Source organism: Elgaria multicarinata, chromosome 5 (assembly GCF_023053635.1).
Source record: "Elgaria multicarinata webbii isolate HBS135686 ecotype San Diego chromosome 5, rElgMul1.1.pri, whole genome shotgun sequence".
NCBI classification, from domain to species: domain Eukaryota; kingdom Metazoa; phylum Chordata; class Lepidosauria; order Squamata; family Anguidae; genus Elgaria; species Elgaria multicarinata.
In genome coordinates, this window is record NC_086175.1 from 34,251,415 (window position 1) to 34,771,655 (window position 520,241).

A 520,241-nucleotide genomic window follows, 5' to 3' on the forward strand; every position below is an offset into this window, starting at 1 on the left:
TATTAAACTGCATCTACCTTGATAATTCATTACAAATATGACAGTTTGAAATATGTGCTTTGATCTAGTTCCTTGGTAATTGAATTGCTTTCCCTTAAATTTCCATCATTTAAAGTAATCCTTATTAAAACAGTTTTGCCCCTAAACTTCAAATATTGATTTGAGAAAAATATCTAGCGTGAAGGAAAATAATTTATGATTCTGAGTATATTTGCTTAAACACAGCCTGGTGACTCCAAACTAGAAAATTGATTATCGTGCCTCACAAATTAATGAACAGTTACATCCAACATTTTTTAAATCCAAGTGAAAAGATTTAACTTAACATATGGGCCCATTAATTTAATCATGGCATGTCCAGTCAGCTCTTATTCTGGGAATCATCTATACTGGTTTGTTCATCTGCTCCTCCTACAGTCCAGCCATACATGGCAGGTTACTCTGCACTGTCCTTTGATGGTCCATGAGCTTATTTCTTTCGTTTATTTATTTCTTCCATTTTTATCACAGCAAGAAGTTCAGAAAGGTGTATATGGTCTCCTCCTTCCTATTTTATCTTAATAGCAACCTTGTGAGGGAGATTAGGCTGAGAGAGAGAAACTGCCCCAAGGTCACCCAGTGAGATTCATGGCCAAGCAAGCATTTGAATGTGGGTTTCTTCGACCCTCTTAGCACACAGTCATTTCTGGCTTTCTTCAATGAGCACAGGGCATCCTGGCAGGGCACCAGGTCACTTCCCACTCTGCCTGTTATATGTTGCTGTGCTCAAGTGGGAGCATAGGAAGCTGCAGGCAGCTCATGCAGGCCCAGAAGCAATGCAGCTTGCTCCTTTGCAGGTCAAGAAGTTCAAATCCAGACTGCCCTATTGTGCACAATCACCCTTCAGGACAGATGGCCGCATCATCTTCAAGTTGTAACCCTTTTGTGTTTAACAACCACTTCTTCAACCTTTTTTCTTTCCAGAAAAAAATCTGTTAAGCAGGGAAAGACAGGACGGCAGTGCAATGCCTCATAAGTTGCGCCAGGGCTCCTTAAGCTGGAAGCACGCCAAGCCCAACATTAATGTGGCCTACCCCTCATAGTTTGTGGAGCCCTTAGTGAAAGATTGCCACTGTATCAGGCCAGGCTCAAACACCAAGAGCTACCACAAATGCTGTAATTCATAGACTACATGATGTGAAACATGCTGCTGGAATTTCCATAGAGGTATATGGAACTGTTCCAGGAGGTCCCCAGAGGAAGGAGCACTTTACATATTATCTGTTTCCTGTAAAAAATAAAATTCTCTGCTTAGAAAAACTGTGGAATTCCTGTGCATTTGTCGTCATGCTCATACATGTGAAGGATTTTCTACATGTAAGTGGCATACATGTTAATTTCTGCACACTACAACAGCTACTATAATATAGCAGAGAGGTTTCTGTAGTGCAGCTATTTACTGCAAGGGTTCAAATCTCAGCTAAGCCAGCCCAGGATCTTGATGGGTAGCTTTAGACAAGCCACTACCCCATATGTATTAAGGCAGCCAATAATATTGGCCTACCTAACAGGATGGATGTAAGAATTAGAGAAAAGTATAAAGTGTATAGGCAACTGCCTTCCACATAGATGTTTTGCACTATTGGAAGTGTCTTAAGTGGAAGTGGTTAATTAACTGCAGAAAATCTCAGCTAACACAAAAAATAAAAATTGGACACTCTAATGTCCCACTGAAGTCTCTAACTTAAAGTCCCACTAAAATGCATGCATGCATGTATATATATATATATATATATATATATATATATATATATATATATATGATCGCTTTATACAGTGATTATAGGGTATAGTTTAAAGCAGTGACTTGGAACCCTCCAGATGTTTTGTCCTACAACTCCCGTGTTCTCTCACCATTGGCTATGCTAGCTAGGGCTGATGGAAGTTGTAGGCCAAAACATCTGGAGTTGCCCACTCCTGGTTTAAAGGAAATAACTGAGTAGGGCCATGGCTGAAAACAGGATCTTCTTCTGATGACAAAAACATATGGAGCAGTGATTTCCTTGTGCAACAGCTTTGCATGGGGAAAATCAAACAAAGAGTGGTTTCAGACAAGGGGGAAATTGTGTTTCTTTATCTTTGCTTTGCTTCCTGCTTCTCTTCCACAATAGGGACAGGCACAATCACACAGGAAGAAAGAGGAAGCAAGCAGGGACCACATGGCCTTTCAGTGGGCGGTTTTATAGCACAACCTTTCCCGCACACGGCAGGAAATAGCGCCAATTATTGTTATAACTGAGAAAAAATTGATTTTCCGGGTCTTAATTTGTAGTGGGAAAAATAACAGAAGGAAGGGGAGACACACAGAGGATCTCTGCATTGTCAAAATGACCCACAAAGATCCATGAGTGGCCAGTCATGAGTGTGCTATAAAATGCTCGTCTAAAGATGCTCAAAATCTGGAGAATGTTTTCTGTATGCAGAAGTCTGTCCCTTGCAGCTAAGAATGCATGCAAGGGCTTATGCATCTGTATGCCCAACTCCACGAATGGTTCCTCCCCCCACCTTTGGCTTGCAGCCCTCTAGATTGTGGTCCAAAGCTCTTTGATGTAATGCAATATAAAGAGCTTTCTGTATTTTATTACACTTTACACAACTGACACTTTAAAATGTCAATTCCTGCCTATACTTGTGTACACATTTGCATCTGTGTTAATTGTTTAAATGATGAAGGGTCTTTTTAAGGAGGGAAAAAACCCTTCCTTACCGTACAATTAAAAAACGACAGATTAACAGGCTTTTTGATGAGATGGAAATATGGAAAATGCCATGTTGTTTAAGTGGGATTTTATATTCGTCTACTGAAGTGAAGAATGAGCTTTTGTAAAGAAAACCTTTCATCTTAAACATGCAGTACTCCATCACAACATAATTACCCTAATTTGTATTCCGCTGTAGAAATAGGCCTTTTCTGCTTAAACAAATTAAGTAACGATCACCAAGCCTACATGCCCTGCATTTTTTCAGGTATGCTATTATCAGTCTAGGAACAGTCTAGTTATCCTTTAAAAACTACTTTTCCACATTTTTCTCTGGTTAAGATGACTTTAGGAAACTAAACCTGGATATGTAAGCATACATCAGTTTTTGTATTGCTTTGCATTCCCCCCTCTGAATATTTTTGTCCTGTTTGGCTAGAAAGTATGAAGCACATTTTATTTGCTTGTTTGTTTATTCAGTAAAAGTATTTCTACCCATTCTTTCCCATTACGAAATAACTACTCAAAGCAGCTTACAATCTAAACAATGTTAAAACCAACAGTAAAATACAAGCATATTTTAAACAGCTAAGGTTGATTTAATAAAAGTTTGTGGCAGGTCTAATTCAATGAGAAGAATGAGGAGCATGCATGACTGTTTAGAACAATACTGATTGGTTCTCCATGCTCAGACATTAACATGAGCCTGCTTAGCATGCTCTCGCAGTTCCTGTGGTTCAGCATAGACCATTGCAAAGTAGTGCACAATAAGTAATGTGCATAGGGTGATGTATCATCAGAGCCTGTGAGAAGTATGGCAGTTGTTAAGGGCAGAAGCCAACAGGAGATCCGCTGTGCAGGTCTAATGAAGCCGGACAAAACCCTTCAAACAAATGTACCATGTACTCTTTGCTTTCCCCTTCTTGACCTGTTTTTCCCCCAATTATCTTTCTTAGTATTTTCAGCAGAAAGATGGCAACCAAAATCAACAGGAAGAACAAAACAAGAAATACATATTGTAGTACAACAGCGTGTCAATCAGTCTGCATTGTTGGGTAGAACTGATTCAGGAAATGTTCAACTCACTCAATATAGGCCACAGAAGGTAAAGATCTTACAGAACAACAACAACAAAAAGGAGAACTATTACATGTATTCTCAACCAAAGATCTTGCCTTGGTTTAAACTTTCTTTTTTTGTTTAAACTTGCTATTTACTACCTTGTTCTACTCAGAAGCATGCCAACCAAAGGAAGCCCCCTTTTCACATTTACAATGCATACTACATGGTTGGGGGTTCACATAAAAAATAATCAACAGAGAGTAATTTTATGAAAAAGATCAGGTTCCATCAGAGCAGTTGGCTTGGGTTTCCCAGAAAGAGCTCATTCCTATCTCTCCATTATCGGCTCAGTAATGATGCTTGTAGTATCATGCTGTATCTCTAAGGCTGCAATCCTCTATCCTCTTACTTGAGAGTAAGTGCCATTGAATTCAATAGACATTACTTCTGACTAGACATGCATTGGATTGCAAATTAAATTGTCATGACCTATAGGGTTTTTAAATTGAGTTTTTTTTTAATATCTCAGAGTGACTGTGACTATGGATCTGAAGTGCTAATTCTGCTTGAGTGTTGGCGGGTGAGTTGGGATAATGTGGTGTGGGGCTTGGCAATAGAGCACAGTGATAGATTTTGGCAGTGGAGCTTGGCGATAAAGCACAGAAAGGAGACTGTGTTGGATGGAAGGTAAGATGAGGTTTTAGAAGTGGGCTGGACTTTCATTGACACTGTTTACACCAGGGATAGATGATCTGGTGCTCTCCAGATGTGTTGGACTACAACTCCCATAATCTCTGACCACTGCTTACTGGGGCTTATGGGCCTCGCAGTCCAAAACACCTGTAGGGCACTGATACATTACATTCTTCATGGGTTAAAGGGAGAATCAGAAGGTGAAGTATAGTTCAATAAAGGAGGGACCATCTCCTTTGGGACAGGCACTTCACTTTTTTACTTCAATATGGCTGCTGGTCTTTCCTTCATATTGCCTACCCCTGGTTTATGCACATTGTTTACCATAGTCTTTCTTTTTTAAAAATACAAAAATAAAACATTTGTGCCCTTTAAATGTTCCTGTTACATGTTCAAAAACCTTGAAAGAACAAAATGATTGCAGCCCCCTGCCACTGGCTACTCCATCTTCCTTCCCCAAGGAACAAGGTAGCAAGAGGCAAAGGACTCTAAAAAAGCCTGGTGGGTCTCCCTTCCTTCAGTGAAGCAATTGTGAGTGACAGTATTATTTTTCACCAGGAATTATGGGGCTCATAGTTCAGCGTCCCAGGTTACAGTCAGGCATCACTATGCTGTTGGGATCACTCACAGTTCCTTCTCTGAAGGAGGCCTCTCCCATCTCTGACAGAGTCCTCCATGGTCTGCTTTATCATCCCCCTTCTCAAAGGTCAGGGATTTCCCCCTTGTGTGGGGGAGGTGGGATAACTGGAAGTAGAGGGTTTGGGGTGCAAGCAAAATCCAGGTGGGAGGCCTATTTGAGATGGGAATTTGCCCAAATCGATTCTGCTTGCAAGAGTTCATGCACCATTGCTTCACATTTTCACTCTACTCTTAATACTAACCCAGCATTATAATGCCCACCCAAAATAAGTCTGTCATTCAGGAAGCTCACTTTGTCATTTCCCACAGGCACATATTCTACATAATAAATTAAACACACCACACACACCCAAACAAGAGAGAAAAGAAAAGAGGACTCAGAGGGAAATGTAAAACATCATGCTTGCTGGGTGAAACTAAAAGGCACATAGAAAGTAATTAGAGAAAAAGGAACTCTAAAGTAACTAACTCAAAGATGATGAAAGGATCAAAATGAAACAACATCAAGAAGGATATGCAAGCAAAAAAGGGGGAATTGGTGTTTAATAACTGCTTAAGAGAGGACAAAAGAGAGGTCTGACAATTATCCACACATAAGGAGCCACGGGAGGGAAAGCATCAGTATGAGAAATGGGACAAGGGAGTGGAAGTTGATTAAGAACAGAATTGGAGACACATTTTTGTGGTCTCCGGGCAAGAAACCTGCCCTGTAGATCACCTCCAGTTAGCAGTGGACCCTCTGCAGGAGTGTGAACAATAGCAGTTGCCTTATCAGTATTTGATAAGGAAGAGAGGAATGACAATTGGTAGGAAGCTGGAAGGGGCAAGCCAATGGAGTCACCTTACTGTTAGAAGATTCACTATTAACACTTCCTATATTATATTTCTATGTTTCCATTGAGCTTTGGTTTTCAAGCCACTTAAACATTTTCTTATTTGTAAACAGTTAATTATGAAACTTCTAACTTTTCAGTCTCTGTTACCTGTTTCCTATCTTCATGACTCCCTTCCTCACCAAATACTAACCTATTTACTCAGACCAGACATTAGGCTATAGTTGGAGATAACATTGTGGGTTACACAGACTAGTGGTGTATTTTGTTCCCTAGTCAATTTTAACCCAGTTAATTAGAATCAATAGAATTAATCAGCATATATTCAACTACTTTGCTTAGCTGGGCTGAACTATTAAGAATTGTACCAACATTTTGCAATATCTGATAAATTGTCCCACGGGGGAGCTTGGTTATTTACCTGTTCTCTTGGCTCCATAGCATAACAATTCTTATTAGAGCTTGACCTTAGAATATGTTGGGCTAGCAGATGTGTTTAGAATTGAGCACAATGACTGGGTGCAACTCATGACTTGTGGCATTGCAGACTAACCAAGAATGTACTAAATATGTAATGCACTCAGAGACGTGGGATAAATACAGTTCTGTTCATTGTTTCCAGAGCCCGCAGAAGATATTGAAGTTGGTAATCCTTTAGCATTTATGTGCAGCCATCACTCAGGTGTTGCATAGGTTCTAGATGTTTTCCCTCACCATAATGCTTCCACTTCAGAAAGACTGCATCTCCATGGCAATAACTTACAATATTTTGTTCTTTCAGCCAGCACTGCATTTCATTCATGAGGGCTGTGTGGATTGTGGCTCAGTAAGTGTCACAGGAACTCATTGGATAATGTTTGTACCATCATTTGAGACTAGGGATGTAGGGATTTTGTTAAATCCTTTCTGTGTTTCATGGATTATCAGGCATCTTTTTTTCTGTCATCTACTTGATGATAGAACTGTGGTTTTTATATATATATATATATATATATATATATATATATATATATATATATATGAATTCAGTTCTTGTTTGCATCAATGCAAGTGTGCATCAGCACCAGTATGCACTTGCACTAATATTTAGTTTATTAATTATTACATTTATGTCCTGCCTTTTTTCCTCTTGCAAAGAACCTAAAATGGTCCACCTCCTTTTCATTTTATCCTCACAACAACCCTGAGAAGTAGGTTGAGCTGAGAGTTAGTAATTGGCCCAAAGTCAACCAGTGAGCTTTATGGCAAGTGGGGACAAGAACACAACCCCCTCCAAGTCCCAGTACAACACTCTAACCATTACACCACACTGGCTCTACACTTGCACTAATGTGCAGTGGCACAAAATAGTCTGCAAGTCTGTGCAACTCACAAAAACCCAATCTGCTGCGGAATCCATTGCAGATTTCTCTGATATTCCTACTTGCAACAAGCAATGCAATTCTTCCCCCACTATGGCCTTAGCTAGAAATAAGGATTATCCCAGGCAAATGGAGGTGTTGTCCCTGCTTGCTCCTGGGACCCCGTGTCATTTAGATGCACAGGGATGATCCCGGGACAATCCCGGGATATTGGCCTGGTCTAGCCATGGCCTATGTCTCCTTTAAAGGGTTTATTATATGATTATTATATGCCTGGATGAGGAATATTCCACCAGTTCTGGATGGGGCTGCACTCCCCCTAAAGCAGTGGTTCTCAACCTTCCTAATGCCGCGACCCTTTAATACAGTTCCTCATGTTGTGGTGACCCCCAACCATAAAATTATTTTCGTTCTTCTCTACACGATCCATTGTCATGGGATGGTTTGCTAATGAAAATAATACATAACCATAGCTTTAATAATACAAAAGATGATACATGACATAGTTCAGTCAATACAGTTTCCTAAGACCATCGGAAATATGTGTTTTCCGATGGTCTTAGGCGACCCCTGTGAAAGGGTCGTTCGACCCCCAAAGGGGTCCCGACCCACAGGTTGAGAACCGCTGCCCTAAAGGGTCAGGTTTGTAGTTTGGGGGTACTTTTTGAGAGTGCCTCCAGCACTGCTGCTGGAGACACCGGTGGCTTCGGTGCCATGGAGCAACTTTTATTGGCTTAGGCTGATATACCAACTATGTCCTAATCTGGACAGAGATAGCATACCTACAGTAATCCATGGTCTGGTGACCTCTCGTTAGGATTATTCCAATGCATTATACATGGGACTGCCTTTGAAAACAGTCTGGAAACTTCAGCTGGTCCAAAATTGGGCAGTGAGATAGTTAATGGGGATTGGCCAATATGATCATATTACTCCAGTGCTTTATGGCTGCCAGTCCATTTCAGGGTCAAATTCAAAGTGCTGGTATTAACTTTGTTGTTGTTTATTCATTCAGTCGTTTCCAACTCTTCGTGACTTCATTAACTTACAAAGCCCTAAATGGCTTGGGGACAGGTTACCTGAAGGATCATCTCCTTCCATACATACCTCCAATGCCCTTCTCCAGGTGCCCCCACCAAATGAGGTGAGGTGGGTGGCTATTAAGGAGAGGGCCTTTTCAGTGGCGGCACTCCAGTTGTGCAATGAGCTTCCCAGAGAGGCTTCCCTGTGGTCTTTTGGGGATCAGGTGAAGAGCTTATTTTCCCAGGCTTTTTAACCCTTCAGTTAAAAAAAAATGTGTTAGTGCATTTTTATATCTTTGCACTGCTGCTGGCTTTTATCTTCATTACTTCTTTGGCTTTATTCTGTTTTAAGCTTATGGTTTTATAAATCTAAATGTGAAAGCAAACAATCCAAATCAGTGTTAAAACCCAATCCTGGCTATTTTTTCCTGCTTTTCCTGAGCTCCACCCATACACAGCTTTTGATGGGGTAAATGCACCCCTTATGCTGCCTTAATCATGCCATTATTTCTTTTGACAGCAGTCTTGCACCACATTGCCTCCTTAAGTCCCATTGATTTCTATAGGACTTAGGGGCCCGGAACTGGGAGCAGGATTTCCCCCTAAATGACGAGGCAGACAGTCTTTCCCAACCTGGTGACCTCCAGATGTATTGGACTGCAATTCCCATAATCCCCAGCCGCATAGGCCACCAGGTTGGGTCAGGCTGTGGTTGCTGGAAGGTTGGGGTGTGCTATTTTCCTCCTCCTTTCAGTCTTAATGAGCTCCTTCCATGCGTAAAGTGCCTCTGTTTCTTTGCAAGGGAGGAGAAATGACTTGGGTCAGGCTGTTTCCTTCTGCATCAAGCCTTTTACTCTCCAGTCCAGCTGGTTGCAGACATTTTGGTTGCAGCCTTCTTTCTCTGTCTCTATAATCCTAGTCAGTTTCCCGTGGCCGCAGTGGGGTGCTTCCTTTGATGTCGCCCTGCAGGTGGTTGCCTATGTATAAAATGGGGCCTGCAAACAGAAATCCTTCTGCAGAGCAAAAGAAAACACAGAGAGATGAGGCCATTGTACCTCTGCACCTTATATACATGGAAGAATCTGACGTCAATGCCAAAGGATTTTGTTAGGTAATGTAATAACCCTGTACAGAGAGGGCAAAGATATATAATTTGGATGCTGCCTCTCTTCTCCACCAACAGATAGGCTATAACAATGTTTAGCAGGAAGAGAAAAAGTTGGATTCAGGATACACGTGAGACTTTTCATCAGCTGATTAGTTTTGACACGAATGAGTTACTGTATGAGCCGGCTTTAGAGGACAAATATTTCTTTTGGCTTGAGTTACTCTTTACAAGCACTAGCTCCTGCAGTGGGGGCTTTCTTTCTTTCTTTTAATTACTCCATGAAAAAGATAAAACAATGTGATTTTCATTTATTCTCACTGTTCAGCTAAGTGAAGTAAAAATGGGACACAAAAATCCTTGAAATTATGGGTTTGAACCAGATCCTGTGGCTACTCAAATGCCTGATCCACAATGTCAAGCACTTGCCTTTAGCTGCATTTATACACAAAACCAGTATAGATGCATAGGCATATATAGGTAGTGATGAAAGTGGATTACATGTGTCCTACTTTACAGACAACAATAATCTATTAGAAGAGGTACTGGAGGACAGTCTTCTGAAGTCATTGTCTGTTTGAAGGGCTGTCGAGTCGGAGATAAAGAACCATAAGAATGAAAGAGCCAGTGTGATGTAGCAGTTAATGTGTTGTACTGGGACTCAGGAGTTCCGGGTTCTAGTCCCCAATCAGCTATGAAGTTCACTGGGTGACCTAGAGCCAGTAATTGAATCTCAGCCTAACCTACCTCACAGGGTTAATATGGGGAAAACATGGAGAGGAGAAACATGTAAGCCATCTTTGGTTACTTGCAAGAGGGAAAATGGTGGGATATAAACTTGTTAAATAAACAAATAAATTAATAGTATGGAGCTTGAAGTTACCCATCAACAGTTAGCACCTGGACAGCAGACTGAGTAGGCGAACAGGTCACCTGGTTATAGTCTTACCTACTATGGAGAGATGTACTATATTTCCATTTCATCTAAGGGGTTCCTCTCTCACAACAGTTTTACTGGTATTTCCAGATTCCAGTTGCACACAGCAATTTCTGGGTAGCAGGATATGTTTGCCACAGAAATACATAGCAAACATATCCTTTATTTGAATTATATAGCTTTTGAATAGAAACAGTTTCTGGCATATGCTGATCACCTCACCAATACACATCAGGTCCTATTCATAATCAATAATTCATAATTAATTCCAATTCCACATTTGTTTGTAATTAATGCACAAACTGGATTCATTTTGGAGTGGAACTGGCAGGTTCCTTGCATGCCTAAATACTGCACTATGTATAGGCTGTACTATGTAGAGGCTCCTTATTACATCTACTCACGGGCATGGCCATTTTGGTCCATGCAGTGGGCAAACTACTGGCAGTGGGCAAGTTACTGGTGTTTTTAATTTCTCTGTGGTTTGGAACATCGGAACATCATTTCATGTGAGGAAGAAGCAGGCAACATAATCTCAACTTTGTACAATTGACAATAAAGATATCCAGAACAGGGCGCAATCTGGGCATGTTTGACACACTCTGCACACAAAGATGCAATTTGGCTGGAACCTGATACTGTAAGTGAACTTAGCATACTGATTAAGCTGGCACTGACATTAAATTAACAATATACTTAGTCCTGAAAACTTGGGTGATTTCAGAAATGAGTTTTTCATAGAAAACTTGCATTATTCTCTGCTGTTTTAATAAACCCTGACTCTGATAGTTAATTTTAAAGTACAAGGTTGTGTTTCTAGAGGGATGGTGGGGTCAGCTGCAAACAGCATTTCCCCTTACTTTCCCCAAATTACAATTGCTCAAACAACTTTGAACTGCATTTTGGAAAGACAGCATTTATGACTTTGTGAGAAAATATTGTCTACAAGTTGAAAATCAGTTTTGTTCTGAATTTGCAGTCTTTTTTTAAAAAAAAAAGGTTATTGGGGATATTATTCCTGTATTGAGGATTTTTTAAATGATAAATGTGTATTGATTTTATTTATCAACTTAAAATTTGATATCCAAATGGCATAAAGATTCAGACCAAGGAAAATAACCTGAATTTTCACATATCTTAACATTCAATTTTATAGAATTCCAGATATGTCTGAAAATTATATCAAATTTTTGAGGTACATTATACTTCTTTATATCTTATGTTTTTTCCATGATAGAGCTCAAGGTAGTATAGAAGGATCTCAGGCAGTGTCCTATCCAAGGAACTTACCTAGTTTCAGGAACCCTGTGGTATTATGTACCTCTGGATCATGTCTTGGAACCAAAATGAAGGTCTGGAGGCCATCCCCCGCCCCGCCATTGGAGGCCATCCCTCTCATTGGCCTCACCCACACACCCATTGGTGCCAAAACCAGAGGGAAAATACACTGTTTTAAAATGGCATCTAGATTCTTTGGGGTCCCACTAAATTTTGGGGTGTGTGATAGAAGTTGCATGTTGCCCATTGACCTCACATGTTGTCTACCTCTGAAAGAAAAGATACAAAATTCATGAAGAGAAATTGAGGAGGAGAACAAGTAATTTCTTTTAAGGAACAAACAAGAAGAGTAATGGGACTGGTCTATACGGCTTGTTTACCCTGACCTAAATGCACATAACTGCGTTTTAGGTTACATGATGCAGCTGTCCATTCACTGCAGTGCTGGGTTTTTAACCTGATAATGCGCATCTTCGCATTCGTGATTTACCATGACTTTTAGATCATATCCGAGTTTGCACCGCATTATGGCTATGTGTCTTTGGGGGACTTAAATAAGATTTTAACATGTGGGTAGAGCTTTGAGGGTAGGACAATGTGACTGGCCAATTTCCTGATTTTGCACCAATTGGCTGCCTCGTTCGTTTGCGCTGATTTGAGTTTGTAGTCTGAGCCTTAAAACAAATCTTAAAACAAATTTATTTCTGTATTTATATATTTCTTGTATTTCTGTACCACCCAATATGCGAAGCTCTCTGGGCAGTTCACAAAAACAAAGAGGGGGAAATGGGCAGCCAGATGGAGATGTGTTCTGTTGCCTCATTCCTTTTCCTTTGTAGCCTCGTTCCCCTGCTCCCAGTTTATGCGTTATATGAATTTGCAAAGCTCCGCATTTAAAATTTATAGCTTCACTCCTCTCTCTTCTGTAGCTTTGTATATGCAATAATGCGCATGTGTGTATTTATGACTCACTATAAAAATAAATTCAGGGACTAAATCGGTGTTTCTGTTGCAATGTGATGCTCTTTACCTACATTCAAATCAATGAAAATTCGGGTTTATATTTAATGAGGAGCAATCCCGTTGTCGTATAGACGGGGGCATACATTAGTGTTTAGACAGCATAGAACAAGAAGAGTAATGCAGTACTGATTAGACAGCAGAGAACCTTTTCTAAGCAGTACAGTAATATTACTCACGATCTATTTGGGGTGATTTGGCATATTTTGCTTATACACAAACAATATTTGCATGTGTAGGCTTTTATATACTAAAATGTATGAAATCACAAAATTGTAGGGGGAGGGATGCTTCTGGCTGAATGCTAGTTCAGAGCATGCCAGTTTGATCCAATTGTCCTCATTATTCAAATCTGAAAGGTGAATGAAATCAAGAAAACTACATTCCTATCCATTGCAGTCCTTGAATCCTGCATTCACCTATTATTTTTGTCCTTGATTGCCCTGATAGCAGGATAACTGGCCTACAGTTCCACAGGGTCAGTCAGTTTGCCCTTTTAAAAATATTGACACAACATCAGCTCAGGATATCACGTGCTGAGAAAGTGGCTTACCGCTTGAATGCTGTTTGCCTGGCAGGCATTAACCTTTAAGGACTGAGTGACTCTGAAATCTATTTACTATGGGAAAAGCACTTTGCTTTCAGTGTAAAATAAAGATCACGACTTGTGCAGACATAAAATATTGTCTTTGTTATTTCTCCTTAGGTGTTGACCCACTGTTTTCCCATTTAGTGCCAGGATATTCAGATATAGGCATGACTGGCAAAGAACTAGTCCAGCAGGTGGTGAAATTTCATCAGGGCAACCATGTGAGACATTTTTAGTTTCCAGCTCTTATCCACAAGGTATCTAAAGGAGTGTTGTAATGCCTGCACCTTATTGGCTTTTCCTTGAGGGCTTTTTATGGTGTTGTTCATAAGGGATTTGTTTTCATAAAAGGTAGGTACCTTTAATGTAAAACACAGGTGGGTCCAGAGGGCAAGTGAGGGGGGTAAATAGTTCCCACTCCCATTGCTGGAACCCTGTGGTTACTTTTCACATACTGAAGAGGGCTTTTCTTTATCATCATTAATAAATATTGAAGTAGAAATAATTAAATAAATAAGATGCATGTTACGAGGTGGAAATGTTGACCCTAAGAACCGGGGGAGGGCGGGGGAGGTGTTCATGGAATTTGTGGCATAAGGGTGCCACTAAGCTTGTTCTGGGTGTACATTCATATTTAGTGGTGATAGGAACAAGGTGGGGGGAGAATCTTAATCAAGGCATTTTGTTGTGCAGGGTGGATTTTGCAATTTTAAGGATGCACACTGAGTTGACATTCTATTGCATTCTTTTCTACTTGTGAGACTAAAGATGGTTTTCTGCTTCCACTCCCACCCCAATGCATTTTTTGCCCTTCTGCCCCTACCTCACCCCCCATAATATTTTTTCTGGTGCCACCACTAATTTAATGTAAGCTAAGACAGAGAAAGCAGTGTGTGTGTGTGTGTGTATGTGTATGTGTGCGCGCGTTGGGGGGGATACAGTAAACATAGAAAGCATCTGTAAAGTAAGGAGTTTTGAGCAACAATTCAATGGTAATCTATTAAAAGGTAAAAACGAAGTGATGAACACACTTATCTGGGATTAAACCACACTGAACACAGAGATCTGATTCACATGACATGACAAACTACAGTGGCTTAATTTACCCACAAGGGCTGTTGTGTCATGCTCAGTGTCCACCATTTTTGTATGGCTACTGTGGGTACCCAGCTTGCATGGCTTGTTGGGCCTTGTAAGCCCAGGCAGAAGAGGTTGTTTGAGAAGTAAGGATACCCTCAAATAACCCTAAAACAAATCAATGGCTGGGCGGGGCTGACTTCTAAATCACCCCACAACCCCTGCAACAAGCCATGGTTTTTGGGGTGGTTTAGAGGCCACCCCCGCAATGCAGCTTGCCAGGTTTGGACGACATGACAACCCACAGCGCATTGTGGTAATTAGGGAAATGGTGGTTGTGTGAGCAGCACTGCAGGATGGGAAAAAGAAGCCACTGAGGCTTCTTTTCCCCTTGTGATTGTCTGAACTCAGCCAATGAGTTATTTTTTGCAGGGCATGATGCAGTAGCCCCTATGGGAAAATTAAGCCATGGTGGGCTGTCATGTCATGCGATCAGGTGCATGAGTCTTACTAATGAATAAACATGCATAGGATTGTGTTATAAATTACCTGCATATATCCCTGCATGTCAGTTAGATTAGCATGGGTGAGTAGAACCCACTGGAAATAATGTCAGTAATCCAGCAATTAGTCATGAGGGCAAGTTTAATTCTTCTCCACCTAAATAAATAATAAATTTGGCAGGTTTAGGGTAGATGTAGACTGGCCTTCTCTGGGCTAAGCAAGTGCTAGTCTTACTAATCAGGCATTGCTTTGTTGAGCAGATGCAGATAAGAAGTTTGCTTTTCTTGTGTGCCAGTCAAGTGTCAGAGGGTCATCTCTCTTCTATTTTTCAGAGCTCCCTCTATGAGTTTTTGACGGCATCCAGCAATATTTACAAGAGCAATGCAATTCTGTCTGTGTTCTGTTGTATGGTGGAAAGGATGTAAGGGTGGGGAGAAGAAGACCCAGTCCTTGTCCTCTCTGTCTGTGTATGGATGTTTAAGACTGTCACTGACTGCAGTGTCACTGTTCCAGTGAACCTCTGAAGCTAACAGAAAGCTGATAAGACAAACATACTTTGTCACCCTTTAGTAATCTGGTTGAGAACTACCTGTGATTTTCCCCTCTGTTCACCCTGCAAGCGAGGTGATTGTCCTGCAAGATTAATATTTAATTTCTGAGATGCTCCAGATCAATCCTGAACTTGAGTGAAGCTGGATATGAAAAACACTTATCTGAACAGAAGCCATATTAAACAAGATATGTTTTGTGCACCAATGGTAGAAGGCTGCAATCTACAAACTCCTGAAAAGATAGTACTTAATGACCTGGTTCACATGGTGGCTTGTTTGAGCTGCAATGTGTGCTGGCACATGATGGGTGCCACATACCTAATTACCTACTCAGACATGTCTTATTCTGTCATCCAAACCTGGGGAGCATGGTTTGTTTGAGGGGGAAACAATTCTCAAATAACCCATGGTGATTGCAGGACCAATAAAAGGCTAGTCTACTGTTTCTGTTGTATATTTATTGTATATATTTAGATCTCAATATTTATGGAATTCGATAATGTAACTATATTGTTACATTGACCACAGTGTTTATTATTAAATATAGGATATTCCAGTAAACATTTTTTTAAAGAAAAATGAAAAGGGAGTACTTGAACTATAGTTAAGTAATCACCTTATAGGCTTCAGTAGATCATCTATGGAAGTACTCTGGATGCATAGTTATGTGTCCTTGGGGGAGTTAAATCGCATATTGAAATGTGGGCGTAACTTTGAGGCCAGGACAAAGTGATGAACTGACTTTCCGCCTTCCCACCTATTGCGTCCTCTGGCTGCCTCGTTCCTTTCTGCCATTTTCATGTTTAATTATATTAATATGCGGAGGTCCGCAGATGGAGCTTTTAAAATTAAAACAAAGAGGGGGAAACGGGCAGCAAGAGGGAGGAGATGTATACAGTCCCCACTCACATTGTCGTCTGCTGCCTCGTTCCTTTCCCCACTCAGGTCTCCTCTTATATGAATCTGCGGATTTCTGCAGATAAAGGTTTAGCATTCCGTAGCCTCGTATGTGCGCATTAATAACTGCTGCAGTTTGATGCTCTTTGCGTAGATTTAAATCTAAGCAAATTCGGGTTAATATTCAATGAGGAGCAATCCCGTTGTTGTATAGATAGGGTCTGGGAGGATGCAAAAAGAGACCTTGTAGAGCCATCCTAACCAGCTTCTTCAGAAGTATATGCCAGTGCCTCCAATGTGTTTGTGGATGCAATCCTATGCATGTTTAGACAGAAAAAAGTCCATCGACTCCCAGCATTCCGAGTTGTAGGACCTTTTTCTGTCTAAACGCCCTTGCTCCAGTACAACCTCCGCCGCCCCCCCCCCCCCGAGCCTGATGCCCTCCAGGTATATAGGACTACAAATCCCAGCATCCCCCAGCTCCAGCAACCCTGCAACCCTGCAACCCTATCCTATGCACCGTACTTGGGAGTCCTAACGTTCCATACGGCTTACTCCTAATTGGTTGTGCAAACGATTACAGGTGGACTGAACCGTGCAAGGACGGAGGGCCGCACCGACTGCGCGTTCACCGGCCCACCCACCGTCAGCTGAAGGACCCCCTCCGGCCTGCTCCCGGGCATAAGCCTCTGCCAGTTTCCTCTATTCCTGTTTCTCCGGGGCGGGAGAAACCCTGGTCCGCCTCTCCAAAGAGAAGCGCGAGCTCAGGCAGAAGGCGGCAAGGGGGCGTGCGCGTCTGTAACCGGGAAGTAGCGGGCTTTGATTGGCCGAGACGACGTGAGGTGAAAGGGCGGCCTAGTCCGCCGACGAGAGCTTGGCGGCTGAGGCGGCGGAGCCGAGAATGATGGCGGCAGCGGCAGCTTCTCTGTGCCGGGCGGGGACTTGGCAGCAGCGGCAGCACAGATTTCTGGAGCGGTTGTTCGTGGCACGAACGGTGAGGCGCCGCCGTAGAGGGTCTTCAGGCAGGGGGGTGGTCGGCTTGGTGGACGCAGCAGCACTCGCTGGAGTAACGTGGGAGCAGGTATTCTCTTCCTGGAGCGCATGAAGGACTCCACAACCAGCGAGCGGCGTGTCGGCTGGGAGAGGCTCCTCCTGCCCTGGTCTGTCTTTTGTGTCAGAGAACTAGCATTGTTCGGCCTTATCACCTCCTCACATACAATTCACGTGACTGAACCGAGTCTGAATGCTTTTTGGGGGGGGGGCGTTATGTGCATGTGAAGTGCAGCAGATGGTACGAGTGTCTGCTCCTGTGTCTGTCTGCATGCAGCTTGCCTTCAGATTTGGAGCTCTTGTCTCGCATCAGCGTGGAGAGCTGTGAGTGTGCAAGACAGAACCGTGTCAGTGACTTGTGCCGGTCAGGTGTAATGCTGCCAGTTGCTGAAATGGTGTGTGTGTGCACTGAATAACTTGCGTCAGGGGGGGGGGGGGACGGGGACGGGGACACACGTGTCAATAGGATGAATGTTTGACCCAAGGAACTAAACGTCCATAGCTGCTCCTCCCCCATGGCATTTGAGAGCTGCGTCCAGTTATGGCACGTGAGAGAAGAGCTCTTGTGATGCTCTTGTAATGCATGGCAATTCATGTAGAGAGAATCTTGCTTAAGAGTAGTGTATGTGAATGTGTGTATGTATGAGAGAGAGAAAACTGCAGAATAGCCTAGGTGTACTTATGAAACTTCAAATCTCCACCATAGTGCAAGTTTGCTTCTCCAGTATGGTTTAGTTGTAAGTATGTTTATTTAACAATGTATGTACTGTTACTACAAGCAATGCTGTTACTATTTGCATTAACTTTGTATATGAATGAATCTATAAAAGTGACATAGAGTACTAGTGTATGTACAGTTGTGGGAGGTCACACTTTGAAGTCTAATATGCATGCTTTCTGTCTCTCTTACTCTGTTTTCTGATAGAAGAGCTTGTGTAGAGGTGGCTAATGGCCAGTTTTGTGTAGCACTTAATGTGAACAGATTGGCAGGTATCATCACTTGCTTACAACTGTGAGCCTCATTTTTAATCCAAAATAATGACTTCTCCCATTTTTTATTCCTTGTCTTTTGCTGTTCTAAAATCCAATTAATCATCACAATCTGTGTTGTGATGAAGTCTTTCTGACTAACCTAGACTGAAAGTGATATCAATCAACTTGATTACTATATTACCTCAGTGATGTAATTGCTATAATTCACTTTATTTTCTTTGCTTCATGAAGTTAAAATGTGAATTATCAATTACCCATAGATACTTGTTGCACCATCCTTCAGAAAGCTGGAATTAAAAATGACAAGATAATAATTGAGTATTTTTGTAGTTGCCTTTTAAATCAGCTATATAGAGAGGAAATAAGAACTCCAGTGTGTTTACTCAGACCCTGAATTTTTGACCTGACATGGGGCTTCTGCAGTTCTGGCATTATGTTATATGTTGAGCTTAAAAGTAGATGGAAGGCAAACATGGTAGGCCAGTGATCTTTACTATTTTTCAAGCAGGAGTCACTTTGGCTCCAGGTTGCACCATTGAGGAGTCTTGGGGACTTTTTCCAGGAAGTGAGGGTGGGGGTGTCTCTCTCCTTCAAACTTCTCTGGGCTGTGAGTGTGAGTGTGTCTGGGCTGTGGGTGTGTGACATTGTCTATCCGATTCGGATGGAGGCCTTTTCAGGCTTCTCTTTGCCCTAAATGTCATACAAGGATGGCCTCATTAATCAGTCACTGGGCAGACAAATTCCGACAGGCTCACTTGGTCCTTAGATTAAAATAGATATTTCCCTTGTTACAGAGAGTGCTCTATGCAGTGCTGCAAAAGCTGTCAGCTCAGGTCTACATTGCTCTCTCTGTCTCTGTGCTCTTCAGTGTCTTTTACCCTTCCAGCATCTGTGCAATCCACCACTTGCAGCTAGCCAGTTATGTTGCTCTTTTTCTCCAGAGTTCCTACTTCAGCACATCTAATTGGCTGATTGCTCTTGTGTTCTCCCCACCCCACCCTGCCACCTTACAGGTGAGGAGTGGCAGGTCCCCTGACTCCCCATTCCTGAGGCCTCCTCCAGTAGTCCAAGTCATAGCCAGTCCACTGCTAAAGCAAACAACAAGGCAAAGAGAGAGAGCCTCTGCTGAGGGTGAGGAGCTACTGCGAAGAGAGGCAGAGAGTGAATGAGAGGGAGAGCTGGACTTGAGGTGATTGGGATCCATAAGTGGTCCTTGGGCTTTACAGTGAAGAACACTGAGCTAGGCTCAGTGTTCAATGTCAGATATACATGTTTATTCTGATGCCATACAGAATTCATTTAAAGAGTCTTATAAAGCAGATGGCTGAATTTTATATATATATATATATATATATATATATATATAGGATTGTGAGGGGCAATCATGTGATTCTTGAGTTGTACTCTAAGGGCATAATGCTATCCATGTCTGGACAGAAAAGTCCTTCAACTATGTATGTTTAGGCAGAAAAAGTCCCATTTTACAGCTGGGCAACATTGAGGCCCAGAACTATTTATTTTGCCCATGGGTTAAGTGAGTTAGTATAGGACTGCATCCCTTTTGTTGTTTATGTTGTTAAATGATCTCAAATCTACTAGTAGATGCCAATTTACCTTCTGTTTACCCCTGATTTACATTATAATGGACTGAATGCAAGATCTGCCTTCAGTGGAAGGAAGGGGTCTCCACCTGATTTTGGGGGGATCCCCCACACACCATAGGTCACCTCATTCACCATTCTCTCACAACTGCCATGGGAAGGAGGGGATGGGGAAGTCTACTTCTGTCACCATAATTGATCTAACGTAAATCTGGATCCAACCCAATATGGATTGAAAATGCTCAGTAAGCATGGAGGAAATGGAAAACTGGGACCTAGGAAAACCTGAGGACTATTGTGAAAGTGAATGCGCAAATCCACCTTGACTTTTTACTTGTTTACATTATCATGGAATAATCAGAGTCTTGAGGGAGAAAAGAGCCCCTGGATAACCAAAATTTCAAACTGGCTGAAAAGATCTGGAAAAAAGATTGGAAGAACTGCTTTGGTAATTTGAGTTGTTTATATTATAGTGAGAGAAGTCTGTACAGGGTCATTAGAATGTTAATAAGATTCTTGCACAGGCTTCCATCCTTTTGGGAGAAAAAAACTACTCAGATGACCAAATATTTAAGTTTTTTTTAGGTTAAACCAAATCCTGCGCAGATGTATGTGCCTGCTAATATAAACAGCTGTTGTAATTTGAGAATTAAGTATATTTAAACTTTATAAGTTAAACGCCTTGCATAAAGTCTCAGATCTGTTAGGTATGTACCTTTCTTTTGATTGTTGTATGGGAAGTTTTTTGGCTATAGAAAGGCAAGCTGGCAAAATATATTTCTAGAGTCAAGGGTTAAATCTTTCTTCCTAGAAAAAAAAAGCGACAGCAAAGGGGGTAAAGCACTTAAAAAGAAAACATGTTATGTCTGATAGAAATGCAAGCTAAAGTGCAGACTTGCTACCTTTCCCTTCCTGGTTGCAAGGCTTGATGTCCATTACTATGCCAATATTATCTTCATGAATCTCTATTTGGTTACCATCATCCATATGTAACACAGTTCTGCAGGATTGTAGATGTTATGATAGGAGAAAGATTGGTTCATCACTGACGCTGCCATGACATACTCCTTTAGAAATGATACGTGCAGCATCTGGTTGGCTTTGATGCAATTTGAGTGCCACATTGGCTCTACCATTTAATTTCCTGTTTCATATGCCGCAGTCCACTTTGAAGACCATGTTGGTATGGAGGCCTGAAGAGGAAATGTGAAACTTGGGACTACTTTTAGATCCAACTGTCACTTGAGGCCCAAGTGCCCCTGGTAGGTTGGAGCACCTTTTACCAGCTTTGGCTGATTCATCAGCTGCAGCCTTTTCTGAATAGGATAGCCTGGCTACAGTGATCCATGGTTTTGTAACCTTCAAGTTGGATTATTTTACTGTAATGTGTTATTATGTGGGAGATTCCTTCAAGGCAATTCAGAAGCTCCAACTAGTACAGAATTCAGCTGCTAGAACTCTGGCTGGTTTGCTTAGGTAGAGCCATGTTACTGGCACTTGCATTTAAAACCCCACATTTCATTTTATTTGTTACATTTCTATACCGCCCAATAGTCAAAGCTCTCTGAGTAGTTAACAAAGATTAAAAAAACCTTTAAAATATAGTATTATACATAAAATAAAAACCATTTATGTACAAACCTATAAACAGACAACACACACACACACACACACACCTAAATAATTTTAACAATCAGAGATATAAAATCTTATGCTACCAAGTGGAGAAGGTCTTAACCTGGCACTGGAAAGATAAAAATATCGGTGCCAGGTAGGCCTCACTGGGGAGATCATTCCATAATTGGGGGTGGGGGGAGAACTACTGAGAAGGCCCTCTCCTTTGATACCACTTTTAGAGAAATGTTCCATCAGGTATTGTGTTCCCAAGCCATGTAAAGCTTTATAGGTCAAAACCAGCCCCTTGAATCAGGCTCTGAAACATACAGGCAGGCAGTACAGCTGGCCATAATTGGGGTTATATGTTTGGGCCTTCTTGCCCCTATTATCAAACTGACCATAGCATTTTGCACAACTTGCAGCTTTTGAACCATCTTCAAAGGCAGCACCACATAGAGCGCATTACATCGATCTAGTTTGGAGGTTACCAGAACATGGACAACTGAAGCCAGGTAATCGCTGTCCAGATAGCAGCATAGCTGGACCGCCGACTGAATTTGGTAGAAGGCACTCCATACTACTGAGGCTACCTGAGCCTCAAAGTGACAAAGATGGCTCCAGGAGAACTCTCCAAGTTACAAACCTTCTCCTTCAAGGGGAGTACAATGCATCCAGAACAGGTTGAGCATCTTCCATCTGGTCAGAGTAACCAGTCACTGACAGCATCTCTGTATTGGATTGAGCTTCAATTTATTGCCCTCATCCTGTCCGTTGTCACAGCCAGTTAGTGATCTAGAACATCCACAGCCTTACATAATAAGATGAAAAGGAGAAATAAAGCTGTTATCAGCATATTGATGGCAATGCACTCCAAGACTTCAGATGACCACACTCAACAATTTCATGTTGATGTTAAATAGCATGGGGGACAAAACTGACCCCTGTGGAACCCCATTCTGGAGAGTCCATGTAGCTGAGCAATATTCTCCAAGCGCACCACCTTCTGGAGCTGACCATCCAAGTAGAGTGAAACCACTGCAGTGCAATACCTCCCACTCCCAACTCAGACAATCAGTCATCTCAGAAAGATAACACGATTGATGGTGTTGAAAACAGATAAAAGATCAAGGAGAATCAATAAAGTCACACTCCCCCTGGCTTTCCCCCGATATAGGTCATTATACAGGGTGACCAAACTGTTTCTTTGACAAAACCCAGCCTGAACTATGACTGGAATGGATCCAGATAATCAGTCTCATCCAAGAACATCTGGAACTGGTTGTCACCACACACTCAAGGACCTCTTTCAGGCAGCCCGGGACCACTCCTTCTCTCAAGGAAACATTGATCACATCCCTGGTCCAGTCAGCTGTTCCCTCCCTGCTAGGTTTTATAAGCCAAGAGGGGTAAGGATCCAATAAGGAAGTGGTTGTGTGAACCTGTCCAAACACCTTGTCAACATCCTTGAGCTGTGCCAACTGAAACTTATCCAAGAAAACTGGACAATGATGTGCTCTGGATACCTGATGATTCACCTGCTATTACTGATTCACCTATTATAACACTGGATTCTTAAGTCCCAGCAAGAGATTTTTACTTGGCTTGCCCAACATGACAAGCCGTGGTGGGTCGTGAACCTTGATTGTGTCAGTGTGGCTTATTGCGACATCTGAACTTTTCACAGAGGTTTCATTGTAGTTTGTTAACCATGCACAAGCCAGTCTGAGAACCCATGGCTTGTTGCTGGGTTGTTCGGGGTGGCTTTTCATGACATGTGTATTTAGTAGGTTGGCTTGTCCCAAGCAGTTACAAAGCCATCTGGCAAAAGCGGCAAAAAACACTCTTTGCCATGCCGCTGCTGCTGTCTCCTTCCACCCTTATCGGTGCTGTCTGCCCTGTCACTGATGTAGAAGTGACACTTTGGAATGTCTAACTCATTTGCAACCTTTAAAAAAAAAAACGTTTTTGGTGCTTCAGAAATATGCAAATACCTTAGTTTCTTCCCACCCCCTGTCATTTGCAAGTGCACAATTATGCGCATTTGCTTGTCTGCTATTTACGTTTTCAGTAGTACAGATCAACATCTCCTCTGTACCTGTTGAAATCCCATTTGTCAGTTTCATCTTCTTATTGTATTACATCTTGAACTGAAACTTGTAATTGCACCTACCCACCCCAATAGCTCTGTCCTCTTCAGCTGCTGCTCTTGGAGTTCATGGGATGCTCCAAAGTCCCCGTGGAAACTGGCAAGTGTCAATTTCATCCATATGTCTTGAACTGACAAGTGGGCTTTCTACAAGTACAGAGGGGATATTGATCTGTAGTGCGGAAGAAAGTAAATAGAGGACAGGCAAGTGTGTGCAGTTGCATACTTGCAAACTACAGAAAAACAATGAACCTTTTTGTGTACTTCCAAAACAACAAATTTATTTTTTTTAAAAGCTGCAAATAGGAAAAAAAAATGTGCAGAAAAGGGGTAGTGATCGGAGCAGGGTGGGAAGCTGGAAATGGTTCTCTCTGTAGGGATAAGGAGTTGTGCCACAAAGGTCCATGGGATATGTGTAGTTGGCAGGGAATATGTGCCAGGAGGATTAAAGGGGAAACAAGTCACAGCAAGCTGTAGAGTGCCCGATCATCTGTCAGGAGTAATGTGGGTTAATGAGCAACCAACCAACTCACTGTGGCTTATTTTCAAGGTGGCTTGTCATGACTTGTGAACCAGCCCTTTACCCTGGAAGTCCCTAGTAAGCATATTATAGTGAGCCTCAAGTGATCTTTAGAGCCAGCATGTAATAAGCACCCTCTCTTCCCCTGAATATACCTGACCATAGACACAAACAGTCTTGTGGGCCAAATATCTGAAAGAGGGCCTCCTCCCATATCAACATGCCTCAAGATCACCAGAGTTGGCCCTTTTCTGTATTTCTTCTGTAAGAGAAGTACGTTTATCATGTACAAAAGAGAAAGCCTTCTCTGAAATGGGCAAAAAACCCCAACTTCAAGTATAACCTAGTGGGAATCTGAGCTGGTGGTGACCAAACAAGAAAGAGATCTTGGGATTGTGTTGGACAGCTCAATGAAAATGTCCACCCAGTGTGTGGCCGCTGTAAAGAAGGCAAACTCCATGTTAGGCATTATAAGAAAAGGAATTGAGAATAAAACTGCCAGTATCGTACTGTCCTTATACAAATCGATGGTGCCACCACACTTAGAATACTGTGTACAGCTGTAAGGTATGTGGGTAATAACTGATAATTTTTCTAAAGCCAGAGATAAATTGAGTATGATTTCTGGTGGTCTGGGGCAGGATTTCATTGCCCTGTATAGCTCATTGATACAAATGAGAGAGGATCAATAATCCCAATTCATCGGTCATTTATCATTGCTGGATAGAAATATAAAATCAAATTAAATAGCATATATAGAGATGTTTAAAATGTTCAAGCTAAAAACTTCAGAAATGGGCTTGGAGCGGTGATAAGGATTGGTGGCTTACTAATTCAGTTTTCACTTTGAATGCTTAGAATTTTACCTGCCTTTTCTTTATAGAAATAGAAATCCATACAGCCTCTGTGTCTAAACACTAAATTGTCATGCTAGTCCTCATATCTAGCAGCAGAAGAGTGCCCTACCGTGGCTTACGCTTTAACTTCTGTCATCAAAGCAGCATATTTTCTTTCATTCTTCCAGCTCTTCTGTGTCATTCAAAGGATTACTTCTTTTTACCTGTTTGTGTAAACCATCCTTTGGTCTTATTATTTAATCATATGGTAAATTCATTGTAACCTTTTCACTAGAAAGAGTATGCAAGCTCCTTCACAGGCATGGTGAGAAAGTGATTTTATATATATTTTTTCTTTGAAGAATTTTAGAGTAGGTGAAACATTGGAGTTGGGAAAAAATGCAAGGGGAATGCTTAATAGGGTTCTGTCTAAATGCCATTTTATCTGTACCTATTGTTCTTCATGGCTGTATGACTAAAATGCCAGGCTTTAATTTCTCCTCGGGCTTACAGAGGCAGAACTCTTATAGGAATAATTGATAAAGGGGACAAATTTAAGCCCACAAAAGTTTATGCCAGGGATGCGGAATCTGTGGCTGTCCAGATGTTGGACTCCAACTCCCATCAGCCCTAGCCAGCATGGCAGTGGTAAGGGATGGTGGTCTGGAGGACCACGGGTTCCTCATTTATAGCTTATGCCATAAAAATGTTTTAATCTTTAGTCTGCCAAAATGAAGGCGCAAGACCCTTTGTTTTTTCTGCAGAATAGACTGATATGGCTACTTGTTAGGAAATATAGGGGAATAGGTTCCTTTAATAGTAAACAATTTCCATAGGAAAATTTTTGGGTTCTCCTTGCATTGCCCAGAACTAATAAATGCTGCTCAAGATTTGTGTTAAAAATACTTAATAAGCTCATCTTACACTACTGTAGATGCTTGCTAAATTGCTAATACCACTGAAAATCCATATATGATAAAAATAATATTGACTTTTAAAACATTTCCAGCATTGTGGGTTGTAATTCTTATTGATTTTGCTTATTGTCACAGGAGTTACATACCATCTAATCATTTTGAAACAGTTTTCTCTAATATTGCTACATAAAAATAATTTCTTCTCAAATTCAAATATTCCCAAGCTTTCATATAAATATTGTCTCCTATATCCTGTGCCCATTTTATGATATATTCGTTTCCTGCTCTATTTCACATTCAGTTTTAACAATAATTTTAAATATTTTAAATAAGTGTTTTCCTGTATTATTTCCTTTTCAAATTCTGTAACTTTCCTTAATTAACTATTTCTCTCATCTCTGTTAAAAAAGCTCTGACTTGAAAATAAACCATAATAAATTTCCCGTATCCCATCTGTTCTTTTTCCTTATAATCCAATGCTCCATTGTTTACCATTAGATCTGTATAAATTATTATTTTCCAATCAAAAAATTTAAAGCCATTATTATTAAGTTCAGGAATTTGTCCCAGATTCTGAAAAGGTTTGATATGAAGAATTTCTTTTTACACTTAATAGTATTTGGTTATTATTTACCCATAAAAAGTTATGTAATGGTGCATTCATACAAGCTTCCTCAAATCTGAACATTGTAGAAGATAGACGTTTTATCCAATCAACTAGCAAATTAATAGAACTTGCATAATATTTTTCTTTTAATATTTGATGCTATCAAACTACCACTTTTATTTTTGTCTTTCAGCATTTATTATATCCTTGACTATATTGATATCAGATTCTGCCATTTATTTTTTAGGTATACCTTTGATACTATAATTGGAATAAACTGATGTAAAAAAATCAGTTTACGTAATAGACATTTTTACAGCTGTGATTCTACCTAAAATATAGATTTTCAAATTAGACCATTGATCAATTAAAACTATATATTCTTTATATAATGGATCATAATTTAAAACTTGTAAGTCATCAGTATTTTTGACAGTTGTATACTTATATATCTTAGTCTAAAGTTTTGCACATATAAATTGCATCCAAGTAGTAAATTCCAGACCTGTAATATGTCAAAAACCTGAAACAAGAAAGGCCATTCTATATTGTCAAACTCTTTCTCTGCATCTAAAAAGACTTAGAGAGATCCCTTAGAGAGATCCCATGCAGGTTTAGACAGAAAAAGTCCTACAACTCTCACCATTCTGACTAGTGAATATTGGGAGTTGTAGGACTTTTTTTTCTGTATAAACATACATAGGATTGCACCCTAAAACTATTTCTTCTTTAATTTCACCAGTCGTATCTATTATATGTGATATTATCCTAACAGTATTCTTCATTTCATTATTTAATTAAAAACACATTTGTATGGTTGAATTCATTTATATAAGACTGCATTTTGTGTTTTAATAAATTTCAAATACTTAATAGCCTTTTATAATATTTTCATGAAAATAATTAGCTATCTTTGGAAAGAAAAACAGTTTTTTATTAGGGCATAAGGCCAATACAGCAAGGAAGAAAATCTGTATTTGACAAATGACAATGTCACCATCTGGGAGACAATTGGTGGGTGGGAGGAGAAAATAAATAGGAATCTGGACTCTAATTAGAGCTTGGTCAGATGTGTTTGAAACCTGGTCATTAGTGGGATTTTACTAACATGAATTCAGTATCCAGTCAGTTGTGTTTCTGTGTACATCTGGAATTTGGTGCTTCTGTTGTGAACATAGTAATTCCAGAGAGTTTTGCAAGCCAGCGCTGAGACGAGCTGACTGAGTGTGTAGGAAGGTGCTTTAAACACAACTTGTTGACACATTAGAATGGTGATCATTCAACATTGCTTTTGCGTTGATAAACCCATTTAAAATTAAGGCTGCAGTCCTTTACCCACTTACTTTGGAGTATGCCCCATTGAAATCTATCAGACTTACTTTAGATTATATATGTATAGAATTACATTGTAAGCCACAAAAAATATGCACTGATAACCATTTTAGGGAATCTTGCACTAAAATATTTTTGCAACTATTTTATAGTTCCTAATCAGAAACTCCACTAACTTTCTGCAGAAGCTCTTTAAATTTAATGCCATTCAGGTTTTTGTTTTGTTTTGTTTTAAAATAACTCTTCATTGCGAAATTACAGTTGTAAACCTTTTGTTTACTGTCCTCCCACCCCACTTCTAGGATATAGTTTATTTTTGTTTTATAAAGATTTGTTACATCTTGCAATTGTTAAAATAATAGCTTTTTCAAAACATTTGCTATTATTGACTAAATCATCCATATTGTCTTCTTTCTTTTATAGTGTTTTACACAACTTTCCAAATGGAGATGGTGCCTTATAACTTCTTGTGGTTTGCACTCAACAGTGTGTGATCCAAATGAAAAGGTAAGTTTTTGTGCTAACAAAATAACAGATTTACTCATGCTTTCCAGCAGTGAGGAGTTAGACTGTAGTACCAGTAGCAAAAGCTGATTCAAAGATCCAGCTGTGTATGAAACATTTTATGCTTTTCTTGTATTGGCATTTTGGGACTGAGTGTCTTTTTATGAACCGCCCGGAGAGCTTCAGCTATTGGGCAGTATAAAAATGCAATAAATAAATAATAAATTATTCCCATCATGGAAAATGATTTGGCTTTTGACTGGATCAGTGCTGCCACCTGTTTCCAGATCCAAGCATTGAAATCTGGCTGTGGTCTGCAGACTGTGTGCTGCTGGGCCATGCCAGAAGCCCAGCTGGTGAGTTCAAGGAGGTTCTAGGGAGGATGTACATTGGGATGCTGGTTACTTTGGTATCATTGGGCTGGATCCACAGTTTTAGTATTACTTGTGGATGATGGGTTTTTTCTGAGCATAATGGACATTTTGGATCAAACCCATTGCTTGCATCTTCAGCAACTGATTAGCTTATGATATCAACACAGTGATTTAGCTTGAAGATAACACTAAACCATTGTTTGTTTAACTTAACTCTGGTTTGCTTATGTCTGATTCCATACAGTGGCCAGATACCTTTCCCATGAAGCTGATCTAAAAGGATAGCATGATTGAGTAAGAGGAGCAAGATTGCATTCCCTCTATCCCTCTCTCGATAAATGCCATCCAATTAGGTTACAAAGGTTGATTTGGTTCCAAAATCAGGCCTGAACCCCGACTGGAAAGAGTCTAGATAATCAGTTTTATCCAAGAATACCTGAAGTTGTCCCACTACAACGCTCTCAATCACCTTAACCAAACAATAGTATGTTCACAACTGGGCAATAATTGTCACAAATCCTTGAGTTCACTCTTCAGGAGTTGTTGCGCGAGCACATCCTTCAAAACATCAGGCACCACCCCTGACACAACAAGGTAATAACCACACCCTGAACCCTCCAAGCCATGTTGGGCAGCCTTAATTAGCCATGTGGGACAGGGATCGAGAGAGCATGTGGGTGCCCACATATCTGCCAACACCTTGTCTACACATTAGGCTGTATGATGTTGCCAATGTATGTCTTAAACATGCTTAAGGCAGGAGGGGCTATTGGGACAGAGTGCACAAGCCCGCAACATGCTACCAGTCTTTTAACAGTGCTATATATGCTTAAGAACTTTATACGTATGTGGCCAACTTCTGAATAAAATCCATTTTAATATGTTTATTGGCTCTTTTGTCAAGCCCTCCAGCTCTTTGGATGAGGACAACTGTATGTGTAAATATTGAAATATTTATATTATATTATATCCTTCAGACTTTTGAGAAGCTTCTTATTGCCAACAGAGGAGAAATTGCTTGTAGGGTAAGTATAACTTTCAAAATTGTTATTTTTCTATTTTTCCACTTTTATTGTTATTTTAAACACTTTTCCCTCCTCCCACCTCCTCATTGCTAGGTAATGAAAACATGCAAGAAGATGGGAATTAAAACAGTTGCCATACACAGTGATGTTGATTCCAATGCGGTAAGTGCTTCTCTTGTCTTGTAAAATGTCTTACTAGTTGCCATCACTGGCTAATCAAATCAGAACATTAAAGTAGTGGTTCTTTAAACTTAATATTAGATTATCTTTTATTATTATTATTATTATTTTTTATTACATTTATATACCGCCTCCCAGCCGAAGCTCTCTGGGCGGTTCACAACAATTAAAATAGACATTAAAAGTATACAATTTTTTTAAAAAAAACATAAAAACAGTATAAAAACAACAACAGTATTCATTTAAAACAACAATGATGTGTTCCTAAATGAAACTAAAAATATAACTTGATAACTCTTCTTGTAAAATCAAATACATTTTTAAAAGTACATTTGATTAAAAACTTGAGTGGAACAATAGAAAGGAAGTAGAATATTCTATCATGCTAATAGCAATATTAGTAGGTTTTTTTTTCTTCCCATGCTAAAATTTAGATCCAGAATGCTTACTGAACAACTAGTACCATAGAAGTTGCATGTTTCTTCATGGCCTCTGTACAGATCTATATATGGAATATGTCCCTACACAGAGATAGATTTGAATCTCTTATAAGGTGTAATTCCCCAAAAAGAGTCAATGACATTCAGGAAAACATTTCTCATTAAACTGTTTCAGACACATGAGTTAGGTTAATAAGCTCTGGCTTAGAGTCAGCGTTTCATGCACCAGGAAACATGGTACATATTAGGAAATCAACAGTACTCAAGGAATGCACAGGAGTACTATACATAACTATACTGGATAGCAAGTTTGTTTATCCTAAGACCAACTATTAATCCAAATTGGGGCATGAGTAATTAAAGAAATTATATCTTCATGGATGTTTAACAGACTGTGAAATATATTTTAGTTCTCGTTGAATCCTGTCTACCAAGAAACCAAAGACCAACTAGTGCTGAATGATGCTTTGGTAGTTTGTCAAGCTGCAGGGATTTAATTTCTGAACTAGGGAAGTTAACAAAACTCTTTGAATGTATGCCAATAGACAATGTGATCAACACCGTGTTCGCTTTTTCATGTGATCTGTTGTATTTCATTAGTAGTGTTTTGTCATAAAGATCTGAGAACCTGTTAAGAATCTCTTACTTTGGGAGTGCTGGAGGGAGGAGAAGGATACTATTGCGGTGTTCTCCTGATTGTGGTTTTCCATATACCATCTCATTGTTCACTTTTGCAATCACTAATTACAATGATAACATTGCTTGTGTTTCACATTTAATCTTACAAATGTTTGAAAACAGAATTGCACTTTCTATTGCTTGAATCACACATTAGTGAAACAGTGTCGCAATCATATTGTTGGAGGTGACTTAGATACTGCTTTGGTAACATTTAGATGAAAGAATTGCATGGGATGATCAGAATATATGGAAAGTTATGCTAGGGCAACTGGCCCCAGAAGAAGTGTGGCACACTGGCATAATTATTTGTGATTCCTTGAATTAGGTTTGTCATAGTGGTATAGAATTTAGCCCCAGAGAAGCCGCAGCCGTGCTATTGTAGTAATGTAAGAATCAGGTTTAAACGGGCCTAGAAGAAACAATATACACAACACCCACCCACCCACCCACACCCACACCCCACCCCACTGTGTTTCTGAGCACAGCAGAATGAAAGAACAGCAGAATGAAAGAAGAACAAATGCAGCTTCGGTTCTAGTGAAAAAATGTTTACTGTATGCCAAATATTCAACAATCCAATCTGTATAACCCCAATTCTAAAAGACCGTTCATAGTTTAGAAACTGTTCTGCCAGAGTTTATCACCAGTAACCTGAGAATTCTTTAAGGAAGTTATTAAAAAGTAAAGCTGATAAAACATTACTTGGCAATCAGTGCTACATAATAACTGCACAATAATGTACATCCATACCAAATAAAACTTGGCTTAAAAAAAAAGCAAAGTGACTTTTACTTCATGTAAGTGTAGGCTTTGTCTTGTAATTGCCGTGCTTCTTTCTTAACTCCTTCAAAGAGCTTGCTAGTTTCAGATGTTGCATATACTCTTCCACCACTAAGTGGTATGGAGCTTTCCACATTTAGTGGGCATGTTGATATGTGATCATTTTGTCTTCTGTAAGAAATGGACTATTTCTGCACTTGCCTTTTACACCTTAAATGGAAGCCTTTTCTGGTACTCAGCCATCCTATTCTCACTTAGCTTAAAATCTTGGTTCTGTAGTTAAGAGAGTTATTTTTCTTAGTATTCCCATCTCTGGTTGCCTGTGAACAAGTAATTAACTATCAAGAGAAATAGAAGCTAACAGGTATCTTGATTTTAAGTACATTCACTGTTAAAACAAAATAAAAAATTCTTGGAAAATTCACTTGGCCTCCTTGTTGTCTTTTTTTAAAATGTGTTTTAGATGTGGTTATTCATATCTGCTTTTATCTGAGTAATTTGAAGTTGGTCCAGGCTTTTAAATTAAACATTTGTGTTTTTTAACTTTTTAATTATTTTATTGTTTTTTTATTGTTGAATTGTGAATGTAGATTGCATTTTTGTTTGTTTGTTTTATGATTACTTTAATATGTAAACTGCCTCGGGAGGATTGTCTAGCCTTTAAAGACAGTATATAACACTTACAATAGTTGGACAACTACACAGAATTTCTTCTAGATGTGCAAGACTATGAGTGGTTGGTGGCTTGTGTATTGTAGTCTAGTGTAGTTGTGACAATTCAATTTGCAAAGCACAGGTTCAGGGATGCAAGTAATACTTGAGGTCTTCCTTATTTTTGGGAGTCCTCTGTCTTGGAAAAACTGGTGTCAGATCCAAGAATGAAGCTTGACCAGTAGGGGTTCTGATGTCTCAATATAGCCTATTTTGCAGAGGATGTAATTTTGTTCTGAGAAATGTTGGTTTGGATTGGCACTAATGCATAGGTGTAAGTGCTCGAGAATAGATAGAATTAGTTATCTAGTGTAGTGCTGGAGAATAAAGATATGGTATACGCAAATTGGAAATAAGTTTGGATTGTCTTCTTCAGTGGAGGATTTGCTCAGATTTAACAAGTTTTACTGGGCATTGTGTTACAATGTGTCACTGGTCACAGTGCATCTTAAGCTCTGCTGTGAGCTGGAGGCTCGATCAAATCTCATCTCTAACATAAATTTATTAGGCGTCCAAGACAGTCACTGGTGGAAAGAACCCAATGGCAGTAGTTGGGCAGTGTGCTTGATCATGCTGTGCATGAATGCTAATCCAGGATTCTTTGGAATTTGTTTTAGCATTACGTACGGATTTTGTTAAACTGGAAATGAAGGTTAGATTGGATTTTAAAAATGTATTTAAAGCTTGGCAAAATGGTCTTAAATTCAATCACTTAAAACTTTCCACTTTTTGTACACTGCAAAAAAGCAGATGCTTTAGCCTTTTTTGTGTTCTTTAAAAATAGCATCTTCAGGATAAAAGTGCTTCCTCAGCCATGAGTGTAACTTTGGTAGCAGGCCTATGTACAATAGATATTTAACATTTCTTTAATGTCTTACATACATGTTGTTAATTTTTTAATGATAAATAAAGAACAGGCTAACACTAATTGGATGAGAACAAAAGAAGTTATAACATAAAGCAGTGAATGAGGGATAATTTTATTTGGCATTTTTGACACAGCAGGGACTCTATAACCTTAGACCGTAATGAAGTATAAATGACTTGAAAAATCCCATGGGAAAGTAATTACAGGAATTTGGTTGAGTAAAAGAAATTTCATTCTAACCATATAGTATATGTCATCCTAGTGAAGACTTCAGGTGTTACCTAACTTCTAAACAATCAAAATCCAAGTAGGATTTGCAGATCGTACCTTCTCTAGAGAACACCTCCATCACATAGTCGGACTGGAAGTCATCCTATTGCTTAGCTTTTTCCTCACTGAAATCACTTAAATTAGTTGGACTTGTTTAACTTGCACCCATCTGTATTAAGAAATTTATAAATAGTGGACAGCAGAAGAGGATGGTATATGGCTTCTCTGTACCTAGGGATAGTTGTGCAGTTCAATATAAGTCCAGTGTGGAATTAGGTGTGTGTGTGTGTGTGTGTATTTAATTCCATGTGAAAGTAATTACCTTATAATATAGGCATGATCTGATACGGTTAGCCATTTTGGGGGGGGGGGAAGGGAGAGGGAGGGAGCAAATGTGTTTTGTGTGTGTGTATAGCATTTGCTTCAGAAAAATTATCAAGAATCACCCAGAACTAAAGGTGTATAGATGCTTGCCCTTATTAAGTGGAAATGACAGCTGTGTATTGTATAAATCATCTCAGTGAGCTTTATTTGAAATAGGAGAGCACTCCCCCCCCCACTTCTTTATGGGTTCGGGAAAAGCACTTGAGCCCAGATCACAGATGAGATTTTCTGAAAAGTTCTGGGAGAATAGGAACACTGTCCCCTCCCTCCCTCTTCCATGAACAGTAGCAGTCCTTTGCAGAGATCCTGTGAAAGTGATTGAATTGGCTATGCTTGTGTGTGAATGGATAGATATGCATGTGAGATTGTGGGGTGGCCATGCCCACCTTTGGCTCTGACCCTGCCCACTGCTGGCATGTGCCCCCTGACACACCCTTGTGGGAATGCAGTCTGCCATGGAGAAAAAGACTCCTGACCCCTGCTCTGGTGGATGGGTTAGCTATTCCATAGGCTTCCTAAGTTTGCTACATCTTTCCTCTATTTCCTCTTATCCCAAATGTATTTGGGAAGATAGTATGACTAGGCCACATGCGTTCTTATCACTCTCAATAGGCCACTCCAACTCTGGTATCTCAAATTCCTCCTTGCCGAGGACATGCACATCTTCCCCTATCAGGACAAACTGTTCTCCCAATTGTTGGATCCTCCACATGTATCATCTATGCTCAGAGTTACTCTATACATCCTAATTCTTGAGGTGCAACTCCAAGATAGAGGTACTGTGGTTTTGGAAATCAAATATTTCGGATGGAGGTTTTCATCTAGTCTTAGATGGGATTACACTCCCCCTAAAAGACCAAGTGTGTGGGGGTCCTCCTGGATGCTGAGCTAACTGGAGAAGCCCAGGTGGCTGCAATGTCCAGGAGTGCATTTTACCAGGTTGAACTGGTATGCCAGCTGCAGCCCAATCTGGAGGGAATGGACCTTGCCTCAGTTATCCATACACTAGTGACGTCCAGGCTGGACTACTATAATGCTCTCTATGTGGGGTTGCATTTGAAGACAGTTATGAAACTTCAACTAGTGCAGGATGCGGCTGGTCAAGTATTGGTGGGGGCGAAGCGATCACATAACGTCTATATGAGGCCAACTGCACTGGTTACTGGTGTGTTTCAGAGTCCAATTTAAAGTGCTGGTTTTGAGCAAGCGGTTTGGGACCAAGTTACTTAAAGTATTGCCTTCACCCGTATTAGCCTGCCCGCACTTTAAGAACAGAAAGAGGGGTTGCCCACACGTAAGAGGGCCTTCTCTGCAGTGGCCCCACACTTTTGCAACAAGTTGCCATTGGAGATCTGCCATGCACCATCATTGCAGGCTTTTAAGAAGGCCTTGAAAACATATTATTTACCATGGCCTTCTCTTGATATGACTACTGTTGTTGCTGTTATTGCCATTGTTGTTCTTGTTGGTTTTATTGTTTTTATTGCTATTTTACTGTATTTTATGTTTTTAATATTTTAATTGTTCTTATTTTTTTTATTGCTGTAAGCCATATTGGGAGGGCTTCTGCCTTGAAAGGTGGCCAAGAAATATTTTAAATAAATAAATATTCACAATCTCTTTACATGCATATCTTCTGCTTCCAAACTAAAAAAGGTTCTCTACCTGGGCTTTCCAGAGGTATATCACACCACTGGAACACATTTTAAACTACTGATTCTCTCTGAGAATGATAGTCTCCAACTTTACTTATTCCATGGTTAAGCAGTTCCTTTGAGCATTGGCTAATATACTACCTTACCTCTTAAGGTAAGGTCCCTTGAGGTTAGTATTGGCTAATGGGGAAAAAAACCCTTTTGAGTCCCTGCGTCTTGTGTTGGTTGTTATATGAGGTCATTCTTGTAGCGGCCTTCATTTCAGCCTATTGTGTAAGTAAATTCATGCTATTTCACAGGGACTACCCTGATTTGCAGTTCTTTAACAATAAGGTTATTCTACTGCCAGATTCTTATTAGAAACCTGAAGTTGTTGCTTCAGTTTCATATTTCCCAAAAGGGGTGATCTTACAAGTGGTTTTCTGCCTGTCTTCTCTGAATTGTGGTGTTAAACTGTACTCTTTGGGCCTTTGTTGTGCACTGGCCTGCTATGTGACTTTTTTTAAAAAAATCTGCTCTTTGTTGCTTAAAATGGCTCTATGAAAGGAAACAACTTCGCAACACAATGTTATTCTTAGTGGCTTATGAAGGCAATCTCTTAATTTTTTTAATCAATTTTTTATTATGAGTTTTAACAAAATAAAATAGTAAAAAACAAAACAAAAAAGACAAATGAAAGTACATACTTCAAAAGCCTTGGTTTGAAATATCACAACATTCTAAATGAAAAAAAAGGAAGTGAAAGTAGAATAAATTGCACATAAACTTCCGTGAAGGCAGACAAGATATCCAAATATAAGTCCATTCGTAAATGTTGCCTGTATACCACTCTTGCTGTTAAGTCTTCAATCCATTGCATTATAGGCAGTGAGCTTTTATTTTTCCAATGTTGTAATATCAGTCTTTTAGCAGTCAAGAGGTCATGAAAAATCCATTTGCTCATGTTATGTTAGTTTCCAAGAAGCAGGTACATAATTTAAGATGACATGTATATCAGAAGATATTAAAGAGCTTTTTAATATAAAGTTTATGTGTATCAGAATTTCCTCCCAAAAGGAGGCAACTAATGGGCATTTCCAGAACATATGAACAAAGGAAGCATTAGGTGTATGATACTCCAGCAATTAGCTGATTTAGAAAACCTTTTTTAAACCTCCCCAGAGAGGTCCGCTTGGCGCCTACACTGTACTGCTTTCGTCGCCAGCTGAAGACCTTTTTATTCACTCAGTATTTTAACACTTAATTTTAACTTAAATTTAAATTTTACTGTTTTAACTCTGTATTTTAATCTTATATCAACTTTGCTGTGTGGTTTTATCCTGGTTGCGCTTTTTATACTGTATTTCGTAATTGTGTTTTAAACTGTTGGGTGTTTTACTGTGGTTTTAATTTTTGTGAACCGCCCAGAGAGCTTCGGCTATTGGGCGGTATAAAAATGTAATAAATAAATAAATAAATATAAAAAAGAGACGCTGTGGCGTCCAATAGAACCGAAACAAATGTTTTTGCTGAGTAAGATGTAACCAGAAGTGGTCTATTGACATATCAGATACTGATGCCAAAATGGTGGTCCTTTGATTAGATAAAATAGGACATTCCAATTCCCTGTTCCATTCCTGCTGAAGCCCCCATGTATCATATTTATTTACTGATAATAAGTATTTATAAACATAAATCATGGGCCGATTTGCTTGGTCAGCTTCAATAAGTGTTTCCAATAGCAAAAGAGATTCTGAAGCAGGAAAAGCTGGAGTGCCAAATCTATATTCTAACAAATCTTGCAACTGCAAGTATTTCTATTCAGCTGCGGCAGGCATTTAAATTTATCTCACAAAGCTGAAAAACAAAAACTCATTATCTACACCCAGTAATTGATCCAGGGTAAAAACCTTCTGTCAGCCCTGGTCCACCATAAAAGCATTTTCTTTCCTATTTTTAAGTCCTGATTTCCCCATTTCCCCATTATGTCATGTCATTCATGAGAAAATGGCATGACATAATTGACGTGACATTATACGTCACTCATCTCTAACCACCAAAATTGTGGGAGGAGCACTGTCTACCTTAATATGCCGAGAACTTAATGCCTTCCATTTGGAAAGAAGCTCCAGACAGGATGATTCCAAAACTGACCAACGCAGGAGATCTAATCTAAGTGGAAAAGAACAAAGCTTGGTTCAGATCAGCAAGTAAGCCCAATGGTATGTAGCAAGATCCAGAAAGCCAAGCCCACCATCTTTAATTGGAAGTTGCATCATTTTCAGAGAGATATTTGGTGGAGAGGAACCCAAAAGAATTTGTGAAACGAAGTATTATGATTTTGAAAGTATTTGCCAGGTATAAGTAAAGGGATTCCATGTATAATGTAAACAATTTGAGGTATGGTATTCAACTTGAGTGTATTAACCTTATCCCATAGACTTAACTTTAAAGATGCCCATCTGTCTATATCTTGTGAAATATCATTAATCAACGTATTTAGATTTAACTTAATAATTTGAGATACGTCTCTGGGCATGATTATTCCCAAATAAGTAATGGAATCAGGGCAACAAGGAAACTGCCAGTTAGTTAATACGCTCTCCAATCAGCATTATTTCCGACTTTGAATAGCCAGACAAATCACCAAAAGTATTAAACGGTTTCATCCGAGCCGGAACCGACAACTGGAATATTGAGATAAACAATAAAAGATCATCAGCATACAGGATAATTTTAAATTCTAAGTCAGCATGCACAAAACTGCTTTGCATAGTGGCACATGCCAGGGCTTTCAAGCATAAATTGAGTATCAATGGGAAAAGTGGACATCGCTGTCTGATACCCCAGTAGAAAAAAAGCTGAAAATAGCTCATTAGCCCTTACTCTGCATATAATGTTTTTGCCTATTACAAAAATTCAATTGGAAAACCAAAATTAGTCAAAGTAGTAAAAAAAAAAAAATCCAATGAATTTCCAAAGGCATTTTATGCACCTAAAGAAATGATGGCTGACTGGTTAGTTCTTTCAGAATTTAAAGTGACCAGATCGGCAACTATTCTGAGTTTATCTGCTTCCTGTTTATTTTAAATAAATTCCACCTGGTCTGGCCAAACCAATGCTGCAATAACTTGTTACAATCTATCGGCCAGTATTGCTGTTAATATTTTGATATCCATATTTTGATAGTTAGCACAATATGGTCCTTGCCAGTCTTATGAATCATGGTAATATAAGCATCATTTAACCATGAAGAAAGAGAGCCTGATTAAAAAAATATGATTATAAAGGCAATAGAGCTTTGGAGCTAAAAAGCTAGAGAATGTTTTATACCATTCAATTGGAAATCCATCCAGACCGGGTGATTTCCCAGTATGCATATTCATAATTGCATTCTTGATTTCCAAAGGAATTAAAGGAAGCTGTCGTCGTGCTGAATCCAAACATGAAAGATTAATATTAGAAAAAAAGCATCACTCTCTTGCTTTGATATCTTACTATTAAAAATTGTGAATTTATATCTATAGGAGACGTATATGTTTTATTATTCTCATCTTTAATGCTGAAATTCCATTTTGGTGTTGCTGTTTAAGATGGGGAACATAGGTGGGAGGGTGCTGTTGCACCATGTCCTGCCTTGTTTGTCCCTGGCCGGTGGCTGGTTGGCCACTGTGTGAACAGAGTGCTGGACTAGATGGACCCTTGGCCTAATCCAGGATCAGGGCACTTCTTATGTTCTTATGATCTTAATAGGAAATTCACCATTTTCCAAATATACTTGTTGTAAGCAAGTCAGAGCAAATTCCGCCTGCTGCGAAAGAATATTACTCAATTCATGCTTATCATTCTGCAATTCTTGATAATAGTTCTGCAGTGGGGGGAGATGGCAAACTGCGTTATAAGAGATTCCAGCTTTTTACCTAGATACACGATTCAATGATTCAGCAATGACTCAGCCCCGGATAAAAGCTTTATTGGCCTTCCTTTCAATGGCACATGAGCCAGCTGTACCCTCATTAGTTTTAAAATACTCAATTCAGCTAGCATCTGAGTTTTAAACTTCTTATAATTAAGAAGAGAAACATTGAGGCACCACTGGCCGGGGGGCCCTAGGAGTATCAGATAATTGCAATTCCAGACATACTGGGGCATGGTCTGACACTGCCAATATGTCGATCTTGCAATCTTTTATTTTATCTATAAAAAATGTAGAAACCAAAAAGTAATCTAATCTAAAGCAATTACGATGAACTAATGAAATGAAAGTATACTCTCATATCAGCAGGATGTAAATCTCTTAATGTTAAGAGGTACAAGGTGCCACCTGTGTGGCTCTCACATTCCACTAGGGCTATGCCTATTTCCATCACATTCACCAGACAGGTATTCACTGCTGAAAGTACAGCTACATATAGTTCATCTCCTCAATGTTTATCCAGCACCATATCTTGTATCTGCAAGCAGGATATGAAGTCAGCTTCAGCAGAGCTGTGTTGAATGCCGCTTTTAGTTGATCATTTCTTCCTTCCAGGTGAAGAAATTTCTGCTTAGCCACAAAATTGGTTTAACATTCTTTGTTGTCTCTGAGGTAGAATGGGACAAATCCCATGTACACCACCCTGAGTTCCTTGGAGGAAGAGTGAGGTACAAATTTGATAAAATCAATTTGGGGCTTCTTAATTTATAGTTGTGTTTTGGATTATGCATGCTTATCAACTTCTCCTTCGTAGCAGCTGTTGGTGGAAACTCTTTTAGTTCCTTCCAAGTCCTGTTTGTTGGCTCCTGCTACAGTTTTTCAAAGTGAAGCTTAAATAGCTAATGTTTTGACAACCAGCTCTGGCAAGAGCTAGAACATGGAAGTGGAAGCAGAATGTACTGTCTGGACTAGACTTAGGCATGCCATCTTATTTACATATATTTGAAATAATCAAAAATCTTTCTCTGAAAAATTGAGAGCTTTCATCTTCATGTACCCCATTTTTATTTTATATGGGGGGGGGGATGAATAGGTCTATGTTTCTGGAATCACCTTGTTGACATACAGGTAAAGCCCTCCCCTTTGAGTTTGTACTCTACCCCCTAAATATGTGTTTAAATATAATAGCCATAGTAATTCCTTTTATAGCACTAATGTACTGTATACTTTTTAAGATCATTCATTGATAAGCAATAATTCTAGTGAGTGAAAGAACCTTGAGTGCCATTTTTTTTGTAGAAAGGCAGGGTACTAATCAAATCAATAATAAATCAAAATAGAAATATTTCAAGATGAGAATGTGATGAAGTTGGCCTTGTTTGCACATCACATGAAGGTTTAGTGCAATATGCATGAGATGGAATGAGCCACAATGAGCCTTAATTCTGTTTACACACACACACACACACACACCATCTGTAATGTATAATCTCTGTCTTGTTAGATATTTGATTAAAAACTTGCCATGGACTTTGAGCGTATCCAGGGTCCAGAAATTCTTCCTTGGCTATGCTCCTACTGGCTTCTGAACTAACCATGCGATGCATATATGTTGTTCTGTTTTTTCTGATTTTAGGAGAATGGGGCAATGTAAATGTTGCTGCAATAGATTTTTCTACTGCACAACTCCCCTAATTGAGATACTTGAAAGACAGCCTGTCTCTGAATGACCGGTTCATTCATAATGACTACCCATGGGTTGTTTAAAACTATGAGTAGTCAGGACTGCATGAGAGTGAGCCTGCTGCCTCTCAGCAACTTGGCATTTATGCCTTAGTATTATCCATGAATGCCCCATTCCTGGGTTTTGCTCCATGATGTCCAAGCCCAGCATTGTGGTTTTGGAAGGAGAAACAACCCAGAGTTTTAACCCATCAACAAACCATGGGTTAAAACTATGGGTTGCTTCTCCCTCAACAACCCAGAGTTCTGGGTTTAGGTGTCTTTTTCAGGTGAGGCTAGTGTCTGAGGTGAGATGGATGGCTACTAGGAAGAGGGCCTTATCAGTTGTTGTGCCTCAATTATGGAATGCTTTCCTAGAGAAATCTGCTTTGCACCTACTTTGTTGTTCTTTTGGTGCAATTTTCCCAGTTTTTTTATACAATTTTAGTTCTGCTGGTTGTTTTTATCCAGCATTTAAGATTTTGCTACTTTTTAGTCATTTTATGTTATTACTTTTGACTTGCATTATTTATATTTTAATTTATTTATGTATTTTCTTTTTATGTACATCACCCCTGGAATTATTGCTGAATGATGATGCAGAAATTTCTAGTGAGTTTTGTCGAAGCCTTTTCAATGTTCAAAGAAACAATAGCAGCCTGGTCTGTTCTATCAGTGTTTAAAGCTATTAGATTAACAACTAAGCTTTTTAGTTATTTTTAAAGGGAGCCTCTTACTAGTGCAATGACCTCTTGTTATACGATATGAGTGATGGAAATTATTACTATACTCTTTTTCGATAACATTTAATAATAATAACATGACCAGTGACTGTCCCTCTCTCTCTCTCTCTCTCTCTCTCTCTCTCTTTTAAAAAAACCTAATGATCTAGGTCAGTGGCTTTCAAACTGTTCTTCAGGGAGGCTTGTCAAGGATTTCTCAATGAAAAGATTAATACTATTGGATATGGTGAGCATTCCTGAAAGACAGTTTGACCACTATTACTAATCTTCCTCTGCAATGTGCAGCCACCAGACAGTATCAGGTGTGTTCTAGGTCACATTTTTAGTTCACATGGGGCAGAGGTGAAGCCAAATAGACATTGAGAGTGCCCCATATGGACTGTGTTCTGGGTTCATTCCCAGAATCTTCTGCAGTATGCAGATGCGTGGAGTCTCTTGGAAAGAGCTTCTTCAAGGTAGAAAGTCTGGAAAACACTGAACTTGTGACTCTCTGGCCTTTTTTTGGTTAATGTTTGAGAAGCCCTCCTCTGGCTATGGCAGTGTTAAGCTTTGATGCTTGTCTTCCAAAATTGTTGTCTTCTTAATATAAGCTTTATTATAATTTGGGATGACGCTTTTTCTACTTATTTGCAGAATGTTACATATTTGTACAAAGAATAATGTGTGTCTATCAGCATGTCCTTTCTGCATACTTCTAAGAAGTATAAGTATTCGTCAGTTATATTAAAACAAAAAGTCAATGGGAATTTATCAACCATCTACTGAGTTGTATCTTATCATGGTGGCCTGCTGTTTGAAATATGACTCCTGGTGTGTATTGTCTTCTTAGCCCTAGGAATCAGTAATGAGATTGAGTGGTATCTTGTGTGAGCCCTCATGGATGATTGACAAAGAAAGGATGTGACTCATCATTTATCAAGATATTATCATCTCTACCCTTTATAATTTATCCCTGCTGTCTGGGGAGGTGGTGAGGACAGCTATGACTTTGTGATGTCAAAGTAATTAGTGTTTGTTTTTGGTTTCCAGCTGAACAAACTGGAAGCTAATGATCAGGTAAATTAAAATGGAATGCATTAGTGTAGAAAAAGGTGAGAAGACCTCTGCGAAGAGCTTATCAAAATTTCATGGTTTTTTTTAAAACTGTTGTGTTTTTTAATTGTTCACTTGTAGCCATTTGCCCTTAATAAACAGCATCTAAGGTAAACAGCTAAAAAGACTGGCTGTGGAGTGATAAATTCATTTATTCAACAAATATTGATGCTTTGCACCATTAGCTATTTTCTGTCCATGCATTTAGCCGAACTCTTAGAACCGCTGAATTACAAATTAAAACTCTTAAAAGGGATATCTTGGTTGAATATGTGGGTCATTAATATACATTTTAGATACAATTTTAAATAGTTGTCTGTGTTGCAACTTGGTTCTCAAGATTCAGCTCAGGGCATTTGCAAGAGATACCCCCTACTTTAGCATTATAGTGGGAGATTGTGCCTGCCAGAGATCTCCCTGGACAACTATAAAGGCAAACCTGCTTCCAAGACTAGCTTTACTATGGTTGCCTGATATTGCTCTTATTTCAGCATGTGTTTTTACTCAGACCAGGATAGTCCCATTCTTTTACCACTGACACTCAACATTCTATACCTACTGAGGTGAGTATGCTCAGTTCTTATTGGCCTGTGTCCAGTGAGAACTGAGCATACTCAGTAGGCATGAAATGCTGAGTTCAAGTAGAAATAGGAAAATGGGCTTTCAAAAAAAATTAGGTTTTTTGTGCTTCTGCAAACTTTGGGGTTTTCCCAAGCATGGTGATACCTCCCTTCTGTTTCTCAATGGCCCTATTTTGCCTGCGCTCCTGACAGCACCTAAGTCTGGTATCAGTGCCCATATTTCCCTAAATAGCTATGTGTAACCCTTGGGTCAGAACACCTAGAAGCTAGTTTTCTTCCTTTTAGTTCAGCATCCAGAAGCTAGTCTCCTTTGATATTTGGTTTTGGCTTGAGCCCTCACATAGGCAAATCTGGGACTCAAATTAAGATGTCTAGGTAACTCCCCCCCCCCAAAAAAAAAGTATCACCAAACAACAGTATTTAATCGAACTAGTAGCATAGACAAAATTACAAAGATATCCTAAAGTTAAAACAACTTTCTGCTTCCTCCCAAGGTTAGATGTGCCAATAAAAGTCTATGTTCTTTGGTCTTACTGTATTGATTGCAGGTTCCTGAGTTACTTAGGTCCCAATCAAACCAGATTCGTGGGTGCCAAAGTGAGACGAAGTCACTAATGACCAGTTTAACAGTTTATTGAGTATACACAGATGATAAATGGTGGCAGAAAGAATATGCAAAGAAAGCTCATGTCCCTTCAGTTAACAAAGCAGACCGTTACCACAGCTGATTGCAGCCTATGAGACATTACCACAGTACCAGCCTATGCGGCAGAGTCTTGCTATTTACTGTTTTAATCTGTACAGCACCATGTACATTGATGGTGCTATATAAATTAATAATAATAATAATAATAATAATAATAATAATAATAATAATAATGGTAGCACACATACTCCTCCTTGGAGTGAGACCAAAGAGCAAAGCCAGCAGGCTGGATTTTATATGTGTTTCTCCCTAATTCAGGAGCTGACAAACTAGCACACACACCTCTCGTTATTCAGGAGAAGCGGGGAAGGGGGGAGATTTCCTTCCCGCGAAAAGCAAAACTTATCTTGTCTCACAGGATAAGATCATACAGCCGGCCAAAACAGCTTCAAGATGAAGCTGTAAATTGCCACCCTGTGTGAGGGGATTCATAATTAACTATAAAGCTGTCGGTTAGGTCAAACATGTCTCTATGCATTCAAATTACATATACGAAACTCTGTCAATTTAAACCCCTGACTCCTTGTCAGTCTTCTGGTGTCAAACTTGGTGTTTCCAACCAGGGGTGCAGTTGGAAAGCTGATGTCCCTTGCTTCCTTGTCAAGCAGCAAAAATATATTGGTCTGACAAGTGGCAGAAGCAGACTTCGATAATTCCTCAAAAAAATTAGAATGCTGCAGTACCAAATTCATCCCATAAGAATTTCAAATATGAACCCAGCTGCTAGCATCTCAAATGTCTCTTCCTGCTTGAGCAGTATCTTAGGTTTCACAGCTTGTGGCTCTCAAAGGAGACCAAGACTATGGTTCTACTCCATGTATTTATGGGAGTTTGAGAGTCGGTGGATGCTAGCCACCATCACGAGACAAAATGGTTTTTGAACCAATGGCAAAGCAAGCTCCATTTTTTAAGTCTTCAAAGAAGCCATTTAGAAATTTGGTTAGAGTGCACTTCTACCTTCTTAATAGTTTTGAACTTCCATTACAAAATAACTAGTTAGGTCAGTACAGTTGAGCTACATTTAAAACATTAAGCTAGGAAAATGGGTTGGAGATAAATCTGAATATATTTGTTTCCCAGCAAGGGTTTGGCTTTGCAGTTACTCCAAATGGCAGTGTTAGTTTATATCAGAATACAGGGGGGCTCTAATGCTCTACATAGGGGTGTGCAATTCTTTTTCATTGTTCCCATTCAATTTGTTTTTCTATTCATTTTCATTTGAAACAAATACATCCCATTTTGTCTGAAACTTCTGTAACCAAAGTGATAATGTAAGTTCTTGAATGTGGAGAATTAGACCCTTAGAATTCTAATATTAATTAAGGCAGTGCTTAGTGGCTGGACTTTGTTGTGGTTATAAATGGCTTAATTTTAAATGTCTCCTGTAAATTAGGTTAAAAAGTGTGTTCACTGTGACATAGGGTGGGTTCGGACATCACTTTAGTCCACAGTGGCTTAATAAACTACGCACAGTAGCTTATTTTTTAAATAGTCCATGATGCCCCATCACATGACCGGGCTTATAAGCTACTGTGCATAGTTAATTAAGCTACTGTGCCTAATCTGACCCCCACCCACCCCGCCGCCGTTTGTCCTCTGCAGTCTGTCATTTCCTCTGGGACTAAAGAATCTAGCTCCCAAAGTGCAGGCTCCAGTACCCACCTGGAGATTCTCAGTGGTCCTCAACACATTAAACTCAAAACCTTTTGAACCGTTACCCACCACAGATATCTGTTTCCTGTCACTCAAGATTGCTTTCCTTGTCATGATCACATTGGTGTGATGGGCATCGGAACTGTGTGCTCTTCAATTCGACCCCCCCACTTGGCCTTCCACAGTGGCAAGGCTATCCTCGGTCCAGACGTCACGTTTCTACCTAAGGTCGTCTCCACCTTTCACTTGAACCAAGACATTATTCTACCTGCATTCTTCCAATTCCCTTCATCCCCACTGGAAGCTACCCTTCACACATAGTATGTATGGAGAGCGTTGGCTTTCTATAAGGCCAGAACTGAATCATTCCATAAATCGCAATGCCTCCTTTTATGTTACGGGGGCTATAGGAAGGGCATCCCTATCTCCCCCCTCAGAGATTCTCCTCATGAATAGTGAACATGATCAGACTTGCGTACAAGCTAATGCATCTCGACCTCCTGACAGAAATCAGAACACACTCCATGAGAGGTGTAGCTGCCTTGACAGCATTTACTTATTTTATTTTTTGCAATATTTAATACTGCTCCCCATTCAGAATTTCAGAGCGGTGGAAAAAATAAAATAAATAAAAACACATTAAAAGTACATTTTAAAAGATACAAAGTGCAAAAGTCCCTTCACAAGGGAGTCTCACTGCCTGAACTCTGCAGGGCAGCAACATGGACAAGGCTGTCCACATTCATTTACCACTACAGACTTGACATCTGAGCAAGAGAGGACTGCCAATTTGGACAAGCTGTATTGTCATCCTTACTACAGTAGCCAGCTCTGCAGGTTGCTTACTTGTAACTGTCGTTCCTTGAGTGGTCATCTGTGCATGCGCACAACCCACCCACTGTCCTCACTTTCGGCACTGACATCTCTATGCTGAAGTTGGATTCCCCCCTCCTTCAGCTCCGAAGGCACATTCAGTGGTCTTTGGGAGAGGCTGGAACCCCAGCTGGACATGCGCAGTAGATGGTGGGTGGGTGGGGTTCCCACCAAAACTGTTCTCAGCTTTAGAAGATTCCCAAATTGAAGCTCCATGTAGGTGCAGGGCCCATAATGTGTGAATGCACAAATGACCACTCGAACTACAGTTACAGGTAAGACGTTCTATGTGTACGAACAAATACATATTCTGTTGGCTAAGCTGCTGGGGTGGCACAGACTACCTGTTTTAATTACTGAGGAAGTATGAAGTATGAAATATTAAGGAGTGCTGCTGTATTAAGGTAGCACAATATTAGTTGGCCTGATCATTAGGAATCTTGTATAGGGACTAAGGAATAGGGATACAGGGACTACGGAAACCTGGTAAGTAAAATTTCACATGATCTTGTAATAACTGGACAAATCTTTGTTTGCAGACTCATAGTGGTGTGTTTACAGATTAAATTCTTCCATTCCTATATCCATGGTTAAATAATTGAAAATAAATAACATGGTTAAATAATTGGAAATAAACTGTGATTGTGTGTTTCTTCTTCATGGCTTCTGTTCTTTTTTGTATGAATTCCACCAGTGTTCACCTGCCACACTTAATCATGCTTAATATTGGTGCAGATATAATGACAAGCCATTGTTAACAAGAACCAAGGTTAGCTCCTAACCCAGGATTTGTAAGCAGTTTCAGTTCAGCAATTTAGGAATGAGCTCAGGTTCAGATTCATTGTGGTTAATATTGGTGCGGATAATCCATGGATTTCATGGAGGGAATTTTTCCATGAGCCATTGGGAGAAACCATTGCACATGGTTATGGGTCAGGCAATATTATGTTAAACCTATTAGTAGTGATCAAAGTTTCAAACCTGTTGTTGAATGAGAAGGCTTTTTAAAGCAAATGTAAAAAAAAAAGTTGGTTCAAACAGAAATTAAAATCTACTTTTCAAGGCAACAACTTTGATTCTTTCAATACCATGTTACCATTACTACGCTTTATTGCCAAATCCTTGTGCTGACTTTGATTTTAAATAAACCACTATATTGTATTTTGGATGTTACCTTCCATGGTTCCCCTCCCCACCTTTTCCTATTTTTGATGAGAATAAGTAGAGTAGAATCCCTGGCAGAAATTTGTCCAGACTAATATGGCTAATCAGTGGCATTATGTTTAATTGGGGAGCCTGTGGTATAGTAGCAGGAGGCTGAAGGGAATTATTTAACATTAGCAATGGCTCGCCTGGGAGTTGTGCACTAATCAAGGAGCTTGTGTGTTAGCTGTAGGGATGATGGGAATTTTGAAGATTATGACATGTTAGTACATGTCTGTGGGAGAAGTGGACAGGCAACGAGTTAATCAAGAATATATTAAATAGCTCCCATGCTGGTTTCTTACTACCCTCTGTACTGTCTGTCAGGGTTTGGGATTTTGAAGGGGTGGGGGAAATACCTTTCTAAAAGGGGGTGAGGAAAGCAACCCTTTTTTGAGTATATACATTCTCTGAAAATACATTACTAAAGGAAAAATGTGACCAAGTGAGGCTTGCTTCAAAATCTGCTAATTTTAAAAAAGAAAAGTCTAGTTGCTTAACAAAATAAATGGTTGTTTCCCCTAACTATTTTCTACCACTTCTGAAAATGCACTTATGAATGCCTTCTTTAAAAGTAGAAAGTATTTCATGTGTTCTTGAAAGCTTTCATATTAAACATTTGTCATCAGAAGTCAAGTCAGAGCACTAATCTTCTGCACCTTCAAAATGCTCTAAATCTGTGGTATGTTTTCTGGACCAGGTAAACCCATTCTGTGCCCAGCATGCTCAGAAACATGCATTTCATATCTGTCCTGAAGCTATCAGTTAGAAATGTGCATGTTCTTAGGAAGTAGAACTAATAAACTGAATTCACTTTTTAAAAAGAAATTGAAACATTTCATAAATCCACAAGCAGACTGGATCATATCTGTAGGTAAACTTATCTTGGAGCTACTGTACAGATGAGCACACACATTTTTTTATTATTGTAAGCACTGCCAAATTTATTAAAAACTTCCTACCAAACTGTGACCTTCATGTATTAACTTAATTAAAGCAGTATCATGGATGCTACTCAAAAGTGTTAACCTGTAGGAGGTTGTTATTGAAATCCATTATCTATGGAGTCAGTATTAGTGGTCAGCAGCATCAGAAATAAAACTGCAAGTAAGGCCCTCCCAAGGGTGCTGTGAGCTCAGCAGGTTAAACTGTCAAAGCTTCTTAAAGGGACTGATAGCTAAGCCCCCCGGAGTTATAGGTAAACCAATCATTTGCCATCAGCAGGGAATATGACTTTATTTAGCAGGCAGAAAAAAAATTAATTGCTAACAGGAAAGAGGATTTAGTTAGTGAGTAGTACTAAAAATATGCTCCTATCTATAATATGCACATATATACCTTTTTGTGTACATACCTTTGAAAGTTTCCCCTCAGATTTCTGCTTTTTTTGCTTGTTTTCTGAGAAATAGCTTCATACAAGTCCTTTGGGATGTGCCTGCAAGTCCTTTGGCATATGCCTGCATGGATACCAATGTGTGAACAGGGCAATCCAACTTGGCTGGTAGCAATTCCTGCAATTGCAGTGGCTGAAAAAGGGCTTTTGTGATTACAGAAATTGCTTCTTGGCTGTGTGCATGATTTTCTAGTTCATGTATTGAATAACGCAAACACATGTCCACAAACAACGAGATTACTCACCTCCAGAAAGAACTTCTGAGAACACACCCTAAATTACAAAAAGGGAATGGAAGAGAGAAAGTTATTTAATTTGTACTTGATTACACAGAGAAATGTGTGTGCTAAGAGGGCATGAGAATACACCTTTCATATAAATGAACTCTGCATATCATCTATAGAACTACTGTGAAAAAGCCATTTTTACTGTTCAGTTAAATGTTTATTTATTTAATTACATTTCTATACCGCCCAATAGCCGGAGCTCTCTGGGCGGTTCACAAAACATTCAAAGTATAAAACAACAGTGTAAAACCATAATATAAAATACAATATAAAAGCTCAACCAAATAAAAACAGCAGCAATGCAAAATTACAAATTTAAAACACCAAGTTAAAATTTATTTATAGACTGTTAAAATGCTGGGAGAATAAAAAGGTCTTCACTTGGCGTCTAAAAGCATATAATGTAGGTGCCAAGCGAACCTCCTTAGGGAGCTCATTCCACAGCCGGGGTGCCACAGCAGAGAAGGCCCTCCTCCTAGTAGCCACCTGCCTCACTTCCTTTGGCAGGGGCCCGCGGAGAAGGACCCCTGAGGATGACCTTAGGGTCCGGGTAGGTACATATGGGAGGAGGCGTTCCTTCAGGTAGCCTGGCCCCAAGCCGTTTAGGGCTTTAAATGTTAATACCAGCACTTTGAATCAGGCCCGGACCTGGACTGGCAGCCAATGAAGCTGGAAAAGGACTGGCGTGATGTGGTCTCGTCGGCCAGTCCCTGTTAGTAAACGTGCTGCCCTGTTTTGTACCAGTTGAAGTTTCCGGACCGTTTTCAAAGGCAGCCCCACATATAACGCATTGCAGTAATCCAAACGAGAGGTTATCAGAGCATGGATAACTGTAGCTAGGCTATCTCTGTCCAGATAAGGGCGCAGTTGGTATATCAGCCTAAGCTGATAAAAGGTGCTCTTTGCCACTGAGTTCACCTGTGCTTCAAGTGACAGTTCTGGATCCAAGAGCACCCCCAAACTATGGACCCGATCCTTTAGGGGGAGTAAAACCCCATCCAGGACAGGCCAAACATCACCTCGCTGGACAGATGAACTACCCGCTAACAGTACCGCCGTCTTGTCTGGATTGAGTTTCAGTTTATTAGCCCTCATCCAGTCCATTACCGTGCCCAGGCGGTAATGATGTCAGAGGAGTGTGTTGGGTAGAAAAGGAGGGTAATTATAAAGTATATTCTTCCACAGTAATGGAGAATTGGGATGCATGTTTTTAAGCTAACTTGATTTGTAATTTAATTCATTAAAGTTAAAGTGAGAACTTTTTACAGTACTTCAAAGATTGGAATGCAGGTTTTGGACGAGGTAGAGCAAATATTTTGTTTGTGTAGGAAATGCTATACTTTAATAATGGCAGTAATTGGACTATTTAGAATGGTCAAGCTGATGCTGGAAAGCATTACTTCTTATAATAGTATGTATGTGTAAACACACACACACTCACTCACTCACTAAAGGGCACTTGTTTGTGTTTGGAACTTGGGTACAGATACCAGAGTACAAAATAAATTTACACTTAGCTCGTCTGTATTGGAATTGCTGTTTTACAAGTTAAAATACTTAAGGACTTGATCCATTTCTGCTTGGATATATTTTAAGGCAGGGGTATTGAACCTATTCCAGCCTAAAAGCTGAAGTCAATTTCAGGGGCTGCATTCCAGTGGTGGGTTGGGTCAAAGTCAAAAGGGGTGGAGCCTAAAATACCAGCATATTTTACTTAAAGCTCTTACTGCCAGTAACTAAGCCTTGGGAGAGGGATTTCAACCGTTTAGAACGGGGAAGAAGCTGCACAACTGCTGGGAAACCAGCAAATGACCAGTGCTCTGGAGAAGGAGTGTGTGGACAGGTGAAGAGGGTGTAGCCCTCTGTAGAACCCTAGTGTGTCGGATTTGAATTCACAGGCCTGAGGTTCTGCATCTCTGTCTTGAGAAGAATGAAAATGTTGATATACATTCACATTTTTAAAAAGATGCTGTATAACTTTTATTTGGCAGTGAGGTACCTGTATCAAAGTAGTAAGCCTGAAGTAACTAATGGGGTTTCACCAATACATAGAATTTTATAAATGTGACTGGTGAATGCATGTATTGCCAGTATTGAAGGGTTTGCTGTATAAATCTCAGCCACATCTGTAGTGGTTAAAGATTATGGCCTTTGGACTATAGGCGGCTTGATTAGTTCACGTTCATTCTAGGTAGATTGGTAAAGTCTTGCACCTTGTGTCTGTTGGCAGGTGAGCGTGGAAGTTTGTTGCCCAACCTACCGCTTTCCCCAGTTGCTTCCATTTCCTAAAGTCCACATTTCAACGTGTGATTCTGCTGTGAACACTTTTATTTTAAATGTACCATTATGTGGTCCCTAATTTTTATTGTGATTCAGTTGGTTTCAGTACACACTTGGTTAATTTTTACAAATAAAAGGGATCCCCCTCCCTGGGCTTGCAACCTTTATGTATTTTATAGTATTTTAAAAATATTTTATTGTAAGCCACTCTCATAATGTGCTTGAAGGACAGGATATAAATCCTAATAATAATAGTAGTAGTAATAATACAAAATTAAATACATTTGTTGAAAAAGTGGTCTTTGGTTTGGGGGATGATTTTTGAAATAAAGATTTGTAGGTCAAAAATGTATACTTGTTTGCAAAGAAACTCCTCATTCTCTTCAATTCTCCCTTTTAGTTAACTATTTGGTTTGTGAGTCTGGGTGTAACAGTATAACGAAACACTTCTTAATCATGAGCTTCTTGGGGTCCGCCAGGGTTGTATATTAGCCCCTACATTGTTCAACCTCTATCTAAATGATTTGATGGGGAACTGCTTAGCATCTGACTTTCATACACTAAAACTGGCAGAGACCAAAGTCCCTTTATTGTTGTATGCAGATGACGCTGTTTTAATGGCATTGTCCAAAATAGGCCTTAAACGCTTACTTCGAATTTTTATGACTTACTGGAAGGATAATCTACTCACAGTTAACTTCAGTAAAACAAAAATTACGGTATTTTCCAGGCGTAGAACAACAAACAAGTGGTTAACAGAGGGACAGCATATAGAGCAAGTTAAGAAGTATAGATATCTGGGTATTGTGTTTTCCTCCACACTTTCCTGGGCTACCCATAGGCAGTCTGCAGTTCAAGTTGCCCAGAATATCAGTAAGGCAGTTTTTCGGTTTTTTTATATCAAGGGGGGACAATTTATTCCTGCTGCCCTACAAGTATTGAAGGCTAAAATTCTGGCCCAGTTGTTGTACGCTATCCCAATATGGATCCAGGGATTTAATACAACTGCCGAGAGTGTTCTGTCAAACTTCTTGCACTCACTTTTTGGAATGCCGAGGTGTGTGCCATCTGCTGCATTGTGCCTGGAGGCTGGCCTAGCATCTATAGAAGGAAGGGCTTGGTCCCTTGCCTTTCGATATTGGCTAAAGGTTGTATATGCCAATTCATCCCAAAGCTATCTTTATCTTTTGCAAAGGGATGTTTTTACCAGTTCATGGTTTACTGTTGTTTTTATACTGTTTTTATACTGTTGTTTTTATACTGTTTTTTATGTGTGTGTGTGTGTGTGTGTGTTTTTAAAATTGTATACTTTTAATGTTTACTATTTTTAAATGTTGTAAACCGCCCAGAGAGCTTCGGCTGTGGGGCGGTATATAAATATAAATAAAGGTTTTACTGTCAAATTGCGCATATTAGGTCTACATACACAAGATTACTCTGTGGCAAAATCCATAGTAGAACAACGGATTAAAGATATAGATTTTCAATATGCTATGACAAAGGCACGTAGATCCTGCTCTCCAATACGCTCTGGTCTAATTTTTGAATTTCCCAGATATGCTGGATATCTGGACTATTTTACCATCCCCAAGTACCGACATGCTTTTACAAGGGCTAGATTTAACTGCCTTACTTCTGCAATCTTGGAAGGGCGTTATCAGGGCATCCCATATGAGGACCGCTTGTGTCCCTGTGGTGACAAAGCAGTCGAAACACTCGACCATGTTTTTTTCCAATGTAGCTTCCACAGGGAGGAGAGAAATAGATTTCTTGGCCCTCTTATGAGAAAATACCCTGGAAGGACACCCAAACAGTATTTGGAAAATTTTCTGGCAGGTACAAACAAGTTAACAACAGAGTTAGTGGCTAAGTTCCTCCTCTCCATACAAAGGAATTGCAAATTGATCTCATCTTAATTGTAACTTCTATCCCATGCTGCTGTTGCTTATCTTTTGTACCAGGTGTTCTTACTATGCCTATATATTTTCAATATGTGTATGTTTTAAATAATTCTTTTAGCCTGTTCGTATAATGAACAAATGACTGTGATTTTATGGTTTTAAATTAATGATTGTTGGTATTGTTTCTATTGGGTCTGTGACCGCATAACATGTATGTATGTAATCATGAGCTTCATGTCGCATTATAGCAGAACCAACATTGGATTCTATGGGGCTGATCTCTTTAAATATGTAAATTTTTGTTACCTTTTTGCTATTGTTCTTAGGTGATTTGTATTCCTAAATGTTATGTTTTGTAAAGGATAAAAAGTGCAAGAACAGACCTGGGGGCTGTCTAAATGCACGGAAAGACCCAGGGTGTGTATGTGGTGCTGCTGTGTCGAATATATGACGCAGCAGCCACCTCAGGGCTTTGCAGCAAAGCTGTGAAGGACTTACCCTGATTTTTTTCTCTGAACTGAGGAGAGTACAGCACATCCGCCATGTATCAGTGTTCCGGAGTGGCTGCTGAGGCATGGCAGGGTGAATTGTGACCCTTGATTGGTTGCTGTCCACCCGGCAGAGGACAAGGGGCAGGCCCAGCAAGCCCAATGACCACCGGAAAGCCTGCATTGCCTCCTCAGTATGTATTGCTTGCTGTCACCCCACACCCGTGGCACTAACTCAGCACCGTAAAGACAGCCCCCTGAACGGGTCCAATGGATGGGTTTTATGTCTCTCTTTCCTCCAGCTCCTTCCTGACAACGAGTTGAACAGTTAACTGTTTACCAAGATATGTACAACTTTTTTTGGTGGTGGTGGGCTTCTGGAACTAGTTTGTTCATTAAGGATTTCCCCCATGGAAAATAGCTTGAGAAAAATCTTGTTTATAAATAGTCTGTTCTGGATGGGGCTGCACTCTCCTTGAAGGGCCATTTTCATAGTTTAGTAATGCTTCTTGACCAGGATTTTCTCCAGGATGCTGAGTTAGTGCCTGTGGCCTGGAGTGCTTTTATACAGCTTCACCTAGTGTACCAGTTCCTCAATTTCCTGGAGAAAACAGCTGGCCATAGCCTCACATGTCTTCATCACATCTAGATTACATTACTACAAAGTGCTGTTATAGAGGTTGCCTTTAAAAAGTGTTCAGAAATGTCAGCTGGTGCAAAATGTGCCAGGCATTTTGAAGAATATTATTCCAGTTTAAATAGCACTGGCTTCCAACATGTTCCTGGGCTGAATTGAAAATGCTGCTTATTACTATACAGCCCAAACCTGCCTGCCTCTTAAATTCATCATTGAAGGCCTTGCTTTGCATTCTGCTGCCTTCAGACGTTGGATTGACTGGGACACAGGATAAGACCTTTTCAATAGTGACACCAAAATTGTGGAACTACGTCCCTTGGGATGCTTGATTGACTTCATCTCTTTAGCCTTTTAGGTGAATTATGGAGGTCTTTGTTTTTTGAGGCCTTTGGATTCTATTGTTGGCCTCTATGGATGGGTTTAGTTCTTGTTTTTTATTTGTATTTTATTTCCATGAGTTTATATTTATATGATATGAATGATATATTATATATACTAGTTTTATCTTGTGAGCCACCTTGTGGGTGGGAAAGAAACAATTGCCGTTTTTCTGTGCCCTGCCTTGGTTCATAACATTAATCTCTGCTGCACTGCTTGAAGTTTCTGAAAAAAGGAGGATCGGGTTTCGTGCCACATGCCTCTCCCAGTATGGCATTAAACACCTTTAGACCAGCACTGCCATCTCTCTGAGCTGACACCTCTATCTACGCCTATCGATCTCAAAGTTCTGTGGCACTGTACACTAGCATTGTATGCCTAAATATATTTAGATTTGCCTGCTTGTGCAGGGTTTGGCAATACTATCTTTCTTTAATTGAAACAGTGGCTTCAAAGATAATTTCCATTCAATTGATTTTTAATCCAGGACTTTGCTATGCCTTTGTATGAGAGAGTGAGAGGCAACCTTACAAAAAAAATTACTCATTACTCTCATTTTATGGGACAAGCTAATTGTGGTATGACTTGCTGAGCTGTATTATGCTGTTTGGGTCAATTGAGTGAATCCACTTTACTTTGAAACATCATTCATTGCTCTGTAATATTGATTTGAGCTTTAAAAAAAGAGGATGGGTAGTTTGATTAGGATTCTTTGTGTAAATGCTCAAGATCCCAGACAATGTACAAAACAGGCTATCTGTAGAATTAATTAAGCAAAGATGCACTTGTTTTTGGAAGATGAACTGGGAAATGAAAAAGTGGAAGAGGGGGCTGCTATGGAGTGTGACTGTGTCCTGCAGCGACATCAGAATCAGTGCCTTAAGACCTAAAGATATAAAGTGTTGACCTACTCTGCATAAGTGGGTGATCCCAGACCCTCATCTCTCCTGAGGGATCTGTATGCTGTTATGTGTTTGCTTTTAATTAGGCATTTGAATTCAAGTAACTGGTATCTGTCAAATGGAAAACATCTTAAGCTATTTAAAGTGCAGAAAGGGCTTTATGAAGACAGCGCAGGTGGGTAGCTTTGGCAGCAACTGGATAGCTATGTGCAGGTGGGTAGCTCAAGAGTAAGCTACTGATCAGATTTGGGTTCCTTTTCTTCTGTAATGACAAGGTAGAAAGAATGATTGCCCCCCCACCCCCCGCACCACACATTTTTCTTATTTTCCAGAGCCTACACTGGGAAAGTTTTGTAAAATAATTTGTGGATTTGCAGAGCTTTTAAATAAGACTAGTTTCATTTTGGAACTAATGTTTACTTAATTTTTTAAATGTTACCCCACCGCTTCATGAGTATCAAAAACAGTTCGGGAGGCTTCTGATCATCCAACACAGGGTGAGAGGAGCGCCCGAGGCGATCTTCTTCGTATCCACCCGCCCTGCATATTTTGCTAAAAGGGCTTTTTCTAGTGATGATGCTTCAGAAGGGGAGGGAAGGAAGATAACTTGTATCTTGGCTTCTTCAGTCTCCTCCCCTTCCTGCCCATGAGAGCTCCCCCGTTTCCCCATTCCCAAGTTTTATTTTCAAACCTCGGAGGGCAGCCAGTGCAGTTCTTTCAACACCAACTGCAAGGGTTCACGGGGTGGGATCTCTGATCCTGGAAGAGGAAATCCCCAGTATTGTGTGGCCCCTCAGGCAATGTCTCTGGGCCATAGGATTGCTCCCTTAATTAGTTTAATTTAAAAGCAATATAATAAAAAGGTATATTCAATTGTGTAAAAATGTTCATGCTGACCTGAATTGACAACTCTGAAAGGGAGTCGTTGTCCTTAACTCTACCACAGTTTGACCATAGCTCATCAGGATTTTGTGGCTCTTCTGGAAAGTATACGTGCCCATGGGCTTGTTTACCTTCCAGCATCAAACTGCTGCCTACTCAGTAGAGTTGAGATAAAACTATTCCAAGGCATAGGGAGCTGCATATGAACAACAGCCAAATGTCTCATATTTGGAATTGTAAAATGTACCTAAAGGGGAAAAAAAAGTGCTGGCCATCAGTGTCTTATTCTTCTCCCTTTGGTTTAAGCTATTGGGTCAATACCACTACCTCACACAAAATAGTTTTTGTTCTTAATCATCAAAAATAAAAAGTGATGAAAGAAGTAGGCTTCTTCAGATGGTGGCATGTCTAATTTGTTAAGTTGTGCTGAAGACAAGACTCAGAAATTCTAGAAGCAACTCTTTCTCCAGTTATCTGTAGACCAAAAGTGAATTACCTCAGGCCCAGGGCCAAATCCAGCCCTCCTGGTATTCTGATCTAGCCATCCCAGTTGGCAACACCCCTTATTTCTACCTTTTTTCTCCCAACCACTGATTGTTTGGTGGTATCCTAGAGTTTGTGCAATATTTTCTCTATTCAAAAAGGTTGAAATGAGTCTTCTAAGCCATAGTTATAAGCAGTAAGAACTTCATGCTATAGTATGCTGGTATTTTGGCCATGTCCCTTTAGCCTGCACCCCCTGAGATCTCCTCTGGAATTAAATTTGGCTGAAAGAGGATCACCACCCTTGCTATAGACTTTAAGATGTGATGATGGACCGTCTTGGGGTTGGAACAGATGCTGCCTTTCAAGGTGTTGTGAGATGGCAGTATTAAATAACTACTCATCTGTTCTGTAGGAGTTGTCCTGCGGGATACTGCTGAGTTCTTTCTTGACGACATTCCTTGAATCACCATGCCCTGGGAACCTTTAGGTTGGGTTATTGCAATGTGTTCTGTATAGATATGTATGTATTAATTTTATGTACTGTATAAATATTTCATTCCCTCCCAACCTACCCCATCTCTCTAACCAAAGTCTTTGAACTTTGGTATTGCTTTCACTTGCAATCTATCAGATGGAATATGAATTTTAGTTACTATTTTGATTTCATCTACTGTGCATCAGATGAATTCATAACTTGATTTTAACTTTCGATCATATGTATTTGTGTCTTCTACACTATAAAAGAATAAAAAATAACACATCATGTATGTGATAACATATGCTTCCTAGGGATAGTAACCTAAAAAAAGTAACTATCTGGTTGACTGATATTATATTGAATTATTTTTTTTCCAGAAAAATGGTAGTGGTGTATTTTCCACCACATATCACTTTCTCTCCCTTAAACATTTTAGTTGGTTTGCTACTTTGGGAAATTGTTATTGGAAAGATAGCTTAGAAATACTGTAGATATGTAAATAAGTCCTAGGTTTGTCCTTGGACGAAAGTGCTTTGGGCTATTCCTGAGGAAAAAGGTATACTATTTTCTCTGCCCTCTTTACTTTTTTTAAAATTAAGAAAATATTTGACTTCTCTCTCTCTCTCAGTAAATCACAGTATTGAAAATTTCTAAAATAATAAAAACCAATCCAACAGAAAAAGACAAAAACATAAAACCGATTAAATGGAAACAGTGGCAACACTCCTCAGTGGTGCTGTTGTCAACAAGGTGAATGTTACAGCTTCTTTTGGACCAAATTTGCATTATTAAACAACCCATGCATTTATTAACCATGTATTGTTTGGGAGTACTCCATCCCTGGCTTGTTCTCCATAATGTGGGAACGCAGGATTCTAGTTTGTTGAGAGAACAAACTGTGGCTTCTAACTCTGGGTTGTTTCTCCCTCAGCCATTCAAAGTTCTGGGTTTGGACATCATCCGTGGGTTGTTTAGCACACTGGAAATGGGCAAGTGGGTGGTAGTTAGCTCCCAAACAACCCACAGTTAACAAAAGGTGTGTTGTGTAACTGCAAACTGGGTCTTGAACTCCAACAGTGATCTATGAACTGGAGGACTTCTTATGTGATGCTTGTAGACACTACTCTTTCTGTCTGCCCTCTGAAAACTTAACTGCCCCAATGAGTGGCTGGGTGATGGATGTGGTCAGGAAGATATGTATGTACTAGGCATTCTTCTCCCCTGCTCACTTTCTGATCAGTCCATTCTAATTCCACAAGAGTAGTAGGACTTTGATTACTCTTATTCTTTTAAAGGTCTTACAGCAACAGAAATAATGGCAACACTTGACTATATATGGGTGCTTCTAGATGAGGCTTTTACTATGCCATTGCCCTGCCTCATTCACAGAATTTTGCAGAGGGACCAGATGACAACAAGTTCAACTTATAACCTTCCCATGTTTTCCCACTGCTTCTACCATCTTTTTTTCTTTCCACAAAAAAAGTTGTCAGGGAAGAAAAAACGATTTCCACAAAGTTTTGAAATGGATGAGGATGAATAAAAGGAAACTTAATCCACACGAGATGGTAATACAGTTGATAGATGTTCTGATAATCTTGGAGGTGGTGTTCAACTTAGTCTGAATGGCGATGCACTCCTTTTGAAGCAACAGTTCCACCATTTGGGGGAACTTTTAGATGTGTAAGTAATAGTAGTGGCCAGAAGTGTTTCCAACCAACATCAACTGCCTTCTTTTGTGGAGAAGCCAGATCTGGTTACAGCCATTCATGGCTCGGTTATCTCCACTCCAGAAACTTCAGCTGGTTCAGAATGCTCTGTCCAGGCTGTTTTCTAGGGTTAGCAGGAAGGATTATTTTATGCCAGTTTTGTGCAAGCTCTGCTGACTACCAATTTATTTCTAAGATTAATTCAAGGTGCTGGCTTTGGGATTTGATGCTTCAAATGGGCTGAAGCTTGGATATCTTAGAAACTGCATCTCTATATATGAACTTGCTTGAATATTGCTTTTTAGTTCCTCCTTGCTGTCCCAACTGATGTAAATTCAGTTGGTGAGTGTGAATGGGACGTTCTCTTTTGATTGTGGTTGCCAGGTTATGGAATGGTTTCTGCAAAGAAGTGCATCTGTCCCCTTTCATTGCCCACTTTTAAGCATGCTCTGAAGACAGTTTATTTCAAGTACAACCCTTTTAAGGGGTTTGTGTTTTAATGTTCCCTTTGTATAACATTTTAGCAAGAATAAATAAATAAAAAAGCCCTCTATCCTGGTGTAAATGATAGTTAATATATAGAAGGAACAAGTTGGCCAAAGATGTTCATACAGGTGAATAATGGGAAAGAGTGTGACTCTGACAAATTGTTGGCAAGATAAAATTTGGGGAGCCTATTAATTCAGGAAGGTAGCTGCAAAAGTGATGAAACAAACAAGGAACACATGCAGCGTAGTAGATTAAAACTGTGATGGCGAGAAGATGGATTGTGGCGTTGGCTTAAATTTAATAGCATCTCCATTTGTTCATTTGTCAAACATGGTGTCCAGAAACTACTATTGTAGACCACCCCCTAACTATTTTGTATGCTGTTGCATTTGTGTTGCCTTTTTGAATGGTAGCACCATTAGTAGGGCTAGTTCATATGTTGGCAGGCAGACTCCTGCAAGCTTTTGTATAATTGGGGGATGAATTTTTTACGCATTTAGAGCTGCCTATATTTCAGTTAAAATCACATGTTGCCCAATTCTTTACATGTCGTATAATTAAGTAGGTTGTTTATGTGTTTTTAATTGTTTAAGAACTATGAATGTAACTTTACAAGCTGCATAGTTGAAATGATGTTCCCACAACTATTGTATCCCAGTTGAGGAGAATTACAGAAACTTTCTATGAATTTAAGTGTGTGTGTAAAAATATATATTAAGGCGCATAAACACACAATATGTATCTTCTCAATCCGTTCTCATTTTCAAGGAAGCCAGAAAATATCACATTACATTATGTTTTACATCTCTTTCTTAAAGTGCGACATTGCAATGAAAGTTGGTATGCATGTTCAGGATAACTTTTTGCATTTGAGGTCTGAAGATCAGCGTGATCTATTCATCTGTTTTCAATGGTGGCAAGATAGGGAGATGCTTATGACATCTGAATTATATATTTGATGTACTCTTAATGTGTTATAGCTTTATAATTGTTTTATGTATGTTGTGTTTTGGAGAGAGAAATTTGCAAGCTGTATTTGACATCCAGATTGGAGAGAAACATAGGCTTAAAAATTCTATAATCTAAATTCAGTGGCTACATTTCTGCCTAATTTTTAAGCTTTTAGCTTACTGCTTCAGAGCTTATTTAAGTCTTTTTTTTCTGTTCTTAAATACCTTCCTGATCTTTGAGAATTGGACTTCTTTCTACCTGAGAGTGTCACAAATATTTTTAGTCTTGTCAAAAGAACTTGCTATTAAACGTCATCTTAACTTCTATCAGTATTTTATTTCTTTAGTCTATCTTGAAGTACTGCTGTAGAAAAAGAAAACAATTATGTTGCCGATGCTGTGTGTGTATGTGTGTGTGTATATAAATATTATTAAATAGTATGCATTTAATAAAATACAAGCCTTCCTTCCGTTCCTAATTATTAAAACGACAGATGCTTCCTGAGCATTTTTTTGTCCTTTTAAAAGATTAGCTAAGCGTCCTTAAACTATGCCAAAGACTAGCTCTTTTAGATGCTTCCTGTAGAACAAGTACCCTTCAAAATTAATTTTAAATTGTGGGCAAACTTTCTTTGGCTATTGCTTATAGCTCAGATTTGCTGTAAAAAAGTGTATTTGACAATTGTCCATATGAATAAGGATAAGAATGAATTGGGGGATCTAAGCCTGCTTAAATAATTCTCAAGATTTTCTGGTTCACGTGTAGTGATATTGAACTCTTTAGTCATAGGCTTTAATTTGTGCATGGTGCTGACCTGATGCTGTGCAGGGACACTCACTGCATCCCTTCATTCAATTCACTCTAATTATCACCAACTTCCTGGGGAGCCTGCTTAGATGGAACTGGCCGTGAATGTTTGTTGTTAAGTAGTAAGATATTAGGCTACCCGGTTACATTTAACAAAGTAGTTTTAGGCTTTGAATTTACATATAGATTATCAGTGTAGCTCGTTCAAATGTATATGTCTTTGTATTATTTGTCTACATACAAACTGCACTTGGTATAAAATGAAATTTAATATCATAGGTCCTTGTACGTACCAATATGTATGCCTGTGTTTATTATACATAATCCTTTCTCTCCCTTCTGTCTCTTATTTTGAGTGAGCGTATGTGTATGCTTATTTGTGTATATATTCTATATCTACACAATGTATTAATACGTGAATTAGTTTCTTTGTTCCTTAAACATTAATAGTTTAGGGAGGTGGTGGTAAACATATTTTCTGGCGCATGTGCGTTAAAATGTAGACATTTTGTCTTTTCAGGTCCATGTGAAAATGGCGGATGAAGCAGTCTGTGTTGGCCCAGCTCCCACTAGTAAAAGCTACCTCAACATGGATGCTATCATGGAAGCCATTAAAAAAACCCGGGCCCAAGCTGTGAGTCTGAATGAGTCTCTCCTCTGCAGCTGTTTCATATATAGAAGGCAGAGAAGCTAGAGTTTGTATTTAAAGATAAAAAAGCAAGGGGGAGAATGATTGAATATGCTATTCCAGTTTAGTTCATGTCACATGAGTTAAATGTGGCCGAAATCGCTACTGGAAATCAAAGGCTTTTGTAGCATCTGGCAGTGCTGGTCGCTGATCCTGCAGGTGGCTGCTGGATTCAGCTTTCACACCAGGGAGCAGCTTCAGTTCATTTCCAAATTTGCTGGGGGGGGGGGAGGAGGGAAATCCCAATTAGTTTAGAGCACTAACCCTTTCTGTGCCATAGCCTCTCTTTTTGGATCTTTTAATAATATCGTGGTAATTTCATTTTAATTTTTTTTTTAAGTTCAATTTTTTTGGAATTGGCTTGTGTGAGCATTTGCACACAGTTCATATGCGCATAAAAGGAAATGATGCATCCAGTAATTATTTTTCAGTGTTTCATGTTGATGAAATATATGCAAGACTAGATAAGTATGTGCAAGCTATTTCCTTCCCTTTCCTCTCCAAAGTTTAACAAGAATGATTGGTATTTTAAAAATGATGGAAAGAATACTTTTTGTTGTTGCATCAGTCAGTGCAAATGTGGTCTTCAGAACTGCTGAATGCAAAAGCATCTTTAAATAAAATTCGATGGATGGGAGTCGGTCAACACCAGCAATTAGCCTGGAGTGTCTCAATTAGCATTATCATTTCTTTTGAAATAAATGTTTCAGTATGGTGCATTTGGAAAGGGGGGATGGGGGAGAAAAAAATGGCAAACAACATTAATTAGCTAAGAGACACTGCAGATGTTTACATTGTTAGTTAAGAAGACTTAATGAGGATAGAAATAGTTCAGCCTTTCATCATTACTCTTCCATATACATTTCCTTAGCTGTGGGTTTACATATGATTACAAATTATAAAAGTATCGTGTGTTTTTCACATAACTCTTTTCTGTAATTGTATTCCATGTTATTTGTCGTGGTGAAAATTACTGTCTTATACCCGGGTCTTCAGATTTTATAGGCTGTTCTGTTTGAAGCAGGGTTTCTAGCAATGTTGCTAGCTGTGGACACAAATATTGTTGTTAATTTGAGAGACGGGAAGATATTTTGGAGAGAACAGCAATGGAGGCTTGAGGGGGGGTGGAATATAAACTTGGAAGGATATCGAAAGAGGGGTTTATGCTAAGAGGAATCTAACAAGGAGGAAATTCCTGAATTCTCTGCTGTCAATATAGAAGTGAACCCAAAGATGAGAGCTAGAAAATGAATCAAATGACTGTCTCTCTGAATATTTCAGGCTGTGCTTTTCTCCCAGGCTAGTCCATGTTCAATGCATTGGTTCCAGACAATATATGCTAGGCTTTGTGTATAAACTAGGTTGTTAGCATTTGCATGTGGAATATTAATATGCCAGAAATCTTTGGCCTGGGAACACATGATACTGGTTTGGTAATTGTGGAGAGGTCAGCGACCTGATTTATATGTGACTTCGAACATGTAGAAGTAAGAACTGGTAAGTTTTTTCTGTTTGACTGTTTAAAAACAAATATGCTGCACCAGGCCTAAGAGATGCAAAATAGGTAAAGCCTATTTTGGTTTTTGGTGTAAGCTTTTCAGTTACATAGAACTATTCATAAGATGGAGAATGTAAAGAAAACTAATTCTTAGTCAACTGTTCACTTATTTTTTACACTAATAACAGTTTTTCTAATAAAATGTTGTCCCTTACCTGGGACAATCAATGCATCTGTTAGACACTGATTCAGCAGGATGTACTCACCTAATATCAAGTACAATTACATTTTAGTTCCTGTATCAAGCTTCCAGGTGCCTGAAGTGATGAAATCTATTATTGGCTTTTATTTTAAAAGGTGCACCCAGGATATGGATTCCTTTCAGAAAATAAAGAATTTTGCAGGCGCCTGGTAAGTTGATTTTTTTTAATGGTATTTTCTTCTGAGGAGAGCATGATCATGTGTACTGCACTATATATCTGCAAGATTTAAATGATTATCTAGTGTGATTAATATATTAAAGTTTTAATCACATATTAAAATTCCTTTACCCCCTCCATTCAATTGGTAGAAGTGACAATCAAAATCTCCAGGAATTATGACCCTTGAAGGCCTTGCTGCTGTGTAGGGTGCCATTTCCCTCTTCTGTTGGCCATATTAGATGGGAAAAGAAGCTTAGTTTTTCCTCCTCCTAGTACGTATCCAAACTGTATTGGATAATGTGCCACATGAAGTGAAACTACTGCTGCAGCTCGGTCTCTAACAATAAGAAGCAAAAGCAACAGGGATCAGTTAAAAGCATCAATGCATCGTTTTAACCCTTTCATAGGCCTGTGGTCTGCCCTTGTTTTTGTTTTTGAAGCCATTTTCGTTATCATTTGTACTGTGTATTTCTGTACCGCAAATGTTTTGAAAAAAACTTATGAAAAATGGATAACAATGAATGGCATTCATTGATTTAAAATTTGTTTCACATTTGAAAAATAGTTTTTTCCTCCCTTCAGGAGCTTCATAAAGAGAACTTGCATGGGCTTTGGGTTTTTATTCCATTATATATGTTATTACATTTACTTGGATTAACTGTGATTTTAGTTATTCCTATCTGCCACTACTGAAGAATTGTTATCAAAAGCATCCTACAAACATTAAATAAATTTTGTGTTGAGTATATTTATTAAATTTTATTGATAAATCAGTTAAAATCCAATCCTATGCACACTCTCTTAGCAGTAAATATCACTAAGATAAATGGGACTTACTTTTGAGTAAACTTGTTGGGTTGCACAGATCAGCATTGCTATAGTATATTTTGCATTATATCACAATTGTAGTACTTGCAGATTAAGAAGAATTTGTAATGACTGCAAGTAGCTTGAACAATCAAAATCCTGCTGGTCTCTGCCGCTATATTATGACTGAGATTCAAAGAGTTGCGTGTAAACTTCTGCATGTGCAAAACAGGGCTTTCCTGGTTCTCTTTCCTTGTTGTCTCTTTAACCCCCAACCCCACCCCCCAGCAAAGCTGCTCCTGAAATTCCGAGGACCTTCTAGAGAGGGATTTGATGCACTTCTAAGGGCTGCAGTTGAAAAGAAAAAATAGCGGCCATATGCCCCACAAGAAGAGTAAGCCGCCTTGGGAGGGCTTCTGTCCAGAAAGGCGGCCAAGAAATGTTATAAATAAATAAATAAATAAATAAAAGCTTCCTGCTCACGCATGGAGCTATTTGAATCCCAGCTGAGAGCCAAGGTATTGGGATTTTATAGTGTGGAAAGTGCTCAAAGTAAAAAACAAAAAATGATTTTCCCCCTTTATTATTTTGTAAACAGATAAATATGTAGGAGTAACTGATAATTGCTCACAAAAGATATGAAGTCAAAAAATTAAGAAAATTCAAAGAAATGAATCTGTTCCAACAATTAACAAACCATTTCTATTTTGTATGAAAAGGACTATCAAAGACTATCCACTACAATGCATTGATTTTAAATTGGGGAGATTTAAATCATGATTTAAATAATCAAGAAGAAAAAGCCCAATTTGAAACCAATTATTTAAACCAAGCTGTTATTTTTGTAATTCATGATTTCTGGAATAAAATTGCATACTAATTAGTTGCTTTAATAATTTAAAATATTTATTTCCAACTAAATAAAGTCTTTATATTATCTAAGAACATAACACAAAATCTTTAGTCATGCAACCCACATGCCTGATTTCATAATGATATCTATTAGACCACAGGGTGGACAACAGTGAAATTGCACTCCTTTTTGGTTTCCTGATCTCATTTGGTGTCTTTGCAAATATAAACTTACTTGAAGAGACCAGCTACAATCCATCCAGTAAAGCATTAGCCCTCCGAATAGCACACCTAGGTGCCTAGAACTTTCTAGAAACAAAGGTTGGTAATTACTGATCAAAACAGTATTTTTTCTGTGAAATAGAAAGTAAAATCCATGCTGTTTAATTGATAGTAAACTTCATAATTTGCTGCAATAATAAATATAATACATGACTTATTGTATTATATTGTAATGTCTCCAAAGGCAAATATTGTTTTTCCTATAGATTTTTTTACAAAGAAAATCAGGCTTTAATTTAGCTTGTGTGATTAAGGCTCATGGATTGAGAGTTCAGAGCAAATTGGAGAAAGGAACATGTTTGTCTTATGTTCAATTCAGGTTTTTTTTTTTACCATTATTTTTAAGTGACAGTTACTATACTTGAACATTTTAAAATGCAAAGACCTTGTGCTTTAAAATCCAGCTACTATTCTCATTTGCTCTTATAGACCCATAGCATTCCAAGTTTTCCTTATCCTTTCAGTTTTTGATGCTATTTCAGAAATTTTTCAGAATGCAGTTATTTTCAGCCATTTCTATTAAGATTTTCTTAAGTAATTCAAGATCATATGGCTTGACCACATCAATTATTTTTTTTTAAAACATGCCCATCAATAGTAGAAGTCACAAGAAATAATATTGCGGCTCAGGTACTGCTGCATAAGTAGTTATTTCTTTTATAGGTCACTGGCGATGTGACTCTTGCTGGGTTCACACAACACGCTAACCCATCCAGTGTGGTTTATTGTTGAACTGTGGGTTATCATGTTGTCTGAATGCACCGCCTTTTCTGAATGGGTTTGCATGTGACAATAATCACCATGGTTTATTTTTCTGAATAAGCCATGATAGTTTATTGTGTCATCTGTGAACCGTTTTCTTTAACCGTGGTAGCTTATTTAGCCAAAATAAACCACCCTAGTAAGCCATAGTCTGAAGTGAGGTTTATCATAGCTTATGTTGTCTGCTGTTCCACAGTGGCTTAAAGAGCGGTTTAAAGATCAGCTACAGAGTTGTTTGACAAAAACGGTCTAAACTGCTACTGCTGCTCTGTTCCAGCTGGCAGATCTCTGTTTTCGAGATCTGTCTAGCAACAGATTGCACTCCCTGCCCTAAACCTTCCCCAGTGGTGTATTCAACAAACTCCCTGAGTGTCAAGCACCTTCTTGGTCAGGAGGCAGCAGCCGCTCAGCGTTTTCACTGTGCATCGGGTGCATCCCTACTAGGGGATGCTGTGTATGAAGTTTTGTTCTGTTCCTGCAAAGTTCCAATACTTTAGACCCACCACTTCCTTTTTTGTGAAAAGCTGCTTTCACTTGCGCATCTTTGTAATCAACGCAGGGTTTTTGTTGTCCATAGGGTACATCCTTATTAGGGGCTAGCTGCTGTGTATGACATTTTATCCCATCCTGGCGAACTTCCAAGACTTTAGAGCCTTCATCCCTTTTTGGAGCACTAGCATGTCAATGTAAATGTGCAGCATTTTCATGGTGTCTCCCTAGTAGGGGAAGCTGTGTATGAGATCTTTTTGGTGTAGGCAGCCAGGGGCAAAGCGCAGAATGCCAACTGCTTAAAAGAAAAGCAGTCTGGCCTGCTTTTATGCATCAAAGAGTGGCATGGAATGAACTCACTAATCAGAGATCAGAGATACTGGGAGAAAATTGTAGTTTTACCGCCACGGCAGTGCAAGGAGAGGTGGAGCTGCAGGCATGCGGGGTGGAAGGAAAAAGAATTGACATATGGCCGGGGAAGTGGCAAGTGGTGTGTGGCACAAGTTGGGTGGGATGATGGCAGTGGAGGTGGTGGGAAGCATGTAAGGATCGACACTGGGATGAGATCGGAGTCAACAAAGATAAAGGGTTGGGATCTTCTTCTGTCTCTGCCTTATCACTGCCTATCTGTAAGCGGTGCGCTCTACAAACTCCCTAAGTGTCAAACACCTTTTTGATCATGCAGCGTCAGCCATGCAGAGGTTTCACCATGCATGAGGTGCATCCTCACAAAAGACACCTGTATGTGCGTTTTGGCTTCAGTCCTGCAAAGTTCCACGAAGTTATAGCCTGCACCCACTTTTTTCTTTCTCTGATCACTTTTCTGTGAAATAGGAAATTTCTGCAGTTAACCAATACAGCACATGGATACTCCCCATGAGGAGACTACGAGTACAAAATTCCAGCAAACCATCAAGGAGTTACATCCACCACCACCACTTTGGTGCACACAGGCGGTGATAAGGGAATAGCTTTGAAAACCAACTGGGAAGTGGGCACTGGCAGTGGGAGGAAGGCGTGGAGCGGGAAGGAATGCCTTGAGAATCGAGGTGCCACTGGGTGGGTGGGGTGGGGTGAGCAGAAAAGTGGCTAATAATTGGCAATGCACTGATAATGGCAGGAATCCAACAGAGGCAGGAGCCAGAAGAATACGCGCCTAGCATGATACAGGTCAATCAGAGAGATGCAGGTGACATAGTGGCAGAGCAGGGGAAACCAGGATTTGGTTTCCGAAGCGAAGGAAGTTGTGATACCATCCCACCTGAGCGGGAAGACTGGAGAAGGAGGGGGATGGGGGAGGGGAAAATAAGCCACGCACAGTAGCTTATTTGTCTGATTGTGTGTGGGATAATAATAGTGAACCCATCGTTTCTCACTCAGATTCACCCTCTCCCCAATGATACTTGCGCAGCTGCATTGCCAGAGAGACCTTTGTGTGCCCCACACTTGTGAGGTAGGGTTATGGGAATGCAGTTTCCTTTCCTGAATTCTGCCACCAGTCTGCGATTACTCCCTGACCAGTGAGGCACAGAGAATCCTCACAGCTTCCGAGATTTTAACTGGAGTTGCAGTGGTGGGAGGCGATTGACCAACTGAGCCTCCAAACACCACTGGAAGGATTGGCCTGTTTCCTCCCTTGTCATCTTAAAGCAATGCATGCCAATTGAAGCCTGTAGCATAACACAGGTGTTTAGGTAAATGAGGGAATTAGAATGTTTCTAAGTAAACAACGAACTTCCAGGATTCAGATTAGAAAGGTTTTATTTTCAGTGCCAAGTTAAAACATGGCTTTTTATCAAAGCCTTTGAGGGCTAAAGCTGTACATAGTTTTAATTGTTTTTAATTGCTTTAAATTTTTTTGACTGGTTTTAGCTTGTTAATGGTTTAATAAGTTTTTAGCTCTGTACATTATTGTTTTATACTGTTTGATTTTGTCTGTATGCCACCCTGAGATCCCAGTGATACAAGGTGGGATACAAATGTTTTAATAAATAAGTAAATAAATAAATAAAGATGGTAAGAGAGAAATAAGCAAAGTATGGAATAAAATAAGCATGAAAGATTAGCTAGATAGCCTAGAATTAATCTACAATGTCCATGGACTCACCTTGCAGTCTTGTGCAAGTCCTTACAACAGTACTTTTCAAATGTAAAGTATTTTCTAGCTGATCAGTAACAAATCCTCATCGCTCTGGCTGCTTTAGTATGAGCAAACTGGAGAACGGCCTTTCATACCCTGCTCCTTTCTTGTGGTAGTTGTGGTGACTGTTTTATAGCTAGCAGAGATGCTACATAGGGGCAGGGAATAGTGATTGATTGTTGATTTTAATTATTTGAATACTGCCACTCAGATTCATTTCTAGGGTGGTTTACAAAAAGAATAAAGTAAAGAAAGTAAAACGTAAATACAAAATACATAGTAAGCTAAAAGCTGCAAAACCATAAAACAGTCAGTTGGACTAAAATTGTGTCTGAAAAGTTGGCACAAAAGAACAATAAAGTAGTGCCCGGCAAATCTCTTTGGGGAGAATATTCCACATTGTGGCCTCTAACATTGAGTAGGGAATCAGTCTGGTAGCCCCCAGCTCATCTCAGATGGCAGTCCTTGGCCAGAGCAGGCCCTTCCATTGACAATTTTATTAGTTGGGTAGCTACATTATAAAGACATGAAATTCTTCAAGTATTATGAAGGGCTTCAAAGGTCAAAACCAACACTTTGAATTGGGGCTGGAAGCTGATTGTGAGCCTATTCAGTTGGCATAATAGTATTATAATGCCCTGTTCCAGTTAGTAATCTAGAAACTGTATTCTGCACTAACTGGAGTTTTCAAACAGTCTTTAAAAACAGCTCCACATGAAGTGCTTTACTGTAACCTAACCTGGAGGTTACCAGGACATGGATGACTGAGGAAAAGCTATTATTTCAGTTACTCTGGCAACAGTTATCCATGCCTTGATTATATCACGGTTAAACTATTGTAATGTGCTCTTCATGTGCCTTCCCTTGAAGAGTTTCCCGAAACTTGGTCTAAAAGGTGGCAGTATGGTTGAGGCAGTGAATGGTATCATGATTATATCCCTCCCATACTGAAAGTTCTGTACTGATTGCCAGTTGTTTTCCAAGCTCAATTCAAGGTGTTGGTGTTAACCTTGAAAGCTCTAAACAGCTTATTGTGATGCACCCAAACCTTGGAACACACTCCCTGTGGAGTTGCAACTAGTCCCCCGCCCTCTCTGCATTCTGAAAAGGGATCAAAGCACAGCTTCTTAAAATGGCTTTTAACATTGTTGTTATGGCTTTTAATGTTTTTAATGACTGACTATATTTTCATTTGATTATGCTTTTTTGAACTCTTTGTAGCCACTTTAGTTGATTCCAGAAAAGCGGCATAGAAATTAAATAAATAAATAAAATACATTTATGCGAAGATGCATTGGCTTTTCCATCAATTTTTCACATAGGGCTTTTGATGTCTGTGTGCCTCCAGAGTACAAGTGGGTGCCAAGTATCATCAAGAGATAGAAATACCCAACTGTCCTTTATATAAATCAAAGTGCTATTTGAATTTGCACACGTTTTAGTGCACAATATTTAATACTTAATAGAAGAGATTTAAAAGAGCCAGTTCTGCACCCTTGCACTTGGAAGTGGTTTTCTTTTAGGGGGCATTAAAAAGAACATGCAATTCATTACACTTGTAAAGAGAAAAGATAGCTTGAAGTGGCTTATACCATAGCATTCAAGGGGCTTAAAGGTAATAATTTTGCTGCACATGTGCTGCTCCTTTAGTTTTAAGAGTGACCCCACCCCCGGTGATAGGGTGGGGAAGAGAAGAGAATAGACATAGACTATTCCAGCAAATGGCCATACTGTGCTTCTTACACATGTTGGAGGACCAGTGTACCTCTTCCCATGACAGAAATTAGCCCAGCAGAGGGATTGTGGCTCCGTGTTATTGTGGGTCTGTGTTTCGTAATGTGAAACAGCAATAAGCAGTGCACAGGGTTCAATGGCTAACTGGAAGTAGCAGTGAATATGCTTCAGAAAAACCAAGTAACACATTTATATCTATTACCTCTATACTCCTACGTTTGGTGTGTAAGTAAGTCATATTCCTGGTCCAATTTGTTGTGACGAAATGCACCCCAAGGTGTTGGTATGTCAGTTTAAAACCAAGTAAGTATTTGGTAAAACACTGTTTTCTGTTTCTTTGCTTTGTTGCAAGTGAAAATAATTCAGGTTCTTATAGTTTTATTAGATATATCCAGGTTTTGCTACCTTTAGTGTAATTATTAAAGCTATTACTTTCTTGGGTTTTATGTTAAGATATAGTGAATCTATACAAAGAAAGAGTGACAGTTGTTTGGTTTCAACTATGTAATCTGACCTGTATGTCCTTTGTTCAGGATTCTAGATGCAGAAGGTATCTGACTGTCATTGTTAGCTAAGTGTTAATGTCATCTTCTATTCAAATAAGAAAAAGTTGTTTGCCAATGAAACAATAATCCTTTATGTAGTTTACAAGCTAACCAAATGAAAGTTTAATTCTGGTGAGTATTAAATTCTTTTTGCATGACACTGAGCTTCTTAGCAATAGCTTATCATTGTAACACAATGTGTAGCCTTTATTTAAAATAACCAATTTATTAACTTAAAAAAATGATTCTCCTTTTTTACTGAAGAAAAGGAGGTGTGAAGTTGGGTGCTTTGATCTTTAATAGAAGGTATATTTTACTCTCAAGCAAATGGTTTTCCTACTAGGCTGTCCCAGAGCTAGCATTAGTTGGCAAATACCCTAAATATAAAACAATGAAACAAAAGCATTTGTTCATGTTGTTGTGAAGCTATTATGTTGCTGTGTGGCTGCCAAACTTGGCAATTTTGCAATCATTATTCCACTCTCGGCTGACTTCCTAACAATCTGGTGGTTTTTTGGGGTTTGGATTACAAGATTGGTGACAATATCCTTGGCCAAATTTATAGTAATGCAGACAGGATTCATTTTATTCTTGGATATTCATTTCTATGTCATAAGGTGCATATTGTGACAAGTAACATTTTATATTAGTGAGATTTTTCATTTCTATACAATTGCAGAAAAGTTGCAGCTCTCATACATTTAATTTATTGTCTTGTATTAGGATTGCACAAAAAATAATTACTTGCGCTCAAGTACTTCTATGTGAGCACAGTGTGTAGTAAGTTGTATGTTAAGGATACACAGGCACATCATTGTTTCCTTGTTTAGTATGAAAAGTGTCTAACTGAAGCATAATTTGGAATAATTGCACTGGGCACAGAGACATATTCACATATCTTCAGATTATCTGGCCCTTGTTGGCCAAGACAGATACATTCTTATACTTGAAACCAGGGTAGCCAACCTGTGGACTCAGGGCTGCAAGTTGGACCTCAGTGTAATTTCTAAAGCCCTCTGCAAGTGATCAGTTCAGACTTCTAGCAAAAATAATCTTGTCTCTCTCTTGGCAGCCTGCTGTACCAGAGTGGGGGCAGGGAGGGCAGAGAGCAAGAGAAAGAAAGAGAAAAGGGGTGATGCACCCACTTTTGTTCTGGCCTTGGCCATTGCTGACTTCACCATTGCCAGCATGAGCCCCCCCCCCCCAACAGACTACCCTTAAGTAGACATAGATAGGATTTTACTGCACATCACTTTGAAAACTCCACGGTTAGATTTAACCTATTTTTGCTTTTAAATCAGGGACCCACAAGCAGGACATGGTGCAACAGCACCCTCCTACCCATGTCCCCCAGCAACTAATGTATACAGGCTTACTGCTTCTGATACTGGAGGTTGCACTTAGCCATCAGGACTAGTCAGGGCCGGTGCCAGACTATTTTGTGCCCTAGGCAAGGTGAACTACTTTCACCCCACCCCACCCCAAAATGCCAACTTTGATTTTTAAGAACATATGTTTCCTGGAAAAAATAAGCACAAAACTTGAAACTGCTAAATTTATTTTAAAGTGCAAGAAATACGTCATGCCAATTATAGCAAACAAATTGGAAAGGAACGTCTATGGGTCTAAAATGCATTATTTAATAGGAATATCACCTCCATATCATCTTCCCCCAACTCACATGCGTGCACACACACACACACACTCAGCATCACTCACTCCAAACAAACACATGCATGAACACATGCATTCACTCAAAAACCCCATGCACCCCATTCACCCATACATTATCTCTTTCTCTCTCTCTCTTCCGGGCGTGTTCCAGAAGTCTGCCCCACCACCACCCCAGCGTCCCTGGCTTCACTTTGGCTGGGTGGGCGCAGGGCGCCATCTCACCCGCACAGGCCCAGCTGAATCCTCGGGCCGGCTCACAGCCAACGCGCGTGAGTGCTGCACTGTGCTTGGCGCCCCTCTTAGCTTGGCGCTCTAGGCGGCCGCCTGAGTGGCCTCTATGGTAGCACCGGCCCTGGGACTAGTAGCCATTGATAGCCTTCTCATCCAGTAATTTATCCAGTCCCACTTTAAAGCCATCCAAATTGGTGACCATCACCACACCTTGTAGTAGCGAATTCCATAGTTTAACTCTGCGCTGTGTGAAGAAGTACTTCCTTTTATCTGTCCTGAATCTCCCACCAGTCAGCTTCATGGGCTGACCCTGGGTTCTAGTATTATGGGTGAGGGAGAAAAATGTCTCCCTATCCACATTCTCTATACCATGCATAATTTTGTGTTCCCTTAGCCTCCTTTTTTCCAAGCCGAACAATCCCAGCTGTTGTAACCTTCCCTCTTAGGATTCATGGTTTCTCTCCCCAGATGTCTCTGGCATGTGCATTTTTCGCTGCAGCACTCTGGCCTCTTTGTTTGGCTAGATTATGGGCAGTTTCCAATGGGGCACAACCGCTAACGTAAATTATATAGCGCTAGCATAAATACTCTAGTGCAATGTCAATAGTGTTAGTTTACGCATCACTTTCCTCAGGAAATCAGTGCACAAGCTAACAATAGTGGTGTTGTGCCAGAGTCGTTCATTCAGTGCAATGTAGTTTGTATTAGCAGTTGCAACCAGTTGGATATTGCCCAAAATTCCCGAGGTGATTCTGACTCTACACTAACTCATGTTCAGGATCTGGTGCTACAAGTAAATGCTGCTGACTTTCCCAGGCTGCAATCCTATACTGCATATCACTTTAACAACTCCTCTATTTGTTGTTTATTCGTTCAGTCACTTTCAACTCTTCGTGTCTTCATGGACCAACCCACGCCAGAGCTTTCTGTCGGCCATCGCCACCCCTAGCTCCCCCAAGGTCGAGTCTGTTAGATTTGACATATTTCAGCTTAAGAAACTATAAGGTATAGTTAATAGAATCAGACCCATTCAGAAAATATGGAGGTTAATAAAAGAAATCCAAGTACAATGTCTTCTATGAATCAACAAATCATAAACTCAAGAGAGATTCTACCATGTGGCCATTGATCACGGTGTAAAGGATGCAGGATATTTATTCCTCCATTGAGCGGGGGGGTGGACCCGATGGCCTTATTGGTCCCTTCCAACTCTACTATTCTATGATTCTATGCTGCTATTTCATGCTTGTAAACCTCCCTTAAGGCATTTGTCTGTCCACTCTTGGGAGACAGAATGTTGAGCTGGATGGACAGTTGATAGGACCCAGCATGGCTGGTCTTAAATAGAAGCTTTCTTTGCATCCCCATAGAACTTAATTATGTGGTTTACATGAGTATTGTCATTGGATCTGAACCTCCACTTCAATCAAAACCCAACAGTTCTCTTATGCTTTTCAGGTTAATCTTGAGTTGATAGTTAAAAAGCTGCTGTGTAGTACTTCTTTTATAGTCCCTTTGATATGGTGCTGAATTGTGGCTTTCAGTACACACAGGGTTAAGTGAAAAGGTTATAGTAATCTAGTGTGCATTTTCCCTTTTTAATGTGCTCATTAGCAGTGGCAAGTCCAAGTTTTAGCCCATGTCAGTAATTTACATTTCATTGCTAAGTGACTGCTCTTGTTCAAGGGCTCTTTCTAAGGCTGTTGAACATACTTGTATTGGGAATAAACAGAGTAGAAGAATTGAAAGCCAAATACCCTGCCAGGCTTTTCAGTAGGTTCTGAAGTTTCCAGTAGATCACTGATTAGCAATGCGTGGATCAGTATGAAAATAAAAAAGATAAGGCCTATAAAAATTATCGCAGGTAGGCTATCCTATTTTTAGTCTCCTTTTGTAGCTTCCCTTACAGTCATCCTCCTGAAATTCTTCTCTCCTGCCAGGCCTCCTCTTAGTGCATATTAGAGACAAAGCAAGAGAACAATGCACCATGTACCAGGCTCCTTGGTTGGTCTCGCTCATTTCACTCCCCACCCTCTCCAACTATTAAGCAAAGTCTGATTGTTATGAAGGCTGAGGAAACAAAGGACTTGATAGGCTTTGCAGCTCCTTGAAATCAAATTATAAAGCTTTGAGATCCTGTGAAATCTTGCGCTGGGACTCATTTCTCCCATTCTGCCTGCTTGGTACCAGGTTGTTGCAGCATTCTTAATTTGAAGGTATGTGCACCATGAAGAAGACTACTGGCATGAACTGAGTGAATGCAGTGGCCGCATGGTATGGTAAAGAAGCTCTGAGCATGCCAGTCGATATCTACATAGGCGTTGCCATCTGTGGTCAACATTTCCACAATTTCGTCTACCGAAAGCTGTTATCAATCTGAGCAACAGAGAACAATTCCTATGTCTTATTAATGGATAAATCCGCACAAAATTAATAACTAAGTTGTAGGGCTTGATTTCTTCATTCAAACACATTCGTTCTTCCTTCCAATATGGATATTTATCTTTTATCTTATTTTCAAATGATAATGTAAGCCTGTTAAGTTTTCAGGAACTTGACTGCAGGAAGTAGAAGATATTCAAAATCTACGTCTGGCATAGTGTTTTGTCTGCATGTAACATTGTGGAAAATATTTGCAATGGAGACCATTATTAATTTAAAGTGAAATACTTGAGCTATTTGGGATACTTCAATGTTCTAAAGTTAGACAGCAAAAGTGAATGAAAACTGCAAGATGCTTGCTCCTCTTTGGAAAAAGCATATACATCAAATGGTTAAAGAAATGACAACTAACTTAAAACTATGATATTGGTTATTCTCACTGCATAAATTAAAACATTTGGCATAGACACTAATTGCTGTTTTATTCCAAAGGACAGATAAAATACAAAATAAGTAAGGCAATATATTTGTTGGGCCAGCATCTTTCGGGATAAGAAGTGTCTGCACTTTTAGTTGTATAGAATGCTGCCTCTACCTAAGACTGAGTTTAGTTTAATTTCAAAATTGTTTGCTTCTGAATTAACATAAATTAATCCCAAAAAAGTGGTCATAAATCCTCTTCTGAAATGACTATTTCCAGTAAATATTTTTGTGTACCCCTTGCGAGAGATTTGTTTTTGCTTGTTTATATTCTTTAGATATTGAAAGGCATTGTGGGTTGGATGTACAGGAAATTCAAGGGGGAAGGACTGGAAAGTCCTCAAAATTGGGTAGCCATTTCATCCCCCTTCTCTTACTTCTCTTTGTCCCACTCATGATTTTGCCATAACATGAGTAAACACAAGTGCTACCAGCAACTCCATGCCACACAAAACAACAACATTTGTCTAAACTGGAAGATTTCCCCCACGGGTCATGCAACCCTTGTTGGGGGTCAGAGTTTTGTCTTGCAGTCAGCTGGAAAAGGGAATAGACTCTTCTGAAGTAGCTCCTCAGAACCCCAGTGCCCAGCTTCTCACAGTGGCCATTTGGGGACAAGCCCTGCCAAGCCCGTAGCTCCTTTTGTCGCTTTAAGAAGTGGTTTTAAGAAGGGGGCTTATAGGGGCTTCACAGACTCTTACAGGATGCCTGTAGCCTGCTGATACTAACAGGGTTTCAGAGTTTTCATCTACAATAGCTGGAGAAATTTCTTTGGTGGTTTCAAAGTATTCAAGAAGGTTATTGTCTAAAATGCACTGGAATCCAATACTATGTTCTTTCTTCACAGGATAGGCTCAAGGTAAAACATCTTTGAAATCTCTGAGAAATCCAATATCTCAGGCTCCCCCACCCAGCAATCAGGTTATTGATCAGGTACTGCTCCAGGAATAATTCTCAGGTCTTTTAAAAGCAATACAAATTCTCAGGTCATTAGTGAAATCTCCTCTGCAAGAGAACGCTCTAGCTTCTGTAAATCTTACAGAAGAATATAGTGAAGTCCCCTTGTCCAGAAGCTCCACAGAAATGTCAGATTTGCTTAGGGAATCAAACATCAAGCTTTAATATTCAATACATTCCCATTGCAAATCTCTTCTGCTCTTAGAATTATTTTTACTTTCTTTCCCAAAGCTTGGTCCAGTATCTCAGCAGCATCTGCAGAAGATTCATGTTTAACTGAAGCCCTATTCGGGTGTTCAATCTGGTTAGAAAGTGAACACGCAAGGAGAATGAGCGCTTTAGCCCCATCCCCTCTTCTCGCGTTTCCAACAGCCTGGCCCATGTGGACAGCCTCCACAGATACAGGAGGCTCTCCTCTTTAGACTGTTGCTATACATGAGTACAAATTACAGAAATACACAGGAACAAAGCAGGGCAGGGCTAGAGCACTCCTTCTATTTATTTTATAAGACTGAACGCTTGAATAGGGTTTGTATTTACTAATCATTTCATCTGGTTTTAATTTCAAAAGGGATTCAAAGTATCCAGGGGCAATGCAGTGCCCATGAGTATTCTGCTAAGCCAGTAAACATTTCTAGAATTTAAACAGATCCTCTCAAGAGTTCAGGAGCAGTGGAATGGTAGGGAGGCTGTATGCCTTTCCACTGTTCCCTCTTCTTATGAGAATGCTGTGCAAAATAAGGTCACTCAGGCTCAGTTACTAGTGGTACCCCATTTTGGCCACAACGTCCTTAGTTCTTGAACCTCATGGACCTCAGTATTTGTCCTCCATGTTGGATTACAGTGTGGCTAGACTGTCTAACTTAGGGGTCCCCAGCCAGACCCAGAATGGCTTCAGTTGTACAGCTGGAGGTTGCACAACCACATATGTTGGGTTCTGGTCTGTTGGAAGGGGTCTTTAAAACTATCCTCCCACCCCAAACATTGACCAACAACAACATAAATCAAATTACTTTATTTGTGTTTCAGAGATGGCTCAGATGCTGTCATGTCATCCCCTCTTTGGCCCAATTTGCTTTTCTGTAGTCAAGGTCTGGCACTCCACACCCTCAAATAAATGAATAAATAAATGTAAATGGCTACTCTAGGCCACCACTTTGGGAATCATGACAACTGCCCTCTCTTGAATCATTCTCAGATTAAACACTTCCTAAGAGGGGCTTTCCTCCATTTTCCTCCCATTGTCCTCGGGTTTCTCAGTAAGGAATTCAACCTGGTCCTGAAGCCCTCTTGGATCCTCCTTTTGAGCCCATCCATCCATCCATCTCCTGTAGGACTTCCTTGGTATTTAAATATAGCCACAACAAACAACAAACAAAAACGAGCCCTAGAGTTTGGCATGTTCCACTCAGAGTGCACTTTGTCTAGAGACAACTTTTATCCCTCATGAGATTGTTTAGCCAGACTTCTTCCCTGCTTCCTCCCATCCTCGGGAAAAGAAGTGGCATCCATTCGACCTCCATAGGAGCCTCTGAATTCATATCAGAAGGACTTGAGACTCTATGTGCTCAGACAGCCTGTTTGTATCCTACAAGGTAGGCACACAAGGCAGGGTTGGAGTATATGTTGTCCTAGTCTACCAATTCCAGGGACCTCCTTCCCCTCTAGACACCACTCTACACTCTGGTGACTTGGACATCAGTTGATTGGCGAGGGGGTCTCTGCTGTGTATTTTCATGTTTGTATGGTTACCCAGTCATAACTACACAGGAACTATGTTGCAGTGTTCCTGTTATCAGTCTCTCTATCCATTTTTCTCCTTTCCCCCCACTATTCTATCTTGGCACTGTTATCTGAAAGAGTTAGATAGATTGCAGCAAAGCTTTACGTTGAAGTCAAGTCTAGTGACTGAGGATCTCTTCCTCTCTGGGAAGGGCTTAAATCCTTTCTGTTTTGTCCTGTTTTCTCAGGAAAAGAGAGACATTAACCCTTTGCTGTCTGCTCCACTCATCGCTGACCAGAAGAACACTTCATGGGAGGTCCAATTTCTGTTTGCTTCACAATTGTTGCATTCAAGTGTGAAAAGCTTGACATCTTATCCGAAAGAATCTAAACACTGAGCTTCTTTCAAATCTTAATATTGGTCTCCTTGATATGGAAAATTAGATTTATTTATTTATTTATTTATTTATTACATTTCTAAACTGCCTAATAGCTGGAGCTCTCTGGGAGGCTCACAAAAATTAAAAACATTCAAAGTATAAAACAACAGTATAAAACCATAATATAAAATACAATATAAAAATTGTCAGGGAGACGTCTAGTTCTAGCTTAGGCTTTCCTTTGGCATGCTTGTTAGTTGTGTGACCCCCCCACCCCAAACACACACTGCAGTCTGAAATAATACAGCCCAGGCAAGGGTTTACTGCCTCTGCGAGAAGTTGGCCTTGATGTAATCTTCCCCCCTCTCCATTATTATTTTTAAAATGATCTACACATCATAGACCACCACCAAATCTGTATATTAGACTGCATCTGCATGCAGGCTCCACCAGGAAATAGATTTTCAAGACTCAAGTTGCTTAATTTGAAAAGGAGAAAATCTTTTCTTTGAAACTTGTTTGCCTGTTTCAAAGTCAAGAAGCTTTCCTGGATGTTTCCATCCTTCTTGCTCTGTCTTCCTCCTGCCATTCTCTTTGCCTTACATAAACTGTGATTTTATACCTTATTTTTGACCTGTTGTCTTCTTTATTATTCTTAATCGGAATGATTGCCCTGCTTTGGTGAGGAATGTGCAAATGCAGAAATAAAGCACACAAGTTAAGAGCAGAAAATGTTGAAAAGGTTATAGGAATCTATAAGGGAGGCAAATAATTAAGGGTGCACCCCTCTGCATAGTTACGTGGATATAGTGAGGCTTTTGCTGCTGAGTAAACATGCATAGGAATGAGTTGTAAAACACTACTCATAAATTGAAGCAAAATTCTGAATTAACTCATTGTGGTGCATACACAAGATTTGCTTTTAATTTTGTGGCACCTCACAGAAGATATTCAGATACTATGTGTAAAGCTGAGCTTTCATAATAGCGCACTCAAGCCCCATGGTACTCAATGATAACTCTTTCGATGAAACAAACAAAAACAAACAAAATGCTCCTTGCAATGAATGAGTTCTAGGTTTTACTGAGACTTATATGCCACATTTCAAATACTGATGTTAAAATTTCGATTGTTGTAGTTATGATCATTCATCTTTAGACTGGCATCATTTGGGCTTTATTTTGTTACTTTGAGCTACACAAAACCGTTCTTAATAGTCATTTCAGTGCTTGATAAACTTCAAGGTTCATTGCTCCTGTACATTTTTCAAATTATTAGCTTCTTAATGCATATGGCTTTAATTTACCCCCTACTGACATTCTTAAATGGGTTTTCAAGAATTTTGAAAGTGGGACTACTATAGTTATGCCTCCACTCTTGGCCCTGATTGCTGACACAGAATTTCTTAAGTAGTCTCCACAATTAACAGAATGGAGGTTCAAACAGTTCTACGGCAAAAGCTCAAGATTCCCTTGAAAACAGATTTGTATTTGGTTTCCTGTAGTGTGTTTGCTCCATTTATTTCTAATGAGTTGCCAGAAGCTTCTGAGAGTGTTTCCTCTTCTGCAAAAAGACATTTAAGTGTTATCTACTAACGTCACATTTTTTTCAATTCTAAAAGAGGAAATTGCATAAAATGTGACAAATATTTTAAATTTGAAAGAGGATATATGCACGCATGCACATACACACACACACACACACACACACACACACCTCGTCTGTGGTACAAGCAGCAGAGGATTCACGCCCCCTATCATTTTTACTGGTAAATATACATAATGCATTTTAAGATTGCAAACTATGCTAATATTCATCTGAGATACTTCATTTCCCATGTGTTGAAAGGAAATAATTATAAAACATGGTACATTATGGATTAGATACAGACTATCTATTGTGAGAATGAAAACAATAAAAGAGTTCCATTAGTGGGCGGGGCTAATTGAATGTATTGTACAGTAGCATAGGAAATCTATCACTTTGTTAAAGAAAGTCTAGACATACAACTTTATTACAGTGTAAAACTGTTCTTGAATTGTTGCACCTCAGTTTGTAGATGGCAGATAAAATTCTTCATGGGGAAAAATTAATACTCCACACAGACAGAAAACTATTGATTTCTAGCCCAGACCAGTGCTTTTCTACATGTGGTACTTCCCAGTGTGTCAGGTCATATAAGTGAACCAGTCAGGGCTCCCCAAGCATGTCCCAGCATGGAATTCTTTCCCACACCTATAGAGCCCCGCTGAGCAAGAGCGGCTAGGGTTTCTGCCGCTCTTGCCTGGCGACTCTGTAGACATGGAAAAAACTCCACGGAGCCCACCACACGACACACAACACAACAGTTGTGCAGGAAGTCTGCTCTGCACAGCGTTGATATTCTGCGTGAAGTGTTTTCCAAAAAAACCTCCACAATTGTGTGGAGTTTTCCCACCAGATGACACATGTAACTCCACCCTGGAGTTCTAAAACCACCATTGACTAATGTGTCGTCCAGACTGAGCCATTACGTCAGGAGAAAGAAATTGGAGCCAGAGCAATGGTCTATGTGTCATGGTTGAGATTTGAACCACAAGATTTCTGATACTGATCACAAAGTTCTGAGCTGAGTATGAGCTTAGAGGCAACTTGTTCTTTAATTCTTAGTGTATGTCCACCTGCCTGAGTCACTGTTTTACACTTGGCTCTATTCGCTGGATCTTAGTGTTCTAGTAAAACACAAAGTAGACCCCCAAACTCTGAAGTCTGTCCAGCCATGACCTGACCTGCAACATGTAACCTGACATTTCTGTAATGTGTATTCTATTGTCAGTGAGATTTCCATCTTGAAAACTAGAGTTCCAAATGCTAGAGATGGTGCAACTTAGTGGTAGAGCACATTCCTTTCATGCTGAGAATTCCAGATGCCTGGAATCTTTGGTTAAAGGAGCTTAAATTGCATGGTTGGTGGAGACCTCCTTCTCCATTTGATGCCTTGTAGAGCTGCTGCCAAAGAAGACAATGTTCGGCAATACAGGCCAGACACAATATAAGGCAGCTTCCTGTGTTTCTGAATCAGTCCTGATGTCTTTTCTTTGGAACACATTTTTTTTAGTTCAGTTTTCTTCTCTTCCCAGAACATGGGAGCTTCTGTTAGGACTCCATTCACCTGCCTGTGAACTTCACAGGAGAATCCCAAGTGCTCATAGTGGTGTTGCTGCTCTAGGGATGCTGACTGGTGTGAGAGTCTATGTGATTCCTAGTTACAAAAAGATGCAAGTGATGCATGAGGGAATGTCATTTGATTGAATCCTACATCCATCATTAATGGCTGGATGTGTTTTTCTCTTGTGGGTTTCACTGACCTGTTATATTGTTATATATGACCAGCTGTTCAGCTATCAACATCTTTTTCACTGCCCAGAGTTGGCACAGAGGTTCTGCACTTTTATTTAGAAATATTGAAAACCATGTTGTATTTTTCCCCTTTGTGCATCTTCTGACATCCTGTTAATGACAGACGTTATTAGGAGTTTCTTTTGCCATTTATGTTCCAAAATGCATATCAATAATATCCTTGGAAGTAACCACTTTCAAAATATGAATGAGCAACATGAACAACCAGCAAATTGTATGCAAAAACTCTCCCTTCATAACAGGATAATTGTTTAGGGTGGAGGAGGAGGAGGGGGAGAGAAAAAGAGAGAGAGAGAGAGAGAGGGAACTGTTTCACCTGTTCAACCCCCAGCATGTGTGCATGTGCCTACCTGTTCTGTTAAAGCATTTTTCCTTCAATGTGCCTGCCCGTCTTGCCTTGCAGGTCTGGGTTGCACTATTATTATTATTTCCCCTTAATGGCTTGAGGTGCTGTAGCTCTCCTTCCTTCGCTTCAAAGTTACGAGTGCCTTCTTGTGTGTTTTAGGGTTGTGCAGTGCACATAAGCAGTACACAATTAATAAAGCACACTTTGATAACATTCCATCAAGAGGCGTGGGAAACACTGACTGCTGCTGCTTTGCTGGTTCTGGCCGTGTGGGGAGAGGGAGTGCAGGGCTGGTTGGTTGGTTACACCTTTCTGCTTGGACTTATAGAAGTCAGCCACAGTGTGAAAGTGCTGCTGGGCTGGTATTGTCACTGAGTAAGCTTCTACACCTGAGTTAGGCAGGCTGTTTATTTCTCAGTTAAACTATTACTCCTATTGGCTGGCTGGGCTTCCAGTGCAGGCGGGGGTCATCATCGTCATCGTCCTCCTCCCGTGTAGGGAAGTTGTTGTTGTTGTTGCCTTGACTCTCTCCAATGTGCCCGACCATCAGTGGAGGAAGGGTGTCTCCTCCTCCTCGTCCTGCAAGCCTCCTGCTCTCTCTGAGGTTGGGCAAGCTGTTGTGGCATTTATTAATTAATTTATTTATTTATTATTGCGCTATTTATTTATTATTTATTTATTTATTTATTTATTTATTACATTTTTACATTTTTATACCGCCCAATATTACCGCCCAATATTACATTTTTATACCGCCCAATAGCCGAAGCTCTCTGGGCGGTTCACAAAGTGCGCTAAGTGCTTTCCCGCTGCTTTGTTTCCCTCTCCCTCGCGAGAGGAACACCTCTGTGGAGCTCCAGATCAGATTTCGAGGCAGAGAAGACCCACTTTGCACACTCCTATTCTACATAACATCTTAATGTTGAAAATCACTGAAATAAAGAACAAGTGAGACATTCAGTGTATCTGAAACTAACTTCACTCTTACTTTTACTATACCCTGTGTGATACAGTCTCCCCTTCCCTCAAATATCTTTTCTGACTTCAAATCCTTCTCTCGATGAACATGGTTTCATCTTTCCTACCATTTATTTTTATTTATTTTTATTTTATTTATCATATTTATACCCCGCTCCTCAGCCAAAAAAAGGCTCTCAGAGCGGCTTACACTTAGCAAAAAAGACAGTCCCTGCCCTCAGGCTTACAGTCTAATAAAGACATCACCTTTCTCAAAATTTGCAAGAAAAGAAGTATTCCTTAGTAATATTTAAGTTTATTTTAGCCAAAGGAAATAATCTGCTCTCTCCTGCCATATCACTATCTGTTTTTCATTTAGCCTAATGTGTGTGATGCATTTTACATCCATATTTGTGTATAAAGTTATTTTTACTGACAGTACAATAGCCACACTTGACCAGGACACTTACATGGGCTTCTGGAGTACACACTCTCTCAAATTGTTTTCCGCCAACCCTTCCCATCCAAAATCTGGAACTTTTGCACAATGTATTTGTTTAATAGGAGAATTGTTCCTTGTAATATGGAAAAGAATGCCTTCTAGTATTTGATTTTAGCCTTTTATAATTCTAGTAATAGGCACCATAGAGTGTAAACTTGCTAAGTAAAGGGTGCTACGGTAACTTCTGCCATGGAAACTCACCCTTTATGTGCAGTTGTATCTGCTCAGATCTATGCAATCAGGATCCATGCTTCCTAATGATTTATGCAACATACCGTTTTTCTTTATTTTACAGGCATTGTCATCTTAGCCAGTACTGACCTGGTTCACATGATATGACAACCCATCATGGCATAATTTACCTGTCATGTCGTGCTGGACGTCCATAGGGACGGTTTTTGTATGGTGCTTGTGGGCACTCAGCTTGCTGTAGCTTGCGTCATGTGAACCCAGGCAGCAGGGGTTATTTGAAGGCTAGGCAACCCTCAAACAACCCCTGCCACTTAGATTCTCATGACATGACAAGCCATGGCAAGCCAGGGGCACCCTGCACAAAGCAACAGCTCCCATGAGTAAACCTACACTGGGCTGTCATGTCATGAGAAGCAGGTCATTGTGTACCACAGTGAATCTTGTAGTAAAGGAAGACTTATCTAACATTGAGATAATTCAGTTTTTCATCCACAAAAATGAAATTTGGCTTGAAGACTGAAAAACTGGGAGTTTCATTGGTTGGGTTGGATCCAGACTTAGTCATACTTGGTTGAGACCCATTGACCCTGTTCAGAAGAAATGCTAAGCCAAGGCAAAATCACTGGGCCTGTTCAGACAACACTCTAAACCATGGTTAGGCTGCTAACCCTTTTGCAAACGGGTAGTGAGTGTGTTTAAAACGTGATTATGTAGCCACCATGGTTAGGAATGGATCACACGACATGCTAAACTATGATATTTAGCTCAAAATGCTTGAACACCATGGCTTAGCATGTCATCTGAACAGGGTCATTAAGTCTTAAATTAGTCCTTTAACCTAAATCCCATAAATTTCAGAGGCTCTCCTCTGTGCATACCTGATTTCTTCTCTGTTTTTTCATGTAATCAGCAGCTACATCTGCTTCCAGAATACAATTGAACATTACGAAGAAAGTGGTTGGCATTCTTAAACTTCTGCCTCTGCATTCGCATTCGCATTCTCTCTCTCTCTGATCAGTGGTACTAAAAAGAGATGAGTTAACTTAAACCTGAGTAGACTGTTTAACCTTTCTCCCCACCCTTCTGGAAATGTAGATGCAATAACATTTGCAGCTGAAAAGGTTCATTCTCAGTTTCTAATGTTTAAGGATGCAAATGAAGCATTTTGTCTCCTCTGTCGCCTGGAGGTGTTATGCAGGAAAACAGAAAGAGGTTTCTAGGATTAGTTCTACTGATTTCTTTTATCATGTAAAACCTATGACTGATTTCAATGCCAAGAACTGAAGAAATACTATATGGAAAACATCTATAGTAAATTCTTTACATGTTTCACTTTGTTTCTACCTAAACCACTAAGCAACCTATTACTTAGCAAGTACTTTTGCGGTCTGAAGTCCTTCATACTAATTTAGAGTAACTCATGTCTGGCATTTTAAAAGCTGTCCTGGGAAAGAACAGTGTTCATAATGATGCATACAATTTGCTGTTTATTTTATCTAATGGAGGCTCTCCTTTGTTCCATGTTTTAATGTACTTCCTGACTATTTGTATATTCCTCAGTCTGGGAAAGTGCATAGTTGTAATTTTTAAAAACAGAGATATTTTAGCTCTCTGGCTCTTTGAACACAGGATTGCCTTGTACTGAATCAGATCATCAGTCTAATTTGGGTCAGTATTGTCTACTCTGATTGGCAGTGATTCTCCAGGATTTTGAGAGTCTTTCCCAGCTCCACCTGAAAATGGAGTGCTTGACACTGGCACCCTTTGTTTGCGTGTTTATGTTGTGTATTTATACCTTTCATTTTAGGAGGACACTTTACAAGGTGGCTTACAAAAATGTTAAACATGAACTATGCAGATTCACATGAATGGAGATGGACCTTCAGGTAGCCAAGTCCCAAACTGTTTAGGGCTTAACGGTGATAACCAGAACCTTGACTGATGTGTACCCTGAAACACTTTCCAAAATCATACTAGAAAGCTTGAATTTTGATGTGATGAGGGATTCAGTGGACTCTACTATTTTATATAGTTCCATCTAAATACATGAAACAGCACACTAAATGGCTTAAATCTAAAAACAGAAACAGAAACACAAAAGAAGAATGGGTAAGGGGGGTGGAGGCATGGTTAAATGGGAAGAATATGTCATTACTCCAGTTCCATATACTTCAGTTTAGTTATAATATGAAATATTGAGACTAGGAGGGTTCTAAAGGCTTCCCTAAAAAAGTGAGGTTTGAGCAGGAATTTGAAAGTACAGTGGATGGTTGCACAGAAGTATTTGGGATGGAAATTTCAGGCATGGGGATTCAGCAAGGGAGAAATAGCAGACTAGTTTCAGGGAGCAGAAAGCCATAGAATGGGTGAGGGTGGTTGAATTGGGTGAAGAAGGTCAGAGGAAGGGATGTTTCAGCAAGGCCACTGAGGTTTTTGAAGGGTGAGGAGCTCGTGTTGGATCTGCAAGTGTAGGGATTTAAGGGACATCACATGTTCAAGCAATGAAACAGGTGGATAATTTTGTCAGCAGAGTGCTAGATGGACATGAGTTGACAAAGCTGAGACAACAGGACTCCAGAGAGAAGAATACTGCAGTAATAGGCAATATATTAGGATATCATATGCTAACATGGGCATCCCTAGGGAACTCCCTTTTATATAAGTTAGTTTCAGGTGAAATATATGAATATGCTCTGTGTTTTTATTTAACTACCCCTGATAAATCACTGTCCTTATTTTGTCAAGTTTTGGCCTTTGAGGATGCTTTGTTAAAATTGTGTTAGCGTGGGTTACAAGAGCTGCCATTTGCCAGTATTCAGCTCCTTCCTTGGGATTCTAGAATGGGGTCAACTTTGGGAGGTCCAGAGGTCATTTTCACGCCCTCACAACTCAGCCCGCCCATGAGCCACACACCTGTAGTGTGGTGCTGGCAGTTTTTGTGTGTGCATATTTTCCACTGATTTTTGGTGGCAAAACTATGGAATGCTGCATCTAGGGATGTATGAGAAATTCATTTTAGTTAGTTTTTTATTAGGATTTACCAGTTCACTTTTGAAAAATGCACACAAATACGCTTTAATCAATGGGTGTACATTTAAAGTGAGGTATATGTTTGGAAAAATACACATGGATTTTCAGGCAAAAAGGGGAAAAAAAGCTTGCAATCTTATACGGACTTGAATTGGAACAACATAGGAATGTAGGAAGCAACCTTATACTGAGTTAGATCTTTGATCCATCTAGCCAAGTATTGTTGATGCTGACTGGCAGCTGCTCCCCAGGGTTTCAGGCTGGAGTTTTTCCTATCCTATCTGGACATGCTGAGGATTGAACCTGGGACCCTCTGCATGCAAAGCAAATGCTCTACCACTGAGCTGTGGTCCCTGGTCATTTCAGAGAACTTTAGCAAGCTTGCATTTTGCTGATTCACATATCCCGAGCTACAATAGCCAAATATAGTATTCCATTGTAGTATTCTGTACAGTATAGTGGGGCTAGCATGTAGCCCAATGGCTGTGTGTTTCCCACTTCTGCTCTAGAAGATACATTTTTGAGGGGATTGGATCCATCTTGTCTCTGGCGCATACACATAAATGCATGCACATGAAACCTAAGGTACCATAATGTTTACATCCAGTCATTTCAACTAGACAGGGAAATTTTGAATTGTACTTTTCTATCAGAATTTTTTTATTCTAATATATATTTGCCCTGAAGAAAAAAATCTGTCTTGTGTTTTAAATCAGGGTATGAAATATTCAACAGAGTAGCCATTGCTACTGTGTGGTGTGGAGGAGGCTTCAGTAGTGGTCTTTGCTATAAGGATAGGGGTATTATAGGTACTTCCATATTTCCAGCTGTGAAAAGGTTGAGGGTATGTTTATGAATCCTTTTGGTATATTCCTAGCTGCTCTTAGTAAGACTTGCTATTTTGAATAGAAACACACACACACCACACCAGTTCTGGGTTTCTATTCATTGTGTATGTTATGTTTTCACCATTCCTCTGTATCCTTACTTCTGATAAACTGGTGGCAAGCACAACATCCCATATACAAGAATAAAACATCAGCATATTCTTCCCCTATGAAGATTGTCAAAGGTAAACATGCATACTCATTATTAGATGGAAGTCTCCAGTATCAAGACTGAATGAACAATCACAACTCAAATGATGGAAATATTTTTATTACTTCAAACACACTGCTTTCTAGCATTTCCGTTCAATGCGTTCATCAAGTGATGAGCTATGAAATGTTGAGACACATGCATTTGTGAAATGTCCTCCAGTTATGGATGTTGCAACTTGTTGATGCATTGATACTACTCTATGGATGTTTTGTTTGTGTTAGAGCAGATCAATAAACAGGATGTTGTTAACATGTGGTCAGTGATTTTATTGCCTGACTAGTGTAATGATATGTGTGCAATTGGGTTGTATTAATTGAAGAGACTTAATTGGTTGTTACACTGATTAGTATAAAAGGACTCACCTGATATTGCAGTCAAACTTGCATGTTAGTCTGTATTGTGACTTACTCAGTAAAAGTTATCTTTTGTATCCTGTTTCTGGAGTGTTCTGTTTATGCTCAGGAACACCAAACATTACAACTAGTCAGTTAATTTTTTTTCTCTTAAGCCCCACAATTTAAGTAATTTGACAGGCAAAGCCATGTAAACAACCATGACTGTCCTTACACACTTTATCCAACACATAAAGTTTTAAGTATTTACAATAACACATCATTGTTTTTCAAACACAAAACGAAAAAAATAAACTGTATAATTTTCCCTTTGGGATGGGGAAATATTTGTGGAGGGGTTGATGATATTGTAATAAAAACAGACGTAATGAAAATATGTTATGACAATCTAGATGATAGTTTATAAACTGTAATATATAATTGGAATAAGCTGAATGCAAATAATTTCTGTTTTTAAAGAATCACTTTAGGACATTAGTCTAAAGTGGTCCTGAAGTGGAGTGAGTAAGAGCTTGTTATATTGTTTGTCTACACTGTAAGATGGTATCCAGATATGCCTTTTATTATAAATGAATAAAAGTACCTGAATAATGTAAAAGTCTGTCTTGTATGTCTTGAAAAATTATAGGAGGAATTTCATTTCCGTTTTGTGTGAGGCTTATGTTTTAAAGAATGCAAAATAAAATCCTGCACTGTATTATACATTAGTGAACATAACTTTGTAAGCCACTTGTGGCTCCTTGAGTCATGAGTTAACTGCTATTTTCTCACTCAAGGGATCCTGCAAATGTTCAGGCTGGAATACTTTATAGCTCTCAGCTATTTTTCGTTGGTCTGGCTTTGATTTATTCAACAGTAATTATAGGAGCTTTGAGCCTGTGTTCCATATAGGCTTAACAAGCTCATATACATTTTTAATGTACTGGCTCAAGTTATGTTGCTTACATAAGTTTGGGGTATTTCCTAAGCAAAATTTCATCATAGTATTAATTGTTTCTGTGAGCAAACCTGTCTGCTTTCCTTGTCTCTTCAGGTGGCGGAAAATGTTGCTTTCGTTGGACCAGACACGCATGCTATTCAAGCGATGGGGGACAAGATAGAAAGCAAACTGTTAGCCAAGAAGGCAAAGGTCAACACAATACCTGGTTATGATGGGGTGGTCAAGGTAAGAAACCTTTTTTTAAAAAAAAATATGGCTAAGCATATGTTCCGATTGCTCTCCGACCATTCTTATAAAGTAGCAAAATGTCCATCATTATGACAAGTGAGACTCCATAGGTGTATAGTGCATCTCTGTTCACTCTTCACACAGGAGCACGTTGCATCCCCGACAGTATCCTTGTCATTAAGGACTGGGTGACACAGAATCAGTAACGGAGACTAGGTTTTGCCCTCACCACAACAGTGCTCCCAAGTGCAGTGGTTTCTTTTCCCATAAAAGTAAAGGGGCGCCATACACTTGTATAAGAGAAAAGAAACATCATTCAAGGTAGGGCCAGCGGTAGGTCTGGTCAAGGAGATAAAAGTGCTCCTAGCCCGTAACAACCTTTCAGAATCAACCCTCCCCTTACTTGTATAGCCATAGGCTCTGTTAATTGGTCACCTAAAAAGTGACAGGATGTTGAGAGAGTGGAATGGGATGTTTGTTATTTGATCTATGGATTGAAAGTTTTGCCCAGACTTTAGTGTAAAGTATAGTATTTTGCACACTATAGAATACAAAAGTTATTTTACTATTTTTAACTTCTTTGACTTCTTGAGAATTGGATTTTGATGAAGGAAAAAGACTGACATCTTGTTTCCAAGGCTGCCTGTACTGTTTGCCAATACACCGTATTGCAGTGCTAAAGAGACTTCTTTTATTTCTTTGTGAGATGTTCAAATAGATCCTAAGGACTTATCTGCATTGCAAGTTGCCTTTTATTTGGTGCAATATTAGTTCTCCATATTTTGGTCATGAGAAAACTTCTGATTAGTTTTTTAATGCCCTAGGTTGATATGCAGCTGGGTATCTGTTCCAACCAGGTTGTTCCTAGGGATATGCAGCTGTGATCTTTCTTTCTGGCTACAGGCTAGTCACTGTCTCTCAGGTTAACTTAACTTCTAGAGGTATAGTGAGAAGAAAAAGGGGTTAAATCCTTGTACACTGCTCAAAGCTCCTTTTAGGAAGTGTATTACTCAAATGCAATAAATACTTGGGCAGTATCCTACAATACAGTATTGTATTGTACACTATAATGCAAACATTTTAATGCCTTTTTGGTTCATAGTCACAGGTTCAAATATTATATGAATTTAATTTGCTATTCTGTGGAGTGAGAGCTACAGTTGATCCTGAGAGTAGTACGCTACTTATCACACTTTGCACTAATGTTTCCTAGACTTGGGGCAGTATCCTATGCTGCCCCTGTGCCAGCAGGACCCACTGCTGGTGCAATGAGAAGCTATTAGTTCTAAAAGCAACCTGCAAAGAGCAGAAATGCTAATTTCCTGATTGGAGCAAGTCAGCAGACTCACAGAAAGGAGCTCTGCTTACCTGTCCTGATCTGGAAATGAGTGTCTTCAATCATTTTCCTTTATGCAACAGTTGCATCCTGTTGCATTGGTTACACACAGAAGTTTATCAAATTGTTGAAACTTATTGGGCTAGATTCAAACAGCCACACAACTACTTAAACAGCAGCCTTCCATGCTGCATGTGAAATCAGTCTATGAAACTGAAGGCAATTTCTGAAACTGTTTGTGCTTATCACGGGGTTGGGGTTGGGGTGGGACTTTTTCATGATGAGGGAACATGGGAAGAGAAACTAAAGTTCTACTGGTTGAATATGAGCTCATGCATGGATCTAAAATGGCCTAGAGTTACACAGGAGGAAACAAAGAGCAAACATTGGCTATCCATGGAAGATTTACTTTGATGTTTGATGGAATGTTAAAAATATATCAAATGGATGGCTGAAGTTCTTTAGTATAATGAATGACACAAGTAGTGATTTATTGTTTTAATTGTTACCATATTAACATGTTCTGTTTTCCCAAGTAGCATGGATTTGGAACTTAAAATAAAAATAGTTAGTGGCTGCTGGTGGTATGTGACTTGTCACAGAAATTGTCCTGTGGAGGCTTCCTATCACAGTCATAGAAGGCAATGGTACTGCTCAATGTCACATGTATGTATGCTCTTGAGAGGAGAAAGATAGTACTTAGATATTTTTCAGCATAAATGGGTATATATGATAGCAGCTTGCTTAATTTATTTATTTATTTATTTATTTATTACATTTTTATACCGCCCAATAGCCGAAGCTCTCTGGGCGGTTCACAAAAATTAAAATCATCATAAAACAACCAACAAGTTAAAAATACAAATACAAAATACAATATAAAAAGCACAACCAGGATAAAACCACGCAGCAAAATTGATATAAGGTTAGATTACAGAGTTAAAACAGTATAATTTAAATTTAAGTTAAAATTAAGTGTTAAAATACTGAGTGAATAAAAAGGTCTTCAGCTGGCGACGAAAGGAGTACAGTGTAGGCGCCAGGCGGACCTCTCTGGGGAGCTCATTCCACAACCGGGGTGCCACAGCGGAGAAAGCCCTCCTCCTAGTAGCCACCTGCCTCACTTCCTTTGGCAGGGGCTCACGGAGAAGGGCCCCTGTAGATGATCTTAAGGTCCGGGTAGGTACATATGGGAGGAGGCTTAAGACTTCTCCCATTGGCTTTTATGTTTTTGAAGGCTGAAAAATTGTAGTTTGTATGTTATTTTAAAATACTTTGGCCAGGAAGGGGAGTTACAAATAATATAGTGTTCATAGTTTTAGGATAATTTGCGGATTGCCTTCTTATGGGCCTGTAGTGTGTACCAGTTATTCACTTCTTTGCAGGTAACTAAATTGTGTATGGGGGAGGGGATAACCTTCTTTATTGCTTTTATTTTAAAATTCTGTTTAGCAAATATATGCCCGAATTTGCAAGAGAAAAGAAATGTAAAAGTTTCCTCTTTGGCTCTAATCGAAGCTCTTCATCAGTCATCACTCTTCCTGCATTTTATTCAAGAGGCTCTAATTGTCTGCATTTGGCAGGTTTAACACTTCCTGACAGAGAGGCTATTAAGGGGAAGTATTCTCGCATAACTGTCACAGACAGGAACAAAGAACCTTCAGACTCAATGTGTGGAAACCACTAACATTCTTAAATGACCCTTTTCATGCATTTTTGTTATCCCTCTAAGCTAAAACTTGGAGTGTGTGGAGGTTGCAAGGTTGTGGAAAGCAACAAGGTGTAACAGTAAACCTTGATTTTATTCTTCCCCCTCTTTTTTTTTTTTTTTTGAGGGGGGTTAGACTTATCTTTGCCTTAAAAACAATTGTTGTTTGGGAAATCTCATTAACAGATGTGCCTGCTTGAAGTAAAAAAAAAAAAGAGACTTAAAACTGATGTTGCTTTCAGGGCTGCTTTGAACTTAACAAGCACCGATTTGTGGAGCAGACTAGCTAATGAAAGGAAATTAAATTTTCTGACAACTTCCTGTTCCAGCTTCCTTATTCTTCACTGGGTGCTTAGTAGTTACTAAGACGATTTTGTTTTATTGTTTGGCAAAAAATGAGGCAGGTATGAAATCCTCCAAAGTATTTTGACCACCCCCTCTTTTAAAATAGGAAAAGAAAAAAGCTTGGAATGCTTAAAAATATCAATTTTCATTTTAATGTTCAAAAGTCAGCTCCCATGGATTCAGCCATGTCTAGCAACTAGGAGTTTTCAGGCATAACATAAATTTAATGTATGATATAGTATAGTGCAAATATCAGAAAATTTGGAGTCTCTCAAGGCTTAACATATCATATGGTTATACACAATGGAAATATACTCCAAATTCACAGTGGGGCAATATCTTTATTATGACCAACATTTTTTTTTAAAAAAATGTGCAAGCTTTTAAGTTCTCCAGAATTCTTCATCAAGCTAGATTTTACAGGCCCAGGGATGAGGTGTTTTTTGTTTTGTTTTTAAAAAGGTAAATAATAATAATGGCTGGAGGTTGTGGCCATGACGACTGTGATATAGATAGTCCCATTCTCAAAATGGAGATTTTCAGACTGAATGAAAATGGCAGGTGTTGATACCTGCAACAGTGGCAGGTGTTGCAGGTATCAGATTACATTGCTGAATAATGAACTTTTCTGTTTCTTCCCCCATCCCCTAGTTTTGTACCATCTATCCTGTTGAAGAGTTCTGGAGTACTTGAAAGCTTGCAATTTTTTGTGGAAGTTTGGTTGTTCCTAATAAAAGTATTGCCCAGCTATGGATTTTAGTTTTTTTTCTCATGGACAAGCACAACTATCATTGCTTTTATGGAAATATATTGTTTGGGTTAAGAGACAGTTAACTTACATATAGTTTTATGTCAATCTTTTTTTCACTATCCACTGAGAAACTGAATAGTTTGACTGTGAATGGTAATTGGCAGAATGTTTTTTTCTTATCCCCCACCAGGATATGCACCTATTGCATATTCTGAAAGTTGCTATAAGATGTTTTTGCTGTTAATTCTTAACCTCTATTTGGCCTGTGCTTGCTATCCATACTGCTAGCTAACTCTATCAATCCATATATCAAATTTGCATTTTAATTGTAAAGTTCAATATTAAGGTTACCAGATATAACTGGGACAGAATACAATTAAAAATCTTGGATGCATTAACCTCTGAAATTGAGATTCTGTGAGTGTCTGTTCAAAGTACTCTTGTGGAGTCTAATATGTGTTAAAGTCCCCCCGCCCTCGCTTTAATATAAGAAAACAACACACAATACCAGAGAATACCACATTTGAACCTTCTAGTGAATTTTATAAGACTTGTGTTGGTGCTGAACCTTAGCCAGACAATAGAGAATTAACTCCCCCTGCTGACTGCATCCAGGAAAACGCGACACACGTGTACCTGAAAAGACAGGAATAAGCTGACAGTTGACATAGTCTAATGTTCTGATATTTACTTCTCAGTGAAACCATCTAAATTCTTTAATTCTAGCAACTTGAGAAATCCTTCTGTAGTCCTGCTGTTTTTTCCTGTCAGCTGATTCTTCACTGCTTAGAGTCTGAGTGTTATGCAGTGATGAGGTAAAATTTACATTCCACTTATGGTATTAATTTTACATCCATCTGAATGAAGCGGGTCAGAAGGTTGTAAAATCAAACATTAAATGAATCGGAGGAGACAGTAGTGCAATATATGACTGCCCTAGAGACACAGTGCAGTAGCTGATGGGATTAATGTTGGGTCTAATTTCCTGCTTTTACAGGATGCTGATGAAGCTGTCAGAATTGCAAGGGAAATTGGTAAGTTCTTAAATTGGCTATTGTGAGATTTGTATGCCTTTCAGAAGATGCTGTTGACCAAATTAACTGTGTAATATGTAGTCCCTATGGAACAAATGATGATTTAAGTTTTAAATTCTCAGTTGCCACCAAGACTGGGAAGAATTTGAGTATTAACCGTCTCTGTAAATCTTGATATTTTAGCTGTAAGTAGCATTTTAGAGACTTAGATTGCAGACAGGATGCAAGATGTATTAATTATAATCTGCTTAAAAGAGGATGATATATCATGTGTTTGTGTGCATAAGGTGCTAAGATATGGTCACTCTTTTTTCAGAGGGCTGACATAATTATGCTGTTGGTCTCATTAGTTGGTCTCTGCTATAATTTAGGGTATATATGGCTAGCAGCCGAAGAACCATATCACATATCCTGTGCTTCAAAGGAGTCTGTGAACTTGTCTTTCCTCCCTCATGTAATATATCAAAATACTCTTGGAAAACCAAAGGGAATTTCAAAAACTAGCTGTACCCGGCGTAACCTACGCCGTTGTAGCGTATCTTAAAGTTTATTAATTAAATATCGCAGTGGTGCGAGCTGCTTGGAGGCCGCTGATACAGTGCTGTCTAGCAGACCTGGGGGGCAGGGAGGTCGGGGGGAGGGGGAGCAGGTGTCCCCCTCTCCCCGGGGTTCCTGTCAGCCTTGGGCCACCTGCCCAGCTCGCATGAGATTAGGCCGGGGCCTGGGCTTGCAGCAGGTGAGCGGCCTCCCACCTGGCCACCAAGGGCCCCGCCCATGCCTCGCTCATGCTCCGGACCGTGGCGCTGCCCCCTTTGTGGGGGGGGGAAGCGAAGAGGCAGAAAGGGGGGAAGGATTACCTTGGAAAGCCCGGAGGGACTTAGCAACCTGTATCAGCTGACGTTACACGTTGTTACTGTTGCTTAGCAACCTGTAAGGGTGGCTTCCTGGAGGAGTCCAGCGAGGGGCTTAGCAACCTGTATCAGCTGATGTTACACGTTGTTACTGTTGCTTAGCAACCTGTATCAGCTAAAGCCTTTACGGAAACATACCTAAGCGTTTTATATAGATAGATGGTTTAAGGTATGGTAGGGGAGTGGGAGTGTCAGCTGTTCAAACAAATTACACATTGCACTTGGGAGTACATAAGGTATCACTTTGAATCATAGTTTATATTCTGAAAAAATCCATAATTTATAGTGTGTGTGTGTGTGTGTGTGTGTGTGTGTGAGAGAGAGAGAGAGAGAGAGAGATTGGGATATGGCTGATTGAGTATCACCTGAATCAAGTCTGGTGTCGTAGTTTATCTTGGCCCATGTGGTGTGGTGGTCAGTGTTTTGGAAAGTAGAGCAGGGAGGCTCAGTGCAAATTACCTTTCAATTACAAAGCTGGATGGCCTTTTGCTAGTTGTTGTTTCTTACCTTACAGGTTTATTGTGAGTATATAATACTTTCCCCATACTTTTTCAAGTAAAAGTTTTAGAGTCTTGCATTGAGAAGAAAGAAAGATATCATTAGTTCTGTCTAGCTGTGTGATATATACCTTCCCTTGATTATAGATTATTGTGTGGTTAAGCCAAAGGAGGAGTGTCCCAGATTTTTTTTTCTACTCTTGAACCCCTTCGTTACTAGGGTCTTCCCCTAAAAGAATAAGTGATAGGCTGGCACCACAGATGGACCTTCATCTGAACGCCTTAGTCTGCCTAGCTTTAAGAGTCCTTCTGTCAAGGACCCCTCCCATCAGCTCAGCTCTAGGGGGAAAAAGGGAGTCGCTTTAGATTTTCTCACCGAAAAAAACAGAAAATAACAAAAACTTGTGAAGTATCCTAAGAATACAAGGGGTAGCTTTGCAACTGGCATATGGGGAAGTATTTAGTGAGAAATTCCCTTTTTTAAAACAATGCAGCATAATGTCTAGGTATAAAAAAGAGTTTATTTGGTGTAAAGGGTGGGGGCGAACAGGATGGACAAGGGAGGGCAACAGTCACAGAATTCCAAATAAAATAAATACAATCAGTCTAATGTTGTTAGTTACTTATTAGCTATTTATGTATGCATATGCAGAGTACTTTACAGAGAGGATGGTCTGAGAAACAGCATCTTTGGCCTCTTCATTAGAAATTGTTAGGAAGACCCATATCAAGTGGGAAATCACATGTTTATGGGAATATGAAAGCCAGCTTCTTAATGAAAACTGACTGTTTTGTGCAATAGTGTGATGCCCTTCATTTGTGATGTCATTGGTCTAATACATAAAATAAACCTAGCATCTGAACCCACCTTTTTAATGACTCTACACTTGAATTGTGAAAGTTCTATCTGTACAAAACATCGTGCAAAAGAGCTTAATTTTTGGATGTGTAATCAGAGACAAAGCACAGGATGCATGCGTACTTAGGCTTTCTGGCATAGTGCTGAGATGCTCTAGGGGGAACTGTTCAGCTACATCAGAATGTAGGGGTTTGTCTCAATGAGCGATACATTTTAAAATAAAAATGCTTTCAGACTAGTGTGTAATATAGGCTTGATTCACACACGTGAGTGGTTACTTTAAGTGGCTCAGTGAGTGGCTATTTTGAGCAGTCATGTGGAGGCTGCTGCACACAGTGCCCTGGTTAGCATGGAATGACAGCAGATGGTTTAAACAAACCACGGGTTTTTATGCACAAGTTCGTGCACTGTCTCCCAGATGTCTGCTGCTCCCACTTTTAACCTGCAAGCTATGATTGGCCTGCTGGGTTATTTATGGGCTAACGCATGGTTTATTGTTGGGTTAACTTCTGGGTTGTTTAGCCCCTAAACAACCTAGTGCTCTGGGTTCACACATCACACTCAACAACCTATGAATGGGCTGATTGTAGGTTGTTGATTAAAAGTGGAAGTGGCTCTCTCCCATTTGTCCCTGACAGCCCAGGTTGTTTAACCCGTAAGCTGTCATTACATGCAAATTGGCTCAGTGAATCATTTTTGTAAGTGAAAAGACTTCTGTTTAAAAGTGATGCCATTGTAACCCCACCTCCTTTTAGTTTGCTATTGTGAGGTTGGAATCGCCAGAGGTAATAAAATGACCTACAAAATGGTGTAGACATTAAACTAGGAGTGGGGAACCTGTACCCCTCCAGATGTTGGACTACACTTCCCACCATTCCTGACTATTGGCCCTTTTGTCAGGAGATAATGGGTGATGGTCTCCAACAACATTTGGAAGGCCATAGATTCCTCACCCCTACCTTACAAAGTTGCATAATTAGTATCCAACTATGCAATTACGTGTCAGTCAAACTAATGTTAGTGCCATTTTGGAAGGGAACATTATATGGGCATTGACTGAATGTGGTATGTGTCTTTCCTTTTCATATCCAGGAAGTTATAGGAATTGCCTATTTTTTCATTGTGTATATAGCAAAGTCTTTCAAGGGTTTCATTCTGATGAAATGCAAGAGATAAACTAAGTGGAGGCAAGATTTATCCCAACTTCTCCCCTCTCACTGCAACTTTCCTCACATCCCACACACCAGTTTTTAAATCTCTTCACTGGCTGCCAATTAGTTTCCAGGCGAAGTATAAAGTGTTGGTTATCACCTTTAAAGCCCTACAAGGTTTGGGTCCAGGCTACATGCGGGATTGCCTTCTCCCATACAATCATACAATTCAGACTAGGAATGAGAGGAGGTTAACCCTGGCCTATCTGCCATGAGTTTAAACTTCTTCAGGTAGTGTGTATTTCTTTAAAACGTGCTGAACTACATTTTAAGCTTTATTTTATAGATTTGTGTGTGTTTTGGTTGTACATAGAAAATATTTTCCTTTCTCTGTGTACCTGCTTCTTATAAGCTAAATCTGCTGCTTTATGTTTGTATGAAAGGAAAACATTTTCTAAAATGTACATCCATGAATCTTATACGCAAAGCATTACTTCACACCAGAGAATTAGGTAAGGGACCTAGTTTTTGCTACAACCTGGCACCCTCCAGTTGCTGTAGACTTAGATTCACAGAATCATAGAATTCAATACCCCTCAGTAGTTGCAGTAGTCCAGGGCATGTAGTTCTCTTCATCATCCTCTTCATTTTATCCTCACAACGACCCTGTGAGGTAGTGTAGGCTGAGGGAAAACCGGGAAGGGGGTGCGTAAGGAAATAGTGAAGGCTAAATGCTGACATGTTCCTCTTCATTTTATGGCCCCACTCTTAGCCCCCACTCTTTCCTTACGCACCCCCTTCCCGGTTTTCCCTCAGCCTACACTACCTCACAGGGTTGTTCTGAGGATAAAATAAAGAATAAAATGAGAGAGAGAGGGAGAGAGAGAGAGAGAGGGTGGATGGAATGATCCTGAGTGTGTGTGTGTGTGTGTGTGTGAGAGAGAGAGAGAGAGAGAGAGAGAGAGAGAGAGAATGGATGCATGGCGTGCATGGGGCAGTGCAGCTGGGTAAATTTTAAAGCCTGGACATCATGGTCTTATGCCCCTCTCTTCATTTTAGACGGACTTGTGTAAAACTTCAGTTGTGAAGCACATTTATTTTCTCACCCCACCCCTCACCCCATCATCCTATGTTTTCAACTGCTCCTACATTTCTTACGTTAGAATGTTATTTTATGGTGGCTGACATGATCCTCTTCCTCCTCCTTTTCATTTTATCCTCACAACAACCCTGTGAGGTAGTGTAGGCTGAGGGAAAGCAGGGAGGGGAGCGTAAGGAAAAGAGCAGGGGCAGGATGCAAGGGTGGGCTTGTGAGGGCCGGTGAGGGAAGGAATTTTCCTGGGTTAGGTAATTACATTGATATACCGCTCCATAGCCTGGGTGTATTTATTTATTACATTGATATACCGCCCCATAGCCAAAGGTCTTCAATAAATACCTAAATGTGTTGTTAACAATGATCTCCAGTTATTGACATAGCAAGAAAATATGAGAAAGGAAGCAACATTTGGTGATACCTTTCATCTGGAAGTTATGTGATATGTGGGTTATCAAACAGTTATATGAAAAATGCTAGATAATTATTTTTTAAATAATTTCCCAATTTACACTATTTAAATTTTTTAAATTATTACACTATTGTAATCCAATGGGATTACAATCCAATGGGATCCAATGGGAGAGGTGGGTAAGAAATAATAATAATAATAATAATAATAATAATAATGTGGTTATATACAGTACTTGAGGATCCAAACCTTTGAATTGCAACTCAAAGAATCAACAGATTCTAGATATTGAAAGATGTTTGAGATGATATGAAAGTTCTGTCTGTGGTGATACTTACTGAATAATGAACATATATTCACTTCACTCATTTATTCATTTTCTGAGACACCCTATAGCTGAAGGTCAACGTACATGGCAACATAATCTGTGCAGTGTTTGTATCAACCCCACACACACTCAAGGGCCACCCATGGATCTTTGATTCCTATCTGGATCCCTCCACTTTGTGTCTCTGTGGCTATGTGCCTGGATGAAGAGGGCATCTGGTCTCCAGCTGAGCCTTGTTTTGTTTACCCAGGCAGCCTATTGAGATCCATCGATGTCTAATGCTTGAATTACAGGAGGGGGGCAGAGAGCCTGGTTGTACCCTTGCCTTTTGCATGACCTCCTTGTTTGCTTTTTTAGGTGATAAGGATGGCCATAATTTGGCTAAAATTGGGAGGAGTAAGAGGTAGGGCTTGTGGACCCCCTGTGTTTCCCCCCATAAATTGAGCACTGCATGTGCAAGAGATTGGTGTGCCCTCTTCTCTCCTCACTCCTTGGAACCCCAGAAAATGGCTCAATAGGTTGGACCTCTTTTGTGAGATGTGAATTCATTACACCTAGAACAAGATGAAAATGAGAAAATTGACTAACCACACCATATACAATATATGTATACCATGTAAAAACCTGTCTCCTCCACCACCTCCAGCAGCTTACAAACACATTAAATATAAATTTAATTAAATCACGATAAACAGTATGAAAACAGGGAAGTTTACTACAGTGCAGTAGGTTTCAGTTAGCTCTGTAGTTGTTGTAAACCGCCCAGAGATTAATTGTTGTAAACCGCCCAGAGAGCTTTGGATGTGGGGCCGTATATAAAGGTAATAAAATAAAATAAATAAAAATAAATACGTGAAGGGTAGAAGACAGTCCAGCTGATAAAGGCTCTGAGGTTCTGCTCCTATGTGCTCTGTTCATCAACTGAAGCCCCTTATCTCTCTCTCTGCTGTCTAAAATTTGGTGGCTGGGAACTCGAGGTGAGGCCTTTTCAGTTGTAGTGCTTGAACTGTGGAACACCCTTTCTGACTACATTATTAACAAGCAGTGAAGGTGTGGCATTTGGATTGGATTAGTTGAAACTGTTAATAATTTTGTTAATCTTTTCTGGGCTGGTTCCTTCTACCATGTTCATTTGTTGACATTTTTTTTTTAAAAATAGTGAGTTTAAAAAACATCTGCCTTTAGTATCTCTTGATGGAAAGGCAACATATACATGTTTTTGATGATGCACAATAGTAGTGTTTAAATTTGATATACTGTAATGCAGAAGATGGCTGTCATCAATAATGCTGCACAGGTAACACAGCCTTAAATCTTCCTTTCCAGTAAACAGCTTTTTAATAAGCCTGTTGTTATCTAGTGTGTTATTGGACATGTGGTCAGTTGTCATGTCTGTATGAGTTACTGATCAAAGTCTGAACTTCTGTCTAATTGTTCCCTGCTGCTAGGCTACCCCGTCATGATCAAGGCTTCAGCAGGTGGTGGTGGGAAAGGCATGAGAATCGCATGGGATGATGAAGAGACCAGGTGAGTTGCTGTCCAAAAACTAGTTTTGATGAATACGGCTGTTTCCAAAGTCCCACTAAACCACTGTGAACTGACAATCAAACAGATATCAAACAGCAGATTGAAACTGAAAAGCTTTTGCTCTTATCCCCTAATATATCTTAGCAGTTTCTTAATATTGGAGATTTGTACATATGAATTCTGACTATAAGTTGGGTGGGTTTTTTTGCTAAATGTATTTCAAGTAAAAATATAAACATACCTCATATCAAGGCAATGTAGTATTTAATGTTAACCTTTTAATAAATTCTGAACTCAACTGGAGGGCTTTAAAAAGTTTTCTTCCTCGGATTCTGAACCGCCCAGAGAGCTTCGGCTATTGGGTGGTATAAAAATGTAATAAATAAATTAAATAAAATTGTGAAGTGCAGATAATCACATTCTGTCCAGTTGGTTGCAGTGGTGTCGTGGGCATAGGGGGAACCTTTCTAGATTATGCCAAGGACCATCTAGACTGGCCTTTTGTGGTCAGAAGTGGTCAGCCAAGTAGGGTAAAGATAAGACCCTTTCACCTGTTGTTCTTTGCCCCTAGCATTTGCTATTCAGAGATATAGTATCTCTGTAAGTGCAGGTTTCATTTAGCTATCATATCTGATTCTTAACAATGAAAAGCAAAGCAGTATTCTAAACTGCAAAATCCTATCTTCGGAAACTTTGGGTCTCTCCCTATTAACTATAATGGAGAAATCAACAAATGTCTAGAGCTTGGAGTGGTGGGGGCAGAATTGAATGATACTTGCAGATGTAGTATGCACGGCAAATTTCAGATATATATATATATATATATATATATATATATATATATATATAGGCTTTTGTGCTAATTTTGTGATTTGTTTTGTGTTACGAGCTACCTTCTCTGGTTTTGTGGGCAATTTGCAAGAACATGACATACATGCAGGGACTAGGGATTAGTCCCCAAAGCACTGTGATTGGAGAGCCCTGGTTATCATTCCCTGATTGCAAACAGGAGCTGTCATTTCATTTATTACATTTCTACACTGCCCAACAGCCAAAGCTCTTTGGGCAGTTCACAGCATGATAAAATACAATACATTTTTTTTAAAAAAAAGCACCCTACACAGTCAGTCCTCCCTGCCTGGAATTTTCTTTTATGTAGAGCTTCCAGTGTTTTGGGGAGTGTCAAAAAATGAATCAAATTGGGCTTACAGAAAACTACCCTCTGAAGCATGTCCAAAACTTTGGAATAAGTCTACTCTGCTTATTTTTGGAAGTGGTTTTTTTTTTAGCTTTCTCTTCAGCTGTCCACTTTACTTGACTTCTAATTTGGATTCTATTTAAAAAAATAAGTTTGTGGTTCAGGAAGTGGAAGACAGGCAGGGAGTGAGCATGACTGATATCTTTTAGATTTATTGTATTTTATTCACTCACTGTGCAAATAGATCTCACTGATGTTAGGGGTCATATCGTATGTGGTATTTTTGGCCTAGATCCAAAGGATTACATGACTGCCTTTATACAAATCTATTGTGTGACCTCACTTAGAATACTGTGTACAGTTCTGGTCACCACACCTAAAAAAAGATATCGTAGAGCTGGAAAAAGTGCAGAAAAGGGCAACTAAAATGATCAAATGACTGGAGCATCTTCCCTATAAGGCAAGGTTACAACAGTTTAGATTGGAGTGGGGTGGGAAGAAGGCTACGGGGAGACCTGATAGAGGTGTACAAAATTATGCATGATGTGGAGAATGTGATTAGGGGGATACTTTTCTCCTTCTCCTGTAATACTAGAACCAGGGGTCATCCCATGATGCTGATTAGTGGAAGATTCAGGACAGATAAAAGGAAGTACCTCTTCACACAGCGTGTAGTTAAACTGTGGAATTCACTACCATAAGATGTGGTGATGGCCACCAATTTGGATGGCTTGAAAAGGGGTTGCATAAATTCCAGGAGGACAAGGCTATCAATGGCTACGTGCTACCTCCAGAGGCAGTAAACCTATATACACCAGTTGCTGGGGACCTGGGTGGAAGGGTGCTGTTGCACCGTGTCCTGCTTTGTTGGTCCCTGGTCGACAGCTGGTTAGCCACTGTGTGAACCAGACCCTTGTTTCTGATCCAGCATGGCTCTTCTTATGTTCTTAATGTTACCTGCTTAGGGAACGCATGTGCACCAACACAAATTACAGTAACAGGCTTATGTTAGGACAGCCCTATACATAGAATTAATTTGTTTAAGAAGCCTGGAAAAAGAAATATGCAACACAATCTTTAGAGGAAAATCCATTCAATCCTTGGCTTATTCATGCTAACTGACATATACAGTTCTCCTATAAGTGCAATCAAGAGCAGGCTAGGGCTTCTGACAGGGAGAGGGGAATCAATAGTATGAAACCTTTTTGTTTGGAGGAAGGGGTTGGAGTTTGTGGTGGAAGACTGGATCGTGCCCTTAGTTTTACATTCATATCTAAATCACTTTGATATGAATGTAACCCAATCCGTTTACAAAAGCAAAATTATATTAGTGATCTTAAATGGATGAAAAAAGGATGGCACTTATCAGGTAGACACAAAATGAAAACTATAAATTTTGGTCAACAAATGTTAATTAAACATGCTAATTTTTGTTGACCTAAAGGATTGGGCATGTGCGGGATCAACAACCAGTGATGTTTGTCTTGTTTGTAGAAAGGCCCAGGAATTCTAGTCACTGTTTATTTCTGTTTAGTGCCAGATGGTCTTCTTACTGGTGTTATATCGGCTTTGCATTTGCACTATTTCCTTAACCCACAGACCATACAACATAGGAAAAGAGAGAAGTTTGATCTATTGAGAACAAAAAAGGGATAAATTGGCTCCTACATTCACACTTCCTGTCTTAAGTTAGTGGCAATTCCTCATTTAAAATTTATAATTTGATATGCAAAAGCTTAAAGGGTATGTGTATTTAGAGATATATGTATTGTGAAAAATTAAGTATGTGCGTGCTGTGCTTCATTTGTTTGGATTTGTTTGGCGTTTTGATTATATTTGTAACCTACATTGGTCTCCTTGAAAGATGGAATAAAAATATTTTCAATAAATTTGTGGCCCTTGAAATATTTGAGGAAGCCTAGGTTCATCCGCCTTTTACTTCAAATAAACCACCACTTCCTCTCTTTTTAGCATCAAGAATTTAATTCTATTCCCTGAAAACATAATAATTTAGTACATAGCTTTAAATTATTGCTACCAAGAAGTTTTCCTGATTGAAAAAGGTTGTTCCATGAACTTTACTCAAGTCTTTATCACAAATGTATGTGGTTGGCTGACATTAGCTGTTATCCTAGGGATAGATAGGACACTGGAGCCTTACTGTAATTGTTTAAGGTTGCAATCTTATAACTGTGAGCAAGTGGTATTGAATTCAGTGGAACTTATTCTAAGTAAGTATGCATAGGTTTATGCTATATAACTGGTCATCTCCTGATGCTGTTTTGAGATGGACATCATAAAGTTCTTAGTGGAATTGCATCAGTTTAATTTTTAAGTACCAATTTCTGCTAATTTGATTGTGGTTGACATTTTTTAAAGACTTACAGATCTGGATCTGGATGTGGGAAATCCAGTTTCACATCAGGGTTCAGGTGTGAAACACACTTGATGGCCTTGACTGATTTATCAGCCAAACCTATGTCCCAACCCTATGTGGGGGAGACAGAAATAACAGATGTTGCAAATAAATAGTTTTCAAACAAGGATTGCAATTGAGAATTTTAATTAGCACATGTATCAATTAACTAAAATCAGTTATACATATAATCTAACAAAACGCTTACAGAAGGATGCCAAAGAATGAAACCACTTTTGTTCTTGCAGTTAATATTGTACTGAATCTAATGATGGTAAAAGAGTATAACAAATTTACTTAAACAATGGATACCTGGTTGATTGCCCTGGGGGTTTCATTTGCTGTGTGCTATTTGTTTTTGTCTTTGTAAACTACTGTATATATGGCAACATTTTTTTCTTTATCTCTGTTTTATTATTACAATCAGTAAAAAGTATCAATAGGGCTAAATATTTATTAATTAAATTTATATCCCATTTTTCCATCAAAATGACACTCAAGTTGACTAACAATAGTAAAATAGAGATTAAAACAACAACATAATTAAAACATAGCATAAAAACAAATCATTTAAAACACAATAAAAGAAATACATAGCACTCAACCAGTGAAAGACCCCTTCAGCAGTAGACCAACTTACATTCCAAAGGCATGTCTGAATAAAAAGATGATTGCCTGCTGACAGAAGGACAATAGAGAAGGAGCTAATCTAACCTCCTCCTTCAGGGAGTTTCAGAGCTTAGTAGCAGCCTCCAAGATGCCCCTCAGGTGTGCCTCTAATGGTGGTGGGACCGAGAGAAGAGTCTCCCCCAAAGATACTTTTAAAAAGCAAAGCAAACCTTGGTTATTCAGAATGTCTGATTCTGTACTTGGATAGCATACAGCAAGAGAAAACAATATATAGATATGATTAGTGTTCTCAGTTAAGGAGCAACCCTATGGCCTCTAGGTAAAGTCGGGGTGGGTGGGGTGGCAGTCATATTTTAATTTGGATTCCTGCATCCAAGGTGGGAGACAGTGCTCCGACTGCAGATCCAGGAATCCATGCTCCCCCTCCCCCTCGCAGCCTGAGATACGAAATGTAGACATGATTAGTATTCTCAGTTAAGGAGCAATCTGATGACCTCTAAATAAAGTCAGGGGAGGGGCGGTCATAGGATAATTCAAATTCCTGGATCTGAGGTCAGAGACAGTGCTCCAACATGTGGATCCAGGAATCCACGCTCTCCACTCTCTCGCAGCCTGCACAGAGAGAACTGCACTGGCTGCCTCTCTGAGGTTGCAAAGATGACCTCGGGGAGGGGATAAAGGGTGTGTGTCAGTGGGTGGGGAGGGCAGAGGACTGGGGAAGCCAGCTAGATGCCCCAACTAGATGAGCAAAAAAGTCTGTCTTGCCAAATGCAGAGGGGGAGGATCGCAAAGCCAACGGTTCCCTCCACTGCTCCTCCCACTGTACATGGGCTGGACATCAGGAAAAACGACAGTGGAACAAATTACATATGGAGGTTGTGGGCTTTCTCACACTAGAGGCATTCAAGAGGCAGCTGGACAACCATCAGGTATGCTTTAAGGTGGATTCCTGCATTGAGCAGGGGGTTGGACTCAATGGCCTTATAGGCTCCTTCCAACTCTACTATTCTAGGATTCTATGAAGCCTCTGAGTTCTGAGGCTTACATGCATCACCCTAGGATTGTGCCCTTACAATTCAGCTCTTTATTCAGAGGGTGCTGCTGCCATTCCTCTGAACTTATTTGGGGAGTGCTGTACCAGCAGAGCTCCCTAAGAAATTGATTAACAAAACATGAACATATTGGTTTCTGTATTTCTAAGTGTTCTATTTATTTTGTCTTAAAGGGAAGGTTTTAGGTTTTCATCTCAAGAAGCTGCTTCAAGTTTTGGTGATGATCGATTGTTAATAGAAAAGTTTATTGATAACCCTCGTCACATAGAAATTCAGGTTTGTATCCCCTCTCCTTTGGTATTATAAAGCATGATTTGAATTTTGACTTTCCTGTGGTTCTCACTCTTACTAATTCAGTAGACACAACTTTGTATAATAAGAAACAAAGGTTTAGCTGAAGGACTTTAATCACTGAGTATTGGCTTGTCTCTCTACAAGCCTTGATATGTAGAACTTAATCATAGATGTGAACAATGATGAACAAATCTTCTCCGACAAGAAATCTATAATATATGCCAAACTCCTTAAATTTCAACTTTTTTCCAGTCTAAAATACAGAATCCTTATAATTTTTGTCATGTGAATTTTGTTTTGATTGCTTGGAATATATTCTGACAGCAGTTCAATAATTTCATATAACACAAACCCTTCTGTATGCATAGAAACTTTAGATAATAAAAATAAATTTAACCCATTCCATAATGACAAAGCAATATAGTTCTAACCCAGACTTTCTTAGGATAATAAAGTTACAATGTTCTAATAAAATACCTAGGATCAAAAATACAGGGCAACTAATACTGCACAGCCAACGGAGCTTTGGATCTTGCATTTTCCATGAACAGCAGCTGCCTGTGTAACATGGAAAGTACTTTTAAAACAGAGGAATTTTAGAAGCAGTTTGTTGTATGGCAGTGTTACTCACTGGATATGTCTGCTGTCTCCTAGGCCTGTGTTTTGGGCTTGTATTTCTGAAAAAGCAGCTCTCAAGGCTTTATGGTAAACTGCTTTTGAAATCAGAGGTGTGTGTGTGTGTGACCAACAAAAGAAAGAGGTGAAATTGTTCAATAGTTTTATATAGTATGGTATGGTGCTCGGTGCTCAAAGAATAAACATTCAAAAATCCCACTCAGCAGGACCTATATTATATAAAATGTAAAATAACTACAATTTTCATTTTTTGGAACCAGAGAGATGATGGTATTTTGAAATAATTTAACAAACTATTTCTTCTTGTTCTTAACTGTAGAGATCAGCAAGTTCTATTGGGAGGTGGGGTTTGGTGGCTAAATTTATATTGGATAAATTGTCTTGGATTCAGACAATTGTCTTGGATTCAGACACGTACTCTACCCCCTATTCTTCCCCTCCCTTCCGCATCACCTCCACCCCTGAAAACTGTTTCCCGAGGGTGGGGGAATGCTGCAAAGCATGATGTGGGAAAAGAGAGAACATTGGTGATTTCCCCTTTGCAGATAAGTTGGAAAGCCTTCTGCTAGTGCAGTGGGATGTCTGGACTCAAGCCCGTCATATATGCCTTTGCAATTATCATACTGAAATATCATTTAAAAATCTTCAGTGGAGAAAGTGGAGTAGAATGTATTGAGAGATGAATGTTGTGACATGGGACTCTCCAAATGGAACAAAGCTGTGATGTAAGCACACTTATTTTTAAATAAGTTCTATTAAGTTTATTTATTTATTTAATTTATTTATTCATTACATTTATATAACTGCCCTATAACCGAAGCACAGTTAAAGTTTCTCAAAAGTAAATGTACGTTGGATCGGATCAGCATCCAAAATAACAGGATTTCATTACATACTACTTACTTAAACTTCATCCTCAGTGTGGATTTTTTAAATTTATAATCCAGTTTTCCCCATAAAAAAATTACTGGAGAGAGGAAAGGTTATGTTTTGTTTAGTGTTCTGAGTACTGTGACTCTAGATTCAACATGAGGCCCTTTTCAGTCTTTATATTTGAGATAGAACTCTTAAACCCAGTACATGTTCCTAGCATATTCCATTCCCTCTGTTCCTTCTCACATGGAGAAAATAATGAATGAACTACACCATATTTATTTGAACACTTGGCTGAAACTGATGAGGGAGGCACTTTATTCAACTAAATGCAGTGCAGCCCAATTCATTTCTTATATTGTTTCTGATATCTTCTTGGAACAGGCTATGAGAAGCTCTGAATAATATGTATTTATAACTGATACTTTGTTTAAAACACTTTCTGTATAATTTTATTAATGCGATGGAATATTTCCATTGATACTGATGGTATTGAGATGGAGAGAGAAAAGCAATGCATTCATTTATTAACAGTGACCTTCTACTAGGTATTGGCTGATAATCATGACAACGCATTATGGCTGAATGAAAGAGAATGTTCTATTCAGAGGAGAAATCAGAAAGTTATTGAAGAAGCACCAAGGTAAGTGTGTGCGTGCTTTATGAGCATAAATAATTCTTAACTTTTAATTGTATCACACCCTAGAACTTGTATGTGGTCATATTTCAAAAGATGTGGACCGGACATCAAGAAAGACCTCTTGTTTAAATAAACACAATATTTCCTACTTCAAGCATTATATGCTTGGATCTAGAGGGGACTTTCTGGAACAGTATCTCATGTTGTACAAGGAACTGGTGAGGATGGCAAAATTGACTGTCCTCTGTGCAATTGCTTAAGGACTTCCATAGATCCAAGCTTGTGGTAGTGATAAAGAAAGAGGTGTGTGAGAGACTCATTCTCCATGTAAATAGAACTTCTGTGTGTGTGTGTGTGTGTGTGTGTGTGTGAGAGAGAGAGAGAGAGAGAGAGGGAGAGGGAGAGGGAGAGGGAGAGAGATTATTGTTGAACCTAGCATGTTTCCTCCCCAAAAGTGTTTGTTTCATGGTTTCAAGGTGAAAATTGAACATGTAGCAGTAGTGTTTCAGAAGATATAGCGAACCTGCAGATACTCCTGAAACGTATTTGTCTTTCCCTTCCTGAATGTGTCTTATTTTCTTAGATGGTGGGCAGGCACACTTGTTTTATTTATCTTTATTCCTGTATACTGCCTAGTCTAGCTGCTTTTATAGGAGCTTAATCAACACAGACTTTAAAACAATTTTGAACACAGGAAATGCCTTCTGTTACACAGCTTATTCTCTGACTCCCTTGCTGTTTAGATTATTACATTTCTTTGATTTACCAGACCAGTATAAGAAGCATAAAATACTTTGAATTCGTTTTGAAATGGGATCGAGAAGAATTGAGACAGATTGTCAGATTTCAGTTTTTTTAAATTCTGAATATGCTTCTGGATCACTTCTCACTGTAAGGGCGGGAGCAACTTTCTCCCATTTTTAAATTGGTACAAGTTGCAAAGGTTTCCAAAGGTTAAAAACTTGAATGGCTTGAAGTACTATCAGAATATGTGAAGAAGCATTGCCAAAATATGTTTTTTTTCTGAGTTGGTAAGCCTCTGGCCTCTGGAAGATGATATATCTAGTGTCCTGTAGTGAGGAAGCTCTCTGGTTGGGGAGCAGTTTTAAGAGTGAATCCCACAAGAGTTCCACAACTGCACTCTAGGGCAGAAGAAACAGCTGTGCCCAGGGAGGGGAGAGGGGGAACCATGCTGCGTGGAACAGATGAATCAAAGTAAGAAAAACAGAAAATTAAAACTTTCAGCTTTAGGGTAAAGTTGAGAGAATAATTTAAGATGCAAGCTGTTACTGTCATTGGATGTCAGATTCAGTGTTATAGGCTAAAGTTGAAACAGGAAGGCAGATCAGTTCAGAAGCGGTATGGTTTTATTTCAAGATTTTCACTGAAAATAGCTATCTCAGCTGCCTTAATTCATTGTCTATGAGAAAAAAAGAACACACAGTGTAAATGGATGCATAAACCACCAAAAATGGAAGATAATAGAATAAATAATAAGCTTGAATTTTTATAACATTAATGCTTCTTTTAACTGAGAAGTTATGATTTTGAACATGGTTCATTTTAAACTTTTAATTTTATATTGTTTTCTGTGTTGCATTTTGTGGTTTTAGTTGCTGTGAACTGTACAGAGAGATTCAGCTATTGGGCTGTATAGAAGTGTATTAAATAAATAGGTGTATTTTCATCTTTCAAATATTGTACTAATGTTACTGAGGGGGTATTGGAACAAAACTTGTGTTGTTCCAATACCCCCTCCTGGAAAGCAATTAGCAACCAGTGCAGATGGGGTGAAGTTATCACAACACATGCACTACTTAGTAGCTTAGCTGCTGTATTTTGCACTGATTGAAGCTTCCGGACTTCCTTCAAATGCAGCTCTCGTAGAGCGCATAGCAATAGTCTAATTGTGATGCAACCAAAACTCAGGAACGGTTGCAGCTGGTGCACTAGATGTAGTTGTGCAAATGCAGTCCTTGCCACTACTGCCACCTGAAAAATCAAGGACAGGATAGGAGCATTCCCAAGCTACAAATCTGATCTTTCACGGGGAGCATGACTCAATCCAGAACAGGTTGGATCGCGAACTCTAGGCCAGACTTTATGTTGATCAACTGCAGCTCTGTCTTTATGGATTTAATCTCAGCTTGTTCACCCTCATCCAGCCCATTACTGATCTTGGGCTGCACTCAAGGGTGTTGACTCCTTCCTTGGAGTCTACTATTCTATGAGTCAGGTAACAAAAAACAATAGAGCTGAGTATCATCAGCATATTGATGGCAACTCACTCAAAAGCTCCAGATTACCTCTCCTATATGTTTCATGTAGATGTTAAATAACATAGGGGACAGAACAGAACCTTGTGGAACACTTTGGTAGTTTCACATGGACCTGCAGTCCATTTGGAGACCACTTGGAGTAGAGCTTTTAGTGCATTGGTGCTCTCTCGCTCTCTCCCTCCCCCCTCTCCCTCCCTCTCTCTCCAACATTGTTTTGTTTTTGGTATCTGTTGAATACATTTTTATGTAAACAAACCATTCCTGATTAACCAGCCAAGGTTTTATTGACAGAGTCTGATCTTAAAAGTTTTAATTTTGATGATGATTTTATCATTATTTCCCCTTTTATTGTTCACCGTTCGGATATTTTATTGGATGTAGAGCAGTATATAAATCTTGTAAATAAATAAATGGCTGCACTGCTGAACAGTAGTCCCCCAACACCACCTTCTGGACATGACCTGACAGGACGGTCTGGAATCATGGCAATACAGTGCCCCCAAGTTCCCGCCATACCAGGCAGTCCAGAAGGTACCAAGGCTGATGGTATTGAAACCCACTAAGAAGTCCAGAAGAAGTAGTAGGACTTCACCCATCTCAGTTCCCAGCATAGGTCATCCACCAAGGCAACAAAGCAGTCTCAGTCCCATATCCCACCTGAATGCCCAATTGAAATTAGTCCAAATAATCAGTGTTATTCAAATGCATCTGGAGTTGTAAGGCCGCCACCACCACCATCACTTTGGCTGTGAATGGAATATTTGAGACTGGCCCATAACTTCCCAAATCTGTTGGGTCGAGGGAAGGTTTCTTTAATAAAGGTCTATTACTGCCTCCTTCAATCAAGAGGGAACATGTGCCTCTTCAAGGAGGCATTAATCATTTCCCTTAGCCATATGCCCACTCCTATCCTGGCTGATTTAATTAGCCAGGACAGGAAAGGATCGAATAGACAAGTGGTAGCCCTCACATCTTCAGATACTTCTCCACAATTTGAGGCATAGATCAGTATGTGTGAGCACTTGATACTGTACCATTGATGAAGTTAAACAACTTAGAATGTGATTAGTTCTTGGATGGGAGCCCTGCATTAACTACTCAAAGCTTCTAAAAAAAGAGAGCAACATATTTACAAATGAAATTATCCCTGTCCTGTATCGTGCCCACAGCAATGTGTATTTGCTATGCATGCTAAAAACTAAAATTACATAGATTAGTAGCAGTGATTTACTTTTTCTAGACTCCATTAAATCACATGAGGAATATGAATGATAGATCTTATGAGTAGTCTTTTAATGTTGTCATAATAAGGGAGACACATGATCAACTAGTGTTTAATTATTTTTATCTACTTGCACTGCTGAAATCAATGGATCTGTGAACTTTAACTTTTAATTTTAACATTGGTTCTGTTCACTAAGTATTAGTGATTTTTACAAGAGCCAGGATTTTTAAAGTATCTGTAGTTCCTGTGCATGCAGTTGATTGACTGGTACTACTAAAAGGTGTGCTTTAATTGACCCTGTTTAGACAACACGCTAAGCCACAGTGGTTAAGCATTTTGAGCTAAACATTACGGCTTAGCATGCCATGTGAATCACGACTTGGCATTTTGTGTGAATCATTCCTAACCATGGTGGCTGCATAACCTCAGTTTAAACACACTCACTAACCATTTGCTGCAAAGGGGTTAGCAGCCTAACCATAGCTTAGAGTGTTGTCTGAACAGGCCCATTGTCTAATATGGACTGTAGTTACTTTATATTATTTCCCTCTCTTATATTTGGGTAACTAAAAGAATAAAATAATCAAGCATTTTGGAACTTAAAAACAAACACCAACCATTCCCCACCTTTCATATGCAGCACTTTCTTGGATCATGAGACGCGCAGAGCTATGGGAGAACAAGCTGTAGCTCTTGCCAAAGCTGTAAAATACTCATCTGCTGGAACAGTGGAATTCCTTGTGGACTCAAAAAAGAATTTCTACTTCTTGGAAATGAACACTAGACTTCAGGTACTGGGGGAGGGGAAGGGGGATCATGTTGTTTCTAGAATATGGGGGAGGGGGGTTAATACTAAAAATCTCATGCATGCTTTTCAGCTTGCTCCTTCAAAGCATACAAAGTAACACTAAGAGAGTATTTGTCCCTAATGCAGCTTTCCTCCTCTATATTTGTGGTTGTGAAAATTGTTTCTGGAAAGCAACTATTTTTAGTTAAAGTGAAAGACATTGAAAAAAGATGTATTTAATTAAAATTATCTGGTGGATGCTCAGTAGTGTTCACCACTTACCATAAATGATATGGAGAAACAAGGCATCTGATTTGCTCTCTTAGGCAACAATACAAAACAGGGGATGCTTTAACTAAGAGTGTTGAAGTCTTAACATTTGAACATGTATAATGCAGATCAGAGCAATGTCATTGCAGAAAAGCAAGAAAGCACTAATTGCATAGCACTTAAAAATAATGAAGCATTTCTTCTGAAAAACATGCTGTTTGTTGGTCAAGGATTAACAGGTCTTAAATGAAAAAATATATCTTCAACATGATTCTTATCGCCTGATTATATGAACTGGTATATGCTTGTGATAGACAGTGACTGGGTTCAGACAACATGATAACCAATGGTGGTTTAAATAGTTGATGGTTGGTTATTTAACCCACCATGGGTTATTGTGTTGTGTGGAGGGAGTTTTTTTACCAATGGTTGGTTATTTGGCCGAAATAGCCAACACAAATTACCAATACTGTGCAGAGTTGGCTATTTGAACCACCATTGGTTATCGTGTTGTGTGGAGGGCACCGTTAGTTATTTTGTCAGCCACAGAGCTGCAAGGCAAGAACGGTCAAAGTGGTGGCTGCCACTCTAGTCTAGCTGGCAGGATAGATTTTTGGCAGCAGTGGCTGATGGGATACTAGCAGGAGGACTGAGGGGAGAGGGTGGGGAATGAGTGAGTCAACTCAGCATGGACTAATAGTCATCTCAATGCTGATCCTAATCATAGAATAGTAGAGTTGGAAGGGGCCTAAAAGGCCATCAAGTCCAACCTCCTGCTCAATGCAGGAATCCACCTTACAGCATACTTGACAGTGCCCCCAAGTTCCTGCCATACCTGGCAGTCCAGAACGTACCAAGGCTGATGGTATCAAACCCACTAAGAGGTCCAGAAGAAGTAGTAGGACTTCACCCTTCACCCATCTCAGTTCCCAGCGTAGGTCATACCACAGTTGATTATTATTATGTTGTGTGGGGAGTACCCTCTAGATAAACAACTGTTGAGTTGATTATTACCCCACCATTGACTATTGTGTTGTTTGAACGCAGCCAGTGATCCGGTTGATGCACTTTTTTGTATTCTGAAGATTAGGTTTGTTGTGCCTGTGGCATTGTCATGTTCTCTACTGTGTATCAAAACATAAGGCGTCATTACCAGTACCTCAACCAATCAGTCTCCACTGATTCCTCCACCCATCCCTGTAGCTCTAGCATCTTCATTGGCCCATTGACCCCAAATATGACATCTAATTGGCTAAGCTAGCTTCCCCTATCACTCTGGGGAAATTATTTAAATTAAAATGGTTACCAGCTGCAGCTTCGGAGTTGCTTCCCAGTGTTTGTCATCCAGCTGCTTCCTCAGCTGCTTTACTTGGCTGCCAGCCAGCTAGGGGAGGAAAGGGGAGCCAAGTCAAAAAGTGGTGAACCACCCAGAGAGCTTTGACTACAGGGAGGGGTATAGAAATATAAGAAATGAAAAGCAAAAAAAGGGGGGGAAAAGCAGGGCAATGGTGGTGGGAAGGGAGCGAGGTTGCCCAAGAAAAAGTTAACAGAAAAAATGGGGCAGCCAGGACAATGGGGAGGCTTTGCCCTGTCCCGTCCCCCACCATAAGCCTGCAGTGCTTCTGATTACCAGGGTCATCTTTGCATAGCTGTTGTGTTTTAGAAAGAAGCATGGCCAGCACTAGTGCAATAGATCTGTATACGCCTTGGTGTAACTGTTGTGGGCACCAACTGGATACTATCCATGATAACAACTCTTTTCCTGTCCTCAGTCCTTTGATCCCCTCAATGTTTTTGAAACTCTTTTAAAGTCTTTTTGTTTAATTAAAATAATAATAATGCATAGAGGGTTGTGTGTAGTTGAGTAAACATAAAATGGAGGGGAGTGCATAATTTGTGATAGGAGTAATGATTAGACTAGAAGCTGTTTGGTAATCTGTTTAAGTACATTTATTTATCATACTGTTGTCTTTTATGGGATTACAGGATGTGGCACTGTCGTGTTTTGTACTGTGTATCAAAGGAATTTGAATAAGGCTAATACAACAGTTTAAGTAAGGGGCTCCAGAGAAATAAGAATTCACGCATAGATCCTGTTTCCAGCAATCCTTATGACCAAGCTACCTTTGTCAGGGTTGATTGCTTTTATTAAATTTGTTCTATAGAATCTGGCACAATTTAGACGTAATAACAAACAATGGTTCATTACAGGAATGTTCGGTGGTGAGCTACATGCTTTCATGCTTTTTCTTCTCCTGGCTTGCTCTGCGCATGAGGGATAATAATAATAACAACAACAACAACAACAACAACAACAATAATTTATTTATTTGTTACCCGCCTCTCCCTCTAGATCGAGGTGGGGTACAACACAAATAAAAACAACATAAAATACATAAAACTAATTCAAACATTTAAAACGAGTGCATCATTAAAAGATTAGAAGCTTCCTTTTCTAGTATGCAAAAAACCATAGTTTATTACATTTGGATAAAGTAGCAAATGTTGGTTCAATCATTTGCTACTTCATCCAGAAGTGGACATTTCTAATCTTTTCTCCTCATGTGCAAAGGGAGAGGGATGGGGAGCAGGAAGTGGGCAGGCCTAGGATTTGCTGCTGCTTGTTTTCATAATGGCAAATGAAATAGTGTTTCATCTGCAATTGGCCATTGTCCTCTGGTATATCGAGCTCAGTGTCTTCTTCACAATTTCATGTGCATTTGCCAAGGCTGCTGCAAAAAGCTTTCCAGATGGAGACACCGCTACTGCTGGAAACTTTAGAAAGCTTTGAGACGTTTTGAAAGATTTGTTCTTTCCAAGTTTACCGGAAATGTACTAACCTTTAATTAAAATGTTTGTTAGGTACATTTCATTAATTCCTCTATCTTGGCTTTGTATTGTCTCTAATTAACGTTTCAATTTGAGGCTGGTGAGTAGTAATTTTATTGGTCTCATCACCAGTTTTCCCAATCGATCTGTCACTTTTCTCCAGCCCTCAAACTTTTATGTCTATTAGCAGACTCGTAACTAGCCATCTAGGTTTTTCTTCCTTCTATTAGTAATTCTCATGAAGCTTTTTCCAAATTTAGCTCTAGAGCCAGAGGGGTCTGCAGATGTGCAATTTACTTTATATAATGTATCTCTTCTGCCTTCTGTAATATCTATGTTTTAGGGAACTAAAATTCCTAGACAGCCTTTGCATAGTACCCAGAAATATCTGTATCCGCTATATTGTTGCTGAGGCCCTGCATTTGGCTGCACTTCTTAAGTTTCCAGTACCTTTAGTACAGGAAGCCTAAAGCATCTTACAGTTTTTTATTTAACATTAGCATCATGGCAATTTTCAGTGGTTAAAATCTTAGCTTGAACTTCCTCTCTCCATTGTCTTTTAAAGTAATATATTTGATACCTTGATTGCCTTTTTTTATCACCACCACCACCACAATCTTAAATCAAAATTTTAAAATAACTCATGCTCAAGATCATTCTCACTCAAGATCATTCTATCTGGTTCTGTTCCCTATAAGTCAAGACAAATTAAAAATTGGAGTGCCTTTAAGATTAACAAAGACTCACTAATGATGGGCAACACAAGATTGCTTCACATTCACACATACGCATAGGTGTTTTATTATGTTGAATATCTATAAAACTGGGATGTGTGCACATGGCAAGCTTGTTTCTGGCTACATCATGGTTCATAGTCACATCAAGTAGCTAGAATTGGCTGTAGTTCTTTCTCATAGGTATGTGCAGTGTAAAATATGTATTTTATGCAAGCGATGTGTGATGCAGCTTCCCTGATGGCACTTGCTCAGGCAGGCTGAAAAGAAGAGGAGGACTTTACATTCTTGGGGCGGGGGGGGAGAATAAGAAAAATAGCCTGGAAGGGTAGCTGCATCTTGCCTAGCAAATATTGTCACCTTTTAGGAAGACCTGTTTCACATTCCACTGGTGCAAGAAATGTATAGAGCAAGCCAGTCACAGGATAATGCAGGAAGGACTTGTAGGAGTGTATAGATATCACAATAATTTGAATAAAATGTTGCATTTTATGTTGCAAGTGTGTGCTATACTATACATTTGTGTTCAACATGATTCCCATTATTATTAAACAACAGTAATACTTTAGCCAAATTCTTTCATTAAAGGGCAGTGCCACCACATGTCTAAAGGCAGCATCATTTAACTCACATTTCTAGTATTTAAACTGAGCAGTATTATAAATCCTTCATCTTTCTCCACTTTCTCTGTTCCTTCGGAGTCTGAAGGTACAGAATCAGGTATGGGTGCTGTCTTCTTGGTGCTAGACTCCTAGTCAAAGGGACAGAGATGGATACAGCCCAGTCAGCTACCCAGAACATGGTGTGGTGTTTCCATCCAAGGAAGAACAGTTGCATTGTTTCATTGACAAATACCTTCTACATTTTTCTCTACTAAAGGGACAGAGAAGAAGGTAAGAAAACAGTTGAGAAACAAAGCATAGTATTATATTATTATTATTATTATTATTATTATTATTATTATTATTATTATTATTATTCATTACATTTATATGCTGCCCTATAGCCAAAGCTCTCTGGGCAGTTTACAAAGATTAAAAAGATTAGATTAAAAAGACTGAACATTAAAAATCAATATACAAAATTTAAAAACAAAAGCATAAAAACAGCTAACATTTAAAACAATTTTTAAACACTCAGCCAGGTCAAAGCGTGTTTTAGAGTCAGTTAAAATTCAACATATGCTGTTAGATGCCTGGGAGAAAAGGAAAGTTTAACCTGGCGGCGAAAAGATAACAATGTTGGGGCCAGGTGGGCCTCATTGGGGAGATCATTCCATAATTGGGTGGCCACCACAGAAAAGGCCCTCTCCTTCGTTGCCGTCCTCCAAGCTTCCCTTAGAGTAGGCACCCGGAGGAGAACCTTAGATGTTGAGTGTAGTGCACAGGTAGGTTCATGTCGGAAGAGGTATTCCATCATATATTGTGGTCCCAAACTGTGTAGGGCTTTAAAGGTTAAAACCAGCACCTTGAATTGGGCTCGGAAATGTACAGGCAGCCAATGCAAGCAGGCCAGAGTCTGTTCAAACCTTCTGATCCCTGTTACTAATTGGGCTGCTGCATTTTGCAAAAGCTGCAGCTTATGAGCCATCTTCAAAGGCAGCCCCATGTAAAGTGCATTGCAGTAATCTAACTTGGAGGTTACCAGAGCATAGACAACTGAAGCCAGGTTATCCCTGTCCAGATAGGGGCATAGCTGGGCCACCAACCAAAGTTGGTAGAAGGCACTCCAAGCCACTGAGGCCACCTGGGCCTCAAGTGACAGAAATGGTTCTAGGAAAACCCCTAAGCTACGAACCTGGTCCTTCAGGGGGAGTGCAACCCCATCCAGAACAGGTTAAACACCCTCAACCTGGGGAAGTGTTTAAGAAACAAATGAGATGGAGTGGGGAAGATTTAATCTTCCTTTCTTGGTATGCTGTGGTCCTGATCAAAATTGGGGCAATGCACATTTACCCTAGAGTAAAAGAAAAAGGGGGGGAGGGAAAGAGAGGGGGGTCACCTACATACTACACACGTGAGAAAAGAACCAAGGTGGCCTGGGCAAGAATGTCTAGTTTGGTGATCTGACTTTGCCAGAGGATGCCAAGTCAGCACCATAAATGATAAAACTGGAAGCTTTTGCATTCCTTCCCAGTGGTCCATGTATCACTGTCATATAACAGGTTGCTAATAGATCAACTGCTTTGTCTTAATGGTTGGTCCGGTCCTTTTCCAGGCACAGCTCTTAATGCATCCAAAATGGCAGCTGATGTACTGATGGAAGCAGTTATTTGCTGTTCAAATGACAGGTTATCAACCATTCCAAAATAACAGAGTTTAAGATTATCCTAAGCTATTGGTTTTTTTGTTTTTTGTTTTGTAGAAAAAGCAGTGAGTCTTGTTGCACCTTAAAGATTTACACATTTATTATGGCATGAGCTTTTGTTGACTGCAGCTCATTTTGATCATGTCCTAGGAACACAGTGATTCCAGTGCTAGTTGTTGTTGTTGTTGTTGTTCTCCTTCTTCTCCTTCTTTATCATCATCATTATCATCATATCTTGTTTGTTATTTATAAAGCACCTGTAAGTGCAAGGTGCTATACAAAAGGCCTGCTAGCAAGCTTATAATCTAAAGATAAAGACAAGTCAGGTTAGGTAGGAAAGAGTAGTAGAGGAGAAAGTGAAATATATGTGCAGAAAACCACCCTTGAATTCTGGAAACTGACTCTGCTTATATTTGAAATGTGTTACTTTTTTCTGGCTTTCATCAAGAGTAATATTTGACAGCATGCTATTTGACCTGGCGTAAAAACAGATTTCTCTCCCTCGCACTGACTATGGCCCCATCAAAAATGTAGTTTAGGAACACTGAGATGGAAGATGCTGATGAGAGCTGGTGCAAGGACACAACCCTGTTTCATTGTTTTTGATTACAAAGCTGTTAGAAGCAGTTCCTTTGGACAATACTATGCTTGCACAGTACTGTGCTTATTGTTGTGGAAAGATTAGGTGAGATTAATAAACTTTGGACCAACAATCTTCTTAAGAATTTTGTGGAGGCCTACTCTTTTGACCATGCCGGATGCTTATGATCAACAACGGTGAGAGTGGGCCCATTCAGAAGACACCTTAAACCACGGCTTTAACCATGGTGGTTAAGCCAGAAGGCCAGGCCATGTTCAAAAGACACCTTAAACCATGGCTTTAACTACTTTGAATAAGGCTTTTTGCTTTATTCACCGTGGTTAAAGCCATGGTTTAAGGTGTCTTCTGAACAGGGCCTGAGAGAGACCAGCTTACACTGCTCACTGTATTGCTGTGCACCAGCTAGAAGAGCAAAGATAACACATGTAGCTTCAAAGCAGGAAAATTATGACTGAGGTTAAGCTTGAAGATGCAATAATACACTGACCATACCACAATTAAGCACATCAGCTGGAATGGCATCCTTACCAGTTCCTTCCCTAGTTTCTGAGAAGTCTGCAACTTGCTTTTGCTTTTGATGTACTGTGAGCTATTGTTTGAGTTCTTCTGTGACGGATAGCTCCAACAGTTCATTAATTGATCTGGTTCAGACATAATGACAATCCGAGGATCCCCTCCTCTGCCTTCCTTAACTTGTGGAAGTTAGGTTCTTTGATTAACATGATGTCTTTTTTCTTCCAAATACAGAAAATGATGTCATGTTGCAAACCACAGGTTGTTCATACCCAGGATACCAAGCCAGGATTAGGAATTTGCTTTGAAAACTTGGTGTGCAAACGATTAGCAGCTTGCTCAAACCACAGTTTCTCATGGGAAATGGAAGTTCGTTGCAGGAGCAAATGGAAGGTTCTAATCGCTTACTCTCACACATGAAGGAAAGAGGAAGAGGAGGGAGGAGTGTGTGAACCAAAGACTCACTGCATCTTGGGCATGTAATGACAAACCATGGTTCGTCATTACACCTGAACCAAGGGCCTTGCTAGACGAGGCCTTAGCGCGCTGTGAGGCCCGGTTTCCCTGCTGTGCGTCCAGATGACGCACAGGGGAATCCGGGGTCAGGCCGCGCTGCAGCCTCCCCTAACGCGCCATAAGCGAAGTTGCTTATGGCGCGCCTTTTCCGCAGCCCCGGCCTGAGGCCAGGGCTGCGGAACGTCTAGCAAAGTCCGTGGCTTTTTGCGGCTACTCGCTTACTCGCGAGTAGCCAGGAAAAGCCACGGACTGGGCACAGCACTCATACGAGTGCTGTGCCCATCAGGCCGGGGGATCCCGGCGGGGGGAGAGATGGGGGGGAAGGCCGGACTGGCAGGAGAGGGGGATGGCGGAGGGCGGCACAGATTGGGGACGGGGAGGGATGGCGGAGGGCGGCACAGATCGGGGAGGGATGGCGGAGGGCGGCACAGATCGGGGACGGGGAGGGAGGGCGGGGAAAGAGTGGGCAGGAGGCAGGAGAGGGGATCAGGAGCGGATGGAGGGGCTTAAGTAAAAAAACTCACTTACCTTCTCCGGAGTCTTCGGGGCGCACGTGGCCCCTTTAACCCCCCCCCCCAAAAAATGGCCGACGCTGCAGGGCTTCCGGAGTCCCTGCGCGTCGTGCATGTAGGAGGCGGGGCGGCACACGCTAAAGTTAGCACGCCGTCGCCCCGCCTCCCTGCCGGCTTATCCGGCATCGTCTAGCAAGGCCCCAAGTCATTGAGTGCTGTGTGGGGAACCTCTTGTTTTAGGAGAATACAGCTTGATGACCATGTGACATCTTTCTGTCAGTGATCACCATATTATCAAAAGTCTTCAGGAGGTGGCAATGTTATTTGCAGGGGGGCTGTAAACTCAGTGGACATAGCAGAAATATTTATTAAGGAGAAGTTTGTATTTCTTGGCAAAGGTCAGTGCTTGTGCTGATTTGCATAGCATCTAAATGCAATTTGCTCCTTGACCCAAGGTCCTTGAGTGTTTTTGATGTTGGATTAATGCTGTGTTTTTAGGTAGGCTGCATTTTTTGACTCAATAATGGACAGAGTTTTCCCTTGGCAGGCCTCACAGCAGTCATATTGTCAGTAGTTGTGTTTCTCTCATAGATGGCCTGTTTTAAAGAACCCTGACTGCTTCCTCTGTTGGAGTCTTGTCCACTGTCCATTATCTGTAGTGCTGTAGTGCTGAAATAGAAAAATCAAAATACAGAAAGTTAAGTAAATATGTAGTTAAATTCAGGGGCATTGTTGGGAACTTAAAATATTCCACCCATAGTTCCTATTCAATTACAATGAATTCACAATGACGTAGAGAGAAAAGCAAAAATAAGAGTGACAGTTAAGTTTTTTTAATGAGCCCGTTCTTTTGCGCTGTCTCTCGTTCTCTTATACATACACACACACAGAGATTAAAAATGGTAACTTAGAATCATAGAATAGTAGAGTTGGAAGGGGCCTAAAAGGCCATCGAGTCCAACCCCCTGCTCAATGCAGAAATCCACCCTACAGCATACTTGACAGATGGTTGTCAAGCTGCCTCTTGAAGGCCTCTAGAATGCACCAGAATGGAGTTTCAAACATTGGACAGAGTACTAATCCAAAATCAAGTCGGGAAAATCAAGGGATCACCCCAATTAATTTCACAGTTCCCAACCAGATACTCTTCCAAAATTTAAGCATTACTCCATTCATCAATCACCATTACCTATAAATTACATTCAAAATAAAATAAAGTGATGCATAATTCCATTGGAAAGTGTGGATAGTGGGAAGGCCAGTGGTGCAGAGGAGGTAGAGGAAAGCGAGCAAGAAACAAGATTAGGAATGAGAGTAGAGGGGAAGGAAGGAAGGAACAAACAGGCACAAATGGGGAGGGGGAAGGATAGAGCAAGGACTGGGCGGCATGGAGGTAACACTGAGCCTGGAAAGAGAAAGGGGAAGAGGAAACAGAAATAAGAGGGTTGAGAGGATGGCTCTCTCCATTTCTTTGGTGTGCAGTTTCTGAAGTTGTCGCTCCGTGTGGTGGGGACTTAAGACACTTTGGGTTTGGGCAATCAGCAGAGAAAACCCCCCATGGTGTCATCTTTTACCAGCTCCACATGTGGTGCATGGGTGCTTGCCAATTCACGTGTTGTTTGAACCCGGCGAGGTGCACAGAGCAGGTGGCTTCCAAACCACCCTGTAACACCTAAAACAAGCCATGGGTTGAGGGGTCGTTTGGAAGCTGGGTTTGGATGATATGACAACCAACGCCATGGCAAGAGTGATTAGGGAAATGGTGAGCTCACAAGCAGCATGTGCGGGGTGGGGAAAAGAAACCAGCGTGGCTTCTTTTCTCTGATCCCGGCTACACAAAAAGAAACAAACAGAGCGGGCTAGGAAGCCCCACACCTCTTTATTCCTTCTCTTTATTTACCACAATACAGTGCAGGGAGACACACAAAGATCAAGAGGAGCCATACTCGCCCCCCTCGCCCCACATACATACACAAGTCCAGGACCAACACGTACGTACTTGTGGAACCCGGAGAAGAACCTCCTGCCAAGATTATTTAACCTCTTAGAAGGACAATAAACACATTTTTCTCTTCCCCCCCCCCAAACTAATCTCTCACTGCCCGCTCCACTTCCTCTCAATTTACCTCGTGGAGAAAATTTCCCCCCATCTCAAGCAATAAAGCTTAGAAAAGAAAGCTTCCATTGACACCAATGGAAGCTTTCCCCCCCTAAGTTTAACTGCCATGTGGGGGGATTTGGGTGAGGGGTACAGCACATAGAGAAAGGAGGGTTAACCTCTTCCTCCCCAACTGTAATCCCACTGGAAATCTCCTCTGATTGACCAATAAGTTTAGAGAAAACCTCCATTGATACCAATGGAAACATTTGTTTCTAAGATTAATTGCCGTACAAGGTTTTTGGCAGGTTGTTGTAATATGTGAGGATGGGAGGGTTAACCCTTCCCTCCCCAGCTGCAACCCCCTTTGAAAATCCCCCACCCCCAGCAAGGCAATTTAAGCTAAGAAAAAAAACCTTCCATTGACACTCAGGGGCCTGGGGAAGCCATGGGACCCTGGGAAATACTGTATAGTCAGAGCTGGGGCCCAGGCTAGTAAGATCACTGGTTTATATCTGTGCTGAATTTATATTGTTTTAATATAAACAAGAAATCCTAAATGCGTAAATCTTAAATGTATTGTGTATCTTTCTAATAAAACAATAAGAGTGCTTAAATATTCTTTCAGCAGAATGTGTATGCCTTGTTGAAACACCCAACTTTTTCTCCGTTCCGTCTTCTTTTTTCCACCCCCAACAGCTTTGTACAAAGGAAGTATATTGACGCAATAGACAATAATGTTTATAGAGACAAAGATTTCTTTTGAAGAATTGATTAAATAAATGTTTGTAAGTGTTTTGAGAATAAACTATGCAAATATTTTGCTTTCTGGAGGAGTTTCATCCTTGTTTGATCATTAACAATGAAATCTGACTCCATTTTAGGGTTATTGTATTTCACATTGGTATGGTAATTCAATGGAAAAGGATGATAAAACTAAATAATTACAATGATATTTCAAAGAAACAATGATTTCAGTTGTTTTCGAAAACATGGTTTTGAGGGTGTAGTTATCTCAAAGGCACTTAAAAGAAAACATTGGAAGTATTTCCCCTGAATGTTGATAATTTGTAAAGTTTTAGTAGGAAATGAATTGCTCCAGTTGAACAATGCAGGGTAGATGCAGAATTCTTTTGGAGTCTCTTAAGTACCGTTATGAAGTTTGATGTACCTGGAGAATATCATGTGTTTGGCACTGAATCCCAGAGATAGCTTCTTAAACTACATAATGAAACCTCTGTTTTGCTGTGATGTTTATTCTTTAAAGGTGCTTATTTCAGTGATGTCACTGAAGTTGTCAGATTGTCTTAAATATGATGCTGAAAAATTCAAAATGTGCAGGGGGCTAATTATGGATGCACTCAGTTTATTTTGACTCCTTTTCTCCCCTTCTTTTTTTTGGGCAAGACCCACTGCAGGGATATTACAGTAGACAAAATGTTCTCCTTCAATTAATGAACCAACTAGTTGGTTCAGTGACCTTTTCCTGTGTCACAAAATACATGCAGTATGACATCTCTGGATAGAGAAACCCTTGTGAAATGAGGTTTCTTACGATACACAATTTCAGCTGCAAAAATATTTTACCCTAAAAATGGCAGTTCAGTAATATTTTTTTAAACTAACCTGGTTTGTGTGCTTATTAATATTATAAAACTTGGCTATTAATTGTTTAACTAGCTCTTTTAGAAGGTGCTTCTGCTTATTTATCATTCTTCCATGCTGTAAGTTACACTTGCTGAGTTAAATGCACATGTATATAAATCTGTTTTAACAACAAGAGAGACTTGTGCACTCGCTCTCCTGCTTGGTTTCACTGTGAATGAGGGGTATTCCCATGACAACATCATCCTGAGCCGTTAGCAGCTATTTGCTGAGAGCACACAGTGATTCTACTGGTCCAGCTCAGCTATTGTGCATGCTAAGCACTACACAGATAAGTCTGGAGGGGGGGGGGACCTGAAGGATCCATCTGCTCATTTCTGCTACACTGCACTGATGTAAGATTACGCTAATCTGGTTGCTTGTCAGGACAGGTTAGTGAAAGCAGGCGTGTGGGTGAGACTTAGGCTCGTCTGGTTCTATGGAAGATTGTAGGCTGCTCCTGTACATGCCATGTTAAATGTAGCAGAATGGCTTGATTATCAGCCAGCTACTTTGAGATTTCACTCAAAATACTTCGTATTCTAGATTAAAAGTTGATCTCCCTCTTTTTTTTTTAAGTCCCACCTCTAAATACTTTGAAAACAAATTCAGCCTTCATCATGAACATGAAGGGTATATGTATGTGTATGTGTGTGTGTGTGTGTAATATATACACACATGCATCCTTCAGCCATTGTCTGCAGTTATATATGTATTTGCTTTCTGCAATATCCCTTGAATGCATGGCTTGTCCTCCTGTGTATCTACATGACAAGAAGAATAGCCAGTATTGTAAATTACCCCCTTTCAAGTTTTCAACATTTTTGTTTATCAGGGTGGTTGTGGTTGTGAGAGTTGTTTTGTTACCTATTGACTGACAGTTCTTGACCTTGCAGGTTGAACATCCCATCACAGAATGCATTACCGGTTTGGACCTAGTCCAAGAAATGATCCGTGTTGCTAAGGGTTACCCTCTCAGGCACAAACAGGCTGATATTCCCATCAACGGCTGGGCGGTTGAATGCCGAGTGTACGCTGAGGTAAAAGAACTGTTAACGGCTGGGAGGGTGCATGACTGTGGAAGAAGCTGTTGTGCCAGGTGTAGGAAAACACCCAAGAATTTTTCTGTCAGCTTGATCCACAGTGTATGACGTAACTGAGCAGGATTTTTGGGTATCTTTTTCTTTTATCATTTACGCAAACATTCTTTAATGTGTGTGTGTGTGTGAAATTATACACCATATTTGGAAGAAGAGTATTCTACAAACATGTCATGTTTCAAGAGTTTCATACAATGATTGAACAAGACCATATTTATGAACTCATGTTAGGTTTGACTTTTTTAAAGTTAGCTAAAAAGGACAACTGGTTGCTTTAAATTTGCAATATAATTAGATATTATAGCAAATACTTATTAAATTTTCAAAAACAGTTCTCTTTATTTAGAACTGACCAAATGAGCTTTTGCATGTTGATCTATTAAGATTTGAAATCAAGATGTGCATAAACTATTATCTGCTTTAAGTTTAAAGTAAGAATTTGAATGCTTTGGACGGTTACTTTCAGTTTGGATAGTGTATATGTTATTTTTATTCAGTTTGTTTGAACAGTGTGATATGTCTTGCTCTGGATCTTCTTTTTTGAGTGTAGTGTATATGGTGGTGTGTGGTTTCTAGCCTTCACAGCACAGCATTTAACATGCCTCTCAAGATACAACTGTTTTACAAAGTGGTTAAAATATTAACATTAAAACAAACATAAGATGGTATTGAATGATACCAGTAGCTTTGGAACTGCCATTAATTACTAATTCTATATGTCCTGTATTGTGTATGTGTGTGTTTCAAATAGAGTGTACATGATTGGGAACTTGAACAAAGAATTTGAACACAGTAATAAAGGACAGAAACTTTATAACATTCTAGCATTTAGCACCACAAAGTCTGCATTTATGCTGTGTGTGTGTCTTAAATATTATAGTGTTAGTGATTTATTTGGGTTGTGATCCTGAAAAGATTGGATTTTGACTGCAACTCTACAAGTACTTGTCTGTGAAGTTTGTGGAGTTTCTTTTTATATTGTGTGTTTTTGTTCTCTGTCCATGCCCCTACTATTGTGTCTTCTCTGAGAAAGATTGTCCTTGGTTTTAATAAAGGCACAGCAGGAAGGTTTTAGCTTTAACAAACCTTCCATGACTTGAATGAAAGAAGCAAATTCATATCCCCGCCAAAATAAGTCATTTTGAAAACAAAATATAGTTGGTCCAAAACTAAAGTGGAGGAAACCGTTCGCTTCCCAGTGACTTAATCTTGTTTCCTGTGCTTTGTCTTACAAAGTTAATACCTCCCTGTGTTTGAATTTCATTTCAGGATCCCTACAAATCTTTTGGTCTGCCCTCTATTGGTAGATTGTCTCAGTACAAAGAACCACTGCATGTGCCCAATGTAAGTAATTCTGATGCTTCCTTGTTTCTCAATTTCACAGGCTCTAAGAAACTACATATCTCATTAAGTTCAGTAGAGGTTGTAAGTGTTAGCTCTGTTTAAAACCAGCCACTTTAAACTCTTTTGTAAACTAAGAGAGAGAGGGAGTTTCTATTAGCTTGTAGTAATTAGAAATAGGTTATAGCAAAATAAGCAGGATTTGGATTTATTTCTTTAAAGAACTATTGCACCTTCTACATACTAATTTTTTAATGTTTTGGCGGTATCCATGATACAATTCAGGTTTTATATCTGTAGTAATTATAACTAGAAGAGCAAAGAGCAAAAGAAAATGTTTAATTGCCAACTTTGCAAAGTGCTAAATGACCCAAAGTGGAGTGGTTCTATTTGTTTATCTTTGAAGTTTTTAAAGAGCAAATGCAACTGCAGCTGATGAAAAGTGATTATTACACATCTCACTGTTGTAGACTGTCTGTTTAGAGCAGTTGTTTAACAAGCAGTTCAAAAAGGACAAGGGCGTCTCTGCACTTCTGTATAATCGAGGTAGTCAAAGTAATAAGTGTGTATATATGGCATGGTGTCGGCTTTGTGAAATGACAAGCCGATACCATCTGTGAATATGATTATTTACCATGATTACTTGCATGGAAAAAATGGTGAAAGATTATAGGCCGAATCCTAAATTTGGTGATGTTATTGGATACAGGATTTATTTCACTTCTTAAATTGTTTTTGCCCATATGCTTCCAAGAGAGGACCTGACCCTTTCTTGGGCTTTAAGGCTTCATGCTGTGTTCAAAGCTTAAAAGCAGAAATACAAATTGTCAAGGTTTAGCAGGCACTATGTGATGTTGAATGGAAAAAAAAAACACCACTATTACAGAGAGAATGTATCTTAAGCATATTTAATGAAACCCAAATGAACTAAGGAAGAATGTTCAGTAATTACTCTGGGGGCAGGTTGAGGTTTTTCACCATGTTGTAATAGCTAACAGGATGTCAAATATTTTGCCCTTGCAAGTTTTTGCAATTTGCAATTTTCTAAACATGCGACCTGTTGAAAGTACAAGTGATAATGGACAAACTGTACCCCCTACAGTCTTTGTCCCACCAAATCTTTCTTCAATTAATGCTGCAGCAGGAGTTTTATGTAATAACATTTGCACTTGTGAGCCATCCAGAGAAAGAAAAAAACAATTAAAATGCCTTAAATGTTCTGCTTACTGCTGTTATTTGCTTGTGTGAATGTTGCATGTCAGCTAAATGGACCACGGAATAGATAAAGTGATTGGGTGCAAGAGAGTGCATAGTAAGCTTTGTCTATCATTATTGCTGGGAGCAATCAAATTGATGCCAGCAGGACAGTAGATGCGTTGACAGCTGTAATTATGTATCTCCATGGTGATCACTTTTGGCCTGTCATGGAGGCCCACGAGTCCCCTCCTTTGCAAGCATTTAATCAGATTGGGCTGTCACTTGTCAGGTAGACATGGCGGGTTGGGAGTTGTGCTTAGGGGAGAGGTGAATTGAAAATGAAGGGTGGGAGATGCCTGATAGATTCACGTGGCCTATCGTGGTACTGAGGGAAGAAATTTTAATTATTCTGGAAGCCTAAGAGTAATGATTTTGAGGATCTCATATGGAGTGGCTGGGCGTCTTCTTTTCTGTGTACTCCCACCATCTTGTTAAAAATAGAGCAGCTTTCTTTTGCAAATGGTGTTTGCTCATCTTTTTTCGTTTTACAGTGACAGGGAACAGCTGAAATTAAGAGATTATTCTGACAGCTGGGAACACCTCCCAATTTAGAAAAGCCCTGTTTGATCCAGAAAGTTGTATAGTATAGTGAAAAGGTCTTAGCATTTTCCTTATAGTACACTATTATTTCCTTATTTCCAAAATTCAGATGTGAGTGTTGATCCTTACATAGCTAGAACAGCACTATCCACATACCAGAGGGAGGTATCAGCAGGCTTGAGAGAACCCCATGGTTTGCAGAAGTACAAAAATCCTTACGGCGAAAATGCCTAACAGGAGAAAAATCACCAGAACAGTCCAGTGAAGACTGAGCATGATTAGTGGCCATGGGATGCTGACTGTTGCGGGGGGATGGGACTGTTTGCAAGGGTGAGTGGAATGGAGTGCCATGGAGGAGGGTATGGCTGGCTGACTGGAACACTCTCCATCCTAGTTCCCTCATTCCTAGTTCCCTGCCATCAGCTCCAGGCAGAATGACTAATAGTCAGGAATGCTGGGAGTTCTAGACCCAAACTGGAGGGCACCAGGTTGTGGAAGACTACCACAGTGCAACATTTTGTTGCAAGTCTCACCTGTCAGAACGTAATAGGGTGTTTTGGGATGTGTGTGCTGCTCTGCTTGAGTTTATCTTTGGTATTAACAGCATTGATATTTGTCAGGAATGTTTTTGATATAAAATGCTTGATTATGTTTTAGATTGGAACTGTCAAGGCAGTGATTAATGGAAGGAGGAAGTAAGATACTTGAATGTGCATTAAAATGAAGCTCATTATTTGCCATTATTATTACGCTCTTTGCTTCTAGATATTTTCTTTAATTTAATGAAAGCGTAATGTAGCTTGTTTACTGCTATGGCTCAACCGTGGCATGCATGAAGTAATAGGAAAGGTTAAAGCAGGGAAGCATGTGCAGAGCAGCTTTGCTTCGCCATTTGACTGCCGACCATTATTTCCTAAGTGAAAGTGCTTGAGTCTTAATTCCTCTTGGGTTTGATGCTTGTGCATGTGATGCAGAACTCGACTCTGTAGTGGTGATGCAATGCTCTCCATTATGCGTATTCATATCTTCTCTCCCTAGTCATGCTTCAGCTGTAGAGAACCCAGTCACCTGCAGTCGTGAACTCTCAGTCTGCTTCAAATCTTCTTCTGCAGCCTAACAGGATAGCTTTAACTGTATACCCTAACAGAAACCGTAATATCCAGTGGAACACCTTGTCTTCTATATGGAGACAACTTAGTTATCTATTACAACTACCATTGAAGGAAATTGAATTAATGTCTATGGATAAGTTGTATGCTCCTCTACTAGTGCAAAAACGTATTTTACTGTTTAGATCTGATAAAATAACAGTAATTATTATGAAGGAGAAGGCTCTTTTAGCTAGGTTTGATGTCATCTCTACTTGAGGTTTTTTTAGATGTAGTAAGGCTGTAGAGAACCCTTTGCACACAGGAGGGAAACCTGGAGGTTTCAGCTTGAACAGTAATATTGATCTTTATGGGTGGTGTGGCAGGTGGAAATTTAAATACAAATGCACTCATACATTCCTTTTATTCCTCTTAATTAAATAGCTAGATAGGCTGTGACAGCTTTTAGAACTTTTATTGCCTTGTATGCAGGGCACTTCACCAGCCATGTTTAAAACTGCAACCAGAGACATTCATAAATACTCCACTGAACCTAACTGCTTGCAGTTCAGACATAGAAAATTGTTTTCTGATGGTGCAGTGGTATAACACTTTCATACGATAAACCACTATGTTTGTTGAATGAGAAAAATGTTAAAATATTGCCCTACTGGTTTGGTTTTAAGCAGAATGCAGTAGATTTATATCCTCCTGACTAACTGTGGACAGCTGCTTATATTGAACAGAGGCCTGGAAATCTCAGAAGGTTTGACTATGGCTATTACTCATAACAGCTTTCCTTGACCTGGTGTCCTCCAAATATTTTGGACTACAAATACCATCATCCCTAATCATTGGCCATGCTAGGTGGGGCTGATGGAAGTTGAGTCTGAAATGTCTGGAGAGCACCAGGTTGAAGAAGGCTGTTCTATAACATCCATCTCATTTACTGGACAGTTCAATATTGGCTTGAGCTATATAATAGGAATATGCTTCATTTGCATAACATAGCTCAGGATTTATTTAACAAATACATTCACGAAAGACATTCATAAAAAAGAAAAGTACATAATACCTAGCATAAAACAAAATAATCAACGTCTAGTTCTCACCAAACTGGTAAATCTGTCTGAACTGTAGCTTTTCAGACTGCATCATTATTATTATTATTATTATTATTATTATTATTATTATTATTATTATTATTATTATTATTTTATATAGCACCATCAATGTACATGGTGCTGTACAGAGTAAGACAGTAAATAGCAAGACCCTGCCGCATAGGCTTACATTCTAATAAAGTCATAGTAAAGCAATAAGGAGGGGGAGAGAATGCAAACAGGCACTGGGTAGGGTAAGCAGGCACAGGGTAGGGAAAAACTAACAGTATAACTAACAGTCTAAAGTCCGAGTAACATCAAGTTTTAAAAGCTTTAGGGAAAAGAAAAGTTTTTAGCTGAGCTTTAAAAGCTGAGATTGAACTTGTAGATCTCAGATGTTCTGGGAGAGCATTCCAGGCGTAAGGGGCAGCAGAAGAGAATGGACGAAGCTGAGCAAGGGAAGTAGAGACCCCACATCTTATTTTCTATTGGCAGAAAACTTTTGATATATATATATATGAAAGATATATATGAAAGAGTCACGTGAAGAGTCACATCTCAGAGAAATTAGGCTTAAAACAAGATGATGAAACATCTTATTTACTGTCAGTTTTTGACCCTCGACAATTTATTTTCACATGCAGTTTTGAGCGGTAGAAAGTGGGAAATCTCTCTCTCTGTGTGTGTGTGTGTGGAGAGAGGGAGGGAGGGAAAGGGAGAAGAAGAAAAAAGATGGCACCAGAAAAGTCTATCTGGTCTCAGCTTATAAAGGACAATTGAATAAATAAAAAGATTCTCTACCAGTATGTACCTCGTGTTAGAGTAGTGACCTTCTAGTACCCTGCATACTTTGCATAACCAGTATGAATGAATATATATATATATATATATATATATATATATATATATATATGGCTATGCCTTCTTGGCCTTTTCTGTACTTGGTTTGAAATCTTGAACACCTTCATTGATAATCCAGTTTAAAGATTAATAGAATATCTTAAAGGCCCCAGATCTGCTGTGTTTGCCTGTGAACAATTTTTTTTAATGAGCAACACATTAATTTAGAATTCAAAAAATGGCCACCATTTTGTTACAGGATTTTTGAGTCTTCTACATAATAAGATGTTAATCCTGTGTTCATGAGGAATTTATATCTGTCTCTGGAAGACTTACCAGACTTGTTTCTGATTTTCGTATTCTGGAATTTTTGAGGAAAGAGGTGTTGATTGTGAATATTATGCTGACAATGGAAGGCTGAATTTGTTCCCATCTTTGCTTGTTTTACTTAGGCATCTATTTAAGGGTGAGGAATTTTGCAGTGAAGATGATGCAGAACTTTGGACTCATGTAGTCCGTTTCCTTCTCTACAGTGTTGCTTGTGACCTCTCTGTGCTTCCAGTTTTTCTCTTCCTCTATGGAATGGGGGTAGCTAAAACTCTCATCCTGATAACTGAGTATCTCTAAGGCATCTTGACATTTTTCTAATAAAGGTGCTTGACGGTTGCCATTACAGTTAGGAGGCCTGCATTAATGAACATGTAGTCTATTGTAGTATTGTAAAGGCACTGTTTATCTTTTTCTTCCCCAGGAAAAAAATGTGATGCAGTTTTCATTGCAGGGAATAAAGCCTATTAGGACATGTCATTTGGATAATAAAGTCATCAGTGTGACCTCATGTGGATACTGTAGACAAGAGGTTCTACATCTGGCCCCTTGATAATTGCCTAAATTAAAATCTAAAAGCCTAACAGCCGTTGGGTTGACCTCTTTCTGCCTAGCTGCAGACAGATGAGCTGCTGTTTTATTACAAGGGTTTCTTCCCCCAGGTGAAGATTGAAGGGAGTTTCTAAGCCTCTTCTCCCCCCTCCCTGACAAACCCAAGCACAGTATTTCATATCAAACCTCTTCCACTCCAGCAGGTCCCATTTGGCTTTTTTCTTAAGATTGTCAGATGGTATTAAATAGTATGAATTTTTGTTTGTGTTGTCAGTTGTGTACTTTCCAAATTTCAAGAGCAACTATCTTAGCAAATATTTATTCAGAAATTAGTTATTTATTTATTTTTATATGGATAACCTCAGTGACTTTCTGGCAAAAATCAAACTAGGAGATGAAAACAGAGATCACAGTAACAGTAGGTTTTTTTGGCTAACAGCTATCAAGTTCTTCAAAGAAATACTTGAGAGTGTGTGTTTTGCCCCCCCCCCTCCACGAGTGTTACAGAATCAGAACTTTAATGGTGGCTGTATACTTATAAAGCAAAGCCATGGGAAAAGCTGTGTAAACATTAAAACCTCAGGGGAATGGCATCATCAGAAGAAAAATATGCTACAGATGAGGGTGAGGCAGAAAAGGAAAGTCTTGCAGACATGAAAGCTAGAGGCTTCACATTGCTATAGAGCTGATAAGAAGAGCTCTATAGTTTGGTTGAATGTACCCAAGTATTCTTTCTGTAGTACTAGGATGCTGGGTATTGTGAGGCATAAATGATGTGATTACACAACAGAGCCATTTTTGACATAAAAGATTAGTTACAAGAATAATTACATGTGCATCTTGTGATCACGATTAAATCCCATACTGAGAATTCTAGATTTTAGAACTGCAAAACAATGGAAATGCAATTTACTGTAAACGTCTTATTTGCAAAATATATTGCAATGAATTGTTCTTTGAGAACAAAGAGGAGTGTTGGCATATAAAGACCTCTTAGCCCTGGTAAAATTGTTTGCCTCAATGTCTTGTAGGTCCGTGTCGACAGTGGCATACAGCAAGGAAGTGAAATCAGCATTTATTATGATCCCATGATTTCAAAAGTGAGTTAACTTTTTAATTAAGTAAAAACTAATTCTAGCTTTTTAAAAATGGATGAGACAGTACTGCAAAACACAATGGTAAAAAGGATTGTTTTTATGGTGCAGTCTTATGCATGCTTACTCAGAAGTAAGGGCCATTAAGTTCAATGGGACTTACTCCTTGGGAGTTTCTTTTGTTTTGATTTGGTTGGTCATATTATAATGTTTTAGTAAAATGTGCTCATCAGTTTTCTAGGGTAAAATTGTTTCTGGATAGTCGTAATTATAAGAAGTGGTTCTGTTTAGTAACAAACCTTTTGGGAGGGGAGAATAAAGTAAGCTTTCAAAATGAAAGTAAATCCCACCAAACAAAATATTTAAAGTAGGAAATTCATGCTACTGTTTTGTAAACATACGATCCTTTTTCTTTGTCTTGCTTTATTGCTAATTCAGAGAAAACACTAGCCTCATTTGGATGGCCATATGCCAGTTTAATAAACTGAGATACAAACAAGCCTTTCCCCCCTTTGCCCCTCCTATCATGCAAGCCATGATTAAACCAGGAATTAACTATAAGTTTCCCATTTTGTCCAAATGGGGGAAGTATGGTTAACAGCTTCAGAACAAATTTGGATTTTAAAACATTATTTGAAGTTGGTTGAATATTGAGGCTTGTTCTGAAGCTGGTAACTATTGTTTACTGGTTTGAATAAAACAAGAAACCATGATAAATTAAAGCTTCCTGTTTTAATCATGTTGAGCATGAAGGGAGGAGTGAAGAGGCACTGTGTGCATGGGCAAAAGGTTTGTTCATATCATGGATCATTAAGCCAAAATATATTAATCTGGAATGGGCAACTGACTGCATTTGGACATGATGCTAAACTTACAAGAACAATCTGGAGTAAGCCTAGGCATGCACACTTCCCTTTCCCCTCTCTTCGTCCAGCACGGCCACAGGTAGATCGGAAACTTCCGAACCTAAAATGATGGTAAATTTTATCTATGGTTTGTTGAAACAAGCCAGCTTCAACTGTAGTTTGAAGTTGGCTTGTTGAATAGTTCGGAAGTCACAAGAAGCTGTGGTTAATATAAAACTGAAGTGAAAACTTCTAAACTCTTCATAGCTGTGCTGGAGGAGGAACAGGGGAAGCATGCAAGTCCAAGGCTTGCTGTGGCATATTCCCATAATGCTAAACCATGGTTTTGAGTTGTGTTCATATGAGGCAACTATGATATCATAGAACACATTCTGAAAGCGTTGTAGATGGTTCTAGAGGAGTTCTTTCTTCCTCATCTTTCATGTCATATGATTAGCTGGAAATGACAAATATGCATGGAATGGAACTAAAGTGCACCCATCTACTATCCATGCATCAATTTGTCTGTAATCAGAGGGACAAATAGATACATTTAACTATACCTATGGCTTCACTAGTAAACTTGCCAAATGACAGCATATCCAGACAGCAGCCTGTCTTCTCTAACCCATTGACTTGCAGTTTAAGAACTAAAACAGCTAAAATGTGTATATTTGCAAAGTATTCTTACCAAAAGGTGTGAATTACATACAACTCAAAGTTATGTTTGTAATGTTAGATGTATCATTTTGAATGCAAGCAAATACTAGGCATATAGTAGACAAGATTATTGTTTATTACCTTGCCAGCTTTAGAAGAAGGTATTGGACATCATTAAACATTTGGGATTTCTAGCTAAAAGAAAAAAAAAAGAATGGTTGGGAAGTGAATAGAGAAATATTTATTAATAGTTTCAGAATGTTTTTAGATAATGTTAAACTCCTGAAATGTGTAAGGCAGCATGTTTGAAATAATAATAATAATAATAATAATAATAATAATAATAATAATTTTGACAGTGATAAACTTAATTTTAAGATAGTTTCTTTTTCTTTTTGTGTCTGTGTACTTCAGTTGATCACCTATGGATCTAATAGAGCTGAAGCTTTGCAAAAAATGGAAGAAGCTTTGGATAATTATGTTATAAGAGGTAACTATAAGCACATGGGATACTAGTGGGCTAGTCTATGAGAAAGCTTTAAAAACATAGTAACTGCAAAATTCAAGAAAACTTACGTTCAGTTAAATAAAGGAGATTTATGGGGGTTGCATTACATCCAGTTGGGTGTATTCAATGAAATTTAGTAATTTTCAGTCTCAAAATTATAAAGCTTATCAAAGTGATAATAGGATAAACATTTTCCTGACCAAATAAACATGACACTGTGAATGTGGGAAATAATTGCAGTAAAGACCAGCAACCAAATACTTGAGAAGTTAGTTAAAATCATTAAGGGAAACTACACTTCCACTTTCCCCACCTCTGGCTTTTATGATTCCTTGCTCTACTATTCCTCGGCCCCAAAAACCTCTGCTTCTCATTCACTAATGCCTGGGCAACTGGATACAGGCTTGCTGCCTTATAAGGATTGTGTAGGGTTTTCCCTTACCTTCCATTTTTATTGGCTTATTTTTGCTCCAACATTGAATATTTTTAATCTAATGTTGTTAAATTGCCATAAGGAAATCATTGGTTTGTCACACATGGAAAGAGCTATTCTTTCACCGAGGCAGTAGATTGTAAGTTTTGGAGATACACTTTCTAATAAAAATATTTATAGAATGCTGGCAAGATATGGCAAATTGCATGGTCTGCACTCTTGCCAGCCATGCACAAAAGTAATAGTAATGTCTGTGGGTGTTTACTCAAGAGTGGGAATTGTTTTAAAATGTTGTGCACTGCCTTGATGGCTTTTTAGCAAATAAGGTGTTACATAAAAATTATTAATAAATAAATTATATAATTATTACTTTTATATAACAGTTTTATTGAGAATGATAAAAGGTCACATTTTTTTCTCCTTCCAATTTTTAATGCACATTTATTATTATTTATATACCTCTCAGTAAAGACTATGATGTGATAATATTTAGAAACAGAATTCCAGTGGAGTTGTTTCATTTTCCTCATTTCCTAAAATAAGTTCTCTGCTTTTAAGTTTACTTTTCTCCATTAGAGATAACTATGCAATTCCAACACTGCAGGATTTCCAGTTCCTTGACATCTTTCCACCTAACCCCCATTGCTAAACTCCGATAAATCAGCGCATTAAAAGAAAGAATTGTAGAAAGCTTCCCCCCTACTCCAATACTGCTTTCTGTGACCTTTTCTTCACAGAAAGAAGAGACTAGTAACTTGAGATCTTCAACACATGTGTGTCTCTTTCTAAAAAAATCCACCCAACTGTTGAAAAATGTTGAGACCGTGAAATTGTACTTCTGTTTTTTTAAAAAAATTATTATTGCTTTTCTAATGTGGCTCTTATTTGGTAGTTGTGTACAGCATATTTTTCATCAAAGTCTGAAGTAAACATGAGGTTTAATTGGACTGTTGTCATCTCTGGCAGCTTGATAGTCTATCCCTAGCTTCTCAGCTCCACAGAAGAAAAGAAATGTAGCATTTGGCCAACGGCAAAAACAGCCACTATATTGTATTTTGAGTGCCAGTATGAGAAACATACTTGCCCTGATCCTTGTGCACATGGATGCTCAGATGGTGCACACATAGTTTTGACACATGTTTAAGGAGTTCCTCAGTCACTGCAATGTTGGTGTCAACTTTTTATACATGTCCTCATTGCATGTCTGCAGATAGCCCTGATGTTGCATTAAGGAATTGTTTCTGTGTGCTGATACCCTTAGTGGGTCCAGGGAATTATTTGGACACTTTCTCTTAGAAATGTATGTGATGTTAAATTCCATTTAATGTTCATTATGATGAATAATGGATTTTTTACACTACTCTTGAGTATGAACTGCACTACCTTTCCTCATACAGATTTAATCTGAAGCTGCCTTCTTACAGCACAATTCTGCGTACGCTTGCTTAGAAGTAAATTCCTGTGAATTCACTGGGGATTACTTCTAAGTATGTGTGCATAAAGGTCTGTAATGAAGAAATATTTCTAACCCTGATGGTATTTTACATATTTATAAGATTGCTTAGGCAACAACCTAATTTCCACATATTTAGTGATATTACTTGAATAAAGGAGAAATCAGAACTCTGAAAAGAACTAAATACAAGTACAAGATCCACTTGGTCTCTTTCCTAGGAGCACTTTCCTTTCATGTGAAATAATGAGCAAGAGATTACAGTATTAAGTATTCGGTTTTAGTGTGCTTTGTTAAACCTGCATTTAAGTGGATTTTAAAAGTATATTTTTGTATGAATGACTTTATCTAGTAATCTTATTCCTCATACCTAGCCACCAGTCATTTGGATGATTGCCACTAATGGAACAGAATGGCTATTTAAGGTTTTTCTTCAAGTGTATATGGCAGAATTGTACATTTTTGTTCATCCTTGGCATCTGCTTTGCATTTTCCCTTTAACAAAAATGATAAAGATCAGTATATTTTATTAATGTTTCTGGTTGTAAATACCTTTGTCTTGCTTGGTTCAATGCCCAAAGGAGGTAAATATTTTAAAGCATTCTTTTTGTTTTGTTTTTTAGAAAACCAATTAAGACAATACGTCATTTTATCATTAAAAGTAATTTATTTCTTGCAAAACTTCCTCTTTGATATTGACTTGATACTGTTTTTAAAAATGGTGTGGGATATCTGGATGTGTGTGGTGGGGGTATAAAGTGGTGGCAGCAGGTGATTGTCTTGGGGAATTGTAGTGTGTGATGTTGGAGCTACGAATAGATTTAGAAAGATTTCATCACCTTGGTGTCATTCATTCAGAACAGATATGGGCTACTAGGGATATTGAGTCCTTGCAATAGCAGTAAGTCAAACTAATGCTGTTTGTTGGACAGTGTCATCAGCATTAGGCCAAGTTCTCACATGGGAAAAAATGGATTTTCATGATTCCCATGGTCTATTATCATCCTAGTGCCTTAAGTGACTGCTTCCTATGTGGCTACATGAAATATTAGATGTTGACCAGTCACCTGTTTGTGCTGGCAAAACACCAGCATTTGCAAATATCTATAGACTGGAAGTAAAGAGAAAACTCTCTCCATAGTTTGTAAATAAATGGCCCAGTTTGCATGGTCACCCTGGCAAACAGGCCATGGATTATTCCTGATTCTCCCTTAAACAGGTTTGGATAACAGAACAAACCATGCTTGATTAAGTAATTAGTCAAATGGTGCCAGCACATGGAGCCTGGAATGTGCCACAGCTTAAACAAGGAACTGTGGTTTATTTAAGTTGCGATAATAATGTGAACCGGGTCATTATATATCAAGACAAATAGGTTTTTGTGGGGTCTGTTATGAAAACCATGTGAGGCAGCAGCACAGTCCGTCTTAACTATACTTTGTGATCTGTCGCTGTTCCTGTTCCAATTTCTTTTTCTTTAACTCCTTTTTTTTTTAGTGTTAGCTAAATCTGGCTACATCATGGTATCATCAGACCCTGCTTATTAATGGCACATACCCTGTCTTAAAGTGCTTGACATCAAAAATAGTGCAGCACATATAGGTACATGGGATAATAATATTGCATTTGAGATGAACAATTAGAATTCAAAGCCAACACTTTAGGATGAAATAGTACATATGTATGGAAAATCTACAAACATTTGTACTAGGAAAGTTAACAGAAAAAACTGAAATGAACTTATGTGATAAGTGGAGACAACTTCGTAGCCAGCCTGTAGTAAGAACACTGCAAGCTACAACATTTATTTATTTATTTATTTATTTCCCCCACATTTTCTCCAATAATCTCAAAGCAGCATACATGATTCCTCCCTCTCCATTTCATCCTCATAGCAACTCTGTGAGACTGTGTCTGGCAAAGCTCACCGAGTGAGCTTCATGGAGTTGGGATTTGAACCCAAGTCTTCCTGGTCCTGGTATATTTCTGTGCAGTTGCAAGTATTGGTGAAATTGTAGCCATAATTTCAGGCCATTTATAGGAGTAGGATAAGTTCATAGTTTTCCAACTGGAGGTCCTAACTTTGCACAGAAATGTCTTGATTAGATCAGCTTGGAACACAAACCCTGGTGTAAATCAAAGTAACCGCTCTCATTCTTTTACCCTCCAGTCAATCACAAATGATAGAATAGAAGCTGCACTGCAAACAATTGGGGTGCAGATCAGGAATTATTATAAGAAGGAACCAGGAAGAAAGAACAAGAGAAGACATAAACAGAAATCTCAAAGAACAGAAGCCCAGAGGGCAGGGGAGGTTTACAGAAGGGAGAGAGGAAAGGAGATATAAAATAAGACTGAACCTGACCCAGAGTAGATTAAATAGAAACAAAGAGGACTTGTAGCAGGAGCAGTGTGGATAGTACCTGAAAATAGTCTTGAGGGGGGATGGCAGAAGAAACAACTGAAGACATATTTATTTAGTACCATTTTTCTTTAATTTGCACATCTGTCATTCCTGAAAAACCAAACAAATGCTTCTTGTATGCAAGATAAGGTTGTAAAAGCTCCTTGGTAGCAGGAGATAGCAGTTGAAGCTAAATGAGGTGGGGTGGAATCTGCTGAAGTATCAATCAGTGGTGCCACCAAGGTTGGAATCCAAATATACTAACTGAAGAGGAAGTCCTGATTTTAACACTGTGGAACTTTTGACTCCACAATTAAGAGCAGTTTGCATTGGACGATTTGCATTGGAGCTGCAGCAGGGAGAAAGCAGTTAATCTCTTCTTACTTGAATCTTCAGTCCAAACTAGGGAGTGGGCAAACTGGGGCAGAGGTGCAGTTCCTTTTAGCAAAAACAGGGGGGAAAGATGTTGGAGATGCTCCAGCACTGTGTGTAGCTTGGCCTTAAATCTAGGTAGAGCTTCTGTATGTTCATAGAGCACCATTGAAGTTGCAGGCACTATTTTACAGTGGCTGGTTGGCTGGCTTTAGAAGGTGGTGCTGGTGTATGTTCTGCCTCATAGGGGGCTCCATTGGGACACCCCCACCCCCGGGCTCTATTCTGCCTTCCATGCTTTTAAATATCTACAGAGAGATAGAGTAAGGTGCCATCAAAATGCTGATGGCATTTTGAAAGTTCTCTTCTTTCATTGATACACCAGCTACAACCCTACCTGGATCGATATAACCTGACTACAGTTCTCCATACAGTTATAACCTCCCATCTGGATTATTGTAATGTGTTATACATAGGGCTACCTGAAGAGAATCTGGAAACGTCAGTACAGAATCGAGCAGTGAGGCTGTTTACTAGCACTGACTGTTTTGAACATAATGCCCTCAAGAGCTTCTCTGAAACTACATTCTGCCCTTGGGATGAAGAAAGTTCCACAGCTCTGCCTTAAACTAAACATTGGGTGACAATAATAACAGTGAATGGGGGACATCGATAAAAATAATATCCTGGAAGGATCCCCCTCTCTCTTACCAATTTAAGCAGCCTTTTAACATGGTAGGCTGAGGACATGGAGCTGTTTCTCAAAGCCCTGGAATCCTGTGGGTTGTGAGGTCATTTTCACCATGTATATGTTCTTTGTGTTGCATTACATGTGCACGTTCTTGGGCAATATTTTTTCCCTATGTCCTGGGTTGTGTGTTTCACTTTTTATAGCCAACTTCTTTAATCTAAGTATCATCCAGAATTGTATAATTTTTGCAGTCACTCCTAGGCAAGTGCTCTGACAGATATATTCCATTGTTTGATAGCTGTTATTTGTACTACAGTTTTGAGATAAGAGGAGTGCTATTAAACTCACATGTCTGAAAAGATATAGCAAATAACCTTGGCCAGGATCCAAAGAATTGTGAACATAGTTTGGTGAGTAAAAGATGGCTTTAGACGTCTTTTACTGAAGCAGCAATTACCTATGTTGCATGGCTTTGAAAATGGGGATTTTTCAAAAAACAAATTGTGATATACTATTGCAGTGAATTGTTCAAAGGAATAAAGGTGAAACATTTCATTGGGCAAAGAGCTTGGGCAAGCTCTTCTGTGAGCCTGAGCAGCTCTTTGGATCCTGGCTGTTTGAGAGGCATTACATGACAGTGGAAAAGAGGCAACACAACTTATAAACTATGAAACTTTTGGAAATGTGTTTGAGGTTCAGATTTAGGAGCATATTATTCAGGCAAGAAGTTGTTCCCGGCTTTTGTTCCCACCTGTGTTTTGAGATCTTAATGGGAGAAGTGGCACATACATGATCTTCTAGTGTAAAAAGTCTGCAAATATTTGCCATGGATGGACTTCTGGGCAGGATTGCAGCCTTAGAGTTAGGCAAAGGTAAGTTCTATTGAAATTTAAAAGATCATCAACCATCACATAATTCCAAAGAGAAATTTATCTTCTGCCTATTTATTTCATATAAGATTTATTTCATATTTCACTTCAATATTTGAAGTGATCATGGATTTACGTTATTGAGAGTGAGCAACATTTTCCCCTTAGCTATTTTTCATAATGTTTTTCAGGAATTGTATTTAGAATCTGAATACAGCAGATCTTAATTCTATCTTTTTTCCCTTTAGTACTATTTAAATAAAATGGAATATCTATTAAATGTCAACTCGTACAGTGCATTTCTGAGATAGTCTGGCAAAATAGCAATGCTCAATTATCATTATGCAGTTTAAATCTCTCATAAAAATGAATTTAATGCTTTTGCAACTAATAACTATGCAAATAAAGTTCTTTCCATTCCACTTAACACAATTAAAATTCTCAGCAAGTTAAATATATTGAATTGTTTATCTATGGAGAGACATGTAGGACACCAATTAAGTTTACATGGATAAATGCAGATTTGTGTTTTGTGAATGTCAAGTTGACAGAAGCTTAATACTGTAAAAAGGGCTAATCAACACAGAATATGTTTAGTGTCAGTAAATATTTATACTGAAGAATGTTTCCCATGAATGATGAGGTACAACAGTCAGCTTATTCTGAATTTTACTAATTAAATTCTATGACTTGTAGATCACTGCATTCATATAATTTCGGTATAATATTATACAATTTCCTTAATTCTATGACACACATAAAGACTTCCATAATAAAGGACATGGGGTAAGTCTCTTCATGTTTTCTAACCCATCCCAATATTTAAAGCTGACTATACATTATCACTTTTGCTTAGATACAAGGAGCATCAATTTTGTATTAGACATTGGAAATAATTTTCCCCTCAGATTATATTGGCTGATTTTTTTGCCTTTTGTTTCCCCTTCTTCATTGTATTGCATGTCATACAATCTAGTGCTGAAGAAGTGATTGAGACTAGGGAAGGGAGAATGTTGCCTACTGAAATCCTGTGTGAGGGCCTTCGTACGATTGCCAGCCATGGCACAAACGAGCCTATGGAGCTGCTGCAAGAACATCAGAAGCCAAGGATGCATCTTGCGATCCAGACATTGGCTTATGATGTGCTGTATCTTGTCCCCTATGCTGTTTAACATCTACATGAAATCACTGATGGAAGTCGTCCAGAGCCTTGGAGTCTGCTATCATCAATAAGCAGATGACAAATTGCCCTGTCTTTTTTCCATCTCAAGCCTAGAGGCTGTGGAAATTTTGAATCAGCACCTGTAATTGGTAATAGGCTGGATGTTGGACAACAATCTGAAGTGTAATCCAGACAAGACAGAAGTACTCTTGGACAGCAAGTTGACTGACCCACAAATATAAAATTGACCTGTTTGGTGTTGCACTCCCCTTGAAAAATCAGATTCATAGCCTGGGGTACCTTGGGATTGGTGCTGCTGTTAGATTCTCAGGTGGTAGCGGTAGCGAGAAGTGCTTCTGCACAGCTTTGATTGGTGTACCCACTGTGTGCTTGTTTCTGGAGAAGGTAAAGCTGTCCATGGTTATGCATGCCTTAGTTATATCAAGTAATGTTATGCACTTCATGTGAGACTGTCCTTAACAATCATCTGGAGACTTCTGTTGGTGTAAGGCCATTTTTATGGGACATGTATTAACTTGACTGGCTGCTGATTCATTTTCAAACCCAGTTTAAGGAACTTTATTACATTTAGAGCATTAAACTGTTTAGGGCCAAGATACCTTAAGGTAGGGGTCCCCACAGACACATTTGGTAATTTGTGTGAAGTTGCATTAGTGACCTCTGCCTTAAGGACTGTCTCCCACCATGTGAGCTTGATGTAACCTGTGATGTCCTTCATCCTGTCCTACCAGCAGGTGTGGTTTGCAGGAGCAGGGAAGGGGCGTTTTCAATTGCCTCTTGTCCTGTGAGATTTGTTTTACCCCATTTTCTATGATATTCTGTTGCTAAGTTAGGACTTTAGGCAAGCCTTTGGCTTGTATTCTGTGTGATGATTTTAGTGGCCTGGATATATTTTTGCTCTACTGTGATTTAGTTTTAGCTGTATTATTATAAATTTAGAAGTTTTTGTGTATTGCATTTAATGATATTGTAAGCTGTCTAGAGCACTCTGTGAGAGTGGAAAGATGGAATATAAATCCTGCAAATAAATAGATAAATACTCTGGTATTTTGGCTAGGGGTGAATACTGAATTTCGACTCAAGGCCTTCTAACCTGTTCAGTTGTGGAGCTACATGGGTGGCCTGGGGGTAAATGGGTATCCAATCCCATAATACATCTCAAAATCAACTCTGCCCCATTAGATATTTAGCTAATACTGTTACCAGACTGAATGATATCATTCATGATCTTTGTGGCATATTGATTTGCATATTTTCCAATGTGATATATTCACTTCACCTGTCCTAAATACCCTATTCCTGTTTACATGAATACCCCAGAGCACTTGTAACTGGGAAAAGAAATATAAGTGACTAAAATAGTATCCTTGGTTCTCTGTTCGTGGGATCATAGGTTATCCTTTTCTGAGAGGTAATATATTGTTAGGATTTGGAACATGATAGAGCCTCAGTGCAAAGGGTTGGCCGCAGATAGGTTTGAGTACGCATTCAACCTTAAAATCTGGTCATCCTATCATAATAAATTGTATATAGAACAATGGCTGTTGCACAATGATACCATTTAACTGTTGATACCAGTGTTTTGATAGTATGTATGAAATGTAATTATGGAAGGTTCAGATGATAAAACAAGCTTTGTAATAAATCCACTGAAGTGACAGATTTTAACTTTTTACTAGCATATTGTTTATGACCTAGCATTGATCACCCAAGCCGTTTTCACTTTATGACCTGGTTCACATGACATGACAACCCATGGTGGATTGTCATTCTTGTTTGTTTCAGGCTGACTTGTCATTATGTCCAAACCTGGTGCAGTTTCCTCAGCATGGGTTGTTAACCACACATAAGCCACTCTGAGAACTCATAGCTTGTTTTGGGGTGGTTCAGGGTGGCTTGCTTTCAGAGTGGCTTGCCATGACGTGTGAATCTGGAAGAGTTGCTTATGCATGGCTTGTCAGAAAGGGCTTCAGAGGTGACTGGCAAGAATGGCCAAAAAAACCTGGTTGCTTCTCATGATCTCAGTAGTGCTGCTTCCCACTTTTATTCTCTGTTGCCATCCACCTCTTCTCTGAAACATTGATAAGAAATGAAACTTGTCAATTTACTTCTCTACTTCGTCATCTCCTTAGACAGTGACACCTATTTTTTTTTCACCACTGGGGAGATTTGTGCAAATTTAGCTTTGTTTTTTTAAAAAAACTGTCAGGGAGATTTGCAGAAATTCACTGTGCTTATTCACAATTAGTTCTGTGCTTTAGGGATTCATGCAAATCTCCCAAAAGTAAAAGACAAGTAACTCACCATGCAATTGAACAACCCACCCACTATGGTTTATTTTCAGCTTGCGTGTCATGATGTGCAAATGAGCCCATTAAATGTTTTCCTGCTTGGTCACCTGGAGGAGATCCTTATTCAGTACAGGAGGCTAGGTGAGAAGCCATTGTGTCTAATGTATTGACAACAGGAATACCCAGTTTAATACTCAGTAGCCTTGGGCTAGTAGTTATTTCTGCCTATCTTACAGGCAGAGGATAAACATCAAAAGATACTTTTGATGTTTATCCTCACAACATCAAAAGGATGTTGTGAGGATAAAATGGGAAACTCCATGTCTTTTACCCTGCCTATTTGGAAGAAAGGTGTGATACAAAAGTTGCTAGTTGTGGAGGGGTTCTCCTGAATCTGTTTTTGTTTTTCTTTTATTTACTTTTGAAAATTGAAATATTCATATTGAAAAAGAGATAATATTCTACTCTGATGTATGGAATAAGAAAGGAAGGGAAAGTAAAATGAACGTTTTGCTTACTGTAGTAATCCTAATTTTGTGTATTTTCTCTTGGAAAGTAGAACAACAAATTTGGAACATCATTCTCATTTTCTGTTAGCCAATTATTTTTGCATCATGAATAAACGGCATAGAAATGATAGGTTCCATTATTTTTCCAGTTTTTGTGGCTTCAGTTGCTTAGATTACCAAATGTGATTTGTTTAAAAAAACAACAACCTTGGTGCAGAAGGAAATATCATTGCAGGATGGATATAATATATAGTTTAATGTGCACGCAGGCTGGCCTCTGTTTGATCCTGTGAGAATGTGGGGTTAATGTCTGGCTGGTGTTTTGGAAGCAGCAGGTGATCAAGAGTAAACTCCTTTAGGGGTCCAGATTTCTGTAGCCTTATAGTTATTCACACAGATGGGGGATACCTTGTGAACTTTCACTGAGGTCATGCAAAACTGCAAATCATACTTTGAAATTTCTGATGTCTTAAGTACTTGTGGATGAGGCTAGCGCTACAACTATTAATTCGCTTGACAGAATAGGTTTACTTAAGCCTACATGTTTGATTTTAGAGATACTTTATGATAGCCTAATGAGTTCTTATAGAAAGATAAAACAAATGTTTTGAGTGCTAATTAATGTTCCTAAAACATTTTCATGATACTGGTTTTTAAATACTGAGTACTGACTCTTTTACTTGAATCCTATACATGGATTTTCAGAAACCTCTGATTTCTCTCATGTATGTTGTTTGGAATGAATTAAAATAATATTTGATTTTAGGTCTTTGGACAATCAATAGGCATATAGCGATCCCTGTCATTAGTCCTCAAATATCGCCAGGGATTGCAGAGCAGTTTGAACAACAACAAAAAAGATCTGGATTGTTCTGTTCTATAATGTAGTGTGTTAATATATTATTGCATTCACTAAGAACTGTGTGGAGAACTGCTGAATTTCATTGGGATAAAAATCGGCACTACAATATTTCCATAGGTGGCTTTTACTATTCATATGGGAAATAGTTCAGTTTTATTTCCTAGATGTTAGTTCAGTTTTAATCCTAGATGTTTCTCAAGGATTTTTTGTTACACTAAATATCCGTCTTAGCTTAAGCAAATGCCAAACTTCTCATAATATAAAGAGTTATGAAGAGTTTCAGGAAGTCACTCTTAAGTACATAGCTTTCTGAGAGTGTAAAGAAAAGTTCTGATACTGATTAAACAAAAATAAAAAATAAAAATCACAATATAAGTCCTACTAATTCAAACTCCGCCCCCCCCATGATCCCGATCAAGGTAACTTGAAGGGTGGGGTACAGAAGGTTTAACATTCCAGTTCCCCAGCTACCCTGATGAAGGTGGCCATTTCCCTGCTGCTAATATCAGTGGAGAAGCAGTGATCCTGATCATATGTGTGAAGGGCTGAGGTTAAACTACCCGCCCCCCGCAAAGCAACCCTGTGGTTGCATGTGCCTGTGGTGTGTGTATGTGTGTTTGTAAACCTATCCACCAGCTGCACCCACTTGTGTAGCCTCCAAAAGGTTTGCCTCCCAACCCAAATATATTGTCCACCCTGATAGGAGAAATTAATATTCGAAATGGTCCAACTAAAGTAGACACATAAATTCTCTCCATAGTTCCAAAGTAGAGGAACAGCGAAGGAAAATGACTGCTTTAAAAAAAAAATCTGTTTTTTTTTAAAAAGCAGCCACCCAGTTTTGTGTTCTGACCTGTAGAATATTTTCCAGTGATATTGTTTCTATTACAGAAAAAGCATAGGAAGATTAAAGAGTTCTGAAGCTTGACTATGTGCGCTTCACTTGAATATTTAACAAGTTGTTCTTGGTTTGTTGGATATAACTGTGGATTCCATACTAAATAACTATGTAGTACCATAAAATCACATTTATTTGGGCATTTCACATATGGTTTTTTCTGTATACTTGTGGTACTTTTATTTGTCCATCCACCAGTCCTCCAAATGTGTCTGCATAGTATGTATATTCTGTTCCTGGCTATTCCAGGACATATTAATCAAACATGATTAAATGTTACTTTACTTTCAGGTGTAGCCCACAATATCGCCCTACTACATGAAGTGATAACTCATCCACGCTTTGTCCAAGGAGACATCACCACTAAATTTCTTCCTGAGGTGTATCCTGATGGTTTTAAAGGTGGGTTGTCAATGTAAATTATTTGCCTTTGCAAAATTGTGTGCAAGACTTGCAGTTTCTCTCTTGAACTGAAATAGTTTCCAAATTATTTTTTGAACTTAATATTTCAATATCCCAGATTCTTTTTTTTTAAAAAAAAAACCCAATATCTTGCAAAATTTAAGTAATGATTTTTCTCATCGTTCAGGAAAATTCAAATTAAAGTTGGTTGTTGTTGCTGCTGTTAATAATGATACTTATTATTAACATTTGTATACTGGTGTATTTGCTAAAAAGCAATTCTTTTTTTTAGGATCCCAACTGATGCTCTGGACCAAAACAATTTGTGTGTGTGTGTCAAGAACTGTTGATTTAAGACTCCCCCCCCCCGCCCGACAGTTAAATCTTAAATGTTTGCACTGACTCATCTGCTTGCTACAACATTATAACATGATATCAATGCCTGTCTAACGTTATGGCTTGTGATGCTGCACTGGCACAGCTGTTGGTACCACCCATCTTCAGCTAGTAAGTGCTGCTGTTCTGTGACTGTGTCAGCCCCACTGTGAAGAGCTGTTTCTTTTCTATTTGCTTAAAGTCCAAGTCTATATTGCAGGAATCTGTTTCTCTCTCAGCATATCTGCATAGTGGAAAGCTGGGTACTTATTTCAGTCAGAAGGGATGTATCAAGAGCAGGAAGAACATTCCAAATATATTTTATTTACACTATCACTTTAATTAACATAATATTGCTTGTAACTGAAGGGATATTTTGTATGAGCCTATATAAGACTCACTTCTGTGCTAATAATCAACTGGTCATGGTGAGGACCTACCTCATTATATATTTACATGTTGACAAAGTGTGTGTGGGAAAATTTCTCCCAGATATACTGAAGAACTATGGATATTGGTCTACTTTTATTTACTTGCTAACAGTAACATGGAAGCAACTAGTATAGTAGTGTTATTCGTTCTTGCTTTAGCAAAATTTAATGCTGAATTTGTTTGCCATCGTGTCATAAATTGTGTTGCAGAAGTTTAATATTTTTCTGGTTTTCAATAGGTGATTGGCTGGTGTGTATCCAATTTTTGTCCTGCATTTATGGGCCATGGCTAAAACAGTGAAACTGAATTGAACTGGTCATGCCATTTGTTCAGTTTTCAATGTGATGTTTGAAAGTGGCTATTCTTAATGTAGCTGGAAGACATTGATTAGATTTATAGCAGTTTGCAGGTTTTTAGTTTATAATTTTATTAGCCTTTATACAATATAACTAAGTATAACATTTTATAGTAGAATAACAAAATACAACAATTTTCTAACTTTCCAATTTTCTCCCTGTTTTCCCCATGAAATAGGGGAATGCACAGTACTAATTACTGGTTTACTAATACTACTCTTGGTTTGAGCAGGTTTGATAGTAATTTACAGTTGAAATTTAGTAATGTGAAGGTAGTGGGTGACCCAGATTCATGGTACTGCTAATGAGATTGATGAAGTTTCCAAAATCATGATTTGGAAGCCACCAATTCTGAATCATGGCTCAGATCCTTTTTAGAGTTACAGTCTTTATAGTTTCAGTTCATCTTCAGAAAAATCTTCCCTCGCACTAAAAAGGGCTATATTAAATAAAGATAATGGTCCTGCAAGTATATTTACAATCTTTTCCACTTCTGAATTTTATCCATATGATTGTCCTCAATCACGTGTGAATACAAGGCATGGAGACTATGTAAACTGGTGGTGAACAGTTGCACTTCACCTGTGATTTCTGTATTTTTTTTGTGCTGTTACAACTGCGGGAATAATGGTAAAAGTCTATATTTCTGGTCCCCATGGTATTTTCTGCATGTGACTCTGTATAAAGTGGTGGTCACATAGAGGAAAGCCACCTGGAAATTGCACTCTGAACTGGCCCTGAGATGCTTAAAATTTTAACAAAACTTTTGATGGGAGATGAAAATGGAACAATAAAAGCCAAGGTTGTATATCTACCCAGTTCTGGCTGTGTAAAATCCTGTGCCCTTTTAAACAAACGGAACTGTCAATTTCAGAGACATGATTTTACCATGCCTTGTTTCTTGTGAAATTAAGAACTTTGAGATCAACCATTCCTTTTATGTTCAAAAATATGGTGTCTGCTTATGATGATTACACTAATGGGCTTGCATAACACAAAGTACCCATGTGTTAGGGAGAAAAATAAAATTTGTAAAATTCAGGGATCAATAAAATAAACATTGTTTTTAACAACTTCTTTTAATTCTATGAAATATCTTGACAGCTTTCCTATTAACCTTAGTTGGCAACTTTTAATTAAAATTTTACTTGGAGTAGAATACTTGACACATGTTCAGGCTAATTTTCAAGTATATATGTTCCTCATGTGTCAACTTTCATCAACACAAAGAAGCTTTTTTAAAAAGGCATTATTTCCTTGTGGTTTGCATACTGATGGATATTTCATAGGCTTCTATGTCCTATGGCATAGGAAATCCTATAAGCAGATATAATACGTGGTAAGGTCTCATGCCCTTTAAACAGATGAAGGTTAGAAACTCTTCCCCTTAATCCTCTCTCTTTTTTGAATGCCAAGCAAAATACCATTTTATTGCTTATTGTGGAGAGGAATAAAAAAATGACAGCAGATTATGGAACAAATGTACCCTTAGGTATTACTGAAGCAACCAACCCTTATAGGAGATATTTTATACAAGGTCTTCTGTATACAGGTCTGTACCTTTGTAAGCTAAATCTTGTTGGGGTGCATACTTGGCATAGTAATTTGAAGTAATTTAAAATTTTCCAGTTCTTATTCTGCATCACACAATGCCATGCACAATGAATATGGCATTACATGGCGTCTGTTTGATATCAGATTAATACATGCTGAAGATTTTAAATGTTTGCTGTTAAAGAAAGGGATCTGGTAGGTGGAGCCTGATTTGATCATCAGGAGGTGTTTCTTAAGGTTGGATCCAGTGTTGTCATTCTACTTTTGGAACTGCTTCTGTCAGCAGAAATGGGAGGGGGATCTGCAGCCACCCATTCATCCTCAAAACCTGCTCTGGAGAGCTGGGAAAACCACTGGAATAGATTTTTGAGTGGCGCAAGTGGCCACAGGGCAAATAAAGAGTGAGAAAGCCCTATTGAACTTGTGGACTTTGACTAGCATGACACTTTATTTATTAATTTAAACTACTTCTATACTGCTTGATATCCTAAAATCTCTAAGGGCACAATCCAATCTGATCTATCTTGGGTACTTGGTACTCATAAGTATTTTAGCTAGACGGTCTAGCAGAGGCTTTGGGAAGGGGGAGGGAAGGAGGCTGGGGGTGGGTGAGGATACCTCGCATCGTATCACCAGTCTCCTCTCTGTCTCAGGGAGTGCTCCCTTTCACCCCTATGAACTCATATTTGGGATCTCATAGCAGCAGCAAGCATGATTCTCTGTGCTAGGGGTTGTGTGGGGGAATGTAATTTCCTGGCTTCAAGCTCAGAGATCTGTCTGTGAGATTGGAGCAGGAAACTGAAATATTCTGTGTCCCCCAGATGCTGCCTCGGGGACATAGGATTGCTCACTTAGTGGTTTACATAAAAATTACATATAGGACCTCTTCAGACAACACAGTAAGCTATGGTTAGACTGCTAACACTTTTGTAGCATATGGTTAGTGAGCATTTTAAAAACAAGGTAATGTAGCCACCACGGCTAGGCATGGTTCACATGACATGCTAAGCCATAATGTTTAGCTCACAATGTTTAACCACCGTGGCTTAGTGTGTTGTCTGAACAGGGTCCTTATGTAAAAACAATGTAAAATAATAAAAAGAATATCATCACAACAGGAATAACACGAAAAGTAGAACAGAGCAGTGTCATAGTCAATTACAAGTCAGAGTAAGCCTGAATAAACAGATGGTTTTTCAAGAGGTGTTTAAACCCAACCTCTGCCTCTAGAACTACGGATGGGAGAGCATTTCAGAGGGTGGTGCCATTGCCGAGAAGACCTGCTTATATGCCATTACTTGGCAATGCACTGTTGATCTTAGGGGTCGATTTGGTATGTATAGAGGGGAAGGTGATAGGCTAGGTATTAAATGTATTGTCTTTACCTTTAAAAATGTCCATCAGTTCCAATGCAGGTATTGCATAAGTTCTGTGCAGGCTGCTTGTATACAAAAGCATACAAAATTCTGCATGAATTATTTTTGTGTCATGTCAGCCACGATCCATAAGTCAGTATATGATACTGGGGATAAATCTAGTTCTGAAATTCCTTTAAATTGTTCTGCATTGAACATGTCAAACGTACTGATTCTTGAAATTGGTCTCGCCTATGCTACATAGTTAGGATGTTACAAAACAATATAGTAAATATTTTCTGACTTCAGATTAAGACTTCCTGCTGCAACAGTTCCGCAAATTTACAAAATGACTAGCATAAGTTGAATTTTGTAAGAAAGATAGAACAACTACCTAGCTATACATGGCTCTGTGCTTTTCCTCCAGAGCCATTATAGGAAGGGATGGTCAAGTGGCTCCCCACAGGCACCATTGTGCTCACTAGATTCCTTTTCCTTGTAGTCTTCCTCAACCTATTTCTAGGCAGAGCATGGGTCACCAAGTTGGAGGTTACATATAGATATCTAAGACATGTTTGCTTGAGCAATACTACTACCAGAGTGAGTTTGCACACGTGCTGCTTTTGGTATGAGTAGCATCACTACGAGAAAGACTTGGTTGTTGCTTATGGACTCCTCCACACATAACATCCAAAGGCCTTTGTAACTGCACAGGCACCTCTTTACATGCCCTACCCCTCTATCCCAGAATCCAGTAACTTTGGCTTGAGCAGCTGCTCCAACATGAGATTTCCCACTGTGAACCATTTCTGCTTAACGAAGAAAAGAACAGAAATGCATGCTGTCTGCATAAATTCAAATGCCGACAAGAATTTATTATCAGGATGAGCCTCAATAATTTTTTGCAGTGCTCTAGTAGTTCAAACAAGTACCCTGGTAAAGTGCTTCTGTTAGTTCAGGCCTCAAGACAAACATTCTTGAGGAGGATATGATTCCCCCCCCAACCCACTTTTACTTTGGCTTCTAAATGGTAATATCGTATAGATGTGCATATTATTTTAAAAAGTGACCAATCTGTCCTTCATAATTGCAAACTTATTAGCCTCTTAGTTGTGGCTTATACATTTTATACTTGATGTCTTCTTTATAAACTACAAATCTGGGATGAAGACAACTCTATTATTCATGAAGATCAAGCTGGATTTAGGAACGAGAGAAGTACAGTTGATGGTTCATACAGTTGATGCATCATTTAATTTCCAGATAAACCACAGGTTTTATTTATTTTTCTTCTCCTTTTGTCCTAGTGGACAGGGACCAGTTACAGCATAAATTTGCTACAAATAGTACTGTTAAAATATTGCTATGGATTATTCAGCTACTGCACCAGAATAATACTACGCAGCTGAGAATTTGCCTACAGAAACTATTCATTGTAATAGAATTGGCACCCTAAGAGAAACACAAGTGGGTGAAACAAAGCTGCATTTGGGGCTCTTCTCTCTCTCTCTCTCTCTCTCCACACACACACACACAGTTGATACTGTCAGCAGAATGTCATCTTCTATTTTGTCAGTATTGCTCAATGCTGATGATTTAGTTCTGACCTTGCCAAATAGAATAGATTTAAAGATGCTTAGAATAGGCTTAAAGATGATCCTGGTTAGTTTGGAACAACTTTGTTGAGAAGAAAAGGTGTCAAGTAATGTTTTTTTGGGGGGTGGGGGGGAATAAGTGCCAGAACCACAAATATATAGTTGATGGGCACTCTTTGGAGCAAGTACTTGGATATGAACTTTAATAAAAGACTTACATGGAAATATATAGCCATCACCAAACTTTTGAGCACCAGGATCATTCGTTGTAATGTCCTGGGGCTAGTAACAGAGGTGAACAGTTTGCAAATCCTGCCCTGACGGTTTACATCAACAAGGTCTTTCAACAAATGTTGTATGGGGCTGAAATTTGGGATGCAGAGGCTGTACTGGAACTGGAGATCCTTCAAAATAAAAGATTGATCTATTGCTTCCCTGATTGATCTGCTCTACCTCTGTTAGTGACATAGTGAGCTTCAAGAAATTTCAAGCCAAATTGTGTTGATTGGAAGAATTGAGGAATGTATGTTGGGCAAATATACGTCAGGATAAGATGAGGAACTCTAATTTACCCATTGAAGGATATTGCCTTGAGAAACAGGCTCTTTGACCAAGATATCAGTGAAGTTACATACCACAGATTTTTCAACTTGGTTTGAAAAGAACCACTCCAGGGCAGATCTTGACTTTCCCCCAGATTCTTAGAGCCTTTACAGAACTCAAGACTCTGTTGTTGTTTTTTGAGTGAAGATACTTAGGCATTCCTTTGACAGAACAGAAATGTGTCTTTGACTATAATCAGGTTGAAGATCTTGTACATCGCCTATTCTATTCCTTGAAGGCCCAAGGGGAAAATATCATATATTATCCTGTGTTATTCAGATAAAACTCTGCAGAATATAGGGGTTCAATTATTAATCAACCTTATATTACCCATATAGTAGCATTATTTTTCATAGCTGCCAAGAAATTGTGTGATTATTCTATTAATGATTCTAATAATTCTTAATCATAAATTTAAAGGAATATTGATTGATTTAATGTATAGGCAATTTATTATAGTTAAAAAGTGATAGAATTTTATCTTAATATGGATTATTATTGTTACTGAACACCAATTTGTAATGGCCTTTGACTAAGTGGAATAAAGTTAATTGATTGGCATTTCATTCTTCCATTGTTAGATTATGTTTAGCCTATAGTGCCAATGTTGGCTGATGGTATAAAATCATTGCTAATGTGCTGAAATTCTGTGTGGCTTTGCTTCAGACTGTTTCTTAGTTTGGATAAAATACTTTTAGGACTTAAAATATTAATTGAGCTAAATGGAATGGAGATTTTTGTAGCTTCAGAGCAAGGTAAGTGGTGACTGAGGTTCCTAAAAGACTTCCTATTCTCACTTAAACTTGTCTGTGTATTCAAGTCATCCTCAGAAGTCCTTTTCTGGGAGCTCATGACTTCTACAATGAAGTGGGTGGTCACCAGGGAGAGGGCCTTCTCCTTGGTGACACCCCACATATGAAACTCTTGTGCAGAGATTTGTTTTATCTTTTTTGTGTCAGGAAAATCTTGTTATAATCTAATAGCTGCTTGCTTCCTCTTTTTCTCTCCGCTGCTTTTAGACTTTATTGTAATTTATTTGTAACTTACTGTTTTTATCCCAATTGTAAGATTATCTGAATTTTTTTTAGCAGAACTGAAGGATGTGGTTTGAAATCTTATAAAAATCTCTGATATATATAACAACTTTTTTTGAAATCTAGGACACAGGTTGAAAGATTCTGAAGAAAGGGAGCTACTAGTAACAGCAGCATCTCTGTATGTGGCTGAACAACTTAGATCACAGAAATTCCTGGGAGCTCAAAGGTAGGCTTATTTCTAGAAAGTTGTGTGTGCTGAGCTGTTTAATGGTATCTATGCATATATAGCAAATGTCTTAAGAATTGGTGAGTGTTCTTAGTGTATTTTTTCTAAATTCTGCTTTTTTGAACATCACATTCTTAAAGTGACTGGGCCATAAACATAACATAGATCCAAAAATAATAATTGTTCAGCTAGTTCTGCTTGTCCAACAAAATACCAGTCCCATATACCATATGACAAACGGTTGCTGAACTTTTGAATTTCAGAAGCAGTTTGAGATAATGTCTCTGTTGTTCAGAGAAAAATATTGCAAATCTCATTAGATGTTTGCAAAATCTTGGGCATGTGTAAAGTAACAGTTTGGACAGAAGTTATATTGGCAATATAAATCTTCAGAATATCATAGATGTTGATGCTAACTTTTCATTCTGGGAATGAAAGGAGAGTTATGCTCATGGAAGGAACCTTTTTGTGAACGCAACTCTCCTATGAGTGGAAGCACCCAAGCAATAGTCTTTTTATGTGTAAATTCAGTATATGCTCAGTAAATTTTATGTGTAAATTACATGCTCAGTATAGATGGACTGAACCCTGATGAAATTAAAAAGAAGAATGTACATGGATATAAGCTATCTGAACAAGGGCTGCAAATACTTTTATCTTCTGATTAGTAATAATAGCACTAACTTTTGATTAGAAATACTAGCACATGGCTTAGGCATAAGTATGCCAGTTAAATCAGATGTCCCCAAGCTTTTTGGACCCATGGTCACATTTGGGAACTTAAGAAACTGACATAGCACCAATATATAATTTTCCCACAGAGAATGTGCAAGTCACATAACAGTTGCCATCGGGGCTTGGCTAGTCAAAAGGCAAGTAATTTACCCCAGAAACTGAGTACAAGCAGAGGAAAAGTCTGACCTCCAAAGCCAATCTACAAATTTGACCCCCCCCCCCCCCGGAAGCACAATAAAATACCCATTGAAAGGTTGCAATCCTGTGGAACTCAGTGGGAATTACTTCTGAGTAGGCCTGCGTAATGTAGCTCTGCTCATCCTATCCATATGTACAAACGTTTCTCCAGCCCCAAAAGGAAAGAAAATGTTTTCCCTACCTTAGCTTAGCCACTCTGTTCCCTACCTTAACAAGATAAAAGGGAGAGGGAAAGAGAAAGGCTAGAGACAGAGGGACAGGGAAATAGTGAGAGAAAGAGCAAGCTAGAGGCTAACGGGGATAGAAACAATGAGTTGAAGTGGTGGTGGTGATGGCGAGAGAAATATCAAGAATGGAGACAGAACAAAGGTGAAAGCTCTATGGGGGTGGAAAAAATTGGACCCTTCTCTTCATGAGCACCAAACAGCTAATCAACAGGTTCAGAAACAAGAAGGTGAATCAGACACCCTAACAGTTTTCAGTGTTTTGCTTAAAAATAAATGTTTGAAGGTGGCAGGGAGTGAGAGCTTTTCACGCACCATTGGAGATCCCTGAAAGCCCTGCATTGCACTATAAAGGGCACATTTAGCATTAGTTACTTTTAACTGTGCTAACACACAGTAATTTCTTATTGATAGGTTGCCATAAGCTTTGCTTTTGTTAGTACTGGTTTTGTATATGTATTTGTATATGTAAGTCAATTGCTTACATAGGTCGCATCTGATATAATGATAACCCATGATAACATACAGTAGCTTATTTTTGAAATAGTCCAGTATTCCCCACCACATGGACAGGCTAATAAGCTGTGAATAGCTTATAAAGCTACTGCGTTTTATTTGACTCATCCACTCATTGCCCTGCTGCTGTTCTTCTGCCCGAGCAGTGGCACTGTTTCACCTCTAAAGTGCTGGAAGTTTGCAGTGGGGAGGCAGTGGGGAAGTTTGCAGTGGGGAGGCACCAGATCCAACATCAAACCCCCATGCAACTACTCTCCGAGGAATGAAAATTTCCCGGGGGGGGGGTCTGTGCAGATGTGTAATTGTGTATAGATTTGACCCTAACTGTAAGGTTTGCAGAAATCTGGTAACATTTTAAAGAAGGTGTTTGTTGTGGTTGTGTTGCGGTATTGCTATTACGGTAAGGCTAACATGTATTTAATTAATTAATTAATTAATTTTACATCCCATCTTTCCTGCCAAAGATTGGCATTCAAGGAGGCCTTTTGTTTTCCATTATTCAATGTAGATCTTTTAAAGAGTATGTTTTTATTTGATCAGTCTCACTGGTATATTTTCAAACAGTTCTTTCTTAGAGGAAATTGCAACAGATTTCTCTTTTTAAGCTAATTATCTAAATGCTTGCTATCATAGGGGTCAAGTTGATAATGTGCTATTCAGAAAATATGGGCACAGATTTCCTATGGGAAGTAACTGTGAAAGGTGGATTATTGTTTTTTGGGTGGTTTTTTTTTTAATTGTTCAGTGTTCTAAATTATTTTACACAGAATTTTCCCTATTTATTCAATAGATTGGCTTACTGTCAAGTGGGTGCCACCCATTGCTGCAGGTCAATTTTACATTATCTGGTACAACAAAAATCCTGAGGTTGTCTATCATGTCAACCTCAGGATTTTTGTTTTACCAGATAATGTAATGTACTCTATCATATGATACTATTTCCAGTGGAAACATTTTGGCTGAAGTGAATATAGCTTGCTTTATGTAGCTGAGATTTCTCTGGCTAAAAGTGAGGTTTAACTGAAGCATTGGCTGGAGTCTTATTTTTGTTAGTAGTTTGGACAGAGGAATAGTAAATGCTCCAGGTGTGGCGGTCATGCTATCTCATGGGTCTACTAATGTAATGTTTACACTTCTAAACCCAATTGCCTACAGCACTTCCTATGTGCTGCTTGTGTTGGCTGCTAAGTTTATTTTCCTAATTTCTCTATTGGTTTTGGCCTCCCATCATTCATAGCTTGGAAAAATCCTCTGTTTGCTGCATGCCTGTATTATCCGAAGGTAGCGCATGTGGGAAAAGGTTGGCTATGTGTTTAAAATAAGGACATATTATTTTCCTAAGTAACAGAGGATCTTTTTAAAAATCGGTGATATTAAGGTCAAGGAACTGGCCTTTGGACGATCTTGTCTGTGCTACCTGCTCCATCCACCTCTCTGCCATGTTTTTGTAACATTAGATGAGTGGCTTTGATGTAGTTGATTAATACTTTTGGTAATTTGTCTGGCTATTCAATTAATTGGTCAAAATTTGAACTGATGTTGATCAGAAATATCATATCTTGTTGTGAATTAGCTGATTGACAATTTTGATGGTGCCTGGATGTTATTACCTATTTAGAAATGCTTATTCCCAGAGAAATAACTCAAATGTTAAAGATTAATCTGAATAAATTGATTAATGAGATTTCTTGGGATTTAGATAGACAAGCTTCATTAAAGCTGAGTTCGTGGGGCAAGGTAAATACACTCAAGTGAATGCTACACCTTGGATTGTTTATGTTATACATGGGATTCCACTTTGTATAGCTGGCAAGTATTTTCAAAAATTAATGCTTTCTTTCTTAAAAAAATGTTAGGGGTGTGTGTGAGAGGTTCCTCTCAATCACAATTATATTTGAAAAGGATGCAACTTCCAATTAAAGAAGATGTGTTTAGTTTTCCAGATCTTGCTTTATATAATTGCCCTTATTTGTTGACTTGTACTAAATGTCGGTCTTTTCTTAGATCGGATTTTCCACCTTGGTCAGTTTTGGAATCTTCTTGTCTGGGCCCTCTCTCTAAATGGAAGGCATTAGGTTCTAGGGATATTAGAATGGATAGGATTCTTCCCACAGTTACAGCTGTTAAAGACGTGTGATGTATAATGCCACATCAGTTATGTTGATGCTATGGGGAAATCCAGATTTAAAAATTGGTAAGAAAATATTTTTGTGGCAGACATGGATAGATAAGGAGATTTTTACCTTTTGTTATTCTCTGTTTCACGGCTTAAATATGATTTGCCAGGTACGGCTAAATGACAATATTTGCAACTGCAAGATTTGTTCGTATCTAGGGGGCTGTCTTCAGTGTGGCAAGTTGACGCTGCTTTGCTGCCAAACCCTGTGGTATTACTGGTGCAGGGTGGCGGCAAGCAGTTTCATGAAGGGAGGCTGCGTGGGCTTTCCAGCGGTCATTAGGCCAACCCCATGCCCAGACGGATAGTGGCCAATCAGAGGTCACCACCCGCCCAGCCACGCCTCTGCTGCCACTCTGGAATGAGAATAGATGGCGGAGGTGCTGTACTTGCCTTGTTCCAGAGCAAAAAGTCAGAGTAAGTCCCCAACTTTTTTTCTCCACAGAGGCTGATCAGGCAAATCGACCAATGATCCCTGTTTATTAATACTTATTATTGGTGAATTGGCATCTGTATCAGATGTGCCTATGGATTTTTCGTTGCATCGTATTTAGCAAAAAAATTGTTCTGGTTCTGTTGATGCCTCGATGTCTCTAATAAGGCGATTAGAGATTGGAAGCTAGCAAAATTGTACTCTGTATGAATCCTAGTGCTCTCTAGCCTTAAAGGTTGTGGTATCTATTGATGTTGTGTATTAGGATGGATTTAGTGACAGTGGTAAAGCTCCAGCAATTACATAGCTGTCTAGTTTACAAAGTGACTGCCCCTGCCCTTATTATTGGGGTAAGGACTCTTCTAAAGAACTAGAGAAGTCACAGGGAGGCCAAAAGTATGGATTTCTTAAAGCCATTTAATGGGTTTATGGCTGACGTGAAATATGCATTAGGGACTTCCCAGTTCACACTCTTAGCACTATTTTACTACAGCATTTAACCAGTAGCTTAATCACCATATGTTGTTTTGCTTTTGATAATGCCCTTCATATCTCTGGCTCATAATTTTTTTCCATAAGACTTACGTTGCTGTTAAACTGAAAATTATATATATCACATTGGCTTGATTATTTTAACGTTCAGTCTTTTTAATGTTCAATCTTTTTGTAAAGATTCCATCATATACAGCAATTTTCAATATCATTATCTTTTCAATGGTGTTGCTTACATGATCACTTACCTTTGGAATAGATAAAAGTGGGTCATGAGCCACTGATTTTACCAGGAGTACATGACACAACTGATTGCAGCCTCTTGAACCTCTAAATGCATCAGAGGTGGAAATTAGTAGAGGGCTGGTTATCCCAGGACAAACTATCATCTAAACCAGCCATTTTGTCCTTACTAAATAGAGACAGGAGAAGCATTTGGCTGCTCGGACAGGTGCACATTGATCTGTAGTATGCTTGCCTGATTTGGCCAGGATCTCAAAACTATTTGGCCTGCCTAAGGGCTTGAATGTGCATAATGGATTTTTTCTACTTTTTGTTTGGTCTCAACAGTTGACCCCATGTGATGTCATATTATACAGTGTTTTTGAAACTTTCAAAAGCGGTTTGCCATGTGACATAGGGGAAGTCTGGCTTGAAAGAAAAGGAAGTCTAAAGAATTGTTATGTTCATGCAACTACTTCCATGGTACTTTGGATCCTTGCTGTTAAGGAAGTGAATTTTGTACATGAGTATATGTATGCAATTTTGAAGATGAATATTTTCTTTCTTTCTGCTTCGGGAGCTGGTTGGGACAGAATGGCATCATTATTTTTGGAGTACTCCTCTGTTCCCTGCAATGATTCCAAAAGCTCTTGCACACTTCATCAGTATTATTGTAGTTCTTTGGCTGCAGGATATTTGGCAGCTGTTGCACCCCACTGGCAAATCCTATTCATACTTCTCGTCTATTCACCACTGCCATTGGAGAATTGATTTCTCCCTCCTTTGCTCTAACCTTTCCCAATCCATTTTGGATTGTTCAGTGTAAAACATTTTAATTTCATATCATACAGCCATTCAACTTGCAGTCTTTTTCTCCCCCTCCCACCCTTTTTAACTTGTCACTAGGGTAACAGTATAGCATGCTTCCACTAGGTAGTCAGGTTTTTTTATTTTGCATGCTTAATGTTGTATTAAGCGTTAGCATTTTTGTTTAACCCGCATAAATGCTTTTAACTGTGGCTATGTTTTGCAGTCTAATGCAGTCTCAATATCATGCCTCTTCAGACATGGTATCTTAAAATGTCAGAGATCGTTGGGAAAATCTGAAATGGCCAAAGAGAACAAGACATTTCTTCTATCAAACAACTACAAAACCCCATCCAAACAGAAGTAATTTTTACACCACATATTTATAATTAATAGTGCAATCCTATACATGCCTACCCATAGATAAGGCCCATTAAGTTAAATTGGTCTTACTCCCACATGTGCGTGTAGGTTGCAGCATAAATTCATCTAGATAAACTATACATTAATTGTGAATAGTTCTATGTACCACTGAAATCTAAAACAAAAATTAGAAAGTTATTTATTTATTTATTTATTGCATTTCTATACCGCCCAATAGCTGGAGCTCTCTGGGCGGTTCACAAAAATTAAAACCATTCAAAGTATAAAACAGCAGTATAAAACCGTAATATAAAATGCAATATAAAAGCTCAACCAGATAAAAACAGCAGCAATGCAAAATTACAAATTTAAAACACCAAGTTAAAATGTATTTATAGTTATCAGCTCATTAAGGTTGCATTCCACATATTATATATAAAAATGCAAATTTATTACAGTTTTTGTGTTTCTGCTGTAGAAATGCTCGTCTTCTTTACCCTCCCCAGAATCATCCCTGTTTTTCTTAAATAAGGATTTCTAAAAATGTAGTTTTCAATGTTGTTGTATCAAAGTGTTAAAATCACTGGTTCAATTTTTATGTCTCATTGGCAAGACTGTTGTAGTGTTTATTTTTTTCTATGAGCACTATAAGAGATAAAACTATTGCTACTAAGCAAGAAAACTGATGTTTTAATTATCAAAATTACATTGTTACCCTAGTTCTTCTAAGAAACCAAGTACCTCAAAAAATAACGTATCTGATATTGATATATTAGTTTGCTTTAATTACTTGCTAGCTTTTCAATATTGATTTCAGAGAGAATTTTTCTTTTGATGATCCAGTTGCTTTACAGATCCAGCCGGATGTGTTAACTGTCATTCTTAGAACAGTTTTTTTCTAAACACTACTCTCTTAATAATAGGTTTTAAAAGCAGTTTCTTCTGTTAATTTCCAAGCTCTTTTTCAAGACTCCCTGTTTAAGTTAGAGTGAAAGCTACTTTAGGCTATTCTCTGCCAAAAAGTGGTTTGGCAAGAGTTTGTGACTGAATTTGGCCAAAAAAAGTCAAACATATGGTAACAGTTAATTTACTGGTAGCTCTACCCTCATGAGAACTCCTTCTGAGAGCATATTACATTTTTATCTAACCTGTTCTAACTGAACAAGCTATTGGTTTGAAATATGATATGCCAGTATAGAAGTAGACCTTTAAATTAAACTTATGTTCAGAATAATAATATAAACCCACATAACTGAACTCAAAACACACAAGGCCAGGTTATCCTAGCGTTACTGGGTGTTGTCTGGTGACTTCATAAACTTCAAAATAAATAATAATTTCAGCTTTAAATATAACATTTCATATAAAGCTCAATAAATACTCCTATATTTGTGTGTGTATGTATTCACATGCTCCTTGCTCTCCCTTTCACACACATGCACACACACCTGTGTGTGTATGCATGTGTGTAGTGAGTTAAGCATTTACTTCTAGTGGGGACATGCTGATCTTCCTTGGCCGGGGGAGTGGGGGGTGGCAAGAGAAGGATACATGCCCAGTTTTAGAGCCCTAAGCTTTGTACACTACTAAGTTCTGGCTCAGATCTATATAAAATGTCCTCAGCATTAATATCTCTGTATTAATTAGTCTCTGGCATACAACTGTTTCTTCTAATCTTTGGTTTCTTGCCTATTTTATTTTAAAATCTTTATTCTTCTCAGCCAAATATTTATTTATTTATTATATTTCTTGTCCCACCACAAAGCTTGAATGGTTTCTCAAGGTGCTCACAAAATGTAATAATAACAAAACAGTTAAAAGCAAATTTAATAGTAATAAACAGAAATTAATGTAAAATACCAACCTGATCTAAACTATTGGTGAGGGAATCGTTCATTAGTGTAAGTCTGAGTAAGTCTCTTTTGGAGGGAATTAGATGGGTGAAATAACTCATACAGAGTAGGGCTCTTTTTCATTGGTTTTTTTTAAAACATTTAAAGCAGAGCTAGGGAGCCTCTGGCCTGTGAACAAAGTATAGGAGGGGCCATAGCTCAGTGTTAGAGCACATGCTTTTCATGTAGAAGGTCCCAGGTTCCATCTCCAGTGTATTTCCATAGCTGCTGCCAGTCAGTGTCGACAATACTGGGCTAGATAGGCAATTTCCTTCATGCCTCTGATCCAGCTTCTTCCCCTGACCCCTCCCCCTCAGTCCCAGACCAAAATCTTTTATTGCCAATCAACACCTGATGAGATTTTCCCAGCTGAAAATATCCTACCTCTGATATATTAGCTGATCAGAGAAAAGAGAATTTCCCCTGTTTCTCCACTACCATGCTGCATTTAAGCTTTTAAAAAGCCTGCATTGATGCCAGTGGAGGCTTTTTAAAAGTCTTAATTTTGGCATGGGAAGGAAGATTTAAGGGCTTCATCAGACGGGGGCAGATCATGGTTCCCTACCATCGCTTCTCCCCCCCCCCCCCCCCCGCAGCTTCTGTCACACAATACTGCCTCTTTTTCATGGAGAAGAGGAAATAAAGAAAGATCAAATGGCCCATTCACAGCAGGAGATTGTGGCAAGTTTCACTTCTAAAAATAAGTTGGATTTACTGGGGTCTTATTTTGTGACGAGAAGAAGGTCAGAAGGAGCAGGAGATGCATGGGAGATGGACGTCGCCGTCAAAAGGACCTGCCAAAAAAATGTGAGTGGGCAGTAACGGGCGTGCGATAAAATGCTTGTCTGATGACACTCCAACTCTCCCCTCCCCAACGTTGCAACCCCCTCTTAAAAGTCACCCTCCTCTGTTGCAATCAGTCTTTTGAAAATGGTTGCAGAATTGGGGGGGGGGGGAAGCTGACCCAGTGTTACTGATCTTCTTTGTTGAAGAACCCCAGGTTTTCCCAGAAAACAGTTTGAAAACATCTGATCTAAAGTCTTATCTTCTGCCAATAAGCAAATTCCAGCTCTTAGGTGCCCAGTTGTAAGCACTGACAATCTGCCACCATAATTTGGAGTGACTATAGGTATCTGGAAGCAGGGGCTAGGATGTAAACCCAGACAGGAGGCCAGGCCAGTACAACAAAAGTCATCTTTATGAAGTTTATATCCTGGGTTGAACAGCCTGCATTTGCTTCATCTAACTTATGGCCCCAGAGGTATAAGTAGTGTGGAAGGATTTCCTGATCCACAGAATGCCCTGTGGTGCTTCATACCCCTTAAATGTGCTGGATTGTAACGGATGCTACTTTTTAATACTGTAGAAGTGTAAATAATAAACTATGTTGTTGTTAAGAGCATTTTATTTAGAATATTTATAGTAATATTTATAATGTAATACTTCATCTTGTGTATCAATTTATAATATTTTACATTTTTATCCAACCTTCAAGAAGCTCAGAGTGGATTACAAGGTTTTTTTCTCCCCCTCACTGCCACCCCTCCACCCCTTTTCATCCTTTCAAGAACTCTATTAGATAAGTTAGGACGAGTGAAAGTGACTGGTCGAAGGTCACCAGTCTTAGTCCAGAATCTAACCACTTTACCACATTGGCTCTCAAGAATGTAAGAAACTGGCATGACTACTGCTGTTGTAAAAAGAGCGAAGCCTACAAAGATGTGAGGCTTTAAATTGCTGTCAACAGTGAACTTGTGTGTAGGGCCTAGGATTTAGTCCAAAGGCCTTTGTAATCCAGTGTATAATAGGAAAGACTGTTGTATTCTTTTTGTATGATCTGATAAAACATATTGCAATGGAATAGGGTAGCATATAACCTGCCTTGAAGATTTACAGTGCTGACTTTCCTTGAAGAAGCAGAATGTTGCGCCCAGCCTTTTGCAAATAAGAAAAAAAGAAGAAATTGTTGTATTACATATTGTTTCAAATGTGTTTTTGGCAAGTTCATGTAGCCTTTATCTTATGACCCAAGGCAATAATCCTTCATTCATTTTTACATGTGTGTACATTCAGGAAGCTGATGCAAATATGTAAGATTTGCCAAATCTGCCACAAAAGTTGACTCTTTCTTTAAAAATAAAACTCTTTGTGAAATACGATGGGCAGTATCCAGTGCTGGTACTGCACTTGTAGGAATGACTGCTATTTCATTGGGAAGCTAGCAATGGGAAGGGAGCTCCACTTGTCCCATTCCAGAAGTGGTAGTTTCTACCTTCATTCTGCTCTTTATGGTGCAGTAGCCGCTTGATGTCAAGCGATTGCTATAACTGTGGTTTGTCAGTGATTGTGAAACCAGTTATAGACATCCCAGCAAACCATGTTAGTGTGAATTGTGGCTTGCAAGCCAGCTTCAAAGTGTGGTTTAATATTCTGATTGGGCACCCCATGGCAAACCATGATTTGTGAGTTTACATAAATTCAGCCGTTAAAACAAACTAACATGTTCAGGAATGACTTCTAAATGCATTCAGTGGCTGCATTCAGACATCACGATGGCCCATGATAGGTTAATAAGCTTCTCACAGTAGCTTCTTTTTTAAATAGCTCAGGATCCTCCACCACACGAGATGGCTAATAAACTACTGTGAGTAGCTTATTAAACTACTGTGTGCAATTTGACTCACCCCCTTGTCCTGCTGCAGTTCTCTTGCCCAGGCAGTGATGCTGTTTCACCTCTGAAAAGCTGGAAGTTTGCAGGATCAGAAAAAACTTCATACACAGCCTCCCTGCATCAAGAGGTACCCGATCCACCATCAAACCCTTGTGCAATAACTCACCAAGGAGGTAAAATCCCAAGTGCCCCCCAAAGGGGGAAGTGGCTAGAAAACCTTGGGGGTTTGCAGGATTGGGAGCAAACTCCACACGCAGCTGCTCCTGGTCCGGAGGCACATGATCCACAATCAATTCCCTGCACATTTACTTCAGAGGAGCAAAAATCCCAAGTGCTCCCAAAAGGAGGAATTGGCTAGAAAACCTTGGGGGTTTGCAGGATCAGGACCAAACCTCATAGCTAGCCTCCTTTACTAAGGAAGCATCTAGTGCGTTATGAAAACCCAGTGCTAACTGTGAAAGCAGCAAAAATCCTGGGTGCACCAAAATGTGGGAGATGCCCAAAATGCAGGATTGGGACCAAACCTTATAGCCTGCATCCTCTACACTGCTAGCTTGGTCACTTTAACACATTCCTAAGCAGTAAGCCAGGGAAGAGCAGAGCAGCAGCTCTGTTGACAGTTCTTGCCGCACAGCTCTGTAACTAGCCAAAATAACCCAGGGTGGCCGCCACACAACATGATAACCCATGATGGGTTAAATAACCCATTCTGCAGACTGGGTTATCAGAGTGGGTTATTTTGGCCAAATAAGCCATCACGGATCAAAAAATTCCCACCAGATGGTACAATAACCAATGATGGTTTAATAAAGCCATCATGGGTTATTGTGACATCAGAAGCCAGTCAGCGAGTGTTTGATGTGAGGGGAATTGCAGTTTCTACAGGAAGTGTACACCTTTGCACATTTTAAATACAATTTAAAGAAAGCTGTGAACCGCCCAGAGAGCTTCGACTATTGGGCGGTATAAAAATGTAATAAATAAATAAATAAATAAATTTCTTGACTTCTATGGTTTGTTCATGTGCTTTCAGTGTAGTGCCCCTTTAAGTCCTCATGAGGGTTTGACTTTCTCACATGGAAAGGAATGGGAGACCTTGAGTTCTACAGAAAGAACAAAAAAGCTCCACTTGGAAACAGGATGAATAACCAAATCTTTGCTCCTAACAGTGTCTCCTCCACCCCAATGCCGGGGGTGGGGTAGCCAATACTCCCATTGACTTCTTTGAGAAAATACTGGTGTTTATATTGACTAAATAGTGGGAAACATGAGTTAATGTGAAGTAGCAATCTCTGCGTTTGCAATTTATTCCTGATGTTCTAATTTCCTTTTTTCACATATAGATGTTAGTGTGTGGTGGTGTTATAGGAGTGAGGAGCATATTGGGTGCGTCTGTATGGTTTTATATATTGATAAAGTGAGCAGAATATTTTACATATTTTAGTTCTCAAATATATATATATATATATATATATATATGCTCTACTTTTATCTTTTCTTTTTTGTGCCATTATGAATTTTTATGTTGGAAAATGTTGAAAGCAATTGAATAGTAAAGCTTCGATTTTTTTTTTGTTTGGCAGTCAGCTTCTGTTTAAAATTCCTTTTAATCTATCTATTGCATGCTTCTGTTTTCCTCTTGATAGCTGAAGGCACTGTGAAAGATCCTTCTTTATATGAACTTATTAAACAAATAATGCTGAAAAATGCTTTGTCTTTTTACGCTATAAAATGGACTGTTGTGTGAACTGTTAAATTTCTATTTGCCTTTCTTGGTTTTTGTCCCCTCTCCTTCCTTTTGGAAGAAAACCACAATTTCTATGCTAGATCTAAAGTTTCATTAAAATTGCTTATGCCCTGTCCCAGGCATTTTAAGTGGGCCATCTGTCTAAACATCTCTCTATTTTTTTTCTGATCATTTCCTCGACTTATTCATGAGCCATGGGAGGGCTTCTTTGTAGTCTCCATGTAGCTGGTTCAGTCTACCCCCACTGAATACATCTATGTGCTTGCATAACATATCTTTTCACAGTGTTGGAAATTCTCTGAACTTGGTTCAGATGAATGGCCCACTTTCTGAAGGGTTTTTCTCCCCCCCCCCCCCCGGTCTGCTGTAAAGATTTGTATGCAGGAATTGACCTCGGTGATGAAAGAATACAGCACATTATTCTTGATCGTTTACAGGCCTCCCACTGTGAAAGTTATGATGAAGGATTTCTTAATTATTCTTTGACCATTAATATTCTTTAAAGTCAATATATCACTTTTATTTAGCTGCTGAAATAGGCAGTTGTGCAGTGGCGAAAACTGGCCTCATGTATTTGTGGAGCATCATGTAATGTAGTTTTGCAATGTTGGGGTTGTTCTGCTTCTCACCTGAGAGTTTGAAGACAAATGAGATTTTAATATAGGCATTAAAAAACCCCTCTATACATCTGCTATATTGAATTTTAATAAAGAAAACCATATTTTTATTTTCATGACTCTTGGTGACATTTAATTCATATCCCATTGCATCATCAACACCAGTTGCAAGAAGGTGTGGGGGGAAAGCCATCTTTGGCTGCAAACTACACATTGAATTCCTTCATCCTGGTTGGCTGGTGGCAATCAAAGCCTTAGTAGAACAGCTATTTATCAGTTTGTATGAATGAAACTTTTTTTTAGTTTTGTTTCTTAGAGAGTTTTGTTTAATTACGGTAATGTCTGTATGTTTTATAGACATCCTGGTTTTTTTTAGGCATTCTGCAGGTTCTCTAGCTGAGAATCCATTGGAACAACAAAAATACAAGCTGTGAACACTGATGCTATGTACAGAGACAACCAAACTATTTGGCAAGGAGGCAAGAATGCAAGGAATATTATATTGTAGTTCTGTGTGTGCGTGTGTGTGTAAGTGACAAGCTGTGTTTACGCCAGATATTCTTTTGTACATCTCCCCCACCACCACCAATAAACCCTAGTGGACGTGCTCAATTTGCACCAAAATCAGTGTCTAGTCCTGGTTTATGGAATTTTTTTACATGCTGAAATTAATGTCTCAATACTGTCTGTAGCAGTTATGTTACAGACAAACTTTTTACAACTCCTTTCATCACAGCCATCATCCTACCCCTCTTCTCAGTTCTTAGTATAACTGGAATTGAGTCCCTTATTATTTCATGAGATGATTGAGTACACCAGAGGTAGGCAAATGTTTTGTGCCCATTGGATCTGGCAGTTTGAGACACTGTCCTGGCATTACTACAAAATGGCTGCCATGGGAGGCATAGCTAGTCACAAAGGACAAATAACCAGCCCCAAAGATTGGGTACAAGGCAGAGGCAGGTTCTTTGCCCCAAACGCACTAAACAACTCCTTTGAACCTATAGTTTATAGGACCAACAGAAACCTATCTCAGAGAAGCCAAACTCTTTTTCCATCTCCACCCCCTCTGCCAGCCATCTAATTTCCCTGCCCCCACCTCTTTTTCCTTCTCACTCTGAATCAGCACCATATACATTCTCACTCACCCTGGCTCAGCACCCATACACATGTGTTCGTTCCCCCCGTCTCTCACACAAACAACCATCCATGTATGCTCTATCCATTTATACACCCCCACATACAAACCCCATGTATCTATCATGCATGCGTACACACACACACACACCTCCCACCCTTCCTCACTGCAAGCACATGAAAAGCCACACTTACCCTTTGTAGGATTCCTCCAAAATCCCCCCTAAACTTTTTCTTTCTACCATTTTCTTTCTCTCCCGTACATTCAGACGTACAAGTACACAACCCAGCCTAACACCCAGCTGGCTCCTCTAACCTCCACTGGCTTCCTGTTGGCTTGCCTGACCATCCCGCTAGATTATTGCAGCCCTTCTTTGTCCCCTCCCTCTGCTGCCTTTAGCTCCTCCCCAGCTCACCAGGCAGAGGTGACAGAAGTCCCATTTCCTTCTTTCCTTTCTCTTTTTTCTGCATGCACTGCAAGGGAAAGGATCAAGCACCATTTCCTAAGAATGTCTGAGCCCCATGTATGACCCAGAGACATTCATGTGAAATGGAGATGGCCTTCACTTTTCTTTGAAGTATCCTCAGCGGCCAGTAAGAAAATTTAATTTTTTAAAAAGTGGGACTGGTAGGGCACCTCGGTGGCCTCTAAGAAAGGTGTCTTGGGGTACACAGATGCCCATGGGCACCACTTTACTTATCCAAAGAGCCCATCATCATCAAACCAGCTTTTTCACCCCATGCCCAACCTTTATCAAACTTGTTGTTGTTGTTTATTTGTTCAGTCGTTTCTGACTCTTTGTGACTTCATGGACCAGCCCACGCCAGAGCTTTCTGTTGGCCGTTGCCACCCCTAGCTCCCCCAAGGTCAAGTCTGTCACCTCCAGAATATCATCCATCCATCTTGCCCTTGGTCGGCCCCTCTTCCTTTTGCCTTCCACTTTCCCTAGCATCAGCCTCTTCTCCAGGGTAGCCTGTCTTCTCATTATGTGGCCAAAGTACTTCAGTTTTGCCTTTAATACCATTCTCTCAAGTGAGCAGTCTGGCTTTATTTCCTGGAGTATGGACTGGTTTGATCTTCTTGCAGTCCAAGGCACTCTCAGAATTTTCCTCCAACACCACAGTTTAAAAGCATCTATCTTCCTTCGCTCAGCTTTCCTTATGGTCCAGCTCTCGCAGCCATAGGTTACTACGGGGAATACCATTGCTTTAACTATGCGGACCTTTGTTGTCAGTGTGGTGTCTCTGCTCTTAACTATTTTATCAAGATTTGTCATTGCTCTCCTCCCAAGAAGTAAACGTCTTCTGATTTCCTGGCTGCAGTCAGCGTCTGCAGTAATCTTTGCGCCCAGAAATACAAAGTCTGTCACTGCCTCCACATTTTCTCCCTCTATTTGCCAGTTATCAATCAAGCTGGTTGCCATAATCTTGGTTTTTTTTGAGGTTTAACTGCAACCTGGCTTTTGCACTTTCTTCTTTCACCTTTGTCATAAGGCTCCTCAGCTCCTCCTCGCTTTCAGCCATCAAAGTGGTGTCATCTGCATATCTGAGATTGTTAATGTTTCTTCCTGCGATTTTAACTCCAGCCTTGGATTCATCAAGCCCAGCACGTCGCATGATGTGTTCTGCATACAAGTTGAATAGGTAAAGTGAGAGTATACAACCCTGCCGTACTCCTTTCCCAATCTTAAACAAGTCCATTGTTCCGTGGTCTGTTCTTACCGTTGCTACTTGTTCGTTATATAGATTCCTCAGGAGGCAGACAAGATGACTTGGTATCCCCATACCACCAAGAACTTGCCACAGTTGGTTATGATCCAAACAGTCAAAGGCTTTAGAATAGTCAATAAAACAGAAATAGATGTTTTTCTGGAACTCCCTGGCTTTCTCCATTATCCATCGGATATTGGCAATTTGGTCTCTAGTTCCTCTGCCTTTTCTAAACCCAGCTTGTACATCTGGCAATTCTCGCTCCATGAATTGCTGGAGTCTACCTTGCAGGATCTTGAGCATTATCTTGCTGGCATGTGAAATAAGTGCTACTGTCCGATAGTTTGAACATTCTTTAGTGTTTCCCTTTTTTGGTATGGGGATATAAGTTGATTTTTTCCAGTCTGATGGCCATTCTTGTGTTTTCCAAATTTGCTGGCATATGGCATGCATCACCTTGACAGCATCATCTTGCAATATTTTAAACAGTTCAGCTGGGATACTGTCGTCTCCTGCTGCCTTGTTATTAGCAATGTTTCTTAAGGCCCATTCAACCTCACTCTTCAGGATGTCTGGCTCTAACTCACTGACCACACCGTCTGAGCTATCCCCGATATTATTATCCTTCCTATACAGATCTTCCCTATATTCTTGCCACCTTTTCTTGATATCTTCTGTTTCTGTTAAGTCTTTGCCATCTTCGTTTTGATCATACCCATTTTTGCCTGGAATTTACCTCCGATGTTCCTAATTTTCTGGAAAAGGTCTCTTGTCCTTCCTATTCTATTGTTTTCTTCCACTTCCGCACATTGCTTGTTTAAAAATAATTCCTTATTTCTTCTGGCTAACCTCTGGAATTTTGCATTTAATTGGGCATATCTCCCCCTATCACTGTTGCCTTTTGCTTTCCTTCTTTCTTGGGCTACTTCCAGTGTCTCAGCAGACAGCCATCTTGCCTTCTTGGTTTTCATTTTCTTTGGGACGTTTTTTGTTGCCACCTCTTGGACAGTGTTGCGAACTTCTGTTCATAGTTCTTCTGGGACCCTATCTGCTAAATCTAGTCCCTTAAATCTATTCTTCACTTCCACTGCATATTCATTAGGAATATTAGTGAGCTCATATCTAACTGATCTGTAGGTCTTTCCTATTCTCTTTAGTTTGATTCTAAACTGCAATAAGAAGTTCATGATCTGAACTACAGTCAGCTCCAGGTCTTGTTTTTACTGTCTGTATAGATGTCCGCCACCTTTGGCTGCAAAGGATGTAGTCAATTTGATTTCGGTGTCGGCCATCTGGTGAAGTCCATGTATAAAGCCGTCTTTTCGGTTGTTGGAAGAGAGTGTTTGTTATGCACAGTGAGTTGTCCTGGCAGAATTCTATCAGCCTATGTCCCGTTTCATTTTGTTCTCCTAGACCATGCTTACCTGTAATTCCAGATGTCATTTGACTGCCCACCTTAGCGTTCCAGTCTCCTGTAATGAAAATAACATCTCTTTTTGGTGTATTATCCAGTAGGTGCTGCAGATCCTCATAGAACTGATCTACTTCTGCTTCTTCAGAGCAAGCAGGAAACCATAAAGCAAGGAGCGGGCAAGAGTTATCTTCCAGAACCCTTGACCACGTGTCCCTTGTGAAAGTGGCTGTTGATAAAGATAACTAATACACGTGGAATAAAAATAAAATATGGCTAACTTGAAAATAAAGTAACGATTTTAAATTAGATGATATGTATGTGGCATCCCAATTAGATCATATGTATGTGGTCCAGAAGCAACCAAGGAACGTAGGAAGCTGCCTTATACTGAGTCAGACTCTTGGTCCATCTAGCTCAGTATTGTCGACACTGACTGGCTCACCAGGGTTTCAGAGGTAGGATTCTTTCCCAGCCCTACCTGGAGATGCTGGGGATTGAACCTGGGACCTTCTGCATGGAAAGCAGGAGCTCTACCACTGAGCCACGGCTCCTCTGACAGAGGAAACAAGGCCTCTATCAACAAGGTGGCTCTGTCTAGGGAGTTGTGGATACTTTCAGCCCACCCTTCTTCAATAGGGAGCTGGTTGATTTGGTTGACGTATCCATGGTTCTTATGCCATCAGCTCCATTATAGGTAATTAGATAATGTTGATCAGCTCCGTTGTAGGTAATTAATGAGTGCAAGTTTAATATTTTGAAAAATGTGGCTGCCAGAGAGAGGTGTTTCCCCCCTTTAAATCGTTTGTGCTGACATTTTTAAAAAATGTTTATTAGCAAAGATATTAATAGAAATCCTATGCTATTTTATAGTTGTGGCTGTGTTTTGTGAACCGCCCAGAGAGCTTCGGCTATTGGGCGGTATAGAAATGTAATAAAATAAATAAATAAATAAATATTGGTATTCCTGTCCTCAGAGCTTTAAATGCTTTGATAGTGATACTCTTTCACTCTGATTTTTAGAAGTTAAGCCCAACTTGTATATGCAGGCATATTAATGTCACTTTCCATAAAAACTCTATGGTGGCTGCTGATTTCTATGCAGGTACAAAGAGGAAAAGGATATTCTACAAATACTGCATAGACTGAGAAAACCCGGTGAACTAGAACTCAGACAATAATATAACATAGCTATCATAAACAAATGATAGACCTTTAATAGCACACAAACACTGAAAATACAATAAACCAATATGAAACCAAATACGAAATCCATATGTAGTTGCAAATGAAAAGAACTGCCCCAAAGTGATGTGTTTAACAAAAAATATGGTTGTGGATCACTGTTTTGATGTCAGCAATAAGTTGTACAGAAGAGATACTATTCCAGAATGCACTAGCAAACAGCAGACATCTGGGAGTAAAGAAAGTTGCATAAACATTGGTTTTAGTAGATATTTCATCAACGTTTGCTGTTAAAAGGTGGCTGAGGGTGGAGGAAACCAGGCTGTTTGTTTGCTCAGAATCAACTAGACTTGGATGCTGTTTTTATTCTGTTATTGCTGTGTTTTTATTGTGTTCCAATGCATTGTTTTATGATGGTTTTAATCAAGTTGTATTTATGATTATAAGCCATCTTGAGTGCCATTTTTCTTGATAGAAAGGCGTACAAATCAAATAAATAATCAAATAAAGTCTAAAGAATTCAGTCTCTGCAATATAATAAATACTTGCTCCATAAATATTAAATATTCCTTTTCCTCATCTCAGTGTAGTCTTAATCATTGACACAATTCTTGCAACACAACTGAAAGCAATAAAAACAATAAACACAGAGAGAGAGAGAGAGACAGAGAGAGAGAGAGAGAGAGAGAGAGAGAGGACTACACAGCACCTTATCACTCTTGCCTTGAAGAAAAGCATCCTGGTGTCTGCCAGTCATATACACACCCTTTTTTGTAAGTGCTGTGGCAGACATTGGGGAATCTTCATAAGAACACATGAATCAGCCTTATCCTGAGTCCATCAAGCCTGGTACTATCTACGCCAATTGGCAGAGGCTTCCCACCATCTAATTCAGATTGTATGTATGAGAGCCTTTTTAAACTGGAGTTGGAGGGGATTGAACCTGTGGCTTTCTATATGCCAGGTATGTGGTATCACTGAACTCTCTGTTCGCCGTTAACTGCCAGGCACAAACAGCTAGCTTCATGGAGTAAATTCAACATAGTTTGGTTTTAGAGTGGCAACATGGCTGTTCGTATGTATGAATTGCCCTAGCAAATGACTTCAGAGGAGACTACTTGATTTGCACAAATTGCTGATTCAGTCTAGGCTAGGTAAGGTATCACACGTCAGACTCTCAAACCATTATCAACATGATTGCCTAAGCTTCTGTGAAATGTTTGTGGAAAGGTTTATCTTGATAACATGTTTGCTTTTTACCTAAGAAAGTTTATTGAGATTAAGTTACATTTTCCTTTTCTAATAATGTAATTAAGAATAATAGCGTACTCTAGGATTATTTGAAGTAAATGTAGGGAGCAGGAAGCGAGTAGGCTTCTGTCATAATGAAATCACGAAGCATATGTTGAGTGATAACGGGGGCATACAATCACAGGGGAAGAACTCAAGGAGAAAAGTGGGCCAATTATGGTAATGAACAGGTAGCCAAATGAAAAGGATGGAAGAGAGCATAGGGTAACAATGTGAAATTATGATTAGCGCAGTAAGCAGCTGGCACAGCCTAACTATTGTTGTCAAATGTCTGGAACATCACGGCAGAATACAGTTTAAGGACAGTCTGAAAGGACAAACTGCTTAGTCTGTGCATTTCTATAGGGAGTTCTTGAAATATATAAAGGTTGTGCTGGGAGACCAGCAACTCTCTGAAACTTTCATTTTGACACCTTGTGATATTACTAATTTGTATTCTGCGCTGCACCTCACTTGTAGCCTCATCTTATTTGCAGTGGCATTCTCCATAAATGTACAGAGATTCTTCTGCCCCTTGAAATTTACAACTTGATTTTAGCAATAACATGTCATTAGGAAGGTTGGATGAGTTTCAAAGCTGTAGAAAATAAATATTTAAGAACAAGAACAAAAAGCATTGGAATTGACTTTTTTCCTTATCCGTTAAGACTGGAGTTCCATACTTTTGTTCCCCTCTTGCTGCTTCTATTAATAACAAGAAAGCAGTTCATGTCTTCATGTTTAAAGAGCTATCCTCAGCAAAGTTGTGATTACAGGTTTTTATGAAATCCATCCTAATACTAGAAGACATAGTAAATATTTTTGAAATTGCTTATTTACGAAGCAATCCTAACTCTCCCAGGCAGCCATCTGAAGGAGGTTAGGCTTCAGCAGCAGCAACCCTCTGCCATCAGAGAGGAGCTTTGCCAGCAGAGTTGGATGGCATCTTCCTTTGGAGACCTCTGTTATGTGGTGTTTCAATCGGCAGTAGCCCCTGAAATGGGGCGTACCAGGCGACAGGGCAGGAGCAGTTGTGGATCCCCGAAAAGTGAACTAGTATAGATTATTCCCCCCATCCCTGTTGGTTTCAAAGATGGTGTTTTTTTTTTAAATAAAAATGCTGGACTAAAAAGCCTGGGAAATCCACCCCACACCTCCTGCGCTAGACAGTCTCAGCTGACCTGGGTTTGGAATTGTCAGTCAATCTGCCATTTCGCTCCCATGCCAACTCCAGTTAGAATTGCTTTCTTGTTGTATTGATTGGTTAGGTCTATTTCCCATCTTTCTATCGGCATGCTCAAAGTGTTTAACAAAATTAAACATTGTTCAGAGCAATTACAATTCATTACAAAATCAAAGCAAGCATAAGAAGCACCATATAGTACAGCCTTTCTCAACCTGGGGCGCTCCAGATGTGTTGGACTGCATCTCCCAGAATGCCCCAGCCAGCTGGCTGGGGCATTCTGGGAGTTGTAGTCCAACACATCTGGAGCGCCCCAGGTTGAGAAAGGCTGATATAGTAGATGATACTTGGTTGAAAACGGGAGAGCTGCATTTGCCCTCTCCCTTTGTTGCTATCACTTCAAAGTCAGTGCAGCAGCAGTGATAGTTGACCAGCGGCTGGGTTTTGGACTTCAATTTCAAAGCCAGCTTAGTGTTGTCTACTTTGACTGACAGTGGCTCTTCAAGGTCTGAGGCTACCTGAATTACTTTAACCCGAGGATGCCGTGAATTGCAGCTGGGATATTCTACGTACAAAGCATGTTGTCTACACTGGACAATGCCTCTCCTGATGACAGAATTCCTATAGTGCTTAAGTCCTACATGTGACTACGTTCTGCAAATTATCATTAAACTTCAGCCAAGTGACTGCCAAAAGAGTTGTAGCCTTATGATACTTTGTCCAAACATTAAGTCCTTTAAAATTTGTGAGTCTGAAATGGGTCAGAAGATGGTAACTGAATCCAAACTGTATCACCAGGGAGCTTTGGAGACCCAATGCAGAGGCCTGTCTGTCTTAGGAGCAAAGCATGACTGAAAGGTGGCTACAAAAAATGTTAGGATTTTAATTATTTTATTTTGTTAGATGTTGTACGTTGTTTTGAGCTGGAGCATAGGTGGAGTAAATATGCCTGGGCATCTTGTAATGTTTATTCATTTCATTTCTATACTAACCAATATGGAATATATGTCTATAGCAGGGTTTGTCAATTACCAGGGATCAAGGGCCCATGTTGCTCCCTGAACCCTGTTGAGGGCCTCACTCCTGCCCTCCACCGCTGACTTTGCTGCATTGCAGCAGCAAAGCCACCAATTTTAAAAGCAAAGTCAACACTTTTTTTGCTGCTGCACCACCAAATTTTAGCAACACATTTAGTGGTGCCTCAGGGATGAATACAAAAAAGGCTCATACAGACTGTGGGGGCTGTGTTGCCACCTCTGTTCTATAGAATGCGATACAGTATGGTAATTGTCTGGGATAAAATATGGTTAAAGACGTTTAAAATATTCTTCATCTTGTTATTTCTCTAGGGTTTCTGTTGCTCAACCAGATGCAAAAAACTGGGAGCTATCAGTCCAACTTGGAGAAACAACTCATTCAGTCATTGTTTCCTGGCAAGGATCAACATGCTTGGTAAGTGTTCACTCACTTGTAACAAATAGTCAATATTTTATCATCATGTGTTATTCTTCACTTTGGTCCCAAAATTAACATTGCAATTAACAATAAACTATACTAAAATACTAATTTATTTACACACATAATCTTTATGAATGCAATAAAAATGACAAGGCGTCAATTTTTACCTGCTATCAAAGTCATCTACGAATTATTATTAAATCGTATCATCTTAATTAACTCAGTCCATATATCCACTGAATATGTTTCAACTGCTGGAATTCTTCCTATCTGATGAACACCAGTATTAAAACAAATTCAGCTGCTATAAAGAATGATTTTGTGATTTGATCATATTGAAGTAGCAATTTTTAGAAGACATTGATAAGATACGAAAGTAGTTGAAAAGCTCGACTACTATCAGCTGTCTGAGGGTATCCTACTCCCTGAAACAATTCTACCTTTTCTCCATTGTGGCCCCATGCCTAGAACCTCCTCACAGAATGCTTCTGTGCAACCATATCTCGTACATCCTCCAAAATCCTCCAGGAAGCCTTTGGAAGAACGCCCATGCATCAACACCCCATACCCTCTAACATGACTTAGAGATTCACTTGGAAACAAACAGCAGTAGGGCCTTAAATGTGTCAGCTCCCACCCTATGGACAGCCCTTCCAACTGAGATCAGGCATGCATCTATATTTCTTTGTTTTCATTGTTTCTGAAAACTCTTTTTAGATAAACATTTCCTTACTCATGAGTAAATTCAGGCCTCTGTTTCATTGGTAGATTTGTTTGTATTGTAATTACACTCTGAGATCTTTTGATGTGGAGTGGTTTATAAATCCCATAATAAATAAATAAGTAAGTAAGTAAGTATAAGCCAAAGGGCACATAATTGAAATAATTCCATATTTCCCCCCGTTTATCTCTGTCTCTACTCTCTGCCCCTTCCTTTCTTGTTTCTCTGTGTCTGTTTTTAGATTGTAAGCCCTGTTAAACTAATTCTTTGTAAAGTGCCATGTACCTAGATGGAACTGTATAAAGAAATAATATAAAGTGCATTGTGCATCTGCATCTGTGAAGTAGATGGTCGGAAGGAATCTGTAGTGAATTACTTTATCCCAGCACTTCCCAGGTTAATTTAATATCTGTATAAAGAGGGTCAGGCTATGAATGCACTCTAACTTAATAAAGGGAATCTCAAGGTTTATGGCCAGGTATCTCTGCAGATCCGAAGATTTTAGATCGGATGGGGTAGGGGGAGGAAAGTGGTTACAATTTAGGCTGTGCTACGTCAACTTCCTCCTCTCATTCTGATACCTCTCAGCTCAACACCCAAGGTGTTACTGCAGTCCTATTCTACAGCATGCACACATCCCCACTCAGATCAGCTTGGGCTGAAAAGATTGTGGATGCACTGGTGGTGGGTAGAGTCAGGTCTCATGCTGAGCGTTCCTTAGCACTGAGAGGTGCTTGGGAGGGGAAGCGGGGGTTGCATGCTCAACACTGATTGATACTTGGGAGTGAGGGAGTGAGGGAGTGCACAGCTCACCAGACAGATGGCAACTTGTCACATTTGCTGAAGGGGAAAGGAGCTCTCACCATGGTGTGTGTGGTGAGCAATTTGTTTTTGGTAGCAGAGGGATTTGAGAACAGAAAAGGCAAGGTAGGCAGAGAATATGAGACTTATAGAATTATAATTCTATAGTTTTTAGAATTATTTTAGAAAATGTAGGGAGCAGGAAGCAAGTAGGCTTCTATCATAATGAAATCATGAAGCATTGTGTGATGTACTTCTTGATGTGTTGCGGACTGTAAGTGGGGAATTGCTTGTTTGAATGCTCCCCGTTTGGAAAAAAAAAATCCTGCATTTTTTAAACTAGCATGCCAAGAAATTCTTCTCCCTGTAATGCTAGATTGTTGTGTACATGTAGTTTTTACAATGTGTTTTTAAGTGTTCCTCTAGTCTTCTACCTGCAGCCTGAAGGACAGAACTGTGATTCTCCTGATTGTGTGTTTCAGCTCATAGGCCTGGAGTCATAGTTAGTGGAAAGGCAGGCTAATGCTAGGGATTGTGTGATAACACAAATAGCTGTGGATTGCAGGCAGCAATGAGCCAGTTACCCAAGTAAGAAGTGAGTGTGGCATATGGTCTTGCATTAATGAGTTTTAACATGAAGGCTATTGATCCTGATTCAGTAAAGCTAGGAGATTTCATCTGCCTTATAGTGTATCTGAAGATTTCCATTTTAACAGTGAGAGGGACTTCTGCACATCAATTTTGTAAAAACAAGGGGCTTTTCCAAATTATCGTTCTTTAATGCATTTATGTGCAGCTACTACACATTTATTACAAAGGATCCAGATGTCTTTGTTCCAGATGACACTCAAATTATGAGGAAACCATGCCTTGTTGAATGACTGCTCTATTAGAATGATCATGATTACTTACTGGATTATACTAATTGTTGATAGTGTTTACGTTTAATTCTAAGGGGTCTTTTTCCTTACTGCTTTAGAGGATGAACACTCACCAGTCTAAGAGTGCTCAGCAAAATAAAACCAAAAGAGTGGCAAGCAGAAGCAAAGTTACTCCTTTCCCATGCAGCACTGTCCCACCATTTTGTATCTTTTGGGGGGTCATTTTTGTTGTCTTTCTCCTAGTTCTGTGAAGGCATCTCATTTCCATCACTGAAGTAAATATCTCCGCCCATTCTTTAAAGAAAAAGAAAAGGCAAAGGGGACTATGCTGTCCACACTGCAAAGCTACCAACTACTGTTGCTGGTTTTTTAGACATCTGAGAGTAGTGAAAGTGTGTGTGTGTGTGTGTGTGTGTTCGTGTGCGCGCGCATGTTTTTCCATTGCTGGAAAAGGCCTGTGGATTGTAACCTCATTGCCAGTTTGGATCGCTTTTCTGTCTTGGCTAATGCAAAGCTATATTATTTAGGGACCTACAACTCAGATGTTATGCAGTTCTTTCACATTCTATGATCTGATTGATATAGAATCAGAAAGGCCTTTGCGCATCATGGAAGCCTGGAAGTTATGTCTAGTATTCAGAAGTTCAGTCTAGTATTCCGAAAAATAGGTTTAGGCAAAAAGCTTGGAGTAAGGAAGCGAGGCTGACTGTTTGCTTTCTCCTCCTCTTTAATAAGAACGTAAGAAGTGCCCTGCTGGATCAGACCAGGGTCCATCTAGTCAAGCACTCTGTTCACACAGTGGCCAACCAGCTGTCGACCAGGGACCAACAAAGCAGGATATGATGCAACAGCACCCTCCTATCCATGTTCCCCAGCAACTGGTGCACACAGGCTTACTATCTCGAATACTGGAGATAGCACAAAACCATCAGGGCTAGTAGCCATTGATAGCCTTCTCTTCCAGGAATTTATCCAACCCCCTTTTAAAGCCATCCAAATTGGTGTCCATCACTACGTCTCGTGGCAGTGAGTTCCATAATTTAACTATGCGCTGTGTGAAGAAGTACTTTCTTTTATCTGTCCTGAATCTCCCACCAGTCAGCTTCATGGGCTGACCCCGGGTTCTAGTATTATGAATGAGGGAGAAAAATGTCTCCCTATCCACATTCTCCACACCATGATTTTGTACACCCTTGTGGTATCTGCAGCAACGCTTCTTAGGTCTCCCCTGCCCGGCCACCATTTATTTTTTGCTTGCCCTTCCTTGAGTGCATATGTTCTTGTGCTCATTTCCATGTGCTGAAAGCACTTGGGTGTAACTGTCCTAGGTTCCTCTTGTCATGGTAGGATAGGGTGCTTAACTTGTAGCTGCTACCCTTGCCATAGTAGGATGGTATGCTTAATTTGTAGTTGCTCCATTCATCGGTAGTTGCTCCATCTTGTTGTTTCCAAACTGCAAGTAGATTTGTGTCTCACCCTGATGTTTTTAGAGGCAAACTTGAAATGTGTAGACACCTTGAAAAAATAATAGTATACCATGAAGAGCATCTTTACTTATCTGAGATGCATTGTAGAGCTATATGTTAAATTTATGGTAAAACTAATAGTAGAGGCTACAAAAAATTAGAAGTATAAACAATGGTAGATCTACATACAATAGCCCAGTATCGTAAAAGGTTCAATTTATTGAATTCTCTACTCTATAATTTTCCTGTCACTGAAAGGGGGGGGATGCTCAGTGAGAAACAAAAGAGTGAAAGATAAATAATTGTGCTTTCTTTTTTTAGCTGCATTCTGATATTTATTTGGTTTGTTTCCCTCTCTGCTGTGAATATCTCTGAATTGGGAAACTAGAAAGCACACTCATTTTGGTATCCTCCTGATATTAAAAGTCTTGGGGATAAAAGGATGGAGATTTTTTTAGCTCCATGTATGCTACTTCCAACAGCTTGAATGTCAAACATTTTTAGCTTAGAATTCAGTCTGCTTCTTACTGGTGTTGTCGTCCTTTTTACAATGCCTACAAGCACACTAGGTGTGTTCTGGAATGGAATGCAATTCAGAGGAACCATTTCTCCAATGAGTTCAGTTCCACTAATGTTTCAATGTTTTGGCTTGAGAACCAAAATCAGCTTGAGAAAATTAAATTCAACTTAAAAAAAAATTAGGAAAAGTTCCATGTACCATCTTGTCATGCATGTCAGTAATTCACTGCATATATTGGAACAGCAGTTTTAAATAAAATTAAATCACACTAAAGTTGTTGTCTCTTGAAATAGTTTTATAATTGTATTGGTCCTAAGATTATGCCTTTTGCTTATTTAGCATCTGCATTTTCTGCATTTAAATGTGCACATGGTTCTAGCAATACTCAGTGCTTTGCAAGGTTCGCTCCACATAAATATTTATAGTATTGTGAAATATTTTCTATTTAAGCAACTTCCTGTTCTTTCTCATCTTTCATGCTTACCATTTTGTTTTGGAATCTTCTGTTCTCTTGTGTTGGGGTGATGACCTTTTTTTGACCGTATACATTCCAATCATATCTGTTGTTTTCTCCCCAACCCTTGCTGTCCTTTTAAAAATGAATGAAAAGCTAACCTTTTTCATGTAGGTCCTCCTGTTCCCATTAAGGAGCCACATGAATGCGAGAAGCAGATTTCAGTGTATGTATATATAGAACCAACCCTGTCTATACATAAAGTTTTGTATATTCAACAGCCACCTTCATCACCCCTATCCTCATCACTATTGCTATTTCATTGCTCCCTGTGTACCTGAACCAGAAACAAAGAAAACTTTGGGTGAGGAGGGGAGATGTTTTGGTGTAGGGGGGTGTTATATATTGCACAGAGGTTAATTGACGCTGCAGCAGAAGGCCTCATTTGGAATACTGTGTACGGTTCTGGGTGCCCCATTTCAAAGAAAGAAAATCACAGAGCTAGAAACATACAGAAAAAGGGAACTAGGACCTTCAAACAACTGGGACATGGCTGCGAGAGCTGGACCATAAGGAAAGCTGAGCGAAGGAAGATAGATGCTTTTGAACTGTGGTGTTGGAGGAAAATTCTGAGAGTGCCTTGGACTGCAAGAAGATCAAACCAGTCCATACTCCATACTCCAGTCTGCTCACTTGAGGGAATGGTATTAAAGGCAAAACTGAAGTACTTTGGCCACATAATGAGAAGACAGGATACCCTGGAGAAGAGGCTGATGCTAGGGAAAGTGGAAGGCAAAAGGAAGAGGGGCCGACCAAGGGCAAGTTGAACGGATGATATTCTGGAGGTGACAGACTTGACCTTGGGGGAGCTAGGGGTGGCGACAGCCGACAGAAAGCTCTGGCGTGGGCTGGTCCATGAAGTCACGAAGAGTCGGAAGCGACTGAACAAATAAACAACAAAAAAACCATTTGGAGTATTTAAAGTTTAAGGGAAAAATAGCTTAGGGGGACTTAATAGAGGTTTTTAACGTTGTGAATGGTGTGGTGAAAGTAGATAGAGATTGGGTTCAGATGACACAATAACCAACGGTGGGTTAAATAGTCAGCAGTTGGTTATTGTGTCATCTGTTGGGACTTTTTCATACTACGGTTGGTTAGTCAGCAGAAATAACCAACACAAACAACTAACACTGTGCAGAGTTAATTATTTGAACAACTGTTGATTATCGTGTTGTCTGTTGGGCACCGTTGACTATTTTGTCACACATAGTTGGTTATTTTCGGCAACTACAGAGTCACCTGGCAAGAACAACAAAATGGGCAGCTGCCGCTCTAGTCCAGCTTGCAGAATTTACAATGGCTGATGGGATACCAGTGGGAGGACTAAGTGGAGGAGAGAGGGAGGGGGATGTGTAAATCAAGCACATCATTTGATTAATAGTCAACTTGACTCTGGCCTTAATCCACACCATGGTTGATTATAATCATGTTGTGTGGGGTGTACCCCCTCGATAATCAACCGTGGAGTTGACTAATAATCCACCATTGACTATTGTGTTGTCCAAATGCTGCCAGAAACTTTTATTCCTCTCTACAGTCTTTCAAACCCTAGCCATTTGGGATCAGTCTACTCAAAAGACTACCCACTCATGTATGAGCCCCTTCGTTGCCTGAGACCCTTTGCCAGCTGACTTAGCTTGCAGAGACCAGGCAGGCAATGATTGGAGAGATCAGTTTTTCTGTCTTTGCATCTCAGCTATCAAACTCTCCCCCAAAGGGAGATGCACCTGGTGCCTTTGTTGTTATTTTTTAGTTCCAGCAAAGTCTGTCCTATTCACTTGGGTCTTTAATAAAAAACCCTGAATTTATTTCTGTAGGGTTCCACCAGTTTTTTTAACTGCTATCTCAGGAGGTCTTTTCTGTTCCATTTAGTTCTACGATTTTGTACTTGTTTTTAAATTGGTTTTTCTTATGGTTATTTATTGACATGATGTTAACTGACTAGGGTACTACTTGTTGTACACGTTTTATTAAATTAAATTGATGTGTAATACTAGAACTCCAGGTCACTCGGTGGAATTAATTGGCGTTAGGCTTGATGCACAAAAGGTCATACTGCTTCACATAATAGACTTATGGAATTCATTGCCACAAGATGAGTTGATGCCCAGAAGCTTAATTCATTAAAAAAGAAAAGAAAGGGGGTTGTATGAATTGATGGAGGATGGCTCTATCAATATCTTAGTCATAATAGGGTGCTTCCATGTCAAGAAGCTGTATATTCATGAATACCAAATTCTGGAGACAAACACAGGGATGCTAATTGTGCCATGTCAGAGTGCCTGGAAGCTTCTGGATAGCTACTGTTAGAAACAGAACATTGTACTACATTAGCCTTCAACAGTGGGCGTTGCTAGACCTACCGGGTGTTCCGTCATTGAGGAGCGGTGAAAGCGGCTTTTCCCGTTCAGCCGTGACGCCTCATGCTCCACACCTGCCTTCGATTTGTGGCGGAAGTTTGCGCCGGTTGTGCTGCTGCCGCCGCGAGCACGGTTGCGCAGCCACACCGGCCTGATTGCCGCGGCTTTTTTTTTCGCTCGCTGCACGGTTTGCGCACGTCCGAAAGACCGCAAACTTGCACAGCCGTCAGCGATGCCGCCGCCGGCCCTGGCGGCGGCAGCGGCGGCAGTGCCAGTGCCAGCTGAAGTGCTGCTGGTGCTGTTGAGGGTCAACATTGATGCGCTCACTTCCTGATGGGGGTCGTGGCAGGTGTCATATGACCCGAGGTCAATCGTCTGCATGGCCACTCTGTGCCTACATCTCCCATCATGCCTCTGAGGTGTCGGCGGCGATGATCGCCTCTGTGCCCTCTGCCCCATCCCAAGGAGCCAACCCACATCTGGCCGTAGCCATGGCAGCAGCCCACAAACAGCTCTGCCCTCTGCCAGCCTGGTACCCACACTAACAGGCAGCGTACAGCACCGCCATTATGCGGCCACGGTAGCTGCCCACCGCAAGGAGTCACCAGCCACTTTTCCGGTCCTCCGGTCCTGCGCAAACTGTCACTGGGGAAATAAAAAAAATCACTAGAACAGGCGCACATCCCCCACCCATCCCCCACACACCCCAGCAGCACACTAGCCACTTTTCCGTTCCTCCGTTCCTGCGCAAACTATCAGTGGGTGAGTAAAAAAAAAAAGACGCTCCGCCGCGCTGCCCCAGCTGGCAGACTGCGCGCAAATGGCGGAGGCGGCTTGACCGAAGCCGCTGACCACTCCCCCTTAGCACGCCTTTTCCTGCCCAGTGCGGACCGCAGTGACCTCACATCCTCCCACACGTACTCCAAATTACCGCGGGACGGCAGGAAAAGGCGCCCTAAAACTCACTTTTTTAAAGTCGGGAGAAAGAGGCTTCGCCGCAGGATAACGGCGGATCCTCGTGAACGTCATCTGGAAGCCTCGACGTGACTGCGGAAGGTAACGCGCGCTAGAGCCTCGTCTAGTAACGCCCAGTGTGGTGTCCTCCAAATGTTTTGGACTAAAACTCCCATCCTCAATGATTATTGGTTATGTTCGCCAAGGAAAATGGAAATTGGAGTACAAAACATATGGAGCGTACTGCATCAGGTAAGGCTGGACTAGATGGAACTTGGTCTGATCCAGAAAGGGCCAGGGAATTTCAGGTTTATTCACAGATATTGCAGCAGCAGTTTCATTTGTGAGCCTGCAGGGATGCCTGCTTCCACAGCATGAACCACTGATGGAAGTTGCTGTTGTGTCTTCTATGACATTACACTGGAGACTTGAATAGACCACTCACATTTATGAAACATGAATTAGCTTTGAGGGAGACATAAGTGATTCTGCATGCTTGGATGGCTGTAGGACTTTCTTCTCTAATGAAGCAATAGAATCCTTCAGAATACTTGGGGACTTGTTGCCTATAGAAGCCCTTTGAAAGGTACCAAGATATTCTTGGATCAAACTGCATCTTGCATTGTTACTCAATTGCAAATGAAGTAGGGCATGTTTCACCAGTAATGTGGCATAATGTTTTTGTAGGGCATGTTTCACCAGTAATGTGGCATAATTTGTCATATGCACTACTTGCAGACTTAGGCAAAGTTGCCCCATGGGTTTCTAAACTAAATAGTTTTTACGCATGGACACAAAAAAAGGATGCATTTTAGAATAATATAAACTAAATTTACCAGTTTACAAATTTACCTCTGTCCTCACACTGGTGTACATGCTAACCAACTCACAGACCAAAGCAAACTTTTGTGTCATTTCTGCAGACTTTAAAGTGGAAAAATGGTTCTGAATCGATATTCAAAAATGTTGTCATGTATTAGGTGTGGGCGTGCATAGTTAAAAGAAGCATTCACAAAGAGTGCAAGTAGCAATTAATCAGTGACATTCACATTTATACTTAGTGGTGCTGTTCAGACAACACTTTAACCCACACTCAATGGTTGAGTGAGGGTTGTTGTTAAACCATGGATTATTTGTAGAACTGAGGGGTTAGCATGTTGTCTGAGCCCAGGACATTTTCCGCAGGGTGGCTGGTTGACCACCCTGAACAACCTAACAACAAACCATTAGTTCTCAAGGTAGTGTGTTCGAGAAAAGTAAGCCATGCTACATGGTTAACGAGCTACCCTTTGGAAAATGTCCTGAGTTCAGACAACAAAAACACAGTTCAAAAACAATCCACACTCAACCACTGAGTGTTGGATGTGTGTTGTGCAAACTCAGTCAGTGTTTCTAAAATCCACTGTTGCATTTCTTAATTTTCTGAAAAGAAACCATGGATGAGCCCAAATGTCATAAAACTGAAGTTATTTAATCACCTGGTCTCTCTTAGATAGACATTAAAACATTTTGACATTCATTTGTGTATGATTTTTATGTAAATGGCAGTGAGGACAATAACATGTTTAACTATTTCAGTATTTTGGTGCATTTTTACAATTGAGAAGATGCTTTTGAAATTAAATATACATTTTCATGATGTGTAATGATGACAATATTGAATGAGGATTGCCATGTGTGAAATGGCCATCACAAATCAAATATCACATGTAGAGCTCTTTACCACAAATTCAGTACTTTTCAATGGCAGCTTTATACATTCAGCTATAAGTTGAGTGATAAATCATGAGACTGACTCATAAGGTACATGAATATGTTACTCAGCCTTTAGTGGAAAACAAATCTGATACCTTTTTCAGCTGTCACATTCAGTTCTTCAGCTAACATGAAATATTTTCTCTCTTACTAGGTCTACACAAGCTTGTCTTCTGTTCATAGCTTAATGAGAACATCCACATAACTTTTTTTTAGAACAACCACATACTACAAAAAAGGTTCCCACTTTAGTGAGTTTAAACCACACTCAGTTAATAAACAAGTACTCTCTGCAAGTGAGAGAGGAAAAAACTCTCTGCTGTAGAGATTGTGCAAGGCACAGTAGTTTTGGGCTGATAAAAATGCTATCTTGCAGTAAGTTAGCTCATGACAACAATGCTTTGGAATATCTGATGCAATACTTGGAAATGATGGCAGATAATAGGGAAAGTTTCAAGTTGGTTTTTGACAGGAATGTGACTCATAATCATCCCATAGTATAATACTGAAAAGGATTCTTACTTTCTCATCTTAATCAGCACATGAGTGTAGAGAACAGGGAACTTTAATATTGTTACTGGTTTTATATGCTCTTTTAACTAATTTTATGCATTATATTTTATTTAGTGTTGATCCCCGCTTTGATCCAGAGGGAGAGGCGGGAAATAAATAAATTTATTATTATTATTATTATTATTATTATTATTATTATTATTATTGCACAGGTACATATTATGCCTGCTGCTCAAGCTACATAAAGAATGGAAAGAACCTCAAATGCAAAAAAAGAGATGAAAAATTCACATCTTGGGCATAATCTACTTAGAAAGGATTCTACACAGGTTTTATTCAAATGTCTGGGAGCTGCAGAATGGTACAGGAGGTGGATTGTGACCATTTACTTTAAAGTTATTTGGAAGTGATTACTGTGAGCTCCTCCTGCTGGTTTAGCAGCAGCCAGCTATATGTACCACCATATTCAGTATGGTGTTGAGGAGCTAGGCATGAATCGACGAAAGCTGTAGTTAACTCTCTGTGTCCTGGATATTGGCACTTCATTTTTAACTGTTTCATTTGATTGACCACGTCTGATGAGCTGGATTACTTCCTCTTGCGACAGCATCTCTAAAATTCAGGCACAGTGGGGAGATTTCTAGGAGTGATGCTGCCGAGGCTTGCTTTCTTTGCTCCAAATTTCATTGCCTTTCTCAGGGCAAGACAGACTTATTAACATGACTTTAATGTAGCTCTTAATGCTTTATAAAAAGAAAAGAAAATAACACTGCTGTAGTGGCTGGATGTGCGTCAGCTGTGACTAACTGTTTTGATGTAGCCATTTCAAAAGACTAGACCCGAGCTTTCCTTTTTTTGAAATGTGCAAAGCAGTGTAGACACAGCTTCTCAGATGGATCTAATTAGTCCTTCATAGGGGCTGGATGTCCGTTTGTTGCAGCTGAATTCTCATTTCATTCACCCATAACTAGAAACACCTCGCTTCAAACACATTTCTTCAAAGAAAGAGGGGTTTAGGGTTCCATGTTTTACTGCTTTTTGATGTCTGTTTCCCTTTAACAGAGAAGACCTTATGTTTATACAACTGTTGTTATTAAGAAAACATAGCTTTGTTCAAGAGAATTCATTTTGTATCAGTATTTGGCTGTTAGTAAGAGTGGAAGTTCTTGCTACACTAGATGGTCAGGGTCAGTTACATGTCCCTCATATATCAAGGCCCTTTACTAGAAAGGCAAGTGTTCTTACAGTAGCTGGATGAGAGTAAAGATTCAGCCATGCCTATGTTAGGGCTTATGAAGCCTGCAGAAGCAATATTTTTGGTCATTTTAATATTGCTAGCAGCTAAGATCTTGGTCACCACCAAATAAGGACTAGGAATATACTTTTATGTAGGTCCAAATGGATCTAGGTCCATCTAGCCCAGCATTATGACTGGCTGTGGCTCTTTAGAGTCTCTGGCAAAGGTCTTTCCTACCCTTACCACCTTTTAAAGGGAGACACTGGTGTTTGCACTTGAGACCTCCTGAACGGAAGCATGTGTTCTGCTACCATGAGCTATAGCTCCTTTTGACTCATGGCTTTGGGTTTTCTGTTGGTAGGACTTTTAAAATCCAGTCTTCATGTGACAGTGGCAGGCCTACATCATTAAACATGGATTTGCCCCATGCATGAGTGGTTGGGGCCTGGAAAAATGTGAAGGCCTGGAAAAAACCCAGAAAAAATAAGGAAAAAATTGGGGGGTTCTGTTTTTCCTGAAGGCTTTTTTGGGTTTTTTTCTCAAAAAAATTTGAAGAAAATGGATTATGGGATGTTTTATTTTATCATGATGAATAAAATGTTTAAGACAAGGTGCAGATATTTACTTCTCCAAATGATTTCTAAAAACTATGTACAGTATTAGATTATTACAATTTCTGTGCACCAAGGACAAGCAAGTCCTAGGTTGCAAATTGAGACTACAACTCTCAAATGCAAGAGCAAGATGCATTTCTGCCTCTAGGGAGCACTGCTGTTGAAGCAGAGAGTGAAACTGATAGTGATCGCTATAGCTCAGGAAATGAGTCTGATTAAATTTCATGCATATTCATTGAATCTTGGTCCCCCACTTTTTCTCAGTTTTTTTATAGGAATGGGTGCTTTATGTCTGCTTGACACTGTGGAGGACTAGCATAGACATAAATAATGTTCTTTGTTACTAATGTTGATGGTTTACCCTGTTGTTGTTTTAAATTATTTTTTGCCTGCTCCTCATAAAATGGCAAAACCAAAGAGGTTCCTTACAGTTCAGATGTTCCTAACAGTTCAGGAACTTGTAGCTCCATTTGTTACCAAAAAGGTAAAAAATAAATTAATTAAAAAGTAAATTCAGTTCGTAATAATTGTTTGAATACTCTGTACTTTTAATGTACCAAATGTAATAATTTTATGCCAAACCAACTTGGACATAATTACATTTTATGTTCCTTAAGTAACAAAGTAATTTTCATTCTGTAAAAAGTTTTTTCCAAAAATTTCCAGTTTCCCCCCAGTAAAAAAACAGAACACCCCCCCACCCCCCGGGCTTTTTCCATGGCTTCAAAATTTCCGGAAATTGTACATCTTTAGTTGGGTGCAATTTAAAAGACAAAAGAGAATGCATAGGCTGGGGTTGCTGACCCTTCCTACATCTTTTACTCCTGGAGTCTGTCCCCCAAAGGCCTTTCTTCTCATTCAGGCTCTGATACTAGTAGCAAGCGTGGTTGGGAGAAAAGCACCTGGCCAGTAGTGGCTGTGGGGAAGGGGAAGGTGTTAGCATGGGGGAGGGCTTAGCATCACCTCGCCCATCCCTTTTTGGATCTATAAATTGTATCTCACCCACCAAAGCATTACATGTTAATAAGGCATATCTGCGTATCTACTGTAGTTTGGGCTTGAAGGTTAGGACTTGTGCCCAAAGAAGATCTTTAACCAAGGATTCCTTAGTTTCCCAGCAGGAAATTAGCCTTTGTGCCACTATTTGAAGCCTAAAGCTTGCAAGAAGATGAAAGGAATCGTTCCTTAATTTTTCTGAGGACATAGTTCTTTCTAGGTGCTAAACATGAGAAGAAAAGTCTCACAAATTACATGAGATGGTGTACTCCACAAAAGAGCCAGAGAATTTTGATAAAACATTGTCCTTCTTTGTGTTACATTATCTTGCTGTGCACAGTAAAAAAGAAAAAGAAAAGAAAAAAGAAAAAAAATCAAATGATTTTATAGTGAGGTGACTTAAATTCTTTGTTAGTCTTTCCCCTCCAAGGCCAGAAACCCTACTTTTCTTAAAGACATCAAAGCTAATTCTCTCAAACAATATCCACTTCATGGGTAGAAAGATCTTATGCTTTTAACAAAGAGCTGCAAAGCCACAATATGGTCAGATGTCCATATTTTAAAAAGTCTTCAGTACTCAACTGATAGATTCCTTTAGTGGAAACATTCTTCAACTTTGCTCATTCTGTAGTTAATCGGAGAGAACAGGAGATGATGCAGCAATCCCTTACCCTTGGTAAATATAAGGGAATATAAGAAGAGCCCTACGGAATCAGTCCAAAGGTCGTCTAATCCAGAATCAAGTTTCCCACATAGGTCTGCCAGCCAGATATTTCCAAAAACACACAAACGTCACACCATCAACCAGCTGCACTGCCTCTGGACCTAGATAATTGATTTCACTTTTATGGCTAATGACCATCAGTGACCCTCTATAAATTCCTACAATCTTTTTTTAAAAAAACTAAGTTGGTTGCCAGTGCCATAACTTTTGGTAATTAATTCCCAAATTATTTTTGCATTATGTCCTTGAAAGGAGATGCATTTTTAAGAAGATCATAAGAACATAAGTGCCATGCTGGATCAGACCAAGGGTCCACCTAGTCCAGCACTCTGTTCACACAGTGACCAACCAGCCATCGGCCAGGGATGAACAAGCAGGACATGATGCAACAGCACCCTCCCGCCCATGTTCCCCAGCAACTGGTGCACACAGGCTTACTGCCTTGAATACTGGAGATAGCACACAACCATCAGGGCTAGTAGCCATTGATTGCCTTCACTTCCAGGAATTTATCCAATCCCCTTTTAAAGCCATCCAAATTGGTGGCCATCACTACGTCCTGTGGTAGTGAGTTCCATAATTTAACTATGCGGGCAGTATCTAAGGCTGCTCATGTGCCAGTGCACAATGGGGAGCTAGTGGTGAAAAAGCTACCAGAAACTGGAAGAAACACTACTTCCCAACCCCCCTACAAATTAACAACAGTTCAGTATATTGTCCTGAGAGGTTTCTGATTATTTTTATTATGAAGTGGTGAAAATAACATACTCCTGACTTGCTGGTAAGCATTGCTATTGCAAAGAAAAGTCATTATGACTTCTCAGCAGCAAGTGCGATTGCACTTACAGTTTTGGAGAAATACTAGATGAGAAATACTACCTACAAATTAAGCATTGTAAAGCGCTTCAGCTACATCAATGTAAAACAACAACAACATCCAGGATATAGTTTGTATTTGGGTTCATCCTGTGAAATACACGTAATGCTCATCATTATGCAGAAGCAAGTAAGGAAAGAGAAGTAAATCAATAAAATATTGCCCTGTAACATTAAACATTACATTATAGCTGACAATTTTTATCAGGAGCAAATAGGCTAGATCAAAAGAAGTGTGAGGAATTAATGTAGAGAAGATGAAAGCAAAAGAGACAAATAATAGAGTAGATGTAAGTGGAGGATTAGCATAAGTATAAGGAGTAATTTTTTATGGGTCAGATGAAAAGAAATAGGGAATAAGTATTACAGGAGGTGTAGGGAGTGGCTTCAAGATTAAAATGACACCTATTTAAGGGTCATATGAAATCCAGGATTTATATATGATTTGCGTTATCAGTCATTTCCCATAGATTCTTCATGATAGATCTCCTTCTGAAGTAGGCCACTTTTAGTGTGGCACTAGAATGTCTAATAGGCTCTTAAGCATATTTCAGCACTATTTGTTAGGCATGATATTTTGGTGGCAAGCCTATGAAGTTCCCTGTCACTCCGGCTTTACCAATGGGTGCTTAAGAACCATAGTGGCCAGTGTCACCAAGAATGCAAGTTTGCTGATTGGACATTTGAATCAGTTTGTCCCATGTTCATTTTTTTCCCATTTGCCAGGCCATAATGCTTCCCATCCACTTACTGGAATTACATAAATCATGTCTATTGACTACATTGTGCTTGGACAAAAATATCCTTAGTGAGATATCTCAACTGTCAACATATTCCCTGATGGAAATACTTCTCATTTAATAAATAGCTTCATCTGGATATAGTTATCTATAAGTAAAAGGCTTCATTAAGTGCAGAACTGTGATACATGTGGGCTTCCATGAATGAATATGGAGGTACACTTGCGCAATAGGACTTCCACTCATGCAATGGGCTTTCCCATCTTCTTCTCCCCCCTGAAGCCCCCCAAATCTGCTCCTGAAAGTGTCAAACTCTCCAGAGCAAATTTAGGAGGCTGCAGGGGAAGGGAACATCGATTCCATCAGTGGTTTCCCTTCCACTTGGAGGAATGGCACCATGGAATACAACCCATGGTTTGGAAAAATTAAAGTATCAAACCCAAAGAAATGCAAATAACCAATTTCTGGGGCCTGTTGCGAGCACACTAGTCTTAATTTTATGCTTCCATATGATGTATGGAAAGGAAACAAGACTTCAGCAAAACTGAGATCACACCAGTTGAGAAACATGGAAATAAGTCAGGTGTGCTTATTTTGAAAGGGGGAAATGCTTTACATTTATTACTCTTTAAAAGCAGGAAATGGTTGAATGGCTAAGAAAAGTGTTTTAAAAAGCACCTGATGTCATTCCAACTTTAAAGGTACTAGGATTGAGGAAGATCACTTGGGAATCTTACATGTGCCACTTTCAACTACTTGGAAGAAGGGGTTGGATACACATACAAACCAAGTATGGCAGGGATCGAAAGAGCTACTCAGCTTTCACAGTCTAGTGAAATTTTTGTCTTCTTTTATTGAATAACAGACTTCCATACCAAAACTTCACCGTCCATTTCAAAAGTGGCTTTTGTATATGCTGCATGGCAGATGGTAGGAACACTACTGCTTGAGAAAAACAGCTCATGAATTTTACTCATTGGATCATCTTGTTAATGAATTGCTGCTGGCTATAATGGCCTATGTTTTCTTTGCCACCCTGAGTTGTAGCACAAACTTAGAGTGCAATCCTATGCATAGTAAGACAGAAAAAAGTCCTATAATACCCAGCATTTCCCAGCCAGCCATGTTTGCCTGGGAATGCTGGGAGTAGTAGGACTTTTTTTTCTGTCGAAACATGCATAAGATTGCACCCTTAATGTCTTCAATAGACAGTTGAAATGCTGATATGGAAGGCAATAATCACTCTTTTTGTGTGTGTTTGACAGCTTTTTTGGTATTCAAATGGTAAACAGGATAGCACTTGTAGTATTTTAACGCTTGAAACAGTGTGTATTCTTTTTTTGGTTGCAAAATGTTCTACCCTATATGTTTTTGGAATACCGTTACAAATAATATGGACAGAACGGCAAGAACAATCTGTTAAAGGTGGTAGTGAAATTGAAAACACTGAGACTGCAGTCTTATGCACACTTGGGAGCACATCCCATTGAACACTTATTTGTAGGTAAACATGCATAGGATTACATTGTAAGTGCAGTAGCAAATACACCTACAGAACAGTAATGGAGAAATTTGGAAAATTGCAAATGGATGTTCCCAGAGACCCCTAGCTGGCAATATTGAATGTGGAAATTCTCAGGGTGGTGAGACATGACATACAAGTAGCTCCCAGAACAGAAATTCATAGCTGGCAAATTACTTTTTCATGTATAGTGGCAGGAAGGAATTGTGGAATTGGACTTTGCTCCTGTACCTAAGTTTACCTCCTATAGCAGAAACCTTCTGCCTTAGCACCTGGTGATTCAGCCCTTGCCTAAAACATTTTTGTGAGTATTCTAGAAGCTCTGATACTTCCTTCTTTGTTGAGGTGCCCCTGATAACTCCTCCAGGAGCTGCTATTGATTGTGTGGTACCCCTCTTTTTCTTGACGGGGTGAGTGGGAATGCCAAAATGGCACTCACTGAAACATAAGCAATGGGAATTCCAGGCTGTCAGCTAGGTCATCTCTTATTTGTTCCATGTATCCCCTGTTTTCTCATTATAAAATGGAAAGTTAGAACAACTTACAGGAAGAAATTAAATCACACATAAAAATTAAAAGTCATAATAAAATCAACATAGTTTGGAACGCTTACCATTACATAAAATAGGTCAAACCTCAAATACCTCTTTATACAGTTGCCACAGGACTCTTTATAGATATATGTATTAAAGTGTTTTTTAAAGGTAAAGGTTAACCACAAACAACCCAAGTTTTGTTGATGGGTTGTGAATTCTGGGTTGTTCGTAGTTAAACCATAATTAAATCATAGTGCAGGGTTTGCATGTAATGACAACCCATGACTCAACAGGAACCCACAATTCAAGAACAATCCATTCTCAGTCTGTACTCTGGGTTGTCATTTCATGTGAAGCAGCTCTTATTCAGCTTTTTCTTTTCTTTTTTGCACGTAAATGCAGAAGTCTTTCCCTATATGTAACACATTATCTCTTCATTCCTCCCTCTCTTTCTGCAATAATACATTGTGAATGTGGGGAGAGATTTGTAATGAATAAATGACCCTTGGTCCTTTTCTTTCATGTCTTCAACAATGAAAGATTAACTAGATTTTAGTCATTTGCCATTGATGTTTTGCCCTTTCATATCAGATGAAACCTGTCAGCAATGATTCGTTTTGTAAAATAATTTTCCTCACGTTGGCTCATGCAAGGTACTTTGATGTATTTAACCTTCAGTATATGTAATTATATTAGTAGCAGATAAAACACTAATGTGAAAATATTTCCATAATCTCTTTGGAACATTGCATTTTCCAACTTACGTAAATGCAGAGGAAAAGGTGTGCACACCCTGGAAGAATTTGGCACAAGTGTGGGATTACCTACTTCCTTTGGCATTAAAACAAGTACAATTTCCTAATTGGGAGAACCTTGATGATATGACTGTGATGATATTATTTACTACAAAACTGCAGTTGACACCTGTTTAAAGACCTTCCTTTACTCAGACCTTCCTTTATTCAAATGTTTTGGCTAGCAAGAGAATAATCACCATAACTATTTACACCCTAAATAAAACATGCAGAATAATATATGGGAGGATGAACAACATTTATTTCAAATATGGACATTCCCTTAATTTTTTAAGTGTCATTCTTCTCAGACACAGTAAAATCTATAGAACAGTTACGTATTTGATACAGTACTAATGCTGCACTGAAGCTGTTATTTACCCTATGGACTAAATAATAGGGGGGGGGATTCTTCAAATGGGACAGTGCTGAGGCCCTGATCTTATTTCACTATGACAATGACTACCACAGCCCCACGGCTGTTTCTATCTTTAAAAAACAAACAAACTTAAAATCAAGATGGTGAACCTAATCTTCAGTCTACATAGACATATGTGTAGCAAAGTAGGTTCATTGCCACTGGACATGCTGTTCCAACTCTCTAATGTGTTTGCAGTTGGCTGAAGTCCAAACGCCAGTTACAGTTTACATTAGCCCAAATAAGAGATTATACAATCAAATCCAAAAGTAGCAACGGGGCAATACTTTTATTTGCGCCAATTAAAACGTCACAAAGTGGTGAGCAAGCTGGCTTGCTACTTTTTGATGTTTTAGTTGGCCCTAATAAAGTTATTACCCTACTGCTAAGTTTTGTGTGTTTTTTCTTAATAGCCCAGAAAGACCACCTGCAACTTCAGTCTACTTTAAAGTGCATTTTCAGTTTGTGAAGGTGAAATATTTGTATTTTGGATATTCCAGCTTTGCTGTGTGGAAGAGATAATGTTTCCTTTGTTTTCCAACATTTGGAAATACTTTTGCAGAATCTCTGCAGATTATTTGCATGCATATGTGTCACATAAAGCAGCTGTCATGATGCATATGTGAATGTGGAGAAGGCAGATACTCTTGTAGTTCTTGGCAGCCTGTAAGTGCTAAAAACTTTCAAAAAACTGAAAGCAATGCTCGTACTGATACAGTATTTTTTTTTAATGTGAGTTTGAAGCAGAAGCCCAGCAATTCAAAAATCTTCTGGTCTCATTCATAGCAGGTAAAAGGCTGCCTTGATGACACTCGGAGCAAATGAGTTTCTCTCCTGCAGTCATGTACTGAATAAAACGCTTGATCTAGTTTGGTAGAAAAGGGCAAGATCTATAAATAGGTAACTGAGCTTTCCTCGGGATATGTAATGCATAGACTGGGTCTCTCTCTTGGGGTCTTTTTTAGAAGTAAGTGCAAATATGAACAAAAGGAAAGTTTGCACACAAAAAGTCTTCTTTTAATGAGATTGAAACCCCGTGTACTTGAACTTCCTTTTGAGGTTGTACCAATAATCACTTCAAAGCTATTTTAAGCTGATCTTACATTTTATCTGCAAGAGATAAATATGTGACCTTTTGCGTGAAAGTGGTACCATTTTATGGTCAACAAATAAAAGCAAATAATGCATTTTACTGTTGTAGCTAGGTTTTATATCAATATTCCCTTCATATAAACTTTATCACTTCCAACTTGACAGGCTCAACTTGCTGTCCTTTCTTCCTTTCTATTGCTTTTGCCAGTCTTTTCTAGTGTAACCCAGCATGGTACTGCTTCAAATCTTTTTTTTTCCTTTCCTACCTTCCCATGCACCAATTTTTGCTTCTCTGGCGATGCAAGTAGACATTATGCATACTGTAATCATATTAAACTGAAAAGGCCTCTATAAACATAAATCTATTTGACTGACATGTAAGTTGGTTAAATGACACATGTGTCACAACTGGAACTAGAAAGGGCCAGTTGTGACTCTGGAGCAGTTTCATGATTTATAGAGTCAGTAAATAAAAGTAAGATTTCTTATGTTCTTATTCTTGAGATCTGATGCCTTCGCAGTTGGAATGCCTAATCTAATTGCTACACAAATTTAATTTCAGTAGTTTTTTACTTACATTTACTATTTCAAATTACTCCCTCCACTAGTGAACTCAGTGCACCAGTTGTGACAGAAATTCAGCCAGAATGAGGCCACTGACAAACAAGAGGGAGGTATCAGTATGCGTGGGGGAACCCTAAGGTTTACTTTAGTACAAACAATATTTTTTTTAAAAAATACATTATGCAGCCTTTTTAAAATCTTTTATTTATTGGACAAATAAAAAAGAAGGAACTCTGTGGATGAGAACAGTGCAAGTGTATGTACTAGCAGTCTTTGCACTCCATTGATAAGAGTAGAACAGACTGACCCAGTTCTCATGATGAAAGCTAGCATGCTGGCTGCTGACCACTCTCTCCCTTCTGGTATACTAAGCAACCCAAGGACACTCTATTCCTGGGTTGTTCACTGTGACATCCAAACTCTGCATTGTTGAAATTGTTCTTGGGTAATATCTCTAGGTTATTTCTCCCTCAACAACCCAGAGTTTTGGATTCAGACATAACAGACAACAACCAGGAATGGAGCATCTGTGGGGTATTTAGTGCACTGGACATGCGTGCGAGCAGTTGGGAGCCAGCATGGTTGCTTGCTCACTCCCAGACAGCCCATGTTTAACAAGCCGTGGGTTGTTTCATCTTGCAAGCTGGGTCATAATGTACTAGAAGGCCTTCCATGGTCCAGTAAGATTGATATGAAGAGACCTAAGGCTGTTAAGTGATCTAATCCAAATACTGAAGCTGCACTGGTAACATGGAATAGAAAGAAGAAATTATTATGCCAGGTATGTAATTGTTAATGTCTTTCATGGCTGCATTCGCACATAATGACAAGCCAGGCATTCTGGTTTGTTAAACTACAATGCGAATGAGGAAATGTACCTCATCGGTTTTATTTTTATTTATTTATTTATTTATTTATTTTATTTTATTTTATTACATTTATATACCGCCCCATAGCCGAAGCTCTCTGGGCGGTTTACAACAGTTAAAAAAACAATGAACATTAAAAACAGATATACAAAAATATTTATTTTCCCAGTGAAGACATTTTATCATTGGGAATATGAGCTACACCTACTGAATTATCACAATTTGAAAAGTTGGTCTCCAAGAGAAAGGTAGTGAAGAGGTTGCTATCATAGGTATATGTCATACCTTATAATGGTAATAAGGGAAATGGATTTAAAAAATAGATGGGAACATAGGTTGGGCTCATTAATTACATGGAAATCAGTTTGCACTAAACATTCTGTCTGGTCATACTGAGTCAATATCAAAAAGAACTGCTATTCAATTTTATACCAATGGTATTTACCACACTATCATCTAAGTAAAATCTATAATAACAACCATGATAGATTTCGGAGGTGTAACCAGTGTAAGCCTGATATACGGTAGGAAATGACCAGAAATCAAAATGGTTTGGAAAAAGATAGTTCACTCCATTAACTTAATGATTAAATATTCTGATCCTTTAGACTTTTTAGTTGTTGGGATATGTGGAAGAGGAAAGTTAAGCCAGTTGACAGAGAAATCATGCGGAAAGTACTAACAGTAGCCAAGATTCTAATTGCAAAATGGTGGAGTAATTCCAAGCCATATTCATTAAAGGAGTGGTTAGCAAAGTCCTGGAAGATGGCAGAAATGTGTAAATTAACATAATATGGATGATGGAGAGAAAATTGACAGCATATAGCTCATTTGCAAGTTCATTGTATCGAAAGATACAAATTTGATATCAATAAACATAGAATTTTTTCAGCTGTTTAAGTTAAATGAATTGATCACTGTAGCAGCAATAGTAGTAGTAGAAATTCATAGTTAAAAACAGTTATGTTTAAAAACGTTCATAAATAACCATATAATATAATAAATAATACAAAATATTATGTGGCTATTCAGGAACACATCCAAAGGGGCAATCCCTCTTACAAAACAGCTGAATTTATTTATTTACTTATTGCATGTATATATTGCCCCATAGCCAAAGCTCTCTAGGCGGTTTACAAAAATGAGGATGGAGCATGCCGGGTACTAACCCAAAGCCACAGAATGATGAGTATCAGTTGGAAATATAGGCCTGGTTCAGAAAACACACTAAACCATGCTGCTTAACCACAAAATGGTTAATGGAATGCATTCAATTACACATTTTCTGGTTAAGCAGCATGGTTTAGCGTGTTGTCTGAACCAGCCCATAGAAAACCAGGCATTTGAGGAGTGAATTGGATTGCTAGAATCCTTAACAGTTTATAGTATCCCAGAGAAAAGGTATGGCAGACTGGCTGGAATCCTAAACAGCAGCATGAGGGAGTGAGGGTGCACTGCATCATTTTGTTGGTTGCAAGTCCCAGTTGTCTATTCTGGTCCCAATGGGTCAGAATGACTTATTGTAAATGTAATAAATACTACAACATGTAAGGAAGGTTTTTTTTAAAGTTAAATCTCAATCTAAAAATAACTCACAGCTCAGCTTGTAAATGCCTGTGCATATAAATACTTATATCACATCTGGAAGATACCCAGCTCCAGATGATAGAAAGCATTTTTCTTCATTTTGTGTAATTGTTCACAATTAATAAGCATGTAGAGCCTGCTTTGAACTGGTGTGTGGAGATTAAATGCTAAATTTCACAAGTTATTATCATGTAAACAAAATGGGTGGCCAGTCCATGATTTTCTGTCTAAAAAGTTTGGTAAATATTATTTCTGGATTAGAGAAATAAAGTCCACCTGATTGCCATAGTTCTGCTTAGATAATAGGTCAAAATTAATCTTTGAACCTTAAAATTTACAATTGGCATACTAAACAAAATCTCCATTTTGTTTGATTTTACAATAAAAGAAAACTGATCATTAACACTTGATGTTTAAAGTCTGGCTTGTATGACTGTGACTGTGTTCAGACAACACAATAACCAATGGTGGTTGAAATAGTTGATGATTGGTTATTTAACCCACTGTAGGTTATCGTATTGTGTGGTGGGAGTTTTTTAACCAATGTTTGTTTATTTGGCTGAAATAACTAACACAAATAACCAACACGGTGCAGAGTTGGCTATTTGAACCACCATTGGTTATCGTGTTGTGTGGAGGGCATCGTTGGTTATTTTGTCAGCCACAGAGTAACAAGGCAAGAGCAGTCAAAGCCCTCTAGTCCAGCTGGCAGGATAGATTTTTGGCAGCAATGGCTGATGGGATACTAGCTGGAGGACTGAGGGGGGAGAGAGGACAGGGGATGAGTGAGTCAACTCAGTGCTGATCCTAATTCATACCACGATTGATTATTATAATGTTGTGTGGGCAGTACCCCCTAGATAAACTGTTGAGTTAATTATTACCCCAATGTTAACTTATCATGCTGTCTGAACGCAGCCATCTTTTTAAATGGTGATGATATTTTAAGTTTGTGATAGTGCATTTATGTGTAAATTGTTCAATCTGGAGTAATTCAAAATATATACATTTATTTGAACGTAAGACTAGAGCACAGGCAGAATGTATCCACTTTATCAGTGGCAATTTACTTCCTATGTAAAGTTTCTTTTCATGTCACCAAAGGAGCAAATTGTTTAATTAATAAATTAAGTATTCTTACACTGTTCTACCACTGAAAAGGATGTATGTGAAAAATTAGATTTTTCTGATTAGTTGTAGTTACTGGAGAAAGTATATGACAGAAATTGGAAAGTTTGACTGGACTTTGAGATTAATTACTGATTTATATTAATTAAGAAAACAATGTAAAAGCCCTTCACTAAATCGTAGGGAAAGTTCTTCTTTGGTCCTTGGAGAGCATATTATATGCAAGGCCTGTTGCGTGGGTTGGCAAGTGTCACTGGAATTGATATGAATTGCTTGTCTAATTACAGTAAATGTAGCATGTCCGGATATGGTTTAAAAGTTGGATGGCTGTTTGCTACTTCGTAGAAATTACTTATAGCCCTCCACAGGCAGCTGTTCGCAGGTCCTTCACCTCTTCCCCAGAGATGCTAAGAAGTCTCTGTTGTTAGACCCTGTCTTTTGTGGCAGAAGCAGTAAACATGACAGGTTGCTTGGAAGCCATCTGTTTTAATATGGTTGCTCCTTTGTATGCAGTAATGAACTTGAGATCTGTTTCTTGTCTGGCTTTATGATAACAGTTTTCTTTGGTGTCACAACAGGTGGACGTTGATGGGATAAAACTTAGCGTGACTAGTGAGTGGAACTTGGCTTCAGCCCTGTTGTCTGTTAATGTGGATGGTGTTCAGAGAACAGTACAGGTAAATATTCTTCTGCTACTGCTTTTTATATATATATTTTCTAGTTTTATAGATCTGGAAAGTTGGCTGCTGTCCAGAATATATTTGCACTTGCTTAACTTGTGTTGAAGGCAGTGGGGGCAAGCTTGCTTTATATCAGGCTAACTTGCACACATTAGCTGGGATCCAAAGGGCCCCTTTTGCAGATACGAGCATTTCCATACATGCACCAGGACATTCGTCACTTTATTTAAAAATGAGGTAGTTATTATCCTCTTCTTTAAGCAGCATTGACCTTGATATCCTTTTACATAACCTGGCAGGATTGTGAATAGGGATACTGCCTTGAAGGGCTTCTGATTCTACCTCTTAGCTGATAACTGCCCTGCCCTGTATGAGTTGGCCTATGCATTACCCCATGCTCCAGATGTACAAGAAGCTGCTGGAAGAGGCTGTAATAGATTTTGGAATAAAATGTAAACACTATACCAATAGAGCCCAGCTATCACTCTCCTTTTCCTCTCAACTCTGGGATGCAACAATGTCCCTGAAAATCTGGAGGCAGTGTTGGGTTGGAGGGGGCCTAATAAAATGAAGCTTAATCCCATTAAGACAAAAATATTGATGCTGAGATGATCCAGTACTACTACTCAACCTATTTTGAATCAAATCATTGTCTGAAAGAGTGAGTATGATGGGTGTAAACCTTTTTTTAAATACATTTTGAAACTTTGACCTTTTAAAAATTAAAGCTGGTCCGAGATTCCTATGAGAGCAGATTTATGAATCACTGCTTAGGAGTTGGCCAATATCTCCCAGTGGGTTTTCTCTAACACATTTTCTCTTCAAACACAGTGCATACACCACCCATCAGTTTAATGCCCAATTAAGTAGAAGAAGTTAAGGAAGATCTTGCCTATTACGTTGCCATTGGGGGTCCGCCAAGCGCCATCATTACAGGCTTTTAAAAGGACCCTGAAAACATTATTTTACGTTGGCTTTCCCCTAATATGTTTGCTGTTTTGCTACTGTTTTTATTGCCTTTTGCTGCTTTTACTGAGTTTTGTAACTTTTTAAGACTGTTCTATTATTTTATTTATTGTATGGCGCCTTGAGAGGGCTTCTGCCCTGAAAAGTGGCCAAGAAATATTTTAAATAAATAAATAAACAATTTGGCGACCTCCACCACTTGCTATCTTTTTGATGTCAGGTTAAGACCTTCCTCTTCTCTCAGGCATTTGACAGCATATAGTGAGGTTTTAAAGAGGTCCTGGATTTTTCTTATTGTTGATTGTTTAAAATTGTTTAGATATATGTGTGTGCTGTCTGTTTACATGTTTGTATGTAAATGGTTTTCAGTACTATGTATAATGTATTTTAATGGTTATTGGATGGTATGGAACTGCAATAAATGAAATGAAATTAATAAAAATAATCTTTTTTGAGGGTGAGTTATGCCTTTTCTGCCCCATGTAGTGATAGGTGAACTCCCTTCAGCTCAATTTGGGATTTGTTCAACAATTACCAGTATCACTGGAAAATGCTCAGGAAAACAAATGTGGGACATAGTTCTACATTGGCTCATAATGTTAAATGAAAATTAATATAAAATATAAATTGTGTGTATCCTTATGTTCAAATGGAATTACTGGGTACTTGTTCACACTTTTGACAGTAATATGGCTTAAAATTACCACTATTTATATGAGTTAATATAATTATTTGATATGCTTGTCTATCTTCACCATATTATTGCAACAATAGGGTATTAATTTCTTAAAGACTTGTAGACTATCGTTTTGTCTTTATCAAAACAATTTGTTCTAATAGTGCAAGATTGTATGTGGCTCAAAGTGCTTATTGTTTCCATTAAGATGTTCTGCCCGGTTTGGTGAATAATCTGGTTTGAATAGTGGGAGAACCAAGGCTGATTTATATTCTGGAAATGACCTGGGGTGGGGGGATTGAAAGAGAACATTCTGGAACATTATAAAAGCACTTCTTATATATTATGATCTTTAACACACACGTAGGCATTCCACAAAATCCTACCCCCTCCCATGTGAGTGCCTGTATATGTACCCATACAGTCCAATTGGTTGTTATAAAGAACAGGAGCTCTTTGCACATTTCTATATCCCATCATTCTTTTCACTTTCCCCAGTCAAGTTTTGAGCTATAATACTTGCCTGACTTGACCAAGTGGAGAGGAAGGGCTGGCTTGGGTTATAGAAAGAGTGCACATACATCCTATTACCTGAGCTGCCTGCATTTACATCTTTTGCATCCACTGTCTTCAAGTATATGGGGATTCCTGAACATGGACACAGTACCTTCATGGCAAAAGATTGGACTTCAGCATCAGCTCCAGTTTTGAGGGCACCCTGGGCAAAGTGACCCCCAGTGGGCCCTCTAGTAGAAGACGCTATGGGAGTTGAGGGGTGGTGGTTACGTCCTCAGACCAGGAAGGTGTCTGAGGGGATGGTATCTGAGGGGCTGCTGAGTCTCTGAGCCTGGGAACATTACAGTCCAATAGCCTAGCCACAACACCACACTGGCTCTAAAATGTACAGATGTATATTGGCATCTGGTTGGTCACTGTGGGTACAAAACAGTGGCCTAGTTAGGCCTTTATTCCCATACAGGATGTATCTTCTTAGATTAAGAATCAGATGCCTCTGATATTGGAGGTAATATATAGCTATCATGATGAGTAACTATTGATAGCCTTATCCTCTATGAATTTTTCAAATCCAATCTCATCACTGTATTATGTGAAGTTAGGATTTCTCCCTATAATTGTATCAGAGATGCACAAACAAATATGTCACTTTCACTTTCTCCCACATTCAGTTTTTTAAAACCTCAAGTTCTTTCTTCCCTTAATATGAAGAACTTTGTGGATTTTGGTAAATTCTTATCAAATAAAACTGAAACAAAATCCTCACCTATCTTGCACTAAGCCAAATTTTAAAAGGTACATCTGTCCGTAGCATGGAGGGGATCATAAGATACCTGCCTCCCATGTAGCTGTTAAACGATGAGGAGCCTGTCAAAAGTGTGTGTGTGTGTGTGTGTGTGTGAGAGAGAGAGAGAGAGAGAGAGAGAGAGAGAGAGAGAGAGAGAGAGAGAGAGATGGCAATCTAATTCAGCACCACAAACATCGTTGAATACACAGGGATTCAAATAGACTTTTAAGAGAAAAGCACTCAATGTGTCTCTGTCATTTTTCAATTCTCCCACTTTTGAATGTTTTTAATTCAAGTTCTCCCTCCCCCAAATATGGAGGGTTTTTTTTGGCAAATTTTGGTAGGTTGTAATCAGAACCGAACTAAAACAAAATTCTAACCCATCCCTAATATGCATCACTTTGCACTGGTTAACATTGAAGCATTTGCCATTTTAATGCCCATTTCTCCTGGTCTGATCCAGCATGCTCTTCTTATAGCACGTTCTACTTGTGTTCTTACATATTTAAAATAATGTGTGGTTTTATCCTTTGTAACACTGCAAATTCAGTCTTGATTATAGTTGCAGTCTACTGGACTTTGGAAAAGTCTTTTATGAGTGGCAGGGAAGAGCAGATTGTCTTGCATTATAAACTAAGATAACAACTTTGGGTGGTGTACTTATATTTGATAATAGATTCTGATTTTATCCATAGTTTTGTAGTCTTTAGACTGACAGGATTTGGGGTTAGTTTGCATTTCATCACATAACAAGATTTGACAGATGACACGTTCTATTGGTATCAGTTGATCTACTTGCCTCAATAAGGACTACCAGCATGAGTAAAAATTTAGAGGATTCAGCTCTTAGATTTGAAGATTTAGGTTTTGAATATGTCTTTTATATCAAAAATAATGGGACAGATTTTAAATATAATTCTGTTCTTAAAAAAGAATATTCCAACTTGATGGGATCTGACTCACATGCAGTGTTACAAGAGTCAACTACAGTGTTCATGCTCTATTTCTCTCTCACACATGCACACTTGTACACTTTCTCTCTCACACACATACACACAGTCACTCTTGCACACAACAATCAGACACACATTTTTTTGTCGAGATTGTTATTAAATACCATATTAAATGACGTCTCCAATGAGGATGAACGGCATCCATTGAAAATAATTATATCCTTTAATTTCACTTTACCAATTCTGACAGCTTATCAAATAGTTTGTACCTGTTTGTTTTGGCATACAGTTTCTTCATTGTAGGCAGCTGGAACTTTGTTCTTCTTTGCAGTTTCCAAAACTTGATTGTGTTTCTCCCAGTCTCTGGGGAAAAGTGTATATTCCTGTTTCCTTTATAAATGTAAACGTCAGGAATTTTGTATGAAATTTTATTTCCTATATTTTCCATTCCATTAATCATTTTGTTGAAATATGTCAAAACTTGGCACATTCTTCTTTGTTTTCCTATTGCCGTACAGAGTGGAGTGCCACTAAATAGTCCATTCATTTGGAAAAAATAATCCCAAAATTTTTCAAAGAAGGTGTTGCTTCATGTATGTAAAATATTGCTGCAGAGGGTATTTAGGAGGGGGACTTGCTACCAATAAACATTGCTTTTTTGTAGTAGATTGTCTGTTTCACAGCATTTTAGTTTGGGGTGGGCAACCTCTGGCCTTCCAGTTGTTTTGACCAACACCTCCCATCAGCCCTTGCCAAAGGTAAGGGATCATGGGAGTTGTAGGCCAAAACATCTGGAGGGCCACAAATTGCCCACCCCTGTTTTATATGATGTGTGTTTGTGTTTGTGCGAGTAGCTTTGTTGCTCAGCTATTTTTGAGGTATGGTTCATACACCTTGACTCTAGCATCTCCATTTTGTTGTGGATCAGCCAGGACACATGAGATATAACTTAGACCTGCTGACCTCTCACCCAATTAAATCATCAGGAGCATCTCCCTGCTGTGCAAGGAATGGGGATTGTTGATGTGCCTCCTTGTTCATGCAGACTCACAACTTAGGTGTATACATGTGTTACAAGTAACACAAGTCTAAGAGTTTTAACTTGAAATGTGATTCATGCACAGTGGATTTATGCACTATGGTCTTATTAAAATGGGAATAACTGCTACTCAGATGGAGAAATTAGCTGAAATGCTTATTCAAAATCCCAAGACATGATTCCCCCCCCCCAGCTATTAGTGCTTCTGCACACATGCACATTCATTAGAGAAGGGGGGAAAGCTCAATTAGTATACTCACCCCCTAGCATATGAGTCTGTATTCCAGTTCTAATAGGCCAAAATTAGAGGATAGAAAATGATGAAAATTTGATAAATTAGCATTTACCAAATAAGGAAGGAAAGGTAGTACTATGGAAATAGAGGAGCAGGGGATTGGAAGGCTATACCACCAAGAATCTTGGGTGCCGTTGAATTAAAACTGGCTAGATTGAGGAGAAAAAGAAATAGAGCAGGAACATTTGTAATTAACTGGCTTCAGTGGAAGGGGAACCCAAAGGATTTCACTTCCTGGTTGATTGCCAACAATTAGAAAAATGCTGTGGGCACAGATTATTCTCAGGTTTCACTGCTTAGTTTCAGATTAAAAAAGGAGCAATATCCTCATGCCACTCTACTTGTTGACAACAGACTGTGCCATGTTGTCCACAGACATCCAAAGGAAAGATGTCAGGTGAGGGAAAGTTATTGTGACACTAAAATATCACTCTGAATTCCTTGAACAAGAAGGAACTAACATTTGACATATGTGAGATGTTCCCAAAGAACATTCATCCTTCATAACTTTCTTTGTTCAATTTTACTGTTAATATATTCTGTCTCCCCTACTACTGCTTAATGGTTTATTGCATGGCAACAGAAAGATGAGGCTCCTTGGTTTTGAACTTGAGCAGCTGTACATCTTTGTTACAAAGTGAAGTTGAATCTACCTTTTAGTAAGAATGTTCATCTTACTTTCTTGGAAAAGTGTAGATTATAATTTCTGAATTTTCTCCTCCTCCTTGTATATCCTTCTTGCTGTCCAAGGAACATACAGTGGCTTTTATAGTTTTCTCCTTCAACCATCCTCACTGCAACTCTGTGAGATATGTTAGGGTGAGAGAAAGTGACTGACCCAGAGTCACCCAATAAAAGCTTCATAGCTAAATGGGGATTTGAACATTGGTTTCCTCAGAACTTTGGTTTCCCCAGTCTTAGTCTTAAACTCTAACTACTAGACTGTGATGGCTCAAATAGATATGTTGTAGATTCTTTGGATCAATGGGGAGTAACAAGGCCATGTAAGTGATAGCAATTAATTGATTATGAATTTTGACAATATTTTTAGAATGTCTTATATGATCAGTGATTAATGAAAAGAGACATGGATCAATTTTTGTCTGTTTATCTGTCAGTCACACATACAATATATAACTTTTTCAGCATTCTTGGGAGGAAAATGCTTCTGCTTTTAGAACATAATATAATTCCTATTAATCTCTTTCTTCTAGTGCCTTACACGGGATGCAAGTGGAAACCTAAGCATTCAGTTCCTTGGCACAGTGGTGAGTAGTACTAAAATCTACTGCACATTTTTTATTAGATATAAGGTTTTTTTTATCGAGCATACACTTTTCATTTCACTTGTTACTATTATATGTAAATATCTGAGTTCAAACAACATGAAAACCTACATTCAGCACTTTTTTTTACAGAGAAGATACCTACATAGGAAAGTTAAGACAGGACACGGTATGTAAACATTAAACCGTGTCCGGTGTGAGAGGCATATATATTCACACACATTCACATACAAAGCAGCTGGAAGTATAGAACATCCAGCATCTTAGACTTTCAACTAAAAGGCTGAACAAGATTTGTGGCCTGCAAGTTAACAGCCGATTTATTAAGAAAGTCACAAGAGATGGTGAAAGTCTAGCTTAATAGCAATATCCTCACTACTAGTTGGACGAAAAGACTAGTGATTATGTTAGTTAAGAGGGGGACAGTCGCTCCAGTTTCCAGCCAAACCTTAAAGCACAGGTGGGCAACCCAGAGCTTTTGGGCTGCATGCAACCCTCACCCTCACTCTGTACAGCCCTTAATGCCCCTCCCACCATGCTGCTACTACTAGAGAAAGAAGACCACCACCACAGAGTAAGAATAGTTTGTAGACAATCAGGTGCTTGCATGCCCAGTGCTCCCTGTACATTGCTGCTGCTCTTGGAGAAAAAAAAGAAGGCTGTTAGAGAAAAAAGGTAGTTGAGAGCATTATCTGGCGGTCTGAAACGTGAAAATGATATGGTGACAATGTTGGAGGGTTCCACCCTAAATGTACAGCCATGGCTCCCTTTATGAACAAGTTGCGTCCAACTGACGAAGATACTTCAAAACAGGATATGTACCGGACAAATGTTTTATTAGACGCCTTATTATGAATTTATTAGATGACTTATTATGAATGTTTAATAGATGCTTTATTTATTAGACGCTTTATTATGTATGTTCAATAGACGCCTTATGAATGTCATCTAGACGCCTGACATTGTGCACGTGTGGAGTGATATACTTCTGAACTATTATTATCTAAAAGTTTTGCTCTTAGGCAGTTTTGTAAAAACGTAAAATGCTACTGTGAACTTTAGTGCTGGTGACATTGGACATTATTTCTGTTTCTGTTTTTCTTTATTAATTTTTATTGTGGAGGTTTTGCACTGTTGGATTTGTTTAAAGGGATTTAAGAACATGTACCAGCTAGGAGAAATTGTTCTGTAGATTGATTACGAACTGTATATATATGTTGTATATATCACTTATATCTCTAATATATTGCATCTATTTTACATCTCTAAGTGAATTTTTGAGGTTGAGTGTTATCACCCTTATTGTGCTTTAGAGAAAAAAGGCAGGCACACACACAACACAATGGCAAAATTTGACACCTAGAGCAGCTCTTTGAAACTCTTAGGTACTATGCTCTGATTTGGCCTTTGACTTTATACATAAGTCTGGGAGAAAAAAAGAGACGAGAATTGTGAGAGAGACAAATGGATGTTCTTTATTGGTTCATTCATTCATTCATTCATTCAGGAATAAGAGATGGAAACACTAATGTATAACCAGAATGACCAGTAGAGTTTATACTAGAACTGCTAGCTCCATAAAAGAACTGGGAATTGAAGGAATGCAGATGTGGAGCAGGCTGGGACCAGACAGGAAAGCAGGGTGTGACTGAAGGCAAGCTGAATGGCAAGTTTATAGGTTGGGAACCACAGTGTGTGTTTGTGTGAATGAGCAGGTGGGTGTGACTAAGAGAGAATGAATGGAAGAAAATATTAATGGATAAATGAAGGCAGGTAGAGACAGAAAGGGTGTTCCTATCCACTTTTAGCAAGGCCTAATCTACTTTTGGCTTTGTCATTCTACTACTATTTCCCCTGGGAAATGTGGCCCTTCATCCCTAAAAGGTTACTCAGTTCTGCCTTAAAGTACATTTTCATGAAAGCTGTAAACATTACAGTGGCAATTCTTGTTCTTCTCAAACCATTTATTAAGTAATTAATGTAAATATGGAGCTGAGACTAAAATCTGAGGTTATTCAAGCCCTGGTTTGACTTGAATAAATATGTCCCTTTCATGTGAGAATTATAATAGATTAAAGATCCATTTTCATGAAGAATATTTGTGTGTGTTTCCATGCTATTGACGCATGTCTGACCTCTTCATTGGCACTAGTTCTTCAACTTTAGATGAAATGGTTTCCTTGGTGGTTGTTTTTTCCTGACGTTTGATAGCTAAAACAGTCTGCTTTTGTCTGATCTTTCATATAAGGCTTGGGCATCAACTGAACTGAGAAAAGCTGGCAAAGAAACCAAACAGTAACTCTTTATTAGCATCCTTGTAATTCTCTAAAGAAGCCATATTGTAATGGACAAATTTAACATTAAAACATTTACCAAAAGAATCAACTAAAAGAATACAATCCATATTTGTGAGCAGTCTCCTCTGCATTTTCGTTAAGATATGCTTCTTCTGATCTAAGGTAGAACTGGAAATATAGTGCCATGTCCAAATTAAATTGGATACAAGTTGAGCTCTGTTACATTGACATTTTCACAGGTTTTTGGTGATTTCTTCCAGTTAGCAGCTATCCAATTTTGTTGTTGATAATATAATGCTGCAGTGCCACCGAGGGTACATGGCACTTTATAGAGAGGTATGAATAAACAACTGAGGATAGTGATGGGGCCAAATAGAGATGGAGTGGGAGAGAGGCAAGTATAACAGGATGAGCATTAACCAATGCATTTATACTTAGGCTTCATTCCAATATGCTCATCAGTATGTATTAATCTCCAATAACCTTGAATGCAAAGATCAGTTCAGGCTCTCCAGACCAATTTTGGTACATATGAAGGCTGAGAAGTTTGTTTTTGACTGACAGTATCATGATGCCCCTGGATCCAGTGTTGTAACTCGACTTTCAGAATAGGAGGATGGTTGGGAATACACAGGGCTGAACCTGCCATGTAGCAGAGCAAAGCAATATACTTCAGGTGGCACCTTCAAGAGGGATAAATGAAGGCAGGAATTCTTAAAATACCAGCCCTAATTGGAAGATGGCATTATTTGGACTCCACTTCAGACAACCAACACTAGAAATACATTTTACCAAGTTTGCCGTTTAAGGAGGCTGCCGAATTTTAAAATTAATAAATATATAGACAATAACTTCCTGTTAACTAATAATTATGTCAACATAAAATTAACCATTCCTGTATACATGCAGTCAATAACTTTATTTGATATTATTAAACTAAACAATATCTATTGCAGATTAAAGGGGAGAATAAGGACCAATATTGGGCCAATTTGCACAATCAGCCACCATGGCTTATTTATTTACCGTATTTCTTCGATTCTAAGACGCCATCGATTGTAAGATGCACACTCATTTCAGAACCACCAACAGAAAAAAAGCTTTGATTCTAAGAAATAATAAACGCACCCGCGATTCTAAGACGCACCCCGTTTTTAAAGATGTTTATATGGGAAAAAAGTGCGTCTTAGAATCAAAGAAATACGTACAGTAAGACATGATGGGCTGTGGTGTGTCCTGGCATGCGTAGGTGGCCATTATGAATATTCACGATGAAGCTTGCTGTATCATCCAAACCTGGGCAGCTGGGATTGTGTGACAGTTAAACAACCCTTGCATAACCCATGGCCTCTTCTAGGGTTATACAAGGGTTGTTTAACCCTTGAACAACCCCTGCCACCTGCGTTCAGATGATAAGACAAGTTGCTGCTTGATTATTTTGTAATTTTGATTAAATTTGATTATATTTGTAATTTTGCATTGCTGCTGTTTTTATCTGGTTGAGCTTTTATATTGTATTTTATATTATGGTTTTATACTGTTGTTTTATACTTTGAATGTTTTTAATTTTTGTGAACCGCCCAGAGAGCTCCGGCTATTGGGCGGTATAGAAATGTAATAAATAAATAAATAAATAAATAATTCAAAAACCACCCTGCACACACTGCAGCCCAATATGGTTTCAACATTGGCTGTTGTGGGCTGTGGAAATCATACAAACCAAGTCAATATATCGAAAGGATTCATTCCGAAATATAATGGATAACATCTCCATATTGCAATGAATTTATTTTCAATCATCTGATTTCCCCATGCATGATTCTGTTTTTATGTCCTTATGTGAATTGTTTTATACTTTATATAATGTATTTTAATGGTTTTTAATTTTTGTGAATCGCCCAGAGAGCTTTGGCTATGGCGCAGTATAGAAATGTAATGAATGAAATGAATTGAAATGAAATATAATAGGTTAATTCATCATACTAGCTATATGAAAAAGCAGTCCGATAAAGGGGAATCTGTTTTTTTCTTCCAGTGAGAAAGTATCATAATTTTTGCAGTAGCAAATAAATTAACTGCCATTTGTATATAACTGTTTTCTACAATGTCTTTAAGATAATTTAACAGCACATTTAAAGGATCACCGGATATTTTATAGCCTGTCATTTGCTCAATATACAATAAGATATTATGCCAATATGGATTGTTTTTTTAGAATTCCAAAATATATGCAGATAATTGGCTTCCTATTATCCACATCTCCAGCATCTGTCTGCATTCTTTTTTTGGTAGATATTATACATAGTCCCTACCATTGGCACTTTTTCTAATCTCAAATGGCTATCTATCATTTGAAATGTTTTATTAGAGCTGATACACAACAAAGGAAATCTAAGTTCTTAATTTTATGAGTTTTAACAGATGGGTAAATTAGAATAAATTTGAACACGGGCAAAGACAGTACTTCAAAAACAATAGAAAGATAAGAGCATTCTTTGTTTTAAATGATATATATGCATTCTACAACAGGCGTCTTCTCCAAGAGGTATTCCTTCCTGTGTTAAAGAGAAGGAAGAATCCCTCTTCTAAGATGATACCACCCTTTAAACAAAAGGAAGCAAGAGGAAGGGCTGAAGCCTGGCTAGTAGAAAAAAGCTAGGAGAGACCAAGGCTACAGATTTAAACTGAATATTTGTTTATTTTAAACCTATTATAACCTATGTGTTCACAGTGGAATAGACTAGAAAGCTCAAAACTTATGAGCTTTCGTTCCTTTCCCTTTGATTTCAACAGCATGTTGATAAACTTTCCATTTCTGGGAGTCAGGCAAGATTTCATGAAAGTCAAGTCCTAAAAGAGCAACTGTAATCTGGGGGGGATATACGCTACTGCTTTTAAAGCACTTTGAAAACGTTTTGAAAACTATATGCAGTGTGTCCTGGGCCCCAACAGTTGTCAAAACTGTTATAAAGTGCTTTAAAGCAGTAGTGTAGATCCCTCCCTGGTTTGTTCTGTTTTGAAAATGATCTGCTCAAAAATTATATATTCAGAATTGCATGTTACATGCAAATGCATGTTACAAAACCCCAAAGCCTACTTGAATGGAAAAGCTGCTTTGGAAGGGGACCTTTGGGGCTCATCTACACTAAGCAGGATATTCCATTATGAAAGCGGTATATAAAAGGCAGGAGCCACACTACTGCTTTATAGCACTATTGAAGTGCACTGACAACTGTTGGGGGGGGGGCATGACACATCTACACCAAGCAGGATATAACACTATGAAAGTGGTGTAAAAGGGTTATACGGTATGTGTCAGTTGTCAGTGCACTTCAGTACCACTATAAAGCAGTAGTGTGACTCCTGCCTTTTATATACCGCTTTCATAGTGGAATATCCTGCTTGGTGTAGATGAGACCTTGGAGCAGAAAAGGGTGGAGGAGGGGGCTACTTCCTCACCTGCCTCTTTCCCCCTGTTTTTCTCCTCCCTGGGAGCTAGTGGAAGAGAAAAGCATAGCAACTGTGGCATTTGTTTGTTTTTACACTTTTATTTTACATTTTCTTAAAATTTGCAGATGGATATTAATTTACATGGTTCTGAAGCTTAACCAGGAATCTTAATGAAACAAACTCAAAATGAAGTAGATAAACCCAATTTATATCTCACAAAGTACATTTTAAATTAAGTATTTTTATTGATAATAAATATACTTCATTTCTCATTACTCTTTTAAGCTTCAGTGATATCAGTAAAATAAACATGTTTTTACAAGTCTTTAGCATTAAGAATGCTATTAATATGACCCTTGGCACACCACCACAATTAGATTTCAAAGCAAGCATTTAAGATGTAACAGCGATTAATGACAACCATCGAAAACAATTTTGAACTCCATCAGTTTAACTCAGGAGGGTAAACTTAATATGATAATTTATCTAGTTGAATTGTATCAGCTTAGCAGGAAAGTATGCAAATATGTGACCCTTACCTAGCATCTAAATGGCTGCTGTGCTGGTAAATTTATCAGTTCCATTAATGAACTTTGGGGAACTTTGGAATTTTCAGCATTTGTTCCCTCGGAGGCTGAAAACCAAACCTGATCTCATACTGGGACCATTCTGGTCTGCATATTTCCATAATTTGCTGCTGCTACTAATATGACAGCAAGACGCAAATAACTGTTTCTAATAATATCAGATGGAGTTGTGGAGGACAGCATTTTAATGTAGTAAAAGACCTCCCTGTGGGGTTGTTATTGCCACTATAGAACAGCAGTTACACAGTTGCAACAATAGTCTCTTAATTGATTCGTTTAATTAGCAAGAGATGAAGCTTGTGCTGCATCTTGTCGTCTGAGATCATGCGGGATGATACACAAAGACTATGATTTTTGCCACATATTTTCATAGACTTACTAAGTATAGTGAATGAAAAGTTTCTAACCCTGTAGAGCAGGTGCTTTAAGGTGTGCATGTTCAAACTTCCCTCTGTGTTCATCCTAGACCAATTTTTATTAAGACTATTACGTATCTTAGAATTATTAGAAACCATTGATGAATGCCAGATCTGTTTGGCGTTTCCATCTTAAATATGCAAATCTTAGATTTACAGAGCTTTTGGATTATTTTGAAGCATCAGTGCATTTAACAGTTCTGTTTATCTGGTCTTGGACAAATAAGGTCAGATTAATAAAACTGGCCATCTGCCTTGTTGCTCTGTTCTAGTTGCACTTTGTCCCTGCCCACCCCCCCTTTTCCTCCTCTGGATATGAAATGAGTTTGACCAAATTGTCCAGGAGGCAGCATGTGTCCAGTAAGAGATTGCTTTTGTGGTTGGGTTTCCCTAGGGGCTCCTTATGAATATAGTAATGTATAATGTTTGCCATTGGAAAAGAGAAAAGATTTGAATATGTAGGAAATATATGATGATAATTCCAAACTGAATCCTAATTTGTTAGGATAGTCGAATATTGCTAAATGTTCACTAAACTCATGGTTTTATTTTCTAATTTTTGTCAAATGGTTTTTTGTTTTTCGTTTTTGCTATGGCATTGGAAATGCCATCTTTCTGGGGACATGATATTTCAAAATCTTGTTTTTAAAATATGGTTCAAGTATTGAATGGTTTGATTTTGGAAACTTAGTATTTTTAAAAGTGAAATCTTAATGAAAAAAGTGTCTTTTTGTCACCAGGATTGTGACATAAAGGAAAGATCAGGTTCATCTCTTGGGTGAATAGAGGACAATGAAATTAGTAAAGCTGGGCCCAGTTATTTATTCTGGAAGTAACAGGGATGGTGGTGATACTTTGACCATCCACTTTTTTTTCTCAATGTGCAATAGTTGTGCACGTGTGTATTTTGATTTCTGTTTACAGAAGTTACCCTAAGACTATTACCATTATCTACTGCTCTATATTTTTTCTCACAGTTGCCTTCAGCTACATTTCTTTAGGGGAATACCTATGCAGATGTGACCACTCCCTTCTTTCAGACCTACTACATTATGTATTGTCTGTGAATTGGAACTTCTTTTAACCCCTTGGAATCTTTACCTATAAAGCAGAAAGTATGTGTGTGTCACGTATGTCCGGAAATGTTTACCCACTTCCACAGATGGTACTGCTTTAATGCTGTTCACCCAGACAGATCTTTGTGTACATGGATCAGAAAAAAAATCTAAAAACATGAATTTTGGGGGTTTAAGCATTTTTAAAGAATTTAATAGAAAACCTAGGTTTACGCCTACAATTTCCAGCATGCCTTGGGCATAACTCCCAACATGCCTTGGGTGGGAGGCCAGACTTACTGGCCTTTGGCGGCCATTGTGATTACTAAAGTCAGTCAACCTAATTCCACATAAAAGGAAACAACCCACATAAATGGGCTGCATCCATTTGCGGTGCCTCCTCCCACCTGCCATGTGTGATTTTAAAATCGTAACTAGATACAACAGCGTGACTTCAAGGAGGCTCTGGCCAGGCATTGAAGGTGAGAGAGAAGGTGGGGAAAATAATTTCATTTGTTTTAAAGTTACCTCACAGGCCTAGGACTGCTCTACTTTGCAGTGTTGTCATGAGGGTAAGAGTAAATTTTTAAAATATATTTTTAGGTTTGCATCTTTTTTTAGCTGGTAGAAAGGGTGTTGTGTGTCCTGATTGTTTAGACAGCTGCTCTGGCCAAGGCATAATGGGAGGTGTAGGTATTTCAGGTAAAACAAAAAATGTGATTTATCACGAAGCTCTATTTTAAAATACAGTTCTTATTAACACAATTTTCCATTTATTCTAATAAAGCAATTTACTAACTCAACCAAACTAAAAAAACCAACCAACCTAAAGATGAATAAGTTGCAGAGAAATTTATTATTTATCAAATAAATGCTATAAACATTATTCACAGACCCAAGCAATGCCGGGCATATCAGCTAGTATATTGTATAAAACAGTCTTGTTTAGGGAAAGCTGGTTCCATTGAAGCAATTCTAGTTTAATACTAGAGTAATCTAGAACAATAGTTACTTTTAGGGCCAAACCACATACTAAGTTCAGAAGCATTGCTGGGAATGCAGGAGCTTGGGTTCTGGTATAGAAGTAGAAGTCAGGATACAAAATGTTTTAATGAATTAATTTCTTCAGCTTGGCCGGGTTTATCCTTGCCATTTCATATTTATTGGACATCATGCTGTGCTATCCAATGTTTTTCAAAGGAAGTAAGAAGAAGCAAACCTCTTGTGGTAGGTTCTGATTAGCACAGGAAATATCATACACATGTGGCCTATCTCCTAAACATGATTCCAAAGCTCTGAAAATATTAGCATAACAAATAGTAATGTGAGTAACAGATTCATATAAGGTCCTTACTGTGTCTCTTGCTACTTGCTTGATTATCTGGAAAAAAGGCTAAGAAGGGAGTAGTGAGGATGTAAGAAAGAAATGCAGCAATATCTTAATTATTTATGTATTAACTTTCTATACAGCTCAATAGCTGAAGCACTCCGGCCAGTTCACAGTAAGATAGGTAGAAACAAGAGTTCTTTAATACTTCAGTACTTGAGTGCATGAGGAAGTTTTGCAAGTGCAAAATCCTAACAGGAATTGTAAACCCTTCTAGCAATTGTCCATACATGATATTTTATTTTGTTTATTTATTGCATTTATATACAGCCCATAGCTGAAGCTCTCTGGGCAGTTTACAAATAACTTATGCTAAGTCCCTTTCTGACACAAATGAGAGAACAAAAAAACAAAAGGTGATAATAAGATTTTAAGCATTTATGTTCAAAATGTATGTTTTCCTATAGGGATCTGGATACTTTTTAAGTTTGGAGATAATACATGACAGAAAAATATAAGATAAATTTGGAGTTAGTATTTCTTCTCATTTTGAGGACATCTTTGGTAGCAGTAAACACAGGGCATGGGGGAAACGGGAGGGTACTTTCTTTTTAATAAGAATTTTGATTTGTAAAGGAAATCCAGAGTTGAAGAAGAAATTGGAATTTCTGGTTCTTATCTGAGAAGAGATAGGAAAATTGTACACACTATTCAGAATGAAGAGTTGTGACAGGGCTGATACTTCTTAACCTGTCAAAATCCAGCTGGAATGGGGTGATGGAAGCTGTAGAGAAGGTTAAGCACAGATTAGCATCAGAGATGAGTGGATTTCTGTTGTGTATGTATTCTGTCAGCTTTTCCTAAAGAAACAAAAAACTGTAAAGCCAAGGCACTGATTAAATGTGATCGATATCCAAAATGGCAAGCAGGTTTTTCCTAGTACTAATTTGGAATTGCTTCTTCCATGATCTTTGGGTGTGTGTGTCATCTTCCAATTGGATAATAGGAAAAAAATCTGAAACAAGTTGAAAAGATATCTGTCAAACACACAGACATATGGACACATATGTAGCCCACTGGTGTATGGGTTGACTGCCATACATGGCTTGGGCATAGTCATTTGACAGGCCTCATTAACACAGAATAGTAATTTTAAATGCTCCAACAGCATATTATTGCAGAATTGTGAAACCAATCTCTAGAATATGAATTGACAAAGAAGCAGTTGTGTGACATCATGCATTGCTCACCAGGTGATATCTTTCAGTGGTGTGTAATTTGGGTGTGTGTGTCTTCAGGCAGTGATCCTTCTGAGGTGTGGATGTGTAGCTCTCGTGTGAGTGAACAGTACTGACTCCATTTTGAGACAGCCAAAAAGCCAAGGTGTCTTCACCCCCCCCCCCATCTCCAGCAGAGATGTGACAAAAGCACATGAATGGGGCTGAGAGCAGTTACAAAAGGCTAGATCAAGCGATTCAGTTCCTAATAGACTTCATAAAATGCATTCCCCAGAGGCAAAGGTGGGAGATAAAATTAAGCAGAATATGAATGCTGGATAGCAAGAATGATATCTAGTAATGCACTGCTAGATAGGATGTGAATGTCAAACTCGATGCTGTTTCTCCGAAGGAAGTTTATGGTCAAATATTAAACTTGAGATTGGGCAATATTTTCCCAAATGTCCTCATCGTGTTGTGCATTTTTCTGTCATTGCCAGCAACAGTGGCCTCTAATGAGAGCAGCTTCAGTGACCTAAAACGAATCAAGTCATACTTTCGGTCTGCAATGGTGCAAGAACACTTGAATGGATTAGCAGTTTTGAATATTAACACTGACAAGGCAAAGTTGCTTGATTTTTCTGTTGTTGATTAATTTGCCCAAAGAAAAGCACGTAAAGCATTTCTGAATGTGAAGGAGTGATGTGATATACATCTTGAATAAAAGTGCTTGCCATTACCTTTTTTATAAATCGTTCTAGTTCATATGTATTTAGAACTGATTAAAAAAATACTTAATGAGCAGTTTGAAATGGGGCCTACATTTCCCATCTGGCCCAGGCCTATGACCAGCTTTGCCCGGCCCTGTGGCCTAGATAGGCCTTTGATCTGAACCAGTAGGGCTCGTATATACTTATGAATATCCCTGTTATCACCTCTGAAATGTTGGTGGGTAAGCACATTTGGGGTAAAATCATCATCATCATCATCTAGTGCAGTCAGGCACCAGCTCATGGCAAGAGAGATTTGTCTGAAAGGGACACAGATCTATGCCATATTTGCCTTGTCTGCCATGCCAGAACGCCTCAGTGGCAGAAACAACTGCTTTCACCAATATGAGTTAATACGATTGAGGTGCCAGTTTATTTTGAGATGTGTATCACCAATATAGTTCATGTATTGTTATTCACTATAGCAAGTGCTCAATAATGTAAAAACAACATATGTTCCTTAAGTCATCAAGAAAACATAATGGGGAATTTAAAGGAACCAAGTGTCTGGTGTTAACAACTTGAGATTTCCACAAAAACATTAATAGATAATTGGATGTTGGTGGCAAGATTGCTAAGAATGGAAGTAAACATTAAAGCTACATCCGCATTTAGAGTAAATGGCTTTTACATTTAGGGAACACTTATAACAAAAAACAGTTTTCAAAGATCTTAACACTCCTCTTTTGTTATGCAAGTTTATTACAGACTGTAGTGCAAGTGACCTGAATTTGCTTCAGGTTTCTTTTATCATTGATGCACTGCTGGGGAACAATGCATGCATTCTTTTGGGCTTGCTGCAGTTATCTGTTAATTGAGTCTTTGAGGATGATAGGACTAGGAGGCACAGTTCAAAGCAGCAGATGCTGTGAATGTGGGGTACTGTAACACACCTACAACAGCACCTTTTTAAATTGACAGCTGCATGGCATTCATGATCAGCAGGATCAAAGGGTTGTAACTGTTAGCTTCTACATTTGTTGGTGGTAGTTGCCCAGTGAAAGGAGGGGTTACAGTCAAGGGGCTGAGTAAGCATGTTCTTTTTTATGCACATACGGAGATTTGACTAAGGTTAGAGGGAGACAATAGGTTGTGCTGCAGACCTGCAAACTTGTGATCCTCCCAGGCTGAATTATGACCATCCGCCATGTACTGTGCAGCTTCACAGATGCCTGATAACTTCATTGTTGTCATAGGCAGATAGCAAACTAGAAGGTTTATTGAGCCCCTGGTGGGTAGCCATGCATGGCTGGTGGGTTGCATTTAGCCTGGTGGGTCAGGCCCATTCTGGGCTGTTTTATAAAAGAGCTACACATGGTTCTCATCTCACATACTAATTTTGCAATGTGATGTGGTTTCCTACAGCTTGGCTTGATGGACTTTACACTGGATCAGTGGGTTGCTGTTTAGCTTGGCAACCCTCACAGCCTTGTTCACTGACAAACAGGTAGCGGGGAAAGCCAGTGTATTGTTTGCCTTGCCTTGGCATACAATCAGGAAAACATAGAAAGGGTGTATAGCAATTAGCATGGTTCCTGGACTAATTTTCTGATGTCACACAGTTAATATGGTAGTAGTTTTCAGTGCCTTTCCTTAACTAAGGACAGCCTATTACATATTGTACGTTGTGGAAGAAATCATCCAGCTTCAGCAAACCTTAACATGGATAAGAGTGTTACCTGATTTTACTCATGTATGGACATTGAATCAGTACATTAACGTGTAGCTTGAATCAGTACATTAATATGAAATAGTTTTAAATATATGTCATTAGTTGGCTAAGGGCATTTTGCCCTTTTCATCAAATGTTCTTATTCTAGTTAGTTATTTTAGCCAGTTATACGTGAATGTGTGCATGCATATCTTGCGTTCTTATTCATGTGATGGTTTTGTCTTGAGGATATGAGACTGAATTTCAAAAACATTTTGGTTTAGGAACAGTTTCTTCCCTCTCCCCCACCCCTTCTCATTTTATAGTCCTTTAAGGCTCCATAGCAGTTTAGGATTGACACAGATGCTAAACGTTTTTACTGCAGAACACCAACGGTGAGCACCATATCACGGAGCTAGTACTCTCAGCACTGTGCTTGCTCAGCTGTACATAATCACTCTTGTTCCCTTTTCTCGGGTTTCTAGCCAGCTCAGGGAAACTTAGCCGAGCAATTCAATCTGATCCTACTGACATCACAAAGCTGTCGTTCAGTTCCCATGGATGCTGGAGCTAGAAGTTCTGTTGCTAGAGTTACACAGAATATAGATTATTTTTACAACTTTTCGTAGCTTGTTGCAAACTACATTCCCCCTGACTCTTGCAGCCCACTCAAATAGTCAAAGGCCGCCATGAACCGTCTAGCATTAGATGAACCTGCATTAATGTATGGAGCTTCTGTTATTTTCCTATATACAAGGCATGCCACCATGTCTGACTATCCCCTGCTTCTCCTACACAATGGATTAGGTACCCATTTATCAGTGGATGGACCACAGACAATTTTCCAATTTGAGAACAGGTGGGCCTACATTTTTTTGGCAGTAGTTAAGTACCCCTAACACTTGCATACTGTGCCTGTAACTTTCCCTTGTCATATTAGATTTAAAGTTGTCTGTGGAGCACGTACCTAAAGCTTTGAAAACCCTTTTAAGTGTTATCATAATTCTAGCATACTGTTTTTAGTAAATGTTAGATAACTTCTTAATAATGTGTTGTATACCAGGTGTTATGGGTGAAGCTGCTGTGTTTGCTACAAAACGTGGGCGTTCTAACCCTACCTATATTGCAACATTAGTCAGTGTTGGTTAAACTGTGCAAACTATTATTTTTAAGATTTTTCTTTTATCATTTACTTGAGTACATCTATTCTTTTAATAAATGTTTTTGATATAAATAATAAGTCAATAAGCTAAAGGGATTTCTAGTTGAATGGACGTCTGTGACAACAGCAATAAAATGCATTTATGTTTCCAACCTCATTCTGATAGATCATCATATTCAACTGAGTGTAAGTTAGTGTCTTGAGCCACAATCTTCTTTCAATATTATCTGTAAAATGTAGTCCTTTCATTTGGCACAAGTAATTTTGCCATCTGGCTACTGATAAGCTAGATTCTACATTTTATTTATTTTTTTGTTTTAGTTCACAAAGCTGTTCTGGCTTTGTCTCAGTCTCTCACTGTAGTTACTGTGCAAAAGTATTGAAATGTTGTTCGTTTTTTGTTTTTGTAGTATGTATGGAGAATATCAGATGTGTTCTGCATTTCCGGCTCAACTTTCAAGCATTTTCTGGTCTTAACATTTTTACATTCTGGAAGGTATAGCTAACAGTGACTAAAAAAACTGGCTGGGTTTATTTGAACAACGTAAAGTCAAAGAATTAGCAGCAAAAACAAATATTTCTAATTCTTGTGCTTTTTCTTTGGTGTTTACCTTGGAGTCGGTGTCTTCCTCAGATAAAACGATTTGATATTAAACAGTTCCTCTAATTTTATGGGTCTCTGTTTCTTTTTATGGCAACACACACTGTGCAGGAAGGTCATTATGCTGGGGGTGGGAGGGGGAAGCTGTCAGCATAAAAGAGAAAGTTAACATTGCACATGTTGTCTTTGTTTATGGGGTTCCTGGAATGTGTTGAGATTCATTCCAAATGAGGGCTTGAAATAATTTGTTGCAATGTGCTGGACAGCTACTTCATGGGGTCCTTCAGTATGAAACATTGCTTTTTGAAAGTACAGCTAGTATAAATATCGGCCAAAAGGGTGTAGGATATTTATCTGATTATTATTATTATTATTTTTTAAAAAACCTATTGCATAGTGACATCTATTTATATTTGTTCAATCTGCTTGTTTTGTACAGTTTAAGGGCATATTAGTATTAGCGGTAATATGTCCCAGCTGTAAAAACACTGAAACGAAATACTGAAGGCCACTAATTCCTACCCTTTGAGGTTGGTAGGGTAGAAGTGCTATAAGTTAATGCTCCAGTCTGTGCGCAATGTACTGATAATTTTTCTTATTTCCTGTTGGGGCAAGTGACTATACCTAGAGGTTGAGCTGATTTTCATTACCAGGGTGGGGGAATATTCAGGGATCTAGACATTTGTCAGACAACATTACACCTACTGAAATGTAAACATGTGGGACTAATTGAACATTAATGGATCATAAGAATTCTTATTGGAATGCTTCTGCACAGGAACAAGGTGTTGGGCTTAATGAGCTCAGCATTTGGCTATTAAAAGGTAAATAACAAGTAGATGGAATGAAAGAGGAAGGTGACTAGCCAGGAAGTATTCTCCAGGACCATGAAAAACAAATACCTCAAACAACTGAAGCACCTGCTGAAGTTGATGGGACCTGATCTCAAAAGGAGTGGGATATTTTTCCCCACGTACATGAATCTGGAAGACCAGAGAAAGGAAGCTGCTGCATTTGTTACTAGAGAATGCCTGTTGGGTGAGAGACAGTCTGAAAGGAAAACAGATAATCTAGTTTCTGACTGAAATGATACGTTTTGATATGTTTTGCTGATTAAACAAATTCTATCTTTTCTTCTTTCCCCCCATCCCGCTCCACAATCTCTTGGATAAAGTAATAAAGTCACCTTCTTTTCTAGTACTACCAGTACAGCAAAGGAAGGTGACTTCATTACTTTATCTAAGAGATTGTGGAGCAGATTGGGGGAAAAGAAGAAGAAGAGAGAATTTGTTTAAACAGCAAAACAAACAAAATGTGAATATTAGTATATTAAAGGTGGTTTAATTAAAATATGAAAAATGGTGTTGCCTTGAAATGATCTCACTATGCCATATTGCCTTTTCAACTAAGACAAGGTTGATTAATTTCGATTATATCTAAGTTGCTTGAAAAACAGCATGGATGCCAATATCACCATGATGCAGAAATGGTCGGTGTCTCTCTCCATATAGTCACTCTCTACTTTGGCTCAATTATTTGTGTTAATGTCAAAAGGAGCAGCTCACCCAAGTTGCTCAGGAAAACAATTTGAGTGTCAGTGTCATAAATGAAAAAAAAATATCCAAAAAGGAAAAGGAAGCAATTCTCTCACAACGGGACGTGGTGTAGAGGAGGATAACCTGCCTTCAAAGATTTTGTTTTGAGTATTATGATGTTTAATAAATTGTTTGCTTCAAAGGCCTTTGCTACAACAAAATAAGCAGCCTTCCTGCTATTCTTGTTCACTGGTTGCTATAAGTAGCTCATATCCTGTCCTCTCTGGTCTCAGGTGGCTTGCTTTTGTTTGTAAAACTGAAGCTGCAGCTTTAAAGAACCCTGCGACTTCTTTAAATTATTAGCAAGTTCACAATGTGTTTCAAGAATCAATTGAACTTCTCATATAAAAGCTTGACATTTTGACTCATTATAAGCAATGATAAACAGGATCTGCCCAGCAAATAGGGTCATCTCATCTAAAAATTGGTGCAGGGAGGGGAGAAGAGTGATTGATTCTCCTGTAATAAAAATAAGCTCACTCTTTTTGAGGAATTGTAAACGTGTGAAATGGAATATATAAAAGTGAGCCAGTAGTTCTCAGCATGATTTTAGGCATCATGTTATGTTTAGCAAATCACATTGACAGACACAGTGGGTTGGATCCAGGCCTACTTAGTCACACTTAAGACCTGTTGAAATCAGTGGGGCCTTGAGTTAGTCATGACTAACTCTTCTCACAGGGTTCATTGGGACCTAAGTGTGAATAATTAGGTCTGCATCCAACTCAGCGCTGCTAATATTTCGCTATGGAGCTAACCTTGAAGACAGTTCAGAAACATTTAGCTGTGGCAGCACAACTTTTGGTCAGGTATTGGCTACCAGGAGCATGCAACATTGAACCATCCTGGCTGTTGAGTTTGTTAGTGGGCTACATTAAAGGTGCTGGTTTTGACCTTTACAGTATTTTACAGGTCTGAAATACTATATAGGGATCCTTTCTCATATTTATCCCCCCTGTGATTTGAGATCATTACTATACTCTACGCCACATCCATCTGAAGTGAGATTGTTTGCAACCAGAAATAGGTGTATTTTGATGCTGCTCCCTCTTCTATGATCTCTCTCTCTCTCGCGCGTGTGTGTGCACACACACACACACACACACACACATACACACAAGAACCTTTCTATTATGTAATACATTCTGGCATATTGCCTGCAATTCAGTGAGAGAGTACTGTGCAAATAGCCAAAGATTTTGCATTTTTGCCTATGGAACAGTTGTACCGCTGGGTTCTCACCCCCCACTTGCATAGCCAAGAATGCATCAGCTGCAATGGATCCTAGCAGCAATGAATCTTACAGATAAGAGCCATTATTTAGTAACTGTTTCTTAGATATATGAATTACGTATGCTGGTTCCTATACACTAAAGTGCCCTGGTCATTACCTAAAAGGTTTAATGTTTGCAAAGAATGATCTAGATAGTTATAGTTATTCTCATTGTTTGAGAACTGATTGTGTTCAGTTGGGTTATGAAGAAGGAGATGGTTTCACGTCGGAGGAGTAGACAAGGTGAGGCTGTCAGTAGTCATGGAGTGATCTACTATTGAACACAAGGGACTTGCAGGGAAAGGGAGATTGGTTCCAGGTTTATAGGACAGGCATGGGGTGAAAGGAAGAAAAATATGAAAGTTGATGAACTTGTGTAGATTGTAGGTGGTATTTTGAAGATCCATTCTTTGCTTGGCCACTGTAAACCTCTCCCAGAAATCCTCCTCTACCACACCAGCAGACATTTCTTATATCTCCTTAAGCTTTACTCTTTGTACATAAAAGCTAGAAATTTGTTACATTTAAAAACAATAACATACCCTAAAATTTTACTTTTTCTGTTAAGCTCTTTTGTTAACACTCCTGCCTTACAATTTCCCTTGAATATTTGTTAACAAGGTACTGCAGTGTTTCTAAGACAGTCATTGGTTTATACAATCAAAATGGAACTCACTGGATTTTCATTTATACATCATATACTATAGGTCAAGGGTGGGCAAGGTGTGGCTCTCTAGATGTTGTTGGACTCCCATTGGCATTGCCAGTGGTGAGGGATAAAGGCCTTTGCAGTCCAACAACAACTGGAGCACCATACATTACCCATCCCTACTATAGGGGAGGTAGCAGAGAAGGGAGAATATGATTACTGAGTGTTTGGCTACATAAGCTTGCTGATTTCTATATTGCAGCAATATAGTTTGGACCTACTGAGCAGTTATTTAGTTTCACCAAGCATAATTCTCTAAGAAGGCTAGACCTTAATAACAGAATTCTCAGCTTGTTCTGCTAAATTTTCTACTCTTTGTGTTTAGTGTTCTTTTTGTGTTTGTGCTGGTTTTTATCATTTAAGTATTCTGATTTTTGAAATGTATTATTTTATTGTACCAACCCTAAAAGGCGGCCTCCAAATGTTTTAAATAAATAAATGTACCTATTGATTCTTGAGAGAGATTGTTATTAAGCTGTGATAAATTTTATACTAGTTCGCACCAAATCAATTTTGTCTTTTTTCCATGAAAGACTGGCATCAGAGTACAGTACATAGTGAGGTGCTCTAGTAAGATGGGAAGCACAACATCTTATAGCAGTGATGTTATTTTTAGTCCTCTTTTTCTTCTTAGAGGAAACTCACTTAATTGAAACACACTTAATTCTCCAGTGTTTCTGGGGTGTTGCAATCTTTTACTTTGGGGAACTTCCTCCTTTTGATTAATAGGCAGGGCTTCCAGCAAGAACCGCACCTCCAGACCTACCCTGTCTGGCTAGCAGGCTTCTGAAACAGCTTGTCTCTATGTTTGTATTTTTTGCTTCATTAATGAAAATATCATTTCAGGTGTCCAGTATTCTCAAAATGTTTACTGAGATATATAGGGGAAATGCTGTTTGCATATTTGAATCAAATCAGCTCTTGGCTTAATGCAGTCTCTCTCCAAACTATAAACACTTCTTTCATAACATTTCATTTGAATTCTTTTCCTTGTGTCAGAGATTTTTTTTTTTATTGAGGCATATGATAAGAATGAATTGGACAAATAAGTATTTGAGTAATAATGGAACTGGTTACTAAAGAGTTGTTACTTAACATGCCATAGCAGAGGAAACAGACTTGTGGATAATGCCACCACCTATTTTGGAGTAGAACTATTAAATGTTTTATGGAAGTCTGTTTCAGTACTTCAGAGTCCAGAGCAGGGCATAATTTGTGACCAGGCTTAGCCTTGACATCTGTTTTCAATGCTAGGGCTCAGCTCTGGAACACAGGAACGAAGAAAGCACCCCTGAGCTGTTGCAGAGTGCGTTTCCCTCACCAGTGAATGACTATTCAGTCCTAATATGTTGGGAATAAAAGGAAAGGACAATGGAGCAGAGTGAGTGTTTAGGGTGACCATATGAAAAGGAGGACAGGGCTCCTGTATCCTTAAGAGTTGTATAGAAAAGGGTATTTCAGCAGGTGTCATTTGTATGCATACAGCACTTGGTGAAACACCCTCTTCATGACAACAGTTAAAGCTGCTGGAGCCCTGCCCTCTTTTGTATCTAGTCACTCTAGTATAGCTCTAGTATAGCTAGAATGACCAGATCCAAAAGAGGTCAGGGGCGCCTGCAGCTTTAACTTCTTTTCTATACAAAGATGCAGAGCCGTGTCCTCCTTTTCATATGGTCACCCTAGGGGTGTTTCCAGACAAGCCTGAACTCTGTCTAGCATCTCTCCTCCTGTTTAAGTCTAGTCAAGGAGTTTAGTGAAAAGACGGTCACTTGGCCACCTCTTCTGTCAACACAGACAAAAAAGTTAGAATGTGTATCAAAATATCCAAAGCCAGAAGCCAAATGAGCTATTCTAGGCGTATGAAGAGGTGTAGGTATACCCAGTGGATTAAAATATAATTAAATAGCTAAAAATTAAGCTGTATGACAAACTACATCTGAAAGTCCTCTTTGTCTCAAAAGTGGTTTGATGTTTTGCACTAGGATGCAGAAAGCACAATCCCAAATCCTCCTTCAGCATGTAGAATTAGTGGAGCTGTTTTTTGGAGACAAGCCAGTGTGTGTTTATGCATATGTTGGAATTCGGACTAGATAGAAATAGTCCTATAGTAGTATTCACATGAAGTCAGCAAAATGATCAACAGCATGGGGTTTCAAACAGCTGATGATAGATTTTTAAAAAAATGTACTATAGATATTTTATTTACATGTTGTGCATCGACATTTCTCACTAGTTGCTATTGTTAGAGTTATATAAAACAAACTTTAATATATATTCTTCTGTTGCTGCTGCTGCTATTGATAACTTCTAGTGTGATAAAAGCCTGTGAGTGTAGGCAGATTTTTTGTTTTTGACTACCTTACAAGAATACTTCCATTAGAACCAGTTATGGGCCTTCTTTTCTGAAGTAATTTGCAGCAGGACAAAATCTCAGGCAAATAGACAAGAGTGTATCAGTGTAATCCTATAAACTTCAGCAGAAATACACAAGTGCGAAGGCTCAATGAACTTAATAGAAGGGAGGTACTTTTGAGTGAAACTCGGTTCTCACTTCAGTAACCATTCCCATACCACAAAACATACATTTTTGGGAATATCGACCATGTTCATTTTCTGCTGCAAAATGCATTCATTGGTAACTACCTGTGGATGTTGAATCAATTTTACATGAAGCCTAGGGGAGGATTTGTCAGGTAGGGTAAATAATATTGATTCTATTAACCAAGCAGACCAGAGGATAAATGAGTTTGGTTTGAAGGGTTATTTAATTATACTTGACTGATTATTTAAACTCCAGGAGTCATGAAATTGTTTGATATAATGAGGCAAGTTCCAACCACAAATCCAAGCTTTAAAATTCAGAGTAAACATATTAATTGTTCTTGTTAAAAACAAGTTACAACATCTTGTAGATTTTTGTTTCATTCCCAGCCCTGCTGCTGAGATATACCATTACTATTACCTGCATACATGTCATGTATATAATGATAGCCCCCATGAAAGGAAACACTAATGAATTGCTCAAAGATCTACAGATGTCTAGTTTGAAGATTCTGTACTTGACTGTGGGAAGTTCATGTTGTTCATATGGTATCTCTTAGCCTGCTCATTGTTAAGGTGCTTGGTGTCAAATCTCAAATTGTTATTGCTTCTTAGACTTATCAGTCAGCTGAACTGTGAAGGATGTGAAAATTGATAGCATTTCATTTATGTAAAATATTATAAAAATATGCACACAAATACATGTTAAAATGCCATACAGTAAAAGAAATAATAAATGCATTAGAAAAGCATTAATGCATAAATCAGAACTGATTCTTGGCCTTATACTTTTGTTTGTTGTTTCAGAATACATAAACCATATCTCAACCTCAATTAAACATTGAAATGCCAGCCTTCTCAATTCTCCCCCTGCTGCCCGTGCCACAAACACCTTTCCAGTTTTGATTGACCAAATCAGTATCAGATGATCAGATGTAATTGTATAATTACCTGGGGAAAAAGATGACTCCTTGAAAATAGGTTGCCTCTCTTTATACTGCGTTCTTAACTGTGTTATACACTAAAATTAAGTCTAATTGGAAAACAAAAACAAAAATCTGACTCTCTTCAAACAACAGCTGCAAAATATTGCCCTGAGGATGGAGGTTAACTCAATTGTGAAATAACGGCCAAAGCTCACACTCTTAATAACTGTTTTCTTTAGCCCTTGAGAAAACTCCATAATTTAATGTGAAATGCTTGGCAGAAAGAGCTTCAATTTGGAAACTGGCTCAGCAGGGAGGAAAGAGTTGAAAACTCTCTTGTTACAGACACACTTATATTTGCAACTTTACATACCTTTCTCCAAAAATAAATATATCTGTTTTAATTTTGTTCACAAATAATTGTGTATTAATGCAGTGATATAGCCATCTAATTGTGCACTTTTTCCACAAAAGTGCCAAATTTACAACATTTGTAAACTATTACATAGTGATGACTTTCTGATATGGAGGCACATTATTGCATATGTATGCACATGTGCAGCCACTTCAGCATGGCATTATACACAGTGACTAACATAAAAATTGTATGAGCATGGTAAAACTTAATGCCATGCATCCCCATGCCCCAATATCTGAAAATGTTCACTATGCATTAATCCACAAATTTGGTGATTTTATGAAAAAGTGCACAATTGCTATTAGTCACTATTTGTAACCCATTCTCAGCTTGCTTTGTATGCACACATATGTGCAGTATCAAATGCACCAAAATCTGCAAACGATCACCATGTATTAGTCTAAAAATGGTGTGAATTTGGTGCTTTTATGAAAAAGTGCATAACAATAACATGAGTTACTATGTGTTGTAACATGCTCCAATAAAATGGCTGTGCATTTGCACACATGTGCTACATCACATGCCTCCACATGCGAAAATGATCACTATGTATCTGTCTGCAAAAGTGTATGATTGTTGTGAACGATTGAGTTTGCCACCAATATGTTGTCACTGTGCTTTTTATACTATGCCCAATCGGCTATGCATGTAACATAAAGTACCACATGCCTCCATTTCTGAAAATGATCACTATGTGTTAATCGAAATTGGTGTAAATTTGGCCAGCGTTCCTGTCTATTGACTTTTCTGCCTGAGGCTGATAGTTACCTTCCCCAAGCTGGAGGGCACCAGCTTGGGGAAGGTTGTCCTAAAGTAACAAAATGACTTTGGATCTGCAAAGAGTGCTTAAAAAATAAGTATTACTTATTTTCCCATTTCCCCCCCCCCCCCAAATTCCATTTTTTCCCTGGGAAAAAAAGAGGAAAAATGTCCCATCCCCCCATGGCTTCAAATTTTCTGGAAATTTTACATCTCTTTGCAAGTACCTTCATCTCAGCAGGTGAGGCACTTGCTCGTCCTCTTCATCATTGCAATCTGCAATGGTGGTGATAGGAAGCAGGGAGCAGTGGCGCCACTGCCTACTTGCGCCCTGGCGCTCTGCCTGTCAAGCAAGCAAGTGGTAGCAATGATCGGGAAGAGGATGAGCAGCAGCAGTGCTGATGCCAAAGGTGGTGAGAAGGTGAACCGCCCAGAGAGCTTCAGCTATTGGGCGGTATAAAAATGTAATAAATAAATAAGGTAGCCATGTACTGACTCCAGCCCTGCATTTATTTTGAATTGCTCCCGCCTGAAGGCTATCAGGATTTTTTACCACACATGTTCAAGTCATGTTTCATTAGGCCTTATATTTAGAATCTCAGTTCCAGGGGGGCAAATCCAGCCCTTCCGTAGTCCCAGTCTGGCCCTTCAGGGTTCCCCAGATGACCATGAATTCTTCCTTTGCGCCCGCCCCCTTTCTCCCAAACACCAATTGTGTGGTGTTTTCCTGGCAATTATTGCATTGTAACCAACCAGTTCCAGATAACATTCTCATAATATGTAGGCTATATTTGGAAAATGGAAGAAGAATTCACTGTGGTCCCATTAATTGCTAGTAAGCTAAGCTGACTAGGAAATACGTAAGCTTAGCTTACTTTAGTCTAAGCTTAGCTGACTAGCATCTGTCTCAGATTTTAATTGCTACATGAAAAGCAAAAAGTTCATTCTATGCATTCTACTTGGATAGTAGAATGCACAGAATGAAAGCGGGTAAGTAGAATGCATAGCATAGCATTCTACTTAACTGCTTTACATTATAACTTAAGAGGTCTCAGATTTTGAATACAAAAGGGCAAATGAAGTCCCTCTATAGAACATGGATGCCAGTCTTGATGTACCTGCTAAACAGGAGAAAAATAATATATATTCCCCTCCCCACTCCATTTTAAACTTCATTAAAGAACTGGTAAAATTTATTAATTTAAATAGTTATAACATTTTGTCCAACTAAAATAATCACTTTTTATAAGTCATCATCTGTTGCTTAGGAGGTTGCACATATTGGGGCTGTTCACATGGCATAACAGCCCACTGTGGGTTCATTGTGGGTTATTCAACCCAGGAAGGGCTGCAGTGCTCACTGGTGGCAGATTGCATATGCAATCCCTGCTTGGGGGTTATCGTGTTGTGTAAACTTGGCAAGGATTTAACCCTTGTTTAACTGTTGCTTAACCTATGTTCACTGGGCTCAAATGACATTACAATCCCTGAGCAGAGGTTGCAATCTGCCACCCATGGGCACTGCAGTTCAGCATGGATTAAATAACCCATGACAATCTGCAGTGTGTCACGAACCCGTTTAGTGTCATCTTCCTTGTATAAGGAAGCCTCAGTATATCCAGCGTTCCATATAACAGTTTTGAAACTCCACTTTTAACTAATGAGTCATAGCCAGATTATTTGTACATGTGGTGTGTGTGTGTGTGTGTGTATGAGTGTTTCAGAATTGTAGGCTATATTACCTCTTCATAGCCAATATATTTGATCCTGGGCACATGCCTACATGTCAGTTAATTCATTTTTCAGGAAGTGTCAACATAGCACTGAACTATCATAAAGTGGTGCATTGAAACATCTGCATGACTAATCTGAGGCATGCTTATACTTGACCCAGCCTCAATTCACCAGTGGATACCATGTGCCCAGATTTATGAGCCAGCCATCCCTCATACTTCCCCTTTCAGGCAGATACATTGTTGCCAACCAGAGCTTTCTGCCGTTTACACAGCCTTGGTATGTAATTTATATGTGCACTGCAGCATGAAATAAACACTTGCCCTTTTGTGCCACTGTCCACTGTGCATATACATTTAATGTGCATGAGAGCCTACACATGACTATATGAGTAGGCCCTGCTTATGCAATTAATTCATTACAAAAAAGATCACACTAGCTGGGCCCACACAATTCATAGTGAAGATTCTCTTGGGGTGGAGGAAGGATGCACAAGCCTGAGAGTTCCAGTCTCTCATCCCACTGCATATATTGCCTATATCAGAACTATGCATGAGCCAATCTCTATTAATTGACTTTCTGATTACCTGTAACCTCCCTAGTATAAGATGTGTTACAAATAGGGCATCTAGTATTGACTGGGTTCAGACAACACAATAATCAATGGTGGTTTAGACTGTCAATGGTTGGTTATTTAACCCATCATGGCTTACCCACCATGGAGGGAGTTTTTTAAACCAAAGGTTGGTTATTGGACAAAATAACCAATGCAAATAATCAACACTGTGCAGAATTGGCTATTTGAACCACCATTGGTTATTGTGTTGTGTGGAGGACACACTGTTGGTTATTTCCTTGGCCACTGTTGATTATTTAGTCAGCCACAGAGTTGCAAGGCAAGAGTGGTCAAAGCGGTGACTGCTGCACTAGTCCAGCTGGCAGGATAGATTTTCAGCAGCAGTGGCTGATGGGATACTATCGGGAGGACTGAGGGGGGGAGAGAGGAAGGGACTAATAGTCAACTCAACGCTGATCCTAATGCAAACCACGATTATTATAATGTTATGTGGGCAGTACCCCCTAGATAAACAACTTTCGAGTTGATTATTACCCCACCATTGATTATCATGTTGTCTGAACACAGCCATTATTTAGTTAGCTTAGCAGACTTATTTTGTGATAAAGTTGTCCTCATTGACTTTTACTTTCGTTAAATAAGAGACACAGACAGAGAAACCAAGTGTTTTCACTATGAGCCAGCCTCCCTATGTAGGCTCAGGAGCGATTAAAGTGATGGATAGTGTCAGCATAACATATTGACACTATCAATTGGATGTTATCAAACAGCTTAAGCTAATGGAATGATTTACTTCATGTTTAACTGCCTTTTTCAATTAAAGGTAGCAAATGCTGTGGGACTTGAGCCTAAGTGAACAAACCATATATTTTCTCCTGTTAACACCAGCATCGCTGACATGCAAGTGATGGGACTGTTACCCTATTGCTGCAGGCTGTAATAGGCTACTTTGAATGGTCATGAGGGAGAAAAAGTGATTAATGATTAGGACAAGGCTGTTACACAGCTTCACAGCTCTTTTTTCTCCATGCATTTCCATTCGTGTCAACTAGCTGCTCACTTGGGAGATGTTATTTCCATGTAGTCAACATAGTTTATTTCTGCTGCTATTTGTTTCCATTTCATGAGTCCCTTTGGTTGCCCAGCTCCAGCTTGCATTTCTTTGGAGTCGTCAACTTTGTTAATGATAAAAAAAAGGATTATATACTACTCTTTATTAGCCTAGCGACCAACATTTCAACCGTTGAACCTGAGTGTCATGGTAGACACAAGGGGATTCCTTTCTTTATTACTCACCAACACCGAGATTGTGTGATACATCTGGGAGGAGCCACTGAAATTAGTTGACCATTAAGCTGTCATCTTGTAATAACAATAATTGCTATGTATCAAGAAATTGCATGTACAGTAATACACATTAGTGCCCTTTCGTTAATAAACTTTGTATCTCTGTCCTTCATTGGACTGCCTCGTGCAACCTCTTAGAATTCTCTCAGAGTGTCAATAATGTAGACAGTGATGATCTGGTAGAGTAAACATACGCTACAATTTCCAAAAAGCTTTCAACAAAATCCTTCACGAAGACAGCTGATTAAACTTAGCAGTCCTGTTTTGCCTTGGTAATGGATGAAAGAACAGGAAGCTGGGCATAGGAGTAGGGATGTGCAAACCAATGATTTTTGTGTTCCTGGAGGTTCTCCTTTTCCTACCCTGATGTTCTTCCCTCCCCCACCCTCACTCTCACTCATGAATGTGAGTGTATGTGTTTTCAAACACGAAAGACACAAACTTTTCAAGCTTGCACCCGAATGTACACTCCCACCCCCCATTAATTAAAGCGTGAAAATGTGTCCCTTTTGAACAACAAGTACAACAACATCAGTGGCAGGGGAGGGAAGGCTGCAATGGGGAAAGGAAAGGCCATGATGGCTGTGCCAGTGGGGAGAGGAAGATTTTTGAGTGGGAGGAGGGTGCAGTGGCATCTGCTGCAGTGTGAAGATAGAAAGGCCACTGTGGCGGATGGGAGGGGCAAAGGAAAGACAGTGGCAGGAAGGAAGGGTTTGGATTCCAGCAGGGTCTGGTGTGCATTCCTGGGGGTCTTGCAGGGCAGCAGTACACTTGCAGGCACCACATTGCTAGCCTATACTGGTCATAAAGGGGGCAGGGGGCTATCCCCTTCTGACTAGATTCAGTCATAGTCAAGGATCAACTTGATCTTTCGGGATCAAACAGTGGATTGAGAGGGCAATGGAGCGAGCTGGAGTTGTCCCCCGTAGACACTGCTGCTCATCCACAGGAAAATTCAGCACTTCATTTTCTTTTGCCCAGCAGGCATGAAAGCAGCAAAAGCTGGGGTACTTGGTTGTCTTATGCAGGGAAAGGAGTAGGATGGTCCCTTGGTTTCCACTGAGCTCACCCTTGGGTTTGAGTGTAATGGCAAGATCTCAGCGTACGTTGTGCCTTCTCCTGCCCACTTTGCAGAGTGACAGCACTGCTCAGAACAGGGGAAATATCTGTAGGATGCATCCTTCTCTGCCATGTACAGTGCACACAGAACATGGAGTCTGTTTTTCTGAGGCCCTGCATGTGCAGCTGCTGCTGTCGCAGTTGCCTGGGAGGGGAAGACGAGGCGGGTTTCTGCTTACTGGTGGCAAAGGTGGGAGCTGAACCATGTGAGATGGTGGCTTGCTTGTTCATCTGCTTACCTGCGGAGCCATGGCAACAGTGGTGCGTTTTCTCGCCTGCAACAAGAGAAGGTCCTTGGCAATGGCATGCCCTCTCTCTTGCGCTCACTGCTGGACAGCGGCAAGGGGCAGCGTTGAGAAGGCCAGTAACGGCAGCACAGAATGCTGCTCGCAGTGGTCCTCTTTTGAGCTGCAGGGGAGGGAGGGGTGTGTATTTATATGTATGTGTATGCAGATCAGGGCTGGGGAACCAGTTGCCCTCCAGATGTTGTTAGGCTCCAACCTTCATCATCCCTGGCCATTGGCCATGCTGGCTTGGGCTGATGGGAATTGGAGTCCAGCAACATCTAGACACCACATCAAATGTGGGAGGGGAGATTGGCACTCCCAGGTGTAGGTAATGGATGCTTGGTGGGGTAGGGGGAGAAAACTACGGGATTGACATAGAAAGGAAGGAGAGAAGAAGTGGGCTTTAATTGTTTTATCTGTGGCCATTATTTTATTATTTCTATTTGCTGCTGCTATGTTTATCTGATTTATTTATTTTTGTGCTGTTCTAACACTTTAAGGTTGCTGTTTTCATGTGAACTTATTTTAGTGTTTTGCTGACTATTGTAAACCATGTTTGGAGGATAATTTATCCTGAGAGGACATTTTAAAATCTATTTAAAAAAATAAAATAAAAATAATATCACATTAAAATGAATTAGAATTAATTGATGTGTTTTAACCACCAAACAACTATGATTTGCACAACTCTAGGCTCCCTTTAGTATGCATACCAAGTTTCAAGTGTCTTGACTTTATGTTTTTGGAGCTATGGCTGACAAACATCAGGCAGTATCCAACAGGTCACTTAGGCCCTGCTGATTCTTTTCCACCCTGCCAAATTCGTTGCACAAGTGGTCCCACCACTGGCTTAATGGTGATTTAGCACTTCTAGGGGTAACCCCAAATGAGCAGAAACACTTGTTTCTGAAAGTGCTAAACCTCTGTTGTGTAAGTGGCAGGTCCCGCTTGCGCAATGGAATCAGCAGGACTTACCGCTGGCAGAACAGAATCGATGGAGGGAGTGGAAAGGAATCGGGATGAGCACCCCATTGGATATTGATGGTAGAATCATATTTATATTAAGGTTTTGGTTACGCTAACTCAAAACTGAGCTGGAAAAGGAATATGTTCAAGCAGTTGGAGCAAGTTCTTCTTAAGGAAAGGCTAAAATATTTGGTTGGGGGAGATCTGAAGATGGACAAGACAGAGGTGTATAAAATGGTAATTAGTGGATAATGGAGAATTCTCCCCCCCCACCCCCATACTAGGGGGTCCCCTAATTAAATTCATTGGTAGTGCATACAGGGCAGGTGCAAAAGAAACTAAACAAACAACAACCACCTTTCACAGAATGCATCGGTCATTTGTAGAATGCTAAAGATGTGATGGTAGCCCCTGCCTGATGGCTTTAAAAGGGGGATTAGACAAATTCATGGAAGATAGCCGTGATAGGCAATATACCTCTGGGGGGAAAGCATGGGAGGATGGTGCCTTCATGTTCTACTTGAAGGCGTCTTAGAGGTATTTGGCTCATGAAAACAAGTTGCTGTATTACTTGATGGATGCTAGGACTCTGACCAGCAGGGCTCTTTTTATGTGGTGAAAAAGTCTCTGTGTAGGAACTTTTCAATATATCCATCAACATTGTCACTCTCTTGGTGTTCATAAGAACAGCAGAGAGGAAAACTGTGGGCATGATGTCATAATCCATGTAATGTATCTTTTAAAGGAAGGGTGCTACTGCCTGAAAAAACACATTTTCTTTCCCTTCAAAAACAATCTGAAATCAGGTGCTGGAGGCTAATAGTGTCAGAAAATACACTTGTGACAGTATTGAATTTGCTCCCTTTTTTTTGTATAGTGATGCTCTTCAGAATGAAGTTTCATTTATTTGCTCAGTGTGCTTTCCTGTGCCTAGAGTCAGAAACAAAATCATGTAACCCGAAGGTACATTAATTTAAAACAGTGGTCTTCAATCGTTTCACTGTTTGTAACTGTTTTACTGTCAACCTACAACATGAGGCCCACTATATATATTCTGTTGCTATGTTTCTCTGGAACAGACCTGTACTGCTCGTGATGCACCGATCTGAATGTCAAATGCTCAGCAACCTCGTTTTTTGGGGAGGGTGTGTGTGTTTTGCTTTTTGTTTTTCTTTCTTGCAATCCCAGGCAGGAAGTAGAAACAGATTACTGATAAACCTCAATACACAATTACTAGGCTCCCTTTAGCTTGCTGTTCTCTCACTCCCTTTCTTCAGCCTTATTTACGCTACATGGTTAAATCCACTTCAGACTTTTTTTTAACCATGATGGCTCAGTCTCAGCCAAAAATCCTTGGAACTGTAGTAAAGTGAAAAGACTAGAATTCTTGAAATCTCCAGAACCTAAAAAACAAAACAAAAAACAAAACCCATCATCATTTCCAGAGTTTTGGGGAGAAGTAGCCTGATCGTTCAAGTGGTTTTAGATCAGTTTACATTTATAGTGTGGATGTCTCTTTCACCCCACTTCCCTGCTTCTATTACTCTTATTATTTAAGGTGTTCCTCCCCCTCCCATCCCTTAACATAGTGCTTTAAAAAGGGAAGTAAGATGAAATAAATCTACTTCTGGTTTCAGGTGAAAGGTAGATTTGGGGAAAGAATGAGGGATTTTAAGTATCTATGGGTTTAGCTAGACCTAAGGTTTATCCCGGGATTGTCCCGGGGTCGTCCCTGCCTGCTTCCAGGATATCCTGTGTGTCATATACATGAACAGGGATGACCCCAGGACGATCCCAGGATAAACCTAAGGCCTATATCAAGGGTGCCAAACAAATTTGCAGTGGGGATCGAATTTCCCTTCTTTGTGGGTCAGATGATGTCAGTGCATGTGGTCATGCCCACTGACATCGTGGCCATGCCCTCACCCATTTGCGCAGAGCTGGAAACACAACTACTCCTCCCAACACTGGCCACTTGCAGCCCAAAGCCTCACTCCTATCTGAAATCGGATGAAATAGTGATGATTCCTCCAGGGCAGATTCTTTTAGGAAGTGGGGCTTAGAAGCCAAGCCCCACTCCTGGAGGAACCCAAGGAGGCTCTCCAGGCCGCATGTGGAATCTCCATGAGCCAGATTAGGGCCATAGGCTGGAGGTTTTGCATCCCTGATCTAAACACAACCACATAATTAAATTTAGCTTTTCAGTGAGCTTTATATATTACTCCCCCCCCAATAATAGACTTTAAGTAGGAAATGTGTGTTCAACTGATGTTGTCTAGTGTAGTGTAAATATATTTCCACCAATATACATGGATTGAGCAGGCAATGTGTGTGTGGAAACACACACACCACACTTGAATATTATGATAATTATTCATTCTTCTACACAGAGACTACTTCTATGAAAGAGAAATGTAATGTGTGAAACCCTATTATTTTTATTTTTATTATTATTTATTTATATAGCACCATCAATGTACATGGTGCTGTACAGAATGCTAGGACTGGTGATAGTAGGATAGAGCTGACTGCCTCTTGGTGGCAGACCTTTCTCAGTACGCCAAAGTCATGGTGTTAATGCTTCCCTTCAATTCTCTTTTGCACTAAATTATCTTTAACTGGTAGGGTGACCATGTTTTACAGAGGGCAGTCCTCTATTTGAAGACGTCCGCTGTTTGAAAGTCTTTCTTGTCCAATTCAAATTTAAAGGTAAAGAACCATAAGGTTAGCACCTGGACAACATATTGAACAGGCATACACAAGGGTCTCCTGGTGACAGGCTTCCACAATCTATGGTGAGATATACTGAATTTCTGTTTAAATTATAATTATTTTAGAATTTAATATATTTTAATCAATTTTAATTGGTTCTGTAAGCTACCTTGACTGCCATTTTTGGTAGAGAGTTGACATACAAATTAATAAATACATTTACATCTCTCTGTATAAATTAGCATATGCAAATATTATGCAAAACTGCCCTCCTTTTTGGTAATGCACTTCCCTATTTGGGGATTCACAAGTGGCCACCGTAGCTGGTGTTTTTGCTTTGAGTTTTCTATTGTCTGTCTAAGTTGGGAGTTGTTCATCTTGGACTTCCACAGGAATTTGTATTTCTGTTCCTAAATATTTGCATTTGTTACTTTCTGAGTGTTCCTTGAACTGTTATGTTGAATCTCTGTACTAATCCAAATTCAGTTTTGTATACTTTTAACCTATTAGCCTTTGTCTGGCATAATTTCTTTCAAGAAATGTATTCACTGGAGAAACCCAAGACTCCTGTATTATTTTAAAGAAAATCAATCTTATTGTGGCAGACGTTTTTAGGGACTAGAGCCTGCTTCGTGCCTCTGATAAAGAAGGCACTAGTCCACCAGAGCTTACACCACAATTAAACTGTTAGTCTTTAATGTGCCACAGGATTCTTTGTTGGTTTTGCTAATACAGGCTAACATGTCTACCCCGTTGGAATTCATTGAACACATGTCTTAATTGAGTTTTCTGTTTAACACCCCCCACCCCAAGACATTGCTCCTAAGCCATGAGGTAAACTCTTTCTCAATACATCAGTGTGGCACTTTTTTTTTGGTAGTTTTTCAAGATGTCTTCAGCTCATGAACAGGTTTCAAAGGAACCTCATCTCCATATGGTTTAACTGGATAATCCTTTATCCACCACCTTCAGCTCTCATTCCCTTGCTTTCTTGCCTGTGGCTACGTTTCTATCTCTGCATCAATTAGCCCAGTGATTTATACAACAAGCAAGCAGTTTAGAGGTAAATGGTACACAATTAACATCTCATTCCACCATAAAGGGTATGCTAAATACCCCAGTCACTGCTTTCTCTGCCTGGAATTGAAATAAGTGTTTGTCCTAATTCATATGCTATCTGATGTGAAGTGGGCCTGCTTTGTGCTGCACTACACCATTAATCTAATTATAGATAGCTGCAAATGAAGTGCTGTCTGAGCACAGAGGCTGAAGAAAAATAGCGCTTTTGTCATTTAGCATGACTCTGTGAAGCAAGATCACACTTTGCATGGCAGGCTGGCAAAATGGAGATCCGAATAATATTGCTGCCTGTTGCATGCTTTCTAATTACAAGAGCCTTGTAAACAGAAGTAGGCGCCGGTGTAAATAGAGCTGTAGATACGCTGTCATGTGGCTTATAGGAGGAAAATCCTCTGAGTGCTGTTGTATTAAATGATGCATCCTGATTGACAGCTACCTTGAGACTGTGCTGATGGAGTTGTCAAAGCATTATGCTAACAGGCTGCTCCACTGACTGCAGATGTACAGAGCTCTGCTATTCAAACAGCTTTCTAACTGTTATCTGCTCATTTTACCTTGTCCGGCTGTGTTGTAACTCCACACAAGGAGGACAGCTACAAGCTTTATTTCTGTATGCTTTTGACTCTGACTGCTCAACCTTAACCTAAAGTGGAAGGAATCTGTTTTGTGAGGCCTTAATCCTTACTTGAGAGTTTTTCCCACTAGAGTGTCATGTGTTACATGGTGGATTTAAAGGTAGGAAGTGTGAGCAAAATTAATTGCTATTTTAATTACGTTTTTGTTGCTGGGACATTTACTGCATAGTAGTGATATTCTCCTTTCTATCCCTCGTCTGTGAAATACCCTCCCCATTTTTTTTAGCAGCCCCTTTCCTATAATTTTTATTACATAAGGGATTTCTTTCCTCCTGCTTGGACTAGGGATTATTTTTTGCAGGGAAATGGCACTGTTACCTTCTGATATAAACTAGCTCCAAAGATCCATAGCTAACATTTCTGTTAACTGCCTGTGTGAACTGGTCCATGTGCTCCACATAATGCTCACCAAGGAGCCATTTGCACAGGTAATGGCTTGCATGAACTGGGATTTCAGTGGTTAAATTCAGTGTCTACATTGAGTTGTTGATCACGGCAGTACACTTTTCAGTTGCCCTCATCATAGGAATCCACTTCTGCACCACCCAAAGAAATGGTGGCTGACTGTATTTAACTAGTTCATAGGGAGAATCTCAAAAGAAGATGGCATTTCCTAGCCTTTACAACAGGGATGTTGGACCCCCTTCAGCCTAAGGGCCAAATTCCATTTTGGAGATGCACTTGAAGGCCACATTCCCACAGTGGGTGGAGTTGAAGGCAAAAGAGGGGAAGGCAAAACCATTAGCAAATTTTAGCATAAAGATCCTATTGCCAGTAACTAAGCCTTAGCAGAGGCAATTCAAGTTTTTAGAATGGGGAAAAACTGCACAAACACTGGGAAACCACCAAGCAATCAGAGCCCTGGAGGGCTGGTTGTGAGGTTTATTTTATTTATTTATTACATTTTTATACCACCCAATAGCCGAAGCTCTCTGGGCATAATAAAACAACCAACAGTCTAAAAACACAAATACAAAATACAGTATAAAAAGCAGGTTCTGTCGTCCTGGTTTGGATGAATAACCTCAATATGTTTTTCCCCCTTTCGTGCTGATATGTAGAGGCTGTGCCAACTGAGCAGGCATATGATGAGAATTTTGAAGTGTATAGACAACTGGTTCATGAGAGTTTCGGCTGCGATCCTCAACATACTTACTAGAAACTAAGTCCCACTGAACTTAGAGGGACTTATTTCACAGAAACCAAATAGTGCCTAGGTGGCTGTGGCCCAATGTATTTATTACATCTGAGAATATTCTGAATCAGTGGGAATAGATGTCACTTGTATGCAACTTGTACCAGAGACTTAAAGCATTGGTCATTCAAAAGATCATCTTTTAACCTCTGTAAATTTATTAAACTGGGTTTCTTTTCATTAAAATTAAACGGCTATAACAAAATGTATTATGGCATCTTAAAGATGTAACAGGTTTGTGGTAGCATGAGTATTTGCAGGCTAGGGATGCAAGATGAGTTATCCTTAGTTGGCAGGTAAAGAAAGGGGACTTCATCCTGAAATGGCTGAATTACAACTAATCAAGAAATGGGATTCTATTCACTTACGCTTGCATAGAGATTTTGGTTTCCTGTCCCACTACAGGAATTAAGATAGCAAAACTGTGATGGTTGTAGTATCACCTATTATTGCTGTTGCATAGGGACAATTTGCTTATCTTAAACTTTATTTAAAAGTTCTATAGACTGTACTTTTTGCATTTCATTGCCATTTGGCCCCATTTCCCCACCCCACTGTATATCCGTATGTGTACAACAACACTTTATGCTTCTTCTGAAGCAGACACAAGACACTCTATCGTTTTTTTACTGTGACAGACTAACATGGCTGCCCTTCCTTGAAGCTGCTACAACTATTGTCTGTCTATATTCCATAAGGCTATGAATGAATAGTCTTTTGCAGGGGGAGGACTGTAGCTCAGTCGTAGAGCACTCGCTTTGCATGTAAAAGATCTCAGGATCAACCTCTGGCATCTCCAGATAGGCTGGGAAAAAGACTCCCATTTAAATCCATGTTGAAGCCGTGCACCTGTATGTACAGAGAGAGAGAGAGAGAGATGCTGCCTTTATCCATTTTTTTAGGATTTCAGGGTGGTGTCCAGCCAATTACATATGGTACAAATACAATAATAAAATAATAGACAAAAGTCTGTTGAACAATTAAAGTTACAACAATTTAAAATGTGCCTTGGTGAGTAAGAATGTATTATTAACAGCAACATTCAGCCCTTGAGATAATAATTCTTTCTGTGACTCTGAGATGTGTAAAATGCTCTTCCATGACTCCCACCACTCAGTAACTGCATCTGAAATACAGATGTTACTGAAGCAATACTGGATAGTAGTCAAATAATACTGGACCAGTGGTCTGACTCAGTATGAGGCAAATTGCCATGATCCATTCATGAAATCGTAAGTGGACTGTGACTGGTAGATTTGGCCTCTGCAAGAATATTGGATGAGGGAAAGTGGGACTGTTGCCCTACTTAAGGTCTAGTTTGTTTAAGGCAGCTTATTTACTACAGTTCCTGAAAGTGGCCTCCTATTTTTAGTTTATGCCTTCCAATTCATTTTACGTTTCAGGCTCCTTCAGCATTGTCTATCACTTTGTTTCATCACACAGTCATCCACTTTTACAAAGTGTTTTTAACTCATTTGAAAGCCTCCATTTCTGATGTAAGGCTTGGTCACCTTTTGGTTAAAGTAAAGGTGCAGCAGTGGTAATTTAATGATATTTGTAAGCTTTCAGTCATCTTTGTTTCTGAGCCAGGCATTGTTTCATTGTTTTGGTCTTCCAAAATCCTTTGCACTTCTTCTCAAACCAGCCCGCATGTTAACATCCTTGGTATGTGCTGTACAGCTTACAGGCACCCCTTGGTCAAGCTGTTTCTTAATGCTGAGAAGCTATTGTACAAAGGAATGCATTTTGGAAGAAAGATATTTACTGGAGTCCAGCTATCCATCAGATAGAATGTTTTTAAAAAGGGATCTCTATACTACTTTGCCATCCTATATTCAGAGGGGTCAACTGTTCTCCCAAAGGATCTTTCCTGAGACCTTTACTGTTGATTTTTTATTTTTGATTACAATAGCTCATTCTCTCCCCCCCCAAAGAAAACAGACTAAAGAACAATAAACAAATACAAAAGGAAAGGGAACAGCTCATCAATAACAAAGGCCTGCATTTGAAAGCTTTTGGCTTACTGACTCTCACATCTCATTCCAAGCAAAGCAGGAGTCCTGCAGAGAAAGGAATCCAGAAGATAGGGAAATATTAAAATAGTAAAAAGCAGAATGCTTGGTAGGGCCTGTGATGGCTGATGGAGAGAAGGGATTTTTTTTTTTTACTACACAACAATTGGTGACAGTTTCCTCACCAGTACAAACCCTACCCCTATTCCCTGCTCCAGGTCTTTGACTAGTTTGGGAAACTTGAACTATTTTTCACTTAGGTACTACATGTGTGATTGTTCTTTGGAAGAACAAGAGGCTTAGTTTTGTAGCAAGACAATGTAAAAAAAATGTCTCCGAAACAAAGCAGAAGCTAAATGTACCCGGTGCAATATCATAGCCAGATAATGTGGGATATCTAGCGTCAGTCTAGATATCAGTCTAACTTGGTATTTGTTTCCTTCCAAGATGCTAGTTATTTTTATTATTATTTTCAAAGTATGTGTAGAAGGCAGACGTTTGCAATGGATACTGAAACTGTGCAATTTGATGTAATTATATCCCCCATAGGTTTAATGAAGGACTTTAAACTACAATTTATCTTTTGATAAATAGACCCTCTGCATAGAATGTTTATTAGATTGACAAGAGAATGTACTCTGCAAGCTTTTTTGCCTTGCCACATGACTCAGATGAATTTTAATAGGAGCAAAAAGCTTTTATTTGCACTGTAATTTCACTGGAGGATCATATCTTTTAAAAACTGGCAGACACTTGTATGTCTTGATTGCAAAACAGACAGTTAAGAGCAAAGAAGCAAGCAGAAGATGTTGTTATTTGGCCTGTCACTGACTATCACAATTCTTCTGGCAATTTTTGCTATCAAACCTCATCAATCCTTCTTGTTCCTTTTAGATTGAAATATACAGCTACAGGACTATGTTGTGTGCTTTATCTGAAAGAGAGATTCTAAGGTGCACAATGGGAAATAAATAACCCTTTCCCTCTTTTTAATAAAATTGTAAAACACGTTTACAAAATTATGTTTGTCAGTGCATATCAGGCTTGTTCCAATTAATAAGGTAATACATAACTGATTTAGAAAGGTGCTTAGAAATCCTCGCTGAAATGAATGGGAATTACAAAAGAGGAAGGATATGTGTTAACAATCCAGAGTTTTAACCCAAGAGTGTTAACTCAAGAACAAACCAGAGTTCCAAGTTTGGATGTCATGGAGGACAACCCAAGAATGGGCGTCTTTCGGTTGTTTAGCAAAGTGGACGAAGTCAAACAATTGGGAGTCAGCACGCTTGTTCGTTTCCATGTGCACCCAAACAAACCAGGGTTAATAAATAAACCATGGGTTGTTTAAATGTGAGGACCGGGTCAAAAAAAATTGTTCCTTCGTGCATCCTAAACAGCTTTATAACTCTTCATTTTTGGAAATCCTAGTTTATAGCTTTTAACAAAGCTGTGCCATCATAAGGGGATGGAGTGTTTCTGGGTCAAGTTCAAACTAATTCATCAATTGGTTACTTGGAAGTGTGTGTGTGTGTGTGTGTGTGTGTGTGTGTGTGTGTGTTCCATCCAGGATGTTTGTGTCTCCTCAAATCAGTGAGAAGTTAAAAATGTGCATACAATGTAAATAAATTTACATATAGACTTGAGCAGTGGCCATATTTTTTTCTGAGCAAGTGTGATCCAAATCATAATGAGACAAGCACATATTGATACTTCACTTTGGGCTGTGGTGTGGCATCACTAAATATTATTATGACGACATGATTATTATTTGAAAGACTGTATTTCGTGGTGTCTTGGCTCATTTCTTTAGGTCAGACCTAACATAATTAAATCCATCAGGTTTCCCTGTTGAGCGTACTCAGATATTATTACTGTATATTGGAAAGCTATTGTATTAGAGCCAGAAGGCATTGTACTGTGTATTTTGTTAAGTTATGCATCTTATTACTTTATGGATTGGCCTTGTGGCTTTGTGTATGTGCACACCGGTTCGGTTCGCATGATCACTGTGGCTAAAACAAGCCACGCTGTCTTGTTTAAGCCATGGTACATGCTGGCACATGCCGTGCACCATTTGGTTGTCATGTCTTCTGAACCCAGGCAGTGTGGCTTGTTTAACCAGAAAATAATGCTCAAATAACCCAACAAAAGTGCATAACAGACTTGATCCGATTAATAATTGATTTAGAAAGGTGTATAAAAGTCTCACTGAAATGAATGGGAATTGCATAAGAGCATGGATAGGTGTTACCACAGCCACCAGGCATTTCAGTTAGTCTAGTATTAGGTACATTTTTGGAGGATTGTTCCACACAGGATGCTTGACCATCTTTACTAACTTCACATTGGATGCTCTGCTCTTCAAGCAATCAAGAAGTTTTAATAGTAGAACTTTAATTTGAACCCCTCCAAAAGCTAACATGCTGCTGCTGGCTGATCTCAGTGCAAATTGGATTATTATGTGCTATTCTAACTGCAACATTTCTTATCAACACTGTTGATTAAACTAGTGGTAGAAGCACATTTGTTCTTCTTTTGTCCATTGATGGCCAAAGACTAATAAATTTCTCACAGAGACCTGCTGCCATCTACTGGATCTCTGAATGAAGTGTCTGGGGCATGCTTTAAAATGCATGCCTTAGAAATGAAAATTAACTTGGCTACTGTGTATAGATAATCGTTTCAGATTAAAAGTAAAACAGACAAACCTGATGTGATAAAAAAAAGTTGCTGTATTTTGGGGGGGATGGATGGACATAATGATCTCATACAAAAGCAAACAAGTTTGCATACATAGCACAGAAAATTACACTTTTTTAAAAAATTGATGTTTTAAGGTGTGTGTGTATGTGCTTATTCAGTATAGTTTCAGCTTTTGACAGATTTTTGGAAATGGTATTTAAATAGAAGTTTGGATTCTTAGAATCCTGTGAACTTCATATAAGAAGCCGGAAAGTAAGCAGGTGGTGAATGGAGTCCATAGACTTCTTTTGTTGTTATATCGTGAAGGAAAATATTAAATCATTGTCTTTCATGTTTTTAACTGAGCCTGTATACTTGGAGCTGCATCTTGATTTTTGCTCATTTACTGTGTTCTACTATTTGAATTGATTCCATGCATTTATCCACATTTTACATCACTATAATTTCAAACCATGATTTGCATGATTCATCCCCCCTTTAAAAAGTCAACCACAATGTATATAATTGGTATTATTACAATTTTGCAATCATTTTTTTTAGTTAATAAGTTGTGTAGTATAGAAGGAAGGTGGAAAGGTAGGTAGAGCAATTACAAATATTATATTTCCAGTTGTTAAACGCTTTCAAAACAACAGATTTGATCTAGATTATTATGCTCTTTATACCAATTCAGTGCTAGGCTGTTTCGTAAAATCTTTAATAAAATGCATATATTGAAACATTTTTTAAAAAAACTGTTCTCCTTTTCTTAGGTATGTAAGCCTTATTTTGCATTATACAGATAACACTGCAATGCTTTTAACTGAATTATCAAATTTGGCCAAATATGTTCATTTTCTCCATACAACTTCCAATTTTTTTTAAAAATAAACACTATAAGTTCCAAAGTTGTATACAGAGCACATGCTAGATATAAACATGTGTGTATACATGTGTGTATACAGGACAACGTACAATAAAACATATATTTTGTGTCCATTTGATTAGTTTGTATATTTACAGTTCAGTACTTCTATTTGCTTTTGTAACATTTCTTTCCATTTTCTTTTCTCCTGTGCCAAGTATAAATTACGTATACTGACCAAGCTTGCTGCAGAACTGAGCAAGTACATGCCAGAGAAAGTGGTGGAGGATACTACTAGCATCCTGAGATCACCAATGCCTGGAGCAGTGGTGGCAGTTTCTGTAAAGCCTGGAGACATGGTAAGATGTTTCCTTCTTTTCATATTGGCTTAAGTTTAATAATATTCTTCAATGGACTGTCAGGGACAATTCACATACTAGTTTTTGGAGGGGGCGTTTCCACAGAGATGCTTTTGTTACATGCCCAAAAATGTGCACTTGTGAATATGCCAAACACATATTTGTAAATATGAATATCCTACAGGTATACATGTGTTGTGGCAAACCTAGTATAGTATAATATGTCAAGTTCCCCACACTCTGATTACTCTTGAAAGTGCAGGTCAGCTTTCTTTCATAATGCTGCTATATAAAGGAGAGTACATGCATCTTATGTTTTGAAAAAAAGGTTAGCTGAAATCATTGCATAGTTGTGAGCAACATTTATGATTGGGCAGAGAACATGTTCATCCCAATGCCATACTGTCTTGTAGCAAAGATATTAAGAAAAAAACCTTTATATTCATAATAAACACTTGCTTTTTCTCTCTCTTGACGCTGTCTTTAAGTTGCTAACTTTCTAGTTGTACTAAAATAGAATAACCCCAAGCCTTCCAACTTGTCTTTAATTTTATTATACAATCCTTTAGCATTGGAAAGGTCATATTTAAATATTCATTCAGTTTTATAGAAATACACCAGGATAGTCTTTTTTTTTAAAGTACACTGTTTACTTTCAGCTGCACTGATTACAATTGGTCCCTACAATTGGCTTAATCAACTAAATACACCCATTAAACATATTAAAGTTTGAATCCCTTATATTTACTTGTGTGGACGTAATGACTACATTTCTACATAACAGAAAGCCAGCATTTATCATTCTTGCTCCACTTACTTTAGCTACACTTTGGTGACATTTTTTCTCTCTTAATCTTTAAAATGACTATCAGGCACAGGTAAAAATGTATGGTCACCCTTAAGGATTAATAATTTTTATAATGACTGAGTGATGGTTAGAAAACTGGCTACTGACTGCCATTCGCTCCTTGTCAATGTATAGTTTGAGTCCTGTTGTTTTTCCATGCAGTACAAGTTGAAAAGAGTGAGGTACTGAGCAAATACATTTATGTGTGAGAGAGATGTGTGTATGTGTTCGTTGAGAGAGAGAGAGACAAAAGAAGAAAAAGGGAGAGATTTCAGGACAAAAGAATGCATTTTTACTGAATGTGTTTTATTTTTATGACATTACAGTGGATTTAAAGTAATGGAATGCTATTTTCGCTTTGTATGTGTGTGTGTCTGGTGTATATTCCTGTGTACATGAAGAAGTAGAACCATGAGAGGATGGGCCTCCAGCCAGGAAATTAAAATGGGGAAAACATTCTTCCCATACAATCAAACATTCCAAAAGAAGTGCAGTGCAATACCAAACAAGTTGTTAAATAATGAGACGAGATTTCTTTCTTGCTCCTTCCCCGCCCCCACTTCTTTTCGCCTCTGGGTTTTTGCTGGAGGCACTGGGAAGCAGAGCATTTGAACAGCACAAGCTTATGTTCTGCCGACTTGGACTTGTCAATGGTAATTGGGCAGCTTTAATTGCAGAAACACGTTTGTGGCGTTGAAAGGGAGTTTAGCGTAAATCCTTCCTTTCCAGAACTGATGTCAAAAAGTTTTTTTGAAAGGAGATGAGGTTGTATCAGCTATCCAGACTGAATAAGCGGCGAGTTGGCGCAATTCAGCTTACATGTTTTGGCTGTCCATCAGGACAAGGATCATTATCGTAGTTGTTCAAAGCCTCAAAGAACAAGGGACGGGAACTCTTACACACTAGTTTTTTTGTCCCACTTTTTGAATATGTCCTGATTTTGTGTTTTTCTTCTCTACCTTTCAGACAGCCTAAGGAGTACTTAAGTACCCTGTATATTTTCTACGGTATTTACTAGTTAATAATATAATGAGGTGTGAAACAATATTACTAGAAAATGACAAAAATGTTTTCAGCTGGAAGTTGTAACTAGTGAGTCCTACAAATTTTCTGTATGTCAACTCTTATAATACTTTGGGGGCAAGAGTATTATTATGTAGTGTCTCACAAGGAGGCTTCTAATTTCCAGAATGCACTATAATAAAGAAAAGACCATTTTTAGAGTGGTGGGGTGTAGACGAGTAGTCATATTTGTTTGAATGCAGCCAGGTTTTTAGGCTATCTTATGGTGTGTTTACATTATTGAGAAGTCTATTATGGCTGCCATCACTTTCTAATATCTTACCTTGATTTTTGCTAAACCATATTCCTTCAGGGCGGTTGGTCTGAAATGCATATTGTTGTTCGGCCATTGTCTGTATATAAAGTTTTTATTATTTTTCCAAATTAAAATTTTTGAAAATATCTGCTTAGCAGCAATGAGAAAAACATCTCGGACTGTTGAATTGTGACAAATGCAACTCAACTTTGTTTTTAGTTCTTCCCGGCCATCTCCACAAACATGAAAAATATGTATTCACTTGAAGGATTATAATCCTGACCAAAATGACATACTGGCAAGTCCTGTTGAGATCAATGGGACTTAGAGAGCCATACTTTATGGGCAAAATGTAGCCATTACAGTATACTAAAATGAATGAGATTTTCCCCCTATATAAGGGTTGGGATCCATAGAGCTACTCTGGGAGATCCAAAGGATGTTTGACTTTAGCTCCCTTCACATGTGGACTGTGTGAAGGGAGAATCCCTTGAATATAGAGAGCAGGGTCACACTGCTGCCTCCCCCCCCCCCCCGGTACCATCATCCATGCATTCATGTGGAGTGTCTGTTGTGAAGGAAGCCTGCTTGTGAACTTCCATGCAATTGGGACTTTCAGGCGTCTTGATCAATGGAAACATAGAAGTCACCCACAGACATCTTTACTGCACTGTTCATTTCACTATTCCAAAGGGGGAATACTGGAGGGGGGCAGCACTGCTTCGCTCCCACTAGTCACATGATTCCTGTGATTCATGCATGCAGGGGGGATTTTTTTTTCTTGGAACAAAAAACAGACTTTTCTTTGAATAGTTGTCCTCACATGGTCTCCCAGATTCAAATTTGGTTTGGTGAGTAACACCAAAACGAGCTGCTGTTTGAGGAAAACAAGTCCAAAACTTTCTTGGCCACATACAGTAGTTCTTTGGATCCTGGCCAGTGCGTTCAGAATTAAGGGGTTAGGTTACAAGGCTCACAAAACGAGGTGTCTGGTCATGATATGAAACTGTTGCCTATCCTAGTTTAATCTGTCAGCGGCATGAATGGCTCCAGATGTGCATCCCTATCAAAAGATGCATCCAGCCAGTTCAGAAGAGTTTGAATTCTCATACAGCTCATCAGCTTCACACGTGACCAGAGTGCAAATTTACAATTTCTTTCTTCTCTAGGTTTTGTACCAAACAAACACTAATGTTGTTAATATAATAGATTTGAAACAAAATAATAAGTTCTCACCTGATATTTCTGTATGGCAATGGTACTTTCCCCCACTGTTTAAGTAATAGGGCTAGGTAAGGAACCCCTCTATGTATAAAGAGCAATTCTTCAAGAAGCTCCTTTAAAGCTTCGGCTATTGGGAGGTATAAAAATGTAATAAATAAATAAATAAATAAATAAATAAATAAATAAATAAAAATTAACTTACCAGTTATTCCAACATACCATTTTGTAAGGTTAACATTTATTCCTAGCATGGCGTAGCAAAATGCTTCTATTTTGAATCATGGAACTCCATTTTAATGCAGATTTTATTATAACCACAAAGATTATGGGAGGTGTGTTTGGTGAAGTAGACTGCCTAGGATCAAAGTATTCACTCCCTTTAGTGTAGTCCTATTGAAAATGATCATTCTGTTTAGAGTAACAAGTTAAAAGATTATAGCTGTTGGGCAATATTCAAGGCAAACATGTGATGAGGTATGTACACTGATTTTCCCTAACCTTGATGATTTCCTTTCTCTCCCACTGCATCGTAGGAGGCTTTGAGAATTTTCCTGAGTTTAAAAAGCTGCTTTGTCATGGGGGTGGGACCAGGATGGGGGCAGAGTGAGGAAAAGAAAGCTGAAGATCAGGGAAGTTGGTCAAAAGCCCCTTTGCACATGTGCAGAGACAATTATGCTCTCTGGATTGGGAGAATAGAGTTAAATTACAGGAATGAAATGGAGGTGTAGCTTCTGTGAAGGGGAACACTGGCTATTTTCATAAAAGTCCACTTAGTTCAGCTTAATTCATTTGTATATTGGGCTGTACTATTACAGCTTCTCACTAGCTCTCTGGAACTATGCAGTCTTTCCACATTTTTTTTCTTTAGTGAAAATTTTACCATTAACAACAAGGTATTAATAATATAGCCAAGCTTGAAATAAGTAAATAATATGTGCTTATGAGCTAGTTGCTTCAATTTACATTAATGTAAAAGGAAATGGCATTCAAAAATTACTAACTGATCTCATATTCTTATTTTATTCATATTTGTGCCATAAATATAATTGATAATGCAAACTCGAAATAATTTTTAAACGTGCAGTGTTTTGACTTCTGATTTAAGTCCTAATTTATATTTGAAAATGTGTCTCTATGCATGATTATTTATGTTTAAAAAATTATGAATACACTTCAGTATTACAAAGGTAAGGGGCATGAGATGTTAGAACAAAAATTGCACTGAACTATTGCACAGATAATTTTTAATTCAGAAATGGCTTGAAAAAAATGTTATTTAGCATGTTTGATAGTAGCCCCATACCCAAGATAAAACATGGGAATTTCTTCCACATTACGTCAAAGGATAATTGAATTATTTTACTAATCAAATGGTAGGTGTATAGATTTCTGGCTTATGTAATTTTAGGCCAACACCATTCTGCTCTATAACACTTAATTTTAAAAGTCTAGGAAAAATATCTTACTGAGAGTACAGATAATGTCCAGCTATTGTTCTGTCTTTTAAAATGTTAAAATGCAGCAAACTGAAAAACACCTTACAACCCTCTCTCTTTCCCTCACTTCACTAAGCACACCACAGGAGACTGTGATTTCTTGTAAAATGTAAGCTTATATTTTTAATATACTACTTGTTGCTTGTAACCTCCTCCCCTTTTTTTTAACGCCTTGCTTGCAGTTCAGCTCTTAAATTCTGAAATAAATTCTCATGGTCTTTGGTAATTAGCAGGGCTTTATACAACATATAAAGAAAGAGAATAACTAATTAAGCCATGCTTTTAAAAAATAATGTAGCTTTGTGATAGAGTTTAATAGTCACCAAATATTGATTAGCTGCACTTGTCACTCTCATGTAAGTTACCCAGAGGTTTTCCTTTACTTTACTGTAATTTTTTGTTCAGGAGGGGCTAGGATTTCAAATGAAATTCTATTGTGTTGGTGTTAATTTTATGTAGCGCTAAAATTTTCAAGGTACCTGGCCACCCTGACCCTTAAAAAATAATAATGATGGTGATGCCTAGAAAATGGAAATGGCCATTCAGTTCTGTGTAGAGCTGCCTCCTATTTCAGTATCTCAAGGAAAGATGTCCAGCCCTGATTTCATGTAGTATATATAAAGTTGACTTCAAACAGATTCCTCTTGAGTTGCTGAATTTAACACAAAATTTAACATAAACATACACAGATTTAGGCTTGCTTTTAAATTCAGAACTGAGGTGTACAGTGATGATGAAGAAATAATAATAATAATAATAATAATAATAATAATAATAGCAACAACTTTGTTCTGAAGACAAGAAAGCATACTTTTTAATAAAAGTAGGTTTCATACTAGCTTTCCCTAAACTTATGAACATGTCTCAACAGTCAATGATAGCTCACAATATTTCTAAAATAAAACTGTTCTTTCTTTTTGAATGCCAATCATACAAAAGCAAAATTTGGAGATTTCTAGAACCTCTGGGAGCACTTGTGTTGTGGATAAGTGGGGGTACCATGATTGGTGCTTATTGCTGTCAGGGGAACGTCACTGACCTTTGGTTAATCAAGGGTCAGAAAATCTGGGATGTGCTCTACCAAAATTCATTCTTTAAAGGAGTGTGGCGTAAAAAGTTTAATCATCATCTGTCAAGCACTGTTAATTGCCGCTAATTATATTTTCAGCTCTGTAGCTCCTGTTTCAAAATTAATTTGGATGGAAGGGGGAAATGGCACTAATTATTTAACACAGATTTGGACAATGTCAGGGCTCCAGTTCCTCCTGATTTTGTTTTCTACATAGGTGTCTGATGCCAGCAAGTCACAGAGATAAGAAGAACCTCAAGGATGAGCAGCAGCCAAAACAATTAAGCTACTTGGAAGAAGGGGGGAATATAAATGTAATAAGTACAAATACATGATGCCTAAAGTGCAGGGTAAATACTTTAAATGTTATTTTCCTGCCGCCCCCGCTCCCGAGTATGCAGTGTAAGCATGTTCAGTGCGGTGTCTCATAACCTTGTAGCCAGATTTTGTTGTCATTTTGCAAGAATTATAGCTTGCGAATAGCTGAATTCTTTCAACCTACTGCTTCTACTCCCAATGAAGCTAAATATGGAGTACATGAATACTGGGGACTTTCCTTTCAGTACACTTTCCTTTGAGAAAGAAGGTGATGCCAAAATAAAATTCTAACTGTGCTTTTGACTGGCTCATAGATGCAAGATCTTGTTCCACCCCACATACATTTGATTTGGTGTGTTTTTGTGCTTAAAGTTGTGTGTGATACTTCTACCCACCCCACCCCATTTCCCTACCCCCAGCTCCATGAGTCTTTCAAATAAATTCTATTCAAGCACTTGTGTTGTAAAGTATAAAGGTCTTCAAAAATGTAATTGAAGGGTTTTTTACTTTTGCAGACGAGTCAGCAGGGTTGATATTGATCCATCATTTTAGGGAGCCCCAGTGCACCAGAAGGTGATACAGTAGAGGGCCTTGCAAGTCCTCGGAGCCTTCTGTCTAATTTGGCAGAAAAACACAATGTAGGGCAACAAAAGAACGATCCTATACCATAAGAAATCTCCATCCTACCCTCCTCCTCCTTCCCCCACCACAAAAAAGAGGCTTAATTTTTTTCAGCTGCACACAATGATTTGATGCTCACTCTTGCATTGAAACAGTTGCTGTTGGAACAGGCAGGAAACAGTTTTCTTTTAATTGCTGAAATCATTCGGAAGTGCTTCGTGCGCTGCTTCTGTGCAGCAGATGCTGTGCATTAATTGGCCTGTGTAGGACTGACCCAGGGTTCCTTGCAGCGGGCCCAATGTTAGGCACGGGGTTTAAATAGCTTATTTTTTATTTTGGATAAGCTGGCAAACATGGTATGTTCTTGCACGTGCTGTATTTCATGGTCTGCCGTTCCAATGTCATGAGGGTTTCCAGCCCTGGTAATGTATTAGCAGCAGGTAAGCTCTAAATAACATCCATCAGGAGCTAATTTTTTTTTCTTTTTTACCCAGATACGCCAATGACTGATGAACCTGTCTTTTGTATGAATGTTTAGCACAGTAGAAAGCCATATGCCACTGGCACAGTTTCCTGTGCATTCTTTACAGTGGCTAGAGAGTAGAGGGGGGGGGGGGGGAGAGAATGGAATTCTCTTGCATTTGCATCCTGCCATTTATGAACAGTTTGCACTTTCTAAAATAGCTCCAGGTTGTGTGTGTGTGTGTGTGTCGTTGAAGCAGCAAAATATGGGGTTTAGGGTTTCTTAAAGGCAATCCGACTACTGCTCTTGTGTTCTTTATCCAGGGATATTAGAGCTCATTCTTAATAGGGAACCTTGTTTTGTAACTCCCCGTCTGTTCAAAACAGACCTTACCCCATTAGAAGGTCCTCCCTTGTGTGGGAGAACCACAGCTGTTACCGTAAATCTCATCCAGTAACTGTATAACCCCCCATTTTGTGGTTCTGAAGGATGAAATTGAGAAATGGAATACGGTGCACTCATCCTTTACCTCTCCAATTTTAGGCCCTTGCACATCATTTTCATGCTTTTATTCCAAATCAAACAACATTAGTGAGCAACACCACCCTCTGCTAAATGTCTAGCATCAAAGGCCACTTTTTACAATGCTGACACTTTATTTCTTTTCTAAGGGGTGGGTGAATCCATCCCCTTCTCTCAAAATCTTGGTAATTTCTTCAAGGTAATTTCCCCCCTGTCTGATTGAAAAGGCAGGAAAGATGCGTCATTTTGAAATAGAGTTTCCACAAAACAAACAAGGCCCCAACTTAGCTTCTTTTCTTTTCTTTTTTGAAGGCACTATAAAAAGCAAATGACCTTATGAGGTTTCTGTTTCTTTAAATCTTTGTGAAGGAAGTGGCTCTAACTTCTTATGGTGGAATATTGGGGGCTTTAAGAGAAATAAGAAGTGGTTGAAATCATTAGCACAACAAAGCAAACTATAAGCTTGAAGATAAAAGTCCCTGGGGACAGAGTCCTCTGAAAATAAATGGGACTTGATAGATTTCCATATCATTTATAACTTCCCTTAATTACACTTGGAAGACTTGCCAGTAAAACTGGAAAATTGGCAGCCTATATCCATTATAGTAATTTTGCCGACCATGGCAAGCAGCTGGCCTTACTGGATTTTATTTCCCATCACTCACAATTAATCATCAGCTGGAGATGTCTGAAACTCTTCAGAACGTAGCAATACTGTGTGACATTTGGGCCTCCTTAAAATGCTAAAATCTGCTGAGTAAATGGGCCGAGCTCCTTTCCTTCAAGCTAACTCATTTTGGTGCAAGGCAGGCTGCTGCTTAATGAATGCCACTTTGATAATCGGATGCGAATGTGAACCTTGACCTGGTGTCAAAGGAGAGGACGCAGCAAGCTGGGTGAAAGATATGAGACTCAGATCTGCAAACTTTACACCAATTAGACAGAGTGGAGAAATACATCAGTGCCGATTGGGTTTATCAAAAAGACTTGCGGGGCTTGTGACTGTTTTGTAAGCCTAACATTGAAGACATCCTGTCACAATCATTAAGTCTTTATCAGATGATTCACAAAAGTCTTAAGGGAGTGGGCTAAACTCACAAAGATCTCTTCAAGAGCTTTCTTCATTGTACCTCTAAATATAAAAAGAGGACAATTAATACTCATGTTACTCTCTTGCACATATTTTTATTTATTTATTGCATTTTTATACTGCCCAACAGCTGAAGCTCCCTGGGCGGTTCACAAAAAATGGATTTAATGTTGCTACTTCTCTCTTCCTCCATTTTCTGGGAATTATTTTGTTCAAGAAGCACCGATATCACGTTCTTTAGCACATTGTGTATAACCTTCAAGACTGTACAAGTCCTTTAGGTTTTTTATATAAATAGCCCATTTAACTTAACCCCAAATTTGGTTTTCCAGGTCCTTTTTTTTTTAAGTACATAAAAAGTTATAACTTTTAAAATGGAAACCTAGAGAATTTTGATGCAAGAGACCATTGAATATTTGGCGTTACACTTCATTTTTGGAATGAATTGCTGCTTCGTTCCTAGTCAATGAACAATGAAATTAAATATTATTATTTTGTCATATTAATTTTAATCCCAGCAGTTTCAATTTTGTTTCCCCTGAAAAGAAAAGCCATTTTAATGAAAATCTGCATTTTGTTTTGTGTTTTAATTTGCCTTTTCTAGAAGACAAAAAACTTAAAGATGAAATTGATTACAGTGGCCTCAGTTGAGTAAGAATCCTGAGGGTTTTATATGATACTTTTTTCCATTTCAGGTCACCACTAAAGCCACGATTAAACTGTAGAGTGAATTTTTAATCAGAACTGGATTTCATTACTGCAAACTGTACTACAGAATGAGATTTCTATGTGTGTGCTTTTATTCCAGGTCAATATCTTTAGAAAAGTTATTGAATATTTTTAAAAGCCTAACTTAATCCTTAAATGAGGAAAGAGGATATTTTAGAGATCTCTAAGATATTCATTTTCCGGCTTAAATAATACAGGCAGGCAAAAAGATACACACAATTATGCAGTGAAAGAAACTGAACAAAGCCCAAGAGAATGAATGAAAGAGGAAAGGGAGAGATATTGGGGACTAATTTTAGGATTTGCTGTTTTGTAACAGTGGGGGTAAAAAGCTACAAAGGATTGACATAAAGAACAATTATTAAATGTGGCTGCTTAAGTGACACTTTCCACTGAAGCCATTTTAAACAAATTGGCTATTATTAGAAGTAATGGTTCATATTTAAACATTGGGTATGTATGGAAGTTTCCTCCTAAAGTGGAGAACTAACTAGGTTAGTTTTTCTGCAAGGGTTTCACTGCAAAGAATACATTTCCCAATTACCCCTGTATAATATGTGTATGTGCAGACCCACAGGCAGAGGAGAGAAACATAGTGAACAAAGTCAGGGGCCACAGCATATATGGGGACCTACCTGGCCACACTGCGTCTCTCTGTGTACGTTTTTTTAAAAAATCTGTGTATAGTCATTGGCAGAGCTCGTTGAGTCTCTGGAAAATTGTTGCTTGGAGGCTGAGGTTGAGGATACATTTTGTACCAGATTCAGAAAAAAACCAAATGAGCTGTATAACATCTTGAATGCGTGCATCAAGCATACACACACAGTACCGCTCAGAAGATGCTGTTTGATCTTGAGTACTTAAATTACATGGCGTAGAATTTAGCAATTGAAAGCACAGAAAGTCTGTGCCATTGATGAAATGAAACAAACTCATTCTCCTGGGTTGTAATTAACGCACTTCAGTACAGGGGATTCCCCCTCCCCATTTCCCCAAACATACCTTGTGAGGGTGGAGGAAGAAGGGAAATTCTGACAGGGGAGGTTGGGCTCAGTCTCTCCAAGCTCCCTGAGAACTTGGGAGAATCCTGAGCTTTCTCTGACAGTTCTCTGGGAAAGTTAGGAAGCCCCAGGCCTGTTTCAAAATGAGGTTGGAGAGTGTTTGCCCATCACTAAATGAAATTATGGTGATATAATACTTCTCTTTTCCACCTAGTATCATTTATGCTGCTTGTACAAACCACAGGCCAATGCAAAGTTAAGCCTGCTTCAACCCGTTCATGTCAATGCAATTACAATGTTGTATTGGGCTGAGTCTACAAATAGTCTACTCAGAACTTAACTCTCTCCTATTCAGTGGGAAGACATACATAATTGGCCCTGCCCATAAGTATGTATCATTCACACGTAGCTACCAGCCATCTGGGATCGCCTTAAGGAAAAGGGTCCCTACATTTCCATGGGAAATGAGTAATATCCTGGGAATAACATGTCGATTGAGACTATTATATGCTATGTTTCACACATGACAGATTTCCTATATATGGGTATCACATTGTGTATACAACATTAGATACGATGAACTATTGTGTTTCTATTTCACTACATGTAATGTTTGACAGAGTGTTCTAGGGGTTTCTCATGTGATGTATGTGTGGCGTATATAATCCTCCTCCAATCCTTTTTATCCTCACAGCAACCACCCTGTGAGGTAGGTTGGGCTGAGAGTCTGCGACTGGCCCAAAGTCACCCAGTGAGCTACCATGGCTGAGTGGGGACTAGAACCCAGATCTTCCGACTCCCAGTGCAACACTCTAGCTGCTACACCACATTGGCTATCACATGTGACAGCATAGACAAAGGTATGGGAAATAAGAAGAAGGCTGGGAATGAACATGAGCAGTTATATATGATTGGGCTTTAGTTTGGTTGGGGTGTGAGGGTTAAGATTTCAGCCAAAAGCTCCACAAAGAATGTTGACAAATACATTTGTGTGAAAAAGAAAGTACACCCTCTTGGAATTGTATGATTTTTACATATCAGGACATAATAACAATCATCTGTTCCTTAGCAGGTCTAAAAATTAGGTAAATACAACCTCAGATGAACAACAACACATGACATATTACATCGTGTCATGATTTATTTAACAGAAATAAAGCCAAAATGGAGAAGCCATGTGTGAAAAAGTAAGTACACCCTTACTGCTTCCATAGGAATTAAGATGCTAAGTAGCAGACAGGTGCTGCTAATCAAATGCCCATGATTAACTGATCATCATCAAGTATGACCACCTCTATAAAAGCCAAAGTTTTTTCAGTTTGCTGGTCTGGAGCATTCAGGTGTGTGTTAACACAATGCCAAGGAGGAAAGACATCAGCAATGATCTTAGAAAAGCAATTGCTGCTGCCCATCAATCTGGGAAAGGTTATAAGGCCATTTCCAAACAATTTAAAGTCCATCATTCTACAGTGAGAAAGATTATTCAAAAGTGGAAAACATTCAAGACTGTTGCCAATCTTCCCAGGAGAGGACATCCCAGCAAAATCACCCCAAGGTCAGACCATGCAATGCTCAGAGAAATTGCAAAAACCCCAAGAGTTACATCTCAGACTCTACAGGCCTCAGTGAGCATGTTAAATGTTAAAGTTCATAACAGTACAATTAGAAAAAGACTGAACAAGTATGGTTTGTTTGGAAGGGTTGCCAGGAGAAAGCCTCTTCTCTCAAAAAAGAATGTGGCAGCACGGCTTAGGTTTGCAAAGTTGCATCTGAACAAACCACAAGACTTCTGGAACAATGTCCTTTGGACAGACGAGACCAAAGTGGAGATGTTTGGCCATAATGCACAGCGCCACCTTTGGCGAAACACAGCATATCAGCACAAACACCTCATACCAACTGTCAAGCACGGTGGTGGAGGGATGATGATTTGGGCTTGTTTTGCAGCCACAGGACCTGGGAACCTTGCAGTCATTGAGTCGACCGTATACCAAAGTATTCTAGAGTCAAATGTGAGGCCATCTGTCCGACAGCTAAAGCTTGGCCGAAATTGGGTCATGCAACAGGACAATGATCCCAAGCACACCAGCAAATCTACAACAGAATGGCTGAAAAAGAAAAGAATCAAGGTGTTGCAATGGCCCAGTCAAAGTCCAGACCTCAACCCGATTGAAATGCTGTGGCGGGACCTTAAGAGAGCTGTGCATAAACAAATGCCCTCAAACCTCAATGAACTGAAGCAACTGAAGTTGTAAAGAGTGGGCCAAAAATCCTCCACAACGATGTCAGAGACTGATAAAGTCATACAGAAAACGATTACTTCAAGTTATTGCTGCTAAAGGTGGTTCTACAAGCTATTGAATCATAAGGTGTACTTACTTTTTCACACATGGCTTCTCCATTTTGGCTTTATTTCTGTTAAATAAATCATGACACAGTGTAATATGTCATGTGTTGTTGTTCATCTGAGGTTGTATTTACCTAATTTTTAGACCTGCTAAGGAACAGATGATTGTTATTATGTCCTGATACGTAAAATCATACAATTCCAAGAGGGTGTACTTTCTTTTTCACACGACTGTAAATGGAAGGAAGAGAGAGATCTCACATGTTGGCATCCTGAGAGGAACCAGCCATAAGGGGAAGCAAGAGAGGAAGTGTTACAACAGGGCTGAGAGCAATGGATTTGGGTCACAGGCATTTACACTGCACAAGATATTAACATAAGAAATTTGTCACGAGGCCCCCAATTTTCCGTGGAGTACTAGTTTAGTCTTAACAGCTGTGGTTCAGGTCAATGAAGCGGCAGTATGATTTACTCTATAGTTTTCTTGCCCATGTGGAACTGACACAGCTGAGTGGCAGCCATTAGAAACAATGACCTGACATATTGTGGGCTACCTGTAATGTTAGCTGTTTAATTAGGGTTAGCTCAGGTCAGTGTAATATGAAAGAAGTTCTACATCCTTTTCCTAAAGACATTAAGGGCACAAGTGTACAGGATTACAGGATTAGGGAACAATCCAAGGCATGTTTAGACAGAAAAATAGTCCTACAACTTCCAGCATTCTCCAGCTAGACATGATAGCTGGGGAGTGCTGGGAGTTGTAGGATTTTTCCCTCTTTAAGCATGCATGCTGCAATCCTATACACTTACCAGGGAATACTCCCATTAAACTCAATGGCCTTTAGTAGACATGTGTGGGATTGGATTGTAATTTGACTAAGATCCATTTTGCAATGGAACTTATTTATCCGATAGCCTCTAGGATTGGGTTGCCAGACTGACTCTCATTGTACTGACTAAAATACTGAATCACTTCTTCTTCTTCTTCTTCTTCTTCTTCTTCTTCTTCTTCTTCTTCTTCTTCTTCTTATTATTATTATTATTATTATTATTATTATTATTTTATATAGCACCATCAATGTACTCATTGATGGTGAGTACAATGTACTTACTTGATTGCCAAAAGCTACTTGCAACATGAATGACAGAACTTGCTTTCCAGTTTTCCAATTTTGTAGGAGCCCCTGTTTGTGATTCAAGGTTATTTTTTAGGATGTTTATTTACCATCCCTATTTATGAATTCCTGTTGCTCACTCTTTAAATTCCCCTGGAATTACTGAATGAATGTATATCACATAAAATAACTGATTTATTGTTAACAATGGGCTTGGGCAACTTATATAGAGAGCATTTATAAATTGCTTTTACAAATAAAACAGAGTAACATTTAGGAAATCCCAAATGTTAACTCTGCCATGTGGTAGCTGCTTTAACGCAGCTCCTTCCTCCATTGTGAAGACCTCTGGGCCACATGGAAGGAGCCCACACTACGGGTCTTCACTTGCCAACATCTCATGTCTTGGAAACATGGGCAACACTGGTGTAGAGAGGTGCTTATGCCACGGAGGTCACATGACAAGGGGCTCTGTGCTGTTCTACAAAGTATGCAGTATGTACGAGATCGGTAGAATTCTGGACTGTACAACTTCAGGCTGGGACATACTTTTGAATGATAAAAGCAATCCTGCATATAATAAGTTAGTCACATCTTATGTTTTATCTATTAGATTGTTGTCAGTTTTTAACAGCAAAGATGAGTATGAAGAGATTCTGATGCTTGGTATCAGATGTACGTACATAGGTGCCAAAAAAAAAAGGTAGAAAGAAGTGAAGGGCTGTGAGTGGGTAACATAGAACAAATGTGTGAGGACTTAGTAGGTGTTTTATGGGAGAGACACATAACCTTGTATAATCTTAAAGTAGAATTTCATTTAATTATACATCTCTATTAGTTCCAATACCTAGTATTTTGGTCCACTTATTGGACGAATCTCAATTGCTCCTGTCTCTAGTTTGGGAATGGCATAAAGTACCCAAAGAAAATGGGCCACACTTTTTTCCTTTTTTTGCTCTTTTCTGTCTACCGTTTCTCAGGATCTTGTTTATCCAGTTTGGGGTTGCAAACTCCATAGCATTTATTTCTAAATGGTCAGTTACTTTAAAATGTGAATTAGGAAAATGAGACACTACCTGTAAATTGTAATGTTTGATATTGTAGGAGAAACGATCTCTCTAACAAATTGTTCAACTTCCTGTAAAGCTACCTGTTGATCAGACAGACCATGTTGTTGGCACAAGGGGGACCTGTGCGTACCCCACACCATTTGGTCTTTGAGGAATTTTATTTGGAAATGAATGGAGCTACACATTGAATCACTGGCTGCTTTAAGCTTGTGTACAGTTGTTAGCAGAGTTCAAACAGGTAGGAATGGGAAATGAGAATGTCACGGTGAACGAGATGTGAGACTTGATTTTGTTAGTATGGCTCTGTAAGACTTTCCTAATAGGCCCAAATTGGTTTTTAGCTCAAAATATGGAAACTGATGGCTGATGACATAGGCATTTTTGTACTCTGCACTAGGACAAAAAAAAATGTCAAATTCTACCCCAGGGAATGCTGCATTTTATGACCTTTATAAAGTTTGTGGAATACTTATATATGTAGATGCATAACTCTGTTTCTCCTAATGACACGAGGGACAAGCTCTGCCCCTTGATGAGTGGTAATCCAAATGAGGGCATCTCTCTTTGGAGATTTCACCAGGCCTTGTGCACACAACTTTCAAGCCCTTCCTTCAGAGCCCCAAGTACTAATGCATGCTTTAAAAAAAAAAAGAAGTAAACTGACGTTCTTAGGGTCCTGAGTTCTCTACTTTGCTCCAGAACATGCATTTTTCTGGGCTTGCCTGGAATTGTGGAATGCACAACAATAGACATAGTTAGAATCCATTCCACATTGTGGAATGCATACCGTGGTCACAGCCAGAATCCATATTCTTCACACATTGTGAATTGGATGTTGTTAAAGCTCTGACAGAGCAATCCTATGATGACAGGGGAGAGAGAAACTGTGGCAGAGAAACTACCACTTGGGATTATGTGGTTTTTTACCCTTCTAAATGTCTTTTCTTGTTTGTCTTCTCCCCCTGCCCCACCCCTACCCATTGGGAAAGGAAATAACTATATTAGTTTCAAAATGGGCATAGTTTCTCCTGGTTTGGGGTGCATGTCCTGGAAAAAAGAGGTCTTACTTATTTATTTATATATTTTTATTTATTACATTTTTATACAGCCCAATAGCCGAAGCTTTCTGGGCGGTTCACAATCTGGTAGATCTAAAGTCTATCCTTGTGGCATCTATGCCTCATGTGCGTGGAACAGCCCCTTCTTCTTCGTGGTCTCTGTGCATTCACACATATGGGCTCTGTGCCAGCGCTGAGCTAACAGTCGGAACTTCTAAAGCTGAGAACGTTGAATTTGGCGGGAACCACTCCCCCACCATCGAGTGCGCATGCACCGCGGGTTCCCGCCTACCTCCTCAGTTTTTCTTCAACCGCCTTGCTGGCAACACGTACGGGACTTCGCTCAATATACTTACCAAAAAACTACTTAGAGAACGTTCGTCAATCTTCTTCCTTCCTCTACTTCATTCTTCTCTTCTTTTTTCACTCATCTATCTAAAAAAAAATAAAAAATTGTTAGTTAATATTTTCAAATATCCTCATAATCTTTTCTTCTTACTTCTTCTTATGCGTATGGCACTGAAAGCCCCTTTTAGAAAGTGCGTCAAGTGCCGCAGCAAACTTCCACCCGCAGACGGCCACTCCCTGTGCCTGCTGTGCTTAGGGGAGTCACATGTGGTTGAATCTTGTGCTCATTGCATGAGTTTCTCGAAACAAACTCGACGAAACCGCTCGGATCGACTCAAAGCTATCCTTTGGAAAAACGCCTTGCTTGCAGTCGATAGGCCACAAACAATGACGACGGAAAGACCAACGACCGCCCTTCTTCACCAGGAGGACGCCGACACGGTGGGCACGACGAGTCATGGTAAACCACCAAAAAGGCTGAAAGAGAAGAAATCGGCCATGGAGAAGACGCAAGCAAAAAAGAGGAAACTTATTACCTCTAAACACGAGGCAAAAAAGGCGAAAAAACCGGGGGTCGCTCACACATCCCCAACGCCTTCCGTCTCATCATTGCGTCCATTACAACCTCCTACGACACCGACACCATCGATGTCGAGGTTTGATCAGGGAGACGCACAGCTATCTCCAGGGGAATGCACCCCTCGATACCGAGGAGAACCCACACCGACGCACAGCCAACGCTCGACGTCGAAACACGGGTCCACATCGAGGCATAGTCGACCGAACACTGCCTCTCTCTCGGAAGGAGAGATCCAAGACTCGTCCCCCACGGGACCGATAATCGTGATAGACCTGCCTCAACAGCAATCTCCCAGGCAGTTAGCGTATAGCCCTAACCCTTCCATAACGTCGAATAGATCTAGACATAATTCCTACAATTCCAGGTCCAGATCTCCTTTGAGAGAGAGGAGTTGGGTCAGATCCTCAGCATGGTCTATCCCATCGAATCAACAACAAATGCAGGGCTCGTATCATTCCTCTAGCGCCAACATCGACAGCCGGCCGCGTTCCTCAACTCCACACTGACGCCCGTCTGCTACAATTACTCGACCAACTGATCAACCGCCACCAGTACCACCTCGTGGTATTTCTTTGATGCACAAACCGACAGCAATAGCATCGGTAGCACCCTCCTTCGAGGATCGCCCACTTCCAGCTCCTCCAATTCACCGGGCAAGGAGTCACGACGACCACGCCTCCTGTCCTTCACAGTCAGATGATGATTACATCTCTGACACAACATCGGTGTCATCTCCACAACCATCGATACCATCACCTACCGAGGCAGTGGAAACACCTGAGGGTTCCTCGCCATCACAGGACACCTTCCATTTCACTGATCAAATCTTGAGAATGGCTCAATCGTTGGGAATTCAGACTCACCAACCCATCGAAAAAATCGAAGACCCGGTCTTCGATGCTATTTATACTGAGGCAACAGCACCAGTAGCGATCCCTTTCCTCCCAACTTTGCTGCAAACGGCAAAACTTTCATGGAAGGCTCCAGCCACAATGGCCCCGACGTCGAGAAAACTTGAATCAATGTATCGTATACAAGACAAAGACATCGGCTTCCTCTTTACACACCCTAAGCTGAACTCCATAATTGTGGAATCTTCCCTGGGAAAGTCACAAAGGGCTCATGCCTCACCATCTGACAAAGAGGGCAGACGCCTAGACCTTATGGGCCGTAGAATCTATTCCTCTGCAGCGCTCGGCTTTAAGGTGGCAAACTACCAAGCCACCATGGCCCGTTACCAACTTTTCCTTTGGGAGAAAATAGCCTCCCTATGTGACTATTTGCCTGAGGAAAAAAGGGAGCTCACCCACGTTTTCCAAGACGAAGCCATACGCCTGTCTAAGTTACAGATCAGCACTACCAGACACCAAGTCGACTGCGATGCAAAGGCCATGGTCGCGGCTGTCGCCCTTCGTCGCCATGCCTGGTTACGTTCTGCATCAATAACTCCTGAAGCCAGATCCTGCATCGAGGATCTCCCCTTTGATGGCGAGAGGTTATTCAATAAAGATACAGACGACACCATGGACTCGATACAGAAAGCAAAAGCTACGGCAAAGAAAATGGGCTTATCGCAGTTTCAACCCCACACTTTCAAGAATAGATACTGGAACAGAGTTTTTCCCCAGAATAAACAGTACTCCGATCGTCCTCACCGACAGACCCCTCAATACCATCAAAAGAAACAGCTGTCGCATCAGCGTTTTAGACAATCCCGCGGAAAGCCTGATGCTGCCTCCTTTGACTCCAAGTCTCCCAGCACCCTGCCCGTCTCATCATACGACTTCAATCACCGTCTCCAATCATTCATCACCAATTGGGAACACATAACCTCGGACGCATGGGTGCTAAAGATTATTCGAGAGGGCTACAAGCTAGAATTCAAAACATACCCGCTTGTCGGTACCGTAAAAAGAACAACCCCCTCTCTACCTTTATCAAAAGAGATCGCCATGCTTTTAAACAAAAAAGCAATTACAAAAGTATATCCCAACGTAAGCAACAGCTTCCTATCAAGGTATTTTACAGTCCCAAAGGCAGACGGAACTCTTCGCCCCATCTTAGACCTCAGAAATCTCAACCGCCACATAAGAGTCAAAAAGTTCCGTATGGTCACTCTATCTACCATACTCCCCCTTCTCCAACAAAACATGTGGTTCGCATCAATAGACTTGAAGGACGCGTATTTTCATATCACGATTCATCCTGCACATCGACGCTTCCTCAGATTCCTTATCGGAGAAAAGATGTACCAATTCCAAGTCCTTCCATTCGGCTTGGCAACGGCACCAAGAGTGTTCACGAAATGTGTTGCCGTCGTCTGTGCTCAGCTCAGGAAAAAGGGTATACAGATCTACCCGTACCTAGACGACTGGTTAATAGCGTCCCCTACTCACTCCTCTCTTATAGCAACTCTAAGAGAGGTCATCCAAACGGTCAAGTCACTAGATTTTTACATCAACTTCGAAAAATCACAACTTCATCCCACTCAAAGAATCCAGTTCATAGGCGCAACCATCGATTCCATAACGGCAAGAGCCTATCTGCCCCCCAACAGGGTACAAAAGATTATAGTCTTGGCACAGAGAATTTCCAAAACCAGGACGACAACGGCCTTCCAAATTCAGCGTCTCTTAGGACACATGGCTGCAACCGTATCGGTAGTATGATGGGCGAGACTCCATATGAGGCCCCTACAAAACTGGTTCATAAAGTCGTTCCTGAACACTGCCGTTGCCAGAAACTTCTATCTTACCATTCCTCCAAGAATAAAACTATCCCTTTCTTGGTGGCAGAACGTACACAACCTCAACCAAGGAATACCTTTTATACAAGCTCCTCCAGTGTACACCCTCACCATGGATGCGTCGACGTTCGGTTGGGGTGCCCACTGTGCACATTTCCAAACTCAAGGAAAATGGAACGATACAGAGCAGAAAAAGCACATCAACCTACACGAGATGATAGCAGTCCAAAAGGCCCTAGTGTCTTTCGAGGACGTGCTGACAAATCATCACATACAGCTCCTTACCGACAATACTGCTGTCATGTGGCACCTCAACAAAGAGGGAGGAACTCGATCCTCACCACTGATTCGGAAGACAACCCAGATCCTCAAATGGTGCATACCACGAAGGATCCAGATAACGGTCGACAGTAGACGGCTACTCAGTTTTCTCACACACCCTTGTATGACAATTTCTTAGGGGAGTTAACAACTTGGCCCCTCCATTGAAAGACTTTACACCACACTGGAGTCTATCTGTTGTCCTAAAGGCGCTTCTCGATAAGCCTTTCGAGCCTCTGGCTACCATAGACTTAAGACTCCTCACACTAAAAGTCGTTTTCCTAATAGCTATTACAACAGCACGAAGGGCTAGCGAGTTAGCAGCTCTTCGCATCGATCCACCTTTCCTTACGTTCCACAGCAACAGAGCTGTTCTCCGAACAGACCCTAGCTTCCGTCCAAAAGTAATTTTCAGAGTTCCATGTCAACCAAGAGATAGTTTTACCATCTTTTTTTCCAACTCCAGCTTCACCTCTAGAAAGGACTCTACACACCCTAGATGTTCGAAGGGCGTTAGCCTTCTACAAAGACAGAACAGCCCCATATCGAAAGACACAGCAGCTGTTCATATGTTACGGGGGTCCTAAAAAAGGCTTACCCGTTTCAGCCCAAAGACTTGCTACATGGGTCGTACAGACTATTAAACTAGCATACGAGACCCAACAACTTCAGTTGACACAACCAATCCGTTCCCACTCGACTAGGGGAATAGCGACATTGACAGCCTTTTCAAGAGGCGTCTCCATCCCGGAGATCTGCAGGGCGGCGACATGGTCCAAATCCACTACGTTCGCTACCCACTACAGACTCGATACCAGAGCCAGACGCGACTCCAACTTCGGCAGAGCTGTTCTCTCTGCAATCCTCCAATGATGACAGCCGACACCGACCCGCCTCCGGTAAGTCAGCTTGCTAATCTCCCATATGTGTGATGCACAGAGACCACGAAGAAGAAAGACAGGTTGCTTACCTGTAACCATAGTTCTTCGAGTGGTCATCTGTGCATTCACACAACCCCCCCACCATCCCCTCTTCGGTGTCGACAGTTCTGGGCATCGATAGAGGCGCTATCTCCTAGGATCTGGGACCAGCAAGATGGTCTCGGAAACTGAGAAGGTAGGCGGGAACCCGCGGTGCATGCGCACTTGATGGTGGGGGAGGGGTTCCCGCCAAATTCAACGTTCTCAGCTTTAGAAGTTCCGACTGTTAGCTCAGCGCAGGCGCAGAGCCCATATGTGTGAATGCACAGATGACCACTCGAAGAACTACAGTTACAGGTAAGCAACCTGTCTTTTTTGCCATGACCATCATTGAACCATCTATGGTGATGGTGCTTTTTACTGCCACTCAAGGGCGGACCTTATTCCCCCTCCCCATTTTTTTCTTTTATTGTGAATTTAACAAAACAGAACAGAAAATAAATTGTGAAAAGGAATTTTTTTTACATCATCATCATCATCATCATCATCATCATCATCATATATTTATTTCTTACCCGCCTCTCCCTTTGGATCGAGGCGGGGAACAACATTAGAACAGGAATCAATACATCTTAAAAACTCATGATTTATCTGGATAGGCCTGCTGGAAAAGGCTAGGCTTTAAAGCTGCCTTAAAATCACATACATAGGAATGTCATTTTTTTTTATTAGATATACCATTCATAAAGAAGGAGGAGAGAGTTATGCATAGGTTTCAAGAAATGCAGACCAAATATCCATGTACTTATCCACTCGCAAGTGGGTTCTATATAACATCTGTTCAAATATTGATAGTGTTGTTAAGTCCTCAGTCCACTGCATTATGGAAGGTGAGCATTTATCCTTCCAACATAATAGTGTAAGTCTTTTAGCTGTCAGAAGGGGTCTAAAAATCAATTTGCGCTGACCATGTGTTAACTTCCAAGAAACCAGTAAGTAGTTTAGGAGGACATGCACATCGTTCCATATTAAAGATTGTTTCAATACAAAGTTTATCCTTATTGTAACCTCTTCCCAAAAGGGGGCAAATATTGGGCTTTGCCAAAACATGTGAATTAAGGAAACATTATTGCATCTCCAACAATTATGCAAGTTAGACAAACCCTTAATAAAGAGGCATTGTGGAGTCTAATAAACCCCAAACAATTTTTTTGTTTTTGCTGAATAAGTCGTAGCCTAAGATCCATAGAAGCTTCAGATACAGACGCTAGGGCAACAATTAGGCAAAATAGGACACTCCAATTCTCTATTCCATTCCTGTCTTAAACCCTGGGTATATATACTAAATGCTGAATAGTAGGTCTTCTTCTACACTCACAGCAGGAGAGATCTGCAGTATCCTATGGTCTCAGGGATGTTTGCCCAAACATACAGAATGTAATAACTGTAGCATCTGAACTTGTGTCTTCATCACAGCTGAGCACATCATATTTTGATACAGTACTTCTTAGCATCAGAATGTGATTTTGGTGGTTAGAAAGGCTATGCACATAGGATACAAGGTGCAGTGTTTTTAACACAATTTTCCCCCTTGCAGCATTTTAATGTCACATTTTTGCTGTTACTAGGTTGCAGAAGGTCAGGAGATCTGTGTGATCGAAGCTATGAAAATGCAGAACAGTTTGGTTGCTGCTAAAACTGGCAAGGTAAGCCTTGATGTACTACTGAAACCTTGTGGCATTTGCCACCTGGGCTTCATTTTCAACAATGATGAAAATAGATATGATTATTCCTCAGAGAGTTTAAACATTGGCATCAGCCTTAAACTGTATGGCACCAATTTGAAACTGGTGCCATACCAGGGTTTGGATTCTTAAGTGTTTGTCAGGTGTTCAAAAAGGATTTGCCTTGACTGCAGCCCCTCTGTTAAATTTGGGCCCAGGCCACAGTCCAATACAGAGTTAAGTGCACTTGAGTTAAACAGGCATATACTAAATAGTAGCCCTAGAAATCATAATGGATGACTTGCTTTGTGATTTCACCATTCAGTTCTGTTCAGCTGTTTTCATTTATCCACTAGAAACTTGCCAAATATGCAGTGCACAATGGATTTATAGGCCACAAGCATTCCACCACCCCCCGCCAAATGAACATGACTCCTCTGCCCCTCCACATACTTAGTTTTTAAAGTGGCTTGACACAGGAGATAGGCAGAGCTAGGCACAAGCTTCTTTAGGCTGTATACTGCAAAGTACTTACCTGTATGACCTCTGGTCTTCCAGAAAGGAATATTCTTATTGTGAGTAATAGGACTGTTGCTCTTTGTAATCTGTGAAGTCCCACATACAGTTACACTTATAGGCGACCATATATTTGTTTATATGTGGAATTGCAGAAGTAACCACTCAAAGAACATCAGTTGCAGATAAATAGCCTGTTCATATCAATGGAAGGAACCTGTGTTAATTGTTCATGTTATCCTTTGGTTGGGGCAAAACCCCACCTGGGCCTGTGAGGGCAGCAGATGCTCCCACGTCCGCCCCTCACGGGCCCAGGCAGATGTGCCCAGTGCCAGGGACAGGCCCATGCCCTATTACTCTCAAGGCTTCAAGAGATCCCACTTCTTCAAAAACGATTGCTTCAGTGTTACAGCTGGGTATGCTTGCCTGTTGCACAAGCAAGCAGCTGTCCTGTCCTCTGATGCAGCCATGCTCATATATCTCTAAACAGACCAGTAGTCTTGTCCTGTATTTGCAAACTGTATTGCATATGTGTGATCACATATGATCTATAAGACTTTTCTGTTCTGGCAGGAATCTTTGTTGATTTAGTGAGTGAGTGAGTTACCGCCTTTTGTCCCAAAGTGATTTACAGTAAAAATTCAAAGCAACTGCAGCAAAGATAAGCATCCAACACATCAATAGCGTTGAGCCTCTAGATGTTAAAAAAAAATAAAGTTGTCAGATTTTTACCAAAATCACCCTTTAAAAAAAGATATCCTTCTTTATATGTATCTGCTTAAAAGTCTGGGATGTATAAAAAACAAAAAACAAGCTTGCCTTCGGTTTTTTTGGATAGGCATAGAAGCACAGTACAAAAACCTTGACAATGTGTTTGATTATGTTCCAGAAGATGCGTTTAGATTTTGGTTGTTTCATGTGTTTATATGTCTTTTAAGTGGAAACACATCATTTATTCTCTTTGTGAAGCCAATGGCAATTAAAAATAAATGCTGCTTGGCCCTGTTTTCAGAATCAATTTGATTATTTCTTTCTTTGTTCTGCAGGTGAAAGCTGTGCACTGCAAAGCTGGTGAAACGGTTGGGGAAGGAGATGAGCTTGTGGAACTGGAATGAAACCATTTCTTTCATACATTACCAAAGTTGGACTAGCACCTTTGTGTCATGTTCACTCACAAATTGAATGTTAAAATAGCAAGAGAATTATGTAAACTCAAGTGTTGCTATGACCTTCTTCTTTTTTTTTTAACAATCTCTGTTGCACAAGAGGCCATATAGTTTACCCTGCACAGACTTAAGTTAAAATTGCCTCTGGATCTCAGATTTCACTCCTTTATAAATACCTGTATATATGAGATTTGTAATTCTCATTGGCAGTTCTACTGGAATGAAACAAATCAATAAAACTAACATTTTGGCATATAAACTGTGTCATTCAGACTCTTCACAACTTTGACACTTTAAGCTAAAACTTGATCTATGTATCTCTGCAGTCTGATTGTACCAGTTCAAACTGCAGACAAAGGATGTTGTTTTTGAATGCTCCCATATGTAAAATTTCCCTGCAGGTAGTAGAGGGAGTGTTCTACTTGCAGAGAGGGTTTCTGTTTATTTGTGGCAAAGCTTTCAAAAAATAATGATATCCTCTCATGCAGTATGAAATAGCGCAGCTGATTCCATCCACCTCATTGTGCTACATGTATAGATCTGGCAGAAGGGCACACTATCAAGCTAAATATTATTAATTTATATTGTTTAGTATTTATTTATTTTATATATTTCTACCCCTCCTTTTAGGGCAGATTACAGTTAAAATGTTATAAGCAAAACAATTGGGGAAAATGCTAATAAAAAAAAGCTTAGTATATAGCGTGCTTTCAAAATTCTCTGTTTTCCAAGGATCTTGCAGCTTTTGTAAAGTGCTGGAAACAGAAATGTCACTGCTAGTTTTAACGTTTTCAACTCTAGCAGATTCTCTAGAGTATGGCCTGGCTTTACAAGATGAATCTAAACATGGCCTGGCTTTACCAGATGAATCTGAGAGTACTCCCTCCTCTTAAGACCAGTCTGCAGACACAGATGACCTGGGTGTAAATGTCCAAGCCCAGAAATCCCTTTTCTGCTTAAACATCCAGCCGGAGTAAGAATTTTTTGTACCTGAAAAGCTTACATATTGTATACTAGCAAATGTACCTGGCTTCATATGGGTTGGAATAACCCTTAGTTTGATACAGCAAAGACTTCAAGCTAAGTTATACAGATGTCACACTTGGGCACATTGTGCCTGCCCCATCTGAATGGCTGCTGGCACCCCTAGGCACAGCCCTTGCCATGATGCCCATAAGGGTGGGTCTGTCTACTCCATTTACCTGGAGGAGGGGCTGTCACACAGCAGGAGGGAGGGGGGAGCTGTATAACTCTCTCCTTGGACTACTACCCACTGGCTCCAAACTGTATTGAACTGCAAAGCTATGCACTGGTTAGGGAAATAAACCCAGTGACTGGAGACATTACTGCAAGCTTGATAAATACAGACACATTTAATGTAACTAAAAAGTCATGAATCTGTTTTAGCAACCAAATAACCCTAAGCACATCCCTAAGATCCTCTTAGTATGTATGCAAGCTTTTAGGTGTCTTGGGTTCATGGCCTTTGAACTATGGTGCTGACAGACAGACACACATCTACGTTTATTATTATAGATTGAAAACTAGTTAATTTATAAGAGACATTGGATTGGATCCAGATTGAGGCGCATGCAACTAAGATGATGAAAGTGGACTTCCCTTGGTGGACCTTGCAGAATGGGATTTGCTGAGTGGAGGTCCCTTCCAAGAGGCCATCTGTCTACAGAATGCAGTTCCTGAATCCAAAGCCATTATGTTTAACCATCCTTAAAAAACAAAAAGAAAATGACACAAAAGAACCAAAGGTTGTTCAGATACTTTAACTGAATATTTATTGGTTTATATAATTGTCACAGTTTTTGTAAATCTACTATAGTGTATCAGGCAGCTACTGTACATTTAAAAGGTTCTGGGGTTTAGATTTAGTTCAACTTATAATAGCATCAAGAAGTTTCAGCCTGCTAACATGTAGTCATTTAAGTAATATCAAAGTACATGATTTTAAAACATATTTTAGAAGTTGACTTCTGATTTACAATCAATCTTAGTAAACTATGCCTTTTGTCTCAGTTCATATCACTACCACTGTACAATTAAAATAATCCCCCTTAAAAGCTTATTTATTACAAATTTATTATTAAATGAAAATAATGAACAAACAGCAGACTACTGCAGAGAAGAAAAGGAGTAAGAAAGAAAACAAAATGGAAAATATGATTACAATCAAGCAATTTTATGTGTACAAACTTAAAGACTAGAATAATTACACAAACGAAAAGGAGGGAGTATTGTGTGTTTAACCAATACCAGGAACTGCCTTGCACTTCAATCGTATATCAAGGCTACACTTGGATGCTATTTTTTTTAAAAAAAATATATATATAATCAGTTCAGAACATGGATGTCCCTAATCTCTGAACTTTTCCCTACTAGCATATGTCAAAATTCTGAGCTCTAACTGGAAGGTGGGTGCTGGTTCATGTTGCCAATCAACACCCGACAAAATAGGGTGTTGCCACACAAGGTTTTATTATGTTATCATCCTGCTTCATTCACAGAATTTTAGGGGATGTTCAGATGTCATTGCCTTCCATTTGTAACCCTTTCCTATCACTACTTCATTCTTTTTTCTTACCAAAAATGCATTAAGGAGGAAAACACAGAATAGCTGCATAATGTTTTTTGATCGGTAGTAATAAGAGTTGTTCATCTGGAAGCACCCACAGTCTACGGTCATTTAGGCAGCTGAAGTAGACAACAGGAAAGAAATTTGAATACAAGAAAACCCACCTCTGAATTGAAACAGTATGAGGAAGCAAGGGGTTCCGTACCACTTGGACTATACCAAATGAGCCAATACTACATTCTCTCCCACCCCCACCCCTTCGCCCTGCCACCATCTCAGTTTATATGCCACAACTTCCTCTGGAGCTGATGACTGTGACTGTGGCTCTTGGCAGCACAGTAGCATCAATTGAACTTGCTATTCCAGGACAATGCTCAGCTCACATCAGAACACTGCCACATATCATGAAAGGCTCTGATCATTCTTGTGCCATCCTGACCACTTGAACATACTGAAACCCACAGGATTGGATTTTGAGGACATCTCTTTGCTGGCTGAATTCCATTAGTAAACGTACTGATCTAGCAGTGTTTGACTGATTTCTTGCTAGAGCCATTTTCTGGCTTATATGAAAGTTGTGCAGGCTTGAAAACAGAAGTTTATAATGTGGTAGAAATCGGATCTCCCAACTCCGACACTCTAGCCACTACACCACACTGCAGCAACATTTCCTCTTTGCCTTGCACAAAAACAAAATATTTTTGATGAAGTTTTAAGATGAGAAGTGCAACAAAAAAACTAAACAACTTATACATTATTCGCCTTACATGACTAGGCAAGTTAAGTTTGCAAACCTGATTTGAACTATAAAATAAATTATTGTTTAAAATCAATTATATTCTGGTCAGAAACGTTAGTGCTTCCTTTAAGCGTTAAATGCTAGACATTTTATTCAGCTTCTTAGTATGTTCATGTTATCATCCTGAAGTACTCTCTTTATCTTCCAATTTTAATCTCTGCTTTCCCGTAGCACATACGGAAGTCTGTGTTTCCCAAAGGAATCATAGTTGTCATAGAAAGGGAGATTTATCCACTCGGGCTGATAAGAGGTGGTGCTGTACACATAGCATTCCAGAATGCTGTTAACAGCTGGTCTTCCTTCAGGTGCGCTACTTTTACCTTCCCACTCAACTACTTCAATTCTCACTGGAGTACGCTGATACATGTCTGGGCAACCTTCAAACTCATCAAGGAATTGCAACATCTGGTCATCAACAGAATAAATCTCTCCAGTGACACGGTGCCCTTTTCCTGGGTTGTTCAGCAAATAAGGAATGTTGTATTTCCCTGCAATCACCAGGGGGTATTTCTCCACTGTGAGTCCCTTGCCCTGGAATCTGGATATCCCATGAGCACCATTTATCATACGTGGGTAGTTTGGCTGGCCTTTCTTAAGGGTCCCATAGACAAAGACAAGGGCCATTCTTCCAATCGAAGGAACTGAAAGAAAACAAAAATTAGCATAAATAAAATGATTGAACTTTGTATAAACATTACTCCTTACAACTTTGTTGCTCTTGGAGCAAAAAGATTCACAAATACACTTGCCTAAAAACAAGCCTCTTCTTAACATTCCTATTAAAATCCACAATGAACAAGTCTAAAGACAAAACATCATGACCATAGTGAAAATAAGAAATGGTTGGATATGGTTGGATATTGCTCTGTAGTAGGCACCAGACACCACCCTAATTATTGAAAGTTTGGTTCATACTATTCATTTCCTCCATGCAGTTGTGCATATGGCCATATGACTACATTCTCGGCCTTTTGGCTAAGATCAAGTGTAGTACATAGAAAAGTAGTATTCATTTTCATGATCCCAGTGTTTTCAGCAGCGAGTCACTGGGATTGGACAACACACTATTTAACCCATGGTGAGCATGGCACCCAAGGGTGATAGGTTAGGTATTTCCTCTTCATCACAACAGTTAAAGCTGCAGGTGCCCTGCCCTCTTTTAAATCTGATCACTCTAGTATAGCTCCTACACTTTAACTGTGGTGATGAAGAGGGAATTTCACCAGGTTCTCCATATATACAAATAACACCTGCTGAAATTCCCTTTTCTATGCAACTGTTAAAAGATACAGGAGCCCTGTCCTCCTTTTCATATGGTCACCCTATGATAGGTTGCATATGCAAACCCCATTCAGGTGTTGTCATGTTGTGCAAACCTGGCGAGCATGGGTTATGCGAGCCTTAAACAACCCTCAACCCTCGCATAACCCTAAAACAGACACTGGGCTGTTGATTAAAGCTGATTGAACGTGAAAGCGAGGAGCACACAGGAAGCAGCTAGCTCCCTCCCTCCCTTGCTTGCGGTTCTGTCAATTCATCGATTAAACAACCCTTGAATTGGCATTACGTGCAAACTAGATCAGTGGGTTTTAGCCAGTGTTAATCTAACTTAAGTCCATTCATTTAAATTAGTCTAATTTAAGTAGGACTAATATTGAATACAACCCAATTAGGGGCAATGGAAGAATGATAATGCACCCACACCTCACATAGCATGGGGCGGGTGTATTTAGTGTACTGAAGTAGCTTTGTAACTGCAGTTATATATTCCTAAATGCTAATTCAGATCTTGACAAACTATTAAGGATTGAAGACCAATGGGAGAAATCAGCACTTGAAAGTTCTGTTCCCTTTGACAAAAGCTTAGGGTGAATTCATATGTTCAGATGTTTTTCCCAAAACAACTTTTGGAAACACCATGTAGTGTCATCTCTATAGAACTGAGTCTTCTAAAGCAATGGAACATCTAATAGCTTTGGAACCACTATGGTTCCAAAGGCAAGGTTTCACATTTGACACTGTGTGTGTGTGTGTGTGTGTCCTCCTTAGCTAGAACAAGTTCTGTGAAGGTTCTATGAATATATTTTGTACAATGTACTGTGTACAATGCTAGATGACATAATTTCCCAAATCAACCGCTGATGATGTTTGTAACTGAATACAAGCAGCAAAATGTACAGGTTTTCTCTTCTTTTTTAAAGCACAGGTTGAATTTCAACATTCCTTTTGTTCACAACTGTTAACTTTAGCAAGCCTTACACAAAGGGTGCTGCTCATACTCTGGCAAAGATCTAGCCTTCATTCCATTACACCATTTCCAGAATGTTTGATGTTTCTCATCAGGAGGTGTCTGTCACAGATTGTGTCTCTAGCTTTTGGCACAAGTGTGGAGCTAGTCTTTTGCAATACACCTGGCTGCCTATTTTGATGTTCCATTTTGGGACCACCTTTCCCAGTGTAGGGCAAAAGCGGCTCCTATTTACTAAAGTAATGAAAAGGTTCCCATTTTATTCCTTGGCTACTGTTCAAAGTATTCTGCTTCCCAGCTGCACCTCCCTCCCTCCTTTCGTGATGGTTCTGTCTACCTAAAGCCCAGAACATCTGACGCTTTCCCAGATTCTGCTATCAGTCACTGAACTGCTAGGAGAGATGGTCTCTGGTTTTCCCCAACACAGCAGTTTGGTCTCTAATTACCAGATGTAGAGCATCTTCAGAAGGTGGGAGGGCCACCTGGCCCCAACTGAAGATGGTGGATCATTAAATGGTGTTAAAGGCATAGGAAAATGTTAAATACATAACTCCCCTTAGCTTGTCTTTAAGTCCCCCCTCCCAATTCATTTGTTTAGATTGGGTGTAGTGCCATGTATTTTTCCAAATTAAAATTGGAGGCTCATTTCACTCTTACAGCAGCCCAAGAGGTTTACTGTCAGAGAATGTAAGATAGCAAGGAACGGCAAGATAAAAATGTCATGAATAAATTACCCACCCTCAGTTTTTGCATGAGTCACTGGACATCTCTCCTGAGAGTCAAGTGGCAAGGCCCCAGCAATGACTCATGCAGAGACGAAACTGACAGCCGCCTCATGCTGCCTTTGTGCATCAGGAGTCATTGAAAAGAGCAAATTACACCAGATGTAGAGACAAGGTAGCAGTGGCCATCCTCAGAACATATCTACACTACAGACTTAATTTGATTTAATTGTCATTCCTTCTCCCCATGTCCCTCTCTTCAGGAAACTCCGGGAATGGTGGAGGGTATGGCTAGCAGAGAATTCTCAGCACCACACCAAACTACAATGCCCTGTATTCTTTAGGAGAAACTATGACAGTTAAACAGATATACACGGCTGTGGACTGTCCAGAGAGCTTCAGCTATTGGGTGATCTAGAAATATAATTAATTAATTAATTAATAGGGCCTCGGTGGAGGCTGGAATAGGAGGAGGCAAAGCCAGAGTAGTGAATCATGCAGAGAGGCACAGCAGGCAGCTGTCTCTGTTGGGGAGTACTAGGCCTCACGCAAGCCTTTCATTATTCGTTTTTCTCATGCCACACAAGTAGTTCCCTCATGGCATGCAGTTTGGAAGTTACATAGCATGTGTGAGGCCAGCAGTCCCTGGATCAGCTCCTCCCTCAGCCATGAAGTCACTAGGTGAGAGCCAGAGTGGTGCAGAGATTAGAGGGTTTCAGGCTATAACCTAGCTTCAAATCCATACTCAGCTCATGGTTGAACCTTGGGCCAGTCACTAGCTCTCAGCCCTAACCCACCTCATAGGACTGTTATTACAATAAACATGGGGAGGAAAAAGGGAGAATAACATGTAGGCCACCTTGCACTTTTTGGAGGGAAGGTGAGATAAAAATAAAATAGGTGGCCTTAAGAAAATGTCTCAGGCTTAGCTCTTCCTGCATTGTCTGCAGTATGGAGACAGGGTTATTAAAGATGATGACAAAGCACTATTTAAAATAAATGAGAAAAAAAGAATCCTAGTATTAGTCAAAAGGACTGCCACTGTAAAACCCATCAGTCCCCTTTTGACCACTGAGCAAGACTTGTATTATTGATGTCAAGTGAGAAGAAGTGAATATTATTTTCTGAAAACACCCAAGACTCTCCTCAAACCCACATGCTCCTTTCTTGTGGTGCCCCCTTTTCAAAATGCATACTGATTTGCCCTGTTATTTCATCAACATTTAGGTTTGTATGTTTATCCTTTGTGACATTTGATGGGTTCGAGGCTACAGTTTGTTCGCCTACAAAGAAAAGAACATTAATATTTGGTTGCTCTAGTTCCCTTTTTTGAAGGGAAAAAAGGCATTACCTTTCAGATGGTGTTTTGAATAACAAACACAGATCCTTCAGGAAGAAACTTGTCCCAGTGGGGATTGAGAAAGGATCAGAGTTAAGCACTGAAACATGCAATTAATTCCCATTAGGGGATTAGGGCACTCATGTTCACTTTGAATCAGAAAAAAGTGAATTGTGAATTAAATTGTTCACAACCAAGAGGTTACTTGTCAGAGTTAATAAGTTAAAATATAAAAGCGAAAATGAAAACGCACATCAAAATCTCCATAGCAAGCAGAGCATCTGTCTGCAAAAGATACGCTTCATTTACATTAAGCAATTTCTCTCCTGCACATATGGAGCTACGCTTTTGGTAAAAAGAAGAGAAGTTTCTCGGGGAAGAGTTCTTCTCACAACTGAAATCAAGAGCTCCTCCTCTCATCTTCATCTATCAAAGGGAAATGAGGGCTTGGGCATTTTGTTACAATTGATTTTGCGAAGCAAAAGGTTTCCAAGGCCCTGCTTAACACTTCAGAGTAGAATTTCCATTATAGCTCCTAGTTGCTGACGTGCTCTTCCAAAGGAAAAAAAAAGCCCTATTCTGGCGTTGTGAAAGTGGTTAGAGTAAACACATTAGGAGAAGGACTGGGCTAGCCTCACCTTCCTTGCACGTTTCTGTTGCCCTCTCTCGTGGCGGGTGTAACTACTTTCACAAGGCTAGAACAAGGCTAGAGCCAATCAGGAAACTTAAATTTAAATCAAGACCAGTCTTTGTGATTGCAATCCCTAACGCATCTGTGCATAAAACCCAGCAAGTGTAATTTCATGAAAGCCTGTGACCTAACTTCAGATATAGGACAACCAAAGATCTTTGCAGTAGAAGACGTGAAAAACATAGATCTCACTCACCCTCTCTTAGATACCAGTACATTTCTCTGCTCAAAACTAATTTAACAACAAGCATTTACTTCTGTGTGAAGTTTCATTGCTGTCCTAAAGCTTCAAAACTCTGGAGGACTCTAAAGATTGCTCACTATTCTGTGCCATATTAGGTGGTCCTAACAAAGGTATTGTGCTACTGTGCCTTTTGGATTTTTTTTCTAATCGACCAGCACAACTATCTGTGGCCTTAGCTAGACCTAAGGTTTATCCCGTGATCATCCCGGGGTCATCCCTGTTCATTTAAATGACACACAGGATATCCCGGGAGCAGGCAGGGATGACCCCAGGACGATCCAGGGATAAACTTTAGGTCTAGCTAAGGCCTAAGTCTTTTGTTTGTTGTTGTTTATTCGTTCAGTCATTCTTCCAAAGGAGCAAATGAATGCAAAATAAATCTGACCAAGCCTGAAACTGCAATGTTCTACAATGTACTGTATAAAATAACCCATTCACATGTATTAAAAGGTTATTTAGCCACCTTGTGGCAAGAGTAAAGAATAATATCTGATGCATAGTTTCATATAGTGAGCTGTCAAAAATAAATAAATATTAAGCCACATTAGTAAAAGATTCAGTGGCAGAAATGTGCTTTTCCTTGTAATCAAATGGGGGGGGGGGATGTTGATGCTCCAACACTTCACCAGTTTGCCTAGACAGAAATCAACCCTTATAATGTACAATATCCTCCAGGACAAAACAACCTATTCAAAAGATACTGTCATGAAATATTCATACTGCAGCCATTAAAGTTTAATATCCTGGGAAAATGAGTGAAATCTTTATATCATCTCTTCAAGCGATTTCTTTTAACTACAACTGACAGCCTATCCAATTGTTGGTGCAGCTTACAGTGATATTTTAGAAGGGAAAGCAAAAATAACAGAAAATAAAGTATATGGTGTAACTTAAGATGAAAACAGCTGAAAACACCATTGGAAAACCATGACAAGGATCTCACAATCAGACCAGCTACAACTACATTTTAATATTGTACATTTATTTCAAACGACAAGTTCCTAAGAACATAAGGAATACTATGCTGGATCCGACCAAAGGCCTCTCTAATCCAGCATTCTGTTCAGTGTGGCGCACCACATGCTCCAATGGAAAGCCCACAAGCAATGAGGGCAATAGCACCCTCCCACTCGTGTTCCCCAACTAGTGGTATGCATAGGCATATTGATCTTGATACTGGAAGTAATATATAGCCATTATGACTAGCAGCCATTGATAGCCTTATCCTTCATAGATTTATCTAAGCCATCCAAGTTGGTGGACATTGCTAGATCTTGTGGTAGCGAATTGTAGAATTTAACTACGGGCTATACGAAGTATTTCTTTTAAACTGCCCTGAACGTCCCGCCATTCAGCTTCATAGACTGAGCCTGGGTTCTATTATTACAATATATTCTAAAATATTTTTGGGTGGAGCTGGGTAAATAAACAATGTAAAATGAGAGATGCTTTAGCATAGTACTTAAGAACAAGCACTATGATGTTTCTTCTTCAACCTTGCCTCTGCAAGAAACTTACAAAGCACCTCTAAGCAAGCCGCTACACCTTCAGCTTTAAAACTCAGCCCCTGAAATAATAACATAATAGAACTGCCCTGCCTTGCAGGCCTGTTGTAATGTTTACAGTGTTAATGAATGTGAACTCCTAAGAAAACTTACTTGAGAATAAACACTACTGAACCCTGTGGGGCTGGCTTCCAAATACCATACATAGGATTGTGTTAAAAAAAAGTACTTATGAATGCTACTTATTTTTAAGATAGCAGAATGCCCACCATTATGATACAGTGTGTATGGAGAGAGGAATGCTATATTGCAGCTCCTAGATAAGTATCTGTGCCCTGTGCCATATTCACATATATGGTAGAAAGTAAAGGGACACCATTTCCCCTCCTCCTTCCCAGTCCCCTTTCCTTTTGTGTCATGTTTTTTAGATTGTAAGCCTGTGGGCAGGGACTGTCTTAAGAAATATTTTTGTAAGCCGCCTTGAGAGCTTTTTTGGCTAAAGGGCGGGATAAAAATGCTAAAATAAATAAATAAATAAATAAACAAATACTCCTGATGTCCCTGGAAAAGCAGGGTTTTGATCTCTCTTTATTCCAGATCACAATCCATTTGTTATGTCGTCCCCCCACCCCCAAATTCTGTGCGAGCCACTGAAAAGAACTCATCCCCCCTCATTGGCTAGCTCTGCCCTGGGCATCAATACTTGGTCCGGAAGAAATAAGGTACAATGCTAGGAAGTGGCTGGTAGTGACGCATTAGCAGTCTGCCCATCCTTATGACAGATGGAATGTGTGTGTGCGTGCCAAGAAAGGGCTTTTAGATTGCAAAGAGCCTGGAAGGGGTGGGAGTGGGGTGTTCAGTGTATCTCTGAGCACTTTGCACACAGGATTACATTGCACATATGCTTATGCATGTGCACAAATGGAATTCTCTCTCAGTAAGGGCCACATGACCAACTGTGAGGGGCAGAGGGAAGATTCTGCCTTCATCTGTCCCCGAATTCAGGACTTTACTTTTCCCAGATGAATACATTTATTTATTTATTTATTTATTTACAAGATTTATATACTGTTCTACATCCAATAAGATATCTAAGTGATGAACAATAAAAAGGGGAAATGAGGAGGAGGAAAGTTTATTTAAATAAAAAATGGCTTCAGTAGGCAATGTTCACAATGGTAATGTTCACTTACATGGAAGTAAATGGATCTACTCAGATACACTACAGGTGTGGAGAATGAATCTGCTTCATGCTCCTTGTGACCAGGTGTTACTGAGAATCAAACTTGTGCTTATCGCAGTTCACCTAACCCTGGATTCTATTATGGAATGCTGAGAACTGGCTCAGATTCCTGCCACGCTAGAGCTGGAGATGAAAATTTCTTAAAAACATTTGTGGTTTTGCCTACAGTCATATAATGCTACATTTTATTCCCAAAGCAAAGGTCATCTGACAAATCATTCTGATTCATAAGGATTCAGATAATTCTAGGGTGCTACGTGCAGTACTGTGTTGGCTCTAGGGATGTAGCGTTGAAATGTTTTACCACAATCCAATATAGCTCCTATTTTCCTTCTTTTTAATACAGTAACATTATTTTCCCTTGAGGGGAAAAAAACTCACTGTTGGCTCAGTGACCAGATATAGTTACATATTAATTCTTCAGAACTTTCTGAAAACTGTAGGAAACAGGTGAAAAAACAAAATGCCTTGAACTTTAAACCTGAGCTCAGTCTGTTTGAATAAAGTGAGTTTTAAGGTCACTCTTCACTCAGTGCTAACTTTCAAGGAGGACCCACATGCCAGAAGAGACTCCAGGGACTGCATCCTGTTGGTTCTTTGATGCTTTCATTTTGTAACTTGCTATTTTCTTTACAGGGCAGACAACGGGCTTCCTGCTTGGGCCGACCCCTCTCCCACCCCACCAAATACCTCAGAACCGTTTATGGCAAAACACCTTTCTTACATTAGCCAGGGAGGCACCAGTGGAAACCACGGCCCCTTTGAAATCAAGAGGTTAAGGTCTCTTCTCAGCAGTTGTCCGCTCTGAAACTCTGAAGTCCTGGTTTGTAAAAACAAACAGCATTACAACTACTGGTGTGATAACACTGGACAGTACCTGTAATTCTGCCCTATAGCTTACTTCACTGGGTGGTTAATACTCCCTCCTCCAATCCAGCATTTGGTGGTTTATTTGATGCATTTTGTGTGAAACAGGCTCATTATTTACTTTGTCCATAGCTTTCATTAAGGGTCAAGAAGCCCCAAAGGCAGCTAATAGTATGAAAATATTTTTAAACATACATATCAATAACAATAAGGTACATTAAACTATGTTGAATCCCACAAAATCCTAAAGGTGAATCACATAAGACCCCCACAACCTCCTCAATCCCCAAATACCTGGAGGTATGTAGAATCTCATGGCATGCCAGGACCAACAGAGAACCTGATTGTTAGAACTGATTTATTATTTATTGCATTTCTATACTGCCCAATAGCTGAAGCTCTCTGGGCGGTTTACTGATGCAAACTCCTTCCTGACCCATGACTCAAATGCAGATGTAGTTGTACTCATAGCATACCCTTCAATAACTCCACACTCAGGCCTTAAAGAGGACGCAACTGCATTTGTATAAAGCTAGTGTGGTGAAAAGGACAGAGTGTTGGACTTGGAGTGGGGAAACCCAAGTTCAAATTCCCACTGAATGATCTTGGGCTTCTATGGCTAGCAGTTGTGAGCATAAAATGTAGAAGCTTCAGGGAACCCGGGCTCCTTGTAAAAAGAGTGGGCTATAACTGTGATAAATATGTAATTTATCATCATACCTCTGTTGGCATTAATCAGGGCTACTCTGCAGGTAGGTACAACATAGAACACAACAACATAATACCTGGTGCTTTTCCTTTCTATTTACACCAGCAGGGAATAGAGAGGGTAATATAAATCTTAAACACAAGATTGGTACCTGCAGAGCAAAGGGTCCAAGGAAAAGCCAACAGAGAAAGAAGAGAAGATATAGAAGAACGTGGAGAAATTTAGATGTATTAGAAGCTGAAAGTGAAGATGCAAGGAAAGGGGACTAGTCAAGTGAATGGTACAAACGAATAATATGATCAAAGTAAAAAAGCATGAAATATGGATATGATTTCCACATATGGATATGTGGAGTGGAGAAGTTTAAGAGTAACTCATGTGGGTGGAGAGACTTAAGAGTAGAAGCAGGAAGACTATATAGAAGAACGTTACAATAATCTTTGAAAACAAATTAAAAAAGGCACCACATGAAAGAATTGCCTTCTCACTAATTGTTCCTAAAACACCTTATAAGTCTCAATGTAGAATTTTCTTTAGTGAGTTAAGCTGATTTAAAAGCAGCTCTTCCACTGTTGATATCTAAGGGCACCCTGCAATGTTATCTTCAGTAGCATCAAAAGCTGGGGTGGGACACCCTCCAACCACAAATAGGAATGAACCAAACAATTATAAAATCTTTTTGAATATATGTATATATTATATAATATGTATATATTATATTATTATATATAAGGGAAACACTAAAGAATGTTCCAACTATCGTACAGTGGCACTTATTTCACATGCCAGCAAGGTAATGCTCAAGATCCTGCAAGGTAGACTCCAGCAATTCATGGAGCGAGAATTGCCAGATGTACAAGCTGGGTTTAGAAAAGGCAGAGGAACTAGAGACCAAATTGCCAATATCCGCTGGATAATGGAGAAAGCCAGGGAGTTCCAGAAAAACATCTATTTCTGTTTTATCGACTATTCTAAAGCCTTTGACTGTGTGGATCATAACAAACTGTGGCAAGTTCTTGGTGGTATGGGGATACCAAGTCATCTTGTCTGCCTCCTGAGGAATCTGTATAACGAACAAGTAGCAACGGTAAGAACAGACCACGGAACAACGGACTGGTTTAAGATTGGGAAAGGAGTACGGCAGGGTTGTATACTCTCACCTTATCTATTTAACTTGTATGCAGAACACATCATGAGACGTGCTGGGCTTGACGAATCCAAGGCTGGAGTTAAAATCGCAGGAAGAAACATTAACAATCTCAGATATGCAGATGACACCACTTTGATGGCTGAAAGCGAGGAGGAGCTGAGGAGCCTTATGACAAAGGTGAAAGAAGAAAGTGCAAAAGCTGGGTTGCAGTTAAACCTCAAAAAAACCAAGATTATGGCAACCAGCTTGATTGATAACTGGCAAATAGAGGGAGAAAACGTGGAGGCAGTGACAGACTTTGTATTTCTGGGCGCAAAGATTACTGCAGACGCTGACTGCAGCCAGGAAATCAGAAGACGTTTACTTCTTGGAAGGAGAGCAATGACAAATCTTGATAAAATAGTTAAGAGCAGAGACACTACACTGACAACAAAGGTCCGCATAGTTAAAGCAATGGTATTCCCCGTAGTAACCTATGGCTGCGAGAGCTGGACCATAAGGAAGGCTGAGCGAAGGAAGATAGATGCTTTTGAACTGTGGTGTTGGAGGAAAATTCTGAGAGTGCCGTGGACTGCAAGAAGATCAAACCAGTCCATACTCCATGAAATAAAGCCAGACTGCTCACTTGAGGGAATGGTATTAAAGGCAAAACTGAAGTACTTTGGCCACATAATGAGAAGACAGGACACCCTGGAGAAGATGCTGATGCTAGGGAAAGTGGAAGGCAAAAGGAAGAGGGGCCGACCAAGGGCAAGATGGATGGATGATATTCTGGAGGTGACAGACTTGACCTTGGGGGAGCTAGGGGTGGCAACGGCCGACAGAAAGCTCTGGCATGGGCTGGTCCATGAAGTCACGAAGAGTCGGAAACGACTGAACGAATAAACAACAACATATATTATTGTTCTTATTCTTATTGACAAGTTAATACTATATGAACATATTATTTATAAGTCATAACCAATCACATCAGTACTTATAAACAATTATTATATTTCAAAAGTATATCTATGTATTGGTGGCGTGTAATATACATTAATAGTAATCAAAATAATGTACATTCATATGATGAAAGCAATTATGCAGTGTGTGGTAATTCAATGAACAGGAGTCTTGGAGTGCTTCCTCAGGACAAGCTTATTTAGGACAAATAGCCAGACCATTCACAAAGTCCCCCAGTATATACAATCCGATCTGTTTCTGGCCAGAGTTTCAGTCTTATTTTCATTTATGTACAGTACACGTATACGTTGAACCATTGTTTTAATCGGTCAGCTGCTTGAGGATATATCAGAAAAGCAGGATACAAATACAGTAAATTAAATTAAAAATATATTTGTCTTTGGCATCCGATAAAAACAAATGTTGACTAGTCATCCTGAAATATTGTTCCAGTTAAGAGTTCAGATTGAAATAATAATTATTCCCCAGACAGAAATAAAAGAAGTAATAACCTAGGTCTTACATTACCAGCATACTACAAATGCATCTTCTAAATCCAAATGAATTTTTAGTGGATCAAACCTCAATAACCCATGGTGGGCATTGCTTAGAACTGGAGTGTTGTAAAGATGCTCCACAAATTTCACCTGGTCAGTTCATAAAAGCATCTTTCCATCCCATGAGTTCAAGAGTATCTCAATATATTTGAAAAGGATTATTCAATCAACAGGAATGAAGCTCCCCCATATTGGTCAATTGCATTATATAAGAAATTAGACTTTCTGTTACTAAGAATAAACTAAGAATTACTAAGAAAAAAGAAGTTTATTTAAAGAAAAAAGAAAACCTTTACCAAATAATAAATCAGATCAGGATTTGCTCCAGAAACCTGTCTATTAGTTTTCTTCTGAGTGGTTTTGTGAAGTTCCATTCTGATTGTCTATAGTTTTATATCCAATAATAAGCCCTTTAAAGTAAAATGATTTGGGCTTCCTCTCAATTCAGCGTGAGGCACTCCGATCTCTTTACAGATGAGAACATTCTCTTAATGCTATCCATGCATCATATTTGAATGAAGTACATATACATTCGTGGTGTCTGCCTCACAGCTGTGAAATCCTTTGGAGTCCCCGAAGTCTATACACTATTGAAACTAACATTTGATGGCTGGTGGTTGACCCAGAAAAGAGCTTACTTTAAGTAACTATGTTTTCTCTATCTCTTTCTAAAATGTTATGCCCGCATGCAGATGCTGAGGTACTGTATGAGAGGGCCTCAGCAGGGTTCAGCCATGCATTCATGGCTTTTGGAAGCAAGTATAGCATTTTGGGGACAAGAGTCTTAATTCAGGAGTGTATTCATCTAAATGAAATAAGTTCACTGTCAAAAGACACAGCAGTTATTACTTTGCTGTTCCCCCTCGAAGAATACTTTTTGCTTTATCGCTACAATGTTATGGCCCAGTCTCATACCATGTAAGCTGTAAGAGGTTTCTGTAGCAACTTTTGGTTTCTTTTTATTCTGTTTCCTCTACTGTGCAGTCACTATCCCTCTGCACCAGCAAGTTTACTCTGTATCACAAATCCTTTCAGCAATCTGTCATGATATATTCCAATAGTGGACTCGCCCAATAGCAACTGAATATATTTGCAGTCCTCAGCTGTTTTACTAGCTCCATCCTGCTTTGTTGTCTGTCATCTCAACTACTTTTTCCCCTCCTGTCTTCCTATCTGGACCGAACAATGTGTTTTACTCCTTCTTTTATCTTTGGAACCTCTTTCAGATAAAGAAATTATATAATATTCTGTTAATATTCTATTTCTTTCATGGCTCCCGCACAACATGTGGCAAATGTCTAGTATGCAGGTGTTTGGGACACAGGTCTATCTTACTTTTTTTTTGTTCATTACTTGCTATGAACTGGGATATGTCAGGCCATGTATCCCAAGAAAATAACATTTGTGTCCAAGTTTTCCAGGTTATTGAATTATGGTGGGACACTATTTATTACCACTGTTTTCTACCAAGAGGAAAACTTTAGTAGCAATTCACAACTAAACTTTGCGCAGGCAGGTGTGTGTGTGTGTGTGTGTTTTAAATCTGGATTTTAATTTGATTTTTAAAGCCATATTTTGTAATCACTTATTCCCCTATAGCTGAACTTTGCACTATAATTCAGTAGTTATCTGGTGTTTTATTCCCCTTGCTATTAACACCACTAAGTGTTTGCCTGTGCTTCTTTACGTATGATGGCTTAAGATTAATTAAGGCTTATATGTTTCCTGATAAAGTTAGCAACAGATATAGAACAAACTTGTAAACTGCTCTAGGGACCCTTTCTAATCCTCCCTCCAACTCATAATTTGGGTTATAAAATTTACGAGAACAATTGAACTGGAATGGATTGGGCATAAATATTACTCCCTTAATAAAAAAGTTATTTGGTGTTCTGTAACCCTTGGACCCAGTCATACACTTGTCCTTAAATAGTATATAAATAAACAGTTGTTCGTTCCTCAGGCCAGGAGGGAGATTAACAGCACAATCCTATATATGTCTACTCAAAAGAAAGTCCCACTGAGTTCAATGGGTCTTACTCAAAGGAAACTGTATTTAGAATTACAGTTTTAAAGATGTCAGCAATTTATTGCAGAACACAACCCTCAATGGCATAATAATCCCTCTTACTAATCTTGTGCAAAGCAAGCAGGGATAACAACAATAGTCTCGTGACACCTTAAAGCAGCCTTTCCCAATCTGGTTCCCTCCAGCTAAGTGGAGATAGGCTACTGTCTTGGGATGATGGCATTGTAGTCCAACACAGCTGGAGGGAACCAGGAGCAGAATCTTCACAGGGGTGTATGGGCCCTATCCAGCTGGGTCTACTGAGATGGGCGTATCTGCCCGCCCACACAAGGGCACCATTGGATCCTGCTCACTGTTGGGAAAAGCTGCCTTAAAGACTAACATGATATATTGTGGTATAAGCTTTCATATTTTAGAGCTCAATCTACTGGATGCTCTGATGAAGTGGTTCTAGTCCACAAAAGTTCATTCCACAACAAATATGTTAGTCTTTAATGCACCATGTATTTACTGTGTAAGGAAGAGCACTTTGCCTTTGGGCCAATTCTGACGCAATACTAAACTGGTTTAGCATCATGAGAACAAGCCACAGCAACCTTTGGCTCACACGCTCAATCCTCTCCCTCAGACACAGCTGTGCTGAGGGAGATGAGATGGGGAAGTGGGGCAATTTCACCAGTTCTGCTGAAGACCACCTCCATAATGGTGTCTCTTCACTCAACTGTTACTACCAGCAGACATTCCAGTAGGCTGAGCTAAGGGAGCCATGAGAGGGAGAGCAGGGCCATTTCACCAGCACTGCTGAAAGACTTAACACACACACACCCTTCCCTTTTCCTTGTGTCATGTCTTTTATATTGTAAGCCTATAGACAGTGACTGATTTTTTTTATTGATTATCTGTAAGCTGCTCTGGGAACCGTTTTGGCTGAGGAGCAGGATAAAAATACTCTAAATAATTTTTTTTAAAAGGGAATTTACAGGATTTCACTTTTGTTTTAAACTAACCACAGTGGATGGCTAAATCTTAGATGGTTAATAGAAACCAATCACCTTCAAACCATAGTTTATGAAGCTGGCTTGTTTCAACTAACTATAGTTACATTTCGCCACAGGCTAGGGTTAGGACAACATGCTAAACTGGGGTTAAGCTAAAACAAGTAGAAATTTCTGATTTCTTTGTGAATGCAACAAAAAAAGGAGGGGGCATGCAAACTAGAGATTTGTTCTCATTACACTAAGCCATGAATTAGCTTTATGTCAAAAAGCAGCCTTAGTGAAGCATACTGGTGTCTAGCAATTATCAATAGAAATATGAAAGGGCACAGGATAAGAGAAGCAAGATATGTTACCAAACAGTTGGATAAGCTATCAGTTACTTATACTGCCCTGTTCTAAGACCTGGCAGTCAGAGCACAGTGGCTTAATAGCATGTTTACAAAAAACACTTGCAAGAGCAGTGTGATGGAACGCTACTTCAAAATTACTCCCACATCAAAGATATGGTTATACCCAATGCACACACATACACCTTTAAAGTTCTTATTTACTTGCCAATCAAGTACTCCTTCTAAGCAAGTAGCTTCAGATGCTCAACCTACCTTTTGACCTATAGGTATGTAGGTGCCAAAATTGACCATCTCTGCAAGGACATGCATACACAGGGTTTTTAAATTCATTCCAGAGGGGGGTGGAAAGGATGGTACCACACTGCAGTTTTTTGTACAACCCTACTCTATGATTCTTTTGGTTTTCAAACGATATTCCTCTTAAAATCTATGCATTGGGTGAACACATTGTTTCCCCTCCCCAAAGTTACAATAAAATCATGGTCTTTGGGTATTCACCCAGTAATATCTAGTATTACAGGTTATATGCTAACACAAGATCCCTTGCACATAACAATTTATAGGAAGCAGTAAACAGAAGTATGAAACCAGATCATGTATATATATATTACAATGATCAATAAAACAAACTCCTAAGTAATTGAACTGTCCACCACAGCAACTCATTGGGAACGTGAGAGGCATTTGCCATAGCGCAATCACCAGCACATAGTTCAGCCAAGACAACGATAAGTTTATAATCAGAGAAACACCTTCTTGTGAGAACGTCAAATTGTAAATTCAAAGTAAATTCTGTTCTAATAGTAGCTGTGGTTGGCAACTGTATAAGAGGCAGAAACCTCACTGTTGTAATATAAACTGATCAGGATCACAGCTGAAGGTGTTTGCTTGTGTTATAAGTACCTGAGGTGATCTTAAACAGTTTACATTACAAGAGTAATATTGATAAATGGAGCTAAAATATTGTACTTACTGCAAATGTTCAATCATCCGCAACTTCCCAGCTCTCCCTCCTTATTTGTAGTCAAAAGATTAAACTAAGGCATTTTAGAAAACTGATGTTATTTCGTTGGGTTTCAAAAAAAGAAAATAAATTTCTATCTGGTTTCTGAGCCACATTTCCATACTGGCTAAGAACTAATAAGTGGTGGTTGTTCTCGTTTTAAAATCATAATCAAGCTTTATACAATGCTTTGACAGCTACTTTCTGAATATATATATATTACTATCTTGAAACTCATTTGCCAAATGTACAGAATTGACATTGCTACACCACAAAACATAAAAGTTTCCTTTCTTTGTGAGCCACCTGGGCAAAGGCCTTTTTGCAACATTCTGTACAACGCTCGGTAAACATTAGGATCCAGAGTCTTCATAAAAACAAACACTTTACGGTGCCATGAATTTAACTAGAGAAAAGAAAACACGTTTTAATTTCTCTCCACTGAAACCAATGCGACTTCTAAGCACGTATTTTAAGGGGACTTTTGGGAAACGTCCGCGTTGAACTGAGTCAGTATTGTAAGCTGGGCATTTATTTATTGTTTAAAAACCTAGGAGAACTTTTCCGCACAGCTACAAACAATTACTTCTCATTTTCCTCATCAACTACATGACTACAGAGAACCAGGCCAACCCCCAGACAGGTATCTAAGCCCCCAACCAATACAGTTCTTCTCTGAGTCTCACGTGGTATTCTGCTGCTGGCACGCGCCGCTAATTTAAAAGCCAACGCTTGGAAGAACAGGATTGGTCGAGAAAAACCTGGGCGCGCGATGGTTCGTTCGCCTTCCTCCCCCACCAACCGATCCGATGTCACATGATGCTGTTCCGCCAATGTCTTTTAAGACATAGGGTCCAGCTGGTGTCTCGCCCTAACCGGCTTTCAGTGTTAGAGGCATCATCTCCGCTCCTCTATCTCGTTCGCAAAGCTCACCCGCCAGTTTAACAGCTGATGCGAGTCCCACTCCTTGGACTCGCCCGAGCGCTGTCAATCAGAACGTCTCCACACAGCCACTTCCGGACTCTGCGATGCCGTTTAGACCCTGAGGAAGGGTGGGAGGAGCCCGTTGGCGCCTCCATAGGGTTGGTCTAAGAGTGGCAGATGCATGCTGGAGAGACGGGAAACCCTGGTTACTTTCGACGCCATTTTGCCCCCTGGGTGCTTGTCCATGGGAAATAACGGAGGATTTTAAGCCGCCATGTCCCATCCCCACAATAGCAACGACGTGGGTGTGGGTGTGTGTGTGGGTGGGGGGGGGGGAGGCAGGCAGAAATTCTTGCGCTTTCTAATTCAGGTTTATTTACGGGGGAGGGGCGGCGAGTCTCAGGCTGAGGGTGTCTTATGACAACCCTAATGTGACCGCTGAGGATATTGGAAGTTGAAGGCAGAGTGTTTTACATTGTAACAAGAACCCTGCAACAACAGTGCAGTGTAGTCCAGCGTTATGAGGTACTTAGAAATAGCTAATACTCAGTACCCAGTCAAGCTACACGTGTGGCCGCGAGAGCCAGCTGTGTTGTTTTGGGTATCAAAAACACCACTGGCAAAGGATGAATCGCCACTTTTCCCTCACGCCGTAACGGCTATCAACATCGCCTCCCCGCTACTTCTTTTAATACCTGGACACGCAGTTCGAGCTTCGGGGTTATTAAATAATAGTTAAGGACGTTATAGTGAGACACAAACGCCCATTTCCCGTCAGTAATTGTTTTGGATACCCGAGGCCTGGAAGTGTCGCACACCCGTTGCAGCAAAGGACCCAATTCATTGCCGACATTCCTTGTACGCTATTTCCTTGCAGAACTTTCACTCCTTGAAAGGCGGGAAACAAAAATGCCAAGTCAACCCGGAAACCGGGCGTTCTGTATGCGCGTGTAACTCTGCCAGTGCAGCTCCGTGGGCGCCTCAGCGAGTCCTACTCCCGCCTTTTCCAGAGATGATTGATGTCATCTTTTTAAATGACAGAATCGGCGGAAGAGAGAGAGAGAGCTGGAGGAAGTAAGGGGTGGGGGTGGGGGTGGGGGTGGGGGGGGACCCGCTGTTGTCTAGACGACCAGCAGAGCGCACGGGGCAAAAGTACGCCTGCGCTTTCGGATGGGGAAGGGAAAGAACAAGGTCCAACGATGCAAGTCCTCAATGTCTATTTCAGCGAAGGCAGCGGCATTAGAGCAGGAAAGCCGCCCGCTGCTGGGTGATGTTTGTCACATTGGCTCCAACCCTAAACGTAATGTTTGCTCCCCCCCTTCTATGTCTGCTTACCTGGAGGTAAATCCCTGGAGTTCAGTGGGATTATTGCCATGCGAGCATATACAGGATTACAAAGTTTCTCCCCGCGGCAATATATTAAGCGGCACATAAGTAATAATATCCCCACCTCTGCCTTGTACTTAGGAAATGGTTTGTGACTGGCCCTGCTCACCATGGCAACCATTTTGGGAGAATGCCCACAACTCTCAAAATTCCAAATTGGCACTCTTTGGATGTGATACATTTCTTTGGTGTTGAGCAATTAAATTAAACTTCACTGGGTTTAAAATTATTGCCAAGTATCTAATTAATTACTTTTTAGGATCACATTGTGATGGTAACTGCCAGTGCAGTCCTATGCATGTCTACTCAAAAGAGTCCTACTGAATTCAATGGGACTTACTCCCACAAGGATTGCAGCTTTAATCATGCTTTATGTAGAATATAAAGCAGTATCTATAGTACTATTAGCACTTTTAGGTACCACTGATTTCAGTGGGGAAGCTATGTGCTCAACTCTCCCACCAAAAGCAACAATAATTAAAAGTGCTTAACTCTGGCTGGATCTCATTACTTTAAAAATAATCTGTCTGACTTTTACTTGTTTTACCATTGATTGGCATGAAGTTTTCTCAAACCTTGTCTATTATTATATTTATTTGTATCCCGCCTTTTGCCCAATACTGGGCCTCAAGGCGGCCCACTTCCACTAAAGTGCTAAACTTGTGTTTGCACAGAACAAGTTCAGACTGCAGGAAGATGCTCCTCATAGAATTAAAAAAAAAATCCCTGCATGCAGAAACTAAATGTTAGGGAGAAGGATTCTGGCCTTACCTAGTCTCCCTGACTTGCTAGTTTTGTGTATGTGTAGCAATTTATTTTTAACGGAGAGATGTTATGCAAGCTTCATCATAGGACAACCCAGATACAGGTTTACTCTTTAACTGAATAGGCAGTTATAATAAAGTTGCTTTTTAAAAAAAGTGATGGCAGTCACTATCAAAGAGAAAGAATTTTCAGTTTGATCCTCACTGGCATCACATTAATAGCTTCACTAACTTCCCCTGTAGGTAGAATAGTAGGGGGCGGGGCAGGCAATTTGATCAGAAAATCTGCATGTGGGGAAAGATTTATGCATTCCCTCCCCCTGCTCTGATCAAATTTAGAGTTTCCCACAGCTGCATTAACACTTCAGGGTTGAAAAAAATTACTATGGTTGTCTCAAAAAAGGTGTTTTCCTCTCTCCTCATTAACACTCTATTTGAAGCATAGTACTTTTGAAACATATACTTTTTATCAATGTTCCTCCCTAGGTTCTAGTTTTACATTTATAAAATCCACCATAGGCAAATTGCAAATGACTCTTTATTACAAATTAGTCTTTTTCAAACTTTGTATTATGAAAGAAACTGGAATTTATTGAAATTGAAATTTACTAACAAGGATGACTCAGGCCTTTGCTAGACCTAAGGTTTGTCCCGGGGTCGTCCCTGCCTGCTCTCAGGATGCCGTGTGTGTCACTTACATGAACAGGTATAACCCCGGGACAATCCCGGGATAAACATTAGGTCTAGCTAAGGCGTCAGACATTATCAGCTGTAAACCATTATTTTCAAAGTCATCACTCATGCCTTTTCATTTAGCTAAACATACAGTTTAATGGACCCTGAATAATTTTGTAATATACCATTGACTTTGAACGTTTCACTGAATTGGCTACAAAAATGTAAATGTGTTCTAAAAGAATACCATTAATTTCCCTTTAAAAAGTCAATACTTCTTACAAAAATGTAAATGTTTAGAACATCACAGAAATGGAAATCTCACATTAGGTGGTAGTATCCTAACAGTCTTCTGTATAATCAACTTTTTGGTAGATAGATTTAAGAAGCAGCCTTTTCAGAAATAACAGTAGTGTTTATTCACTAACAAGGCCAGGTTTTTAGAAGACCTCTAGTACTCAGAATTTGCACTGGATTTTCAAGAGATCAATTTCAACCTTTCCAGACAGCTAAGATTCTTATAGTAGAATTCAGTGGGACTTACTCCCAGGTAAGTATGTATAAGATTGCAGCTGTAGTGAATAACAACTGATCCTAAAGTATCATGGCATGAAATTAGGTTTAACTGTACTGTGGAACAGAGGATTGAATTGTGTTAATATGAATTCATATGAAGATTTAGAGAGCAATCCTAAGGTCTCAAGACAGCATCTAGAAGACCATAGGATACATTTGATTCCTGGATCCGAGGTCAGAGACAGCACTCCAACCTCAGACCCAGGGATTCAAGATCTGTGCTGACTTTGGGCTGGGAGGGGAGGGGACTGGGGGAAGCAGGGATACAATTAAAAAAATGTCTATCTAGCTGAAATACAGAGAGGTGGAGGGAGTGCCGAGGCGAAGATCGTATCCATGCTGCTCCCACTCTGCATAGGATTCCCGGCAGCCTCTTTGCTTGGAAGTGGACAGGAATCCAGATAGAATTGTGCCCTTAAGGTTTCTTTCAAATAGAATTAGTTTAGATATGCATGTACCCCACTTTCAAAAATTGGTTTAACACATGTATACATGACAGACCAGCTGCAATCTATGGTCTCCAGCAAGACCAGAAACAGTCAAATAACTGATATCTCAAATTAAAAAAGAACTATTTCAGTAGAAAAACTTGAAAAGTTGAGAAAAAGTATTGTGATTTACAGGCTGATCATAATCCATTTTTACTGAGAGGTAGGTCCCATTTTATTCAGTGGTAGATTGCAGCATTAGTATGAATGCCTTAGTATTTATGGAATTCAGACATCTGAAGAGCAGATTTCTCATTAAAACTGTTTATTAACACTTTCCAAATCATTACACTGATTTATTTATCTGCCAATTACCATATCCAATTCCTTCATCTGACTACTGTTGTCACCTGAAATTGATTCTAAACACTGATCTGAGCAACTGTCTAGTAAAAAAAAAAGTTACTTATATTAAAAGTACAACTGAGAAATTATGACCATTTTTCCTATGAATAAAGGTTCATAGTAGATTCCTTTTGCTGGTTTGGTTTCCAATCAGGTATGGAAAGATATGTATGCACAGGCTACGGGGTCCACAGTAGGAACTAACCTTGTGTGTTTTGTTAGATTTTGTAAACTGCTATGGAAACAAGAGTTTAAAACCAGTACATAAATTTCATAAGTAAACTATAATGCATGCTTATAGCACAATACTACTCAAAATCAAAAGTATAAAACACTTGTGTTGACATTTTGAGATGTCGTGCTAAAGTATCTGTTGGTAAACACCACACAGGAAGCTGCCTCATATTGAGTCAGACGATTGGTTTATTCAGCCCAATATTGTCAACACTGATCAGCAACTGCTCTCCAGGGTTTCAGGCAGGATTCTTTCCTAGCCCTACATGGAGATGCTGGGGACTGAACTTGGGACCTTCTGCATGCAAAGCAGGTGCTCTAGTCACTGAGTATATGGTGTCAGCATGTTTTAGTATTGGGTTGGTCTAATGTCATATCATATGGGAGTCTGGTACCTTAGTCCTACACACCTTATTTTTAATTATGTCCTATTGATTTCAGTGAGAGCGTAGAACTAGCAATTATGCAATAAATGTATAATGTTTCCTCCCACCCCAAAAAGCAGCATTAGAAGTTGTGATGGGGGGATGGAGACATTTAACCATTATCCAATGCAGAATACATCAGTCCAACATCAGCACTCCTTTACCTTCATGGCTTCTGATGGCAAGGGGATATGCATGCCTTGTTAAACAGGACCGTCTATGTTCAATATGCCATGCCTGAACTAAGTTTAATCCAAGTTGTCATTCTTAGAGTAGACCCACTGAAATCAATGGGTCTACTCTAAGTATGACTAAATCTAGACCCAAACCAATGTATCTACTCAGGGTCAAGAAACCCAGAATTATAAGAAGGTTCCCAAACTTTCAAAGAAAAAGCAAACTGAAATGAACATTTAGATATTGGGGATGGAGAGGGAAATTTCCTCACCATAAAATCCTGAACATTTCAAGCATTTTTGTGTGTAAAAAACAACTGAAAGACAATTGAAAAAGTTAGAAGTCTGATGATTCATCATTTTCCAAAGTAGGATCACTACACACATTACCTAAACATACACACACACACACAAGACCAGATATGTTAAACTACAACTCCCATCACCCCAACTGTTGGCTTGGGATGATGTAAGTTGTAGTCTAACACACCTGAAGCGTGTCAGGTCAGGGAAGGCTGGTGTAGATAGTTTGGTTCCACATAATATGTGAAATGGCATATATGTCTCAGCCAAGACTTTTGCTTGATAGAGGGGTGACATACACAATCCAAGTAATTTGGGACATTAAGTCATCAAAATCTGGAAAATGTTGATCTATGTTACAAATGCTTTAAAAATAGGAGATCCAAAACATTGTAGGTTGTAAAAAAAGAAGCAAATTTCTTAATTTAAAAGAACAGAAAAGTTTAAAGCTTCACTTTATCATTTCCTGCCCTACATAAAAGATTGATTCACTAGGTTCATACAGAACAAACAGTGCAGGCCAATAAGGATAAATCTCACATTTAAACGTCAGGGGCAAAGAGTAATGAATAAGACAGTAAATTACAACAGACATCAACAATATTCAAACATGAGTTATGAAAATCTTTGCTAAAAATAGTAGCTTCAGAATCCAGGAGTCTTTACATTTAAAGTTTCATTTGAGAAAATGGTTTGTTTAGTGATGCATGTTTGGGAAAACTGTTGAACCAAATGTGTGTGTGCTTTTAAAAAAGATTATACAACCTTTGGAAACTTTCTATTTATAGTTTATACACTTTTCTCTGACTGATGAATATATACACATAATACATGCTTTTGTTAAAGAGATTTATAGCATCCTGTATTATAACAGCTGAAAGTGTGTGGTGTTCAGGGAAATTATGTATGAAGAACATGTTAGAAAGAATTGCACATCCCAATTCTCCATGTGCATGCTTTTCCATTGGCTGGATGCATGCTTCTAGCACTCAGGGCCACATTGAGTCCATGTAGATCTAGTGCTGAACAGATGCTAGGACTCTGACAGCACTAACCATCTGTTTTAGAGTGGGGCAGAGTCCATAACAGAATGGCGCTGGCCAAGCTGAGTGTACCAACCAGCTCTAAATATTTTATGGCATATATTTCTTTTAAAAAATAAAATCTAGATATTTCCATTCTTTGAAAACTGCCTTTAATATTGAAAAAAGCCAGATTCTGATGCAATAACATCTGCCTTGTGCTATATACATACCAGCACAAAAAAGGGCAGTAATTAATATTTTGTTTGACACCGGAAAATCCAATCTGGACCAAGAATAAATTGGAGGATGGTTTGAATGGATTTTCTTCTGATCTGATCTCATAGTTATTAGATAAACTGTACCTTTTGTAAGTGATCTTTATGTGACTTAATAAAGCTGGAAAATAAAGATACATGTATCTGTGGGTTATTTACACTGTGGTTATATCAGAATTTCCCCATAGTGTCATTTTGGCATTAACTATTTCTATACAAATAAGAAGTTAAACATCGCAGCCACACTCCCTTTACTGGCTATTTTAGGTTATAATGGCCCAGATCTGCCTTCAGATATTACTTCCCCACTCACCTGCAACCTTCAGGAAGTTTCATTTGAAGGATTTTAAAGCACCTTAACTGGGCCCTTGTTTCTTTATCAATCTGTTAAGTCCACCAAGTTATCTTAACTCTGCAATCATCCTCAGAAGAAACCCTGACATGCCATATGTATTTAAGTTGATGCCCCCATGAAAGCAGGTGTCAACAAAATAGCGAGCAAACAGCCACATTGACTTAAAATTTAATAATCACTGCCCAGTTGAAGTGCTATGAGTCTCTGGGCAAACATCCAGCTATGAGAGGCTTTCTAATTTGAAGTACTTTGACATCAAGTCTTTCTTTGTAATCCATTCAAGTCATTGCCTTTAAACAAATTTTGACTCTGAACCTAAACCATTTGAATTCAAAGTTCTCTCTTGATGTGGAAAGTATTTGAATCAATTCCATTCTCACCAGTTATATCAGTTGTGCGTTGACAGCAGACAGGAGAAAAAAACCTGTCAGAAAAACTAACACCCTTCTGCATGTCATTGAAGCAAACATGGTCTCTGCATAGTTGTACAGCCACATTTCATATCAGCACTGCATTAGAATTCCATCAAGTAAATGCGCGTGAAAGCAAAAAACAAACAAAAAAACTACCATAAATTTCCATTCCTGAATTGTTGCATGGTGCCATGTTTACATATTCCACTGATTCATACATGTTTAATATGGCCCACGCTTCATTTTACTGTGCCCCCTAACAGTTTAACTGCTTTGGGTATCAGAATGTAAATATTCAACAAGATTTTAAAATTGGTTCAAAAACCTTAAAGCAGAAACAAAAATCATTTAATTTTCTGAATGGAAAGTTCTTAACTTTTTTTAAAAAAAAACTTCTGATGCTGAACTCCATGAAACTTTCGCCTGTCCATTCCTGGTGTCATAATTTTTATTTTTTTGTTTTTTTAATGACAGTGTGACAATGCTTCGCCTTGGTGATTAGTAGCCATGTTACCAATAAATGCTATGCAGTATGCATTCAAAGCCTGAGAAGAAACCTCAGACATCACTCTTTTTTTGCAGTTGGTCCAGTTTCCTTTTTAAAAGACTATAGTTTTCCCTGGTCCCAGCTGCTGTGGGGTCAAGCTTCAGAGAGACTTCATAGTGTTTCTTGGCTAAGTCAAGATTTCCCCAGCGATGGTACAGCACAGCTGAAACAGCAAAGAGGAGTTTTTGTTAGCAACGTTGTTGAAGAATAGACAATCTTGCCAATTACTTAGAAAACATTAAAACATTTGGTTGGCTGTCGGCATGGTGGCAGCCGGCTCTGTTGCCAGCTGGAGGAGACCCGTTTGGGAGCCAAGCAGGCCAAGGAATGACAAGAGTGGATTGTGCTAGAGCTATAAATTGCTGTTTTTATCTGGAGAGCTCATGGCGGTTTGCAAGCACGGCACAAAAGAGCCAATTTGCCACCACTGACATGTAGCCACCTCTGGGCTGCAGTGTGCCGCCTGGTTGGTCTATCATACAATGCAATAGGCTTTACATTCTTGGAAACCCATTCTCAGAACCCCTTTCTCTTGTTGGCAATTTGTTTAGCAAGCAGGCAGATAGAAATCTAGCCAGCAGAAGAATGCCTTAAAACAGTAGTTTTAAAGACAATGAACATGAAAAGAAGTACAAGCAATGTGTCTGATTTTTTTTTTAAAGTTTGCACTAGGGGAGCTGTAAAATGTCTTACCCAAATTGCCATGGTAACTGGCTGCAGTTGGATTGGCTTTAATTGCCTTGTGGAACAAAGCTTCAGATTCCTGAATAATTCAGAAAAAGAGATCAACGGGACAAGCTATTTTTGTAGTGCATACAATGTCAAGTACAACCAAACACTACCAATTACCTCATGCTCTGTGGTCTATTAATGTGATTATGTCACCATATTTTTTCATGTGCATTCAGACTTCTACTTTTCTCTAATGGATATACATACAATATAATTCACAGCCTGATCCAGCTGTTGTCTGGTAGTCTCTGTCAATTAAAGAGTAATTACTTCAGTGCTAGTAAGAACACAAAAACACTTGTGGAGTGCATTATAAACCGGATGCTCATACAAATCAGCACTTAAAACTAACATACTTGCATTAAAGTGAAGTTAGCTTCATCCCATTGATTTTATTGAGAGTATCTTTACTGCAGATACATTAGCCTACATCACTTGTAGGTTGCAGCCAGACAGATTTTTAAGAACACGTTTGTTTTGCAGCCAAAACTTCTTACTCCTAGAAACGGGAGATTTTTTCATTGTTTTTCTAATTAACTACTGTTGTTTTGTGCCTGGGCAAAGCTTTTCACAATTTTCCATTTCCCTTTGTTTCTTAAAATAAAACCCCTTACTTGGAAGAATTGGAGGTTATTGGATATTTTCATGATTCATTTTTATTTTAATTTCTGTAAGGCTCATAAATCTCTCCTGCATGACATCATTAAACTTTTAAACACCATATTTAATCCAATTTGCTCAATTACTGCTTAAAGCAAAGCAATGATTAAATAGATAAGGAGGTCAAGAAAGAAGTCAAAGAATTTGATTCCATGTAGTTCATGTTGACATGATTAAAGGATTACTTATCACAGTTGTATATGTCTATTTGTAATATCAGGTTAAATGCTGAAATAGTATTAAATTCTAATCTTTGAGAAAAGCCATAACTTGCTTCTATATGTCAATTGTTGCATATAATACATAATAGTATTTGGGACATTCAGGCATCCTTTTTTAGATGGTTTCTGAATTATCCTAGAAAATACTCTTCATGCTTATCTCCCCCCACAAACATTTGCAAAGCTAATTAGCATATTCCCACTAAGGTATCTAGTGCTTTTGCTTAGCCTGACACTAACATTAGAAGTGTCAAGTAGACTCTGCTGAGGTGTCCTTCCAGCAGCCCAAAGCCCATTTGGACTGTACGTCACTTGTCTCTCAAGATTAAACAAGTGAAGCCAATGGTAGCATATGTCATTATAATAAGGCTTGCAAAAAGCCACTCTCTTGGTCACCTGTAGCAAGTAGAAACACGTTCTAGGCAGTGCCCTTTTTGTCCTGCAGAGCAAAATTGCTATTTTAAAAATTCAAGGCAATAACAACATCCCATGAACAACTCCTAAAGGGTCTCTGCTGTTATCTGCTGTTTAAAATAAAAAAAAAATCCCAAAATTACAATTGGGATACATAGGCTCCTGGACATGTCTGAATTAGTATTTTGGATCCCAGCTAAAAAATCGGACACCTATTTAAGAAACGCAAGTCCCAAGATGAATTTGATTTTCTATGAAGTTCAAACAGCTGGAGCTTTTTATAATGTAAAACATTACGACTATGGTTAGTTAATTATGCATCACATGAAGTACTTCCTTTTGTTAGTCTTAAAACCTGCTGATAAAGCATTTTAAAATGAATAACTTTTCCAAATAATCTGTTCTGCATTTTTTTGTTTTCCCCCTTTGGTTGTGGTTTCCCTCCAAGATGGCACTTCAATGTAGGAAAGCCATATATGAAGTGCCTTCTTATTTTGGGTTACATTTCTTTTCTAATACAAAAATTCACTATAAAATCAAAGTGGCAGCTGTGGAACCATGTAAAAAAGAAATCACTGGCTTAAGATATTTATTAAATGGCCATCTCTTACAGAAAATAATTACTTTACTTTAATAATCTGAGAGAAATTCTGCAGTTCTAGTCTCTAATTTTAGAAGAACCACAGTGAGGGAACCTTTTTAGATACTGCGGGCTCATCTACACCTAGAGCCCTTTTGAGAGGGGGGCGAGATGATCGCGAAGTTTTCTGCTTCAGTGATCGTCCCTCATGGTGCACACACCAGCGAGTTTACCCCCAAATTAGGGGGAGCCGTTCCGGGGTGATTTTTTTTTTTTACGACTCCTGACTCTTGTGCAAGAGCAGAGTTGCGATCCTGTCCAAAAATGAGTTGTTTTAAAAAAACAACACACACACACTCAGTGCTGAAAGACCCCGAGACCCATCCAGAATGTGTCAAGAATGCTCTCCCCCTCACCCGATATCCATGGGCTCGTTCCGCACAGCTGGTTGCCTGTTTGCTGAGCACTGCTATTCATGATGAGCAGGAACAGCTTCATGAGGGGAGGGCACACCAGCTGTCCATCTCGGGACTTTTGTGAGAGCGGGGGGAAAATGGGACAAAACCTGAGGGGCCATCCCTAGATTACTGCAGGATCAGCTGTGCATCATGTGGCACAATAGGGGCGACCTTGACACTATTCTGGAATAAATGGCTGGTGTGGATTAGGCCTAAGTAAAGCCTAGGTTCGAAGTAAGTATTCCCAATGTCACATGATTTTGAGAGTCCTGTGAACATCAGCTGGGGCTGAAATTAGCATGTTAATTAGTTTAGCCCCAGAAGTTGACTTGACTAGTGCCACAAAGGCTACCCCTCCTTCCTTTTCTTTACAATACCTTGGAAAAACATCATATTCCTCAGGAATCTCTGTGTGTGTATTTTTTTTAAAGAAAAATCTATTGTTACCTGTGTTCTTTGATGATGGAAGGAATCTGTAGATTTTAAAAAACCCACTTATATGCGTAGATGTTTGGGTACAGGATTGGTTACAACTATTTGGGTACAGGATTGGGTACATGGTAGGCTCGAAAGATCCAGCACTCACCAGACTGCAGATCCGAGGCTATATCTACCCTCTTCAGACAATCCTGTAAGCATGCCTTCCTCTTTTGATAGGGAAGGGAAAGAGAGACTAGAAGGCTGGTAGCAGCTTAGGAAACCCTAGGGTGGATTTTATTGTTTTACTCTGTACAGCACCATGTACATTGATGGTGCTATATAAATAAATAATAATAACATATGAGTCCCTAAAAGAGAGAGCTCCAAATCCCTCACATGAGCAGTTCTTCTCATACCCATGACAATATGTGCATATTTTGTCATGTGAGGCTACAGTGCAAATCCTCAGCCAGTAGGTCACATAGGTCACATTTCTGAGCACACGTTTAGTCCATGAATAATGAAATAAATGTGCTAAGAATTATTTTTATTTAAAAATTGTGATTAGAAATGTTTTATACCTTATATTTCTGTGATTTTCCCAGTACATTTGCCAGTGAAAACATAAGAGAATGATCATTAGGTATTAACTCCAAAGCTTCTCTTCCAACGGCTTCTGCTTGTGCCAAGTTACCTAGGAACATACGAAAAGAGAAGAAATGGTGGTGAATAGCAATTTTTAGCTATTTCCCCTAAATGAAATATAGTAACACTGAATAAAAAAATGACAAAAGTTGAACCTTGACAAATATGAAGACAGCACATTCCAATATTAAGAGTAGTCATTTAAAATTTCTGCCAGATTTAAAATGTTTCAACTTGAAAGATTAAGCTACTACACATAAATTTAAAATATACTAAAATATTTATATTTGCAACATGTCCACTGTTGTACCATGATTACAGTCTGCACACAAACCAGTTAAGAAATTGCAGAATTCCTTTCAAATAGAAAAGTAAGCATAAACTGAAAAACAAGATACCAAAACATTTCTGGTAGCATTCTGTAAGCTCCACCCATGAAAAAAAAATACAGGTTGAGTTCCAGCAGGATGAAGTATTTGCTAGCTGATTACTAAATAGTCAAGTACTTGACTTGTCCTCCATCACTGTCTCTGAATTTCTTTTTTTAAAACAGGACTTGCTGTGAGTAACTAATAACTGGAAGTTTGATTTAATGTTCAACCCCACATTTATTATCATGGCATGAAGTTGACAGAGTACATTCCGAGAATAAGTTTCTTCTTCAAAAAACAACTGCCCTGAAGTCAACAGATATAGTAACATGTGAAGACGTTATTTCTATGCCTTGATTCAGAGTTCTGAGAATATTCACTATAAACATGAACATGTGTACATGTGCACCTCAATGGAGGGGCAATTATTATGAGCAGGAAGCTCCCATGCATGTATTGGTGCTACCACAGCTGAAGCCAATTGCTGGATCACACTGCTTAAATGCAAAAGTCAATTTATTATTTTCTTAGAAATTATTCTAAAGCTTGCAAGTATTGCTTGGAACATATAGGAGCAACTGACACATGGATCTGCAACTTTAGGCACCGCCAATGAGTTTTTCCTAGTAGAGGGGACTACCAGAAGAGTTCTAAAGGCAGTTTGCTGTCTAGGGCCAGATGGAGGAACTGCTTGAGAAGAACTCCAAAGCCTTGCTGTTCATGGGGTAGAGAGCTAAATCGCCTCCACCAGGCTCCCCACAGACTGAATGATACCTGTGGGCAAGCTCATGCCCACTGATGTCATTGTTCTGTTGAGTCCCCCACTCCTCACATTATCTCTGATTGGAGATAACAGTGGGGATTCCTCCAAGCGGCAGAGTTTGGAAGCCAAGCCATGCGCCCTGGAAGAACCCAAGGAGACTCTGACCGTTGCTAGATGAGGAGTTAGCCCGGTGTGAGGCCCAGTCTCCCTCCTGTGCATCCAGATGACGCACAGGGGATCCCGGGGTCAGGCCGGGCTAAGTCCTTGCTTTAACCGGGATAAGCGGATACGCTTATGGCCCGGCTTTTCCGCAGCCCCGGGCTGAGGCCGGGGCTGCGGAAGGTCTAGCAGGGTCCGTGGCTTTTCCCGGCTGCTTGCGAGTAGCCGGGAGAAGCCACGGACTGGGCACAGCACTCCATAGGAACGCTGTGCCCATCGGGCCGGGGGAGGGGGGGGAAATCATGCCCGGGGGGGCGCGGAGGGGGCATCGGACATGACGAGCGGGCAGGGCGGGCATGGTGAGCGGGGACATGGCGAGCGGGGACATGGCGAGCGGGCAGGGGCGGGCATGGCGAGTGGGGACACGACGAGCGGGCAGGGGGAGGGCATGGCGGACGGGGACAGGGCCTGGCGGATGGGGGGGAAGAAGGACAGGGACAGGCATGGCGGACGGGGACAGGGCCTGGCGGACTGGGGGGAAGAAAGACGGGGACAGGGCCTGGCGGATGGGGGAGGAAGAAGGACGGGGACAGGGCCTGGCGGATGGGGGGAGGAATTGCAAGCGAGCGGGCGGGGGGGCATCAGACATTGTGTGGGGGGGAATCAGGGGCAGGGGGAGCGGAGAACCCTTTATTTTATTTTTTTAAAAAAAAGTCCTTACTTTTACGTTGGTGCGCTCCTGTGCACATGGCCCTTTAAGTTGGGAAAAACCGAAGCACACGACGGGGCTTTCCCTTGCCCCGTCGTGTGTTTACGTCTAGCTAGGGGCGATGGCGCGTGCTAGCTGCAGCGTGGCGTCACCCCTACTCCCGACCGGATCATCTGGTAGGTCTAGCAAGGCCCTCTGTGTTTTCTCTGTGAGCCGGAGGTTCCATGTTCCCAATGCAGAGTTAGACACACAATTTTTTGGATTGGGGCCCCTTGTAAATGGCACCCTCATTTTTGCTTCACAAAACAATGAGGGAAGCAAAAACAAGTACATAAATAATTAACTTACTTAAATACTCCAGTAAATCTTATACTGTACCTGTATTATCAAGCAAGATAATCATGTTGTTCCAAGCCAAACTATGTTGCGGTTTCAGAACAGTGGCATTTCTCCATGCGTTCAATGCATCTATGTGACGATTTAGATCAGCATACTGAAATTATTATTATTATTATTATTATTATTATTATTATTATTATTATTATTATTAATATTTATTGCATTTTTATACCGCCCAAAAGCTGAAGCTCCCTGGGCAATATCACAAAAAAGTACAGTAAAGGTACTTCTGAATAAGTTAGATCATTGTTCAAGTCCCACCCCCACTCCTGTTTCTTCATGCATATATAAAGATGTGAATAAATCAGAACAGCAAGCAGCAACATATCTTGTGGATAGGTTCCTGAAAACTATTTATAATGGCCGACAATGGGAAAGGCAATCTGCAGTGAAAAGTCACCTTCCCTCAATACTGATAATAATTGCTAAGGGATGGAGTACAGATACAGTATGTGCCCATTGTCGCCTATTAGGAAGTGGCACAAAATGTGACAAAGTATTGATGTTTTACAACACCAGTAAATATCTGAGATTTCTGAAGTTCTGAGATCTCGTTTCTAACTATGTTCATCACTTTGTGATTATAGTATTGCAGTGGCTTGCATGTATGTGGGAATGGGCTCTCACAGATACAACAACACTGGCAGAACTTTCATAGCATCTCAGATACAGTGCTTTTCAATAAAATTAGTACACACAGGCCTTTGCTAGACCTACCAGAAAGTCCATGACAGAGGAGGGGAGAGCCCGTGATGCAAGTATTACGGGATGTCGCCCTAGTCTACATGTCAGGCGCGATGAGCTCAAGAAGAGACCGTCACGTCTGTCATTTTTTTTAAAGGAACGAAGCACACGAACGCTCGTGCGCCAAGGTAAGGTGTGTTTTTTTTTAAAAAAAATTGGGTTTCCCTGCGCCCCGTGTGAGTAATCACACGGAGCCAGGGAAAGCCGCAAAAGCGGGCCACACGCTCGCGGTCTTGGGCTCAGCCCGAGTCCGCGGGAAAAAGCAGGCCCAAATGGGTAGGCTATATCCCGGGGCCAGGCAGGGTTGATCCCTTCCTGAGCTCAGGATCCCCTGTGCGTCATATGGGCGCACAGGGGTGATCCCGGGTATCAGCCCGGGATATAGGCTGGTCTAGCAAAGGCCACAGACAGCTACCAAATGGAGAGAATCAAGTGGGAAGCAGGACCAGAATCAAGTGGGAACCAGAGCTTAGTTCCAATTCCAGGACCAAACAATTTCATTTTTAAAAAATCTTAAGAATATACTATACTAATAATCTGTGAAATAAATGTGTGTGCTTCCCTGACTCCCCCCATCTCCTCGGATGTTCTGAAAATGTTTTGTCCTTACTCCACAAGTTTGTTAATTTTGTGGGTTCTTTCCTCTAGGTTTTTTTGTTTGGCTTTTGTTTTATTGATATCTTAGCACAAGGCAAAGTGTGTGCATTATGTACATGAACCTAGTCACTGGGGAGAGGATCTGTGCTTGCTAGGTAGTAGGATAACCTCCTGCCCAGCATGATCAACAGCCAGAGGGAATCAGTGGGACTTCAACAGGATTTACAGGTCTGCTAACTCACCTCTTTGTTCTGGTATTATCAAACTAATAGAGCTTCTCCATGTTTTTTCTCCACTTCACTCCCTAGTCTGTTTGGATTGTAAGCTTAAAGGCAGACTCTATATTTCATATACAGCACTTAATGAATACATGCTCTAGAATTAATAATAAATAATAATGAGACGTGGTAGAAGGCCCCACTCATGTTAAACTGAATACGTGCATTGCGTCAACACACATCTAACTGTACCTGTGTAAGGCTCTCTTTACACAAGTGTTTCCAGTGCTTAAAAGGAGAATCATATGTGTAACTGCACATGTATAGTCTCTATGTAAGCATTAAAGTAAACCCATCCACATATATTTACTCACTGCAATTATGTCATGGGCTACATTGTCCTGATGGTTTCCCCTTTCTTGTACAGGTTTTTTTTTAGGGTTTTTTTTACAGGAAGCATTTATCTGAGGAGGTGCAGAGTCTGACAGTTAGTGTTTGTGAGAGATGGTAGAATACCAGGAGAACTATAAGTGACATCATGCAATTCTCAACCTACACTCCCATTTACACCTCTTAGTGCAATCCTATACATGTCTACTCAAAAGTGCAAACCTTTCAGTTCAGTGCAGCTTTCTTGCAGGTAAGTGGGTGTAAGATGGCAACATCAAACTGCAAAAGGGCTGAAAAAACTCTAAACATGTTTGCTCAGATGCCCCACCAAGTTCAACAGAATATTTCCTAATAAGCATGTTTAAGTTTGCTACAGAAATATAATTCAAAGTCTCTTGGATCATTAGCATAAATATAATTAAATACACTTACCAAGCGCCCTAAATTATAGTAACAATCTGGGTACTTTTTTCTGTGTCTAATTGCAGTCCAATAGCTTTGTTCTGCTGCTTCATACCTTCTTAAGCTATTCTGCACTATTCCTAAATTCATCCACGCTGCTGCAAAATCAGGCCTAGGCAAAATTGTTGGATACATTTTAGCATATGGACCACACAATTTCTTTGATATTCTATCTTTATCTACTAATCAACGGATTGATAAAATTATTCCTGAATGCCTTTCAGTCCAAAAAGAGCATCAAAGGTGACTTACAATAACTTTAAAACAATTTAAAACTTTAATATAATGTCATACCGCAGCAAATTAAGAACAGGAAAAATCATCTGAGAATGGAGTAAATACATTTAAAACCAATGAAAACCCAGGTGGAATAATAGGATTTTAGCAGCCTGCCTAAAACCGAACAGAGAAGGGCAAATCTTTCTCTTTAGGGAGCTGCTATGGAGAAGGCTGCACCTGAAGTTTCCACCAATTTAGCCTCTTTTGGTGGTGGTATATCTAGAAAAGCCTCTGAAGTAGATCTTAATGTCACAGGCAGGTTCATGCAGGAGGAGATTGCCTTTCAGATATCCTGGCCCAAAACTTTATAGGTAAAAGCCAGCCCCTTAAATTGTGCCTCAAAACAAATTGGCAGCCAGTGCAGGAGGTACAAGACTGATATAATTTGCATCAACAAAGCATGCACCAGAAAGCTATCTGACCCCTGCATTTTGCACTGACTGCAGTGCCTCAACACTCTTCAAGGGGAGCCCCATGCAGTGTGTTGCAAGAGTCTAAACAGCAGGTGACTAAGGCATGGACTTCTGTGGTCAGGGAGCACAACTGGCACAGCAGGTGAAGCTGGGCAAAGGCACTCCTGGCCACAGCAGCAGCCACCTAACCTTCTAGGACAACACCAAGTCCAGAAGCACCCCAAGGCTACAGCCCTGTTCCTTCAATGTGAGTTCAACCCATTCCAGAATAGGCTGTACTCACCAATCCCAAATTAGTTTTTCTACTGACCAACAGTAACTCCATCTCAACCCACGTCTAATCCATCACTGCATCCAGTCAGCAGCTCAGGAGTTCCATAGCCTCCTTGGCATAGGGGACAACATGGAGCCTTGAGGAATGCCACAAGCCAACAGCCACAGGGCCAAGCAACAGTTCCCCAGCACCACCTTTTGGGAACACTCAGTTGGATAAGATTGTAAAACAGTACCTCAAGTCTGGCCAAATGCCCCAGAAGGACACCATGGTTGGCAGTATAAAATACGACAGAGAGGTCTAACAGGGATGTACAACCCCTGTATAGTTCCTGACAAGGGTCATCCACCAAGGCTATTTTTGTCCCAAAACAAGGCCTTAAGCCCAGATTGGGAAGGATCAAAATTATTGCCAAAGTACAGCTGTGCAACAGTAACTTGATTTTTGTGTTTAGAACGTACTGTATTTGTACTGCTAGTGACAGAAGCTCTTCAGCTTCCTGGAGTTCATTCCTTTCTTTCAAGATATTTCCCAAGTTGTTCATAGCGTGCACATATTTAGGATTCAACCTGGGATTTAAAAGAGAAAAGAGAATTACTTGCTGGAAGGAAGTACCTCTCCTCTTTTCCTTTCATCTATACAGCATAGCCACCAATTCTTCCCTTCCCTGTACCATTTTTATATCAACCAGAACCAGCCTTAGGCATTTTTAGACATCTGCAGCATGTGTTAAATCAGCAACACCATCCCGCTCTAGACTGCAGCTATCCGTTTTAAAAACAGTGAGGCAGGAAATGGCACCCCCTCCAGAATTTGCTGCCTAGAGCAACAGTTTTTATGGGGCTTCATGACTATGCTAGCTTTCATATCAATGGTGCTTGCATGTAAACAGTTTTATTAAGGACAGTGCCTTTTGCTAGGTAGCACATCTTCACTGTTAATAAATACTATTTTCAATAAGTCAACACATTTCTGGTCTTCCTTTATGTGCCCCTACATAGTTAATTAATTTGTTATGGTTGCAATTTAATAAATACATAAATATCCCATAGTCTTCTATTCTGTTCCAATAATTCTGGGTTTTCACCTCACTTTCAATACACAATTCACATTCTTGTCACTATAATCCAATTTTATACCATATTATAATCTGCTGTTTGTATCACTGTTGCATATGTCTTAACAATAAAAATATTGGATCAAAATTCATATTATATCTTCCAGTTTTTCAGCAGCTATCCAAAACTTGACTGGGACACAAGCACCTAATAGAGTAAAAACTTGTATTTCCTATGTCACTGCCAACATTTTAAAATTAATATTGCACATTTGTACCCTCTTACATTGTTCGAAGCTGCTAATATAGAACTTAATGTTCTGCAGATTAAAATTAATTATTATTGCAAAGATTCATAATAAAGTTTAAACAGTGCATTGAGATAAAATTTCAACAGTGCATTTTTCTATGGTTCTTTTCTACTGGTGAGTAAATCAGTATCCTGCATCTTCAAAGTGACCCATACCTTACAGCCTCCCTGTAATAATTGATTGCAGCAGTTTGGTTGCCTTTATCAGCCAAGTTTTTGCCAACATTATAATGAACCTGAAAGTAAAGGACAAGACTGCATTAATTTTTACAGACACCAATTTATTGCTCTTAGATACTTATAATTCACTATTTTCTCCCTCAAAGTGCAATTTTTAAAAATAGATTTATGGCTGAACAAAGCAGGACTGTTTATGTACAGCTGGCCTTGGTGACTGCCACTTTCTTTGAATAATGTGCATTTACAGTGATGTGTCAAACTTCTATGAAGGGATGGCTTGAAATAAAAATGATTGTATCTATGTCTGCCAGGAACACTCTAATTGAAGGGAGTATATATAACACAAAAATAGAGAAATGAAGGAAAAGATAATCAGAGAGCAAACATCCCAGTAAAAAAGCAAGTCTTCAGGAAATTTAAAGATTACTGAAAACATCTTAATCCAACTGAACTCTGTATGTGTGTGTGTGTGTGTTTAATCTGCAATACAATTATATGTAGAAGGCTTTAGGTTAGTGAAAAACAGATACTAATGACTAGTTTTCTGCTGATTATCCAAATTCCAGCCTACAGATTTCTGGGAGGATTTTATTTGCCTTGGGAGGGCAGGGAAAGAGTCTCTAGCAGGTCCAAAATGGGCTTGAAGGCTGCCACTCCCTTTTTTGGGCCTATGTGTACTTCATCTTCCATAGTCACTATCAGCCAGCATACTGCCATTTCCATAGAAGAGGGAAAGATCCCTTGTTGTTTATGGCAGCAGCAACGTTTGGACTCCACTAGTCCTAGTATGCCCATTCAGGTTGATTATGCCTGTAGCAGGGATAAATAGCCTTTGTGTGTGTAAAGGTCTCAAGTCTGTACATTCACACAATTAGTTTGTGCCTGCTGTAATTTTTTTAGAACACATAAGGCCAGATTCACCTATCTTTACTGCCTGGTAAATACCACTCCAACTGCTAAACAGAGTGTGAGAGTGCATATGACAACTGATCAGTCATATTTCCTTGCTAAGAATCTTCTCTGCTTCCATTGCATCTTCAGATAGCAGTTCAACAGAGCTTTTTCAAATGGTGAAGGAGCTATTACATCTAGACCCAGGGGAGGACACATTGGAATCCTGAAAATGGGCTTTCTCCGCTGTGGCACCCCGGTTGTGGAACGAGCTCCCCAGAGAGGTCCGCCTGGCGCCTACACTGTACTGCTTTCGTCGCCAGCTGAAGACCTTTTTATTCACTCAGTATTTTAACACTTAATTTTAACTTAAATTTAAATTTTACTGTTTTAACTCTGTATTTTAATCTTATATCAACTTTGCTGTGTGGTTTTATCCTGGTTGCGCTTTTTATACTGTATTTCGTAATTGTGTTTTAACCTGTTGGGTGTTTTACTGTGGTTTTAATTTTTGTGAACCGCCCAGAGAGCTTCGGCTATTGGGCGGTATAAAAATGCAATAAATAAATAAATAAATAAATGTGCTGTGATGAAAATTGTGCTAGTTACTTTGAGGATAAAGTCACTTGCATTTGGTCTGATCATCATTAACACTGTGGAGGTGTCTAGAGCACTGTCTGGTCCAATTTGTGGGATCAGCTTCAGTTGTTGCAGCTTGAGAATGTGGACAAGGTGATTGGAAAGGTTGCCCAACCACCTTTCATTGACCCTTGCTCATCCTGGCTTCTTACATTGATCTGAAGGGGATTAACTGGGTTGGTCCAGGATTACTGCCTCATTCAGAGAAGAGTGGTCCCAGCTGCCTTGAAAGAAGCGATTGCAAGACTACTCCTAAGAAATCCTCATTGGACCCAGAAGACAGTAGCCACTATAACTCAGTCACAAGTATCTCTTTTTTGAGCAAGGTGTTTGAGAAGGTGGCAGCACCCCAACTGCAGGCACTGTTGGATGAAGCACGTTATCTAAACCTGTCTCAAACTGAGTTTAGGTAAGAGTTTGGCACTGTACAGCTTTGGTTGCCCTGATGGATGACCTTTGTTGGGAGAGAGACAAGAGGGGTTTGACTCTGTTGATTCCCCTTGGTCTCAGTGACATTTTGACTCCAAGCAGGAGGAGTATTTGCAACTTTTATGAACAGATGAGTTGGGTTGTGCAACAAGAAAGTGCATATTGGAATACTAATTGTATAAAAGATTTGTGTGTTCAGCTATGTGAGAAAAAGGTTGTAATATCTACATTTTGTCCTGGTGTGAATCCCATGCCCTGCAAACCAATTTAGAATTGGCAGTGTATTCCCCTGATCAGGAAAGATTACCCCATTTGTACTGCTGAATACCACACCATATATTAAACTATCATGACTCCCTTGTTCTCTGTCCCTAAGTAACCCCAGGACAAGCAGTTCTCTAGCAGAGAATCTCAGTTCTTTGCAATGGCCAAAAAAAGTTATGGTTGACAATATTGCAACACTTCCTCTTCACTTTGAATCTTATACTCCAGATTCTGAACTCTGTTGTTGTTTTTTAGCACGTACAGTAACCTGCCTTTTGCCATCTTCTAGAATAAGGCAGACAAGAAAATTAACAATGCAACTGTTCAGATTTTTTGCATTAGCAACCGTAATGAGAGGAGGATGAGGATGGAAAGCTTTTTCAGGAACGGATTCAACTTTGGTGCATGGCGAATACGACACACTGTTAACGATTTTATTTTATACTCTGCCATCGCTTTTAATAATGCATAAAAGCAGGGATTGACCTGATTTCCAGAGAAACATTATGCATGCAAAACTGATATAGATCTTGGATTGTCTGCGATCCTCTTAAGCCCAATTCACGCCATTAAATGCCACAGCGGAAGAAATCCTCAGCACTAGCTTAGTTTGAGGATACATCTTTACTGTTACTGACGTGTTTGCTTGGGAGCTGTTAAGCTGAGAAATAAAGCAACAAGATTTCTCCAACTGTGTCTCCTATAAGTACAAGTTGGGAACCCAGGCTGAAAGCCAGCATATGACTGTAACCACTTAATGAGGAAAAAATAACTAACTGTGCCTGAGGCTGTCGGGTTCCGAGCGATAGGAAATGTACACAAGCAGCCAATAGCCAGTTGGACGCTGGACATAAAAACATCATGTATGAGGAAAAAAATGTGCTTGTGTGTATCTATAGATCTCAATGTGTTAAAGACACTTTATCATATTTCAGCCAATTTATTCAAGCCAGTGGGAAGTAGTACTGAACAGAAATGTTTTGAGTTTATACTGCAGGGGTGTAGCTGCATTTAAAACTGGTTTATTTATTATTGCATTTATATCCCGCCTTTTTTCTTGCAAGGAACCCAAGGCGTTGTACATAATCCTCCTCCTCTCCACTTTGTCCTCACAACAACAACCCTGTGAGGTAGGTTGGGCTGAGAGTCTATGACTGCCCCAAAGTCACCCAGTGAGCTTCCATGGCTGAGTGGGGACTAGAACCTGGATCTCCCGACTCCCAGTCCGACACTCTAGCCACTCCGCCACACTGGCTCTCACACTGGTTTGGCACCTTTCCCCTAAATGAGTAATAAAGTATTGCAGTTCTGTTGGTAAAGATGTAGCTAATAGATCCATCCACTATGTTTGCTAGCTACCATGAAGAGAGCAACATATTTATATTATTATTATTATTATTATTATTATTATTATTATTATTATTATTATTATTATTATTATTATTATTATTTATATAGCACCATCAGTGTACATGGTGCTGTACAGTGTAAAACAGTAAATAGCAAGACCCTGCCGCATAGGCTTACATCACCAAAGCAAGAAAGTAGAGCACTAAAAACACAGATAGAAAATTTAGAACCTTAACAGTCAACATTACTGTATGTCTTCATTAAATCAATACATCTTCTGGGCTTGATCTACACCAAGCAGGATATGACACTTTGAAAACAGTTTGAAAACTGTATATGGAGTGTGTCCTTGGCCCCAACAGCTGTCACTACTGTTATAAACTGTTTTAAAGCAGTAGTGTAGATCCTGCCCTGGTAACTATGATCTGACTGAAGTGGATAATAACTCAGATGCTCATGACAACTCAAGTGCTCATTTATTTATTTATTTTTATTTATTTATTTATTTATTTATTACATTTATATACCGCCCCACAGCCGAAGCTCTCTGGGCGGTTTACATACACAATCTTGCAACAAGGTAATGAAATGAGAAATTAAAATGTATAATTACTGTCATAAAAAAGTCATACACACACACACACACACACTTACTTTGGCGTTCAAAGGACACACAGACAAAGCACTTCTAAAAAGCTGCTCTTCAGATCTCCACTGGTTACTGCGGATGATACAACGCCATACATTTAGCAACAAGAGGCCCATCAGAGCAGCCACAAGCAATTCCTTGAAGAAAGGAGACACATGTTAAAGACCAGTTTTAAAGCCCTTTTTTGTCCGTCCTGGTTGTCAATGATATGGATCATTCTGTTACTACCTTTTTCTTAGCTTGCTTGCTTAATAGACTGAATCCATATGTAATCAGCATACAGTAGCCAATACTGGGGAGGTAGGTTACTCTTTCTGCAATGACAAATCCAACTCGAAAGAACAGGTTACTTGCAGGAAGAAAAGGAATAATGAGAAATCCCAATCCCAAGGTAAGGATTCTGGAATGAAAAAAATACATTATAGGATGAACAACTAAATTCTTATTTCAATGTTAATATCTGGATAGAGGTTTGGATTTCTTAAAGTCCATTCGACCAGTATCTGTAGCATGGAAGCTGTTGCACCATGAGTCATTTCAATGCCATTGAGTAACATCAAAAGTCCAAGACCACACAGGGGAAATCCATGGCATAGCTCCTTTCCCCCGCACATAGTTTTTCCATTTCCCAGGAATGGTAATACTAGTCTGGAAAGTAGCTGCCGCATGGGCTCCTCCACATGATCTTGCATTTCCAATGTTACTAAGAAGCCATTCTGCTGCACCTTCCACACGACTAAAAGTAATGTTGGAAGGGACCCCAAGTAATTCAAAACGAAGTATGTAAATTACATTTCTATATTTGTCACATGATAATTTCGGTAATGCAGACCTAAACATAACTGAATCAATCAGTTGACTTCCAACTATGTGTAAGAAGACCTACCTGTTCTCTTCAATGTGTGTGAGTAATGAGAAACATCCATAGGTATGCAGTGTTTCTTGTGGCCTAGATCTCAGCCAAATGCCTGTATAGCAGGGGTGGTCAACATGTGGCCTTCTAGAAGTTATGGCCTACAACTCCCATTATCCCTCTCCACAGTTTATGCTGGCTAAGGCTGATGGAAGTTGAAAGCCAAAACATCAGGAGGGTTACAGGTAGCCCACCTACACTGTACAGCATAACTGTTGTTTTGCCACTAGTATTACTGAGCCTTTGCAAGAGCTTTTTCTACCCTATTGATTACCATAGAACATGCATACTTCTCTTGTTTTTTCTCCACCGTACAAATATGCAATATTCCAAATGATCAAACACTAAAGAGTAACTGCCAAAATCCATAGTTATGTCAGGTGTCCTTTCTGTGATTCTGGTTTAGAATTTGTTGTAGATGTCATCCAAAAACACATGCATGTAAGAAAATATTTTGATCGCTTACCACCAAAATATTAGCACCAGACAAAACAAAAATTAAAACATCTGCCAAGCAAAAATCCAAGGTACCTGGAGTCAAAAATCTCCTGTGCAAAAACCACGTTGTAATCACAACCAATATATACATTGGTTTGAATCCTAAGATGAGTAAACTTAAGTTCAAGAAAGAACATTTCCTGTCACCTCCTCCCTCCTGCAGCAACCTGTGACCCCAGATCCTCTCCACATGGCCAATGATGAACAGGGTGCGATGAGGTGCAGGCAACTTCTGGGAGAAGGGCTATTATCCTAAGATAACTTAAGGAAGTTCATGGAAAGAAAATGTTGCCTTGTCCCCCAGTAACCCCCACATTCAGAAACCACCCCCCTCCCCAAAGTGACATTTGGGAGGGTGGAGTTGACTAAAGTGGGAAGAACGGGATGGAAAACTTTCCTTCCACAAATTTCCTTCAGTTTATTTATTTTAGGATCCAAGCCATTGTACACAAACAAAAAGATGGAAACTGGCATTGTTGCTAAGAGTGTCAGTCATGAAGTTGTGTCTAAATCTCATACCTTACACAAGCCTCCCTTTCACTTCCAATGTGGGGATAATACTACTTTATAAGACTGTGGTTAGACTACTGAAACAATGCAGGTGAAGTGCTATGAACACTCAAAAGCACTATTAGGTAATCTATTTTGGTTTTAGTTTTCAAAGGGGAAAGTGGAACAAAATAAATATGTCCCCCTGCTGGAGGAAAGAATGCCAAATCTGAACAATGGACACATCGCCAATTAAAAGGATGAAATGTTTGATTCAAAAATTAAGCAATCTAGAGAAGGGCACCTGTAACACCTTCTCAGAAATTATTTTACCACTCACCCTCTTAAAGCAACTTTTATTTATTTCAATGACAGGGTTTCCCTCATTATTTTCACTGTTATCTCTTTACAGATAAAGAGTAATCATTCTGGGACAAAAAAAATATTTTTTAAATCAACAGCCAGAACCAATACTACTACTTCTTCTTTTTAAAAAATGTTCTTTAAGTTGTTTTATTATTTTTACAAAAGAAACATTGTTGAAAGAGGTGAAGGAAAACAACATACATCAATTACACTTTATTCTGACCACAAATTACTTTTTACCCCCTACAGAGTTAAGGATCTCAAAATGCCATTTCAGGAGGAAGATAAAGCAGCCATCCATACCTCCTTTTTACAAATTTGTCTCCCCATAGCCAGTGTAAAAAATGATGGAACCAAATTGGGAAGGGAACGCAAGTCAGAGCTATAAATATTTATTTGAATTGCATTTTGCTAAGGTATATTGATTCCACTGATTCGTTAAAAAAACACACCAAAAGAACAGTGCTAGATTTAAGACAATAATGCCTACAACCCAATAAGAAATTTAAAATTCAACAATGTATTTTACCTTCTCTTCTGGCTGTCTTCAGAGCACAAGGCTTGGCACATCAGAGCAATTAGGCAGAACCAAAGAACTGCTAGCGCAATTATTCTCCAGTCACTGACTGATTTAATAAGGGGCACGCAGCCCATTGACCAATCAAAACACAGCCACCAGGGACACAGCAGCAACCATGCATTCAACGAATAGTAGTAATTATAGTTTATAGCCTGTCAGTCAAAGGAAAAACAAACATTTACTTCATACTGAACTTAAGAGGCTGCTGGGAGGGGAAAGGGGGATAACATTTTACTAGTACTTTTCCAGATATCAGAGTTGTATTGTAAGCCTTCGCTTTTAAAAGGATGTTTATCAAATTAAGAAGTCTTGACTATGGTTCTACAGTCTAATCAAATGTAGGTTAATTAATGTTATCTCAGTGTAATAGGAACCATCCCTTGGTCCCTATTACACAAATTTGGCTACCCCAATAAGATTTCTTTCTAGGAGGGCTGCTTGCATGGCTTCAAGCCAGTGAATGCCTCTGAGGCTTTCCCACTGTTAGCTATGAGATGGCTGCTACCCCAAATTCTTGGGCTTCCTTAGCCAACAGTGGCCTCTGCCCGAGTATACCAGACAGAAACTAGAGACCCTAAATGTGACTGGGGGGGGGGGGAAATCTCTAGCTCCTCAAATCAATATAGTTCTGTCTCATGTATCCAAATCGCTTGTGGGTGTTGCAGAACTTTCAGAGAACTTGAGGTTTTGGAACATTGGCAGTGCCATCCATGTTGAAATTGTACAATAGGGGGCACACAGCAAATTCAGCCAAGTAAATGGAAACAACAACAACAACACAATCCCACAATCCCACCCCCTACAAGCTCACCATTACAAGATTTAAAACATCAGCATTAAAGCATTGCTCCTTGAGGGTTATGAAGTACATTACATATGAACGTATAAAGTTACCTTATGCCCAAATCAGACTGTTGGTCCAACTGTCTACTATAATGTCTCAGACAAACAGCTGTTCCAAGCCTGCTATTGATGCATGCAAAGTGCTTGCTCCACCACTAACTGCTGGCTGCTCCCCCTTGATTAACTTGATTAATTCAATGATTTCTTTAGCTCATTAAAAAGCAACACCCTTGCAACTTACCCTCACAATCAGACTATCTGCAAATGAAGCAGGGTTATCCACTTCGGTAAATGCTGGTGGCCCAGTGCCCATAATTCGCCATCGTACATACAACATGGTGGCTCCTCCTGATAACAGAAGAGTCATCCTGAAAAGAAGTCCTTTTCTAAACACCACCAGGCTCTAGAGCGAGAAGGGAGAAAAGCAGGACATGTTATGACTACATTTTTCTCCTTAAAAAAATGCAATATAGAACTTCAAGACAGATGGCGTGAGAGGAAAAAAAATAGTAGGAAAAGACATTTTCTCCCTCTCGCATAATACCATGAAGCTGATAGCTGGAAAATTCAGGACAGATAAAAGGAAGTACTTCTTCACACAGCGCATAGTTAAACTATGGAATTCACTACCACAAGGTGTAGTGATGGCAACCAATTTGGATGGCTTTAAAAGGGGTTGGATAAATTCCTGGAGAAGGCTATCAATGGCTACTAGTCCTGATGGCTATGCACTATCTCCAGTATCAGAGGCAGTAAGCCTATATACACCAGGGAGGATGCTGTTGCATTGATATCCTGCTTGTGGGTTTCCCACAGGGAGCTGGTTGGCCACTGTATAAACAGAATGCTGGACTAGATGGACCCTTGGTCTGATCCAGCATAGCTCTTCTTATGTTCTAAATTGTAGTACTAATACATGCTCCAGGTTTGCTAGCTTCTGACCTGGCAAAGCCCCCTGTGCTTCTAACAAGCACATTGCAGAAACAAATTTGGGTAGGGTGACCATATGAAAAGGAGGACAGGGCTCCTGTATCTTTAACAGCTGTATTGAAAAGGGAATTTCAGCAGGTGTCATTTGTATATTCATCACCACAGTTAAAGCTCCAGGTGCCCTGCCCTCTTTTAAATCTGGTCACTCTAGTATAGCTCCTGCAGCTTTAACTGTTGTGATGAAGAAGGAATTTCACCAGGTTCTCCATATATACAAATGACACCTGCTGAAATTCCCTTTTCTATGCAACTCTTAAAGATACAGGAGCCCTGTCCTCCTTTTCATATGGTCACCCTAAATTTGGTAGGTGCATCACATCATAATGGTGCAATGATGAAAGAAGCCATTCAGCTATTAACAACACGGGAACTCTGTTCAGACCAGGCAAAGTACAGACAACACTATCCAGCTCACAAAAACTCCATCAATTTTGGAGCAAATCACATGAGCAACTCTTTACTGGGTTTATATTCCACATTTCTATGGAAGAGCAGCAAAGTTGCAGTAACTACAGTAGCAGTTAAGAATACCAGATTAGGACTTGTGGAGACCCAGTTTCAAATCCATATACAACGCTTTGAGCTCCTTAGACGAAAGGTGGGATCTAAATGAAACCAATCAATCAGTGTCCTGAGAATGCCAGACTTTTAAGGTCTGATAGTCCTGTTGGCTGCAAAGGTAGTTTAAAATCTATGTGAATAATCTGAGAAGCCAAAAAGAGTCTCAGTAATATTTTATGCCTGCAAGGAAAGGGCAAGACCTTCAATGACCTGGTGGGATCTACACTGGTGTTATTCTAACATTTTGAATGGGTTACTGTGACGCATAGCGTCACATGACCCTGGGTCTCCAATGTTGTAAATGAGTCGTACTTACAGGTTCTATTTCTTAGTTCCAGCGTGGCTACAGATTCATGTGCCTCGTCCTACCAGTAATTCTCCTCTCCCTTTCTCAGAGCTGCTGGGTTTGTTCCGCCCACTTCCTGTTCTCCTTCCTTCGCCCCGTTTGCTATCTTATCTGCTACAGCAGATAAATCACACCAGCCTTATACTGTGCAATCACTGACAATTGCATGCAAAGGATTCAGAAGTTTTTCACCTTAGAATCTGCTTTTATTGTGAAGTACTCCCATGCATCCTGCCTTAAAATTTGAATCAAATTGGGTCATCGGTTGATTTTTTATGATTTTTTTTTAACATTTCCCCCCTCTTTGCAAAGGAGCTGAGGAGCGCTCAAAGGATCGCTGTAGCTCCGTGCAGGAAAATTAACAAGGGTCTCTTGGTCCCAGTCCAAAACTCATGACCAGCGGGGCTTAAATGCGGCTGCTGCTAAAACGTTGCAATTTGGTCTCCCATCCAAACCCTGACCAGACCCAACCCTGCTTAGCTTCAGCAAAGTGGCTGGCTCCTATGTGTTCAGGCTATTCCCTGGGACCTGCATTAAGATGTTTTGGGACGGAGGGAGTTTGTGTGTGCTTATGACTATTGCCCTGCACTGCTGGCTAGGAATGAGGCAGGCAGTGGGCGGAGCAAACCCAGCAGCTCTCAGAGAAGAGGGAGGGAGAACAACGAAAGGATTTAACAATGTGCCCTGCAGTAAAGTTACAGAGAACCACGTTAGAAAGGGACACTAGCAACGTTATAAGACTAGTGTAGATCCAGCCCTGTATAACAGTGAACTGCTCTTATCCAGAATTATTGGAAGCAGAACAAATTATGCAAGCAATGGAAATAGCTGCAATCAAAATTCTATGCCCATGTAATCCAAGATTTCTAAAAAGCACAAGATGGATCTCAAAGCCCTTCCTCAGCATCATATGTTTTCCATGCTTGGAAAACTGCAGGAAGATGTCTTGTTATGGGGATCAATTATGTTGTCTGTTCAATCCTGCCCCAAATTTAGTTCCATAGCTATGAACCACATGAGAGTGACAAAAGGTGTGTGTCATTTTAACAACACTACCCATTAAAGTGTAGGAAACAGATACGGAATTCTTCACTAGATCCTCAAGTTAGGTTTTATGCTGGCTCTATTAATATTGTTTTAAATCAATGTTGATGCCATTTAATTTTATTTTGTACTTTATTGATGTATAAGTTTTGAATATCACCCAGAGGACTTGGTTGATGGGCAGGAAAAAAGATGTCAAAGATAAATAAATAAATACAATAAAATAAAGTACCTTACAGGGAACAGTAAAAACATAAAAGACTAAGAAATCAACATATTTGTACTGAGTCATCTATCTGTTTCATTAAAATGTACAATAAAATGTAGGCTCTACTCCTAAGCATACTTAGAAGTAGGTCCCACTGAAATCAGTGGGATTTGTGTCCAAGTAAACATGTTTAGGGATGATTGTAAAGGGAACCTAGTAGAAATTATTATTCCTTGGCATACAAAGGTTTTATCAACATATTGGATCAGGTATATGGCAGACTTTATGTCAAAGTTAATTTCTACAACCGCTCATATATTATTGAGCATGTTAGATGGAACAAGACGCTCAATGCTTTAACTATGCTTAATTTATTAAATTATGTATTTATAATAGTGACAGTAGATATTAAGTACTCTAAATATTGCCATCATAGTGAAATTTATATTCAGCAGCAACATGGAATGTTATTTAGCATTTTACAGTATTTGACACAGGAGATGAAATAGTGGTTAGTATGTGACAGTATTCATAGCTGTCATGCTGTAATATTTTTTTATTTGATAGCTGAAGTGCAATATTGCATGACATCTGTAATATCTGACAGCTGCCAGTTCACAGCATTTGACAATTGATAAACATCAAATCAATCAAGAGAGACTGCCAACATGTTTAAAACACTCAAGTTTCAAATTAAAGCTTTGATATTGCACCCAATTATGTATTTTTAAAACTCATTCAGTTATATCTGATTTCTTTATTATTTCATTTTAGATAGTTGACCACCTTTGACCCAATAAGACTTTGGAAGGCAGTTCACTATAAAATATAGTTTAAATGCCACGTTAAATAAAATACAAAACATGTGATAATGTTGTCTGATCTGTTGGGGATGGAGGCCAGGTTGGGGAGCTCCATCCTCCCCAAAATGATACAATCCTGAAAGGATGATGCTTCCCTCCCTTCCCCCCACCCCTTCGTCTAACATTATCGCTCCAGCATTGCTTTGACTTCCTGCCCAGGTCAGATGCTGCAAATTCTGCACTACTATTCATAACAGGGGTGGGCCTTCCAGATGTTAAGGCCTACAACTCCCATCAGCCGTCACCACTGGCTATCCTAGTTAAGGCTGGTATAAGTTGTAAACAAAAGTATCTGGAGTGCCACATGTTGCTCACTCCTGATTTATAGTTTTTCTGAAGATGGAAGTTCAGTTTAGCAATCGTTGATAACCAAAGAAATAGCTAGAGCACCTGGAAGAGACTGAAAATTCACACACATCTCTATTGACGTTGGAGCTTTCAGAGCTGCACCAGAATGAGAGACAGAATGGGACATGCATGAAAAAATCTGAATGCAATGTCCTGTACTCGTCCCTTTCGAAGAACTCGTTGCTGGTTATATTATGTATGTACCTTAACAACTGATGAATAATACCAATCGATAATTGTGTTTTACTGATTGATACTGCTTATTTTGTAAGGACTGACAAATGTTATAATATTAGCATTACAGAAATAAATTGTTCATTTGAATTGTGATGTTTTGAAATGAATTGGTACTACAGTAATACGTGTGATTTTACTGGATTCTATTGTACATCACTTGGAGGTCCCCAGGGGGCAGAAAACTTATATAGAAATACTTGAAATAAATTAGTATAACAATGTATTCCTGTGTTGTGAGTCACTTTGGGCACGTTTTATGTGGAAAGGTGGCATACAAATTAAAGCAATAACATCAGCAGTTTTTTTTCAGAGGTTTCTGTTATGTTGAGGTGGAAGAAAGAGAGACGAGCTCTGTACCGTATATAAATAAACAATGAACTTTTTATTTTTGTAGTGATGTAAAAATGCTCCATGTTTCGGATTCAGAAGAATCCTTCCTCAGGAGCTGTAATAAGAAAAAAGGATGGACACGCTGCAAAACTGCAAACACAGTTCACTTGATTAAGAAGCCTCAGCGTTTGTTGTGTGTCCTGCTATCACAGCCTTCCTTAACCTGGGGCGCTCCAGGTGTGTTGGACTGCATCTCCCAGAATGCCCCAGCCATGCTGAGGCATTCTGGGAGTTGTAGTTCAACACATCTGGAGCGCCCCAGGTTGAGGAAGGCTGTGCTATCAGAACTAGCAAGAGCTCGTCTCTCTTTCTTCCACCTCAACATAACAGGAACCTCTGAAAAAAACTGTTGTTATTGCTTTAAGTTGTATGCCACTTTCCCACATAAAACGTGCCAAAAGTGGCTCACAGCATAGGAATACATTGTTATACTAATTGTTTGTTTATTGTTTATTTATATACGGCACCAGAGCTCATCTCTCTTTCTTCCACCTCCTTACTGGTGCCAATTCCCTTCACCTACCAGTGCCTCTTCTGTTATGTTGAACCTTGATTACTCATTCGGGTTCCACAAATAAAATCACAGGCTATAGCAGAATTTCTGTTAGTCGAAGGGAAAAACATGGGGTGGGGACCAGAGAGGTAGCCTGGAGGCTGCGTTGTATTTAAGGGGACAGTGCAGAATTAATGTACTGCCTGAATGAAACACGCACTCGCCTTTTAAAAAGATCAAAGATCAATATTTCCCCACAAAACTGCTGCCTCTGCACTAAGCCATCATCCATCTTTCTAGAGCACAAAGGAAGTGTCCTAGAACACAGCAAATGGTTGATGGGGGAAAGAGTTCAGAAAGAGAATACAGATTTGATTTTAAAGTTTTAAAAAATGGCCCAAACCACAGGATATAGTTTTTTAAACAGGCAGTTTTGTGGAGACTGAGGCAGAGAAATCCAGGGTTAAAACAATACCATATGCTCTTTAACGCGCACATAAAAGTCTTGCATTGTATGTGCTGTCTAATTCTCCTCAGCGGAAACAGACATGTAATGGCATGTGCATGAGAAACTGCCCCCTTCAGCTGTAATGGAATCCCCAAACCAATTGCTTCTATCTATGGTGTGTGTGTGTTTGTTCTAATCCTAAATTTAGCATCTTGTTTCTAACCACATTACTTGGAAGTAAATTCCTCTGAAATAAATGGAACTTGCTTCCAAGCAATGTGCTGAGGAATGGTCAAAAGCAAGGATTTGGTTTCGCTCAGATGGTCAGCATTTTGTGTTTGCCTGTTTGTAACACGAACTCCTCCTTGAACAGTAGGATATTGTTATAAAACTTTGTTAGAGAAGTCTACAGGTTTCAAAACTTAGCCCAATTCATGTACCCCAGATTCAAGGAAGAGATAAACCCTATTCAGGCTTTCATTTCAACATGTGAGGGCTCCAAGTATGTACTGGGATGGGGTCAGATCCAGAGAGGCCCTAATGCAAGTAGAACTCTTAGAATCATAGAATAGTAGAGTTGGAAGGGGCTTATAAAGCCATTAAGTCCAAACCCCTGCCCAATGCAGGAATCCACCTTAAAGCATACCTGACAGATGGTTGTCCAGCTGCCTCTTGAATGCCTCTAGTGTGGGAGAGCCTACAACCTCCCTAGGTAACTGGTTCCATTGTCGTACTTCGCACAATCAGTAACTCTAATGACGCAGGATCCATGATCATACGGAGAGTTCTATTTGTCTGCAAGCACACACGAGTAGAACTCCTGTTCGGAACTTGCCAGTTCAACATGGCAAGACCGGTAATGAGGGGCAGGATGGCTGTTGTGCACGGAAATGTAGGGGGCACGTCCAATGTGTGCACAGCCCTTTCCTAATACACACTTGGAGCTTTCATGTGTTCAACTGAATGCCTAAATAGGGTGACACAGTATTCTGTCCATGAGCCTGTGGGCAGTGAAAATGTCACTATTGTGATGTTGTGGAATATTTACAAATGAACTGTTCAAGGAATAAAGCTCTCAACAACAGATTCTAGTTTCTACAAGTGAAATAAGAGGTCAGTTTCGCTGGGGAAAGCTCTCACAAAGGTCTATGGAAAGAAAGAGCTAGACTGAGGTCTGGAAATCTCAGTAGGAAGGGCAGCTTGAAGGCAGGTAGCTCAGAGGTAGGGTGACTGAAGATCTGAGCAAAAAGTAAGGCATGTAAGCTAGGAGGGATACCAGTGAGAATGGGTAATAGGGGGGAAATTACCACAAGGACAAAAGGACTGAAAGAGATACATATCCTTGCTGGAAAAGAGGTGCAAGGAGACATACACAAGGGCTGGTCAACGCAAAGGTGGCCAAAAGGAAGCAGAATATAAGTAAATAAAAAGCATTAAGTCAGTCAAGTCAAAGATTTATTTTGGTCACAGATCAGCACAAATAAGAGAACAGTAGCTAATAAAGGTACAGAACTGAAGAAAGAGGCACCAAGGTAAGGTTGTGGCAAATCTTCCTATAAGTTCCAAGCTACATGGGGTGGAAGGTAGGAAGATGGATGGAGGATAGGCCTATCAATAGCCATTACTCAGGATGGCTATATATTACCTCCAGTATCTGAGGCTGTATGCCTATGTATGTCATGTGCTGGATACATGAGTAGGAGGATGCTACTAGTACACTCATGCCCTGCTTGTGTGTTTCCCACTATGTGAACATAATGCTGCACTAGATAGGCCTAATCCAGTATGGCTCTTGCTATGTTCTTAAGATTCTGTATGCTACTAGCAGAAAGAGAGTGAGTACAGAAAGAGAGTGAGTAAGCAAGGGGACTTTCGAAGTAATTTTAAAAACACACACACAAAATAGGGATGTAAGTCTACATATTGTTTGAAGCTAGCCACACACACACACACAGGCAGAAAAGATCTAATACATGTTCACTGCAATCCTTGCAGATTAAAAAGATTGAAAGATAAGAGGTACATAAACTGCCCTATTGGGAAAGGAGATCTGTAATTATGTATTTATGTTATTCTGACAAGGGGCTACTTGACCCGTGCAATTACCTACTTTTAGTAGCATTCACTCTCCTATTCAGATAAATGCTCATCTGTCAGAGAGCATGCACTATTGAAGTTTATTGAAGGAATGATCACATTTTGCAGGAAATGTTCTATCGCTGCATTTAATCTCTAACACTCTCACTAGTTGAATCAAAGAACAGTATACCTTTCATTTTGCTATAAAGATTAGAGTATTATGTTACGCTACTGACACTAACATTGAAACGTTAACTGTTTGAGAACACAGATTAAAGCGACATCTCTTTAAAATTAATGTTAAATGGAATCACCTCCAGTGACTTGTCCTTACGTAGTATCTTCAAAACAACTTCCAAAATATTGAGCTTGTTAATCACCACAGCATCAAAAAGAGCATTTAAACCCTAAAAAGACAGGAATTAATGATGATGAAAGAGGGCAAGGATGATAGATGAAGATATATCTTTTAAATACTTATTTTAATTAGAGATATAAAATGTCTGGAAAATTTGAAGCCTTGAGGGGGAATAAGTCATGGGGCAGAGAACTGAAACACATCCTTTGCTTACTTTCTTATCAAATCTAAACTTATTTTACTGCTTTAACAACACAAAATGCATCTTTAGAATTTAACACATAAAACTGTACTATTTGCCATAGTTATGCAATTTACAAAGCAATTTTATTTCTTTGTTTAAATATTTTTCTAGGCTACCTTTTGGGCCAGTAGTGGGCTCTCCAGAGGTGCTACCTACAACTTTCATAATCCCCCACCATGCTGGCTAGGGCTGATGAGGGTTGTAGTCCAAAACATCTGAAGCGCCTCACGTTGCCCACCTTTGTTTTAGAAAAATGCTGAAAAAGAGGAATCCTCATGAAGAAACAGGAGTAAGTGGGGGACCTGGTAAAAGTAATGAAATTAGACCAGTAAATAAATGCTGTATAAATATATTAAGTTCTTTTACCTCATTACATTGTATAACCTCTTGTTACATGTTTACATTTGTGCCTTGTTTTACAAATGCTTATTTGTTTTGTGCCGTTATCTACAGTGGTCTTTCAACCAGAGGAGTCAGAGCCTAAAATATATCTGCACATACATGTATTAAAGAGAGACACAGCATTTCGTTACTGATGAAGATGGAAACGGTGTTTACATTCTGGAGTTACTGTTTAGTAGATTGATAGAAATGCTTAGACAGATAGTTACGTTTGTTAGATAGACAGTATTTGTCTTGCTGATGGTTCTATCCAAGTTTTTCAAGCTAGACTGATAGACGTGGTTATAGGCACACTTGCTGCTGGTGAAAGCCTTTGTATAGTTATTTCATTCATTCATAACTGCATATCATGTCTCTCATTGTATGTATTTGGTGTTATGCAGTTTAATTCTAGTATACATACATTAATTATTGGTCTGCATTCGCATTTCTTAATATATTTATACAGCATTTATTTACTGGTCTGATTTCATTACTTTTACTGGGTCCTTATACCTTTGTTTTAGGGCAAAAAGCTGCCTAAGGAGTCTTGCATAAAAGAATCCTATGCATGCTTACTCAGAAGTAAGGTCCATTCTACTTAGTGGAGCTTACTCCTAGGTAAGCATTCATTAAAATAATAAGCAAGCACTCACAATAAAAACTCGTGAACAAAAACAGTAAAAGAGATGAGATTGCTGGGACAGTTGTTATTTGACTTAAGAAAGCTTATCATCATTTTTGGCAAGGAAACCTAAGTGTGGTACAAACCCACAGGACAGACATATAATTGTCATACGAGGGGATTTTACTTAACACTGAAATGAGTTCAGTAAATAAAAACACTTAGGTGTTAAGAGAAACCTTACCAATATTGTAATTCCTTGTTCTTTGCACAGCATGGCCATAGCACCTAGGAGAACACTCAGCAAGACCCAGGCTGTAGAAAAATGGGATCCTTCTTTACCTGTCAGTTTTAAAACAGGATATAAAGAAGAAACTGACAATACGTACAAGTATTCAGAGAACCAGCATGGTGGAAAGGTTTTTCAGAATAAGATTTGTCGTTCAAGGTTATGTTAGTCAAGTGATTTTGGAATGTTCATGGAAGAGAAAATGTAGACATGTTTTTCTTAGTTGAAATCTCCAACCGGACAGATTTATGTAGCCATTTCCATTCTGTTAGGAAATTACTGCCCAATATTAATAAGCAATAAATTCTGTTTGTAAATTGTAAGTGTCTACAGCAGCTTACAGTGCCAGGTTTTTTAGCAAGGAAAATATTTTACGCATACCTTTCATAATATAACAAACAAATCTAAAAGATCTTTATGAATTAAAATGCGGTGAGGAAAATAGGCTGCATTCCCACTTCCAAATGGAGATTCTTCTTTTCATAAAATGTGTTTTCAATCACCCCACCCCCATCACAATGGCTTTAAAAAACTCTTCCATTTGCTGCCTCCATAGCCTACATTCCACATCTTCAAATGCTATTAATTTCAAGGTCACAGATACAAGGCTTATCATCATCATCATCAATATCCCACCTCTCCTCCAAGGAACCCAGGGTGGCATCTCCTTCCTCTCCATTTTATCTACACCACAATAGCTCTCACTATTCTTGTTTTGCATTCTATGTTCCATTACTACATGGTTATCTTGGCAAGTCTGAAATCTATGTGAATTTTAGAAGGTGGGGTGGGGTGGACATGCAAAAGCCAAGAAAGCACCAAGCAATTAGCAGTCAGGGAGAAAGGAGGTGGGGCCTGAGAAAGGGAGCTGGACATCAAGGGAAGCAGAGAGGGCCAAATTAGGACAAATTAGGCAAGCCAGATTTTAACCTCAGGGATAAGGTTCAAACGCGTCTGATCTACAGTGTACCAAGGAAAGTATAACATCAAACTCCAGCTCATTGTCAGAGCCCTTTCAGCTTATCTTAAAGTGGTGCATTTTTAGAGAGTGAAGCAGGAGATGGAATTAAGATGCTAGAGCAATATACACCCATGCTAAATAGGCACACGGAAGAAGCTAAATTCACTATGATTAAGGTTTGAGAACAGAGCCTTTTGCATTTTAAAAAAATCATGCTTTGTGCATGTACCTTCTTTGCTATTGCCCCAAGAACAGGCATCATGCAAAGTTATAAAAAGCACTATACACACACCAGTACTGCCAAATAATCAATGTAGCTTTTGAATCTCAATCAATTAGTGTCAAAAATTTAAAGCAAGGAACAAGTGCTAATCAGTACTCCAAAGATACGCACATGCCAAGCGAGTTAATCAATTTAATGAAGCACGCTCCCTACAACTACGTGCCTTCTCCCACCACAATCTCCTGACAGAGAATGGAACTCATTCCTGGTTGGCACCTGAACCTAGTTTAAACTGGTGCACCATATTGTGGGAAGGCACTCTGCCACCCTCACCAGATGGCCACAAGTTTAACGCATGCCAAAGATCTGCAGCAAGCATTTGATTCCTGTTCCAAAAAGCTAAATGCCCACAAGTGTTTCTGTCATTTTATATAAGAGAATCTAGTTTATAGAACTAGACTGAATTCATACTGAGAGGCCAGGCAACTTGTACATTCATTTTATGCTCCAATGAAGTCATCCGGGGATGAAGGTTGATTTGGGTTGCGGGCTTGGTTGAATAACTTAGGAACCCAGGAAGCTGCCTTATACTGGGTCAGACCGTTGGTCCATCTCGCTCCTATTGTTGACACTGACTGACAGCCACTCCCCAGAGTTTCAGGCAGGATTCTTTCCTACCCCTACCTGGAGATGCTGGGGACCAAACCGGGGACATTCTGCATGCCAAGCATGCGCTCTTACCACTCAGCCACGGCCCCTCCCGTCCATACCTAAAGTCTTCTTACTATGTTGAATCCACATAAGCTAGGTTGTTCAATATTAATTAATGTTAATACACGAGGAAAGTTGGCTCTTGACTGATATCCTAGTCCTGTCCAGGATCTGACACAAGTCATAAGCTTTGTTGATTCACTTGAAAGCAATGACCGCAGCGTTGTCAAATTCACTATCATAAGAATAAATACAAGTGGGACTTGCAACATGTATGCATCCCTACCCACTAAGAGTACCTTTCTTCAGAGCTCCAGACAATGAGCCTTGTAGTCCTTCCCTACTGTGAGCATCTCCTACTGTGCTATATAGCACTAGAGGGCTCAGGATTGGGGATGATTGCCAAAGCATTCAACTGCTAAATAGTGTGGGGTGGGTGTATTCTGTAGGGTGAGAAAGAGAAAATAGTCCTTTCCTTTACTTCCTCCTAAAACACTGCCATGTAGCATAGGGAGAGGAAATGTTAACCTCATCCAGGGTAATTACTGTTAAGCTGCCAGTAGCTTGAGGAGGCCTATTTTCTCTCCCCACCTGCCGTGTCTTCCATTTTCCATTCTTTTTTCTCAGCTGACACCCTAACATTCTATACCTCAGCTCTTCCCAACCGTAGACTAAATTGACAGAATCACCCAAGCCCTCTGTAGGCAATCACTTCCTCATATTTAGGGTTAAAGTGAGGAAGGGGATGTGGGTGCACACAAAAGTCTCCCCACCACCACCAATGCTCCCACGTGCCTGGCTGCCAGTTAGGCCTTTGCATGTTGAGCATGAAAGTCTGTAAAGGGCTCTGTAAGCACATTCGGCTGATCGCTCCGACAGAGCTCCCATCGTCGGAAACCCTGATTAGGAGGGTCTGTGATCACAGAAGCTCTGTAAGCATGTCTATGGATCACAGGAGCTCTGTAAGCCCTTTACAGACCTTTTCAGTCAGTGCACCAAGCTCTAACCAGCAACCAAGTGTACGGGGATGTTGGAGTGAAACATACGTGCATGCCACGTCCCCCTCCCCATTTTAGCCCTATACATGAGCAGGCAAATTCCTATATAGGGCTACAGACTACCAAATGTCTGGTTTCTTTAGATTATTTGTCTTCCTTTTCACTGAAAGCTGCCCATAGGAATGGAGAAATCTGTCTTTGGGCAGGAGCATCTCCCTCCTTCCAAACAAAAGAATAAAAAGTAGCAACAAAGACAGGAGTTTCTGTCTTTGGCATTCAATGTAAACACAGAAGTTCCTTCTCAGACAATGAGATTAATTTGTTCTCTTTTTTATCTTTCCTTGCTCCCTACCCATGGAAACTCAAAAGTCCTTGCTGGGCCATTTTGTTTTTTATTTTTTAGACTTTTCTTTTAAATTACAAACTTCAGTATTTCTTTGAAACATAGTAGTCTCCCAAGTCTGTAGAAACCATTCCCTTATTTTTGGGTAGCCTAATTTCTCTTCAAAACTGATAGCCACTTGACTACCCAATTCATTATTAGAAGGAATATATGTGTGTGTGTGTGTGTGTGTGTGTATGTATATATAAATGCTAAGGTGATGCGTGGCACAGAAGTTCTGAGCTACAACACACTCAAGGTTCCGAGCTATGAGAAGAACTTTGTATGCTAGAGGTTTCAAGTTATGAGAAGAACTTTGTGTGGCTAAGCAACAGGATATATAAACACAGCTGGAAGCGGGGGAGGGGGAGAGGCTGGGAGGGGGGAGCCCATAGAGGAGGGCAGGCCTGTGGCATGCGCACAGGCCTCAGGTAAGTGCCGCACATTGGCAGGAAGGCAAGCAGAGGGGAGTGGCAGGGAGGGAATGGAGGGAGTAGCTGGGAGGAAGCATCTGGGAAGGGAGAGTCCAATGGATTACCAGTTGGCCTCATGCCAGAAAAGTATAATACTGAGCAATAAAGTACAAGCACACAGATGGTCTGTGCAAGTCAAGCTAATTACATAAATAAAAGAGTAGTAAAAGTCCACAAAATTCTTACAAAGGCTTAAATCAAGTAACAAGTCAATTCAAGTAACCTATAGAAGAGTTAACTTAGAACAAGCATTGCATCAGAAAGCCAAGAGCAAGACCCTGGCCCTCAGCTGTTGGGCATACATAAACATAGGTCAGTCACAATTCAGCTTTTGCCTTCATACATGGCAGCCACAAATCAACACACAGAGATAGGCACACACACACACACACACACACACACTTAGGTAACCATGAAGAGTAATAACATATTAGGTACTGTATTTATTTCTATTATCAAATGGATGGATCGATTAAAAAACTGGTAGTATGTAAGTACTTACTTTCTCTAAATGCCTTGCAGTAGACAAGAAAAGACAACAAAAAGAACAGGGCGCACAACAGGTCTGCTCGGCCAACAATCCCTGCAATCTTAAAAAAAGAAGGAAGGAGAATTTAAGATTACCAAAATAAATGTTTCCTCCGAACTGAAGTAGCATGGAAGGGTAATTCCTTTTTAAACTATTACATTGATATCACAAGTGGGCTGTAAGCTGTAGACAAAGTTAAGCGCATTGAAAGTTTCAATCCAAGAGAGTTAATCAAATGCTTCATCCACGTCCATTGAAATCAATATGTTTTGGGATCACTCAACTGCCATAGGAAGCAGTGAGCATGTGCAGCTCCCTCCAACATTAGAAGTTTAAATGGAGAGCTCCTGAACATATGGAGCCCCTGGACCAAGTTGAATGCATATTAAGTGAGTTCGATGTAACTGAGTCTAAATGGGGGAACGCAAGATAGGAGAGGGTCACTACCAAAACTGCCTATGGGAACTCTGGCACAAAGATGATTGAAACAACCAATATGTCCTCTTCCAAACTGGCTTCAGCAATGGGTGGCCCCAGTCCCCTTTTCCTTACGCCACTGGCAGTATCAACACAGGCAGTGCAAAAGCACAATTGTAATATTTATTGTGAGCCACTGAGAAATATTATTATATTCAGCGGTATACAAGTGTCACATTTTTTAAATAAATAAATAAATGAATGAATAAAACAAACAGATCTCAGCTAGGACCAGCGGGGGTGGAGGTGGGGGAGTCAATTAAGTTGACTGATTCACAAGGAGCCAGAAATCTCTCCTCCTAAAACTCATCTGAGCAGAAAACGGAAGCTATTATCCTTCCTCTTCAAAGAGACCACAAGGAGAAAAAGGAAAGAACTCAGCTTAGAAACGGTGTGGTCTTTGGGCCCAAGGCATTCCAAATCCACTCTTGCCTTGAGACTGAAGGAGCTGCAATCTCTGGTCATCAAAGCAACCATGAAGGACAGCCCAGATTCATGCCCAAGAATCACCATGGGGGCAGAGAAGGCTTTGAAGGTGCCAACGGCTATAAACAGGCACAGAAAAGATGTGCAAAAGGCTGGAAAGAAGAGTTTATTTGTGGACATTTTCATGACCCCTCCACCCAAACAGCAACAAAAATCAAATTTCATGAGCAGTAAACATGGGAGGTCAAGGTAACCCATGAGTATGCCCTAGTCATGAGGAACATGTGCATAGGGGCTCTTGTGAACTTTAGAATGGGTATTTTGAAACCATGCCTCCTCTTTCAGACATACTATCTAACAAACTCAACATTTACTGAGAAGTAACAGCTAGAAAAATTAAAAAGCAAAATATATTTATATGCCACATACATCCATGTTTCTACAACCATTTTACACATTAAAAGTCTTAGATCCCTTCTGTTTATATCTACCAACACAAAAGAAACCAGAATACACCTCTGGAAACGGAGTTTTTCTAATAACCATTTGTCAAAACATGCCACTTACACTGAAAACCAGGACTGTTGCTATTTCAAAAAACAGCTGGCTTTTCAACATCTTGCACATCGCAGAAGTTTAGTGGTGCGAAAGGAGCTCTAATATTATTGTACTATGATAGCTGCCATTAAATTGATTTGATGTAAAGAATTTATGATCAAGTTATTATGTATTTAAGATCATCTTACATGATTATTAAAAGAGTAAATTCACTGTTTTATTTGATAGAATCCTACAAAGAGAAAGCGGTACATGAACTTATGAAGTGGCATTAAAGTTTTACTTTTAAAGAGCAAGTACACTAAGACCTAATCTTCACCAAGCAGGATATAGCATTATGAAAGTGGTATGAAAGCAGTATATAAAAGGCAGGAGCCACACCAAGCAGGATATAGTGCCAATGTGTCAATGGACCCCAACAGTTGTCAGTGCACTTCAATACCACTATAAAGCAGTAGTGTGGCTCCTGCACTCTTTCATAGTGCAAAATCATACAAGACATTGGTTTTGCATCCAATGTACTTTGGAAAGTACTTTGGCATGAATTAGCCAGGGCACCCAATTAGGATGGATCCCCTTATCAACTACAGCGTACTGCCCCATATCCATTAGAGATCCAGAGGGTCCCCAACCCTCAGGAGCAGTTTTCTAAGGGCCAGCGGGACTGAATTGGGTAGAGGGGCTCAGTGAAACTTGGGCTGAGCAGCGCTCATCAGTAATGCAAAGCCACCATGGGATATGACCCATAGTATGACTCATGTTATTAATGCACCTCAGCTCTGGACATAGCATGGGACCTAGTACAGGGATGGGCAACTGCAATGGGTTGGAGGCTGCACTGGACCCCACGGAACCCTCTTGGGTTTTACCCCTTCCCTACCACAGCCACCACCACCACCAGAAACGGCTACACTACAACAGCTGTTTGGTAGACTGGGGGACTGGGGGGAGGAGGGGGAAACAAAACACGCACTCCCTGCATGTATTATTTCCTGGTAGAAAAGCGGGATAGTGGTGGGGGTTACACCATGGAGAAAATGGATCCAGCAGGGGTCACATGTGGCTTGCAGGCTGCATGTTGCCCCCCCCCCCAATGTGCTAATACTTGAATGTATGCCATCTTGACAAGGAAGAGGTATTGGCAGCCTAACATTTTAAACAAATAAATATAAATAACTGATTCCCTACAACATTTGCAAGTGAGATCTCTCTCTCTCTCTCTCTCTCTCTCTCTCTCTCTGAAGTCAGTTGCAAAAAGAGGACTATATCAATAACAAAGCACATGCAAAGAAAAGTTGCAGAAGTACATCAACCAAGAGAGTTAACAGGGACTAGCCAACGAGACCCCATTATGCCAGTCCTTTTCCAGCTTCACTGGCTGCCAGTCCAGGTCTGGCCCTAAATGGCTTGGGGTCAGATTATCTGAAGGAACGCCTCCTCCCATATGTACCTGCCCGGACCCTAAGATCATCTTCAGGGGTACTTCTTTGTGAGCCCCTGCCAAAGGAAGTGAAGCAGATAGCTAACCGGAGGAGGGCCTTCTTTGCTGTGGCACCCCGGCTGTGGAATGAGCTTCCTAGAGAGGTTTGCCTGGCACCTACGTTATATTCTTTTCGACGCCAGGTGAACACCTTTTTTATTTTCCCAGTATTTTAACAGTTTTATCATCTTAGTCTTTTAACTTTACTGTTTTAAATCTGTATTTTAAATCTGTATAAATATCGGAATTGCTGCTCGGTTTTATCTTGGTTGTGCTTTTATATTGTACGTTTACATTGTGGTTTTTATACTGTTGTTTGTTTTATACTTTGAATTGTATTTGATGGTTTTAACTTTTCTGAACCGCCCAGAGAGCTTCGGCTATTGGGCAGTATAGAAATGCAATAAATAAACAAATAAATTAATTAATTAAATACGCTGTGATTTTATATAAAAACACACACATAAGCGGAGGATCGCATAAAAACATGTACTTGCAAGGATAGGGAAGATTAGGTAGTTAATGGAACCCCGTTAATGGAACTGTGATGTTTCGGAGCACTTCTTAATATCTGAGTCATTAGGTACTTACACATTCAGTGTGCACGGGATGTACAGCAAACAGCAAAGCAGCTAGCAGGGATGATTTGGGGACAAAGTTTAGTCTTCTTCCTTTATGGGTGTATTGCAGCCCACCCAATAATATTGAGAAGACATCAACAATTAAGACAGAGATTGCACAATGGAGTATTATGTTGATGAGATGAAAGCCCAATGGGTGGAAGCCTCCAGCTAAAAGGTAATTAATCCTATACAAGGGGGAAAAAGCAAAACACTGAAGTTAGAAATCAGGATAAATTAAATTAAGATAAATTAAATTTCCTGGGAGGGTGCTTTAGAAGTATTCATAGAGATGGCAGCATCCACAAAAGCTAAATTACCCACTATGTATACATACACAGCAGAAACTAAATGAATGTTATGAACAGAGGTGTAAACATGGAAGCACCTTAAATCTGGGCCTAGCAACTGACAGCTGGCTTGCTGAAGAGAGTAGGAAGCAGACTCCTCCTCCTCCTTTATACGCTGAATCCCTCTTTTGCCCCTCTATTCCCATCTTTTCCATTCAGTCTCTTCATTCTCTATTACTTCCGACTTTCTTGTCCTTCTTGCTCACCCTTTCCCCTCTTCTTTATGCACCCCATTTTTCCTTCTCTCCTATAGCTTGGAGAAGGGCTGAGCGACCTTTTCGTTGTTGTTGGGGGCCATATTCCCTCATAGGTAATAAGTTGAGGACCACGTTTCGGCAGTGAGCAGGGCCAAAGCTTGCAGTGGGTAGAGCTGGAGCCAAAAAGGGGTGGGTCATCCCTTTTCTTTCCCTGTGGCCCCCTTTTTCTTCTCCTCGCTCTTGATTCCTATTCAGTGAGTTGCCAGGAAAGGGACAAGGTCGCTCTTGCCAGAGGTCTGAAGGGACCGCACACAGGCTTTTGAAATTAAGCCAAAGGCTGCATGAAATTAGGCCAAAAGCTGTAGGTTGCCCTTGAGGAAGGACTTGATTTGACCCAGGTTCAATTCTGGTATCTCTAGGTAGGGCTGGGAAAGAATCTCGAGTGAAACCTTGGAGAACATCTGCCAGTCCATGAAGACCAGTGGGGTAGAACCTCAGGGGCAAATCCAGCCTGCATGGGGTCCCAGTCCAGCCCTCAGAGGGCAGCGCCCCTTTTTTGCCAACCACCAATTGTTGGGTAGTTTCTAGCTTTCCTCATTCTAAAAGGTTGATACCTTATTTACTGGCAGTAACAACTTTAAGCTAAAAGATGCTGCCCCTTTAACCTTCTAACTCTGGAATATGGCCTCAAAAGCCTCTCTGAAATGAAATTCAGCCCTCAGGCTGAAGGAGGTTCTGCAGTCCTGGTATAGACCAGCCTTTTCCCATCTGGCCCCCTCTAGCTGTTTTGGATTACAACTCCCACCATCCACAGCCAGCATGGCCAATGGTCCAGGATATCTGGAGGGCACTTTGTTGGGGAAATCTGGTATAGACAGTACTGGACCAGTGCCAGATGGACCAGTGCTCTGACACAGGCGGCTTAGAGAAAAAGTGGTTATAAATCCAGTGGGCTACTATTTACTGCCATCAACTGTGGATGCACATTGCATTTCATATGCAACAATGAGTAAGAGAGGGGATAAATTCAGGTGTCTACATGAGCCCTTTTTTGAGGAGGCGTGGGAAAGGAAGAGAACTGGATACACCCACTCCCTAAACCTGCTGCTTGTCACACACACACACACGTTCTGAGATTAATATTTACTGCTCTTCCATCTGATGGCAAAGGGAACCAAGATAACAGAAAAGGCAGTGTGAAAGAGAGTGTAGTTCTGCAGGCTGCTATACCCGCTTTTTCCAGAGAGATCTGCCATGCTTCCACTTCCACATTTGAGTGCTAAACCGGGAACAAGGGAAAGGGCCGATGTCTATCTAAGCCACCAAGCCAAGGTGTCCTCCTATCCAAGCCAATATGGCAAGTTCTGAGGTGAGTATGTCTTCTATGTACAGCCCTAATTAGGTATGTCATGACATTAGGACATAAGGCTTGTGTAAGCAAGCTTGACAATACACTTCTGGGGTCCTCTGTGACGTCGAAGTGCATCACAGCTACTTCTGACATCTATGTGATGCTCCTGCTGTCTCTAGCAGCAGGAAAGAATGCTCTACTCTGAGGTAGTCTGGAACTTTGGCACATATTGAAATCCTACAACAAATTCTGCATGTATGGGCCAGTTACAGCAAGTTCACTCTATGGCAAGAGGAACCATGTACGTAAATGAATCATCCCTCTACGGTAAAGACAGTATCTCAAGAAATTTCACTTCTCTTTAATGCCTCTTTGCTGTATGTTTTGTTTTGTTTTGTTTTATTTTAAGGAGAAAGCCATCTTAAGCATAGCCTGAAAGTGTCTCACCTGAAAGTTAATACAGTAAGCGGTCGATAGGATTTGTGGCTGGTATTGCTACTGAGTTTGCTTCCCCAAAAGTCATGATGCCACAGATCACCAAGTGGGGTTTCTGCCCTGAGGTCCTGAAACAACACAAGTTTATAACATCAACATCATGGATGAAAATCCTAGCTTTGTCTGAGGTAAACTGAGAGAACAGTTCTGTAAACTATTTGTCAGGCAGTTTTTCTTACATATAATTTATTCTGTTTATTTATTTATTACACTTATATGCCACTTATTCTCCAAGGAATTCAAAGCAGTGCACAAGGTTCTTCTCCAGGCTTTCTCCCCCACAATGTCATCAAATAAGTACCATGGCTGGAGCAGATATTTAAACCTGAGTGTCTCTAACCACTACACCACTTCAGAGAGATTTAAAAACAAAATGAATTATAGTCCTTTTGATGGACATTTACATCAGAAAACACTAAAGTAAAATAGAATCCATATCAAATGTGTATGTTATTTTATTCTGAACAGGAATACCACAAACCTCTCACTTGGTGAGAAAGTGGGGGTCTAGCCTTTTCATTTCAAGTTCTTAAGGAATACCCCAAATGTATAATTCTTTCCAGTGACCCATGCTAGTACTTAAGCAATTAAACACTTTCTATCTACAGACAGAGTAAGGGAAAGATGTATTTATTTACGTATTTCAAAAGTTACAGCGTACCACCCCCAAAAGTGCCCAAGGCTTTATATTTATATAACCCAAGCTTCCTATTAAATTGCCATCATAAGTTCAACTAAATTCATAACATTAAGCAAATTTTAATGAGTGAAGATCTGGCTTAAGTAGTATAACATAATGTACACTTGAAATTAATTTACAGTCTTTGATTCGGTACCATTGTGAGCTGTGTGTATTGCACACTTTCATTTTCTCTATTCTTGTCACCAGTAAACCATGACAGAAAGCATAGTGCTAACACTACTGATGGCAAGTAGTGCTCAACTCTTCTAAGGAGTCCCTGCAGAGACGCTTCCTTGATTTTCACACAACACTGTTAAACTATCATTCTTCATTTTATTTCTAACACGTTAAAACCTATAGGTCAGTCCAATTGTGTCATACTCATGAATAAGATTAATAGAAGCAGCATCAGGGGGGAAACCTTCATTAAGCAGCATTATGATGGGAGGAAGGGTATCTGTTGCTTAGATGAGGCAGAAAATTAGAAACAGAGATGGATGTTGAAAAAGTGCCCTATCTTTTTAGGAGTGCATCTTTGCAGGGCTCAATTTGTGTTCTGATACCCTAATTCAGCATATCAATCTCCCACAGTCCACATGCCAGCAGTTCTTCCACCTGCACTGATGTCCCGGCCATCTGTACAGCACGTGTGGACAAGAGCCAATAGTGTGTATACACCACAGAGCCAGGCTTAGATGTGAGAAGCTAAGATCTAGGTTGGCTATCCCCAACTTGGTGCCCTCCGGATTACTACTTCCATCAGCATCAGCCAACTTAATCAATGGTCAGGAATGATGGGAGTTGTAGTCATAAGGATGGGAGACTTTGATATTCACTTGACTACGAGTGACCTTAGACACTCTGTCAAGCCCAGTTCACATGCATGTTACCATAGCAACACGGTAGCCACAAGAAAAGTGCTCCTCTGTGGTACACATTACAGAACTGATCTAATCACTTTGTTACTTTCTACATCATTATGGCCCCTGCAGACACTGTGAGGGAAGGAATACAGGCAACCCACCTCCCTACCCTGGTGTCCCAAGCTTTCATCTATTGTAGAGGTGACATGCAGTCACACTATAGCAGCGCAAGGTTTGACAGATACCTCTGAGATAACAGTAACTGGGTTTCAATCTAACCTGAACTCATAAGGATGCAAAGTTACGATGCCATTCTGATGGGCAAAAAGTATATATGGGCCTTCTGGCAGATCTTGGGGTGGTTTTCAGTATATCAGGAAGGATTTCTAACTCCCAATTGTTTAACAATTGCAGCAACAAAACGACTCTCCACACACATACACACAAAGAAATTATACAATTGAAATGAAGAAAGCTTGGGGTAACCAGGAAGGAATTTTTGTGTGGAAGGACTATGAGCTGTATTCAGTCCTGGACCAGTACACTAAACAAATACCTGGACTCAGAATTCTTCAAACTACATATATATCTTTTGCACCAGGCTTTAATTCATTGATCTTGGTGTTCTAGCAAAAAAACCAAAGGAGATCCTGCAACCTTGCCCGCTCCTGTTCTATACAAAGAGAGATCAAGGGTAACAATAAACAAACAGGATTTACTGGGTAATCTGAAATTCTACTGCCACTCTGTCAGACTGCAGCTCCCTTGCATACAGCAGGGGATAGACAACTTCACAAAGTGGACAGATGTAAGATTCTGGCTCAGGCCCTCCCATCACAGCTATCCCTATTTCAGCTAACATAGTCCCCAGGGGCCGTGAGTCTTCAGTGGGAGAAAGAAAAGGGTAGTTGGTGGATATTCCTACAACTGCTCCAAATTCTCAACCTTTCCTGATGGACTGGAGCATCCCTGTATGTCAGGGAGCATTGGATCCCAGCTGTACGACTTGGGAAGGAAGAGCAAAGTTCCAGCCATGACAGAGACACCATCACAGCTATCCCTGCTGAAGGACAGGTCGCTGCAATCGCAAGAATCTTTGCTGGCAGCCTGCAGGTTTTTCCACATGGGGGCTGCTTTCATCATTCTCTAAGGATGAAAAAGCTGCCTATGATCTACCAAACAGCCAGTACTTGACTAAACGGTAACTAGCATGGATTTATCAAGTATCCAGATCCTCCATTTGTTGGGTCTGAAAGCTCCCCTTGAGTAGGAATTTAATTTATCTACCTTAAATTATTTTTAGGCCACCTTTAACGGTGGAACCCTGCCATGTCATAGGAACATAGGAAGCTGTCTTATACTTAGTCAGGTCATTGGTCCATCTAGCCCAGTATTGTCGACACTGACTGGCAGCAGCTCTCCAGGGTTTCAGGCAGGATTCTTTCCTCACCCTTCCTAGAACTAACAGGGTTTAAACCTGGGACCTTCTACATGCAAAAAGCATGTGCTCTGCTACTGAACTACTAATTTTCTAACTTAGATATTACAAAGAAAAACAGCAAAAGAAATGCATTGGGAGGACCTTCTATACTTCACAAAGCCCAAGGCTTGGTAGTTGTACAGCTTGATCCTATACGTGTTTACTCAGAAGTAAGTCCTACTTTATTCAGTGCGAGTTGTTGAAAAGTAAATGCGCATGGGATTGTAGCTTTACGTGGTCTTTCTTCCCATCAAATATATCTGCTAGAGCAGAAGCATATCCATATATTTGTTTTGCACTAATAGAAACTTTAGCTATGATGGAAAACGGCAGGCAACCTCATTACGTTCACAAAATAGAATGCAAACAATAAAAATTATTCATGCATGGTGCCTAGAGTATTATAACACAGGAATAATTTGCACAGCTTCTGTCTGTAGGCTTTTAAAAAAATCTTCAGTAAATAAGAAAATAAGGCAAAGCAAACAGAAGATTCAGAAACACTTAGAAAAAAGATTGCAGCCTCCTTGCAGTTAGCACCAAATCTTGTATTTGTTTAAATGGAGGCAAGACTTTCCTCTGGTCAAGTGAGTCAATGACCACCTATGCTAATAATGCTCTGCTGAGTTAAGCAGACATCTCTGGAGTTATATCTGCGAACGCCTTTTTATCTTATATAGCGCCTAAATATGGGCTAATTATCACAACCATGTTGGGGATTTATTTTGCATCTGTGAAAACAACAAGAAGCCTTCTAATACCTTAGAGAGTAAACAAAACATTGTCTGGCATCACCTTTCAAGGGCTAGAGCCCACTTCACCGAATGCACTCCTGACAGTATATGCATGGCTCTTCAGAAATCAGTCCCACTGTTTTCAATAACACCCATTTCAAGTACGTGTATTTAGGGTTGCAGCCTATGGAGAGGTTATGACTGTTTTGCCAGCTCGGATGGCAGCAGAGGATGCATGACAGAAAATTTTAAAAAATGGTGTTTTGAAGCATTTGGGGTTGGTTCAGGAGGAAGGGTGCCTTCCTTTCCTGCCTCGTTTTCCCTAACAGGCCAACCCTATGCATACTTACTTGAATGTACTCTCAATTAAGCATACACAGAGCTGCAGCTACACCTTTAACTAGCTCGAACGTTTGTGGACAACAGTGGATAATTTGCAGGGTATCTGAAATTGGATAAAATTTTCAATTGCTTTTGTTTTGTTTTAGTGTGCACAGGGCTGCAGTCAGCATATGCCCTTAGCCAGTTACAGACAGAGCCAGAGAGTCACCTAAGTCTCTCACTATAAGGGCTCAGATAGCTCCCTACAGTGTGCCAACTTGCCAGGGCTTCTCATCTTGCACCACTATATAAATACCCCATTTTGCCAAGCGTATGTGCTATCAAGCATGTAAAGTTAGAGACTTGTGGTTTAAATACATGAAAACAGCATTGCAACTGGTTTACTCCTGGAAAGCACTTCCAAACTTAGCAGTAATGGAGTTTCTATCATGCGCGGTCTGATCCTATGCATTTTAACGCCAAAATCAGTCCCACTGAATTTGTGGGGAAGGGGCCTTGCTCTTCTGTAACTGCATAGGACTGCAGACCTGAACTGATAAAGCCCACCCATCCAGCACAACACTGTCTACTCTAACAGTGGATCTCAAGTGTTTACACAGGACCCTTCCCAGCCCTGCTACCTGAGACCTTTTGAACTGGAGATACTGGACAGGTCTGGTACCACCACAAGGTGGTACTCAAGAATCCTGGAAGGGCCTATCTCAAATGCCATTCAGAGAAGGCATTTTTAAAATGTAAAGAACTAGAAAACATTTTCCCTCCTCCACCCCACTGAGCCGCTATCTTGAAATTTCCCCAGTGCTGTGGAAGTTAAGGCACTCTGGAGGATTTGGGAAGGATGGAGAAGATGGCCGCTGCTACAATGACATTTTCACCCACAATGTTCTGTAATGACATAACTTCCTGGGCAGTGTTGAGGGAGAAATCCCAGAAGACAACTGGAAGCCCCTCAGTGCCACAGCACCAAAGGAAACAAGTTTTAAAGATGTTCTTAACAATATATTTTTAAAAGGGGTCTCAGGACAGGCATTGGGGTGGGAGGCAGAGCCACAGGCAACATTTTACTGTGGGCCCCTTCAATCCTGGAGCTGCCCTTGAGGCTGGGCATTGAACTTGGGATCCTGTGCCTTCGAAGGTATGTATGACCCAACTGAATTTGATAACATGGAAAACTCTGATAACAAGGTATAGGATAACAATGGAAATTCTTGCCACAAACAAACAAAAGATGGACTAGCCACCACAGAACTCTGATTACTTGTAAAATTTGCCATTCCTCAGCATTGTAGTGGCCTGTTTGCTAACAGTAAATACATAGCTTTCATATATAGAAAAGGTTAACACAACATAAGTGTGGCTATTGGGCGGTATAAAAATGCAATAAATAAATAAATACTGGTATAAGCAACCTCTGCACCCCCCGTCATGTGAAGAAGTTAGGTATTTGTTAAGTATTAGGCATCTTATATAGTCCAGGGATACAGAACCTCTTTCAGCCAAATATCCAAATTCTATTTTGGAGAAGTTTCTGGAGTTCACATTCCAGTGGTAGGTGGCGCCATAGGAAAAGAGGCGGGACCAACAACCCACCCACCCCCAGCATATTTTAGTTTAAAGCCCTTCCTGCTAGTAAATGTTAGGGATAATTTCAGCACTGCTGTGGGGTTTTGTACTTTTTAAGCTAAGATTTAATTAGACATAGTTTAGAAAGCTTTGAGCTTGTTTAGCTTTTTGGAATGTAAGAACCTGTATGAGTTGATTTCTGTTCGCATTTTTACAGCAGGGACAGGGAGTTGCTCTACTCTTTGCAGTTACTTGCTTCCTTTAGCTTTGGTAGAGAAGCTGTTTATGAGAATCAGAGAAAGGGTGCGAGTTTGCAAAAGGATTGTGCAGACTGAAGCATTATTTTGGTGAATTGAGCAGTGTTGCTCTGTTTGGATAGGGGCATTGCTGAAAAGCTGAAAGCTTTTGTTTGTTAAGTGGTCTAGAGGAGGCTTACACTTCCTTTTTTTCAAGCTGGTGCAAAAGCGAGCTTTTGCTAGGAACATTTGGTCTGCATGCTCAAAACTCTTCTTTGTTTGGATCTATCATCGTCTGAGACTCTGAGAGCACTCTGCACATAGCTTTTCTTAATTGGAATTTTGGGTTACTAAGATCTTGCTATGAAAAGTACTGTGAAGCTTTTCATAGACAAACTCTCGTTTGCTGTACATTGTGTGTCGTTAGCTCAGTGTACCAGCAAAGTGGTTTTGATCTATGATTGTTGGACTTTCTTTCTTCTCCTTAGACTCATATAGCTAGGAGTTGCTCGTGCAAAAGCAGAAGCACGGAACTCCTTGCATCTGAGGGTTTACCTTACACCATGATCTTGTTTAAGCTTTGACCATGTGGCTTAGAGTTACCAACACATGGTTTGAGGTTGGACTAGCTCTCTTTGGGTGGTTTGTTAAGCTTTCAAGAATTTGCTCCTTTGATTGCTTGAGGGATTATGTCAGGAATCATCCCCTTCCCTTGTCCAGGTTTAGAACCTATGTATAGATTGACCTTCCTTTGTATTCAGAACTGTGGAGACAGCAACGAAGAAACCACGTTGATGGGGATCTCATCACGGTAGTAGCAATAAGCTTTTGACTGTTCCAGAATTTCTTATAGCTACTGACCATCAGCTCTATGATTTCTGAAATATGTAACCATTAAGCTTTTGCCATGGGATTTCCTTCAATAAAAAAGTTTCACTGTTTTGGGTGTCCCATGTCAGTTTGCCAGAACATGTGCTTGTCTGAGGGACTGGGAACCCTGACAGTAACTAAGCTTTAAAAAAGGGCATTTAACCTTTCAGAATGGGGAAAACTGTACAAAAGCCAGGAAATCACCAAATGGTTGATGGATAAGGGAATGGGAGCAAAGCCAGGAAAAGAGGGAATGGGTTTCCGGGAACCTCCAGACGACCGGGTTTGGCTCCTGGCCCTAAGGTTCTGCATACCTGCTATAAAATAATGCATCTCAACATTGTCTTACTGTTGCAGGTATTATTGCGATGGAATTGGACTTTACAGCTGAATAAAAAAATACTAGAAAATACTGGTTGGCCACCAAGCCCTGCCACAATTTGTGGCCCAATCCTTCCATTGAACTCAATGGGACTTGCTTCTGAGTGAACATGCACCAGATCAGGTTATTAGAAGATTTTGTAATGAGATAGTAAATTGACATATGGTCCATGAATGGCAGCTGCATCACCAACTCATTCAATCTGGGCTGACATTTTTTATGTTTATAATCCACAAGAGTTGGAACATATGCCCTAGAAGCAGTTGTATGAATCCGCCCTAACGAAAAGCAAACAAATCACAAGAGCATTCACAAGAGGCAAAGAATACTGGGAAAGTTGCCTTTTAAAAACACACACAAATACCTTCTTATTATAGGGCACTACTAAGAAGAAGAAAAATTCTATTTCCCTCTTAATTCTAAACAGTATACATTTATTTGAAAAGTCATGTCCTCTGTTGACTCAAGATCTCTAAAGTATTTGATTTTAAACAGCAGTCTTTGCATCGCTGGGTGTAACATTTTAAGAAAGACTCATTGTTCTAATTAACACATGTAAAAGGGATACATTCTGCCTCAAATGCTTTACTTGTTCAAATGTTTGCTTTCCTAAACGTACAAAAGAGAAACGAATGCAGCTTTAAGACAAGACAAAACACAGAGCTGCTTATAAAGCAAGAAAGGACCGGGAAAACCATCTTGAGCACCAGCAAAATCTAATAACTGTGCCATAGTATGGTAGGCATAGGGCCAACCAGAAGAGTGTCTTTTCATTAGAACTGTAAAAGAAAGAGGGGAGGGCAAAACATTCACAAAAGGATCACAGTGTGGTTTTCAATACAGGCCCTTGCCATAAATCGATAGATGTACAAAATGGCTTCACCTGCAGGAAACCACATAGAAAGAGAATCAAATATGTTGTGCTCTTCAAGAAAACCAAGGTTTCGTATTTTATTTATTTATTTATTACATTTTTATACCGCCCAATAGCTGAAGCTCTCTGGGCGGTTCACAAAAATTAAAACCATAATAAAACAACCAACAGGTTAAAAGCACAATTACAAAATACAGTATCAAAAGCACAACCAGGATAAAACCACGCAGCAAAATTGATATAAGATTAAAATACAGAGCTAGAACAGTAAAATTTAAATTTAAGTTAAAATTAAGTGTTAAAATACTGAGAGAATAAAAAGGTCTTCAGCTGGCGACAAAAGGAGTACAGTGTAGGCGCCAGGCGGCCCTCTCTGGAGAGCTCATTCCACAACCGGGGTATTACAGCGGAGAAAGCCCTCCTCCTAGTAGCCACCTGCCTCACTTCCTTTGGCAGGGGCTCACGGAGAAGGGCCTCTGTAGATGATCTTAAGGTCCAGGCAGGTACATATGGGAGGAGGCGTTCCTTCAAATAACCTGGCCCCAAACCGTTTAGGGCTTTAAATGTCAATACCAGCACCTTCTCTGTCAATTGACAGCATACAACTCTACATTTTCCAAAAGTGGCTTTAATATGGTTATTCAAAAAGAAAGAGAGAATGGGTTGGATCCAGACTTAGTCATAATTAGAGTAGCCACACTGAAACCAATGACAATTAAGTGAATCAGGAATAATTTAGGTCACATTGATTTCAATAGGCTGACTCTTATTATGACTAAGTGTGGATCCATCCCAGTATTTCTGGGTTGGGGGTGGGGGAGAAAGATGCTATTCAGTTTTAAGAGGAATCCTAGAAATTATTTTTTTAAAAAAATCAAGTCCTCCCATTTTCAAATACAGGCTGTATAAGCATGAGTTTTTATGTGCACAATTGATTTTATTCAGCTATTCTTGAGCAAAATTGGAACCTTAATGCGTTTTTGAAGGGGGAAGCAGATAAAATGAACATTAGTATGTTTAACACATACGTAATGGGACAAGTGGAGGAAATTGCAGGCACAGCAACAGCAACAGGCTGGCTTAATGGATTATGGAAGGGTATCTCAACGTGGATCAGGGAAGCATAAGAAGCCTGCTGTGTGCTTATGCACAAGGACTGAGAACAAGCTGTAACTGTTATCTCCTGCAGGAAAGCAAACATGCCCAAGTGTGTATTTATCATTGTGGGTCGCCCAAAGAGCACATGGCAGCACAGAGAGGGTTATCTCCTTCTACTGTCACAACAACTCTGTGAGGTAGGTTAGGCTGAGAGATGGTGACGTCGTGGCTGAAAGGACATTTGAAAGGCGAGCTCCCTGTTCAAGCTCAACGCACAATTCAATCATTATACTGCGCTGGTTCTCATGTGTAAGGAAAAACAAGGCCGTGACATCAGAAGAGTAACAGGCAGGCTTTTTATAAGCCCAGGTTGAATAGACTGCACTTTGGAAGAAACAGTGTTCATTTCTACACCTGCCTTTTCCCCCAGGATCATCCCTGTGTATCCAAATGGCACACAGGGGATCCTGGGAGCAGGCAGGGACGATCCGTCCATTTTCCTGGGATCATCCTTAGGTGTAGAAAGGGCCAGTGAATTTGGAGAGGGGGAATTATGGGCAAGCACTGATAGTTCATGGAGGGAGCAAACCTGGTATTTTCCAGATGTGGAAGACCAATGGCCATGCTGGTTGTGCATTGTGGGACTTGTATACCACCACCTTTGGAAGGCACCAGTTTGGGCAAGGCTGTACCGGAGGCTAAGTCTAGCAAAGAGTACCAGTCATGACAGCTGAAAGCAACTTTCAAGATTAGAGGCAGTGTGCTTCCAAGTGCAGGTTGCTAGAGAGCAAAACAGCAGGAGGGACTGTTGCTTTCATGGCCTGCTTGTGGGCTTCCCAGAAAAAAAGTCTACTGGGACTTAGATGGATCTTGGGTTTGATCCAGCAGAGCTTGTTTATGTTTCTATCAGGGGCAGCCCTACCATTAGGCAGAGTGAAGCAGTCACCTCAGATGGCAATTGCTGGCATGGGTGGCAGCAAACTGTTGGAGAAGGGAGCAGTTGGCTGCATGGGCTTCCCTGCACCCCCTACCATAGTTTGCTGCCTTCAAGTGGATGGAGGAAGTTGTTCCATGTCAATATCGGAAAAAATTCAACAGCCAGTCCAGTTGGATCTTTTACACGGAAGGGAAGGGGGAATATCTTGTCCTTTGCTGCAGGAAGCAAAACTTACGGAGCTGGCCCTGGTTCTAATGATAGTTTGGCTTTAATTTGTTTTAAGTGTTTTTTTGGAACTGGTAATACTTTAGGTAAAACAGTGCTAACTCCATCAGACCACTGAGGGGAGATACTTTCCCCATCACCACTGTCACTGTTTCTCACATGATAGCTCTTGCCCTCAGGACACAACTTCCCAGGGGGAGAGTTAAGGGCAAAGGGAGGCAGCTGCTCCATCTACTCAATGTTTGCATCCTCAGAAGGCACAGGTGAACAGGCAGTGATGGCAAGGAGGAGAAGCAGCAGCAGGGCCAGAAGGCTCCAGGGATGAACAGCGGGGGCTGTGTCTGCCTGTGATGTTAGCCCCAAGTTAGCCCCATTATACAAAGAACTACTCATTGTAGTTCTTTGTATAATGGATATGGAACAAGTCGTTTAAACCAATGCACTAATCCTTCCTTTTGAAAAAAACACGCTTACTTGTGTGTTTTCCTTATAGCCATTCCAGGCTTTTAGAAATACACAAAATGATGGTTAGCAGATGATCTCTCTCATTTAGGTCTAGCTTTTAGGATACAACTGATTTACTCAGTAATTGTTTGAGGAAGAATAAGCAAACTGTCTGAGGTCACAGGGCAGTTCAACCTCAAGGTTGCGTCACACATTACTCCAAAAATATGTATTTGCCACTGTAAGAATATGATGCAGGAACACCATTCCACGTACCCTGTTGTGTGTACATTTTGGTCAGTTGTAGCTTGACAAGTAGACAGTTGAACGTTTACAAATTTAGGTTCAGTTAAAGGCCAGCCTAATAATTATTTAACAGGTTTTGAAGCAGTTCAGATACATAAAATACTGGTTAACACTTAATAGTTATACAACTTGAATGGTCATATTTATCCACTCATTTTTATAAATCCTTCTATTACAAATAATTAACATTATTTTAAAAATGAGTTCCCCAGTTAATCAAGGATCCCTTTCAAGTCAATTATAAAGGGTTTTAATCGATTCATCTAACCAATTAAAAGCTTGAAGCCCTAATAGAACACTCCCTCTCTGGTTACTAGGGAAGGGGAGAATTTTGGAGATTTTTGACCTTGGGCAGGGGAACAGGGTTTCCACATACCTTTTTAAGTGTAGCCAGTTGTTGAGGCATCATATACATACATATATATATTCACACACACACACACCTGGCACTTGGATGAGCCCAGCAGTTCTTCCTAAATGTCTTTTGGAGACCATGTGAACTTGTCCTGTCTCCCTCCCCATGGAGAAAATTCTCCGAAATTCTCACTTCTCCCAGTCTCTTTTGCCAGTTTTCATTTTCATATTAACGAAATGTCAAAAAATGGACAAATCAAAATTTTCAGTACAGCACTAATTATTGCTCACCACAGGTGATGAGACAAGGGGCTATTGACAAGCCTCGAACCAACATCCACAACAGAAAGCCACTAACCTTATTATTGATGATAGCTTCCGAGTCATCGAAGACAAAATCTCCATCATAGCTGTTCACAAAGCAGATGATGGAAAGGAGTCCCACAACTGTTTTAGCCCAGTATACCGGAAGGGACAATAATGGTAGGTCATGGTCCAAGTTAACTTCTGCCTGCGCCATACTGTACAATACTTGTCCAAAATGTGGAGCGCCAACATTATGCTGGTTGCAAATCTAAAATAAATATGAGAGGGAGAGAAAAGAATAAACTTTCTTCCAGTGTGCAAAAGCTTTCCTTTTAGGTACAGATGTGTGGTTTAAATCTCCTCACTATTTGGGAAAGATACTATAAGCAATCAACTTTTCATGTCATTACATACATTCTGTTGTTACCTTACTTGGTAAATGACTATCCATACTTTCCAAAAGTTTGGAATCTTTGGAACTCAGTGGCCTGGTTCACACATAACTCAGGGCCAGTTAGCATGACATGACAGCCCGTTATGGGCCATGGGGTGTGCTGGCCACTATTATTTATTTATTTTATTTATTTAAAAACATTATTATAGTGCCACCTCGCCAGTTCTGGCATTGTGGCTCTTTACAATAACACAAAATACAATTTCCATTAAAACCACTTAACCCACATTAAAATTTAAACCACCCCTCCCCCAAACTCTTGTAAAAGTAAAAACGCCTTACAGAGGCGTTTAAAACAATTGACAGTAGGAGCCTGTTTATAATGGCTGATGGCATGCACTGCAGATCCAAAAGATTTATTTAATTGCCAGTGGCTGGCTTGTCATCCAACCTGGAGTTAAATAGTGTGTGAACCCCACTCTATGGTTTAAATATGGTCTGCTAACCACGAACACCTCAGGAGAGAACCTATGGCTTGTTGTTGGGTTGTGAACACTGCAGAATATAATTGATTGTTATTATAGATGTTGAATAGATTTAGGCTGCAATTCTATACACACTTAACTGAGAGCAATTTCTATTGAGTGCAAGTAAACTTCAGCCGGTACAGACTTGTACAGGATCACAATGTTAATGCTTTTTCTAGATTTCTGGATTGTAATTATTTTTTCTTGGAGTTTTGTAATGGCCGAGGGCTAAACAATAAAGACTAACTTGTTCTACAGCAACAGTACAGAACCCCAAGAGCCTCATGCTCTTGAAATAAATTCATTCCTGCTTCTTTCCAACAAAGCAGTATACAGAGCAAGCACAACAACCAATACATCACCAATCCCTTTGTCCCTCACAGTTTCCTCCACTCTTGACTAATCCATCCCTCCTCCAAATTATGCTTCTTTGCTCATTCTCCCTTTCTTCAACCTGACCTCATTAACACCATTATCCACCAGATACTTCCACCAATTATAGCACTTATGAAATGGAAGGATGCAAAATGCAGTTCTTGCTTTTGTAGTAGCAGTGCTTTAAGTACTGCAATAATAGAGGTTCTTGACAATGCAAACCATCTGGAGGGCAACAATGCTTCTGTGCAACCAATTTTGTCAATAATAGAGATAGTAGCAAACTCTGGACTAAAATAGACATTACTTTAAATCTGTATCTAGCAGCTAACACCCCCTCTGCTCCCCCCCTTCATTTTTATTCTACAGTAGGTGCAAGGGGCCCGATCCAGATCTTAAAAGTCCCCCTCCACCACACACATATGCAGGTTCCAATCTGGATCAGGCCACTGCACATACTCTAGAGTAAAAATTAAAAAGACATAACTGCTAGATACAAATTTAAAGTAACACCTGTTTTGGCTCACAGATGACCCAGATTTTCAACCCAGACTTGAGGAGTCTTATAGATCAATTCCAGAGTGAGCCCTGAACATCTGAATTCTCCTGTCCACCACAGATACACAGGACTCTGATCTCTGCGCATGTAGCATAGTCCATGTGACGAAGATAGAGCTACTTGTGTAGAAAACTTCTACATAAAGCTTACATTTCCCTACAGATACTACAGGAGGGCCTAAGAATCACTTGAATCCTTCCAAAAATCCATATTGGTGTAATAGACCAACTCAAAAGTCACAAAAAATATGCAAGTTTTCAAGATCTCCAGATTTCATGTACTCACAATGAGTTCAATCAGAAATAATTTAATCATAGAATGTACAGGCCTAATGCAAGACACTATGGTTTCATCAACAATATCTATTAGGCCTTTTACATTTTACACAGTTATATCTGATAATACCTGAATACATTCCACATTTGTCAAGAATGGAAAACTGTTTATGCCACCAACCATGCCAGTTATCAAAGAGAGTCACTACATATAATAGGAACATTCTTATCCCAGTAATCCATTACTTAAGTGTGGAGTTTTATAAGCATATTACTGGCACGATACAAGGTTGTAACTAATCCGGTCTGCAGAATATCTTTAAAAATTTGCTTCCTTTCATATATTGCCCTTCCCTTCAACCTATTTCCCACAACATGAAAAATGCAAGATCTTCAACCATAGGTATTTACATACAATATTTTGAGTATAGAATCTAGATCATCTTTTTTTCTCTATTGAAATTTTGAAAGATTGGGGACTCAAATTCAGAGACTTCCAACTTTGCCTCCAACCTCAATGCATGAGACTACATATGGGATTTTCTTCCCCTTTTTGTTGTCTTTGTCAACACTGTGATGCATAACAAGGTTTTTGTATTCTGTTTACTAGCTTGAAAAACCAAAAAGAGAGTGATATCAATCATTACTCGACTTATAACAGATGCCAGGGCCTACCTTCTAAAAGCAAAAAGCTTGCTGGAAATACAAACAGGACTAACTTGTGATGCAGTCCAGAACTGAGCTCTTGTTACTATAGCAATGTCCCCTATAGTAGTACCTATAAAAAATACATGAAGTAGCATACGATAGCTAACAGGCATTATGCTAATATCCCAATTCCCTGATGACTTAAACCCAACCTACTGGACAAAAAAAAAAAAGGCAAAATTTTGATTGGAAGAAATGGTTGAATGGGGGATTAAAATAATAGTTTCCAGATATAATGGATCAGACTATATAGCCATCCTCCCCAGAACACCAGAAAAGTGCCATGTCCTCCAAAATGAAAAAAGGGGAAGCATATTTATACCCAAATATAATACATCTTGCCTTCTTCTTGCTAAGTTCTGAAGTTCTCCAAAGCAGATAATGCACATAAACAATTTTGTAAATTTGTTTGTGTCACAGTGCACAACTCAGATGAAAGCATCCTGCATGTAGTGCAATAGCACACCTTTCTGCAGAAGCAAGTCCCACCGAATGCTAAATGACCCAGTGCAATTTTATACCTGTCTACTAAGAAGTAAGCTCTCATTGGCTGAGTTCAGACGACATGCTAATCAACGGTTGTTTCCCATTCTGTTCCTATTACGCCCCCCCCCCCCCCAGTTGATTAGCGTGTCTTCCGAACTCAGCCACTGAGTTTACTGGGGCTTATTGAGCATGCACAGGATTGCAGCCTGCCTGATGGTTCCTGCTGTCTTTGTTCACTAGCTTTTGCAGGGGCATTGGTAATACACTCCACTTCTGGTGTGTCATCAAAAGCTCAGAAAAGATAATTTAAATGTTCTATCGTTTTCTTCCTGCAATCTGGGAAGAAAGATGGAAGACCCACTGTAAAGGTTTTGCCAGCCAGCGGTTTGCACTAAAGTGTCAGGGTATCAAAGCCACCAATGAACTAGGCTGAATAGCAGATCTCAATAAACACAGATGATCTCGCACTTTCTCTTAAAATAATAATAAGTATCCGTGATATTGCGCTTTCCCCCTGCAAGCAAGCAGAATCGTTTCTTTAAAAGAACGAAAGCGAGCATTGTGCTTGCAACACAAAAGAACAGATGATGCTCTAGTCCAATTGTCCCCCCTGGATCTATTCTGAGTGGCTTGACACGGTGCAGAAATATATCGCTGTCCATTATAGCAGCCGCGTTAAAAGGAACGGCGCAGTCGCTGATCGGCTACATGCTTACTCGGAAGTAAGTCCCTCTTAAGTTGCACAGGGCTTATTTTCCTCCCCAGCGTGACCGCCGCCCCCCTCCCCCTATACCCATTTCCCGCAGGGTAGCAGCGCAGGTGAGGCATTCCTTAGAACGAAGATGGGAACTGGAAGGATCCCAGGGATCGGGGCGAGTGGCAGCGGAAAGGGGAACAGGGAGTTGAGACGCAGATGAGCAAGTACGAAAAAGTGGATCTGGGCCGGATCCGTCCCTCCCCGCTTCAGCGGATCCCCTTTTGTTGTGTCTCGTGTGCTTCCTTTTGTCTGGGGGAGTGTGTTCTTGAGGTGGGTGCAAACGGAGAGCTTTTCCCTGCCGCAGAGAGCGACCTGGGGGAGCCCAGGGACGCTCCCGTGCCGAGGGGAGACCCCTCCGATCCGCCGCCAGCCCTCGCCTCTCGGCCCCTCCAGCCCCCATCCCACCCCCCGACTGGCTTTACCTGCAGCTAGAAGGAGCCCGAGCGGCATCGCCCACCCGAGCACGGAACTCTGCCCGCTCTCTTGCTGGAGCCGCGGCGGGGCCGGGGGATGGGATGGGATGGGGCGGGTCCACGGCGGGAGGGAGGGAAGGAGGGGCCGCCTGGCTTTTTCCCTCCTGAAAGCGTCCTCCGAGCCTATTGGCTCGCCCGCTTCCTTGTCCTCCTCCCGGCCCCTCCAAAGTATCGGCCCCCGCTCATTGGCGAGGCGGCTTTGACGTCTGGAAGGCGGAGCAGAAGGGCTGCCGCTGCCGAAAAAGAGCTTAAGTCAAAGTCGAGCTGACCGAGCCGAGTTTGACCGACCTGGGAGATGGAGCGCGTGGCTCTGGCTAGCCTTCCCTCCCACCCCCGAGCCGAGGTCCTTTTGACTAGCACGGCTTTGCGATCTCAGAGCGCAACTCGCCGCACCTCCACTCGAAAGGAAGTCCCACTGAGTTCCACGGGGCTTGCTTCTAGGATGACACAGCCTCATGTATCACAGTGGGCTGCGTGTCAGTGATGGCCTTTTATGTGAATTGCGGTGCTATCCTACATACCGACCCAGAAGTAAGTCCTGTTGATTTCAGTGGGACTTACTCCCAGGTGTGTACAGGATTGCACGCAGTCTCTTCCACCGTCGAACAGCGCTTACTACTGGAAAAGGTCTAATGTTTAGCTGAAACCTGGCTTCCCTGCAATTTCCACCCATTCGTTTTAGCCCTGTCCTCTGAAGCAACATGTCTGTTTCACCTACTTGATAGTCTTTCAAATATCTGAACACTTATCATGTCTCCCCATAATCCTGTCGAGCTTGAAAAATTGCTGAAGGCCATTTGTTTATCTACCCGCCCCACCATATAAATATTTTATTTATTTATATTTTTACAATTGGCATGGCTTAAACTGTGTCTCCTCACCTGCTTGACTCTGGGGCAAATGATCTAGACCTATTCCATGTTTTCCATTCTAGGATGAATCTGACAACATAATAAGAGCCCTGCTGGATTAGAACAAAGTTCTGTTAGTGGCTCATCTTTACAGTTTACAGCACAATCCTATGTATGTCTACTCAGAAGTAAGTCCTATTGATGTAATACTAGGTACATGTTTATAGGATTGCAGCCTCATTAACAATTACAGTACAATCCTATGCATGGCTACTCAGATGTAAGTCTCATTGAGTTCAATAGAACTTACTCCTACGTAATTCAATATAGGATTGCAGCCTTACTTAGACTGGAATAATTCCAAAGTGGTTTTTACTAAGGGCTGGATTGCTACACAGTGTTTATAGGCAGAGAAAAACGTTTGCTATTAAATGCAATCCTCAATCATGTGCTTTGGATAGTACCAAGGGAATTATTGTTGTAAAAAAGTGCTTTGTAAATGGGTATAAAGTTCTTACAGAAGGGACTGTGAGATTTTAAAAATAGGGTAAATCTGTCATTAAACAGCAGAGATATGATTACTTCTGTGTTCCCATAACTTACTCTGATTTGTGTGAGTCTTACTCATAGGTGACAGATATCTAACAGGATAGTCTCTTAATGCTCTCTAAGAAATACACATAAGTGAATTATATCTTTGGTAGCCCAATTCTATGCATGTTTATTTGGAAATGTCTCACTGGGGTTAATGGGACTTGCTGCCAATTAAATGTGCATAGGATTGCTACTTCAGAGAGTGTCATCAGACGAGAGTTTTACTGCATGCTGGTTACTGCCCACTCACAATTTTTCATAAGTCCTGTTGATGCCGCCCGGGTCAACCTCCCACGCACCTCCTGCTTCTTCTGGTCTTCTTTCCATCACAAAATAGACCCAAGTAAATCCAGTTTTTTGGGGGGTAAGCGAAACGTGCCACTATTTCCTGCTGTGTGCAGGACAAGCAGCGCCAAAAAACCAAAACCGCTTCCTGAATGGGCCACGTGGCCTTTGTTTAATTCCTCTTTCTTTAGCGTCTGAAGAAAGAGGAAGCTGCTCATCTCAGAAGCACGATTTAAAGTGACGGGAAGGAAACACAACTTCCCATCTGAAGAAGCACAGAGTCATATAACACAAGCAATGGCCTATGTCTAAACTTATGGGCATGGGGCGTCGAAAACAAGAATCCCAATTGCACAGAGCAAGTGCTACATGTATGCTCCTTGCAGGCGTTCAACTAAATGTATGTAGATGTCTCCACCCTCCCTTTATTCATTAAATACAGTTTGATGAACATCTGCCCAAGGCTAAAATCATGTTAAGTTTAACTTATTTTTAAATTATATGTGGCTGCAGTAACCAACATTTGTGCATACTGTTTTATTACTGACAGCCTAATCTACAATCCAATTAAGAAATTTAAACCAGTTTATTAAAATCAACAGAACTCAAATTGCCTTAAATTCATTTGCATTCTATGGCTTAATTTACATAGTGGGCTGAAACGTCAGTAAAATCAATTGTGTTACACTTTGTGAGGGAGCTCACAGTTTAACTTGGGTTGGGTCAAACAATTGAATTGTACAGATACATTCCTAGTTTGAAAAATTCTATCCAGCCTTTCTTAACTTCTGAGCATTTTATATACATCATACACACATGCATGCAACTGTAGGCCCCTTTATATATGAGCCTTGTAGACTCCTATGTTGTTTTTGGAATTTGTTATCTTTTTTTGTTCACATTTACAGAACACAACTAAATACATTTAATATAAACAAAAAGAATTAGGGAAGAAATGTGTGGCAAAGAACAGAGCAAAAGAAAGAAAGAAAGGATGGAGAATATCATTTTACCATACAGATCATAAGGTATCATCTGAGGAAATAAGTGTATAGCGTAATTTTTACCAGGAGTGCTATAAACCATTTCAGAATATAATGTATAAGTCTGTCTAGAATTAATAGGGTTTTCAGCCTTAGTGGTCTCCTGCAAAATGCTTTAGAAGTGTCTATGAAGAGTTAAAAAAAATGTAACAATTTTTCCAGAAATAGATCTTTGTAATATGGGTCAGTTGAACTGAGATGAAATTTTATCCACAGCAAGTACATCCCATACTTGTTCATACCTTTTTCTAATTGTTGGGATATTAATAAACTTCCTTACCTTTTGTATCTGCAATTTGCTGCAATCGATAACCAGGCAATTAACGCTCTACTGAGTAGAGGGATTGTCTCTAAATCAAATATATTGAAGCATAGCATTCCTGGGTCAAAAGGAATTGTATAGCCTATACTTTTTTATCTTTTCCTAGAATTTTTGCAGTTATGGAGATACCTTTGAGTTTTAGTTATATTTATGTTGTATTATAAGAATTACAAGACAGTGGTGCTTTGAAGACTCTGAAATGTTATATAAATATTAGTAGTTCATTTCCAAACTATAAAACATAGGGCTCCTCTAAATGAGTGATTTATTACTCACTTGTGATTGGCCACTCACAGATGTTTTTGGGTTGATTACATGACATCGTCAACAACCAAGACATCCCCCGCGGTATCCTAGAATGAAAATAACCACTTTTAAAGTGATAATAGCCGGAGGGGGGGATGTGATTTCTGCCCCTTGATGGTGTTGTCTCAATAGAAGTGAAGGGAGGGAAAGTCTCCAATTCAAAGCACGTGGTCACCCCTCTTCACCTGTGTAATGCTGCCCATAACAATTGCACCAAAGAACAAGGAGGCACAAAAGCCCTGGATAAGTAACACGATTTCCCTTAATATAGAGACCCTCATACAAAATACCCATCCCCAATTCTCAAAATAGAAAAAAACTGTATGCAAACCACACACACACACACACACACACACACACACACACACACACACACGAATTATGCGATCCTATACTTATCTACTCAGAATTAAGTCCCATTGGTTTCAATAGAGCTGACTCCCAATAAATGCACATAGGATTGCAGCCTAAGGCATCTGATAGCACTGTAAGTTATAGTCTCTATTTAACCACAAATTACCCTGTAATTTTAAAGCAATGCAAATGGAAGGGTGGTTGGGCTTTTTCCTGTTTTGAAAGACTGGCCCATTTCCCCCTCTCATTGGCTTCCCTTCATTTAAGTGAATCTTAGGTTAAAAGTAGAGATGTGTTATACTCACAGGATGCTAATAAAATGTTGAAACCATTCAACAAATAGGATTTAGCAGGCGGTACCATCTTTATAAGGGTGAGCAATTTTTCTCTATTTTTTATTCTTTTTCTCAATCAGACATAAAGAAGAGATTTACAGAATTACACTTCCAGATTTTGCCTTCATCGCATTTGGGTGGGAAGTATGCAAATATTCTCATATTTAAACATCTTTGTTAAATGCAGGGCCCCATAAATAAGAGGCTATTATTTATTCTATATTCTTCTGTGAATTCTATGCCAGTCCTGGTGGGTTGAAGAATCTTGCACCTTTGTTGAGAGGAATGTCTTTGGCTGAGCAATTGTGTAAAGTACTTGTAGTTACGGATCCTTATGCGACTGATCAAGTAGCTTTGTTCAATGCACCTCTAAAAAGATTAGAACAAAGGTCCTAAAATTCTTGCTGTAAGTTGTGCACATGATGTATTGATTGGATTGTTCAACCATGTGTATGTGGTGTGTGTGCGCGTGTATGTGTGTTTCTGGTGAAATTGTAAGAACCTATTTACATGCAATAAAACAGACTGATTGGCTGATTTAATAATGCTGTTGGCCTTTAAAATTCTGGATTCTTATCCCTGGACTTCAGAGTCACCATGCCTCTCACCATGCCATGGGGGAATTCTTCAGTTGCCCCTTGCCTTAAGGCAGTCCCTAACTATGTCTTTTCCGCTAGTCCCCCCCCCAAAGCCCCACAAGACATCTGCAGTGGAGCACATCATCACTACTACAGTAAATGCGTCACAATTTTTTACTCCTCCTGGCTCAAAAATACAGGTAAGCCATCCCATTGCTGGAGCAATCATGTTACTATTTTGAGCCCTGTTGCTCAGATGTGGTTTGGTTGGTCACCTTTTCTAACAAGGTTGTCTTGTTCATCAGAAGAACCTTGCCTTCCTGGTCACTTGGTACAGAATCTGTCCCCTGGGCAGATGGGTGGATAAAAGAGTGGGAAGGGAAGGTGTCAGTATATTACTTGGAAAATACCGTATTCTCTCACAGCACTTGTCCTGCTCAGTAAGAGTGAGATGAAAATGACACATGTTTACACTGGTACAGTGTAGAACAGGGGTGACCAGAAAGTAGGAGGTTCACTGGATGAGCATTTTATCACACGCACGCTACTGCCCACTTACGGATGTGTGTGGTAACGTCCGCCTCCCACGCGCCTCCCATTCCTTCCGCTCATTTTTCCATAGCAAAATAGACCCCTTTTAATCTGACTTTTTTATTAAAAAATGGAATGTGCTGCAATCTCCTGCTGCATGCAGGAAAAGCAGCGCAATAAAAACAGCCTCTGAATAGGCCATGTGTTCTTTGTTTACTTCCTCTTTCCCCTCTGGGAAGAATGAGGAAGTGCAGAGAAGCGATGGTAAGGAAACATGATCCCCCCCCCCCCCCGGTGTGATGACGCTCTAGATCTCCAGATGTTTTGGTCTTCAGCTCATAACATTCCTCACCATTGACCATGCTGGCAGGGATTTCTGGGACTTGAAGGCCAAAACATCTGGAGTACTACCTTATATCCACCCTTGGTGTAGAAGAGTGTGATAGTGGACTCATGTCTGACCCATTTTAAGATTAAATCAGACATTACTTTAAATCATTAACTAACAGCTGTGTCTTTTCTCAGTTTTACTCTCAAGTAGATGTAGGGTCCTCAATCTGGATCTTAAAAGCCCCCACCCCCATGCTAGGGTCCTGATCCAGATCAGGGGGGTCTGCACCTACTCTAGAGTAAAAACAGGGTTGGGGAAGACACATATGCTGGACATGGATTTGAAATCATGCCTGATTTGGCCTTTAGAGTATTGCCAAACTGCAACCAAGTATATCCACAGTTCATGTACCTGTGGCTATGAAATAGGCAGGTCCCAACAAGCAAGCTGCTATTTGCTTGTGGCAGTATTAGAAGGGGGTATTTAAATTAACTGGGTAGCCCTATTGACTTTATGAAGTATCCACATAATGTCGTGATGGCACTGTGAGTGCAGGCTGCCATAGATACATCTTTTGTGCCTACTGTCTCACTGGGTAATCTTGAAATGAGCTCACCCTGAATGTGGTTCCCCTTTAGAGGATAGATAGCTCAACCGTTCATACACCTTCCAGCAGAACCCTGCAACCAAGCTAGATTTAGATGTATTGGCAATTTCCCATCTTCTAGATTCAACCTATGAAGTCAAGGGATGTACTTGGATGATAGGCAAGTTGAGTCTCAGGTTTTTGCAGATGTGAGAGAGGTCACTTTGCTCTTGGTTTCATCTAAAGGACTGATACAAAAATCCTAACCTGCCTACACTAGCGGAAAAGGTTGAGATAGGTTTAAACTGGGATGATGATGATGATGATGATAATAATAATAAAAATATTTCTTACTCGCCTCTCCATTCTGATCAAGGCGGGGAGCAACAGTAAATATAAAACACATAAAACTGAATTAAAACATAATATACATTGTTAAAACATCCTAAAATCATTTTAAAAACATCCTAAAATCATTTAAAAACATCCTAAAATTACACTGGATAGGCCTGCCAGAAGAGATCAGTCTTAATAGCTTTCTTAAATGCTGATAGATTGTTAAGTTGATGAGTCTCCTCCGGCAGGCCATTCCACAGTCTGGGAGCCGCAGAAGAGAAGGTCCTCTGGGTAACAGTTGTCAATCTAGTTTTTGCTGACTGAAGTAGATTCTTCCCAGAGGACCTGAGTGTGCGGGGCGGATTGTACGGGAGAAGGCGATCCAGCAGGTAGCCTGGACCCAAAGCATGTAGGGCTTTAAAGGTGATAACCAACACTTTATACTTCACCCAGAAACTAATTGGCAACCAGTGAAGAGATTTTAAAACTGGTGTAAAGTGGTCACCTCCAGGTGTATGGCCTGGCTGCCATATTTTGAACTAGTTGAAGTTTCTAGACTAGGCACAAAGGTAGAGCGCACTGCAGAAGTCAAGCCTTGAAGTTTCCAGTGTGTACACTATTATTATTATTATTATTATTATTATTATTATTATTATTATTTTATTTATATAGCACCATCAGTATACATGGTGCTGTACAGAGTAAAACAATAAAATAGGAAGGGGCACAGCTGGCGTATCAGCAGAAGCTGATAGTAGGCAGTCCTGCCCGTCACATCTATCTGGGCTGTCATTTGGAGCGACGGATCCAGAAGCACCCCCAAGCTGCGAACACAGTCTTTCAGGGGGAGTGCAACCCCATCTAGAACCGATTGACACACCTCCAAACCCAGGTTGTGGCCTTTGACACCTCCGTCTTGTCTGGATTCAGCTTCAGTTTTTCCCCCTCATCCAGCCCATTACTACCTCTAAGCATTCATTCAGAGGAGACAATAAGGATGACAATAGTTGCCTTTGCAGGTTGGATGTATATCCATGAGAACATAGGAAGCTGCCCTATACCAAGTTAGACTGTTGGTCCATCTGGCTCAGTATTGTCAATACTGACTGCCAGCAGCTCTCCCAGATTTCAGGCCAGAGTTTTACCTAGCCTACCTGGAAATGCCAGAGATCAAAACCGGGAACTTCTGCATGCCAACCATGAGCTCTACCGCTGAGCTACGGTCCCTCACCATGGCAGTATGCAACTGCGGACATCTTCAGGTGTAGACACACTAAGGGAGAGAAGGAGATGCACAATGAGAAGGGAGCCCTTTCCTTCCCTAAGGGAAAAAGAATGGCAAAAATGAGCTGATACATCTTCACTCTGACACAAATCCTGTGCTGCTCATTCTACTCTTGTAAAAATCTCTCATGTGCTGTGTCAGGTGGAGGGATGGTTAAATAAACCTTACAGAAACATCAGTGAAACTATGACTGCCTGAAGAATTTTCATGTCTTGTCTGTATGATATACTTTGTATTATACTTACTTTCTACCGTATTTTTCTCCAGAGCAGGATTTCAAACCTTATTCCTGACTTCTGCTTAAGCTTTGTATTTGCAGTACTCAGTTGTAATATAACACGAACCGAGATGAATGGCACAAAATACATGTTCTTCCGCACTCTATGCAGGAAAATAGGTATATAGTTTTATAATGAGCAGACAAGAGTTTTAGAATATGATTGTGAACAAACCAAGTAAGTGACCCATTTCCAGGGAATTTGGTGGCAAATCCTGGCTAAGAATGGTTGATATTAATTTCAAAATATCCATTTCTATGCAAATAGAAAGTACTACTACTTCTTCCCCCCTTTTTTCCTTTTGCATTTAGATGTCAAAATTTGCACCTCGGTTAAGCTATGCAGTTTCTGTCCAAACAATCCCCTTTCATATTATTGCCATGCCTAGAAAAAGCTTTGTCTTCTCCAATCCTGTGTCAGGCTGCTATTAAAAGCACAGGAGCCCTGACAGCAAAGAAACATTGGCAACCCTAGCACAAGCAGGTTTTTCCATTTGCTTCGCTGAATAATAATAATAATAATAATAATAATAATAATAATAATAATTTTATTTCTTACCCGCCTCTCCATTTTGATTGAGGCGGGGAACAACAGTAAGTATAAAATACATAAAATACTGATTAAAAACATAGTATATATTGTTAAAACATCCTAAAAAACATCCTAAAAGCATCCTAAAATTCCACTGGATAGGCCTATAATAATAATAATAATAATAATAATAATAATAATAATAATAATAATAATAATAATAATAGAAAGGGGCAGGCCTTTGCATACACAAGCCACAAGGAAGGAAATGGGGAAGGCTTTGAAGCGAACAATGGGAGCTGGGGAATCCCATTTGTACTTTGGTGCGCCTTTGTTTTTCTTTCCTCACATACATACCCCAGCCTGCCTGGCCGGGGTGGGGGTGGGAGGAATTTGCCCCTGCCCCCACATAGCATCCCCCCAAGAAGCGCTCTGTGTGTGTGTGTGTGTGTGTGAACCCCCTGAAAATGCTGTTGTGGCCTGGGCTTCCAGATTCCTGTGGGTGGCCCTGCCTCAGCTTTGATGCACCAATTCCATGCCTCTGATGCTCCCAAAACAGAGAAGCCATATTCTTCCTGCTTAAATCCCCTGGAAGAGCACACACAGAGAATATAGGAATTATATGAGTATAGCAGAGGTGGTGCATTCCTGATAAGCTAAGAACATACAAAATCCTACACCCAATGTACTACTTCCCCACTCCCACATCCTCCACTGACCTCTGTACAACTACTTCCTGGTCTTCCAGTTTTGTGCCAAGGTGCCAAATGGGGAGTGTGCACAGATCCTGTGTGGAGATGTACCTCTTCTTTTGTATGAAATGCCCACTATCTGTGCTCAAATCCTTGTTGAAAAGGGCTCTGAAGTCATTGGAAATCCTTCCATTGTTTGCTTTCAGTAACCTACACATTGTTCTTCCATGCAAGGAATCAAACCCAGGAAGAAAACATTTGCTAATTTACCATTATGTTTTTAAAAATGACTCCTCTTTTGACTTTTTCTTTGGGGAGCGGATGAAAGGCCACGTCCTTGTGTAATAAAAACAAATTCAAACTATCTCATGAGCCAGCCTGCTGTTAGCAGCTGCAGCTTGCATTGATACATTATGCATGATTCTTGACTGCTCAGAGGCAAATAGGAGGAAAAAAATACACCACCCTTGGTACAGTCTTCCATCAGTGAATTCCAATGCTATGCTAAGTGTTTGAAGTTCATTATTTTCAATAATTAGGATAACATAGTGCTGTTTACATATTCAAAATGTGTTATTAATAATGATACAATGTTCTTGTAATACAGACAACTCAAAATTAATTTTAATGCAGCAAGAGAGATTGCTTCCTCTTGCATCTGCTGACAAATAGATTGCATATTATTAGGCCGTAAAGTCTTGTAGTATAAATTACTAACTGCTGTGGCCAAATTTCTCCAAGTAATTTTACATCCGTCTCTCCTTCCTCCCTTGCCATAGGTGGTAACTATTCACACCATGCTCAAGTAATTGTGATAACCCTTATCACAATTACTGATATACTAGTTACTAATATACACAATTACTAATATACACAATAATATACACAATTACTAATATACACAATTACTAGTATATATATTACTAATATATATACTAAAATATCATGCACTTATTATTTTAAATATGTGCTTGCTCCAACAAGCAGTCCTGATCTTCTCATTGAGTATGAAAAAATAATGAAAAACTGCTACAGTTATTGCACTGTGCAGTTATCATCCCTTTTTGTTCATGGTACTTCTTTGCATTTAAAAATAAGTTGTGTTGTGTGTGTGTTTTAAAAAATGAAATATTACTACATTTCAAAATTGACAAGTGAGCTCACCTTTAGGGAAAAAAAGTTCATTAGTATGCATGCCTATAATTCATAGTTTTGTGAAGTCTAGTCTGGCGGCTTTCAGTATTTTGATTAATGGAACCAACCCAAGATGGCAGGCCTTTCTATTAGATGTTGTATCCAACATTATGGAAGAAGACATCTGTTCATTCAGCAGAGCTTTCTTGCTCCCCATCCCCGCACCCCTACACACAAAAAAGCTATCCTGAGGTTAGAGGGAACCCTCAGGAAAGGTCTGGGACATGTCATGCGTGGGGGTGGTCTGCTGTGGAAAGGGAAATTAGTGAAAATTGGGTAGAGGCGATTGTGGATAGAGATAAAAGGTATGTTGAAATGGACTAATTGAAATTTTGTAATCCATTTTTTTACGTTGAACTGCAACATTTGGCCTTTAAGAAGTAATGTTAAAAAATTAGGACTTTAGATCAGCTTATATACCTTCTTGATTTTTTTATTTTTTCAGATTCACATGTCAAGTGATGTAAGTTGTCAACATGGCTTGTTGGAGAGGGGAAACAACCCTCAAATTACCCATGTGCTGTTGTTGTTTCCCCCCCCCCAAACAAGTCATTCCCGCGGTACCTGGCATGCACCATGGCTAAAACAAGCCATCATGGCTTGTTTAACCCACAGTGATCATGCTAACTGGCCAATTATTTCAGTCCTCCTTTCTTTGCTGTATTATGAACAACAATCCAGTAAATTCTATCTCCTTTCCCATTGTTTCCATTCTACCTTTCCCCTTCTAAATCTTCCCTCAAAAAGGTAAAAACATTAATGTCGCTTTTTAATACTCTTGCCCATATTTTCACTGATCTTATATGTCCTATGACTGTTTGGCAGACTTGGAAGCTTTCCAGGAAACTGGATTGAGGTTTTGAGGAGGTCAAGCCAACATAATTTTTCATTTTACTTTTGCTACACTGACCAGAATTGCTGTGCCCCTTGGCTTCTCATTCATGGCCTCGAGTTTAGACCTCAAGCTGATGTAGAGAGCTGAACTTTTAGAAGGTGAATAGAAGAGCGACCTGATGCTGTTATCACATAGAGGCAGAGCTATGTGCTGTCTTTGGCCTTGCACAACAGATGCTCATGAAGTAACTGCCAAAAGGATAAAATAATACATGTGTTGTGTGCATGTGTCACTCTGCTCCAGAGGATTAAAGAAACCAATCGGTCACCTGCTTCTTCGCTTAACAAAGTGACATACGACAAAGTGAAAGATGTGAATGTGCAGTCCCAGACACATACAGGGAACACTAATATGAAAGAGTCCTCTGAGATATATCACTACAACCAATTTTACCGTGATGAATGTAAACTGTTCCACAACAGAACATTCTAGAGACACATCACTGTGCACTTTATACAAGGTAGAGAATAATTTTGTCATGGATCAGTCAATGGTGTGGATGGTTGTGATACCATCCCTAGTCATTACCACATGTTTGAGAGCCCTCACTTTTTCCATAGACGTTTTCCCTAAGGTAATTTAGAGGAAACCTAATTATGAGGCTTAAAATGTATTTGGGAACTTATGACAAAGGGATTTCTTTTGTAGGATACTAATGAAAAAGGATTAGTGATCTGCTGATAAGGCTACCTATGTTCCTATTGTGTAGTCCAGCTGATACCTAGAGGTTCCTCAGAGCCTTGGTTTGGGTGGTGGTGGCAACATTTGAACCAAATGTTTATCCCACTTAGGATAATATTTCTAAATGTATGCTATAGTGAATTCTGTCTGAGACGTGTGCTAAACTTCTTAAACAAGAGGACTTCAATAGCTCTTATGAATACAGTTGAACAATTAGGCCCATTGGTTCCAAGGGGTCTTAGAAACATGATCAGGCACTCAGGCCCATTTGTTATGTCTGGAGAAGAGGCAAGTACCTACACCAGAGGTGAAAACAGTATGATAGGACATATAGAGGGCAACGCTATTGACTTTCTTCAGCAGTGAGGGAGTGCAACAAACTTGGCATGGGATTGTTTTTCCAACATCACCTGATTTTCAGGACCAGAAGAACATCAGAAGCGCCAAGCTGGATCAGACCAAAGGCCTAACCAGACAGCATCCCATATCCCACAGTGGCCCTCTCCCACTCTTGTTTCCCAGAAACTAGCATTCAGAGGCTAGTAGCCATTGTTAGTTTTTATATGTTAGGGTCATTGCTTGTGGAGTTAGTGTCCCAGCTTGAACTGCAGTGCCCTCCTAGTAGGACAGATGGTAAGTATTGTGTTGGGGAAGCAGGAAAACAGGCAACAATCAAGCAGGCCTTTCCAAACACAACCAGGCTTTATTGCTACAAAACATGTCTGGAACAAAGCCTTCCTATAGGATTTTGCTATAACCTAGAGGTGGCTGCTATTTGACAAAGGCCAAATTCAAAGTGGAGAAGCTCTTGGGGGCGCATCCTAGTGGTTGGTGAGGATGAAGATAAAGGGGGTGATACCAAAATTACCAGCATATTTTAGGTTAAAGCTCTTACTACCAGTAACTAAACCTTAGAAGATATGGAATAAAACTGAGTGAAAGCCAGAAAACCACTGAATGTCTGAGGAAAGGGGGTATGACCATGGAAGGGGCATAACTACCTAGAGACCCCAGGCAGGCAGGATTTTTCCCACAGGTCTGAGGTTCAATATCCCTGCTACAGACCCTTGGATCCTTTAGTCACACTCTCTTTTATTTTGGATAATACAGGGAAGTAGGCAATGGGAGAGCCAGTGTGGTGTAGTGGTGTTGGATTGGGACTCGGGAGATCCTGGTTATAGTCTCCACTTGGGGATAAAGCTCACTGGGTGACTTTGGGCCAGTCACTGACACTCAGCCTAACCGACCTTACAGGGTTGTTGTTGTGAGGATAAAATGGAGAGGAAGATTACGTAAGCCACTTTGGGTTCCTTGGAAGAAAAAAGGCAGGAAATAAATAAACGGGCAGTACCAATTCAACAATCAAATTACCCTGTGGGTTTCTGAAAACAGCTAGGGCAGATTGACTAATATAGGATGAGCATATGAAAAGGAGGACAGGGCTCCTGTATCTTTAACAGTTGCATAGAAAAGGGAAATTCAGCAGGTGTTATTTGTATATATGGAAAACCTGATGAAATTCCCTCTTCATCACAACAGTTAAAGCTGCAGGAGCTATTCTAGAGTGATCATATTTAAAAGAGGGCAGGGCACCTGCAGCTTTAACTGTTGTGATGAAGAGGGAATTTCACCAGGTTCTCCATATATACAAATGACACCTGCTGAAATTTCCTTTTCGATACAACTGCTAAAGTTACAGGAGCCCTGTCTTCCTTTTCATATGGTCACCCTAACTAATAAGAATTAATTTTGCAGTTCTGGAATTCTTATAAGCAAGTAATTTGTGTAGATTACTGTCAGAAGGGTAGAGATGGCTAGGCTCTTTCAAATGTGGCTCCTAGATTTACAACTGACATCTGGTAAATCTATGCTCAGTTGAACTCATATATGTATATGGAAACATGCTTTGTATATAGAGCAAAGGAATACTACAAAACCACTCACTAAATGGCTGCCTATTGGCTGGAAGAATTACTCAGAGCAGATGCTATACAATGTAGCAAGGGGCACCCTGCTATGAGCATAATATGAGTCTTGGCTGTACTCACCAGAAGTTGATCTAAATTTAAAATTGCTTTAAATGGTTTAATCTCTCTGTGTGTAATGAGCAACTATTTTACTGGCTGAGCCAACAGAAAAATTGGCTTTAGCTTCTCTCCATTATGATTTTAGTATGACAAACACTTTGGGTTCAACAAAATGTAATGTAGCAACAGGGAAATTTTCCTCCCAATTATCCTACATACTGAGGAGAAAGAAGGCTATACCAACACCAATGCATTCCACTGTATCGTTTTAATGGCTTTGTTGAGATCAAACTCAGGCATTAAAGTGGCTTGCTTTGGAAGTCCTTGCTAGATAAATATCTTCCACTGGGCCAGTTGGTAGTGCTTAGAATTTATTTTCTCTCAGTCATCATTGATTTCCTGCCAATATAATCATATTCATCCACAAGCATGCTGGAAAGAGGACCAAACTGCAAAGCTTCATAGAAAAGAGGCACTGATGCCATGCTTCTCGCCTGCCCAAGGACCTCCACTTCCCTTACTCGGCTTCGTCCTTTTTCTTCTGCTGCCCCTTACGCCTGGAACGCTCTTCCAGAACACTTGAGAACTACAAACTCAATCACTGCTTTTAAAACTCAGCTAAAAACTTTTCTTTTCCCTATAGCCTTCAAATATTGAGTTTGTTCTGACTCTATACTATTAGCTTTACCCTACCCGGTGCCTGTTTACACTTCCCTGTGCCTGTTTGCATTCTCCTTCCCTCTTTATTGTTAACTACAACTTATTAGATTGTAAGCCTATGCGGCAGGGTCTTGCTATGTACTGTGTTATCTGTACAGCACCATGTACATTGATGGTGCTATATAAATAAATAATAATAATAATAATAATAATAACAATACGCAGATGTCATCCTTTAGTGCAGTGGTGGGCAACTTGTAGTCTTCCAGATGTTTTGACCTACACCTCCCATCAGTCCTAGCCAGGATAGCCAATGGTGAAGGCTGATGGGAATTGTAGGCCAAAACCTATGGAGTGCCAAAAGTTGCTCACCTCTGTGGATAGAGTGGGTCAGATTCTTCCTGATGACTCTTCCATATGTCAGGCATACAATTATCTTATCACTTCCTCATAGAAGAAACACATATTGAGAAATGCTTATTTTGCATGATTTATTCTACTTATAGGTCTGAGAAGGGCAAGGTACTATATAGGCACCGAAGTTCCACCCTTGAACTTCTAGAATCCAGCCATTCCTTTGTCTTCTGGGGTTCAGCTGGAATTACTCAAAGGTCTATCTGCAGCTATAAGGACTAGAAATTTCCAGGTAAACATGACAAGGAACCTCAATTGAACAGATTTTCTTCAACACTTATTTCAAAAATTCTTACACAGTGGTGAACCATAGCCATAATACATGGTGTAGATATGTCAGAACATTCACACAAACTGTCTCCATAGTGAACAAAAAGGCCATTTGTTGTGGCTTTAGTACTAATGTTGTGCTTTTGGAGCATCACTACCATTTCAAAATTGACAAGTGAGCTCATCTTTAGAAAAGGAGTTCATTAGTGTCCAAGCCTATAATTCATAGTTTTGTAAAGTCCAGTCTGGCTGCTTTCAGTATTTTGATGAATGGAACCAACCCAAGATGGCAGGCCTTCCTATTAGATGTCGTATCCAACATTATGTAAGAAGACATCTGCTAATTCAGCAGAGCTTTCTTGCTCCCCATCCCCATTGCAACACCTGTACCCCCCCAAAAAGCTATCCTGAGGTTAGGGGGAGTCCTCAGGAAAGATCTGGGACATGTCATGGTGTGTGTGTGTGCGCGCGCTGTGGAACGGGGAAATCAGGTAATTGGTGAAGATAAAAGGATTGTTGAAATGGACTAATTGAGGTTTTGTAATCAACCCTTTACCTTGAAATGTAATATTTGGATTTTAAAATGTAATATTAAAAAAAAAGGATTTTGAATCAGGTAATGTTGATTCTTGATTTATTTATTTTTGTCAAATGTCAAGTGGCATAAGCTGTTAACAATGACTCAACATTCCAACAATATTTGTCAAATAAAATACCATTGTATGTCAATTAACAAATCTTTTGGATACTAAAACGATTGCATAGCAATGATAAAATACAGTCAAATGCTAAACATCATTACATAGCATGTATCAAATATTGTAACATATGAAATTAAACACCACTTATATCTGAAACAGAAGTCAGAGTCTATATTAAGTACTGCAACTGATTATCACATTCCTGATATTGACAATGAATATTCAATGTAAACATTTGCATGGGAGTTTGAAGGAAAATGCATGGGGGTATATGCATTTCAACTTAGTAATAGACATCTCATATCTTTGTCTGTGACATTTCTATGAGATGTGTTACGACGGCAGCACCAGTCTCTATATAGAGCCCTTTGCAGGGCCAGGGGTTGATTCTGAGCAGAGAATCTTAATGGCATTTGTCAGCAACTAGTTTTACTGAATGGCCACTTTGAGGTGGCTGTAGAGGATACAGGACCCACCACTACTTTGTCAAGAGACAACTCCCATAGACATAGGTTAGATCTAGAGCTTCAGACGGGGGAAAATCGTGTTTGTCTCCTGTCACTTTGAATCGAGCTTCTGTGATGAGCGGCTTCCTCTTTCTTCAGACGCTGAAGAAAGAGGAAGTAAACAAAGACCACATGGCCCATTCAGGAGGCATTTTTTTCATGCTGCTTTTCCTGTACACAGTACGTTTCGCTTCCCCCAAAAAAGTCTGATTTACTGGGGTCTATTTTGTGATGGAAAGATGATCAGAAGGAGCAGGAGATGCATGGGAGAAAAACATCATCATCAAAAGGACCTGTGAAAAACCATGAGTGGCCAGTAACGAGCGTGTGATAAAACACTTGTCTGATGATGCCCCTACACTACTGCTTTATAGCGGTATTGAAGTACACTGATTACTGTTGGGGCCCAATCCACATTCCATATACCACTTTCATAGTGTTATTTCCTGCTTTTTATTCCACATTCGTAATGATTTAACGCAAGGTGTAGATCTGGCCATAGTCACCATTCCCTTCATAGGCTCCATCACTTCTCAAAGACAAATGAAACTTTATCAAGTAGTTAGCCTTTGATTTTGTTGTGTTTATGATTAAAACATTCCATTTCCAGGTGTACAAACTTTTCTCCAGAAGAGCAGTACTCTATTACTAAAACAACTTTCACCATGATGTATTTATTCCTTCTTCCTTTGATTTATTTATTATTGCCTTTATAGCCCACCTTTCCTCCAAGTTGCCCAAGGTGGCATGCATGATCCTCCTCCTGTTCATTTTATTCCCACAGCAATCCTGTGAAGTGGGTTAGGCTGAGAATCAGTGACTGGCCCGAAGTACCCAGTGAGCTTCAGGGGCCAAGTGGGGACTAGAACCCAGATGTCCTGAGCCCCAGTCCATCGCTTTCACCACCTTACCACACTGGGCTCTCCTTGTCAAGAGAGGGAGGGAGATTGTGTTGTGCATCACACTGTGGAGTGCCTATTGCAAGTTTGAAGGACGGGACCTTCAACATGATCCACAGTGTAGTATCTCCCTTTCTTTAAGTACTTGTCAATACACGTGGATGGGAATTGGCAGAGTGCAAGCAAATCAGCAGGGCATAACTGCCCCATTGTATACTGCTCAAAATTGGCACATTCCATTTTTTTAAACATCCTCAGGGGGTCCTTCTCTGTGAGCCCCTGCCAAAGGAAGTGAGGCAGATGGCTACCAGGAGGAGGGCCTTCTCTGCTGTGGCACCCCGGCTGTGGATTGAGCTCCCTAAAGAGGTTCGCCTGGCTCCCACACTATACTCCTTTAGACACCAGGTGCAGACCTTTTTATTTTCTCAGCACTTTAACAGTCTAGGAACTTAATTTTAACTTTGCTGTTTTAAATTTGTATTTTAAATCGGCATTAATTTCTGCATTGCTGCTTGATTTTATCCTGGTTGTGTTTTAATATTGTATTTTATATTATGCTTTTATACTGGTTGTTTTATATTTTGAATGGTTTTTGTGGTTTTAATGTTTGTAAACCGCCCAGAGAGCTTCGGCTATTGGGCGGTATAAAAATGCAATAAATAAATAAATACACATTAATTTATTTCAAGAAATTCTGATGATAAATTGAATAAACAGAATCAAGATATAGCGGGTACTAATGTAGGCAAAGATGGGTCTTAACAGTAATTTAATGGGATTCATTCAAGCAGAAGTTCAAATCTAGTACATGAGTTTTTTTGGGTTTTTTTTGTAACCTAACAGATGTCTTAGCAGTAGTTTGTGGGTCAAATCAAGGCTGTATCAAACATCTCCCAGTTATGCTTTTGAGAATATAACCTAATATCTTCACTAATCTGTACATGCTTCTCATATAGAAGAGCTTTAATTATTCTAGGCAGCAATGGATAAATACTATTTTGAAGCAGGGCACATATAGAGGCCAGTAGGGCATCTTACACATAATTTCCAGACCAGTAGGCAAGTCAAAACACAGACATCATGTTAGTATCATTCCCACTCTCTACCCCCATGCATTATGCAAACCACTTCCAATAAGAATAATAGGGAAAAATAAAGTTAGGAGAGATGGAGGTGGACAAAAAAAAAAGACAAGCCAGTTTGATCATCTTTTCTATCTCTTTGAGAATGTTCCATCTAGTTTGCATTGAATCACACACACACCGCCTCCAGAAGAGATTCTGTTTTCTGTGCTGTTCTTTTGTGCACTTGTTGGGGGTCAACCTATTTGTATTCAGTGGGTTTGACGCCATTTTAAAATTGTGCTCGTATTTTATGGTGCTTTCGTTGTGGTTTAGTGTTTGCTTATAGTTTTGTAAACGGCTTTGAACCTACATGATAGAAGAAGGCAGGTAAGAAATTTAACTAGTACTTTTACTCCAGCATCCAGGATATGGTCTGAAGACACATGATGTCACCACCTTGCTAAAAGCTTAAGTAGGTTTGGTTCTGGTCAGTGCTTGGATAGGAGACTGCCTGGGAATTCCCCATGTACGTCACTTTGACTTCCATGATGAATGAAAGGCAGGAGATAATTAACATACTCTTTAATGGCAGAAAGAATTACCTTGGTGAATTTTAAAATACGTAAGGTGATCCTTATTATTTGTCTGTCCTTCAACTAATTTGCATCATACAGACCTTGTAAAAAGAAGAAGAAAAAACCTGTCATCTCAAGCAAATGGTACAATTGCTCTTGATGTCAAGGGTCCTGAAATGTATTACAGCCTTATGCACAGAGTCTGCTTTGCATGACCCTTTTTTTGCATGAAGGAAGCACCATCCAAATTGGCCTACATACATAGCCCTCACATTACATCTCTATCTTGTGATCTCCGGCTCAGTTAAGGGTGTGTCTTACCTCAACTTAAGTCTCACTTCAGCTTAAGTACCTCAGATGTGAATAAGACGCAGCCAATGTTTGTAAAGTATCTTGCAGACGACATGGGACATGCTTGTGAATAAAGAGAGTTTTCATTTCACCAAAGCCCAGTTCCCTCCTACTATGTGTTAGAAAACTCCATCACACCTACACATTTGTTCTGGTTTTCCCTCGAATTATCCCACTTCGTTTCCATAGCGTATGAAGGCTTGCAAACTTACACCTGTGCGCTTGTAAGTCCCAAGCCTCTTTACACGTCTCCTGTAGCGTGTTGCTGTTATCCTTCTGAGGTTCACTCTCACACCTTGGTGTTTTTGCTGTTGCCTCTGCCCATTGATCGCCTTTGTACCTCCCCCTACAGTTTATTGGTTGTTGGAAGCTGGACAACTCCCCCTCCATTCATCCTGTCAGAAAACCTCCCTCCCCCTTCCATGAACTGCATGTGTATGGGCATTGATCACTATCAATGATGTGATAAAGCTCAGAGAAGAAGCAGCTTGAGGGAGGACATTTAAAAATCATAAAAAATCAACAGATGACCCAATCTGATTCAAGTTTGGTATGCTGAAAGCCCTCCTTAAGTCCGACCACTGTGCCAATTTGGATCTCTTTATCTTTAAAACGTACTCAGATGTAAGCATTTGTTTAATTTCCATTTTAAAAATCATAAAAAATCAACTGATGATCCTTTTGGATTCAAATTTGGCATGCTGAAAGCCCCACTTAAAACTTATCAGTGTGCAATTTTTGATCTCTTTATCTTTAAAAATGAGGGTGCTGCTGGCAAGGAGGGTGCATTTTCCACATTTCTTTTAAGGTGAAAATGCCTACTCAGAGGAAGCAGCAGTAGGATAGGTTTTGAATTGGCATTTAGAAACACTCAATGGAGAAAAGGCACACCCTTCTCTTTCATCAGCAATACCGCCCCTTAAACACAGTTTTGTCAACCATTCCGCCCCTTTAAAACACGGCCACAGAACATCGGATGGATGAAAATACATGTTGAAGTTTGAGTGGGGTGCTTTCACATTACCAGAAGAACCGGACTTTCTGTGCACCAAAATATGATGCTAAGAGGGGGGAATAACCACAATCACAGCAGGACATGGTCAGCATCATCTGAGTCCTTTGCATGCAATTTGCAGTGACAGCAGACTATAAGGCTGGTGTGATAAAGCTCGTAATCAGAGATGGCCCGAAATACCAGTTCTGGTTTGCAATTTTTCTAGTCTAAAGTTTCCTAATATACACATCTTTACAGGTGCATTTTCCCCCTGACATAATCCATCGCTGCATGCTATTTACACTAATACATGTGTCTACTTTCCCCTAATATACACATTCAACTAGTAAACTCCATTGCTATTTTTGGAAAAGTGCAAATGTCAAAGGGTCACTGAGTTTCAGTTTGTGTAATTAGTTTGAAAGTGCAAGATTAGGTAAGTTTGCAGTAAAAGGTGAACTAAAAAATTCTGTCCTCATCCCTACTTAAAATACTATGCCTAATCTCCTGGAGCTAGTTTCTGGCCTGTAATGGACTGACGATTACCTTACCTGCTGAAGCCTGAGAGCTATTAGAGCTGCAAATGCCTTGCCTGCAGTGGAGGCTGGTGGTTCCAATGTCAGTGGAATGGTGAATCTACTCCAGGTTTCAATCAGAATTCTAAAGGAGTGATGTAGAAAATGCCTCAGCAAGTCTAGAGTCTGGGCCTTGCTGTCTTAGGCCTTAGCTAGACCTAAGGTTTATCCCGGGATCATCCCGGGGTCATCCCTGTTCATGTAAATGACACACAGGATATCCTGGGAGCAGATAGGGACGACCCTGGGACGACCGTGGGATAAACCTTAGGTCTAGCTAAGTCCTTAAACAAATCTTGTTTCCCTTCATTTGGTTCCTTATCTATTTGGGCTGCAGCTAGCAGGGAATTTGACCTTGATGGCTTGCTGGATGGTAAATCCCTGAGTCCTCTGCTACCTTTTCACTGATGTTTGCAAATATGTCACCTGCATCAGGTCCTGTTGATCTAGAACTGGCCTATTCAAACACCATTGGAAATGTAATAAAAATTTATTCAAGAGATTCTGAGTCCGGTGTCTTACAGAGATGGCTAGTTGCCACAACTGGATAATTTAAATTCACTGCCTTCATAACTTGCCTGCAAAGCCAAATAAACAGCTTGCAGCTACCTTAGACACCTGCCTGCTCTTTTAATCCCTCGTCTCCTTAAGTATCAATGCATTATTGTTAGGGGAGAAGGCAATGGTTTACTGAAGGCAATGCATACCGGTATTATCATGGTCTTCTATGGATTATATTTATCTGGTGATCTACACATAGTGATTGTTAGTGCTGCTCAAGTTATTAAGTCTTCGCAGAATAAAGCACACAGATGCTTTTACAGTTCCTGGCACTTTCCCCAGTTTCAAATGTAAGTGAAATGTATATGATTGATTTCCCTATTAGAATACATCACAGAGCTCAAGTGCTGAAACAACCTCTGATTCTGCATAGTCTTACTTGACAAGTGCAGAAAATTCTGATTAAAACCTTTCTGCCCAGAAAAGACATGTTTTCTGTGCCCTTTGCTATGCTGTTCTGATCCATGTTTCCTCAATCTGTCATATGAGAACAGGTGGTGGATTAAGGACTGAGGGAGAAGTGGAGGTAGAGAGGCAGCTCATTGTGAATGTATTAAAATCTGGAATTGAGATGCTGATGGATCTTGAAAGTGCTAAAAAGCAGGGCTTTGGTAGCCAAGGCTACCCCACTCACTACTGTGGATGCAATAATATAGCAAGGCCTTTAATAAGGACAGGGCCAGTCCCTCTATGAGAAAGAAATGAGGTAGCTGCCTCAGGCAGCAGACTTGGTGCACATAATAATAATAATAATAATAATAATAATAATAATAATAATAATAATAATAATAATAGATTTCTTACCCGCCTCTCCCTTTGGATCGAGGCGGGGAACAACATTAAATACAAAAATACTATAAAATACAGTAAAATACATAAAACTCATTAAAAACATATAAAACTAATACATTATTAAAATAACAGCAAGGCATCTTTTAAAAAAGCAACAAATCAGCAGTTATTTAATGTATTATTTTATTTATCTACTGCGAAAGCATGAAGTGTTGTCTGGATTTTCTTCATGGGTAAACCACTAAAGCTGTCCTTACAGCGGATTAATGGCCCAGTAAAACTCACAGGCAAGAGGATCCAATTTTAATAATGAAACATTCACATTTTTGGAACGTGATGGCTTAGGGGCAGCCCAGTTCTGCGCTGATATTGTACATGAGTATCAGGAAAGAGGATGTATCCAAAATGCTCCATGTATACCTCACCAGTATCTCCTTCGGTAGGGGATACACTGGAGGAGGAACTGCCATTTTGTGGGCTCTTCTAGACTTCTGCTCTACAACCAGCATTGCATAGAGCTGGTTTGTGATGCTCCACCTAAAATATGTTTTTGTGTAGGGTCTGTGCGCATAGAACCAATGCATGACCAGTGTCGTAGCCACATCAGTTATGTCTTGACATAAGCGAAGCCATGTTTGATCAATCTGATTAATCTGAATGGAAAGGTCAGACGCTGGGCATTGATAAACAGCTGAACAACAGTTTTTGGAAATTATCTGTGTTTCACAAAACCACACACATGGTAGCTTTTAGAAACTGTCTGTGACTCATAAGACCCCCACCCACATATGCAGACCAAAAGTTAATGGTAAAGGTAGACTACTCCTTTTTCCCCAGCCCCCAAGCCAGATTCCCTTTTTCCCTATTCGCCTTGGTAACTGGTCTGCTGCAGGAAAGTTGTGGTCAGCTAGAATTTCCATTTAGGTAAACAAGCTTTCTGCTCATGCTCTAGTTGCTTCTGCCAAACTGGCTAATAAAACAGCTGACAAAAGCAGCAAGCCTCAGAGAAGGGCATTCCTTGGCAGGGGTATGTCTTCTCTCTATTGCAATGTGAATTCCTTTCTATCAATTAAAGATGTGTTGGATCAAAAGAAGCGTCTTTGTAATGTTTGGGCCACAACACTAGCACCTAGCATCCTTGCTTAGCATCCTGGCAGGGCTCCCTTGTGATGCTGCCTTGGGCTCCTCTGCCCAGCCCAGCCCTGGCACAAGCACTCTCGACATCTGATGTGGGAAAAAACACACACAGTCGCGTTGCACTCCCACCTTCCCATTCCCCTTGCTGTCACCACATTTGCTCTCTGGAGAGCCCCACAACTGTTTCTTCCCCCTGTGCAGCGTTCCTGATGTTCCAAGGCCAGGCCTGCCCCTTTCGTTCATTTTTTTAATGGCCCAGGACTCTGAGCGGCACTAGGCAGCTAGAATTTGCCACTGTTTCATTTCCAACACTGCTCCCAAGTTAGTGTCGCTCTGAGACATCATGGGAAATTAAGAGTGACTAGACCCAGCTACTCAGCACTGCTTGGAGCACTGCTGCCAGGTAAGCGCACCAGGGATGACTGACAGAAGAGGCCCCCCAGCAGAAGACACTTTGTCAGGGCATGCTCCAACCTGGAGCTGGCTCTGCATGCAAGCCTAGACTGTGCAAACGTGAACACCTGATTTTGTGATTTGTACAGACTCTATGTATCTTATTTATGTATCATGCCTGCCCCCATTGGGTTCTACACATAGAGCTTCACTCCACGTACCTGCTTCCCTCGGATTATCCCCATAGCGCTAAGCTTTCGCAGTTGTTGTTGTTTTTGCTACCGGGCGACAGCGATACTTTGCATATCAGGAAATGAGTTTAAGGGGAGAAATGTAAAAAAAATCATAAAAAATCAACAGATGACCCAATTCAATTCAAATTTGGTATGCTTAAAGCTCTCCCTAATATCTATTACTGTGCCAATTTTGGTGACTTTATCTTTAAAGATTACGCAGATGTAAGCATTTCTTTAAAATCCTGCTCCTGCGCCCCAGCGGCAGCTCGGAAGATGCGCTCAAAAAGTAGGGGCTAAATACGGCGAATCTTTTGGCTTTATAGCACAATTAAGGCAGGATGCATGGGAGTACTTCACAATCAAAGCAGATTATAAGGTGGAAAACTTCTGAGTCCTTTGCATGCAATTCGCAGTGATTGCACAGTATAACGCTGGTGTGATAAAACTCATAAGGGGCGCTATGCAAACATGACAACTAACATGTAGGCATGTGACCTCAGTCCCCTCATCACCACTAGCCCTCTAACAAGCCCTCTAACATATACACAGGGAGTATTATGTTTCTGAAAGTGTTTTCTCTCTCGAAAAGATAATACAACCCAGATATATGTGTGTTTCCATGTCAGGTGACTTTTCATGATTTTCTAATATGCAATCAGCTGCTAGGCAGCCATACACCCTTTTGGGATAAGCAGCAAAAAGCTGAACAAATGCAGAGAGGAATGCCTAAAAATGGCAAAAGATGTTTAGGCCACCTGAAATGGCAAAGGCGTCAATGCAACATGGAATACACAACTTTGATCATTATAAATATCCTGGGCAATCTAAGGAAAAGAAAACCCTAAGAAGAATCACTTTGAGGATGCAGTTGGGAATCGTGGGATTATATTAGGGTTGGCTTCAAGGATCTGCTATTCACTCGGGGAGGCTACAATTACTTCTGATGAGATGATGTTACCAGCTGCACTATACATTATGCAAAGGGTTTTTTTTATTACTCATGGAAGGAACAACACGGGACCTTCATTTGCTATGTTTTTGAAATGTATTGTCCTCAGTTATGTGTTCTAATTCTACATCTTATGGTTTCCTATTTAGTTATTGTTGTGATGGAGATGTTGAGGTGGGGAAAATAAAGAATTCTTTAATAACATCACATAACCCCCAAACCAATGGCAATGCACTGGATGGAAAGAGAGAGAGAGAGAGAGAGAGAGAGAGAGAGAGAGAGAGAGAGAGAGAGAGAGAGAACTGAGGCAGATTTGTTTTCTTGAAGCAGGCGAAAAAAGAAACAATATCCTGCTACAATACCAATGTGTGTGTTTAAAACAGCCTCTACCATGCCGACTGGGATGATGGGAATTGTATAACAATTCAACAATAAAACAATATGAAATGCAGAAGTGTTCACATCATCATTCAATAAACCATCCAAACTATGAAACAGTAATTAAAACTAGTTTCCTCAACATGCTAGAATGCTTAAATAAAAATGTGCTTGCCTGATGTCCAAAAGTCACCAGAGTGGGTGCTAGGTGGGTTTCAATTGTTTAGAAATGTGGTAAGCCAGACCCTGTGTTTGGGGAGCCCCCAGCATCTTGCACTGAGTAGAGCCCTGAGTAGAGCCTTATACTTCAGAGTGCACTCTGGATAGCACCACTGGCAGTTGTAGAATAAATAAATGATCCTTGTAAGAAAAAATGAGATAGTGCCATAAGAATGTCCCTATTTTCGTCTGTGAAACATTGGGAGGCATGCATTTTAATAGGAGTTTTTGATATAATATACCTTGGGGCTGGGGCCTGTCTATACTGTGTAAAGTGCCATATATATAGATGGGGCTAATTATTTAATTCATGTATTGGAATATTACTAAAGAAGTAATTAGAGACAATACAATCTGCTTTGGTATAAGTGCTTTTATGTGTGATACCATGGTATCTTTGTGACTGAATGACTCATAGCATTGTGGGAACTTATTTTCTTCAGTATCCTAGAATTATTTATTTATTTATAATATTTCTGTACTGCTCCACATTCAAAGTTTTTGAGGCAGTGAACAGCAGAATAAAAACACCATGTTAAAAATAACTAATATTTTTTAAAAAGTAACAGAGTTCTGATAAAACTGAGTTTTGATAAACTGTGGCCAATCACTCAAGGAAGGCTTTCTGAAATAACGTTTTCAGGAGGTGCCGGAAACAACAAAATGTTGGCGCCTGTCTGATCTCCAAAGGCAGGGAATTCCATAGGGGGCCACCACACTGAAGGCTCTTCTCCTGGTGGACTCCAATTGGGTCATAGCTCCACATAGATCCACCAGGAGCATGCCCTCCAATGACCTCAGTGACCGGTCAGGTTGGTAAGGGAGAAGGCGCTCTCACACGTATCCTGGTCCCAAGTTGTTTAGGGCTTTGTACACTAGTACTAAAATCTTAAAGCTGGCACAATAGTGAATAGGTATTTCACTGTAATTTAGGTAAGAGAAAATACTTCTACTCTTCATTTTGCAAAGGTACCAGGAGAAAAGTGGAAGCACAAAATCCACTCCTGTGTTGCCATGGAGCCATACCTATGATGCTGACTTCTGTCTGACCCAACCTGTAGGGGATGCGATATAATCTTTTCAGCTCTGAATTCTGTTATGAATGCATTTTCCTTGCAGTCATCTCACTAGGGGATGTAAGATGGTGTGTCTTGGGCATTGCTGGCAGATATCAAAAGGATAGCATTTCGCTTTTAAATGCTACATTGGGGTGTTTTTTTGGTCTTTTTTTGCTTTTCCTGGCAGCCTGCCATAAGTTACCAATTTTTGTGCGCAGTGAACAATTCAGCCTCAAGAAGCTGGATCTTTCCCCACTCCCGTTATAGGAAGCCCCTCAGATTGAGCTCTGGGTAGTAATGAAGGGAAATATTTAAACACTGTGTTTGATATCCTTGCCTTTCTGTTTGGTATAGGGCCTCAGGACTCAGAAACTAGACTTTGAAATGTTGATGTGAATTATATATTTATATCCAGGGTGGCATTGTGCTCTCTGCTCCAAATGCTATGCCATATTGATGACGTCGTGTTGACAGCTCACAGAATCGTCAAGCGGGGCAAGATGATTGTACATTAAAAGTGTCATCTGATCAAGCCCTTAGCCACTGGGCTATACCAGGGGGCTGTCTTGATGTCGTCTTTGCCCTGGGGTGGCTCCAAGTCCATGCTGCATCAGTTAGATGGAACAACCGCAGATTTGAAGCCACCCCAGACCAAAGAGGCATGGCTGAAATGTCGGGGACTTACCCCAACTTTTCCAGCCAGAGTGAGAGCAGCCCAGCTCTTCCTCTGCTCTATCCTCACGTGGAGCCACTCTGGGGGTGTTCTCAGGCAGAAGGGAACCTCCTATTGGTCACCGGAAACCGTGGGGGAGGGGGAGGAGATGGTGAGCCTAACGGCTACCATGAAGCACGTGTTGCCTCCCTCGTTAGGGCAAGTTGCCACCGCCGCACACCAGCGGTGGAGTGGCACCAACCCAGCGCCATGAAGACAGCTCCCAGTTCTCTGCTAATAATGCACATTTATTTATTTATTTATTACATTTTTATAACGCCCAATAGCCGAAGCTCTCTGGGTGGTTCACAAAAATTAAAACCATAATAAAATAACCAACAGGTTAAAAACACAAATACAAAATACAGTATAAAAAGCACAACCAGGATAAAACCACACAGCAAAATTGATATAAGATTAAAATACAGAGTTAGAACAGTAAAATTTAAATTTAAGTTAAAATTAAGTGTTAAAATACTGAGAGAATAAAAAGGTCTTCAGCAGGCGACGAAAAGAGTACAGTGTAGGCGCCAGGCGGACCTCTCTGGGGAGCTCATTCCACAGCTGGGGTGCCACAGCGGAGAAAGCCCTCCTCCTAGTAGCCACCTGCCTCACTTCCTTTGGTAGGGGCTCACGAAGAAATGCACATGTGTACATTTTGGCATGGTTTGTTGCTTCTGCTAAATACAGGACTGGTGGTGGTGGTGGTGGGTATGTCAAAAAGAGTGTAGAAATCCTCTCTTGTCCATTTGAAACCCTGCTTTGGCTTCTGAGATTTTGCCAAATTTTTAGTTTGTCTTTTAAAAAATGAAAATATATTACCTTGGGAGGATATCTCTGACACAAAAGATAACACAAAGACACACGTCTGTTCACCTTTTTTTAGCTGTAAGTATGCCTCTATGGGAGTGGGGATGATGAAATAAAGGGACTAGAAAGTGTTATAGAAACCTTCATATATAAAAAATGAACATAGAAAATACAAAAGATTAGTAAGCAAATATAAGTTTGACCACACCTTAATTAAGAAAAGATTAAAAACAGTGAAAAATGCCCAATTTGAGGGACTATTTTCAGCTTTCATTGCTGAAAAATAAATAAAGGGAAACAAATGGTCCACATAGGTCTCAGAAGAAAAGCCCCCCTGCAGATCAGGACTCGCACAATGAAATTAACTGTTATGACAGAATCCCACATTCTTACTACTATAAAGAAGACAATACTTTTGATTTCTACTGCATGAAGAAAATTTGAGGTTTTGATTTCTACTGCATGAAGAGGTCATGACTCTCTTCAGCTCAACTATTAAAGCTAGAAGCAGGAGGGGGGATGTGTTTTTACTACAAAGTAAGTGCCTGTAGGTCAGCGGTAGAGCATATGCTTTGAATGCAGAAGGTCTCGGGTTCAATCCTTGGTTTCTCCAGGTAGGGTTACATCTTGCCTGAAACCCTGGAGTGCTGCTGGCTGTCAGCGTTGACAATGCTGGGCTAGATGGACCAATGGTCTGGCTCGGAATGAGGCAGCTTCCTATGTACTGATAATCTTCTGTGTCATTTAAAAGGGTCTTGCCAACATACTTCAGTAGGCACAACTTCAAAAGTAAGGCCCTCTTGTATCCTTAAATACACATTCCTATCCCCTCTCCCATAATACTAGAACCCAGGGTCATCCCATGAAGCTGATTGGTGGGATATTAAGGTGAGATAAAAGGAAGTATTTCTTCACACAGCGCATATTTAAATGTTGGAATTCACTATCACAACATTTTGGTGATGGCTAACAATTTGGATGGCTTTAAAAGGGGGTTGGATAAATTCCTGGAGGAGAAGGCTATCAATAGCTACTAGTTGTGATGGCTATGTGCTACCTCCAGTATCAGAGGCAGTAAGCCAGTTGTTGGGGAACATAGGTGAAAGGGTGCTGTTGCACCGTGTCCTGCTTTGTTAGACCCTGGTTGACAGCTGGTTGGCCACCTTGTGAACAGAATGCTGGATTACATGGACCCTTGTTCTGATCTAGCATAGTTTTTATGTTCTTATGAGGCTGATTATGACATACCATAAACAGCGGATATTGTCCATCTCCAGCCAGTGGCTTTGTGCTGAAAGGCTTTGAAACTGATTTGTCTCATTAAGGGGTAATTTGATAATCCTCATGACCTGTAAGCAATATATTTAATTTTAATTGAAGAAATGTTGCTCATTAGCTTTAGAATTCCAATGTCAAATATGGTCACCCCTAGATGTACCAGAGACCAACCTAGCTGCACTACCCCTGTGACATCAGAGCAGCTCACCCAATAGCAAGCAGAAGGGGCATGATGTCTGCCTGCCAGATACTGAAAGGCTGTGCAAAGTTGTCTTGTTTGTTTAAATGAAAAGTGATATATTGGATTGCACCCCTTCCTAGAGTTGGAAGACCTGAAGATGGTAGTGCACGTGCTGGTAACTTCAAGGCTCGACTTCTACAATGCGCTCTACATAGGGCTCATTTGTGCCTAGTCCAGAAACTTCAACTAGTTTCAACTAGTGCAAAATATGGCAGCCAGGTTGGTCACCAGTACTTCTGGGGGTGACCATATTACACCAGTTTTAAAATATTACACTGGCTGCCAATTAGTTTCTGGGCAAAGTACAAAGTGTTGGTTATTACCTTTAAAGCCCTACATGATTTGGGTCCAGGTTACCTGTGGGACCGTCTTCTCCCGTACAATCCGCCACACACACTCAGGTCCTCTGGGAAGAATCTACTTAAGCTAGCAAGAACTAGATTAACAACTGTTACCCAGATGACCCTCTCTGCTGCTGCTCCCAGACTGTAGAATGGCCTTCTGGGAGAGATCTGCCAACTCAGTAGTCTTTCTGAATATAAAAAGAAATGAAGACTGAGCTCTTCCGGCAGGGCTACGCAGTCAAATTTTAAGATGTCTGGCTGTTATTTTAATAATGTATTTGTTTTTAGATGTTTTAATCAGTTTTATGTATTTTATAATATTTTGTATTCTATGTTGTTCCCCACCTCGATCCAGAGGGAGAGGTGGGTAATAAATTATTATTATTATTATTATTATTATTATTATTATTATTATTATTATTATTATTGCAACTCCCAGCATTCCTGACAACTGGCTATGCTGGATGGGGCTGATGGGCACTAGGTTGGGGAACACTGTTCTTGAGTCAATTATAAATGAATAGGTCCTGCTTTAGTCTTTTTTGTAGTGATATACTTGTTATTACTATTAGATTTTGGATATAGCAATGGACTTTCTTCTTAGGTAAAAAGCTTCTTCACACGAGTGATTTATTGCACGCTCGTGATTCGTCACTCACGGAAATTTGTGGGTCTTTTTCATGACATTGTCAGCCTCCAATGCCTCTCCCAGCATTTTCAAGAGGGAATCTGCCATTTTATTAAAACAACAACAACCCAAAATGATGTAATAAATCGAAATCGCACAATCATCGCCATCTGCTGGCAGTATAATTGAAACATATGGGAAAGAACTGGCAAAAACAGGGGACGACGACGACAACAACACATAAACCTGTGAAGACTCTGGAAGACAAAGCCCCAGTAAAACTGTGGGATTTTTGCTAAATACGGAGAAGCCCAATGTTTTAATTATATTCTGAGTAGTGTGTCCTATTTTTTTAAAAAAATGTATTATAGAATGACTGGTGATATGTAGTAAAGATATGATTTTTAGAATGTTTTAAAAAGATATAACATTATTTTATTTTCCTTCATATAAATACTGTATGGGCTCACTAGGTTCCCTTCTGGGTGTATAAGATGAAAATGTATACTCATGGTATATTCTCATACTTTCCAGAGGGAAATATATTGAGTTGCAATGGATGGTCTGCGGATACTGGGGGCTCCTGATATGGAAACATCCTAAGGATTGGTCAAGTTCACCATGATAAGAGCCAAGTTAAGCTGTGTGGTAGTTTGGGAAAATTGGATATTGATTTATGTGCAGGGATGGGTTTTCTTTAGTGTTGTTATTATATTCAACTCAGTGGTACTAATTCTAGGTTTCACACATCCTCCGAAGATTACAGCACTTACCACCACATCACTAAAGTTCAATCACCAGATGTGTGATCTTTAGGATCCCTTCTTTCAGAGAATGTTGTGAAAACTGTAATTAAGCAAAGCAAATTGATTTTCCAAACTGTATATTGCACTCTATGTTCCTCCCTCCTCACCATGTTCCACTTATGCTACTTAGCACTGTATTTCATAGCACAAAGATAAAAATCCTATTGTATAAACTCACTTAAATAGTTATTGAAGTTAGTGTTTAAACTGCAATGAATGTTTTCTCCCCCAAAACAACATTTCAAAATATGCAGGTTAACTTTACCAGCCAAAGAAGAATATTCTATTTCATGCTACATCATCTGTTCCTATTACAAAAGAAACTATCTCCCCCTAGCCCGCCACCCCAAATACCATTTGTTTGGACATTTTTAATCACACCAAATATATAAAGAGACAGAAACAGAATATTTTGTGAAAACACACACATAACCTTTGTTAACTTGATGAAGGAAATGCATTTAAATATATAACTAAATTCATAAGCACCATTTCACCCATACTAGTGCAATTCACTTCTGCATAACTGAGAAGCAGAGATCTGTGCCTGCTCAGGTATGCACACAGGCCTTAGTTCAGTGGTGCAGCACATGCCTTGCATATAAAAGGTCTCAGATTTAATCCCTGGCTTATCTGGGTAGGGCTAGGAAAGAACCCTATATGAGGGATGAACTATATGTTATTGTTAAGATGTAGGTAGCAGCTACATCTATTTTTCTCTTCTTTTTTTTTTTTGGTTACAGTGATATGTGTGTGTGTGTGATTTTTTTATTGGGACCCCTTATATGCAGGGAGAGGAGTTAAAATCCTTCTCTTCCCAGCCTTGATCCCCCCCCCCCAAACCCCATAGATGCACCTGGGGTGGAAGATTATAAGTAAAATCAAGCATATGGAGGGAAGTATTAAAATCTACCTTCTCCATCTGGGGAGTCCCAATGGAAACTGTAAAAAAGAAAAGGGGAAAAAAGGCAGGGATACATGGCTGCTACTTATACAGCCCTCAATGACTATGCTGCTAGCCACTGTTGACAATATCGAATTAGATGAGGCAAAAATCTGACTCTTTGAGCTCCATCACACCTGCACATTTGCCCTGGTTTACCCTCGAATTATCCACCCTCGTTTCCATAGCATGTGAAAGCCTGATCAACTTACACCTTTGCGCTTTTACATTTCATTCATCTTTACACCTCTCCTCTTGTGCGCAATTGCTGTTCTTCCATTGAGATGCACATCCCCCCCTCCAGATCCCCTTTGTATCTCACCCTACAGTTCATTAGTTGGACACCACGACCACCCTCCCTACATGGTTATTCCCTGTTGCCTAGGCTACGCCCGTTCCCCTCACCCTGCCTGGAGGCTTTGGAGCATGAACATAGTAAAATCAGATGCAGGCTTACCTTTGAATAAACCTCATTGAACAGAGAGAGACTTACTTCTGAGTAAACAGAAGTAAGGCCTCAGAAGTAAGCATGGGATTGCAGAGCACTTCTTTCCAGTTTGCTGTTTTAAGACTTAAAAAAGAAAGCTTCTGAGTGACCACACTATTAAAAGTCAGTTCTATATGTGTTTACTCAGAAGTAAGTCTCTCTCTATTCAATGGGGTTTACTCAAAGGTAAACATGCATTAGTATGAGTGGGATGTAAATGCAGTTGAAATCAATGGGATTTACTTTTGAGTAAGGGAACAGCAGATCTGTAGTTTATGAACTTGAAGATGCACAGCTTCGCATGATCAGAAGAATTAAGATTGATCCTTCGCATTAATGAACTACCAGGAAAAGGATTTAAGGGGGGATTTTAAAAATCATGAAAAATCAAGGGATGACCCAATATGATTCAAATTTGGCATGCTGAAAGCCATCCTTAAGAGCTATCACTGTGCCATTTTTTATCTCTTTATCTTTAAAACTTACGAAGATGTAAGCATTTGTTAAATTTCCATTTTAAAAATCCCTTAAAATCAAGGGATGACCCAATCTGATTGAAACTTGGCATGGCTAAAGCCCTCCTTAAGAGCTATCACTGTGCCAATTTTGATCACTTTATCTTTAAAAATGAGGGCCCTGCTTGCAAGAAGGGTGCATTTCCCACATTTCTTTTAAGGTGAAAATGCCAGCTGGAGAAAAGATATGCCCCTCTCCGCCCCTTGAAAACACGCCCACAGAACTTCGGATTGAAAATGATGGATGAAAATACACGTTGATGATAGCATGTTGTCCTTTTGATTTACCAGAAGAACCAGACTTTCCCCATGCTAAAAAAAACAGCGCTGGGGGGAGGGGGTAAGTGAGGTCAGGGCAGGACATGGATGACGTCACCAGAGTCCTTTGCACACAACCCATGTTGACAGTGGGCTATAATGCTGGTGTGATGGAGCCCTTTGTAAGGAAGCATTCTCTCTCTTCCATATCATTGGAGAGGAGCAAATGGATGCACATGCGGATCAGACACCTCCCTTGACGTGAAGGCAATGCCAGCTCTGGGTTTTGGGGAGAGGGTGGATTGGGCAAGGCACCTGCTGCTCTTCCTCACCACTGTTGCTGCTCCCTCACTTCTCTGTTCTCTCTGGAGAAGCCTGGTAGGGAAGTGAGTGAGTGGTCCCACTTCTTGCTTGCCTGCAGTGGAGGCTGGTGGCTCTGATGTCAGTAGAGCTGTAAATCCACTCTTTGAGTTTCAGCCAGAGCTATCCAAGATACTGGACCCTCTCCCCCAAATAGGAGATCCATTGTCTTATTCAAACAGCAGGGGCAGCTCAGACAAATACACTGCAGCGGCAGGCAAAACAATTCCAAAGGGGAGGTCTTCCTTGGCAGAAGATCCACCACTTTCCACATCCTGATGCCTTGCTCCAGCCAGGGGAGAAGGAGGTGGAAGCGCTCCCCTCTGCCCCAGGAATTCATCGTTTTTGTTATCTTCCCTACCTTTGAAAGCAACAGGACAAAAAACAGCTATGCCAGATCTAGGCTGACATAGGTTCAGGTCCCGATCCAGGGGCCTGTCAGATTGAAAACATTTTGGAGCCTAGCATAAACAGACACAGTGCTGGTGGTGCTTCTGCACCCACGGAGCTTTCCCCTGACATACAGCAGTGCTTTTGCAGCAAACATGCCTCCTCACTGGCAGTGTTCCTTTCCACTGGTGGAGTGGCGATGCTGCCCTGTCCTAAGCCCCTTCAGCCCACCTTCGGCAGGGTTTAGGATTGCACTCTAAGGGCATAGCTAGACGGGGCGATATCCCAGTGATTGCTCCAAGATCATTCCTGTGCATCCACATGATGCACAGGGCATCCCGGGTGCAGGGAGGGATGACCCCTCCCTTGGCTTGGGATATCGCCCTATTCCATGGTCTTGGGAAGATCCCGAGACTGCGGAAGATGTGGCCAGGCGTTGCGGGTTGCCCCGGTTCCTTGCAAGTAACCGCAAGGACCCAGGACCCGGGCATGGGACACAAAACTCCTCAGGAGCTCTGTGCTCATTGGGGTGAGGGTGAGGTTGTTGTTGTTGTTTTTAAAAAAACACTAACGGTTTTCAGATGAGCGCTCGTGCACGCCTTCTCCTTTAAAAAACAAAAAACAAAATGGGGGCCGTGATGTCGCGTGTCGACGAGGGCGACAATCTTGTGATCATAAAATCGCAAGGTCATCACCCTCAAACCCCCTCGTCTAGCCATGGCCTTTGTTATTAAGTGAAAGGCAATGAAGTGAATACTTATTTATAAATGGCTATAAAAACAAATACTTATGGCTATAAAAATGATCACAAGTTAATAGCAATTTTAAGAGTGAACTAATACATTGGGTTAAAGGTTTCAGTTTTGCTTTCTGTCCCAGCATATGTGCAAATCTCTGGGGACCATTCCACAGTAGATGTTTTACAGGAGGAAACAGGTGCTGTAACCACAAAGATGGAAAGCCTAGAAGTAAGATATAAACACACATACTGTGGCTGTCATAATGTGCTTTTACAAAGCATACAATGTGTTGATAGTTTTAATAGCTGGATTGTAATGGGGATATTACAGGTATCTTCCTCGCCATCTCACCTATAATGGTGATAATAAGTGTTAAAAGAGATTTAGCAGATTCGGAAGTCTTCATCAGTTGTTGTTGTTGCCACATGGGGCTAGGACTTGCATTCCAAAAAATCAAGGTTCAAACTGCAATGACCTTGTTTCTCATGCAATAATAGCCCAACTTCTCCCGGTTAGTGTCAACTTCAAGTTTTGGTGCCATTTCATCCAATGAAAATAGGTATTCGCTTATGGAACCCAATAGGATTTCTCTTTCAGTGCTATCACCAAGAATGTAATAAAAGGTTCTTGATCAGGCCTAAGGAGGCCTGTCTGTTTTTTCACATTGAGGCAAAATGGACTGATTAGTTTTTGAGAAGGGCAAAACAACAGAAATACGTATCTGCAGGTTTCTTGGACACAGCATTTCAAACTGATGTGGACGCTTGACAATAGAAGTCCCATTTGTCATCAGGGCTGATCTTGACAGTAATGGTAGAACAAGGGCTGGCAAAAGTTTTCCTCGTTGCTTAATATCTTAGGCTATTTCTGCTTCACAGTCAAATGGAGCAAATCACTTTTGTAAAGGGTTTGGAGAACACTACGACTATTCTAGGCCTCAGCAGTTGGGTCTCATTAAAAGAATCTACATGGGAGGGCAAAATCGGAGTTTGAGTGTCCACACTGGCTAGCACCCCAGAAACCTGCTGGGGCCAACCTCTCCCAGCCACTGGAAATGGCCACTGCTACCACCAGAAGTTGCAGCGCTGCCAGAATCCCAGCAGAAATCTGTTCTCTACAGAAACAGTGGTTTTATTCATTCATTCATTCATGTGAAGTATTTCTATCCCTCTCCTCTTTCAAAACATTCCCAGAGCGACTTACAACAATCAACAGACAGTGCCCTGCACTCAGATTCAAAATCTAAAAAGATGCAATATACAATGAAAGGGACTGGGAGGGAGAAGGGGGCAGGGAAAGCATGATTCAGTTGCTCACATGGATGGAAATCTATCAGTTGAACTCAGGTTTGCTCCATATCTACTGGCCTGTTCCTCTTTTCTTTCTTCTCTTCTGTAGTTTCCCATTATTTGAGTTGAAGCTGAATCTGTTTCTTTTCCCATCCTCTCAGGGAAAGATGTTTCCTCAAAACAGAAGGCCTTCTGGTGGTGGTTGGGGAAGGGAGCGGCCACTACTGAGAGATAGATGGTGGCAGCTCACCAAGCTGTGTCTGTCTTCCAGTTCTACTGGGAGTGCACAATGGGCATGGCTAGATGACTGTTTATCCCGGGAATCGCCACGGAATCATCCCTGTGTGTCCACATGATGCACGGGGGGGGGGGGGCAGGGAAGGATGATCCCTCTCTTGCCCTGGGATAACAAGCACCACTTTTGTTCCGGTTTTTCCCACGGTCTCCAGATGATTCCGAGACAGCAGGATGTGTGAGCACCCATCCTAGTTTCGTCCCAGCTCCTCGCAAGTAACTGCGAGGAGTCGGAGCTCCGTGACCATCGGGGGTGGGGTGGGGTGAGTGGGAGGTGTTGTTGTTGTTGTTGTTTTAAAAAAACCCTCACTGTTTGCGCTGAAGCGCTGGAGCGCTCATCTTGAATAAAAACAAAAAGGCGTGCGAGACATCCTCCATCCTCCCGGGACATTGTACGCCACTTGTAGACTGGGGTGAGGATCTCACAATCACGATAACGCGAGATCTCCCCCCCCCCTCTCTCTACACTGGGCTGGTGTAGACATGCCCATTGTTTCCCAGCAGAGTTACAGTCCTCACAGCTCACCAAACAGCTTTTGGGAGCCCCATTCTGCTGAGAAACAAGGTACTCACTCCCTGCGTGCCTGGTTTCCCAGCAGGATTCCTGGGATTTCAGCAGAATGGAGACAGCAGTGGTGGCAGTGGCAACAAGGACCCAGGTGGGGGACGCAAAAACAGCCATGATGGGATGCATGTGGCCCACAAGGCTGGATGTTGCCCACTTTTGCTGTATGGTTACAAATGAAAAGGACAAGCCAACTAAAGACCAATATGCAGATGTTTTTGAAGGTATAAACAAGCTAAGAACTGAATACAAAATAGTTAGCAGAACCCAACCACCTGGTTATTCATGCCCTCAGAGAGGTCATGTTAATTACAATAGAAAGAAAGAAAGAACTAGACTGAATGATGGCCTTAAAAATCATTGACAAGGAGGAGGAAGTCACTGAATCGGTACATTCATTAGTCATCATTAAAGAAATGATGGAACTTAAGACCATGTTTAGATCCAAAACAGCTTACTAAATAGATTAAAGGACAGAATTTTCCAGTGCCCACAAGAGAGGATCTATTTAATGAAATGGCTGGTGCAAAATATTCTTCAATTCTGGATGCATCCTCAGGATTTTGGCAGGTTCTGCTAGAAGAGAAAATTTCAAGCCTATGCACTTTTAACAAACCTTTCAGGAGATACAGCTTTCAGAAGACTCCCATTTGGCCTCAAATCTGCACCAGGAGTGTACAGCAAATATTTGATTAAGTTCCTAATCTGATGAAGAGATGGGACAGCTCCGGCGTTCCCTTGAAGCTCGAAACAAGCCTCAAGATATACATCAATCATATCCTTATACATCAATCATATCCTTGTATGGGGCAGAACTAAAGAGGAACATAATCAGATGTTACAGGAGGTCCTAGAGAGGGCTAGGAAAGTTGGGCTGCAGCAAATTCAGTGGTGTTTTTTTAAAAACAAAACAAAACAAAACACCTACTTGGGGGAAAGGATATCTGAAAATGGGGTGTAAATTGATCCATAAGACAAGGAAGGGGTTTGAAGATATCTAGGGGTGGTAACTCATACAGGCAGGCTTTTTGAAAGCCTGGCAATGCACACTAGAATCCTCATTAAAAATGATAATCACTGGACCTGGAATGAAATCATGGACAAGGCTTTTGCAAAGCTAAACATGCTAATTGAAACAGCTCCAGTTCTCAGATGTTTTGACAGCAACAGAAAGACCAAACTGTCCACAAATGCTTCCAAAGAGGTATTGAGGCAACACTCTTGCAAAAATATTGTGATCACTGGAAGCCAGTAGCATATGCATCCAGAGCTCACATAGGCATAGTATATGCACAAAGAGAGAAAGGTGTTGCTTTGGTCAACGGATGCAAACAACATGTTTTTTGTTTTTGTTTTTTTAAGTATATGGGTCTGTTGGGTCTGAAACTGACCACAAGCCTTTGATCACTATTGCTAAAAAGGGATTAGCTGATATACGTCTCAGATATCAGACACCTTTTTTCCCCAGTTACAATCGTACGATTTGAGATTAGAAAACAAACCTGGTAAGGACCTGGTGATTGCAGACACTTTGTCTGTGGTGGTTGAAAATATTGATTATGAATATTGTACGTATCAATGAAATACGACAAAAATTACCCAGTCCTGGCTGAGATGTGGCAAAAATGTTTTGTTGATTTATTTACCTTGGCATGCAAAACTGCTTTGAATGCTATTGTTCTTGGTAGAAAAATGGGGGTACAAAAAAAATAAAATCAATCAATCAATACGTTAGTTCTAGATTATTTTTCTCACAATTTTCCTCACTACCATAAGATCACTTCATTGGATGGTGCAAGTTATACAGTATAAGTGCTAGTATATGGCACTCAGTGGCTTCTTCATAAAAATGCCAGGGCAGGTGGTAACATTGCTATTACTTTCCATGGGGTTTATGACTATTGAGAACTCACCATGAAATTCAACAGGGAAGAGTAGAATGATAGACTCGGACCAATGAATGACGTAATATCAGCTTGTTTAGTGACAATGAAAATAGCAATATTGAAAAAAGAGCACTACTAAATTCGATGGGAAATCTCAGAGATAATGTGCTAATAATATTTTATCTTTTCAAAAGGAGAGAGCAATATTGAAGATGAAAAATAAGCTTTAAACTTATAAATCCATAACAAACAAAATGAAACAAAGCATTTAAAGTCTTTTTATATTGGCAAAGTTACAACAACCCTCCTGGTATAATTGATTGTCCAACATCTCTTGAAGACATCATTCAGCTGCTAGGGAGCCATAGCCAAGCAAGCTGTCCATTAATTAATTCCCTTGCTGCCTAGATTCATTCTCTCTCTCTCTCTCTCTCTCTCTCTCTCTCTGACTGACACACACACACACACCGCCTTAAAGCAATCCCTAAAAGAGAGAACAATGGAGGAAAGGGAAAATGCAGGTATCCAAAAGGGGAAATAGAAGAAAGAATATGTGTGGGTCCTGTAGTTTGCACATATATACATGTGCTAATATGCTTATAAAGCTGGTAACAAAAAGAACTGGATTTATAACAAGAAATACAAGGTAAGCCCACTTCTGTTTATATATACTATCTGTCTAACCATCCTAATCCATCCATCCATGCTATCTATCCACCCCACCTCTCCACTATAATAGCCCACAAGGCATCTTACAATCAATTAAGAGGATAAAAATATCAACAATAATTAAAATAAACATGCTAGCACTAATTAAACAACATAAACAAACAACAGTTTTGTTCCCTGGAGGCAAAGGCTATCAATGGCTACTAGCCTTGATGGTTGTGTGCTATCTCCAGTATTTGAGGCAGTAAGCCTGTGTGCACCAGTTGCTGGGGAACATGGGTAGGTGGGTGATGTTGCACCATGTCCTGCTTGTTCATCCCTGGCTGATGGCTGGTTGGCCACTATGCGAAGAGAGTGCTGGACTAGATGGACCCTTGGCCTGATCCAGCATGGCTCTTCTTATGTTCTTAACAGTTAAATATGAAATAAAAGGCAGGCACAAATTCATATGTATTGCTGTTAAAACACATGTAAAGAGAGCTAACTTAGACTGGCACTTAAAGAGAATAAAGATGGCACCAACTGAATTTGTTTAAGGAAGGAATTTGACAGCTGGAGTGCCATCAGAGAAAAGCTGTTCTGTCCAGAATAAAGTAAGTGGAAAAAAAGCCAAGGGCAAGGGGTAGAAATGGAGATATGTCTAGGAAATATTTATTTGTATTTGCCAACGCGTTTCGGACTTATGAGGTCCTTCTTCAGGGCAATTCAAGTAAGAGTTTTCTCCAGAGCAAAATGATCTCCTATATCATGTTTCCCATCACAAACATATAAGCTCATGAATCATAAAATAAAAGTTACTATTTTAATTTTGAAATTACATTATTTTTTCTACATTTCTGAAATAGCATCATCCCCCACACTATGGCTTTTCTACCATGTTGCTCCCCTTTTCCTATGAAGAAGAGGCCTACAAACCTTGCTGACTATTTTGTAAGTTTTTAGTTGGTCCTAATGAAAGTATTAGCTTGTCAGTGTTTTGATTTCTTTTATTCTAGTGGACCAACATGCCTGAAAAGGTTTTATAAACAGACCAATTCACTTTAATAAAAAACCTGGCTTTTTTCACTGCAAAATGTTGAATCCTGTGTTAGCCAGATATATCAGTTTGATGTGTATCCATGTGTGTGTGGTTGAACTACACTTTATTTATTATTACATTTATATTCTGCCTTTTTTTCCTCTTGCAAGAAACCTAAGGCAGCTTACACAATCTCCTTCTTCTCTATTTTAATTACAACAACCTTGTGAGGTAGGCTAGTCAATGACTGGTCCAAAGACATCCAGTGAGCTTGATGGCTGAGAGGGGACTAGAACCTGAATCTTCTGAGTCCCAGTCCAACACACAGACTTTCAGTATAAAACTGACATTTAGTCACATATATTTTGGGCCTCTAAATCCTGCAAACAACATTGGCTCCCGCTGTCCCTAGAATCAATGTACCTGATTATTAAGGTGTGTTGACCTAGCTGTCCCTCTCTTTTGCCTATGTACAAGGAACATTGAGATTAATAGCTGATGGGAAAGCATGACACACAGGGAAGCCCAAATCTCTGTCTTGCAAGCTACAAGTCCTAGTTTAACTGTGCTCTACAAGGACATCTGCTACTGAGTCTGTTCTAGAAAAGGGCCTTGGCCAGACATCAACTATTTAAAATATTGTTTGTTCTGCTCTAATACTGTTTCTGATTGGCTCTATTAAATCCTGAAAGATCCAGACCATACGTACATACAGATAAATAATTTCCCATAAATACCGACCAGCATGATTTACAATTTAGCCTAGTCCCCACCATGGTAATGGATACAAAAATCTGGATACAAAATCACATGTAAATCAGAAATATGAAGGTGTTAGGCCTAGCTCAAGCACTGCTGTGGGCTCTGTAGTTTTGGAGTCAGATTTAAAAGCCGACTGGGATGGTTTAGAACCCAGTTCAATTGTGGGAAGCCTGGGGCATGAGAACTTAGTTCTACCTGGTTTCTTATCTGATGGCAGGCCAAGTCAGGAGAGCTGGTTTAGGCCTGCTCAGGATATGGAATGTAGAATGGTGAGAGCCTGGCCCTGTCTGGTCTACCATCTGTTTACATGCTGAAGGAGAGGAAGGCTCTGTTTCATCCACAGCTGCAAGATAATGCTTTGAGCAGGGTGACCATATTTTGGATACCAAAAAGGAGGACAATATGCCCGCCCTCAAGGAGGCGTGCCCACCTCAACATGCCCAGCCCCTAAGGTGGGACCATCTTGACATGACCGGCCCCCAAGGGGGTATGGTCTTGGTCACATGACAATATGTCCACCCTCAAGAAGGCATGCCCACCCCAACATGCCCAGCCTTAGAAATTCCTTAGAAATAGAATAAAATCTCTTAGTGCAATTGGCCTACCTTAAAGGGCTGTTGTGTTGCTAAAACAGTTTGACTAAATGTTCATCATCATCATCTAGTAACCACTTTCCACAGATAAACATGCACAATTTAGGGAGGATGGCGAGAAGAAAGACCAACTTCAAAGCCCTACGTTCTTGCCACTTGTGACTATTTATTATTATTGCATTTATATCCTGCCTTTTTTCCTCAAACGAACCTGAAGTAGCATACATAATCTTCCTCCTTTCCATTTTATCCTCACAAAAACAACCCTGTAAGGTAGGTTGGGCTGAGAGTCTGTGACTGGCCCAAAGTCACCCAGTGCGTTTCCATGGCTGAGTGGGGACTAGAACCCAGATCTCCCAACTCCCAGTCCGACACTCCAGCCACTTGCACCACACTGGCTCTCTTTAAATGATTATAACTCAGAAGCACCTATATCTCTAGCCAGCTTCACTACTTCTACAGCAGCCTTCTTCGACCTGATGCCCTCCAGGTGTATTGGACTACACCTCCCAGAATTCCCAACCAGCATGCTGTCTGGGAATTATGGGAGCTGCAGTCCAACACATCTGGAGGGCACCAGGTTGGGAGGAGGCTGATAGGAATGGCTATGAGAAACAATTAAACAGGCTTATGGGCCGGCAGAGATTTATGCTAAAGGCAAAAAATAAAATAAATCCTTGCTTCAAAAGTAAGTAAGTAGGTGAGTGTTACTGAATTGATAACATTATTATAGTCATATGATATAAAAAGAAAATGATCACAACAAATGCTCTTAAAAGACCAAGCAATTTTTCAAATTAAGCCTTGAATGTATTCAAGAGTAGGCATTACCATTCTACAGCTGAAAAAAACTGAATCTCAGAAAGCTTCAACACAAGCAAACAAGACCAAACTCTGCTTTTTCTTTCAACACTAGTGAATATTAATCTCTCAAACCAACAACAACAGCCAAGTCAAAAGGTGGCACCTCAATAAGATCACAACCTCCTGCTCTATTTCTATTATTCCAATATTTAGGAAGTTATTTATTTGTAACTATTTACAGGCAGTGTTAGATTACGATCTCTGCTTTGAACATACATTGAAAAAATGAAGGAAAATCCATCTTTAGGTCTTTCTTAAACCACCCTAAAAACAAGTTCAGCACCTAAGAGGTGTTAAGTTGTAAGATCCAAAATTCGTAATTACTAAAACAGATTAAAAATATCCTGGTACCAGTAAACTGTTGCATTCTCTATTTTGCCATGGCTCTGTTATATGTGTACACTCTTCTAGAGCCACACAAGACAACACAGACTTTAACATTGTTATAATTTTAATCCAGATGACAAAGTCTAAAGGTATTTAAAGTGGCTTGAGAGGTGATATGTAATCATCCTGCACCTGTGGGCTCTAGACACATTGTGCCATCCCCATGGCATAAAAACAGCCCCCCAAAAGGAAAGCACCACAAGAGCATCTGGTCCAGTACTCTGCCGGGGACGAGTACCCATCTACCCCAATGTTCTTAATGAAAGGAAGAAATATCAGCAGTCCTGTTAGTTTGTAAGGCACAAAAGTAGAGACAGAAAGAAAGAAAGAAAGAAAGAAAGACAGACAGACATTTTAGGTCTCTCCCTCTCCCCACTCCAAATAAAATCCAAGATACAAAAAAGACACAAATCAGATCCCAAACAAGAACACTTTTCAAGGGGTCGTCCTCTCCTCATCTCCACCTTAAGGAGGGCTCTATCCCATCAACATGTCCAGACTTGTGAATCTTGCCATGTGGAGTGTCCTGAATTCAACTGGGAACCAAGATGAAGCTGCAGGGAAGCCCCTTCCTGCCAACTCCACCTCTTTTATGCCATCTCATCTCATGTTAGCCCATAGAAATGAACCAGAGCTCTGGATTCCTTCATGCCGCCGCAGGTGGGTGACTGCTGTGGCTGGTCTTCCTCTGAGCTGCCATGGCAGCTGGCCAGCCATCATTCTTCTTGGAGCACACATGTGCCCCACGCTTTTCCCAATACCCACAACCCCTTTCAATTTGTGCGAGGCAGGGAGGGCGTGCACAATTTCTAGGGCGTGCTTCTATTTCTCCAGGAACTGCTCAGATCAGCTACACTAATGATGTAGCACCTACGCCATTTGCGTAGGCGCCACACAAATGGCGTAGCTGATTTGCGTGCCTCCGGAGGCCACATCGGGCAATTTTTCCGGACATTTGGGAGGATTTTGAAATCTCCCCCTGGATCCAACTTGGGGGTGGGATTTCCGGATATGTCCGGGCAAATCCGGGCATATGGTCAGCCTAGCTTTGAGTCAAATCTCTAATTTTACAACCTGAGAAATTTTCTGCATGAACCAAGCAGGGGGAGGACTTTGGAGAGGGAGGGGACTTTGAGAGGTAGTGTCTGCTGATGGGTAGATTTTCTTGTCAGGGTAGATCTTAAGTAGGGGTGCTTTAGCAGCCTCTCCTCTGTATTTAAGCCAGTGTACAGGCTGGAGAGGCTTTACTTGAAACAACATCCTTAATCTATCTGGAACAGGTTCAATGTAAGTTTTTAAATGAATTGTTTCCGTTTGAAAAGCCAGCAAATGCCTTAGTCATGAATTTCCATACATTCCAGATCTCCAACATAACTTAATTCACATGTGAATATTGCAGCACCAGATACATTTTATACATGTCTGAAAGCTCAGGGAAGACCGTGGTGAATACTGATAGTAGAATGATATGATTGTTAGTATTTAATTCTGAATAATGAGAAAGTATACCAGTGTACCAGGAAGTGTGTCTATTTTTGGACACACACAATATTTATCTCAGATTGTCCTTGATTTATATGTGAAAGTCAGCCTTCCCTATATTTTGGACATAAGATGTAACATACATAACTTGATTAGACCTTCTCAATTAATTTTGTACAGGCTTCTGGATTAATGTAAACCCAACTAATGCATCTCAATACACATTCATGCTGTGTGTTTCATTAGGAAAGATTCCAAACTGATTTTGCAGATGGAGGTGAGATAGCTCACATTATTATGTTTGAGAAAAATACTGAATGTATGTCAGGGGGCACTGGGGCTATAATTAACACTGCTATGGTCCCCAGTGTCAAATTGGAAAAGTTTTAATTAAGGTCAATGTCTAAAATAACAATATGCAATAACCTAGAACAACATAATAGGAGTCTGTATGATTCACATCACATAGCTACTACAAATTGCCACACTTGTTGCTAAAATAATGTAATCTGTTTATCGCTTTGCCATTTCACATCCATTAAGCATGCTTGTTGAATATTGCTTCATGTATACATAATGTTAGAACAAACTGTTACTATGGTGATTTATCTATTTCTCTTTTTTACTTAAAAAAACCCTTTTCCACGGTACATACTTCAGCTAAATCCTGACAATTTGTTTAAAAGCAAGAGAGAGAGAGAGAGAGAGAGAGAGAGAGAGAGAGAGAGAGAGATTTCAGGTGTGTTGTACAGTAAAATTCTTTGTTTACCTCAAGTATTTCAAGCTGAAGCTTTAGCAAAACAGTTTTAAAGAAATTATGACAGGCACACACACAAAAAACAAGGCCATAGAGAGATCCCATCTATTTCACAGTGTTCCTTCTGGTAAGTCACCCTATCCCAAATAAAGCTATGCATGTCTGTGTGAGAAAGTAAGCGGGAAAAAACCACCTCAATCGTCTGTCAGGGGCACAAACTATGCACTATGGGTTATTTGCAAAACTTGTCACCCACAGTGCAAACATGCCCATTGTCTCTCTCCCCCTGCCTTCAGGACATCACTAAGCAACTATTGCACAGGCCTGACAGTAACAAAAAAGGCCTCAAGCCTACTCAGCCTCACAGAGGCTACACAAAGTAAACACTACACAACACCAACAGTTTCATACAGGGCATTACTTCACAGGTATATTCTTTTACACAGCCATCAGCATCACTTTTAAATCAGTCCTTAATCAGGGCAAAAGTATGTGTGAACAGCACATGGGACTGTGATTTAGCCCCCCCCATTATCTCCACACTGATTCTCAAATTTAACATTTCTCCCCGCAGAGCTTCACTGTCAGAGGGGAAGCAAATATACAGGAATAATATGAATTAGAATTAGAATAATTTATTACGGTCACAAGACCAGCAAAACAGAACAGCACTGTAAAAAACAACAATATTGCCAGGGGTCAGCAAAGTAAGATGGGGCTATAAATATAATAATATAAAAAGGTAATAATTAAATACAAATAAATAAGCAATTAATTAAATTGTACATTGTACATGCCCCACTCATAATAATATAGGATTTATATGAGTTCTTGTATGTTTTACGTACATTCCACAGCTCTTGGGAGGCAATTTGCACTGGAAAACTGGCATGGGGAGAAAGGGTTAATATCTTCCCTGAGCCATGGTGCCAGTCTAAATTGCTGCCCCACAGCTGCTTTTTAGAAAAAAAAAAGATGATCATGATGATAATGATAAGAGATGGATTCATACATATTTGATGTTATATCTAGTTTGTCTGTTACACTAGTGTGACAAAGAAATGTGGAGGGTTGACTATTATGCACATAGACGTGGTCATAAATTGGATATATGCATGCAAGCGAGAATGTAAACTTTCTGCTCTGTATTGCTTTAGCTGGGATGCACATTTGGACATGCATTTGAATGCTTATCCCTGTCCATGTTCACACATTTTCAAGTGTGATTAGAACTTTGCTGTATTCATGAAGTACTTTTATAGCTCTTTAATATCAGGATTATTACCTACCGTGGGTTCTCCTCGGAAAGAAATGGTGGGACATAGATTTTAAAAGCAACTAAAATAAAAATAGTGCTAAATCAGGCACAATACTGATGACTGACCACCATATAATGTATAAGGTTATGAATGCTCTCTCAGGGGAACTCTGCCTCCATCTTGATGGTGGTGCTTTGGCGCCACAAGGCCTCGGGCTCCTACATTTGTGCTCCTTCCTGGCATCTGCATGGGAAGGAACGCAAATGCGTAGTTGCCGTCGCCACTGCCGCTGCGCTGACCACCAGGGTGGGGAGGAACAAGGCAGCCAGAGGGGGTTGAAGACTTCACTCTGGTTGCCTGTTCCTCCCCCTCATTTTTTTTTATTTACAGGGATGCGTGGTGCTCTGTTGAGCTTCTGGAGGTCTACCCCCTTCTGTCCAGCCAATGGCAACCAATCAGGGGGCGCTATCAGTTATGACATGCCTTCACAGCCAAAAAAGTTGGTATAAGTGCCCAACTTTTTTTCAGTGAAGTTTCTGGGGGTCGCCCATGGAGGGCTTTGCAATGGTGGCTGCGTTATGTAGATGATCTGCTGCTACTGAGAATCCACCCCGGGGCAAACCCTTCGTCAAGACAAGCTCCCTGTCTCTCCATCATTGTTTGTCTGTTAAAAGAAGTCAATGTATTTACCCTGGCAGGCATTTGATTAAAACAAGTGGGGCCAGGGGTCACTGGTGGAGCACACACTTTGCACTCAAAGGCTTGGATACCAGGTACTGTACCCTTCCCATCTCAATTTGGGACTGAAAGACCCAGGAAAAGTGTAGGCGTGTGGAGGGTAAGTTGTAAGCAAGCACAATTTGTGACATTGCACAACATCATGACTGATCACGGGGCACGTCAGATAAAGCATCAGCCTTATCTTCCAATTTCCTGGCTTTGTGGAGCTTGAGTCCACATGAGATAGCCTTAACTCTGGTCTTAAACTGGTAGGTTTTTAAATCACTGAAAACTGTTCCTCACTGGAGCATAATGAAATATTTCTTTTTTTCCATTCTGTGATTAAAGTACTGTGAATAATATTGCCTGCGAAGTGACACACAACAACTTTGTATTTATGAGGCAAATGGAAAGCTTGTTAGGAAATGTTAGAAGCAGCAGTGCAAACTTTCTGTTCTGCCTTGTGCACTCTGGACAGCTAACAAATCAGTTAACAAGCGAAGTGAATATGCTAGTAACTTCCTATCTGGAAAGATCAGGCTCAGTAATTACTGCAAGACATCAGTCATTTGTATTGCTCCAGAGAACACATGCCAGGTGAATTGCTCTGGCAGTTGTTAATTTCCTTCCACTTCACAGATAAATATACCACTTGACACATTGTCCTTGATGATAGATGGATGTGACCCCCAAATCCCTCTTTATTTTCTTGTGTATTCCCAAATTGGGATTTCACCCAGCTCATTCTGCATATTTAACATGGTGCTAGACAAAGTAGACATCTTTATGGCTAAATGATGAACAGTTAATGATTACTTTTTCTTCCTGAGAGCTAGCACTTCCAAAGAGAGAATCGACCAGCAAACTACACATTATACTCAAAAGCATGTAATTAAACCCCCGTTATTTTCACAAATGAAAGCACCCTTGGGAGACTGTGATTTTGAATGGACCAGTGGCAAGGAAGGTGTGTTTAACCTTTTACCTCACAAACGGAGAAACCTCCCAAGTGGTTCTCCACCACCAACACCTTCACAGTATTCTAGATGCATATTTACCCTTGTAAATATTAATTTGGAACCCTGAAAGGTGGGGGAGAAAAAGTTGGGAAGTCACTTTGACCAGAAAAAAAGGTCACCAAGAAAATGCTTAAAGCCACTGCACACACACATTCACAACACACACACTGCACCACTTCCACTCAAGTATACAGCATCCTGACTCTATTTTTCATTGTAAAATGTCAAGATTTCATTACAGTCATTTTGCACATAATACATAGTTTGCCCCTTTCCAAATTTCATGAACATGTACAGCTCAGTTGTGAGCTCTCCTGTCTGCATTTTTACCAGTATTCTGGAATCAATCAGGCTTTGTTCAGCCTATTTCCCCACCTTCTTAAAGATCAGTGGTATTAGCTGCTTCATAATTTCAAATTGAATGAATGAATGCATTGCTGGCAGCTGTAGGCAGCAAGCAAGCAAGCTGCTGAAGGGAAATATTGAACTTGCCTGTCTGGAGGAGAGTTTTAGGAACATAGGAAGCTGTCTTATACTGAATCAGACCATCCGTCCATTTAGCCCAGGATTGGCAGCAGCTCTTCAGGGTTTCAGGCAGGATTCTTTTCCAGCCCCATCTGGAGATGCCAGGGATTGAACCTGCGAACTTCTGCATGTGGAGCAGGTGCTCTACCTCTGAGCTACAGTCCTTCCCTGAAAATGTCTGTATGAGACCCTGGAGAGACCCTAGGCTTCTTTATATGAGTAATTTATAGCATGCTTGTAACTGGCCATTCACAGAAGTTTGCAGGTCATTCTGATGACGTTGTGAGCCTCCTGCAGGTCTCTAGCTCCTTCATGCGGTTATTTCGCTTAAAAATAAACCTTGGAAAACCCGATGCTCCTGAAATATCTTGGGATTTTCTGCTGTGTCGAAGATGCTCTGCAAAACACCTGCTAGAGGGTGCTGTTCCATTCAACTATATGACCTGGGAAGTTTTAAATGATAAACCACATGGGTGCTGCTCTCCTCCCATGTAATTCAGCTCGTTTCAAATGTGGAAGAGAAGCAGGGAGCAAAGTGATGGTAAGCAAACATGATTTCTCTTTAATCTAAAGGTCTTCACTGCCCCTCCCAGGAATATAGGAAACTGCCTTCTACGAGTTAGACCATTGGTCCATCTAGGTCAGTACTGCCTGCACTAACTGGAAGCAGCTCTCCAGGATTTCAAAGAAGGTTCTTTTCCAGCCCTACCCAGAGAAGCCTTAGATTAAACCTGGAACCTTTTACATACAAAGCATATGCTCTATCATTGAGCAACAGTGCTTCCATGAGAAGTTTTGACTGCTTTTTAGAAGACAGGTTTGGCTTAGATAATGGCAAAGAACCACAGTGGAGGTTTGACCTCTGCCTAAGGGCTCAGTTCTACTTTCCTAATTGAACTCCGATCTAATTCTAGCAGCAAAAGCTTCCTAACACTGCAGAAGGACTCCAGAATAACCCTTCACCATGACATTTCATACAGTGTTCTTTATTCAGATGGATATTAGCTTCGGATACAGGCATCAAATACAGGATCTGTAAAGCAGAAGGTCATCAAGAAAAGGAAACCTAGTTAGAGTTTTAGTAGTGATAACGTACATATCCTTTTGCGCACTGAATGATTTGCTCAGGTGGGAATCTCCAAGAACAGAGATATTTATGCACTGCATAACAACAACAAAAAGACCAGTCTGTACATTTTGGGGGCCAAATCAGACATTGAAGGACCATCATAATCCATATGTCTTCCCCACTCACATTTAAACAGGGGTGGGTGAGGTGACTGCCTCAGGCAGCTGATTTTGTGTGTCCCGGAGAACAGCAAATTGTTAGTTATTTAAATTATTATTATTATTATTATTATTATTATTATTATTATTATTATTATTGCATTTTTACTGCCAGGAAGGGGAAAGGTTCTTGGATTTTGTTCCTCAAGCTTAGAACAGGTCGCCTACTTGGAAGAAGGGAATGAACTCGGCTACGGCTTGTTAAGATTTATGCAGAAGGCTTGTGTATTGATGAAAAATAAAGGTTATGTGATACAGCTCCTGACGAAGGGTTTGTGAACCCCAAACGTTGAGCACTTTATAACCTTTGTGGCAAGTTTTAAACTAAGAAGATTGATTTTTTTCATCTTTGGATCACAATAAACAATTGATTTTGCAAGCACCAGAGCTTTTAGTCTCTCACTCACACGGATTTTGTTCGTCAAGCGCCAGAATAACTTGTCTGGCCTTCAGTACTTTTCCGGGGCTGGGGTGGAGATGCCACTTGCTGCTATCTCTTGGTCTGGCTCTGCTTACTTTCATAGTAAATGGAGTGCATAGAAGAAGGGTTCTGAGCTCTTCCCCTCCTAAACATTATCTCTTGGTAGTTGGATGCTTCAGGCACTTTACTGCCTTCCCAAGGGCTGTCTACAAGCAGGGAAAGCCCTGCACTGGCTGTGGATCTGTGCCCCATCGGTTAGACAATTCAAATGCAGCTTCCCAGCCACGGCAAGGCTTCCCAGTGATGCTCTGATCTGAAAAAGTTGGGGATTTACCCCGACTTTTTCAAGGGGTGTGATGTCAACATAGTGCTTCTGCTGTGTAACGTTGCTCCATGGCCAACCTAGGAGCAGAGTCTGGTGGAAGGTGACCAGCGATTGGTTGCTTTCCACCAGGAAGAGGGCAGGGGCAGCTCTGGGACCATCCAGAAACCCTGCACTCCCTCCTTGGCATTGGGATTACCCAACGCTACCCCGGGAGATGGAAAGCCCGGGGCTGAGGCGGGAAGGTGGCACCAACCCAACGCTGTGAAGACAGCCTCTTGGCTCTTAGCAATAGAGCTATAAGTTATGGAGGTATGAGGTCAGCAGACTTCTTCTGCATGCTCCTTTTGCTATTAAAGTACGATCTCTTTTCACATTGTTCACAACAGGATGGACATGAGAAAGGAAAGCTGTGTACATAATCCTCGTGTAGGCTGGCCCTGAGGAATAAAAAAGCTCTGCATTGCAACCTTGCTTTCCATCATCACATCTTCACTTTTTGTCCTTGAAAACAATCACAATAGTTGTCAAGAATTAATGTTTCATTTCCACACTACAAGATGAAAAGAAACGTACCTTGGGAAATAGCGGGAACATCTGAATAGATCTGGGCAATACCTGTGTACTTTCTTTGGTTCCAGAACCACAGGGACGGGACACTGTTTTTCTGATGGAAAAGAGCTGAAAGCTGAACCAAAGAGCAAAGGGCAGATCAGCAACTTAATGCAGAAATGACCTAGTTCTGCTCTCTGTCAACTACACCACCTACTTTTGACAGGGCTGGATTAACTAAAGCACATTCTATACTGTAGCGGTGGGAACTACAACTAGAGAGAGACAGAGAAAGTGCTGTTGTTGTTTTTCTGTATGTGTGAATGCTTTTATAACAAAGGTGGGAAGAAACCAACAAAATAAATTTTGCAATGAATGAAAACACACAAGGACCACAAATTCTGCAGACAGATTCCTTCATAGCTATCCTAATCATATGCATATTTTATTTTTGTTCTTGTCTATGTAGACAGCAATAGGCAACCAACTCCAGTAAGAACACAAGACAATCCGCTGGCATATATTATTATATTTACCTTTCCTCAAGAGGTCCACTTCTGGTTTTGGTACAGGACTGGATTCCATGAGCTGCAAGATGGAATCTAGAGATATGCCATACTAAATGTAAATAAAAGGGCCAATAACATTACTTTCAATTACATTTTCGCATGCTTTCTGGTGATGTTATTCTGCAATAACTCAGATTGGAGATTGTGCCTAAAATGTATTTACTGTTTTTCTGTAAAAACAAACAAACAAGTAAGCAAACCAATAAAACCCCTGCCACACAGCTCACTTGAACCCTCAGGATGGCTTCTCAAAAGAATATTAAAAACAAAATAACAGCCAACCAAAGTAGCCTTGGGGGTTGTGATAGAAATGGGGGTGGCTAAATAGAGATTGAACAATTATATTGATATACCTATGAACATGGTGGCTGCAACTGTTGAAGACTTTTGTGGGCTTTGGCTATGGTCCCGTGCCTGGTCCAGAAAGCTCCGCACTTTTCCTGGGTGCTCCTTAACCTAGAAAGTGAATATTTTGATAAATGTTAGCATGACCACCCACACTAGGTGTTTTTGTCCAATGCCTGTTGATAAGGGAACTTTCTGAAATGAAAGTGGAACTTGTAAAGTTATCGGGCCAGATTGGATCTGATCATTTCCCCCACCCCCAATCCAGGCAACTGTGGAGATGGGAGCAAGTGCACGCATGCTCTCGCCATCCACTTGGTGCACTCTTGGCCCTGCCTCTGACATCCTTGATTATCCATGTGGGCATGTCACATTCAAATACCTCTTTATGCACCTGTAATCCAATGCATGTAGGCTAAAATTGTGGTCAACATCCTCAAAAAGTATGTATCCATTAATTCCCCATGTGATTTTTGGACATTATTTGTTGGATTTTACACAAGGACCCTGTGGCAATCCTCACATAATTGGCCAGGAATTATGGAGGTTGGTGTACTTGGTGGGTGGGCAGGCCTAATGTGCTTGAATTCTCTTTCATGCAGTGGGCTGGGCTGGTGTGGGCTGTAACCAGCTCAGGGAGAATAACTTTCTTCCTAATAACGGGTAAAGGGAGGAAATTGTGACCATGAATTGACTTATTTGTTTGAAATACGTTTTTAAAATGGCATATTAAATTTGATTATGTAACAATAATGCCATCCAAATGAGTAGAAATCCAATTCAAAATTTTGTGGGTCAGGTTCACTATAAAGTTCAGTAAATCCAAATTTCTTTTTTTTTTCAGTGATTGGTCAGCTCTCTCTCTCTCGCTCTCTGTGTGTGCGCCAACCCGTAGGTATATAATCAAATTTGTGAAATGCTGGCAATATGCTAAATAATTCTGAACATGGCTTGAAACTTTCTCCCCTTCAAAGCTGGACAGCAACAAGGTTTCTTAATGCGTCATCACATGGGGGGAAATCGTGTCTTTAAAATAAGTCAGACTTACTGGAGTGTTTTTTTGTTGTTGTTGTTGCAGAAAGAAGTCTAGAAGGGGCGGGAGGCGTGTGGGAGGCAGACGATGTCATGAGAGGCAGCCACAAAAATCTGTGAGTGCCCAGTAATGAGTGTGCAATAAAATGCTAGTCTGATTATTCCCTTAGTGGAAGACCTCCAAATCCTAGTCTAGTCCTCCAAATCCTAGAGTAAGGCTTATAAATTGCTCATTAGTGAGGTAGACATTGTGAGGGGCACACAAATTCTTCATTGCACCTGAAGGAAGTCTCTTTTCCCCTCCCCCTGTTTTTGCTGACTCATTTGAAATCAGCAGGTAATACTGACAGAAGACCAGCCTATTTGAATGGCCTTACAAGGTGCTTGCAAATCGTGTTCCAAGAGTCCTGGTTGTCATTTGAAGTCCACCCCAAGAAGATTTTGCACTCTTTTAAGCTGTCTCTACGACACTGTAACACAAGACGAGACAAGAAGCTTTACCCAGAATCAGTGGGAACAGAGATGGTTAAAAAAATGTATGAATAACTGTAAATCAATTTTAGAGGGAGGAATGACAGACTGTATCTATTTGCTATAGAAATATAGAGAAATATAATATAGAGCTGCCATTTAATTTTTATTGATTTATTATTACATTTATATCCCACCTTTTTTCCTCCAAGGACCCCAAGGGAGCATACATTAGGGTGACCATATGAAAAGGAGGACAGGGCTCCTGTATCTTTAACAGTTGCATAGAAAAGAGAATTTCAGCAGGTGTCATTTGTATATATGGAGAACATGGTGAAATTTCCTCTTCATCACAACAGTTAAAGCTGCAGGAGCTATACTAGAGTGACCATTTTAAAAGAGGGCAGGGCACCTGCAGCTTTAACTGTTGTGATGAAGAGGAAATTTCACCAGGTTCTCCATATTTAAATGACACCTGCTGAAATTCCCTTTTCAATACAACTGTTAAAGATACAGGAGCCCTGTCCTCCTTTTCATATGGTCACCCTAGAGTACATAATCTTCCTACTCTTCTCCATTTTATCCTCACAACAACAACCCTGTGAGGTGGGTTAGGCTGAGTGTATGTGACTGGCCCAAAGTCACCCAGTGGTTTTCCATGGCTGAGTGGGGACTAGAACCCAGATCTCCCGACTCCCAATCCAACACTGGGTCTTGCTATTTACTGTTTTACTCTGTACAGCACCATGTACATTGATGGTGCTATATAAATAATAATAATAATAATAATAATAATAATAATAATAATAATAATACACCACACTGGCTCTCACCAGTGTTGTGTTGTGGCTAATTTCCCACAATATCCCCAATGTAGTCACTGCAGGGGATTGTGGGAAATTAAAAAGGTAGCTCCAAACTGCCCACACTAATTCAGAGCTCGGCTGTAACTGCCTGCTGTTGTTGCTGCCACTGCTAGGATCCATCAGTAGAGGAAGGGCCCTATTAGAGAGCACTTTGCTGAGGGCCTCATCAAACCTGGGACTCACCCTGTTGGAAATGTGAGAGTCCCTTGAAAGGTGCTGTTGAATTGCTTGGGGAAGCAATTCATATTGCCGTTCAGTGCATGGGGATCGGCTGTGTCCAGTGGAAGCTGGTGGCTCTGATGTCAGCAGGGTGGTGAATCCGCTCCGGGTTTCAGGCAGAACAAGTCAGAACTCTAAAAGAGCTATTCAGGGTGCAGAACATTTTGGATAACTCCTTTAGAGTTCTGAATGGTTCTGACAAAACCAGAGCGGATTCACCGCCCCAGTGACATCAGAGCCACCAGCCTCCACTGCTTGTGTCCTTGCATCCTTGGAAGTGGTCAGGTTTTGCAAATAGGTACAACATCATTTACCTTAGCCACATCCAGATGCGAATCTTGCAGATTCAGTATCAATGTCACAATACTGGCGAGAACCTGGTCCTGCAAAGGGGATTTCTCTTTCCCATCTATGTTCTTAAGCACATCTTGAAACAACCTATTTGCAGCACAGCAGACTTTGCTCCTTTCCTGGGAATGAAAGAGAAGAGGAAAGACTTTACTTCATTACCTTCCTGTGAGACTTGCAGGTAACTCAAGTTGAAGCTCATGTCTGGAAGAAAAGCTGCAAATAATTTTCTAAGATATATTTTCTTCAATTTCTGTATAAAATAAATCTAAAATGCAGTGATTGAAACATATGTTTAAGGTCGCAACCATAAATACTCTTAGTAGGGAGTGAGCCCCGCTGAACACAATGCGACTTACTTCTGAGTAAAGATGCATCGGATTACATTGCATGTCTGTTTCCTTCCTGCAGCTTGGCTTCTGCTTTTGAGAAGGAGTGCTGTGATTCATGTATCACCATGGATGGGCAACGTCCACCTGCAGGGCCGGCGCTGCCATAGAGGCAGCTCAGGCGGCGGCCTAGAGCGCCAAGCAAAGGGGGACGCCGAACGGCGTGCCCGAAAGCTGCTCTCCCACAACGGCTCTGAGAGGGCGGCTTCCGGGCACGCCGTTCTGACCCCGCCCCTCGCCCCCCAACCCCAGTGTCCTGGCTTCGAAGCCAGGAGCGGCTTCCAGCTGGGCGCTGGACGCGGGGGCAGGGGGTGGCTTTGGAATGGCGTGCCCGGCTGGAAGCCGGTCACCTACCTCGGGTGCAAAATAGTCTGGCGCCGGCCCTGTTCACCTGACATGGTTGGCATGCAAATCTGTTGTTTTGTTTCACCAATTCAAGCTGGTGACATTTCCTGTGGCTACAGCAATAACAGCAACACTATCTACTCCCCATTCCCTGAAAAACGAAGAAGCTACTGATCTGAAAAGGGTACACAGAGGCCTTATCTTCATGATAAACGGAAATTGATTTTATAACCCTTAAATTGTCATGGACCTCCTGCACAAGAATCTTGGGAACTGTATTTTAGTGAGGGGTGCTCAGAATTCTCCATTAGAGACGCTGAGCCTCTTCTCCAGGAGGAGCAAACATGTAACCTTCTATTATTGAATTGATAGTATTATTTAAGTAAGAGTAAGATTTCAACTGATCACCTGTGTTTGTCTCAGTCATCCAGGCAAATAACGATTTGCAACCCTGAAAACTATCACAGAGTTTATGCAAAAAACACTCTATGTATATATCATCTGTGATTATCATAGATATTTTTTTAAAAAAAACTCATAAGAACGTAAGAAGAGCCATGCTGGATTAGACCAAGGATCCATCTAGTCTAGCACGCTGTTCACACACTTGCCAACCAGCTGTCGACCAGGGACCCACAAGCAGGACACGGATGCAACAGCACTCTCCTGCCCATGTTCCCCAACAACTGGTGAATATAGGCTTTCTGCCTCTGATACTTGGAGGTATCATACCTTATTTTGGTGGTGGAGTATGGATATTTTGAATTGCAAAAACTCTTGAACAATAGAATGAAGAGCAAACATTACTAGGCAATGACCATTATAAGAAAATCTATCTTAAGTCAAAATCTGTCTTAAGTCACTTTTCATAACAGGGTGGAATGCATTACTATTTTATGACTTTTTGCGCAAATAGTAGACTATTTGCGCATAGTACTATTCTATGACTATTTGCGCAATACTAGACGACAAGATAATTTTCAAAACGGCTTCCCAAATTCATCCTTTAATCTTTCCTGCCATCTTAAAAAGTTTATCCCATATTGATGAACAATTCTTCTAAGTCTTACATCGGCCAACAATGGTTGAAGCTGCTTGGCAATCTTCACAAATATGTTGACATTGTTCTTGTGTTGTGCCACAATCTTGGTTATAACCTCAATAGCTGTCAAGGTCACCTTCTCATCAGGGTCGTTGAAACTCTGAAGGATACTCTGAATTAGGGTTGTGATTTCTTTCTTCTGAAAAGACACAAGAATTTCTTTATTTGATTTAAAATAATTTATATCCCACTTTTCCTACATAAGGAAATTAGAATGGTGCAGATTAAAAATAGTGAAACACTGTAACAAGTAATTCTAAACAGTAAATTTCCCGGTAGTCAAAATATCTAGGCGCGTCCAAAAAACTGATGAAAAAGAAGAGTTGTAACTGCTCTCCTAAATGCTACCAGTGAAGGAGCCATACAAATCTCTCAGGGGCAAGAGTTACAGAGGCAGGGGGCTGCCACAGAAAAGGCCCTTTCACACATTTTGACATTATTGCACTTGAAGGAACAACAAAAAGGGTCTCTGTGGAAAATCTCAGTTCTTGTGCAGGTTATATGGGGGAAAACAGTCCTTCAGGCAACCTAATCGCAGGCCATTTAGAGCTTTATAGGTCAAAATCAGTTCTTTGAATTGTGCATGGAAACAAAAAGGCAGCCAATGCAGTTAGTACAAAGGCAGTGGGGCGGAGTGGGGGGGGAGAGGAGGTGTAACATGAACCCTGCATCCATTCCCATCCCATAAGAAGCCTGGCTGTTTAGCTCTAATCTGTTTAGCTCTAATTAGAGTTCAGGGTTGGACTAAAAGCAGTGAAATACATTTGATTTGTTTAGCAGTTGAGGCTCTTCCTCAATAAACATACTTTTTGCCATGTGAACCACCCATAAAAAAACTTGGTTAGCCTGAATGCTGCTTTGTGGATGCATGTGCACAGTCTTATGGAACATTCTGAGTTGGAGAAGAACTCAGTCAAATGACACTTGATTTGTAATACATCCAAGCATCGTGAGGTGGCAAAATTTGTATTTTGAACCAGATAGTTTGGCGATATGACTAGATACAGATATACTACTTAGACCAGTCTCTCACAACCTGGTGCTCACCAGATGTGATGGACTACAACTACCATCTCTCAGCCAGCTATGGGGATGATAAGAGTTGCAGTCTGACACATCTGGATGGTGTATCTGGTCAGGAGGGCAGGGCTCCTGGAGCTTTGACTGTTGTGATGAAGAGGGAATTTTATCAGGTGCTGCATGCAGACAAATGACACCTGCTGAAATTTCCTTTTCAACACAATTGTTAAAGATACAGGAGCCCTGTCCTCCTTTTCATATGGTCAACCTAGCCATGAATGTCTAAGAAAGAACTTTCTAAAGCTGAATTAATTTTTCCAGTTTTAATCTCTGATTGAGGTAGAGTTGATAATTGGAGACATTTTTGTTTACAAATCGTGGGCATAGCCTCTGAGCCTTTGCTGGGTTTGCATGGCCCCTGAGCCTTTCTAGCTACCATAGATTACAATAGTAAATCTATGGCAGGGCAGAGTCATCGTCTTCCTTAAAGATGGCAGCTCTCCAGGAGGACAGGTGGCTCACCAGTCTAAGTGGAGGCTTCAGGTAAGACCCGTGGGTGAGCAGGGGGCTGGCCATAGGGCCAAAGAGCTTCAGCTGCTTCAAGCCAAGACAGCCGAATCTGGTCCCAGCTCGGATTCATGGTTCAGGACCAAGGTAGTGCACATCACTATTGAAAATGCAATCTATTTGAGTTTCACATCCCCACCATAGTCTCAGAATGGTTACATCTAATTGTGATTGTTCAGTGATTAGGAAAGGTACCTTGCACATGTACAAGGAAACTCCTCTTCTTCTTATTTCACATCTTCCAAAGTATGAGCCCTGTCATCTAACATTGGTTTTGGAGATCTCAGATTTCTTAAACATACTCTCCCCAAGTTTTGATTCTACTATGGCATGTTTTATTTCTGCATAGAGAATCGGTTCATTTTGGTTCACTATGTCTGCCTCATTTTTACCAAGAGTTTTTTTAAAAAAGAAAAATGGTAGGTTTAACATCTATAGGGGAAAAAAAATCAGTAATACTCACATTTTGCTGATGACGAGCTACATTACCCATCCCATGGAGACTGAGCCAGCGGTAGGTTGAATTTGAATCACTCTGCCAGTTCTTTAATAGGCCCAGGATGTAATGTTTTTGTAGCACTGCGTATGTGGACTCAGAAGAAAGAAGCTAAACAACACGAAATTGCAAATATATGACAGTAAACTCAGAGAATTTTTCCTATTCATTGCTTGCTATAGAAGGATAGGTAAGAATATTATAATTATTCTCACCTATTGCTGATTTTAGTGAATGGATATGGATCTCTCTGCCTTTTCCCAAGCCATCACCATCGCAGCAACAACAGCAATTTGGTAACATGGCAGGGTTATTAGGAATAGTATTACTTTGCTTTTTTGCATTGCAGTCATGATCAAATTCAGTCACCTCTAGTTTTTATGCTAGGGAACTGGCTCACGACACACATTAAGATGGGCTGAAGCTGAGTGGAATGGATGAGGGCCAGCCCCAGCATTTCTTTTCTATTCCTAAGTGATCAAGGTGGGGTGGAAATGCAGAGCGCCTCCCTTTACTTGCCCATGATGGGCTAGCTCAGCCTGCCTCAACCTGATGTACTCCAGATGTTTTGGATGACTTCTCCCAGCATTCTTGACCATTGGCCATTCTGGCTGGGGCTGATGGAACATAAGAAGAGCCATGCCGGATCAGAACAAGGGTCCATCTAGTTTAGCCCTATGTTCTCACAGTGGCCAACCAGCTGTTGACCAGGGACCCACAAAGTAGGACGCGGTGCAACAGCACCCTCCCACCCATGTTCCTCAGCAACTGGTGTATATAGACGTACTTCCTCTGATACTGGGGCTTACTGCCTCTGATACTGGAAGTTGAAGCCGTAAACATCTGGAGGGCACCAGGTTGGGGAAGGCTGGAAAAGACCAACCATCCTCTGCGTCCACAACCAGCACTGTGCAACCCTGTCTAGCTACGGCCTCTGCCCTTTCAAAGCTCCATCCAACGAGCGTTTTATTGCATGCTCGTTACTGGGCACTCACAGAGCTTGCTCAGGTCCCTCACATGATGTTGTCTGCTTCCTGCGTGCCTTCCACCCCTTCTCGCCTTCATTGTGCGACAAAAAACCCCTCTTTAAGTCCAATGTTTTCTTAAACTTGGAATTGCTGCTTTCTCCTGCTGTGTGCAGGAGAAGCAGCACCATTAGAGCAGTGGACTCGATGGACCTCAGGCTCATTCTGTACTTCCTCTTTTGAAAAGAGGAAGTAACTGAGTTACTCTGAAGTAACTCTTTTGAAAAGAGGAAGTAACTGAGGAACGAAAACACCGGCAGAGAAGCAAAGGTCACTGAATGGTTGGAGGGGTTCTTGTAGACCCCACTCATATAATACCTAAATATTCCTGATAACTGATTAGCTCAGATAAAATTATGCAAATATATACATGGATTTGTACATTATGGCTGGGCTTGATAGCCAAGCATTCAATTGTATTACTCGGCTGAGAAGTGCAGTTCCAGCATGGTAGCACAATATTATTATACAAATTTATCAACGTAGCCACTATCTGATGAAGTTATATAACTCAGGCTTTATGTAAATTAATTACTTTTCTTTTAACTTCAGATATATTCCACAGCTTTTGAGAGGTTCCCCTCCCCATTTCAAATTGTTAAGACATGCTTTTGCTCCCACACAAATATGTCAAATATTAAACAGCTTTTAAATTGCTGTTTTCAGACACAATTACAAAATGTGGGCAGCATATGGAATTTGGCCAGTAAGATGTTTATTTTGGTTTTCTGACTAAGACATGGAGGAAGCAATCCTATGGGCCCTAGACAGCAGCTGAAGTGCCATAGGATATTTTAGATTTCCCAAACCAAGGTCAGAGATGATGCTCTGACCTCGGAGCAGGGAATCAGAGCTCCACCACTCCTTGCAGCCAGTGCGAAAAGGGACTTGACCTCAGAGAGACTTGACCTCAGAAAAGAGGGCATTTTGGTGGGTGGGGAGGAGATTGGAGAGGCCAAGATACGAATTATCTTGAGGTCTATCCGGCTTCCTTCCCTTCTCCTCTGACATGCCCCAGCTAGATGGGCAAAGAATCCCATCTAGTGAAAAATGCAGGACGGGAGGACAGGATGGTGAAGGTCACCTCTGTGACTCTTTCCGACCTGCATAGGATGCTCATAAGCTTACATATTTAGGGGCTTAAAAGCAACAAGGGTGCAACCCATACGATTGTGCCCTCGACTGCACAAACAGAGGGAAAATGGCCAGTTTTTCAAGGAGGAGTTCTATGGGATTTTTAAGGATCAGTGAAATTCTCTGCCCTTGGAACTGGGAAAACTTTTGTTAATTTTTAAAATCATAACACACGATAAAACCATTGTTTTGTTATGAAAGCTCTTTCATATGGGGCCTTGAGAATGGCAATGTGTTTCCTCCTCCAACAGTTTGCATGACCAATAATCTAATCCCGTCACGCTATCACAAGCATATGCAACTTTGCTCTAAATGCTTATCTCTAGTGAGAAAATTTAAAAATTGACAAAATTCAAAATTCATTTACATTCTGTGTCCAAATGGGGTGGTAGCTATTTTATTCCAATAATGATTTACTTTTCAACTACATACTCTGATTCTAAGGGTGCTTCCAGTACAAAAAGAACCACCCTACCTCATTCGTGGAATTTTGTGTGTGAATGTATGGCTGGCTTCACACAACATACTAATCCATCCAGTGTGGGTTGCTGTTGAACCGTGGGTGATTGTGTTGTCTGAACGGGGTGGCTCATTAACCATGCAGTTTGGCTTGTTAACCACCCTGAACAACCCAACAACAACCCGTGGGTTCTCAATGTGGTCTGTTCGAGAAAAAGAAACCACACTGCATGGTTAACAAGCCACTCTGAGGAAAACATGCTGCATTCAAACAACACAACAACCCATGGTGGGTTATTTTGTTGTGTGAACCCAGCCTATGTGTGTGTTGTTTGTCCAGATGTCATCATCTTCCACTTGTAACCCTCCAATGTTTTCCTACCACTTCATCTCTTCTTTCTTAACACAAAAAAACTATTAAGCAGGGGGAAATAGGATAGGTGCACAGTGGTTCAGACTGGAAGCACCAGGAGCTCTCCATCTAGAAGCACCCTAAGACAGCGATCTATGTATATTTACCTTGGAGTAAGCTCTATTGAACACAGTGGTGCTTGCTTACGAGTAAACGTGCATGGATTGAATTTGCCAAACACATTGAGCATTTGTTTAACTGTGGCAGGATCTACACTACTGCTTTTAAAATGGTTTATAACAGTAGTGACAATTGTTTGGGCCCAGGACATGCTCCATATACAGTTTTCAAACCATTTTGAAAGTGTCATCTCCTGCTTTGTATATTTATTTATTTATTTATTTATTACATTTTTATACCGCCCAATAGCCGAAGCTCTCGCCCGGTCTGGCCCGGTCTCTTCTTTAGCCAGCAGAAATGCAACTATTAGCATTTCTTTTAATTAGGAATGCAAACAATCTCACGAAAAGAAACTTACCATTTAAACCCACTTAATTTCCAGAGAGGGTAAAAACCTTAAGTGTGCTGCAGCTAAACCAACAACTAGTGTTATCCTATATATGCCTAATTAAAAGTAAGTCCTATTGAGTTCAATGGAGCTTACTGCCAGGTAGGTGGGGATATGATTGCAGCCAAAGTGTTTTGTGGCACCTTAAAGACTAACAAATTTAATTATAGCACAAGCTTTGTGAACTAGAGTCCACTTCATCAGATACAACTTCATCCGATTCTACTCTGAAGTAGGAATATCAAACCAAAGAAAGAAGTATTTTTCTGCTTTATTCTTTGCATCCCTCTCTTTTCTATTTCTATTTCTTTATTCTTGGTATTTAGTTCCTTACAGTTCGAACTAGTAGAATTAGAGATTCTCTACAGTAAACAAAAATCCTGCTGTATTTCCAAAGGTTCGTCTTTCAGAGTCCTTGCAGGTTTATGATCAGCATAACACACACGCTCCCCCCCTTTGTTTTTGCCAGTTCCTTTCCATATGTTTCATTTATACTGCCAGTAGCTGGCACTGCTGTACTGCGCAATATATATTTATTACCACATTTTCAGTGATTTATAAAATGGCAGATTCCTGCTTAAAAATGATGGGAGAGGAATCGGAGGTTGACAATGTCATGAAAAGGACCCACAAACTTCCGTGAATGAACAATCATGAGCGCACAATAAATGCCTCGTATTGGAACTCAGTGTTTGCAGATGGAAAGAGAGGGTCAATCTCCACCCTCCATTTCCCCAGCCTTTTTTTTTTTAAAGTGGAATTCTGGCTTGCTCCAATAGTTTGGCTTAGATATGATCAGGTGTGGACAGAAGGTACATCAGAATCTACTGATAGATCTCTTGGTAACTTGCAGTAGTTCAGCAATGATTTCTGAATCCAATAGTTTTACAATAGCAAGTAAAATGGAAAGACTCAGCTATGGCTGGCATTGTGCTAATTGCCAGTCTCTTCGCTTCAGTCTCCCTCACATCTTGGGCTGGTCTTGCTTCCTGCTAATTATTTTTATATTTTTATACCGCCCCATAGCCAAAGCTCTCTAGGAGGTTCACAAAAATTAAAAACCATTAAAATACATTTTGCAAAGTATAGAAACATTTATGTAAAACATATAAACAGATAGCACACATGAAGAAAATCCAGGGCCTGATTATAACTCATCACATGCTGCCAAATGCTGAGAGAAGAGGCCAGTTTTAATGCTGAGAGAAGAGGCCTAGTGCTGAAAAGATATCAATGTCAATGTCAAGCAGGCCATGTTGGGAAAATCATTCTATAATTGGGGGGCCACGACCGAGAAGGCCCTTGTTTGAAGCAAGGACTGGACATAGATACACTCGTTGTTTTGTGTGTCATTTCCTATCATGCTCTGCTAGGACTACACCTCTACTTAAAAGAGATAGTAGTACATATAACTCTTGGTGCTACCCAAATGAGAAAATAGACCTACTGCACTGAAAAAGGCCATTGCTGTTAGCTTCTGTTTTTCATCGCCATGATGGAGAAGTGGTATCACCTTGGTAAATACAGCATAATCAAGCCCACGATGGTGTTTGACAAGGGCTCTGGAAGGACATCGATAAGGCTTTAGTTTTATATGCAGAAATCATCCTGTACACAAATTCAGATCTTCCCCTGTTTACCTGGCGAGGAGGAGAACTCCTTCAAGGTAATTCTCTGGCGAAGACAGAAGGTCCCAGCTCCCCGTTAGACTCGTAAAACACGTCTGAGGAGTCTTCTCCCTTTTGACTAAGGCTTTTAAAGCTTCCATGGTACAGCTGAATTCAGGACAAGAAAAGCATTTGACTGGTGGGGATGACCTTCCTTCAGATCATATGGTTCTGAAGTCCCTAATTCATGGGTTTTGTTAGGTAAAATGATTAAACCCTTTACAAATGCTTTTGACTTAAATAGCCTGTAAATTTTAGAAATTATGTTTCTTAGAAATAAAGTTACTATCTTGGATCTTGCTGTACTGAAAAAAGAAAAAAAACATTTTTTTAAAGGAAAGGGATGTGGGGCCTCTGGCCTGCAGACGTAATCCAGTCCACAGAGTTTCTGCATCCTTAAACTTCTCCAACCTTCCTCTCCACCCAGGAAAATCCACTGTTATCTCCAACCTGAGCTCAGAGATAACAGCAGGGATGTGGGTGGCAGGGGACTCAGCTCGTGCTAGGAGGAGGAGCTGCTCTTTCTAGTGCTGGCTGTGTGGATTTGCCGCCCCTCTGAGGATTTGCCGCCCCTCTGAGGACAGTGTGTGCTGTGCAGAGCCATCTTGCAGCGGGAGAAGTGCGTGCGCTTCCTAGTGCTGGCTGAGTCCTTTTGTGTGATGTGGATGGCATGTGCTGTGCAAAGCCAGGGACTTGGCCAGTGCTGGGAGAAGTGATTGCTTCTCCCAATGCCATCCAAGTCCCTTTCTCTATGGTGCTCCAAGCATGAAGAAAGGCAAAATGGCTGAGGGATAGGGTGCTAACATCAGTGGCCATGACCACAGCCACTGACACTACCTACGCATGGGAACACATTTAACAAAAATCTGTACATCCCTATTAGGCACTTTGCTTGCCGCTTGCCATCCTGATCTGGGTGGCAAGAAGTGGGCGAAGGGACTTGGCGGGTGTCCGGAAGATCAGCTCCTCCAAGTGCCAGCTAAGTCCTGAGCCTGCTTTGCTCCTCCTCTCCAGGGAGGGGCCTCACTTGAGCCTCTCTGGGCAAGATGGGCTGGCGTGGCAGCTCAGACTCAGCCTGCAGGCTGGAGGGTCCCCATCCCTACTGTAGAGGGTGAAAGGCTTTAGGCTGGGATACTGTAGTTGGGCATTGGAGAATGGCTGTCATATTTGTAGTAAGAATGTAAGAACATAAGAAGAGCCATGCTGGATCAGACCAAGGGTCCATCTAGTCCAGCACACTGTTCACACAGTGGCCAACCAGCTGTTGACCAGAGACCAACAAAACAGGACATGGTGCAACAGCAGCCTCCCCACCCCATGTTCCCCAGCCCAAATGAATCCACACCCAAAATTAAGGAATCCATGTCCTAGTTCATGGCCATGATGTCCACATTCTATAGAAATGCAGCAGCTGGAATGAGGGATGCTTGTGATGGGGAGGTATTTATTGAAAGTGGCTGCCAATTGTGGTGTTGCTATTTTCCTGCAAGTCTGAGCTTTCAGGAACAAAGTGTGACAAAGATTGGTAAATGCTTTAAAATGGATGCCAGTTCCATTGAACGCAGCATATTAAGGCTACCATCCTGAGTACACACACGTCGGATTGGATCGCCTAGTCATGACTAACTGAAGTTCTATTGATTTCAATGGGCCTACCCTAACCGTGATTAAGTCTAGATCCAACCGCTGGAATTAAATTGATCTAACACTGATATTTACCTGCTTAGTATCCCATTAGCTGTTACCTTATATAGCTTGATGTTTTGAGTATATCCTCCTGTCCACATTCAGTATCTGAATAGTTCATCAAGTAATGCAGCTGAATCACCAGAAAAATGATCACAGATACATAAAAGGTGTTCATAGGGATTTTGCTCTTTTTATCTCTAAATATTATGCACAGGGCCTTTGTTGCCTGAAATAGAATTTTAAAACAAAAACATTACTTCTGGACAATTCGACTACTGTCTCATGAACACTCGCCACTCTATTTTGGTTCTCAGAGCTGTATGGCTACAAGGACTGCTATTCTAGCCAAAGCTGCAACCAAACAAGCTAGAAGTTTTCATGTTCTTTCTTTTCTTCTCTTTCTAAGGCCTGATTTCTGCAATTGGGTCGTCTGCAAACCAAACAACCAATATTGCGGTGAGAGATGGCACATTGGATTGCAGCGTGGAGCACCTAGATGCTTCAGCATTGGCATATCGGAATATCATGGTACCAAGTGCAAATCTGATGTCAATCTGTCCCATTTCAGTAGGTTGGAGTGCAGGGCTGTCCCAAAGCATTTGGTTGCTTGAGGCAGGGGATCAGATGGCGCGCCCCCCACCCCATATTACACTTACAGTGCTAGAGCACCAGCTTTGCATGAAGGAAGGTCCCAGGTTCAATCCGCACCTGCTCTAGGTAGGTCTAGGAAAAAATCCTGCCTGAAACCCTGGAGAGCCAGTGCCAGTCAGTTTTGACAATTATGGGCTAGCTGGACCAATGGTCTGACTCAGTACAAGGGAACTTCCTATGTTCCTATGTAGCCAACCAGACTGGCAACTGAATGTTACTTAAACACTGGGGGTGGGGCAGTATACTAGCTTAGGGGACATGTGGCACAGGGCAGCTCTATTCTCTGCTTAAATCCAATGCAGCATCTCCCAATGTTCAGAGCAATGCTAGATGATTAGAGCAACACATGCGCACAAGTGATGCCTGCCAGAGTGTGTAGCTTGGCCCAGATACTTCTTGCCAAGGCAGGAGAAATTTGAGATTGACTAAAATGAATTTGGATTTCTAAGAATCCAACCTGTGGAATCTGCTTTGGACCTTCCTCCCCAGGGCACATGGACTTCACGGACTTTTGAAGGTGTTTTTTTTTTTAAAAAAAAAAGTTCCTGAAATTTAAGCAAATTCATTCGCAGGAAAATATGCAAGTTTCTGCTGAGACATATGCTATGCTGGAAGATATATACTGGGAAAAGTTGAATGGAATCGGGACAATACACTACATGTTATATACTAACCTAAATTATGTAAATTGTTGTGAACTTCCTTAAGGTATTATTTATGTATTTTTCTGCATAACGGGGGGCAGGGGAATAGAATCCGTCAGTGAACGGATGCTGGAATGAATGACACTGCACAATCCAAGAAACTCACGCAGGACAGATTTCACAAAATCTGGACATCCCTAGTCAGGGGCATCTCCTAGTGGCGCTGTGATGCTTTCAGAATGGGTTACCAGGCGAGAGATGAGTTAGACAGCCCAAGTCAGCAACAAGCAACTACTGCTGCCACCAGGGCACCAGCTTAGGAGGCTGGGAATGGCTTGCTGGGGGTGGGCCTCTCAGGAGATACAGGAAGCTGCAGCTGCAGCCACCGCCCACCCTCTGCAGCAGAAGCAGCCTAAGGCAGCCACTTCGCTCTGCCTAATGGTAGGGCCGGCCCCAAAGTGCACTTCCGCTCTTTGTTGGATTGTGGCCTCTTGAGTTGTACAATGCAGTCACATTTATGCATTTCCCTAGATCCCAGTGTATGTTCTTTCACCGTGCAGCTTATCACACTTGGAGATAAGGAAATAACACATCTTTTGTTGCTCACTGCTAAAGGTAGTAAGGAGGAATTATCTGTGAACTTTGAGTCCGAGTTGGGGCATTCACTGCTGAGGCGAGGTTTTCTTTTCAGCACTTCAAGAAGTTTTGCAAGAACCTGGAGTCTGACAGGCTCTTTAGCTTGGCCCAGAGCTTCCCAAATTTGAGTGACATGCCTGAAATTAAAACAACAAATAAACTAATATAGCTAATATAGATACAACCATTGCTAATTTATTTCCCTTGCCCCATGAATAGTACAGTCTAAGTGTAGTTTTATACACACACATACACTCACACACATACGTGGAGATCAGTAAACGGACAATATGTTGTACCCATGGCCAGTGACAAAGATAGGCATGGTCAGACATCTGCCCACACCTCAGCCAGGGCCTACTAGCAGGAGGGCCCTGAAGTTGCTCCTCCTCTTCACCATGGCAACCTGCTTGTTCACCTGTCTCTTGCTCTGGCCCAGATAATAGTGGTGGTGAGAACGAGAAACAGTAGATGCCACTGTCTTCTTGCTCACTGGCTGTCAAACAAGGAAACGACAACAATGATGAGGGAGAGGATGAGGAACAATAGCAGCTGATGACAATGGTGATGAGAAGGTGATTCACTGGGGCCCATTGAAGGTGCCCTCAAAAATCTGGATCCAGCATTGGTTGTGCCCAACAGATCTCAAAGCTTGTTTACTCCTAGGGATTGCAAATGGTTTTCTGTCAGATTTTCACACTCACTTTTTCAACTATGAAAGTAGAAACCTTTTGGCTTTCTTTTAGTATTGTCTTTGGTCTAGCAACACCCCCTCCCTACCAGACTGAACAAGACACCCTAGAGGCAGCCGTTCACCCATCCTGGTTCTCTGGTATGTAGCACTTATCATTGTTTTATTGATGCACATTTCCCACACTCTTCTCCAACATCCCTATTCTCTGTTTGTGTAACACTTCCTTGTATTTTCAATATTTTGAGCAGAAGATGGTTCACCACCCTGAGGGCTCAGAGGGACAATGTGGCAGAATACAAATAACATACCATGGATCATGAAAAAAAGAAGCCCTGTAAATTGGTCAATCTTTAGTCTTCCATGAACAGCCTAAGTGAGCCTCTAAGAAGCAATCTTATAATGTAATACCCTCTCCTCTAAGACTGTTATACCAGTGCAGCTTGTATTTAACTGAGCTTCATGCTATGCAGTCTTATGCATGTTTACTCGGGGCTCCTGTATCTTTAACAGTTGTATTGAAAAGGGAATTTCAGCAGGTGTCATTTGTATATATGGAGAACCTGGTGAAATTTCCTCTTCATCACAACAGTTAAAGCTGCAGGTGCCCTGCCCTCATTTAAATCTGGTCACACATGTAGCTGCAGTATAGCTCCTGCAGCTTCAACTGTTGTGATGAAGAGGAAATTTCACCAGGTGTGACATGCATACAAATGATACCTGCTGAAATTCCCTTTTCTATGCAACTGTTAAAGATACAGGAGCCCTGTGCTCCTTTTCATATGGTCAACCTACTTAAGGCAACTTGTGGCCCACTGGATGTTTTGGCCTGTAACTCCCATCAGCCCTAACCTGCATAGGATGATGGGAATTATAGGCCAAAACATCCGGAGGGCCACAAGTTGCCCATCCAGGACTTGAGGGTTCTGCAGACTGTGTGGCTGGCTTCTCATGGGAGTGAAGGGGCTTCATAAGCATGTACCCCAAGCTGGTGTACTTTGGTCCCGGAGTTCACAGGAATAACATAAAGAGTGAAGTAAAAGCTGTCGCCTTGGGATGTGTCAGGGTTCGTTCTCTGACCTGAACCCCCTGAGCAACTCCTTAAGGACCTCTGCCTCTTTAATAGTCCCACCTTCCTTCTTTTTACCTTCCCCTTCTCAGTAACATGGGGTTTAGGCTGTAGACGTGAGGTCAGTGACACTCCAGACACTTTAGGTTAAACACAACAGTTTACTAGTAAGGTAAAGCAATCAAATTACAACTAAAGGTACTTAGTTAATAGAGCTGATTGATTCAAAGGCATTAACAGAAAATAAAAGTTGCAAAAAGGCAAGTTCTTTTACTCGAAGCTGCACCTAGATCTTTCAAGTGGCATCCTTCAGCTCCTTCCTCATGGCCTGTTCTTTCTCTGTCTCTCTCCCTTTATCCCATCTTTCTCAAAAACTGAAAGTACTGTTTCAATCTTGAAGAAATGAAACTTAATGGAGAAATGAAGCTTAATTTGGGCCCTGGCTATACAGAGGCGCTTTGGCGCCGGGAGGCACCTTGCACTTGCATTTGCCTTCCTTCCCAGGGGTTGCACGGGAAGGAAGGCAAGTGTGATTTTTCCAGGAGTTTGCCCGGTCCTTCACATATTCAGACTCTTAAAGTTTTTTTTTAAAAAAGGAACCAGGGTGGGGAGGAAAGTAACGGGGCTGTTCCTCCCCCGCCTTTTAATTTAAACAGCCAAATATGCACCTGCATGGGGGTTGCCCGGTCCTCCCAAATTTATATTTGCGCCTGCAGAGCTCTGCAGATTTAGAGCATAAAATAAAAAAGGGGGGGGAGGAACAGCACTGTTCCTCTCCTCAACCCCCCCCCGTTTTTATGAGTTTTTTTTTTTTAAAAAAAAAATTTTTTTGCTTTTTTACAGCCGCAGAGCCGCCTCGCTGCCAAAAAAGTTGGGGTAAATGCCCGAATTTTTTGGAGCAGATTTTCCAGGGTTTGTTCCTGGATGGCTTCACATTTGCAGCTGTGTCATCTGTCCAAAAATGCAAAAATGCGCATTTTTGGCACAGTAAACAGCCGTATGTACAACCCCTAGGAGCTGATGAATCTTAACTGGAGAAATGAAATTACTCCTCTCAGGGATACCTCCTCCCTCCCAACAGAAAAATTCCAGGCCTCTAAAGCCTGACTTTAATACCTTGCTTCAGTAGGCCTCAAATCTTCACAGGGTTAAAACTGCCTCCCTTCCTGTGGTACACCAAGATAGCTGCTCAAACTTCCTGTCAATTCAGTTGAACTAAATTGCCAGTAATCTATACATTGGTTAAATAAGTGACAAAGTGTGCATTTATTCACAATGTTCTCATAAAAGCTATCAGTGACAGGGTATTTGGAAAGGTGGAGTCAACTGTATTATTGTTGGCTTGGTCCACCGTTTTCTCCAGCAGAGACAGCAGGTGAAGAAACTTCCTTATGATTTCTTTTTGGGGAAATATGGACACCTCACCTGTCACAAATCTGTGAGAGCCCCAGAAGACTTGAAATGGCTTCATCTGTATGTTTTTCAGCCAGAAGGCACACAGCCCCTATGGCTGCTTCTCTTGCTCTAGGTTCCTGGATAGCACACAGGTGGAAATAAATAATCTCAATGATTTCTGGTACCTGGAAAAAAATAAAATGTATAAGGGTTGTTTCTGATACTTGTTCTCATTTATATTTTTGGTCCACATTTATGAATATAGCATCACTTAGCATCTGGGTGAGACTGGTTTGCAGAAGATAAGATACTTCTTACTAAAAAAAAAAGGTAGTGCTCTTGCCATAAAGAGGTTAGAAGGCCGTGCATGCATCTTGCGCACTGTAATGATGAAGCATACAGAACCTCCAACCAGTACATGGCGCTATACTATTTCCTTACTGCTTCTGTATGTTCTGACTGAGAAGAACCTGGAAGTTTAGATGTTTCTAGACATAGTTGCAACTAGGGTGACTTGCACTATATTACAGGTGGGGTGAATGCGGAATTGGGGGATGTTGGAATATGTAACTCCCCCCAGTTTGGATAGCTTCACACCATTATAAGTCATGTTCACACCCCTCTGAATTTGGTTCCTTCTCATAATTGGCCCCATTCTTGCTGCTAGGCATCCCTACATGCCAGCACCAGCAGAAAATACCCTTGAGAAGGAGGAAAGGCAGCAGAGAGGGCTTGCAGCAGGAGTAGAGAGGGCTTGTTATCCAGAAACAGGGGAAGCCTGCTTCCAAGCCTCATCCTTAACAGAGCAGCTATGATGCATCTTCTGCATCTGATGAGTCCCTGCTACTGCTGTGCATTCTTCTAGTTTCTCAAGGATATTTTTTTTTACTTGTAAGGGGGTAGCAGAACTGCCAGGGATGGGCTTGGGTGCACTTCATCATTTGCTTTCCAGGCTTTCTTGGAAAACCTCAAAAAGAGTTGAGGCTTCTTTTTGGGGGGCAGGAGTGGGGAGCATTTCCCAGGAGAGCTTGAAAAAATAATGGATTTGGAGGTGACCCAAGGGAGTTTGTCCATCACTAATACTTACATTCTTTTTCAGTGGAATCCTAGTGCAATTGATTGATATTTGGAGTGGCATTTGTACTTGCAATTTGGCAGAGGGCCATGGACCAGGGACTTTAATGTACACCAAGGGAAAGATTAGAGGTGGCCTATGTAAAGCTAGCGGGCCAAGTTTGGTCCCCACTGCCCCCCAAAATGGTTAAAAAAAAAAAAAAACGGCTTTAGAAGCAGCATGTCCAGCAGTACTTGTTATAAGTGGGCAGAACCTGAAGCTACTGTCCTATGTATCCCTGACATTATCATCTGCTGAAGTTACTCCAGGACCTTAAAGGCAATACCCTGCTCATGTGAAGGAACCACTTGACTGGCTAAACCCGTAACTGGGCTAGCAAATCAGCTGGTAAATAGGTAAATATTATCTTGCTCTTAAGTAAAGGGGTTGTTGTTGAATATGTTCCAGATCAAGCATCTAGAGCAGGGATGGGGAACCACTTGTCCATGGGCCAGATGTGGCCCGTGGAGATTCCCCAACTGGCCCGCAAGCTTTACTGCTGTTGTCTCTGATCAATGATTGGAGGAAAGCATATTTAAAGGCAGTTTAAATACTCTGCATAGAACTGAGCTGTGCTTTGCAGACATGGAAGCTGTTACACTGGAGCTTGCCCCTGAATAGACATGCATAGATTTGAGCTGTGGGTTGTATGCTTGGTGGGGAAATGTGCAAATTTGTACAAATAGCATATGACTCCACCCAGTTTGTCTTTGACCCCACCTACTCTGCCCTTAGTCCCACCCCTGTTATGTTTGCCCCACCTATTGCTGGAGCACAGGCTCGGAGACCCTTCCCAAATTGGAATTTGGTCCTGAGTTCTTAGAGCAGGGATGGGCAGAAGGTAAATCTCTAGCTGTTTTGGACTTCAACTCCCAAAAACCCCTGCCAGAATAGCAGAGGTGTTTGGGAAGGGTTCTTCTAGAAGGAAGCCTCCTTCTAGAGGAATTTCTAATTCAAAACAATGCAAGGCAGTAAATACAATTCCTGGGTAACAAAAATAACGTTATTTCAGTGCACTATTTCCTGAATTGATCACTAGGACCCACAGACATAACATATACAACCCCAATTTCTGAAAGCCACAGTAAAAGCCCAGCGAGTAAACCGCCCAGAGAGCTTCAGCTATTGGGCGGTATAGAAATGCAATAAATAAATAAATAAAAAAGCCTGCAACTTTCTCATCTTTGTACCTTTCCTCTCAGTTTATTCCTCTCTTTCTTCAGGACTGAATTCAACATAGCTGCAGCTGCCTGGATACTGTTTCTGTCTGTATCTGTCAGGCTAGCCACAGCTAATAGTATCTGACTGGTAACTGTGGCAGTTCCATCCACTTTTTGAGGTAACTGAAATAAATCAAGAAGAGGACATTTTGGAAGATACATCGGCAAATGGACTATTTGGCGGGTGACTCCATTTCTTTTTTTAAACAACTTTAAATTTTGGCAAAAAATGCCCAGCCTTATAAAGAAATGTGCCAGGAGAATCTTTACTATCTTCAATGCCTTTGGCCCCCAGTATTAGTTTGAGTTTTGGGAAGTTTGTCCTGGGTGGGTCTTGGTAGGGAGAGGAAAGAAAGGAAGCATGGTGGAAGAAGAAGAGAACTCCAGTTATGGCTGGGAATGGGGCTGGAGATAATCCATAAAGTGGCTTTGATGTTACTGGAGCTAAATCCACTCTGGGTTTCAGTCAGAACTCTAAAGGAGCTATCCAAGGTGCCAAACCTTTTCCCCAAACAGGTTCAGTACTTTGGATAACTCCTTTATGGTTCTGACTGAAACCCAGACTGGATTCAGAGCCCCGCTGCCGTTGAAGCCACCAGCCTCCAGTACTCTTTCGAAATATTGGAATTCCTTTCTTATGGAGGAAGGGGTAGACACAAAAGCCAGCCCCAAGGAGTCATCAAGGGGCAGGATTCAGAAACATGGCAGATAAGGATGATGATGGCAGTGGCAGCAGCATTAGCTGTCTTGCATAGCACTTCTTTTTACAACAGGGATGGGGGAGCATGTGGCCATCCAGATGCTGCTGAACGGCAACTCCCATTAATGGCAACTCTCATTAATAGTTATGCTATGCTAACTAGACTGATGGAAGTTGCAGTCCAAACAACATCTGAAGGGCCACTTGTTCCCCATCCCTGCTTTTCAAGGGTAGTCTGAGGGAATACCAAATATCTGGAACTGCTACTTTCAGCACCACTGCCCATTCCCTCTGCTACCCACTGTCTGTCCCTGTCTGCCCCTTAGTAAGCTTTGCAAGGGCTTATCAGGGAGGCACTGGCAGTGGTGGGTGCATGGGTGTTACCAGAGAGGTGCTTAGAAGACTCCCCAGAGGGCACCTTGCCCAGGGCCTCTCAAACTTGGAGTTGGCCCGGAAATGTTTCCATCATCTGAAAGAATAATATCCACAGCAGACTAGCTAAAGCATTGATAGACTGGAGAATATTGGCACAGGGTGAAATTAATATCATAACATTTAATACAGGTTCACATATATTCTACTGTGAAGCAGTGTCAGAAATGCCCTGAAAGCTACCCTGGGTTATGTGCCTTTCTACCCAAGGCATTTATTGTGTACTTGTGATGGATGCTTTACATGACATTGTCATTTCCAGGATCTCTCCTGTTCTTTGAAATCATTTTAGTGTGTGTGTGTGGGTTTCTAATGAGGAAAGTCTGGTATTTCCATGAAACCCAAGTGTAGTTGTGCAATTCCACTCTACCATAGCATCACCTAGTGTAATGGAACACATAGAAGGGGGGATGTGTAAAGCAGATGATCTTAATCCCACAAAGAATCTGGTAGCAGATGCCTCAGTAAAGTGGGTTAAAGCCTCATGTAGAAAAGCCCTGCGTGTACAGGCAGAAAGAAGGCCTAGAGGTCTGAGACAGAGGAAGGTGCACTAAAACTCATTGAAAATTATGGCTTAAGGGGCTGCAAGCCTGTAACCAGTTTCCTGGGAATAAATCACATTGAACTCAATGGGATTAACTTCTGAATAGAATTATGCTGCATAGCACCGGATTGTGCCACATGTGTTGTATTGCATGGTATTGTGGCCACAATGTATGAAGAAGTAGAGCATAAGGAGAAGGCAGCCTGGAAACAGAACTCCTGCTATTTATACCAAATAGTTGTACCTTATTAAGTTCTTCCTCAGCTTCCTGCAAGGAAATATCCTGATGATGAGAATGCTTGTCTGCATCCTCTTGTTTCTGTTTCTCCTTTGGGAGGACGTTCACAAGCTCTGGTTGGACAGTGGAGGCTCTCTCTTGTATCCTGGTTTTAGTTTTCAACAGATAATATCTTTCTTTACCAGGCAGAAACCTATATGGATTTGCCTTCTGCTCCTGGATCAGCTCATCTATCTTGTCCTCATAGGAAGTATTCGTAGCCTTATCTAAGCAGATAAAGTCTGGTTCGCTGGCAAATGCCATGTTCAGCCCAACGTGATGTGAGCCATAGGTCCTTCTTATCTTGTCTTTTACGACCATTGTTGTTCTTGAAGAAAAATAATAATCCTGCTTTATCCTCTTGTTATGACAGAACTTATGGATGCAACTCTAGTTAAGTGAATATGGAGTTGCTGAAGGAAAGCCCAAGAAAAATTCCTCACTATTCATGCTCTGCTATTATATCAGTAATGCATAGTTAAGGAATTATGTGGTGGAACATCATTACTTCTTGTGTTTCCTTACAACACCTTCCAGTAGCAGTCAATAATGTGGAGTGGACATGGAATAGACGCTGCAGATGACCATGCTAACATGTGGACATCTGTAGCTGTGGCTCAGCAGTGCACCCAGCATTGGGGGCAAGACCAAGAAGACTACATCCTCACTCCCATTTACTCACATGATTCTTCCTTCGTGAGATTTAGTGTGCTCCCTGGACAAGGCTTGACTCACAGTTAAACTACACAAGATGCAAATCACATAGCATAAAGCTGAAGGCTATCTTTCAGTTTACTTGAGTGTAAGCAAGCACACATGGCCCTGATTCAGATCAGGACCACCATGCATTGGGAATGAAAGATTAAATCTCCCCACAAAAGAAAAAAACCTACTCCCATCGATGCCAATAGAGATAGAGATTATTTTTCTTTTGTTAACCTCCCCCCCCCCCCACCCAAGGTGTGTGCCTGTGGGATTTTTTTTTTTTTTTTTTTTTTTTAAGGGAGGCATTTCATTCTCCCCTCCAGGTGCAGTGTGCTCCCAATCTCAATTCGGGCCATGCATATACTAGAATAAATGAAAGGCTATCCTTCATATACAGTCTACATGATTAGCTACTAATCTTGTAGTTTAGTTCATAGTCACAATATTTTAGGCAGGGGTGGGTGGGCAGATGACGTCTTCCACTCATAACCCTCCCATATTTTTCCACCACCTTTCCCATTGTTTTTCCTTACCATGGAAAATGTGTTAAGGAAGAAAAGACAATTGCTGCACAATATCTTCTGATAGGTAGCACAAGGAGCCCTCAGTCTGAAAGCATCCCAACATATGAAGGGGATTTATGTATCTCATCATATTCCATAACAGCATGTTTTTAGTAGAGTAGAGGGAACCAGACATCCAGTTTCACTGCAGTGTCTCGTTCTACCTGATGCGAGAGTGACAATCGAATTGTCTGAAGGAAGCCACATATTGCTCCTTCCTGGATTTTAATTTAACAGTTATCAAAGTGCATTACAACTCTTATACAGAGGGAAGTGGAAGTTCATTCTAACCCATACCAGTTAGGTTTTTAGGAATCATTTCCCACCAGTTCATAAAAGAAAGGCCACTTCCAAATGCCTTGGATTTTCAAACAGCTACAAAATAAATCTGGAGAGATTAGAATCAGACATCTAGTGTAAAATGAAACAAACTTTAACACACCCAACATACAAGTGCTGTAATTTCTTGGCCATCAAATTAAAAGGAATGAAGATAATATTAAGAATGGCAAAATTCAAGATTTCTGGAAAGTTTCAACACAAAAAAGTTCAAACTAAAGAAAGTTCAAAAATAAGTAGTAGTAGTAGTGATAGAACAAATCAGTCAATAAGGAAAACCCTGACGAAGTAATGGAGGAGTACAGAAGCAATTGACTACATGGGGCTATCTACTTACAAATCTGCATGGTTGGAACCAGTGATATATATTTCCCTTTCTGGTACAGCAGTTTCTGCCTCACTGGAATGTGGTAATGAAAGGATCACTGCTCATCAGGGCACAGGGCACAATGGATTTTATCACGTCATAGCTTCTGTGGCTGCCATGGAAACAGTATTACCAGGGCTGCCCAGTGTTCCAGTGGTTGTCATGGGTATCACTGGGGCTACCAACTGAGGCAGCATTATTTTCAGCGGCAGGAACTCAGACCCCAAGAGATTTAAAAAAATTTCTTCTTATTGTGAAGACGACTTAACTAGAACAGCTTCAGGAACGGAGAATCTCTCTTAAACAAAGGACAAAAGAAACCTGGCCTGTTTTGACTTTGAAAACAAGACGATGAAAGAGAATAAGATGGCAGTCTAAAAAAAGCATAAAATCCATAAAACTGATTAAAAACATACAAAACTAATACATTATCAAAAGGCATCTTAAAATTCAACTGGGTAGGCCTGTCAGAAGAGATCAGTCTTTATGGCTCTCTTAAATTCGGGAAGACTGTTAAGTTGACGAATCTCTCCTGGCAGGCCATTCCACAATCTGGGAGCAGCAGAAGAGAAGGTCCTCTGGGTAACGGTTGTCAGCCTAGCTTTTGCTGACAGGAGTAAATTCTTTCCAGAGGACCTGAGTGTGTGGGGCAGATCATATGGGAGAAGGCTATCCCACAGGTAACTTTGACCCAAACCATGTTGGGCTTTAAAGGTAATAACAAACACTTATACTTTTCCCGGAAACTAATTGGCAGCCAGTGAAGTGATTTTGAAATCAGAAAACAGTTTTCAACCATAGATTAGAGGTGGGCAAGTTGTGGCCCACCAGATCTTTTTGCCTACACCTCCCATCAGCCCTAGCTAATGATGAGGAATGATGGGTGCTGAAGCCCAAAAGTTGCCCACCCCCTGCATTAGAGGTATGAAATTCTAGAATGGATTCTCAAGAATTGTTATTTTGCAATGACAAAGAACTGAACTGGATTTATGACAGAGCTAGAATTGTTTACGACAGCTTTGCCGCGACCCGTCTGGACTGATTTTGCGACCCACTTTGGGATCATGACTCACCGGTGGAAGACCACTAGTCTAGAGTACCATTTACTTAGAGCAATGGGTCAAAACACATTTTGAGTAAATAAGCCAATACACAGTATTTGCATGCTTGATCATTATAGGGATTTGAATTGAACTTGTCAACACCAACTCTATAAATAGAAAGGAAAGAGAAAAATGCACACACGATGATTCGGATGTCAGTTTATAATAATGCTTTGCACACAGTCCTTGTCATTAAAATCCATCTGGACTGAGCTGATTAATTCTTGGAGCACAGGTGCAGGCTTCAGCAAGCAGGGATGTGAAGATGAAAGGATCTTTGACAGCAGAGAACCTGGAAACAGCAACAGCAACAATATCAGTGCTTACATGATGCCGCCAAGCCCCAGATCACTGATTTTCTGTTATTTATCTCATTACTTGTATTTCCCAAAAGCCAACTATGTATAGTGTGTGTGTGTGTGTGTGTGTGTGTGTGTGTGTGTGTGTGTGTGTTTTAAAGTTAGCTGGGGAAGGAATGCATGTCATTGGGTAGTTCAAAAGTATATATACATCTGGAATGGTTAAAAAGTAGCTTCTGACATGTATAACCCCCAGTCTTGTGCTGTGAGATGAACACAGGATGCTTTGCATCGAGAGCTGTCTCTTTCTGTGGTTATATCATGTGCTTTCTCAGTAGTGCTACTATGCAATAGCTGCTAGGGTTGCCAGGCTCAAAGCCAGAGAGGAAGATTTACACAACTTTAAATCTCCCAATGTGTCAGGAGAGAAGGCAGCTTCTACTTATTCTGCCTGTTTCCTCCCCAGCCATGTCAGGGCCGGCCCTACCAGATGGCAGAATGAGGCACCTGCCTCTGGCAGCTGATTTGAGGTGTCATGAAAGGGGAGGCAAACGGATACCTTTTAAATTTATCAGTGTTGAATTTCTACTCGCAGGGAGAGGCGTGTGTGGGATTTTCTGTCTCAGGGGCCAACATAACTTGACCAGCCTTGAGTACTATATAACTTGAGCTGGGTACAACGCAGGTGGTGGGGAATATGGTGGTTCCATATTCCCCCCTCAGGCAGCAAAATGGCTTGGGCTAGCCCTGAGCCATATCATCCAGTACCTTCCCCTGCTTGCTGTGTGGTATATCTGGAGCCCTTATTAATTACAGCAGGATGTGGAGGGGATTGAGGTTAGGCCCATGGAAGGAATGGGTGGGAGAAACTGTAGCCTGCCTTATCTTCTGCCACATTGGGAGAACTTAAAATGTATGCATATTTTCCAGCTTCGAATCTGGGTACCCAAACAACAGTCCCCTCTCTCCCAGTTACTTCAGACCACACCTGAAATTTTTTATTTTATTTTTCTTACTGGATTTGTGCAAACTAGAGTTTAGTCTGGTAATACGCTCCTTTTTATTCTTGCTAGTGGTGCTACAAGTCCAGGGGCGGGGAACATCAGGCCCAGGGGCCAAATCTGGCCTCCCAAACTGGAGTACCAAGCTGGCTCTTTGGGATTCTCCAGATGGCCCCGCCCCCTTTTCCTGGCCCCGACCCTCTCCCTGACTGCTGAGCATTTGGTGATTTCCTGGCTTTTGCACAGATTTTCCCCTTTTATAAAGGCTGAAATGCCTCTCCTAAGCATTAGCTACAGTAAGAACTTTACACTAAAATATGCTGGTATTTTTTGGGCCCGCCTCTGTTCGCCTTTGGCCCCGTTCACCATTCTGAAATGGAATTCGGCCCTTGGGCTGAAAGAGGTTCCACACCCTCATACTAACAAAATGTCAGGAGTTATGATGGGAATGATGTCTAATATTCAACAGCTAAGCATCTATTCTCTCAAAATTATCTATGTCATATTCAGCATCAACATTTCACATCCAAAGTAAAACACAGTGGGTTCTGAAGGTGCCCTTCCATGAACGGAAAGGCCTTTGATCCAGTGGATGTTCCTGCCAATGCAGAGGTCAGCAAATGCTTTGCCGCAAAGGATGCATGTAGCGATAGGTAGTGGGAGAGGGGTCACACCCCACAGCCACATCCCCAGACACAGACACTCATGTACATAGACACCCCCACACCCACACCAAGGGATGTGTGAATTCCATCTGAATTCCATCTCAAGCTTCATTCTGAGTCAAGTCCATGTCAAGTTGCGAGCTGTTTTTTTTTACTTTTTGCATGAAAATCCATGCATATTGTTGCACATATTTTTTTCCAAAGGTATGCATCAGTTTTGCTCATCTTTGAAATGTACACACTTTTCTCCCAGTGATTAAGGTGTAGTTGTGCACATTTATCAAAAGTACTTTTTTTAATGTACATTTTTTTCAAATGTATGCGTGCCATCAAATGCGATTTCTTTGGTCTGGGAATCACATTGCAAGCCCCAAAATCTACAGACTTCAACCACAGATTGTATCCAAATCAGTCTTGCATCTAGAAGGTGTGAACTGGGTAAATCCTGATCAAAAAATGAATAGGATACCACTAAGATAGCTGTTTCACCACTGCTTCTTGGCTGCATTGGAAGCACTGTGGGGTTGGGGGGAGGTCGTGTGTGTGTGGGGGGATCAAGGGGGGGGAGAGAGAGAGAGAATGGATGACAGATGGATGAACAAAGGGATGAGAAAGAAAGGGGCTAAGAGAGAGGGAAAAAGGGAATATTGGAACACAGCAAGCTGCTTTATATTGAGTCAGAACCTAGGTCCATCTAGCCCAATACTGTTGACACTGACTGGCAGCAGCTCTCTAGGGTTTCAGGCAGGAATATTTCTAGCCCTTCTTGGAGATGCTGAGGATGAAACCAGGGACCTTCTGCATGCAAAGCATGTGCACTATCACACACACTCCTTTGGGACCACCTGCTGCACACTCTTGGCTTTGGTTCCACCCACTGCTGGCAGTACACAGCCCCCAACCACTTTCCCACATGGGAATGCATCCCTGGTCCCCCAAAAGCCATAGCCACAGATACAGTCTAGACTCAGCAACAGCTAGCCTTGGGATGGGGTTCAAATCCTTCATTTTCTTCCCCTTGCTCCAGCTGGCTGGGTTCCTATCTTCTCTCCCACAGCATCCCATCTCCTCCTTGGTCCCTGAGCAGAAAGACTACTGAAGAAATATATGCATCTCCTCCCCAGGGAGGCCAATCTTTGATCTGTAGGCCAAAGTTTTGCCGGTGGTTTCCATTGCTGAGAAATGGCTGGGATCCAGCTGGCACCTGACCTTTGTGGCGCCCTTTCTTTTAATGTACGTGATTATTAATGCACGAGGTGGTCTTGCTAACTAACCGCAGTCTTGGATTTCTGTCAAATCCTATCAGCAAAACAAAACAAACAAAGTTGCACATTGTTGCCAACACAAATCAAAATCTTCTGAGCAGTGCTTTCCTGTCAGGAACTGACACTCCAGTCTGATTTCCTAACCACAGACGAGGCAGCAACAAATTATTTACATGTCAATTGTGATAGAAGGCTTTGCATATGATTCCCCCAGCCTGACAAAGCACTGTATTAGATGCTAAAAAACAACATTGTTTCATCATTTATGGTGTTGTATCTTCTTAATTGGTACTGGGGCCTTGGAATGAGAAGAAGAGACAACATTTGCCTCCATAAGAGCAATGGCTGTTGTGGTTGTCCTTATTAAAATATGTATATACCACCCCACACTGTAATTGGTTCCAGGGCAATTTACCCAAACTTTTGATTGCATTCACTTCATTGTGAATGAGTCAACACATTCAATAGAGTTCTGGATGATGATGATACAAATACAGTACGAATCATTGATAGGTCACAAGTTATTACTACCTGCTATTCCATTACTCACTCATATAAACATATTCATGGTATCCCTGTTCACTCTAAACATCTTTGAATGTTCTCATAGCCTCTGTTATAGGCCACTTCACATTTTACATTTTTCAGGTGCAATAACTATGATGTGTGTACAGCCAAAAAAGTGAAGTGTAAATGTCATGAGAATATCTTTCATATTAGGAAGTTGTGATAAGCTGCAACACCTTGTTGTGTGTGAACTGAGGGGCAAACCTGGGTTTCCCTCTACATAATGTGCACAATGGCTCCAAGTCACATTCTGATGAATGGGTAACGTAGAGGGATTAGACTTCTCATCTGCCTATCTTATTTCATTTTAAATATTTTAGGCTACCGTTTAATGTACAACAACTCTTCAAGGCAGTTCACAAGATAAAAACAATAAACATCATAATTAATAAAAAGTACTGACAATAATAAAACAGACATTCTATCCGAAAATACAACCCCCCTCCACAAACTGCAATGAAAACCATCAGCAGTCCCATAAAAAACACAACTCAAGAAAAGGCTATGGAAAATAATTGAGTTTTGAGCATGTTGAAGATATTGGTAATATATTCCACTGTAGAAAAAGGCTCTCTCTCTCGTACCCACCAACCTGACTGTGCTCAGAGGCAGGCAGATGAGGAGGGCCTGACAATCTCAAAGTAAGAAAGGTTGGCATGGCTGAAGGGGGTCCTTCAATTACCTTGGCCCTAGACCATGTACTTATTTATTACATTTTTATACCGCCCAATCGCCGAAGCTTTAAAGGTTAAAAACAGCACTTAATCGGAAATGCACTGGCAACCAGTGCAACTAGCATAAGATATGTGTCACATGAACCAATCGCTTAACCCCCACCAGTACTTGAGAGGCTGCATTCTGCACCAGCCAAAGTTTCTGAACTAGCTTTAAATGCAGTTTCACCTAGGCTCTTTCTACACCTAAGGGTTATCCCAGGAAAATGGAGGGATCATCCCTGCCTGCTCCCAGGATCCCCTGTGTGTCATTTGGATGCACAGGAATGATCCCGGGGGAAAAGGCAGGTGTAGAAACAGCCCTAGAGTGCATTATGGTAGCTCAGTCTAGACATGGGGCTCATCTACACTAAGCAGGATATTCCACTATGAAAGTGGTATATGAACGGCAGGATCTACACTACTGCTTTATAGCAGTATTGAAGTGCACTGACAACTGTTGGGGCCTATTGACAGATCTACACCAAGCAGGATATAACACTATGAAAGCAGTATGAAAGCAGTATATGGCATGTGTCAGCGGGCCCCAACAGTTGTATGCATTTCAATACCGCTATAAAGCAGTAGTGTAGATCCTGTCTTTTATATACCGCTTTCATAGTGGAATATCCTGCTTGGTGTAGATGAGCCCCATAACCAGACAAGTAGTTCATAGTTAATTGCGCCCTTCAAAGCGATGGTGAATTAATTTCATAAGAGCATTCAGGATCAGCCTTCGTGATTATGGGGGGTCAAGGCAAGGGACAGGAAGTTTTCCTGCAAAGCATTCTAGTCTGTGTGTGCCTTTTCCACCATGCCTCTATCACCTGTGATCGGCAGACAGTGGGCCAGTTAGAAGTTCCACATTGAGGGGCAGGAGACAGAGGCTGATGGCACAAGGGAACAGGGCTTCTGGTGGTTTGGAAGCTCTTGCTGTAGGCAAGATTGCTTGAATCAATGATGTTAGTTGGAGCAGAGGCACAGAGAATACACAGAACAATGGACAATGTGTGACCACCCTCGATTTATTTCCTATTCATCGCAGCAGGATCCCTATGCCTTTAAGGACTCAAAGGGGATGCATGGTTTCATCTGCTGCACCTCCCCAAAGCTGTGTTGGTCTATTAAAATATGACATGGATAGTGGGGCTAGACAGATAACACAACAGGAGCTAAGTAGACATACATGCAGTTAGTGCTTCTAGTAAAAAATAATTTCTAGTAAAAAGTTTCTAGTAAAAAATATTTTCTTTAGTTACTATGATTACACTCCGCTTTATTGGTAAAAACACAGCGTACAAATCAAATCAATCGATTGATCAATCAATCAATCAACTCCACCCACTAAATCTTCCAAAACCACCAGCAGTATTCCTAAATCTTACACAAGTGGATTATATTGTGTCTAAAATACCATTATTTCTGTCATCTGCCATAACTCTGGATACCTCTGAAATAATCAGCTGTCGTACAAGACAAGTAACAAGAAGAATACCTGAACATCAAACATTAATGTTTCCTCTAGAGAAATCTGCTTTCCCATCCACGTTAGAAGTTGCACGTCAGCTACATGACTATAGGTGGTTTTTGAGGAAGATTATTTAGGCAGGGAGAGGCAGAGTTTAAAAGCCTTTTTTTCCCTTTTTGCCACACATTGCTCTTTTATCTCTTCTCGTGTCTCTGATTGTTTTGTCTTCTTTAGTCATTCTGCGTAGATGGTTCAGAATACAAATGAGCTCATACTTGGTGAACTTCAGAAGAAATTCACACTAACTGCAAACTTACACTACATCTGATGTGTTTTGGATTTGAGACTTCAGACAGAGATCTGCTTATCATTCTCCTGAAAGAATGGAACTCCCCCACCTACCACCCCCAAACCAACAGTGTATGGCACGGTGTGAGGTTTGCTCCTTTCATTTCTGAAAAATGCTGGCAACTCAGTCCTATGGCTATTTACTCGGGGACAAACTTTACACTCGTATGGAATGGGGGGGAGCTGAGGGGGTGGGAATGTTAACCCCAGGGTCCCTTATACGTGCCCCAAGCATGTGGACAGTGACAACAGCATGTAGGAGAAACTGCAGCCTTCATTTGCCTTGCCTTCTCCATCTGGGCAGTGGGGAGGATTGGACCCCCCCAAAAGAGTACACTTTATTTATGTATTTATTACATATTTATACTGCCCAATAGCCTAGGCTCCCTGGGCAGGTTTACAACTAAAACCATAAAATCCAATTTAAAACTTTACCAGAATAAGTTACAGTCCAGGGAAGTCTTGTTTGTAAAAAAATAATAATTTAGGAGGCTTTTAAAAGATATTACATTTTCCGAACCGCACGAGGGAGGGTTTTCCAGAGGGTGGGTGACGCTACAGGGAAGAGTACACATGAATGAGCAGTGGCAACCATGGCAAGAAGGTGGACTCATTCAAGGAAGGGGAGCATCTTGCCTAAAGGCCCCCCCCGAATAAAATGTGGAGCTGCCACTTCCAGTCTCAGCAATCTTTAGTTGCTGAACAAAATGTTGGGGGTTGAGTGTTGTGATCATTTTCATACCTTTAGAAACATAGAGCTAGTGTGGTGTAGTGGTTGGAGTGTTGGACAGGGATTTGGGAAATATGGGTTCTGGTCTCTACTCTGCCCATGAAGCTCACTAGGTGAAATTGTGCCAGCCATTGACTCTCCCCCTAACCTAATTCAAAGCTTCATCCGACGAGCGACTCTCGTAGTTTCTTCTGTCGCCGCTGCAACATTGCTTCCTGAAAGCAGGAAGTAATTAGCACCATAGAGTCAGGTAGGGGAGAGCTCCAACCGGACTTTTACTGGTTCTTTTTGCTGCGTGTCTTCCGCCAGAAGGGGCGCAAGACGCATGAGACACGGGCAACGTCATGTAAGTATTTCGTGAGTGCCCAATAGTGAGTGTGCATTAAAACGCTTGTCGGATGAAGCTATCAGAGGGTTTATAGGAGAATAAAAATGGAGAGGAGGAGGACTATATACTGTATGCTGCCTCGGGTTCCTTGCAAAAGGAAGAAAAGGTGGGATATAAATACAATAATAATAATAACAAAAAAGACATCACATTTCTTGGACTAGGAGCATTGAAAAGGCATAGAATCATACAGATGGAGGGGGGCTTATGGGCTATGTAGTACAACCGCCTACTCAATGAAAAAAATGCATTGTTGGGGATGCTAGAGATTCCATGGCTTTCCAGCCTTTTCTTGGGAACCTCCAATGAGGAGAAGACTGCTCTCCTTCAGCTGACTGGCTCTGTTGCTCTTACTGTTCCTCTTAATGTACAACTTTAGTCTACCTTCCTGTAATTTAAGCCCATTTGATCAAGTCCTGCCCTCTGGAGCAGCAGAAAATGGAGCCTTCTTTTATGACAGGGACAGGCAGAAGGTGTATCAGATTCTACTCACAGAACCCTTGGTGATTTTCAATAGGTTGGAAAAGGTTTCTAACGCCCAGTAGTTTAACAATAGTATGTTTTTTAGACATCTCTTGGCTTGGTGTTAATCACTTGTTTCTTCTTTTCAGTGTTCCTCACCTGTAAAATATGAGTGCTAATTTGTTGCATTTGACCAGGTCTTTCTGCACCTCTACTGATCACTTCAGTTCTTTGTATTAGGATCTCTGATCCTGTAGTAACTCAGATGAAGGTTTCTGTTTGAATATACATGGACAGGATGGCCATGTGTCCTACATTATAGAGGGCAGACATGTATATGAAGAGCTGTCAAAGGAAAACCCTCTCCTCTATCTGATGGGCTGTCCAGTTCCATGTCTGCTTTAAAGTCAGAGAGCCATCCGAAGGAAGAGGTGGGCCTTGAAGTTGCCCATCAGCAGTACTTGGACAGCACACCGAGCAATGCCCATATTTGCATCTGGCTCTGTTTGTGGACCTTGGGGTCCTAATAAAACACAAAATCGATCCCACAAGGCAGAAGGCTCCCCAGCCCTGTTCAATGTGACAGCCTTTCAGGCATTTGAGGAGTGCTTTCATGTCCTCCCCCACACCTCATTTTCCTCTTGTCTAGACGAAATACACCCGGTTCATTCAACACTTAACCATAGGACTTGTTTTCCATACTCCTGACCAGCTTTGTCACCCTCCTTTGGACCTCTTCTAATTTGTCTATATCTTCCAAAAATGTTTGGCGGGTGGGTGAAGTGGGGAGGATAGATTTATTTTTTAAATCCAGGAATTTGTATACGTTAACGCAGAGCAAGAGTAATTAACAAGTCTTTTTAAATTTCATTACCACTCAGCAGTTGGCTTAAAAAAAAAGATTCTTTCAACTGCACAATTGTTTTTAAAGGCAGATATTCATTTGCATCAGTGCACTGCAGGATTTTATTTTTAAAAGAATAATTAATTAATTAATTAATGTCTTGTATCTTGCACCCAAACAGAGACTTCAGAGCAGCTTACTATCCAAATAGCACAATAAAACAATACCCAAATAATAAAACAATCAAAATTAAACAATAATGCAGCAGCAGCATTATAAGAGCTATTACCATAAAAGCCAAACCATTTTAACCTGCTGACTGATCATGGTCAAAGTGATGAACTGACCAAAACAATATATTCCATAGTCTGAGAACTGGCACCAAAAAGGCCCAGCCTTGCTTCCCCATCTTTCACACTCACGGAGTGGAGGGGACACGTGGAAAGGCCTCTCTTAATTATTTCAATGTTTAGGTAGGTTCATGTGGAGGAGATGTTCCCTCGGGCATTTACATCAACTCAAAGCAACAGGGCTGGGAAAGAAAGCAAGCAAAAATAAATGTGAGAGTAATGTTCTTCCAACTTTAAAAGAAACCTACCTTTTTTTAAAGGCATGGAGCCAACAACAGATTGATGAAAACAATGGATGTTGAATGGGAAACAAAAAAAGAAGACGTTTTTGTCACTGTTTCCCCCCCCACTAGAACTGCAGGTTTCATGTCGAAAAATCAAACGACGTGGACATTTTACACAGTACTGTCTTGTGGATTTTAAAAAAAAATGGCCTGTCTCTTGCCCCTCTCCCTTTTCTTAACTCAATCCCTCCAAAGTGCGCAGTCAGGGCAAAACTCAATATTATTATTTGGCAAGTCCCAAGCTTGTGTGTACCTCCTCCCCTGCTTCCCCCACAATTAAATAAGTACAGAGAAAACCCTGAGCACTGAGCACTCCTCCTCCTCCTTCTCCCTAATATAAAATCCTACCTAAGTCTCTTTTAGCAGTTGTCTTACTGCATATCTGATTTCTGTTGCAGCAACATCTTCTGCAATTTAAATTAGTCCTGGAGCAGTTACTGTTCATGCACTATGAAAAGAGCAGGACAAGGAAACAAATGGATCTTATGACAGTCGTTAACCTGAGCCTCTTCAGCCAGGCAGTGCAGGTCACTATTCCTGGATACAGAATGGCTTAGCTGCATCTCTTTTTACAGCCGCCTATTAACAGGGCCGTATACTATATCAATAAACCTCAATTACACTTAGGAAATTTGAAAAGTGAAGCTCAATAAAACCACATAGGCATATTAGAGCTGTGTGGAACACTGGCATCCATCTGGTAGTTTTCCGCAGTTTCTAGTCAATTACAACATTTCATCATCTCTAATCCTCTTTTATCTTCGGTTCCCGCTGCTACGGTAATTCTCACTCTGCTATATCTATGGCTTCACTGTGAATTTTTATCACCTATGTGTAAGTGGATTCAATTCTCTTTTTTGCTAGCATCATTTTTTGGGGGGAAGTCGTAGCAGCTAAAAAAGAAGACGCTTAATTGCAAAGGGAAATGAAACAGATTCAATGATGTTATGGTAAATATGTAAATCACATTGACAGCAGTAAGAGAAGCAATTTAATTCTGAAACTGCAATAAAACTAAACAGTCAGAAATTGGTGCTAGCTGGGGAGATCCTCCTTTTAAAAATAATAATAATAATGCCTTGTTCCCTTTTATAAGCATGTTGGAAATCTATTAGATTGGAAATCCATTAGAACCAAATTGGTAGAGCCAAATTATAATTTTAGAAATATAGGCCACGATCCAAAGAGCTTTGCAATTGGTTCCATGTTCCCTAGGCAGCACTGGGCTTCTGTTCCCCCCCAACATGGGAAAGTGTTTTTCAAACAAAGACTTCCCAAAACAATTTGTCAAGGTCTGGTGTGTTCAAAGAAAAATAATAATCAGAAACTCTACTGGGTACTCACAAACACTTGTGCATGCTAAAACAGCTCTTTCTTTGGATCCCAAACTTGCTTTATTTCATTTAAAAAACTATATTCTTTATTTAACAGTGCAATCCTATGCATGCTTACTTGAAAGATGTCTCATTGTGTTCAATGGGGCTTACTCCCTCGAAAGTGTGTTTAGGATTTCAGTGTTAAGAATTTTTCATACATATAGCAATGATATTGAAGAATACATAAAAACGAATAGCACTGTATAAGAATATATAATGATGATATGGAACCAAAGCGCATTTACATGTAGTACATAACTATGGCTGCAAGCCTATCAGTGTCATCAGATGAGCGTTTTATAACACGCTCATTACTGACCACTTATGGGTGTTTGTGGGTCCTTTTGACTCCTGTGGGTCTCCCGCTCCTTCTGTTCTATTTTCCGCGACAAAATAAGACCTGGAAAATCCTTTTTTTAAAAATTGAAGTGAAACTGGACGCCATTTTCTGCTGTGTGCTGGAAAAACAGCACGATTAAAAAAAAAACCACTGAATGGGCTGTGATCATTGCTGCTTCTTCTTTATTCCCTGTGTGAAGAAAGAGGAAGCTGCTCATTCTTTGTGGGTCAGAAAAGAGATGGTAGAGAAATGTGACACACACACACCCCTGGTCTGATGATGCTCTTCGATACCTGGGAGATTTGTTGGATCCCTCTCCCCTCCCCGCCCCCCTGACGATTGACCTCAGATTCCTCTCTTCAGCTTCTGTGAAAACGTCCATAGTGGTTGTTTTCTGACATCAGAACTCCAACATTAGGAAGGGGTAAAAGCAGGCATGCCCAGGGGAGGGGGGCAGGAGGATTCCAGGAAAGACTGTGGATGTGCCAGACCCACAGCTCTTTTGCCCTCCAGGCATATCCCCAAAAGTAGTAGCCCTAGAGTTGCTGTAGATCAGTTCCCTCCCATTGATTTCAATGGGAGCGAATTCATTAAAAAGTGGGGGGCAGTCCTCGGGAAAAAGAGAAAACAAAACAAAAATGCTGCTCCTTCCCATTTTCCATGCCATGCTGGCAGGACTTTTGAATCATAGAATCATAGAATCATAGAATAGCAGAGTTGGAAGGGGCCTACAAGGCCATCGAGTCCAACCCCCTGCTCAATGCAGGAATCCACCCTAAAGCATCCCTGACAGATGGTTGTCCAGCTGCCTCTTGAAGGCCTCTAGTGTGGGAGCACCCACAACCTCCCTAGGTAGCTGATTCCACCGTCGCACTGCTCTAACAGTCAGGAAGTTTTTCCTGATGTCCAGCCGGAATCTGGCTTCCTTTAACTTGAGCCCGTTATTCTGTGTCCTGCACTCTGGGAGGATTGAGAAGAGATCCTGGCCCTCCTCTGTGTGACAACCTTTTAAGTATTTGAAGAGTGCTATCATGTCTCCCCTCAATCTTCTCTTCTCCAGGCTAAACATGCCCAGTTCTTTCAGTCTCTCTTCATAGGGCTTTGTTTCTAGACCTCTGATCATCCTGGTTGAATTCCTGGGTTGCCCTCTGTCATTGTTATGCTAACCCTATTGCAGCAGTGTTATTAATAATTTGAGCTGGAGCTATAATCTCCAGGGAAAGAAAACACAGGAAGTAATTTTTTTTTGTATCCTTTGACTCATTTCTGCGTAAAAAAACAAGAAAGAGCAACAGTGCAGAGAATCCTTAGGAGGGAATGATTTCAAACTAGCAGAATTCCTGTCATTATAATAGGCAAGGTTGGCTTGAAGGGGGCGGGGGCGGTATGTCACAGAGACTCCTGGGTCTGTGTAATGTCTCTCAGTGCATTCTTTGTACATTCCAATAAACAGAGATTTGAACACAGTTTATAGAATTCAAATATTATCTTCTTTTAGTTTGCATCGTCACACAGATACAGCAAATCATTTCTATAGGCTGAGCTTACACACATTGAGCAGAAAGATCACCCTCTGGTATGAGCAATGCTCTGAGGTTCTGTTTTTGTAACTAGAAGGAGCATTTATAATGTTAACTCCTTAATAGGTTTTGAATCCATTTGAGTACAAAACAAAGACAGACATCAATTCCAATGTCTGGGTTAGAGCCAAAATATTCTCTTAATGGACACTGAATTTGAAGTAGTGTGGTGTAGTGTCACAGCTTTATCACACCAGCGTAATACTGTGCAATCACTGCGAATTGCATGCAAAGGACTCTGAAGTTTTCCACCTTATAATCTGCTTTGACTGTGAAGTACTCCCATGCATCCTGCTTTAATTGTGCTATAAAGGGAAAAGAATCTAGGTATTTAGCTACTAGTTTCCGAGCGTGTTTTCTGAGCGGCAACTGGGGCGCAAGAGCAGGATTTGATATGAATTAAACAAATGCTTACATCTGCGTAAACTTTAAAGACAAAGACTTCAAAATTGGCACAGTAATAGATATTAAGGAGAGCTTTAAGCATACCAAATTTGAATCAGATTGGGTCATCTGTTGATTTTTAATGATTTTTTTTTCATTTCCCCCCTTAAACCCTTTGCAAAGGATCTTAGGAGCGCTGCCTCCTGGGGTGTGATTTAGCAACAACAACGCCGACAGCTTAGCGCTGTAGGGGATAATTCGGGGGAAACAGGTACGTGGGATGAAAAAGACGGCAGGGCTCCTGCAGCTTTAACTGTGGTGATGAAGAGAGAATTTCACTAGGTGCTGCATGCATACAAATGACGCCTACTGAAATTCCCCTTTCTATACAACTGTTAAAGATAGAGGAGCCCTGTCCTCCTTTCCACATGGTCACCCTACACTCTATTTTATGGTAAGGGTAGAACTGTGTGGGGTTCAATGCATGCAAAACCATTATTTTCACTTTTGAGGAGAACCCCTCTTACTCTGAAACAAAGGCAAATGTCTTTTCACCATCCAAGTACTCATGATTCTGGCTTGGGAGGGATCTACACTACTGCTTTAAAGCGCTTTATAATGGTTTTGACAACTGTTGGGGCCCAGGACACACTGCATATACAGTTTTCAAAACACCAGTGAAAGCACCAGAGCTGTCTCAGAGTCTGAGGCCATAGCTAGACCTCAGGTTTAACCCTGGATCGTCCAGGGGTCAAACCTGTTCATCTAGGTGACACACAGGGGATCCAGTGCTCAGGCAGGGGCGGACCCTGGATGATCCCAGGATAAACCTTAGGTCTAGCTGTGGCCTGAGTTGACCTCAGCTATCAACATATTAACTAATAGTTCTGTCATGGAACATGGTGAATAAACAATGTTAAGGGAAGTCCTGAACATCTGCCCTGAAGAAGTGCCTTCTTGTTCAGTCATGTCTGGTTTTTTTTTTAATGCCTGATACTGAAGAAACCACCAAGAAAATGTTGACTTATTTCTTTTATATGTATTTCCATTGTATTATAGTTCAGCACACTGTGACTTGCAACCTCAGTTTAAGGAACAGAAACGTAAAGGCTGCTGAGACAACTACAGCAGTCCTTCTCCGGGAATCACCACCAAGGGAATGAAGTTGATGGCAACTAAAAGAGGACCTTTTCTGCAGTGGCACCACCTTTGTGGAGTGAATTTTCCACCTGGTGCCTACACAAAGTGAAGGTCTTTTTATTTTTCCAGGCATTTTAGATTTTCAGTTGCTCTTTTAAATCTTATTATTATATTTTTAATCTTCGTACTGCTGCTAGGTTCTATGTGGTTATTATTTTTTATTTTATACTGGTCTTAAACTTTTAAATTTTTTTTACTGTATTTTATGATTTTAATTGTTGTGAACTGCCAGAGAGCTTCAGCTATTGCAGAGGTCTCCAACACAGTGCCTGTGGGCACCATAAAGTTTTTTTCTTTTTCTTTTTTAAAAAATGCATACATGGATTTGTATGAAATGCATACAACTTTCTGGCAATTATACATGCACTGCAACAAAAGTAGACCAAATATCCAAATAAGTATCCATTTGAAGGTGATGTCTATATGCCACCTTTTCAGATATTTAAAATGTGTTTTAACGTCTCAATCCATTGCATTATAGGAGCTGAGTTTTTATCCTTCCAATATTGTAATATTAGTCTTTTAGCTGTCAAAAGGTGCAGAGCTGAAACGCTGACCATTTGCTAATTTCCAAGAAGCAGGTAAATAATTTCAAAGAACATGTATATCAGTGAATATTAAAGACTGTTCCAGTACAAAATTTATCTGTGTAATATTATCCTGCTGAAAAAGAAACAACTACTGAACATTGCCAAAACATATGCTTAAAAGAAACATTAGCTTTATTGAGCTGCCGGCAATTAACTGAATTAGACAAACCCTTATTAAAGAAATGTCATGGTGTCCAATAAACAAGAAGCATCAGCTTTTGCTGAATAAAATACAACATAAGATCCATAAATGCGAAAGTTAGACACCAAGTGGAGACCCATTGATGAGGTATTTTGTTATTGTGCCCACAGCAGTATATCAAATTTCCAAATCCACCCACATGTCCAAAAACACTGGGGAACCCTGGGCTATTGGGTGATATAGAAATGTCATAAATAAATATATCAATATTTGTTTTCCATTAAGGACACTGAATGAGAATTACTGGATATAATCCGAGTATAAAAACCTCCATTTTGTCAACTGCCCAGAGAGTTATTGCTATTGGGTGATATAGAAATGTAATTAATTAAATAATTAAGAGAAAATTCAACTACGTGAGATTGCCTCTCAACAGAGAATAGAGAAAACCCCTTGTGGGAAAAATATTGGCCTTGTTCACACATAGCAGTGGCAAATTGTGGGTTAATTGCTGCCACCATTTTGAATATGCAACCTCTGATTGGGCCAATTGGAGGTTGCGCCATCACATCTGAACCCAGACACTATGGGTTAATTAACCCACAATTTGGCGGCATTATGTGGGAACTGGGTCATTGTGTATCTTAATTCAGGCTTCTTACAAAACACCACTGATGATGTTTATAATCATCGCTTCATTCTTTAGTGTACTGGTGGTGAATGTGTCACCTCCCAGATGTTGTTGGACTATAACTCCCATCAGCCCTAACCAGCAAAGCCAGTGGTGAGGGATGATGGGAGTTGCAGTTCAACTGGAAGGCCACATATTCCTCATCCCTGCTTTAGTGTTTGTTCTCATGTTCATTTCTTAACCTGAATGAGTTACACTTTGTTTTCTTATGTTCACACAATCAAATTGAATCAAGCATGATCAAGATCTAGAAAGGTTTCCTGCCCCTTTGTTTTATATGGGAGTATACTCTCAACTTCAGCTCTTTTATTTTATCTAGATCAATTAACTTTGAATGTTCTCATAAAGGTACAGAATTACAACCTACACTTTTAATGATAGTTGGAAATGTGGAAGTTGCCGTTCTGTATCTGCAATGAGAAAAGTGAACAAACGTTGGGTAATATGTGTGAAGACTAGATATTGCTGATTCTACATACACACTGGTATTCACATATGGATTATGATTCAGCAGAGCAAATCACAATAAAACCTTCCATGGTACTGCTACCACTATGTTTGCAAATTGCTTATCGCAGATTCATCATTTCAAATGTTGCATATGAATTTCAGCTTTGACAGATACTTTGAGAACCTTAGAAATTAAGGACAAAGGAAAAGCCATGTGAATGAGCATCCATCTTGTCTAGCATACTGTCTCCAACAGTGGTCAATGGGGTACCTCTGGGTAGCCCAGAAGTAAGCACATAAGAAATAATCAACCCTTATTATTTGTCTCCCTGCATCTCTTTTCACGGGTATTCTCCTCACGGGTATTTTCCTCAGTTATCATTGTTAGTAGCTGGTGATAGATCTGTTGTAAGTCTTGTTGATGGATTTCAAGGCAACCCTGTTAAGTTATCTGCTTCATTCAAATCACCCCTTTCTCTCTAAAATCCTTAAAGCCAACAGAGTTGTCATTGAGACTGTTAAGGGGCGGGAGCAGGGGTCGGGGATCAAATTCTTTTTGTAGTCAGATCAGAATTAGGAGAATTTCATCCCTCTCCCCCAATTCATTTCAGCTCTGTCATTCATCATATCTAAAGCTTTAATGAAACATCTGTGGCATGAATTTAGTTTCTAGGCATAGTTCTTCTCCATTAAGCACTGGTTTTTTTGCACATTCCTAGTGTTTAGGAGTTCAAATGTTCACACTGTGAAATGTTCCCAACTCTAATATTCACCATAATTCAGTGTTTGTCTTGCCATTCCTTTATTTATTTATTTATTTATTTATGATGTACTGCATTAAAATAAAGGCTTGTCACTGCAGAAACAGCCTAACGCCTACCCCCTGCATTCCGCCTGATCTCCAGATTACTAGCAAAATTGCTGCCTTTGTATACTTATGGACTGATGTGATAACTGAAAATAACTTCCATTAGCACTACAGAAACTCCAGCTGATACCAAATGAATTTCATTTGATACCAGCAGAGAAAAATATTGGCTACTGAGATATTTTTCCTTCATGGTCATTTACAGTTAGCTGGGACCCATGCACCATTCAGGAAGTCTCTAGATGTTTTCTTTCCCTTAACATTCTCACTGAAAGCTTTCCCACTCTCAAGCTGACTGACTGCAATGTATTTAAAAGAGAACATTTCTCTCTTGTTCTGGAAGCTCCTAAGACATGGCCTGCGAGAGACAATGTCAATTGTTTGGAAGCATTATAAAACACCTTTTTCAATGGTGCCTGTTTTGGATATTTTGTAGTTGTGTTCTCTTGACTGGTCCTAAAACAGACAACTACTACAGTATCATTCTCTCACTATGGGCGTCATCAGATGAGGAGAGAATTGCATTTCCCTACTGTCACTTTGGCCTCCTGCTGCTGATCCACAATAGCAATGATTTCTATACACAAGGAAAGAAAGAGGAAGCAGCAACGACCATGTGGCCCATTCAGTGGCATTTTTATTGCACTGGTTTTCCTGCACACAGCAGGAGATGGCAGCAAGTTTCGCTTTTAAAAAAATAAGTCGGATTTACCAGAGTCTATTTTGACATGGAAAAAAGACCAGAAGGGGCGGGAGACGGGTGGGAGGTGGACGGTGTTGCCAAAAGAACACGCAAAAAAAAAAAGTGAGTGGGCAGTAATGAGTGTGCAATAAAACACTCATCTGATGACTCCCTATATCAATGACAAACTGGGTGGTTGCTTGTACAATAATGTACTCTGATCTTCTGTGCACGCAGACACATCAGCAGGGGCCAATGCAAGATCTTAGTCCTGGAGGCAGAAGGGAAAAAATCTCTGGTTTTGCTTTTTGCCAAAAGGAATCCCCTACACAGTCACATCTCTACAAGCTAAGTAGCACAGCTTGAATTTATTACCATGTAGGGCTGGACTTCCCAACATCTTGTTCTTGTGCAAAAAGCCCCTTTCAATTGATGCCACAGCACAGGGGAGGAAAGTTTTTTTTTTTTTAACTCCCTTCTCATTCCTAAATGCAAATCCCACCCCCACGCCTCAAGATGTAATTACTCATGAAAGGAGAAACATTCAGGCAAAATAGAAAACATGGATGGCACAGAAAATCCACCCAAATTCACCCCTAAAATGGAACAAAAACAGTAAATGTAGCAATAGGATTTTCTTCTATCTTTAGTGCAATGTCCTTCATGTTGCTGGTTCTTTGGTTTACATGTCTAGCTCAGAGAACCTTCAAGGAATCTATGTGTTTTGATAGGCAAAACCAAATCTATCCAAATCTATGTGTTTTGATAAGCAAACCATAGACTTACACTTCAGATGCCAGGTAGTTAGGGCATAATTGCTCCAAAGTTTGTAGTTTATTTAATCTATGGCTTTTGGAATACCATTCTAGTTGCTTGCTTGCTAATAGTCACTTAGGATGCAATTCTATGAATATATGGACAGGAAAAAAAGTCCCACAACTCCCAGCATGGCTGCTTGGAAAATGTTGGGATAGGTAGGTCTCTTATTCTGTCTGAACATACATAGGATTAGTCCCTTAGCTGATAATTTCTCAGTGGCTAGCAGATGCTTTTCCTGGATGGGCAACTGATCTCCAGGCCAAGGTCTGAGGACAGCCCAGCAGGGTAGCGACAAGAAAGGAGTTGGCAATTTGAATTTGGAGACAGCTGGGAGAGCTGAGAATTCTTTGAAACCGAAGCCTCTTTGGCATCCACTTATGCTGTGTCTTTGGAGTCCTGAGTCAGAGTTAATAGCTGTGCTTTCTGTTTAGAAAATATATTTGCTCCCAGAGAGCTCTGCTTGGATAGCTGCAAATAAACTTTTTTTTTTTTACAAAGATATAATCAGTGGTCTCTTATCCAAAGGAAATTAAACCCTTCAGCTCTACCCCTAAAAGTGGGTAGTGCTTCAAAACATGCACTTTATTCCCTAGAAGGCAAGCATTGATTCCGATGTTCCACTTGTAATTTTGCTAGAGGGAACACTGTTAGTCCTAGTCTAATAGACTGGGGGCCTTCCTAGACGAGGCCTTAGCGCGCCTTCTGTCCCGGCTTCCCTGCTGTGCGTTCAGCACAGGGGAATCTGGAGACAGGCAGCGCTGAGGCCTCCTCCAACGCGCCATAAGCGAATTCGCTTATGGCGTGCCTTTTCCCCAGCTCCGGCCTCAGGGGCTTCCGCAGCTTTTCGCGGCTCCTCGCTTACTCACGAGGAGCCGCAAAAAGCCGCGGACCTGGCACAGCGCTTATAGGAGCGCTGTGCCCATCGGTGGGGGGGGGAAGGCTGGGAGGGTGGGTGCCAGGGTGGGTGGCACGGGGGGAGGCATTGCCCGGGCTCGGGCGGCGCGCAGCGCGATCGCACCCGCCCTCCCCCCGTGCCACCCACCCTGGCACCCACCCTCCCAGCCTTCGCCCCTCCCCGTAAAACAAAAACAAAAAACCACTTACCTTGTCCGCTGTCTTCGGGCCGCACCCGGCCCCTTTAAAATAAAATAAAAAAAAATGGCGGACGCCGCAGGGACGCGACATCCCTACGCGTGCGCCGTGTGGTAGCCTGGGGGAGGCGCGCTAACATTAGCGTGCCTTGGCCCCGCCTCCCTGCCGGCGTAAGCCGGCAGGTCTAGCAAGGCCCTGGGTCAAGGTAATTTCTAAGCTGTTTCTGAGCCAAGATGGCAGAGTTGGAATCCTGGTTTTAAAGGAGAACATAGATATACTGGGCCTAATGTAGGGTGACCATATGAAAAGGAGCACAGGGCTCCTGTATCTTTAACAATTGCATAGAAAAGGGAATTTCAGCAGGTGTTATTTGTATGCATGTTGCACCTGGTGAACTTTCCTCTTCATCACAACAGTTAAAGCTGCAGGAGCTATACTGCAGCTATACTGTGACCAGATTTAAAAGAGGGCAGGGCACCCAGGGCCGGTGCCAGACTATTTGGCGCCCTAGGCAAGGTGAGCAATTTTCACCCCCTCCACCCCGAAAAATTGCCAACTTTGTTTTTTAAGAAGAGATTTTTTTTAAGAAGAAAAGACAATGTTTTCATTTTCATCCACAATGGCCTCTTTGCAAGCACATAAAAGGCTGGATATAAATGTAACATCAATAAACCAGACAAAACAGTAAAAAAAACCCAAGAAAAACACACCTACTTCATTGAAATTGCAATACCTAATGACAAAAATGTTACAGAAAAGGAAAAGGAAAAGAGAGAAAAATATACACCACTGGCTATGGAAGGTAAAGAACTATGGCAACAGGAAGAACTAACAATTATTCGTTAGTCGCATCAGTCAACAGCATGACATCATTGGGTTTTTTTTTACAGAAAACCTTCAGAAATTAGGCCTAACAAAATACATGCACGCCAACATCCAGAAAGCAGTCATACTTAAAACAATGGACTTACTTTCAAGTAAATGTGCACAAAATAGTACTGACAAATCACCTCACATTTAGCAAACAATTGGCTATATTACGTCTTAATGTAATTCTGCATGCATGTCAATATTTACTCTGACATATGTTAGTGCTCAGTATGAAAAAGTCATTAAGAAAGGAAGAAAAAACCCCATCAGTCAGACACATCACACATGAACTGCAACCCCACGTGTAACCATGTTTGTCAGTTTTACTACAATCCCACACACACACACACACACTATCTGGGAGTACACTCAATAGGACTTTCTTCAGAATAGACGTTTATAAGAGCATACTCTAAAAAACCCTATGAAACCTTAAAAGGCTAACAAATGTAAGGCTAAATTTATGCCACAATCTGTTAGTATCTAAAAGCTGACACAAGGGCTCTTTGTTGTGCCAAAGGAGGGTATTAGTACAAAGCATAGTGTGGCACCTTAGAATCCACAGAATTTCTTTAAAGTATTTTTAACCACCTCCTTAGAGAAAAAGGCTCCTAGAACAGCAGTAGAACGAGACAGATCCTGCCTACAGACTTAACAATCCAAAATGCCACAACACACAAGGAGATGAAGAGGGAAGAGAAATGTTTAAAATTGAATTTATTACAGTGTGAGTTTTTGTGAGCAACAACCTGCACCATGAAAACTTCAGCCACAATAAACATCAGACTTTACTGGGCCCCAGTTCCCTTATTTTGTGATTACTGTAACAAACTGAGTGCTCTGCTTGTGTCTGTTTAGCCATATCATTAAATACGGAGTTACACACAAAAAAGGACATAGCAGAGGATTAACACTAAAGACCCTTTAAAGGACACCCATCTCCTCTGCCTTCATTAGCCTAAATTGATTTTTACCATTCAGGATTTATTTATTTATTTCATTTATATACTGCCCCTGGGCGGTTCACAAAAGCCAAAAACAGTAAACATCAAAAGTATATAAAAAAATTAAAACATCAGAGACATAAAAACAACACTATACAGCTAATAGGATTGGCTAAAACATCACAGAGCCCCTCTCTGCATCAAGTTCAGGCACCGCCAGAAAGGAACTGGCAAAGTGAGGGGGACCAATGGCTACTATTAGCAGACTGGCAGTCCCAGAGCAAAGCTAACGAGGAAGAAACCAAGAAAATAGCTTACTTTCACGAACGACGACGGCTGGTTGCTCTCGCCTCGCCTGTCGCCTCGTGTTCCTCAGCTATTGCAGCTATGGGAGGGATGGGCAGCTTCCGGGCGCGTTCCGGAAGCCTGAATGAACATGTGTCGAGTGGAGCCGCCCCTCCCCCTGTTCCTGCTTTGCTCGGCTGGGCAGGCGCAGGGGCGGATCTCTCACCCGCCCAGTCGTTTCTCTCTAGAGCTGCTAGAGCGGCTCTGGGAGCAGAGGGCGGGGGCGGAGGGCAGCTTCCAGGCGCATTCCAGAAGCCCAATATGGAGCGCCACCCCTCCCCCAGCGTCTCCAATTGAATCCTCGGGCCAGGCAGCCGTCCTCAGTCACAGCCAACGCGCAGGTGAGTGCTGCGTGCGCAGCGCCCGGCCGCCGCCCCCCAGAGCTTGGCGCTCTAGGCGGTGGCCTTAGTCGCCTCTATGGACACACCGGCCCTGAGGGCACCTGCAGCTTTAACCGTTGTGATGAAGAGGAAATTTCACCAGGTTCTCCATATATACAAATGACATCTGCTGAAATTCCCTTTTCAATACAACTGTTAAAGATACAGGAGCCCTGTCCTCCTTTTCATATGGTCCCCCTACCTAATGGAAACCTTGGAATGGAAAGAACCAGTGGGATACTGTAATCTTTGAATGCAAAGTCTATGGGAATGAAAAGGAAGAGTGTACTGGGGGCGGTGTTGCTCTGTATGCCAAAGAGGGCATACTGTTAAACTAGAAACTTCAAAATGGGCAAACTCCTCCACAGCATTGCTGTGGCTGACAATACCAGTCCCCAAAGTCTTTTTATGGCTCAGTAACTGTTTAAAGAACAGAAAGCAAAGAGTGGGAAGAAATGGTAAATTCTCCCAGTGAAGGGAAGTAAATAATGGGGTCCCACAGGGATCTGTATTAGGACTAATGCTTTTCAACCTGTTCATAAATAATCTGGAATCAGGAGTGAGCAGTGAAATGGCCACATTTGTTGATTACACCGAATTATTTAGGGTGGTTAAAACAAAAAAAGGATTGTGAGAAGTTCCAAAAAGTTATCTCCAAACTGGGAGAATGGGCATCTAAATGAAAAATATGGTTCAATGTAAGCAACAACAACAACAACAACTCCTCTAATAAAATCTCATCAAAAGTGGTCTTTAGACACAAAAGCAAAGCTGGACTGTCAAGACATCATCTAAATAATCCATAAACAGGGAATGGTGAGGGCATGATGAATGTCTCATGTAGAAAAGCCCATACACTGATTGGGCTGGAGCCGGTTGTGGTGGCAGCTCAGTGAAAACATCAGGCAAATTCCATATTGGGGGTCATTAGGAAAAGAACTGAAAATAAAATTGCCAACATTATAATGGCTTTATACAAATGTATGATGCTTAAACAATACTGATCATCGCATCTCAAAAGAAAAATTGTAGCGCTGAGGAAATTACAGAAAAGATCAAACAAAATTATCTATGGGCTGGAGCAACTCTTGTACAAGGAAAGGTTAAAACATTAAGAGTTTTAAGCTTAGAAAAAAGATAAGGGGAGACATGATAGAGGTATATAAATTATGCTTGGTGTTTAGGCCTCTCTCGTAATGCTACTGCTTGGGGTGATCCAATGAAGCGAAATGGTGGAAGATTCAGGACAGACAAAAGGATGTATTCATTCACAAAGATCACAAGTCCTATTCAGACATTCAGGTGAATGTGTGAAGGCTTTAAGTGTGAAGAGAGTCAGGCTCGTGCATGCTGCCCCCACTGTGACGTTACAACCCACAAGTCAGTTCCCTAATGCATGTCTAACATTTGTAAGTCTGGTGTGTTTAGAATGTTGACCTGAGTGGGTGGAGTTAGAATGTCTTGGGAGAGGGAGGAGTGATATATAAGAGAATGACTGAAGAGATTGTGAGCTCTCTCTGTGTTAGCTCTTGGTATGTAGAGTACTTGGGTTCTGGAGAATTTGAGGTTCAGTGTAGAGAGTGGTGTCTTTTGAGGGTGATGTGCTGATAATTCAGAGCTTTCCAAACTGTGTGTCGCGACACGTTAGTGTGTCGGCTGCAGTGTGTAGGTGTGTCGCGCGAACATATTACAATTTATGTATGTGTCCGTATCTCTTATAAGGGGTTAGTCTAACCTCCGGTTTGCTAGTAAAACTGAATTACTGTGTCGCAAAATGATGCATGTCTAAAAAGTGTGTCACCAACATGAAAAGTTTGGAAAGCTCTGTGATAGTCAGTTGGTGTATATTAATCAATACTGATAATAAAGAAAGTTCAAGAGTGAATGTGTGAGAGAAAGGAAAGCGTGTATGAGAAGAGTGAAAGGATTGGATGAGAGGTTTAAAAAAAGGTTTTTTTTAACTGTTTTATTATGAAACAAAGCTTGTGAACTTTTAAAATAAAATGTTAATCAGTTTGTTTTAATGACCACAAAAATCCCACGTGTCTGTTTAGGAATTATCATCTGCAGTTATTCACATTTAACACCCACTCTGACAATAATTCACCTCAGTACATATAATTCACAGTGCTTTAATTTATTACTGAAATCCTTCCAATTTAACCCTTCTCCACATAGTTTGGAGAAAGGCAGTGGTTGTCCCTCGCCTCAGGCTCCTCAAGTGGTGGGGCTTAGCTTGAGCAGGGAGTGTCCGCAGCCAGACCTGTTGTTCAGAGCCTGTGTCATGGCACCCACCCCCTGCATCTCTGTGCATTCTGGTTCTGCACACCTCAGTTCAGGCCTTGCTGTGTTGAATCGGCAAGGTCTAAAAGGGAGTTCTACTTTATCAGGGTTCCTGATCGTGTGGAGAATTCTACTCATGTTCAAGCAAACATGAGTAGAGCTCCTTTCAGACCTTCCTGATTCAACATGGAGAAGGCGGGGAGGGCCAGTGTGCATGGCCACATCACTCTACCCAGTTTAAGCCCTCAGATGTACAGGGGAATGCCTAAAAAGGACTATATTTAAACTATGGAATTTGTTACAAGATGCAGTGATGGCTGTTAACTTGAGCTATTTTAAAAAGGGATTAGGCAAATTCATGGAAGATAAGTCCATCAATGGGTACTAGTTAGCTATGATGACTATCTATTAACTCCAGTATCAGAAGTAGGATGTTTCTGGTTACCAGGTGCTAGAGAACACAGGTGGGAGGGTGCTACTGTACCCTCCAACTCATGTCCTGCTTGTGGGCTTCTCAGAGGCATCTGGTTGGTTATTGTAAAAACAGAATATTGGGCTAGATCAGTGGTCTTCAACTAGTCCAGACCAGAGACCCACCTCAGACTCCCAACCTGCAACATGGGACTCACTTTCACAATTGCCCAACATGGTGGCAACAGCTTTGCCGTAACTCATCTGAACTGGTCTCATGACCCCCTTTTGGGTCGCAACCTACTGGTTGAAGACCACTGGACTAGATAGCCCTTTGATCTGATCCATTAGGGCTCTTCTTATGTTCTTAAAGTGCCCTTAGTTTATTGTCTAGGTATGTGTCTCTGTGTGTGGGTTAACAGTTAATCCCATGAGTATGAGAGTTGTGGAGGATTAGAAGAAGAGCTAGGTATGCCAAGGCATTTTTTTTTAAAGTGGAGTGACCTATATAGGTGTCATTGAACTTGTGCAATGGATGTGTTGTAAAGGAGGCTGTGTGTACATCACTGTGGTGTACTGGGTGGATTTGGCCTTGGCTTTCTTACGTTTAGGATGAGGATTTATTAACCTGCTTTCCATTTTCTCAAGGCAGCTCCAAAATCATGACCCATGAAAGGGGATCACAGCACAGGCAGAGGTGGAATAACAACCTCTTCAAGTTCTCTACCCAGGTCCTCCTCTGCAGAAAGAATAAGCCAGCAGTCCCCATCACCTTGCTACAACTGAGCCTACCCACCTTCTTCAAATAATTACAGCTTCTTCAAAGAGCCTTCTTTTGAAGAATAATATGCTTACTAACGAATGCATTTAATAAACGTTTTTTAAAATTACATAAAGTACAATATTCAAATCATCATCATGTAAATTCAATGAACAATAAAGTAAGCTTGTTGTTTAGACACTGTTTATTATCATCAGTATTCACTTAAACCTGACACGTGTATATTTCCTGGTGTTTTATTAAAAAAAAATAGTACAGTACAAGAAGGTGAGAAAGAAAATAGTTTTGCTCTATGGCAACATCAAAAAGACAAATTAAAAAAGAAAACGGTACTGGCTGCTCTTGCCTTCTAAGAACACAGAAAATTATGTATTTATTTATTACATTTATGTGGAAGAATGGAAGTCATTTGAACAATTTAATATTGCCTGGCTAGGCATTCTTCCTTGGTTTGGCTTTAAAAACAAAAAGAATGACTTTGAGAGTCAGACATTTTCATCTGTTCCACTGTTGTCCTGTGCAAGTGGATAACCTTCGCGATGGTACACCTGTTTGCTGTGAGTTTTCCTCACATCTTGCACCTCATTCCTGGCTATAAATGCTGCAAAACACCCCAATGAAGGAACAAGTAACTCTGACAGAGCAATACTACCCATGCATACTCAGAAATCAACAGTAATTTGCAGTGTCTATTCAGCAGGGTTTAGTCTCAATTGTGTTGTCGAACACTTACCAGAACTTCTTTTTAGAAACTGCATTCAGAGTGAGGGTTGTGTTCTGAAATCTCAACACCCCCGAGTCCAACACTACCCACATGTTGGCTGCATTTGCACAAAACACGAAATCAGAATTCTGGAGAATTTCTGTGTCACTACAGGTGACATATGGTGCAGCTTCATTAAATTAGCAAATTATATGTGGAAAGAAAGGCTCTACAAATCGTACTGGAGTTGTAGCGTACAGATTTTCTAGATCTCTCATTCACAGGAAAAAAGCACGTTGTGGAGAGAGACTCATGCCATGGCAGAACACACTCAACATCTGCTATTTCCCCTACAAACGGGTATGTTCACAAAACAGCCAGGCTGTTTCTGTTTGGCATTTATGGGATTCGGCACAAGTCAGCCCAGCCTGGAGCTCAGTTTTTAACAGGTTCCTCTTTTAAAAAATAATAATTAAATCAGGCCAAAACAAATAGTCCAATAAACAAACAAGGCAGAATCCCAGAAGAATCTGGGTGACCTGCTGTTCCAAAATTCCTTCGGAGCTAGGCCAATTTGCAGCAGCCAACATATACTGAAAACTGCACTATTATTAAGTGGTCTATATTATTAGCGTTGAGGGAAGATGCTTGAAACGCATCATCTTGATTTGGCAGGGACCCAGTCTTTCTGAACTTTTAAAGAGAATCCTTGGGGGGAAACCCACAATTTTTCAAGGGAGGTCTCTGAAAACAGCCCATTCTAGCCCTCTGCTATCCCAGTCTTCCTTGCCAACACTTCTTCCCTCTTCCTTTTTTGAGCTTACCTTGTGGGTGAGGGGAGAGGAGCAAGGAATAATTGGAAGGCTGGTAAGAGAGGGCTCAACTTAAAGTGCCCACTATGCCTCAAGCGACAGAATGGAGACTTCCACACATGCCCAGAAACCCTGTGTTGTCACTAGGATCCCCTGGGATCAGTTCTTCTAATTCTTTGAATGGATTAAGCAGTGACAGAGGGCTTCTAAGCATAGAATCATAGAATAGTAGAGTTGGAAGGGGCCTATAAAGCCATCAATTCCAACCTCCTGCTCATTGCAGGAATCTACCTTAAAGCATACCTGACAGATGGCTGTCCAGCTGCCTCTTAAATGCCTCTAGTGTGGGAAAGCCCATGACATCCCTAGGTCATTGGTTCCATTGTCATACTGCTCTAACAGTCGGGACGTTTTTCCTGATATCCAGCCAGAATCTGGCTTCTTGTAACTTGAGCCCATTATTCCCAGTCCTGCACTCTGGGATGATCGAGAAGAGATCCTGGCTCTCCTCTGTGTGACAACTTTTCAAATATTTGAAGAATGCTATCATGTCTCCCCTCAGTCTACTCTTCCCCAGAGTAAACTTGCCCAGTTCTTTCAATCTCTCCTCATAGGGCTTTGTTTCCAGACCCCTGATTATCCTGGTTGCCCTCCTCTAAACACTCTCCAGTTTGTCTGCATCCTTCTTGAAGTATGGTGCCCAGAACTGGATGTAATATTCAAGATGAGGCCTAACCAGTGCCAAATAGAGAGGAACCAGTAGCTCACACGATTTGGCAGCTATACTTCTATTAATGCAGCCCAAAATAGCATTTGCTTTTTTTGTAGCCACATCACACTGTTGGCTCATATTCAGCTTGTGGTCTACAACAATTCCAAGATCCTTCTTGTTTGTAGTATTGCTGAGCCAAGTATCCTCCACCTTGTAACTGTGCATTTGGTTTCCTTTTCCTAGGTATAAAACTTGGCATTTATCTCTATTAAATTTAATTCTGTTGTTTTCAGCCCAGCACGCCAGCCTATCAACATCACTTTGAAGTTTATTTCTGTCTTCCAGGGTATTAGCTATCCCACCCAATTCTGTGTCATCTGCAAATTTGATAAGAATTCCCTGCACCTCCTCATTCCATGTGGTACCCCACTCATTACTTTCCCCCAGTTTGAGAAGGTACCATTGATAAGCACTCTTTGAGTCCGATTCTGTAGCCAACTGTGGATCCACCTAATAGTTTTTCCATCTAGCCCACTTTTAGCTAGTTTGTTAATCAGAATATCATGGGGCACTTTGTCAAAAGCTTTGTTGAAGTCAAGATATATTATGTTCACAGCATTCCCACAGTCCACAAGGGAACTTACCTGATCAAAACAGTGTGATCAGATTAGTCTGACAGGATTTGTTCTTGACAAATCCATGCTGGCTTCTAGTAATCACTGCATTATTTTCAAAGTGCTTACAGATTGACTTCTTTATCATCTGCTTCAAAATTTTCACAGGGATGGATGTCAGACTGACTGGTCTGTAGTTCCCAGCTTCCTCCTTTTTGCCCTTTTTGAAGATAGGGTCAATATTAGCCCTCCTCCAGCCGTCCAGAACCTCACCCATCTTCCATGATTTCACAAAGATAATCAACAGTGGTTCTGAGAGTTCTTCCGCCAGCTCCTTTATTACTCTAGGATGCAGCTTATCAGGCCCTGGAAATTTGAACTTGTTCAAAGAAATTAGGTGTTCCTTGACCATTTATTTATCAAACTCAAACAGCAATTGTGCCCCTTCAGCTTGTACTTCACTTTTTCCAGGGTGGGGTGGGTCGTAGACCCGCTTTTTGGAGAAGACTGAGCCAAAGTAGAAATTTAGCACTTCAGCCTTTTCTTTGTCATCTATTATCAATTTGCCATCCTCATTAAGCAGTTAAACCACCATTTCTTTCCTCTGTCTTTTACTATTCACGTATCTGAAGAAAGCCTTTTTATTGCTTTTAGCATTCCTCACTAATCTCAGCTTTAGCCTTCCTGACGCCATTTTGGCACTTCTGTGCTACCTGTCTGTACTCCTCTTTTGTAGCCTGGGCTTCCTTCCACTTCCTATATGTATCCTTTTTTGTTTTCAGGGTGGGATCTACACTTATGATTTAAAACGTTAGGGAAGGCTTGCGATAACTTATTGGGTCACATGATGCTATGTTTCTTACATTTTTATCATCATATTTCCCTTCCTTCAATAGTTGTATGTCTTTCATTATGACATTTAAATAGTGTTGCAAGTTTTGTTATGTGTCTCCTTTCGTCGTAATAGTTGTATCCCACTGAGTTTGAATTGGCGTTTGTCAGCCAATTGCTTTCCAGGGGGCGTGGATACTTCCTTTCAGTTCCTAAAGCAACTGTTTGTGGAAATGAGGATAAAGCCAAGGCCAGGAAATCAGGAAGTGGGCAGGGCACAGACTACAGCGACGATGACAAAAGCAAGCAACAATGATACAAGAAACAGTGTGCCCTGCAGTAATGAATTAATACCAGTAGACAGAAAGGTTAGTAGCGAAACATTACAGGAGTGTGCCCCATTACGTATTAAAATGTAACAACATAAAACGGTACCAGTGGTAGGAAAAAACAGAATAAGCAGTAGTGTAGATCCACCCCTGGCCATCTCTAAGCTTTTTGTGAAGCCACATTGGTTTCTTTTGTTGTCTTCTATCTTTTTTCCTTGTTGGAATTGTTTGTAATTGTGCCTTTAAAATTTCCTTTTTAAATAACTCCCACCCACCTTAGACTCCTTTTCTCATTAGGGCTAATTGCCACGTTTATTAAAATCAGCTTCCCTAAAATCCAGAGTTCGTGTATGGCTACACTCAGCTTTTGCTTCCTTTAAAATCAAGAATTCAAGTATGACGTGGTCACTTTTCCCCAGAGTTCCCGTAACTGTCACTTTATCCACTAAATCGTCCCTATTGGTCAGTATCAAGTTAAGGATAGCTGATCCTCTAGTTCCTTCCTCCACTTTCTGTAGGAGAAAGTTATCACCCACACATGTCAGGAATTTCTTGGAAGGGCCACTTTTGGCAGAATTTGTCCCCCAACGGATCACTACTACATCACACTTCCTTGAAACTCTAGCAATTTGCTTTTCAAAAGTTTCATCCTCGTCTTCTCTTTGATTGGATAGTCGGTAGAAGACTCCGACTATCATGCTCCTTTTATTCCTTGCCCCATTTATTTTAATCCAGATGCTCTCAATGGGGTTCCCAGGCTCATCCTCCTGTATTTCTGTGTAAGGATAAGTTGTTGGTTTTTTTTTAAACATATAGTGCATTCTGATCTTCATTTGCCCAAATTACCATTGAGTGTGATTGGCAATGGAGAAGGTGATACATGAGAACATTTTAAAAACAAATGTCATATGACAACATTGCTTAATATGTAGAATTATGATGACATCATTTATAGAATGATGTGGGACACTACATTAATTAGGATTCAAATGGCCTCACAAGCAAACAAATCTGAGAGCTGTGATGGCAAAGAAGAACAATAAATTTGTAGGAAATGTAGAAAATTGCTGACAATAGAAGGTGCTTGATGCTCACAAAAGAACAAAAATGGGACCACTCTAATAACAACCAGTTAGAAAGGACCCAAGGTCTTACTGAGCATTTTTCAAAGACTCCTTAGCCTCAGTTCATTGTGTTTGTTTTTAAGTCAAATAGTAATGTTAAAAAGTTTGCAATGCAGGTGGCTGTGTCGTGCTTGATGAGAAAACTCATAAACTCCAAGGTCCTAATTGTCCCAGACAGTGTTCATGGCAGTAAATTATCCCAAGCAATCTGAGAGAAAAATCTCAGGAAGTAATGGGAGTAAATTTGCTTTCAATACCAAATTCTACTTCTGTGAAACAATTTGGGAGGAAAGGTACATTTCTAAAAATAATATAATGTTAAAAACAAACAAGTTTAAATCTCCTGAAATCTCTTTTCTGGAGATTGCTTATTTTAGATTGAGATGTTGTTGTTATTTTAACAGGTATTAGGTATCCACTAAGGTGAAGGTCTCTTGATAGGCTGCTAATGTTGTTTACTGAGGTATATTCTTATATTGCCAAGGAGACCAGATACTCTATTAAAGAACATCTTAGCAACAGAAAAGCACTTGCTGCATTTATGACATCTTTGCCTGAACATTTTTGGAAGGCATTTTATGAACCCATTTGCAGGAAATGAGTCGATACTAGACATGGTTATTAGGTTGGAAAGTGGAATAAGCTGCTATTTTGTTGTACTCTGACCTCAGAAATGATATCAGATTGACTATCACACTGCAAATCATCCACAGTGCAAAAACATGAGTGATTTATTCTGGCACACATATGGTTGGGTTCCTACTGATAACTGTGGAATTATTGCTGTTTCATTACAGGAAAGTGTGCGTCTCCCTAACCTCAAAGAAATTGAGAGCAGATGGTAGACAGAAATAATTGAAAGAGGAAGGTAAAAAGGGCTGTGTGCTGTGTTATGAGCTTCAGTACAGAACCTTGCTTTCTAATTCCCTTAAAGGCACTATTTATAGCCTTTTGGACAGTGTTGGTGCCAGGATTTGTTCAGGCATTCTGTAGGGTGACTATATTTTGGAAGGAAGGAAGAAAACATGCTTGGCCCCCAAGGGGGAGTGTCCACCAACATGTCCAGCCCCAGGGGGCATGTCCAGCAGGAGTGGTGGACCTACCAGGAATGGTGAGGCCAGGTTTCTGGCAGAACCAGCTAGGCAACCTTTTGGCCTGATAGTCCCTCTGTTTGGTAGCCTTCAGGAGCACCTGCCTCATAAAGTAAATGGGCACATGAAAACTGTTATAATGGCCTGGCATAATAACCTCTTCAGAAGGGGGAATGGTGTTATGTCATAGGGTGACTATATGGAAAGGAGGACATGCCTCCAAATTGGCGGCCAGCACAACATCTTGTGATACTAAATTCTATAGTTAACTATGCGCTGTGTGAAGAACATCTTTTTACTTGTTTTGAATCTTCCACGAATTAGCATCATGGGATGAACCTGGGAATCCCACACCATGCATAATTTTATGCACCACTATCACGTCTCCCCTCACTTGCCTTTTCTGTAACTTAAACAGTCCCAGAATTTATAACCTTTCTTCATAGAAGAGTTGCTCCTACTGTTGGATCATTTTAGTTGTTCTTTTCTACATTTTTTTTAAAAAAACCTGTGGAATTAAAATTGTGAAAGCTCACAAAAAATTCAGGGGGAAAGCCCCCCCTTTCCCCACAAGACTGATTTTTTGGGTTTAAAATATTAATTAAAAATCAACTGAAGGGATTTTTTTTAAAAAAAAAACCATTCCACCAACTACAATGAAGGAGGAAGAAGACACCACCACTGGATTAATTAAGTAAATTGTAATTTCGCCAGGAAATGTGAGCACATACCTAGCACGTCAAAGTTATCAGAAGCATTTTGATTCAGACATATTTTTTTCCATTTCTTCTTTAAATTGCCCTCCTTCCCTCAATCTTTCACCAAGCTTCATGAACTCTTCAGGTTATGTAAAACTAACAGTTCTTTCTGAAACATCTAAATTTCAGGAAGATTGGTGAAAGCCTTTAAATTTTATGGACGTTAGAATGACCCCCCCCATTACTCATTTAGAATGGTAGAATGTGTTTTCTATTGATGACCCTGTAAATTTCCATTTTGTCTCTTCCTTTCTGAAGGTATTGGAATTGCCTGTGCTTTCGCCTGTCGTATCTGAGGGTACACAACAAAGTCCCCTACTACTAAAGGAGTGTGACTTACAAGATGAAAATTTTGTTAAGAAACTCCTGTTTGCTCTGCCTGCTCACTTGATCTGGGCCAGATCTACACTATTGCTTTAAAGTGCTTTACAACAGTTTTATAGCGCTTTAAAGCAGTAGTGTAGATCCAGCCCTGATTGCTCCCTCTCTCTGGGAGCTGATTTCCTTTTCTAGCTTCTAGTCCAGTTCGGGCAGCTCTGCTTCTGCTCAGCTTGGAGTCAGGAATCAGAATGAAATTCCCCACCCACTCAGCTGCTGACAGCAATCAGGCCACACCCCTTCAGGCCTTGCAGCAATTGTTGAGAGCAATCAGGGTTGCTGAGAGCAATTAGGGCACACCACTTCAGGTCCTGTAATAAAAGCCAGGGCTGCTAGTCCACCAGGGATCTTGATTTCCCCTAAGTGCTTCTGGGACCGCATGAGACTGCCTAGGGGCTCTCTGGAAAAATAAAGAGGTGGGGGCTTGCCTGTTTCTTCTTTGCAGCATGCCTGGCATCTTCCAGCCTTTTCCTGTGGTGAATTGGGGCCCAGTCCTGGTTGCCCTGGAGACCTTTGTTTTTCCAGAGGTCTCTGGGGTTTCCTGGTGCATCTGTGTTAGCAGAAGTCTCTCCATTTTTAACAGGAAACTGTAAAGTAGCCATCATATTGCAGGCAAAATGTCATAATGTCATGTATGCGAAAATATCTCCTTGTGTGCATCCTTGCATCTGTCTATCTAATATAAACAAGAGCTCCGGCTCCAGTATTCCTGTGTCAAAGTTAACTTTCTGTAACTTACTGTAAGGCCAAAGGTATTGTATACAGAACAGAGACTTGTTTAGTATAATTAGCTATGCCCCAGTGTTATGTTCTGATTGGTTAATGCTGCTACTGGGCCCTGCCCCTTGCAGGCTCAAATGCTGTGCTGAATTCCCTATGTCTTTGGTCTGATTGCTCCCTTTGAAGAGACCAGGCCTTGATTACTAATCAATAAAGTGCTTTTGAACCCTCTGTCGCTGGAATGGTGGAGTCGTGCTTAAGGGCTGTTTGGATTTCGTCCTTGGGTGAAAAGAACATTGATCTAACATCTGTTCACCCTATGACTGGGGCCCCTTTTCTTCCCCCACTCTCTCTGTTCTTCCTCTTCCCGTCTGATCTTTCTCATTCCTCTCTCTCCTTTTTCTCTCCCCCACCCCACTTGCTGGTGCTTTCTCTCTCTTTTTCCATCCCCATCCCCACCCCCACAACATGCACCCTCTTTTTTTCACTCCCCACACCATCCCTGTCCATCAGTTCTTGTTCTCCCTCTTCCTTCCTGTGGGGGTGTCACGATGCCTGGAGTCTTCGCAGACAGCACACTGTCGAGAGATAAGGATAGGTGGAAATAACAAAACCCCGTATCTCAGTAATTGGCTAAAGTCTGGCAATCAGGGTGTCTGCATCCTGGTAAAACTTCCAGGAAATCCCAGGAACAAACATGATAGGGGAGCTGGTTAGCAAACACCAGTAATGAGAAAAGTTAATTACCTTACCCAAACCTGACAATGGACATTGACTCACCCAGGAGGGAGGGGGAGAAGAAGGAGTAAGAATTTGCCTACTTAAACTCTGTGTATGCTCAATAAACTTCACTTGAATGGCCTCGGTCGCTTCAAGTCACTTCAACCCTCAGATGTGTGCGTGAGTATTTACTACACTTCCCAGATTGTGGCACCTTTTATTTCTCTTTCTTTTAACTGTCAGGAAAGGTCGGGCCTGCTGCAGAGGGAGCCTCCGGCATCTTGATTTCCCCTGAGTGCCTCTGGGACCACATGAGACTGCCTAGAGGCTCTCTGGAAAAATGAAGAGGTGGGGGCTTGCCTGCTTCTTCTTTGCAGCACACCTAATCTTTTGCACAAGTTAAAAGAAAAACAGATAAATAAAAGGTGCTTCTACCTGATAACAGGGTGGGGTGGGAGAATCAGCACCAAGGAGCAGCAGTAGAGAAAGGAAAAAAGAGCTCCAGCAGTGTGTGTCTTTGATAGGAAGATTTATTGTTTACAAAGATGTGTATGGGGAGACTGTATTTGGAGGCCTTCTAGCCTATGAGGCCCCACATCTATGCCCAGTGGGTTTGGCAGTGCTTGCTGAAAATCACACACACAAAAGCATTGTTTGTTCACTATTTACTGAGCAGTACAACGTTCCAGAGAGCTTTGAAAGGGCGGTTGCTAGAGAACTAATTTTTTATTTAAACATGGGCAAGCAGTGTGAGGCACAAAACAACATCAGTATAGGACACCAAAATCCAACCTGGAGCCTGTCTAAACACCCAGAAAGCCCCATGGTGGATGCACAGTGGCACAGCGTTGATTATAAGACACAACTGCAATCGCACACTCACCCCAGATGCTCAACCTTTTCTGGATGGGGTTGCACTCCCACTAAAGAATCAACTGTTTGGGGTGGGGTGGGGTGCTGATTGATCCAGCCTATTACCAGATCCGGCCTATCACTGGAGGCCCAGTTGGCATCTATGGAGTGTAGCACCTTTCCCAGCTAGAGATGCTGGTACTTCAACTGTGACCCTTCTTTGACAGAGAAAGCCTGGTTACAGTTAACCATGCTCTTGTATCCTTGAGACTAAATTACTGTACAGCGTTTTTGGGTTTTCTGACTTCTTGGAAACATCAGTTAGTTTGGGATAGAGGCTGCAAACTGGGATGATCCAAACTTGAAATAACTTCTACTGGTTGCCAATCGATTTCTGAGTGCTCACATTTACAGCCCCATATGGCTTGGGATCTGGGTAACTGCAGGACTGTCATTTCCCATATGTGTCAGCCCATGTTTGAGACTGTAATTGGAGGTCCTTCTCTCTGAGGTTAGGTGAGTGGTAACTGGGGAAGAAGGCCTTTTCTGTTGTAGTATCCTATCTTTGAAAAGCTCTCACCAATTAGGTGTGCCTGGTACCTACTTTGATATCTTTTTGACTCTGAACAAAGACCTTCTTAGTTTTCAACATCAGTTGGATTTAGTTTTATTTCTTCCTAATGCTCTCTACTTCTCTAATTATATGTTTTAATTATATATTGCTTTATAGTTTAAACTGATTTTATTGATTGATTGCTGCTTTTAAAGCATATTGCTGAACATGGCTGGCTTCCAGTTTGATAGGGCCCTGGGCAAAATTGCACTCCATTAGGGACCCTCTTTTATTGGTGGCCTCTGACAGGTTCACCAGGCAATGAGTGAGTACCACCATCTAAATTTCCCATAATGCCCCACAGTGACACTACATCAGAGGTATTGTGAGAGCATTGGGCCAGAATTTTTGTTTAAAGCCCCCCCCCCGCCCCCCGGACCCTGCCAGGGTCTGGGGTTGTGGCAGCTGGCCGAGGAAGCCAGGTTCTATGCTAGGCCTGTCACTGAAGAATGGTCTACATTGTAATACACACAGAGAAATGCACACCCAAATATCCATACATAAACACACACACACACACACACACACACACACACTATGCATATCCGTGCATACAGTAAAAAGAAAATAAACAAATCTTTCTGGCCACTGATGCAAATGGGTTTCTGGATTAGATGGAAATTTGGTCTGCTCCCACAGGTCTCTTGTTGTGTTATTTCAATTCTTACAGCTGCTCTTTACATATCCTTATTTATTTAAAATATTTGTATCCCGCCCTATATCTCTAGGATCTCAGGGCGGCATACAGATAAAATTATACAATAGAATTATTTAGAATTTTTTTCCTCCACCACATATCCGCTTCTATTGCTGCCATGCAATTGAAATGGTTTAAACTGCTAAGCACATGCCTAGAGAAAACTTGTATATCTTCTAGAGCAGTAGTATATTCTTGATATTTGTTTCATGCTGTTGTGTTATAGCAAAGATCCCAAGCCACAAGCCAATTCTATTGGCAGTTAAACGGCTCACTGATTCATAATAGCTTGTTCCAGATTTTTATTTTTTGCTAGCGGCAATAAAAAACAAATAAGGGTAAGTGTTTCTTTGTAATGCAGATCTGGGCACAGGGAGGGATTTCTGTCTAGGGATATGGATTGCTACTGATAACTGTCTATCTGCTTGAGTGGCCCTGAGTACTCGAGTGTGGTGCTACACAGCTTATTGTAACATGCCCTTAAAAACTGCTAGACTAGACGGGTCCAGGTAATGACCCAAGAGGTCCTGGGCATAAGAAACAAATGAGGAAATAAGAGATTCGAAGAGTGGATGTTCTTTGTCTAGTTCTGGCTTGCGTGTCCTTATTAGAAGAAGCTGGTCAGAGCTGGAGTGGGTGGAAAGTGTTTACTTTTTTCTTCCACTTATATTTTTTTTTCTGTTTTAGAAACTGCTCATTTATTGAGCAGAGAATAATGAAGAAATACGCCCTTAGGGACCTGGTGCATTTAAAATGTGCAAAGCAGGCAGGGCGCAATGCCATCTTTCCCCCTCAATGGGATTAGTTTGGAGAGTTCGATTCCCAAAGAACTGTCATCCTGACACGTTGCATGGCATCCTTGCCTGAGTGTTTGTTTAGGAGCAGAGGTAGGAGGCATTTGAATCCGTGCCATGGCCTGCCAAGAGCGAAGGAAGGGGCACGCGGTATTGAACAAACGTAATGTGACAGAACATCTAATGGCCACAAGTGAGACGGCATTGTTGGGATTGCACTCAGAAGCATACCCCATGAGTGGTTTACCTCTGTGCCAAGGGCTGCTGCCACAGCCAAAAGCTGTTTCCCGCAGCGAGAGGGGAGCATGTGTGAATGACTGAGTGGCAAATGGTGATGGACAGGCAGCTCAGAAAGTTTGAGGCTGGAGGACTCAACACCTCATTCGCAGCCACTGCACACTGCAGCTTTTAAAAGAAATAGCTTCTGATAGAAAACAGCAAAGATTTCTAAGCCATGGGTTGGAATCCACCATGGACTCACGGGTGGATGGATCCCTAGACTGACACTAGTGAATGTCAGGAGCCCGTTATTTAAGAGGAGGTGACTCCTATGCATTGGAACAACTCTGAGATTTATAAGGTCTGGTGTAGGGGTTTTCAAGAGGACTTCCACTAGAGTTGGATGAGGCCAGGTGCTTGGGCAGATGGGGAATCATGTTTTTGTTCTTAATGCTTCCCTTTCCTGTGTAGTCCATACTAGAGAGAATGGAATTAGACAGAGAAAGCATTACTGCCTGCAACTCTGAACGGGGAGAGGGGGGAGGCTGTGCAGCGTGTGCATTTGGGGCTAGGTACATGGAGCAGCTGGGAGTCCATAGCAATGGTGTCAAGAGTAGGCATGGTTGGACCCACTCCTCCTCTTCACCATTGTCACCTGCTTGTTCACCTGCCTCACACTCTGGCCAAGAGAGAACTAATACAAACTGCAAAGCAGCTAGTTCTCTGTGGTGTGTCACACTTCCTTTCTAGATCTTGCCTGCCAGAGACAGGGCTGCACAGTGCCTGCTGCCACACCCCTTCTGGGCCGGATTAAGGCCAGCTGATGCCCTAAGCAGAGCCCAATAATGGTCCCCCCTTGCTTAGCTGGCAAGACATTAAGACTCAGTAAGTGCTGGAGGTGAAATAAGACATTACAAACTCAGTTTTCTTCAAGGGCATCCCCCATGCCAGAACACACAACTATATTAAATATAAACTGTTTTTTGTTATATTTATTTAATACTAAATAGCAGCAAGCAATATAAGTCAATTACTTACTTATAACTAGGGCAACAGAAAAAAAATATGAATTTTCATCACTGTTTTATGCATTTTTTAAAATAAAACTGTTATAAGGGGGGAAATGAAAATGCAAAAATTTCTTCGAATATGCTGCTAGGCCCTTTCTATGAATCTGGAGTTGCTTAAAATTAGATGGCTACAGCTATGGTGCCGGTACTCTGTGGTGTTCCCCCTTCCCTTGGTGCCCTAAGCACGTGCTTTTATTGCTTAAAGGTTAATCCGGGGCTGCACCTCTTCCCTGACCAGGCCCTGCCTCCTCGAAAGTACTTGCGTGTTATCGGTCTGCCTGCCCTCCAGATTTGCCATGTAATAAGTCTGCTAGTAGGCAGACATATAGTTTTCTGACTCATCCATCAGTAGGCATGAAAAATGGAAACCACATATTAGCATCAGGTAATCCTTGCAAATGGTGATAGACCTCTTGTGATCTCTTTCTGTATATGCTGTTGATGGGTTCACGTTACCTGAGTGGTGGACATCCTCCCCAATCTACATATATAGCTTGAAGACCGACTTTCTAGTGAATCATGGCTGATTGCTGGTTTGTGCAATACCTGGGCAAATGAGTCTGTGAAACAGTGAGAAGTAGTATGGTGCAGTGATTAGACAGCTGTACGTCGGAAGCCCATAAGCAGATCCCTGCTCAGTTATGAATATCATTGGATAACCTGGACAAATCAGTCTCTCAGCCTAACATACCTCATGCAGTTGTTGTGAGGCTCCTTGGAGCAAGTAGATGGGAAATAATAAACAAACAAATTAAGATTCTCTTTTAAAAATTAAGGTTTCCTATTAAAAATTCACACACACAGTTTCAGCCACCATCAGCCAACTTTCAATAAATTCCAAAATATGCCATGGCTGCACTGTTGAAGCCCAGCAGTCGCTAATTATAGGTTTAGTTGACATATTTCCTGTCTGCCTCCTTTAAGGTATTAAATGAGAGAAGTAGAGGTTCTGTCCTCCAATCATCATGTGAATGACAACTTGTTTTTGGCACTACATAAAAAGATAATTTTATCTTTCTATCCTGCACTACAAAAATAATTGAATTGACGTCATGACAAAATAAATAGAGGTCTAATAGCTGGGTGCCATTACAGTTAACGTATGGTTAATGGCTGGGTTATTTTACCTCCTTGTCCTATTTTGTAGGTAATCTTTTTCATCAGTAATTGGTTTGACCATCAAGATGAGGATGGCATTTCCAAAATGTCATCCCATTTATAGGTTGCAGCAGTAATGAAACCAGAGAAAATGTAGGCGTATTTACTATTATACATGGCCGGTGGACAGAAGAAAATAAAAGGCTAACAGAAAAGCCAATAAGTACATTATTTGGAGGTGGTGGCGGTGTGTGTGTGTGTTTTAACTTATCTGCAGTGCCACTAGAAACACTCTGAGGGAATGCTGGGAGTTATTTGACTCTTTTTCTGTCTAAACATGCATGGGATTACGACCTTATTCATTTATCTGTTTTTAAATGTGTATAGCACTTAATGTTTGCATGGTAAATAAACTGGAGTGCCCTGGATCAAGTGCAAAGGTCCACTCAGTGCCACAACTGCTCATATTGTGACCGTTCCAGGATACAAGCGCCAACAGTTGCTTCCTGTTCCTGGTGCAATATAGCTTATATTAAGCATATGAGAAACTTGCTGGAGGAGCAGGTTTTTCAGCTCTGTTTCCTGCCCTCGAGCAGCCGAATTCATTCCAAAGAAAATACGGGTGCCAATTGCAAATCTTAGTGTTTTTTTATTGTACACCAATCTGTTCAGAACACACCGTACTTTGGTACACTTTATTCACTTTAAAGTCTAAAAAAAAGGGCGGGGGGAAGGGGGAGAAATCTGTCTATCAACTTTGTGCCCCACCCCACCCCACCCCAAAGTCCCCAATATTTTCCCCACAACTTTGAGGGGAATGAGTGGTCTTGAGAAGGGGTGCATGTGTGTGTAGAATTTGCTCAGCCTGCAGCAGCTTGCTACAGGTCCAACTTGTTACATCATCATCATGTACATCTAGGTAATCAGTATCCTCCAAGAGTGCCTGCAGTTCCTCCGCCACAACCCTCTCAAGTACCTTCCCTAAAAAAGGAGGTGTTTGCAACTGGGCGGTAGTTGTCTAATACCATCAGGGTATAATCATATTAGCATGACATGCCGTCAATGGGCAATTTTAATCATTACTTACTGAATGTTATCTGATATGATTTCCCATCCTGATTCATCTATTTTAGCTCTCAGGTCTCTTTCCCAGACTATGTTTAAACCTTGGGTGGTGTTTTCATTAATGAACCACTTATAGATAGTTGATACTATCCCTTTTAATTCCAATGCTGATTCAACACATACATCCTTGTATAGAGTTAATCAGCACACTGCATCACTAAGCCCTACCAGTTTCGCAGTGGGTGTTTTGACCTGAAGGATTTAAAATCAATTTGGCTAATTCTTATCGAAGCAATCTTTTAATTTAGTGCTCCATCATACCTACTTTTTTCCCCCTGCTATGCATCCGCGATTTCCACCTCTATTTCATTAGCGCATGAAGCACTGGTCGCTTTCAAATGCATCCGTTGTTGCACTATTTCGCCTTGTTTACCTTTTCATCTACACAGGCTTGCACTTCCTGGTATTGCTGCCCCACCCCTTCTCCTCCCCCCTCCAGTTCATTGGTTTTTGTGGTTGATGGACATTCTGATGGACATGGGCACCTTCCCCCCTTTGCTCTCTAAACGTTGTTGTCTAAAGTTTAGCGATCTAGCATTTCATCGGCTGGGCACCTCGTACAGTGGGCAAAAAAGAAAGAAAGAGGGAAGCTGAAATGGGTGGATGATAGAACAATGAGAGTGGGGTTGGAGCAGCAAAAGTCTGTTCAACTGACTCGGTGTGCTGGAGGAGAACCACCCTGCCCTCCTCTTTTGTCAGCAAGATCGCCCTTCAACACAGACACCCCCAAGGAGGGACATTCTGCAACATAGCATGAGGATGGCAATACACGGGGACGGAAAGACGGTTTTATTCCATGTGGAGAAAAAAAGCTGCACTTCTCCCACCCTAGAAAAAGATGGAAAATGGTGGAAAAGAAGAGAGATGGTTGCAGGACAGGGACAATGTCGTGTGAGGGTTGCGGGGCAAAATGGTAAATAAGGCAGGACAACAGTGTGATAAAACGCAGGTGTGATGATGCTCTTAGTCTCTGAGATTGGATGGCCCTTGTCACAGAGATCTCTTATTCTATATAGACCTGCAGGCTTCTCATCTCCTGAATTGCCTATACATCTTTATATATAAAAAGGGTATGATCCAGAAAAGGAGTGGGCAGAGATGTTGGGGTACCATGACTTTTCCCCATCCCTACCAACAACGTGGTACAAAAAATGGGTTACACAGAGAGAATGTTAATGGCCTTAATCTTTAGTAATGGATCACCTTCACAAAATGGGGAACTGAAGCAAGTTCTGCACTAACAAATATAGCTGGCTGGTGAATGCTGGGAGTTGTACGACTTTTTTCCTGTCTATACAAGCATAGGATTGCATGCTTAGTGTCTCTAATGATATGTATCAAATGTTTCAGTTGAAATGCTTCAAAATAGGATTTGCAAATTGAGGAATCCCAAATCTCTTTTTAGTCTATGTTGATACAATGTTGACTTGTCCAATCTGGATCTCTTTCCAACCCCTTCCAATTTTCCATTATCTTCTATTATTAAATCACTTGAATCACATTCCTGAAATTGCCAATATAAGTAATGGGGGAGGGGAGAGAGATTTTGGTAGAAGATTGCAGCATTTTTAAATGCTGCAATCCTGCCTAACAAGGAGAGCCATAGACATTTCCAGGACATCATTTCTTGCTTTAATTCTTGCATTAAATTTGTGCATCTTTCACTTTCTGAGTTGCTTCAGGTCTTTAGGAATAACAACTCCCAAGTATCTAAAGCTGCAGTGGCATATTTGAAGAGTCCTTCAAGTGAGTTTGCAGTCCTTTTAAATTTATTTTTAGTCCACTGGCTATGCTGCTATATTGGCCTCTGATATCCAAAATCCCTTCATTGCATCCCAAATAGACCTGGCTTTATATTTTCACAAAAATAAAAAGTGAGCTCCTCTTTAATCTTATGTCTCAGAACAACTTATCTGAAAGGTGATTTGAGTTAAATCCCTAAGTGAATGTATGGTATTGATGTTTTTGTCAAACAATGTCTGGCAACAGTAACGGCGTGGTCTGAGCCAGAGATCACCCTAGCATTGCCTCCATGTCCACTGGCCATACCTCTTTCAAGATCAAGAAGTAGTCTATTCTGGAATATGTTTTGATGTGCAGTTAGTATGATCACTCACTGTTAAATGTTTGCTGTGCCATTAGGTCACCACCTATTACTAATTCACCTTGCTTGAAGGCTTCCAATTTGCTAAGAGTTACATTGAGAAATACCTGCTGTCTCACATTCAGACGGTAGATGGAGCCCAATGTGAATGGTTTCCTTCCTATGCTTGCCTTAACAGATTCAAATCAGCCTTGTGGATCTGCTTGTTTAGTTTCTTGTTCTCCATGGGCACGAAGGGGTATTATTTTGCTTTGATTACTGCAACCCTCCTGGATTTAGAGGATCCAGTTGAAAAAAAAAAAAACTGTTCTCCTAGCCAGTGGGCTTGCAAATTATTACTGCTTGTTTTTTATGAGTCCTTTGCAAGAAGATAATATTTTGATTCTCCCTTCTTGCAATCCAAGATCTTTTAATGACCATGCTGAAACCTCTTACACTGAAGAATATTAAACTTAATCTTAATTTATCTGATGCCTTCATTATGCTTCTGGTGTGAGTGTGCAAATATGCACAAAATTAGTATCTTGATGTATCTATCAGAAAAGCATACTTTAGAACATGTATTTAAACTTAACAATCACAACATTAGTATGTAAAAAAAGTTCTCAGGAAAAGATAGCTTAGTAGTGTGATTTTCCGATATGGTGGGAATTATCTTCTTTCCCTATAAGAAAGGTGTAGTTTTCAAGTTAATTTACAATGCCTTCCTTCAACTAAAGGACCTAAGAGTGCTGGTAGGTTTCAAGGTTTAAGATTTAGGACTCCATCACGCCAGAGTTATAGCACGCTCTCAACGTGGGTTGTGTGCAAAGGGCTCAGATGACGTTGTCCATGTCCTGCCCTGCCCTCACTTTCAACACCCCCCCCCCTTAGTGCTTTTTTTTGGTGCAGGGAAAGTCTGGTTCTTCCAGTAAATCAAAAGGACAACACACTATCCTCAATGTGTATTTTCATCCATAATTTTCAATCTGATGTTCTGTGGGCATGTTTTCAAGGGGCAGAGAGGGGTGTGCCATTCCTCCAGCTGGCATTTTCACCTTAAAAGAAATGTGGAAAATGCACCCACCTTGCCAGTAGCGCCCTCATTTTTAAAGATAAAGAGATCAAAATTTGGCACAGTGATAGTTCTTAAGGATGGCTTTAGCCATGCCATGTTTGAATCAGATTGGATCATCTCTTGATTTTAAAGGATTTTAAAAATGGAAATTATACAAATGCTTACATCCTTATAAATTTTAAAAATAAAGAGATAAAAATTGACACAGTGATAGCTCTCAAGAAGGGATTTCAGCCTGCCAAATTTGAGTCATATTGGGTCATCCCTTGATTTTTTATAATTTTTTAAATTTCCCCATTTAAACCCTTTTCCTGGTAGTTCCCTAATGCAAAGGATTGATCTTCCATTCCTTTGATCATGTGAAGCTATGCATCTTCAAGTTCATAAACTACAGATCTGCTGGTTCCCTTACTCAAAAGTAAATCCCATTGATTTCAACTGTATTTACATCCCACTCATACTAATGCATGAGTAAACCCCATTGAATAGAGAGAGACGTACTTCTGAGTAAACATATATAGAACTGACTTTTAATAGTGTGGTCACTCAGAAGCTTTCTTTTTTAAGTCTTAAAACAGCAAACTGGAAAGAAGTGCTCTGCAACTCCATGCTTACTTCTGAGGCCTTACTTCTGTTTACTCAGAAGTAAGTCTCTCTCTGTTCAATGGGGTTTATTCAGAGGTAAGCCTCAATCTGATTTTACTATGTTCATGCTCCAAAGCCTCCAGGCAGGGTGAGGGGAATGGGTGTAGCCTATGCAACAGGGAATAACCATGTAGGGAAGGAGAGCGCCCTACCACCAACCAATGAACTGTAGGGGGAGGTATAAAGGAGATCTGGGGGGATGTGCATCTTAACGGAAAAACGGTGACACGCCGGTGTGCATGGGGGGTGGGGAGAGGTGTAAAGATGCATGAAACGTAAAAGCGCAAAGGTGTAAGTTGATTAGGCTTTCCTACGCTATGGAAACGAGGGCAGATAATTCGAGGGTAAACCAGGGCAAACGTGCAGGTGTGATGGAGCTCTTAAAGTAGACTTGTTTTGCTGTTTTAACTTTTTAAGCTTTTGCAAATGAACTTATTTACATAAGTTCCAACAGTATCTCTTAATCAGGGCTGGCCTTCCCATGAAGTGGAAGCTTGTGGAGCAGACAGAGTGGTAAATTGCATGCTCCTCTCCATCAAAAGGGATCCAGCTGCTCTCCCACTGTTGCATTTGCTGCAGCAGGAAAGGGAGGCTGTCACTCACCCAGCAGCACATACCAGGTATTACCTGAGCAGCCACAGCGGGAGAGCAACTAGCGAGGATCTCTGGAGCAACCAGCTGCCCTCTGGCTTGATCTGAGGATGATAGTGAGCCAGGAGGTGGGTGAGGTCTCCAAAGACCTGTGTTGGCCAGGAAAAACACCGTCACTCACTATGATGCAATTATCACAACAGCCAATACCCCCACCCTCTGCCCTGTTACTCTTAATCCCCTAGCCCTGCTGCTCAACTTATTTAGATTGAAACATTTTTCTTTAAATAACCCTGCTGATATAAATTCCAAAGCAACCAGTTCATTGCCCTGATGGAGGAGGGGGCTCACCAGGACGTATTTTGCCCAAGGCTCTCTCAAACCTAGAGCTGTCCTGACTTCAGTGACCAGACTTTAGCAAATCCCCGAAAAGTTTAATCAGTTCACTTAAACTTCATAACTAACAAAATAGGCATTTAACATCTGAACTTTCAGATCCAAATGTTTCCATCTATCATATTTAGAAATGGAACAATGACATTTTCTGATACTCTGCATAACGTTTTTCAAGGCACGTAAGTACACAGCCTTTTTGAATGAAATCTGCCAATTGGTTGGCAATGTTCATATTAGGAGAGTAGGATACCTATTATTATCCTATTTGACCACTTTCACATCATAGCTTTGTTACAAGACTTTCAGGCTGGTGAGTTGTATCCAAAAGAACAATACAGAAAGAAAAATAGCTAATGCATTAATTCATGTTAATACATTTTTTTCTGAAGATCAAAATGATGATATCAGACTACTACATCAACACTGAAGAATTTGGTCTCTAATTAGATATGCCACAAATTAACCTCAAGCATAAAAAGGAATGCCAAAAAAAGAGGGAAGAGATTTTAGATGCAAATACAAGAGTACAAAGTCTTGTTTACAGAGGGGCCCACGCACGCAGTGGCTCCCCAGTGCAGAGCCTTGTTTACCATGATGCAAGCTGCCTCAAGTGGCATATTTTTAAAGCCATTAGGGCAACCGAGAGGAGTGGTGAAGCCAAATCTGACCCACTGGAAAGTTCTCTTGCACAAGCCTCATGGAAATGAATGGGATCTGTGGAAGAGTGCTGTTTGAGGGTAGCACAGGAAACGTTCCCATTAGATTGTGCCCTGCATAAATTACTGGGAACAAGCGGCACTTGAATTTTTTGGACTAGCAGTCTTGTGTTCGTTGGGATGTGCACATTGAACTTATATGCATGTTGGCTCCCCTGTCCATTTCAATAGAGGGAACAGCTCCATGCCTACAAGGGAATACATGTATAGAGATTCCCCCACCCCTACACATACACACTGCCACGACACAGGCTCTGAACACCAGACCCGGCCGAGGCTACTCCCTGCTCAAGCCAAGCACCACCGCTTAATACGCCTGAGGCAAGGGATAAAAACCACCTTCCTCCAAACTATGTGGAGAAAGGGGTTTAAAATGGAGAATGGATTTTAATATATATAATAATGCGCTGTGAGTTATATCTGCTTAGGTGAATGATTGTCAGAGTGGGTGCTGAATGTGTAAACTTAAGATGATAAACGCCAAACAGACACGTGGGATTTTTGTGGTAGTTTTAAAATAAACAATCAAAATTTATTTTTAAAAGTTCATAAGCTTTGTTTCAAATAACAACATTTAAAAACCTTTTTGAAACCTTCCATACAATCCTGTCACCCTCACATTCGCGCTTTCCTTTCACTCACACAATCACTCTTGAACTTTCTTTATTCTCAGTATTGATTAATATACTTCCACTACGTGCACACCACACTCTAAAGACACCACTCACTACACTAACTCTCAAATTTCCAAAAACTAAAGTACCATAAATACAGAGAGCACTACAGACTCTAAGAGTCCCTAACAAGTCTCCCTGGAAAGAACTCACAATCCCCTCAGTCATGCCCTTATATATCACTCCTCCCCCCTCCCAAGACATTCTAACTCCGCCCACTCAGGCCAACATTCTACAAACCACAGACTTACAAACTGCAGGCATACCTTTGGGAATTGACTTGTGGGGTGTAACGCCACACACACACACACACACACACACGGAAATAAGTATGCATCCAAACATCTGCATCTTCCACAAATCATGATTGGATGCAAAAGTGGCAATTTAATTCTCATCAGTATAAAAAGAACTCATTGAAAATGTGCCCACTGAAGTAAATGGGACTGGATACACAAAGCGGGATGCAGGAACACAGTGTGTGTCCCTTTGATCTACAGTGCGTATACCGTGTTGGCAATGGAACAGCAGAGATTTCTGCATGTGACCCACATAAAACCATCTTTGCTATCCAGAGCCAGCCATCCAAGCCACAAGTACGCAGGCTTAGCTATCAACCTGTATGCTGCCTGGGCACGGTAATGGACTGGATGAGGGCTAATAAACTGAGACTCAGTCTAAGCAAGACGGAGGTACTGTTAGCGGGTGGTTCATCTGTCCGGCGAGGTGATGTTTGCCCTGTCCTGGACGGGGTTGCATTCTCCCTAAAGGATTGGGTCCGTAGTTTGGGGGTGCTCTTGGATCCAGAACTGTCACTTGAGGCACAGGTGAACTAAGTGGCAAAGAGCACCTTTTATCAGCTTAGGCTGATATACCAACTGCGCCCTTATCTGGACAGAGATAGCCTAGCTACAGTTATCCATGCTCTGATAACCTCTCCTTTGGATTACTGCAATGCGTTATACGTGGGGCTGCCTTTGAAAACGGTCCAGAAACTTCAACTGGTACAAAACAGGGCAGCATGGTTACTAAAAGGGACTGGCTGACAAGACCACATCACGCCAGTCCTTTTCCAGCTTCATTGGCTGCCAGTCCAGGTCCGGGCCGGATTCAAAGTGCTGGTATTAACATTTAAAGCCCTAAACAGCTTGGGGCCAGGCTATCTGAAGGAACGCCTCCTCCCGTATGTACCTGCCCAGACCCTAAAGTCATCCTCAGGGGTCCTTCTCCGTGAGCCCCTGCCAAAAGAAGTGAGGCAGGTGGCTACCAGGAGGAGGGCCTTCTCTGCTGTGGAACCCCGGCTGTGGAATGAGCTCCCTAAGGAGGTTCGCTTGGCACCTACATTATATGCTTTTAGACACCAGGTGAAGACCTTTTTATTCTCCCAGCATTTTAACAGTCTATAAATACATTTTAACTTGGTGTTTTAAATTTGTAATTTTGCATTGCTGCTGTTTTTATCTGGTTGATCTTTTATATTGTATTTTATATTATGGTTTTATACTGTTGTTTTATACTTTGAATGTTTTTAATTTTTGTGAACCGCCCAGAGAGCTCTGGCTATTGGGCAGTATAGAAATGTAATAATTAAATAAATAAATAAATAAATAAATAAATAAATAAATAAGTGGCCTGGGATCAGTTCCCAAGGCTGCAGATCTTAAATGGACTTACTAGTGAGTAAGCTCCATTGAACTCAACGAACCTGTTCAGACAACACATGAAGCCATGGTAGTTAAACATTTTGAGCTAAACTTTATGGCTTAGCATGTCAAGTGACCCATGACTTAGTGTGTTGTGTGAACCATTCCTAACCTTGTGGCTACATAACCCAGGTTTAAACATGCTTCCTAAGCATTTGCTGCAAAAAAGTTAGCAGTCTAAGCATGTCTTAGCATGTCTTCTGAACAGCCTGATTGAGCTGAATGTAATGGAATTTTTAAAGACATTTTAAAAAAGTCATTTTAGCATTTTTGGAAAAAGAATGGGCGGCTTTGTAAAACAGTTCCCAGGCAATTTCCCCTTATTTGAAAAGATTGATTGATATGCCTGACTACCTTTTCGCTAAACTTTGCTATTTAGATCAGAAGAATAGGGCGGTTGGTCTTTTTCCTGTCTTGAAAGTCTATCACTTTCTTTTCTCTCATTGGTTTCCTTTCATTTAAGTGAATCTAAGGTTAAAATGAGAGATTCTTTATACTCACAGGATGCTAATAAAGATGTGGAAACCATTCAACGTACAGAATTTAGTAGGTGGTACCATTTTTATAAGGGTGAGTGATTTTGCTCTAATTATTTTTATTCCTTGACTCAGAGCTAAGGAAGGCATTTACGGAATTAGGCTACCAGACAATGCCTTCTTCATATTGGGATGGGAGGTAAGAAAACGTTCTCTGAGGCAAGACGGTACTGCCAAGGCGGCCTTGAGTGTTAAAATTCACTATACTCAGCACAGAAGTAACAATTGAAAGCACTTCAGCACTCCTTACAACACCCTGTAAAGGTAGGCCAGTATTATTATCTTCACATTTCAGATGGCAGGACTGAAGTGGAGACAGAGAAGCTTTTTGAAGGCTTACAGAGTTCATGGTAAAAGTGTGATTTCAGTTAAGATCTTGCCAACCCACATACTCCTCCAGGAAAAGCTGGAACCAGCAATATCAATGAATTAATCTTGTTTTGCATAACAGGTTCTCCTCCCATTTTGCATACATTATTCTGCTTCAGTGAGGGATATGGAAGGACAAGGAGGTGAAACCCCTCTCCAGACCACTGAACATTACTCAGACATGTTCTGGTTTCTGAGATTTCACCAGGAGTTGCATATGTACTTCCTAGCAAAGTCTGCTACAATAAGGACTAGTGTCTTTAAAACAGAAAAAAGAAAGGTGAATTCTATGCCCAATACTAGCTTTTGTGCTTCTGCAGAATTGCAGTATCCACCCATTGCAAGCCATCACTCTAGATGCACAAGTGTCAGGAATCCATTCTGTGCCCTAGCAGGTGTCCTGGAACATGATTTCCCCAAGGATTCTAGTGGCAGTAGGGAAGAAGAGAGCCATAAATGGGTGAAGCAACTTCCTTGGGTACCTGGGATCTGGCTGCTTCCATTTCAACAGGTAATGGAAAGCTAGCACAGCTAACACAGCACAGGTCTTCAGTGCTGTGGACCCTGATTTTCAACGCAGCATTTTCTGCGTGGGCTCAAGTTGCTATGGAGCCATCACAATACTTTCAGCTCTTGGCAAAGTTCTTTGACGCACTCATTGCATGGCCTGTTTTCTTCTGCACCTTCTAGACCCCCCTTTCCTCAACTACATTGTTATTAAATGTTCTATCATCTGTGTTTTTGCGGGACAGAAAACACAGAAGTAGCAAATATTTCAGCACAAGTATGTTACATGTATGTATTCTAGTCCATCTAGCTTACCAAAATCTTTTCCAATTAGTTGGTTATAGCTCTGCACAATCTGAGAGTGATTCTGTTTCATGTGCTTAGGATGGGTTCCTAGCTTGGTTTGCATGGGAGCTAACCCTATCCTTTATATAGATCACCCACTCCCCATCAATATCCATGTCTCGGTTGCTGGGAGGGAAAGAGAAAATGATAGTCCAAAGTCTTTATATGTCCAAAGTTTATTGTGCCAACAAACAGAATTTAAACACTTTCTTTTCACTCAAACTGAAATGAAGTTTTCCGACTTTTAGAAGCTGATTGGATTTTAACATCTGAATACGTGGGTTTTAAATGAATGAAAGAATGAAGTTGAAATAAAATTGACAATGGCTGCACCCTATGCATACTTAAGCAGGGAGTCAACCCCACTGAACACAGTAAACATGCCCAGGGGAAATTGATTGTGGCAGTGTGATACCTCTTTGGTGCTGTCAGATGTTGCTGCTCCATATCAGATTCCTTCACTGCTGACCGCTCCTGCATGCCAGCCATCAGACACTATTGAATAAACGTCAGATGTCAATTACAGGTATCAAATATTCCATCAATGTATTGAGAATATTCATTCTCCAAATGGGCAGAAGAGAATATTTAGGGGCAAATTCTTTTCAGCCCCACATGGGGCCATTAGGAATGTGATGTCAGGCTGTGCCTCCATAAAGAGAGGCCCAAAGCAGCAGGCGATGAATTCCAGCTGCCTCTGGGACAGCAGCTACCCTTGTCACACAGCAAACTGTCTTTGAACCTGAGGGGACATTTGGAGGCACTTGGTGATCTAGCAGGCCTTTAAATGACTTTAAAAGGAATTAGGCACATTCATGGCTACTAGGGATGAGTGAAACATGGAGACAGACACTTTTTAATTTTTTTTTATTGATTAACAATACATTAATACAATACTACAATATTCACAACACAAGACAACAACAAAACAATAAAAAATACATGATACAATCTTATTTATCCTTATAACATTTCTAATTAATATTTTACAACATTACATAACATATAGTGCACCCCCCACCCCACCCCGGGATCTATTCCTGTTTCCAAAATCTCATTGATTCTTCTGGAGGTGGTCTTCCACTTCCCCTACACAATACATATTCTAGGAACTGATTCCAAATTCCCTCAAAATCATTTGTTTTTGTTATCCCTTTTCTTATTTTTATATTACATGTCAATTTATCATTTATAGCAATATCCCAAATCTCTTTATACCAGTCTTCAACATGATAATCTCCTTGCAGCTTCCAGTTCCTAGATATAATCAACCTTGCTGCTGTCAGCAAATTCGTTATCAGTTCTTTTATTTCTTTATTACATTTTAAATCTCCATATATTGATAGCAATGCCACTGTGGGTGTCTCTTCAATCTCCATTCCCACTATATCATTTTTCTCTTTAAACACCATTTTCCACATTTTTTGAACAAATACACATTCCTACCACATATGTAAATACGTTCCTTTTTCTTTACATCCTCTCCAGCAATTTGCTGAATTCAGCTTGTTTATTTTATTTAGTCTCACCAGGGTTAGATACCACCTCCATACAATCTTATAATAATTCTCTTTTATCCTCACTGACATACTTCTCAACACTCTTTGTCTCCATATTCCCTCCCAATTCTGTTGCCCAATTTGTATCTTCAAATCCATTTCCCACACCATCTTACCCATATTCTCTGACTCCCCCTTCCCAACGAATATTCTATAAATTTCACTCATTAAACCTTTTATCCTTTTATTTTCTCCTTTCTCAATTTCTCTTTTTAAAATCATCTCCTCAAATTTCGTTAATTCTCTACATTCTCCATTATCCTTTAACCATTTCTTCGTCCACTGCTCTAATTGAAAATAATTTAACCATGTTAAATTCTTTTCCTTTAATGCCTCTTCTATTTCTTCTCGAGTGTTCATCCTCAACCAATTTTTAAGTTTCATTATATCCTTCTCTATTAATATTTTCCATAATTTATCTTTTAAATTCCCTGGAAATTTCCCTAACATTATCACTGGTGTTATTGGAGAAATACTTGGAAGTAACTCCTTTTTATAAACCCGCCATATTTCCCAGTGATTTTTTAGAAGGGGGTTCTCTATTTCTTCCCTCCAATTTTTATTATATTCTCTAAAATATACATTTCCCAGTTTCCACTCTTTATCCATTCCTTTTCTATCCTCTAACCAACTTAAACCTCCCACTCCTAACATACTTTCTACGATATGTCTTAATCTATTGGCTAGTGGCTACATAATATAGCTTTATGTTTGGGAGTCCTAATCCTCCTTTTTGTGTTAAAAGCACCTTTTTTTATTTATTCTCGCTTTCTTATTCCATTACAATAATTATTTAAAATATTTTGCCAACCTTTTATCTCTTTTTCAGATATTCTTATTGGTAACATTCTAAATACAAAATTTACCTTTGGTAATATCTTCATTTTTACTAAAGCTATTCTTCCAAACCACGATAAATTTAATCCTCTATATTTTTCTAATTTATCTATAACTTCTTTTTTTAAATTATTTAAATTCTCCTTTTCTAAATCCTCTAAATCTTTTGTAATTTTAATTCCCAAATATTTAATCATCTCTTTAATTTTCATATTCTTCTCCTTACTTTCCCAATCCTTCCCTTCCTATTTAGTATAATTAAATAACATCATCTCTGATTTTGTCCAATTTATTCTCAATCCTGTAACTTCTTCAAAATCCTGCAAATGATTCTTAATTCTTTCCATTTTTTCTAATGGATTCTTAATTGTCAATAATGTATCATCTGCAAACATATTTATTTTTATTATTTTATTATTATTACAACCTACTCCCTCTATAATGTTGTCTTCTCTTATCACATTTGCCAATAGTTCTATAACCAATACAAATAGGACCGGTGAGAGTGGGCATCCTTGTCTGGTCCCTCGGGCCAATTGTATCTTTTCTGTAACTCCATCATTTATCACCACTGAAGCTGTGTTTTTTGAGTATAATTGCTCAATTATACCTTTAAATCTGTTTCCAAACCCCATTTTTTCTATTATCCTCTTGCCAGCTCACACAATCGAACGCCTTAAATATATCCAACGCTATTATCCCTGCTTTTGTTCCCATTTTTTAAACCTCTTGTACCATGTTTAAAACTCTTCCAACCAAATTAGGCATTTGTCTGCCCCCCACAAAACCACATTGATCTTCCCCAATATATTTACCTATAAAAGTATTCATTCTCCTTGCCAATATAGCTGAAAAGATTTTTGCATCCTGATTTATTAATGAAATTGGTCTATAAGAATCTGGGACTATTAGGTCCTTATTCAGCTTTGGAATTAATATAATTAATGATTGTTCCCACGATGGTGGTATCTTCTCTCCTCTTATAATTCCATTATATAATTTCATTAACTTTGGTACTAACATTTTAAAAAATATTTTATAGTATTCAGATCCCAACCCATCTAACCCGGGGGATTTACCCCCTTTCAATTTCTCAATAGCTTCCTCAATTTCTTTTTGAGATATATCCTTTATCCTCTTCTATTAGACCCTTCTTTATATATTTATCTATATATCTCTCCATCTTCATCTTTAATAACTCTTTCTCTTTATATAATTCTTGGTAAAATTCCTGAAATATCTTTATTTTCTCTTTCATAATACTACATGCTTTTCCTAATTTGTCCTTCACTATCCCTATCGAATTCTTTAACTTTTCCTTTTGTGTGAGTCTCGCAAGCACCTTTGAGTTTTTATTACTGTTCTCAAAGTACTCTCTTTTCATATAAATCAAATTCTTCTGCACGTCTTCTAAATTCTTATTTTCTAATTCTTTCTTTTTAGCTTGTAATTCTAAAAATATTTGTTTATTTCTGCTTTGCAAATACTCTTTTTCCAACTTCTTGATCCCTTCTTCTAAATTTTTCTGTATTTCCTCTTGTTGCCTCCTTAAATTACACATTTCTCTAATACAGATTCCTCTAGTCACAGCCTTCATTGTGTCCCACACAACTGATGGTGAGCTCCCCCCATTTTCATTAATTTCCCATATTTCCAACATTTCTTTCTGCATTTTTTCTACAACCTTATTTTAGAATTCTAGTATTCATCTTCCATCTGTTCACTTCTCTATAATCTCTTTTTACTTTGAAATCAAGGCTTACCAATGCATGGTCGGTTACTTTAATTACCCCTACTTTCATATTACACACCTTTATTGCTAAATCCTTTGAGACAAAAATATAATCTATCCTGGAAAAAGTTTTGTGCACTGGAGAATAATGTGTAAAGCCAGGATCCCCCCTACTAATTAAATGCCACCTATCCACATAGTCCTTCTCTTTTATCATAGAGACAGACACTTTTAGGATACTTTTAGAATGCATGAAAAGCTTTTGGGATGCCCTAAAATTTGCAGCTATGAGTTTGTTTATATTTGCTGTAAATTTTACTGTTGCTACTGTTTTATAACACATTTTATAATGTGTTATAGCATCCAGCATTTTTCTAAACTTGTAAGCCCCTATAAAATTGAAATGCATAAAATGAAATTTTCTGCATATGTATGTGCACAGAAAAAGGATTTGGTTCAGAACCTACTTTGGATCTTTTGATATGGAATTTCTTTAGCTTAGAGTTTCAGATAGGTGTCATACTTTGGTTTGGATCTGAAACAGAGCCTTGCTTTGGTATACTTTCCGAAACTTTGGCAGTCTCCCCATTGAGAATAAAGGAGAAATACATTGTTAGAATTGGATGAATTTACAAGCATAGTCATCCCTTTTGAGGAGATGGAGCCCACACAATTTCAGGAAAATTGGTGTGCACGGTGTATGTGCACGTGTACATAAGGGGAGGTGTTACAGTTTGTCCTACTTTATTTATTTATGACATTTTTATGTCACCCAATAGTCAAAGCTTTGTCACCCAATAGTCAAAGTTAAACCTGCATGTTAGGTGCAGGCAAGGATGAGGGTCAAGGTTAATGAGACCAGTGTTGTTGTACAACACTGCAGGGGGATGGGAGGGTGCACAAATGGGTACGGGGGCATTTTGTGGTGAAGGTTCTGTGGAACCGGCCCAGGGGTGGCTTTGATCCATGAGATTTTCTCTGCAGGCTTCTCTGCCAGGGGCCCGACCTGTTAAAAACCCATTAATGGTGGCTCGGCAGAGGTAGCATATCTCATTAGGAAAAAACACACAACTCTGTCATGCAGACAGAGTCAAGCATGTGGCCATTTCAGACAGAAGATCAACCTTCTTTTGACATTGGGCTTCATCAAGACACACTATCCATGACAAGCAGTTCAAACATCACCATCATTATAATGCTTATTATTTGTATTAGTACTATTACAGCCTGCAAATGAAAAAAGAGAATAGAGAGGAACAACGAAGATGACTCTGGAGTGTAAGACCTCATGGGTTTATACTTATCAGTAAGGGGAGGATCCTTTAGAAATTTATCCTCTGGGTTTGGAGAAGTTGGTTTTAGGTTTTTTCCTGTTCCCCTGAGCTGGAAGGAAGTTCATATGGGATGTTATATGTAAGAAAGACTATCCTCTCCCTCCTTTTCCCTGTCCTGTTTCAGAATAATGTCCCCCTTCCCATATCACCCACTTCAAATCTTCCTCCTATCTTTCTTTTAACCTGATAGACTGGAGAGTCCAGCATCCAGAACATCTGTAGAGTTTTTTCAGCAGTTTCGCCAATGCCAAGTGCACCTTAGTACCTTGTTTTGCTTTTACAGGTGAAACCAAAATAGAAACTCGACTAAGATTTTTCTGGCCTATTTATGGAGGCAATGGATACATGGTCTAGCTCAGTGTATGGTTTTCAGAACATGTAAAAAATTCCAAATTCTTCCTCATTAAAAGAATTAGGGGGCTGAGTTCTAATTCACCATTTTCTTCTCTTCTTTCCCTGCCAGGTTCAGTGATGGCAACTGCAAAAATTAAATAAAATTGCCTTGAACATTCTCTCAAGTAAAATATAAGTTTCCTGTAGGCATGCAAGAAGAAAGCAGAAGGCTATATATATATTGATTTTTATAATTTCTGGCTGAATGTACTGTATTTTGGAATCTCCAATTAACCATGTGGGGAAGATATGTGATAAGCTCATGCTGAGGGCAAGGAGGTACCAGCATGTAAAGGTTAAGATAGTCTGTGTGTGCCTCTGCTAGAAAACAAATCACTTTTGTACATGCTGGAGGTCAAGTGTGAAAACAGTTTCCTACTTAGTCTAGGTTTTATCTACAAGCAGAAGATAAATCAATAACCTGATCTAGTGTGTAGTCCTGAATAAGAATGAATGGCCCATTCACTTTGCTTTGTTGTGCAAAGAAAGAGCAAAGAAAGATACTGTAAGACAAAACAAAGTTTCTCATCCCCAGTCTGAAGTGGGGAAGTACCCTGTTGCTATCATACAGCTTCCTCCTTGGTATCTTCCCAGATAAATGATTGCACACTTTACAGAGACACACAATGGGTAACAGTACCTTTACCCATTAAAATTCACCTTTAAAATCACGCACATGGAAGCATCTCTGGGAACTGCAACAAGTAACACAGAATTCCTGTAAAAACAGTAAGCAACATAGGAAAGCAACATGGATCAGGGTCTTTTTTTGCCCTCACCCCCCCCCCCCCAAGTGTTGGGTCACTTGTGATCAATAACATAATTTCACCCACCTTCTCCCACAACTGAACATTTTGCACTGCTGGGAACATCTCTTCCGGCAGGCCTATCCAGTAGAATTTTAGGATGCTTTTAGGGTGCTTTTTAGGATGTTTAACAATGTATACTATGTTTTTAATCAGTGTTTTATGTGTTTTATACTTACTGCTGTTCCCCATCTCAATCAATGGAGAAGTGGATAAGAATTTATTTATTTATTTATTTATTTATTGCGGAGGCTTTTCAAGGCCTGTCCTGAAAGTGCACACACACACACACAAATTAAGGTTACCATATTTTGAAATGCCACAAAGTAGACATGTTCCTATCATTGGTATTCCTCTTTCAACCCTACGTTCCATATAATTGCATAATAGTTAACAGATGTGAATGTATAGTGCCTGAAATTAGAGGTAGTTTTTGTACCAGCCTCTTTTTGCTGCACTTTTAATAGCTGTTTGATGAGCAGAAATTAGCAGGCAGTGATTTTTCCCTCCTACAACATGAAAAGTTTTCCTGCTGATTTCTGCAAATCCCACTAACTTTAAATACATTAACAAAATAAAGCCCCCGGGCTGTATTTTCTGGTGGGTTAGCACTTTTAGAAAAACAGTTCTATATTGGAACTTCCACTATACATAATACTGTTGTTGTGAAGTATTTAGATGTCGCTGGCAATAATTTAATGTATTATCACTAATGTATTTCATCCAGCATTAGTTTCAGGCATTCCAAGGCAAATAAGAGTAAAAAGACAGTAGGGATGGTGCTGGAGCAGATATGGGCTAGATCTAGACTTAGTCATGTTTAGAGTAGACCCACTGAAATAAATGGGTCTTGTTAGTCACAAGTAGTTATACTGATTTCAATGGGTCTACTCTTAAGTATGGGTTCAAGCCAGTAACTGCTTTCATGTACCCAACCAGCAGATCCGAGTGACAAGCCTTTTTTAAAACCAGTGTCCACCATATACCCTTTCCCCCAATCTGGCCTTTAGTATGGAACTGCCTTGGATTCATCTAGGGCACAAGACTTGGGGCTCATCTACACCAAGTAGGATATTGCACTTTGAAAGCGGTATATAAAAGGCAGGAGCTGCACTACTACTTTATAGTGGTATTGAAGTGCACTGACAACAGTTGGGACCCATTTACACATACCATATACCTAGGGTGACCATATGACCGGATTTGCCTGGATTTGTCCGGGTTTTTGATGGCAAATCCGGGAGGGGGAGGGGAAATCCGGATTTTTTTCCAAAGAGCAGCTTGGGAATTAACAAAAATGCTTATAACTCCGTCATTTTTTAAGATAAAGACATGAAACTTGGCACAATGGTAGCTCTTAGGATGGGCTTTAGTCTTACCAAATTTGAAATAGATCCGTTCCTCCATTGATTTTTTAGGGATTTTTTAAAAATTGAGGTTTTAAAATTATTTTTTAAATCGTCATTTTTAAAGTTAAAGAGATGAAACTTTGCACCCTGATAGGATTTAGGTAGATCTTTAGCCACACCAAATTTGAAACAGATCATTCATCCATTGATTTTTTAGGAATTTTTTTAAAAATTAGGTTTTAAAATTATTATATTTTAAACTGTCACTTTTAAAGATAAAGAGCTGAAAGTTGGCACCATGATAGCTTTTAGGTAGAGCTTTAGCCATACCAAATTTGAAACAGATCTGGGGGCAGTAGCAAACCCTGTACAGCACCATGTACACTGATGGTGCTATATAAATAAATAAATAAATAAATAAATAATAATAATAATAATAATAATAATAATAATAATAACAGCAGCTTGCAATGAGTGAAGATACAGTCAGAAAAGATATTTGAGGGAAGGGGAGAATGTAACACACAGAGTATAGCAAAAGCTTCAAAGTACAGCAAAACCTACAAAAGTAGGAGTGAGTGAAGTTAATTTCAGATACAATGAATCTCTCACTTGTTCTTTATTTCAGTGATTTTAACATTAAGATGTTATGTAGAACAGATTTGTCTTAAATGTGTGCTGTAAAATCAGACATGTGACCAAGGCTATGTTCGGGTGGGCACGCCCCCTTGGTACTGGACACCCCCCCCCCCTTGGGGGCGACCATGTTGTCCTCCTTTTTGGTTTCCAAAATATGGTCACCCTACTATACAGCCTCTTTTGCCACCCAATCTTGGGGGCCTGCAGAGTTGCGGGGGGGGGGGGACGGACAGCATAAGGATGAGGAAATCAACAAAGCTCAGTTGTTGTTGCTGCTATTATTATTATTATTATTATTATTATTATTATTATTATTATTATTATTATTATTATTATTTATTACATTTATATACCGCCCCATAGCCGAAGCTCTTTGGGCAGTTTACAAAAGTTTAAAAAGAGTGAACATTAAAAACAAATATACAAAATTTAAATCATGAAAAGCATAAAATACAAACAAAAACAGACAATATCCATTTAAAACAACTATTCTGAGGTCAGTTATAAAACTCAGCATATGCTGTTAGATGCCTGGTTCTGAGATCCTCCCCCTGGTTTCACACGATTGCCCCACGTCCAGGGACAGCACAGGCACCCTCTTCTTTTTTGAAGCGGCAGGGCAAGTCCCACAAGAGTGAGGTCCCATCCGTTAGAAATGTGTAGGGCCTCTCCCCCTGCCCCTCCCTGCCATCCCAGGAGTGGTGAAATTGCTGTCTCCCCTGATGGGCACAGAGCCATGCGGCATCCCTCTGTACCATTTCTGGGGCTGCACTTACTTGCCAGTAAGCGTGGCACCAGACAGGACAGGTGCCCACACCTCCCTTGGTCACAGGACGATCCTGAAACTATGGGAAGAGTCAGGTTTTCCCAGGGTTTCTTTATCCCTGGGAAAACCCATTCCCATCGCCCCCTTTCACCTGGGAGTCCCTGAGCATCATTTGGACACACAGGGACTCAGCCATGACCAGCCACCAATTGGGCTGGTGTAGAAATGGCCTGAGTCATCACTGTCTTCTCCCAAGAGGCTTAGATACCAGCAACAGGGAGGGGAGATGTTTAAATAACTAGAATAAGGATATAGCTCACCGTGAATCCTTAAACCATAAGTTGTGGCCTTTTGTTTCATCCCCCAAATGTGTATATTCTGTCTTCATCCCTGTGCCTGCATGAGAAGCTGCAAGCAGTTTAACAGAAGCAACTAGGGATGTGGAAACCAGAAAAACCCGAGTTTATCCAGGTTTTCTGAATCCCACCTTGACTCGTGGGGCTCCATCCGACAAGCGTTTTATTGCATGTGTGTTACTAGGCACTCACAGATTTTTCGCAGGTCCCACACGTGACGTCATCTGCCTCCCATGCCCCTTCCACCCCTTCCGGTCTTCCTTGCAGGACACAAAAAAAATCCCTCTGGGATGAAATACAGATCCTAGCACTGTTTTTCATCTATTAGCCCATATTGAAGCAAATATCTTGTAATCTGTAGGAGTTGGGATTGCTTGGATCCTTGTTAGGTTTAAATAATAATAATAATAATAATAATAATAATAATAATAATAATAATAATAATAATAATTGTTACCCGCCTCTCCCTCCAGATCGAGGGAGGGTACAACTTAAATGCAAATGCCATAAAATACATATAATTAAAACATTTAAAACTAATACATTATGAAAAGCAGCACATTATTAAAAGGCATCTTAAAATTCAACTGGGTAGCCCTGCCGGAAGACATCAGTCTTTATAGCTTTCTTAAAATCCGGAAGACTGTTAAGTTGACGAATCTCTCCTGGCAGGTCATTCCATAATCTGGTAACGGCAGAGGAAAAGGTCCTCTGGGTAATAGTTGTACTAGTACTATTGCTAGACCTACCTCAGAATCCGTGTGGGAGGAGCAGCCAGCCCGTGCTAGAAGTAGCATGGACTGTCGCTCCTTTCAACGCATCAGACGCGACGGGGAAAGGAAAGCCCCGTCGCGTCATCCATTTTTTAAAAAAAGTTTAAGGGGCCATGTGCGTAGGAGCGCACCAATGAAAAGGTAAGTTTTTTTTTAAAAAAAGGGTTCCCCACTCCCCCTGATTCCCCCCACTATGTCTGATACCCCCCGCTCGCTCACTAGCTCGCCTCCTTGCTCACCCGCCCCCTTTCTCGCCCGTTCACTCCATCGCTCGCTCACCCCCTTGCTCGCCCGTCTGCTCGCCATGTCTGATGTCCCCTCCACCACCAACCCAGCCGCGATCTCCCCACCATGGCTCCGCTCTCCCCCCCATCTCTCCTTCCGGGTCCGCTCTTTCCCCCTGGCCCCCATCTCTCTCCCCCCCACGATTCCCTCGTCCCTAGCCCGATGGGCACAGCGCTCAGCTTTTCCCAGCTACTCGTGAGTAAGCCGCGTAGCCGGGAAAAGCCATGGAACCAGCTAGAATTTCCGCAGCCCCAGGCCACAAGTGGATCCGGTTATCCCGGGTCAAGGGAGGGTTTAGCCCAGCCTGACCCCGGGATCACGCACAGGGGTGAGCCCGGGTTTCAGCCCGGGCTGAACTCTCATCTAGCAACAGCACAAGTATTGCGTAGGGAAGTTCCATTCAGAATAAGTGGGAAGGGGGGCTTACCTGGGGGGAGGGGGGCTTACCTGGCTCCGTCGTCCACCACAGTCCGTGCAGTGGCGGGCTGCAGAGCCAGGGAAGAAAGCCATAAAGACTAATCTCTTCCGGCAGGCCTACCCAGTTGAATTTTAAGATTGCTTTTTTAATGGTGTGCTACTTTTAATGATGCACTGGTTTTAAACGTTTGAATTAGTTGTATGTATTTTATGGTGTTTTTATTTGTGTTGTACCCCACCTCGATCCAGAAGGAGAGGCAGGTAACAAATTATTATTATTATTATTATTATTATTATTATTATTATTATTATTATTATTACCACTCCAGTATGTAAAAACTTGTAAGGTGCATCTTAATCTAAGGTATTATGTGTAGTAATACTTATGTCGACCACGTGAGATGAGATTCTTTCACAGCCTTACTAAATTTTCTTCACATACTGTTTTGGCCCTCCTAAATTATTGGCATAACAATAGACTTAGGGTGTGGCTGGGTGGGGTGATATCCCGGGGATTTTCCCAGGGGATTTACATGATGCACAGGGGATCCCGGGAGCAGGGAGGGTTGATCCCTCCCTTGGCCTGGGATATCGCCTTACCCTTTTCACCCGCTTTTTCCACAGTCTTATTTTTTATTTATTTATTTATTTATTTATTACATTTCTATACCGCCCAATAGCCGGAGCTCTTTGGGTGGTTCACAAAGCTCTCTGGGCGGTTTTGGGATGATCCTGATCCTGCCGAACATGTGGCTGGGTGTCGCGGGTTGTACCGGCTCTTCATGCGTAATCGCGAAGAGCCGAGACCTGGGCATGGGGCACAGATCTCCTTTGGAAGATGATGCGTTTCTTTAACAACAACAAAAATGGCGGACGCCGCAGGGCTTGCGTCCTCCCTGCGGCTCCGCCGTCTGGAAGCGTGGGGGAGGCGCGCTAACGTTAGCGCACCTCGGCCCCACCTCCCTGCCGGCGTAAGCCGGCAGGTCTAGGAAGGCCCTTAATGAACATTAGGGAGCCTAGCTGTTGGTGCTGTATTCTTTTTTCTTAGCCTTCTGGGAAGTTCTTTTTTTTTATATATATATATATTTATTTTTCTACATTACTTAAACATACACATTACATTTCACATAAAAAACAACAACAACAACAACATACTGCATAATGTTGAATATTGAATACATAATATCTTATCTTAATAACATAATCAAAATTAACACACAAGTGCACCCCCCACCTCGGGATCTCATTCCTGATTCCAGAATCTCATACTTTCTTCTGCTGGTGGTTTCCCACTTCCTTTAGAAAACACAAATATTAGGAACTGTTTCCAAATTCCTTCAAAATCATTTGATTTAGCTATACCTCTTCTCCATTTAATATTACTTGTTAATTTATCATTAATAGCTATATCCCATACTTCTTTATACCATTCTTCAATAGAATATTCCCCTTGAATCTTCCAGTTCCTAGCTACAATCAATCTTGCTGCGATCAACAAATTCGTTATCAGTTCATTAATTTCCTTTTTACATTTAAAGTCTTCTTCAAATAGTGACAGCAATGCAACTTTTGGTGTTCGTTCTATCTTCATTTCCACAATTTCTTCAATCTCCAAAAACACCATCTTCCACAATTTCTGAACATAGTTACATTCCCACCACATATGCGAATACGTTCCTTTAACCCCACAACCTCTCCAACAATTTTCTGATTGCTGATTGTTTATCTTATTCAATCTAACCGGAGTTAGGTACCACCTCCATACAATTTTAAAATAATTCTCTTTTATTCTTACTGACATATTTCTCAACGCTCTTTGTTTCCATAATCCCTCCCAACCCTGTTGTCCTATTTGTACCTTCAAATCTGTCTCCCAAATCATTTTACCCGAATTATCCACCGTCCCTTTCTCCACCAATATTCTATATATTTCACTCATCAACCCTTTTAACACTGTTCTTTTCTCCCTTTCATTATCTTTCTTAACTATTAGTTCCTCAAACTTTGTTAATTCTCTACAATCTCCATTTTCTCTTACCCACTTTTTAGTCCACTGTTCTAATTGCCTATAATTTAACCAAGTTAATTTTTTATCCTTCAAAACCTCTTCCATATCCTCTCTTATACTCATTCCTCTTAACCAATCCCTTAATTTCATTTTATTTTTTTCTGTTAAAACTTTACTTAATCTACTCTTTAATTCCTCCGGGAAATTCTTCAACATTATTACCGGTGACAAAGGAGAGCTGCTTGGAAGCAGCTCCCCTTTATATTTACTCCAAATTTCCCAGTGAGACCTCAAAAGCGGGTTATTTATACTTTCCACCCATTTTTTTTTCCTTCCATAAAAAATACATTTTCCAATTTAGTCTCTATATTACTCGTAATTTTTTCTTCCATCCAATCTAATTCCCCTAATCCTGTAATTGCCTCCACTATACATCTTAATCTATTAGCTACATAATATAATTTAATATTTGGGAGACCCAATCCTCCCTTTTTTTGGCTCAAATACCATTTACTTTTATTTACCGTCGCTTTCTTATCACCATTACAATAATTATTTATAATCCTTTGCCAACTTTTTAGCTCTAATTCTGAAATTTTTATTGGTAGCATCCTGAACACAAAATTAATCTTTGCTAAAATCTTCATTTTTATTAATGCTATTCTTCCAAACCAAGATAAATTTAACCTTTTATATTTTTCCAATTTTGCTAAAATCTCTTTTTTTAACACATTTAAATTCTCTTTCTCTAAACTCTCTAGCTTCTGCGTAATTTTTATTCCCAAATATCTAATCTGATTCTTAACTCTCATTTCTCTTCCCTTTTCTTCCCAATCCTTCTCTTCCTTTTTAGTATAATTAAACAACATCAATTCTGATTTAAACCAATTTATTTTTAACCCCGTAATATCCTCAAATTCTCTCAGTTGCTGTTTAATTCTCCCCATCTTCTCTATTGGATTCTTTATCGTCAACAAGGTGTCATCTGCAAACATATTCAATTTAATTTCTTTCATACTACCTATTCCTTCAATCTCCTCATCTTCTCGTATTGCATTCGCCAATAATTCCATTACCATTACAAATAGGACTGGTGAGAGCGGACAACCTTGCCTTGTCCCTCTGGCTAGTCATATCTTATCTGTCACACCATCATTCACTACCACTACGGCTGTATTTTGAGAGTATAACTGTTCTATTATCGCTTTAAATTTATTTCCAAACCCCATTTTATTTAAAACCATCTTTAAAGCTTGCCAGCTCAAACAATCAAAAGCCTTAAAAATATCCAATGCCAGAATTCCCGCTTTAACCCTAGACTTATTTATCACCTGTATTACATTTAATACTCTTCCCACTAAATTAGACATCTGTCTACCTGCCACAAATCCACATTGGTCCTCCCCTATGTATTCCTCTATAAATTTATTCAACCGCCTTGCTAAAATAGTTGAAAAAAGCTTAGCATCTTGGTTTATTAATGAAATAGGTCTATATGAATCAGGGACAGTCAAATCTTTATCTGGTTTTGGTATTAAAATTATTAATGAATGTTCCCATGATTCTGGCGTTCTATCCCCTTCCAATATGGAATTATACAAATTTATTAATTTTGGTATTAAAATTCCTTTAAAAACCTTATAATATTCTGGTCCTAAACCATCTACCCCCGGTGATTTACCCGGCTTCAAATTCTCAATTACTTCTTCTACTTCTCCTTGAGTTATTACCTTTTCCATTAGCTCTTTATGCTCTATTTTTATTCTCTTCTTTATATATTTTTCTATATAAGCTTCCAACTTTTGTTTTTGAATATCCTTTCCCTTATACAATTCTTGATAAAACTCCTGAAAAATCTTTACTTTATCCTTCATTGTATGACAATACTTCCCTTGTTTATCCTTCAAAATCCCTATCCCATTCCTGGCTTTTTCTTTTTGTGTGAGCCTGGCAAGCACTCTAGAATTCCTGTTACTGTTTTCGAAATACTCCCTTTTCATATATATTAAATTCTTTTGAACCTCCTCTACATTTAAATTTTCTAATTGTTTTTTCTTTGCTTGTATTTCTATTAATTTATATTTATTTTTATGTTGCCAATAATCTTTCTCCATTTTCTTAATCTCTTCCTCCAATTGTTCCTGCTCTGCTACTTGTTGCCTTCTTAAATTACACATTTCCCTAATACATATCCCTCTTGATACTGCCTTCATGGTATCCCAAACTACTGCCCTTGACGTTCCTCCCTTCTCATTAATTTCCCAAGCCTCTGTCAATTCTCTTTGCATTTTTTCTACCACCTTATTATACTTCAAAAGTTTTGTGTTTAGTTTCCACCTAAACGCTTCCTTATAATTCTTTTTAACTGTAAATTCTAAACTTAACAATGCATGGTCTGTTACCTTTATCACCCCCATTTCCATTTTACATACCTTACTTGAAAACTCTTTTGAAACCATTATATAATCTATTCTAGAGTATGTCTGATGAACTGAGGAGTAATAAGAAAATCCCGGATTCAGGCCATTCAGTAAACGCCAACAATCTACATAATCTTTTTCTTTTACTAGTTTATTCAATATAGTAATATTATTTCTTTTTTCCACATTTGTGGGGTTTGATCTATCCACTCTATTATCCATTACCATATTAAAATCCCCAGCTAAAATTAGATATCCTTCCCTAAACTCCTCTATTTCATTAAATAAATTCATAAAAAACTCTCTATGTCTCTCATTAGGGGCATAAACATTTACTAATGTATATTGCTCACTTTCTATTTGCCCCTTTATCATAAGATATCTCCCATTATCATCCTTTCTTACAGTTTTCAATATGAATCCACTTTTTTTTAAAATCAAAATTGCTACTCCATTTTTTTTTGACGTCCCTAATGACTTTTCATAATAAACAGACCACCTTGTCCGAATTTCATTTACGCCATCAAATTTTTGGTGTGTTTCTTGCAACATAATAATATCCGATCTTTCTTTATTTAACATTTGTTCTATTCTCCTCCTTTTCATGACTGCCCCCAGACCTTTAACATTGAGCGTTGATACTTTAATGTTCTTATTCATAATCACCCTTTTGATTTTCCTTCCGATCCCGTGTGCTCTGCAACTCATAAACATATACAACAACAAAAATAAAAATAAACCCTGAACCCCCCTTCATCCCCCTCCCTCCCACCCTATTAATCCCCCCCAACCCCTCTTCCCCCCCACTACTTTCCCCCTCCCCATATCCCCGTGAGTCTATTACTCCGGCCATCTTACTTAGGGGAGAGGGGGGAGACGGTGCCCCGCCCTAACGGCAAGATCTCTGTACTTAATTACTTATCATATTAATTATCTCATAACAGCATTCCCCATTTACCCCATCCCAAACGCCCCGGCTTTGGCTCCATTCCCATCTCCAGCTCCAAGACTTGCATCCTTAAATAACCCCAGACTCTTCAGCAGCTCTTTGCCTTGCTCCAGAGAGGTTACTCTGTGTTCGCCCCCAGCATAGGAAAACTTTAAAAAAACAGGGTAACCCCAAGCATATCTCACTGTATTTTTTGTTAGCGTTTCAGTTATTTGCTTAACGCTGCGCCTCCATTGGAGTGTTTGCTGACAAAGATCGTTGTATACTTGCGCTGCTTTGCCTTTATATTTAATCATGACCATAGCCCTCAATTTCTTCATCACTTGCTCTTTTTTGTAGTAACTGCCAAATCTCACAAGAATGTCTCTGGTTGATCCTCTATACTTTGCTTCTCCCACTCTATGGATCCTTTCAATATCACAGTCTTTTATATCCAAATCTGGCATCATATCGTTGAACCACTTCAAAACTATTTTTCTCAAATCCTCTGCTGGTTCTTCAGCAAATTGTTTAATGCGTACATTGCAACGACGATCCTGATCTTGAAGTTGGATCAACAGTAAATCTTGACTTTGAAATTTTACCTCACAACTTTTTTCAAAGACATCCTGTTTTTTCACAAGTGCTTTAACTTCCACATCCAGCTTCTTTATCTCTCTATCATTTTGTACGATCTTATCTGCAAGCACCCCCATTCGTGCTGCTGCGTTCTTTTCATTAACATCCATTTTCTTGCTCAAAGTAGCAGTGCTATCCAGAATCAGTTTCTTCAATTCTTCCAATGCAGCTGAAATTGGCACCGTGCCAGAACCCTCAGCCATCTTGATAGATCCGTCGGAATCACTTCCAGAACTTTGTAAGTCTTTTTCTACAGACACTTTCTCAAGACGGGCCAAATTATGATTAGAAGGATGAACTCTTTGCCAAGTAGCCTTCCCCGGGGTTTTTTTCCCTTTTTTTCTAGCGTACGGCATGGGTCTATTTTTAACTCTGAGTCAATGTCCCATTACATTCCACCCATCTCTCATTCTCCGCAAAATAAACACTTCTTCGGTGCTTTTTTAAAGGGTGAATTTACTGCCAAATAAACCTTTCTCTCAGATTAGGAGTATAAATCACCGCTTATCAGACTTAGGAGACGGGAGAGCTGTCGTAGTTAGTTTCGTTTTTCAAGTCCCCCCTCCTTCCGTCTGTTTACAGCCAAGGAACGGGCTGCTTCCTCCCTCCTTTTTCTGAGTCTGCTTCCAAAAACAGGATTTTCACCCTCTCTTAGCACTCATAATGATCAACCTTCTTTTTCATTAACGACCCATGCCTTTTTAAATGAGATAATTAGCTTTCCAGATTTTCCCGATCGGGAGGTCTTAAGGAGAGATCTTACCAGCCATGGCGTCCGGCTCCGCCCAGCCTTCTGGGAAGTTCTGACCACTCAGTATCGCTGCCCTGTTCCTCCACTTCCACTTGAGGGTCAGATTCTTGCTCCTCAGATTCTGACAAGCCTTCGATATTCAGCTTGAGCATTTCAAGTTGAGATCTTGCTACCTTGTGAGTGGAGACTATGTGAAGTCTTGCTGTCCTTGTGGATTATTCGTTTCACAGGATCACCGTATTGTTGAATGTTGGCTCTGCAGAGTTGTTCAGTGAAGAATTTAAAATATTTTCTTCTGTTGAGGGTCTTAGGACTCAAGTCTTGGCAAAGTTGCACCGTGGTGCCCCCTATTAACAGGGGAGGCTTGTTTCTTGCAGCTTTGAAAATGGCGTCTCTTAGTGCTTCATTTGACAGTGTGGCTATAATGTCTCCAGCATGTGAGTTAGGGTATAAGGCAGGTGAGCTCTGAGGATATCCTGCTGTGAGAGCTCCAGTTCAGGGAAGGTGTTATGAGCCATTCTGTTAAGTACTTAATGACCTCCTTTCTTCAACCGTTTCTGTAACTTCGAATTCTAAGGTTCGCCCATCTGCTTCAGTTCTCTAGAGATTCCCTCTTTTGGCTTAGCTCTTCATTTACCAAAGTCAGTTTTTAAAACTGCTTCTGGTGTTTCAGCCCCAGTTCCAGGGCACTGTAGCTTCTAGCTGACCTTCTTTAGGAAGGTTCTCCCAACAGAGTCTTCCTCTTGCTCTGGCCACTTCTCTTCTCCTGCCGCATCTTCTTCTGGTTCTTTTCTTGTAATGTTCTCCAAACCCTTATTTACTTCTAGTGCAACAACCCACCCGGTTCTCCATTGCCCGAAGTGGAGTCCTTGAAGTCTGTTCTTGGGTTTGCACCCAGGATTTCCTTGCTCAGGGTTTGGCAAACCTGGAGGCTGCTCTGTATACAGTTCTTCTGTTACATCTTAATGTCTCCAGGTGCCTGGCTTGCCTCTTCCTGGGCGTTGCTGGCTTCAGGAATGTTCTGATGCTGCTGCATTTCACAACCGGGCCAACAATTTCATTGACGTCTTCTCCATGCTTTTGCACAAATCCTTGGGACACTCGTTCCACCTTGTAGTGTTCTGCTTCACCTTCCACACTTTCTTTTCTCTTGAACGCCCAATGGCATCTCCTGGCATTCTTGCCTGGCGGTCGTTTTATCAGGATCGACGTCTGGCTCCTCTTGGGCTGCTCCCTCCATCAGCTGCTTCAGCCTTCAGCTTTTCTTCCATTACTTCACTAGGAGGTGTCCAGACATCTTGACCTCAAAGGTCCTCAATGATGACGGCCTCTGGATGAAAGGGAAGAAAAGAAGAGCTTCAGAGCCTGAAAGCAAGGGGAACTGCAGAGGTCGCACTGAAAAGTGACAGTCCTTGGGGGTGTTTTAGTGAGATCGGGGAAAGAGGTTGTTCAGCCTCATTGGGGGAATCTCTCTCCTCAAAACTGGAGGCTGTGGGGTGCCAGGGGCAAATATTGATAAACTGTCTTGAGATAGGGAAGGCTGCGGTTCCTTCTTTCCTTCTGGACCTCAGGTAGCCTAGCAAAGAGCCTCTTTTGTGCCCCTGCTCTGCATCTCCTTCTCCTCTGTTGCCAACTTACCCCTTTGGCGACGGAGGAGCTCTTGATAGGTCAGGAGGGCTTCGCTGGCCTGCTGCCAGATCTCCTCCCTCTCATGAGAGAGCAGCCCTCCAACTTCCCCCAGGAGCCTCCGAATGGTGGATTCTTCTCCTAACATCTAGGGGGAAAGAAAACAAGACAGATCTCTACCCACCCTTCTCTCTCGGGTGGACCCTTGGCCTCACGGGGCCTCTGTAGAAAAGGCCCTCCATGGGAGCTGTAAGGGGACCTGGCATTGGGATGGGGGTTTAACCCTTTGCCCCCTGACAGTGGCCCTGGTTTGGTGGCCCCCAGCCCTGCTCCTTCCACGGAGGAGACAGCTCCCTTTCCTCCAAGAGCAGCTTGGGTCCACTGCTTTGGAGTCTCCTACGGTCCCAGTCCAGAGCTCCAGCCATGCCAGCAAGTATTGCTACTCACATCCAAATTCTGTATCTTCTGAGCAAATTGGAGGAGGGCTGTCCCACATGTCAGGGCCCTCCACCTCTCGACGTCATCTAAGGACTGGGCCCAGTAATGAATGTGCTGTGGAGAGAAGCAGGAGCTCAGAATCCAGGCAGGACCTTCCCATTTGCATTCAGGGCTTTGAATTGGGCATCCTCACATGCCTTGCGAGCAAAATCAAAGTCCTCCTGCAACCCCACTCACCTCCAGAATGAACAGTAAATAGCCGACGGTTGGCTCTCCGGTCAGCAAGCCCCTCAGCATGAACTCAGCAGTTTCAAATCCATATGATTTGAAGAGGCGCTGAAAGAAAAGCGAGCGTTAGACCAGAGTGTCGGCACTGAAATCCCTTCCTGCCATTTGCCCATGAGTTCCGTCTGTACAAGGTCAAGTGAGCAATACTTTCCCTTCGTCTTTAACAGAGGTGGGCAAAAGCGCGCCCTGCTGAAAAAGGGCCTGAGAGTGGAAGAAGCTCATGCCACACCAAGGAACTTTGGGGCACAAAGGTCTCCTCCCTCCAGCCACGTTCCGGCTAGGAACCCCTTTTCCCCTCTCTTTGGAGGTCAAGGAGGGGCAACGGAGACACAACATCATCAGAGCAGCCTGAAGGTTTTGCCTCCCCCCAGGCCGCAGAAAGCCCTGTGACTCCGCTTCGCCAAGGAACCCTCCTTCCTCTAACAGTTCCCTGGGCAGATGCTGCAGCTAAGGAACGTGGGGGCCCTTCCCGCCTTCCCTCCGGAACAGACACCTGCCCCTGAGCCTATGGCAGACGGCCACAACTTCTGTTCCAGAGGGGAGCCAAAGCTCCAGAAATGGCCTCTGCCCAGCACCAAAGCCTTCAGGGAGGATTTACTTGTTGCCGAGGGGCTGCTTCAGGCCTTGGATGGCTGAGGACCTCATGGAGAACCAACCGCAAGACGTGGGACTCCAGCTCCCGGTTGAAGGGTCCCCAGATTTGGCTGGGAGGAGAAAAGAGAAAGGAATTGCCTGTTATTCAGGCTTGTCCAAGGACCATCGGTTGGATATACTCCCAGCCCAACTCACGCACACAGCCATGTCCTTCGGAGAGGCCTTCCATGCTGGCAGAGGGTACTGCCTAAAAAGCTCTCCTCCCTCCTTGACCAAAGCCGCCAGAGGAGTGAGCGTGAAGAGACCAATCCGTGACCCCCTGCAGACGCCATTAGCCATAGTCGTACCTGAGCCCGTAAATGGCTTTCGTGGCACATGCCAGGAGGCAGTGTGGCAGCCATTGTCCCGGCTTGGTTTCCATGGCCACCTGGGAGAGATGTCGACAGGGAGAAGGCAAAAGATGAGATTCAAGGCCCTCTCAAGCCCCAGCCTGCCCCAGGAGGGAGATTTCACCACCCTTCCCACTGGCGGTCAGGGGCTGCATCGCACTCACCGCTATGGCCTCCACCAATTCCTCCATGGAGCAGGGGAATGCCAGGGCCCTCCCCCTGCTCTTCCGGGTAGCTCTGCATGCAGCGATGATGGCCCTCAGGAAGACGAACTTCGCCTTGCAGTCGAAATGCTGGAAATTATAAGGAAAGGATTGCGAGTAAGACTCTGCCACCTCTCACCCCTCCGTCCCCCACCCCTCACAATGTTGTTCGCAGGCATCTCACAGGTCATGGAGGATGAGGAGAAGAGGAGATGAGCTGGACTCCATCCCCCTCCCCGAGCGTGACCAGGCCCTCTGCCCTATCAGTCCTGGAGGCACCAGCCACCACGGGCCCTAAGTGACATGTACCTTTTCTCCAGCTTGGACCTGCTGTGCAAAGGCTAAGATGGTGTTCATCAGGCCAGCAAGATCTTCCTCCGTACGGCTCGGCGGCAAAGAGGTTGTGGAATCCAAGCCTGCCATAGATGCAATAGAGGGAGGTCACGGCTGGAGGAACGGCTGTGTCCTTCCCTCTTCCAAAGACAGGCTGCTGCCTTCTTGTGAGACCTTTGGCCTCCGGACATGCCTCCCCCCAGCCCTCCCCAAGCCCTGTCCATCACCTCACCTGATCCCTCCGATCCGGCCTGCTGGTCCACTTCCAGGGCCTCCAGCCTCCGGCGCAGGGTGCACAGGTCCAAGGCCTTCCGCTGCACCGGAGGTTTCAGCCCCAGTGGGTGGACTTGAATCTTCCTACAGCAGCAGAACTGCCTCCAGAAGGGCCTTGGAGGGGCTGCAGGAGATGCCAACCCTTTTTTCATGCTGCTCCATTCCTCTGGATGGACTTTGTTTTGCTGAAAAATGGTTCGCAGCTTCTTCAGCCGAAAACAGAGAAGGCGGAAAGTGAGAAATGGGGAGTGCAGGTCCTAATCCCCAGGCAGGTTTATGGGGAAACAGGCGGCCCAGTCAGAGGGCAGAACTCCTGGCATTTTTCACTTCCACTCCCAGAAGCCCCTTTCCAGCACAGCTAAATAGTCAAGACTGCTGTGAGTGGAGGCTGAAACACCTGGAGATCTTGCTTTCTCCCCCTGCCTCAAATTCCTAATCTGAATCCGGTTTATCCTTGTGTTCCTCTGAGGAATTGTGGGACACTGAAAGGGAGGGTAGACCCAGCTGCCAAGTGCTACCCTCTCAGCCAGCTTAGCCCACCGAGGCCCATGAATACAGGAGGGGATCCATCAGAGGACACCCACCCCAGGGCGCCCTCTAAGCTGCCCAGGCCCTATTTAAGCTGAAATGCTTTGAAAAGCACTTTGGGCTCAGCTCTATACTCAACACCGAATGGATGCTTCCCAATGGAAGTCCTCAGAGCTAAAGGTCCGTCGAAGACCCCCTCCCTCAGATGGCCATCCTACGTCAGTACAGAGGGGGCCCCAATCAAGCAGATGCCCTTTGGGGGAGGTGGGGAGGGTACAGCCTCCTCCTGACACTTTTTTCTTTTGTGTCTGTGCTCCTGTGCGTTCTTTTTTCCTGGGGGAGTTCAGTTTTTCTGAACTGCCAGCTCAAGTGGCAACTGATAGCAAAAGAAGGTCTGAAGAGGTGGCTGAAGAACACAAACGTAATCACTTTCAGAGGATGCAGTTGGTTCATTCAGACGTTCTAGATTATTCTCGTCCCAAAAACAAACTATTGGTCACTACAAATGTGGGCATTGTAATTGTTCCCCACAATCTGCTCAACTTCAAGATTTTATCAACCTTATAGATGATTGTAAATATTCCTTAAGATCATTCACAACGTGTTCTACTTCGAATGTCATATACATCATCATGTGCCTTTGCTCCAAGATATACGTGGGACAAATGTCAAGACCTCTCAAAACAAGGATATCAGAACATAAAGGCAGAATCCACACCCAGAATACGGAACCCTTCTAACTTCACGTTTCATACATTTCGACCATACTCCTGAATCTTTAAAATTCTTTGCAATGGAACATTTACAACAACGCTCTTTCAAATCTATCTGCATTTCAGAAATGTTGCTTAAAAGAGAGGCTTATTGGATATTTAGATTAGGTACTTTAATGCCCTCAGGTCTGAATAAAAAATTAGATTTATCTCCGTTTCTTTAATGAGCTTCACTGACACAAACACCTGAATAACATTCATTATTTATCGTCTTCCTAACCTGCAATAGATAATAGAACGTTGACTAGAACATTATCTCGGCTCATGTTCTACTTTATGGCTCTCACACCGGACCAGGTATAAGAGTTTTTGCTGCAACCGTGCTCCATTGGAACAGCCCCTACGCTGCGCACGGGCACATGAGGTTTCTTCAGAATGGCCGTAAGAAAACAATGGGCCTATCTGGTAGCCCCAGAAAATCAGGGGGAGCCCCAAAATTCTCATAGAGGCTTGTAATAAGACCCTAAGCATGCTAAGAGTTTTCGTTGGAGGCGTGCTCCGTTGGAATGGGCCCCACATTGTGCACGGACACATGAGGTTTCTTCAGAATGGCCATAGGAAAGCATGGCGCTATCTGGCAGCCCCAGAAAATCAGGGGGAGCCCCAAAATTCTCATAGAGGCTTGTAATAACACACTAAGCATCCTAAGAGTTTTTGCTGCAGGTGTGCTCTAGCATGCTTATGGTCTCATTACAAGTGTCTATGAGAATTTTGGGGCTCCCCCTGATTTTCTGGGGCTGCAAGATAGCGCCATGCTTTCCTATGGCCGTTCTGAAGAAACCTCATGTGCCCAAGCGCAGCGCAGGGGGCATTCCAATGGAGCACGCTTGCAGCAGAAACTCTTAGGATGCTTAGGGTCTTATTACAAGCCTCTTTGAGAATTTTGGGGCTCCCCCTGATTTTTGGGGGCTGCCAGATAGGCCCATTGTTTTCTTACGGCCGTTCTGAAGAAACCTCCTGTGCCCGTGCGCAGCTTAGGGGCCGTTCCAATGGAGCACGCTTGCAGCAGAAACTCTTAGGATGCTTAGTGTGTTATTACAAGCCTCTTTGAGAATTTTGGGGCTCCCCCTGATTTTCTGGGGCTGCCTGACAGCCCAATGCTTTCCTATGGCCATTCTGAATGACACCCCATATTATGGCTATGCACAAGGGGGGCGGAAGTTCAATGCAACATGTATCAAACACAGAGTCTTAGGATGCTGGGGTTGCTAATTTCAACGTCCTCAAGCATTTTCAGCTTCGTCTGGTTCTTAAGGGGCTTGTGGTATCATTCCCATGTATCCCTATGGCTACTTTGAAATGCAGGCCTGCATTGTTGTGAGGAGAGGGTGCTGGAGGGGGGGGGGTATATGTAAATATGGTAATAATCTGTGGCAGTTTTTGGCAACCCCTCCTCCACTTATTTTGGTCTTTTTGAACTGGTGCCTATGAAGCATTGCATGAAACTGCAGCCACCTTCTCTTTATTGTATTCGGTTTTCTTTTTATGTTTGGAGATGATCCCTAGAAACCACTGTGTTGAGGGTCATAGGAATTGTTCCCCAAAACCACTTTGTTAGTTTGTATTTTGATTCTGTGTGTTTTTCTATGAAAACTAAATGTTTAACTCCTTTAAGTATTTTATTTATTTATTTATTTCATTTATATACCGCCCCATAGCCGAAGTTCCCTGGGCGGTTTACAAAAGTTAAAAACAGTAAACATTAAAGAAAGTTTGTTAGCTGATAGCATGATGCTAGGTTTGAGGAATGCAGCCATTTTTATTTGTATGCCTATTCTTTATTAAATATTAACATTTGAGAGTCGTATGAAGAAAAAATGGTTTCAGTTGAACCTGTTGGCAAATTGTTTAGAAAAGAGTAGTTGGCATATTCAGGTATTTTCCCATGTAGTTCTTTCTTCCTATTAAGCTTTCTAAACTCTTCAGAACAACCTTAAGTGTTGTAGTCCCAACAAAAACTCAAGTGTTCTTCTTCAATTCACCCAGAATACTCTCTGTTCTCTTTGTTCCCAGTACCAAGAGTAGGCTCTCTCTTCACTGATTTTAATTTGTAGATGATCCCTAAACTCCTTCAATGGTTTCCTATGGCCATTGGGAATGACACAATGCATTTCAATGGCCATTCAGCGTCCTTCAGTTTAGTATGTCCCCGGAATACCCCCACATACCTAGCATCATTTGAGGGTGTGGCAGGGAGGGGGTACCGCTAAGCCCTCCCCTAAATGGCGAAGACAATTTGGAGAAAATTCTGCCAAGTGTCCTTTTATTTGTTGTTCTTATTGTATTTCGACAGCGCCCCAAAGCCCAAACTCTTTGGGCCAATTACAGAGTTCAACAGTGGGTACCCTGGGGAAGGGGTCTCAGGTAAGATTAAGAAACCACCCCCAAAAAACCCTTCCAGCCCCACCCTAGATCAGCAGTAGGAGCTGTGAAACAGAGGCAGGGCAGGCCTTGGACCTCAAGCATTTATAACACACACACACACACACACACACACACACACACACACACACACACACAGTGCACACACAGATATTGACCTGGCCATGAGACAGAGGTGGGAGAGCCCCCCTAGGGTGAGAAGGAGACTATAAATATTGTACTCACATCTTTGCGGATTCAATGTCTCCGTCTAGATCCAAAACCTCCCTCTAACAACTGCTTCTAACTGTCTAGAAACTAGAATTCTAACTCTATCCTATGATGTTTCTATAATCCAAATGACACTAACTCTCTAAGCTGTTTCTACCACCCTCTACCACACTCTACCACTCTCTCTAGCTCTCTCTAATCTTCAAACGCACTCCCACTCTCTACTCCGCTCCCTCTCTCTCTCTCCTCACTACCCACAAAGACCTCCTCCCTCCACAGGCCTCCTGAAGCCCTTCCAGCTGGGGGTCGTGTCACAATGGAAGACATGTCGCCATCACTTAGCAACCTTGCTCAGCCATGGCCAGTGTTCCGCTCAGTATTGGTGGCTTTAGTGGGGGGCTATGGCCTGTGGTTTACAAGGGTGCCCAACATTGGGCTGGCCTCCTTAGCCAGGCCCATTTTGTGGCCACCCAAGTTCTGCCCCTCTCTTCCAGGCAGATGGGTGGCCCTGCAGACTCCTGGATGCGTTGTCTGCTCAGAGGGAGCGTCACCAAGGGAAACCCTCCAGCCAGCCAAGGAGTAAACTGGGTGCCTTCCTTGCAGGGGAGGTGGTCACGTGGCTTATGGGAATAATCTAACTATGAGGGGCTGAATTTTACAAGTTCCTCCTTACAGGTCTGACGCTTAGGACCTCTTCATATTATTAGCTGCAGGAAGATTCTGTCTTTACACTTCTGTTTCTTTCAGTTCTTCCAAACTGCCATCAAGCACTTTGGAAAACCCCAAAATAAATATTAATGTTCCCTTATGTACAGAATATTCCTTTAGTGAATCCACTTGCTTCGCAGTTCATGTTACCTCTAGTGCTGGTGCCAGTGTCATACTTTGGATATAACTTGAAAGACTGCCTTCACTTGTATCAACCTGCTCACATGCTCCAATCAGCAAGAGAGGCCTTCTCCTTGACCCACCTGTGAGAGTAGTTGATCACAAGTGGGAGGCCTGCTCTGCAGTGACCCCACACCTCTGGAAGAAGTGGCCCTCTGCGGTCCTCCATGCCCCATCACATCAAGCTTTTAGGAAGGTTGTGAAAACATATGCCTGGAACCTAATGGCACCCATTTAGAGAGAGGAACAGATAAGAAGATTCCCAAGCTGACCATGATGGAAGACCCAGAGCAAACAGGAAAGACCCAAATGCCCTGGATCCATCCTTCAGTTAAGGGAACCTCAGGCGAGCATAAACACCAGCAGGGGAAATCAACCGGACCCAAACTGACTCAAAACTCCACCCCTTCCTCTTCCTGCCATTTCCCTTCCCATGCGTGTCATTACCTAGGGTGATCATATTTTGGAAACCAAAAAGGAGGACAACATGGCCGGCCCCACGGGGCATGTCCAGCACCAAGAGGATGTGCCCACCTAAACATAGCCTTGGTCACATATCTGATTTTACAGCACACAATTAAGACAAACTTGTTCTACCTAACATCATAATGTTAAAATTAGGGCTGTGCATGGACCCCCTGACCTGCTCCGGAACCCGATCTGCAACTTCCAGATCAGGTCCGCTCCGCCCATGGTCCTCTTCTCTCCACTGTGGAGCTCCGGATCTGAACTTTTTGTGGGCGGTTTTTGTGAACCGCCCAGAGAGCTTCGGCTATTGGGCGGTATAAAAATGTAATAAATAAATAAATAAATAAATAAATAAATAAACTGGAGCTCCGTGTTTTCCTCCATAGACTTGCGTTGAAATTGAAATGCTTATAACTTTTTTACTGTTAATATTACAAACCTCAAAGTTGGCACCATGAGAGCTTAGCCATGTACCCACATTCCTGACCGCCCTCCCCCAGCTTCCCGGCTTGGTTTCGGCTGGGGGCTCCCAGCCAAACCCAAGCTGGGACGCTGTGGGGAGGGAAGGAACGGCTCCACGTTCTGACTTCCAGCGCACGCCAGACATCAGAACGTGGAGCCGTCTGACTGCCCTCCCCTAGCTTCCTGGCTTGGTTTCGGCTGGGGGCTCCCAGCCAAAGACAAGCCGGGACGCTGGTGGGGGGGGGGGGCGGCGAACAGATGGAATTGGAGCTGCCCGCCCACCCCACCGCAGCATCCCGCCAAGCCAGGAGGACTTCAGGCGAGGGACAGGTAACCTGTCTCCGTCTACCTGGGGTGGGGGGATACGGTGGGGTGTGTGTGTGAAAGCAGCTCACCTTGCCTATGGCGCAAAAAAGCCTGGCACCGGCCCTGGTTGTCAGTGCACTTCAGTACCACTATAAAGCAGTAGTGTAGATCCTGCAGTGCAGTTCAATACCTCTATAAAGTAACAGTGTGGCTCCTGCCTTTTATATACCGCTTTCATAGTGGAATACCCTGCTTAGTGTAGCTGAGCAGAAAGTATAGCAAAAGCTTCAATGTACAGCAAAAGCTACAGAAGTAGGAATGAGTGAAGTTAATTTCAGATACATTGAATGTCTCACATACTTTATTCCAGTGATTTTAACATTAAGATGTTATGTAGAACAGTTTTGTCTTAATTGTGTGCTGTGAAATCAGACCTGTGACCAAGGCCATGTTTCCAAAGTGCAGCTCTAATGGGAATTAACAAAAATGCTT

General features: G+C 40.4%; 4 protein-coding genes and 1 pseudogene across 6 annotated transcripts; 2 read left to right on the plus strand and 3 right to left on the minus strand.

Annotated features, from left to right (window-relative positions):
- The first annotated feature begins 17,175 nt into the window (after positions 1-17,175).
- Positions 17,176-277,912, plus strand: PCCA (propionyl-CoA carboxylase subunit alpha). 2 transcript variants are annotated; one of them, XM_063126107.1, is made up of 24 exons: positions 17,176-17,300; positions 28,349-28,432; positions 29,781-29,828; positions 29,922-29,990; positions 62,854-62,967; positions 64,877-64,930; positions 91,292-91,423; positions 96,564-96,600; positions 103,303-103,381; positions 108,851-108,953; positions 111,029-111,123; positions 115,265-115,415; positions 128,332-128,475; positions 129,805-129,879; positions 136,615-136,683; positions 138,597-138,672; positions 150,947-151,057; positions 158,488-158,590; positions 180,949-181,051; positions 205,818-205,916; positions 212,366-212,419; positions 252,624-252,764; positions 275,596-275,673; positions 277,254-277,912. In XM_063126107.1, the coding sequence occupies exons 1-24, from the start codon at positions 17,208-17,210 to the stop codon at positions 277,320-277,322; spliced, it is 2,181 nt and encodes a 726-aa protein (XP_062982177.1). In that variant the 5' UTR covers positions 17,176-17,207; the 3' UTR covers positions 277,323-277,912. The 2 variants fall into 2 exon arrangements, with proteins under 2 accessions (XP_062982177.1, XP_062982178.1); XM_063126108.1 differs by lacking the exon at positions 17,176-17,300 and adding an exon at positions 25,348-25,394.
- A 2,159-nt stretch (positions 277,913-280,071) lies between these two features.
- GGACT (gamma-glutamylamine cyclotransferase) lies at positions 280,072-298,376 on the minus strand. The gene is made up of 2 exons (XM_063127453.1): positions 298,290-298,376; positions 280,072-281,400 (listed from the first exon to the last, which is right to left on the minus strand). Exon 2 carries the CDS (start codon positions 281,381-281,383, stop codon positions 280,910-280,912), a length of 474 nt encoding a protein of 157 aa, XP_062983523.1. The 5' UTR covers positions 281,384-281,400; positions 298,290-298,376; the 3' UTR covers positions 280,072-280,909.
- Positions 281,715-281,873, plus strand: LOC134399833 (U2 spliceosomal RNA; annotated as a pseudogene).
- Positions 298,377-305,502: 7,126 nt separating the features above from the next.
- TMTC4 (transmembrane O-mannosyltransferase targeting cadherins 4) lies at positions 305,503-362,053 on the minus strand. Of its 2 annotated transcripts, XM_063126114.1 has the most exons (18): positions 361,968-362,053; positions 357,517-357,732; positions 345,721-345,836; positions 343,347-343,563; positions 339,788-339,875; positions 335,493-335,590; positions 333,955-334,047; positions 325,875-326,036; positions 324,740-324,942; positions 322,173-322,344; positions 321,950-322,081; positions 317,699-317,778; positions 316,637-316,744; positions 315,180-315,321; positions 312,778-312,892; positions 310,334-310,446; positions 306,961-307,030; positions 305,503-306,430 (listed from the first exon to the last, which is right to left on the minus strand). In XM_063126114.1, the coding sequence occupies exons 2-18, from the start codon at positions 357,676-357,678 to the stop codon at positions 306,279-306,281; spliced, it is 2,223 nt and encodes a 740-aa protein (XP_062982184.1). In that variant the 5' UTR covers positions 357,679-357,732; positions 361,968-362,053; the 3' UTR covers positions 305,503-306,278. The 2 variants fall into 2 exon arrangements, with proteins under 2 accessions (XP_062982184.1, XP_062982185.1); XM_063126115.1 differs by lacking the exons at positions 333,955-334,047; positions 335,493-335,590; positions 339,788-339,875.
- A 50,310-nt stretch (positions 362,054-412,363) lies between these two features.
- Positions 412,364-438,325, minus strand: LOC134399425 (maestro heat-like repeat-containing protein family member 6). Its single transcript, XM_063127454.1, has 15 exons — positions 437,972-438,325; positions 436,022-436,174; positions 433,748-433,902; positions 430,534-430,699; positions 428,688-428,857; positions 426,916-427,050; positions 426,723-426,837; positions 421,705-421,848; positions 419,623-419,793; positions 417,785-417,940; positions 416,292-416,384; positions 414,891-414,993; positions 414,505-414,570; positions 413,993-414,104; positions 412,364-412,419 (listed from the first exon to the last, which is right to left on the minus strand). The coding sequence occupies exons 1-15, from the start codon at positions 438,323-438,325 to the stop codon at positions 412,407-412,409; spliced, it is 2,106 nt and encodes a 701-aa protein (XP_062983524.1). The 3' UTR covers positions 412,364-412,406.
- Between the last annotated feature and the right edge of the window lie 81,916 nt (positions 438,326-520,241).

Coding starts and splice junctions, on each gene's coding strand:
- GGACT (XM_063127453.1), bottom strand. CDS start 281,383: ATGGCCCTTGTCTTTGTCTATGGGACCCTTAAGAAAGGCCAGCCAAAC.
- LOC134399425 (XM_063127454.1), bottom strand. CDS start 438,325: ATGGTCGTAAAAGACAAGATAAGAAGGACCTATGGCTCACATCACGTT. Junction 421,849..426,722: donor CAATGGCCTTTTTCAGTGCA/GTAGGTCTATTT, acceptor CGTGTTGTTTAG/CTTCTTTCTTCTGAGTCCAC. Junction 414,994..416,291: donor ACACGATTTGCAAGCACCTT/GTAAGGCCATTC, acceptor TTCACTTTCTAG/GTTAAGGAGCACCCAGGAAA.
- PCCA (XM_063126107.1), top strand. CDS start 17,208: ATGATGGCGGCAGCGGCAGCTTCTCTGTGCCGGGCGGGGACTTGGCAG. Junction 111,124..115,264: donor GTTATTGAAGAAGCACCAAG/GTAAGTGTGTGC, acceptor TTTCATATGCAG/CACTTTCTTGGATCATGAGA. Junction 151,058..158,487: donor GTATCCTGATGGTTTTAAAG/GTGGGTTGTCAA, acceptor TTTGAAATCTAG/GACACAGGTTGAAAGATTCT.
- TMTC4 (XM_063126114.1), bottom strand. CDS start 357,678: ATGGCGCAGGCAGAAGTTAACTTGGACCATGACCTACCATTATTGTCC. Junction 345,837..357,516: donor AAGCTATCATCAATAATAAG/GTTAGTGGCTTT, acceptor GTGTTGTTTCAG/GACCTCAGGGCAGAAACCCC. Junction 322,345..324,739: donor GAAGACAGCCAGAAGAGAAG/GTAAAATACATT, acceptor TTTTCATTCCAG/AATCCTTACCTTGGGATTGG.